The sequence below is a fragment of the Chroicocephalus ridibundus genome, chromosome 1 (assembly GCF_963924245.1).
Source record: "Chroicocephalus ridibundus chromosome 1, bChrRid1.1, whole genome shotgun sequence".
In the NCBI taxonomy this organism is placed as follows: Eukaryota; Metazoa; Chordata; class Aves; order Charadriiformes; family Laridae; genus Chroicocephalus; species Chroicocephalus ridibundus.
In genome coordinates, this window is record NC_086284.1 from 197,855,608 (window position 1) to 198,432,323 (window position 576,716).

At 42.5% G+C, this 576,716-nt stretch overlaps 8 protein-coding genes and 1 long non-coding RNA gene across 21 annotated transcripts; 6 read left to right on the plus strand and 3 right to left on the minus strand.

The window, feature by feature from the left end:
• Window positions 1–27,413: 27,413 nt before the first annotated feature.
• On the minus strand, window positions 27,414–30,010 carry LOC134510255 (uncharacterized). Its single transcript, XR_010069544.1, has 3 exons — window positions 29,884–30,010; window positions 28,879–29,080; window positions 27,414–27,615 (listed from the first exon to the last, which is right to left on the minus strand). It is a non-coding gene; the product is annotated as an uncharacterized LOC134510255 (long non-coding RNA).
• Window positions 29,793–289,980, plus strand: PLXNB2 (plexin B2). 5 transcript variants are annotated; one of them, XM_063323328.1, is made up of 40 exons: window positions 29,855–29,907; window positions 38,358–38,460; window positions 112,668–112,852; window positions 140,582–140,902; window positions 172,521–172,589; window positions 208,856–209,966; window positions 211,707–211,889; window positions 214,663–214,785; window positions 218,604–218,704; window positions 220,745–220,871; window positions 222,608–222,758; window positions 225,085–225,199; window positions 225,916–226,018; window positions 226,492–226,593; window positions 232,120–232,212; window positions 233,389–233,476; window positions 237,784–237,956; window positions 240,239–240,387; window positions 243,225–243,333; window positions 256,092–256,228; window positions 256,875–257,042; window positions 258,687–258,795; window positions 260,540–260,767; window positions 261,242–261,418; window positions 261,881–262,020; window positions 263,070–263,170; window positions 265,415–265,644; window positions 266,642–266,823; window positions 267,599–267,665; window positions 267,778–267,924; window positions 271,220–271,376; window positions 272,373–272,473; window positions 273,379–273,463; window positions 279,113–279,267; window positions 280,751–280,911; window positions 281,516–281,663; window positions 282,183–282,247; window positions 283,002–283,077; window positions 285,066–285,140; window positions 288,073–289,980. In XM_063323328.1, coding segments are annotated over exons 5-40 (5,544 nt in total). In that variant the 5' UTR covers window positions 29,855–29,907; window positions 38,358–38,460; window positions 112,668–112,852; window positions 140,582–140,902; window positions 172,521–172,587; the 3' UTR covers window positions 288,178–289,980. The 5 variants fall into 5 exon arrangements, with proteins under 5 accessions (XP_063179394.1, XP_063179396.1, XP_063179398.1 ...); XM_063323324.1 differs by lacking the exon at window positions 140,582–140,902 and having other exon boundaries at window positions 29,793–29,907; XM_063323326.1 differs by lacking the exon at window positions 140,582–140,902 and having other exon boundaries at window positions 29,824–29,907; window positions 38,361–38,460.
• A 57,529-nt stretch (window positions 289,981–347,509) lies between these two features.
• On the plus strand, window positions 347,510–381,308 carry MAPK11 (mitogen-activated protein kinase 11). Of its 2 annotated transcripts, none has more exons than XM_063323334.1 (12): window positions 347,510–347,711; window positions 361,750–361,879; window positions 362,840–362,898; window positions 363,539–363,650; window positions 366,127–366,156; window positions 366,293–366,340; window positions 368,749–368,863; window positions 368,987–369,058; window positions 370,679–370,758; window positions 374,381–374,459; window positions 375,844–376,017; window positions 379,826–381,308. In XM_063323334.1, the coding sequence occupies exons 1-12, from the start codon at window positions 347,599–347,601 to the stop codon at window positions 379,897–379,899; spliced, it is 1,086 nt and encodes a 361-aa protein (XP_063179404.1). In that variant the 5' UTR covers window positions 347,510–347,598; the 3' UTR covers window positions 379,900–381,308. The 2 variants fall into 2 exon arrangements, with proteins under 2 accessions (XP_063179404.1, XP_063179405.1); XM_063323335.1 differs by having other exon boundaries at window positions 347,575–347,711; window positions 361,755–361,879.
• A 7,617-nt stretch (window positions 381,309–388,925) lies between these two features.
• Window positions 388,926–429,210, plus strand: MAPK12 (mitogen-activated protein kinase 12). Of its 4 annotated transcripts, none has more exons than XM_063323332.1 (12): window positions 388,926–389,250; window positions 389,890–390,014; window positions 399,472–399,530; window positions 403,353–403,464; window positions 413,788–413,817; window positions 415,569–415,616; window positions 421,047–421,161; window positions 421,810–421,881; window positions 423,983–424,062; window positions 424,858–424,936; window positions 426,534–426,707; window positions 427,521–429,210. In XM_063323332.1, the coding sequence occupies exons 2-12, from the start codon at window positions 390,000–390,002 to the stop codon at window positions 427,589–427,591; spliced, it is 855 nt and encodes a 284-aa protein (XP_063179402.1). In that variant the 5' UTR covers window positions 388,926–389,250; window positions 389,890–389,999; the 3' UTR covers window positions 427,592–429,210. The 4 variants fall into 4 exon arrangements, with proteins under 4 accessions (XP_063179402.1, XP_063179400.1, XP_063179403.1 ...); XM_063323330.1 differs by having other exon boundaries at window positions 389,002–389,250; window positions 389,885–390,014; XM_063323333.1 differs by lacking the exon at window positions 388,926–389,250 and adding an exon at window positions 389,362–389,606 and having other exon boundaries at window positions 389,885–390,014.
• Window positions 429,211–436,788: 7,578 nt separating this feature from the next.
• On the plus strand, window positions 436,789–448,808 carry LOC134510260 (secreted frizzled-related protein 2-like). Its single transcript, XM_063323339.1, has 5 exons — window positions 436,789–436,924; window positions 441,523–445,783; window positions 446,286–446,455; window positions 447,201–447,293; window positions 448,354–448,808. Exons 2-5 carry the CDS (start codon window positions 445,497–445,499, stop codon window positions 448,662–448,664), a joined length of 861 nt encoding a protein of 286 aa, XP_063179409.1. The 5' UTR covers window positions 436,789–436,924; window positions 441,523–445,496; the 3' UTR covers window positions 448,665–448,808.
• A 2,112-nt stretch (window positions 448,809–450,920) lies between these two features.
• HDAC10 (histone deacetylase 10) lies at window positions 450,921–470,237 on the plus strand. 3 transcript variants are annotated; one of them, XM_063323337.1, is made up of 21 exons: window positions 450,921–451,365; window positions 451,800–451,866; window positions 452,663–452,797; window positions 454,963–455,059; window positions 455,725–455,822; window positions 455,895–455,999; window positions 456,145–456,213; window positions 456,881–457,007; window positions 457,457–457,522; window positions 457,901–457,960; window positions 458,351–458,440; window positions 459,587–459,693; window positions 461,091–461,158; window positions 461,561–461,831; window positions 462,458–462,548; window positions 464,110–464,189; window positions 464,681–464,734; window positions 465,347–465,431; window positions 465,870–466,055; window positions 467,904–468,063; window positions 468,766–470,237. In XM_063323337.1, exons 2-21 carry the CDS (start codon window positions 451,802–451,804, stop codon window positions 468,789–468,791), a joined length of 2,040 nt encoding a protein of 679 aa, XP_063179407.1. In that variant the 5' UTR covers window positions 450,921–451,365; window positions 451,800–451,801; the 3' UTR covers window positions 468,792–470,237. The 3 variants fall into 3 exon arrangements, with proteins under 3 accessions (XP_063179407.1, XP_063179406.1, XP_063179408.1); XM_063323336.1 differs by having other exon boundaries at window positions 467,904–470,237; XM_063323338.1 differs by lacking the exons at window positions 450,921–451,365; window positions 451,800–451,866 and having other exon boundaries at window positions 454,963–455,063.
• Window positions 470,238–470,479: 242 nt separating this feature from the next.
• On the plus strand, window positions 470,480–496,669 carry TUBGCP6 (tubulin gamma complex component 6). Its single transcript, XM_063323340.1, has 26 exons — window positions 470,480–470,775; window positions 471,468–472,275; window positions 473,773–473,936; window positions 475,254–475,464; window positions 475,962–476,135; window positions 477,170–477,291; window positions 477,623–477,698; window positions 478,596–478,705; window positions 480,567–480,658; window positions 480,759–480,898; window positions 482,609–482,758; window positions 483,446–483,527; window positions 483,605–483,693; window positions 483,874–483,989; window positions 484,632–484,770; window positions 484,860–484,976; window positions 485,227–486,538; window positions 486,951–487,006; window positions 487,232–487,424; window positions 487,698–487,866; window positions 489,218–489,359; window positions 490,496–490,690; window positions 490,956–491,088; window positions 491,322–491,535; window positions 492,659–492,858; window positions 494,698–496,669. The coding sequence occupies exons 2-26, from the start codon at window positions 471,529–471,531 to the stop codon at window positions 494,787–494,789; spliced, it is 5,235 nt and encodes a 1,744-aa protein (XP_063179410.1). The 5' UTR covers window positions 470,480–470,775; window positions 471,468–471,528; the 3' UTR covers window positions 494,790–496,669.
• Window positions 496,670–503,177: 6,508 nt separating this feature from the next.
• SELENOO (selenoprotein O) lies at window positions 503,178–517,092 on the minus strand. The gene is made up of 9 exons (XM_063323341.1): window positions 516,511–517,092; window positions 514,908–515,111; window positions 513,797–513,977; window positions 510,437–510,567; window positions 509,764–510,044; window positions 509,254–509,404; window positions 506,891–507,076; window positions 505,641–505,797; window positions 503,178–504,928 (listed from the first exon to the last, which is right to left on the minus strand). Exons 1-9 carry the CDS (start codon window positions 517,074–517,076, stop codon window positions 504,734–504,736), a joined length of 2,052 nt encoding a protein of 683 aa, XP_063179411.1. The 5' UTR covers window positions 517,077–517,092; the 3' UTR covers window positions 503,178–504,733.
• Window positions 517,093–524,294: 7,202 nt separating this feature from the next.
• TRABD (TraB domain containing) lies at window positions 524,295–563,987 on the minus strand. 3 transcript variants are annotated; one of them, XM_063323343.1, is made up of 10 exons: window positions 563,849–563,987; window positions 551,317–551,379; window positions 548,992–549,070; window positions 546,244–546,410; window positions 545,114–545,254; window positions 539,947–540,057; window positions 537,672–537,811; window positions 535,270–535,442; window positions 531,608–531,719; window positions 524,295–528,709 (listed from the first exon to the last, which is right to left on the minus strand). In XM_063323343.1, exons 2-10 carry the CDS (start codon window positions 551,338–551,340, stop codon window positions 528,532–528,534), a joined length of 1,125 nt encoding a protein of 374 aa, XP_063179413.1. In that variant the 5' UTR covers window positions 551,341–551,379; window positions 563,849–563,987; the 3' UTR covers window positions 524,295–528,531. The 3 variants fall into 3 exon arrangements, with proteins under 3 accessions (XP_063179413.1, XP_063179414.1, XP_063179415.1); XM_063323344.1 differs by having other exon boundaries at window positions 563,845–563,976; XM_063323345.1 differs by lacking the exons at window positions 548,992–549,070; window positions 551,317–551,379; window positions 563,849–563,987 and adding an exon at window positions 546,548–546,698.
• Window positions 563,988–576,716: the final 12,729 nt, after the last annotated feature.

A 576,716-nucleotide genomic window follows, 5' to 3' on the forward strand; every position in this document is an offset into this window, starting at 1 on the left:
TGAAGAAAAATTATATAGAGGCAGATGATGCTTCTCGACAAAACAGTAGGCTTGGTTCTTGGTACCCTTAAAAGCACAGGGGGTTTTAGTGATTTTATTTATTTATTTATTTATTTATTTATTTATTTATTTATTTATTTACTGTAGAAATTACCAGCATGTTACAGACTGGAAAAATTTTGCCTTTCTTGGCATCTGTGGAGGTTTTGCTTGGGTGGAAACCAGACTCAAGCTCACAGCTGAGGTACGAAAAGACAGCTATGGAAGTCAGAGGTCTTCGCAGTAAAATTCAAGCCTGGTAAGCAAAGGTTATGCCATATTTTACGTCTTTTTTGCCATTCACCACTTGTAGTTGCATATTCAAATACATTTAGGAACAGGTCAGCTTAAGAGAAGCTCTGGCTCCTGTGAAAAGTTTGCAGTATGAGAGTTTAAGTTGAGCATTTCATAAGCTGAATATTTGTAGGAAATAATCTTCCTCTTTAGTTCAACCTGTTAATTCTCCCTGGGATGAATAAAATTCTTCAATTTTTTCTTTTCCTGTAACAGACTTCACCAGAATACCAAAATATAATGTATAATTCACTGGAAAATTCCCTGAAATAGTTTTTTCTTCTTTTTTTAGCCTTTCTGGGAAAGTAACATTTCTAAAAAACAACATTTTGGGGTGTTTTTGGCCAGAACCAAGGAAAAATCTTACCTCTGGAAACTAATTTTTAAGACTTTTAAAGACTGTTACATTAAGATGTACTTGTTCAAATACAGTATGCAGCTCACCTTGCTTGCACATCTCTGCTTTCTTTTTTGACCTTTCCTTAGTTCCTTGAATTACTACCTCTTCTTACAGTCTCATCCACTGTAATTTTGTACCTTTTTATTTGCCATTTGTTCTTGCGAAAAAGTTATTCACGTAGGACTTTCATCCATTAGAAATACAATTTGTTTGCTTGGGAAATAAACAGATGTAAGATGGAAGGGACCAAGAAGTTTTGTTTAAGGTATTCTGTGAAAGTCAGAAGATTATCTACAGCAACAAATAGCTTTTGTGAGTGATTTAATGCCAAAGCATAATATTTTATGTGTCTTCAATGTAGTTCTTCCTTTATGCTAAAAAATAGAAGAGATAAATAAAGAGTACAGAAACACAAACAGAAATAAATAAGAAGAAGCTGTAAGTGTTAATTTCTTTGCTCCTATATGTGGGGGTTTTTTTTCAGTGTGAGCACAGGAGCAATAAAAATAAGAGTGCATAAACTAGCAAAAGCATGATGGCAGATTGGAGAGCTGCAGGGAGCATCTGTAATGATACGCAGTCCAGGGAAAGGCTGAGCATAGCAGTCAGTAAGAGACAAAAGTGGAAACCAGGGAAGAAATGGGAAATACACTTACCATCCACCAGCTGTAACTGGAAAAGGAAGGCCAGCATAGAATGAATGAGCAGCAAGGAAAGAAGAATGGAGAAGGTGAGAACCGAAGAGCCAGAAGTAGTGAGCATCTAATTATGCTAACCAGAGAAAGGCAGCAAGTTTCCAGCTGGTTCAAGGCATCCCCATGCCTCTCCAGATTCCCAGCCTATGACTGCTGTTGTCTTGGTTCCATAGCCTTTGCTTACAAAGCCTCCTTCCCGCTAATACTGGTGACCAACATGTAGAGTTCTTTGCCAAAGGATGCACCATCTAGGAAAACTCCTCACTCTGGGATTGAAGAGAAGACTGCTCGTGACTTAGGTATGACGATCCACTGTTTGTACTGAGTGCTGCCCAGAATGTCGTGGCTGCAGGTACTCTGCGTGCCGTACAGTCTAGATAACACAAACACTAAGCAACCAGTTAAGTCCATCAAACACTGTATGCTCAACAGAGAGATTCATAGCAGTATAAGCAGTCTATTGTCTTTTTTCTTTCCGTAATAAGCAGCAGCCTTTCTTTGAGGGGCGGATTGGCACTTTAGGATTCATCTGGAAAATAATACCAATGATGACAAATAATTTCCATGACAATTCTCACTGCAGTGTTTTGTTTAAGCATTACTCCAGTTTGAGATTAGTCTTCTCAGGAGTACGTAGGCAGAGTCTTGATAAGGGTCTGGAATTCTTTAAGATCTTGAGTGGAAAGACATTGTTAGACTCTGTAGGTTTTTCAGATCTGATCCATTTCCTTCAACAGAATGTCTAGTAGATTTGCTTTTGATTCCATGGCTCTGCAACCACAAACCCATTTATTGCAAGGAAAGCCAAAGAGCAAGAATGTTATTCTTTTTATTCTGTATTACTCAAAAAGAAGTCACAATATAAAAGGTGATGTGGTTCAGTGTATGATACATTCTCTTTTGCCTTTTGTTGTGTGATTTGTGAGTACCTGCAAGTTGCTTGCTGTTAGTTCCTCGTTTTTTCCTCCAATGGAGTTTTGCAGTACATGCTAGGACATGCTGCTCCCTTCCAGGTTATTTGTGTGTTATTTATTGCACGAATTTGAGGAGGTTCTTAGTAGTTTATGTGAAGTAAAGTAGTCTCAACCCATTTACTCTTGACAGGTGTCCACATTAAGAAAAAACCTCCACATATTTGGCAGCTGGAGGTCAGTCATAAAAGCTTCATGACAGAATGAATTTGAACTTCCTTTTAGGTCAGGGTCTGTGTACTTTGGTACATCAAAATACTGTAGTTTTCTGCTATTCTTGCTCAGATGTAATAAAGGGCTTCATTTTTAGATCAACCAGACCTGTATCTTTCATAAGCACTAACACCTTGAGATCAACATACCCTTACAAAACTTTTATTAACTGGGACATAGAATACATTGAAATGATTAAAATACATTACTGCTGAGGAAAAGGTATCTAATAAGAACAGATTTGTAAAGTGATTTAGAGAAATCAGGTTGCAGAAGTCCGTGCATTCTTGATGCTATCATGTTTTAATATGATTGTGAACAATGTCAGGAACAATAAGGGAGGTTAAATCAGCATCAGCCTGCCTGGTGCTGAGCACAGTTTGCCTTGAACTGCAGTGGTTGTTGGCTTTCTTCTGCACAGTTATACAATGCTTCCATCCCTGACACGTTGCTAACCACTATGCAACAGAGAAGTAAAAATATCAGAAATGGTTCCTGAATTACCCTTAACTTGAACAAATGATGACTTCTGAATTTTTACCAGCCTTTGTTTGTGAGGAAGCTTTGTATGCTAATGCTTTCTTTGACACTGTTTTCAAGACAGCACAAGGAACAGAAAGTCAATGTTCATGCATTCACTATTAGACCCAAATTTTACCTGAAAAGCTGTCAAAACAAACTCTCAGCCTAATCCATTTTCCTTTTGAGTCACTGTCTGCACTCAGTTTTTGCATAGTCCTGACTTTCATTTCCTCCAACTTCAGTTTCAACCCATCACATGAGTAATGAAAAAGAGAGCGAAATCACATGCCCAGAGTTTTAAAGCTCTTTTAGCTGTATTGTAGTTTATTTTGTCTCCAGGACAAATATTATTAATATCTCAAGTACAGTCTATCCTGTATGGGGTGGGGTTTTTCCAAGTTCTGAAAAAAAATGGGAGTGAAAAGATGCAGTTGGGCATTAAAAAGAACAGTTGATCTCCCTCTTCTCTACCCAGATGGAAGCATCCCACAGACCAGACTTGGTCTGTAGACCATCAGCGAGAATGTAGTAAATTAGAAGTATCTTTCCCCTGAGTACTAAAAAAAGAACTAAATAAACATTTGTAAATTATATTATAAATAATCTCCTCATGATTTTTCCCCATTTTAAGTTAAAATGGGCTGTTATTGGAAATTTATCAGTTTTGATCTCACAGAAAACCTATGAGATAATCAAAAGAATAAAATTGCATTTAATGACAGAATGGGATTCAGAGTACATATAAGCTCTGTCTCAGTATCTGCAACCTTCCAAAAGAGAGGTTAGAGTAGGAGAGATACTACGTTGCACAGCTGGTAGATCGAGCTTTTAAGACAGGGGTTAACAAAGAATGGGAATGCTGTACAACACAGGATTTACCTGGGGGAAAAAAAAAAAAAAAACAACAAAAACCCAAAAAAACAATACAGGCAGAATATGGATGATTTGTCCAAAACTATGTGTCGATGGACGGCATAGAACTGTTATAGTCGCATTCAGTACCTCTGCTTAAGGACATAAAGAAATTGCAAAATGATCTAGACATGGTTGGATTTTAAACCTTACAGCACTGAAAGTGCCCTTGCCATCCAACCCCTATAAAGGAGCATTTGATCTACTGGGAATAATACAGTGCTGAGAACCCTATGATTCATAAATGAATGCAGGATGATCAGAAGCACGAAACTTCCTCAAACTTCCTGTCCCGGCGGGCCTCTGAAGTAGTAGAAAATGGTGTTTCCCTGCCTCTCCACACGTCCCTCTGGCAGCACTGGGTTGCAGCGGGAAAGCCAGCCTGAGAAGATGAAACTGAATTGCGCACATGTGGTTTAAGAGTGCCTTTTTCACAAACACTTCTCCAGAATGATATGAAGCTGCTTTTAGCAAAAGCACAGGATTGGGACCAGGTAGTCCAAAGTCCACCACATTTTTCTTTGCTTGAGACAAATACCCTAGAGGTAAAGATAACCTTCAAAACAGTTTCCCTCTTACCGGTTCTGGCCTGGAGAGAACTATTCATGCAACTTCCTTTAGTCATCAGGCTCTGGATAAATAAGTTAGGAGGCTGTTCTTCATATGCAGTCAGCAGACAGAGACAGGCTGCTCTAAGGGGTGATGTAGGTAGTCCCACATGACTTCAGGCACTTAAGTGAATCACCCTGATCAGTGGAGAATTAGGTACCTAAGCTCCAGAAGGCAACTTGGATGGCAGGGCACAAAGCTTTTCCTTGGGAGTGTTTTTCTGTCTTTTTTCCCTCTCCCTCTCTCTCTCTCCCCCCTGTTTTGATTACTGAAAGGAAACAGGACAGCTCTGCTTTCAGATTTACCCAGCTTGGTTAAGTGCCTAAGTCAGATGAGATAAAATCAGGTCTAGGCCTCTAACTTGGAGATCTAAACATACGTGCTGAAACTAAACTGTAAATACCTGCCATACTAGCATGTGATAAACATGAGCTCCTCATGTAGTAAGGAAATATCATTCTGTTATTGTCTTTGGCCATCTGCACAGACAAGTCTTCATAAATATTCTCAATTAATGTATTTATCGCCTAGCTAAATTAGCAGCACTTTTTATGATTGGAATATTTCAACCAGCAGCTGAGCTCTTTGTACTGCGTGTTCTTTTGTAACAGATAGTCAGTCCATCGCTATGTTCCTGTGTTAAGCAAATCGGAGACTCAGTTGTGCTGTAAATATAAACAGAATTAATACCAGCAACACAGATCTTGAAAAGCTTCAAAACCAGACAGGGTGGTTAGCCATTGTCACGCAGCCCAAGAAGATGGTGGGATATGAGGCAATGTAAATTAGTGTTCAACTATGTGGAGCTTAGTCTTCCCTTAGCCAATACTTCAGTGAGCTACTTACTGTGGTCACCACTTGGACAGTAAATGTGAACAATATAGTTTCTATAACTAATAGAATGAGGCGTTCGAATATGGGTGTTCAAATTTAAAATTTAGAAGGACAATGCCACCTAACTACCTGTGAAGCCAGGTTGCAGCCAGTGACAAGCCTTCAGAGGTCTACCACAAAAACCAAGACCAGCATCCAACCTTACATAATATCCCATAATAGATAAATAAATAAATAAATAGATGCAGAAGTACTGTGTTGGAAGCAATGCAAGAAAGAGTGACAGTGCGCTGACATGAGTGATAAATTCATAACATATTTTGTCCTTAATGAAAACATAGCTACTTTGTGAAATATTTGGAAAAAACAAAGCAATACAAGGGGAAAAGTTTATATGTCTAGTTTTTTTGTGTGTGAAAGTATGTGTGGTATGTTCTCAGGGTGACTACAAGAATTTAAGTGCATTTTTAGCTGTGTGGCTCCGACATCGCAAACTTGTTCTGCTTCACAAAAGTTATAAATCTGCTCCATCTAGTCAGGAATGCTTTCGACTCATTTACATAGAGCCCATGGCTAGAATTTATGCTTTTCTCTAGGTCATTCAAAAAAATCCTATCGCTGTGGAGGTATCATCAGAAAAAGCTTCTGTGCTGTTCCTGACTGCAGCACAGTGTGTGATAAAGAGCTGCTGCCTTTCTCCTGAGAGATTCCTGGCTGAGAACGGCATCGGTGAAGATTCAATCTTTGAAGAAGAAACAACCTTCTCGCTTGTTAGGGTTTGCAATGAGAACCAATACTTTGGATAAACACTTGATTTTTGTCGCAAAACCTTAATTATGCTGAGTATAGTTTCAAGTGCTTCAGTTTTACTGAGTTCCAGAGCTTTTTTGAAGCATATCCAGAAGCTGAGCCTGAGAGATTACTGGGTTCGCCTCTACACACTCTTCACTCTTTCATATTTTCCCATTAGTTACTCATCTCTGCATATCATGATGGCACTTCATCCATGCAGTATTGCCACTTTCACGTGTCATGACACTTATAGAAAAATTAGCCCTAGCATATCCCTTGCAGCAGACCAGTAACTGAGGTCAACTCTGAGCAAATCAATCTTTTGTCACTTCTGCCCTGCCTCGCTACAAGTATATACACACACATTGATTCATGCTGTGCGTTGCTAAAGCTCTCTCCCTCTCTTCCATGAGCCAAAACTAATGGACAAATTAACAGACAACAAAATTTGGAAGTTTCAAAAATCATGTGAAGCGTACTGGTGTGAAAATTACAGGGGAAACTTCACCATGAAAACAAAACCTCACTTTCACATGGCGATTTCACAACTGAAACATTGCTTCGGATGGCTGTATCACAGTTACCTCCCTCATGGTAGTTTATTCTTCCTCGTGGTTTCCACACAGATCTGATGGGCAATGCAAAAGTTCTAAGCAAGGAGATCGTCTACACAGAGAAGCTCACAGCCACCATAGAATAACCCACCATGGGAAAATACTCTGTTGAAATAAAAAAATAATGGCAATCCTATTTTGCAAATGAAATAATTGCTAAAATTATAAATAATTCCACGGGGTGGAGTAACTCCAGACAAATGCTCACACAATTGTCCTTGCCATGGGAATTAATTTCCCTTGCACAGGCAAGGCCATTCTGGAGTCACAGATGAGAACGCAGAGAGCATGGAACAACTGAAGCTAAAAGAGTCCAAGATACTCACGCCAACTCCATCATCATTCCCAAGGTAATACAGGGTAAAAATGAAGAGAGCAAGTGGTGGTAAGGCTCCACGCTATTGTTCCTTTTTGATGAAAAAAACGGGGAAGGAGAGCTTGAATAATTCACAGTATAGTTACTAAATGTATGCCACAGCAGCACGGATTTTATGACTCCCATCTTGCACTTTCACCATCCAAACAAGCTTCTTTGTTTAAAAACTTCAAAAACATGTTACTTCAAGTATGTTTATTGGTAGGCAAGCTTCTATTTCACTCTGGTCAAATTCCAAACTGGATAATTACAGCCTGTCTGCTGAAAACTCCCACCATAATTTCATTTGGCTCTACTGTTCTAAACTACTGTGCAGAATAGCTGCACGCTAAAGAGCTTCCCCGTAAAAATGGGCAAAGCAATTACACATGCTAGCAAAAAGGCTCCCTGACCTGTTTTAAAGTTTGGAAAGCACTTCTGATTTTACCTGGGTGGAAGAGGGAGTCACCAATAAAGGACGTGATGTATGCTGAAGCATGTGGGTATACACACACAAATGTATATTGAACTTACCAAATACACTTATAATGCATGGTCTACATGAAAGCACAATTTTAGGAAAAAACCACCACAATAAATTATTTGTATTTGAATAGAGGGGAAAAAAATCAGCAAAACACATGTTTTTCATTATTTTCTCATTGTTTTCTCTACAAAGATTCATGGACTATGGTCTCCCTGAAAAGCGACTATTCCACCCATACCCCCGCTGTATACTAGCAGTGAATTTCATACTCGTCACATGCTTTCCCAAGAAATTGTCTGCACTAACCTTTGTTGATAGGTGTCACAATATTTCACAGTAAAAAGCCACAGCCTCTGTTGTAAATAGCAATAAGACTCTGTTTTGCAGATATTTTTCTTTTTATACTAGACTGGGAATTCTATCAAATGAAGCAGCCTGAAGTTCACTGCTTCTGTATGGCTTATCAAGCTGAACAAGTGAACCGGATATAAATATCCCCACTGCATTTATCAAGACATGAAATTGAGCAATAAAGTAAATTTTGGTGATGAGAAGGTACATCGTTGATGGCCTTTCGATATAGCACCAGCTGCAGGAAAAGGGCTTCTCAATTATTCAGCACCATTCATCCTCAGGAACCTAAACGGGAAATCTCACCCTCGGATTTTACTCTTGGTTACCTGCTCCCTTGACAATATCTATGCACTCTGTCCACACAATGCAGTCATTCTCTTCCAGCTGATGAACTCTTGGGTATATCTATGTCAAACAGCAAAGTATTTTGATTGCAACACAGGCCTTTGAACTAAAACTCCAGAGGAATGTTGGCACAGGACTAACAATACCGAGCAATTAGCTTAAGTGCTCTCCCACTGAAATGTAATCACCCTCGGAAATAAACCAGCTCCTACTCAAGACAGCAGAGAGAAGGTGATTTTGGCCAGAAGTCACCAGGCGGGGGGTCTATGAACTCCTTACTGGTGAGGACTAAATAGGTGCCACGTTTGCCCTCTGTCAAATAGGTGTGAAATAGCCCTCCCCACATCAGGGAGTCTCCTGGCTTGTTGGTAGGGATGTGGAATCTCTCACGGTTTCCCTTCTGAGTAAAAAGAAGAGGCCCAGAAATATCATGCAAAACTTGTTCACTCATGCATTCTGCAAGTCTCCTGAGCCTGTAGGTGCATCGGTGTTTGAGGGGGGAGCCGGGACTCCCAGGAGCACTGCAGCTCCCAGAGCGGCTCCTAGGGGAGCCCGAGACTGGAAACCAGATATAGCCCCGCACAGAAAGGAGAGGCTCAAAGCACGTTGGGCATCCGTGTCTAGATAACATGCTAGTGAGCCATCCACCAGGGGATCCTTCGCTGCATTTTGCTACGCAGCTTCCTTTCTCATACACTTGAAACACTCTGCTAACCCGAGGCTACACTAGACACCGTCAAGGACAGAACATTATTACATCCTACTAGATGTTGGAAATGTACTGATACCTTCCTATACAGTCAAACAAAGTCTTTGGTGAGAAAAAGCTGTTGTAAGGGTTTTAGTGACACAAGCTGACAGGTAAAAAGCAGGATTTCATGTTACACTTCTTGGCAGTGGTGCTTATGTCAGAAACTCCCACATACAAGGATCTCTCTCTCTCTATGCTGCCCAAAGAAGAGGGTGGTTGGGCCATGCAAGACAAGTAAATAGCAAAAATTCCCAAATAACACCAGTAATAAAAACCTTCTAGTTTGGACCTGGGGTAGTTTCCCTGGTGATACATCTGAGAGCATGATATTAGATGCAGAGACAAGCAGGGTGAAAGGATGTAAGCTGCCTCGCTTTAGAGAAAATGACAGCCAGTACCATGCCCTAAGCAGATCTGCACAAAGACCAACAGAGCTTCTGCCAACCGGTCCTCACAAATAAGAGATAGGGAATGATAAACTGGACCTAAGAGAGCAATGCACAGATCTTGACGTTAAGCAAGAGCCAAATGCCTAAAAACGTCTTCCGGGTTAAGTCTGGAGAAGCTAAATCGGAGCCTACATCCTGCATGATGCTGCCTCTCTAGTTTCTGTGAAGAGGCACGTCCAGGTGATTCAGATGTTCATCACACCCCAGGCACGCCTGTCTCCAGTCTGTTCCCTTACACTGAAACAGGATTAACACTAATTTGAACATTCATGGCAGATGCTTCTTTAATTCCGTAACAACGGCAGCTCTACAAACCTCCCTGTGACCTGCTCTGGTCTTCACTACCCTAACAACAAATAAGATGGCAAATGGCGAAAGCAGTCCTTGCTGAGTCTTCCTGATGCAAATGAAATGCACTAGTGCTTGCCCTATGCTCAATAAAAATAGAAAAAACATGATTTCTTTTTTTTTGTAGAATGATCTCCTGATATTAATATATCATTAGAGTCTTATCATATCCTCACAATCTGCTTTCTTCAGCACCAGAAACCAGAGTTGCAGCCTAGACCATTTTTTCTGAACCTCTTACCATTCTTGTAGCTCATCTCTGAACTTTCTTCAGTTATCCTCATTTAAAATGTAGGACCCAAACTGCACATGTTCCCTCAGGTGAGGCTTTCTGATGGCCATGGTTAAAACACAACAGTGTTAATATCTGCTTGTAATTACCCCCTTGTCGATTCTGCTGCCTCTTGCTGTCATGTGTTTGTCAACTAACTTTTGCTCCCTACGCATAGTGCTTTGTCACTTTGTCCTTCTTTTCATTGAATTTCCTTTTACTGTTTTGAACCATTTCTCCCGTTTACCAGTCATCTTGAATTTTGATCTTGTCTTCCATAGGGTATGTAATCCTTTCCATCATGTTTGCATCTATACAGATTTATTCTCTACCGCATCATTCACTGCTGATAAAAGTAGTGGAGAACTAGAACCGTTCTTGCCTCCCAGTATAAGAAACCATTGGTAACTTCTCTGAGTGAACCCTTTCCACCTTCTGTGTAAGTCCATCTTAATCCTGTTTCCCTGGATTGTCAGTCACACAATCCTGTATCAAAACTTATTCTAAAACCAAGATATAATATACTGTTTCTGCTGCTTCGTCTTATCCTCTAAGCTGGTTAGCCTGTCAAGAAAGGACGTCTGATTGATTTGACATCATGTGAGTGTCGATAAATGCATGTCAGCTGTTTCTTACAAATCTAGGATCATGAAATGATTAATAATTTGCTAGATATCTTTCTTTTAACTTGATAAATATATAGTTTTTATTCCATTCTTTCCTTCTTCACTGTCTCTAGCTTTCCTTTTTTTAGTAGTCAATAATTTGTGGTCACGGCTAGTTTTTTTTCAGCAGTGCAGACAAAAAAAACACTGAATGTTTCAGTCTTCCTCTTATTTCATGCATTAGTTGCTTACTTCCCCATAAATAATGGAACTGCATCTTCTCTAATCGTTCTTTTACTTCTAACATAGGGCTATTGATTAATAAAGCTGTGTCTGCATAACAACCTTTTCATGACAATAAATGTTCTGTATTTCTCGGCATTCTATAAAACTTTAAATTGCTCTAAGCAGAATTTTTTATCCGTTCTGTATTCACCTTGTAGTTCAGAAGAACTTACCATATTTCTCAAGTTTGCTTATAAGAATGTCATGTGAGGCTGTATGAAAAGCTACCATAAAAACAAGATAGTGTACAGCTCCAACTGCTTCTTCTTTAAAGGAATTTTTCCATCCTTGTCCACAACAAAAAGCTACAATGATCTATTGCAGGTGTACATCTACAATTAAGTGCCCGAAGAGGAGACAGTGCTTTTGAAGTGATCCCAACCAGGACTACAAGGACCCCTGATTGACAGTGCTCCCCCATAGCTTCCACCTCTTCCCCAAAGTGCAGTACAAGTGCTCAGAGCCTTTGCATTCCTCATTGTTTATGCAAATATAATTCTGGGTTTTAAGTTGGGTGTCATTAGTGGTAAGAAACTCCCATCAAATTAAACAGAGACTGTTAAATAGAGATGCAACAAAGCTAGGCTGAGTGTGCTGCAACCCTGGTTCTTGTGACTCTGCCAATAAGCCTGCCCGCCAGCAGCCCTGCTGTGCAGAACCGGGACTGTGGAATATTGGACTCTCTGTCAGAGCTTGTCCCATCTGGTTCTTGTGCAGCGTCCGAACATGTGAGGTCTCAGGCCTGAACACATCTATTCATGTGGGTCTTCGGCCCCCTCCACTGTAGCGTTTTCCACAGTGACACTGGGTTAAGGTGGAAACCGGAGAACTGAGGCACGAGGGAAAAATGCAGCCCGTCTCCAGCCACACTGGCTGAGGCCGAGTGGGAAGGCACTGCTGTCTGCCCTTGTAGCGCAGGCAGCCAGCGCTTTCCCAGCTGGCCCCGGCGATTTCACTACTTGCTTCCTTCCGTTATTCATGTCCAGTGGTTCAGTTTGAAAAGTCACTGACACTGAGACCAGCGCCTTAACTCCGTCGGGTCAGTGTTCGTGTCTTTCCTCCACAGCCTAAATGTCAAGTTCTGTTGTATGAACCTTAAAACCAAACACATTTGAAACTGCCAACATCTGGTTTTGTTTTCCATTCCTCCTGATTCCTCTGCTCCTCTTAATCTTTTTGCTTTATTATTTTGCTTCACTATTTTCCCAGTCTATTTGGGTCCCTGCAAGTGAATAATTATCCTGTCTTCATCCTCCAGGTTGTCTTCAAAATCCCTCTAACTCTTACCTCGCCAAACAGCCAATTCTCTTTTCTCCTCTCTCCTGTGCTGCTGTCCTCTGCTTTACCTTGTGTTTATTTGTTTTGGCTTATTTTCTTTTTACATTTCAAGCTCTTCATGCAAGGACAACGCCTGCATGTGTAAAATGCATCATAATTCTATGATGCCATATAAGAAACAGGAATATAAAGAGAAGGTTGTTTTTACAATCAAAGTAAGCACATGTTTCTTAAATGTGCTGCTATAAAGGAGAAACGGAGACCCCGGGCCAGCCCCTAACTAGTTCACCTTCTCCAGCGAAGCAGGCAGTGAGCAGCCATGGGAACTGCTTTTTAGAGAGGCAGAGTGAAGGCAGTGCCTTTGGGAGGCAGAGATCTGTACTCACTGACACATGACTTGGCTGAAAACCAAGCCGAGAAATGTGCTGGTTTGGATTATGTTATTTTATTTCACTTTATTGTTATCAATGCTAATCTTTGGAGGAGCAAGGGAACAGTTGCTGCCTGCTCGGCTTTGTTTGCCCAGCCATTCCACATAAGCCCCTCATAGCTTGTCTTCCAGGCAGAGACCCCGCAGTACCTCCGCTTCCAACATTTTCCCGAGAAAATTTACTTAATACAAAGAGTGTATTAACCACAGGTACGTGGTTGGGATTGACAGATTGATTTTGAAGCTGGTTATCTTTTGAGAGTGACGTTTATTAAGATTAATCCATGAGACATTTCTCCCAATATGCAGTTTTAAGCATCAAAACCAAACGCAGCTGTCTTCTTACCAATAAATTTATGTCAGTAGAACGAAGAAGACTTGAAATTCTGGTAAGTGAAAACTTTCTGGCTGACTGGCCACCTGCATATTTTCAATGCTAGTGTATTTCAAATTCCTGCATAAACAAATCACGATTATTTTCCCTGTAGATTAATCTATTTAATTTTTTTTTTTATTCGACAGTACATCAACACTTCTTACTTCAGACTAGATGATCCTTAATTTAGTTTCTAGGAGATAGTCCTTGAAGTAGTGGTTGTCTGAAGTGGTAGAATTATTACATACTTTAAATGTCAGCTCTGCTGAAACAGTGCAATTAGATCACAACTGATGTGGCTTTCTAAAAACCAAGCCTAAAATTCAACCCTAAAACAGTCTTTGTCCAAGAAATTCATCTTACCCCTTCCACGCTAATGAAGACTATTGTGGCAGGATAAATCATTTACTGCGTAATGCACAGACCTCTGAACACTACAATACTAACTTTAAAAGAACATACGAAAGACAGTTTGGAGTTGCAGAAAGTTTTGTTCAAAATTTCTCTGTACGGGCTGATCGTCTGTTAAGCAAACAAAAATGTCTCCAGGCAGAGAATTCAAGTTCAAGTCCAAATCCCTGGTATTTCTTAACAACAATCAGATGAAGCAAAACATTAAGGGCAGATCTGCAAATCTTCCTGTGAAATGCACGAGAACTAAAAAGTCTGTTTGCCTGAAGGAACAGTAAGTGAAAAAGCAATTGCAAGTCACACTAGAAAACAACTGGAGCCACAGTCATGTGCTGTTTAACTGCCTGTTTGGGACCCTTGTTCACTCACAAACCCGGTTCCAGGGATCTTGACTGCTAGGTCAAAAACACTGAAGCCACCGAATGCAAATGTCTGGATCAGAGTAAAGTTATTCAGCCTGCTCTAATCAACTTGGAAAAAAAAGTGGCTTCGTAGCAGTAGACATTGTAAGCCAGATATTGTCTGTGCATGCTGCAGCCTTTGGCTTTCCCGCTGCCGCCCATAGGCATTTTCTCCGGTTTTCCTGCCCCTTCCTTCTTGCTTCAGCAAAAGGTCATTTCCCCCATCTGATTATTGTTTCATTTAAATGCAAACTCCGTATCTGTCTCCTGTGTCTCTTTGGATATTTACCAGAACTGGAACATTCATCTTAAATATCACGCACCACATCACACCTCCAGATTTTGATTTTGCTAAAAATTCCGGCAACCTGATGGGACAACCCAGCACCGTTAGGATTTTGTTCTGCTGTCAGCTACGAGCTTGCTATTCACATACTGCTTCTGCGCATCACTGTCCAGTTTGGAGTCAGGTGGAGGTATTGGATCTTCCAGGTTTCTAGGGAAAAAGCCACTATGGCAATGCACAACCGTGGAAGTCCAGCAACCCATGCAGGTGAGCACGTGTGTAGAACAGAGCAAGGCAATGACTGAAGACACGTGAGCCAAGAACGTTTCCACCCTTCCTTGCTGTGACAGCCTTGACTGAATCCTAGCAGGACAAAGGCTCATTATCTTTTCTATAGTTTTCCATAGTACTGAGGGTGTTACTTGCAGAGCATCTTGGCTTCCCCTTCGTGCAAAGGCAGTTTGCCACCACCAGGAAAGAAGGGGGCATCCAGGAGCAATTGCTGTCACACTACGGGAGAGCAGGCGCCCGTGGAGAAGAAGTGGCATTTCAGTTCAACACCTTTACACGTCAGCGGCACATCTAAGATGATTCCACAAGCAAGAGACAAAGCAGTCTGGCAACAATCCTGCTGAGAAGTTCACACTATGTGTCCTTTCTACTTTTTTTTTTTTTTGGATGTGTTGGGTCTTAAGCACTTTGCCTAAAGGGCTGTCTCATACCAACAGCCATTCTCCTCCCGCCCCTCGCCGGGCAGCCTGCACCACCTTCCCTTTCCCACCACGGTGGCTCTGCGCGGGCTGCAGCACATCTCCCACCCTACTGCCATCCGAGCTGCCCCCACCAGCCATATCATACAGTGACAGAGAAGGGGAAAAGTACATACTTCTATTCTGAATTGCCAAGGTCTTTAGTTGTGTCTGAACTACGAAGTAAGGCTGAAATGCTGACAGTTCAAGAGTTTTGCTTGTTTAGGGACAGCAATTGGGCCCTTGATCCCTATATGGGCTGCAGGACAATTTAAGAACAGAAATGTCATGGTCCTGCTGTCGTGCCATTTCATAGAATCATAGAATCATAGGATGGTTTGGGTTAGAAGGGACCTTAAAGATCATCTAGTTCTAAATCTAGTGGTTTAGAATCAATAGCTGCAAATCCAACTACTCAAATTTTTTCTCCTGGCCGGCAAAAGGGCGGTACTCTGGGTACAGGAAATACTGTAGGTTACCATTAATTTTGTGAAATCACAGCCATAAAACAAAAAAAATCCTGAAGAAGCCGAGTGTTTTGGCCCATGTATGTTTTAAATTTCTGAAGTAAAGTGTTGGCATTAGCGACAAAATAAATTTTGTGATAGTTAGCTACAGTTGGAAGGAAATGTGAATTGTTGCAGTTAGCACAATCGTGTTACCTCAGCCACACACAGCTCCCGTCATCATGAAAGTGTGCAACTAAGAGAGACGTCATTTCATTTCCAGCAGGCTGGGGGGCTCTCGGCCCATTGCAGCCGCGCGGCTGAAGCAGCAAGGCCTCTGGAGCAGTCCTGGATGGACGGCTGCTTTCTCAATAGGGCACACAAAACATTGCGCATCAGCAACTGTTTTAAAAATGCAGTTGCTAATGGTGATCTAAGGCAGCACAGGAATCTGTGGCACAGCGTGGACCTGCATTTTAGCTTGTTGAGCTCTCTGTATGGCCAGATTACCGTTCGGTACAAATTGGACTAAAGTGTGCACCATCAAAGGCCTTTTCATATGTTTTTTTTTCATTTCATCAGTTCTTAGCATTTCAATTCACAATATTTATATTGTGATATTGTACAACTTGAAGCTTTGATAGCTTAATAAAAACATAAATTAATCACTGCCTTTTTCTATTTATCAGGTTGTAATCACAAATAAAATCCTAGCTGAACAAATAATCTCTCAGACATTAAACTAAACATAAAAGAAGCAGAAGGAAGTACTTTGGTATTCGTGCGCAAGCTCCATTTTTACTGGAGCTAGTGATGTTTATAATGAGTAGAGTTTCTTTAGAAAGCACTAGAAAACATCCAAAGGATTGCTCAGAGTCATTTCAAATGGTCTAAAATTACAAAGACTCTATAGAAGCAAGCAGCACTAGAAGACCACACTTCAAAAATAAAAAATCTAAAGGTTCACAACAAATCTAATAGAAATGAGACTTTCTTGTTGACCTGGAGTTTCACAGATTTTTTTTCCTCTTGCTGCCATTGTGCAATGCTTTCTTTGGGGAAAAATAGAGTGATGGTGGGAGGGAGAAAAAGAGGGCGGGGGGAAAAGCCTTAATGAAAAGATTGCCAGTATTTCTTGGAACTGGTACTTGTGCATCCACATTGAAGTGACTTTGTCCCACGAATGACAAGATCACTTTGAAATGGTTTGTTATTCACTAAATGACAATACTCAGACAGCTGACAACACCGCTATATTGTTTTATGTTAGAAGAGCTCTCCATGATCTGAATTCTCTTTCTGGGCTTGACTTTGTCTTCTAATCTACGTATCATTGTGTGAGAGCATGTAGGAATGTCTGACTTTCTGTATCATTTCTATAGCTAATCAGATATTAATTGGAATCTGGCTGCCTTGAAGGACTGGCTATAGCTTTCTTTTGCTGCTGCCAGTGGCTTAAATTCAATCCGGGAGTTAGGGACTGATCCAAACACCGTTGAATAGCCGCCCTCTCCGGGACTGATCCAAACACCATTGAATAGCCGCCCTCTCCCAACCTGGAAAACGTGTCATGTCTTATGTTCAAACGAAGCACACCTCCAGTCCAGTTTCCCCTGTATCCAGAGGCCAGGTGCACACTCGGTGAGGATGTTCACATAAAATACTGGTTTCAGACCACTTCTGTTAATGATTGAAAGCCACGACTATCCTCCAAGAGTAATCACGTCTGTCTATGAAGTGAACTGATTTCATTCTAGCTCCTAATGGGCAGATACCAATGTGAGAAAAGAGGACACTGAAATACCCTCTCAGCCCCGCAGGCAATTCTTGTGGTGAAACGGAGACCGAAAGGACAAGGTGGCATGAAGTAGTTCAAAATGTTGTTGCACCAGTTCAAACAGTAGGTTAAAAAACCTCCTTCCCGAGGCTTCAAGTGCATCTTTTCATCCCTTTAAATCTGTTTTGTAAGATAGTGACTGGGTGATAATGAATGCTATCCATTTACTGCTCTTGCTGAATATATTGGTTAATTGTGTGCAACACTTTGAAGATAAAGCGCTGTGTTTTTAATAAACACAGTCTAATGATTCTCTCATGGGTTTTTAGCACTCCTCTTACTTTGTCCAAGGTGTAAATACCTCATTGCAGCTACGGGCGGCCAGGCTGGCCGGCTGCATGGGCCACATGCTGATTTCAGCTGAAGGCTTTCACACCAATTGTTCCATGGCTGTTCCCCTCCATTGCCAACACATCGTGCTGTCTCCTGCTGTTGTTTCCTTGCTTGCTTGTTCAGGGCCAGGATAAGGGAATGTCAATGATTTCTGGTGAAAAGGGCCCTTCCTTTACAGCAGGCTGTCATTTCCCTCTGCCTAATACACAAAGAAGGCAGCCAACAGGAGCACCACTGCTTTCATTGGCGGCTAACAGCCTTTGAGTGGAACAAAATGACGAGAAGAGAAGAAACACTAATTTCCTCTTCACTCTCCTCACCCTGCCTCACAGTAACATTAGGGGGGCAATTTTCTTGGAGGAAAGAAAGAACCTTCCTTTTCCTGGCCACAGAAGTGTGACAGAAGAGGCTGCTGAAATCAGCTGTTAGCATCGATTAATACGTTTTTCACACGTGAAAAGACCTTTCATTTAGTTTTCTCTCTCGGATTTCTGCAGCACACGTTTGGGAAGGACAATGAATGTTGCTTTCACGTGCAATTGCAGGCATGCACCAGTCTAAAGGTATTCATAACCTGGCAAAGCACCGTGTGAAAACAAAGAAACAATGTGAAAACTTAGCTGCTAACCTGAGCTGTCAGGCAGAATTAAACCGTCTGTAAGGCACTCGTGTCAACCTCACCTGAGTTAAGAGAGCTGCTCCATTAGCTGATAGAAACACCGAGCCCATGGGAACTGACCCTGCCAACACTTACACATGTGCTTTGTCTTAAACCTATAAAAATACTCCCATTTGGGCTATCAATATGCACAGAGTTAACAACAGGCTACAAATGTTGGTGAGATCGAGACCTGAGCCCACTCCTCTACCAGCCACCGCCGGGGACCAAGCCTGCATACGTTCTCAGTGGGTCACATACCTCAAACATTCAGAGAGAAACAAGAGTTTGGTTGTAACAGCTGTTGCTGTCGTGAATAACACCCAAAGCGACTAAAAATGCAGCAAAATGTCTCCTGCATTCTGCGTAATGCGCACAACAGCCACTTTTCTGCTTATAGCGATATAACCCACAGAAAGAAGGATAATAAAATGATCAAAATCAGTCAATAATAATGACATACAACAAAGTGATCAAAATAATAAAGATAAATGATCGAGATAATAAAATGATCAAAATCAGCTCTGTAGCTGATCCTATGGCTCTTTTTCAGTGTCTAAAACTGTGACAGCAACCATTTGAACCCTTTCCCACATCTGAAACATACCTAAATCTCTCTCCTGTTTCGATCCCTTGATGCTTAACAACCTCACTGAGATCACATTTTTGCTTTATGAGGGCACCGATTTGGCTTTTTCTACCTCTATACTTATTTTTACAAAATTTCCAGGACTTTAATATGTATGCAACCTGAAATTAGGTCACAGTTCCAAATTCATATGGAGGAACAGATAAAAATCTGAAACATCACTGCATGAGCCTCATTTCCTTAGGACAACTTGGTAAAAATAAGAATGTATGGCAAACCACGAAAACTGCTAAAGATTCAGGAGCAGATGCAGTGCCTAAAGTTATTTTTCTTTCTACCCATCCTTACCAAACTAGATTTAAATGTGCTCTATAGCAATAGTTATCATAAGCCTGTAATACAGCGCTGTGATCCACAGTAGTAACCATTTTGAATATGATGCTATTAACACACAGAAGTCATCTGTCTGCTGAAATTCCATCAAACTATTCCATTCTGAGGTCAAAAATGGTTTTTTTCCCTCTCCATCTGCTACAGTTTTTGAGATTTATTGAATAAAGGAGACAAAAGTTCTAAACACTGAGCAAATCTATTTTAAGTAGTATATTTATCACAAATCTAACGTGTTGGGTGACTAATAACATACATGTGTGTGCTGCGCTTGCCAGAAAATATCAACGTTTCCAAATAGTTACCACATTTACAATTAAAATAATGTATTTGCCAAATGTTTGGGTGTTTTTCTTGATTTTATTCAAATGATGATTTCTCTTCTGGTCGAAGTGCAGCACAAAATTTCCTGAGTATCAGAAGTAAAACATTAGGGAGAGATGCTAATGTCCGATAGAGCCTTGTTCCGCTCTCAGCCATACAATATTGCTGAGATGATATCAGGCTTGTCGTTGTCGCAGGAGGCCTAACAGCATCCCAACGCAGAAAACGAAACAAGGCTTTCAAATTTGCCTCTCACAAGTCCCCTGCTTGTCAGCCGCAATTCTCCAGCCATTTCTCACGCTGGCGTGATTTCTGGCTTCTGCTGACCTGCCTGCTGCCTCCGTCCTTCCGTAAGCGACGGAGGCGGGAGAGGCGGACGGCAGCAGGAGTTCGCACGCACGGCGCTGTTGCGGCCCACGATAGCTGCTACGCACAAAGCTTCAGACGTGAATGTTCCTGCTGCATTATTGACTTCTGCTCTGGGACTGGCCTGGGGGGGGTGGGTTGGGGGTGGAAATCTTACAGAAAAATAGATGATCAAAGAAGGATTAAAACTGCATTGCCTCTTCTGTAATATTGTCATTCTTAAGCCTCCCACCTACCTCAAGCACAGACAGCTGCAACTTCAGAGGGGTGTCGGAGCTGAAGCTCACATACTGTTAAAAACACAGATTTCAGAAGAGAAAACAGAAATCAAGCACCTGGTGATTCCTTCCCGTGACTTCTTTTCCCCTCTAACAGCAAGGAGGGATGCTGAGGCTGACTCGTTTGTCTGCTGCCTCCATGTCCCACTCCCTCACTCCATTCTAATCTGTGTGCTGCTGCTGGCACCACCCTGACCTTCTGGCGAACCAGCTGTGGGACCACTATCATCAGCCATTCTGAAAACAGAAAAAAAAAATATATATATACCACCTCTTGTTGTTTCCTGATGGTTGGCTCCCAGAAGAGGCTCATTATGGGATCAGATATGTACCGGAGCTGGACCAAGAGATGCTGGGGGATTACATGGCCAGAAGCAGGGAAGGGGATGGGGACCATCGATCATGGAAAGAGAACCTTAGACCAGCTTAGCCATAATATGAAACCCCTCCTGAAGAAATTAATTATCAAGGACATGCTGGGAGGGGAAGGACAGTGTAGCGGAGGGACAAGGTGTTCATTAATCATCATTTGCTACTCTTCGTGTTCATTTGCTCAGTTCCATGCAGCACCATGCTGAGAGTACTGCTTGGGAGAGGCCCCAAAGGTAGCAACAGGGTAGTTAGTGAAGATTTTGGAGACGGAAGTTGCCAACTACAGGCTCCGGTTGCTGCTTTAGCAGGTCTCTAAATGAACACGGCTTCAGACTCAACCCCTCTGCCCAGGCTCCAAGCTGCTGGATGTGAGATGGCTGCCCCAGGAGTCACATCACTGACAGGGTATTTTAGTGTGGGCACTGGGCAGATAAGCAGGACTTGGCTTAATTCCATCATGGAAAAGGAGTATAGCATTGTCTAGCTAGACCTCTACCTGTATTTTTGCTTATTTTCTCGAATGGCAGTGAAGCTTATCCTCCCGGACACTTATTTTGCAAGTTAATTTAAGTAACACTTTATTACTTCTATATACTTTTCCTCCTCAGTCAGAAAAAAATAAAAAGGAGGCTAAAAGCAAAACAAAACAATTCCAGCAAGACTAAATAACATCTTCAGGGTACAATAACATGGGCATTGGTCATTTAATCATAGCAGGCTTTACCTTCACTAAAAGCATTGCCATACTTAAAGAAGCAAAACGATCTACTGCAAGGCTTGGCTCTTCCCTTATCAGCACGGCTCAATTCTTCTCCATTTCAGTGCACCATTTCCCCACAGCCCCATTAGCTCAGACTTCCAAGTTTCATAAAACAGCTGTACAGCTTGCAGAGCACCTGAGGTGATCTTTCCACCGTATTCGCTGCTGGTAAGGGCTCAGCTGAAGGATCACGGCCAGTGTTAAAAACTGCATTCCAAGGATGAAGCTGCCCACTTTCACAAGTCCAGAAAATAATCAGAGCCTGAGAAAACTCAGCCTACGTGAGAAGTTTGAATGAATGCGGGAGGAGTGTAAAGAAATGAAGGCTGAGAGAAGGTATAATCACAGGCTTCAAATACATAAAGGGGTTTTGTGAAGAGGCAGGAACAACCTACCTGTTTTCAGCATCCTTGTTAGCATAAGGAGCAAAGTATTTCATCTGCAGCAAGGAAGATTCAGATGGGATATTAGGATTACAATAACAGTTAAGCAGCAGATAGATGGCCTGCAAAATGCTCAGACCTCCGTCACTGGAGGGGGCAAACACATCAAGACGTTCCTATAGGTGTAGGGGATACTGCTCCAAGTCAGGGTTATGTACTAGATACCTCAGAGGCCCTTTGCAGCCCTCTGGGTCTGTCAGCCCCATGCACAAGACTGCACAATAGATGTGGTCCCAGCAGAAAGACCACGGGGTGCAGAGGGACATTGGTGTGGTCCATCTGCACCCAACGGTGCCTCTTTGTGCCATGAGCCTTGGGAGGAGGCACCACCCTGGCTGTGGCTGGGTATTGACGCTTTTTCTCCTTTTTAAGACAAATCTGAACTGAAATGTATTTATTATAGAATCATAGAATGTGTTGGGTTGGAAGGGACCTTTGAAGGTCATCTAGTCCAACCGCCCTGCAGTAAGCAGGGGCATCTTCAACTAGATCAGGTTGCTCAGAGCCTCATCAAGCCTGGCCTTGAATGTCTCCAGGGATGGGGCCTCCACCACCTCTCTGGGCAACCTGTCCCAGTGTTTCACCACCCTCATTGTAAAGAACTTCTTCCTAATGTATTTATGCTGCAAAAGTTTTCTTGATGGGAAGAAACATTCAGAGCTATCTAAAAGATGATCAAATTCCTGATTTGCCTGAGCCACCTTGCAAGACAGTTACATAGTTGATTTGATGTGACTGAATTTTGTTCAGCTCTCACAAATTTTATACCAGACTTTGTGTTCTGCCTTGTCCCAGAGGAGTGCAGTTTCTGCGAGAATTATTAGAGTGAAATGTAGCCACAGCCTCAACTATTAATCGCTTCGGAAGTGAAGACCCAGGCTTTCTTACACTGCATCCAGGGAAGGAGTACTAGCACTGACTTGATGCATATGTATATATATATATACACACACAAACCAGAGCCAGAAAACCAAGCATCTGAGTTTTGCACTTGTGGAAACCTACACAAGCTCTCGCAATTCACTACAGATTGCCTGACTTCCAGTTATCTGACATGCCTGTGATAAACATGGGGGTTATTACATCCTGAGTCATTGTTCAGAAGAAAATAACTTAATCTTCTAATAAACTGAAACATGAAAAAAAAAAAAAATGCATTTTTGAGACTGATGCGAAGACTACATTGAGATTTTGCAATATCCTGACGAACGAGGGCTGTTTACTGCAGACAAAAGACAGCGACGGCATTGTGGCCAGTTCTTTGTAGCATCTCTCTGAGGACAAACACCGCTTTATTCTGGCCTGAGTCCAAGTTGAACCGACTGCCTCCATCGAGAACATTTCTTTAGGTACTCTGACACAGTGGCAAAGGCGCTGAAAATGTGATTAATGGCAACGGGAGATCATAACAAAGGTTAATGCTTTTTCAGCTGTATGCCACCGTTCTTAAACCGGAGATTTGGACGTGTGCTGACCAGCCAGTTCACCTACGCACGCAGGGCACTATTCACACGGCAGATCGAGAATGCGCTGGAGTTTTGGTTGGCAAAAGTAACAGAGACCGGCAGGGTAATCAAAACCCTACTAGTCCATCTTCATGCTGTTACCTAACGAAAATGATTGGAGTTGGATGTCCCAGGCCTCAGTACAAACCTCATGATTTGTGTATGCCGAAAGTTGCTTTCAAAAACATCCTTTTACCATCTCCCGTGAGCACCAAAACGCCCAGCGTGTCTAGCAGGATGCTGTGCATTTATTTTTCATGTTGCTCGTGAGGAAAAGCTGCTTTAGTAAACCCGCATGGAGTGGCAAGCAGTGTTAAATAACTGAAGTTTCCTTTTGATTACCTTATTCCATCTCCTCCCTGTGGCAGAAACAGATAAGACGTGATTTTTTTCTACCAATTTCATTGACAAGAAAAGAACCACTTTTAAAATCAGGGCGAATGAGCTAGAAATGTACAACAAAAAAATTGCTCAAAACCTGTAAATATGGACACTGAAATGCAGCTATTTGACATGCTGAGCCACAACAATGACACATGATTTATTGATTAGTTGCCATCACATGACGGAAGCTCAGCCAGTCATTTAGAATACCCACATTATCTTGGAAATCTTCCTGCGAATGAAAAGGTAAAATACAGCCTCTGTGTTAGTAGTCAATACCTTATTTTTCTATCTTAACTGATGTGTCATCGATGAGTTCTGATTGATTTAAGTCTTTTAAAATGATAAATGCTTCTCTCACTCTGTTGTACCATATTAAACTCCTACTATTTTAGCTGTATGTTTAACTACTATAGTCCAGACACACTTGAATAGTATAAAGACAAAATTTCTGCAATATGTGTTTGGGAAATGTTAATTATACACTATCTGAGGTTACTGATGTAAAAAGATGTATTATATCCAGCATAAAATAGTTAAATCTGATTTTCCACTCCTGAACAGAACACTGTAATCATGCACTCTTACTTGCAATTGTCTTCCCACAGCGTAGCTCTCTGTAATAAAACTATTTCAAATATTAGTAGATAATGAGATTCTATATTTTTTTTCTGCAATATAGATATATTTATCACCGCATGCATGACAGTTAACTAATTCCAATAGCCAGTTCTCCAACTAGTTGCAGCATTAGCAATAACATCAAGCCTAAGTGTATTGGCTGCGGTTAAAATGAATGGTTACTCCATGACAGCAGAGCGGCGGCGTAGGAACTTAGCGAAGCAGCTGCCTTAATTAAAGTTGGAAATGCTGGTTTGTCTGGTTTGTATATATACAGGTGTGCGTGCGTGTTTGTGAAGGGTCTACTTAAACAAAAAAAAAGGAGGAGGAAAAAAAAAGGGCAGGGCCAAATATTAGTTGGCAACATTTTACATTCATCTTCATTTAAAAACAACATTAAACTTTCTGCTGAAATTTCTTATCGTGTTTCGAGGTTTGGTTGTTTGGTTTTTTTTAATTTAAAATTAAATTCCTCAGAAAATTCAAGATAGCATTAAAAAATACAAGCATTGCCCGTATGAACCTCTTCATTACCCAAATATCTCTTAACTGGGCTCACACACAACCGGGTACAACCAAGGCAATGTCAGAACGTCAAGTCTTGAGTGCGAGGGCTGCTCCTTGTAAGAGTTATACAGATGCATATAGACATTGCACGCCTCCATATAAGGTTTTCTGCGGATTCCACATGGAAATTGTATCCAGGGGCTGCTGGTTTTCTATCTCATACCTTTGCGCAGCAATTTGTATCTGTAGCCAAGTATATGCAAAACGTCTGCTAAACTAAACAATAGCAAAATTCTGACTGGGTAACATTTTGCACAGGGGTAAACAAACGTACCCAGTGAGGGTTGGTTAGAAAATACCAAAAAACCACCTGCTATGGGTGGTTCAAATGGTTTTCAGCATCAAAGGGAAAAAAAATGAAGGGAATCGTACAATTAACCTTAGGTTATTTTACCCTTAAACATTTTTTTCCTAGACTGTTGGAAAATGGACACTGAGAAATCCATCAACCACAAAAAAAAAACCCCAATACAGACAAATTGATCTGCCATGGGAGTTTGGTGCAAAGGACATGAAAGTCAGGATGCACGCAGTGACATTTCACAAATCTAATAATAACACCTTAGATTTATCTGGCACTTTTCATCCAGAAAAAGTAGATCCCAGGGTGATTTATGGGATGTGAAAATATAAATATGTATATTTGGGTCATTTCAGTCACTAGTGGAAGAGGATGCGGTGCCCTGATAGGGCACCGAAGACATCACACTGCCCTGCACCCAGATGGAGAATGAAAAAGTCTTGTACAGCTCTTGTCAAGAGATGAAAACCATTCAGGTAGCGCCCTACTTCTTGTGCTCTTTACATTCCCTTTATTGATATAAATTTCTTACAAAGGATGGCGGTAGCAGCGGTGCTGGAGCAGACTGAATCTCAACTACAGCCGCTGCCCGCTACAGCTGATGCATTGCTGCTTGCAGGAGGATGAACCCTTTGCCCTTTCTTCCCCCTCCCCATCCTTCAGAAGAGAGCGGAGATGCGGGAGATCCTCAAGCAGGATGTAATGAGGTTGCTCGGATATGTGGGCACGCAGACAGTCAAAATTTTCTGCACACAGAAAGAGAAATTTTTGAGGTTCCTTTTTAGCTGATTTGGTTGCTCTCAGGTTATCTCCGTGACCACAGGGCAACAACCTTCCTTCGTAAAGGCTGATATCAATCATCGGGCTGTTCATCTGCCCACCATTCCCCCATAAAAATGTCAGAACACATTGGCTAGTTGCAAACAAATGCATAAAAGAGGTAGAAGCCTCAAAGATAATTAAGCTCCCAGGGGTTTGTGAGCATCAGTGACTAGAGACTCAAATTAGTTTTCCAACAGAGAGAGATGCAGGAGGAACTGGGCTGTGAGGGGCTGTGCTTGGCAGCAGCCGGTCGCCCCGGCAGCGCGGGCAGCTCTCGCATCACTCCGGACCGGCAACAGCGGCTGCCACCACTCACCGCCGAGAAGAGATGTGACATCGGACATGAAAGAGAAATGAGAGACGAGGTTAGAGTAAGTCAGAGACAAAGCCACAGGAAACTCGGCTTCATTAGTTCTCTTGCTCGTGGAACAAGGTGTTTTTAATAATGACAGCTGGAAATCCGGCTCTTTTTTTTTTTTTTACAGGTCTCGAAGGTCTCAGCAGTAGGAAGGATACTGTGTATTGCTGCGCCCGAGATAAAATTGAGAATTGGCGGCACTGGGAAGGGAAGCAGGAGAGAGGCACAGACATTGCATCCAGTGTAAAAGATAATAACAGGGAGAGAAAAAAAAAAAAGAGGGATATGTGTAACAACAATCGGGTGATAACAGGGTGAGGAGAGAAAGAGGGAGTGCGGAGGGAGGAAATAATTGGAAATTGAAATCTGGACTAGAGTCCTATTCACATGCAGCCCCATTATCTGTGTCCTTACACTGGAGAGGGAGAGAGCACGGCTCTACCCCCTGAGCCGCGCGCTGTCTGCGCGTCTGTAAGTGCACGCTGGCACTGAAGATCCCCGAGAGCCTGGGAAGCCGTTAATCACTCAATCCTTTACTTGTTGCTCTTTTCTAAGCATTTCGGCGTTTAGGATTTGATTTGACCTCTTTTTTTTTTTTCTTTTTTGGTGGGTGGTGATAAGGGAGGGGAATAATCCTTCAGCTGCAAATAGCAGGTTTTGATGTGCAGCTGTTTATCTAGGTTCAACGGGGAGATATCTCCCTGTATCACATACTTCTCCATGGGGGAGAAGGACGATGTGCTGGCTCCAAGACAAGGAAGGGCTGATGGAAGGCGGAAGACCATCTTGAGAACACTTTGCACCTTTGCAAACAGGCTGAGTGCTGAATTGAGCACTGAATTCGGTAACAAAAGTGCTGCGACACACATTTGTGCCCCAGCTGACAGGAGCAGCGGGCCGAGATGCCACGCTGCTGCTTTAGCACACCCACATGTGCCCGGCAGAGCAGCAACTTGCGGAGGCTTAGCAGAGGAGATGGCTGTCCTGGGACGGGATGCTGCATGGCCACCTCAAGCTCTAGTTCAGCTTCCTAATCCCCGCCACACTCGGCAAGGTCAAATGCACAGCAGGTAATTGTTACGGACTGGACGAGGATTCAGCACGGCTTCACTTCACCAGCTCCTCTTTCAAATTAAATAAACTGTCACCACTGCTCTGGCTCTGTGTGTGTCCACAGGCAGGTTTCTGGAAAAAAAACCAAAAACAAACAACAAAAAGCTGTTATGTGGCCAGAGGAACAGGAGCCGGAGGAAATCATTCCAACCAGAGGGAACCGTGTGGCGTGCTGGGAGGGGTCTAAGGCTTAGACTTAGCCTGGGGACAGCCACCATGAGGCAGCAAGAGTACAAGTACAGCCCTGGCCAGTGGCCATCGGATGGAGCAGGTGTGGGCCCACTACCGAGGCTCGCTCCCCTAGCACGGTGAGCAGAACACTAGGTTTGGAGCACGCAGGGCGGGGGGACAAGCGACAGAGCCCCCAGCAAGAAGTCCCTGGGGCAGAGCACGCCGGGAGGCAGGGATTCACAGGCCAGGGCACAAGGAGAGCCGCCTGGCCAGTAATTCCAGGGCATTCTGCCAAAAGTTTGGGCACAACCTGGCTAGGAGCCCAGATGTTGAAAAAGCAGCCTGAAAAGTGAAGTCTTACTAAGCCCATTAGCAGCCTGCGAGTTTCTCCGCCCTGGATCCCTCCCAGGTCTTGCAGGATGCGACTAACCCAATTTTCCTAGGGAAGTCCCATCTCCCTCCTCTTCAGATTCCCCTTCTCTCTTCCAGCAAGCGAAGAGGCACAGAGAGGGGATCCAGATCTTCCCAAACCCTCCACAATTACACCAGAGCTGTTCTTTCTCATCTTAAGAGTGACTCAGCCCAGTCAGGTGAAGAGCAGGAAAGAGGCAAACAAACAAGGACCGGGGCCTTCTGGTGGAGACAAGCGGAAAAACTGGGCCGGACCGGTGAGACCCAGCCAGCAGAGACTCTACCTCCTGAGCACAACCCCAGAGGGAAAACCCACAAAACACCATGTTACATTTGAATGGTCCCAACCTACCATTAAGACAGAGGTGGTGCCTTGCATGGCCAAGGCCTGAAAGCCACTTTTAACATCTACTCCAACAGTCTCTCGCTTTTTACTCTTTCCCAGATTTTGGAACAGATTTTTATTTAATTGGTATTTCTGAGATACATTTCTGAGATGATACAATTCTGAGATACAATTCTGAGATACAATGACAATTTTTCAGCAACTTCCAGGGTGCAGTTTGAGAAGCGTGCCTTTCTGACCAGCTCTTCCCTGTTGTTTCACTGGGAAGCCCAATGCACACAGCATTTAATGAACCTGCACTCAAAGTGTCAACAGCACCTAATTAATTACTCTTTGCAACATTGCTGGTCCACATTTGACTGATGGAAAGCTACCTACAAAGTCTAAACAACTTGCCCAAAGCTTACCTAAGCCATTCTTCTAAGACATCCCTCTTTTTAATAGATTATCTCGACGTTACATACAGTGGAGACAAATTTGACAACTGAAGGTGGAGAGGAGCATGATGCTAAAGCAAGACAATGCTGTGTGGGAGCGGGGTCTCCATTAACTCCTGTTGGCATGTTTCTGGGGAGGAGGAATTTGCACGCAGACTTTTTAGCGGGGTGCCTGAGAGGGAGAAAAGACCTTCAGAAACTGCGATTACAATGAGTTTACCTGAAAGAGATAAACCCTAGAGTACTTTAAGTTTGCTAAAAATGTTGCCGGTCACCTATTCTGGGCCCCGTGATGACAGGTCAGGGCATGCAGGACAAGATGCGAGCTCTGGGTGACCAGGTGTCTCAGCTCAGGGGGTGAGGGGTGATAATTATGCGGCTCCCTCCACATTCAGGAGCGTCCCCAAAACGCCACGTACCCCGAGGCCTTTCCCTACGGAACAGCGAGGAACCCCTTCCCCGCCGGTGCCCCCTGCCCGCCGGAGAGAACGGCGGGGGCCATCGCCGGCCGCAGCCGCGGGCAGAGGCGGGTCCCGCCGTCGCTCCCCGCTCCCCACCCCGGGGGCCCGCGGGGCTGCGCTCCCCGCCGCGGAGCGCCCGCGGGGCTGGGGGTTCGCCGCCCCCCGACGCCGGAGCAGCCGCCCCCGGCCCGGCCCGGTCCCGGCTCGGGGCTCCCGGGGAGCGCTCGGCCCCGCGGGCGGCCCCGCTCCGGCTCTGCCGGGCCGGCGGGCAAAACAAAGCGGAGACGGGGAAGGAAGGGAAAAGGGAGAGAAAGTGCGGCTCCTTCCTCCTCCCGGCCCTCCGCCTGGATCTCCCTGCGTGAGACAGCGCTGCCAGCGGATCCTGACCGGGGGCAGGGGGTGGAGAGAGGGGGAGGAGGAGGAGGACGGAGGGAGGGAGGGAAGGAGGGACGAACGGGAGCCTCTCTCCTTCCCTGGGCTGTTTTTTCAGTTTCCTGTCTCGCATTGTGCTCACAGCGGATATGTGCTGCGCCTACAGGTGTGTCCCCTCCTCGCAGCTTTTCCCCGGCTCCCCGGCGTTGGCTCCGGCTGTCGGGGGGTGGCGGCCGATCGCGACCGTCATGTGATGATTAATTTCTCTCGGGGCGGTTTCTGTCTCTCCTCTCCTCTCCTCTTTCTCTTTCTGCCTTCCCCTCCCTCGCTCCCCGCCGCTCTCCTCCTTCCTCTCGGAGGTGGCCGCAGCTGCTGCCGCCTTCACCCTGACTCCGGCTGCTGTGGCGGCGGCGGGGCCCGCCGGGAGCATGGGCGGCCGCCGGGGGCTGCCGTAGCGCTTCTGCCCAGCCCGCCGCCGCCCGCCCCCGGCTCCCGGGCACCGCCGCTCCCGCTCGGGCAACTCGGAGGGTCCGCGCCCGCGGGGCCGGTTCTCTCCCGCCGGCGCCTGCACCTGTTGAAGGTAACGCAGCCCCCGACCCTGCCGCTGCGCGCCCCGGGATGGGTCTTGGAGGGGGGCGGGTTTGGCGGCGAGGTCCACCCCCCCCCATTCCCTGTTATCCTTTTCCTGCTGGATCGCAGGAAAAACAACTTCCCTCGTCCTCGGCTGCGGCCCCCGGGGCCGGGGCGGCGGGGGCTTCCGCCGCGCTGCCCGCGCCCCAGATGGTTTTGGTTAAGGGGCTCCCAAGCGGCGGCGGCTCCGGACTTTGAGCTGCTTTTCCAAGCCGCCGCCGCCGCGCAGGGCTGGGGGGAGACGCGGGGCGGCGGCGGTTCCCCGCCCCCGCCCGGCAGCCGGGGAGCGCCGGTGCCCGGCCGGAGCTCCCCGCCGCTCCCCGCCGCCGGAGCGCGGCCCCGCTCCGTGGGGACCGGTTGCTCTTCGCGGGAGTTGGGCAACCTCCGCGGCGCGGCCGGGATGGGCGGCTCCGCCGTGGCGACTCGCCCCGGCCCGGCGCCGGCCCCGCGTTCCGCCGGCTCGGGCGCGCGGTCGCGTTCTCCCGCAAACGCGTTAAAGGCAGCTTTAAACTTTCTTTCCAAACTGTTAATTAGATACACTGTAGCCTGCTCGTGTTTCGTGCAGGCGAATGAAAGTGCGAGGCTGGAGAGGCTTGTGACTCAAGGCGTAGTTATTCGGGAGCTGCAGGACACCTCTCCCTTCCTTGTTTGGCTGGGCTGTACCTGTGACTTGTGACTTTGCCTTCGCCCGGACTGAGTCTGTCTCGGTGACGCCCGGAGACAGAAGGGATCAATAACGGTTTGGGCCCTTTCTGGGTTAATCAGACGCTCGGGTGCATGTACAAAGAAGGAAGCATAAGTTTATGGTGTCTCTGAAATCTCATGGAAAAATAACATTGCCTTTGTCCGTGAATTACAATACTATGGTCCCGTCCCTGTCGCTGAGCTCGTCATCGAATGATAACTTGCCTGTGAGGGAACTTGATGCTTTTGTAACTAACGCTGTTACCTTGAATGTGATGATTAGCTTATTGAACACCAGAGGGAACTCTGAATAGGTAATTCATTCGAGGGAGATACATGCTTATTTTACTGTTTATGTTCTCATTACAATGGAATCTAGAAGGAAGCAAAGGTTGGTAAGTAATAGTCTGCTGGTATGTACCTAGGATTGGCTTCAGCTTGCTTTATGCTTCTTTTCTAAGGGTGTCAGCGCCAAAGCTGGGCTGAAAAATCTCTCTCTTTTTCTTTTTTTTCTTTGCAAAGCTTGAAATATATAACTGGCCTTGTGGGAGTGGGGTTGTGTACCATGCTGTAGGCAAAGCAGCTGGGTGACCCGCTTGCTGCGAGCTGGGGAGTGAGATCGCACATGTACGTTGGGCTGGCGCCTGATGCCCAGCCTGCCTCCTGGGTCGCAGGGCAGATCCGGCACCCTTTGGGGTACAGGGGCTGCTGCCTGAGATGGAAAAGCCAAACACGCTTCCAGCCAAAACAAAAGGGAGGAAGTCTACTCCCGAGCCTGGCGTGGTTTGTCCTCCTTGCCTTGAATTCTTGTGGTTCCGAAGCCCTGGCAGGAACTTAGTCTGATTGCGCATGAAATAGAAAATTATCTTTCTTAGAATGTGTTACTTAAACCAATGCAGAAAGTAAACGATGGCTGTGGTTGGGAAAGGAGTTTGAATGGTTTGAATACCGAAAGCTTTTTAAATGATGTGATGTAACTGTTGAGAGGCTGGTGTCAACCCACCAAAATGCGATGCTGTGTTTTGTAGTAAAATGAACCCCCAAAACATGCACCCGAAGCCTTGGGTGCTCGTGATAGTCTGTACAACAATTTTGATAATCAGACTTCTTTGATAACCCTGGATTGTTAATGACGTGGGAAGGATAGCACAATTAAGTACACTTGTGACTCTGACTTATGCTTCAGGAGCTGAAGCATCCAGCTGTTCATCCTGTCCCGTTGCCAGAGGTTACTCTGCCATTCAGCCTTGTTTCCTATTGGACTTCAAGCGTGCCAGAGGTTACAGCCTGGCATATGAATGTAAACGGCGTTTTATGGCCGTTGGTGTTAGTGTGTAATGTTGTGGAGTCCAGTGGCATGAGCCTCCTGTTTGTCCCTCTGCTCTGGCAGAGGGGCAAGGCAAGCAGCTGGGGTCTGCTACATCGAGCTGCAGTTGGGAACCGGAGCCCGTAAGCACCTACGTTCCTCTGAAATGGCAAACGCGACTCCAACAAAGCGCCTCGTATGGTGTCTGGGTGGGCAGTGGCAGCGGGGAGGCAGCTCTGCACAAGGAGAGGTTGGGTGACCTTCTCGGTAGGTCAGTCACAGCACGTGGGGTTCTGGGCTTCAGAAGGACGCAGCAGACAGCGCGCCCAAACAGCCCTCCTCTTCCTCCCCTCCTCCTTCATCCGTTCTGGGAATTAGCAAGTGAACGAGGGTTTGATTTTGTTTTTTTCTTTTAGCCAAGTCTTGCTTTGTCCCTCTACCTTAAAGACCTATTCTGTAAAATATCCTTACTGATGGCACAGCCCTCTTCTGCCTGAATTTTCCTACAGATGTTATTGGAAGTGGGATAAAGGCTTTAAATAGCTTTACAAAACTGGGAGCTGTTTGCCTTGCATGCAGAAGCTCCCTAAGAACAAATCTACATTTTGAAGGGAGATCTCTTCGTGAATGCTTATTATGAACAAAAAAAAAAAAAAAATCCGGTGACTTGTTGCTAATGGGTTTGGATTCTGGCTTGATTTTGAGAAAATGATTTGCATGTTCATTTATTTTTATGAAGATGTAATACCAAGCATTTGTATTTCTGTAACGGCTATAATTTGGAACTTTTCATACACTTTTAAATTATTTATTGTATGAAGCACTGAAAGAAGATATTTATTACACTAGTGTCACATTCTGAATATTGAATCACAATTGTAAAATTAAGGTAACGAGCTTAAATTGGGGTTTGCAACTTTAAGCTCTTGCCAGCAAGCAGTTAATGGCAATGTTAACTGCTAGTAAAGTAATTGCTACCGTTCTTTTACTGTCATTTTGTTCTCACTTTCCTCCAGTCAGACTGTTTCACAGAGATATAATGAATATTCACCAAAATAGCTTGGCATTGTCACTTATGCAATTCCTCATCAGATCCAATGTGTTGATGAGCTAATGTGCACTTGATTAAACGTACTTGATTTATGCAAACAAAAACTGTAGGTCCTTCTTGAAGTAAAGTTAGCACCTGCACAGCTGTTAGTGAGATGAGAGTCTAAATAATTAAGATGGAATTAAGTAAACAAACAACCTCAATGTGGCGTTCCTCCTACTTCTTTACCTTTATCTTTTAGCTCAGTGCAGTAGTGGATATTTATTTTGGCTTTTCTGGCAGGTTTTCTCATGTACCACGGGAAGTTGTGAAGCTCAGCTTATAGTGTGTGTGGGGGGTCCTCTTCTATTTAAATAGCTACCATTAGAATAAAAAAACTTTTTAAAAAGTCACTATTAGTTATAATAAAGCCAGGGATAACTAGAATTTGAGCAGTATTACTTTTAAGAGTTTTGTTTAAGTGTGAGGCTGGCTTGGACTTGACGTTGGTCTGTTAATCCTTGTTAAAAAAAAATAAAATAGACCAACACAGCCTGAGTAAGTCATTGAGGGGGTGTCAGTTTAAAAAAAAAAACAAACCACCAGTATTTGGATAGTAAATGGTTTAACCTCCTGCTCTTTGCTTGGTCAAAATTCATGTCGGCAAAGTGGAAATAAGAAGTTAAGATAGCCATTTTATCTAACCATCAGTGGCTTAGTGTTAGAAAAAGCTCTCTAACTGTCTACAAAACTGCTCGCATCTGGCTACAAAAAGAGGCCATGGAGTCCTTGCTCCTGGAGGCCCCAGAAGATGGGTGGAGCAGGGGGAGGGCACATGCTTGCCCTGGAGCGGCAGGGCAGACTGGAGAACTGTTCAAGGGACCTTGTGGGCTTAGGACTTATTTTCTCAAGGCAGATAGCAAATTGTTTATCTGTTAAAATTAAGCGTTTCTCATTTCTGTCTCTGCAGTGAAGTCTCTGGTAATATTTAACTTTTAGATCTCGCTAAGTTTCTTTCCTTCTCAGATGGTTGAAGGAAGACTGACTTCTTGACGTAACGTCCAGGAGTGCCTGTGCTTAACAAATGTTAGTAATGATGATTAAAAAAAATTCCTAGAGCAAACTTGATGACCAGCCCCTGCTCAATTGCTCAGTCTGAGGCTGCCATAACACGGGACAGAGTCTGTCCCCAGGAATGTGTCAGCAGAGGCGTGGTCACCAGCCACGTGCTTGTTGGTACGCTTGGTTTCTCTTTGGAATTTGGCTTCTGGGAGCCGGCGCCGGTCTGGATTGATGATTAGCTCCATGAGAAGCTTTCTGGGCTTGGGAGCTTCGGCGCTCAACAGCGGACAGTGCCTTCTAAGGCATTTCCAACCTGGCTCCACCTTTGTGGTTAGCTTCCAAGTTTCTGCCTTTCCGGGGTCATGTTCGACATGCCCTCTTCCACCACCTGCCCTAGGGCAAACAGCTTTGCCGTCCTGGAAACAAGTGAAATTAGGAGTTATGATTTATTTGATGGAAGTGTGTCTTCTCCAAAAAGTTAGTTACCTAATGAAGACCTTATTTCTAGTGTTTCGCTTGCTTTTCTTGTTAACTAGCATCACTAATTTAAGGCCACGGGTAAAAAGTGGGAGCATCTTGCACTGAATGGATTTTGTATTACTTGACAGTCACAGTTTTCTTTGTTGCAGATATGTCATCTTTCTTTCTTTCCGTTAAAGTTGTTTAAAAGCCTTCTCAGACCTGCAATGAAGCAGGAAGCTGTGGAGAAGCTTTCCCCTCAGCTGTCCTTCCCCTGCTGCTGTGCTGGACCTGCACAGGGAGACCTGTTAGGAGCTCTCTGCCAGGTTAAGTACATCGGAACTGCCCGTGATCAATGTGACTTTAAATAAAAATCCATGGTATTTTTAGCACTTCAACTGAATTGTTACGGATTTTGCCTTATTAGAACAAGCTACGTTCATCCTTATTGCTGAATAGACCTGGCTAGCATATTTCTGGTTAAACTGGATTAGATCTTCGTGTCGATTTGGATCGAAGGAAGCTCTCATAAACCTGACATAAATCTTCCTGTGTCTGGAGGGATCGTTTGGGTGGTAGCTGGGTCTCCTGGAGAAGTGATGCAGAAATCAAGATTTCTCACATTTCAAGCTTAACCTTCTGTCTATAGTAATTGACTGTGCTTTAAATATGTAGAAATTTCAGAAGTGAATTCTTCGCATCCTTTTCCCTGGGGCTCTTGTTTATCTTCTAGATAGTTTAAGAAGAGATAGTACCGCTTTCTGACAGGTGTATGTAAGAGCTGTATATAAAGAAGATCTAGCTCTTTACCTTCCTAGGTGCATTACTATTTAGAATTTATGAAGGATGAGTCCTTTAACCAATGTTTGCCCAGTGGGAAAATGGTGATTATTCAGATGTATGCAGCCATAAAAGAAAGTAAAGGGCAGAAAAAGTGAAACACATTGATTTGGCAAAAAGGGTGCAACTGAAATATGAGGTGAGGTCTCCTATCCTGAATCAGAAATACAATTTAATAATCGTTGGCTTGGACTTAGCCTAGGCATACACAGCAAATAAAAGCTTCTTTCCTGAAGACATATAGTGCTTGGAATGGTTAATAGTAGTAGGCTGTGGTTTCCTTCAGCTTGTAATAGTTAGTCGCTTCCCTTTAATGGATCTGGTTATGCTCATTGCAATTGGAGGTCCAAAATATGCAGCTTCTCTCTTAAATACATCAGAAGACCGTTAATTTGTCCTTCCTTAATATGTTGCCACAACATGTGTTGAACTTACGTGCTGTGTTCATTTAATCAGTATGGTTGCAATGAACTTAATGTTGGGCCTGTTGCAATGAAAGCAAGAGTTTAACCTCTTCTATTTCCAGTCTTGTGGGATTAGTAAGTAGTTAAAAAGAAAAAGCTTTAAAAAGTTTTCCTGTGCTATTTTGATTCACATCATCAGCAATTGGACCTTTTTCCGCTCATGAACTGATTAACAGCCTGTGTGAACTGTAGTTGGGATTGAGACGCATGCATATCACTCATACTTGTATAACTTACAAACCTAGAAAAGCAACTGAAATGGGTGGCTTTTGGGATGTTTGTTTTTCCTCCCAAACATGCTAAATGGAGGTGGTTTTGTCTGAAATGCTTTTACTCAGGCAGGAAGTGTCTTTGTGAGTACTCTGAAGAAGTTTTTCAAGAGTCAATAACTCTACAACCACGAAGCTGGCTTCGTGACTGGAAATATATATATCTGCCGTGTGCTCCAGATGTTGTCTCCTTCTGCCCACCCAAGCTGTTGAGATGAAAACCCAAAAGACTTCACTTGCCTTCGCAATCCCGTAGCACTAAATGGTGGTATGGTAGGAGTTTACTTATTATTACATTGTATAAAACTCCAGAGAGATTATGTTTATTAACAGATGACCTCTTCATTTGACATTTAGCTGGGGGAAGATCTGGAAGCATTTCACAGTCCATTGTGCATTTAATTCAGTGTTCAGTAGCATTAGTGAAAATGCAGGGCAATACTCTTTTGGGGTTGTTTTTGTGTTTGGGGTGGCTTGCTTTTTTTTTTGTTTGAGGGTTTTTTGGTTGGGTGTGTGGTTTTGTTTGGGGTTTGGTTATTTTTTTTGGAGACTGTCATTCAGAGGAGCCATCAAGTCTTGCAGTTGTTTGACCATCTCACTCGGCTGTTGCTCATGGGCTGAACAAACCCTTGGGCTAAAGCATATCTTATCCTGAAAATACTGAGAAAATGAGAATCCATCTTTAAGAACGTTGTTCCTGTTTGTTTCTCCCTGTTCAGATTTAGATCTCATTTCTAATAGGAGCCTTCTATACTTTTGACTTGCATCTGTTGGTCCCTTTCAAGTCTTCTTGTGGCTCTATTAAAGCGTTTTTTATTGCTTATTTTTTGCTCAAAGATGATCAAGCAAGCTGTCAGTTGTCTGTGTGGCTTATCAGAAGGACTGAATCTTTAAATCTGATTATACATAATGCTTTTTTCCCCCCTCTGGATGCTAATTGTTTTTGCGCCTCTGCTCTGCATGTTCTCTAATTTTCAACATCTTTTTTTTTTGAGCATCAACCATGGGGCTGCACGCAGTATTTCAGTGTCATTCATTACCACTGCATACCCCGTCTGACCCCATTCAGTATTTCCGTTCGCTGTCATATCTTTGCATCCATGAACAACATTAACCCTTTTAATACCAACAGAAGCTCCGAGCATGATGCTTAGTTGCATGGCTGTGATGATCTCTGTATCCCTTTTGGTCTCCTTGCTTGTTAAGGTCATGGTCCTCTGATTACGCAAACCTTACCTGCGTTCCTTATTACTGGGCACGTAGATCTGCGTTCAGGTATCTTAAGACTATTTGGGCTGGAATGAGCCCAACTTGATGAGTAATTGAGATAACTGTGTATTACTTCCTTTCTATTTTTATTTATCATGCTACTAAACCATATAATCCGTTAATTTTACCACCAAGGACATACTTTTTTCCAGGTAGCTAGTAAAACAGTTAGGTAATACAGACCATAATTCCAGTCACTGTGAACTGCAAAAGGAGCATTGCAGTTGCATGGTGGCGTTACTTAGTGGTGACAACTTTTTTGAGGTCTTTCAGTTAACTAATTTGTCATCTATTTGGCCTATATATTTTGATATCCTGTGGATTTGGTGTTTGGTGGCTGTTATGACCCATCTTTAAATCTTCAATTGCTGTATTCAGTGTGAAATCAATAGATTTCACCTTCTTTACTCCTCCCCCTCTTGCATTTACATAGATGAAAACGAGACATTTTCTACAGTGTCTTGAGATGCCAGCCCCAAAATGAGTCCTTGCTTAGGGGGTACCCATAAACCCGCTGAGCGCGCTATTTCTCTGTGATGGCACGTGTTGCCCAATCCCTTGTCTTATGTCTTCTCTGAAGCATCTTTTCTGTGTCTCTCCCAGCAGGAACAAGTACACGTCAAAAGGCACTTCATCCTGGAAGCTATTTGCACAGAAGCCTGAGCCCCAAGAAGTCCCTTTCACTAGCGGCAGTCGTGCTGCTCAGGTGGGCTAAGAACTTATTTGGACTGAGGTTTTATGGGTTTTGTTTTTGGTTTTTTGTGTTGTGTGGTTTTTTTTGTTTGTTTGTTTTTTTAACCTCCCTTTCTTCTTCCAAAGCAGCATCTTGCTCACTTGAGAAGGAGGGGGTCCTCTTGTAGAGCACTGCGGTGCGGTTGGCTTGGTGCATCAACAAGAGCGGTGGCCGCGTGGGGTTTACATGCTTTGGGCTTCGGTTGAAATATTATGGCCTCGACTTTAGTGCAGTAATCTGGCATGAAAATGTATTTACTTTGTAACTGTCCTGGACATGTCTGATTTAATAGTGATTTTTATGCAAATTTTTGTACCTCCTGGACCTGTAGTGTAAAATGACATTAAGCAACTTGTGCGTGTGAATCATCTCCAAGGTAACTTAGTTATCAAAACATAGTATCTCAATTGCTCAGAGTAACGCTTTCCACTTCTCTAATTGCACTTTTGCAATCTGTGTTGCTTATACCGCCGCTGTTCAAATTATTGTGTACAGGTGTACTCGGTAAGGACTTTCCAATTTACTTTTCCCAGTTGTAGCAATTAGTTATTATCTTTTCGTTTTGATCTCGAGGCCTGTAAAATAAGTGAGTAAATGTAAACAGCATCCTTGAAACTAAACTCTTCACGGTATTTTTGCCTACTGATAATTTGAAGAGGCAGCCTGCGTTTTTTTGTTGTCTGTGGCATAATTAATCTACTTGAATTATACTCGAACGGCAGCTCTGATATCAGAAGAGGGTTTAGCAGCCTTGGAAGTTAGGAGCTCTTGAATGAGGCAGCACTGAAGAGTTCCTGTACGTTATTACTCAGCTTGTTGGGAAAAGAAGAGACTGGTAAATTTGTGGCCAGAAATGGCTATGTACATGCTTCCTTTCCCTCCTTCTCACAGACTTTTCTGTTTTACTCACGCCTCTCGTGTACAGTAACTTGGCAAGGCCGGTTGTTTGCTGCTGTGTCTCTGTCCCAAACTGAGATGCTTCTACACCGTGCTAATAATTCATTGGCATCGGTCAGACAAAACAGGCGTATCTGCTGGAATACCAGAAGTCTGGGCTGCTTTGTGTGTGGGTTTGGTGCCTAAAGTGCCCTCTCTGCTATACACCGTAGGTTTCTTGACTGAGGACTTCATGCGTTCTGGTTTTGTTTCTGCCTTTAGCAAGTAATTTCCTTTCTCTCTGATCTCTCTTTTTATGTTTTTTATTTTGGTATTGCCTCTTTGAGGGGGAATTTTGGGGAATCTGTAGATCAAAAATACAATTTAGTGGTAGTTTTGTCATATATAAGTAGGGCAAGTGGATGCTGCAGCATTCCTACGTCTGCAAGCTGTCCTATGTCCTCTCCCCAAAAGCCCCTATGCAAAAGCAGACCTGCAGCCCCAGATTTCCGGACTTGAGCAAAGCCTTCTACAAAGTACTTTCACATCAGGCTCTCCGTACCCACGAGAGGACTTGGCACAGGGCAGCGTTTCTGTTCCGAGTGGGTTCGGAGCGTGCACAGCCCAGCATTTGGTGATAGGAAGTCTTTGGTGGCAGCTCTGCTGTAAGTAATTCCTGCCATCGTTGGCCGAGAGCTGCTTCGTTGTGCTACCATGAGTGTTTTGTGGAGCTATGAACTGGACAGGAGAGCTCATCTGGCATTATGCTAGATTATATGTAGTTGTTATATGGCTTTGGGGGAAAAAAAGAAAAATATTTAGAGGTTTCACTGCATATCTGATGTGTTTCACAGCAGGGCCCTGCAAGCACGTTATTTTGCAATGTTGGATTGAGAAGCTGGAAGGCCAAAAAAAAAAAAAAATTCAAGACCTACTTAAACTAATTTTGTTGCCAAATTCTTTGTGTTACCAAGCCCCGCCTGTGTCTGTAGCTCTCTTCTTTTCCTGCCCATCCCCTCCTGGGTGGCCTTATTAGTCAGGGAAGAGGAGAATTTTGCAAACAAAGTTCAGGTGTTCATCTTGTGCTTTCAATAGCAGCCATGCCCCCGTGTAGCTTGGCTTCCATTGGGAATAATATGAGGTGGCTTTCAGCTGAATACAGCCGGTTTGCATAGAACTGGCTAGTGCCTTTATTCTCTATGGGTGCCCTAAATATCGTGTCCGTATGTGCTTTGTGGGGGAGCTTTCTCAGTACCTGTTGGTTTTCTTTCCGAGTTAATGACCTCCCGTGCACTGCTGGCGTACTCCGTAGTGTTAACCATGCACATAGTCATTTCCTTTTCCCTCTTACCTCATTTTAGAAGACTTTGCTCTTGAATCTTGTAAATGGGGTGATAATTTCAAAGCAAACAGCTTCCAGTCCTTTCTTGCCAACTTCTGCCCACAAGGTATGCAAAGTAAACAGCAGTTAGGAAATTAGTTATGTACCTTCCCTCCTAGTGCAAGGCATCCCAGGATGGCTCGTAGCTCTTTAAGCAATGAATAAAGGGAGAGAATGAGATTGGTACACCCAAGTTGTGTTTTAATGTATGGAGCTATTGCACAGATCATTCACATTCTTAAGAAGCTTTAGGAAAACCTTGTAAAATGTGAGGCTTTAAAAAAACACTCCACTATTCGTGTATTGAACGTAAAGATGTTTTATTGCTTACGGGAGTGAAAAAAAAAATCAAAATATCAAGGATGGGGTGGAAGAAGTATAGACAAATTTCTTCACATATAAAAAAAGAACTTTGAAGCAGACTTTACCTGAGTATGAGGGTTCTTACCTTTGTTAGGCTCTTGGAGGAATCTTAGAAGGATTTCCAGTTGCTACCGTGATGTTTTTTGGTTTGATTTGGAAACCGTGGGTCTGGAGGCTGGAATGGTGGGTACACAGCAGTCCGCAGGGTACTATGGCTGCAACAGGATACGCAGATTTGTGTATTTGCTCAAGGAGAGACGTGTAGGCAACTATTAAAAAATGTGACTTTAAAAAGTTGATAAAGAAATGGTTAACACTTAATATATTTAGCTCCAGCCCAGTTACTGAACAGCCTTTGCCAATTGAGCAATAGGTAAATTTGTTAAATGTGAAAACTCGACCTGAGGTTATCGACCCGGAGGCTCAGCTACAAGGGGATGGCGCGGCTGTAAAGAGGAATAACCATTATGTGATCTCCTCCAAATGAGAGAGGGCAGGTCCCGAGTGTACGAGGCTTGCAGGAATTCAAATCAACAGTCGAATTATAATCTAATGAGGCCGGGAGCAGAAACACAACTTCCATTTAAAGCTCAGGCGTGTGGCAGCACAAGTAGAAAGCTGGAGCCCACCCGTCCCAGAAGAAGACCCTTCATTAGCAATTTCACTCCCTTGTCATGCTTCGAAAGGCAGTATTATAACCCAGGGCTGTTCTCCTTCACAGATTTCTTAACACTTCATAAAAGTAGCTATATGCGTGGAGTGCTCTCTACTCCTTTTCAGAAACAGGGTCTCGGTTATTTAAAATAAAAAATAAATTGTATGTATTCTATACAACATGTGTAATATATTTTATAGTTACAACTGATGTGTTTTTAAAGGAAAATATGCTCTGTTATGTGAAAACTTTCCCTTCATGTTTCCCAAGTGAAGGTTTTGAAACTCGCTGAAGGTAGGGCTTTTTTAATAGAAATTCCTTGAGTAACATAAATGTTAACTCAAAACACCTGAAAGAATGTAACATTTCTGTCTTCTGGAATATTTCAGTTGTACTTGTGCCAAATTCAGAGCAGTGAACTCAGCTGTAAGGGGCTAGTTTGGCTGTACTTGTAGTCCCTTGACTGCATGAGCTGAGTAATTTATTATTTTTTCTAATACAGATTTAATGTTAAGCTCTTATGTTTACCTGAAAGGACAGAAAATACTACAGTTTGAGTAAATTCTATATATATGTATATATTAGCCACAAGGAAAGGATGATGTATTCTTGGAATAATTTCTTTTTAAATAGTTGTTCTTCAATAAAGCATGAGATCAAACATCCCAAACCACACAGTAACTTTTTTTCCTCTGTAGTTCAAATAAACCTCACCTCAATTGACTTTTTTCTTTTTTTTTTTTTTTTCTGAGTGAAATTATGAATATCTTCTTTGCAAACCTAAGAGAGGCGAGGAGTTGAGGTAGCCTTCTGCTTACCTTAGCCCCCGTGAAGCAGTGACTGCTTTGTGAGATTTGACTCAGCATCTGCTTTTTACCTGTGAATCGTTAATGAGGTTAAAGCTGTCCAGGTAAATGCAATTACACATGCGATGCAGATCGTACCAAAGGCAGGAGATAAGCAGTCTGGAAGCTTTGTGGCTGAACTACAAATCATCAGAGTAACCTTCTTTTTAGTACATACCCGTTCCCATTCTCTCCCCATCTCCTGGGGAAGAAAAGGCAGCCATAGTCAGTGGGACAGACTGTACCTTCGTGGCTTACATTGTGCAAAGATCAGCAAGGCATGTAGGAATGCAGATTTTTATTTATTTTTTGTCCCCTGAGTGGCTGTTTGAATGGCTTTCCTCTTGCTCTGTGGTCAGAGAAGACAATGTCTTACCTACCTCTCTGTCACAGTTACAATAGCTCCTTTTTTTGCAGAGTTTAAAGATGGTTCTTTTTTCCTTCGGATTGTGTATGCTGAGTATAGTGAGGACAATATGTTTCTTTTTCGTCCTTTCTTCTGGAGAAATCTGGCAGCATATTGCTGAGTACTGGGAAGGTTGGCTAATGGGAGCAATCCTTACAGCCGCTTCATATTATTTGGCTGTTTGAAGCAAGGGATAAAAAAACTAGATGGCCTCTGGGTTGGGTTTTATCTCTTTGGTGTGATGAGGCTGCAGATGTGAAAGTTTTGAGAATGCTTTAATATTTTTCCTGTTTCTAATTCTAGTTACTAATATCTGTGTCCTACTTAAATAAGGTGGACCCACGTACCTCAAACTGAATAGCTGATTACAAGAAAATCAGATTGCTTTCCTCAAGTGAGCAGTTGTGCAAACTCAAAACATACAGAAAAGATGAATTAACCGAAGGTGTGGAGATGGAGCACACCAAACCTCAAGCTGCCTGCGGGCAGGGTGTACTTTTGAGAGAGAAATTCACTTTCTCCTTTAGATTAGAAAGAAAGGGGGATTTGATCCCCTGTGAAGGTGGAAAAAGCATGATGCTGCTTCATGCTCCCACTTGGGAGTTCTTCGTCGTTAGATCCTTTTTCAGAAAAGGAGCTGGCTACCATTTTCCAGGAGAGCAAAGTGAAGGACGAGGGTGTACTTATTTGCCCAGGATCAGGACTGGGGGTTTATCCCCCAGGCCTGGCAGATCCAGGAGTAGAAATCGTGTGTGCAAAGGACCCTCTAGGGTCTCCTCCTGGCTGAAGAATGACCCTCAGGTGGTGGTTTGGACTTATATTGTACATAAATTGTATAACTTCAACTAACAAGAACACACTAAGATTACACCGAGTGGATGTTTACACAAGAAAATTAAATTGTGAGTCTGTACAACTGGGTCCGATTAAAATAAAGTGTCACCACATCAATCATGAGCAGAGGCACGTGAAGGAAATCCTCTACCAGCGTTCCTCGGGAGCGCTGCAAATGCCTCGCTGTTCCTGGAGTGCAAAATCATTCCTCTCCCCTAAAGAGCATCCAAATGCTTTTAATATTGACCAGGAGATTAAAAAAGCCCAAACAACTAAGCGTAAAGCTTGGATCCTATTACTGTATTGAATAGCTATTAATATGGCTGCTGTGGGAGAAGTGGCAGGAGAGGAAGCGCAGCTGCCTATAGCTGCAAACTTCAGAGCTTCTAAAGTTTTAAAATGCTCCTGCTGCTTCCTCCCACGTCAATACTACCTGCCACCCTCTATTTGTATTTTGTGCGTTGACTTGGGAAAAGATTTGATTTGACCCTACAGCACAGCTTGAGGAACCGGCTGTGCAGAATATTAATATCTGATCTTGTTTCATTAACATCAATTTCAGGCATGCATTCCAGAGGGGGTTAATATTAAGCTGTTTTTAACCGCGGCAATATTGTACAGATTCCTAGACCGAACGCACCAGCTGGTTTGCGCTAGATTTTACGGTGCAGGAGACAAGAAACAGGCTTCCTCATGGAAAGGGAACGTGGCAGTGGAAGTCCTGGAAGCGCGGGGAGGCTGTGGGCGCTGGGTGGGATGTCTTGCTCTCACAGAGAGGTCTGGCAAAGGCCAGGCAGGAGACCAGAGGGATGGCTGGTCTTGGCTGTGCTCTCTCCTTGGATTCTGACACTGCTGCTCGCCTCAGGTTCTTCATCCAGATCCCACCTCGGCTCGCTTGTGGACTCGTGTTTGCCCGTCTCCCATTGCGAGTCCGCAAGCTTTCAGCAGGGATGTGTGCCTGAGCTGGCTTGTGGCCACCTGCCCCGCTCCCTGCGCCCACCGAAACCAGCGGTGGTTGTGCGGCCACTTGCTGGGCATTGAAGCAGCCATTGCAATGACCTGATCTCTTGTGAGACCGCTAAATGAGGTCCTTAGACATTTTTTATTTTTTTTTTATTTTCTTTTTTTACAATTCAGATAAGCAGCCTTGGAAGAAGTGAATGAACCATATCCTTCTCTCTTTCTCCGCTTTTTCCACCACATAAAGTGGCATAATTAGGTAGCAGCTATATTGTTTTACAAATGCCTCTATGCGTGAAATTAGTGTGCTTCCAAAAAAAGCCCTAAACCAGGAAGGCTCTGCAATGTTTGTTACAGTAAGTTAGGCCTGTGACATTCTATCCTCTGAGAAATATTCCTGCATAGGATCTAGTTATCCAGTTCATCAACATGCATAATTTCTTCCACTACTCCTAGCTTTCAGTCGAGATCGGATTTTGTGAAGATGTCTGCAGAGGAGTTTTATGTATTGAGCCATACGAAAAGGTTAAAAAATTGTTATCGCAGGAGCCGTGGAAAGCTATAACATAAACGCTCGCTGCTTTAAAATATGAAAAAATGGTGCCTTTTAAATATCAAAGGGATTAGTATTAATCCAGCACTTGTGATTTTCTTAAATCATGTTATTTGCATAATAATACTCACCACCTGCTATATCTTCAAAGCGCTTTTCAGGCATTAACTAATTGATCTTTGTAACACCCCTGTGATGTAAAGACCTGTTATTATCCCCACTCTGCAGATGTGGAGACCAAGACCCAGAGTAGCTGAGGGAACTTGTTGGGCGCAGGGCTGAGGCGGTGGCATCGCGGGCGCCGGGTCCCTTTTGTCACGTCCTCCGGCCGTTCCCGCTCACAGCACTTCCAGGGGCAGCCGCACTTTCTTCTTGCCTGCCTTTATTTCAGGACAAAAAAGGCACCGAGTTATTTCTTTGTGTCTTTGGAGGGATATTGTTGGGGGATGTTTGCTTGTTTTGATTTTTGAGGGTTTTTTTGCTAAATGATTTTGCTCTGGTTTTTAGTCACCCTATAGTCAAAGACATGTTAGACGGAAAAGCTTCTTACAGCTCCTTATTGTCTGTGTGCACCACAGCGATATTTGTTGAGAGCTTTTAAGCACATTTTTCTTTGTTCCGGACTCAGTATGGTCTTGCTATTAGGAGCCTTTTTTGGTCAAATTTGCCCCTGCTTGTCAGAATAAGAAATTACAAAAACGAGAAGTGACAGTGTGAGTTGCCCATCGTTATGAGATCTCACTACCTGTTCCCGTCCCGCGGTGGCAGTGAGCGGCAGTGCCCAGGTGCTGCCAGAGGAGCAGCTGGTGTCCGCAGCGAGGGATGCTCGGGCGGTGGGAAGCTGGGGCCGTGCTGCCGCTGGGACGGCAGTGCCTTCCCTCCCTGTGGGACATCTGCCTCCCGGTTTTCCTGTGCCGTGTGTCTCTGGGAGTCACGGGCGCGCATTGTCCCAGCCCTCGGTGGGTGGCCTGTGGGTCCCCCCGACCTCCACTGCCTTCAGACCAGAGCTTAGTAAAACACCGGGTGGGCCTTGATAAGTGTCACCTACGTGGAGCAAAAATAGGGCAAAAAATGGAGGACGGGCAGGTGTCACACACCGAAGTCAAAGAATAGATATTAAAATCTCTTTCACGGGTAATAATCTGAGTGGGAGTTTAAAATGGGGTATTAAAAATACATATTGCGGTCTCTTTCATCTGGCAATGTCACTTTAATACTTAGTGCGAGGGCTTAATATTAAAGTGTATGGATTTGTTTTTACAGATGTTTCAGCAGTGTTATCTCCAAGCAGGAAAATAAATCTTGGTGGTGGAGCACTCGGAGCCCATCAGCTCAGGCTCAGACTAAACCATAGGAAAAGCCCGTGTCACGCCAGATTTCAGGAGAGGATTTTGGATAACGTATGGTTTCCCAAGTGCAGTGCCCGGGCCCCTGCGAAGGCTGCAGCAGCGGCAAAGTGGCAGATTATGTCAACAAGTTAAGGACACGGTTACATAGATTGGCTGTAGTTATTCGGCTAAGCAGGGGGCTGGGGGAGGCGAGGAGGGGGAGCACAAGTCACTCTGAATTCCTTTGTACTCCGGCCGGGACAGATGGGCTGTAATCTCTCTTCACGGCACAAATTACAGGGTTTCCAGACCCTCAGATGCTTGTGGATTGTTGGCTTCTTTTCACTCCCTCGAACGTCATTTCCATACAGCCTGTGTTGGCCCAGGGCACAAACAGATCTGGCTTCAGGTGAGAGTGTCCCTTGTCCCATGAGGTGCGCTCTCCATGTTTTATGGCATCTTCAGGTGAAAAGGATGAAAGCAAAGAGTCCCCATATGAAACACTGCTCAGAGAGAGAAGGGCAGCTGACAAGAGGGAGGAGAGAGGGCAAAGACCTGGTCGTGCTCCGAGTGATGCTTGGCAGTCAGGGAAGCACTCCAGTGCTGATTAACCTCCTAATGATGTGTTTGAAGACGGAGAAGCGGAATAAAGGGTAGATCACTTGGCAAGAGGCAGGGCTGGAAGCACAGGGCAGGGCACGGGGGACAATGTGAGGCAGTCAGGGTCTGAGGAGGCTCGTGGGAGGCATCATTCGAGCTGTGCTCCCCTGGCAGGGATGCGTGCAGCGCCTGGGAGAAGGGTTTGGCCATGGAGGTCCCCAGTGCTTCCAACCAGCCATGGCAGCACATCTCTGCCTCCTTCCCCACCAGAAGACAGGGCTGCCCTCGTGCCGGTGGGAGCCGGCTGCTCCGAGGGCTTCAGGGGGCAGTCGTCATGCTCACAACCACATCAGATTACTATTTTTATTTTGTGGCCGAGGGCACAACGACTTGGTCGCCTTGTTGCACCTCTTATGCCTGGGGAGACCTGAGGGAAGAAACGACGGCAGCTGACTGCGGTGCTGCTGGGGCCGGTGGCGAAGCAGAGGTCGAGCTTCCCTTTATCGTGCTCAGCAAATGCTTTCTGGCCTCTGAAGGGACCAGAGCGAGTGGGAACTTGTAACCCATCTTCCCTTTCCTGCTTTTGCTGCTGAGGGTAAACATGGACCATCAGATCATGTCAGAATTACAATGTGGACAGTGATGGCTTCCAAAACATCAAAAAGGGCTGTGCGCTCTCTCTCCTGAATTTTTTTCTTTTTGATCTGAAACTCCTCAAATGTAGAGTTTCTCTGGACCACAGATGGTAGATGTACCGAAAGGAGTCTGTAGACTTCTTATTTTAACATACTTCTTGTAATCAGGGCAAAAAGCTTTTAAACCCAAATCCATAATGTCTCTGCCCCTCCCCCGCTTAAATTAATCAAAGGAATAAAAATATTTTTGCCACTCAAACTTACGTTTGAGACTTGGGATTAATTTTTTTAAGCTTGGTGTTTATGAAGGGTGCAGGGCTGTCGGCAGCGATGAATGACATCCTGCATATGTCCAGCTGAAGCTTCTCCACAGCATCCCATCAGAGGGCCTCGTGTCTGGACGGCAGACAACATCAGATGCGATTTATTCCTGGCCTTTGGATCAGGCAGCACAAATGTTATTTTATTTTTTTCTTACTGTGGATACATACTCATTTATGGGACTGTGATGATAACTTTCCAGAAAACCTGGGCATGTATCAGATGATGATTACTTTTGATCTCCTTTCTGCTGGGCTGTACTGAACTATCAACCCATGGGAGAGGTCTCAGCAAACTCAGTTTATTTAAAAGAATATTTAAAATAATGGAAAACGGGTTTAGGGAGGGATCTGAAGAGGCCGTATACAGAGTCCATCCTCTGTTGCAAGGCAGAATCAGCTGTAGTTAAGCCATTTGTTATAGGTGCTTGTTGAACCTCTTCTCCAGACCTCTGACAGGGAAGACTTCGTAGCTGTCTATTCTTATGCTCAACTGTAACTACCGTGAAGTTTTTCCTGATGTTTATCCTGCAATTCCTGGATGCCATTTAGGTCTCTTGTCTTTAATAGACATGGTGAATAGTTCATTCCCTTCCTCTGTGAATAATTCCTCTCTATTTGTGTACTCAATAAAAGCTAAATCACTTGCCAATAATTCTTGGGCCCTTGAAACAGCGAGAAAGCAAGCTTTTAAACTGTTTAAAGTTCTCTTCAGAAATAACGCTGCTTTGGCAATTTATACAGCCTTGAACTTGTTTGTGAGCTGACTCTATAGACTCTGTTACTGGCTAGGTTCGTTTAGTAAACTTTTTAAAACCTCTCACCTTCTAAAAACCAATTGTTTCCAGGCTGGGGTTATAAATGGAGTTCTGTGCCTCTCACTTGTTTAATTTTGCTGTGAACAAAAATGCTAGTGTCTTCGTTCAAGGGCCTGCCTTGCTTTGTACCGGCTGATTTACAATACAATGTGTAAATATAGTAGCAGCCTGGAACAAAGGAGAGCCTGTTTATCCAAACAAATTTGAGGGTGAGGGTGAAGAGGTAAATTGCAGCCTGTTCACTGAACTGCAGCTTGAAAGCAGAACGAAACAACTGCGCGGGGAAACGTGATGGGCACAATGATCCTCGGGGGTTTTCGGCCCAGCGTCCCTGTAATTTTAGGGTAGCGCTGGCCCAAAGAGCCAAGGCGAGCTGTCGGGACGCCCGGGTGCTTCCTGGCCCTTTGGAGGAGCTTCGCCGGCGATTAAAGTTGTTCTTTTTCTTTTTTTTTTTATAGCCGGGTTTTGTGTCCTGCTTGGAGCGGTTGTTCTTCTGTAGGCAGTTGTGTGGAGTCCAATGTAACCTCTTGGCAGGTCTCGTCGCCGCAGTTCCCCTGTCTGTGGCGTTTTAGTCAATTGCTTCTACTTGTCCTGAACGAACGCCAGCAAACACATTTCTTGGCTTTAAGTATTCTGGGTATTTTGGCCTTATTGTTAAGCTTGTGTATTTCAGCTATAACAGCTAAGTCTATTAGCAAAGAGATTAAATTGTGTAGAAGTTATATTGCCTTGTCCAGACATGAAAAATAAATTGTTAGAAATGGGCTTCCATCCAAAGTGTGGTCGCTCCTGGAAAATAAATTGGACAAAAGTACTCACTGCGGCGCTTTGCTGAAAGGCCTGTGCCTTGCACACTCCCTTTTTGCGCTTCCTATAGATGAGTTCACTACCTAATTACAAAAAACATTAAGGAGAATCACCTATTCAAGCTGGATCAATTCATATTTATAGCGCTTCCTAACTTTGGCTGCGATAAGGGTCCCGCTTGCTGAAAATCTACTTTTTTTCTTCCCTCCCCCCCCCTCCCCCGCTTCTGCTACTGTGTAACAGCTTGAAACAGTGATTTTCAGAGCAGGGAAGGTGGGTTGTACCTGGGATGTGAATGGGGTGAACCCTCCTTTAATGCAGCTCACCAGCTGCTGGGCTCCGTCGCCTCCTGCGTGCTGTGTAGTATTTACTGTCCTATCGAGCAACGGGAAGTTTCATCTGTCCTTTGTTTTCCTGCCCATTAAGTACAAAATTCATTTCGGTTTTGCAGAGCCTGCTTCTAAACTTTCCCGAGTTATAAATTATGGCTTTTCTGAAATCTTCAGCCTTGCCTGTGGGAAGAACACTTTAATTTGGTTTAACAGTAGATGAGTAATCTAGCTACACATAGTGATTTTTCAGTTCAGCTGCAGTCAGCTTCTTACTCCAACTGTTCCACTAAAATTTCAAAGGCGGCAATCTATTCCCAGCCAGCCTTGTTTATCCTTCTCTTGATTTTTCTTGTTCTCTTCTTGGTCTGTGACACTGAAGAGAGCTCTGTCTTATGAAGCATGTGTGCGGTATTCCTGTTAATGGTTTTCAACACAATTTTGTTAAGTCGGGGTGCTGACCTGGTTCTGCTTCATTCAGCCCTCGCCTAGTATTTTATCGTGGAGACTCAAATATTTCATGCTTGCCATTTCAAAACAGATTAACAGCATCTCTTAAGGAATAGATTTTAACTTCTCATGTCTGTTTTGGCCCTTTCCTGTGCGAAACTGGGTCAGCGTTTGTTAAACTAGTTTGTCTTGTTCTCCGTACACCTAGAGCACGAAGCCAGGCTGAAAGCTCTCGCAGGTTCACTCTGCAGCTCTTTTACATGCGCACAAATTTGAAATGCATCCTTTAAACGTCGGTGAGCTCTGTTCTGCAGGTGGGTGGATGGACGGGACGGAGAGACGTCAGAGCTGACTGATGTCTGGGTGCACAGGGGGCGGCTGCCCCGAGGGCAGCGGGGAAGCTCCCGATGTGGGGCGAGGGAAGCGGGATACCCTGGTGGTGCGGGAGCTGCCGCCCCGCGAGGTACTGGCGGGTCAGCAGATGGGATGCGCTGCTGTTGAGAAGCTTGTTTTTTATTCCTGTAATTAGTAGGTAAGGTTAATTTACTCCCGAGAATGTGTAAGAGGGAGGCTTGGTCTTCAGAGACTGCTGCCTGCTGAAGGCGGGGAGGGGAGCAGTTGTTTTGTTTTAAGCAGCTAAGCGTGATACGGACCGTTTCCTGATGGAGGGACAGAAACATCTTCATAGCTCTTGTTCTAAAAAGCTTTGAGAAGGCTGTGGGCGATGGGTCAGCCCATAAACGTTATTAATTTCATGTGGAGTGGCGAAACTTCCTGCTGACTTAGGTAATGTACCCACTGAGCTTGGATAAAAGGTTAGAGATGGCAATTATGGAAAAATCCTTTTCCGTTAAGCTTTTCTAAGCTTAACCAAGCCACTGTCAATAATTACTCTTTTTTCCTTGCTATTGTGGACTGAGTCTAATCCAGACTTGGCTTATTTAATTTTTTTATTGCTTGAATGTGCACGCTCAAGCTACATGGAGAATATCAAGCTACATTGGGTACACACTGAGCAAATGCATTTGCTGGACGTACCTGGTGTGTTAAGCAGTGAATAGATTTACAGTATGTTTGTAAGTGGTCATAATTGGGCTGTAAAAGTGCGTGGTCTTGCGCTTTTTATTTCTCCCGTTATCTCTGAAGTTGAACAAGGCATCTTGCAGAGTGGCATCGGGGTGGAGGAGGGGTTCAACCAGAAGGGCCAGAAATAGAAGCTGTTTGTTTATGCCAGGATTTTTATTCTCTCTTCTTCCTACTCCCTTTCTTAGGGGTAGTCTTATGTATTCCACCCACTCTCATTCCCTTCTGGTGAATGTGTGTGGATATGCTCCAGGACCATATGTGCTCATAGATACATACTTCAAAGGAAACTCTAGACCGCCTGGAGAAGCTGCTTGAGTTTAGATGAGCCCTGAATTTGCCGGCTGCTACAGCATTTCTTTTGAAGAACCGCATGGCAGTGCTTTTCGGCACCTTTATACACTGATGAACACCCTCACCCTCCAAAACAAGTGAGCTGCTGATACACATACTCTGCATGAACTTAACCAAGCCAAATTTCACCTCAAGGCATCAGCTCAGCTGGGCTTTTTGGTGGCTAGCTGACACGTATGGATCACACGATGTATTTGCCCAAGAGTGAGGATAACGTGAAGTTGTTTCTTGTTTCCCTGCTCCATGCACAGTGATTTCTTTAAAGAGGACTTTCCCAAGCAGCTTTCCTGGAACAGCAGGCACTTGCCCCAGCTGATTCAGGGACACTGCCTTACTAAGTTGTTATTTCTAGGTACTGAGGATTCTGGCCGTGTCTGCTCTGCTGGGGCTATTCTTGGTTAGATGTCTACTTTCTGTTTGACAGACCTCTGCAGGTTCTTGGTGGCTTCCATATCATTTGTGTGCTGTTAAACCGGATATGCTAAATGTGCTCTTGGTTGGGGAATGCAGGGGCATCTGGTGCAGATTTCAGCATCCTTTTTCTTCCAAAAAACAGAATTGCACAATAGCTGCTCCATTCTAGCAGCAGCAGCTGTTGAGCTTCCACCATACTCATGTTAAATGTTTGCCAGGAGTTGTCCATTAAGTTTTCCAATATGAAACATTGATCTTTCATATGAAAGCATTTATTTTAAAAAGTCTTCCTACCTATTTTTATAGATATTTGGTCCACGGCTCCTGAAAAATGAGTGATTGTACCCGACAGATGCTTCAACGGACTTTTATGTATCATCTTTCACTCTCTAGGTGCTCTAATCCATGGTGCTGATCTTCATTAATTTGTTTCTGTAGAAGCAAGTTTTGTATCCCAGACAGGCTGATCTTGTTTGTAGCTAGCTGGAGGTAAGGGAAGGAAAACAGTTTGATTTTTCACAGGTGTTGCCATGCAGTCATGCATTCCCTTCTCCAGCCTTCACACGTTGGTCAGCCATGAAATGCAGCACGCGAGGGCGTGCATGGGAACTGTCAGCTAAAAAAACCCACCCTCTCTGAAGGTAGGGAATTGGTCACATTAGGGATGAGCAGTCTTGCGTGCTCGCCTCTGAAGACAGCGGCATGAAATTGCCTTTAGACACTTGACAACAGCAAAAGAAAATGACTTCTCCCCCTTGCCCTGCCTTTGGAAAAGCATGTTCTTGTTAGCCGGGCTGCTCGTAAAGGTGTGATTCTCTTTGTTATCCCTAAGATGATCTGCCGCTGTGCTGGGGGGGCTTCTCGCCTCCCCAACCACGTACTTGTTTCCCTGTTATCCGCGGCTGGTGGAGTGTTTGTGTTCACAGGATCATTTGTTTACAAATGATATCGTTTCTCCTGAGACTACACCTCCTGATGATGATCAATGGCTCAGTTGCTTTTAATAAAGCTGAGGCAGTCAGAGACAGGAATTCTTTTGAAGCTGTTGAGGCCTCGTCTGAGTCATATAATACCTTAAATGAAAACAGAGCAAATAGGAAATGTAGAAGCGAATGACAGGTGTTGGCAGGAGGGATGTTTAGGAAGTTTATAGCTTTCACGGCTTTCTTTTCTGCTCAGGGCAGATGATTGCTCTGCCTTTAGGCACAGACAAGCTGCAAATGAGAAGATGGTGGAGGAAAATGGCTAGCAGTGGCAGGGATGTGAGTGATGGGTCTGACCCAGTGTATCTTCATTTTGCAGCATGGGCAAAGCTCCTCATTCTGCTGGACCAAGTTCAGCGTTTGATGCTGACACCCTTGGCCCTGGTAGGGGGGACACAGGATGGGGCTGGCTGAAGGCCAGTGCTCAGCAGCTCAGCTTCCCACAAGGAAGGGTCTCCTAGGACCTCCAGTAACGATTAGCTCCAGGATGCTCTGGTAGGTATTGAGTGGTTTGGGGGTGTGTTTGGAAGCCGATTCTGTAGACTGTAATACATATTCCTGTATGTTTCAATCTCCCCCAACCTCCCTACCTGTGTGTCTGTACGACAGTTTAACTCTTTTGCCAGTTCAGGCTGTACACAGGCTTTTGTCAAGCTAGCAAAGCAATGGCGCTTTTCTGCAGAGGCCATAAAAGTGGATCTTTAGATATGACATTTAACTTTTTCTTTAATAGGAATAGATACATAGGGGTGAATGCTGAGTGAGGACATCCCTATTCTTCGCTTTTCCGATAATATGAAATTTAAAGGTGATACGTTTTTGGCCTTTAAAACTCTTCTAGGCAAAAGAGCTCTTCAGATGCTCAAAAGAGATTCAGTTTCAGGAAAAAAAAAAAAGTAGAATGTGTGTTGTGCTGGCTCGTTTATTTTTGTAACCCTGCGCCTATGCTAATGTGCTGTAGAAGATGCGGGCTCTTCTTTCCCTGCTCACCTTCCTATCCCATAAGCCTCCAAGCTTTTTGAACCGGTGCATGTTTTTAGCTCTTAACATCTCTTGCTTCCGTGCCGTGCTGCTGCATGGATAAACAGTTGACTGGCGATACTACCCAGGCACGGCCGTGGCAAACGGCTTATTGTTTTGCTGTCAGCTGGGTGTCACTTTCCATGGCACCTGGTATCTGACCACGGTTTGAGAGCCACTGCCCTGGTCCTGGTGGATTTGCACGCTCTTATACAACTAGTGAAGTGCACTACTGGCTTTCCACCTTCAAGATGAGATCTTACTGTGCGTGGGGAAACTTAGTCTGGGTATTGGCTTATGCTAACCATTGTTGATAATAATGTTAGGGGACAGACTGATGTGGGTTTGATTTCCTGAGATCACAGCATCACACAGAACGGTTGAGGTTTGGAAGGGACCTCTGGAGGTCATCTGGTCCAACCCACCTGCTCAAGTAGGGAACCCTAAAGCCACTTTTCCAGGACCATGTCTAGATAGGTTTTGATTATCTCCAAGTATGGAGACTCTGCAAACTTTCTGGGCAACTTGTGCCAGTGTTCGGTCATCCTCACAGCGGAAAAAGTGTTTCCTGATGTTCAGAAGGAACTTCCTTCAATTTGTGCCCATTGCCTCTGGTCCTGGCACTGGGCACTACTGAAAAGAGCTTGGCTCAGTCCTCTATGCCCTCTCCCTTTGAGTATTTATATACATTGACAAGATTCCCCCCCAAGCCTTTTCTTCTCCAGGTTGAATAGTCCCATCTCTCCCAGCCTTTCCTCATAGTAGAAATACTCCAGTCCCTTAATTATACTTGTGGCCCTTCATTGAACTCTCTCCAGTATGTCCATGTCTCTCTTGTACAGGGGATCCCCGAACTGGACACAGTACTCCGGGTGTGGCCTTACCTCTCTCAACCTACTGGCAACACTTTGCATCCCAGGACACCGTTACCCTTCTTTGCAGCTGGGGCACATTGCTGGCTCATGTTGAAGTTGGTGTCCACTGGGACCCTGAGCTCCTTTTCTGCCAAGCTGCTTCCCAGCTGGGTGGCCCTCAGCATATACTGGTGCATGGGGTTGTTCCTCCCCAGGTGCAGGACTTGGCACTTCACCTTGTTGAACTTCATGAGGTTCCTGTTGGCCCATTTCTCAGGCCAGTCAAAGTCCTTCTGGATGACAGCACAACCATCTGGCGTATCAGCCACTCCTCCCAGTTTTGCTGAGGGTACATTCTGTCCCATCATCTAGATCATTGGTTGATGAAGATGCCGAACAGGACTGGACCCAGTATTGACCCATGGGATACACTGCTAGTCACTGGCCTCCAACTCAACATCATGCTGCTGAAGCATATGAGTTTTCTCGTGGTGGAGTTTGGGTGGCAGAGAGGTGGGATTAAAAAGCACCTTGACTGGCTTCTGCTGGGGGGCTGAGAGAAGCTGGTGTGAGTGAGGAGTGGAGACACGGGGAGATGTGTGGCAGTGTTCACAAGAAGTCTTGCTTGACAGCTAGGGGGGAGGTTTTGGGGGGAGAGATCTGTGTTCGTCTTTTAGGTTATTGCCAATTTGTACATTTTTATCACTAGTCTTGAAAATAGTTTATCCCAAGCTTAAATTCCCAGCTTCTGGAGTCAAATGGCTGAGGGAATGTCAGCATTTTCTTAAAAGAATAATAATTTCCTTATTCCTGGGATTAACTTGAGAAGGTATGTCAAGGTAAATCCAAGTGCTTAAAAATGAAAGGTAAATAAAAACATGAGTTATTTGCCACTTGTGGACCTGGGACTGTCAGTATGGCTGGAGCCTGGACTGCTGTGTAGCCTGCACAGCCCAGTGCCTGGGTGGCTCGGGGGCTGTGAGACCGCAGGCACGCGGTGACGAAGGCTCGCTGCTGGCAGGGCACATGCGTTGTGTTGTAGTGCGCATCGAGCCGGTGGGGTTACCTCCCAGAGACCTTAATACGCTTGCAGTCGTCCTTTGTCTGCGAAAGTAGCTGTCAGGCTGAGTGCTGTTCCCCCTTTTTTGTGGGGCAGGGTGGAGTTCAGTGGTTTCCATCCCGCCCGCAGTTCCTTGTGCCTCTCTTCCCTCCTTCCCTGCAGCTGGCGGGTGCTGCTTCCTCCCCGTGCTGATTCAGCTTCTGGCGTGGCTGCGCTTTGCGCCAGACCTCTGAGGTGTTTTGATTTGGGGGCGATTTGTTTGGGTTTTTTAAAAGAACACGGTGCTCTTTCGGAGGTTTCATTTTTAAACTCCAGGTGTGAAGGCGCACCCGGCTTGCCTGTGGTTAGGCAAGCAGCTGAACTGGCGCAGGGGAAAGGTGTGGGAGCCCTCCTGTGCGGGCAGGGAGGCATGGGGCTGGCGGCTCCCAAACCAGCTTTGCCACTGGAGCAGCAGCATCCTTCCCCAGGTGCTGGCTGCGCTTCCCACCCCTCCCTGAGGTTGCTGCCCGCTTGCTGAAAGCTGGTAAAACAGAGTCCAAGGCACCATGTTGGGAGCTGGGGGGGACTTCTACTCCAACTCCTTGGTGGCAGGGCTGTAGGCACAGCCCCATCTCCCATAGCCACAGGCTGGCGAGGAGCCAGGGACATTTGCCCATGGAGGGAGGCTGCACAGTGACAGCGGTGCTGAGCCGGGTGTCCCTTGTCCGCCTTGTTCACACCGCTGTAGCTAAATCGCTCTCATCTTGTTCCTGGTCCAAAACAAAGTGATCAAGGCTGGGCCATATCGGCAAATATAGCTAGTCTTCTCGCGGGGTGTGAGTGGCAAGGTCAGTGGAAACGGTTGTGCCGTGGTGGAGCTGGAGAGGGGTCAAAGCTAAAGGTGGTTGTACGCCAAGTGAGACCTGAAGTACCCGAGCCCGGGTTCCTCTCCAATAACCTCATTTTTCCCTGCACCAAGCTGAGTTTATCATAGCCCTGGAAAAGACATGGGCATTAGCTGCATGGTTATTGCCTTGCTAAGGAGCTTTTACTTAGGTATTAGTTTTTCCTGGCTCACCTCGGTGAGGAATCCTGTCTAACAGCCAGAGAGAGCCTAGCCCTTATGAAAACCACCCATAACATCCTCTCCGAGCATCTGTTAGCTGTATCCCAGTTGGCTCAAAGGATCTGTGTACTCGGGGCTTGTGAGCAAAAGCGATGTGAACCTGCCAAAATTGTGCCCGTGGCTGCAAGGAGAAGAGGCACATGGAGTCCAATTACTGGCTCTGAGCAGTATAAGATAATGTTAAATAACTCCTGATTTTTTTAGATTTAATTAAAATGAAAGGCTGAATTGGCACAGCCACTTCTGAATTCTCAGTGAGGGGTAGGAGTTTGCAGCAGCAAGCGAGGTCTAGGGGAGAAAGTTTGAAATCATTCTAGTAGTGCTGGAAGATGGAGATCCAAAAATATTTGGCCTTGCTCGCTGTGCTGAACATGCTCCTGTTCGTGCTTTCTGTTGCTTGTTCTCAAGTGACAATGACACATTCACTTAAGTCATGGGGAAAAAAAAATAGATCTCAAAGCAGCTGATTATGAATCATATCAAAAAAACCCCAACCACCCTGTACTGGGGACATAAGAAAAATGTAGTTCAGCATTTACAGTTATGAGGAAAAAAAAAAAAGAAGTTTGGGGAAGTAAAGCACCTAAAGTAGCCCGGAAGTCATTGTGTGTCGATACAACTTGACAAGAGTGATTTCTGTCAGCGTGTCAAACTATGTATTTTGCAGTAATCTTCCTCTATTTGTGCCGAGATTGCCTGGTCTGACTGACAGCTAGTTTGCTTGTTCGTTCATGGGGTAATCTGTTTTGTCTCCTACGTCTGTATGAAGCCGAAGAAGGAAATTGCAGGTAGGCTTTTTGTAGGGAGACAGAGTCTTTCCTGCTCACCTCCATGTGTGGAGAAGTTGCAAGCTGTGTTCAAGGGAGAAAAAAGCCCCTTGGTTCTGCTGCTGTTTCTGGGATATTGTTATAACATCTTCCTAATGAAGCTCTCTTAGCACGGTGGTGGAAGTCAGTCCCAGATGGGTCCTTGGCAAAAGTGAATTTGGAGAATTCCCACAGCTTCTTTAAAAATCTATTTACTTGTGTTATTTATTGTGTTACTGTGTTACCGATTTAACTACTTAAACCTGTGTTTTTGTTTGCCTTCTTTTTTTTTTTTTTGCTTCAAGATGGGAGAATTAACAGTCCTCTGAGTGTAATAACAGTTTTCCTAGCTTTTTGGATGTTATTCTAAATATGGAGTTATAACTGTGGTACTTAAGTTTTATGCTGCTAGTATTTAAATTATTGCAAGGAATTGCAAAGCTATGTTCTGGTTGGACCTTATGGTCAAAAAACAAAACAAAAAAAAAAAACCCCAAAATTCTAAGTACTTAGGCTTTCCTGAATGAGACGTTTTCTGAGAGAAAATGTAAAACCAGTCCAGCCTTGGAAATCCTGGCCTCTTTGCACTGACATGACGTTGAGCAATGCTTGGGCAAGTGCATTTATGAAGTGACGTGGTTGAAAGCTGCAAACCCATGTAATTATCTCCCTCCGGATGTACATGCGAAACTTTCAGTGTTGCCGCACCACTTAAGCAGAGTCTAAAGTCCAACTTCTTCCGTGAATCTTGCAGTATTTCATGGGGTGCTTTTTGTTTAAGCGCAGCTCCTCAGAGTCACGTTAGAAATAATTCCAGCTTTCAATTAAATTCCTACCTTTCAAAAGCTGTAGCGAAAGACAAATAAAACCAATAAAAGTGCATAGCTGCTCAAAAATAATGAGATTATAGTCAAGCTGTATGGAAGGGGAAGGGGATGCTCTGTATATATTGGGCTTTGTGTTTCTTGTTTTATTTTTCATGGGAAGAGAGTCATCTGAATCATTGCTTTGGAAGTATTTGGGGTTGGCACAACTACTGCAAACCACGGTACCATTCACCAAAGAAAACCGTGGTAACGTGCTAAACCCACTCTGATCGCTTCCTTCATCATTTTCCAATGGGCCTAAGCTACAGCTGTCACCACCCTAAATGCAGGACAAGTGCATGTTTACTGGAGTTGATGGGAGTGCTTGTTCACCCCCTCCCCCTCCCCCCCCCCTTGTTAAGTGACGCGGGATCCCCAATACTGTAGGTCCCTGCTGTTACTGGGAAATGATGCATCATCCAGGTTGACAGAGGTGTTACCACACACCAACTTACTGTGCACAAGGGTGTCCCATCCTAGGGGACAAAGGTGGCAACTTTATGCAGTAGGCTCATAACAGAGCTCCTGCCTACACCCGTATCCTCCAATATGAGTGGGCTGAGGACACGCATGTTATTAGGTGCCACAATGAAGAGAAGCTTAGATGTCAGTTATTTTAAATAGGATGACTCATCCCTTATCCCTTTACCTTGTACTCCCTCCTTTCTCATGCCTTTGCTCCTCTTAGGCTACAGATCATTAGCTTTGCTAAAACGCTGTTGGTATCTTCAAGGCAGCTGGATTGCAGGGACTTGCCTTCACCGGACCAGACATGTCTCTTTGATAGTCGCCTGGCTCTGTTTGAAATGTCAGCTCTAAAAGGCTTTTCGCAAAAAAAGGAGGATAAAATATTCTGGTAACAAGGCACTGTAGCTGGATGCTGCTCATGCAAGAGCTCTAAAGGAATGAAAATAAGAAATTGCTCCTGGTTTGCCGTCTGCTTAAATAAACCAATAATATACCAATCTAGCGAGGGCTTCTGGGGTCATGCAGGGAGATTATAAGTAAATCTGGCTGCTGTATTAGGTAGTTTGGTGGAAATCAGAAGAGGAATAGAAGTAGTAGATAACAGAAATAGAATGCACAAGAGAGGAGACGGCATGTCTTGGGTGAAGGGAATTTGTTTGTCATGAATCTGTAGAAGTTTTTTGAAGGAAGCTTCAATATAGATACAGCAGATCTAGCTGATACCTTGTCAAAACCTCTTTGAAAATAAAAGTACAAGCTATATTTCACAGAGATATGTTAGAACCACAGTTATCAGGGAATGAAAGAAAAAGTCTTCTCACAAATTGCGAAGTGGTTAAAATAGGAAACAAAGAACTGGAATAGCTGATTAGCTTCCCTGTTCTATAGCAGCTATTGCTGGGATGAAGTCCTTCAAAGATCTGTGCTGTTGTCGGAGTTGTTTGACATATTCATCAATGATTTCAGTTTAAGTAGATGACAGAACTTGTAAAGGATACCAAAATTATTTATAATAATCTGACCTGAAGCTGCCTGAAACTACTTGCAGAGACTCTTTCGACAGAGAGTTGGAAATATGGGCAAATGAAATGCAGTGCCAACGAATGCAAAATAATGCGTGGAGGGGGAAAGGAAATAATCCTCCTCTTGCTGAGGGGGTGAAAAACCCAACACCCTCTTGGAAGTAGAGGGGATAATTCTTTGTAAATGTCAGTTCAGTGTGCAGCGGTGCTCAGTAAAGTAAATAGAGCAATAAGAATTAGTGAGAGAGGAGTAGAGAACAAAACCAGAATTATCCCTATGATGCTACAGATCGATAAATATTGCAGCTTAGATAGCTTGGAGAATTCTGGTCATCCCACCTCAAAACCAGAAATGGAGCAGTGTAGGAGACTTGCCCCAATTGTTTTCACCCTGAACTTTCCTTTGAAGAAAACCTCTTCAGTTGGGGTGAGGGGAAACAAGAGAGAGAATATGATGTAATTCAAAAGTACAGACTAGGAACAATACAATTATCAGACAGCAGGCATAAATGAAAAGTAAGACCAGTTCCCTCTTCTGCCCCTTCTCCTGTTCAAGGCAAAGCTAAATCATGGAATTACTGCAGGAAGCTTTTGGATGCCAATGGTTACGAAGGCCTTTGGTAACTTTTAAGTCTTGATGCAACTTCCAAATTTGAAAGTCATGAAACCCATTTTCTTTGGAATCTGGGAGGGTGTTTGGGATGCAAAATGAATGATCTTCAGTGGCTGGTGCTGGCCGCCGTTAAAATGTGGTTTATTTCCTTCAACAAGAGCTGACCTTCTAGCTCTATAAGGTTATTTAAGGTAACCTCTATCATCGGGGGAGGCAGGGAAGGAGGGGCTGAGGTGATTCATGCAAGCCTGAGATAAGCACCTAAACTAGGGGAGCTGGGTCACACCCGGGAGGGCTCGGTCTCCTTGAAAACAGAAATAACCTCATGACTAGCTTGGGCTGCTCTGTAAAAAGTGAGATGAAGTCTGTTTGTAGGGAATGGTGTTGTGCTAGAGGATATTTCGCCTGTCTTATTGCGATCGCTCACAGGTTTATAAACAACAAAAAAAGCCGAGCATTGAAGTAGGTGGGTATCGGTATCACGGGCCTTAATTCAGAATGGGTTAGCACAACGACAGTGGGTATGTTGGGCTGGCTTCCAAATGTGTCTTGAGCTCGTTCAGCAATGGCTGGCGAGGGATGACTGCGGGTGATCATGGGTGTGAAAAGGGGCTCTGGGCTACGTGTCACCTTCTTTTGCTTCCAGCCTTCTAACGGAGGTGGCGTTGTCTGGTGAGGGGCTCAAGGGAATGGAAACAAATCTTGCTGAACAAGGGACAAATATTGTTACAGATTAACATTTAAATACCTTTAATTAATGTAATTACACTTCCTGAATTACACCTTACATTGAGTGCACTTCAGTACGTTCTACTGGTGCCCGAGAGAATAAAATGTGATTAATTTCATAAAAAGTTGCTATCTTTAGACTAGATGCAATAATAAATAGCTCCACAGGTCTGTGCTGGGGGTTCTGGAGCTGAGTGCTGTGACATGGGCCAGTTGAGGAGCCCGTCAAGGAGCTCCGAGCCGGTGAGCTCGTGAGGGAGCTGGAGGAGGCCTAAGAGAAGTTTGCCTTGCACTTGGGACAGGCTAGTTGGGTGTATGTCATCCGTGAGGGCAACTCGCCTGACATATGATAACTTAATCACACATCTGATTCTGGAGATTGCTTGCGGTGATAATAAATAAGGTAATCTGCTTTATTAAGGGCCTGAAATTGGTACAGCATCTCGCTACAGGAGACTAGTTCCAAAGTAATGAAGCTCATCTATCTACGGGTGCAAACATCTCTTCTGTGTTGCTCTACTGCCAGATGAAACAGTGGGATAATTCGTCTTTTTTGGTGTTCTAAACAAGGTAGTAAACAGGTAAACTCCCCAGCTCAAATTTAAAAAGGATAAACTTCAATTTCTTTTTTTTTTTTTTTTTTTTACCTTTGACTACATCGCTGCTTTTCTGTAAAGTAGGCCTCTAAAATACACGCCTGTCTGGTTTTTAGGTTTAGATTTCTAAATTACCACCAGATGCTTTAAAAATGACATAACCATGGGGCGAGCATGATCCCAGGCTGCAGCGTGTGAAGGCATTAGTCACCGTGGGCATGCCTGCGGTGCAAGGCAGGATTCCTCTGCCGGCCCACGGCACGACTGGTGGCCCAGCACGCCCAGGGTTTTGTTGTTTCTTGCCTCTATCGCTAACTCCTTGCAACCCCCTTAAAAAAAAAAATAAAATCTCGCCATACTATGGGGGAAGGATTTCCCATTTGGCCTCATTTTTTTACACCAGTTAATGAAGAAAGAAGTTAAGAGCGTGCTATCACTCAAAATTTTAATTGAATTGTTTAAATAGCAGTGATGTGGGGGAGGATTTAAGATACGATATGCAAAAGGAAAAGTTGGTGGTTTGTTTTTTTTTTTTTTTTAAAAAAAACAACAAAACCAACAAACCCATACTTCTCCGCTATCTGTTGTTCCCACAGCAAAGTCCATCGTACAGCTATTTCAAGAGTGATTGGAAAAGAACTACTGAAGCACCCAGGGGAGAAGGGAGTTGGGAGATTCAGTGCTTTTGAATTGCTGTCACAAACAATCTCATGTTGAAACGCTCTGTGGTAAAAATGTGATAGATATATCCCCAGTCAGCTGGCTTTTCACTAGACATAGAAACCTTCTCGTGATTCAATTTGTGATGCAGTGGGGTGACCCAGACAACGATCCATGAGGAAAGAGAAGCCTTTTATGACAGGTATTTTCCAACAAGTTACGAAAACTCAATGCTACAAGAATGTTTTGCACAATTTTGCGGGGTTAGTTACTGTTTTCAAATACATACTCCCCTACTAAAAGAAGAGTGCCTTTTTTAATGTATCTTTATTTTTATGTATCTTTATTTATATTTGTTTTTATTTTGTTTTATTTTGTATTATTTTGTTTATACAGACCCTGTAACATAAAAAAACCTATATGTGTAATTGCAAGTAGGCATTTATTGCTGCTACTGATGCAAAATGACTGACACACTGAAATGGGGACCATGGGAGGTTTAGGTGGAAGCCAGTCTGAAATGTTTCTTTCTCTGAGAAAAGGCAACCTAACCTTTTTAATAGGCAGATGCTTGACACATCATGAAAAATCCAAATCTTGTACTTGAGGAATTATTTCTGAACACTGACAACCAATCAGCTTAGCAGCGTTAAGGCAAAACTTCCTTCCCTACCCTTTTGGACATTTGAAAAAGGCATTTCAGATGCACATAGCTTCCGTGTGCAATTAGCTGAAGGATTGGCTGCTTGTGATTTTTGAATCATTCAGGAAAGTAACACCTGCTTGGCTTCTAAAATTGTACCTTCATGATAGCACCACCTAGTAATTATTATTCTGAGTCATCAGCTAATGCTCATTACCACTTCATAGTAGCAGTATAATTAAAACCTCTGTGCCGTATTCCAGTAACGATCAAGCTTGAGAGCTAAAGGCATGACTTTAGAGAAGTTAGTTGCAGTATATTACTTGGTTTCTACAACGTCTGTTGAATGGTTTCTGAATGCTCCTCAATTATTCCTGAGCTAAAGTCACATTTTCGTTTTTCCTGGTGTGTCTCGAATATGAGTAAACATTGTGAAGGAAGGAAAGTCAGAGCAGCAAAGGCTGTCCATCCAAGGGAGGAGACTCTTGGGTTGGCTCTGGAATTGGTTTAGGGTCAGGTCTCAATGGAAATGAGCTCCTGCACTCATCGCTTTGAAGGTCAGAGGTGACCTACTGAAGCAGTTGATCCCTGACCAAAAGGTGAGAGGCTGACTGGAAAAAAACAGGAAAAATGAAATGGTCTGTAGTGGCTAATTTTGTGTTGAACAAAGCACTTTGGATTCTTTCTTCAGTTCAGATGTAGGTGAGCCCAAGACATTAGTTTGCCTTGGTTTTTTTCTGTGAAGAAAATTAAGTCTGGAGTAGGCAGTGGTCTTTCCTCAAGGCTTTCATCTGCAAGGTGTGGGGATGCCTGGACGTGGGGAGTACCTTCAGCCTGAGCTGGGCAGCTGACTGCACAGGACACTAGTTGAACCCGTCAGCCTGCCATTTCTCTCTCCTTCCTTCCTCTGGCCCAAAAAGCATTTCTGTATGTGAAGAGAAACAGCTCTGGTGAGTAGGAGAGAGCAGGGGAGCTGGTGGGTTAGTGTCTTGTTTGGGAGATGAAAGACTGAGCTTGGAAATTCCGTTCAAATTTAGTCAAAGTAGAGATGATTTACACAGAGATTCCGTGGTCTGATGGCTGACAGAATAGCTCAAAGCATCAGGGACCTGAGAAACTTCTTATCAATCTTATCAAATCTGCCAAGCTCCTAAGAACAGCTTCAATCCGGTGGATGGGTGTTCTGTGATCAAATCACCTCTAGAAAAAAGACTTATCACCTATAAGCTGGCACTTAACAGACAATGATCATCACCTCTTTATCATCCTCTCTTTACCTTCTCCTGGATAAATGAAACAGATTGGCTATAGTATCTGTCTTCAAGTCTGGTTCTTAAATAGAGCCTATTGCTTTCATCTGAACTCTTAGCAATTTAATGACGTTAGATGGAAGCAGTCGATGTCAGGAGAAGATACGTTTTAGGGAGACCAATGCTAAATGACATGATTATGTCTCACAATTTAAACATGGCACTTTGATGCTATGTGTGTTGGAGTATCACATTTGCTTTCTCTCCACTTCCCCAGAGCGATTGTGCTAGCGGGCAAACCACCGTGACCCTAATGTTCTTTTACATTACTGTCTTCCAAATTACATTCTAACACGGTGACCTACATTTTGGGTCTGCTTTTTGTGTGATCTTGTTTGGTTACAGTAATAATGCTGCTGTTCAATTGAGTCTATTGTACTGTGTGATCTCCACATCATCACACCTTTGAACTTGACTTGTCCTTTTGTGCAGGTCACATGAAAATTGGTGGAACGGTAGATTTATACCAGCACTGACTTTCTTAAATAGGACTTCCACATTCCTGGAAGACTTTTGCTTCAGGTCTTGATTTCCATAAAGTCCAGGGGAGCTGATATACCCAGGATTGAATGCCAGCAGTTGAGAATGATGAATTATTTAATCTGCTTTGTTGATTTCTGTGGCATGTTTTTCAATAGAACTGTTTTGTTACAAGAGGCTAATACCTGCTTAGTTTGCTGAAAGACACCATGTGCCTTTATTAACTAAAGTTATCAGGCTGGGGACATTTTCTGGGTAGGATTATAAGGTCTGATTTTTATAAAGCTATATTGACTGTTTTATTGGGGATGCTGTACCTTAATTCTGTACAGTCTTCATCTATGAACGTTTAGGTTCTGTTGCTCAAGACCAATGTTGACTTAAATGGCCTGCAGTTGCCACAGTGACCTCATTCACAGTTCCTAAATATTACTAAAATAATTCATTCTTTTTCCTCTAAAATGTTCTTAAAATGTGATATTTAACCCGTCTTCAACCCCAGTGGCTCCTTGGCCTACACTTCTAAAACCTGTGGGAGCAAATTATTCAGTCTGACGGATCTTCAACATTTTAACTATAACAAATGCTGTATAATGTCTTCTGTAACTTGCTCAGAAAATAGTACCTGCTGACTTTCAATGCTCAGGCAAAGTACTGCTGTGGTAGGGTGAGGGGGTGAGGGAGTCTGTCTCAATGTACTCGAAAGCCTCAGGTTTTCCAGCAGAAGGCTGGTGAGTGGGAAGCCACCTCTGAAGTCGGGGCACCTGAGCCAGGTGTGCCCAGCACCCCGTGCTGTGCTAATGGCAGCTTTTGGGAACATTTGGCTTCTCCATTTTCCTGAAAGGTGACTGATGAGCATATAACAGTGACCCAGTCGCAGTCAGGGTGGCACATTTTGCTGCTATTGCTATTGGTACCTGCAATTCAACCATAGTCTAATCTCACAGATGTGGTTTGATTTAACTTAATTTGAGGGTAATATCCTACAATATTGAGGGGTATTTATGAAGCAAGTTCTTTGAAGCTCTTTCCTCCTGCTCTTAGCATCACTTAGTCCTGGTGGATGCCTTTTATCTTGAAATAGATTTCAGCTACCCATTAAGAAAGCTGAGTAGTGGTGCTATTTCTGCTGGCTCTGTCATATTTTGCTCTTGCATATTTACTTTGCTGTTCTGCTTCCTATTCTAGTTGAGACTTAATGTTATTGCACTGCTAGTGGCTGTTTATTTCATTTAAGGATGGGTGTGCTGGAGAGGAGAGAGAAACAGAGTAGAAAGTTAGCCGAGGAAACAAGGTATCCATATATATATGTTAATGATTTTTCCAACAGTATCAGAAAGGTGATTCTTGCTCAAAACACTTACGGTCTGTTAACACAGCACAGGATGTCCCCTGTTCCCTGTGCAGGCGTGTTCAGCTCTTTTCTGGTTTGTTTACCTGCTTGACAACTTGGAGCAGGGGCAAAGGAATGGAAGAGGAAGAGGAGCCCTCCCCACAGCAGCGGGAAGGGAGTTTGTGGTTTGGGGAGGGAGGGAGGGAGCTGGGGGTTGCCATGCTCTGCCAGGCATGGAGGAGATGAGGGAGCTGCCGTGTTGTGCTGTCTCTGCTCATTTCTCTTCTCAGGCAGCAAAACTGCCCGGCTTTCCTGGTATGCACCATCGAGGTTTTGCTGCAGCACTTTATTTCACTCCCTTGTTCAGTCTCTCCAGTTTCTTAACGGAGCTATAGCTGGGCCCTTCCCTAAAACAGTCAGAGGACTGGAATGCGTCCCCTTCTCTCCCAATTTGACACCCAAATCTTCCCACATTTCAAATAGCAACATGCATATTTTTAAGAAATCCATGATGGACATCCTGTAAACAAGAGCACTCTAGATTTGCAGTGTACTTCTTTAGTGAGAGAGCTGGGACAGAGTAGTTAGTTCTCTACTTTGCATGCAGAGCAGTTGTGTTATCTTACACCTTCCTGCATGACCAAGGAGCTTCTCCACTGCTGAGGGTGCTCCTTTGAAGTATACAGTAGTTTGCAAGGAAAAATCCTTATCAATATTGAGAGACTGAGTTATACATATATATATATATACACACACCATATCCTATTATAGGAGAGAAAGTTATGTAAGAAAGAAATACCATCTCAGCAGTCATAGCTTCAGGAGGTGTTGGATATTATTACTGTTCTCCTTGCTTCTCAGAGAAACTTCCTGCAATGAGTTGTCCAGGCTTTTGGACAGTGCTCGTGTGACTAATGGTTATATTTTATTTTTAGCTGTGGCTGACATAGTTACCAGGAATACTTTCGTATTGAACCACTGCAAGATGTTGGGTTTGGTTTTTTTTTTTTTTTTTTTTTAAATGACTGTTCTGCCATGTACATAGCAGTGCTATAGGAAGACAGGTAGAACTGGGACACAGGGGTACCAGGTTCCAGTTGTGTTCCAAACTTCACATCATTTTGTGGTCTTGAGATAGAATTATAAGCTTTCCACTAAGTGTCTTTCTCCTGCCTTTCTCTAAGGAGGATGCCTCCTGCTTTTGTTGCTCTGAATGCTTGCATGGCCACAGACAACTGAAATAAGTGGATTTATTATTTTACATTAAAATATAAAAAGCTTTTGAGTTTGGTTTTTTTTTTTTTGATAAAACCATGTTGTCTCAGGTGCCAGTCAACAACGTGGGGTACAAGTATTGGCACGGCTGAGGTGGAATTGTACAGTAGCACAGGTGAGCAGAGGTGGCAATTTCTTAGGCCATGTTTGCTGCCTAAAAAGACTTAATATATAACTAGTCCTTCAGTCACAGTATTTGATACCTGCTAGAGCCTTTAGAAGGACTGCAGTTTTTTGCTGTCCTGCCTCATAAGGCTATTTTTCTAAGATTGTTTTCTGAAGGGTAGAGGTGAGAATTGCAGAAGGAATAAATGGTAACCATCAGCCACTGTAAGGGGAAGAGCTTTACCTGGAATCTAAAAGAGAAATCCAGCCTGCTGCATCTCTGTCCCTGAGATCAAGTAGTCCAGCAAGTCTCGGTCCTATTATCATAGAGGTACAACTTGTAAAAAATCAAGTTATTTTCTACCAATTCCTTCTTGCAGGAAATAAAGACGTGGTTTAGCCCAAGTTGTATCTATTTCTTTGTCCCCGTTACCTCCTATGAGAAACCAATTTGCTTCTCCCTTTCTTCTCACTCTTCCGTATTGGATTATTTGAGAGTTCAGAAGTTTCTCAGCTTGGCTCTGGCAGGCTCGGAATTAAAATCTCACCTGTTCTGGATGGCCTGATGCTTTTCAGAGTACACTTTGTTCACGAGCAACAGGGGCCCGGCAAAAAGTGTCTTTGAAGGAGGGAGACATTCAGCCAGTCCTTTGGCACAGGTGTGCATGAATTGGTTAGTGGAGGATCCTGCTTTTTGGAAGATGTACAGAAAGGAAGAGAGAAGTGGAGTTCTGCTCCTGGGGTGGGGGAAATGTTGATCAAAGCTGAGAGGTTGTAAGAGATGATGAAGAAAAAAAAAAATATTCTCCCTGCATATAGGCAAGACTTCAGGAGTCTGGATTAGACAAACAGCCTGAGACTTGAGGTGTTTTGAGCATGTCCTCTCTAAGATACCTCAAAGGGACTTGATCATCAGAAAAGGATGAGCATGCAGCCTCTGAAGCTGCTGCCCTCTGTTCTCTAGATCAAAAGATTATTTAATCTCTCTGAAAAAAGTCCAGTGCCCGCTTTGCATTTCAGCTGGTGCATGTACCAGGCAAAAAAGGAGCCGGCATTACCAGTAGTTAAAAACTGGCCCCCGGCTCTGTGTGCCAGCACGCCGAAACACACGCTGGCTGCCTTTGGGGCAGCACCCGCCTGTGTTTGTAGTGATTTCTGCCCCTCTACCCTGATGCTTCATGATGCACCTCCCAAGATCTACAGAGTGAAAGGCTGAGCAGCCCTGTTGACTTGAATGCCATCTTCTTGCTTTTATATATTGCTTAGAGAATCTTTCCCTGGATCCTTTACCGTTGTATATGGATGCTTTGAGCATTCAAAAATGTATCCTTGTAACTCTGCCAGAGAGAATCATAGAATTGAAGAGAATCAGAGAATAGTTTGGGTTGGAAGGGACCTTTTAAGGTCATCTAGTCCAACCCCCACCACTGCAATGCGCAGGGACATCTTCAACTAGCTCAGGCTGCTCAGAGTCCCATCCGACCTGACCTTAAATGTTTCCAGGGATGGGGTATCTACCACCTCTCTGGGCAACCTATCCCAGTGTTTCACCACCTTCATTGCAAAAAATTTCTGCCTTGTATCTAGTTTAAATCTACCCTCTTTTAGTTTAAAGCCATTACACCTTGTCCTATTGCAGCAGGTCCTGCTAAAGAGTTTGTCCACATCTTTCCTGTAGGCCCCCTTCAGGTATTGGAAGGCTCCTGTAAGGTCTCCCTGGAGCCTTCTCTTCTCCAGGCTGAACAACCCCAACTCTCTCAGGCTGTCTTCATAGGAGAGGTGGTCCAGCCCTCTGGTCATTTTTGTGGCCCTCCTCTGGACCTGCTCCAACAGGTCCATGTCCTTCTTATGTTGGGGAGTCTGGGATGCATCATGTAAGGTCCCATAGACTTCTGTATGTTCATGTTCCTCAGGTGGTCACAAACCTGATCTTCTGTTATAGTGGGAGGAACTTTGCTCCCCCGGTCTCTGCCTTGTGGTCCATCACTCAAGAGGGCTGGGAAGAGAGGCTGCCAGTAAAGACTGAGGCAAAAAAGCTGGCTCCTCCAGGAGCTTGTGTGTCACGTCCCCAAACCATCACCGTGCCTTGCCCTTGGTCCCCCAGGGGCTGGTTTGTGGAGGGGAGAATAAAATATGGAGGTGACTGAGAAGGTAACTGGGGAATAAGAAGGAGAAGGAGATACAGCCCTGTTTGTGTCACTATGATTCTGTGCCAGCAGCTGCCTCAGCTCCCTGCTGTGACTCGGCCAGGAGAGACAGCAGTGGGTGCCCAGTCCGGCGCTGACAGGCAGCTACTTATCTTTCATGCTTTCCTGATCTGTTCTCATGTGAAGCTTTATCCTCTGTACTGCTGGCACTGGGCAGCTGCTCTCTGGCACACCCAAGGTGATGGTTTGCTTCCAGAGTTGTGGTGGTGGCCAAAATCTGGCTTCCCCAGGGTGTGCAACCTGGGCAGGGTGTCACGTCCATCCCCCACCTTTTTTATTTCATAGGAACAATGTGAGCTGTAGTTTTAATAAAGTATTTTGGACTATCCTAGAACTGGCAGCCTTTCTTACAGACTAACTGGTGCTGGGTGGTGAAAGGTTGTTTGATGCCATGCAAGTCTGGCACCCTAGAAGAGTGCCTGTTTGCATGATTTGTCTGAGGAGCTTTTTGGAGACTGGCTGAAACTCCTCAATTCTCACAAAGTGCCAGTCTTTTAGGCTGGGAAATCATATGGCTCGTCTTTCCCAGGAAAAAGATGATGATCTTCAAGGTTTGGCTCCCTAATGGGTATTGGTTCTCCTGAAAGAAAAGCACAGGTGGACCACTTTTTACCCTGTAGCAGAAGAAAGGTCCCTGGACTCCCTTCTGGACGTGCCCTTATAAACATTACCCGGTGATACAGTAAAGGCCCTGGGCCTCCTGAGTGCCAGCTTGTGCTTTAATTTATTTTCCAAAATAGCAAAACTTCTGGAATGTGGGTATTTTCTGGTACTTTCTTCACGATCACCTGCTGACTGCATCTACACCGGCTTCTGGAAAAATCTAACTTGAGCCTACTTCTCCTATGTTCAAGCCACCTCATTACTGCAGGGAGCCACCTGAGAAATGTGTTAATGGCCATATGCCAACGCACTCAGCTCTATAAAAACCGCTGAGATGAACCTGCTCCGGCTGCTGAAAGCCAGAAACAACCACCCTCTTGTCTACACCAGGAAAACTACAACTTGTTAATTTGCCATCGGCCAGCAGCTGCTCTCGGCCTGGCAATGGTGGAACTGGTAAACGGAGCTCAGGCATATTTAACACTGTAATAAAACATAATTTAGAATTGCAGAGCAGACTGGTAATGCTGCCTATTATCAAGGTTGTTTGACACTTCCCATTATAAGACTCTATTTTCAGCCGTTTACAAGTTTGCCAAATTTTAACAGCTTGCACTGAGATTTCTTTAACTCGATGTCTGCCTCTTGCTGAATATTCTGTTATTGTTGTTTGAAAAGAAAAACCAGCACTTAGCCAGAGCAGCTCAGCTGTTTCTGAGAAAGAGGACTGAGAAAATATCTTGTTAGTCCTGTTAAATTTAGGTGACCTTTTCTTTTAATGGCTCAGAGGCAGGATTTTGGCAAGAGGGGGGGAGCTGCTGTCAGAGATGCTTGTGCTCTTTCCTTTCTATGAATATTGACCAAAATAGGCTGAAGTACAAGTCCACAAAACATTTCAGTTAACACCAGCTAGCAGGTCTTTAACTCGTAGCAGTAAATTTCCCTGAAGAGGTGATGCCTGTGGGCTGTGCGGGTCTGGTCCTTGCGGCAGGGAAGCCGGTTCCTACCCAGCCCCGGGAACCTGGGTCTGCGTGCGGGCGCTTGGGGACATAGCGTGCCTGGCTTCCCCGTGGCTCCCGACTGAGCCTAGGCCGTACAGAGGAGGGGGTTGAAAGATTTAAATGGAGCAGAATGTGATAGTGACCACAAGGATAATTTTTGAGAGCTTTTAAGTTGTGTGTAATCAGCACGTGTAATACGGGTAGAGGTCTCTATGGATAATAGATGTGCATACACCTATACATTGTTCATGCTGTCTGTTAGCTTAATACATTCCTTGTAACTGTAATGTGTTGAGCTACAAAATGCAAGCCAAAAATCAAATTTGTTAATAGTTCTTGTCAATGGCGTCTCTTTTTTTCCCACATGTAATGGTAGAAATCAGATTATTATCGTAAAACACTACAAGCAATCAAAATTGAGTTACTTTTGCTCTTGTTCACTGTAGGTTTTTCCCTGGTATCATGTGGCTCTTTAGTTATTCTTCGCTTTTCCGTAAAGACACTGTTGAAGTTGGGTGCTGTGTTGCCTGCGTGTTACTGGAGGTTCTGGTGAGATTTGGATCCACCCCTACAGAGACCTGGGTCCTGGCTTCCCCGGGCCACTGCCAGTGGCTGGAGGGGGAAAAGGAGGAAAAACACCTAAGTCCCTTTAGCTAAGCAAGGAAATCTGTCTCTGCTTTTAGCTATGCTGCCACTCTACCGGTTACAGTAGCTACGGTCTAGCTACCAAAATTGCCTTACCCTTTCAGTTTTCTATTAGGCTACTTAGAGGGAAATTGCAGGAGCATCTCATGGCATGTCTTGCAGAGCTCCTAAAATCTGCAGACTCAGCATCTCAGCAGCATTAGTCTTTATCTACTACATATCTACAGCTGCAAATAGTAGGGCAGCTGAAAGCCTACACCTAAGGGCTCAGAGAGTCATGAAATCAATTATATTACTTATTTCCAGGCAGACTGGGTTACGGTGGAGTTCAGCCATCCAAACACATGAGCTTACAGTTGGAGGTGAGGCATGGCTGCAGGAAGACCGCACTTAAATTTAAAAATAACATTTGAAAATTTAATTAAAACTCATACCTTCATTATGCACCTTCTCAGTGCATAATGATATCGGTTTAAAACACTTTAAACCTAAGGCAGTTTTGTATTTTCATAGTCACAATTTTTTAACAGGCAGTGTTTCTCCTGCTTCCCTGGTTGGCATGAGAAGCCCACACAGATAGAGGAAATTATGGAAAAAAAGTAAACCAGAATATAACTCAAAAGGCTGTCAAACACATAAAAGAAACACTGCAAGATGTATTCTCCATTTTTTTTCCTTATTGTCTGCTTTGTAAAACCATTCTCAGGCTGAAGGTGGATGGGAATCCTTTAATGACCCATCAATAAAACCACTTAGCAGAGCTGAATAGCAGCTGTGGCAGGTGACCTTCCTTTTTTCAGAAGTGCTTTATTAGTTCTCATTATCTTGCCTCTAGGTCACTTTTGGGGGCCTTTCAAGGCCCCTTCTTTTTCTCCTCTGAAATAAACTGTATTTCTTTCCATCTGGAGATGAATCCGTGTCATTTGTTGGGAGAGTACGTCATTCACAGGAGATGCCTGTGGAAGAATGCCTTTCTTGCCATGGCAGAAGTGCTCTCATTGAAGAAGAAGAAGCTGAGGCAGGGAAGGAAGGGCAGTGGGAAGAGAAGGCCTGAGCGTAGCTGATTCAAATTGCACAGGACAGCAAAATGCTCATTCCTTGCCTAATTCTGTTCCATAATTGAGATTGGTGGTGCCACCTCCCCTCTCTCTCCCAGGCACGTTTTGTGGAGAAGCTGAAATATCAGCCTCTCCTATGGCTACCTCTGCAAAGCTCTTCCATCGCTTCCGTTGTTCCTATGAAGCCAAGAAATAACTGTTTGGGGCTCTCTCTTCTGTCTCGCAAAGGTGCTGCTAATGGGCCTCCAGGTTTATCTCCATACAGGTGCTGCTTAGTTCTTCCCAGATCTCTGACTTCTGGGATTGGAAGAAGCAATTAAATCCTTTCTGCTATGGTGCATTAGCTAAGCTTATGAAATTCAGTGGTTTTATAGATGCCAAACAAGAGGCTTTTTACAAAGCCCTTGCATCAATATTATTTTTATCCTGTGCAACTTGGGTCTTTGCAACAATGCTAGTAGATGATAGTGATGAATAAATAATCGAGTTGTTAGTAAAATACTACATTTTACTCTGATTTACTTACAGATATTTGAAGTGAATTTGAAATCAGGCAGAATTGATGTGGAAGGGGAGGGAGAGAGGCAGCTTTTTACTGAGGTATCTGTTTCTTTGAAGTAAACAGAAATGTTATGCTGCAGTATTGTGCTCAGGACAGTGTAAGAGCATCCATATTTCACGTTTTAATAGCAGCCCTTTCTTATCCATTTTTGCTTTAGACATGAAAATGCAATATCTGAGGCTTTATCAGGTAAAACAAGAAACTTTGCATGGAAAGAACTGGAAATGAAGTTTCTGCAGACATGTTTTCTTTTTCTAAATGCTGACAAATAACTCCTGCCAAATGCTACATAAAGGAGAAAAAGAAACATATGGCAGTTCAACAGGAGTGAAAAGATGAGCTAATCCAGCATCCAACAAGTCTTTGGATGAGACTAAAATAAAACCAACCAGCCTTTATCATGCTTGATAGCACCACTATAATTAGGAGTCTGTCACCAGGTTCATAATGAACCCTTAGTCCTGTTTGCTGGGGTTTATAGTCTGGTAGTAAGAGTCATTTTGGGTTGCAACTTGGCATGCTGGAGCTCGCTGTGCAGAAGGCTCAAATCTAGCATGCACATTTTAAATAAACTGACTGTTAAAAGTTGGAGGGGTTGTGCAAGCGATGAGCTAGTTGTGCTTATAATCTGTCCTAAGTGTTTAAGAAGTCAGTGTCTAATGTGATTTATTTGCCTTTAGCATGAAAAATATAACTGTGTGGTTCGGTATCCTGATGTGCTCTCTTGAGCTGCCATGTAAGGAATGAAGAATGTAAGGAATCATGATTTTTATTTATTTTTTTTACCCTCCCTTGGTTTTATGATCCCTACATCTGCCCTAGCAGAAGCTGCTGCTGCAGAGCTAGAGGCTAGCATTTGCCGTACTCTGCCTTAAAAATGCACTTGTAGGAAAACTCATTCCTTACAAGTCAAGTTTTCAATTTTAGGGAGAAGTCTGGCAGATGAGACAAAAATCCAGCCTGCTTCTTTCTCCCATCTTTCCCTCCATCCTTGAGGCTTAGTCAGCTGCTGGCAGAGGGACTGGCTGTGCAGAAGGTGCCTCAGTTGTGTACGCAGGCATGCAGTTAATTCTGAATAAAGGGGTTTAAGCTTCGGGAAGTGTCCAGTTTTTTCCGAACCTGGAATTATTGCATGTCTAATGCAAGGTGCCAGAAGCTGTAAGAAGTCCTCTTTAACATACCTTTATTGTATGTTGTCCTCTTCTATCCCTTGCAGTGCTGGAGTTTCTCAGCACCTCAGGATGTCTAATGTATCTGTTTGAGATTGTCCACAGGAGACAGGGCAGAGCCCTCACAACAGCCTCTCTTCTGCAGAACGTGCATCTAGTAATGAAAGGTCAAATATTTGTATGTTAAGGCTGTGGGTTTGGATTACAGCTAGATGCCTAATGAGATTTTCAGAAACATTGAGGCTCCCCTGCAGCCTTGTGTGCCAGACTCTTAAGAGTCTGGCTTAAAAGGAGTAACTAAGAACCTCAATAACTTGAGCAAAACCTGAGTAGGTCAGTCCTGTCTCAGTATGATTCAATCTTCTGGCTTGTACGTGAAAGCAAAGGTGAACTGAGGTGTATCCAGTTCACATTTAATATACAGTAAATGTTAACTTTCCCTCCCAAACACTTCAGGGAAGGCTTTGATGTTCATTTGATGAAGGTGAATAGGTTGGGGGAGGATTAAAGTTCATGAAGCGCTGCAGTAGTCCTAAGGCTAGCAGGGCCGGCAGCCGAGTGATGCCTCTGAACCGTTGCTGTAGAGAAGAGATGTGAAAACCACGCACACGAGGGCTAGAGGCCAGGGAGGGGGCGTATCTCATAACCCCGCCACCCCCTGCCGTACTGCTGCTGCTTGTCAGAAAGGGAAAATCCACGCTGCTTTTCTGACAAAGAGACCTCCCCAAAGCTCTGCATTTATGAATTAGTAATTCATAAATTAGCAGCTGTAGGTTGGCAGTCTCTTCCGAGGGCTATGCCAGGTTTTGCTTTCTCAAATGAGAGGCTAACCCATAAGGGCTGCACCCGTAAACCCAAGAGTTGAGAAATCCTGTCCCTTGAAGAGACAACATGCTGTTGGAGGCCATCGTGCCTTGTCTCTTGGCGAGATAGTTCGAAACCCCATGGGAGCCAGGAACTGCTGCCTCTTGCAGATCCCTTGGCCCCGAGCCCCCGATCCCGCTGTACGCCATTCAAACCCTGCTGGCACCCCTGCTGCTAACTTCTGACCTAGCTGGCCTGGGAGGACAATAGAAAGGAGAAGAGTGGTAACATATGTGCCTCTATACACATACATTCTTGGCTTCCTCACCTATATCTGCTGGCAAGCACGTGGTAGGAAGCAGCTGCTGACGCTACTAGTTGCATTACACTCTTCATTTGGGCCCTCTGCTTTCCAGCAGGAGTCACGAAACATGGATTTGAACCAAACCGTGACAGCCTTTTGCAGAAAGAAGGCGAGACCATGTAAAGAACAAGGGACACAAGGCAGGCAGGGGCCTCTGCCCGGCTCTCGGTGCACAGAGGTGCAAGACCAGGGCTTCTTGCATGAGTGAAAGGGTGAGGCAGGGCCTGGGCAGACACTGCATCTCAAGGTGGTCTCTCTGGATGAACAGCTACTTGGAGTGGACATTACAAGGACGTAGCGTGTTCTAGCATACCTGTAAAGAGAGGCATGTATAACCTCCAAGGGGAGCGTGGTGAATGCCAAAGGTTCATTCAGCCATCTTCAAAAAGCCACCAGTCATGTGGTGTGTAGAAACCATTCATGCCAACGACTTTGATATTGGCACTAAGGACTGGCGGCTTGAAGATGAGTGTGTGAACATGGGGGACCTTTGTGAGTACGGTTTTGATCATTAGAAAAAAAACAAGCTGAGATACTCAATCAAGAATATAAATCTGATCACAGAAGGAAGCCGCCGTACAACAAACTCATTGAAAAGAAGGCTTTTTAAAATTTCCATTAATTAGAATGTATTTGATCTCTTGGCTTCATTTTAATTTAGAGAGAAACGTGGAAGCACCTTCCACCAGCAGAAGCTTGTGTAACCCTTCAACTCCTGGCATTTTCAAACTACAGTATAAATTAAATTTAAATATAAATTTCAAACTACAGTATAAATTACAAAAGGAAAAGTTGCAGCTGATGTGGAAAACACAATCTGTGTCTACAAAGTCTTCTGTTTCAAAATGCCCATTTTATACTCTCCTCCAGAAGGTGTGACACAACACCTTATTAGCAGGGTTTTTTTTTTAATTGAATTGTTAAACATTTTTCTGAAAAAAAAAAAGCCCTAAAATGAAGAGGAAGTCTTGCAGTGTTATTCTTTTTTCTTTCTTGCTTGCTTTTTTTTTTCAACAGCTGTATTACAGTTCCTATTCTTTCTGTGTGTATATAATTCACCAAAGTATACAGATAGGCATATTTGCTATTACCACTTCTTGGAACTTCAAAATTCATTAGTCGATACTTAGCAGCAGCTTCCTCTTCTGTTGCAAACTGCTGCCGAGTAAGGCATCAGCCAATCTCGGAAAAGCTTATTAAAAAAAGATCAACTCTCAAACAGCAAGGACAGAATCTGGATGTTTATCTTCAGGAAAACATACCAGCTGTTCCTCTCTTCAAATAAGAAAATTAGGTATTGGTCTTTTTTTAAATATTTTGCTACCAAATATTTCTTATAAAAACTGCCCTTGCACTTTCTCTTCGTGTGACCTACAGAAAACTTTCAGAAAACTCTGTTTTTTCTGTTGCATTAATAGGCAAACTGTCATGGTTCAACTACCAAGCTATGAGGTTTCATTTTTTCCTCATCTTTCTGGAGTTAATAATTTTTTTTAAATTTCCCCAAATACAATTCTGTGCAACAGTTGTGCTGCAGAGACCAACCGTTTTGTTCTCAAGCTTCTGAGTTCCATTTTGAACGTTCCCAGGTTTTGGCAACTTCTGAGTTTGACAAAACTGTATGGTGAAGAAAAGAAACACAACCAAACAGACAACAAGTAGTAAAGGGAGTGATTTTCACCTGGATGGGGAACCTGGGCCGCACACCATCGGCTCTTCCAGGAGGCAGGCGTTCAGGGGGAGCACTGCTGTCCTATCATTCCTGGCCTGTATTTTGAGAACTAAACGCTGTCTGTTCCCTGTGGATTTTGTCTTGCTAGTAGATGCCTAAAAGTTGTATTATTCACTCTTCAAATGCTCGGAGGGAAAAGCTATTATTTATTCTGTTGCTATACACTCCTAACGGTTTAAGAACTTTAAGTTCCCCATCCCTCTAGCACTTCCCCTGAGGCTTCAGAAGGGGAAGTCTCTGCTACTCTGATCCCCTCCTCGGCCTCTTCCAGTCCTCCTGCCTCGCCAGCCGCCTCTTCTTCCATTTCTCAGCAGTTCCTTATGGCTCTTCCAAAGAGCAGCAGTCTACACTTGGCATGATTCTTACCTTTTTCATTAGTGCCATTGGTAAACTCATCATGGAGCAGTTAAATTGCCTGCACTTATTAATTTCATTCTGCTGTTCTTGATTGTAAGGAGCAAGAGATTATTACTGACTGTCTTCAAGCTCAGGAAGAGGCCACTGAGATACATTAGTCTCCAACTTATTTGAAAATACTGTTTTTTGCAAAACCAGAAATACCACAATTATTTTTAGCAGAACCCCTCATTTGCCAAAGTTGATGATTTAGGTTTTCCATTTGCCCAGAATAAGATTATTTTTCAAACCCATTATACATTTATAATTATAGACATCCATTTAAAAAATGAAATCACAGAGGAGGGAAGCGGAGGAGCCCTGCACTTACTCAGCATGCTGTGCAGACCCACTGTCGTAACGTGATGTGAGAAGCCAGCCTTAGCGTTTGCAGTGCTCTGTCCCCAAAATTTTTTCACAGTTTGGCTCCTTCACAGCTTTCTGCTACTACTTTCTGCTCGCCAAGAGGAAGGGTTGGGAAGCATTTCGGTGTAAACAGAATTATTTTTCAGGAAGAGTTCTGCTTGTGAAAAAGAGAGAAGGTTTTTGCCTTTGCAGGCAAAAAAAAAAAAAAAAAAAAAAAAAGGAAGAAATGAGGCCTCAGACCTGAGTGACAGCAGACACTTAAAAGTGCTGTGGTGCATTGAATCAATGCAGCATGTGTGTTTTGGATTTGTGCACACATGGTAAGAAAAGCCAGCAAAAGTCTTCATGGGATTTTATGGAGAAGAAGTTAGCGCAGATGCCAAATCCATTTATCATTTCTTTGGTTACGTGCCACTGTCCCTTACGACCTTCTGCAGCCTCAGCGCAGTGAACACTTTCTCTCCCATTACATATGCTTGTTTTGTTTTTAACCACTTCCTCACCACTTCACTACACATATGTTTTGTGGCACCAGCAGTTTCTCCCTTTATAGGGGGAGAAACTAGGTGCATTGCTTTAAGAAATACAAGTATTTGGAGAGAGAACAGAATTGACTCGGAAGCAGCTTTGGTGGATTTGTGGGATGTTTTGGGGGGTTGTTTGTGGCAGAACTACTAATATACAAGACTACTCAGGATCTACTCCTTTTTCCAGCTACTAACTCCTATTTTTTCTCCACCCTGTACTTTCCCGACCCTGTTTTTTCCCCGCCAACCCTTCCATTAGAAAGGGCAGGTTCCACAACCACTCATCTGTTTGTAGTTTACCTGAGGAAGCTGGTATGAGGTTAAGTTCTTCCACAGTCCCCTCATGCCACTCTAGGGGAGGTGGTGTGCCTCAGTTGCTCTGTCTGAAAGCACAGGCAGTTCAGAGCTTTCCTGCACTTCAGTTCATTGCTTTTGCAGTTATTCCCTTCCATTACTGCTTGAAGACATAACACAACATGTGCTACCAACACTCCCTGGCTGATGGTCAGAGAGGCTCCCCTTTGGTCATGCAGGAGGGCATCTACTTTCTTCTCTTATCCTCCAAGCCACAGGTGTTGATATCAAGAGCTGTTGGGATGATCACAGCTCCTCCTCTAACCACAACTCTGTCTGCTGTTCCCATGGTCAGAATTAGCAGGGGTAGCTTAAACAGTTTAAATAGTAGGTCTTCACACACCTGGCGGTTTTTGACAGAAATGGGCAAAGGAGCATCATCCTAATGGCTCTTCTGGCAGCTTTGAAGGCTGGTAACCTCCACAGGGGTCCAGACAAGCACTGGGCTTAGGACAGTCACTTCTTCAATGGGTGTAGCTGGAGCTGGGAGATGGTGTGCGGCCACAAGTTGTGACTAGTGCCTTTGATTTGCCTTACGGCAAATCATTTCTCTTAGGCTGTGCTTGAAGAAATTGGATAAGGACATAGTCAAGGAAGTGTGTGCTTCAAACCTAGAGCTGTGTTGTCGTGTGCATGCTTAGCTCTGATACGTGGTCATGGGATCCAAGAGAATTTGTCATGGCTGGTGGGCACAACTTGCTCTCTGAGTGTTAAGAGAAGAGGTTATTTTAGAGATGATTGCTGAGGGTCACCCCAGTTTAGACCTTGGTGGGTGGAGCACAGCAAGCATGTGGTTGGACCTGACAACAAAACTCGGTGCTAGGAGAAGTTAGTCCACACAACATCCAATTCATGGTTCTTGGAGAACCTCAAGATACAACAAATGCAGTTATCAACAGAGAATTAAGTTAGGTTAGTGGCAGGAAAAGGATCTGTTGGTCTTCTCATAGTCTAGTTAAACTACAGTGCTCTTCCACCATCATACAGCCATGTATGAATAGGGACTTTGAGGAGGAGATGCTTCATGAAGCACTGTGAGCTGGAAGGCCGCTTATGTGGTGATACTGCAGAAGGAGGAATTGGACCTTCTTCTGTATCCTTCATCAGCAAAACCAAAGGGAGAATTTCCAGCTTCTGTGGTTTCTCCTCTGTCCCCACCGAAATTCACCACTACCTTAAATTGTGGTTTTGTGGGACAGATTTTTTGGCATATGTGTGTATGTATTTGTGTGAAACAAAGCCCACAGATACACACCCATCCTTTGTACTTGTGAAAAACTTTCAATAGTTTTTCACAGAATTGATCCTGCCTATTTTTTTCCCCATTTTTTTGGCAGCCTTTTCCTGAGCTGGGTTGCTCCCATGCGGCACAGTGTGGCAGCACAGCCGATGGTGGGCAATGGAGGGAGGACACATCAGCAGTGGTGTAAGCAGAGAGTGCTGCCAGGACTTTGTTGTGAATCTTCAGCCTCATCTGTTGTCTGTCGAGCTGTCTGTGTGCCCGTGCTCGAAACCGTGTCTGTGAAAAGCTGCAAAAAGCACTTCTGTGGAAGGAGTGGTCACCTCTAGCAGAGGGTGTGGAGGGGTAGGAACTAATCGCTGTAGAAGAAGGGGAAGGACTGGAAACGCCTCCAGTCAGTGCTGTCTTCAGAGGATCCCTTCTACCGAGTAATGCCCTAAAGCTCTGCCGCTGTTCCTCTCAATGGTGTAAGAGGCAACCGTGCTCTCCTCCAAAGCCGACTGATAAAATCTGCTTCCGTTGCATAAAGCTGCATTGCTCCCTTTGTGGGGAAGGAGCTGAGGTTCCCTGTGGGCCCTAGCTGTAATTTGCCTCTCTTGCTTTCAAAGGTGTCTGTCTATTTTGGATAAAACTTCATTTAAGTCTTCATTTTCCTTGGAGCCTGCCTTCAGACTCAACAACAGCGGCAACAAAAAACCTATTGAGCAAGTGAAACTACAGAACTACAGGCTTTTTCTTTCCGTGATTTGTGGTGGTGTTTACCAAGAAAGACTGATTTTGACTGACAGTCTCTCAACAGGAGAAAAACGGATCCACATTGAAATATGCTCTTCTCTCAATTAGTTTAATGGGAAAATGAGCTCCTGACGTCTTTTCTTTCTCTCCCAGGTAAATCCATAATTAATTCAGTTTGGGTACATTCTTCTGACCAAATGCTTGCATTCTCAAATCTGCTTCATCTCCTTCATTATGGTCATGCTAATAGATCCCTTAATTTTGGAGAAGTAATTCAGAAGGCTGAATTTTGGTATTTTCTCTGGATTTTCATTTTCTGCCAAAGTAATGTAGCCTTTGAAGTTGCAATCAGCATAGGTTTGGCCTCTACAAAAACCTATTTGAAATGAGAACTACTGACATCCCATGGCTTGCTTTTGGATGGAGTTTTAGGTAATGGTGCTAATGTAGTTCCATCTGATGTATGTTTAATAATTTCCATGGAATTCCAGTATTTGAAATTTGGATTGAGAAAACAGAGTGGGAATTGGCTTTGTCTGTCCCAGTCTTGTCTGTCTGATTGTGCAATCTCCTGTTGCCTTGTGACACTGTCAAAGTTTCTAATGTAAACTTGGACATCGCTACACTGAAATTAAATCTCCCAACAACATGTTTGCTTTTCTTAGGAACTGCTTAAAAGCAGGAGGTAACGGGGCCTGCAGATAGTGTAGTGGATGGTTTCTGGCGGTGGGGCACAACTGCTGTGGGTGCGTTGCCTCAACAGCTGTTCTACAAGGTTTCCCTTGCAGGGTCTGCGTTCGTTACCACCAGGTAACTGCTGAGGCAGCACGTGGTTGTGTGTTTTGGATGCATTTCACGCCTTGTTCTCCAGAGGCAAGTCACTCTAGTTTGTGAAGATACCTCAAAATAGAGGCAGTTGCTGTCCAATGAACATGAGTTATTTGGCTTAACATATGAAAACATTAGCTAGGGTTTTCTTATGCCTGTTGGCAAAAAGGTGTTCTTTTAAAGAAATGCCAATAATAATAAGAGCTACTTCAAATAAGGCCTGAGTTTCTTGACTACGAGTGGGAAATTATGTAGATTACCAACCCTGAGAACCCTCTGATACTCAGTGTCATGATTAGAGGGTATGAAAGTCTATTTGAGGACTTGGCTAATTTAAACTACTTGAGCTCCACAGCAAAATTACTTCAGGTAATGCTTGACAGCTGTGTTTTCTAGCAATAAGGGCTCAATGTGTTACAGAAGATGTAGTTTGTTTGCTGTTTGTGACCCTCTCTCATTTTGAAGCAATACTTGCACTAATGACTGTTTTTGAGGGCTTTAGGAGGGGATAGTTTTGCTAATTGTATTCCAAGCTAAAGTTAAGTGCCTAAAGATTGAATAGATATCTTCTTTTTGCTATGTGACGTGGTCTGATTTGTTGGCCTTGGAAGATATAATTGAAAGATAAGATGGCAGCTATAAAAAAAAAAGGAAAGGAAAGTGCTTGGTATTTTACACTTAGTTTAAAAATCTTTTGCTCTCTGTGTATGTGTTCGTGCATGTGATTTAAACCACATTTTTAGAACACACATGGAACATATTTGAAGTCAAGAAGCATGTAATGGGTATGTGGACTGTAGTGTTACGGTTTTAACTGTGTGTATGTGTGTATATGTATTTTATGTATATATTACTGGATACTAATTCATCTCACTAAGACTAACCACAACATCCTTAAGAACCACTGCTACTAGGAGAGTGTCATCCCTTGTGGCCCATCTAGCATTTATGTTAAGAAGTTGTCCATGCCACCCTCCAGAAATCTGGTTTCTGGTGCCTTTCCCTCCTCAAGCTTCAGAGAGGTTCAAGTCTCCCATGAGAACTAGGGTCTGTGGTCTGGAGACTTCCTTGAGTTGCTTACAGAAGATCTCATCTACTTCTTCACTGTGTGGTCTGCAATAACTTCCCATAATAATGCCACCCTTATTGGTCTGTCTTCTAATGCCAGCCCACAAGCATTCACCCAGCCTATCATCCATCCCATAGATGAGCTCCATGCATTTGAGCTGCCCCTTCATGTAAAGGGCAACAATTCTTCATTGCTCCCTTTTCTTAGGTGGATCTCTCTAGTAGCTTTTGTTGCTCAAGAGAGTCCCATGGTCATAAAAGGCAAGGTGCTGCCTGGGATAGCAGTCATGCAGCTAGACATTTATTTGCAGGAATTGTCCACTCCTACCTGGGCTTTTGCCTTTAGGATCAAGGAGAGCATCATCTGGACTCCCATCTTTGCCCATAGAACTCTGTAGCAATAGTTAATGTATTCCAGGTCTCCCATGACAATGTCATCAGTGCCTACAGGGATGAGCAACAAGGGGTGATAGTTGGAGGGACAGATGAGCTTCAGTTGCCTTTCTGCATCATCCCAAATCTGGCACCCCACAAGTAAAACATGTCCCACGACAGCATCTTTGGTCAGTAATGGGTTCCTTTGACCACTGCAGAAGAGCATCACCCAGCCCCTCCTCATGGTGCTCATGCTCAGTTCAGGCCTTGTGGGCCTTGAAGCCCCACTTTATGGGGTTTGTTTCCCATCCTGGGCACAGTACCAATCCTGCCCATTCAGACCTGAGGGCAGAAAAGGGATCTCTGTTCTGGCCCAGAAGTCCCAAGCTGCCAGCTGCTCAGGAGTATACATCCACTATGTGCTCACAGAAGTCTTTCAATGTCCCTCCTTCCTCTCATTGTGGGGCTTGGGCTTTTTCTTTGGCAAGACCGTGAAGACCCTGTTTATCTCCTGTTGACCCTCTACTTTCCTCTTCTCACAGCTCTCCTACATGGCTGCCCAGTGCTCCACAGCACTGCACTTTCTTAGTGGAGGCCATGGAGGAGGCTGGGGTCACCTCCTCCCTCTGGGCTGTGGCTGCTGGTTTGCTAGGGTGCTACCTCCAGCCACTGCTTCTGATCCAGAACCTGCTAATTGAGGTGGGAAGGGTGAAGTGCGTAATGGCCCTGGGCTTCTTGTAGAGGAAGGAAAGGAAACACATTGCTGCAGATTCCCTGTGGCACAACATTTTACCAGAGTCTCACCAGGACAAGAAGACGCAGTGTGGCTCTGCAGCAAAGGGGGCTGTGCTGGGCCAGAGGGATCCTGAGAGGAGAAACCCCACTGGGTAACCAAGCTTGACTTCTCATAATTAAAGTTTAAAAAGGCTAGTCCTGACAATGTTGAGTAAAATGTTTTTTGCTTTCTTGTCTCCAGGCATCCTATTAACGAGTTTGCTGCAGTCAAGCTCTCAATTCCAAGCGTATAAGAAAATGTTGGGTTGGTTTTTTTGTTTTGTGTGTTTTTTCCCTATGGGATGCGGTGATACCTTTTCTGAACTTTTTTCTTTTCTTTTTTTTTTTTTTCCTCAGTGCCAAAAAGAAACAGGTTCTCTAATTTTGATAAGTCACCTTTGCCATTAATAACTACCTTTGAGATAACTTTCTAAGCCACTTGAGAGTTCTCCCATGAAAGTCAGTAGTTCTTTTTGTTGTGTTGTTGGTTTTTTTTAAAATTGTGGAGTGCCTTTTCTTCATTCAAATACATACCTCAGCCTCATCAAAATATTAATAAGTAGGTTTTAATGCATAAGTATTTATTTCCAGACCCAATTTGCGGCTGTTATGGTTTGCTGGATCAGCGATTTCATTTTCTAATGAAAATGCTAAGGAGGTTTTGATTATGAAATGCAATGTCTCGCAAAGAGCTATTAAGTTTTAATGTGTCAATATCTGTTTTTCTTTTAAATTACTTTTAAAGCTTCATACCTGTTTAAAATTAGAGGAACTGTGGATAAATTAAAAATCTGGGTGACAGGAGGCTTCTATCCCTGTAACAATTTGAAAAAAATAATTAAAGAAATTACTTTTGAGTAATTCAGATTCGCAAAAGGAAGTGATGCTCTAGAGTGACGTGCAGGATGATTCCTTAGGCCTTTTTTGTGTCTATAAAAAGCCCTTTGAGGAGGCTTTGGTTCATTTTAAAAGCCATTGACTAAGTTTAGTCTTATGGTCCCTCAGCGGGGCGGGTTGATGTGATTCTTCTAGCGCGGGAGAGGAATTTCGGCAGAAGGACAACATTACCCAAAATCACACGGTGTGACTGCCAACTGGAAGTGAAGCTTACAGCCCTTGCCCCGTGGTTTCACGTCTAAGACAGTGCTCCCACATTAGCTCCCCTGAAGCCTGGGGGAGAGGAGGGAAGAAGGGGGAAATCTGTTGCTTATTTGGCCCTGCATAAGTTAACGTGCAACCTCATGGAGGAAGGCACAGGAACTGCATGGCTGTTGGTGAAAACGCATGCCCGCAAAGGTGGCGAGACAGTGGTTTACAGTTTGCTGACAAATGACTTGGTTTTGATCCAGCTTAAGCTGGAAACAAAACTGTAAGCTGTGAGAGAACTGGATCCTACAGCTGTTCACCAGATCTGGGCATTCGTAGGGCCGCCCCCCCGCCACTCACTCCCTGCATGTTGTCCCCAGACAGTTTACTCAGCAGAATCCATTAGAAACCTGGCTTCGCGTTTGCCAGGGGTTTGTTGGCCCTAAGACTGGCCTGTCTGAAAGGAAAATGTTGCTGGAAGATGCCTGGAGAGCCCCTGTCCCTGGGGTTGCCTGCTGGAGAGGCCGTTTTGTGTTGCACGGAGCAGTCTGTCCATGAAGATGAAGATGGGAGAGAAACAAAAGGAGAATGATCAACCTCAGCTGAACCACTGAGGTTTTCCTGATTCAGGTGTTAGGATTAAAAACGGCATTATAGGTTTGCCTCAGGTACTCCCGTACGTGTTTTGTTAGACACATTTTTTTCTCGGTCAGGAAAGCTGGGTGATCTCCATGTTAGTTCTGGCATCCTCTCAGCCACCTTCTACTGACTCCTACTGCCCAAAGAGGTGGTCCTGCCCCGTTCTCCCCTGTATCGCCTCTGGAGTTATCCCGTCTGCAGAGTGAGCCAACTCAACTCTCCCACGTGGACACAAAGTCGCCAAACCAAAGAAAATGAGGTTTTTTTTCTAGATTAGCGAGTCGAATCAGTTTATTCCTGAGGGCCAGCTGCAGCGAGGAGCTGTGACTGCTCAGTGCAGGTTAAGGAAGGGAGAAGGCTATGTGCAGGCAGAAGGTCACTCTGCCTGGTGGCATGGATCAGCTGGCTTGGCTGTCTCATAGCCATACCCGAAGCGTTCCTTCTTGGGTATCCACCAAGATGAAAACTCAGTGAAGCTTACCCTGTAGAAAGACCCTCGTAATCTCTTTCTGCCTCTCTCATCTGTTTTTCAGTGTGGGTTCTCTGATATTTCTTTGGGGGATATTCTTTGCTTTCATACAATTCTGTTAAAAGAGCCAGTCAAGCACAAGAGGACAAATCGGTTTAGAAAACAAATTTCATTCATCCCAGTGCTCATAAAACCATTTGTGTTATAACCTGTAAAAATGAATGGATGTCAGAGAAGCTATTCCTATTTCCTAGTCATGCGAAGTGTAGCCGCTGTCAGCACAGGTGATCCCTCACCCTAAAATATTAAAGCCAAGGCTACGGAAAGTATTATTCTTCAGTTCAGTAATTCTGTATCTCACAGCAGCAGCTTCCACAAGTCGCTGACTATTGTAAATGCCCATGTCTTAAAGTAAAATGGATTTTTTAAAAAAAGTATTTTACCTCATTTGGTATGTTAATTAAAGTCAACAAAACTTGGAAAAAATATTTCAGGGAAAATACAAGCCTGCTGTATCTCTGTGGGAACAGAAGAAATGGAAGTGTATCGCTTTGGGGATGTGATAGTTTGTTTCTTGGGCAGAACCTCTTGTGCTGGAAAGTATTTCAAGGAGAGGGTGCTGCAGCCTCCAGCAGGGTTACACGTTATTCGAACATTGTACAGCAGCTCAGTCTGAACGCCTGAAAACCTTTTTCAGCTACTTCAGGGGAAAGATGCAAAATTCTGTGGCAGTGTTGGTCTTGTGGTGGGTGCTTAACAGCTGGACTGGACTCCTAGTCTTCACCTTGGCAATGACAAGCAGGCTTGAACTGTGCATATTTACAGGGTGTTTTGCTAATCATCCCTTTTTTCTAGCAAAGATTAAAGAGCTAGCCAGACCCTTGCAAGCTGCAGGGTGCATTTGTTGACTAACCATGGCAGGAGCTAATGAGTACATTGTCTCCTGCGGACGCTGCTGTATAAAGAGATAACAAGAGGGAACACCAAGCATGCCACCTTGCCCACCTACTTACAGTTACTCAGCCAGCTGCTGATTAAAGCCATCTAGTTTTGGAGGGCACCAACAGAAATGCCCTGGAATTTCGCACTGAATTGATTTAAGAAGTTACTGCTCCAGCTGTCAGCTATGTTTCTTTAGCAGGGATGGTTGAAGGAAATGAAAGTCGACTTCCCCCTCATCGCTGTTCACAGCCTGGTACGCTAACTTGTGCTGAAATACGCTGGCCATCCTTTTCCAGAGATGGCAACCTCCAGCAGAAGGGCAGGATTGACAGTTTGGGATGACATCTGCCACCAGACATGAACCACTTGGGCTCCTATGCCCACGCCGCATTACGTTAGGGTTAGGAGATTGGTCTTTGTGGTCGCTTGCCAAGAGCTTCACTAAAATGATATAGATTATGTGCTCATATCAACAAAGAACAAGTTGCTTACTGGGAATTACATCCTATGCAAGACGCCTCTTGCCTGGGGAAGCAAACTCACAGGGTTTCATGAGGGCACGTGTCTGGTCACACCGGTATGGGCTTCCCTCATAATTTTAGGAAGGGTAAGGGTATGTTTTATCTCACCTCTCCAAAGAGCCCTTCCAGTACCTTCTTTTATTGTGAAAAAAACCCATCTGAGGTTTTGTTTTTCTTTCCTTTTATTATAGTATGCTGTATTCCCTGTTTCAAGGCATTCGAAATCGGGCTTTCTGGTGATGTTAACCTTTCTTCACGTGTAAGGCAGGGTTTAAAATAATTCTAGTATTGAAGGTATTTTTCTGCTTATTCATGGAAGTGGAGGGAGGGGAAGGCTTTTCTGTCAGGTCCATAAAATAAATTCAAGTCAGACAAGTTTTGAAGCTTCTAGAAAACTAGAGGAATGTGTTGCTGTTAAAGGACTACTTTCACTGGAGCTCTGCATGCCCTGCTGTCAGGCGTTAGGGTTTTCACCTTCCTCCGGATCTGGTCCCTGGGAATAAATCACAATCCTTTTGCAGGCTAGATACCATTTGGCATTTTGAAGAGGTGTAAGCATATAGGTTTCATGAAACATAAAGTATTGTTTAATCTTAACAGAAACCCTGCAACAGGTAAGAGAATAATTTACAAACAAAAATCAAATGCATACCTGTCTTTCAAGATTTGCCGTTTCCTGTAAAGCGTGATTGATTCAGGTCACTCCTATACGGCCTGTTCTGTAGTGACTTGCCCATTGTAAAGAGCTCTGTCAGGGGCATACCCTCAGCTCCTGCAGATTACTCTAGCCCATTTCAGGTGTCTTCGGTTTGTGTCTTGGTGGCTGGCAATGCAGGCAAAGTTATGGGGATAACAGTTGCCTACCAAAACCCCTTTATAGCTACATGGTTTCTCAGTTTACTGTGGGGTTACTTACCGTTGTATGGCTTTGATTTTCTGGTAGATTCTTAGTGTTTCCTACTAGCGTGGAAAACTGAGGTTATTCATTCATTGAAAATGTCAACACAGCTACTGTAACATTATCGTAATAACCTGGGTGAAATGCAGCACTCGCGGGCTGCTACAGATCAGTCCCACCTTCCTCATAGCTCTGTCAGAGTGGGTGGCCTTCAGCCTCAGAAAATGCTGGGCAATTGAAAATGACTTTATTTCCATGCAATTTCCCTCTCTGAAATGGCTCTTGCCTTCTGTACTGCCGCCCGTCGCACACAGCTAAATGGACAAACACGAAACTGTGGCGCGTATCAGTATGATGCACATGCCAGAATGTGTCATGTATAATCTGGAATTACCAGCAGACATTTATCTGCCCTTTTTTCTGTTTGTTTGTTGATGGGTTTTCTGTGTGCGTGTTTATTTGAGCTACAGGTATTGTGTATGTTAAATTCTTTCTAAACAAATTTAATGCAATAGATTAATTCTGTTTTGAGTGGCTTCTCCTCCCTCCGTTATATAAGCATGTAATAATAACTAAGTAACAAATTTTATAACAAGTCAAATAAGTGTTGTTTAAAATTCTCATTTGAGAAAGTGGTCTCTGCAGGTGCTATATTTTTCTTTAAAACTGTCGGTTGGCAGCATGAAGTAAAAATAAAAAAAAGCAACAGTATGCATTTTTGAAAGAGACTGAGGTACAGAAAATAATACTTCAGGAATAATTTGCTTTTAATAACCTTCATTCTTAGGAGAATTGCATCCTGTGGTTCTTTGCCATTGCTCTGTGATTGTGGGTTTTTTTCCTAGGAGGTAAGCAAGGACACCTTACCAGACTTTGCCTCACATTCACCAGTTAAAAATAATAGCAGGTGCTCTTAACTTATAATAGGGTAAGGAAGAAAAGACTTGGTCCACAGACTAGTAAACAGTGAAAGATACTCTGGAGGGGATGAATGTTTCTGCTTTATTTTTCTTCAACTCTTTGCAGAAAGCGTAACAGTGGCTTATATGGATTTTTTTTCCTCCCATTTCTCTTGCTGATGGTTGTTAATGCTGTTACTTCCATTATCATGTTTGAATTAGTGTGCCTTCCTGAAAGAAGTTTCTTCTTCACATAGCAGTATGTTTTAATATGCTTCTGGTTAAGGTAGGACTGTTATTTCTGTTGAGTTTTCAGCTCAGCAGTTGGGTTGTGCTAAATACTGTGTTTGTTGGAGGCCTTCTGAATTAGAAAATAGTCTGGTTATCTGAGCTGCAGCCTAAAAGCAAACTCCTACAAGAAGAGCTTTTATGAACATATTGCTCTCAAATAGCAGAAGTGACTTTGACATTTCTTCTTCTGAGGTGCTTTTAAGAAACGGCTTACCATGTGTTATGGTTTAAACCCCGCCAGCAACTAAGACCACACAGCTGCTCGTTCACTCCCCCCAGTTGGGATGGGGGAGAGAATTGGAAGAGTAAAAGTGAGAAAAAACTCAGGAGTTGAGATACAGACAGTTTAATAGTAGAGCAAAAGCCATGCAAGCAAAGCAAAACAAGGAATTAATTCACTACTTCCCATCGGCACGCCGGTGTTCAACCATCTCCAGGAAAGCAGGGCTCCATCACACGTAATGGTTACTTGGGAAGACAAACGCCATCATTCCAAACATCCCTTCCCTCCTCCTTCCCCCAGCTCTATACACTGAGTACGACATCATATGGCATGGAACATCCCTTTGGTCAGTTGGGGTCAGCTCTCCTGCCTGTGTCCCCTCCCAACTTTTTGTGCTCTCGCAGCCCTCGCTGGCGGGGCGCTGTGAGGAGCAGAAAGGGCCCTGACTGCCCAGCAACAACCAAAATGCCAGTGTGCTACCAACACCATCCTTATCCCAAATCCAAAACACAGCACTACACCAGCTGCAAGGAAAAAAGTCACCTCTACCCCAGCTGAAACCGTGACAGGACAAATGTATGGCTTCCCTGACATCCCTTTTCACTAAAGTTAACTATGCAAGTCTGACCACTGCTTTCAAGAGGAACACTTCAGTCCTTGAACACTGGACTTCAAAATCCTATAAACGTATGATTTGGGCATGTGACATGGTAACACGTGTCATGATTTCCTGACCACCTTTGTATTTTGTATACAGTCCCTCTGCATTATTAACCATGAACACATAAGGTCAGAAAGTTAATCTGTGCTCTTATTGGGGCTGATTTTTGTGTTTGCTTTCCGAGGAAACTACCTAGATGTATTTGGTGTTTAAAAACTGCTTGCAAACATGTAAAAAGTTATTACTATGCAGATTTGGTATCTGTGGTCTTACATTTTGCTTGATTTCTGGGGCTCTCTGAGGACTCTAGCTATAGTTCAAATGCTGGAAACCCAGGACTCAGCTGAGTTCTTCACAGCTGTGTGAAGGCAGCCGCATCGTGTAATACTGTCGTCTCGTTAGAGAATCAGTTGACCAGATACATCATTACTTACAAATTCATTGTAGAGAAAAATCTCTCCTGATTCTGCTCTGCGGTTCAGCTGTGATACCAAACTTAAAATCAAGCGAGTGTGTATGTATATTTAGCTGACTGACTTCTGAACACAGGCCAGACAGAAGCAATTTGCACATTGAAATGTGACAAGCTCACAGTGTAGAATTTTAATCGATGAGACGTTTTAGCTCATCTCCATATATTATTTATGCTTGAAGACTAATATCAGCTTGAAATACGGCAAACTTGCTCTTCCCAGAGGAGAATTTGGAGAGAGTATATAAAGACTCAGAGTGACGAGGTTAGACACAGTGAGGAGCACTCTGCCCCATTACACTGTTAATCAAACTGGTCGTTTATGGCAAAAGGTATCTCTGTTACTACATTTGGTGCAGTATAAACCTTCCAAAGTACTTGCACTCTTCTAGTTTCTCATGTTAGAATTGAATTCCAGAGACAAGCCTACTGCTGGGCCTGCAGCGCTTTGCTTTATGGAAATTAATTACCTTGCTGCTCTAATTTGTGAGGTTAACAGACTGTTGTGTGGAACAGTTGCACTGTTCTTCACTGTGTTACTGGTGTCAGAGAACTTTCCTTGCAGCCATCACCTTTCACAGGACTCCGATGAAAATATCACAGGTCACCCCACAGCACACTGTATGTTACCCACACGTCCAGAGGGATGTGTGTTTTGCAACTGCAGAACATGTTTATCTCCCTGAAAGTACCAGGGCAACATCCTTTGACCATCATACTGTGTATAGGTATCATCAATCATTGCCAGTACTTCTAGTACATGTCATATGAAATTTACAGTTCAAGTTTTCTAAACTTAATCAACAAATGTGACTTAAAATATCTTATAATAAAAAGGAATTCTTATATACTAAAAAGAAATCTGTGTTCATAAAAGGAACATTGAGATCACTGGAAGCTTCAAACATGAATTTGAGGGAGAGAATGATTGACTTGTATTAATAGGGGGAAAAACTTTATTCCCAGCTGGAGAGGAAACAGCACTGGCAGAAAATCTTTGAAGCATTTGTTCATAACAGAACAATCTAGTCTTTGGGGTTCTGTTAAATGAATTAAAATCAGCTTCCTTTCTCTTAACACGCTGAATTAACAATAAGAGATTAACAGTATTGAGACAGAATTCTAAGAGTTCTGACTCGGTTAGCTCTTTGTAAGTGGATAAACTTTATTTTGGCCAGTGTTGAACAAGTAACTGATTACAAGTAAGTAATTCAAGATGAAGAAGGGGGTTTTGCTCATAAAAAGTTCAACTGCATTATTTAAATACATTCCATACATTTTTCTCTCCAGCAAGCGGGGAAAGAGGAGGTGCCATGGCTGTTCTCTCTTTGAATGTGGTTAAAAATCTCTTAACTATAATTATAAATCCAGGAAAAGGGGTAGAAGGATGAGGTTCTTCTCAAATTTCCAAATGTTTTATCTGAGAACTCAGGCTATTCCAGACAGTCTTCAAAGAATAGTAGGTTATTAATACAGAAACTGCAGAAACCATGCCTGTGGTTTGGCATTAGCAAGTAGAAAAAATTGGTGCTGGTGGTTGTATTTATCGCAGTGAATAATTGATAATCATCAATGAATCACTTAGGCTGATGCTGAGCTTGGACCATCTTCAGGCTGCAGCTTCAAAGGCACCTTACACATACCTGAAGCCCAGAGTGCGTGTGTGAACGTGGAATTGCAGATGTATGTTGCTGCATCAGTGCATCGGCTGACACTGTTTCTTATTCAGACCTTAGCCTGCACAACTGGTAGCATACCCCGTGAAAGAGATTATTATAATTGTCATAATAAAAATAATTTCACAAATCACTTTTTTTATAGTCAGCAGTCCATAATGATTGGGAGTATTGCGCTATAAGCCGGTTAGCTCAAATACACTCATTTGAAATATAAGTAGGATTTTTTTAGGGGCTCATAACTCGATATGCATTCAGATCGTTTTTTAAACTGCATTAATACTTTACGTAAGTCATCACATACTGCTCCTTTGGGATTTAGAAAGACAGTAATTACATTGTAAACATACACTCATTATTGGAATCACTTGTTGCAGCTTAGCAGTGTCCATGCAGATTTGTCACTTCTTTCTAAGGGATTATGTGAACTTAATTTTCGGGTTCTCAGTCTGCCACCCATTACAATTGCTAAGCTCCACTGTAGAAACACAAGGTAGTTTGAGTAATCTGTATCGGGTGAACTGTCTCTGTCAAATAGAGGACAGGTGCTAGGGAGATACTGCCCTAGGAGTTTGTGATGGATTATTCATAGATTATTTAAGACTTTTTTTTCCCCCTACTGTATAGTCTTAAAGCAATTGCAGCTTAGCAGTTCCCTTTGATGACTATTATCCTCAGGTCAGGAGAGTGCTTTTGGGAAAATGATGAGACTATGAGCAAGGCAGGAATGCAAGTGGTCAAACATCCAAAAACAGGTGAAAAAGAATAAGGATGGAGAGAAACACAAAGCACCTCTCTCCGTCATCACATCACACATAAGTTAAGCTATATATCATCCTCTTATGTCATGTGGGAAATACGAAATATTTAAGAGACAATGTGAGAATACTGTAGTTGTGAAGGATACACTCAGTGATTTTTTTTAAATTTTTTAAATTGAAATAAATCAATGAATAAAATTCCCCCCAGACTGAACATCTAAACCGGACACACCATATGCCTGTTCTGTATTTGAGTACCCATTTTCCTTTCAAAATCCCAATTTGTGACTTGAACACAAATCAGAACAAATAATGAAACCATTTTTGGATGATGTTGGAATTTTGGAGCAAATCATCTTGAGTGCCATTACAAGTCATATAATGGACAACCAGGGGATCAGGCCTAGTCAGCATGGGTTTATGAAAGGCAGGTCCTGCCTGATGAACCTGGTTTCCTTCTATGACAAGATGACCCGATTATTGGACAAGGGAAAGGCTGTGGATATTACCTACCTAGACTTTCGAAAAGCATTTGACACTGTTCCCCATAGATTTCTCATGGAAAAACTGGCTGCTTATGGCCTGGATGAGCATACGATCTGCTGGATCAAGCACTGGCTGGATGGACGGTTCCAAAGAGTGGTGGTCAATGGAGTTAAATCCAGCTGGTGGCCAGTCACAAGTGGTGTCCCTCAGGGCTCAGTGTTGGGACCATTTCTGTTTAATGTCTTTATTGATGATCTTGACAAGGACATAGAGTGTATCATCAGTAAGTTTGCAGATGACACCAAGTTAAGTGGGAGTGTCGATCTGCATGAGGATAGGGAGGCTCTACAGAGATACTTGGATAGATTGGATCGATAGAACAAGGCCAAGTGCCGGGTCCTGCACTTGGGCCACAACAACCCCATGCATCGCTACAGGCTTGGGGAAGTGTGGCTGGAGAGCTGCCCGGCAGAAAAGGACCTGGGGGTTCTAATTGACAAGCAGCTGAACATGAGCCAGCAGTGTGCCCAGGTGGCCAAGAGGGCCAGTGTCATCCTGGCTTGTATTAGAAATAGTGTGACCAGCAGAAGGAGGGAGGTGATTGTCCCCCTGTACTCAGCACTGGTGAGGCCACACCTTGAGTATTGTGTCCAGTTCTGGGCACCTCAATATGAGAGAGATATCGAGGTGCTGGAGCGAGTGCAGGGGAGGGCAACGAAGCTGGTGAAGGGCCTGGAGAATAAATCTTATGAGGAGCGATTGAAGGAGCTGGGACTGTTTAGTTTGAGGAAGAGGAGGCTGAGGGGGAGACCTCATCACTCTACAACTACTTGAAAGGCCATCGTAGAGAGGTTGATGCTGGACTCTTCTCACAGGTAATTAGCGACAGAACAAGAGGGAATGGCTTCAAGCTGCAACAGGGTAAGTTTACACTGGACATTAGGAAAAAATTCTTCACAGAAGGAGTGGTCAGACACTGGAATAGGCTGCCCAGGGAGGTGGTGGAGTCACCATCCCTGAATGTGTTTAAGAGTCGTTTAGATGTGGTGTTAAGGGATATGGTGTAAGGGAGAACTTTGTAGAGTGGGGCTGATGGTTGGACTCAATGATCCCAAGGGTCTTTTCCAACCTAAATGATTCTATGATTGTCATGCAAGAGTATCTGGTGCTCTAAGTAAATTATGTTGGAAATTATAAGAGAGTTCAATTAAAAGCAAACAAATGTGAGACAAAGATGAGAATAATTGTATCGAAGTTCTACATAGTAAAGTGTCTACATAGGTCCGCTAACTATGAGGACAAGGACAGGAACCGGGAATTGTATGAATGATCCCTCTATACACCAAGCCCTTGCCATATGCCCCCCAGCTTCTGGCAATTAAAGATTTAGGGATTTAGTGGATCAGAGCTTGCATTGGGACTGTTTTGTTTGTTAGCTCTTGATGGACCTAGTTGTATGTTCTCCTTGCAAGACCCTTTCTGCTATAAACCAGTGACACGGAATGTAGCTGTGTAGAGAGCCACCTTCTGCACATCTGACTTCCGATGAGCAGTTGGGTAGCTTGTCATTTTTAATGTTGTGAGATATGGTTTCACTTTCTCTAATGAACAGCCACAACCCCGCCCATCAGTGGGAAGCCGTACCCGTACCTCTGCCCTGTATCTGACTGCACCAGAGCCAGCTCTTGGAGTATCTGTACTCTTTCCTCCAAAACCTAGTGTAGGGTGTCTGCTATTTATGGCAAAATACAGTGTAAAATAGACTGCATTTTAGAGTTTTGAAAACACGGATATGTCCTGTAACTGGACCTTGCAGGGGGACTGCTGTTGAAGTGCTGTTACAGCAGAGGCAGGCACATAGTTTGCTAGTTTGTATGCGGCACTTCAGACCCTGGAAATAGGTTTGTCCCACATCTGAAAAGTTTCTGTGGTACTGGCTCATTCAGGGAGTTTGTAAGTTTTTGTGAATTCAAGATGTTTCTTAGTGTATTGTGAAACAGTGGGAATAATTTAAAATAATACTTGGAATTAGGGCTGCATAATCCTTTTATTTGGTTAATGAGTTTTCAAATTAGGGAAGTATCTACAAATATTCTTACGGTAATTTTGATGTTTTTCTGACTTGAAAAAAACCGACTTGAATTCAAAACTGTGATTCAGATCTGCCTCCGGATTTATCTTGGCTATCATAAAAACAAAGGCAGAATGTTCTGTGTGTTTTAACATTGCCATTGTCAATAAGATGATGAAAATCTGGATACGCTTTTGGAACTTGTGTTAGGAATACTTAAGTTGTTTGTTATTGTCGTTAAATCTATCAGGAGTTGAACCTTTCTTGTTGCTTTGTAGTTCTTGTAGAATTATCAGTGGTAGCTCTTTTGAAATTTCACATTTGCTTGGGAACAAAGCAGACTGAGAAAAATGCTATTGTCAGGCAACTCAGGACAACGAAAATCTCAGTCTGAGAAGTGATATTTAATCACTTACTGCCTAGACAAGCTTGTAAAACAAATTTAATTACGGGCAACAGACAAGCTGCTGACCTCCACTTAAAATCCTGTGTACCCAGGGTGACCTGTGGGTCTGACCTAAGATTGAAAGGGAAGAAAAAAAAAGAAAAAAAGAAAAAAAAAAGGCCCAAGTTTCCTCTTGCATGCCACCAAAGAGCAGCTGCGCTCTCTACCCTCCCTGGGGAAGCAAATGCATTTGCTGCCTGCCCCACAGTCATGACAGAGAACCCAAAAGAGAAATTTACCCAAGGTAGGGGTTGAGATGAGTCAAAGTGGCTTTGACGGCTCTGACCACAGGAAAACTGAGTTCAGTAGGTGGTTGAAGAGATACGCTATGTTCCATCTGCCAGTTCCTATGTTCAGATACACCCCAAAATATTAGTTACTAGTGGCTTTATTTTCATCCTGTTGTATAAAGAGAAGCCTGCTGTTGAATTATGGTGATGAAGGTGGGTAGTTTAACTGCTGACGGGCTCTCATGACATGGAACTACATTTAGGTCTGCAGGTCCCTTTGCACGAGGGAGTGGGTTGTTCATTTGTTTACCCCCTTGCTACAGGATTGCATTGCAATCCATAGATAAACATGCTTGCCCAGGCCGAGCATCTCTAAGCCATAAGCACAGTGCATCCACCCAGAGCTTGCTGTGGAATTGGGCTGTAAATGCGGGGAAGGTGGTTTGAAAAGTGCAAAGTAGACATGCGATATCTTTTTAGGGCGTTAAGAAAGCAAATACATCCTGGGAAGGTCTTTGTGTACAGAAGTGGAATCAAAACCTTGCAGTGAATGCCAAGGAATAGGCAAGTCCCCTGGAAAGCGGCCTGGGAATGGGGGGAACGGATTATGTTGCTGCAGATGCAGGGTGAGCAGTCGAGATTGCAAACATGCTTCAGTGCTTTTTGCCTTTGCTTTTCGCTGAAGTTCTGATTCTAGTCTCCTACGTAAGGCTCCGACTCCCAGACTCGAGCAGATGCAGCTGGGCAAGCCGCAGCGTTTCCCCCCAGCCCGGCAGCAGCTTTGCCCCTGTGTTGGAAACGGCAGCCACCAGCCAGGGCTGCTGGGGGGACATCTCCGCTCCTCAGCTCCTCCGCTCTACAGCCCACTGTGGGAATGTAAACGGCCACCTATTGTGTTTTATATTACAGCGTGGCACTTCATCATCAGTGCTTGCCAGCCTCAGTTTATGTTGAATTAATATATAGACCTTATGATTATATTTTGGCATGAAATTAGCCAGCAATATATGCCTTGCCTGAAAGATGAGCAGCTGCCTGGCGGTGTCTTAGATGTTTGCCTGTCCTTGTAACTGATGGAATTCCAGGAATACGTATACAGTGAGGAAGAGATACAGAAAGAGATAGAGTCACTGTTGCTACTCCTAGCGTATCTATAACGCAGAAGTACACACACAGGAAAAATACATATAAAGAGATACATCTAAATAGAGGAAACTGCAGCTTTTTTTGTAATCCTCTATTGTATGTTTGTGTCCTTGTATGTATATTTTTCTTATAAAATACAAGTTTGTTTTCCCCAATATTAAACTGCTTGATCAAAGCTCCTTATACATCGCTACTGAAGATTGAGATACGTGTTATGGAGAAACCAAATTGAACAATAAAATACTATTCCTCCCAGGAAAGTTGGGAAACTTTATAGATCATCTGCTGCAGATATTTCTCATTTTTACAAGGAGGCAAGAATAACTGTGGTGTTACTTACTGAGGGAAAATAACAAATCTTTTTTTCACTGAAAAGAGCTTAGATGAATTTCCAGGGGGAAATAGTGCAGCAGGAATATAGTTGCTACCATTTTTGAAAGCCATATATGAGAGTCCAGTGTTATATCTGAAAGTTGTTCTCCTTATGTCCTGTCCTCTGTATAATTTTGGCATGCCTTTTGTTCCTCTCTCTTTATAGTGGTTCTACTTTAAATGAGCTCCGCAGAAAAAATTGCTGTCGAGTCTGGGAAAGATAATGCAACACCTTAATTTTCCACATTACAAAACGTTCTGAAATGCTTGCAGAGGGATCCCAGTTCGTGCATCAAGTCAGCTGGAGTAATTAGGGCATGAGGCAATTGTTTCTTTACGGGCCTGAAGCCATCCCAAGAACCATGGAGACTCATTCCTTGTTAAAGGTTGCTTTAACCCTTGGCCAGGTGGGTGTCATGGGTTTTGTTCAAAAGCTTTGAGCTCCGTGACAACTGGAGTCACAAGACCCCAAGTCACTCTGATCACAGGACTGGAGCTCAACATGTCCCTCTCTGAACCTTTAGCAAGACCAAACACAGTTCAAGGAATGTGATTTTTTGGGGTTTTTTTTTGGTTGGTTGGTTTTTTTGGTTTTTTTTTCTTGCTACAAAAAGATATAAATACGATTCACAGTATTCTACTTGATGAATCAGAATCTGAAACTATTTATTTTGGCCAGCCTAATATGTTGTCATCCTCCCTCTTCCTTGTGGAAAATTTTGTCCTTTCCACGAGTTCAATCCCACGAGGACCATTATTTCTGACTGCTGAGAAGAGCAGTAAAAATCTGCAAAGCTATCTTCACTCAGATTTTAGAAAGAAGTCAGTTATAAAGTTGGTGATTTGTGCTACGTGCTTCTTGTCACTAGGATTACAATATTTTTGCACTTTTAAAGAATCCAATAAACTCTGTGTTCACAGACACACTTTGAATTTGGATGTTACGCTTCTAAACATTTGCCTGCCCTCACTAAGGTAGCATGGACTTTGCTCATCTTTCTCTGACTGTTAGGGAAAAACATTTCTGGAAATTGAAAGGTGCTTTGGGTTTTTTGGTTTGTTTTTACTTCAGAAGAGCTCAGACAGGTTAATGGGGAGGTCTTTGCAAGTTGTCGATGTAGAAAACGCCCATGCACGTTTAATATCTTTTCTCAGAAGCCTGCAATAATTACTTTAGGCTTTGCTTTCTTTCCTGAATATATTTATCAGTTAAAGACCACGTGTTTACTCTCTCAGCAGCTCTTTTCACGCTTTTGACTACTGAGGCATGTTACAGTGATCCAAATCCAGATTCAGTATTAACCTATTTTGTCAACATTCCTGTTATCTTCTGTATAGGTATTAATGCTGAATGTTCTGTGTATTGAGTGGGAAGGTGCTATCTCTCCTACCTTGCAAACATAAGTTGCATATTTTTGATTTTTCCTTAAAAAGGCAGAGAGGACTTGTTGAACATGTGAATGGCCAGGTCTTTAAAAATAATTTTGTGACCGCTTTTTTATGCTCCCTCTGCACACATCACTAGTTCAGATAAAAACCTGACCTGAATAGGTATGTGCCAGAACTGTGTTGACAGAGATTGGAGCCTGGGAACAGATTGAAGGCTTTCACTATCTGTTTTCTTTCTTTGTTCTTCTAATAAATACCAATTTACTCTGATGTTCTTCATTACCTCTCAATTAGCCAAAAGCTTCTTTAACTACATCATTACTAGCAAACAATGGGCATCGTATAGATTTATAAATTAATAAATACATGTAAATTAAAATAGCTGAAGGTCTACATGATGTTCACGTATAGGATATTCTGGCATGAAATATCTTTGTATAGCATTTCATCCTTTTTTACGTCACACTCAAGGCACATTCTCCAGCAGCAAGCCTGTAGTTGTTACTGATTTTGTTTAATTTTCAACTTTGGTCCCAAGCTGTTTAAACAGATTACTCCCTGCTTTTCTCTGAGTCAACTTCCTCATGCTTTCATCAAAGCAAAAGAGATTATTTGACTTTGTCTCCTAACACAGCATTACAAGAGAGTCATATGTTAAGTGACAGTGATGGATTCTGTATCAGGGAATAGCCACTCTGTCTGCACGTAAGTCCCCTGTAATAGTTCCCTGGCAAAGGCAAAACCATCTTGTTCTTATTTATTTGGAGGCTATTTATTAGTATTCATTACAATAGTATTTACTCTCTAACTGAAGCTAATACATTTCAGAACTAGATTAGGCGAAGGTATGTTTGAATTGCAGTAATAATGTGCAGGCATAATACATCTGCATTCTGGCACTAATCTTGTACCTTAAGCAACAGTTTCTGTCTCTTTCCCGGGCGCGCAATATTTGTGAACTGATTAATACCTGGCAATAGGAGGACACCTTCTCTTCAGGCTGACGTGCAGTGGAGTTGTGAGAATGGAATAGTAACTAGCACCGACACAAACTCTCGGCACACACAAGGATTTCTGGTGGGAGCGAAATCTCCTTTTAACCTCGGTGTCTTATTTATAAGAAAGTTAAAATGGAGGTAGTGAGTTAACTAATTTCTCAATCAGCTAAATCTATGGAAAATGCTCGGAAGACTCTGCTGGGTACATACAGAAGTCCATCTACATTTACGTTTCAGTTCTCTCTGCAGGAATGATGGGGTTATAGGTGTAGAATATGGGTTCCCCCAATCCAGGCAGCAGGTAAAAATCAATAGGGACAACATCAGATGCTTTTGAGATATACAGCATCGTCAGTGACTGTAGCGTTGGCAGATTGCGTGTGCGTCTCCTTCTCTGAGCTCTCTTGGGCTTTATGCTCCAGGCTGAGTAGGTGAAGTGATAAAATACCTTCTGTATGTTCTCCAGACACTTCTTCCTAGAGAGAAACCACAGATATTTTCTACCCTCATTTAACTTGTTGAAAGAGGACTTCAAACTGTAGCAAATGAGAGCTCCCAGACAGAATCTCAATTCACAGCTGAGCGGCCAGGGAAGCCCTTCCAGGGTTTTCATGCAGGAGGCACATGACTCCCTCTGAGCAATGCAGATGGATTCACTCCTTGTTTCGGCCAGGCTTTTCTTCGCATTGTTGTCCCTCTGAACAAAGGTACTTTATCCAGAGAGCTCGGTGTCGTTAGCCTGGAGAGAGCGGCTGTGCAGGTGATGTCGGGCTGGCTGAGCTAAACCCCAGAAGCCCACCATAAAGTCGTCCTCTCAGTGTGGGTCAGGGATTCCTCCCAGAGGGGGTGGCCTGGACGGGGCCCAAGTGAAGGAGGGAAGTGCACAGGAACAGGAGCTGCAATAAACTTAGGAACGGCGCAGGAATAAAGCATTCTCGTCTGTTTAAATTTTTCACGTTAGCTGCTTAAAAAGAGCTGCTGGGAACGATCACAGTACTTGCAACGATTGGAGGAGTGTTTCTGGTACGGCTCAAAATTGAATACTAATTGGTTGTATTGGTTGTAATTTTCTGTACAAAAATCAGCACGAGGCTGAAATTGCTGTACTACGAAAAGATGACGTGCCTCAGCATTTGCTTAGCTGTGTGTAGTCTAACATCTGGACGCATTGCAGTCTTATTTGCAGCCTGCAGTATCTCTATATATACTACTTTACTATAAAAATTCTACTGCTTCGTTTGTGTAGTTATTGGCGCCTATACGTATGCCATCAGAACTTATTTTTATCATGATATATTTCACAGGCAAGATACGTATTAAAAAAAGTGTTAATCCTAAAATTAGAACACCAGTCCTGATGCTCAATTGTTGTTTCTCTGTTAGTGGCAAATAGACAAGTTAGGAAGTAGCTAAGCTTTTTGCTGGCCAAATTAGATCTGGTTAAGTTAATCACAAGGTACTTGTGTTTATCCTCCTTAGCACATCTGTTTACTGTGAGGTTTGTGTATATGCTGAGAATGGGGGGAAAAAAATGGACATGAAGACTTTGTGTTAGCATTGAGGACTGATATGTTTTTGAGGTTTTTGCTTATACCATGTAATGGTATATAAAATAGGATCACAAATGGTGATTATAATGAACTGCACAAGCTCATTTTATGATATACAGCAACATACCTACTTTCCTTTTTTGGTAAAAATATACCCCCAAGTCAAAGCCTTTCTCCAGCATAAATACCTAGAATCTTATTAAAATCTGATCTCATTACGTACGCCATCAGTATTAAAATAGTGTATCCTAAATCTCAGTCATTTAGAAATGATCTGTGCCTTAAAAGATGAAATGAGAAACTCGCCAATTAGTATAAATGTCTTAGTGGAGCAGAAAGTGACTTCAAAGAACTTGATTATATATTTGGGGGTTTTGATATGTATCTTTCCTTTTTTTTTTCTGAAGTACTTCCAATTTGGAGACAACTTTTAAAACTTTTTTAGCATAATATTGGAACATTTGAAGCTCCTTTATCACTTCTGTGCTAACCAAATGTAAGGGGAACATCTGAAATATTTGAAAATATTTTAAAACAGTCTGTTTAGTTTTTAAAGATGAAAGGATTGAAAATGAAATGCAAAGTCTTAGTCTCCTTGTGCTCATCCTCTGCACCACTCTTTTCTTTCATGTGCGCTGCGGGCCAGTGTTTGATGCAGCAATTCCTGATGTTACCCAATCCTTTTGGTATGGCAAGCCTTACTGCGAAAACATCCCGTTTTGTGTCTGCGTCTGATATCTCTGCTCACCTTTGCAAGATGTTTTGGCTCGTCTCGCGATCAGATAGTATCAAGCAATGCTACAGAGTCCAGTAAACCTTGAATTCCCAATCTCCATCAAAGTAGCAAGAAATTGAAGCCTGAAATCCTGCCCAGAAGGCTCCCTCCATCGTGCCAGGAGCATCCCACTCTCAGGCTGCTTTAGTCCCATGGCAGCTTATACCTAGGAGCAGCTGGCATTTCCAGCTTCCAGTCCTCCTTATCTGTGTTGCGCAACATCTGGCAACCACAAAAGTTTTAATAGAAAGTAGCATTAGAATAGAGAGTCACATGCTGCAGGAGGGATAGCTTGGAAAGAAAGCAAGTATTGTGTCCTCTTTGTGTGCAACATCCCCATGCTGCGCCCTGGTTCTCCTAGTAACAGATGCAGCCTGTTTGTAAATTTGGGTGATTTTGGTGATTTCTTTTTATTTATTTATTTTTAACCAATGTTTCCTAGTTGCCACCGAAATTTAAGCAACACTGAAGCTTGTTTTGGCCATTCTGCAAGGGCCACTGAATGAGTAATTCAGACTTAAAACCTTTTGAATATGCCACTGGATACTGATAACGTCAGTAGGATCCCTTATCACTGCTAAATGTCCTTTGTGTTTTCTGCTGGAGTGGGAAGTGAGGAAAGAGCAGTACATCAAAGCAAGTGATATATTTTTGTAACACCACATGTATAAATATTGGTGCAGCGGTGGTAGTTTCCATATTGAGTGCCAGCAAAAGTTTTCTAAAAACCACCGCAGAGCGGTAGGTCCAAAAATGCATGGTAAGGCAAAAAGGTGAATAAGCCATTTAAATGGTGAGGGGTGAAGCGGGAACCGTGAGGGGGACGTAACTACAATCTCACGCTTTGCTGTGGGATCAGGAGGAAGCCCAGATGTATTTAAAAAAAAAAAAAAACATAAGCGAGGGGAAGAGAGGAAAAAGTGTCTTTTCCATCTCATGCTGTATCAAATTCCTCCCTCCTTAGCATTTTTTAATCCCCCAGCATTTTTAGAAATTATTGTTTTATGAAAAATGTAAAGGTAATTATATATAATGGGTAATTATTAGAAACTTACACATAATTATGTAGTTTTCAAAGATAGGATAAAAGCCATTACTGAAATAAGAAAACATTTTTCTATCACCTCTAATAATCTTTTCCACATCCCTCCATTTCCAAATAGAAGTGAATTAGATCAGCACGAGGAAGCTGTTCATACTGGTTTCCAGCTGTGGATGTGTCAGTGGAGATAAATTTCACATCCTCAAATATTACCCTTTCCTGAGTGCCAGTTTGCACGCACCTTAAATTCCATTTTGCCAAAAACAAAGTTTTCAGAAGTGGTCGTTTGCTCCCTCAGCGAGGTTTTGAGGTTTTGCAAAATGTTTGTACAAGGAGGTTCAAGGCCCACATAACTAAATAAAAATAGCCCCAGCTGTTGTCAGTGGCAGCTTTTCCTTGCCTTCTTTTTGGAGGAGCAAAGGTCATGGATATACATTTATTTTCATTGTCAGTGAAGGTTTTTGGTGCCCTTCCAGTCCTGTTTCTGTCCGCTGGCCAGCTGGGTCGTTAGTGGCTGATGGCCGAGGAGCAGAATTTGCCCTTCTGATCAGACCAGCCGGTGCACCTTGCGTGACGTGAGCCTCCTGGAGCTGGAAAGGGGCAGCTGGAAGCCCAGCGTTTGTCCTTGGGTCAGTCGATTTCATAATATGTACCAAATCGGAGTAGGCTTTCATTTGATTTTGTAGTTTTGGGGTGTATTAAATGTTGCTTCTATCAGATTTATTTATCCCTCGGCCCAGAAAATTTGGAAAAGTATCCTGCCTCATCCCTCAAACCATCATTGGTCAAGGCTTTATGTGGAGTTTTGATGAAGTGTTTTTGTGTAGGTGTGCTTTCTAGAAAAGGGAGTAAAACGGTTTCCTTTTTTAGTTCATGTCAGCCTAAAAGCTGTTTTTGCAGACAAACTGCTTTTGCTTATTTGCCTTTGCAAAAGATGCGTTTGTGTGAGGGCTGCAAGGGCCTTCTTCGTGACCTCCACAGGGTAGGACCCTCCATGCCTTTGCGTCACATACTGTTCCTTGCAGAAGGTACCTCTGGGTTATTGTAGCACCGGCTTTCCGTTAAATATCTGACTATGAAAAAAGTTTAAATAAAATGTCTTTGGGAATAGTAAATGACAAACTTCTCCAAACATGGTTTATGAGAGCCTTGCAGCCAATCTCCTAAAAGAAGCACCTGCAATCGGGCTTTATAGCTGATACACAAATAGTTGGCAGACAAAAACCTTGCTAGGATTTCAATTTACAACCTGTGATACATAGGGTTCTTTCTTCCTTGTAATGCTTTAAACTGAAATTGAATTTTAAATTAACTTGACACTGCGCTGTTTTCAAGTCAGATAAATAACCATGTTTCTTTTCCGTCCTTTCAAAATATATTTGATATCTTACTATGAAAGTATTTCCTGAATTGATATTAATATTATACATTTGCCTGTCCTTACTTTCCTTAGGAAAAAAAAAAACCCGAAACATAACTGTGTTGCTGTAGAAGTATTGTTTGCACTTTGACAATGATATGGTTTTGTAGTTTAAGAATTTTCCAGTTTTATTTCTGTTGCTCACTATAAAAACTTATGGTTTATTTCTGTGTTTTTTCACACAACTTTGATCAAACACTGGCCTTCAGAGTTATGTTTTCTGAGCTCCTGTGTGTATAGGTAAATTCCATTTGCTTTAATTCATCAGAGGGCCACATTCTTCACTTCAGTACCCCTAATGAATCCATGTTAGAAGTCGCCAAACTATCATAGTTTGGCTTGCCTTTTTTTTGTATTTTTGAGTGTTTGCAGTTTTTTTGAGCAGTTAGACCCACAGTGTGCAGGTGTAAGTGCTTGTATAACACACCAGGTAGTCACGAATGTGGTCAGTGGTGTCTTAATCTGAAACCTGATAGCATCAATCCTTTTTACACTTGGTAGATGATACCACTGGGAAGACTATTATAAAAGAGCTGCCTTAAAAAAAAATGTTTTTTTCTAAGTATTTTTTTAAAAAAGTGAATACATACATTTCTGAATGTGCACGTATAGTAGAAAGGAAAACTGGTACAGTAGAATTGTTTTGTTTTGTTTTCCTAATTGTCACACTCATAAGTGAAGAAAACTTTCTCATAAAACAGTATCTGGAAGAGCTTATACTGAAGGACAGACAATAGCGTAGTTCACAATGTCGGCATGCTGGGCAAAATGTATTTCTTCTGTTCCCGGTAAAAACTGTGGCTAACACCATGGGTCGGTATGTCACTTGAAATAAGGTATTGGAGTACATCCCTCCCTCCCTTCTCCCAACAGCTCCCATTTTGTACCTCCCCGTTTCCTGCAGGGCATTAGTGCTCCAGAAAGAGTTTCACCAGCCCCAAGGCCTTAATAGCGGTCAGGAGAGGCAGAAGGAAAAATTTCCAAATACTTCCCCTCATAGGCTTAGGGCTGGAATTGTAACCAGCAGCTTTCGGGGGGGTACTGAAGATCACTGTTTTTCTTGCCCTATTCCCTTGCTAGCCAACAGCAATATGACCCGAGAGCCTGACCCTGTTTTTATTACCAAGCACAGTGAAGAAATATTTGGAATATTTCATTTCCATGAGTGTATTAATGAAGGAGACAAAAAAAACAAACCTCTACCTTTAAATGGGACGAGAAGTTATGCAGACCTGCCCGACTCAGCCAGAAATTCTCTTAGGCAAAGGAATGCCACATGAAATTGGAAAGTTCTCCTTCACTCAAATAAGAGTGAAATACCAGAGCCTTAGTTCAGTTACTTTTCACTGTCCTACACTCCCATCATCTCTCCTCTCCCTTTCCCCCCCACCCCCGTTACTCCCCCGAGGTATTCAAATGGAAAGGCTTTTTTTCAAAGGTATTTGCACAAAGAAGGCATTCGGCAGCAGATGAGATTTCTTGTGATCAAAAGCATCTCAGTCTGCTCTGATCTTTCCCCAGAACTTAGCTTAACGTGCAGAAAAAGGACCCTTGCTCAGTACCCTTTGCGGTTGTGGTGGACATCGTCATTGCATATTCCAGGGGCGTGCATGTGTGCGTATGTAGGCATATTTGTTTGAGTCTCGGCCAGGATATATGCCAAAGAGATTAGACTTCATCTTTCATCCCGGGGAGAAGAGAGCCTAAATGGGTTTATCATGGGGTTTTCATTCACTCTGTCATTTCTCCCTTCTTTATAGTTCATTGCTAGGCTTCTAATTTTTCCCGACAGCAGCACACACCCCTGCAGCTGGCCCTGCATAATGATTCCCTCCTCCTAGACCGACACAAGAGGGGATGCATAAATCTCCTGCCATCAGGGTGCCCCCTTTAGCAGGCACTGCCCCCTCTCCCCCCTGGAAAAAGATCTGTCCCCTCCGCAGCACTCTCATTTACCACCTACTAGCTTTGCCCGCTGAGCCAAGATGCTGCTCGTGACCATTATCCTGCCTATGTTAAACATCGGGAATGGTTCTTTTCTGACAAAAATACAACCTTTTTTTTTCTTTTCTTCTCCTAATGACAATTATTAGTGGAAATTGGAGCGCCTTTGGCAATTGTGTTTGATGCAAGCATTATACCATACAGCAACCAGCTCCTGTGAAAAGCAAGACCTGCCTGATGGCTTGAATTAGGAGCTGAAGGATGAGGAGGACTGTCAGGAGCAAGAATTTTGACCGAAATACAGGCAGGTCTTCAGGAGGTCTTAAGTTAGAGATCCCCATGGTCTCCAAGGCCCTGTATTAATTCAAAATGATTGCTTCGAACCATTGGGTAAGGGCAGCGCTGTCAAATCCAGGGCTGAACTTACCCAGCACATTGGCAGTTTATAAATCAGATGGGACTTGTGGACTGTTTATAAACTATTGTTTGAAAATCTCTCTTCCTTAGCCCTCCATCCTCACTTGTAGCAGTGGAATATAACAGCTGGCTAAAAATCAACGCAGGAATAGTGTAAAAGGCAGCAGTTTCTGTTCCTGTCCCGAAGATGAAAGCGGGCGCAGGATGAATGTGCAGCGCACAGGAAGAGCTTCGTCATCCTTTACCAGCAGCAAAGGGATAGGTAAAGGTCAGCCTCTCTTCCAAGAGACTTTCCACAAAATACTAGATTTCTCAAATAGGTATTTGGTGTTAGCAATGCGCTGATAGTCTGATATTCATAGTTTCTTTGAGAATTAAGTGATGTTTTTCTTCAGCTACAAGTATTTGGCTGTTTTCTCTGCTGCTGTCCTTAAGATGATTCATATTGCAGTTATTTTAAAGAGGCGGATAAACTACAATTGTTTATATACAAACAGAATATGGCATTGGCTGCCAGAAACCAATCTCACTAATATTTGGCTTGCTAGGTTGCCTCGTCTTTTCATGGTTTGGCTATCAGAGAGAGCAAGCTGAAAATTAATTGAAAAGAGTTTCTTTCTTTCCGAGTGCGCTCAGAGCTAGTGGTGTTTTCTCCTCTGTAAATGCTGGCAATTGATTATAAAATGTCAGAGGTGTTAGCAGTGTCAGCGACCTTCATCCAGCCAGCTGGAATAATAGGCCAGACTTGCTTTAGGACACGCTGCGGTCACTGACAGGTTTTGTTGCATCTGCAGCCAACTCTGTATCATTAACAAGGAAAAAAGGGTGGATGGAGGAGAGCGGATTGTAAATGTAACAGTGCTCATTCCGCTAAATTTACTTGAAAAATGATCATTTTTTGTGTCCAATGCCATTTTGTACTCTTCGTGGTCTTCTAATTAAGCCTGGAGGATTGTGGATCCAGGCGTTGATTTGAGCAGTATCAGCTGTCCTCCTTCCAGAGAAACAAACAAAACTTCATCTCTCTGCTGCTGGGGACTAACTTGTGAACTGATTTCTCTTCCATGCCTTGGTAACTACACATTATTAGGAATCCCACTCTCTGACTTCATGTACAGAACCGCATCCCTGCAGCAGACCTGCCTGCCAGCTGCGCGTCACGTACAGCTGTTCCAAGGATGCTTAAATTTGACTTTGCATCTCAACTACTCCCACTTAATATAATGAGCTTTGCAGTAAATTTATGGGGTTGTTGAAGAAAAAGCCCTCCACGTCTCACAGCAGTCTCTTAGACTCTGTTTGAGGCTAAGGCCCAGCTTTAAAACTGATGATGGTGGTTTATTTCTTTGAGATCATTTTGTTAGAACAAAGCTGTAAATGCGTTGTATTGTACCAGCGATGCTTGAAAAATGAAGGAAGAATGTGTATCCCCTTGCTTGGTAGACCCATGTGAGTGGTTTTCTGAAGGGATTAGGCTTTTCTTGCCTCAGCGTGCCCTTGCAGCAGTAGCAGTGACAAAGCTTGGTGGCCAACGTGCCTGTTGCTAGTGGCAGAAGTTACCTGAAGTCCTTGGAAGGGAAGGGGAAGGGAGAGGAGGGCAGAGATGGCAAAAGCGTTAAACTTTGAAGAGCAACAGAAGTAAGGCTCTGTTGAACTTGAGGAGAACTTCACAATCCCATATGGCATTCCTTCACCTTAATAATGGAAAAAGTCTGTTTATTTTTTGTTTTAATATCTTGTCTTTGTGAAGTTTTAGGACTGGATTTCTTGTACTTTATTTCCTGGATATCTCGTCTATTAAATAAAGTCTCTATTGCTCTCCAATGAGAGCAGGTACACAGTGAAACAAAAAAAAGACCTTTCTGCATTACACAAGTTTTTCTTGGGTTTAGTATTAATCAAGATTCACTGATATGCTTAAAGATTTGGGGCCAAAGAAAAATATGAGAAAGTTTGTCTTCTGAGAGTCTCTTTGAAAAGTCAGCTTTTTGCCGCTCAGTAAACCTGCCAGCCAGCTAAAAGTTTCGGCTCATGGACATGATGGAGCTCGGGGCTGGGAGCCGGCTGTGTGATGGTCTGCGAGGGATGTGGGCTTGTGGGTGACCTTGTGCCTTGGCAGAGGGAGGAGGCACTACCGGGAGGACGGTGCTGGCAGGGAGAGGTGTGGAGTGTGCGAGGGGTCCCGCTGCTTTCACTACAAATGGCTCTGACAGCTCTATGTGCCACCCGAGCTCAGGCTGGTTTTAGAAACAGCGTTCTGGCTTCAGAAATGCAGAGAGAAAATATAGTAGTGTAAAGCTGGCAGTTCTTCCACAGTAAATACCAAGGCCGCCCTTAGCATTACCTAATGGAGGACTTAGGATACATTCTCTTAGTTCTCTTACCAGGCTAGTTTTACCTAAATGTTTTAAATACTTTCAGTTTGTGACCTGTGAAAAGATACTTCTGCTAATTTAAGATTAAAAATACGTTTTAAAGAGTTTTCATGTGTAAAATGCTTATAGAGTTGAAATATTGAAAGACTCCGTGTTGGAGAAGATGCATACGGTAAAAATGGTGGTAAACATGAAAAAAGGTTGGCTTGCATTTCTGAGAGGTACAAACCAGTCTTTGTCCCCTTTGGAAAAAATCATAGGATAACTTGGGTTGAAAGGAACCACCGGAGGTGATGTAGTCCAACACCCTGCTCAGATCAGGGACGGTGAGATCAGGTTGCTCAGAAGTATTTAGTGGTCTGCTCTAAAAACTGCTCTAAAAAATATGGTGGTGAGTTTCTTGGGATTTCTGAAAGGGAAAAAAATGAATTGTAATGTGTCTCCTTTGTCTTCACCTTTCAGAAGGGAAAAAAAAAAAAAGGAGGCTGAGAAAAGAAGTTCTTCACTATGCATTTCCTTTTATTTTTAGATGGAAATAAAAATTTCATCAGGCTAAACCTTACTTTCCATATTCAATTATTCCCCAGAAAGCTGAAATAAGTATAGATGTAGGCTTTTCGAGAATATGCCCCTAGAAGCTAATTTCTGAAGCAAAAGGAAACTGCAAGGTGACATTGCTTTTGAAAATTGAGCCTTAATAAAGGGCTTCATTTAGGCATCCATCCTTGAAAATGGATGGTGAACTGTGTGAGGGCTGGGAGGGAAAGGGGAAAAAAGGAGATGCAAGAGAATGATAGTAGATGAAAGTACAAGGTAATTTAAGCCCTTGGTTAATGCCCCTATTTGAAATTAGCACTGGTTGATTTGGTCGCCCAACCATTGGCAGCTCAAAGTCAAATTCTTACCATGCAGTGTTCTTGCCACAGACTGGGCTTGAGTAAATTTGTTATGGGTCTACCATTACCTTCTAGAAAAGTGGCCCCTCCAAGGCAGAGCTAGGATGTTCTGTAAATAGCTTTCTAGTGCTTTGCTTGTCCCCAAGACATTGTAAGTTGTAGAGAAAAGCAGAGAACAATGCTTCCTGATAATGGCGGCTATAATGAGTTTCCCCTTTTATAAGGCTGTGTTGAATCTCCAGCAGTCAGACAGTGTAAACATCCCTCACTGGGTCTGGAATGGGGAATGTTGCATCACTCCTGTGCTGAGGGAGCTGAGAGCCTCTTCTGTTGTTCCAGGTGAGAAGAGCGAGGGGGACAGCCCAGGGCTCAGTTCTGGGGCTCGCCTGGTACCCGCTGGAGCACAGCTGAACAAGACTAAACACTGACGCCGCCCCACCTCCTCCTGAAGTCCCACCAGAAGTGGGTTCCTCTCTCCCAAGCTGTGGTGTGCACACAGACTTCTCATGTGAATTTTTTGTAAGGTAAGCTCACTTTTCCCTTTTTTTAAAAAATTAGAGTTTTCTAAATGGGAAATTATATTTTATTTTTCTAGACAAATTTGTTGCTATTCATCAAGACTTTCAGACGTTGATGGAGCATATAATAAATGTTTATTGCTACTAATGGAGATAAAACTTCTATGAGCCGATCTTGCAAGAGGCATTAAAAATTAGCAAAAGAAAAAAAAAATAAAGAAAGAACAGCTTGGCAGAGGTTCTGTATTCATAATCCTATTTATAGATGATGTACTGGGTAGAAGAGCAGGTTTGTGCCTCTGCCAGCAAGATGCTCCAGCCTACTGCTGTGCTAGTGCTTGCCCTAATTTTGCACTTACATTCTGAGTCTCCCAGGGGGATGCTGAGCAGATGTGTGATTGACCTGAATCTCGAAGGTGCGCAGGTTTGACTGCGCCTCTGAGGATGATCGGAGAGATTCGATCAACTTCTTTTCCAGGACCTGTTCGTGTTGATTAGCATGTGTTGGCCTGACAGGTTTCTCAGAAACCAGCTTGTAAAGCCTTCTTCCAACTGAGAATTTTCTTTATCCTCAAGTGGACAAAGAGACCTGAAGCAAAGATTGACAGAAGGGTTGCACAAACATGGCTCTCGGTCTGTTCTTTAGCTGCAAAGTGGTTTAAAACCGTTTTGGCAGCTTGCTTGGTGCTGGCGACGCTCCTGGAAGCGCTGCTGTCGGGAGCACTGGTTCCAGCCTGGCGTGAGCCTGGAGGGGAAGGCGAGGGATTTTGCTGGGATTGCCTGTGCCACCTTCATCTCGGCTACCGGTAATAATTGGCTGTAGACCGTACTTTTTGGAAGATAGCACTTAGCTATTCCAGCAGGAGAAACATGTGTCCTCTGTCTGACACCAAAGAGAAACGAAACAATGGGAGAGGAAAATAAAAGAGCCAAGTTAAGAAAACAAGTGTATTCTGGTGTTTAGCTAGTAGCTGGCTGCATGCCAGTTTGGGAGGGGCTTTGTTTAGGTTGGGTGGTTTTCTTTTTGGATGCTTCTGTTCACAAAGTTTTACTTCCCCTTAAAAACTAAGGGGAGAAGGAGGGATCAAAATACAGTTTTACATGCATGTGAGCTGCGGAATGAATAAAAGTGAAGACAGCTGTTCTGAAACAAAAACATACATTCTGCCTTCACCCGTTCATTTATGTACCTAAAATCATGATTTTTCAAAATGTAGGGTAAAGCATGAAAATAGCCACTGTTTAAGCTTACTTAGAAATACACATCAGGGAAGATGAGTATCACGAAGGAACAAAGGTGGATCCTGTGGGGGATGCAAACATGAGGGTGGACTTACTGAAAGCAAGTAATAGCAGAGTAATTTAGCTGTGGAATTTTAAACCAATTATGTGAATAACAGAGGATATGTTCTGAAAGTAGCCAGAAGTGCTTTCTTGTGGGTATAGCTAACGTGGTTTCAGAAAGCCTCTGCCTGGCCAGGGTTAGGGCTCCCACAGCTGGGACGGCGCGAGTGCTCCCATGTTTGGCTGTACGTTGCTGCCTCGCTGCACGTCGGCCTTTCTCGGTCTGCCTCTCCCATGGTAAATCTTCCCAAAAAAATGCACAAAGGTGTGTCTGATAATACCCAGTGCCTCAGCTTGTTTCTATGTCTGACTGGAAAGTCTGATGTTCAAAAGGTGCTTGATTTTGCAATGATTAAACATTTTGATAAGTCGCAGTAAACTACATCAAACTTTTATTGAAATTACTGCAGGTTTCACACAGCTGGACTGATTAAGGGTAGTATTTCAAGAAGCCTTCACTGATCTAGTTGTTTCTTGAGCTCTGTTCCTTTGAAAGGAAGATTAGCATCCTTGTGCTTTTTAATAAAATGAGCCACGTACTAAAAACCCACTGTCAGCAGTTTGGCTTGAACACCAGAGTCTGTGGCTCATTGCTCTACAGAACATGGAGGATATTAAATGTGGATATTAATTTTGTTTGTTCCTTCTTCACAAAGAAAATAGAAAATGCTCATACAAGAGGGGGAAATAGTTTACGAGATTCTTCAGCGTTGCCTTTCATAGCATGCAATTACGAACTTTGAGGCATAGTGGATATGAAGTGTTTTCCTGGTGTTAGCTGTGTGTAAATAAGTATGAGTCAGGTTGGTTGGGGGTTTTTTTACAACTATTGAAGTACCTACATGGTAGTGCTTAAAAAGAGAAACAAAAACTTGAGATCTCTACTAAACTTTCTTTTCTTTCTAGAAGCTTTCCTCAAACTTCATTAATCTTCAAAGTTTTCCCTTTAAATGGGTGGCCAGCGTAAGCATTTCTGCAAATTCATTTCACGTGAAGATTTTGTCTCTAAAGTTGCTCAAGTAAGCGTAGCTGCAAATCTGATTCACTTGTGTGGCAATGAACTTCACATGTAAATCGAGCTTCTAATAAGTCTGCATTGTGGTAGAAGGTGCTAATGGCTGCCATCAATCAGAGGGCTGGTAGAAGTTGTTCTCCCCCTCTCCCCCAGACTAAATGAGACAGCAATTAAATGCCCTTTTGTTGAGTGATAGCTGAGACAATGGAAATCAATGTCCAAAGCACAAACCAGAATGGCAATTCTTAAGTATAAGCTAAGCCATGTGTCCCCAGGGATTGGCATGTTGATTTGCTTACAGCTGAGAGGGTATATGAAAGGAATAACTGGGAGTGTAGACAGCAGGAGAGGCAGTAATGCTCCTTGGAGCAAAGCCAGAAGGGAATATTTGCTGGGAAGACTCCTCGATGGGGCCGTGCTGCCATGATCTTGCCTCCGTGCAACCCAGGCTCAGCCGGCAAATTTGATCCGCAACAGGCCCTAGCATAAGGGCCTGTTGATCAAAAAATATGATACCAAGTTTGTTTGTGGTATGTTTTTACGTTGTCTGCTCGAGAATGGGCAATATCTGATCTGGTGTGACGCCTACTGATACAAACTTAACCTTTCAGCTTTTCTGAAAGTGCTTCAGCTGGCAGGGTGAGTTTATACTTCGCCGGTGCTCTTACTACAGTGGTTTAGATCCCTGGAACAGGATTTGCTGGGTTGTCAAGCCGCATCCTGAGAACAACATCCCTCCCACCCCGCAAATGCCATCACTTTGTTCCTGAGTGCTTACAGTTGCAAGAGTTACTCTTGTGTCCCTCCTAAATAAAACTGCACTGTAAAAAAGCCCGGTTTGCTCATCCGTTTCTTGTAGGTGAAAGCAATCCCTTGAGACCCTTGGTATTAGTTAACGATTTTGTCCAGAGGACATGCAGTTACTTAGGTGGTTGAACGTGTTTTGCCTGTCTTCTTCACTCCAGATCTTCTCCAAAGCTCATTATGTCAATGGGACACTTCCTTTTGACTCCAGCTCACAGTTCTGCCTTAGCTTTATTGCCTTGCTGAAAGAACCTCAAGTTAATCGGGTGCACAGGGCTGCATTGTGTCTAATTTGTGTGGGGTTTTTGTTTTTGTTGGGGGTGGTTTTTTCTGCTTTTGTGCAAAACTGTAAATGCATTGAGCACAACAAGCTATTGCATTTACTAATGACAAGGCGCACTGCTGTCAGGCAGCTCATACGCTGTTGGCAGAGACTGTGGCTATATGATGCTTTGCAGCAGCTCAGCTAACCTGAGAGAATGTCTTCTGCAAGTTTCAGGCTCCAAAGAAATGTTACAGTAAGAAATTATTTTATTTTTGTGCCTGAAAAGTATTGCACACAGATGACCAGAGTCATCTGAGGTAATACTAGGATTTGACTAAAAGAAAATGTATCTCTTTAGAGAGTTCTGTATTCAGTTTGTTCTGTGGAGTTCCGTATCTGTCACAGCTCTTCTGAGGGCTTGAACAAAGACAAACAAAACTACCTGTATTAAGAGGTCCACAGGAATCCCTACTAGTTGGTGTTCCTTGTCCTTATCACTCAGCGATAAGACACCCTGCCTTCTCCTTGTGTCCCCATCAAGGAGAAGCTCTTTTCAAACTCACGTTCTACTGCACTCACGGTTTCGTCTTCGGCTTTACAGTATTGACAATTACTGTGAATGACACACTTCACAGTCCCATTGTCTTCATATCAATTCAGGTGTTCACCCGTTAATGGGAATTAACATGTGAATTAATGTTAACGTTCACATTAACTCTGGTTATAGCCTTGACTTGCACCTGGCTTCTGCATCAGATTCACTGTTAAAGCAGAGACCCAAGGAACCAGGAGAGACTCTACAGGGGCACAGCAATACACTGCCACGTTGCCAGCATGAGTATGATACTTTGAACCTTTCAATGAAGACCTTGGATTATTAATGTGATCTTCACTATTACCAATACTGGTACCTTTTCTTAAATATTAAAGCATTCTTATCAATAAATATATAATGATAAATTCTACAGTGTGGCCAAGATGATCATAGGCATAGAAAGTACAAAAGCTATTTGTGCTGGTTTATATTTAATTATTCTCTGCGTAATTTTGAATAATCATGGATTAGCTTTTTTTAAGCATCTACTTCTATATTGCAAGCCTTCAGCAGTCCCATAAAGCAGAGCCACTGACTGCTATTTGATGTGTCCATTACCTCCCGCAAATGCCTTGGAATACAATGGGGTAGCACGCAGACTTCAGAGCTGTCATGACAGGTATTAAGAACGTGTCAAATCCCAGTGATGGCTGATAACATATCTGTCATTTGTGATGGGATTATTAGGAAGAGGAAAGCCACTAGGAGAAAGATACTGTAGGAAAAAAAAAGGGGGGGAGGGGAAGACAGGAGAAGAGAGGATTTACTGTTCTTTGGAGCTGCCTGGTTTAATTAAGCCTTGTCTAGTCCATAAACAAATCTATTAACTTCCTGAATGCTTTGGCAGCTTACGCACTTCAACGCTGCAGCAGTAATTCCATGGAATTTAGGTTTCTCTTAGGTGGATAGTTGCACTACAGGTACTGTGGCTACGATGAAGGTTCTTGACCAGTGCATGGAAACAGCCAGTGCAATAGTACTTTTTTTTTTTTTAATTATTATTTTGTTTTCTAATTGAGAGTTTAACAGCATATTGTGGAAGAAAAAATTCAATGGGCACATAAGACCTTTCCTGCATGGAAACTCTTTATTGAGCTGAGGAAGGAGAACAGTCTGCCAGTGCCATTTGATTTGCACCTTTGGTTAGCAAAAGGACATGAAGGATTGCCTTTTTTACTTCTGGATGTGTGTCTTGTGTGAGTGTGGAAAGAAGGCTGAGCTTCATCTCACCTGTAAAATTAGGTTCTGCTGAATGGTTCCAGTGTGCCTAGTACACAAACTGATGCCTTTCAGGTGTTTTAGGCTGAGCTGTAAACACATCGAAGGTCTAAAAGCAGTTAAATATTGAGACAAAAGATGCATCTTATTCTGTTGCCTGCTGGTACTCAGGCAGTGCCAGGACAGAGGAGGTGACCTGCGTTGCTTCTTGCTGTCAGCATCTTTTTGGTGCAGGAGTGTCCCCAGGAGCGGTAGAACCAGTGTAGCTATCTCATATGGCCCCTACACACAGCTTGATTCGGGGCAGGGGGGCATATTAGATGTCAGGAGAGGGGAAGACTTGAACTTCATTGGGCTGAGACAGTTATTCCTAGCTGTCATATGCTCCCTTAAATCCCCTTTCAGCAGGATTCAGCAGGATAGCCTTTGAACAGAGACTCATAACACTGTCCAAATTGTTTTTCTGTCTTTTTCTGCCAATTTATCTGTTGGCTTTGTGTGAAAAAAGACCTGGTCTTTATCTCTACATGTCCACAGGCCCCGCCAAGGTGCTTATCAGCTCTCTCTGGGCCCTCAGTCCACCAGGGAAGCAAGGGTAGTTGAGGTCAGCCAGTGCCCTGGTGGGCACTTGGGTACCACGGGACTGTCGCTGGAGGACAGCTGCCATGTTGGATATGTTCAACCAGGGTGGCTGCCAGCTTGGATGATGCAGCTGGTGGCCATCCATGCTGGTTGATGGCTCAGAGAGGAGCAGCTGCAGGTAAGCCAGAGGCCAAAAGATGGTCTTGGGTTTGGGGACCACAGATGGAGAGAAGAGGGACAGAGAAGGCCTACGTGAAGACCAAGCTGTAGCTGTTGTGGCCTGGGGTGCGAACAGTGTTTGACCGATGTTTGAACAATCGGTGGTATGTGAGAAGCACGTCGTGGCCTAGCCAAGAGGCTAGGAGCAGGGAGCAGTGGTGGGGCAGCTGGCTGGCCTCTCGCCCCTGCAGAAGGATGTGCTGGAGCACGTGGCAATGGCTGCAGGATGAGCTACAACAGGGATGGTGATGGTACCCACCGCGGGCGTGCTCACAACAGGATACCTGGTGTGTACCGTAGGGGAAGAGCATGCACCGGGGCCGTCGCAGCACGCCCGTGGGCTCACGCCCTTGCTTAACTCATGGAAACTTGCTCGCCTGCCCAGGCCCTCAGGAAAGACCTTTTTTTTTTTTTTTCCCCCATCTCTAAATGCACGTTTACCCCACCCACAGAGGCTGGCTGAGCAAAGATCGAAGAGCGACCTGAAGCAAGGACGCCAAGTTTTAAATCTGATGTATTGTGGCTTAATTCATTTCCCAAGGTAGCTCTCTCGAGGGCCTCGTGGCAACTGTCCCAAAGCAACCAGTGATTTGGGTACCTCAACCCAAAGCTGGTTTAGCTTAAGAGTTGTTAAAGGAGCCTGATTTTTTTTTTTTTTTTCTCTCCAGAAGCTGAACTCAGCATTTCTTCGGAGTAACTTGAACAGTGCACCCAGAAATCATTAATCATACTGTAAAATCTTGGCTTCAGCTTCCCCCTTTATACGTAGGAGATTACCATATGGGTTGTTAACGTTGTGTCTTGCTGGCTGGCAGTACCTGGGTTGATACCAATTAAATATGGTTTTGTGAAGAGGAACGGCTGTGGAGGAGAATGGCACTGTAGCAAAGAACCTTCCTCCACCAGTCACAGGTTTGCTTTTGGCCCCGGGTAGGTGCAACACAGATGTTCACGTATATCGAGGACGGGCAGCCCATGGTGTGGGACTTAGCTCCCTTCAGGAGGAGACATCAGTGCAAACAGGGACTGCTGGCAGCATTCACAGCCTACTTTTTTTTTTTTTTTTTTCCAGCGCTCTCATTGTCTTTCATCAACTCCCATATTTAATAGATTTACATGGTGAATGGGTTTTCTGTCCTGACAAAAGACTACTGTAAAGTGCACATGAGCTTGGAGTACTCCTCTGAGGGAAGCTATTCCTTCCCTGTACTCTCTCCCCCTTCCCTAATTCACTAGATTTTCAGTTAAAAAGAAGAAATAGGAACACTTATCTTGGAGATATTGCAGAAGTTGACTTGAGACACAGCTATTTCTTTTTTTCATGTTGTTGTACATGAGGTGTCCTGAGATAACACAGAAAATCATGAGGTTGGGGGAGTCACCTCTGAAGATCATTGAACTTTTAATAGAATTCCTTTTGGTTTCCAAGATCAACACTGCCCTGCGTGGTCTCAGTTCTGTTTTACATGTCCTTGCACTTAGCTGCAGTCCAGTTTTTGATTTATTTTTTTTATTTAGTGGTAGGATTAGAAGGATCCTTTGAAAACCAAACCACCACTACCATCCAATTTAATTACACAAGGATATCTTTCACCTGGGCAAAAGTCTTAACTCTTGAGTTCATCGCATATTTGTACGAAAACTGATTTCTATGCTTGTTTGGACAAAGTAAAACATTTCTAGCAATGAAAGAAATCAGCAATGGTCATGGTTGTTGTTTGGGGGAGGGGAGCTGGAAGGCAAAATATTGCAAAACAACTTTTTGCTGATTACAAACAAAGCCCAGTGGGAGATTTCTGTTTTGAAAATATTTAACTGTTGACATGAGGATGTTTGTTAGAATGTTTTTAGTGCTGATAAAGGAAAGGAACATTCATTGGAGTTTTGGTAATCTTGAACAAAAACACATGTTAAGCTCTGGTTGCTCAGCTCTGATGGTCACGTTACATTATGTGTAGGCAGGGTTTTTCTCAGCTAACACTTTCCTCTATTGTTTCCACCTCTAAGCCTTTTATTTAGAGGAGAGGGAATGAGAGAAAGAGGGGTTTGGTCATAAGGAGAACAGTGTACTACACGAGTGTCTCTGATAACACTTTCAAGGTGGTGGTTGCAAGTTGAAAGGTTGCAGCTAAGCCTAGGCAAAGCTAAAAAATTTGTACTCGTTTTAATTGTGGTGTAAAGCATCAGTATTATCATATGAAAAGCACCAGTGATGCCTTGACTTGCTTGATAAAATAAGAATCTGCTCATGGTAATGACCATTAACTCACTGACAGGATGATAAAGAGATTACAGGGTTCAGCTTCCCACTTATAAAGAATTGGTTAGTGCACGTGGTATTCTGCTAGTCCCATCTCAGTGTATGTTGTGGAACAGTCATGGAAAACATTTTTAATATTTTTAATGTGCTACCTGACAGCGTGATCTCTACAGTATACAATTTTCTGTTCCTCTGACCTCTTACACACCGATTGTATTGGGAAAACATTAATTAAATGGGAACAATGTATTTATTGTGACTTGAAGTTGCTTTTATCGCAGTTCCTATTGTTCAGGTTCCCGAACAGGAATGAAAGAGCCTGCTTAAAGATGCTCTCCAAGCGCTCTGTTTAAGGATGGCTCTTTGTTCGTAACTGCCAAAAAGTAGCAGCAAAACTATAAAAGGAAAAAATCCCTTCTGTGTGATTCCAGTCCCTTGAGTCTTGATGCAAAATGGTTTATATTAATTCACTTCCAGATTTAGATTTGTTCAATTTTAGTCTAGGTCATGGATCACCAATGTGTTTTGTTCTTTAAACGGACTATGCATCCCTTGGTAACAGCTTGAAGATATAGTAATTTTTGGAGAGATGGAGAGAAAAGTAAGACCTTATGGAAATTCAGTGGGAGTCTTGTTTATACACCAACCTGTAACTATTATTTATTCATTTATTCAATATATGTTATATTGACAAAGAACACCTCAGTGCCCTGAACAGACACCAGTGTCTGTAGTGTTACAGTGCTGGTAGTGGCCTTCATCTAAAGCTCATGAGGCAGATGAACAGTTGGGGGATCAAGGATAAGATTTTGAGTTCAGAGTCCAGCAAAGTCCCATCCCTCTGAAAAGGCTCCGAGCCCCGCTGCTTCTCAGTTCCTAATGAGGTAGTTTTGGCTTGACAAAACCGTTCCGGTCTCTTCCTGTGCCTTGCCTCTTTTATGGCATGTTACACGGTATGACATACAGCATCTTTAAATGAGAGACAAATCAACTCTCTCTTCTGTCCCAAGTACGAAAAATAGTTTTCTTTCATGGCTAAGTGTCAGCTAGCATAGTTTCCACAAAGTTGCACTCACTCAAGCCCTACCCAGCAGAAATGTCGCTGCTTTGAAGTGCCCTGTAACATTCTTGTCCATCCTGTTCCTACCTCCTTCTGTTCCTGCCTTTCTGTTACAAAGTTTTGTTCTTCAATGTGTCAGACTGATCAATTATATACCATACAGAAAGGCAGTTTGCTTTCCTTAACTCTTCTGTCTAGCTGTAACCATTTCCTCTGTCAACTTTCTAAATAGTCTCCTGCTGGTTTTGAGCATTTCCACAGCATTCGTGTTACTCTTAGCGATGTGTGAAATTCCCTCATTCCCTTGTCCTTGCCAGCCTTCATATGCGTTCATGTGAAATAGAAACGTTGCCATAAGGTAGTGGATGGAGGGGGTTGCAATGAGAGGAAGTCTGAGAACGTCACCTCAAGCCTGTTAGTTCATACAGAACTTAAATCACAGGATTTAGAAGGGCTGCAGAAGCCAACCTGAGGAGCTGGATGCTGCCTGCTACTTTGAAAAGTTGGGGGACCTGTTCAAATCCTACTGGTGCCAGAGAAGAACGTGTTTGTACCCTGAAACACAAGGAGGGGAGTAACTAAGCTCTTAGGTTAAGCATAAATGTCGGGGAAGCGGGAAGCTTTGCAGCTGCGCTGCTCTGGCTCCCCGCTGCCAGTCCTCAGCTCAGCTTTAACCAAGTCGGGTTAAAGTTGGAGCTTGGAGCATCAGGTTGTTGCAACCTGTGTTGCAGTTGTGTATCCCGATGGCAGCTCAGGCATGGTCTCAGTATTCAGTCTGTTACTCCAGACCTACAGGCTTTTAAGAACATAAACCCCGTTGACTCTTTGAATGTGCCAGGGATCTTTATCCCCATCCTTTTCTGCCAGAATATCTATGAAAAAAAAAGATATTTTTTTTTTTATTATTTTTCATTTAAAGAACTTATCCTGTCGGATTCTTTTGTTGATGTTCCTGCTTATTGTTTGCAATCTTACTTCTTTTTGGTGACAGGCATGCTGAAATTTGACTTTAGACTTTGCAATATTCACAAGTTTGGGATAAAACCAAATTAATTTGTTCTATGTATGGAATACAGAATGCAGAAACAGAAGCCTGTAAATTGCTTAAAAAGCATTGTATGGTTTAAAATTTATTTGTTACCCTGCAGTTATCCATAAGGACTGCTCTAGAGTCAGCCATCTGTATAGTTACTTATAGTACTGCATGTTTCATATCTGCCACACAAAAAATGATGTTTATTCTTTTCCTCCTGATGTGAAAGCCATTCTCAGTCAATAAGCTGTCAAGCTACCCTTTTGTCATTATTGCTGCCTACTTGCGTTCTTTCACATCAAGTCTCCTAAATCTTGCTGGTGTAATGTGTTAAATTCTTTGACAAGAACGTTCCAGTTTGGGAGTGATGAGAGTTTTGCTTATTTTTCTTCATGAATGGAATGAAACACTTCTTGGTGAAAATACAAATGAAGCAGAAACTGAAAAATTTGGACTTACTTCCTAATCAGTAGAGGAAAAATGGACATTTCTGGAACGTTATCCACTGCAGCCCTTGAGCTCTCCACCTTGGAGAAGATTAATTGCATTCTCCAAGTGCCGGGTTTTCTCGGCTGATAAAGAGAAGTTAGTTGGCTCACTGCGAGAGCTATTTCCACACTGTTGCTACAGCATTTTAGGAAAGATGGGCTCCAGCATTTCGGTTTCAGCAATGAATAGCACAGCTAAGGAAGGACCTGTATGTCTTCTACTGTGTTTCTATTTAAAAATAAACAAAAAGGGTCCCAAAACTGTTTTACTTGTGCATCCAGATCACATGGCAAAGTAGATCTGTGAGGTCCTCTCTCCTCTCTGCACCCCCTACTCTGGATTTGGGGTTTTTACTTGCTTGGATGCAAGAAGACTGCTTTAAAGTTCGAATATTCAGACTAAAACTGAATCTGGTGAAGTGGTTCAAAAATAGGCTGTTCGCATCCCCTTCCTTAAAAGTATTGCACACCAGTGCTGGGAAAGCTTTACCAAATACATGTAATAAACAGATTATTCTTCTCTAACATTAGCCTTTTCGCTGCTATGCTTGGGGAACTCGGTGCAAATTGACTTTTTGAGACTACGTTATATTTCGCACTGTTATGATAAAGCAGAAAATGGGATGCACTATTTAAGATCAAAGTAGTTTTGACTCCTGCCTTCCATGAATTTGTATTTAGGGCTGTGGGTGGCCTTCTGAAAAGTTGTTTGTGCTAGAGATGGTTTGTACAGAAGGCAAGGATGGAAAATGTAGGGGACGGTAACAATTTGTATATCTGTAATATATTACAAAGGATTTTTCCCTCCATATCAGTGCAGTTGTCCACCTCTGTTTAGTCTCACACAGCGCTGCATATTGTTTTTCTGTGAAAGTACATGATATTCTGGAGCATGCATGAGGTAACGGGGTGGTTATCAGGCTAAAGCAGCTGGGCTGCTGGGGGACATCGGTGTGGGCAGGCAGAGCCGGATGGGCAGAACGGCTGAGCCATCCTCGTCCCTTCGGTGCCAGGTCTGCAGCCACCCAGAGTGCCGTGAGCTGACTTGGGTAGAACTCTTACCAACCGCAGCGCTCAAGGAGAATTACAGTAAAAAGAGATACTTTCTTTGATAGAGCAAAGAAATGACCTTGTGGAAAAATGACATGGGGGGCTTTTGTGTGCTTCCCACCCTGTCTGTGCTGGGTCAGGGTGTGGTGAGTGTTGGGGGGCAGTGATAATATGGTACTATTCCAACTACCCCTTCAAGAAAGAGCTTGTCCGAAGCCCCAGTGATGTCTAAGTTTCAGTCCTCTAACCAGCTTTGTGCTTTTGGTTAAATTCCTGCTATCTTTGTGTGGGATTTTCTGCCAGCCACTAAATGCCCCATCTTTGTCTCCGTCGTGTTGTATTTACTGGCCTTGATGACAGTGTCAGTCACTTGTGCAGTGTATTTTCTTTTCAAAATGTATTTTCTTTTTATTAGTTTGAGGATTTTTACAAGGTGAATTGATGTGCTTGGGTCTATATTGTTTATCATTTAATTTTATTCATTTTCTTTCTTAACTAAATATTCTCAGCCTTTTCAATTTTGTTTCATATGGAAGCTTTCCAGAGCTGCATTGCATGTGTTTGATATTAATTAATTATGCATCACCTAGTGAGAGATATATATATAAAAATGAATAAAGCTAATACCTTTATTCATTTAGCACTGAAATGCACTTTTCCAAAGTGATAGGCACGTTATTTAAAAGGGCTCTGACTCATGACTGCAGGCGGGTTTTTTTTTTATACAGGGGACAGAGCAGCAGCAGGAGTAAGCTTTGATCTGTTGCTTTTCACTTCTGAAGGAAGACTGTTTCCTGAACCGTCTGCATCCCTTCCTTCTCTCAGGCTCTTGCTGGGTGCTGGATAAGGTGGGAAGTTTTGGCACCTCTGCTCAAATGCATCCTCCAATGCAGCATCCCTGAAGGCAGGACTCTGTGGGGTGACAACCCCCTGGGCTCTGCCCGGGGGGGGTCCCAGCAGGTCTGAGGGGGTGGGCACCTGTCGAGTTTTCCCCTCCAGAGTCTCATTTAACAGCTGGCTGGAGTGAGTGGAAAAGTCCTTCCCAAGACTATCGCTAATTCAGTTGCCTAAATGTGCAAAATTGTATTTTGCACTTAAACAGAGAAAAAAGGGAGCTGTGTGCGCGTTTCCCTTAGCTGGGATCCTCACCCCATGTTTCAGGCCGAGCTGGCTTGCTTGTGGCCTTTTTTTATCAGATGGTGCAGCTTTTCCTATAGTGGTGCTCCCAGCCAGCCAGCTTGTTTCTCTGGAGGCGCAGGGCAGCATTTCTGAACTCGCTCAACGCTGCCCTTCTCTCCAAGTGCCTGTGTCCTTTGATCTTCCTTCCCCAGGCCTGGCAAACAGCCCTGCCATCAGGATCCCTGTGAGGAGTCCTACAAAGCTATAAACCTGGCTAATTTGTTGGAGGGGTGGCTTCTGAGTGCCCGCTGTTGTTTGACCTTTCCTGCCTTGTTACCCAACGAGCCTTGTATGGCTTCCCTGTGTTTTTTAACTGTGTGTTTGGGTGGGCAAGGAAACAAAACAGAACAAGAAGATGCAATGGTTGAAGGTTTTTTGCTTAAAAAAAAAAAAAAAAGAAACATGCAAATCCTTCCTTAGTTCAGCCTACACCAGTGTAGTTGTTTTCTTCCCTCTCCAAACCTATCTACATTTATATGGTAGGAAGGTACCACTCGGCTTTATTTTAATGCCCTGCCCTGCCCTACCTCAAAGTCCAAATCTATTTGTCACTCTACCAAGTTACCTTTCGCCCAGAGTTTCCAAACACCGCCCAGGCATTTAAAAACAGAAATGATCACAGTATAGAAACAACAAAGGCCCTTGCTTAATTCATTTGCGTGTGCATTATCCGTGAGAAGGTATCTCCAAATGCAACACGTTGTAGTTACTTGTCTAGGTGGTTCTATTTTTAATCTCCTCCTGCACGAGGGAAGTCCCATGATGATGGCCAACCAAAGAAGTTCTCCCTTCTTTATGCATGGACTTCTTCCAGTTTAAACCACCCATACGTGATGTCTAACTCCCTTTGAAGTTGGTGAAAAAAGATTTTTGTTCTGTAAATACTCAGTATATGGCCTAAACACGCACTGCTCTGGCTCCCAGAATAGTTTGCAATGGTGAGGATTCCTGCAGCTTTTGGGAACTTGGCTACGTTTTTGTTGTAAAGAAGTGGCTAGGCCCAGTATTTCAAATATGTCTTCACTGGACCCTGACACCACATGAGATTAGTTTCTTCTGATGTTAACGTCTGGATTGCAACTGGACTAGTGCTTCCAGAATTTTTGTTTCCCTTGCATTCCTCAGCTTGAAGTTTACCCCAATGGAGAGAAGCTATGCTTCGGTGAAACCTGTAATGGGTGCTAAGAAAAGCATATAAACAGTGTATCACTTCCAAGCTGTCAGCTGTAATGCTTCCCCCCCCACCTCTTCCCCTGTCGCTTCTGCTATTAATAAGAAATTTTCTTTGCTGTCTCCTCTGCCACTAATCCAATGGAAAAATTTCAACTCGGTCTTGGAAGGTAAAAATATCTTGCAGGTGACTCCAGACAGGCAAACTCCAGACAAAACAAAAAAAAAAAAATCCAGGCTAAGTGCTGAGATTTTACTCAGGCAAAATCCTGTTGACTTTACAGGCCATTGGTTTGAATAAAAATTAGTAAAAGCACGACATGGAACAGAGTAGAGATGGCTAGAGACTGATTCCTGTGTTACTCGTTCTATACACGGCTGTATTTCCACATATTCTTTGTTTTATCTGCCTAAGACAGTAGTTTGTAATTCAGACAGCCAAGAGGCAGCTTCTCTGAGGGCAGCAGTATTAAAAATACTGCTTCTCTTTTGGCAAACTAGAAACATTCTTGTGTGTGTTTAAGAAAGATGGGCTGGATATTTTTGGACGCTCACTAATTCAGTTCAGCTGTCCTTGTTGTTTTGTTTGCTTCGGTTTGGAAAATGAGAGCAAGGGAGAATATATGGAATGACAAGAGAAGTAATTCTTTCTGGAGCTGCAGACCACCTTGTTCGTATCTTCTCTGTATATCAAGAAATCGATCATTTACTGTGTCTTTTAATTTGTAATTCAAAACATGTATCCTTGTAATGGGCGGACCAATTTGGTTTTATCAAAGTAATCATCTGAGGGTAATATTCTCCTGCATAGCTACCGGTATACCAACTGTTGTATCTGCAATGTCTGTTTAACTTTGATGTGTTTATGAATTTACTTAACACAGCAAAAGGTAAGAAAGCTTATGGAGGGAAAAAATAATAATAAAAAAAGAATGGTAACAAGGCTTGGAAAAACATTGCTGCAGAAACTCCCTTGAGGGACAGTACCCCAAACCCTTGAAGCAACTACACAGTACAGAAGTAAAACCACATTATCATGAGCTGATGGATGGGTTTCCATGCAGAGGAAAAGAAAATGGGGGTGGCTGTGGGACAAGCTAGGGGTACTTTTCATCTTTACCCAGCTGCTCGGTTTGCTTCACGCGCCGCAGAGCGGAGGCAGGAGCAGAGAGGATGCCAACCTTGCGCACGGTTATAAAAGGGTGAAATATGGTGCGGGAGGAGAAAAGGGAAAATGAAAGTCAGGGAGGCAAACAAAGGGAAGAAGGATAAAAATCTACTTGAGTTAGTGTGAAGCCCCAGAAAATCTTTAGGCGTCTGAAGATAAGCAGATGCTATTCTTCTTGGGCTTGTTTTTCTTTCTGGTGGTGTTCAGTGTTTGACATGGTATGTCCTTCTTTGTTACAAGTGAGTGAGAGAGGTTATCTCCGTTTTGAGAGGGCTCTTTCTTTTCCAGCCTGAGAAGGTGATTACTCAGGAGAAGGTTCTTAAAACCCCAATAAATCTTGGGATCTCAACAGGTAGTCCCAATATATATTTAACGTTTTAAGCTTTACTTTTAGATGGTGTGTTTCTACTGCTCCTTTACTGCTACCAAGGGATATCATTTTCTTTATGTTGCATCTGTTAGCAGTCAATAGCTTAACCAGTGGCATTCCCAAAATTGTACCAAAACCATGGGTTTAGCGTGCTTACGGTCACCTTGAGGTTCTTGACAGAACTGGATTATTTTAATTGACATAATGAAGTAAATGTACTGTACAAACAAGAGAGAGGCTGTTTTCAGGTTGAGGCGCATTAGTTTGCCAGTTGTAAAACCTAAATTGCAATATATTATGCAGCCATCCCTAGAAGATGCAAGTTGATAAGGCTGTGCAATACGTCCCTGCGCAGAATGGCGTGCTCCAGTTTACTGCCTTCTTAAGCCTGCTGCTTCCCTCTGAGCAGCCGGAAAAGTTAGGGCACAGACCAGGGACTTTTCTGTATGTGGTTTACATTTATTAAAAAATAAGTACAAAGGGATCTGGGATAAATGTGATGATGGTTTTACAGCGTGTTCAGGATGCCTTGGGTGGAGAGGGAAGTTATGAAGATCAAAACGCTTTCTTTAAAAATTGGAGCCTGTGTTGACTTTGGAAGATACAGAGTAAGTGCCTGTCTGTGTGATTAGTTTAGGCTGTGGCGTCACAGTTGTGGATGATAAATGCAACTGGCATAACCTGCTGGTTCTGCTTCTGGGGTGTTGATTTTGAATACAGTCTTGTCTGTTGGGGGGAGCATGTGGGTGAAGCTTCCTGGGGGTGACTGCGATGCTGAACTCATGCTCCATAGCTCCAAAGTTGGAGCACAGCTGAGAGGCAGAAGGACTTTTAGGCATCTGTGGGATCCTGCCGGCTCTTAAAATGTATTTCCAAGGTTGTTAATGCACATAAATCACCTGGCCCTTCAGGGACAGCTGGGTTTGTTTTAAACTTGATAGGTATGATGTAGCATTGGTGTAGAGTCAACAGTCTGTCTGCAGCAAGGCAGCTGAGAAGACTCTCAGGCCTGCAGTGGGACAGCCCTTGTGGGAGAGTTGAAACCTACTTCAACACCGAATTCATACACTTTGGGTCAACTGCATAGGTGTAAAGAAAATAATATATGCAGAGAGGAGGCAGCTGGCTGGTCAGAAAAGGGCACTGTAGGGAGCACTGCACAGGCAGGGAGCAAGCAGGTCTGGCGGGGTCTCCGTGCCAGCCATGCCCCAGACGAAGAGCTGGACCAGGGACAATTCTGACTGCCCATGGCTTCTCTCCAGTGTTGGGGGACATGGAGGGAAAGATGGTGAGAGGAGGAGCGGCCTGCATGGGCACTGTCAGGTGCCAGGGACCTCCTGCAGCTGGGATGGGGCTTTTCTCTTCCCTGGGCTGCTCAGCTCTTCCTCACAACCTCCTGCAGGATCTCATTAACCCCGGCTCCTTACTGCATCCTGGCCCTGTTCTGTCCACGCTCTTCTCTCTGTTTGTATTTTCATAGAATCATAGAATGGTTTAGGTTGGAAGGGACCTTAAAGATCATGTAGTTCCCACCCCCCCACCATGGGCAGGGACACCTCCCACTAGACCAGGTTGCTCAAAGCCCCATCCAGCCTGGCCTTGAACACCTCCAGGGATGGAGCATCTATAACTTCTCTGGGCAACCTGTTCCAGTGCCTCACCACCCTCATAGTGAAAAATTTCTTCCTGATACCTAATCTAAATCTCCCCTCTTCAGGTTTGAAGCCATTACCCCTCATCCTATCACTACATGCCCTGCTAAAAAGTCGTTTCCAGCTTTCTTGTCGGCCCCCTTCAGATACTGGAAGACAGCTGTAAGGTCTTCCTGGAGTCTTCTCTTCTCCAAGCTGAACAACCCCAAGTCTCTCAGCCTGCCTGCACAGAAGTGTTCCATCCTTCTTGTAATCTTCATGGGCCTCCTCTGGACCCACTCCACCAGCTCCATGTCCTTCTTGTGGTGAGGACTCCAGAGTTGGAGGCAGTACTCCAGGTGGAGTCTCACCAGAGCGGAGCAGAGGGACAGAATCACCTCCCTCGACCTGCTGGCCATGCTTCTTTTCCTCTGTATCTGATCCTGGCACAACTATCCCCCACCAATATGGGTTAAGGGGTTTGCTGCCCTCATACCGTGTTTGCTCTCCTTGTGCCTCAGTCCTTTTCTCTTTGCAGTTCAGTAGCCACATCTGTAATGGATGTAAATGCAACCTCACCTTGGCTTTTATATGAAAAGATCAACCTAGTGTTGATAATAATTCCTCATGGCCTTTGCTAGCTTCAGAACTGCATCTATTAAAGTGGCAGGTTGGGTGTGTTGTGTGTGGGTTTTGTTTTTAAAGCTTGTTATATTTAAACTAGATGAAAGGGCAACAAGTGGTTAAAAACAACGTCAGGTCAGTGGCTTGCAGGGGCTTAAATAGTATAAATACAGAGGAATAATTTGAAAGGCGTCTCAGGTAATATGAAGATGTATATATCTACTAACTGCCTGGCCAAATTAGAGAATTAATTGAAAGGGAATGTTAGCTCGTTAGCTGAGCAAGCTAATGTCAAAAAAACCTTCAGCTTTCTTTTAAGACTTACAATGATTTTTTTCAAGAATAACCTATTAATGAAATGATGCTTTGGAAGGCAGCCTGGAACAGAGGGAAGTGCTCTGATAAATTATCAGCTTCCATATATTTTTAACTGCATGCTGGGGTTAAATCTTAGGCCATGAAGTGAGGTTCCTTCTTCCTCCCTGCCCCTCCACGTTAGAGATTAAACACATTAATTTAGTGGCCATCCCAGCCTAACCCTTGACACCATGCTTAAAACACGTTTTTGGATGTGAAAAAATCTCATATGTAAAAAAATTATGAGCAGTCCTTAAATATGTGCAAGTATATATTCTTATATCTTCTATGAAATTATTAAAATTTATTCAGTAAAGTCCAGATGCTCATGGCCAAAAGGGAGTACTCAGAAATGCTCCAAACAGAAAGAGCACCTTTGAACATGTACTCTTATACAGGAAAGGTGGGCATCTTTTGGCATTTTGGTAATGAAGCTATCACACCATGTGAAAAGGAGGAGAGCTGGGACTTAAGTAAACCTTTTATAAGACTGAGCAATAATACAGAGCCACCCTCCTGGAAAGAAACTACCCTGAATTAGTGTTACTTTTATTTGTTTCTCTTTTGGGGACCTTGGGGATCATTTACCACCTCTTCTGAAAATGACAAAGTTCCTTCAGCAGGGAGGGAGGAGAGTTTCAGAAGGAGGGAGAAATGCTTGACGTTCCCATGATCTTATTACTCCTGGAGCTGGGAATTTGCAAGACGATGTTGGAAACCAGGAAAGCAGAATGGTTGTTCCAAGTGGATTTGGATTTAGAACGGCAATCTGAATTCATGTCCAACTGAAATTGAATGCATAGAGTGCAAGTTCGCACTTTTTAATGCTTATTTTTGCTTTGCTGAGAAAACAGAATACTCTAAAAAAGCGTGCTGCCATTCAGTGGCCTAAACCTGCTTTCAGGTTGTAGTTTCTCTTCCAAGGACTGGTAGAAACCTACTGCAGTTGCTGATGTGAAAATTAAGAACAGATTATCTCTAACGGTACTTGAAAGAGAAATGCGTAACGGCAGACTACAAAGCCAGCCTCATGATCATAGGCCTATGATTAAGTTGGAACATTTTTTGGGTTTTTTTTTTGTTTTGTAACGAAATGTTATGATGAGTATTTCCGCAAGTAGAAATAGTATTAAATATATATCAAAATTAACATACCGTGATTTGATTATCAAAGGTCAACCAAAAATGTGCAGCTTTCTTGTGCTGTAAACCACAGGCTGTATAAGCATTTTGGAATAAAATATTTATGTTCAGCACTGTTGCTAATTCAGAGTAGTCATCAGAAAGCGATGTTCTCTTTATTGCTTATTGTTAAAACGTAAGTGCTGCCATTTGACTTTATAAACACTAATAAAAAAAATAGTAGTTTTAATTCTTATTATTTTTAAAGAAATACACCAAAATAACTGTCAGTCTCTTCTAGTATGTGCAGCCCTGTGTGCAGGTGCATTTTGATTTAAATGAAGATTACTCTGAAATTAAACTTCTGACTCTTAAGTGGGTAATTGGGAAAGAAAGGCATAAATTGCTTCTTCATTAGACAGCTTTCGAGACTGAGAAATCAAATGGGGGGTGGGATATTTGTTTGTTGTTTGTTTGGGTTTTTTTTTTTCCCTTAATTGGGCATTTTGGAAAGTAAAAATTTGGGAAAGTGAAGGTTAAAAAAAAAAATAATAATGTTTTGTCCAAGCTTAGTAAATTATTTTATGATAGTAAACTCTGTATATTCATATTTACTAAATGAAAATTACAATATCTTTATTAGAGTATCTCTTGAGGGAGGACACCTTTTGCTTTTCAAAAATATTATGATTTTATGCAGCATCTCAATGCATTACTTATTGCACTTTAGTCTCTTATTAGTGCCTTTGGGGAACAAGGGCCTTTTTCCCTAAAACTCACTAACTGTAAGCTCTCAGTATCAATCTCTATTTTTCACAGCTGCCTCGCATCTCGGTGCTACCAGGGGATTTCTGTCTAGTTTTTGCCTATGCAAAACCATAATTCTCGTCTCTGCTGGTCTACTAACAAGAATACTGAACGGTTGGGAGAATATTTTCCTGTCAACTCCTTTGCTGATCAGCGGGGGAGATGCCATGTTTCTTACAGGAGAGGAGATACAAAAGCTGATGAATCTTCTCTAAAGAGAATCTAATTTAACGTCTGAAAGTTGCTTGACCAGATATTATTGGCTTGATGGATGACAGTCCCTCTGGAGCATATACAGATAAGCCGCCTTCATTATTTATGGGCATTCATTAAAGTAGGCAGCAAAAACCTTATTGATCTTCCAGATTCACCTCTGTGGGATTAGAGAGTCTATTGTACTAGGTGAAAGTCCAGAAATACTTAGATGTTTTTTATGAGCATATACTATCAAAATATGGTAACGTTATATGTTATAATATACTCGCCTAGATTAACAGCCTTTTTCAAAGTATACTTTTTCCATCAAAGTATAAATTTTAAATTTTATGGATGATCAGGAAAAAAATTAGGTATCCGGGGATATAAGTTAGTCAAGAGTAAACATTTCACTTAAATAATTTTATGCCTACAGTCCTCACTATATCACGTTGGGACATTAAACTAGATTAAACGATGCTGAAGAGTTGTGAATTGCTTTACCCAGGTTAGAGCTACCCTTGCCAATTTATGCTGCGACCAAAAGCTTACGTTTGCTAACTCCAGGCACATAATTTGTGGAGGACTGCATCCGGGAGAGTTTAGGGGTGGAAAACAAGCAAAAGCATTTTGTCTGCCGCCTTTCTGTCGTCGTACAGTATGCCAGGGAAAAATGGGAAATCTTTTGCCGGCAAGAGAAATGAGGCTCACTTACTTGGAGTAGTGTCTAATAGCTAGATTTGTAGACGCCAACTAGCCTCTGGAAGGATCATTTCCAGTAAAATATAAGAGGAAGAGGGGGAGGCTGCCAGAAGGCTGGAGCAAATTTTAGAGAATGCCAAGCCACGTGTCCCCCATCCTGTTCCCTTCCTGCAAATTTCTTAGCTAGATCCCTCATATTTCATGGAAGTTGGAAATAAACTAGTAAGTAAGCAATACTTTTGTTCCATTTGCATCTAAACTAGATACAGCGTAGCAGGCCTGACTAGCCAGGAAAGAGGGTGTGAAGTGTAGGCATTAATTTAATTAAGCAAGTTAAGTTTGCCTTTCTGACTTAATTTTTCCATACATTTGTTCATTCCCATATGTACAGATTTTATTTTTTTTAATTGATACTCATATGCTCCTCATCATTATACTACTCAAGTACGTCTTGTTCTAGATCTTCTGTCTTTATGCTCTTTTCTTTCAAACCATGTTTCCTGCTGGATACCACGGTGTTATAAACCAGCCACACAGTCCTCATTCTTTTCAGAGGGGCGATGTCGCAATACTCCAGACAGGGACGGTCTCTTTTATTTTCCTGTAGCAGGAAAAATACAGATGCAGGTTGATTCAAGAGCAAGAACGTGGAGGTACCAGATCAAAGCGGCAGTTCCAGCCCTGCTTGTTGGTGCTCCTTCAAATGCGGGGTGAAGCAGGCAGCCGCTCGGTGCCCTCGAGTCACCCAAGAGGAGCCTTGCATCATGTTAATCAATCCCCTGTTTCATTTGGCAGATGCTTTTTGTTGGAGTGGGACCATACTTTCTCAGTCCACGTAGCATTATTAATCACTAATGGTGAAATGGGTATACTCCAAGTCAAGTTAAGTACCTTTAACGCTTAATACTGACAATTGTAAAATGCCTTACCAGGAAAAACATGCTGATCTCTTTCTTTCATATAAGGCAACGCTGCTCTCCTGAATTGTGCTGAACGTGCTACTGCTTAAATGATGCTATAGATCATTAAATGATCAGACGCAGAAGGGTGTCCGGGACCCTGGCCAGCCTTGGGTAGGGCTGAGGTCAATACTCCCTGCTATCTGGGATGAAGGACCTCCTGGGGCAGGAAAGAAAGGAGGGCCTTTCACGCACGCATAAAACACACACTACCCAAATTTTTAACTCTACTCTAATAGTAGGCATCTCCACAGTAGACATGGTACATGGGTATGTCATAACTTTATGCCGTACCATATGTCATGTTTGTTTGCAGTTTTAGATTCTGCTTTCACTTGTCAGATGGCTTGGAAACCATTGGAGCACCCTGTGTGAGTGTGGCCTTCACACTCCTGTGTCTGTTCATCTCCTAATTTTGTAGTTAACAGGAATTCTTTCCCGTTTCTACATCTGCCATGGGAAAAGTGCACAACGAGCTGCATTTTCCTCGTCCTGCTTGGTGTGCTCATGCCATGCTGCTGTGGCTTTCACCCCTCTGCCAGGTGACCACACAAGAACTGCAGCTCGAGGAGCAATTTTGACATCTCTCAGGCCTACAGATAGTAAGCAAACACCTTATCAGTATTTTCCCTGTCCGTTAGCAACAGGATCCCTGCTCCCTTACCCTCCCATAACCAGTTCTGGCACCAGTTTCTCCAAGGGTGTGGTGGATGGGAACCTTTGGTAGAAAAAAAAACACACTGACCATCTAATCATAATTACACAGCAGCAGAGAACGTAGGATATGTTTCACCTATAGACTGTGAAGCAAAATATACCATGATGTTTAAAATAAACTATGTCTCATTTCGGTCAATTGAACGATCTCTTTTTAAATAAGCGTTACATTTTCATGACTTTAAGATGCATGAAACATTGCAGTCATTCATCTTAAATGGTTTTGCCTTCTTCCCGGTCTTCTCTTCTTTGTAGGTATTAGCTTTTCTGTGTGAAAACTAAGACTTTCTCAGCAGAAAGGCGATGCATTGAAGTCCTTTAGCTGGAAGTGTATGTTCTACTTGTCAGCTCCATTATAATGTTTAAATGGTCAATGGGTTTTTGATTAGATTTCAAATGACATTAATCATTCACTGACTGCAGAATGCAAACTGATCTGTATTTTTGTTGGGAGCTTGTGGAGCTACTGAAAACTTGTTTCCCAGGCATTTTTTAAGAGGAAAAGGCAGCATAGCTCAGTGTCTGCATCTCACAGGGGGCTAGTTTTGCTTGAGGACAAAAAAGTTGTTTTTGGTTTTTTTAAAAGGGTAGAGTGAATCAAATATGTCTCCTGATAAATGCTTCTCTTACATGTGTTAGATCTTATATGTCTTGTATCTTAAAATGACATTGGGTATATTCTTGCTTTGTGCTTTTTTAAGGTTTGTTGTGGGCTTTTTTTCTTCTCTCTAATGGGAGCCGTATATTCTGTTTCTACAAATCCACAGTTAAACAGATTTCGTGCCAGAGCACCAGGGAGAGTAAAGATCAGGGAGTAAAGAGCAACCCTCTAATCAGAGCAGCTATGCAATAGGTGGGTGGGGGATCCATGTCTCCTCTTCAACGCAAGGAGAGGCTGCAATCCGGTGGGAAATCTCAGCCACCCATGAAATTGCAAAACCTCTGGCTTCACCCTGCATTTCCGTGTTCCACCTCTTGAATCAACTTGTGACCTTGCCTCTGTAGAGCTGCTACTTGTCACCGTGCCCGGCTGTGCCTACAGCCTGCAAAGTCCCTCTGAGGTGGAGTGGTTAGTCTTGTCCTCCTCACTGGTGGACACCAAATTGTTGAGGGAAGTCACTGTTGGTCATGTTCTTGGTAACACACTATCTTCTCATTCAGCTGTCTGGTTGCATCTGATTTAGCACTGCATTTTTATTTGAAAAAGGAAAGTGCTGATGTATATCACACTTTTCAGGTTCCTAGGTCTCTCTTTCACCCTGGCAAGTTTTTTTTTTTTTGGTTTTTTTTTTTTTGTTGTTGTTGATGTTTTTCTTAATTTGTAAATTGTATTTGCTAATGGTCTAATGTAATCTGCAAGTGTTTTGTTTATATTATGCACGATAGGTAGAAAAGGAGCCTTATTTTAGGATAAGTAGATCCTCACTGTTGTATATCTAATTAAGGTTAAAACACTTCTGATCACAGAGTAACTTTGTGGATTTGATTTTTAGTCCCTTTCAACCATACTGAGAGACTTCGGTCAGTGATGGGGTCTCTGTACATTTGGACAATGCTGTTTTGTCTCAGTCTGTAAAATTGGCTTTTGGTAAGTATCACACTTTCTAAGTAAAGCTTTTAATTTCTTTCTCCTGTTAGGCAATAAAACTTTGCAGAGGAATGTGAGGTAATTGCATGGATGGGTTGATTTGGAGCTAGATAATTTCATGGTTTGTTCACTTGGTTAGAGAGTAGGAGAGACGAGGATGAGAAAAACAGAGAGAAGGTGCTTTAAAAGGTGCTTTTCAAATTTCTTGCCTAATAGTGGCTGGCACTGGTGTTTGAGTAGAGATGCATAATTTGGACTTGCATAACGGGACTGTAGTGGTTTTGTAGACACTTTTATTTTGGATGATATTTGTGTTTGATAGGTATTTTCTGACAGTTTTTCTGACTTCCTGCTGATGCAGCTTCACTTGGAAGTTCCTTGTCTTCATTTTGGGCTTTTTCCCACTAAAAATACTGTGGCAAGTAGTAACGACAAAAAAGCATCTTTTGAAAACCCTCCCACTTGAACTGTTAAGAGCCTGAGTGATATTGTTTATCACTTACGTGAAATGCAAAATGGAAATGACTTTTTTTATTCAAGGATTCTTGCAGAGGGTTGTTTTTGAAACGGTTTGCTGCGGTCACTGCAGATGTTAAAAAATAAATCTGCCACCCTTTTCAACTCGGGCGATAAAGGTTCAAATTTTACTTGGTCAGAAACTCCATTGTTTTGATTCATTCCAGGGATGAAAACTTGCGCTGGGAAAGCTCATCATTTCCTGTTTAAAAAAGGCTTGGGTTAGCAAAAGGTCTTCCAGGCGAAGCTTGGAATTGTGGTGGTGTAGTTGTTGGTCAGGACGGAGGGGGATAATCGTGACTCCGACCAGCTACACAGTATTGCTCTGATGTAGTTTTGGAGATCTTTAAGGACAAAGCTGACTTGAAGAGAGCATCTGGGCTTGTCAGGGCTGAGGTCTCGGTGAGTTTGTGCAGGGATGATTCACGCCGCTGAGCGCTTACGCTCGCGTGAGCAGGCTCAGCCCGAGGAACGAGAGCGACAGATGCCGGAGCCGAGCGAAGGGCAGCGGCAGCAATGCTGGAAGCCTGAAGCTGCAGGAACCGAGCACATGCGATAATTTTTCTGTGGCTGATGCTTTAGAGCTCCGAAATAGCCACCAAGAGATGTGTTTAGGTAGGCTGGATTTGCTCATGTGTGATGCGCGTGGGATGTCTGAATGGCAGACCAGTGCCAGCGCTGTGTTTCACTTATTTTAGGATTCAGTACAGAATTTTGGAGCTCTTTGATCCATGGCGATAGTGGGAAGGAATTAGTCCTTCTGTCATGACAGTTTGTGTTTTTTTTGATAGTTCTCTGTAGCCTTATGTAGTATTACAGAGAAAACCCTCCCCCTAGTCTCCTTCCTTCTGCTCCTCTGCCACCCAAAGTATATTAGAAAAATTTTAAAAGAATACAGGGACTTTAGAGTTTGTCTGAACGTCTGCGATAATAATAATCTCATCTGACCAGAGGGGAAAAGATGTGAATCTGCCAGTTTTCCAAACACCCTGAACAAACTCATTTGTCAGACTGAGAAAATGTTGAGTACCCCTACGGCCAAGGGAAAAGTCAACAAGTTAATTCCTTAAGTAAGACAGGTTTGGGTATTTATTTTTTTTCTTTGTAAAAGAGCTATCCTGCCCACATTTATCCTCAAGCCATGGGCTGAATTCCTTTGTAATGAAGTGAAACTGTTCAGATCCGGTTTTACCTGTTCTTCAACTTCCTATTTCACTTTTCTTTTGCTCGTAATCTATTTTTCATGCATGTTTTAATCTTGTTCAGAACATCATACTCACATAAGCAAATAAGGCTCCTTAGCAAAAAAAAAAATAATGCATATGGTTTGTAGCTGTTGCTTTCAGCACAAATTTACTGCCCTGAACTTCTCCTGGTGGCTACTCCTGCCCTAGTAGTCCACCCAGTTCAAGCTGTGGTTAGACTTAACATACAAAGTGTTGCCATCAAACATTGTATTACTAAAATAGTTGAAATCAGCTGGAAAACTACGTGACTGTCCAGGATATTCAGATCAGCATTCTTAACTTAGCTGTATAGGCTCCAGAGGGACTGTCATCCATCGAGCCAATAATATCTGGTCAAGCAACTTTCAGACGTTGTTTATGTTTCTTTTTGTGGATCTTTCAGACTCCCTGGCTACAGGGGTTCAAGTCACAAAGTAGCAGGCCTTGGAATGGGCTTTTTGGAAGTGTGTCCATGCGTCTGTCCATCCATGTGTGCTTGCGTTTCAGGTTTCTAGCACCAAGATGCCATAATTGCTGTAGTATTAATTGCTATATAATTGCTAGTATTTCTTTGGGCTTGCTGCAGTATTGCTTTAATGCAGTTCTTTGACACTCATCTTTACAAACTGTATAAAATGGTCCCACCTCCTCCCCTGCACGGCAACACAAGCTGTCAGGACAGGTTTTCTACTCTGGAATAGCAAAACCACGTAGCCCATACTGGGATACACAGCAGGAGGAAAAGAAATGCATTATTGGGAAGAAAGGGAGTTTAAAATCCCTGGGCCCTGCTGAGTGTAGGAGTACAAGTCATTTTCATTTATTATCCATGTTGTTTGAGCTTTAGTTTTACTTCAAACCTTGTTGATAAGAAATCTTGAAGATGTGTGCTTCTAAGTGAGTTAGGAAGTTTCTTATCCTCCCAAACTGCCAACAGCTAAGAGCGTCTCTTGCCTGGCTGAACTGATCCTTTAGGAATACATTTCCCAGAGCTGACCTCAAAAGTGGGTCTCCCTCACGATATCATTGTCATCTGCCCGGGGACAGGAAAAACAGCAGGCAATCTTCTTGGGCTGCCTACGGGGTACCTACGATATATCTGTCTGAACAGCCAAGTCACCCATAAATGACTTCCGAGCGTGGAGATCCCAGCTGCAGTGCCTGACCTGCTCGGGAGGGACTTTTTGCAGCTCGTAGCGCTGGGACCTCTTCAAAAGTGCCTTGTGTGCTTCCCCAGCTCGCTTGGCCCACGTGCTCCGAGACTGCTTTTGTTCACTCATCTTTCAGGGTGCATCAGGATCAGCTTTTTCAAGTAAACTGAAGCCATAAGGACTAAAAAATCGATCTTTACTGAGTGAGTGCCCGGTGTGTGTGCCAAGGAGTGAGCACGCCCTTTAAGAAATGCGTGAAATATCCCCGTGCAACTTGACAGCGCCAAATACTTCAGTGTCTGTCTCTGTTTTCCCTCCAGATCATCCTTCCAACTAAAGAGCTTGCTTGACACAAAAAAGGGTGAAGTTAGCTTGAAGCCTGACTTGGAGTCAAAGTGTATGTACCCTTCGCCTCTGGTAGTCGTGGGGCATGTCAGTTGCTGCTTGAGGGATTCCCAAAACCTACAGCCTGGAGAGGGGCGACACTGCCGTGAGTGCCCCGACGTTGGCTCCTGGCTGCCGTTCCCAGACCCGTCATTTATGATTTCTCCTCTGTTCACCGTATCCGCATAGCTGCTCCCCTGGCCCATTTCCAGCCTGGATCACGCCGGGCTGGTCTCGGCTCCTCGCTGAAGTAATAGGTAAGGAATGTTACACGCACTTGAGTTTCTCCTCCTGGCATGCAGGCCCTCCTCGCCGTTTGCTGCTTGCCGACCAATTACCCAGCACAGCCATACCTGCTTTTTTTTAGCTCCAACTGTCACCACATGGAGTCTCCTGCATTTTATGACCTGCTGCAGACTGAGTCAGCTGGGGGATCCCGGCCAGCAGCAGAGCGTGGCTCAAGCTTGTGCTACAGCTTCCATTACCGCAGCACATAGGAACCCCATAGTCAGGCTCAGGACCTCATGGGAAACCACAGGTCTCTCCTAGAAACGTCCAGCATCTTCTGGCATTTTTACAAGCTTCTCCCTTATGCAAAAAAGAAGTAGGATGATGCGGTTATGCTGGGCCGATAAACACATCCGAGACAAGAAAGTCGAGTTCAGCCCGCTACTCGGCAGGGCAGTGGTTTTCACTTAACATCTTTATTGGCATTACTGTACTTGTGTATTTACATCATATGGCAGCGGGATTTTGAGTATGCTTGCCTTCAGACAGAGGTTCTCATTTGCTAATTGCCTATTCCTTGTGTTTTGGGCCTGAAATGAATGCAGAGAGGTTTTGGGAGGAGAGATTGGCTGCCTGCTACAGGTGGGTCCTTGTGCTTATTACACTGTCTGGAAGGGAGCTCATTTGGATATTATTTTGAAATTCAAAACTGGTGGGTGGGGGGAGGAGAAAAATTTGTTGCTTTCTCCCTGCTGCCTTCCTCCCTCTTTCCTAACATCTATCTGCACCCTGGATTTCCAGCTTTTTTGGTTTTGAGTGTTCCTGCTATTCTGCCTTTCTTTTAGTTTGCTTCTGTTTAATTTTAGAAATAGTTTTTTCCCAAACATTTTCTTCCAGAATTCTACATCATCTAACAAAACTAATTGTTGTGGGATGATCTGTGCAGGGACTCCCAAATTTCTGCTGCTGTACAGCATCGTCCCTTTGCTCTTTCACCACAAAAGGCAGGGAAAAAAAAAAGTGAACTAAACCAAAGGGAGGCTTGTAGCTGAGAGACCGGTGTCTGAATTTGCAAACTAATGACTAATTTCCCTAAGTACTTGCCTACTCCTAATTACGTCTAGATGAGATTCTTGGATCGCTTGGGGCAGGCATATATTCTTTAAGTGCCTTGCATGTCTACGTCGTAAGAGAATAATTCTGAATTGTGTGTAGCTAGTGAGAGGTATCTACCCAGGATTAAATTCGGCTTCTGCCTTCTGGATTTTGGGAGGCCACAACAGCTTGAAGATCATAGTCAACCTGAGGATAGTCCAGATTTTCCTCGCAAAATCATCACATGCGTTATCCTGCTTGCCCTCGTGGAAAAGCTTCAAGGTCTCTGGGGCTCTTGGCTCTGCACTGTTCTGAGAGAGTATGTATTTAATGCAAACTAAATGCTGTGCATATCTCATTGGGGCCCTGTTAAAGTGCTGAAGAATGAATGATGGTGGTGCTTTAAAGAAAGTCGGCATCAGTCCTTCTGTTGGCAAGTTTTTGCTGAGCCTACTCCCGCCTTTCTTAATTGTTACTGTGTCTGTATTGTAAAAGGCAGTCCCTCCTGGGCGCTCTCATACCCTGAGCTAACACTTTTCTCCACCCAAAACTTGTTGTGACACATCTGGTTTATATTGAGACTGCTGGGTTTCTGCTAAGCCCTCCAGCACAGAGGAGTCTTTAAGACATTTATTCTGCATTCCAGCTCAGAGCTATTTGCTAGGGGAAGAGAAAGCAGTGCTGTCTTTCATTTAAAAAAAAGAAAAAGGACAGAAAAAAAAGACTACCTTTTGGAATGCAACTTGCCTTTTGTAATAACCCATATGGAGGTGAAGGCTGTAAAGACGACAGAGCCAGGGCTCAGCCTCCAGGAGGGAATAACTGTGTTGCTGTGGTCAGCATGGTATCTTAGTATTTCTCCTACATCTTCCAAGGTAGTTTGTTTGCTAGTTAACGCTTGCTGCTCTGTTTTCTGGGTTTGGTTTTGGTTTGTTGTTTTATTCTGCTGTAGGGCATGCCGCTGGCTGTGGTGGACTGTTTCTTATAGATTTCCTATAGTATCACTGGAGTATACAGTTCATATGTAACTCCTGAGCAGAGACCTTATGCATCTTTGTCACTTGCAAGGGCATTCTTACTTTGCAAAATAATTTTCTGGAGTTAATGAAAGGCTATGTGCCCACTGGCACCACTGTTGGCTCTCCTAATAAAACACGGATGTTTTAAGTGGCGAGACAAATTCTAGCTAGGCATTTCCTTTCACTTTCATTTACTTTTTCTTTTTTTCTTCAGAGTCTTATAAATCACCTAAGCATGACTGAAGTGTTAAGATAGTTATCCTGCCATTAGAGAAACAAACAAAAAGTACCCATTAAAGCAGTTTGGGTAAGAACTGATATTATTATAGCATGTTTTGTTCTTAAATATTTTGTTGCAGGCTGCAAACACTAAAATACTTCCTGTTGAAATTTGTTACTAAGTTAATGTTCTCTTTAATATTTAGGAGTGCAATTCTTGGTAGCTTCTGACTTAACTAGGGCTAATTATCGTTCTTGCCAAACACTTTTTTTCAGTCCTTTCTGACCTGCCATTAGATGATATGTCAGCAAAAACCTACTAATAGCATTTGAATTAAGCTTGCTGGAGGGGAGCAGAATGAGAAAGCAAAATTTTCATTTAATTTCATAGGGTTTTTTTCGAGATTCATATTACATGCAAAGTAATAAAATGACTAGCTTTTAATTAAATTAAACCAGTAGTTTGCCTAAATTGTAACTACATAATTTTAAAGTAGCTATATGCATTAAGCTTCCCTTTTAATCACGAATCAATCCAGAACGCTTCCTGTAACATGACGAACACTGCCATAATTTTCTTCCATAAACACCTACAGCTGATGCAAATGGACTGTTTCTTGATTTCTGTTGTGTGCAGTTTAGTTATGTTTAATTCATTGTATTCGTAGATTCCTGCTGTCTCTCAACCCCTTCTGACTCACTTGCACAGTATTTCCAACTGTATTTGATAGTCTCTCTCAAAGGCAAGCAGCAGCCTCTGCGAGGCATGGTGATGTTCCAGCTAGGAAAACCTTTCATAGGTAGGGGTCTAAGCACCAGAATAAGGTGGTCACATTAGACCTTCTTAATTGTAGCCCTCTTCTAATTCCTCAGTGTCTTTTCTTGATCAATGTTAAATAGATACCTCCTAGATACCTATTTATATTGATATTTATATAGATAGGAGGCTAAATAGATACCTCCTAGATATCCTACATATCTAACCTCCTGTTAAATAGGTATTCTCCTCACTTGCCCTTCGAGCTCTTTGTTCTTCAGTGTTTGCCTGAACTGGTCCTACATAAGGTCCAGATGAAACATCTCACGCCGCATTTGCCTCGCGTGTACTTATACTGCAATCACTTTTTCACACAAATATACATAAAAGCAAGCTTGTGAATGCAGGAGAAGGTAATCCTGCAAATTCTTTTTGTCGGACATTCTGTTCTTTCTGTCTTATAGTGCATAATTGTCCTTTCAGCTCGGTCTGGTGGAGGAGCCCAGCTCGCTGGCTGGCCTGGCACGCCAGGCAAAGGTGCCAGACACTATGTAAAACACAGGGAGAAAAGCTGTGGCAGAAACACCTGCTCCTTGAAGGCCCACCAAAAGAGCACCCCAAAGACACCGGTCATTAATGAATGAGCTTGTTAAACCTCTTCCACCACTAAAGCTACCCTTCATGAAAGGTTTATAGCTCCTTTTTGAGAACATTGTTAAGCTAATCCAAGTAAACTCTGCGGAGTTGCATCTGAATGTCCTTGCTGAAAGTGGTGTGTATCTGCAGTGCTCTTTCTTTCAGAGAGAATGCTTTGTTGCTCTTTGTCAAAGAAATTTCCATTAAAAAAAAAAAAAAAGTGGAAGGAATACGGGAAGATCTTTAATCCACTGGTGGTTGTTTATAGATATGAAAATAGTATAGGTGACTTAAATCCTAGATCCAGGAGGAAGCACAAAAAACAGGAGGGTAAGTTATTTCTTCTGTATGACAGTAAGAACCTAAATCACTCTGTGCTCTTTTAGAAGTCTGGAGATATCTTTTATTTTAATGAGAACCATATAGGCTTTTGTGTGTGCTTAAATGCGCAGAATAAATTGAAACTCGCTTTCTGTGTGCTGTCACACATCGCGCCTGGAATGTGGTTTTGCTTCTGGCCTGGTGAGATCAGGTTGGGGTTTTTTTTTTGTTCAAACATAAGGGTAATTCATTCTTCATCGTCAATTGAACTTGAGCATTTTCAAGCCAGCTGCCAATTGTGATACGTGCGCTACTGGCTTTGTGGTGTATTCTATTGTCCCTGTGGTAAGAAATTGTGAGCACTAGTCTGGTGACCTTAACCTTTTTGGAGGTAAAAATGAGTCCCTTGTTTATCCAGACCAAAGTCTTCACTGAAGTCTTCGATTTTTTTTCTTGCTTTACTTCTTTTTTTTTCTGTTATCTGAAAGTAATGTCCTTGCTCTATGCGTATGAACTTTGTATAGCCTAGCAAAAGCAAGGAAATGCATTTATAGGTCTCGGTACCAGAGACCAAAATTTTCTTGTTTCCTTTCACCAAGGAAAGGTCACCTTGTCATCCAGTACGGTGGTGTGCTTATAGCAGCTTTCAGAGGGCAATGTGAAAGGGAATTCATCTGTACCCAAGCCAAAAAAAGTCACTATTAAAAGAAAAGGTACTTGTGGGTTTCAGTTTTGCTCAGTGCTGTCCTTTGTGATTTTTTTCCTCCGTTATGAATTATGACAGTGAGGAGGAGACTGTGCAATAACATCATTATCCTAAACTGGTAAGAGTGGGGGATCTCCTCTTTTTAAGAACTTTAAAATATCAAAAATTGGTATTTCGATATAGGGCCTAAATTTGTTGAGGGTTGGCACTTCAAATGATTACTAAGAGTGATAACCAGTGTTGCATACTTTGAGGATAACAAAATGACTCATAGTACTGTGAAATGTTTAGGGGTCTCGTTGTCTTCTGTCTTACTTTTATTTTGCATGTTTGCCTATGTTCCTTGTGTTCAGAAACGCTTCTTTTTTCAACATCAGGTTGTGTTAGAGAAAATGGCTTGTGTCTGTTGTACCGGAATGAAATATCTGGAAACGACAAGGTTCCTTTCATTGACAAAAGATGTTAAGAGAGATTTGCAGAGAAGGAGCTGGTGTACCCACTGTTACGTGGTTAGCTTTTCTGTCTTACAAAGTGGGCCAAAGCGCTTATTTTCAATTTGGATAAATTTTGGATCCTTTGGTATGAGGCGTGTTCGTGAAATCTTAAAAAGAGAAGGGGGGGTGGCAGAATGGAGGGTTTTGGCAGCTTCCCTCCATCCCTCTGTGGAACACTGAAGTGATCCACTTCTGCCTGATACGCTTAGTTGCAAACCCCAGTAATTCACGTTTATGCTTGAGCAATGTGAAACAAATGAGTATTGGCCTGCAGCTGAGTCTCCGAGGAGGGGCCTGCAGTACCAGCCAGGATTGCTGGTATTTGTGGAGTTGGAGGTGTTGGTGAAGGCTTCATTTGGAATGTGTTTTTTCTCACTGCCCTATATCTTTAAAAAATGGCGGCGGGGGTTGGTCAGATTTTTTTTTTTCTTGTAGTTAAAGGATGGGGATAGTGTAATATTCTGGCATTGTGGCTTGACATACCCCAAGAAAGACAGTGCAAAGCATAGGAAAAGTATTTATAGAGCAGTTTGTCAACTTACCTACCAAAATATTTTTGAAATACATGTCTGAAGTTTAGGATTTATTTTATTATGATCTGTCTGTAGCTACCAAGTCTATCAAGTTACCTATCTTTCAAATGTTAAGTGAGGAAAATTGGTATGTCCCAGGAATCTGAAGTAGGTCTTGCAGCAACTGTCTAGCGATAACTGTCTAGCCAAAATATTGAGCTTTTTATATGACTATCAAAGATGTTTGTTGGTTTGGGATTTTATAACTCTTTGTTACTTCTTCCAGGGTATTCCATTATAGACTTTGGGGTGGGGTTTTTTTTTCTGGAAATTGGACCCCCTTGTAATTTTCAAGTATTTTTCTTTTTTTTCCTCCAATATATTGCCTTGGTCATGAGATGAGAATGGAATAGATGCTCTTGTTAGTCTAGCATGGAAAGTTGACATCTGTTATGTCTTAAAGCAGGTTTACAAGTAAACTGTAGAAAATCTGTAATCCTAGTAAGAGGATGAACTTGACATAATCACTGTTTTTAAGAAAATAATGTTTCTAATTTATTGGGTGATAATTTAGTGAAACATGACCAAAAAAAAAATAGGAGGGGCTAAGGAAAATATAATGGCTACATTAACAAAACAGGTAAGCATAGCATATCGGTATTCTGATATGAACAGGTCTTGTGAATTCATAGTGTAAAATCCTGATCTATGAGTGATACTGAAGGCTGGAGTCAAATGTGGAGAGCGTTTTCTTTCTTCCACATCTCCAGCATTTACAGGAATAGTAGCCTAAATACCTTCCGGAATCTAGCGGCTGAGAGAAAAGTGCAGAGAATGTGGACAATATGTGATCACCCTGAGCGAAAGAACATCCTTGGCTGGTCTGTAGGCAGTGCCATGCTGGTGCACGCCGTGCAAGTGAGAGAGGAGAGAGGTGAGCGTATAGGCTTCTCTGGGATCTACTAATAAAGGGAGAGGTTGTGAACTTCCTTTCCTCCCTATCCTCCTAAACTTGTGGACTCTTTACTCAGTTTGGGCGATGGTAGAAGGGTATGTTTTTCCAACAGAGTGGCAATAATTGGGTAAGAAGGGAAGGAGAGGTATTCCTGAGGGTTTTCGTGCAAGGATGCTGCTAGCTCTTGACGTTTGCCCAAGTCAATTATATGTATTTCTACCAGCTGGAAAACCTGCTTTAAAGGGAGAGGTTGGGATTTCCAAATCCTAGGTGTACTTTGAGATCTGCTACAGCAAAGTACTGAAAACTACAGATAGGCCTGCAAATCTGGTTTTTCACCTTCTTTCACCTTACCTAGAAGCAAGGAGCAGCTCCTTTTGACTACCCAGCACCCTTTGAAGAAGACTGATTTCACTCTAGTGTTTACGTAGCATTTCCCATGCAGAAATGTGGACCACTCCCTGTGAAATGACACAGAGCCACAAGACGCTCATATGAAGACTGTCAGTGGGACTGTAAACCTTCCCACCTCTGATTTCTCCTTTTTCACAGTTTCCTTTTAAAATGTTTACTTCTTGGGAACTTTATGGTAAGTGTCTGAATGCATCAGGAGTGACTTTCATTTCACCTCCTTGAGTCTCTTCTTATAGCAACATCTGGGAAATTCGTTTAATTTACTTCAACATGAAATTACTTTCAATTTGTCAGACATCAGCTTTTTACTTTACGTGTTTAACTCCCAAGTGAAGCACGTATCGTTAGCTGATATTATTTCAAGAGTTAAAGTTTGTGTAACTAATATTTTAAAACTCAGCCAAATCCAAATATTTTGGTGACCATGTTTTAGTAGCCCCTCTGATTACTTTATGCTAGAGATAATTAGATAGTATATAACAGTGTTGATTTTTATAGCAACATTTCTTTCTCAGTCAAAAAAAAAAGCACTGTTGTAATAAAACTTGAGAAAAAGAAACTAGGCAGGTCTGTTTAGTTTGCTTTGCATTTTCTACTGACAGGTTCTTAGTGCTTTGGAATGGGTTATAGGAGAGGCAACACCAGGATGTGACCTGTAATTCCTGAACGTTTTGGGTGTAGGCAACGCAAACGCCCATATACAGTCCTCCCAGGAAACTATCTGTCTTAATGTTATAGTATGCAATTTACTCCTCTGCTTCCTCTATTATTCCACCATTTTTTTCCTTATTATGCACATCACCATGGTACATGAGTATCTACTGCATAATCTTTTCTCCACCTGTCCTGAAAGTATGCATGCATAGAGTGGAAATTAATTTGGCGTGAAATGCAAGCAGTAAATAAGAATTAATGTTTGAGCTTACCTAAGCAGTGGAAGATATACACAATATGAAGCAGTATTGTCAACCTAAATGTACACAGCAACGAGTAGTGCCCTAACAGCCAGAGAGCCAGTCTGGTGCATTACCAGCTGCAGCCTCTGCTTACACCCTGTAATACTGTGATTCTTTCCATAGGGCTTGGCCATTGCCAATTAGCAGCTGAGAGAGTGAGGGATTGACAGATGATGAGACATCGCTTTCCCCTCCCTGTTTTTCTTCCCATGCCCATCTCCCCCACCCATAGGAAGGGATGCAGAACAAGGTGCTGGAGTGAAGCAGCCACATCTAGAAGGGTCTGTGAGTCCCAGAAAGGCGGGAGGCAGACGGGGTTATACTTGATAAAGTGGTCACCCATTCATCACACGTCCGAGGACGTCAGTGAAAAAGTAGAGGATTCAAATGCCCCAATTTTCACCGTATTGCTGTATTTCTATTATGTGTGTGACAGGCTGAAATCCCTCACGAACAGCTCTAAGCCTCATTCACAGGCCCCTGAAATAGCACTGACTTCTGTCCAAGAGGTTTAATACTACATGGTGTTATGATACTTGTTTTCTTGATAATGATAATGGCAACAGGATATTAGTAGCCTTCATCCTTTCAAGGGGTGCTGTTCCCAGGTTTTGACCTTCTCTAACAGCTCAGCCAATATATTGGGTTTCCCCTCTGAAGAACCTCTCCTCTCTCCCTTCCAAACCAGAGTAGTAATAAGCCTCTTTGCCCAGACAGTGGATTAAAGGCACTTAAAACCTTTACCGGCCCATCAAAGCAGTAAGGAATTTAGATGAAGATTATCAATTTACATAAAACAGCACTGTATTTATTACTATGTACAGTTATACGTGTATGTATAATTAAGTGAACCAACGCAGCAAGTGAGAAGTGAATGGGAAGGTGCCCCATAACAAGGGTGTCGGTGATTGCTGAATCTGTGCAGTGAAACAAGAGCACTTTGAACACTGCCTGGAATTTGGAAAGTACGTATCCACTCAGAAGCATTAGTTGCATCATTGTGTTTAGACGACTTGTTTAATTCAGAGTTAATTATTGAATTCATGTTGAAAAACAGTCTGCTTATCTGCTGCTATTCAAAGTCTCCGGGAGGCTAAGTACAAACCAGAGGAGTGATACTGAAGTGAAGGTAATTTTCTTACCTTGTAGCTCCTTTGTGGAAAGTAGTGCTTATCCTTCAACCAGGTGCACTGGAAGGTACTGCCAGTAAACGCAGATGAGTTTTTCAAGGAGGGAAGTGATGAATGGAAGATATGGTTACATAACCTTTTAAAAATCTCTTTCTTCCAATTATGCTATGTGCAACAAGGATTGTAAGCATCCACTGAAGATACAATTTTCTGAGCTGTAGGGATTTATCAATTTATTATATTTTTCTCCCCTCCATGGAATTGATGGGAAGGATTAACTCTCACTTAGAGTCAAACGTCATTTTTCACCAGTACTATCAGCCTCGTCCTCCATCCAAATGTGTTGCTGAAATGTGGCAGGTGGTTTTGCCAGTAATTGCCTGCTACTTCATTCCATTTTAAATGAAAGTATAGAGTACAGTGACCTTCCTCTCCAGTCACTGGCATACTTCACAGCCATGGGGTATTGACTGAGAAAAGGCAGAAGAGTGGGCTCCCCTTTCAATTGCAAAGATGTGTTATCTTGCTGTATGTTCCCGTAGGAGCCAATAACTTAATTTCTGGGCAATAAACTTCTGAATCCAGCATTCTTTTTCATGACAAAAAAAAAAAACCAAACCAAAAACAGAGCAAACAAACAAAAAAAAACCCCAAAAAACCAAAAAAACCCCAACAATTTTTTTTATATGTCCACAAATTTTTTGTGAGTGGTAAAAGCGACTGAACATGGTTTTGAGTATTTAAAACGAGCAGTGGCTGTTCTGCGGCTCATAGGCAAGTTTCTATTACGGTACAAATGTGCTTGATCTCGTTCTGAGGCTGGTAACCATGCTCTGGTAGAAGGTGGCTTTTCTTTGGCCCCAGCTGTGCTAAACGCTATTACAATTAGCATGATGGTTAACTTAATCAGAACACTTGGCTCAGGAGAGAGGTGTTACAGAGTGCACCATAATTAGCATTTTTATTCCTTTGATCCTGAGTGTGCTCTTTATTGACAGAAGTATCAAGAGCTGGTTTGTTTTTTGTTTTAACACTTCAGGAGGCGGAAATATATGTGGCTGGTGAGATTATGAATTTATTAATGAGTGTTTTTTCAAAAAAAATACCACCCTCTCAAAGGAAGTAGAAGGGAAAATGATCTGCATGTGTGGAAAAAATGGCATCAGGCCTCGGCTTTTGGTCCTGCAGAGTTTGGGCAGGTATACGGCTAGGAAACCCCTCCTGGGGTGGCTGCAGCCCTTTGGAGTTGCATGGACAATGTTAACAGCATCCTAAGCATTTCCAGCACACCGCTGTGGGCTGTGTGGCTGTTGTTGGGTCTGTAGAAAAGGCGCCTTTTCCTTAAAGTGAGGAAGGGGAATGCTGAAAGTGTGGTCTGTTTGGCAAAAAAAAAAAACAAACCAAAGGTTTGGATAATGCTATAGCAGCCAGAGTTTTACATACATGCCAGCTCCAGCCAGTGAAACGCAAACGTCCCATCCTATGTGCCCAATATAAGCAGGTGGCAGAAGCGTGCAGCGAAGCAGATGACTGGTTGGGTTCATGAAAAAACATAACATTTATGCTGTCAGATGAAATGCTGAAGACTTCCAAACTTGCATCTGGCATTACCGCCCTGATTGCAGGGGAGGAGAGGCGAGACACCCGGGAGGTTCTTCTCATTACACACCAGCGAGCAGAGCGGTCGCTCTCGCTGCCAACGAACCCACGATGTTAAAGATCTGGGACTTTTTGGTAAATGAAGCCGCTGTCTGCCTTCCTGGGGTAGCCTTCGTTAGGCTTGGTAAACACGCTGTCCTCTTTGCCCACATTGCAGTGGGATGCCTGTAACGCTTTGTATCTCTAGCGTATCCGTGCTGAATTTGGTATAATTTGCCTTAGTTGGTTTTTGAGCATTTGTTCAGCAATATGGAGCAAGTGTTTTATGCACTTCTTTTTATTGACTTTGGAATGACGTTAGCTCAGGTATTGGTAGACGCGTCCTCCATATTCAACTTCCATATGGCCTCTGTAATTTTTACTGTTGGTTTTAAAAAGAAAGCGTAGCAATGTTTATAATGGAAAAACTGAGGAAAAAATAGTTGAGGTTCCCCTTGTAAGAGCTCTTTGCAGGTTTTTACTCTTCCTTTATGTGTATCTGTCTCTTTCCAGTCCTTTACAAAGAGGAAGAGCTATCCTACGACTGTGTTCTTGCAGTTTGTTCGTATCTGCTTTGCCAGCAGAAAAACCATATGCAAATAGAGACTGTGGAGAATGGAGGCATCATTAAGGGACTTCCTATGTTATCCTTGACTTCACTAGATTACTTTTATCTACTCAAGATGGATAAGTAATTTTAAAAACATTTATGTAACTAGGTTTTAGGTCAATAGCAGGTTAAACGGTTTATTTAAGTAATCTTTCTTGGCGCAAAGTATGTGGAAAGACCCTCTCTCAGTATTTTTACAAGATTATTTTCATATCAGCATTAAAGCAGCAAGCAGTCTCCTTGACAGTAGACTTGGAAGATACCCATTATTTGAGAGACATGATAAAAACAGTATAATCTTTTCCAATACCCATACAAAGCCAGCAATTGTCTGTTTCTGCCATTCCAGTTATTTATGTAATTATACTTAATGCCACACAGATTTGAGAAGAAAAAGAAATTGTTGCTGCTGTTTCTGATTAATATTTTTCCATCCTGAGATCATAAAAACAGTAAATGCCTCTTACGGTGGTAGAGAGAAGAAAAGACTATGGATTTGCAAACAATTCACAGAGGAGCTGAACCGGGGGGAGAACGTGCCTTTTTTGAGTCTGTCTCCTGTCCCCATAAAGGCATCATTCCTAAAGCTCACGGACTGCTACAAAATGCTGCCATCGCATAGTATCACTCCTGAGATGTTAATACCTTTATTAAACTGAAGCATGAGGTAATTTTGCAGTGGATTTCAAAGGTATAGGATTTAACTAGCTTAAACCTGGATATACCCAGGCTATCCTGCTTTGCCCAGTTCTTCTGTGTTGCACTCTTGGTTAAACTATTTACCTTTTTGGTGGCCAAATACCAAGATACCTGTTTGGTGTTTAAATACCAAGATACCTCCCATACTGTTATGCTTAGCATAATTAGGTCGGCCAGGGTGAAGGAGCTCTAGCTGATAAGTCCCTGCCTTCCATCTAATCCCACATGCTGGAATGATCCGAGGTTGCTTGGAAATGCCCCTGGAAAGCACACCAGTGCTTTCAGGCTTCTGGATTAGGAGAGCTGCTTGAAAGCTTACAGATGTTGTCTTGTCTTCAAATTCACTGTATTAACCTGTGCTCAACCTCAGGTATTTGTGTTGCTTCTTCACAGTGTCTGAAGAGAAGGAAGCTGGACACGTATCACTTCTACAGCAGAAGACTCAAGTTAGAAGTTCAGATGAGTTCAGCAGAGCTGGTGTATTCATTTAAAGCAGATACAGGAAAAATTGGATTTCGTAGGCCCACTCAAGAAATAAATATATGCTCATCGGTTTTATAATATTATGATCATCTAGGTTGCTCAGCTATAGTATTATACACTTGTACAAATTCACTGCTTCACTCAGCCTGCAAGTTCTGCTTGAGCTAGATAATATCATTTTAAAAAGACATCCAATCTCAATTTTTTTAAAAGACTTTAGGTGATGGCAAATTTACTGCGTGAAAATGTAAAAGGTTCCACTGACTTAATTGCATTCATTTCTAACACTTCCCCCCCATTTTTAGCCTGAATTTTGCCTCAAAGTTCCATTTTTCAACTCTGTATCTTGTTATGCCCTTTATTAAATGTCTCTCACTAATGTAAGTATTTATGGACTGTGATCAAGCCATTCTGAACTTTCTCTTTGTGAAACTAAATAGACTGAATTACTTCTGGCTCTTGCTTTAGGGCATATTTTCCTGACTTTGAATCCTTCTTGCAGCTCCATGCTGAATCTTTTCCAATTTGTCAACATCTTTTGTGCAGTGTGGATGCCAGGCGTGGCCATGTACGCTTGGAATAATTTCAGTAATGCTGTATGAAGTGACAGAACCAGTCCCAGGCATCTAAGCAATGTAAAAGAAACTGAATTTTTGCTGATTTGGGACTGAGGGTAAAATGAGTTCACCCTGGAGATCAGGGCTTGCTACCCCAACTGTGGAAGAGGGAAGGAAGAGAGAGAATGTGGCCAGGGCTGGGAGGAGCTGGTTCCCGCATCTCCTCCCATCGCCACTTCTGCCAGCAGTAACAGGAGGAAGCTCGGCTCTGGTGTAGGCAAAGCAGGCAGCAGGTCCGTCGCTACCACTTAGCATTGTTTTGCTTACTGCCCCATTGCCCTGGATAACCTCAACTTCATCTGTTCCTGATAATGCTCCTCTGAAGTGCTACAATGGTGTTTTGTGCTTTGTGTCTTCCCCTAGCTCATGTATTGAAAGATCTCATTAATCGCCTTAGCCACTGCATCCCTGTCAGAGTTTTAGTTGTGGCTCACCGTGGCCCTGAAGTCATTCTTCAAGTCTCTGCTTTCCGGATTAGTTCACCACCTTACAAGTTTAACCCGTATTTGAAGAACCATGACCTTGCATTCTGTAACTGCTATAAGTAATGTCATTCAAGTTGCCCCATGGAGCGTATTTTTCAGCTCAGTCTGAACTGACTTGCCCTTAGTCTGGGTGCTGTACCATTAGTCACATCACCTTCACCTTGACTGCCACAACGCTGTTTTCTTCCACCTCACTTAAGACGATAGATTAGAGAAGGACCAACATCTCTCAATACACAAATCAACCAGAGGCTTCATTTTGTTCCGGGAGTCCTGTCTTTCTGAAGTCTTTCCTATTTAATTGCAACAATTCTGTTCTGTGGGATGCATGCTTCCGCTTTACATTCCTTTAAGTGGAAGAATTAAAAAGGCAAGTCATCTTTCCTCTTACGGTTCTTGTGTTGTACGTGGGGTTCCTACTACTGCAATGCAGCTGAAGATACTGCAGAGGGATATTTAAATTCGAGCCAAAAAAAAAAAAAAAGCCTAATTAAAGTGAGGAAAAAATTATGAATGCATTTCTATTTTTAGGATTCGTGAAACTTGCCTTAACAGAACCTTTGGGCTTAAATTAGTAGACATTCCGTTTTTAATTGGAGTATTTTGCCGCATACGATGGTTTAAAATTAAGGGTGAGTTAATTAGGCATTTATTTGAAAAGTAAAACATTCAGGGAAGCCAGTGTGTGGTTTTGGATATGATATTGGCTGCGTAGATAAAGGGGACAGGGACAGGAGGCAGATGAGCAACAGAAAAATGACACTCTTGGGCATCTTAGTTAGCAACGCTTGCTGGGTGCTATCCTTAAGCAACCAGGGCAAGGCAAAGATATTGCAAAACATACCAAAAATGAATTCAAAATCATAATTTTTCACCCTGGAAACTGTCTGTTCGCCTGTGTGTCAGGAGTTGCAGAATCTCTCAAGAGTTGTGTTTTGCTTTACACCCCCTCCCATAGATGAGCTTCAAGGTTGTTGTATTTGTGCTTTTTGCTGCTTTACCCGCATTATGCATGCACTAAAATACAGAGGGATTTGCTGCCCAGGGAGTAACGTCAGCTAGCCGAGGGGCTTTTGTGGCAGCCAGCAAAAATAACGAGGGAAAAGGGGAAGTGGTGGAAGACTCTGTGGTAGGCGGTGCGCGATGGGCAGCGTCCTGCTGACCGGCAGGAACACAGCTCCCGGGGGCAGCCCTGGCAGATCGGGTCTGCTGCTGAGTCCAGGTGATTTGGATTCCAGAGAGCCGGTCCTTTTCCCAGTCTGCTGGATCTCAAAGGAGTTACACCTGCACGCTGCTGGTGGTTACCATGCTAGAGGCTGTTTAAGGGAGGAGGAAAGGAGCATTCACGTTTGCAAGACTCGTCGTGCGTTTTCAAGTCACTGAATGCACAGCAACCACCGCTCTTACTGCTGCTTAGTCATACCACCCTAAAAACTGCTAAAGCAGTTAAAAAATTTGCAAATATCAGCAGATTGGGCTTTTGTTTTCTGTGTGAGAGTATCTGCTTAGAAAAATTGGATTGCACTTTTTTTAGAAATCGAGTGACTGGTCACAATGCAGCGCTTCATTCCTGTCTCGGATGTTGTCCTTAGCCATGAGAGCAGGGCTGTTGGCTTCCTGTTTCATGTGACCTCCCTCCCGAATGCTGGAGCCATCAGAGAAGCATTATTGCCTCCCGTACATGCTGGCAATCTTAATTACCGCATTAGCCCCAGAATAAATATACAGCTAATCAAATATGATGATGAGAAGCAGAGCGATAGGCAGACTAGCAGGGCTATGATAAAAATGTCTGCTGGGTAAAGCTTTCCTGGTGCGTTGCTTGGAACCAAGCAAAGTCCATCTCTTCCAAACTTTGTATAGCTGTTTAGGTCACGTTCACCCCTGTTGTGCTTAAGAACCACCGTCATTGATCTAAACGACTTTTTCCCCCAAGTGATTTGCTGGAGACAGAATTAGTCTTTCATTTGAAGAGGGGGGGTGAATTCTTCCTTCCATTTTTTTCCCCCATAGCGAGAGTTTAAAGCGTGCTTCTGATCATCACAGCAATGCAAAGTGATGTTGCCTTACTTTGCCAAGCACAAGCTTACGTTTGAGTTTGGTAGCTGCAAAAATTGCTTATCAGGGTTGGTGATTACACTTACCTCAGAAAGGATACAATATTTCACTGATGGTAAACATCGAACATTAGCATTAAAGTAGTGAATACCGGGATCGTGGCATTGTAGAGTTTGGAGAATAATGCTTTTTTTGATCTAGTCTAAAACATCCAACTTCCAAATTTTACTAACTTCCACATTTTCTTAAAAACAGGCAGGTTCTACTTTTGATAAGATGCCAGTGTTGCTACAGTAGCTTACGTCTCCCTCCTCACAGAATGCTCTGCTTCTGCTACGTTTCCGGTCTTTCTAAAACTCAATTAAAACGTGTTGATGTTATCCTTGAAGCATCAACATAGAAACAGTGATATCGCATCAAGAGCCACTTTGTTCTATTGTTCTTAATGGCAGCATTGGAAATCCGAGCAGGGGTGATCCGAATCGTCCAATGCAGAGAGCGAAGAGGAGTGGATGTTTAAGCCTAATGCTCTAATCTTTTAAATAAAAATGTGGAGGTGTTAGTTTTCATAGAGACCTAGTACAGTACAACAGCACAAGCTTCCCTGGTTTGAGGGAGGCTCCTTGTTACGGTAGAAGACTAGTTCATTTGCCTTTTTCAGTTATTTTTTTTTTCCTTTTTCATAGCTGTTCTTGTTAGTGCTATATTGTAAGCATTTTTTGAAAATAATAATCTCCTCCTCCCCTTTTTCCTTTTTTTTTTTTTTAATTATTTTTATTTTGAACTAAATCATTTTAGAGATACCATCACAATGACCTTTTCTTTCTTAACAGCTCTGCCAGGAGGAAATCAAATTGAATGTTTCATTATTAGCCCCATACCATTCAGACAATCAAGGAGTGATTTTTAAATTTTTTTTTTAATCATTCCAAGTTCAAGAGTGAAATCTTGGAAAATTATTAAAATTACTCATGTTTAAAAAATTAGATAACTTTTAAATGCAAATTGATATGATAATGCTGAAACTTAGAGGTATAATTCATTCTACAAATATGCAAAAAATGAATTTTAAGTACATATTTTGAAAAGTTCAAACTTATGTTGCAGCTCTCGCAAACTTGAACTACATTGTCTTTGTGACATACTCTTATAAAAAATTAAATATTCTGCTGGATAAACGGTAACAAATGAGCCAGTGTTTACCATGGTAAGGAGTACGTTGGGGACATAACCATTAGCCAAGGGTAATTTAGTTTTAGCATTATCAGTTAGAAATACTGCAGTTGAGTGGAATATTTTATTACATGAAAACATCTGTAACCAATATATCCCTTGGGAAGCTTACGTGACCTGTGATCTGTTTGGAAAAAAATGTTTCAGTTTTACGAGAGTGTTCAAAAGCAAGTATGCGCAGCAGGCCGTGTCCTAGCGAATCTGGAAAGGGCTTCCTCCTCTTTGTGTACCTCCTGGAAATTTCTGGGAGACGTAGCAATATTCCTGCCTTCCAGGCTGGAGTTTTCAAACTCACTCTGTAGCCTGTGGCACTGAAAAAGATCTGGGAAATGTGTAGTTATGCACGCTACCTTTACTGGTGCCACGTGGCGTTTACACACAATTATCCTTGTTATGAGGTATCTACTACTGCAGTCATACTAAGGTTCGGATCAAAAAGCACAACGCAGATATCTGAAAGTACATTTATATTCTGTTAAAGTGTGCCAGCGATACAGGAACAAATAGCATCCTTAATATATTTCGCAGGCCTTGCTGTGTACCTTTTCACGGCTGCTTTTATTTTTCCTTGTCTCCTTCAATGAAGGCAGACTATGTCATCCCAACTTAAATTTGCAAAGCGGTCGCCTGTGCTCAGGCCTTCATCGTGCAGGAAAACAAAGTCCCCAGCTGCCGAGGACCGTCAGTCAAGGCCTGGGAACTTGGGGAGCCGGGAAGATAGGCGGATAGACAGCCTGAACTTGACAGACCATTAGGTACTCGACCTTCTGCTTAAACGACTATTGAATTCTCCGAGATGCGGATTAATGCTTTCTTTTGTTCCAGGAGTTCGGAGGTGAGATGGGCAGATAGGCGTGCCAATTAGAGAGGGCTTTGCCATGGGCTGCTGTGTGTCTGTCGTAGCCCGCTAGTTCTGCAGAGGGGAACTACTGAGAAAAACTGTGACTTCTTTACAGAGCGGGAAAAACCATCACATTCACCGAGGATCTCTTTGCACTATAACACTCCCAAATTAGAGGCAAAACTACTTGTTTCTTTGTTACTTGGTTATCGCCTACACCCAGCAATCAAAATTGGCCACTTTATGATCATAGGCTATACAGGCATGTTCCAGACCATAGTATGTCAAGCGCTTTTTCGGCACAGGCTACAAAACTAATAGGTTTCATGCCAGTAAGACCATGGCATCGCCTTTCTGGCATCGCTTCCAGTTCATGCTTCCTACATGCGTCTCTGCAGCCACTGAGGCCCAAACACAGCAGAGGTAAAGGGCATTTCTCAGTCAAAAGATCATTTTTCCCTTAAAGCAGGGCGAGCTACTGCTGCCTTGTAAAAAGTCTGCCTTGTTTGGGGAATATTTAAGCCATAGTGTTTCCCATTAAGTACTTTATCAGTGCAAAGGCAGAACAAACCTTTGCGGGCACATGAAGCAGATCTGTGGGCTCTTTTGTCTGTGGTGGTAACACTGTGCCTGGGATTGGGCTGACTGTGAAACCAAGTGCAATTCATCCCAAAAATTCCATCTGTTCGAAAGATATTAAAAGTATGTGCTAACGGGTCGGTGGCAGTGCGTGTTGGTAGAAGGCATAGAATTGGGAAGAGCGCAAAAGTCTGGTTTTACTCAGCGAGCAGAGGTGCTGTAAGGAAGGCAGGTCATTCCCAGGATGGAAAATCCTTCATTTCCAGTACCCTAAGAGGTACTTCCCGCCCTGCAAAGTGAATTCCTGTGAGACAGCAATGCTCCCTTTATGTGAGGAGAGAAATGAGTGTGAAGATCCAGGGAGTGAAACCATCTGCACCTGAGGATTTCACCTCTTATTTGCAAAGAGATCAAGTTTTTATCCCAGCCCTGCAAATGGCATGTCTGGCGAGACTGTGTGTATTTCACATTCTCAGCAAAACCAACGAAGCTAACCTGGGAGGCTGGACCCGTCAAAATGTGATTTCCCGTTTTTAAATGGTGTGAAAGATAAGCCTGTTCTCAGCCGCTGGTGAGTGAATGCTCTCGGGAACTGGGCGCCCTGCCTTGGTGTCATGCTCGGAAGGATGGGTGCATCAGGATGGGTCTGGCTGCTCTCGCTGGCTGTGAACTGGAGCCCTGTTTCTCCAAGGCTGTCCACACTGTGACCTGAAACATGGGGCAGATAGTCCCAGATTAGCAGCGACAAAACACTTCTGTAAGCCATGTAGCTGCTTTAGTATTAGCCGAGAGGCAGGGGCAATTAGCCTTAAAACAATACTAGGAAAACGGTACTCTTCTGCTGGGACTCTCTGTGCAGAACCACAGTTGCCCTCAGAAGTGAAGATGAGTTTCATGGCTGTTCTTTATCCATGTTAGAGACAGTTCCAGGCAAGTCAAGGCAGGCTTTGCACGACACAGTTGGCTAAGCTTTGTTTGGAGAAAGTTGCATCGTTTATCATGGAGGAAGTCGCATCATTTATCATTCCTGACCAGAAAGGGGTTTGATTCTGAGATCAGTGCAGAGACAATGTCTAGAAATGGGACAGCTTGTTTTGTCTAGTTTTTTGAGTCCGCTAATGTCAGGAGGTAGAAAGTTCAAGTCTAATGTTACTGGCTGCACTCTCTGTTTTCTGCTAACGGGACACAGAGAAGGCTATGGGGAAAAGCACTGAAAAAAAAGCGCAGCGAGAGTAACGTAATGAGGGACGGAGAAGGAAGGCATGTTGTGTATTGAGGGAGGCAGGTGAGCCTGCCATTTGGAGCAGAAATGTGTTGCAAAGTCAAGGTTTTCATAGTGTGAAAATATCCCCGTTGTCGCCTCAAGCAGAGGAGCTGGTAACAGAGCGTGCAGGAAGCTCTTTGATAACCTCATTTCTTAACTTCTCTGCTGTAATTCAGCGTTAAAAAGGCAATGAATGTTCTCCCACCATGGGTGCTTTTTTAATCTCTGACATTCTTTGGAGAGATACTCTGAGTCCTTTTGAAAATAAAACCAAACATGTACAAATCCAACTTTTTCTTTGAAATGGTGTAAAGGTTTAGCAGGAGAGAAATGGTTAAGTAGGATGAAAGTGGAGTAGCATCAGACAAGCGACTGTTTGCTTGTGTTTTACCCCACCGATTCCCACCCACTCCAACCCAAATAACTGAGTTAAGGAATGTTATAAATTAACACACGCTAAGTTTTCAGTTGTGCAGCAACGAGTGATTTACGCTGATCTTCCATTGACATCATCTTATGTCACTGAAGCACTGTTTAACAAGAGGTATGTAGTTCTGGTAATCCCCAGGAAATCTGCACATTGTTTACTAAAACCCACTGTTTTTAAAAGAAGAAATGTACTTTGCCAAGGGACCTGTAGCCTGTCAGAGTAGAAAAATGCTTCTTTCGGTGGCTGAGAGGAAAAAGCGCGTGAGTGTGTGGATATAAAAGCATATGCCTTTGTGGTAAGCACGTGGAGGTAATTGTCCAAGCCGTGGGGTTTTGCTCCCAGAAACGGGGAGGCCAGGCAGGCCAGATGCCTTCATGGATCGTACTCGCAGGTCTGAAGACAGAGGTTTCAGAGAAGCACCTCGCTTCCTTACAGCTGTCGACAGATCTTGCCGCTTACCTACAGCAAACCAACCTCAGAGGCAGCTCTGCGTTTCTTTTCTTTCCTCTTTGTTTCATCCAGATGGACAAAATTGGGGTTCTTTGTTCTGAACCCGATATTGCAGGGGGATTTTTTTTTACCCTGCGAACTTTCCACTTAAACAGTTTAGTGGTTATAAATGTGTAATGATCTCTGTTAGCTCTGCGATCTGCTCGTATTAATGACTTTTCTTTTGTGCTACTTGGCACGCGAGGTGAAACAAATGAAGAGCTGTATTAATTATTCATCAGCCGACGAATTTCTTTCACTGTAACTCTGTTTCGGGTTTGTAGATCTCTTTGCATAAACTAATTGATTTTAATCATAATATTCCAAGTGGTTTTAATTAATAATTTAAACATAATTGTTTTGGGAAGTTCTTTAGTCTTATTCTGGGCAGCTGGTGCTTGAAAACAGAATTTGGCAATGATTTAACTTCAAAAATATGGAGCTAGTTTTCTGCAGCTGTTATCAAATGGAATTAGTAACTAAAAGGTGTGGGATTTTCTTTGGATGAAAGGTTAATCAAGTCCAAATCCAATTGTGTTCTAATCTAAAATTAAACATGAAAAAAAAATGCGGAGTAGGGACAGGGAGTTTCCTAAGCCTTTCACACCTCGGCGTGGCTAAGGAGGGGAGGGAAGGAGGAGGGAGAAGTTAGTGCCAAAGCAATCACATCTTTTATCTCAAGAACTATTTTCAGCAAGGTATGCTGATCTTATTTTCCATCCTCCCACGCTTTGCACAGGAGTTTCGGGAAAACTTTGTTCTTCCTTTGCTGGGTATGGATCTAATAGGGGTGTTTCAATACCAGGGGATTACCGACCTTTCAGGCAGACTAGCCATTTGACTCACCACAGAAGAAATTAAGGTATGTCGGTTCAAATAGGAAGCTGATTTACCGTGAATTGTCAGGAAAATCTCTGTCCTTCCTATGCTATTGTTGCAGACATGAATTGCTGCGTGCGGAGGGAAATCTAGCTTGTCAAATACAGTTTTCCCATGGATGAGAGAGGTTTTTAACACTGCAGCATTACAACCCAGTGGGCTTGCGGTGGCAGAGGTTTATAACCTAGGGAGCAGGGCATTGGAAGTAAACAGGGCGAGAGCAGATGCTCCTCGGGACCGGAGCAGCATCCCCTCCACAGAGGTCCCGCACGGGCTTGCCCGGGTCGCTGGCAGCGCGGGGAGCTGCTGCAGGGAGCTGCTGGCTCTCTCTCCATCTTCTGCCGCGCATCTCCGTCCTGTAACACCCCTGCCGCCCTCCCAGCGAGCCCGGGGTCTGTCCCATCAGCAGCGACATGGCACGTTGCGATAAGGATGAAGCCAAGGCCTCCCGGTGTCACCGCCAGCCTGCACCACGGCGGCCACCCCCAGACGGGGCACGGGGCGCTTCCCAGCCTTTCCCGGAGCCGGTTTCAGCGGCTTTAATTACATCTGCGGTTTGGATCACTTTGCTTGGCCATTAAAATCCATTTCACAAAGAGTAGTATTGAAGCGAGCAAGGAATATTTGTGGCGGCTGTGGATTTCCTCCAGGCCTACAGGAAGAGTAAATTAGTTACTGAAAACTTGACAGTTTGTCCCAAGTGCTTAACTCTTTCCTCTCTGGAAGGTGCCTTTTCAGAGACAAGTGACTTTAGAAGGAAATAATACGCTCGATGTGTGTTTACCCCTCCCTCCCCCCGCCTTTTTACGGTGGGGTTGTAATTGCAAACCCAGCCAGGAGCGATTTGTTTGAAGAGGAAGTGTGGGAACTTCCTTTATAAATATTGCGTTTCCTTTCGTGTGGATCCAAACACGGTTTCCTCCGCTGGCGGGAAAAAAAAGTGCTTGAACTGAAAAACAAGCACTTTTTCCCGTAGCTCGTGCCCCAGGTAAATATGAAAGAAAGAGATTTAATGGGAAGAAAAAAAAAAAAAAAGGCAAGCAGGTTTTTAGCCAGGGAAGAGCTGAAGTTAGTTGGACCATTGCATCAGCAGGGTTTTTGCCAGGCCATTCCCTGTTGATGCCAGTGGCTGCGAACACAGGCGTCCTCTGCTCAGGAGCCCCGGGCGAGTTAAGGTCCTGTGCAGGGGGGTAAAATCAGTGTTTGCAGAGCCTGCGATTACAGAACCTGCCGTGACTTGCTCTGCAAGATAGGGCAGTATCAGCCCGAGCCTAGCTCCTATCGCTGTTTGGAGTGGTTTCTTTTTTTTAAAAAAAAACCACCAACATATGTATCTTTCCTAGTGAAACAAAAACAAAAAGTCTGCACCCTTCCCCCAGCCTAGAAATACCTTTGAATTATTTGCAGAGGAGGGGCTCACCCACTAGAGGAGCAGCTACACCAAGGATTAATGGCTTTAAACTAAAAGAGGGGAGATTTAGACTAGATAGAAAGAAGAAATTTTTTACAATGAGGGTGGTAAAACACTGTCACAGGTTTCCCAGAGAGATGGTAGATGCCCCATCCCTGGAAACGTTCAAGGTCAGGTTGGACGGGGCTCTGAGCAACCTGATCTAGTTGAAGATGTCCCTGCTCATGGCAGGGGGGTTGGACTAGATGACCTTTAAAGGTCCCTTCCAACCCAAACTATTCTATGATCCCATGATTCTGTAAGTATCTGTGCTCAGCAGCAGCAGGTAGGTTAATTTTACAGGGCAGGGAGCAAGTTTTAACCTGGCAGGCAAAGCTCTGCTGGCCTGTTGTGCTTTTTTGGGGTTGGTTTTGTGATTATTTTTTTTAAGAAGGGCACAGTATCAGAGCATGTGGGCTCCTTGGGTGTGCAGGCGGCCAGCTGGCCTGGCTTGCTAACATAAATCGGTGCAGATGATGGGAATCAAGGCAGGGGGTCCAGTTCCCAGCTCTGAAGGATTCCAGATTAGGAAGACAGCTCACAGAGGAAGCAAGGAGGGGTGAGGGGGATCAGGCTGATTCCCTGAGAGGCACTGAAGATGAGAAGAGCCCTTCTGCTTGATTTGAAGGAGGGAAGTGTTCTTATATTCCTGATAATTAGGCAGAGTTGCCTTGTTCCTTGGTTTTGATGGACAAATGAGACATCCCTGGTATTTAAACTTGGATTGCTGTGATGGTCTCTGATCTGGCCAGCAAGAGGCACAGCCAGGCCACTGTTGTATTAATGAGAAGGTTCTGATTTTTACACATTTCTCAGTGGGGAAGATAAAATTTCCCTCAAGCTTCTAACGGGGCTTTGCAGTGATTCCTTTTTGCACTTTTAGATACAAACAAAAGAAACAAAATTTGCAGTGCAATGGGCTATCCTGGGAAAAATCAGTCGCAATCAAAGGAGACACCAGAAACTTCACCAGTCCTTCCACCTGGGCTCTGGCAAGGCTTGCCTGGCTCGCTGTGCCAGGAGTCCTCACAGCATCTCATACTCTGCTCCACAGACAATAATGTCCCATTGGGGGACGAAAAAGGAGTGGAAAGTGAACCTTGGGTAATTTTTACTTTTCAAATAAAAATTTAAAATACAGCTAATAGTCTGTAAATGTTCCTCCTGCACTGTCTTCTCTTTTCAACGTCTTGCAAATGCATTTAAAGCCCTACAGTGTTCAGGGGAAGCTCTCCATCCTTTTATGCTTTTCCTCTTGTTTTCCACACCATCCTTTGCTCCTGTCTCCTTATGTCACCCAGTCCTCTCATCCATGCTGCATTCCCCATTTAACGATCTTTTCTCCTTTTTACCTTTCCACACTTAGCATTTTTCCCTCTCCTTTTTCACACTCCCACAGTCATGCCTGCTCCTTTTTTCCAATAAGGCAGGCTGCATTTGGTAATTTAGGGAGTAAACCTTCAAATTCTTGTGCGAGTGCTCCCACTGACTACGTGATGAAGAGACTGCAGGACCGGGCCGTAGCTTGGCAGATGTATGGGGAAAGGTAGCGAAGCCAACTTTAAAGCAGTCTTAATTACCTTGGTGGTTTGGATCACTTCAGTTGACTATTAAAATGCATATTTCTAAGGCGAGGTGTGCACCAATGGCGTTGTATAAATAATAAAGAATTTCAGGAGCTTGATATAAAAGACTTTATAGAGGTAATATATTACTTACAGTCGAGAGAAATGGAGGGCATTTTAAAAACAGTTTTACTAGCACCCTGCATTTAAAAAAAACCCTTCTTTTTCTTTTTGTTTAACCTCCTGTGCAAGCCTGGGCATGTTTGAGGCTCCCAGGATCCAATTTCATGTAGTATCCTATTTCAAATCCAGGCCAGAGCAGATCGATCGAAAATCAGTGCTCTCAGAAATAAAACTGCCTGTGGAATGCCTTCAACGACATGAAGATGAAAGAGGGAATGTGACAGAGCAGATACCGATTTTCTTTTTTGAGGTGGGAGGCTCTGAAGCAGTGTCCTTGGATGTTGCACGATTTACGTTGATTGAACAGTAATGGTCGTAGGACAATTTTGGTGAATTTTTGTGTTCTTCAGTGAGTAGTTAACAGCTGTGTTTCGTGAAGGGGAGTGGCTGGTGTTGCTGGGGTTGTTTTAAGCCAAAGCAGCAGCTGTAGAACATTTTACGGCGAGTGCAGAGCTACCTGTAAGTCTGCACATCGCCAGAATAATACAAGCTTCCTAATAATTCTTGTCAGTGGAATACTTAATGGTATTTTGAAATGACTGAGCTACTTCAGTACTTTGAAAACTGCTGGTGAATGCAGACTAGTCTGACTCATCTGTGTTTATACTGGTTTTTGTCGTCAGCACAAACATAGATGGCAGTCTGCTTCATTTTCCAGTGTACCTCTCTCTATGTCTCTTCTTTTCCCTGGCCCTCAACAGCCAAAGGAGAGAGAGAAGAAAAAAAAAAGGCAAAAAAAAAAAAAGAGGATTATCTGAGAATTACGAACAGAGGGAAACGGCAATATCATTTTAGGACTTTGAAGGAATAGGAAAGTGAAAGGAAAACTGAACTTGTGAGCTTTGGGTAATTTTGAATTAGGGGTAATTTAAAAACTTGGCTGTGCCAGTATTATGTTGAATTCCTGGAAAACTAAGAGTGAACTTTGTTCTGCTGTGTAGCAGTGGTCTCTCTCCTGTCACCTGCACTAGGTGATGCCCCTGATGTGGGGAGCATCTTGCATTGCCGGGGGACCACTGGGTTGCACACATCGGCCCCTTGCATGGAGGCAGTGTGTCACGGCGGCTGGCCTTGGCCCGTTTGCTGTCAGAGCAAGGGGGGAGGCTTCGGAGAAAAATTCGGCGTCCTCACATGCTGAAAAAGTGCTGTCTAAAGTCAGCCAAGAGAGTAACAGTAATCACAAAGAGCGTTTGAATTTATTTTACACTCTGCCCCTTGGACAATAAAGGCTTGGCTGTTTGGGACCTCACGCATGGTGTGCTCTTCACAGGTAGAGACATATGAATGAATTTTAACTAAGCGAGGCTAGCTAAATACACAGGCTCATCAAAGTGGAAGTGTGAGTGCTTTCTGGCTTTACATAAGAGCGTGTTGGTTGCTCCTGTAGCCTTTTCCAGTGTGAATGCCTTAACACACGCATGTGTGTTCAGGACAGCAATTCTGGCCGTGTGGAAACTCGTGCTTCAGTGACCGTAGGAATTCACCTTTGGCCTCCAAAGTAGCAGTTGTTTTGTAAACTACTTGATGATTAACCTTCAGCTAGAATATAAGTGGCAAGTGTTTACTTAATGGTCAGAGATTGGGTTCCCGCTTGCAGGCAGCCTTTATTACTCAGGAAGCTGGGTGAGTTAGAAATGAAAAATCTGCCTCGGCAACTGTCTGAGAAGTCCACTCTGGTCTCCTGACAGATGTGGAGAAAGCAAAGTGCTTGGTGAAAAGGCTAATAAGACGGCTGTTGAAAGTCTGCGTGTGGTCATCTTAAAAACTGAAAAGACCCTGCTAAGCTACTGAGGAGAGGTCCTTTACTGTCTGTGTTTATGCAGAGTATATCGGAGTAAAGACATTGATGAGTTTTTCAGTAACTTCTGAATCTTTTTTAGCCAGAGGGCACAAAAGTAAGATGTTATTCCATTGCATAATGAAGATATTCACTTTAACAAATCAGACTTCTAACATGAGCAACTGGGATGCCTCTCTAGCCAACAGTAAGAGAAAGAAACCCAGTTTCAATTGCCTTCTGGAAAAGCCTACCTTATTCCTTTGGCTGTACTGCATACAGAGAAACTACCAGGTTTGATGAGACACTTACATCGGCATGTGTAAGCCTCCTGTACCGTGATATAAGTTACTTCTCACAAGATTCATTTTGAAACAATTTGCCAAATGGCATTTGAAAAGTCATGGGCATAGACTTGTACCATTTATGATTTTGAATTTATCACCTTAACTCCTCCTTCTCAAATAGCTTTTGAGAAATTGGGGTTGCTTCTCTGTTCTTATGCCGAGTGGCCAGGCAGCTTGACATGAATGGATCAACACTCGGTGCTGGCACAGCACCCTGCCTGTCAGAGAGGAGCCCTGTCGCCTTATGTGAGTGACCAGGCAGGGAACACTGTTGTCCAATATCAATTGTAAGGTTGGATAAATGATGATCTGAAGAGGCTGGAAAAAGTGCTACTCTCTGCTCCTCCACTGATGCTCACTTCGATTCTTGCCCTTATATGCGAGATGCTGGATCTGAACCTGTTGGCAGTTCACAGGGTAGCGTTCTTGCTGTTTAATCTTTGCGGTGAAATGCTGTTGAAAGAGCAGGCACGATTTTTAGACTGGTCAGAAGGGAGAGCAGAGAAAGAAGTACTTTGTGGTTAGTGTGTTTAATTCTGTAGTTAAGAAACCTCTCTGCAAGGGTCTATAAAGAGATAAGATATTTAGTCTCCTTAGACTTAAATGAAGGATATTCAGAAAGGGTAATGGAGCTTAAATTACTGGGTTTCAGTTTTGGGTTATGCTGGTCTTTGTTCTTATAGTGTATCTGTAGAACTCAGATTTTGGTATGAGACACTTAAATTTTAAGAACAAAAAACTCCAGCATATGTGGGTTTTTTTCCTTTTTCTTTTCTTTCTTTTTTTTTTTTTTTAATTTTTTGTTCTTTTTGCCCCACAAACTACAGGAAGAGCAAAATGAAAGGGCCGAGTGAAAGCGGTTGTTCCTTTGAGGTATATCCAGCAATATTAAACACTTCTGTTATTATTTCAGTATTCTGTTAATTTTTGGCCAGAGTTGGTCAAGGTCTTTTCATAGTGCATCGATTTGAGGTCAAAAGTATGTGGGATTGACTGGAAACCAAAGCAAAAGAAAAGAGTTTAAGCAGTCTCAGGTTTCAGTGTGTTGAAGGTAGAGCTGAGTTGAGCAGCTTCAAGACAAGGAGGATACTAAGCCCAAGATAGCCAAGCGGAGGAGACAGAAAGGAAGTCAGTAATAAAACTCTGGAGTTCATGTGCTAAAAGTGGAGCGGGTGTCTCTGAGGTCAAGGAGGTGGAGAGGGCAGAGTGGAGATGACCAAGAGCGACGTAAGCTGGAGAGCTGAAGTTGAGGGAAGATACAGCATTGGCCAGATATTGGAGTGTAGAATTGTGATACAGAGTTAATTAGAGATGTAAATACACTGCGATGTTTAGAGTCTTAAGCTGACATTTGATATCACCCTGAAGTTTTTAATAGTAAATTCTATATCCTGTCTCCATATGGACATGATCTCAGTGTTGTAACGTAGCCTTCCCAGCACTGAAATGTGAGGATCCGTTTTCAAAATTAAGCTCAAGAGAGCAGTGTGCAGTGTTACCCTATGCGCTCCCTCCTATCAAGTGCACCATGCTTGTTAGCTCAACAGCCAAATAAAATTTCCATGGGCGTATACAAGCCTATATGAAAAGTATCTGCTCCATGTGTTACATATAGCTGAAGGCTCGAGGGAATAAGGTCTGTGTCTGGGAACCGGATAGTACAACTTTCTATCCCTGACCCAGTGCCTGCCCTTTCTAACAAACAAACAAAAAGCCTCCCTCAAAGAAATGTGGTTTATGATCTGTTTTTAGCTCTAGAAGCAAACAAATAAAAAAAAAAACCTCAATATGTTCTTACTCCTACTTATAGCAGCGTGGGCTTTAGGCACCGCAGGACGGGTGCAGTGCTTTGTTCCTTGCAGCTTTTGGAAGCCACGATTTCCCCGACAGCCACAGCACTGGGGCAGCACATTATCCGCTTGCAAAATTTTGCACTTGGACACAACGGATCAGCTTGAGTTTATCATCTTTTTGAGATTATGATATCTGAGACATTCACCCTAAATACAGAGGCGCAGCTGCCTGATGAGGGAGAGGGTACTCGCAGGATGGGGAGGTTATTTGCAGTTGTCCTGTCTCTGCTGGGTTATTGACCTGTCCTGATGGTCTAAACTGCATGACACGTCCATGGTTGTCTTTGTCCTTTTGTCCTAAAGGGGTACTTCAGTTTGAACGGTGGAAATTGTTTTATATGAAAAGCAGGAGCAGTTACGTGTGTTCAGATTGGGGTGGGAAGGGCAAGAGCTAAATGTAGTCTAATGGCAGTAATCTCCCTGCTGTCCTCTACGGGTTATGGAGGGGAGACGAGGTCTCCTCTGAAAAGCAGCTCAGGGAAGAGTGATTCCTCCTTCAGAAGGTGATCTGTGGCAGGACCCTCTCTGTCAAGCCAGCGGAGGGAGAAGAAACAGGAAGATAACCTTGTTAGACTGAAGTTTAGCTTGAATGAGCATCCCCCTACACACTTGCTCCGTTTGTGCTTATGGTTTCTGTCAGCTTTGAAGAGCAAATTCCCTATTGTCACCTAAATACTTATAACTTCAGGTCAGTCTGCATGAGCCTCCAGCTGTCAGAGGACCCATGACGGCAATGTGTATTTTAGTTCCTCTAGTTGAAGCAGTCCATTTTGACTGGCCAGCTGGTCAAGCCCATACCATGAAAGACCAATTCCTCATGGTGTTCCAGTATAAGATACTGAAAAAGAGCTGTTGTGTTATGAGCCAGGAGGTAAAAGGAAAAAACAAAAGCAAACAAAACCAGGAAGCCTTGCAGCAGATGGTACCACCTGTGTCCATCTAAATCTAGCCAAAGCAGCATGCCATTTGAGTGGAGAAACCTGGAAAATCTGATGACTCAGTCTGAATAAATAGGAAGACAGTGAGTGAGATTTCTGGCTCATGTCCCAAGCCTCTTATGAAAAAGGCTTCCTATTTTCTAACACAGAAAATTGAGTACAGTTTGGTGGCATCATTCTCTGGCACAGCTGATACCAACTACAGACTAAAATGCCTGGTGTACCCATGTGAGAACTGACACATAAGTAGTCTGATGACTCTCTGCCAGTTCCTGGGTTATGGTTGAACCTGTTTTCCCAATTTCTGATGTTATTAGGAGGGTTGTACCTTTATTACTGGGGATACAACTGGCTGGACACAACAGTCAGGGCTGACAGCATTCAATTCCTTTTCCAGGCTCAGCCAAATACTAATTCCCATGCACTTCAGTTGTTGCATCTGCAAAACTGAGATGTGAAACAACTATGCAAGACGTGCCTAAATCACTGTTCAGCAATGCTTGCAAAAATGCTCTAAAGGAGAGAGGCAGCATGGATGTATAAAGGGAACTCCCCAGCAGGATGAAGCCTTGTTTCCTTGCTGACTACCTCCACCTCCTTCCTTCTTGGCTGTTGTTGACAGTATCATGATCTTTCACATCCCTTTGCTCTTCCCTTTGCTTCTGTATTTCCTTTTCCTTTATATGCTTAAGTTGCACCAGATCTGTTTTTTCCTGTTGTCAGTAAGACATGGAAAGAAATCTGCCCTTTCCCTTGGTCATAAAGTTTAAAATTTTTGTCTGTCTGTTTCTTGGGTTGGCTGCTCTGCTTATACTCCCCTCCTATGACTTCACTCAGTCCCAGTCCAAGCCTACACTCTCCAGTTAGGCCGTATCATGCAGCTGTGGTCTAAATATCTCACCCAGCTCTTCTCCCCTGTCCCTCATCTCACGATTTTGCTGAGTTTCATCCTCCAGCTAGTGTTCAGGTTCCCTCAAACAGCTTTTCCCTGGGAAGAGATGAATATATGGAGTCTTGAGGAACATGTTACCACAGCAACTAGATATGAGGAATGCAAACAAGAAATTAAATCCCATCGAACATTAACAAAATAAACTTGTTTTAGTACTGGGCAGCCTCAAGGAACACAAAGGGAAAATAAAAGCCCTGCTGATGTTTGTGTCTTACCTCCCTGGGGAGCCAGCGTTATGCAAGCCTCAAAGCCAGGTTCAGCTGAGCTGAGCTGGCTTTGCAGAAAAGGTGGTGGATTTTGATGGGTTTTGGGGTCTCTCTTCCCTGGGGACTGCCATGCGGTGATATTTCAGTGCATGCATCGGCATTTGCTGCAAACTGTTTGAGTGGGCATTGCATGCGCTGCTAAAAAGTAACTGAGAAATAACGTGTGCGTAAGAGGTAGGTTGGGGCATTCAGCACTCGCTATGTCTATTGATGGGGATATTTTTTCGAGGACAGTTGTCATTTGCACGGTCGTGTTGAAGAATTTATATGAGCCCTTTTTTATCACTTTTTGGCATGTACAGTGATGTTAAACAATATCAGATGGTATTTTATCCTTCCCTAGGGGGACAGGCGCTGTATCTCTTCCATTCTTAAATGTTTGGTCGTGGGAGGTGCTGAGTACTGCCATTGATAAGAGCGTGTTCAAGCTCTAGCTAGAGGAGTGCCAAATCATACAATACCCCATCTGTAATGCCAGGCATTCTTTCTGGTAATACTTCAGTTGAGCTCTCAGTTCTTCAGTAATTAGTTGTACATCTGTGAGCAACTGTCCATCTGATTTATTATCCGAGCAGCTATTGCAATACAGAACATTGCCCCATTTAGCCTCAGGATTGAAAGTTATGGTGTGCTAAAGTTGTGTTTAAAATGTAATAAAATTGCCTATATATAAACAAATTACAAGTTTATGGGACACTATACATGATCTTAATATTTTAAAGTGCATAAATTTAAGGTGATTAAGCACAGCTTAACACATATGAACATATTTTTAATTGCTGCCTTCTTTTATTTAGTAAGAAGATTAAACACTGTCCTGGAAAATAACTTGATTGTAGTGAAGAAGACTTAGCGGAAAAGTGAATGTAAGTATTTCATAGCATGTGCCAATTATTTATGTTTGCAAACCATCAGCATTGGTGATAGTATAAAACATGCTAAATTAGCAGCCTAATTTACCAAAAGGACCACTTTTAGTATGGGGAGAATGCTGGATCTGATCATTGTGCATATGTGTGTGAGGTGTAAAATGTCTATTATGTGGTTTTCCGTATGGGTCTGTCGGTTATACGTACCTAAATGCTTTTAGTGGGGCCACGTGCTTTTAGTTATTTGCACGCTTATGAACGGTTCGCAGGAAAAATGTCAGCATGAAGTTGTCACTAAGTGCCCTTTAAAGGGAAAAAAAACCAGCACTGCCGCTCTCTAAATACCCATGGGGATCCTTAAATTCTGTAATGCGGACTTATTTTCCGTTTCCTGAGGAATTTAGCCTCACTTGGAATAATGCAGCCAGTATATAGTATTTTTTGGTATACTTGCCCCAAAGATGTGAGTTTATAGTAGAAGAAGATTGCACTGTGGATTGGCAATTCAATTTAGAGTGAAATACAGTGGCTGCAAGTTCCAGGCTAAGTGCATCATTGCTCACTTGAGGTCACTTTTTCAAACCTGGAGTCAATAGTTCTCTAACAATAAGAGCTTTGGTTCATTTTCTAGACACTTTTGAAACTGTTACTTTGCTGGTGAATACCCCATTATTTTTCTTAAAGTAATTGCTTTTCCTAGCTGTATTTCATAATAACGTGAACTCCCTAACTGTGTGCATGCACATATGTATACGTACGTACATATTTGTGTGTGAAGCAAAGCTGTATCTCTGCAAGTCGTACCCCAGGAGGCTTTGAGTGGCTCTGGTGTGCGGGGTAGCGATAGTCATGAACTTGTAGCTGCCACGGATTCATTCCAGTATTTTTTCATATCACATTTTTCCCACGATCTCACCTTCCATTTCCCAGGGCCTGCCTGATGAGTTTGGAAGCAGTCAGCTAAGCCTTTCCAAATGCTGGATAAAGCACAGAATTCATGACTTAAAGTCAAATAGGACAGTGATCCTGTCTTAAGTGTCTAACAAGCTGGGACAGTCTTAATTTTAGCCTTTGGGCTTTTATAAACTTGTCTTCTATAATTGCTAACTGACCAATAGTACTGAAACGGTGAATTACTGCAGAAACATTTGGAAATGCTGTCTGGTTTATATAGAGCTGTCTACTGATATGGGGTTGCTTGAAATGAAGATCCTCAGATTTGACAACATTGTACCTAAGCTAAAGATTTATAGACTAGGCTGCGCATTGACTCTCTACGTTACTGATATCTGACCCAATCTGAAAGCTATATAGGCTTATAAGATACAAAAGCAAATCCTTAAAACCTTCTGGTATGTATTGAATAAAACAAAACAAAGTTTGAAGTAATTTACTGGGACCAGTTGCTTTAATTTCTTCTAAAACTACTTAAAAGTACCTCTCGAGTCACCTTGTTCATGCCAGTGGCACTTCTGGAACAGTTCCACCTGTGTGTGACGAGTTTCTACGTGCATAAGTTTTTCTTGAGTTACTTTCACATTATTCTTGTCAACTTGATCTTCAACTGTTTTTCTGGGAAACTTGGGAAGAGGTACTGTTATCCACAGTTCCCATTTTTTGTGAAATAAGCAGAATATTGGGGGGGGGGTTTTGTCTGTATTTTTTCAAGTGCCTGTTTAGCAGGAGAGCGCCATTTGAGTGAGGGATGAATTGTAAAAAGATACCTGCCCAGTTAAAATGTCATTTTATGTATGTAGTATCTATGCGAAAGCAAATAAAAGACACGAAGTAGAGCCGTATTTCAGGAAACAGTAGTAGTGGCACTGGCAGTCACACTGGCAATGTGATTATTAGCTCGTCATGAAACTGGCAGAGGAATAAACACATCCTTGCGGAGAGATGCATACTAGTACTTTATCCTTTACGTAAAAATAAATGTGATCTGCAATAGATGTTATTTTTCTGATATTTTACTTTTGTGCATGTGTAGACTGAGCTCCTAAATGGAAACCACCTTCTTGATCTGGCTCTTGCACCTATCTGACATGAAAATTATAGATCTATGCTTCTAAACTTGAATAATTTTCAAGATTAATTGGCCTCACGTTGGCTGGGATTTTTGCAGTAACACCAAATTAACAAGTTAATGTGGAGAGGAGAAAATACCTTTTCATAAATACTTTTGGTTTTGTATCACAGAAGTGGCTACGGAGGCATTCTTACGTAAAAAGTCAGCAGAGCCCAAGAGAAGGAATAAAGCGCTTAAGAGGAACCAAGAGGGTGAGTGGCTTTACCTGCAGCCACTCACAAACTGCAGGTAGAGCCCTGAAACTGTGAAATCCAGCACCTCCTCTTACAATCATCCATTTCGATGTCTAGCGCATCCAGAGATATTTATTAATAATTTTTGTTTTGTGAAAATTGAAAATTAAATCTGAAACTTGGGTTGGAGTACATGAATGGCTTGGTAGGATAACTGGTAGGATTTTGGCTTTGGTTACCCGTAAAGCTAGAAAGTGGAATAAACTTGCAGAAACATCTTCTTCTTTATTCTCTTCCAACAAACTTCTGGACTGACCTTTCATAGAGCTGAATGCCAAAGTTGGGATGCTGGAGGAATACAGCAAAACGGTGGTTTGCCGTGTTTCTTCACCTGGTGAAGAGGAGAGAGGAGGTGGGGAGAGCAAGGGTTTTTTTTTTTTCCTCTTAAAAGAATAGGGAAAGGCTAGGAAAAAAGTGAAATGGACCAGAGGGGATGATAAGCTGGTAATTGTATTGCATTATACTGATGATACATCAGAAAAATCTTGAGGCAATGACTGCAAGGAGAAGGAAAGGGAGCGTGTACTTTAGGGAATCAGGAGCAGGCACCGTCAAGTAGAGCACAGGCAGGAAAGTGCACAGGGCTGGAGGAAAGAACACCCAGCCCTAATTAAATACCAAAATTAGGTTCTCACTGCACATCTTGTAATCTGAGATCCCCGGAACAAGTTGTTAATGTAGCACGGAGAGTTTTGTTCACTGTTTTCAACAGTATTTCTTATGTTAAATGTGTGCTCTGGCACTGTAAATAGCCTGGTTCAAACACCCTTGTGAAGGGCGAGGACCACGTCATGTCATGTGCTGTCACTAAGCTTTGCTTGCTGGTAGGCAGGTTTTTTCTGGAAAGTCTGCAGAGATGCTCTGTAGACTTCTAGGATTATAAAGCAGTTGCTCAAAAACAGTGCCCATCCCCAAAACGTCCACCTTAGTTTCAGGATCCAGCTGGGTATTGTAAATCAATTGGTAATTGTAGTTTATAAGAACTTGGCGCCTATATCATGAATGCTATAAATAATTCTCAGCAGCATTTGGATAGCATGGTAAATAAGGCAGAGAGCTACACTGGATAATGAGGAGAAAAATAAATATTGAAGAGTTGCGAGTTCATTAAGTAATGTCTATGCTGTGCATGAAATGAGGCAGGGGAGCAGGGGAAAAAGTTTCCCATCATAGAGACTATCGTGAAGGATTTGCATAAGAAACTTTTCTTGTAGTATTTTCTAGATATGACAATCAGACTTGGGTCCCCAGAATCACCTCTAAGACCCATCTTTAGATCCATAGGACTTAAGTCACCGAAACATCAGGTAACATTTGTTGAGTATCTTCTATGTGTCTTGGGTAGCAGGGGAGAGCAAGATGTGGGCTTTGCAAAATGTTCTCACAGAAATTCTGCTGTCGTCACCCTGAGACCCTAAAGGGCCTTCGGGAGGCGGGACGGACACTACACAGGTGTTGCTTCTATCTTCATGCCTGTGCTTTCTGGCATCTGTTCCACTACCTGTGTCCTGTCTTTTTTTCTTTCCCTTTGGCTCTGTCTTCCCTGTGCTGCCTGGCTGACAGTAAGGAAAATACCGTGGCTCCAGGAGAGACAACATCTCTGCGCTACCAGCATGAGTAGCCTGTGACACCAGGTCGGGCTGTACCTACCAGCAGTAGCAACCACCGGAAAGCCCTGCATAATGATCTCTCTGGGGTGTGCAGAGCAGCTTATTTGGAGACTTACGCTGCTGTTTTCCCATATGCTATCAAATATAGTCTTCTATTTCCCTCTAATCTGGGTTTATAGTCACTGGGCCGTGTAAAGGCCAAATGTCATGCCTTTGCTGCTAGATCTTTGTGACAAGAGTGGCCGTGGTGGAAGTCCTGCCCTTATTATTGAGCGCAGAGTGGCTGGGAGAGAGCTGGCTCCGCAGGCAAGCCGTGGCTCTCCATCTTTCTCTGGCAGCAGCCTGCATGGGTGACCCATCTAACAAAAGCATCGCGCAGCTTTGGACTTACTTCATATCACTGGCTACAGATGAAACTGTAATAGTTTTGCCCATATGTTGGCACTTTTCCCTCTACGGAGAAATGAGGCCACGCTTTACCAGTAGATGCAGTACTTGAATATCTGCAACATGTTAGGAACTTCTCATACCTCACCTGCCTTGTAAAAAATCCTAGTAGGTTAGTTATAAAAAGGTGGTTTATGGGCAGGTAAGGGTGTCCTTTCTCCCCACATTTTGGTAACATATGACCTAAGTCTGCAGGTCTGCCGACAAGACCCACAGGAGAGAAGAATCTTGCAACACAACGTAGCTATTTAGAGGTACCCCTTTAGAGGTGTTACTTAGAGCTATCCATTTATCTTCCTTGAGGCATAGATCCGCATGTCAGTCTTTCTTTCTCGTATTTCTCTGAAATAATCTCTTGGGGAATACGTAGAAAAACAAACAGAAGATTCTTTACCTTCTTAGGAGGGATGGAGACAAATTCAACTTCAAAATACTAGCTATTTTAAATGCAAAATGATCCTTCCTTAATTAATACTTGGCAAAGCATTTTAAAGATCAAAGTGTCAATATTAGCTAATTCTCATGACACACCTGTCAGGTAAGTAAAAATTATATCCATTTATAGCCCAGGAAGCTAAAATACTGTCTAACATCAGCATTTTCACAGTTGCTACCTAGTTAATTTACTGAAATAACTAGCCTAATTCTCAGAGGTTCTGCATATTCTTAGTTGTCCTAAATTATACTTGGAGCTCGAGACTATTCGCACTTTTGAAACCGAGTGCAAGTATTTTGGTACAGAAACGTGGGTACAGCAGCTGAACCTGAGGCATCCGCACTTAAGGCTTTTTCCAAACTTAAGCATCCCTAAAAAGTCTAGGGCTGGGATTCACATGCTGTTGATTCCTAGGCTGGGCTGAGAGTTTGTTTTTTTTTTTTCCAGGAAGGTGTGTATAGAAGGAGTGTTTAGAGTGGGAGAGGGTGCTTGAAGTGGGAAGAAAAACGGTGTGTGATGGCAGTTAATTTTTCTACCCCCTGCTGTTGCTTCCATTAGAGGTGCGGGTTACCTTGTTATTTCTGTCATGGCTCTTTCTCCTCTTGTTACAGCATCAGCAGAGTGGTATAATTGGGCTGGAGGACAAATTTTTTTGCTGCCCCATTGAGCAGCGACTGAAAAGGAGAGGGGATTTGGAACAAGTGCTGTCCCCCCTTCAGTCTGCAGTGCAACTTGTTTCCAAGTGGTGTTTTTAATCGGAGCGGCGGTGGTGTTCGAGTGCCTTGCTTTGTCCCTGCAAACAGTTTTTGTAACCCGTTTGCTCCCTTCGGGGTGGCAATGCCCAGCCCTGAATACGGCACGAAACTTGAGGATGGCGTCACTCCGTCCCGCTCTGTTCTCCCTCTCGCAGGAGCAGGTGGGAACAGACAAAACCCCAGCCAAAGGCCACCGATGGCTTGGCACTCAAAGGAGGGAAAAGCCTAGGCTACAAAAAGGGGTCTCGGGGGATTGAACAGCCTGGAGCAGGCGTGCACGGCTGAATTAGGCGTTGGAATTGTTTGGCTTTCAAATTCAGGGGACTTGTTTGCTGTCTTGGCCCTGCTCAAAGTGAATAAATGCTACTGCTAATAACAAAGCCCAAACCAGAGGAGGAGTGAAGGATTAAAACCAGAAAATGATGACTCACCCTCCCTTCTCCCCCCTCCCCAGTTTCAGTCCCCACTAAACTACTTTACCTCACCAAAGCCCCGGTGGCTTTTCGTTTATAAATAATCATGTGTTTGAAATGTTAAAATGTGTAGGCAGGGATTAAAGGATATGTGATGCTACAGCATTAAAACAGTGCAGACCTCTGCAAGGGAATTGTGAAGGAAAATTAAAACATAGTTATTTTTGGCAAGGGCTCCTGCATCCTGGGGAGATCAAGAGAAAGCAAAAAGCAGTTTACCCAAGCCTAGCGAAACTGAGCAGAAAAGCTGGGTGCAGCTGGGTGCAGTAAAATAGGGCTTTGTCCTACTAAAGCCAAATTTGAAGTTTTGGGGTTATCTCAGTTTTGGGAGGATGCAGGGAGGAGATTCCCTGAGAAATTTCTGTCGAAGGTACCAGCCTAAACTTTTCCACCTTTTCCTCCTGCAAAGGTTGGTGAATACAGCTGCTTGGTTATCACCCATGATGTAACAGGTTTCTTCCTTCTCCTAATCCACGGTGGGACTGAGGCGGATGGATGCCTGCAACGCTCTCAACTCACTGTGCCAGCCCACAGGATTTTACAGAATAAGCAGGTTGCCATGCCTGTTTGCAGTATTAGTCTGTATTCTCACACAAGTGAGAGTATTGGCATCGATTTTCTTGTCGTGTCTGACAACGAAAATTGAGAATTGTCCCTGCTTAGAAAAAGAAATGCATTACGGACTTAGAGGGAACTGTTGCAAATCAGTTGTCAGCATTGACTCTAGCATTGATTCTGGAGTCTGAATATAATTTTTAGTGTCATTCATCGGATGCTACATTAGCTTTGTCTCCATAAACCTTTGACTCCTGGCCAAAGTGAGCCCTTTCATGGGACTGCTGATGTTGGAGTCAGTGAAGTCTGCCTCCTCACCCCCCTTCTTTTTAATTTAAGGCGAGTGAATGATACCAGTGTGAACAGGCACAGATTAGGGCACTGTTCTGCTGCTTTTCTTGCTCATGATCTTGCTGCTGTCTGCTTGTTGGTACAGGGGAAGCCTCTGAATGGCTGTGTCTGTAGCAACTGTGCAATTACTAATAAACGAGCAATTTTAAGAGGCCCCATTCATTTCAGGTCTAATTAATTTTTGACGCACACTCCGAGCCTACACAACCAGGGGAGCAGGGCTCTGGGAGGATCTCCCTGGGGAAGGCAGGGCAGTGCTACTCCCCCTCGCCTCAGCTCCCCACAGCTCCCTTCTGCCCCACGGCCGCCTCCCGGCACGGGGCTTTCACTCCATGGCTTTGAGACCAGGGCTTCTCCAAAAGCCCGTTTGAAGCCTTCAAGCTGCTGATGCCCCCGGGTTTGGTGCTGGAACAGCCTGGCTGCAGGGGCATCACAGCTCTCTCCATAGCTAAGTTTGAGGACTTCTGCTCCGTTCCTGCCCTGCACCCTCTTGCTTTCTGATGGAGATGATGTTTAAGCAGTTGGCTTAGGTGAACTGGTATGTCACTTTGCTAAATGGAAAACGGTTTGTAATAATGCGTTGATTTCTATGGAATATGCCACCTCCACTGCTCTTAACCTTTGCTGTTACTTTTGTGCTAGTAAACATGAAAACATGAAACATGTGCTCTCAGGGTGTTGCTTTTTTCATGCCGTTTATATGAATCTGTTTATTACCTCGGCTTGTGTTCTTGTTTTTCTCCCTGCATTAAAGCATTTAAATGTATTAGTTGAGAAAAATCTCTATAATAATCTTCAGTTCAATTAACGTTATATTTAATTAAAGGATTTAACAAGGATAAAAGTAAGAATTAAATACTTGTCTGCTTAATAATTTTTTAGGGCTAAATTCAAGGCAAGCCTCAACCTTATTTGATTCAGTTAATGCAGTACCTGCAAAAGGCATTATATTTAAAAATAGATGTTCCTTTGGACAGCTAGACAATATTCTAGTGTCCTGTTACTGCAGCACTCAATTTGATCAAGCACAATGTCATGAAGTAATGTCAAGACGTAAAAATATCTAGTTTTAGGTGGGAAATTTCTCATTGTCAGTCAGTAAGCCAATGACTTTGTAAACAGAAGTCTTCCAGGGATACACAAAATACAGTCTTGTTTATCCTTGCTGGTTTTCCTTAAAATTGCATCAGTTTAATTTGTGACTAGTTAAATGAATCTTATTAAATTACAGTTCCTGGGAACTTCTGAGTTTGCGAAACATTGCAACTCTTGTGTTTATACACAGCTAGTATTTTCTTTAAAATGTGTCTGGAAAATTCCAGACAACTGAAGGGACTTGCCACGCTTTTCTTCAAAGCTAGACCTATGGTTTCAGAAAGCATGTTTTTTAGAGCTTGTTGTTTTTTGTTGTTTTGGGGTTTTTTTGAACCTGGAGGGAGAACAATGGTGCTGGTTGCACTGAGGAGGCAGAAGGTGTGTGTTGCTTTGTGAGTTATGACTGGTTATTTTTCGTATATGAACACAGAGCTGTGTTTAATGTTATTTCTAAAAAAATATATATTTTTCCCCTCGTGTAGAAATGATGACTTCACAAATCATGGTACCTGTTATAGGCAATGTTATGGGGATTTATACTCTGTGACACCTTCTTACTTTCCCTTCTTGAGGTGTTTTCTGCTGAGATCCTCCAACTGCATGTCAGAGAGGTCCTGAGGACACCACAGGGGGTGCCGGGGGACCCTCACTAAGAACAGAAAGCTGGGCCACAGTTTTGACTTTGGCATCCCCTGCATCAGTTCCACATCCAAAAGTCTCCACCCTAACGTACTGGCCATTTGGCTCTTCAGGGTACTTACAGAGGGAAAAAGCGGTCACAATACCATTTCCATTGTAATGAGCAGAAACATGCAGTAGAGCTGATGTCAGGGAAGGTAGACCAGATTCCTGAAGTCCTTCAGCACTTCTTACAGCCAGCATCTTCAGAAAACATGAGCTATATCATTCTGTGCAGGAGAAACCGGACTAGTTTAGTCTCTGCTCTGCAGTGGCATTGATTGCCAGTGCTTCATCAGAAGTATCCAGAAATAGAATGACTGTAGAGAGGTCTGCTTGGTTGCAAAGCCAAGGAGATCCTGTTCAAAGGCCAGGGTGGTGCTAGGAAGGGAAGGTGTGTGTGGTCAGGAACCCAGGGATGAGCTGATTCGTTGCATTCCCAGGTGTTTCATACCCTTGGGTGAACTCAAATCAGGCCATCCATCTGTATGTGAATTCTTCAGTTGATTGACTTGAAAGATATATTGGATAGCATTTGTTTATAGTGGTCCAAGCTGCAGGATATGGATTTTGTCTGGCGTATAAATATTTTGGTGCTACCCTGGGTTTGCTTTGCAGGATGTGTATGCTGCCTTCTTGAGCTGCGCCACATGGGACCGTTCTACCTGTTTGCATGATCACAGATGTTGCCTAAAGGAGCTCTATGCAAAGAAATTATCTCCTAAGGGAGGTATATGTGAGCAAAGCTTTTACAGCTGGGGGGCAAGCTATGCTGAAAGAAATTGTTCTTTGAAAATATGTCTTTGAAGTACATATAGGACCAGGAGGAAAAGAACAAATAAATTATATAGATGGGGAATGGAAACAAAAAACTAAAGAAAGGAAAATGTTCCCAATATATCTATTTTGCATGACTTGAGCAAAATTGAATATGCTAACATTATTGCAAGCAAATGTGATACCCTGAAAATAGTCATCTTATACAAAAGCAGGCGTTTATTCTCATGAAAGAAGAATGAGCGGAGATAACATTCTCTCCTAGCAAGCCTGTCTGTCTGTTGTCTTTGACAAGGGGAGAGGCAGCATTTCTTTCTCCAGTTGTAGGAAACCTACTGACAGTGTTTTATTTAAATTGTGTCAGGACATGTTTATACAGTTACTTTATTGGGTACCGTCCATGCTGTTCCTGAACAAGGTAGGTTGGGTCTTCCATCTCTCCTAGCTGCTTGTTTCTGCCACTTCCATGGGTGGCATTGGTATGGGTGCAACCAAACCTCAAGCCTAAGGAAGAGCTGAAAACTAACCTGGCCAGGAGCCGAAAAATAGGTAGTTTCTGCTGGAGCAGCTCCACGAGTGTCCTCTTCCCACCTCTTGCATGCCAGTATCAGCCCAAAGCAAAGACTTCCCTTTCAGAGCAAGGGACCACTGCACAAGGGACCCAGGCAACATAGATTCTCTGTAGTGATGAACTAGGTATCAACTGTTCTTCCTAGATATTAGTCAAAGTATAACATTTACCCAAGATCTTTCTTTGAAAAGAATGGCAGGACAACCTGTGGAGAGAGGGGCAAGCTGCTTGCTGTCAGATTTGCTAGATAAAACTGAAACGCTGATCTTGTGGGACAGTACAGGAGAAAGAAGGTGTCCCAAGTGGCATATTAGGCATGCTGTGATCTTTCTCATGCATCTGTTAAGCAGCTGACAAGAGCCTTGCCTGTGACTCCAATTGCTGAATAACTGGGGAGAGGAAAGGGAAGGGGGGAGGGCACATTTGATGTTTTGCGACACATGATTTTGAGGCGAGCATCTCTGCAGTGATGCTTCTTGTCTTGTTCTGCCAACTCCTTTACTGAAGTTGAACTACATTTATTGTTTTTGGCATTAATCTGATACATCTAACGTTCTTGGGCAAGGTAAATATCTGACAGCCCCTGTGTAGTTAATTCGTCCCCGTGCTTTAAAGATTTGCGGTATCCTTGTAAAATATTGTCATACAAGTAGTGGGTGGTAGAGTGCATGCTGTTACAGTAAGGAAGGTAGAGCCTTTTAAATAAATTCCCTAAGCAGATGCACATTACAGCGTACACCTATGGAAGTGGTTGGAATTGCGCTAGGGTCTCAATTTTCCATTCACCGGCCCTGGAAAAGGCATAAGCATCTAAGAGACGGAAATTAGTACAAATTGATCTCATAAGTGCAAGTTTTATTAAAATTCTTGTCTGTCAGTGTATGAGTGATCTTGATAAATTAGATTACCAAATGATTTTGTTCACGACAAGTTTGCTTTCGTTATGGGTGAAATATGCAAAATAATATCTAAATAAAGACTAAGTTAAGCTGTTAAATGCTGCTTCCAGGAGTAATCAGACATTTTCTGGCTTGTGCTTTGATTTGAAGGCTGTCTGTCAGCCTTCATCTTTATTCGTGGTAAATAAAACCTCTTCCCTGAAGGGATCAAGGTATGAGCGCATAAGAACCATAATATTATGCCTACCGCAATTGGTGATTTTGTAGGGATCTCGTTAAAGTTCAAGTTCTTTCCTGCAATTGAGCAGAAGTACCAGTATACGCTGGAAATAAATCAGTCACTGTTAAAGGGGATCAAGAAAGCTTAAAATACAGGGAGGCTGCTCAAGGTGGGTGTCAGCACCCTTTAGGAGAGAAGGAGCTAAAGGTAAAATAATAAATACCAAAAACTGTAGTTGGGTCTCTCCCTCATCCCTTCCTCCAGCCAGCAGTTGTTGGTCTTGTACTAGTTTGAAAACCAGGGAGGTGACAGCCTGGGGAAGCACAGAGAATTCACTCGATGTGTAGATAGCAAAGACTAACTGAGGGACCTGAGTGAGCAGAGGCACGTGCATTGAGTAAATTCTTGTGCATCATACAGATGGATGCTCAGGCAATTTACTCCGCACTGTATCCGCTGTCAACGGGACTGTGAGAACGTGACTGTGCTGAAGAAACCACCATGAGCATCCTCTCGGCAGGTGACCTTCTGCGGTGAAGAGCGTCAGGCACTAGTCCAAAGGCGGCAGGTAAAGTGCTGCCCGCAGTCATAAGCGACAGACTGCACACCAAATTTTGAGAGCAAGGCTCTGAAGTGGTTAGTGGTGCACCAACCCAGAAAGGTCTGATGGAAGTTAAAGCAGATCTAACTGAAAAGCTCCATGCTCGTTCGGGAGGAGGCAGCTTTTCATAACGTGATTAAGTATTTACGTGAAGATCTAACAGATGATGACATGGAGAGGACTAAAAAAGTCCATTGTAACAGTAATAAGAAGCCCAGGTAGGAACAACAAGAGTATCATGTATTTTGGGAAAAGAAACTACCGTGTGCAAGTGGCTGAGCATCAACCTATGTGAGATTAGCTGATCTCAGAGCTCTTCTAGGCACAAAAGGGCCTGGTGGTGTCTGATAATAAGCTCTGACTGAAAGATGTTGCCTAATGGCAAAACATTGATTGACTCTCATTTAGTATTATTTCTGGACTATGGCATATCTGACATGGCCTAGATTTTGAATTTTGGTGTCTCTTCTTGCTGGTTTATTTCTGTGTGCATGGCCACTCTAACACAGCGCTTTTGTAGAGGAGGAGTGAAAGCACCATACCACAGGTTTCTCGACTGTATATCGAGATCGTACATCACTTGACAGAGTGTTGCTTTCACATTCACACAAATGTAATTCCCTTTTATTGAGAGTACAGTAAGAGAGTATTATTGCCATAAGGACCAACAGATGATGTAAAGTATTTGGTGAAAGTGTAAATTGCTCAAATACTTAAGAATTGTTGTATTAACCTTTTTCATGGAATAACGAAATATGATGTTCTAAAAAGTAGATGTCAGATTTTGGTTATCTGGTGATCTGTTGCTGCTCTACAATGTTACATTATTAAAGGCTTCTCTATCTTTTTGTCTGCTTAGTTATCCTTGGTCCTCTGTCCTTGCTGCCCAAATCAGGATTTTTGCAGTACGGAGGCTGAGGATTTACCCTGTGCCAAATAGTGAAGCTGAAACAGGGTTAGAAATTCTAGGTTTTATTCCATAGACCATCCTGGTTTAGAGTTGGGACTATGAAGACTGCGCTTCTTTCCTGCAGACCACTCAGTTCTAAAAATAACTGTTTTCTGAAAGCTTCTGTCTGAAAGTGTGTATGTATGCTTATTACATGTAATTTCCCTGTTGCTTTTGCTTGGGTGTCATTTCTTTGTCCTGCTTTGGTTCCCTCTGAATTTTGAGCAGAGCTCTCAGGGGATGAGCGTGCTGGAGATCACCATGGCAACACTCCGAAAAATGCATACAGCAGGCGCCAGGCTTCACCGCCGTTATCCCTGCGAGAGCTCTGATGATCTGTGGACTTGCGGACTTAACTCGGGAGCTGTGAGAGGGATGGAGTCGGTGGCTGAGAGCTGGGGGTACTGTGCCTATTAAAAACATTTCTTATGTAAATTGAGGAACTCTGGATATTGTTTGCTGATGTAGAGCGCTAGCATCCAGCATTTTCATAGCTCCTGAGATTTCCCTGAGCAGACTGTAAACCTGCTTCTTTTATTCCGCATAATTCTAATATTAGTCTCTTACGTCTTAGCTCTCCCCATTTTCACTCAAGACTGCTGTGGGAGCCATTGCAAAGGCAAAGTTGTTATCCTGGTAAAAGCTTAAAGGTGGTTGATGATAAAACATGTCATAAAGATTATGATGCAGAGTTTAAAAGAGGTGAGTGCTCGTATCCCTGCTGTTCCCAAATCCTTTTTCAGGAGAAAAAGAAAACATTCAAGGAAGAGTTATTTTATAGATAAGTATTTCACGGCAGTGGTTGTGAGAGAATGTGTTCTTTCCAGCAGCAGGAAGTAACGCAAACTGGATAAAAGTGTGTTGCCTTCTGGGACAAGAATTAGGGGCTGTAGGTTGTGTTCTGACAGGGGAAGTGTGACATTGGAGTTTTGTTTTATATTACTGAAATAAGAAGTACAGCATATCCCAGTACATGGAGGGGTTTATTGTGGGTTTTCTTGCTTTTTTCCTTTTTTTTTTTTTTTTTTTTTAAGCTACTATCTCAGCCCACCAACTGTAAGGCTAGACCACCAGAAGGACGTGGGCTTGCAATGCTCAGAGCAGTGACTAATTCAAGTGTGATCAGCAGCCTTGATTAAGGTGCCTCTGCTTCCAGTTATTGCATGGGGAGCGCTAAGCCCATAGGAGCAAAATTTGTGAACAAGCAGGATGCAGTGCAGGAATGCCCAAAATAGTTGGCAAGGAATGCTTAGGAGAAAAATGTATTTGAAACCTTCCTTTTAGAGCGGTTTTCCCAGGCCTGTTTGTGGATGCATAGAGGTCGATAACCATGTCAAACCGAGGGGAGTTCAGATTCCCACTCTGAAAACAGGTTGCGCATTTTGCATTCATCAGTGGGCATTCATGCACGAGCTGGTCCCGCGCCAGGAGCCCAGATCACCCACGCACTGCAAAGGCATCTGGTAGCAAAGCATCAGAGAGATGGGTGCGGATGCAGTCAACAGCCTGAATCGAGGTTTCCTGATTCCTAAAAAAAGCCTTCTCACTACAGACCTAGTGTACAAACACCGCAGCGTTGTCCACACGCTCCCATCCCCCACTCCCTCCAGCCAAGGCCGTGCATTTCTTCTTGAATGTAGGTGACTCTGGCATCTAAGTGCAGAGATTCCCCACTTCTCTGTTTAAGCGCTCGAAATCCTGGGTTGAGCTTCTACTGGAGATAAGTATAATAATATTTAGTCTGAGGTTCCCAGACAGACTTGAGCATGAGAAAAAGAGCAGAGCTGCTGAGTGCTGACAAGGTGAAGGTAGTTCAACTTCTGTAGAATACAGAATTTTGGGGAATTTGGGGGAAAAAAAATAGAAAATTAATGGTATACATGGGCAGAAGTTACAAGAATAGCACTCTGGTATGACAAATAAACCTTAGGAATGCTACTTTTGTTTTTTGTTGTTATAGGGCTAAGAATGGTTTATTTCAACATGTAGCCATTAACATGGAATAAACTGGCCAATTTCCTCCTAAGGCCAATTAATTAAATAAACTCACACATGCCTCTTTGAAAGAAGCAGTAAAATTAAAAGTGGTGCCACATATTTTAACCTATTTACAGAGAGTAGAACTTCAGCAGATCAGGAGGTGTCGAAACATTCCTGTAAATGCTGGCCAGAGAGTCCTGCACTCTTTAAGAGACTCACCGAAGAGAAACAAAGTTCATGGGTTATTTTAGTTTCCTGTTTTTCTATTTAAAGTTCATCTTTTTAAAACAGGACTGAAAAAGCATATTCCTGCATTTTGGAAGAATCTCATTCCCAAGATTTCATCAAGATAAAACTTTTTAAAACTTAATGTCAAAAAAAGTACTTATTGATGGTGACATGGTTCTAGGCAACCCCTGAACTCCAAATGCAGTTGACAGGGACGCCACAAGTCAAAAAATGTTGTACCTGAGCCCTATTTTTGAACTGTAAATCTAAGATAAAAATGTGGAGGTTATGTGGGTCACCATTCTGCCAGAATGCATAATGTAAACAGGATAAAACGACTGGGAGGTTGTGGAATCTCAGCATGAACAAAGTTTTAAGAAGTGCTGACTTCCTACTGCAACTTCTAGCATCAGCATTAATCGAATTGAGTGTATTTATCTTCCTCTGCCATTCTCACTAAAATTAGATTGTTTACATTTTTGAGCAAGCTAATGGCACGGTTATTTACTGCTTACCTCTGTTAGGCAGAAACAACCTAGTAGAGAACAAACCTGCTCCTTTCACCTCTAAAAACACAATTATTAGAATAATGGTGAGACTGTTGGTGCTTTATAGAAAAGTTTCTCCTAGATGAGAAAGTGAGAGGTTTAGCTCAAAGAGGTTTCTGATTCCTTTCCTGTGCTGAGATGTGTAGCTCTCTTGAGGGATGCAATACTTGATTCTGCCAGTTCCTGAGGGCTCTGCAGAGAAAGGAGGGCAAAAAGATCTTCAGAAGCTTTCCCAGGAAACCAGGTTTTAGTGCTGATCAGGATCAATACCCAGTATTGTTTTGCTGCGAGTCCATTTGTTACTAAAAATGTAAATGTCTTATCCTTGAGATTCTTGCACTAACTCATTTGAATGTGTCTTGACTTTGATGTGGAAAAGCAATTTCTGCCATGTATAAAACGTTATTGGGAAAAATACATTTTTCTGCTCATACAGTGAAAGAATTCTTCGATTCAGCCCCGTTTCAGACCTGTTATTTCTAATGATGCTTTCACCTAGCAAATCCAGGCCTTGAAGAGAATAATGCAGTAGGTAACACTTTTAATCAGTATAGGAAATATGAAACAGCAGGGAATGAATTTCCAACTGTGCAAACAAGAAAAAAAAAAAAAAGGAAAAATGTGAAAGCTGATTTTTTCATTTCTTTCTCCTTAGATTGGTCCTACCCATGGAGCTTTTATGGTTCCACAGTTGCATACTTATCAATAATTGTTTCCTAATTCTGCTCCGTTTCTGCACTGAAATAGTATAAAGTGTTGAGCTCCACGCAGCCAGTCAATTTTCAAGATCCCATGTGGACAACAGAAACCAGTGTGCTGTTAGTAATCTGTTAAAAGGATAATTTTCCTCTTGTATTGGTGTTTAATTAGATGGAATCTCAAATCTTAATAGTACCTACATTGCTTAAATACAGTTCTTGTCGAGATGAGACAACGGACAGGGAAAGGCTGCTCGTTTGAAGAGGAAACTTCTCTCTAATTAGTCTAAACATACCTGAGTGAGGAAGGAAAGAAGTTTACTGAAATAATTTTAAGAGTCAGAATTGGATACTTGCTTGTGGCAGCTGTTCGTTTATACTGGGGTGTTATTAAATAACGTGTAAACCAAAGATGTGTTGGAGAAGGCTGACGCCGAGGGGCGTTTCGGCAGGGACAAGGGACGCGGCAGTTGCTTGTCAGTCACGAGCAAGCTGGTGTAGACTGCACTGGGGCCCCTGGGTCTTATCGCGATATAAAAATAGTGGTTTTCTGAAGCTGCGTAGCCCGGGGCCGGAGCAAAGGCCAGCACCCGCCTGAAGCCAGGGCTGCAGAAGAGGCATGGTGGGCTTGCAGCAGTTGGCATCTTTTCTTTGACATTTACTTATTTGTTTAATTAATTATTTTTTCCTCAAACATGAGGTACAAAAATTGTAAATCTTACACATGTGTACGGGGAGGAAGGTTGTTCAGAGGGGGCAGGGGGTGTTAAACCCTTGGAGGCAACGGGGAGACTGTAAGCACAGGGTCAGTGAGCGGTTTTTTGAACGGATGGGGGTGCGAAAGGCAGGTGGAGCATCTGTGCTGTGGGTTGGGGATGCTATTGGAAACCAGGACGCCTCATTCAAAATGCCCCCCACCTGGAGCCCTGCATCCAGCTTGGGGGTCCCCAGTACAGAAAGATATGGACCTGTTGGAGCAGGTCCAGAGGAGGGACTCAAAAACAGTCAGAGAGCTGGAGCACCTCTCCTGTGGAGGGAGGCTGAGAGAGTTGGTGTTGCTCAGCCTGGAGAGATGGAGAGCTGTTATTGCAACCTTTCAGTATAAAGGGGGCTCAGAAAAAAGATGCAGAGATGCTTTCTACCAAGGCCTGTAGTGACAGGACAAGGTACAACCCTTTTAAAGTGAAAGAGGTAGCTTTAGATTGGACATAGGAAGAAATTCTTTTTCTACAAGAGTAGTGAAACACTGGAACAGGTTGTCCAGAGCAGTTGTGGATGCTCCATCCCTGGAAACGTCCTAGGTCAGGTTGGATGGGGCTTTGAGCAACATGATCTGGGGAAAAATGTCCCTGCCCGTGGCAGGGGGGTTGGACTAGATGATCTTTGAAGGTCCCTTCCAACCCAGACCATTCTATGAGTCTGTAAACCTGATCCTATAGTGATTCTAAAGCCCTGTCCAAATAAAGAAAATTAGAAGGTTTTTTAACTCCAGCAGGTTGAATATTAAAGTTTCAGTGCAATTAGGCAAGCTAAAAAAGGTTTTTGAAGAGTAACTTGCCAGAGTAGGCTAAACTAATACTCAGACCTCCTTCAGACATGCCAGAAACAAAAAGTTCAGTGTAGGGCCAACTGATGGCTGGGATTTGAAAGGATGCTCAGAGAGGATGTGGCCTTTACAAATATTTCATTCATTCATTCTTGCTGCATCCTGTTCCCTCTGGAAGAGGTCAGGGATATTTTGTGGTGAAGTCCTTTGGGTGGGTGGGATGGGGGAGCGCTTGCACAGGCTCGCTTGAGAACCTGTCTCAGTGGGAAATGACCATCTGATAGATCTCATATTTATACAGAAAAAAGATGAGTTTAAATACACAAAAAGGAAACGTCTTTTGAGTATCCAGCTCCATATAGAAAAGCTAAGACCTTTTTCTTCCCTCTGGTGTCACTGGGCTCTGGCATCAAGGCTTTACCATGCAGAAATGTAGTTTTTCTAGTAATTGTTATGGGCCATTAGGAAGTGACTTATTTCTAAGTTATCTCTCACTATTATTCACTGTCCTCTTTCTTTCTATTCTCTCTTCCATTAGGAAAAAAAAAAAAAAGAAAAGCCCCTGGCAAAGAAGTCGGGGATAGTGAAAAACAATTGAAATCCTTCCATAAGAAATGGGATTTGTCAATTCCCCAGGAGGAAAGGAAAAAAGATGATGTGAAAGTAGCAGCACAGTCCTGATTCCTTATTTACCTATTCTTGGTTCAAATAAATGGGGTCCAATTAAGATATAGGCGATTAGGGCTAAAAAGGAGCGGGTGAGAAAGCCATTTATTTCCAAACATCTTTTTGCAAGAAGCAGTCTTGCCTAAGACCTCACCACTGTCGCCCGCTGTGGTATGGAGGGAGCGCCGTACGCTTGGATGTTTCAGCGCTGGATGCAGTACAGTGCAAAGCTCTTGAAAGCTTCCAGTCATTAAACTTCGCCAAACAACATAAAGCTTTTTTCAAAGAACGGTACTCCTGCTTCAGTGAACTGGCCACCATCCAGCCCTAATAATTGCCTTCTGCCTATCTAAACTGCTCTGTTTATTTAATTGGACAGGGTCATATGTCAAAAGATGTTGTTGGGTAGGGTTGGTGACGCTAGGACAATAGGTACTGTGTCACCCGACTCATTCAGGGCTGGGTGAAGCAATTCCTAAGTGCAGATCATAGTGATTTTGTGCAAATCACTCTGAAGCTTGCGAAGGACTTCATAAATCAAATAGCAGTTCCAGTAAGTTTAAACAAAGCATTATTAATAAAAGTGTTGATCCCTGTCAGGCTACCTAGACTGCTGTGGGAGTTGCATAAGAATATTGTTACAGTACCTTAGAATGTATAAAAGAGAGAGGCCTGGCTTGTACTAGAAATGAAGTTTCTCTATATGCATCTACCACATGTTTATGGCCATCCCATACTGATACCTCGAAGCAGCGCTGGAGGGAATAAGGACCATTGATTCTTCTAGGCAAAGGTGGTTGTCTCTTCCAAGTAGATTTTTTTTTTTTTTCCCTGTCACACTGCTGCCTAAAGGCTAACACAAACCTTAATAAAACGTTACGTTTGTGTCATCGGTACAATACCCAGTGCACTTTGAGCTGTGTTAACCACGCTTGCTGTGCAGGCGGGACCGGGGGTGCGGCTGTCAGATTGAGAGCGTGGTGTTTCAGGTGGCTGGTACAGTGAAATCAGCCGTCTATCACAAAGTATGGCAGTCTGCTTTGTCAGCGGTTCTTAAACTTATTCTCAGGATTTGACCTAGACTGGAAGGATATGAGAAAGACATTACAAGTTGAGGAACTTTTTCAAATAAGCAAACAATGGTCCTGCTGAGCAGAGCTATTTTTGAGGGGGGAGATGTTTGTTTAATTACCTTGGTAGAGCTGGTGTGTTTTTTTCCAGATGTACTCAGATCGAGCAATGGCCTCTGAAGTCAGGGGTGTAGTTGTCTTGTTGATTTTCTTTATTTTTTTTTCTTTTGTGTGTGGAGGTGGAGGTCTGTCCCCCTCCCCTGGCTCCTCCTGCGGCAGTGAGCGTGTTTTACATACTGGTGAGGCTGAGCAAGGTGACCTTGCTTTGCTCTTGGAATTCTAACCTCCTCAGTTTGAACGCTTGCAGTGCTTTAATATTAAACCACTGCTTCTCTTGTTGAAGGCACCGTGCAGTGGGAGTAGAGACAGTTTAAATCCATTCCGGAGAGCGAGAGAGACTTCATTAATGTCTGGAGTATTTGAATCCCAGCAGTGTTACTATCTTTAGCATCAGGGATCGATTATTTCAATGAAATAACAAATGCACCCAACACAGGCAATTCTTATCCCCATTGCACTTCACCGTTTCCCTGTTGCAGCGTCATCTGGGTGATTGCGTTGGGGGATGATGTCCCAGAGGTTGGCCAGTTTCTCAAGAGAGTTAAAAGTAAATGACTTCTCACCATGTTCTCGTTTCATTCTTTTCTGCAAATCTTTGTGCGCTATTAATGCTTTTACTTTTCAAAGGCCTGTTTGAATTCCCAAGTTGGTTTAATGTTACTGAATGATTACATCAATTTAGCTGAATACTCTTATTTGACATAAGCCTAACTATGTCTAAATAAATACTTACACTCAGTCTAAACAAATCTAAATGGTAAGTATTGAATTAAAAGTATTTAAGTGCCTTATTTCAAAAATCTTATTTAAAAACCAAATGAAACAAGTAAGTATAGGTAAAGTTGAAACCTAAACAAACGTGCTCATCTAACTGTGTACTTTTACAGCCTGCTGGATATCACACCATAGGAAAAGCAGTGCAAATATAGGAATGCTGGGGCTAAAAATGTGTTGTCTTTTTCTCTAAAGGCAATTTAGTGCTTTCACTAAAATCAGTGGGTGAGACTGTATGAGAATTTCTTGGCATTTTGACGACAGGGATGCTTTCAAACAGGGAGAGGAGGGTGGCTGGGCATATACTGGGCAACGTGGACTAACCTGTGCAACAGTTTCCCTGCTGCACAGCCATAGTTCTTCCTAAATGCATGGAAGTAGTTCTCTTGCTTAATAGTTTTTAATGACCCTATGGGATTAGACCTGTGGTTAGATGGCCAAGAGGCCATTGTTAAAAACCCTTTTTTTGCCTGCATGAGAATCCTGCCCGCCACGTTACTGTGAAGCAAATGTGGTGGCGATAGAGACCAGAGCAGAGTCCTGGCTCTGTCCTCCTCCGTATGAGGTAGCAGAGCTGGAGACACGGTGGTGGACTTCAGGCCTTCACTTAGTTGCTGTGAGCAGGGACCGGCCAAAGGGCCGTGGCTGTCCTTTATAGACACTACAGTTTGAAAACTAAGTGGAGAGACACATTTCTGTCTGAAATGCGTATGAATTTTCTGCCTGAAAATGTTTGCCCAAAACTTTAAGGAAAGTTTAATACAGTGGCTAATTTTAGCAATGTACTGGAGCTCTCTGGGTGCTGGGTTTGGTTTTTTGGATCTCGCCATGAGATAAATTCTCATTTTACGTAATGTTTTTCACCCAAGCGCCACGTATTCTTTGCAAAGGAATAAAAACACTGTTGTACACCAGTCTCACAGCCTGGAGACCGAAGCATTGAGGCTTCAGCTTCATGGTGGAGTAGCCTTCAGCTTCATGGTGGAGTAGCCTTCTTGCTTGGGCCCCTTGTCCAGTGTGGTTCCATCTTTTGGCACCAACCCTTTTCTGTGCCATCTTTCCTTGAATGGATATTAGGAGTTCATTTGCCAGTCACGTTAACTATATCAAATGGCAGTGTACTCAGCCGGAATGAGCTCCAGCTTTTTACGGATTATTGTGATACAACCCAGCAGGCAGCTAAACATCACACAGCCGTTTGCTTGCTCTCCTTCAGTGGGATGGGGAAGAGAACCGGAAAAAAGGTAAAACTCATGGGTTGAGATAAAGACAGTTTAATAGGATAGAAAAGGAAGGGAAAATAACGATGATAAAAGAATACACAAAACAAGTGATGCACAACGTGATTGCTCAGCACCTGCTGACCGATGCTCAACCAGTCCCCGAGCAGCGTCTTTGACCCCCCTGGCCAGCTCCCCCCAGTTTTATTTTTCAGCATGGCATCATATGGTATGGAATACCCCTTTGGCCAGTTTGGGTCAGCTGTCCTGGCTGTTTCCCCTCCCAGCTTCTTGTGGACCCCCAGCCTCCTTGCTGGCAGGGCAGTATGAGAAGCTGAAAAGTCCTTGACTTAGTGTAAGCACTGCTCAGCAATAACTAAAGCATCAGTGTGTTATCAACATTATTCTCGTCTTAAATCTGAAGCACAGCACTATTCCAGCTACTAGGGAGAAAATTAACTCTATCCCAGTCGAAACCAGGACACAGATGCTGATATGGAGACAATGCCTTGGTGAGTTGCCGTTACTTGAATTCTGAGAACAAGCAAACACAGATTTTAGAGATGCTCAAAGAACGATCGTCATAATCTCAGACATCCTCACATTTCATTACTTTCGTGACTAATTTCTGAATATCTCTGTCAGTTACAACTCATGCCTGCTCTTCTCCCATCAAACAAATGCAGAATAGTAAGTTTGAGTTTCCTACTGGCTTTTCTTTATATCATCGCCTAAATCCTATAGAAAGCTAGTGAGAAAAATCTGCTCAGATACACATGTGCAACTCCTGCTGTTTTCTGTGGGAGATGGCGCACAGTTATTTGATGGTAGGTTGTATTAACAAAAGCATTTGCAAAGCATCGTAGGATATACAAGTTATTTATGTCTCAGAGTGAAGCTTCCTCTGATGTGACTCCACAGGCTCTGTACACGTGCAGCAAAAACGTGTTGGAAATTTGTCTGTTGTTGAGAGCTCAGTCATACTGTAATTTCCAGGTGCTGAAATGGGATTTCTGGCCTCTGGGATTTGTTTCCATCTTTGTTTTGGAAGGGCAAACACTTCCACGGGGGAGTTTGCAATGCTTCAAAGCTTTCCCGTGCCCAGCAGGTTCTAGCCTTGCATGTTTAACAAACCTCCATGGTTATCCTACTGTCATGAGCTCAATGGTAGGCGTATTTAAAGCTTGGAGATACGATGTTTCTGATGGCAGTCATAAAGGCATGAAATATTAGCATCTGAATGTCTTTAGAAATGCACACTGAAAAGACCAGACCGAGGGTTAGGAATTTTTAGTCTTACGCTAGCGCTCTGTCATGGCTACAGATTGCTGGTACGTCACATCCAGGGCATGCAGCCTGAATGGGCAAATATCTCTCTACTATGATGCGACGGATAATACTTTGCAAGCATCATACATTTCCACTAATTGGATGCTATTACTACCTGATGCGTAGGTCATTGCTTCTAATTAATTAAGGGCCAGGAAGGTACTTAGTACTTTACAAGACGCAGATGAAGACAGATGTCTGCTTGGGAAATTAAAATGTAGCAGTTTGAAGGTTTTGTATAAAACCAGATCAAGTATACAAATCTGATATCTAGACAGATCCTAATAAACCCGATGAAAATTAGAGAAATTAGATCCGCTTAAAGCTAATAAAACGTGATAGAAATGTTCAAAGTTGTCTGCAAAAATGCTTTCAGGCAGAAGGATTAGCATGAAGCATATTTTTACAGGGATTAGGAAGAATATTTTACAGGGTAAACTAGCCCATAAAATTGTTCCTTTTTACTTGAGTCTACAGAAGAACTTCTCTCATGAAAGACGCAGCCTGAACAAAAACTCAGTCTTCAGCTATTGCAATAATAGTTTGTTTTTTCCTTATGCACCGTATGTAAAATTAGAAGTGCTCCTGAAACAACTGAGCTATGTATTCTGGTTACTTGGAAATAAGGCTATCCAAATAAATGCTTCAGTGTATATATATTAAACACTATCGTTCTGACTGTCCTTCAGTGTTTGCAGGGCAGTGCAAGTTCTGTTTTCAATGATGTCGTGCTTCGAGGCATATTTCCTATTATCCTTATACATCAGTGCTGGAAGCCTTATGTCTTAATGTACCCCTATAAATTTTTAGCTTATTTGCTTTCAGTTAAAGAAAAGTGTTTATGCATGGTGATCATGTTTGAAGACTTCCCTAGATATATATTCTCTATTAGAAAGTGTGCAGGCTGTGTTTGAACTTAGAGTTTATCTACTGTACCAAGTTTCTAAATATGTTGACCAGCCACTGTAAATTCAAATTTGAAATATATATATATACCGAAGTACCCCATGCACAAAGCAAACATTATAAAATATACTTGGATTAGACCTTTTAACCACATCAGTGGGTGCCATAAAAGAAACATTTAGCCTAAGAACTCAGAAGATGCATGACGAAAGCTGCCCAGCAGAAGTCTTTGGAGGCTGCCTGAATAATTAGGCTTGTGGGATGAAACTGGCCATGCACGGAGGAGGATTTACATTGCTCTCTATTTGCCTAGTAATATGGAGCCAGCCCTTAGAGGCTCTACTAACTCATGTGTCCAAATGTGCTTACCAGTGAGAAGAAAAATGTTCCCACCAGCTGCCGAGCAGCCTTGCAGTGGCCTCTCTGTCCTGCTACAAACACATTGGAGAAACTTATCTTGTTGCAACTAGGATTCAACCACGCTCTGCAGCAGCAGAGGCTACAGCAGTGGGGAGCGGGTGGTCTCGGTCTCGTCACCAGGATCCTACCTGGCATTTTATGTCAGGTCTGTGGGGAGACAGTAGTTTCGGTCAAGACGTCTTTTCCATTTGTTATCACTAGCTGAGTCACAGGGCATACCTTTGTGTTTACTCAAACATCAAAATGAAATGGGGTCAGTAAATGGGGTCTCCGTAGGCAGGACTCTCTGCAAGGCGAATGCTGTGCCCAGCTTGTCCTGCGGCTCCTCCTGCTTAAGGAAGCAGTAAGAGTTTGCATGGCTTCACCCGTGGGTTTGCATTTCTTGTCATGTGTTTTTTCATAGGGATGCCTTGGCAGCACTTCTTTAAGCAATAAGTTAACTGTGCTGCCAGAAGCGTGAAAAATGCCGCTCCTTTATTTGAGCGTAGTTGGCCTTGCTCATCAATCAAGGATAGGGAGGGTTTAGAGTTACCAGCTCTTAGGAAGAGTCAACTTTGAGTGTTAGGAAACCAGAACCAGATGCTTTATTTACAGCTCAAACAGCCCTTTTTCCCCCACCCACCCCCCACCTTTTTTTTTTTTTTTCTTCAAAGATACATTTCTGAGTCTTGCAGTTGTTTTAGGTTAAAATACTATTTGAGAACGGCTTGATTGCAAAATCAGCAAGCAGATAAGTAAGTCCCCCAAACCGTGGGTTGTTATCGGTAGGAGTGGAAGGACCGATCTGCTTGTCTGTTGCTATTTACTTCCTTGCATCTCAAATTGTATCCTCTGATCTTTAGGAGCACGACTTGTGGTTCTTGAAAGCCTTTGAGGATACAGGAGAAAATTGCAAATCTGGGACCAGTAATTACAGGGACAAATTCTGGGACTTAGGCCTATGTTTTTTTTCAGGGCAGAGAGGAAAAGACCTGGGCACTTATTGGACAGCCACATTTCCAAGTGAAAATTGCACCCTGCGTAGGGGAGCTCTGTTCAGTATTTAAAGGGGGCTTATAAGAAAGATGGAGAGAGGCTTTTTACCAGGGCCTGTAGTGACAGGACAAGTGGCAATGGTTTGAAACTAAAAGATGGTAGGTTTAGATTGGACATAAGGAAGAAATTCTTTATGATGAGGGTGGGGAGACACTGGAACAGGTTGCTTGGAGCAGCTGTGGCTGCCCCGCCTATGGAAGTGGTCAAGGTCAGGTTGGATGAGGGGCTTTGAGCAGCCTGGTCTAGGGAAAGATGTCCGTGCCCATGGCAGGGGGGTTGGACTTGGTGATCTTCAAAGGTCCTTTCCAACCCAGACCATTCTGTGGTTGTCTACAAGTTTGTGCATCACCTAAATCCTGTCAGAGCCCTCAACGCAGGCCATAAAACAGTTCCTGGCCTGGTTGGTGGGTTCAGCTGGAGTGGGTCCTCAGCCCACCTATGCAAATTGGCTGGTTTTATTCCTACCTGTCCCACGTGTGTTAGAACCCCTCTGCAGAGACTGTAGCTTTGTGTTCAGCATGGCTGAGGACTTGCAATTTTAAAGGAAGGACCTCCGTTTTGGAGGGCTTAGGCAGGGGCCAGTGTGAAATGGCTGGTAATATATTTTCATCCCACATTGTGTCGTGCTCCTTTTTTGAAATAAAGTGCTCCTGGGGATGAAATCGTGTTGGACAGTTCTGAAGCTAGGAAAACACATTTTATGACTGTGTTATGCATCCATAAAAAGGGGTTTTTATAATGCTTTTGCCAACAGGCCCTTAAATAGACAGGCGCAGGTAGATACTGCTGTCAGGTCTGTGCAAATTACTGGTTAACTGGCTATATCAATTTGGAGTGAAATATAATGAATACAAACATAGAAGAGCACGCACGCAGTGTCTGTCCAGGCAGATTGGATCGGTGCAAGCCAGCGCTGCTCTGTTAGAGCCAGGGACACTCCAGTCATTTAGATGAGCCTTACGTGTTTATTTGAAAAGAAAAGGTAAACACAAGTCAAAATGCTGCAATTCTGTTTTGTCTTTTCTTGCCTGTGGCAGCCAAAAACCACAAGTAATGGATGTGTGCAATCGAATGCGACTTGGTAACACACAGCCTGTTCTATATCTGTTTCCATCTCCAGTGCTTAACCCTTTATACTGTGTATGGTATTTATTTCAGCACGTTCAATTTTCTGCAAGCCCTCTTTCTTGTGGAGTCTCTTCCACTCATCTCCCCACTACCTTAAAAGCCTCTCCAAATATTTTACCACATGCACCTTTCTTGCTACGCTTCTCTTCTGCTTCTCCGAGTTGTTTCTGCTCTGTTGTCACCTGTCTCCCCATGTTCTCCCAGCTCACCTCCCTGCTGCAGGAGTTATCCATCTGTGAGCAGAAGTCTCCCCCCAGTTTGTTTTTTCTGCTTCACCTGCCCCATGTACCACTACCTCTTCTTGGCTCCCTGTGGCAGGACGCTGGTTCACCCAGCACCGTCTCTTCAGTGCCTGCCTTCTGCAAGCTCGAGTGAATATTGAGTATGTAAAACCAGCAGGTGCCATGAAGTATTGTCTCGCTGTATTTTTCTTTTCTCTGAAAAAGGCAGGAGGAAACAAAAGAGGCGTTTCCAGATCTAAGGTTTGAAAAGAGATAGGAAGTCAATGAGGCAGTCAGTATGCCTGAGCTCCCCATCGAGGTCTGAAAATCACCTGAGGTTCTTGTTCATTTTTTTCCTCCCTTTTTTTTCCTTCTGTCTCCTGCTTTGTCATCAGAGACTTTCCACAAGAGTATTCAAGCTGTAGTAGCAGCAGCCATAGGAGAGGAAAACTTGGAGGCTGTGCCTAAGAAGAAAAGAAAAGAAGAAGGTGGAGGGAGGAGGAGTTGTAAGGAGATGTGAAAAGATGTGTAAGGGAGGAAAAATAAAAGGGCTTTTTAAAAACTGTCATGAACATTAATTTGAAGGGCAGAGAGAAAAAAAACACCCCACTTTAATCTCAGAGCAATCAAAAAGAGCAACACTACCACGGACATGCAAATGGTCCAAATGAAAGTTTAAAGAATTTCAAGAAAGACAAACCCCTGCGATTTATCTCCAGCAGCAGAAGCCAGGAAAATTCTCCATTCCTCAGCTATGTGTTTCTTGGCTCCCAACATTCAATAAACTTTCCGTTTCAAGAATTTTCCCCATCCTCCTCTGCCTCTCTCTCTTTGTGGCTTGCATTATCAGCTGCTGAAGTACAATATATATTGTAGTACTCCATTAAGTGCGGTTGACAGCTTCCCATTTTCATAGAGCTTCTGTCCCACCTCTCAGAAGTTCTGGATAAATCACTGGCACAGCCAGATAACTACATTAAAATGAAGAATGCGGGAATCTGTTAAACCTAAATGGGAAAACAAAATCAGGAGAAATGGAAGAATAAGTAGGATGATGAGACAGGGAATCACGCAGCAAACATCGTCAAGCCCAGGGTAGAATTAGGGGGAACAGATTTTTTTGCATAGGGCTTTTTGAATCACTTGCTATATTTGTGTTTCATTCATTTATGGGTTAAAATTGATTTATCCCATTGATTTATGGCATAAATTTCATACAGCCTTATTATTGTTGCTCATACATGATTCTTCTATTAAGTCCCATAACATTGTAATATAACAGGAAGAAAAAAAACTATGGCTCTGCCTCGTGCCAAAATGCTGCTTGGCTTCAAAAGTCTCTTTGCCGTTCTGTGTAGCCATATCACAGTGAGGAAATTCCTGGCTGTTTCCAGCTCTCCTCTCGCCGCCCTCAAGTCAGGAAAGGGGTTCATGCGGGTTCGAGCTGGTGGCGCTCTAAAAGGCTGCGGCTGCGTTGGACACCCCCAGCGTGGTTTGGTGCTTCTGTTTGGAGGAGGAGAGGAGGGCAAGATGGATCGCCTGGCTGCGACCTCTCCAGTCTCGTTTGTGCAATATGTAGGGAAAGTAAAGCTTCACACACGCTGGAAACGTCATCCTTTTGATTTGGTTATTTTTTTGTGCATGTGATTAATGGTTAATTACAAGGGAGAACTGGTTCTGGCAAGGAAGGAGCCAGAATAGTTTGTGTTTGTTTCCACGTGGTCATGCTCAGACTCCCCCACACTGGAAAAAAATCCGCCTCCTTTTTTGTTTCTTCCAGGGGAAGTCCAAAACCAGTCCTTGAAGATGACCTTAGCACTGAAAACAAGCAATGCGTTGTTGTAGCGTGGAGCTGGTGACACAGAGTCCTTTTACTATCAGTATAAATGCATTTTTTTCCTTGAGCCGTAATACCCTTATTATTGCAGGGAAAGCCAGCAAATTAAAGCCATCCCAACTCCCTGGGTTTTCCTTCCCATGCTCCAGGCTTTCACTCTCTCTCATTTTCTGCTGGTCCCTCAGATAAAAGAAAGCAAAAAAGTTTTCCCAAGTTGCAGAAAGGGTAAAATAACCCAGGGCTTGCGTGGAGCTGGTGGGCATCCATGGGGCGGTCCCTTCTTTCCGCCAGGCTTCTCTGGCCGCCTTGCACAGCGGTTGCTGCAGGGAGCCATCCCCCCTCGAAACTCGGGCGGCTCAGACACTGCAGCGGGTATTTGCACTTGGGACCAAATTAGATTTAGCCATTTGCAGGATCAGTGAGCGTAAAAGTGTCTGTAAGCAACTTTGGGAGAGTCTGGAGGGGCCTGTGGCCCTGTGCCGACTGCAGACTGATGGGAGCTGGATGTTGGTCCATAGGGCATCACTGGGCTTAGTGCTCTATGAGGCTGGGAGAAAAAAAAAATAAAAATTTTTGTTAGTTAGGAGACCTCATGGTTTTAACAAAACTGTGAAGCGGGTCAGAGAGAGGATTCTGTGGGTTCAGATTCCTGCCGAGTCAGCTGCTTGCTATTAAAGACGTCACTCGTCTGCTTTTCTCGCAGATCAACTACATCTTTGTAACACTGAGAAAGCGAGGCCTCATTAAAATGAGCGCTTCATTTCTACTGAGAGAACGCAAAAAAGATGGAGGCCTGAATGTAGAAGCCCAAATTGAAAGGGAGGTGTGGTCCAGGAGGGCAGGAACGCAGGTCTGTTTCGGCAGCGTTTCTCATCCCTGCGTGTGCTCCTGCCTGCATCAGCGGGGCTGTATTGTGTATATGCAGCCCTGTTATTTGAGGTGATAATACAAACACTTGTCTTTATAATAAAAATTGCAATAATAAAAATCAGGATTTGAAGAGACCTTTCAGGCACAAGCTACCTGGGTCTGAGAGTGGTTTATACTCCGTAATTGCTGGTAGCTAATGCTGTAGAATGAGGTCTTTCCACAGCAGCTCTTTTTATTGACTTTTTTTTTAAGCTACTTGGCACTGTGAACGTTTGAAGATACTTTCACTTAGAAGAATTGTTTTGATTCCTAAGAGCAGCAAAAAACCCACCCTTGAACTATGGCAGAATCCATGGTATATCAGATTTTCAAAATCAAAACGCTGCCAGTCTGGCTGTAGTAAACCAGGGAATTCATTAGAGTTCATTTGTGGTGCACGGCTCTGCGTCTAAGAGCACATATAAATCTGCAAAGCACTATTCTCCTTTTTCGTTTACCTGCTGATGTTGCAGAGACAGCACATTATTGGAAGTTCTTGAATGCGATCACAAAATAAGTGCATTTGTGAGTCTCGTTACCTGTTGTTAATGCTCTTTTCAGTGACTCCTAGTTGAAAAATTAAGACTCACATTGCTCCCACTTGCTCTGAATTTGGATCTGGATCAGAATATTAAATACTTTGGAGTTCAGGTGTGCGCGGATGAAAGGTTTTGCTTCAGACTGCTAATAGTGTTATTAATTTAGCTTGAAGCTAATGACATAATTATTAATGTGAACTCTGAATTTGCTAGCTGTTTGCCTCGCTTAAATTTCTGACTTAACCCTGCCGATTTTGCACCAAGTTCATGAGTGTCCATGGCAGGGAGATGCTGGGATCCTGGTGGATATAGGACCTACTGTGAAAAGCAGTTGTGCTCCTCAGCTGTTAATGCAATTGCAGTGCCTGGAGAGACCTTGTCCATGTTGGAAAGGCCTGGAAACAGGAAGACATTTCTGTTTGGGTTGCTGGTCCATTTGTATGTGGCGATACCGTTTTACTGTAGTCGCGTGAGATACTGGAGCTGGATGAGATCCCCTGTTTCATCCCCACCCTCCCCACTTGGCAGCTGGGAGACACAAGGAAGGCAACAGGTTGGATGATCTCTGGTAACGTGACTGGTGGTTCAGATTCTCAAAACCCATTTTCTGCCTTTGTGGGAAGCTTGATAGGGATGACCTTGTAGGTAAAGCTCAAGAAAAGTCCTTAAATACTATTTGGGTGGCCTTGCGCGTGCCACATTGGTTAATCCTTTCAAACTTCTCCCTTTGTCCTTGAGCTCCCAACTAGCCAGGCTGTGGGATGCCTCAGTATCTGCTCGAGTTAATGGGCTCTCTCTGGGAGTGAGTTATCTGAGCTCTTTTTGCAAGAGCCACCGCTGATACCTCAGATCTTCTGAAAGATGAGAGTCTCTGGAGTGATCTAAGGATCTTCTTCCCTGTGCCCCTTTCCCAGGATAATCATCCTGTGCACGCTCTCCTCTTCTGGCCACCGCTGGCCTCTGCTGATGCTGCAGGTACGAGCGATAGGTTTACTCCAGAGTACAGCTCATTCTTGCCAGATGAAATCATGGTATAGGAAACCTTTGGTTTTGGTAACCTGAGTTTGTGATTCCATGTCCCATATGAGGACACCCTATATCTTAGCAAATTGTGTTTCTAAGAGCAGTGAAAGAGAAGGAAAATGACTCCTTTTATGTTTGAGCAGTACAGGCTATCACAACTTCTATTGAAATGGATATCGGTTTTTCATTCCCTGCAAAGTGACCTCCCACAGCTCACTGGCCCACAGGTCCCATCTGCTACCAGCAAACCGTCACAACGAAAGGGATGGACACCCAGCACAGTGGTCCCTGTTCTCGGTGGTTCTACAAAACCAATTTTGGACCTATGCCATAATCTACAAAAGAAGTTCTTCTCTCTCCAAAGCTTTTCCAGCATATTGTCTTGCTCTTAGGAAATGGGTTTGAATCCCATGGAGTGTTTTTCCAGGTGATTTCTTCTCTGAATCAGCGAACCCCATCGTTGATTGGTTTTAGGAAATAATAATAAAAGTTTTAGCTGGGGAGGAGAGTGCTCACATTTATCTACAGTTCTCACAGAATTAGAAGCTTTGAAATCCAAACTGAAAATCTGTTCATCCCCTGCCTCACGTGCATGCTCCAATTCCTGTTTTGAATTCCTTTTAGCTTGAAAATGAAAGCTGAATTCTTTTTGACTTACGTCAAACCTATCAGAAGCTAACAACAAAGTTATCTAAATGAGGTAGAAGAGAAATTTCTTTTAATTCCTATTTCCCAAAATCTCTAAGCAATTTTGATTTTTACCTATTTATGTTGCAAATTTTGGATCTTTTCACCAAAATTTTTGGTCTTTTTATGAATTTTTTTACCTCTTTTGGATCTCCATTATTAGGGGAAATTTTGCAGTGAGAACCACAGTTCTCTGCATCACTTACTGTTAAAAGCACATCAGTATCTTCCTCTCTTGGCAGAAGTGTTTGTCTCTAGACCCATAATTTCAAGTAACACAACTTTTATCTGGATGAGGTAACAGAGTTTAATTCAGTGTATATATATGGTTAGTGAGGAACAGCTCTGCAAAAACACCGCAGAAGCTAAACTGGTGAGATTATTCCTTCGCTGAAGACTTTCTTGCCCATCGTTTATGGGAATATCACTTGTTTTAGTTCTCAGTTATTCCGATTTCAGGCAGAACTTGGCATTCTTTCATGTCAGCTGAAATGAATGTAAGAAATTAAGTAACATAAAGCTAAAATTATATTGAAGGCCAAAAACAGGTGACTGGGGATGGCTGGAAAGTTGAAGGTTCTGTACAGCAGAGGATTGTGCAGTGAAGGAGGAAAACACCTGCCACATCCATGTCAGCATGTTGCTAGTGCTAATTCTTAAGGGTATTTATAACACTCAGTAGTCAATTTGTAACTCGCTTTGTACCCGTAGATTATAGATGCTCCTTTTTTTCCTGCATGCCTTTTGAAGAATTGACTTACTTAAGGTTATTGGTCTTGCTTGAGTAGAAAGACATAAAGTTATGGGTACTTAAATTAAAATTGATCTAGCAGTGGGGCAGAGCACTGGTAGATCTGTCATTCCAACACGGTGCCACTTTATGGCAGTTCCCCTGTATGAAGTGTTCTCCTGGGTGCTCTGCGTTTCCTGCACTAGAGTTTCATATTTCTTGTAGCAGCAAGACACTGTTTTTCAGTGGGTTTCTTGTAAAGTGCTTGATTGCTGCCATCCCACTTTCCTTGTCACCTGTCAAGTCTCTGAGAGACTGGGGAGGGTCTGTATGTTATTTGTACTTTCTTTTTAATTAACACCCACCTTTTTATAATAATTTTTTTCTCTTTGGGAGTGTGTTTATTATTACTGCCATCCTTCTGGGATACTCATCGAAATCCCGTTCAGTTGTCTGTAAGGTATATGAATCAGAATAGGAGTATGTTTTGAGATGGGGGAAGGGGTAGGCAAGGCAATGATGAAAAAGGGAGGAATCCAAAAAGGAAATGACTTTGCAATTTTGATAATCTTGATGGGAGAGTGATAAAGATGACTCTTAAGATATCGCAGGGGGCAGGCAGCAAGAGGCAGGATGGAGACAAGACTTTGAAAGAGAGAAAAAAGTGATGTGGTCAACTGCTCTGTTGGGTTTCTTTTATCCTGAGTCTGCCAAGGGCTTAAAACTAAGTGCAAACTGAGGTCAGAGGGTGTACGTCAGTTCTCAGGACCAGGGCATGACTTTGAGTAAGCCACACAGGCCCACGTGTAATTAAACTATGTGATTAAGCCATTGGAAATACATTTGCCATGCTGAACATCTCAGATTCCGTGCTCCAGCCTGGGCTTCTTACTCATTTTCTCTTGTGTTTCCATGATTTTTTCATCTAAAGCAGAAGTTTTTCACAACAGGAAACTGTTACTTGGTACATTTCCATAGCACCTAACTCAATAGGGCATCTGCCCTGCAGGTCCTACCACATCAGCTTGCCATAGCAGGATTCCTCCAGCTGCTACTTCCCAATTAAGTTAAGATCAGGTGAGAATGAGCTGTGGTTGTAGTGCATCTCATTTCATTTTGTTTGCTTTTTTCTTTCCTTAAGCCTGGTATTTGAGAAGTGCATGGGAATTTACTTCTGGATCTTTTCCATAGCATATTTAGTTGTTCTTTACTGTTTGCTTTGAAGCGGGGGAGGGAAGGGGAAATGAAACCAGTAGGTACAGGGAATGAAGAACTCGTGCCTTGCATGGAGGTCTGAGATAACCTGACAGTGTTTGGCATGAGATTGGAGTGGCAGGGAGTAAATGCCAAAAAAAAAAAAAAAAAAAAAAAAAAAGGAACCAAAACAAAACCCAACAACCCAGAATTAATGGAGAATTCATGTAGGTCTGAATAATTTAAGTCAAAAATTTGATAAGTAAACAAGGCAGCAAATAGCAGGGAGGAAGCAGTACCCATTTTTGTACGGAGAGGTGAATTACTTCTGTAGGAGTGTGGTTAAGAGGTGCAACGTGTACTTTTCCTTGAATTCTGGCTCTGGCATGAACTAGCAAGGCTCTTCGTTCTGTCCGTGGGACAAAGGCAGGTGTACTGCAAGTGCAGGCTCTGTGTCATTAAGCTGGGTGCCACAAATGGACAAAATGGTTCTTTAATGCACTGAAATAAATGGACATGGAGGTGAACCGAGTACAGAAATTAAGGTACAATAAATTACTTTCCATTCATTTGAAGCATATTTTATAAGTAGAGCTATTTATGGCTTTTTTTGACTGAGAGCAGAGATGATAATAATCTGACAATAATTACCTTGTGGGAAAAACAGGAACAAATGAATCTGAATTCTTCGGCGTTTGATCCTTGTGCAATAGATAGTAGAATGATAAAACTTTTTATGGAATAACATTGCAGTAGTATGTCAAGCTGTTTTTTTATTTCATTGCAGATAACTGTAAGGGAAAATATTTGAAACTAGATGACATGCATTATGACATACCGTTTAGCCACGGAGATGTAAGCTGGGATCAAAGCTCGTTTGGAAAATTGAGGTCCTTAGGAGCAGGAAGAAAAGAGGAGTTTCTGACAAACAATATCAGAATTCTTCTGGGTTCCTTAGAGCGGGTCTAAGGCTGTTGCAGAGAGGTCCAGCACTTCATTACATTGCAAGGCATGTGCTGAAGTCCGTGTGTCTGAAGAATGGGTTATAACTCTTAGCCTTTTCTTGGTCACTGTCATATGAGGTCAGCCTATCATTAGAAGTCAGGCTTCTGCTGTCAGTAATGTACTGTCTCTTCTTTGACCTCATTTTACAGTTAGCTACTCAGTTTGGTACATGATAAAAACTTCAGCAAAACAAGATTGAAGTTAGTTTTTTATTTTGTCTTCATTATTATCCTGTTAGGAGTTAGAATCACTCTGCTTTTAGAAAAGCAGTTCTCACAGTTACCCGCAGGTTTTCTGCGTAGAGGAGCAAACTGCAGTCAATGCTGGAGGGCAGGAGTTGTCTTTCTGCATTGCTGGCGATGCCGGGGTGGTTTGGGGAGCTGGCAGATGGCTTGTGCTCACCAGAGTCCTCCCCTCCCTGCTCGAACTTCTGCAGCATGGTTGTTGACGTTTAACCTCAGTTACCCAGTATAAATGATGATTCAGGCAATTCACATCCCACCAGAATCTATTGCTGCTGCCAAAACAGAAGTTATAGCTGACACAGGAGCATGGTTTCTTTATTATTATTTTTATTATTTTTCTTTTCTTATTTCGGTTCCTTGTTTTGGCATTCTATGCTATTTTCCTCCTCCTACAAGGCTTTTGCCCATTAGATTACTTTGTTAAATGTTTCTCTTTTCTGGGTTTTATTTTTTCCCTTTTTCTTCACAGTTCCAGATGTTTTCAGATTTAACTTGAGTTTCCCTGTAAGTTTACAGGTTCTTTCCTCATCAGGCTATGGAGGCACATGGCTAACTTTGAAAATGAAAACACTGTAGCTCGTATTTGTTTTTCAGTACTTCCTCCAAGCAGTATTTACCTTTTCCCCCTAACGTCGGGGTGTCCAAGCATGCCACCTTCAGTTTTCTGCTCTCAGAACTAAACACTTGCAGAAAACATTGACAAAATGTTTTGTGCTTAGGACGCCAGTTGGGACTTGCCTCCTCATTTAACTCTTCAGGTTAAAATGGTAGGTCTTGTTACAAGTTTCATAAGGTCTTTGGTTAATTCCAAACAGCCAGGTGATCTGCTTGAGAAGGAAAATTCTGAAGAAAACCCAAACCAGTAACAGAATCTTGATCCCATAAAACTCTAAGGGGTGTTCTTAAGGCAGATTTTAAACTATTAAATTGCAGTGCGGAAGTGAATTGAAATGTTGGACTGTAATGCATACCAGCAGTCAAAGGCAGTGTTGCGTATTAAGGGCTCTACCATCAATGTCTCGAACACTTTTATGTAAATTCTCCCCCTCTATTAAGGAGGAGCCACTTGAAACATGGATCCTGCAGCTTATTTTTAAAATCTCTACAATAAATAACCCACACTGTATGAAGCCGTCTGGAGAAGCAGTACCACTTCTTGGCACTCTATGTTGTTTCAAATTGTCTGTTGTTCTCATTGTGCTCTAGCAGAGAGATTGATTATCTAATTGTTTATATGATAATCATTTAGACATATGACCTTGTTTAATCCTTCCCCAACATATTAAATTGCTAGGCAATTAACAGGGTTTGAGGCTTTCCATAATCTTCATGATGTCTACACATGCATAAGGATAAGTGTAGTTGTGTCTGATATCATGAAAGAAAAAAACATTCATGTTGCTGAATTTTTGTGTAAATTTTATTTTTCAATATGTTTCATGTTCTTCTTTTCTTTCCCTTTTTAGGTATTACATAGAAATGGCTTTATGGATCTGGAAACTGAGCATTTTGAGCTGTTTTTGCATCACCTTATCCAGAAATGAGGAACTGAAATTTTTCCAGAGCACTTCAGAGCTAAATCATCTAACAGTGGATAATGACACTGGGATAATCTATTTGGGAGTGGTAAATGCTCTGCATCAGCTTACAGAAAACCTGGAAGTAATAAGGTCTGTAGAAACAGGTCCAAGAAAGGACAACAAAAAATGCACACCTCCCATTGACGAGAATCAATGTAAAGAGGCAGTACTGACTGACAATTATAACAAACTCTTGTTGCTGAACAAGGCAGATAAAACAATTGTGGTGTGTGGAAGCCTTTTTAAGGGAATCTGTGCCATCAGAGATCTAGAAGACATCAGCAATGAGAAGTATTATGTAGACAGTAGCGGAGAAAAGTCTTTTGTAGCAAGCAACGATGAGAATGTATCAACTGTGGGACTGATCACTTCCTTGAATAATGACCGAGTGCTGTTTGTTGGGAAAGGGAATGGACCAAATGATAATGGAATAATAATCAGCACTCGGCAGCTCTATGAAAGGGATGGAAAAGACATTTTTGAAATGTATACGGACTCGGCAGCTGTTAAGTCAGCTTATCACTCGTCAAGCACACAACAATTTGTGTCAGTCTTTGAGGATAAAAATTATGTTTATTTTATTTTTAATCAGCAAGAGAAACAGCCCGTCAATAACCGCACACTGATTGCGCGTCTGTGCAAAGATGACGCCCATTATTATTCCTACTTTGAAATGGACTTGGGTTGCAAAGATGATGATGGTGCCTACGACCACTGTCATTCTGCTTACGTCACTACCCCAGGAGAAGAGCTGGCTGAGAGCATGGCTCAGCAGAGACAAACCACGGATGCTTTCTCAGATGACAAAGTTCTTATTGCACTCTTCAGCAAAGTAAACAAAGATAACGGCTCTCTAAAATCTGCCATGTGTGTGTTTTCCTTGCGGCACATCAATGAAAAGATGGAAAAAAACCGGAACGATTGCTACACTAAAAAGAACACCAGCTCATTTTACAAACTTTTTTCAACAGAAAACCCGTGTGCATCACATGGACTGGTAATATCACTATCAGTTTTACAATCTGTGTTAGAATCAGTGGAAAATATAAAACTGCATGTTTTGGGCAGCTTTGAGCTAAGCCTATAGTGAGATCAGATGACTGAAAACTCAATAGCTGGATTCACTATAGAAATGCAATGTGGATGGGAGGGTTGCAGAACAGGTCAAGCAAGAAGTGGCAAGATAGTAATAATTTTGAGTTTTTAAAAAAAGATTTGATGTCTCCTGAAAGGTTAATATTGGTTTCATAAATGCATTTCTTTTGAAGGTTTTCTTCTGGTATGGAAATTACTGAGTCAAATGCAGTGATTTGTTGCACCCATAATCAGCTTCTGGACAATCACTGTAGACAATTCTGGTTTCAGCCAACGTATCTATAATGTTTTTAAATGGTATTAAGAATCTTGTAGGTGATATCTTGAGTTCAGTGTTGTTTCTCCCTTGGATTTGAATTTTCAGATAACTGGAAATGCGTGTGTTTCTTACATTCAGGCGGTGTTCATATTTTGCTCTGGCTCAAAATACTTCCATAGCATGATGGCCATCTTCGTTTTCTTCTTATGGTTTGTCATTACCTTGGCTGTAAGGTTTTTGGAGGTCATTGTTACACCCCTCCAGATACTGTTCTTTAGTTTATGACTGCGTCTCTGAGAGGCAGTTTTCAGTGTCTCTGTTGACTTTATGATGTTTTCGCTCATACCACAACCTATTCCCAAGCCCTGCTTGTTCATGCCATTCATTACTGCAGCCAACACTAAACTGTGTCTTCAAAATCTTAAAAATAACTCAGCCAGCTTTTAGGAGAATGTCTTAATTCCCCAACCTGAGCAGGTTACACACTTGCATAAGCAGCTCTTTGAGCACAGCTTGGGAAGTGGTGTGCTACAGTCCAGGAGTGAACAGCTGAAGAGGTGGGGCATGGGAATACCTTATGGTGGTATTGACCCAGAATCCTTCATCTCATGAAACCACAGCCCTCTCCCACACAGTAGATCGCCAGCACTGATAAGAAGCCAAAAGATCACTTTTTGCTTCTGAATACCAGTGTATTCAGTGTATTCACCAGTGTACCAGTGTATTCACTGAATACCAGTGCAGTACCCTGCATCTGAGGTGAGCATCAAACATAGAAATCCTGAATGTGACAAGTAGAGCAGCCCTCATTTCCGGCAAAAAGGAGGTGTGGATTTCAGATCAAAAAGACAGTCTTGTTACCAAATATAGCAGAAAAGGCAAGGTGTGAATGAACTTCCTTCTGGTGGCACTCCCTGCAGCTCAGGATTAAAGCATAGCGAAGAGGGAATGTGTTGAAGTTCACGAGACGCTTGCCAGTGGGTTGCTTTTGTATGGATAGCAGCAAATTAAGAAACAAAATGGCATTAAAAAAACAGTCTTCCAACACAAAATTGGTCAACCCAATCTATATGACATGTTCATTTTAATTAAACAAGCTGGTTACTTTTTCAACTGTGCTGCTATGCTGAAACAGAAACAAAAAAATTCTCTCCCCATGTCTCCTGGAACGTGAAAGCATTGAAGCAGTTTGCAATTAGCAGGCTGCTTTCTGATTGCTGCCTGTTGGCTGGGGGAAAACGGGCAGACAATCCATTTCTCTCTTTCTACTCTTCTATGTCTGAGGGGTATTATACTGCCTGGTAATAGGGTTGCACTTCATTCTTAGTGCTGTATTAGTGATCTGAATGTTTAACATTGCTCTGTATTGCTATTCCTTATTAGAATGCAAGCAAAAATTTCCCCTGTGGCTCCGAACACTTGCCGTACCTTTTGGGAAGTAAGAATGGTGTTATAGAGAAGCCGGTACTGCAAAAAGAAGGGATGAATCTCACGGCCGTCACTGTGGCTGTGGAGAACGGGCATACCGTGGCCTTTCTGGGAACGTCAGATGGCAAAATTCTTAAGGTAATGAACTGGACTTAAAAGACTGGAAGATATTTAACAGGTCGCGAACTGTAGTGGTAGCATACTTCTACTCTGAAAGTAAGTGGGATTTCTAAGATTACATACCAGGAGCAAATTCTCTTGGAGCTTGGTATTTTTAATTTCAAAGAAAAAACACATTATTTCTGATGTACCTCAGCTATCCGATACACAGATTGAATTAGCATCGCCTGAATGACACTTTTCCCAAAGGATTAGATACCTACTGAGAGCCCTATATAAACAGCCTTAGGTAATCTAGCAGCTGCTCTAGCCTTATCTCTATTCAAGCCCATACTAGTTTAAGAGCAACTTTTCATTTTTTAATCATTTTGGCCATTCAGTGAATAGAGATGGCAATACAAAGGCCAAGCTGGAGCTCTGCTAAATTCTGACTGTGTGGTGGGGGGCTCCAGGGTTCACGTGTTTGTGGAGTTAAAATGTCAAGACTGCAATGCCAGATACCTTCTTTTGCTTGAAGGAGGATGATGGCCATGTGCCACTACATGGTTTGAAATTTTAAGCTGAAACTGTTGGTTACCATAAGGGAAGATGACAGATTTGAACACGTTCAGGTGCAAAGGCTCTGAATTGAGAATTTTAATTTTACAGCACTAAAATAAATCAGTATTTACAAAAAAACTCTGATACAAATACTATCTATTGTGAGCAGTGAGCAATTTCTTTTCATGACTTTTATGCTTTGCTTGCTGCTTTTGATGACATATACTTCAAGTTGAAATGTTTTCCCTAATGTGAATTTGTGAACTTGAGTAAAAACAGGATTTTCATTAATCATAGAATCGTAGAGTCTTCAAGGTCTTAAATCGACCTTTAAGATCATTGAGTCCAACTATAAACCTAACACTGCTGAGTCCACCACTAAACCATGTCCCTAAGTGCCACCTCTACACATCTTTTAAATATCCCCAGGGATGGTGACTCCACCACTTCCCTGGGCAGCCTCTTCCAATGCTTGATAACCCTTTCAGTGGAGAAATTTTTCCTAATATCCAATCTAAACCTCCCCTGGTGCAACTTGAGGCCATTTCCTCTCGTCTTATCGCTTGTTACTTGGGAGAAGAGACCAATCCCCACCTCACTACAACCTCCTTTCAGGTAGTTGTAGAGAGTGATAAGGTCTTGCCTCAGGCTCCTTTTCTCCAGACTAAACAACCCCAATTCCCTCAGTCACTTCTCATACGACTTGTGCTCTAGACCCTTCACCAGCTTTGTTGCTCGTCTTTGGACACACTCCAGCACCTCAGTGTCTGTCTTGTAGTGAGGGGCCCAAAACTGAACACAGTACTCGAGGTGATGCCTCACCAGTACTGAGTACAGGGGAACAATCACTTCCCTAGTCCTGCTGGCCACACTATTCCTGATACAATCCAAGATGCTGTTGGCCGCCTTGCCCACCTGGGCACACTACCGGCTTATATTTAGCCAGCTGTGAGCCATCACCTACAGGTCCTTTTCTGCCAGGCAGCTTTTCCAGCCACTCTTACCCAAGCCTGTAATGCTGCATGGGATCGTTGTGACCCAAGTGCAGGACCCGGCACTTGGCCTTGTTGAACCTCATACCATTGGCCTCAGCCCATTGACCCAGCCTGTCTAGGTCCCTCTGAGGAGCCTTACTTACCCTCAAGCAGATTAACACTCCCACCCAACTTGGTGTCATCTGCAAAGATACTGAAGGTGCACTCAATCCCCTCATCCAGGTCATTGATAAAGATATGAAACAGAACTGGCCCCAGTACTGAGTCCTGGGGAACACCACTCATGACCGGCCGCCAACTGGATTTAACTCCATTCACCACCACTCTCTGGGCCTGGCCCTCCAGTCAGTTTTTTACCGAGGGAAGCGTATGCCCATCCAAGCCATGAGCCATGAGTTTCTCCAGGAGAATGCCGTGGGAAACGGTGTCAAAGGCTTTGCTAAAATCAAGGAAGACAACATCTGCAGCCTTTCCCTCATCCACTAAGTGTGTCACCTTGTCATAGAAAGAGATCAGGTTAGTCAAGCAGGATGTGCCTTTCATAAACCCATGCTGACTGGGCCTGATCGCCTGGTTGTCCTGTACATGCCGCATGCTGGCAATCAAGACAATTTGTTCTATAACCTTCCCCGGCACTGAGGTCAGACTGACAGGCCTGTAATTCCCCAGATCTTCCTTCTGACCCTTTTTAGAATCACAGAATACCAGGTTGGAAGGGACCACAAGGATCATGTGGTCCAGCCTTTCTTGTAGATGGGTGTCACATTTGCTAACTTCTGGTCAACCGGGACTTCCCAAGTTAGCCAGGAATGCTGATAAATGATGGAAAGTGGCTTGGTGAGCTCTTCCATCACCTTCCTTAGTACCCTTCGCTGGATCCCATCCGGCCCCATGGACTTGTGTGTGTCAAAGTGGTGTGTCATGTAATTAACCGTTTCCCCTTGGATTATGGGGGCTTCATTCTGCTCCCCATCCCTGTCTTCCAGCTCAGGGGGCTGGGTACCTGGGGAACAACCATTCTTACTGTTAAAGACTGAGGCAAAGAAGGCATTAAGTACCTCAGCCTTTTCCTCATCCTTTGTCTCTGTGTTTCCCCTCACATCCAATAAAAGATGGAGATTCTCCTTAGCCTTCCTTTTGTTGTTAATGTATTTATAGAAACACTTTTTTATTGTCTTTTACAGCAGTAGCCAGATATAATTATATATGGGGGGAAAAAAGCAACATTAACCACCTCTCTTTCTTCCATGAAATAGGTTTTCCTGTCATCTGCTGCAACTGAGTACAGCTCTCTTACAATTGAAAGAAACAAACCCATAAAGAACGACCTAGTTCTTGACCAAACCCAAGAAAATCTGTATGTGATGACCACAGACAAGGTAATGTGTCCTGCTTGCATTAAGGACCAGGCCCGCTTTCACTTTCTCTGCAACTTTACCTGACATATGTACATTTCTCGGTTGTTCCTGGAAGTCACACCATTTGGTGGGGCTTCTTCCACTCTGTGTATGAAGACCTTTCTCAAGTCCAAGCTGATGGACTTGATTGTTGTCACTTGGAGAACTGTTATATCCTTGGTACTTAGGGATTGGGAATGGCAAGTGGGTTCACCTCTAAAGCTCTCTTGTGGGGTCTGGGAGAAGGACGAAGTTGAGATGTTTGGCACCGGCACCAGCACTCCATGGGGTCAGGCAGCCCTAGCACTCAGTGTGGTGTCCATGGGGTACCAGTGGATGCTCTAGCTACCATCAGTCCTTTTCAAGAATACTCAGGATTTAGGATGCTGGCAGCTGACATAATAGCATTTACACATCTCTACTGCTGCCAGGAGTTTTCGTGGGTCTTACCGTCAAAATCTAAGAAGCAAAGGAGAGAATTATACTTTGGGAAACACTTTTGTTTGAGCCTCTACTAGAACCAAGCGAGAAAGGTCGGACTTGGCTGTGAAAGGCACAGGCAGCCTCTTCTAGGTTCCCCTCCTCTGTGCTGCCAGGTGAGACACAATGGAGGTTTGTAAAGAAAGGAAGGAAAAAAAGCAAGTAGGAGATGACAGGGGATGCCAGATTTCTCCTTCACTTCCAGCTGCAACCCTCTTCTGACACTTCTCTTTCTGGTGGCTGGAGCTGCCAGCCTCAAACATGTGGTTCAGCAGCTCTCCAGGACGGGATGGGTGACAGGCTGCGACCATTTGCAGCACTGACAGGGACACAGAATGGGACATGAGAAACGCTCCGGCAGCAGCAATACAGGGAAAATGAGGGGAAAGGAGACTATTTGGGGAAAACAGTGCAAGAAGAATGTTCTTTGTTTTATAAAAGGATTAATATAAATTCCTGCTGCGGGAACGTTATATTCTAGCTGAAGTTTTTCAGGCTAGAAGCCACATTGGAAAAAGTGCCAGATAAGCGACTTATAAAGCATTTAATAATATGACAGCGTGTGCAAGAGGTTACTTAATATATTTTTTTTTTTGAGTAGTTGATACTTCTCATTTGGCTTCTGTTCAGATATGGAACAAAACTCCAAACTTCAATGTTGTCCGCAAAAGCCTGGGCGGCCTGGCACCCCATTTGACAAGCTGGCACGTTGCTTAGGAGCCCTGATGTCCCCACCAGGCTATGGCGTGAGCTGCTGAGCAGCATAAGGGGTGGCAGCAACCTTGGAGGAAGACGACTTTTCTGGTGACAGTCTGCTTGAATTGGTAGAATTTAGGAAGGCCACAGAGCAATTTTTCCAAGAAAATTTGCAAAAAAAATAATTCCATCTCTACAAAATGTTTAAATTTAGAAAGCAGCAAATTTCTACCAGAGAAAGGATTTCAGTTTAATCCTTTCCAAGTAGCGCTCTCAGACACCGCCGTTTCTGAATAATGCAAATAATAGTTTTCTTTTACAAAACCTGTTCAGCTTAAATATGAATAACTAAAGTTGGGAGCTCTGTAATGGCATTACATTACTGTCATCTCCAGGAGTTAATTACAATGAGCAGTCCCACCCACTTTTAGTAGCAGATAGACAGGAGGAGAATGGAGGCCTTCGGAGCTGGGAGAAACGAAGCAACGTAAGCGAGGGGAGAAGAATAAATGCTGAAACGTGCACTTCTGGGTTAAGCATTGCTGGGATTTGTGAGAATAGAGATACCAGAACCCTGCCCTGGGAGTTAGAATGGTTTAGAGTTATTTAAAATAAGGTAAACAATAAAGAGCAGGCTAGCCGCACTGATGGGTGTGCTGAATGCTAAGCTGCCTGACGGATGCAGCATTCGGAAAGGAATTGCTTGGGCTCTGTAAGCACTTGAGCAAAGTGAAAGGGATGATGTGGTAGGTGATAACTTGAAGCAGCCTTTGAAAAGAAATCAGATCGAGAGAAATACAGGGAAGAATGCTACAGAGGTTAAGAGCCACAGTGAAAAATAAGCTCTTGCTTTCCTGGTTCCCTTCTCCCTCCCCCTTCTCCTCCCAGCTTCTCCTGCTGTGTCAATAGCAGTGGGTGGCTTGGAGCAAATGCTTTCAAAAGTCAGCCCCCTCCTCCCCGCTCTGCTCCCAGAGCTTGGGCAGAGAGCAGGAGAAACCCCTTGCAGCTCCTTGGGGGCCCTGGCAAGGAGCGTACCACCCCTGCCACGCTCACGCTGGGTGGTTATAAGTGAGCATCACTGCAAGGATCCCAGATTCCTCATGGTACCTACCGTAGTGGGAGGAAAGCAGAAGCCTGTGGCAGTCACTTACCACAATCACTAGCTTATTTGCTTGTTTTAGTTTTTACCACGCTCTTTGATTAAGAATGACAATTAGAAAAAATCTCTAAAATTAGTTTCTCTGCGTTTTGAAGCCGACTGTAAACAGAGCTGCTATTTTTATTTTTTTTTTTTAAATCCATTAAGTTTACATAAAAATTGCACAGACAGCAATCTCTAGGGCTTGTTTCTGCCTGCCAGAATTATGAAATAAATACTTTGTCATAAAAAAGCCATTCACTGGATATTAAATTACTCATGGGTACCAGTTAGTGAAACAGAGTGCCAGTAACTCAGCTCCAGTTAGGTAAGAATATGTGGAAGAAGAGGGAGTGGAAAAGAGTGCTGAAAAGGTAAACCTCTGTATTGATATATGCAAGAAAACTACCCAATATGGATATTTTCCTTAACTGAGTCAGACTGAACTCTCGGAAAGTGAAAGAAAAGGCCAAACTCAGACTTTCAAAGTAGCTTTGTAATTGTCAGTTGTTTTAAATGAGAGGTTAAGGTAGAAAGATGAAAGTTTACATCTCAGAGTTACTGTTGCTAGACTTTTTGCGCTCTTTAAAAGTAAAACACAGTCATCAACAGGAAGACATGTGTCCTGTTCTCCTCTTGCATCATTTCAGCAGCAAAACTAAAAGGGATGGTTGTGTGCTGGCTCCTTTTTCTGTGCATCAAAGAAAGGCAAAATTGTTTATTCTCTGCACCAAAGGAAATCAAAACCAGAAGCCGTATATTTACTGGGGGACTGAGACATGAGAACTGATGATGCTCTTTTCCCTGCTGCTTCCTGTCATAATTATTTCTGTTTTCTTTCGTGAATGTATTGCGTGGTGGAGGGTTATGCGTGGAGAAGCGCCGTAACCCAAAGCGCCCTGGCGCTCTCACGCTTGCAGACTTTCTGAAATGCCTTCTGGCTAAAAGTGCCACCGACGGTCGCGTTTCTAAACGTTTTCATCTCTGTGCTAGTGATATGGAGGGAAGGATATTTTGTTTAAAAAATTATCTAGCCGGTACCAAGTTAGCCTTTTGAAAGGATCTGTTCTGCAGTAGCTGTTTCTTGAATTCAGAGCGTTGTTGACGCAATTTCTGTCCTGCGGTGGCTGCTGTAATATGGGTTTCTAGAAGTAACATAACTGGAGGAAATTAAAAGCTCGATTTTTGTAAGACTTGCTCATGATTCTGGATTATAACAATGTCCTACATTACTTTGGAGAGAGATTAGGGAATATTGTAGTGAAAAATAAAAGCAGAAGAAGTGTGTGAATTTGGACTTGGTTAATGGGGACGTAGCCAGACTCTGGTTTTGTATGGATTTTCTTAAAATCAAGCTGAGCTCTGATCATAATAACACAGGGTCAAGTATTCTGCTGCCACAGGCAACAGCGCTGCACAACAACGTTTCCGTCTCCTTGCGCGTTCTTCAGATCCCTTACGGTTTGCTTTACTTTTGGTTCTGCAGGTGTATCGGCTACCTGTGCAGGACTGCCACAAATATTCAGACTGTGAGAAGTGTACTCAAGCGAGGGATCCGTACTGTGGCTGGTGTGTGAGAGAGGGCAGGTGAGTGCTGCTGCTGCTTTTTTGGGTGCAAGCAGTGGAATAGCTCAAATTTTGACACTTGCCTTGGGTTACTGCTCGGTGTAATGACCCCAACTTTTTATACTCAGCCTTACACTCCTGATTGATAGTGATGGAATTTATCACATAGACATTGATATCAATCTTCTGTGCACACATATAAGTCCCCATTGACTTCTGCAGATTCAATTAGTCTGGGAAAGTATATGCTTTTGTGCCGGTACTGAAAATCAGTAATACATCTGACTGCATGTTCTATCATCCTCTGATCTGTGCAGTCAAATGTTCTCCCCAGAAATTAAAAGAGTGCTCCCTATTTAATATTCAGAAAATATAGCATAAATTTTAAGTAGAGCAGGAAAGTGTAAAACTGCAAAAAGGAAAAAAAACTGTTCATGTCTGAAATAAAGTATATAGCTCAAACACCGTTTTTATGTAAACGTCATCTATCAAGACATGTAGCTACACTGAACCCTCACCTAACTGCTAGGAGAGCAGAAAGCGGCATTTGGCTGACGAGCTGCAGAGGTTAACTGAATTAATATTCAAACACATGTAAACCGGGACAGCACTGAACAGCTCTGGAATGTCTCTTCTTTGCAGTCTTCGTTGATTGGAGTGGCAATAGGGAAGAGCGGTTCTGCAGCTCTCTTTTTGACTACGAAGTTAATTAACCCCGTGGCATGAGCGGCTGGGAATCCGTGATTCTAAGTACTTGCTGTTGGAACAAAGGGGCTATTTAATTATAGTATGCAGATGAATTTCAGGTTTCCAGCTTCCTGTCTGAAAATGTGAACTATCACATTAAGTTACCTATCAGCCTGATGTGTAGCAGAATATGGAGCACTGCAGAGAAACTTATGCGGTGCGTGCAGCTTTATGTAATATACTGTAACTCTTCCAGCCTGGGTTTCAGTTGCTGTGGATGAAACCTGAGATTTGGAATATACACCTCAGACTCCTCGTGGGCTTCTGGGAGTTGAAGGCCATGTCATATATCATACAAAAGGCAATTTTCCTTAGATTTCCCTTCAGGTTTCTGATATGACCACTGACCTCAATATCTCAAAGTATTAATGGTCTCTGAGAACAGGAAAACATGAATTTTTGCATTTGCTAGTATTTATTTCCAATGAGGAAAAAAAAGTTTTTAATTTCTAATGTTTTTCCCATCTGCAGCAAGTTCTGTCTCATGATCACACACAGCAATTAATAGTGTATTTAGGGATATGTTATATGAATGTAGACTCTGTGTGTAAATTATATCTTTAAGGGTAGGGCTGACAGAACTGTGCAGTTCTTCTGCACTGCAGCATCTCTTCTTTCTGTGCTTCTTGTCCACGAGCTGGGAAAATCTCCCAGTATTTTTGGTGAGACTGCACAACTGCTGCTGTCTTCCCATAGTGGTAACGGAGCTCTGTCAGAGAGAGATCTTAAATAACGGCTGGAATTTATGAAAACATTCACTGCAAAAGTGACATTTCTCGTGCTGTGGTTTCACAGGAGCTCTCCACAAGCCTGTGTAGCCCCAGCAATACTCTGCTGCGTTTGTACTCTCATGCATCAGGTGTCTTTTTACTGGCAACACGTAGCTGTCTGCCACTTGACCTGCAGAAAAACTAGAGTGTGCCCACTCATTCAGGAGTTTGTTATATTTTACAATTAAGATTAATCAGCCTGGTTTCAGATGATCAGCAGTGGCTCCGTTGCCTGATGGCTCCTGTGCTAAATATTACTGCCTCTCTGTGAGTTTGGGTCGTCTAGTCCGAAATGGGGTCCAAAATATTATATGTATATGTTTCCCCACTTGCTTTTGACATGTCAAACCGTCAATACTTATTCATCCACTTATTGTCTTAAAAATTCTCTATTAACAACCTGAATAGTCAATATTAAAGCAAATTCCTAGTCAGCTTGTGTTGTAATTTCAGTCTCTAAGCCTGAAATTGTTCAGTTGTTCAGAGAAAGCAGAGTCCAGCTATAATATTGCCATGCTCTGACTTTTTGTTCCTGTTTTGTCAGGTGCACAAAGAAGGCAGACTGTGGAACAGCTGATAAGGAGAACCACTGGCTGTGGAGTCCAAGTGGCACGTGCATGACCATCGTTAGCGCAGACCCTCTAAACATGAGTCGCAGAGCCCCCACAAAGGTATGACAAGAAAGCGCTTTCCCTTCATGTTCTTAAAGCACATTGGTGTGACCACCAGGAAGATGAATATCTGCATTTCTTTATGCGCAGTGGTGACGAGGAATAGGATAATGTTTTGGGTATCTCTTTCTCTGGTGTTTGTCACAGTGCTCTTTCTTGCCTACTGTTTTCAGAGGTTGCAGTTTATATTTTCTTCTAAGAAATGCTCTTTTTGACCTTCTCCGTAAACCAAAGATGATGCACTGGTATGGATGATATAGCACGTACACTTATCTGAATATTATGAAAGTGTTGCACAATGTTGTATAACCCATAAAAAGTAACTGATAGGGGAGATTTCATGTTGCCCTTTCAGCTTACTTGAGCATAAACTTAAATAAGCAGTGAAGCCATAAGCTGTTGCTTTAAAATCAGCGGTGGATTTGCCTACACAGCGAAGTCTGGGTACATGCAGAAGGTAAATTCAGCGTGCAAAATGTCTCTGTGGCAACAAAACTGAGTATTCAGACTGTGACCAGGGTGTCGTAGCTTGCTCTTATTCCAAATGGAACGTGCCAGTGCAGACTGAGGGCTTCCTGGGGGTGCTCAGCAAGTAAAATCAGTAAAGTGGCTTTTAAAGTCCCTTAATCAGAAAAAAAGAGACTTTAATTTGAGTCAGTTTAATTCCAATCCTAAATGATGTAAACAGCATTGTGTTAAGGCCATTTCTATGTTGAATAAAAATGTTAGTAGAGTGTAACTAGTCCACTTAAAATCCACACCTTCTCTTAGTTCAGATCTTGTTAACTTGTGTTGACAAGTATCTGATATCTCACATCAGCATCTGAGGCCAAAATACCTAAAAACCAAACCCAAACCCAACTTCAAATGAACATTTACGTGCTGCCTGTACCATCGCTAATGCCACTGTCTCCTCATGATTCCTTTACTCCCCAAAAAACATTGCAGCTCATAACATAATGACCAGTTTCAGTGTAAAAGGGATGATTGTTATTTCTACTGGCAATACAAAATGGAAAAAGTTAAACTGTATAATTAACACACCTGAAGATTAAATCAAGGACAGCATCCAAAATTTCATTTCAATTTTTCCCTTTTTCCTTGCTAAGTTTTCCCATTTTATTTTGCTTTTAGTTTCTCACATGCACTCTATATTGATAATTTCCTCAAGGAGGTTAAGATCTCACCATCGCTCTTTCAGAAATCCTTTTTCATCAGTAATGATAGATCTCAGTGGGTTTCTTGCATGTACATTGAGTCTTGAGGAAGCCGCTTTTCTGTTCAGCCCTTTCAAACTCCAGCTTTTCCAGCCCATCCAGCCTTGGTTTCATTATTCACTAGTAACACCTATGGTTAGTGTAAATTTAATTAAGTTTTCGGGATTTAAGTGTTAACCACTCTGTTTATTGTTGCTAAACTGGATGCTGAGAACAAGAATAAAAGGCTTTGGGTGTGCCTGTACAGACATTGTCGTTCTGATCTAATGCATTGACAGGACAAGAGGTTTTTGTACCAGTCTAATTCAATATATACCCAGCCTGGAAAAATTGGTAGAGGTATAAGAAGAAAAGATTAGGAGACGGGATGAAATAAAAATGGAGAACCATCTTCTGTGATACTATATCATAGTTTGCCAAAAAAAAAGAGCAGTTGAAATTCTCTGGCCATAAATAAATCTTACTGGGTCTTGTTTTGCTTCTTTCAAATATTTTACCCTTTTTAAATTTTGTTTCCAGGTGGAACTGACTGTAAGTCCGTTGCCAACTCTGACTGACAGTGACAAGGTTTTGTGTACGTTTGGTGAAACAATCCATGACGCTCAATTAAGAGAAGGGGTTATTATCTGTGATCCGCCCGATATAATACCTCCAACACCAAAAGGTCAAGGTAAAGAAATATTGCTGCCCTCCACATATAATAAGAGGAAAGAACATAGCCTGCTGCTTCTAATGTGATGCCCTTATATGAGCTCCATACAAGGTTATTTTCCTCTTCCAGTCCCTTTCCCCAAATAGTCTATTGCTGAACTTTGTCCATTCAAACATTTGGGGGGAAAAAAAAAAAAAAGGTTTGCTCAAACTTTTTCCATTGCTGTATTTACAAGCATTCCAAGTGTTTCTACCAGGAACCTGAAACAGGAGCTTGGCAGAGCCATAGGCACAGAGCCAGAGCGGTGTTACTCTGTGTCCCAGACAAACAAAGCCCAGCTTCTCTAATCTTACCCTAATCATTCCGAGTTGTGGGACCAGAAGAGCCACACATGAGCTTCAGATGTGAAGTTCTTCATCTCTGATGTCTTAGCTTTCCTCTAGTCAGCTGTAGTTCAGTGGCTTGTTTTCTGGTCCATGTCACAAGGCTGTTCTTTCTCTCATAAAGCCTTCTGCCTCTTCTGCAATGTGCCCTCCAGCTTCTGCAGCAGTAAGTCCAGTGGAAAAATATGTGATCGTATAATTAAAGGCTGTATCATTGTTCTGAACCACTGATTATATGCTTAAGGTTTGTTGCCAGCCATAATTCTTGTCCTGTTTCCTAGATAGTGTTTTGTTCATGCTTTAAGTTCATACATCTTGATGCATAAACACATGGAATAAAACTGATTACACAGCACTGATTATTATGTATCAAGTTTAAAAAAACAAATAGAAAAAAACACAAAACGGAACACAAAAAAGGGCGTTCTTGCAGCTTGCAGAGGTACCCTTGAGGATATCCCCTTTGTATGTATCACAGCAGTCATGAACTGTCAGAGCAGTACTTGGAAGCACTTTTTAAGATACATTTCAATTCTCTTAAGACTGAAACAGATCAAAATCCAGTTTCAGTTGCAGGAAGAGTAATGATATTAAAATCTCACTCAAGTTTTAAACTAGCTGGGGTGTGTCACAGTATCAGATTATGCTGTGTTAAAGCGGCAGTTCCTTATTTAGGGCCAATTCATATTCCCTAAATATTTTGTAAAGCAGGACATAAAGCGGCTGGGTTGATAAATATGACAGCTTGATGTCTTTCAGCATAAAACGTGAGACTAGAAGCCTCTCAGAGATGGCATTCGAGTAACCAAGTCACCTGGAAATAATACAGCCCTCTGAGTTTGTCACACAGGGATCCATCTGAAAGGATGTTCAGAAGTAATATAAAGGTGCTCAGAAGCCTGGCAGACACTTCAGCAGGAGGCAGACGGTTGTTACCACGGCCAGTGGTTACTGGCAGCATGTGACAAAAGGTCCTGAGCCATCCACTTACTGTTAAGAAACCCTATTGAGTTTGGAAAAGTCTGGGTTACTTTAGTTGTGTTTGGTTCCAAAGGGAATAAGACATTTCTAGAGAGGAAGGATGCTTTTTCGCAGTCCCGTTGTTAGGAAATCCCTTGGCATTCTTACCGGTCTGAAATATTCAAGGGGACCCAGTGCAGGCAGAGGTGACTTCCAGCCAAGCAGCTTCTTCAGAGAACCTGTTCAAGGAAAGCAGAGTTTGAAATTGCCCAATAGCTTGTGAAATAGCTTGCGACAAGGGCTTAATGATTTCTGCAAAAGGTATTTCAAACAGCTTCGCTGAGGAAAGCAACAGTTTCTGAAGACAGATTTTCCACTCTTAGTTCAATAATGATCCAGACAAGAAGTACATTTGTGGAGAAATCATGTACAGCAAACTGAAGATCAGAAGTGCCTGTGGTAACTGAGCGTTGCAGGCACTGTTGGGCATTAACCACAAAGATCACTTGCTTTAATTCACATGACGATGACAGTTTTAATCCACAAATGAAACAAGTAATTTTACATGCAGACATATCCATATTTAAGAAAATGTTTTATTTAAAACGACTGTTCTCATGCCAGTTTTCGTCTGTGTTCAATTATGTCCTTATTCAGTTTTTCTTGTTCTTCTAGACTCTTTAAAATTCTAGCATGATGATAGCACTGCTGAGAAACACTTCTGTAAAACAAAGCTATTCTATAATTTTCCTTCTTCCCTTTATCCCATGTCCGCTTTTCTTCTGACAACCATGTGTGGAAAAATTTGCAAAGCTTAAAAAGACAAAGCAGAGCTTATAGATCTGAAGTATAACAGGTCATGAGATCCAGAGTGTCAACAGTATAGTTAAATATTTGCTTGTGTCCTGTAAAATAATAAAAGCATTATCGTTGTATCATTCAGCTCAAGAGCTAAAGAATTCAACAACCACTTAGATAATATTTTTTTTCTTTTGTGATAGATCATGTTTCAGTTCCACTTCAGTTAACCTTTGGAAATAACAAGATATTTTTTGCGTCTCATACTTACCCTTTTTACGACTGTGAAGAAGCAATGAATCTTTTTGAAAATCAGCCGTAAGTATTTCAGCTTCTTAACTTAGGTGTTTAGATCCTGTAGCGTGGTGTTTCAGGTAACTGGCAGCTGAGTTACTCAATCATTTCATAATTAAGCCTTTGGCACTCAATTTGCCAGTGTCCAAATTCTTTTTCTTACATTTTAATGAAGTTGAAAAATGGTTGAAGGGCAGAAGGTAACATAAACCACGTGGAATGGGAATATTCATGGCACGTATAATTAAAGGCCAGTTCATGGGATTGCCATTGCAGGTGAGCTCTGTCGGCATCTGCTTACCTACTTGTTCCCTCAAACATTAGATTTGTGCTTTGGGTTGCAGTGCGTTCAACTAGGATGATCAGAGCTGACTCTGGTCCCATCACCTGCTCTGCTCAAGACGTTGCTGCCCCAAGGCAGGCACAGCCAACGCAAACCCCACTTTGTTCCATCTTATGTAGGAAGGTTGATCGAGATCATTTCCAGTCCTCTCAGACTTGATCTCAAAGTTTGCACAAGGTGCTGTGGATTTCCAATCCTTGTTCGGATATTTAAGCGAGAAAATAGCTTGGGGGGGTTCTTGAACTGTTCTTGCTATGAACTTTTCAGCTTAATGTAGTAAGGACGCTGTAACAGATTGATCTACCCTCAATGAATAAAGATGGAATTTCATTTTCTTTTTTGGTCAATGGTGGAAAAAGCCTGACAGTTTGTCATGACTATCATGTTATATTTGTAGGTGCTATTCTTGTGCAAGCAATAGATGGAATTGCCAGTGGGACTGGAAGAGACATATCTGTGAAGAGTCCTCTTCAGTACAGGATGTGATTAAACAAAATATGGTAATGTTTAAAAATAAGATTATTAGTTTTTTATTAGAACACTTCAATATTTTATTTGCTTTTGCTCTCATATCAGTTGGTTGAATGAGGGATTTAAAAATGATGCTAAAGTTAACTCCAGAAGTGTAAGAATTTTTTTTTTTAGTGACAGTGCGGGGGTGGGAATTTAAGGGTGTGATTGAGGAGGGGCAGTGAGACTGAATAACTCCTGAAAGGATATTTTTGTTCCTTTTACTATTTTGCTTCAATGGGAGGAACGAGATTTCAAGGCTGGGAAAGATAATCACCCACAGCTTTGACATATGCTGCAGTCATTTTTAGCATGTCTAATTTGAAAGGGTGTAATCAAATCTGTCACTGTATTTTAAGCATGAAGTTCTTCAGAACAATCATTCCATTGTCCGAAGGACATCGGAGCTTGTTGTGATAAGACTTTTTACTTGGAATAACGTATAAAATGTTTCTCTCCCTAGGAAGAAGAATGCCCGCAGTTTCTAAACCCTAACCCTCCAATAATACCTATGGAGTACCGAACAATGGTGTATTTTGAGGGAAGACATCTAGCTTATTATCGGGTAAGAATATTAATTCAAAGCTAGCTGTCATTTGAATTCCACTTAAACTGCGGCCATATCCCTAAACTGAAGCATTAGTTTGTGTTCCTTGGAGAACCTGCTCGTAACTGTATTTAAAGAAGGCAGAAAGCTACACATTCAAGTTTGATATAGTATTGGTTGCTGTGGTAGAGTCATCACCAAGACGGAATCAGAGCTGGACAGGATATCTTAGCTACTAGATATGGATCTTTTTTCAAGAATGTAAGTTGGACCTACTGAAACACTTGACAATTATTTTTCATCTAATGAAATGAGAGGAGAATTGTGAATGTTTCATATCTTTTTTCTAATGAAATGAGAGGAATTGTGAATGTTTCATATCTTTTTTCTAATTAAATACTCTTTTTTGGTTTAGAATGACATCACTTGTGTGCTTACTTCAGTTTTCACTTTTCAAACAAAAAAATGCACTCAGAAATTAAATGTTTCTTATTTTGGATGAAACAATCTTTTGGGGGGGGCTTTGTGTGTGTGTGTGACCATCAAACCAGAAGATCAGGTATGTTCTCAGCTCTAGCAAAGGCTTCTCTTTCTCAGTACTTGCTTCCAGAAAGTAAATTACAAAGCTTCTAAGAAGCCAGAGTTTGACTCCAAGCTTTTAATTGCTTTATAACCTAGATAATGCATAAAATGTTGTTGTTAGTTTGATAAAAACGAAGCTTAAAAACCACTTCTTAGTTCTTAGTCTTGTTCTTAGTTTCTATTGTTTGATTCTGTGCTGTTTTGTGTAAATGCAAATTAATGATAGATACGCTGGAGATTGCATTGATTGCTTTGTCTACCAGCCACCTATCAAGGGAAAGAAGGGTCTTGGGTTTTGAGTTGTTTTTTTTCCCCTTTGCCAAATTGAAGTACTGTGTAGCTTACAAAAGTCCTTCTATCAGCTCTGCTGTGCCTGCCAAGGGATGGGAAAGGGTAAGCAGGTCTGGAGAGCAGCAGTGTAAGAAGGGTATTCAGAGAAGGTAAAAAGCAACCCACAAGCACTACAATCATACGAAGACCCTGCGGTGTATCACTACAATGCACATATATCAAGACAGCGCTATACAAACAGAAGTTCAAAAATTAACATTTTCACTTGAGGGCTTTAAAATATATGTAAATAAAAAAAAAGCAATTTGGTGAATTTGATCTGTTCTCTGAGATGCCAGGACAGGTCCCTGGTAGGATGGCTGGCTGTGTGCAAGATGTGGGACACAACACTAGACCTAAAGGCCACAGCTCCCTTTGCTAAAAAAGGAAAAGTGTTCCAGAGAATTTACTCACATTTGTTTGTTTAGCATTGTGAAGAGCTGTTTTTCTGCACAAGAGGAAAATCTTTCCCTGCTTCTTTGATATAAGTGAAAGAGCCTATTCTCTCTTGAGAACAAGTTCAGGGCAGATGCATAATGTAGATGTGCTGAATTTGACTTCTAGAGGACCCTTTTCCTCCAAGGAGGAGAAATAGCAGCAGGAACCGAAAAACTCCTTCATCTAGTTTAGCATTCTGTGAATGAGAACTTTAATCTTTATGAACTACTAGTAGACAAAAGGGAACAAAAATGCTCCTGCACTTTTTTTTTTTTTTCTGTGAGGTATCAATTCTATTTTACGAAGGCAGACACATCCTGTGGGTTGGATGCTTTGTCATGGGTAGCAGTGTTTAACAGCTTGCCTTCAGACCAGACCTAGTATGCATTTATTTAACTTGGAACTGGGAAGGCTTACGTGGAATTCAAGTCTCTGTAAGAAGCGAGATGAATGCATAGGCCCTAGGCTAGAAAGATGCTGGAGAGCAATGAGTGTGAAATGATGTCAGAATAATTTTTCTTAGGTGAGAGCCATGTGGGAACGTCATCTCTGTCATGGGAGCAGCCCCATATATCCTGGTACAGAGGTGCATTTTTAAGCCAGAATAATAATGCCTTCAGTGCCAGAACTTAAATAGGCACACGGGGTGACTGCAGCTGTATACACAGACCTCTGAGAACATGTGAAAACAGACAAATAAGGCATGAAATAGTTGTAATTGCACAGGCACCTGTGCCTGTGGGGTCATGCTATCTGAAGCAATAACTTTGGTTACTGAAAGTTCATTTGAGCAAGGGCATAACTTACCCTCAGCCTTTGGTAAACATCTCATGGAGGGGAGGGTAGCTCAGGAGAAGCCATGGATGGATATTTTGTAGGGGTTGGCCCACAGCCCAAGGGCAAAATAGCATGTGGCTTCTCATGTGGGACCGCTTTGCCACAAGATATGCTGGGCATTACAGAGTGTTTGGAGGTAGCAGTCACGCAGATGTAAGCGCATTTAAGGTCTTTATTGATTAGAACATTGGTATATATCCATTTTCCTCCTATTTTCGTTGCCTAAATTCTTGCTTAGAAAAAGTTGATAAGCAAGAATGTTCTGTTGTTCACTTTGAACTACTAGCTCTATTATCTTGGATTAATCAGTGCTTTGCTTTAAGGGGTGATGCACAATCATGGGTGATTAAGTGCACTAGCCAATATTATGCATATAAGCATCTCTGTTTCCAGGTGGAGATTAGCAGTGAAGATTTGGGCTTACCCAGTGAGTAAGAGATGTGTACGGCTTCCAAAACTGCTATTGCAGAACTGAGGGTGGAAGAATAAGCTCACACTTTTTGTATGCACCTCTTAACTTGTGAACACTTACAGCACAATGAATAAATCTCCTCATGAAGGCTTCTGCTGGAGGGAAATAGACTAAAAGAGGAGAAACTGTTGGCTGTTTTTCTTTCCCTCCTTCCTCTGAAAGAATTTCAGTAGGAAGGTTAAGTAAATCCAAGCTGTCATCGTTCTCTTGGGAATAGCCTCATCCAGGACAAGCGGGTGAGAGGGGAGTTTAGTACTGATCAGTCATATTGCATGCGACTTCTGAGAGGCATTCTCCAGCTGAGTCCTTGAGAGATCGGCACAGTAGAAGAGACAGATGTACCAGCATCAAGATAAGCCCATTAGCCCTCCAAAGATTTTCGTTAAAAGTAATTTCCCATTTGAATTTGTCTTTGTCCTGTGTGTCCGATGTGTAACCCACTTCTCAGTGTTTGCTACGTGTCTCCTCTTGCACCCAGACTGTTGAATGTGAGCTCTGTAGCCTTCTGCTCGAGAGCCTGGTATAGCAGCTCCTGACTTCAGGTGGCAGCTGTCATGCACACCGAAAATCCCCTCCTCTCCCAGTGCCTTCTGTTAAGCGTGTGGGAAAGCCTCACGCAGCAGCAGCAGAATTTGAATGCTTTTGAAAAATACATGATATATTGAAATGTAGGGTAGGCAAAGCAAGGCAGCGTTCCTCAAAAAAGAGATTTGTAAGGTGCTTTAAAACTTGGAGTATGTAGATGTTTTCTGTAAAGCACAATGGGCTATTAACCTTTCAGAAAAGGCTTTCCAGAGCTCAGTCGGTAACGAAGAAGTAAAAGGTCTGTTCCCCTAGACCTCCCAGAGACTGGAGTCAGGCCTTTTACCTGGTTAAAGTGTGTGCTCCTCTTCAGCCCCAAGCCTTGGTGGGCTCTTGTGTCTGCTACCCAACCTGTCACAGTGAAGGTGCAATAGGAAAGGTTTCCACTGCACTAATTAAATAAAACCTAGTGGCCCATGAGTTACCAGTGATTCCAGCATTGAAGAAGTAGCTACAAATAAATAGGAAAAGATCCTCATACACGAGGCTTAGATGACAGCAGGAGACAACTTACTAACCCTTGGAGCAGGAAAGTGGAATCAAGTAACCATTATTTTTTTGCCATGTACTCCAAGATCCAAGCCGTTCTGGACAAAAGCAGGGACTAGTTCCTTACATCCACAGAAGGCATCAAAGTGAAGTTCTCAAGAAGTTGAACAAGGCCAAGTTCAAGGTCCTGTACCTGGGTCGGGGCAATCCCCAATATCAAGACAGGTTGGGGGGTGAATGGATTGAGAGTAGCCCTGCCGAGCAGGACTTGGGGATACTGGTGGATGAAAAATTAGATATGAGCCAGCAATGTGTGCTTGCAGCCCAGAAGGCCACTCGTATCTGGGGCTGCATCAAAAGAAGCATGGCCAGCAGGTTGAGGGAGGTGTTTCTGCCCCTCTACTCTGCTCTGGTGAGACCCCACCTGGAATATTGCATCCAGCTCTGGAGCTGACAGCACAGGAAAGATATGGACTTGTTGGAGTGGGTCCAGAGGGCCACAAAAATGATCAGAGGGCTGGAGCACTCTCCTATAAGGACAGGCTGAGAGAGCCAGGGTTATTCTGCCTGGAGAAGAGAAGGCTCCGGGAACACCTCTTTGAGGTCTTTCAATATATAAAGGGGGCTTATCAGAAAGACAGAGAGAGACTTTTTATCAGGGCCTGTAATGACAGGCCAAGAGACAGTGGTTTTAAACTGAAAGAGGGGGGATTTAGATTGGGTATAAGAAAGAAATTCTTTACTGTGAGGATGGCGAGACACTGGAATAGGTTACCCAGAGAAGTTGTGGATGCCCCATCCCTGGAAGTGTTCAAGGCCAGGCTGGATGGGGCTTTGAGCAACCTGGTCTAGTGGGAGGTGTCCCTGCCCATGGCAGCGGAGTTGGACTAGGTGATCTGTGAAGGTTCCTTCCAACCCAGGGTGTTCTGTGATTCTAAAAAGGTAAAAGTGGTCTTGTCCCCCAATGGGCTCTGATTTCATAAGTATTTACCAACAATACTGCCTGAAAATATCCTTGGTACTTATTTCTTTCTCTGGTTCTTCTGGCAAAGCTGTTTGCACAGCTGTGCTGTGGGGCAGAGCAGAAGAATGACCCAGCACAGAAACAGTGTCATGGGGTGATGTGTTTGGTTTTTAGCCAGCTCAGTTCCTCAACTGAGTCACAGAACAACCAAGCTGAGAGTTTTGCCAGTGCAGCGCAGGTCAGTACGTGCTGCAGCCTAAAGGCAGGAATGAGTGGATTTAGGGCCTCGAGAGATGAGAGGGGGAAGAAGGTATCTAGGAGGCAGGAATACCCTTAAGCTAGTGCTGCCATCAAAGATTATCCTGTGCAAACACAGCTGGAGTCATGGTGAGGCAGGAGAAACAAAGCCAGCAAGGTCTGAGAGATGTTCATTCCAGTTTCTCACATAATTCTTGAATTCCTGCTCTGCCCGGGATCCCTACAGAGAAAACCTTAAAGGGCAGAACTCACACAGCTCTGCTAATAACACATCTGATGTGTGAAGTCATCCAGGATTCACATCTCTTGGCTTTTTTTTATTGTTCCCTGAAACGGAGTGCTAGATATGTTCTTGCTTTATTTGTACTGCTCTAGTGCTTCCACCTTTAACCAATGTTGGAAGGGTGCAGCAAAGCAGCAGATTGTGCTGGCTCGATGTCTCACTGCTTTGTTTTCAGGAGATGACTTTAACTGGTTAGCCTTCTCCATTCGGTCATATTGCTTCCAGTGCTGACCAGGATATTGCCTGGCAATATTTTATTACGCCTGATGATGCTGTACAAATTTTAAGCTGAACTTTTCTCTTCCACAGGATAAAAAATTTGTGGTTGGAAACAGACAATTTGAATTCGAAGCTCTTGTTGATGAATCAGATGAAGGAAAATTTTCATTCATGAGTAAAGAGGTAAATGCAAAAATATGATTCACCTACCAAATATAGTTCTTATAGTTCCAGTGTCCACATGTGTCCAGAAATATAGGGGTAATATTGGTTTCCTCAGAGAAGAAAGTCACCTCTTGTGGAGATTCTCCTTTGGCAGTAGCAGTCAAAGGCAGCAGCTTTGATTCAGAGCTCCTGGGGTCTCCCCTCAGCCCTCAATCCTTCTCCTTGATATCTTTATCTGTGCAATCCATGGATTCAGTAAACTGTCCCTGGAGGAATTCGGGACTGTTCCTTGTTTATTCTTCACTTTTTATGCAATCTGGTGAAATCAGTGAGGATAAAACATGAGAGTTTCAGAGCTTTCCCTCTCTGATTCATTATCTTTCCCATTTTACATCTGTAAAAATGGGAATGGCAACAGTATGTTGTTGTTTAACTACTGACTAGCTATGCTTCTTTCACTCTGGTTTATTTTACAGAGAAAGGAAATGGTATTCAAAAAAATAGTCTATTTACCAAGCCTAAAGTTGGAATCACAAATTTTATGCTGACTTTAACCTTTATGTCTTATAAGCTTACTAACAGAGCAGTTTTGAGAACTGATTAGCATTTATGCAGCATTTAAGCCTAGCACAAAGCATTTGCTTTATAAAGCCATTGTATTTTTCTTTGCTCTTTTTCTTTCCCTCCGGTTGTTATTGCTGCTGTCTTTCAACCTGAGCAGAAGCTCATGTCTTGGAGCATGTGAACCTTGTGCTTTGGCTATAACGAGGGGGTTGCGCTGCAAAAGATGCAAGAGATTTCCCCTCCGTGTGGTGCGAGTCTGCCGTGCCCACAGAAGTAATGGGGCCAGATGGTGTGGGAAGGGAGAACTCAGCAGGGTCAGCAGCTATACTTACTGAATCTGAACAGTACCTTTGCTACTTGGATACTTATAATCAAATGTAAATTAAATTAATGTAAAGCGGGTATTCAGATATTGCTGTCCCTTGATACTTGAAAATTCCGATTGTGAAGAATTAGGTTCATTAAAACATTTTTCTGTAAGTGTATTTGGCCAAGATGAAAAAAAGACCATAAGGTTTGGGACAGTTTCTAAAACCTTCACAGCTCCAATAATTGAGTACCATAGAAAACACGTGAAATTAACCTTGCCAGATGAAGGTATAAATCTCTCTATTGCGTCATCTTTTCCAGTTCTCCTATAGTGCAAATGAAACCATACAACTTAACTTATCCATAAGAACAAGAACAGATAAGGTCAAGATTGACAGCAAACTGATGGGTAAGTAAGAAATACAGGATTAAAGGGAGGTTAATTACAGTAAACAGAAATCTGTTCCTTCATAATTTGGAGTCATGTGAATTAGAATGTTACCTTTGTAGGTTTTACTGGTTTAGGTGAAACAATTAAATCTGACAGATCAAAAGTTATTAATACTAAACTCATGAATTAAACATCAGTGTTGTATGTTTTAAAGGCTGTTTTAAATATGCTACCATTATTTTCAAGTTTGCTTTTGCTCTGAAGGGCGATCTTAATAGCGAAGCTTCAGAGTTCAGATGTACTTAAGTAGTTTGATTTATGTTTTTTCAGTGACCATTTCCCTTCCCAAATTAACTTCCCCCCTCCAATAGCAGAAAGGGGATCCTTCTCACTGCCACACGTATGGACTTCACCTGAGATCTCAACTTTCAGCTGGGTCTCAGCTCAGACAGGTTCTGCAGTCTTTACATCTGCTGGCAATCAGCAACACACAGTGTGCTTTCAGCTGATTACTTTGTTCATTTATTTCTATGGCAACAAAAAGTATATTAAGTTTTATAGCACAAAGACTTGGTCTTCAATATGAATTGCTTATTTCTTTATTTTTATTTCTTTCAATGTACAACAATGAAGCAATTATGTCTGTGAGCCTGGTCCTGAGCTGTGGTGAGGAAGCTCCATCAAAATCGGTGGTGCAGGTGGTGGAGCTGGGACATACCTTACGCTTCTTTGGACTGAACTTTAAGGAATAAACTTGCAAAAGCTGCGAGGCAACACACTTGTGATGAGTCAGTGTCAGGAAAACTAATACTGCCCCTGAGTAACGTCCCTTGCAGATTAAATCTTCAGACCATATTTTTCCATCCGTACAATATTTAAATTTCTTCCCTTTCTTGTTGGCAGCATAGAAGTACGTTTTTAGAAGATTTTCCCTATGTCTCTGTGTGCAGTGTTGAAAGCACTTAAAAGAGGACCTGGCATGAATGATACAGGGAGGTTATATTACAGTCTCACACCGTCCTAATTTCCATTCCAAAGGAATGTGGTGTTTAAAACTGCAGAATTTTGACCAAATATTCCCAACATCTTTCTTCCCAGTCTTGGAAAAACATAGAAAAAAAGAAGTAGCTAAATTATTAAAGAAATGTTATAATTCAAATTGAAATATAGAACCCTTGCCAGAGGGGAACTGAAAAATTATCAACAAATGTCTCTTTTTATTATAAAAAGGATTTTTTAAATCCAAATTCTCTCCTACGTTTAAATTTCCTTGCCATATGAAATCTGGAGCGTAATGTTTTTCATGCATCTTGAAAAGAATTGGCTTTGGGTATACGGTTGCTGCTGAGAAGCACCTTTGAACCTGCCACTGAAAGAACCCTTTCTTTGTATAACACTTAGTGAATACTAAGTTACGATAGCGTTTTTACATCTCTAGCCATCAGGGGTTCTGAACAGTATGAAATCCCATATATCCCTTTTATCCTTTGTCCTTTTTATCAATGATTTCACAGCTGGTATCTCAAGGTGATGGATAAGAGTCTGAATCTAATGAGTGGCTTGCTGCTGGTACATTTAATGAGCTGATCAGTGAACAGGGGGAGTGTTTAATGCTTTAAGGCCGTAGCTTTCTCCGTTGCATTTATGCAATTGGATGTGAGGGACGTCAAGGCGTTGCAGCGCTGACATTGTTTACTGAAGGATGGGATGAAAATCCCTGACCAGCCGAGGCAGGGTAACAAAGTAATCCAGGAAACATGTTCCCATGCTGTATCAGGTAGCCATGGGGCGGCGTGGGTGGGAAATGCAGGGTTTAGGAAGGCAAGGGGAAGATTTGTTTAACAATATTGCCCACTCAAGTCCCTCTGCAGTAGCAGCCTTTCAGAGTGCTGGATTAAGAAAGCAATCTGGTTCCTGCGAAAGCAGTTTTCAGCGTAGACATGAGGAAACTTTTCCTTGCCGCTGTCTGCACCGTCTCTTCTGCTTATAAAAGCAAACAGCAGCATAGCGCGGCTGTCAGTCTGGTGCTTTTCCCCAGCATTATGTTCACATCCAACATACGGAGCGAGTAGTTAACACGCAGATTGTTTAAAATATTGCTTGGGTTATATTTGTTGCTCAGTGACTTCTGCATTGATGTGCTCGGTATATGATGCTACTTCTGCTTTGTGCTCATCGATTCCTTGACAATTCAAGATAGGGGTTGAATCAAATGGATGCTCTTTCTCATCGATTCACTCTTACAAATGCCAGAGTCCCTGGGCTTTGCATACACCTCCAATGATGTCTCGACTGAGTTTGGGCTGGTAAAGCTACTTGAAATCAAGTGGATATTCTGATTAGATTTAAGAAGGGTCAAAACCAGCCTTCATCATTGCATTAACTCCTCAGTGTAAGGGAAAGAATAAAAATGTGTTATTCTACTAAAGACGAGCTGTGAAACTGAACGCCCAGGTTTTTCAATATGCATCGTTTAGAGAAAAACTGCCCTTATGTGGTTGTATGCTCTCATGCAAGTGGCAGAGAGACTGTAGTCAAGTTTTGGGCATCTGTAATATCGTTCATGCCTGGTAGGGGAATAATGGCACTGCTGAAAAATAATGGAAAACCAGCATTCTCATTTTACTTTTTCATTTCGGTAGGAATCTGACATGGTAGCCTCTTGGAATTGGATTTAAAAACTAGTGCTGCTGCTGTTATCTAGGAAGATATCAAGTGCATTGAAATGTTAGTCACTGGATGGTGCTTTTGCTGGTGTGCTTCCTAGAGTCCTGCTTCTCTGAGAATAAAAGCTTTCTTTAAATAGACATTTTTGATGGCCTTTACCATATGCAGTCTCAAAGGATTTATCATAGTCTCTCTTGCCCACATCTGGTCGCCTCTGTTTACTTCGCTTTGCTTCCTGCATCTTTAAGGATGAAACTCCTTTGAAAAAAACCCAGTGTCACAAAGGGTACCATTTCTTGAGACTTAATGAGCACATAAAACAGCTACTGGAAAGGGGAGATGTTGAGTCTCTGTCTTGTACCCCCCACTCCCATCTGTGAGCATGTTTAACTCTTGAAAGAGCACAGGAGGAAACCTCGATAGTTTTCTGCTGTTCTGGTAAATTAAGTTGATTTACAAGAAGACTCAACAAGTGCCAGAGCCTCGATGGCAGAGGGTAAGGCTATGTGGCCAGAAAAAAAGAGCAGGCAAAAATAGAGAGAAGCAGGGATGAAAGGAAGGAGCAGAAAAGGAGGGAGTAAGAAGTTCCCCTCTATGATAATTGGCTCACCTTCCCAGGGAAGCACAGCACCCACACGCCACGTAATCTGTGCAACTTGCATGCTTTCCCTAGAGAAACACGTGGCATCTTTTCAGTCTGTTTTCTTCTGGGCTAGCTCTCCAGTGCATCTCCAAATGTTTTCTTCCAAGCCCAGGCTTTCCTTCTGGTGCTGAACCACCCAGCTATGTCTCCAGGCTTTGCATCTATTTGGGAAAATTAATTTTGTTCAGTGACTGTGCATCATGCTAGAGATTGATGGGGGCCAAAACATGGTTAGTGTCTGGGCCAGTTCGTGCATGGTTCATCAGTAAGAGGGGCATGACTGTCAGACCTGATTTCTTGGCTCAGAAAAACTAGAATTAAACTCCACTACAGAAGGAATAAGGCGTACATCAGGACGGCAATTCAAGACAAAAGTGAAAACAAAGGCAAGAAAACAGAGAAGAGTGGAGAAACGAAGAGGTATTAACTTGAACAAAGGATAGCACTTCATTAAATGTTAACTTTCTTTTCGGTTCAGGCTTTAGCGATGATTGTGCAAAGGTCCAAATGCCCTGGAAACGGCCAACAAAGGCAGCTCTCTTCCTCTAAATACGCAGCTGGCAGCGGTCCCATGCCAGCTGATATCTGTCCCTACCAACAGCCATGCAGAGTTTATACCCTTCCACGTCTTTACTCCTGGTACACCAGGAGGACCTGTTTCTTTGGGCTACTCTTTGAGCACTTGTATAGGCAGGTTCATTGAGGACAGGCAAAGAAAGAACTTTGTACTTAAACATTTTCACAATGCCGGCATGACAAAAATGCGTTTGGGTTCTATTTGATAGTTTATTCATACTGCGCACATGGACAGATTTCGCGTTTTCCCATACAGGGAAAAATACGGTTTTCTCTCAGCATCATTCAGGGGTTTAGTGCAGAGCGTGTGTATTCTTCACACGACTCAACTGAGCAACGGGTAGGCTTTGTACATAGGGTTAGTTTTCCTTCCTTTAGTATACTGAATATCCTTAAAACAGAGGAAAATGTCTAAGTGCATTTACCGTTCATATTTCAGTGACTCTGTACAACTGCTCTTATGGACGAAGTGACTGCAGCTTATGCCTCGCGGCCCATCACGACTATAAGTGCGTCTGGTGTGAAGAAGATGGCAAACCCAGCAAGTGCGTTTATGAAAAACTCTGTCACGCTCCTCCCACCGACACGTGTCCTCATCCAGAAATCACTCGCGTAAGATTGCTTTTTTCTCACCCCACCAGTGTATTATTTTTCAGGAGAAAGCATCCAAGCAAGCTCATACTGAAAGGCAGTTTCTTTCCAAGGGTGTTAAGTAAGCCTCTGAAATAGCTGCAAGGAAATAATGCCAGTAGCGATGTGTGTGAGAGATTTGTAAAGACTCAAAATAAGAGACTGAATGGAGTCTTTGAGAGTCCTTGTTTTTCAAGCCCTGTCCTCTCTGTGCTAGAAGCCAGCCTAGCAGTGTAAGCTTAAATGTGGCACTTGGTTCTTGGGAATTAACATGAATTTTTCTTCTCTCTGAAGTCCTTTCTACCTGAAATAAGTCTGTTAGAGAGGTTCACTGCTCCTGGAACTACAAGCAGTTAGCAGGCTCATTAACAGGCTTCAAACTAGACTTTTAAATAGTATTTAATAAGGGAGCAGGTTGTTTCTGCACTACCATGTGTTTTGCAGGTGTCAGTGATATTTTCCAGTCCACACCGGAATCAAACCCGAGGCAGTAGAAGTTGAATGTAAGAAGTCAGAGAGGCCAGATGTGCACCCCTGACTTACTCTGCGGTTGGAGTATTCACCCAGGGTGAGGGAAGAGTGTTGTCCACCTTGGTGGACCAGTAGCCAAAGCAAGAAGTGGTAAATCCTTGTCCTTTTCAGCTACAAGCCAAATGCTGTTTTTCTGGGCATAATTGCCAAGAAAAGAGTGATATGTACTTCCACTGGGCATATCCAAATTGCTGCAACAGTGATATCAGTACTTTGAAACTCAGACACGGCGTTTGATGAGAACATATCCCAAGCTGTCACAAAATGTGGTAACTGTGTGACAGAGACCGAGAGCTGTAACAGGGATGTTTCACTCAAATAAGACAGAACTCTATAATTCCAAATCCTATGGCTCAAACTGGTAGAGATGCTGAATATCGTGAGGCTACGCAGTTCGAGGTGCAGTGTGGGTACAGGCAGACCAGCAGATGCTGGACGAGGTTGGCCATGATGGTGTGTCTAAGAAGAAATGGCAGGTAAACAGTTGAAGTCTGCCAAGGAAAGCAAATACCCTGAAATCTCAACAGAAAGTGTGGCGAAGAATACTTGTGTGATAGCTGTTCCCAGATAATGATGATTTAAGTAGGAAGGAAAAGGAAAATTAAGAAAAATAAAAGTGTTTTCACCTGGGATACTGTTTGTACGTGATTGTGGATTAAATACTGGATACAGAAATGTTTGGTTTTTTCAAAGCCTTTGTTAGCTTCAGATTTGGGCAAAATATTTGGAAACATTTCCACAAACCGTTGAGTCATTTTTCAGCTAGTTGATTTGTGGGTTGAGCGCAAAGGGATGGTCAGTGGGCAGAAGTTTTAGGAAGCTGAACCAGTGGAAGAGCAGAGCGAGTGATTCTGCTGGGCAGCAGGCAGCACCAGCCATGTCTCTGTGCTCAGACTTGCTTAGATCTAAGAAACTGTGATTTTGATGGAGCAGACATTAAAGTCCGGACTTTCAGAAACTGTGTATGTTTGGCTTCCAGTTACTGCATTTGGGACTGTGCAACCTCCCTCTTCTTGATGGTAAACTTGCAGCCCTCCAAAGCTGAAGACCTGGAAAGGTCTTGCTGGAGGTGCTCCAAATAGGAAAGCAGGTTAGTCTCCAAACAAATATTCAGAATTCAAGTGCCTGCTCAGGCCATATTTCAACCTGAGAAGTCCACTGCAACAGCAGGATTTTCTCAGTCCTGATTTTAATTGCAAATTATTTAATTAGCATCAGCCCATGTACTGCAGCATCCTACCATTTGATGCAGTGTGGAAGATCAGGGGACTAGGGGAGCTTTTGAAGACACTATGTGGGGCAGCACCGTGTGTTAGGAAGGTGCTCTGTTCTGATGTGAACCTAAAGGGAGAAAATCATGGCAAAAAAATGCTGGAAAAGCTCTGTGGAATGATTGCGAGAGGAGCCCCATCCATTGGCTTTTCAAAGTCACGGTGCTTTAGTGGAGGGAGCAAACTTAAAACAGAGTAAAGACGAGGCAAGAGTTTTGTACGTAACAGTCTGCCACAGGAGACACAAAATCCGCAGCTGATGAATACTGGTTCTGAGCTAGCAAATGATTAATTAACATTAAAAAGTTTCATAGCCTGTTTTTGTGGGGGTCCGACAAGAAACATCTTCTGCATTTCAAGTGCAGGTAAGTCAAAGTAGCTTTAAGTAATATGGAAGAGCAACATGGTCACTGCAGTATTTAATTTTGCTTTTTTTTTTTCCTTTCCCTCCTGCAAACACAGATTGAGCCAAAAACTGGACCACTAAGTGGTGGAATTCTTTTGACCATAATGGGATCTAATTTGGGAATAAAAGCAGCAGATGTAAAAAATATAACAGTGGCAGATGAGGAATGTCTTTTCAAAGAGGAATTCTACTCTGTTTCCACAAGGTAATTGTTGGATATTTTTCACAAGATTTTAGAAGAAAAAAGGAACTTCTGTGCATTTTCAGGAGAAGATCTTCCTGTGGTTATACAAGATTATCAATAGAAGAAAGAACTGGTGCTATATACCTGCAATATTTCTGAGTCTACTTAAAATTGTTATAGATTCTAATACAGCAACAAATTGACAATAGCGTAGTACCATCCTGCTTCTGATTTTTTCCTTATTTTTTTGAAAAGCTTTCATAAACTATTACTGCAGATATCTCAAGGCTATTTATTTGTTTTGAAATTAAAGGCATCATAGGTGTGCATCTAGTCATTAAAATCTTTGCTAAATCTGAAGCACAGTGCAGCCAAGCACACAAGATTTACGGGAAAGTAGGCAAAGCAAGAGGAAGCTTACATCTTTTTGGTTTAGTCCAGCCACAAAATTTCCTGGGGGCAGGGAGGGAGCCCGGAGCTTGGGTTCGGCTTTAGATGACTAAGTTTCATTGCAGAGCCAACAAGTCCATGGATGTTGAATTGCCTAAGCAGGTTGGTAGATGTTTTGTGGATTACTTGTCACACTCTTAAGCAGTGTCAAAAATTAAAACAAAGTGCCTAAATTCTTCTAGGTGGTGAGGTGTTTACTACAGATGATGTAGTAATCGAGCATCAACCTTGGCTTTCTTTCCCTTCAGATAAAGTGTAATACAGTGACATCTTGCTGTTTCTGTGGTGTGTTTTGAAAGGGATTTTGAAGATACCTAAGTGAGTTTTTAGCTTTTGAAAAATGTTTAGCTTTAGTCAGTTTGTGGATCAGGCATTTAGAAGCTTCCCAAGTCCCTAGGATTTAAGAATGTGTGTATAGCTGTATACCTCTTACTGCTTCCCAAATCCATTGCTGTCACTCGTGCGTTTACATGTGCATCACCGTCCACAAAATTCCCAACTCTTTTACGGTCATCTTTTCCCATTCCCTATTTTCAGTGTTTGCAAAAGCTGCACTGAATTGCAGCATAGCCTTACAAGAATTTCCCCAGCCTCCTGGCTTTTTCTAAAGCTTTTTGATATTTTTAAATACGTGGAAAGGAGCCAGAACTGAGATGACTGGTTCCTTGTATCATAGCAACATTACTGGTTTCCTGAGCTCTGCTAGTGTGGTAATGGGTGAGAACAAATGCAACTTGCATAATGTAATTTATCAACAAATTAAGGAGTTTTGAAGGATGTTCTCCATTAGGGAAGCCTTGAAAAAGAAGTTATTCGGAATCTCCAAATAGGTATCTATAATTTTCTGTCTTTTTCTTCCTCCATTCTTTTGTTTTATTATTACCTTCTTTTATTTAATTTAATAATAATAAAAAAAATAGTAAGTACCTGGTCTTGTTCCCCTGTCCTTCTGCAGTGAGAAGCTAGTCATTTTTAGGAGACAGTTGCTCCCATGGGCAGGAGAGCAGCGAGATTTAAGGCACTTAAGGCTGCTTTCTGCCTCTGCGGTGATTTAATTGTTGGCCTTTGAGAAGTGGTGTTCTCATTCTTTGTAGTTTTCCATTTGTAACGTGGGGGAAGGGAGGCAATGCCAACACTGGGGAGGGGAGGGAACTTTTCTCAATTAAAATCCCTGCTAACCACGTTACAGCATTCCCCCCACACACACACACCCCTGGCCCCGGCCCCCGACTGCTTTCCCTTGACATATGGTAGAAATTCCTCCAAAGGCACCGTTTCCTGTTTCTGCCTGACAAGAAGATACAACTTCCAAGAATACAGTAGAGAGATGATGAGGAACAGACTCAGGCAGCCGTACACATGCCAGGACATGCAAGAATTTAGAGAATTTTGTCCATTTGCCAGTACCCAGGCAGAAAAGTCTGGAGTGATCCGCAGAGGGACTTGACAATCCTTTTATTATAAGTCCCGATTTAAGTACATTATACCCAGTAATTTGGGGTGGTTGGTTTGTTGGTTTTTTTTCTATTTGAGTGGGCTTTTTTTAAGCAGTCGTGCATTGCTTAAGGAAGAATAGCAATAATCCTGGAGGTGAAGAGCAAAGGAAATGAGCAGTGATCCTCGGGGTGTGTCCTGTGTGAAAGCCCGCGCAGGCTGCAAACATTATATACGTCCTTATCTCACTGTATTATCAGCTCTCCATTAAGCATTTGTCCCAGTTTTCAAGCGTGTCGAATCCTTATGGCATTTTCATGCTTGTGTTCTGTGGATCACCTGTTTGAAATAAAAAATTTAAACATCCAAGCTATCACTCAGCAGCAGCGTTAGTTAAGGCAGTGTTTTCTTGGCCAGTATTCCTTGACCTCTGATTTTGCGTGGGCTACCTGAGGATTTATTTTCAGAGAACAGTAATTCCAAAGGTATTTTGATCGTCGGTGTGAAAATACAGCAGTTAAAAGCTGAAAGGTAGCAGGATGCACAACAAAAGTATTAGCGCTAAAATGCTCAAAGTTATAAGAAAGCTGATAGCCTGATTCTTACATCAAGGGCAGAGCGTGTGGATCCTTTGGTTTTTTAACATCACCAGGTCCGTTGAAAACCTTGTGTAGGGTTGGAGAGGTTCGTCTCTGACTTCTGGGCTGAATTTGAGTCTTCTGTAGAAGGCACCTCTACTAACAGGCTGCTAAAGTAGCTGCTACGTACAGTGCTCATGTTTCAGTTTTACCTTCCTTTAGATATAAAATATTCTCGGGTGATTTGCTGGGAATCTGATGCAGAGCTCAAGTACCTTGTGCAGGATAAAGCAAAGTTAGTGCTTTTGCTGGCAGTGTGTGTGGTAGCTCATATACATTGCATTGGTATTGCAGCTGTTACTTCTAATAGATTAAACTTACATTCTTTCTTGCTAGGATTGTATGTCAAGTTGGACCAATGAATGAACCAAAACAAGGTCAGATCGAAGTTAACATCAATGGAAAATTAGGTAGATCACCAAGTGAAGTGCAGTTTACATACCAGGTAAGTGCATTTTTTTCAGTGACCTGTTTTATACCTTGTGCATGACTTAAGTTAGAAGTTTACCTGTTAAGCACAGTCTCGCTTGTCTTTTGTCTTGCAAACTTTGTTTCATCAATAGCACTATCATTCAAGTACGTTAGAAAACATTTAACTTGAGCATTTCTTTATACAAAAGGTGGACCGAAAAATCTATTCTGACCAATAGATCCAGAGCCTCAAAATAGGATGATGTTGTTTGCAACTCAAGTTAAAAAGATATAGAAGAAAATAAACTAATTGTCTTATTCAGTAGCGACACCATATCTCTTTAAGTGTCGCTATTGCATTAAAAAAAATCAGCACTGCAAAAAATTAGGTATTCTTTAGGCACAGTTAGTGCACTATTTTAATCACTGTGTTTAGTCTAGCCAGCGTTCTTAATTACAAGAATGGATGCAGAGCAGCTGAAGAATAAGTAATGAAGGTACATTAATTTTTAATAATTTATTTCATTCAAAAATATGGCATGCAGAGCCACAGACAGCATGATGTGTGTTCATGTTACACATGTGCTTTGTTTTCAGTGTCACTATGAAGGATAATTTCATTTGTTTCTTACTTGCTTTACCCCAAATGTGGCCTCAGATTATAGCTGGTTTAGCCTGTGGTTTTAGCAGGAAGTAGCTTTGTCTCTATCTATGAGGTCTTCAAAATTTATAAGAGCCTGTGATAGTTGAGAAGTTTAAATAATCTCTGTCTTCATATTGATACTTAAAATTAGGTCTATAAATTGTAAATTTGTAAAACATAAAGAGTGGGCTAGGCTTTTATCTTCTCCCTTATTTAAACTTTTGTCTCATTAATTCTTGATATCTTCTAAGAAGGAAAGAAGTCAGCAGTAAGAGGTAGAATAAATCAAGAATGACATTCAACTGAGAAGAAGATAGTCTTGTTTTCACAAAACAGGGTAGAAGTGAGCTTTCCATGATTTCCAAGAAAATACCTCCTCTCCCTGGTGGTATCTCTGCAAAACACACTTTTTGCTTGAAAATACCCTATGTTCTTTTGTGGAAATGTAAGTTGCAATTAAGTCTTTCTTCATAAATCTCATTCATTCTAACCAGAGAAGAAGAACGTAATCTCCCGTGTTTATGTGTTTGTAGTCTCTAGGACAGAGGCTATGACAGTAAACCCTACATGAGGTGAGATTTTGACATGAACCCATTTTGTTGGGTATGTTCTACACCGGTTCTCCTAGGCTTCTCCTGTGCATAAGGGTTCCCCCATGGTTTCCGTGAAAACCACATGAAGAAGTTGAGTGTGTTGAAATGTAATCTGGAGCCCCCGTGCAGGATTCAAAGCCTGTCTGTGAACTTGTGCTGGTGCGGTTCCCTGCTCAGCACAGCTGGGAGGCGAGATAAGCAGCCGCTGCTTTTGGCTCCTTGATTGCCCATCGGTGAGGCACTAGGAGAAGCCACTGCACAGGTGTCATCCAGGTGGATGCCCAAACCACAACAATGGTTTCCTGCAAGTCCAGGACTTCCTCTGTGCCAGTATCTGCCTGCACTCAGGTTACTGAGCTATCAGATACCTAAGCTGACTGCCAATAAAGAGCATTTTTATTTACTGCAAAAATCTTGTCATGGGGACTCTGTATACAAAATACAAAGCAATGACAAGTAATACAGTTCATGCCTTAAAACTGGTGACATTGGTTTCTAGTTTCATTTTTCTCTATTCCATGAGAAAATTAAGCCAACTGTGGACTGCAGTAGGATTGAAGTCAGTACAGGGGCGTTGCACTCATGTGCACCTCTACAAGTGTGACACAAGCGCTTTTGGTGTGAGAACAGACAACCAGAGCAGACAGTCTCATCAGTTCAGTTGTCTTAAAAGCTACAATCTTGTTTTGCCGCTGTTTTCAGGCAGTTCTTTGGTGACTTCTTTCAGCAGACGTGTGAAATCTGTGCTTTGTTTAAAACCTCTTCTATTCAGTTTATACAAAGGAAAGAAAATATTCTTCTTTACAAGAACCTCCCTAAAATAAATTTTCTGTTATATAGTTTTCCCTTTCTTTGGCACATTGGCTGCCCTCCTGCTGGTAATTATCACTGTTTTTACTGTGTGCTGTGATAACCCAAAGCACAACAGCTTTAGCACAAAAGCAGTGACCACTCTCAGTGTGCTGCGTGGCGGTGCAGGGCAGAAGCGCACAAGCCGTGCCCAAGGAGACAGTGCAGCTGCTCAGCCTGATGTGTCTGTGTACACTAGAGTTGCATCCATGCTCCCCACGGTCTCAGCCTCATACGTGTGACTAGTGTCTACCACCAAAACCACAGTCAGTTTTCAAGGAGAATGGGTAGGAAAAGACATTTTTTATGATGGGTGTGGTGAGACACTGGAACGGGTTGCTCAGAGACACTGTTGATGCCCCATCATTGGAAGTGTTCAAGGTCAGGTTGGACGTGGTTTTGAGCAACCTGATCTAGTGAAAGATGTCCCTGCCCATGGCAGGGGAGGTGGACTACATGATCTTTGAAGGTGCCTTCTAACCCAAACCATTCTCTCTGATAAGTACTATTACATTTGTCTGTTGTTGCTACCCAGCCTGAATGATGAGATGTATTTTTAAAGCTGGATCAATGAGGATCAATAGTCAGAACAACTTGGGGCTTAGACTTGTGCTTCTGCCCCAGCACGGCGCATTTCTGAGCCAAGGAATGCATGAGACCTCCGTTAAACGGGTCAAAAATCCAGTTAAAAGGGAAGCCACGGTTTCAGTTTAAAAATATTTCTGAACTCAAATGCCCTGGTCCACAAGAGTCTGTGCTGTGCAGTAAATACCTCGTCAAAACTTGCCACATAACAGGGGAAGAAAGCTCCCTTTCTCCCTACCTATCACAGTTTCTCTACCCAACGTGAGTTCTCGTCAAGTCCAGCCATTCCAGCAAAATTAAATTCTGGTAACCCAGTCCTCCTCCGCTGACATTTCTCTTGTTTCATTATAAGCAGGATCACGCAATAACCAGTCTCCTGCTTAGTGAAACAGAAATGAAGTTATGCTAAATTTTAATATCCAGCTATGCGGTACATCTGGAGCACTGACAGCTTGGCTGGTCTCTAAGCAGGTGGAGCAGTGGCATGGCTAAAGGCCAGTCCTGCTTTTTCGCTTGTTTTTAACTTTATCTGATTTGCTTGTTCCTATGGCAGTGAGAAGCACTGTCAAAGGAAGGGGTGAAGCTTTTCCTAGGTATATGGCCCAGATTTGCTGATCCCATTGAAGCGTGATTCCTTTCTCAGAATACCTCGTCTGCAGACTCGAGCCACCAGAACGAGAGCTTGCAGCCAGTTCTGGCATCTCCAGCATCTGTTTGCAAGAGTAATTCTGGGACTTTTAGGCTGTGCAGATTAAAAAAACTACATGGTTTCAGAAAACTCCATTAACTGTAAGATGATGAAATTAGCGGTAGGACCTTTCAAAATTGTAATGCATTTCTGAGGCGCTGGAGGTAGTTTCGGGACTTGCTTGGAAAAAATTACTTCGGTAAATTGGGAAGTTTCTTTATCTAAACAAGATGAGATGGATAACCGAAAAGAGGAAGAAAGGGGGATAAATTAGGGTCTGATCTGAAAACAAACATGAAGATGACTATTCACCATACTGGAAGTCTGAATGTGAACCTGAACAGCACAGTTACATATAACAGGGTGCACTCTTCCACCTTAATCTGCTCCCAACCTGACAGTTTCCTCTTACCTTCATCCATCCTCTGCTTTCCTGCTTGATGTTTGAAGCAATTGCTCTGGGAGCCCTCACCACTGCAGCGCCATTAGTGCCACGAGGCTTTTGTGAAGGGTTTTAGCTCACATCATAATTTTTCTCCATGACTCTTTACCTCAACATGTGCATTTTACGCTGTAGTTGGGGGTTTTGGGTGGGGTTTTTTGGGGGGTTGTTACATGCTAGTTGCCATTATGATTGATGCTGATGAACCGCATATCCGCCGCAGCCTGGAATTGCTTCCAGAGAGGGGATCGTGGCTATTTTATTCTTGAGTCCTGGAGCACATCTTGTTTGTGTATCAGCCTGCGTGGGGGCCAGGAGAACTCCTGGGTAGTTGAGAGTTTTAGGGAAGTGGCCCTTCTTCATATGGGTATTATTAGACTTAATTCTCTACCATCTGAGCTATGCACTTAAATATGAGTCCCACCATCCAGTGCTCGTGGTTCTGCTTGAAAGCTGCCAGTGAACACTGGCTGTATCATAGTGCAGACTTTCCGGTCATGCTTGCTTCCATTTCTCCATCAAACCTGTCAGCAAAGCTCTGTGGTCTTTTCAGAAAATCATGTGGTGTCTGCCTCACGATAAAAAGATGCTGCCTGCAGTCCAAAAAATTAGTTGTGTAAAATATCAACCCTTCGCATAAGCACCTCATCCACAGCAGACAGCACACAACATGCATCGCCAGGCAAATGCTCTTTCCCGGGCACCTGGAGTGGCTGGAAGCGTTTGATCGGCTCACATGGTGTGAGGTTTGGACGAAGCAGCCCCAGGAAGGCAGGGCTGGGCTCGCTTCTCTGCTGTTGCAGAAATAACCCAGGAACCGAAGCCTGGCTTGTGCTGTGGATGCTGTGACGAGGCGAGCTGGTGGGTCAGGTCAGCCACTGTGGCGAACACCAGGCTGCCAAGAGCGCGCAATGGAAATTCTCTGGTTGAATATCCTGTGAGTGGGTGGCTTGTCTGAAGAAACAAGAAGCAGGCTCCCTTGAGTCTGAGAAAGGAGGGAAGTGGAGGGGGAAAGAGCAGTTCCTAATCACTTGCATACCCTATTCAGAAGCTTAATTTAGCTCCTGCGGTTACCTTTATAGTCCATGAAATGACATTTTGACCTCCAAGAAGGTGGCCGGTGTCTACAGCACTTTGTGGGCTATGCCTTCAGTGCCTTTAATTTTTGTGTGTGTTATATGCAAGTGTTGGCAGAATAATTTGGCTTTCAATGTGGTGCAGATAATTTTGGTAACAAATTAGTTGTTTCACAGACCGGCTTCGTGAGCCAGAACTTACTGCAGCTGGGACCAGGATGAGGAAAGGGAAAGGTTACTTGTGGAGGAAAGGATGGGTGAGATAAACGCAGGCCAATAGTGTGCTCTGCACATTTGTGAAAATCTTATTCACGTGTGGGTGCAGTGTCATCGGGTCCTTGACACAGCATCCCTGTGCTCTGCTTGTGTGGAAGCACAAGAGTCCATTCCTACTTGTGAAGGTGTGCACTTGCATCAAAGGCAAACCCCCAGCCGGAGGTCACTGCCTACAGGAGCTGGCAGAAAGGAGCTTAGGTGGCTTTGCCATTTGCTGCCCATCATGTCCATTTGAACATATCCATCTGTTGCTGGCTTCCCCTTGTGCTGCAGCTGGCATCTCTCATGGCATCACGGGGATATACTCTGCCACCGTCCTCTTTTCCCTCCCCAGTTGTCTCTCTGCTTGTGGCCTGGCACATAGACTTCATGCCAAGGTTTCTTTGCATCTCCGTTAGGCTCCCATCCTCTGTTGCCTTCCAACTGTTCCTGAATTTCTGGCCCCTCTTGTGATCCACCAGTAGCGTCCTTGGTGGCTGGTTGTTTTTCTCTTTGATTTTCTGCATTAGTGAAGGATAAAGGGTAACCACTTTCATCTCGGTGGTGTAGTTCTTGGGCTAGAAACTGCCTACCACAGATGAATATTATAGTAGATAATACCCCTATTTATGGAGTCATGCCCAGGAATATAAAAAGTTGAGGGTGTACTTAGTGGGAGACGAGTGGAAAAGTAGAGAAATGTAAAAAGAAGACATGCAGAACCTAGGTGATGCTCCACAGGAGTGCACTCCTCTTGTTCTTGAATACTGTGCAAGGGACCAGAATTGAGTTGGCTGGACATGACAGTGTAAACCAGGAAAGCTGCAAAGCAAACAAACCCGGTGAAAAAGAACACAAATCAGCTCGCCAGATCCGATCCCAAATACAAGTTGGGTGAGTGAAAAAGAGACTGGAGGAATGGTTCTCTTTTGCACCTGCATATCTTTAATTGGAAAATTGCAAAAATTGGGAAAAAAAAAAAGAGAATAGCAGTAACCCCACTGATAGCCAGGTAAAAGCTGTGCTTTGCTTTGACACCAGCAGATCCCAGAGATCTAAAATGCTGTGAGCTCTCTGAAGCATTTTCAGCCTGTAAAAGCTATCTTTTACTAAAATTGTAATCAGAAACCTGAAGAAATAAGAGATCACCTTCCTAACTGTGCACAAAGACTAACTGCAAGTCATAAAATATTAAAGATGAAAAAGTTCATTCTAGATTAATAAACAGGATGAAAAATGGAAGAGCTGAAATGCAAATGCTCAGAGGGTCTGCAGTAGCTGTGTAAGAGCAGCAGTCATGTACACTGCTAATAAGTAGGTTCGCATCTAAATGTGATGATAAGTGGAACAGACATGGAGGTAATTTACCCTCTAGCACGCAGAAAGCATGAAACTACAATGAAAAATAAATCAGCATTTCTGTGGACAGATTTGTAAGTAGGAGGCAAAAGATACAAACAGAGCAAGCAAAGGGAAGACTTCTGGCTGCGATTAAGAAAACAGGACACTGGAAAATGGCCTGAGTGTGAAGTCATATACATACTTAGGCCAGTGCAAGCTCTTTTGCCAGTATTTTTCTTTTTTTCTAACCCATACCTCTGTGCTACTGAAGCACAGAGGTATGTGTGGTACCGAAGCACCCTCAGAGAACATACTGTTGCAAGACTATGACATTACTGTGAGGCAAAACCAAAAAATACCGTTTGTGAAGCTCAGGTCAGTCCCTGATGCAAAGATAAGGCAGTGGCACACAGGAACGCGAGTGGCACATAATGGAATTCATTGGTATTACAAAGAGAATAAATGAATTTGCTAACAAACAAACAGCGCTATTTGAATGTTACATACCTCAAACAATGTACAAGGACTGAGAAATTGCCATTGTCTTACTGTTTCGAATTGGAGCAGATAACCACTGCTTTCAGGGAAACCATATCAATGGGATGGGCACCAACCACAGTCATAAAACAGAAGAGGTAACCTATTCGTAGTATCATTATCCATCCAGCAAAGCTGCCTAATGGTTATCAAAGCACTGGGAAAACTGCTTATCAGTTCAGGAGTGCTAACTCAGCAGTCAGTACAACGTGGGAAGGTTGGGTTGCTGGTGGACTTTGAGACCTCTAGCTCAACATGGTTACACCTAAGTAGGATTTAAAGAAGATTTGTATGTAAGACACATAAAATGCTCATAATTCTCATGACTCGCAAGCTACAATCTGCTCGAACCTACAAGCAAGAAATCCTGTCAAGATCCAGTTATTTTTTTCAGGATAAACCATGCAGTAGGGAGAAAGTTACACAGTTGACAAGTTGGGACTAGATGATCGTTGTAGGTCCCTTCCAACTGAACTGTTCTGTTGGGTTCCAAACAGCACGGCTGTGGATGTGCATGTGTTTAACCAAACTGCAAATCCACTTCCTACATGACATGAGCATGAAAGCGTAAGGTGGTGGGGAGTCCCGGCGGTGGGAAGTCCCTCCGCTGAGAGGTGGCTTACCAGACGCAGCAGGAAACAGGCCACTGAACAACTGACAGACGTTGGAACAGGCACTTTTTTAAACTAGACTATCAAGAAACCCACATAACAATGTAAGCTGTTACTGCTGAAAAGATTTATGCTTAAACATCGAACTACCTGGAAGACACGAACAATATTTGCCTGGTGACAAAAGGAGAACTATAGATCACTGAACCCTGAAAGAACATTCCTCTATTTCGAGCAAAATAAGAAAAAGACTGAAATATATGTGAATTATGGTTTCCTACACTTTAAGGATTTATAAAACAAGGGTTAAATTAGTGTTTGCAGAGTTGTTTAAATTTTACTGTGTCCATGAGAAATGAAGTATTGCCAAGTCCTCACAAGGGCTGACGTTTTCCAGAAGAATTATTACAAGGCTGCTACAAATTCCATATAGGACACATAATCAAATGTTCTGCTTAACCTCATAATTGCACCGAGCGCTGCGGTGTGATGTTATAGTGGTGCGCTGCGCTGCAGTGTTATAGAAAGTGCGACTTCCCCCGGGCACCTTCTAACTGAGCGAACAAAGATCCCGAGGTGCAGAGGGCTGATAACGGAAGCAGGGTATTTATTATGACGGCAGGCGTACTTCTGGTTCAGAGACTGAAATGAGAAAAGGGCAGACACAAGGAGAGAAGAAATCCATGTGGGGATTTTGAAAAGGTGGCATCACTGATCTCGCGGCACTTGAGGTCCGGGGTTTATCGGTGCTGTTTGTAAGGGCTGATCATTCAGTATGGCTCAGGGTTGAGTCCAAATTAAAGGGAGTTGCCTCTTGGTAAAAGCAGCATTTTTATTATCCCTCAAACAAAGTTTGCAGTGAAGGATTTACCCTTTGCCCCTCGTTTTCCTCTGCGAGGAGAAGGAATCTCATGCAGGGCTGCGGTAAGCGACGTAGAGCTGTGGGTTAGGTGCAGCTTTGATAGACCACATAAGATAAGACTGTGTAAGATAAGACCTGGCAGTTTCCAAAGGTCTGAACCTCTGTGTCCCACTGGGCAGTGCCATGTCAGTTGTGGGACTTCTCCTTAGGTAACACGATTCTTGTTGAAGGCCTGTGCCACCACTGACAGTATTTTTTCAGATTATCTCGGCATTCAGCAAAATATCCTTCTCCTGCTGATCCTAGCTGCCTAATTGCAGTTTTGAAAAATGCTTTCCGGTTGAGCATTTGGATGAACCAATTTTTTTTTTTCTGTATTGGAACTCTTAAGAAGACCGCTAGGTGGGCCCGATGCAGCTTTGCTCTTTGAGCCATCCATGAATATTTTAGAAGAGCACTAAAACTTGCTCGTAGCACATTGGTTTTGCAATAAAATTGTGATTTAAAATTGTTACAATTCTTGATGATTTATTTTAACTACTTATTTTTTCTGGCTGGTCCTTAAAAGGCAGGGAAAGGGGGAAAATGCGAAACAGAAAATAGCAAGTAAAAATTAATTGAATCATCTTCCTGACAAGTTTACAGTAACAAACAGTTACTATACGATGCTTTTCTTAGCAGTCATGCTGAAGAATTCCTCTGCACACAGAGCACAGTTCAGCTTCTCCTTATTAGATCATCTTTATGAGACGTCCACGTTATTTGGTCTCTGGAGAGCTCTTGGTATTTGCAAAATCACTTTAAATACGTTAAATACGAATACTTTGAATTAAGCTGTTTTAAAAGAGTCCTTTGAGGAGCTGCTGGAAGCCCAGCAATTAAAGAGAAAATAAGGGTTAAAACAAAACTATCCCACCTCCTCCTTAGCTGCTACCTGCCTGCGCTCCCAGGGTGGTTCTTGGCCTCGGTTTTCCATTCAGCCTGAAGTGAAGCTGAGATGTGCTGAGCCTGTGGTGGGGCTGTGAGTTGTGGGTGGCGTGTTCTCCCGTCCGGCGTAGCTGGGCTTTCACCTCCAGCATAGTCAGATTCTTGCTAAGAAAAATCAGTTTCTGGGGAAAATGGAACAGATATTTGTTTCACTTCCCCCTTGCTGCTGCGTTACTCGGAGATAACTTTGCTATTTGGTTACCTATCTATTCCTACGCCTGGGCAGGCAAACGTGGGCCACCACTAAAAGGTCCCCCACAGAAAATGGTGCTGGATGGTTCTGCTTCAAGTTCACGGCTCGCTCGGTATTGACTGGTTGGTAGCAACAGAGCCAGCTGACGCCCTGCCAAAGTTACCCATCAGATAGCCCAGCAGAGCTTTAACAGGGCAATTATTTCACATCTTTGCAGGAAGAAAGGAATATGACTGTCTAGCAGAAGTTCTTAGCAAGCTTCCTTTCATTTTTTATGCGGAGGTTACAGAGAACAGTGGTGTGTGATGCTTCAGAAACCTTCTCTGCTTCCTTTCCTTCCTAAGTCTCTGCTTGAAGGCTTGGCTTTAAGTGGTTTCTTGTTCCTTTCCTTCCTAAGTCTGTCCTTAGAGGCGAGGCTTTCAGTGGAGATAGTATTTAGGGAAAAGGCTACAAGTTTTAAATGGTTTTTCTGAGGTTTAGGGATAACAAATTTGTCCATACTGATTCTTTAGTGGTTCTTGGGGGATACTTTCTTCTGAAAGCTTATCCCAGGCATGTTATGCAGCTAATCATTGCTGTGGATTTTTACTGCGGATAATGCAGTGGTCCAACATGCTTATTTTATTTTTTATATATATATATTTATAGCAATTAAGCAAAATATATATATATATTTATAGCAATTAAGATTTAATTTTAAGTCAATAAAAGGGGTGGTTTTCTGTCTGTGTGGTAAGGTTACACTTAAAGTATTTGATACGGTTTTATAAGCAATTTATATGTAACATAATTATATAATAATATATATAAGCAAGATATATTTTATATGCAATTTTGATTGTCATTATTAGCAACAAAGTTGTGTTACAAAAAAACACAAATGAGCCTTTCTGTGAAGCACATGTCCAGACTTGTGTTAATTTAAATTTCAAGTGTGATTTTTTTAAAACTGACCTGCTCCAACTTTTTACTTACACTGGTGTGACTTATTTCAATTTAGCTTAAATCAGCAAGCAATTAAATCCAAAGAAGAGGGTTGTATAGACCTAAGCAAGCAAGTTTTAGTCAACTCTGTTATATTGAACCAAGGCTCCTTTTTGCTTACAAAATGCTTTAATATGACTTTGAGTCACTTCCCTACATAAAATCTTGTAACCCGAGCGATGTATTAAATTAAAATGAAATCAAAGGTTAGTGCGGCATATGCTGCAGCGATGTACATCTTGAGGAGTGAAGGGTTTACAAACAGATTTCTCTCCGGGAAGAAAAGCAATTGACACCCAATTAGCGTTAAAGCATATTCCTAAAGCTCAATGACTTGAGAGCAAATTACAGTTGTCATTGTGGATTTGTGAAGTGTGCTGAACCATGATGCATTCCTTCAGAGGGAAGTTGCTCAGACATGAAAATATAAAACAAGCACAGCAAGTATGAGTTCCCCGTCTTTCTATAATATCTGTCCTTCAATAAAACAAATTTGTAAAGTAACCAGGAGGTCAATTGGATGCATTTTTACAGATTCCTGCTGCTCGTTAAAAACCTGTCGATGGCTCACCGAGCTTTGAACTGAACTGTACAACGGTCCCCCTCCTCCCTGCCACTCGCGGGCCCTCAGTGTTGTAGCTGTGAGCTGACACAGAGATGGCATCTGTGCCTGAGCGAAACAACACGAGGGAAAGGGTTTTGCTGCATGGCTAGTGAGCTGTGGGCCTCTTGCTCTCTGTTTTTTGAGCGGGGCTTTTCCACCTTAGACTGGGAGATCAGTGCAGTGTGATGGTGACCAGGGAAACCTTCACCAGCAAGGGAAGTTTTCAAACTTCTTTGCTCTTGCCTTATTTACGTATGCTTCAAGCCTGGACTTTATTATCAGCAGCAGATGTCATTTTACACATATACATGAGATTGGCAAATAAGCTTATTGCTTATTTGGCTCATTTAAGGAAAGCTTGCGTTTGAATATGGATGAAGAAGCAGTTGTACATCAGAAAAAGCATGACCTGCTCCCAGCCCCCTTAAGCTGTTGATCTGGTGTGCCTTGGTAAATGCAGTGTCCCTCGTAGCAATGTCCCTGCCGCCCGCTCAGACCTGGCATCCCGTCTGTGTGCGTGGTGCGGGTGGCAGCTGGCCATGTGGGACCACCTTGTGCCTGCAGCCACCGCCCCAGCACGAGGGCTGCGGCACGTCCACGGCCACCACCGGGCCACGGAGTCGGTGATCAGCACTCCCCTGGAGCATCTCCTGCAGCTTGCATGGCTTCGGTCATCCTCGTGATTCAGCAGCTTCAGTGTTGTCCTGAATAAGGGATGCTTTTCTCAATGGGAAGCTGGGACTACTTAGCCATGAAGTAATTAAATCACACTGTTCGTGAAAAGCCCTCACTGTTAATTTACAGTATTTGTCATAGCTCCCGGAATACAATCACAGAAACAAAGACTGAATTGAGAACAGAAGGAGGGAACTTATTTGAGAAATTTAAATATCCAACAAATTTCGTAACAATTTGAAGTGTGACTGCTTGTTTCAATTGGTTTTAAGAAATCCGCTCCAAGGCTCTAGGTGCATAAAGAAAAGTGTAGTATTTTCTGATTTTCTTTCTTTGCAAGCTTAGTGCTCAAGAATAGGATAACAATTTTACCACAATTAAGAGCCTTACAAGATAAAGGGAATCTTAATATTCTTTCTGTTTGGTACCAGTTTTGAAACCTTGCTTTGTCTCTCCTGTAGCTGACGTGGAATGTAGGAAAGGGTAAGGAAATGTGAAGATAGACTCAGCCATAAGGAAGAAATAAATCGTAAAATGAGTGTGAAAACAGGGAATCCAACAGGAAACTCTCACAAACTTAATGGCAGCTAACTATATTTTGTAAATAAGGAATTGAAATTCATATAAAGCCTTGTAAAACACAGCATGGAAAAGATATAAGTATATTCACATCATCTGTCACTTCTTCCTTCAGCATGAATAATGAAAGATTTTGGTTTATTTTGTTTATTTGTCTGGTTTTTATTATTTTTTTTTTATTATTTTTCAGGTAGTAATATTAAACTTCTATTAACCGTTATACCGATTAATACTGGTGTAAATTTTATTTTAATTTTCTTCATTAGTTTGACCATCTCCTCTTTGCAGGAACCTCATCCTTCTCAAATAAGACCTGAAAGTGGCCCACAAGCAGGTGGAACAAACCTTACCATCACTGGCACAAACCTGGCCACCGGTTCCAAGAAGGATGTTCACGTTTCAGTCGGTAGCCAGCCTTGCAATGTGTACGTACCCTGAGTAACTAACAATACCGAGCTGTATCCTAACGAAGCATCGACCTTTTCTGGCCTTTAGAAATTTAACAAATCCATTGTCTATCTCTTCATGAATCATCCCATGCAATGGAGCTCTGCACGTAACATTCAGACAGAAACTCACTCAGAGGCTCCAGCTGGAAGAAGCAGCTGTAAAAACAACCGAAATGGGAGAACTGAGATATCCAAAGATTATTTCCAGTTTCGGCTTTCTCCGCTTGACTGGTGGCTCCAAACCCACCCATGGTTTCACTCGGCATCTCCTCAGTGGTTCCATATAAAATCTTAATCTTTTGGTGCCACTTGGCTTGTTCCTCTCCCTTCTTTTTCCTTTTATTAATTGCTGCCCTTCTCTTCCCCCCAAAAAAGGAACTACACAAAGTGTGCTAACGTTGCACTGTTCTTGTCTTTCTACACTATTCCTTTTCATATCCTACATCTTTTTTAAAGACCCTAAGTGATCTGAAGAAAGTGTTGTCTCCTCTTGTAACTACTCCGTGCCTGGCAAAAATACAGCTCTTTTTTTGTTGCTTCTGGGGTTCTACTGCAAAGAATACAAATCACCGCAACGTTAATAACTGAAGCTGTTTCCTCTTCTTTTTCTTCTCCAACCTAGCACTGAATTTGGAGAGAAGATTGTTTGCATTACAGGACCTAATAGCAAGGTTGAAGATGTTAAAGTCACAATGGACTATGGGGGCACGGAAATTATTGTACCAGGGCAATTTTCATACCGTGAGAATCCAACTGTCACCAAGTTCCTGCCTGTAAATAGCTTCAGCAGGTAACGAAACGTTTGTCATAACTTCATTTATAATTGGGTTAAAATATGCATAATAGGTAGTAAATCTGTTACATACAGAACTGTTTGAAATAAAAACTCCTGTACTCTAACCATGCACACATTTAGATACATAGAGTTTGTGATCTTTCTTAACCGCAGCTGGGGATTGAAAGTATTCTGTTTACCTCCAAACTTTAATCCCCACTTCAAAGAGAAATCCGGAAACCAGAACAGGTAATGAGTTTCTTTTAAATGAAGATGTCTCAAAGAAGGAGATTTGAAGTATTTCAGCATGATGCCAGACAACGTGATCCTTGTGTTACTTACAAATTCTTATCCTGTAAGGATAACCTGTATAAAAGGTGTGTAATGGAAAGGTTTCTAACAGTTCTTCTGTGCAGCTTTTAATAAGTATGCTGGAAACAGAAAAGTTATGGCTTGACATCTGTTTGTCCCATGAGGAAAAAAAGTATTTTCTTAGGAAATCTAGATCAGGGTTCAGTAGTGCTTTTAAAAGGTATGCTGTCTTCTGTGGTGGTTCTCACTAACACCCCATCTGCTAGCTGTTCCTTCTGGAAAAAAGCTCACCTACCAGTAACTGTGAAACCAAAGAAATGTATGCCACTCGTACATCTGTATCAATATGGCAAATCCTCTATATCCTTCTATAAAATCCTTCTATAAAAGTCCTTGTAGCATACCTCTGGTTTTGAAAGTCATTCTGTGACCGATCCAGGGACAAACTTGTGACCTTGATTCTACGTTGGTCTGTGCTGTTCCCTAATATTCTGGTCTTTCTGCTTAGTGGGGTACGGTTGGCAGAGGGACATCCTGATGTTTCCACTTTCTTTCAGTAAAAAGAAGTGTAACGTCCTGACCTTACAAATAGGATATTAAAATAAAATTGGACGTGACTTCTCTTGGAGAAATTTGTACCTGCTTCCTTGAATACTGAGTTGTCACTTATGTAAAATAGGATTTGCTTTTAATATTTGATTTTGATTTTTGGTTTGGGTGTTTTTGGGGCCTGGAGGGCTTTTTTTGGTAGATCAGCAGTGATTTACCACAGGGGATTTAAAGGACTTCTTTTTTCCCTCTGTATAAACTGAAGCATACTTTAATGGATTGCTTTGAGGATTGCTATCCCTCTAAATCCATGTTACTTCAGTGACTTTAATTCCCACTGGCAACTTGCATGCATTCTTCTTCTTATGCAAATGCATTATTTTTTAAACAATGTGTTGCGAGTGAAAGGGAATAGAGAAGCCAGGTCCCTACAGACCGGTGGAAAATACACTCTCACCTTTGTCTCTGTGTGTGTGGTAGGTGGAGTGATTTTAACAAAAACACGGGAGAATTAAAGCACACAAAGATAGGCATCAATGAAAAGCCACAAATAACAAACAAAGCAATTTGTTCTTTCTTTATTCTGCTGTTTTAAAATGAGTTCGAAGTTGGCATTGCTGCTTTTAAATCCTGTGGTCATCAATAGCTTTAACAGAAGTCCCTTGAGTAGGATATCTAATTGTCATATAGGGATTGCATGGCTCTTTTCAGTGGAAGTAGTACTAGTGCAGGATAAAGCAGTCCATAGCTGTGGTTGTTTGCCAATGACTTGACTTCTTTTTTAATTCTGCCTTTCAGTGGAGGGAGAAATATTACAGTGACCGGAACCGGTTTTGAGCTCATCCAGAGTTTCTCGTTGGTGGTGTATGCAGAGCGTCCAGAAGCAGCCAAAACGAATCTCAAAAGGGTAATTTTCTTTCTTTCCCCTGAAAGGCATCACACTGGATGTATAACATATAATCTGTTCAAAAAATGCATTTAAGTTTGCCCACTGGACTTCACTGGGCTTGGAGTGGAATAAAGTTTGAACAGGTTTCTGAGTCTGTTCAGGGTTTCTGTGGAACAAGAGCCTACTCCTACCATCTCGGCTTGCGTTCACTTGTACCTTGCAAACTTCTGCTTTTAAATTATTTACATTCAATGTGATTAAGGATAGAAGAATTCAGCTTCAAGTGGTAAAGTGGATATATTTCAGAATTTGAAAGTGTTTATTTTTTCTTTATCTTTCTCCTTCTTCTCCCCCTGCAGGCTTTAGAGATTTGCCTGAAACAGACAAATCCAGACAATGCTGAGTACTCAGCTTTGCACAGTCAGTGCCTTTTATTTTCTCACACCTCAGTGAACCAAGTCTTCTTTTCTTTCTTGCTTCATGCATCTTCCACCTATAGCATGTTCACATAAAGTTATAAAAAATAATGTTTGAAAAAAACCCACGAACCCACCCTGCCTCTCACGTTAAAAAGAACTGACATTACCAATAGTCTCAATTTCCCATTCTGCTAATGAAGATCACAATTTAATGCAGTGATTGAGGACTTAAAAATGTTCTTCCAGTAATAACGTTACAAGACTTTTTCTAAGGCTGCCTGTTAAATTTAAGACTGTCTTGTGGTCCATATAGAGTTGGTAATTTGTATGTTTTGTATTATATGCATGATTCAAATGAGTATGAGTATGCCAAAGGCAGCTGGATTTGGGTCCATCAAAATCCTGTCCTTTAAGAACTTTAAGAGGAAAACCACCTATGTTTCTGAGGCCATAAACTGAAAAATGTGATTATCTTGATAACCTTAACTCCCAGGACAATCTTAAAGTCTATTTAGCATTCTTGGCAGTGTTTATCAACATTTCTTACCCCTCGCCTTTTTGTGTGCTCAGCATCTTCTCAGCACGTTAGCTTCAGTCAGCGTTACGTACAGCACACATTCTTGGTTAAGACTAGAAATTTTTCTAATATTTGTTTTGCTTCCACTTACGTGGCAATATCAGAAATGTGGGGGAGAAGCTGTCAAATTGCATTTCTCAAAGTGAAAAACTGAGGTGGTGAGAGAAGAAATGTTGAGGGTTCCTGTTAGTGTTGTTGGCTGTGGCTGATATTACTGAATCACTGAAGGAGTTTCTAGGAAAAAACATTTGTGTAATTGGGGGTGGAGGACAGGTTAACTGAGTTGTTACTTTGAGTACTTGATTGAAAATTGGTCAATTTTATTCCAAAATTTTACTTAGTAATTGTATTGAATTTCAGTGAAGTATTTTGCAGAGCCAGTAGAAGAGAATCTACCTGAGATACTGAATGATACAGAAAATGATATGGGTTAAAGCTGCCATGTTAATCTCTTAATCTTAGAGCAGTTTAATGATATCAGCCCAGTGTGGTCCAGAGCCACAGAATTTGGAGGCAATGGAAACTGATCTGTAGCCTAAGTTTTTTCTGCAGGCAGCTGCTACAACATAATGAATCAACAATTGATTCATCAACAAATTTGTTTCATTTTCTTTTCAGAAAATACCTCATACTATGTTATTTCTGCTGTATGGAGAGGATATAAATCCAGTGGTTTTCTTTCTACAGTCTGAAGTTATCAGCAGTTACGTACAGGAATGAGTCAAACTCTAAAATGTGCATGTTCTTCTTGTCTTGTTTCTTACAGTTTGATGGAAAGCTTGTTACAAGACTCAATGAAACCACAGTGGTTTTTTCTTCCCCACCAATACTGGAAGACCCAGAAAACTATAACATTACCACTATTATTCTAATGGATCATTATCATTTGGTTGTAAAAAATGAAAGCCACTCCTTTGCCTATGTTGCAGACCCAACCTTTGAAAACTTCACAGATGGCATCAAAAAACAAGTCAACAAACTTATTAATGCAAAGGTAAACTTGTCAAGAGATGGTGGTTGCTCATTTTGTCCTTGAAGCATGTATGGAATTTTTCCTTCCTTTCTCAAACCCTTAACAGCTGTTTGATACCATACCCAAAATGCTTGGTAGAGTGCCTTACCTCTGGCTAGATGATGAATATTGTCAGCCCATCCTTTCCTCCCCCCTCCCTCTCTCAGAGATTGTAGCTCTCTTTTTAGCCATACTTTGGGTTTCCTGATGGTGACCCCTTCTGCTGAGCCTGACACTTGGAAATGTCCTCTGCCACAGAGCTCCCAAGGAGTGGAGGGGACATCTCTTCTCACACCAGGAAGGAAAGGAGAGGAATTGCATAATTCCCAGCGGCTCTGCTCTTCTCTACACCACAGTGTGAATCACATCTACTGCTCAAAATGATCCAAATGGAAATTTGACTTCTTGTCTCCTGAGACTTTGTGATGGTGACTTAGCCTTGTATTTCCTGTCTAGGGCAGTAACCTGAACAAAGCCATGACGATAGACGAGGCCCAGGCTTTTGTGGGTGATGAGCCTTGCAACATAAAAACACTAACTGAAACGGACTTATATTGTGAGCCACCAGAAGTACAGCCTCAACCAAAGAAACGGCAGAAGAGAGATACCATCAATAACCTTCCTGAATTCATTGTAGGTTACCTTTTCAATAGTATTTGATATCATGTGTAAGTGACATGGATGCCGTGCTCCTTAATTGAAGTAATTTGTTCTCCAAAGTTGTTGTAGTACCATGAAGAAACTCCTTGCAGTTCTGTCTTCCTGCAGCTTCTGCCTGCTGTCTAGAAGATGTCACACGTAAACAGCAGTCCCAAGCTGCCAAATGCCTTCTACCTTCGTTACACAGGAATTTAAAGTTGTAGCTAGACAGGCTGGGGATTTTTATTCCTCTGCTAAGCAAAGTAAAATTACTTCATGGAATAAAGTGCTAGTGACCTAAATTCAGTATAAAATATTCAGAAATGTTTCCTTTGTTTGGCGCTTCGAGCCAGAAATTCACTTAGTGAGAATTACTAAGAATTTAGAGCACAACTGAGAAGCGAACCACTGTCCATTTGCACTTTTTGAGACAAATGTCTGTGCTTATCTAATTAGGTGAAATTTGGACTCCGAGAATGGATCCTCGGAAGGGTGGAATATGATACACGTGTGAGTGACATCCCACTGAGTCTTATTTTGCCACTGGTACTTATCCCTATGATAGCAATCATCATCATTTCTGTCATCTGTTACAGGTAAGTTTCTTTAATTAGGTGGTTTTGCTGTCCTAAAGCTTTCAAAGTACTACCTGGTTGTTTTCAGCGCAGTCTACAGAAATGATCTTCATGCTTCTTATGAGCTGCAGAGTTAAGAAAGGCAGTTACAGCTGGAAATATGCATGAGCACCAATTTATTCTTCTCACGCACACTGAATTCCTTGGTGTCAGTCAACCCAGTCCGTCTTTTATACATAAGCACAACAATTGGTCCCAGGCTTGCCAAGTGCACAATTGCAGACTGAGTTGCACACATACATTCTTGAAATGGCAGCTAAAGTGCCTCCTGTGAAGGAGATAACTTATTCTGCACACATATACATCAGCATTTATGCTGCCTCAGTCAGCACTGTAGGTCTCAACTGGATGGATTTGGCTAAGGGGGCATTTTGGCCTTTCCAGCTGAGATAAGTGTTAGCCCACACACAAATTTCATGATTAAGGCTGAAACTCATGCTTCACAAAAGGCCAGAACAGTGTCTGTATTTCACTTAAGACCTACTTAGCCCAATTGTAAGGTTAGTAATGAGGGCCTCATACTGTCCTTCAGGAGGTGGCAGGTTTCACTCTTATGGTGCATATCGATATAGCCGAAGCAATGCTGAAGTATGTGCTGTACAGCACTGATGTTCTCATGGGCCTCCTGCAACCTTCCCTGAACATCCCAGACACACTCCTGCGTGGCTCAGAGCCAGGGCAGGACATGTTGCAAGCAATCTTTGTTCAGTGCATACAAATTGAAGTTTCTGCACTTGATACGTGATTGCAAGCATTTGTAGCTACTCCTTACTGGATTTACAATCGCTGGCCCAAGTGTGCTTTGAAGCAGCAGGCCCATGGTGGTGCCAGGTTGATTTACACCTAATGAAGGTTTGGTCCACCGTTGCTGTTTTCCTCCTGCATGTAAAAAGAAATCAAACCCAGGAAAATGTCCTCCAGTCCTTTGGCTTCCCACTCAGAGCTGTTGCAAATGATACGCTTTTGCAGTTTGTAACCTTTTTTTTAACTCTTACCTCTATTCCATAAAGACGCAAGAGCCAACAAGCAGAACGAGAGTATGAAAAAATTAAATCTCAACTTGAAGGCCTGGAGGAGAGTGTCAGAGACCGGTGCAAGAAGGAATTCACAGGTATGACAGATATTTGCACCCCTGTGGGTCCTCTGGAGCAATCGGAAGATGGGCTAGAGCAATGGTGCTATCCTGCTAAAACTGTCTTCCGGGAACAAATAATTAGTAGATCTTAGTAGTCTTGATTACTGACGTTGACATACAGCACATATTTTGCTGTTATATATGAAAGCCGTAAATAAAATAGGGAGCAGAGGCTGTTAAATAAAATGGACAGTTTTAGTCTAAAGGAAGCACAGAGTTAGCAATTGGGAAATAGAAACTAGTTGAGATTGGGGCTACTTACCACCATTAATGTGAGTGGCCATTGATAAGGAGGAAAGGACGTTTTATAGTGAGTACCCGTGGACTTAATATTCAGTTCAGTGGCTGTACGTGCCAAGGATGCACATTAAAAACTGTTTTTAGAGCTGCTAAATTTATTTGCAGCAATCAGCATACAAAGGGATAATTTGGCAAGCTCGCAGGAAAGAAATAGCATTTTGCCCTGTTTATCGTGGGAAAACCTTAAGCTTGATTTGAGGAGCTAGCTAATTGTTCTGTGTAAATACAGAGGCATCATCCCAGGGAAGGCAGCGGGAGGTGTGAAGGCTCAGCATTTCTACATGTCGAACCACTCATTGCAACGCTTAAATTAGGCATCCGAGTGCAAACATTGCAAATATTGGCCTAAATGATTACCATGAAATGTCACCTCATTATCTGAGTTATACTTGCTGTTGGGTCATGTTGAAATAATGCCTACTAAAAAAAAAAACCCACGTGTTTTATTTCTAAAGAGAAATAGATTCTTTCATGTTGACAGTGGCTAAAAAGCAGGATTGAATTAAACAGCAATTTGAGGTTAGAGTTTGAAATTAATTTTAGAATCTCAGGGTACCTCAAAGATTTTGGCCATGCTGGAAGCCTCTCCCAGTCTTGTTTTCCTGGCATTTCTGGGACAGGATGTCCTTTTCTTTGTATCAGCTTGCTTTCTCTGGAAAACCGACTCCTTCCAGGTTCTGGACACAACCCAGAAGCAAATCTTTGAATTCAGAACTATTCCCAGATGGGCTTTATTTCAAACTGCATTTTGAACTGAGAGGATCAATCAAGGTCATCAGCCCTCCCTCTCACCACCTCTCCCATGCAACTTCATATCCATTTCTGAAAGGAGAAGATGCCTTTCTTTTGCTGACACTCCTAGTAGGGGGCTACAGGCTGCTGCTGCTTGTTGGGTTGAAGGTTTCCTCTCTGCTCCACCAAGCACAAACACTGGGGAAGCAGAATGCACATCCAAGGAGTAACCCAGCTCCTAAACTGCATCCACCTTGGCTGACAGTGAAATGAAACACCGAATCCAAAACACATTCTGGATCCATACTGTGAAACTGTAATGTCAACAGCACAAAGTGCAGACAGTCTAAAATACATGGGACCAAAGATAGCCACAGAAAGGGGCATGAGGGAGGAAGTACAAATACCGCAAAGCCGGAAACCGCAAGATGCTTTCTGCCTCAGCTTTGCCGAATGCCATAAAACAAAGGGGGAAATGAACGAAGAAGAGCAATAAAATTGCTGAGACAATAGGTCACTAGATTAATTAACATGGTATTCTAGTCAATCAGCAATATTGGGTAATTGGAAAGCCTTCAGCTAGAATAGCTGCTCCAAAGGATGATTCCCTAATTGTTGTCCCTTTTAAGAACTTCAGAGCTTTTGAGTCCCACAGAAATGTTTCCATCAATTTCAATGAACCATTTAACCTTCTTCCTTCCTGCCATCCCCTTCCTTCCAATTAAATTAGTGTGCTTAACACTTTAAACCTTTCTTTCCTTGATTGCTATGTGTTTTTAAAAAGAACTTCTATTATTACATGGACTCAGAGGGAATAGAGTGTGCACTGAAAAAAAAAAAAGAAAAAGAGAAACTAATATTGTGGTGTCTTCTTTTTGGCTCTGTGTTATAATCCTACATTCGTATGTATGAACTTACACAGATGTCTGCTAAGACCCTCTTTCAGAGAGGGAGTGACAAGGAAACCATCTGTGCTAAAGGCAGTTATTCTCATGTCACCATAGGATTAGCTGTGGTCGAAGTTAACAGGATAATTGGTAAAAATAGCAAAAGAAAACGTGAGATGAAATAGTTTTCAGTGCTATGTTACTTTTTCTCCATTACAAGGTACCCAAAGAGATTGTGTTGCTTAAAAAAGCTGCAGGGGTTTTTTTTAAATCAACCGTTAAACTGTATTGCGTATTCCAGATCTAATGATAGAGATGGAGGATCAGACAAATGATATCAATGAAGCTGGAATTCCGGTACTGGACTACAAAACCTACACGGACAGAGTCTTCTTCTTGCCCTCCAAAGATGGAGAGAAAGACGTGATGATTACAGGGAAGCTGGATATTCCAGAGGCCAGGCGTCAGACCGTGGAGCAGGCTTTGAACCAGTTCTCCAACCTCCTTAATAGCAAATCATTTCTCATTAACGTGAGTATTGAAGTAGATTGGCCTCGGCCCTTATCTAGGCATACCTGTGTGTGCAAGACAGTAGATTTGCAAGCACAACGGAAGCAAAATTATTAAGAATAAGTGATTTTCATACAGTTCTGGTTCCACAGTAGCCAATGCAGATCTGTGGCATCGCAGCCAGAGATTCCTGGTGGGGCAGGGAGGCATGATCATGTTTCTGTGCCAGGTCACGTAGTACAGAGTTAGTCAACACTGCAGTGGCTGTAGGAAAACAAATATTACCTAATCTGGCATAAAAACTGCTGCTACAAGTTTGGTTTAGCCTATTAAGAAACACGATCAGGGAATGCCGATTCCATCCTGGTTTATCACAGGAGTCACCTGCGGACAGCCATCTGCTGGGTCTCTGTCCCAGAGAGGCAGAGGCTCCTCAAGTGGCCTATTCATCAAGCCTGATGAGTGCTCAGAGCAGCTCGGAAGAGACTTCTAATTGCTCACTCTCAAAAACTGAGCTGATTGTCAGGCACCTAAATATAGATTTAGGCTTCTAACTTTCTCCTTTTTTAAATGAGGCTCCAGTGCTGAGCTAGTTAATGGTAGCGTTACAGTTTATGGCAGATGAGAGCACGTTCCCAGGTGTACTTAGATTACTGTCTTTGTAATTTGATGTGAAAGGACTGGGAATTTGAGGGAGAGGGGAGTTGATTTTCTGTTTCAAAAAATTGTCACAGAACACCTTTTTTCATTTAATTAAAGCATCCTTTTTAGATAACTCTTCTGTTAAAATATCTAAGCATTCCTTGGGTTAGTCTAATACACTCTTTGTGTATCCAAAAACAAATTATAGATAACGTTTTCTTATAAGGAGTTTTTTCAAACTTCCGAAAACTTTTCCATTCTGTGCTTAGGAGATTAATGTTAAAATAATATTGCTTGTCTTCTTAGTGCAGACAAGTGTTGAGGTTCTTCAGAATTCTGTCATCTGACTTGATTTTACATTTGTTTTTTGTTTCAGTTTATTCACACGCTGGAAAACCAAAGGGAGTTCTCTGCTCGAGCTAAAGTGTATTTTGCATCCTTACTGACAGTTGCTTTACATGGAAAACTAGAATACTATACTGACATCATGAGGACGCTGTTCTTAGAACTGATGGAGCAGTATGTTGTGGCCAAAAACCCAAAGCTGATGCTAAGAAGGTTTGAATGATTGTCATATTTTCTGTAGTTCTCTGCTTTCCTGCAAATGTATTTCTTTTGCGATGTGACTGTATTAAAATGCCAACTATTCGTGAAAGTCAGAAATAGCCTGGCCCAAGCGTATGAGGAAGACAAGCTCACCAGGAATAGCCGTGGAAGGCCCAGGCAGGGCTGTTGGCAACAGAATTCCTTATTCAAATACTGTAGTTTAGAATCTGCATCAAGATTACTGGAACATCAACCTCACTTCAAAACACAATACCAAACATTTCATTTACTTTTTAATCTAATTTTATTCCAAATGATCTAGCATTTATACCACACATCATCTCCGTAACGCGCACACATAATCAGCTTGCAGCGTGCATTCAGTGAGGGCTTGCTCTAGTGTTTTTAACCCTGTTGTTATCCCAAATAAATTACAAAAGACCTTGCTCTGTGTATGTTGTAGCTTTGTAATCTGTAGGTTATTTCCCAGTAACTGCACAACTGGGTTAATTTTTTAGCTCTTACAGCGTAGACCCCATTTAAGATTCTGCATAAAGGATGTGTGCTTTTCAGTAATGAGCTGAAGGTACCCGGGAATGATGAGCAATACAAAGCACTTATCCTACAGCAAGTACATGCTCTCAAAACTCTATAGGGAAATCATTGCATTAGGAGAGTGCATGCAGTTAAGCATGTAAAAATATTATATTTCAAGCAAGCGATGTTTTTCTCTAAAACTTTGTCACTAAGTACCCTTACCATACTCGGGGTTGGTTTTTTTTTTCAGATCTGAAACGGTTGTTGAGAGAATGTTGTCTAACTGGATGTCTATTTGTTTATACCAGTACCTCAAGGTAAGAGTTGAAGTCTGTTGCCTGTGGGGTTTTTTTATCAACAATACTTAAACGTGCTACACCGAGTATATCTTTTGGGTTTGCTTTGTCTAATTTCCTTTCCTTTAAACAGGACAATGCCGGGGAGCCTCTTTATAAATTGTTCAAGGCTATCAAACACCAGGTAGAAAAAGGCCCAGTGGATGCTGTACTGAAGAAAGCCAAGTATACGTTGAATGACACAGGCTTACTGGGAGATGATGTAGAGTATACGCAGTTGGTAAGTGGAGCATGATTAATATATTCTAAAATATTTTTTTCTTTTAAAATTAAGTCCTGTAGTGTTAAGTCTGTACACCCTTTTCTGGACTACTGTGATCTGCATAGAAATTCTGGTCATGGCTAGGCCTGTCGATAGTTTGACCAAAGCGAGTCTCCAAGCAGGAAAACAGAATTATAAAGTATCTTCTAAGTGTTAGATCCAAGTCCTGCCACGGTGGAATCCATTTCAATAAATCCCTGTCATAATTTTCAAAGTCTGCCTGAACAGTGGTGGGGGTGTTTGGCTCCTTCCCTTTTCCCATCTAAATTAACTGGCAATTGATTTTTGCAGAATTCTTGCACTAACATTATGCTTGAACTTTGGGTTGTCTTTCTCCCCTGTGATTGCTGCTCGTCAGCATATCAAACGTCAGTTCAGAGATCATTTTATTAGTATACCAGGAGGAGCTCCTCTACAGTCCGGCGAGATGGCTCTGCCATCTCCAAAACACTTTATGAACCAATTTCTGCACTTGCTCCTGTGTGAGTCAAACTCTCCTGAATGTGGGCAGCCCAACTGGTGTTGAAAGGGGTCTATTTCCCTGCAGTGATGAGGGGAAGCTGCCTCTACAGGCAGTTCTGGAGACCCATGTTAGATGCTGTGAGTGGGATGGAGTGGACATCCCTGCCTCAGGAATTCCCCACCACCCCCTGAATCTGATCACCAGTGCCACGGTCCAGTTCTCTTCTGTTAGGAATTCTTCTTTGACTTAATTCTGTTCACTGCAACAAATTTCCATCACTTTCCCAACTAGAGTCCAGCACACAGATTCACTGTCTTTTTAAGAAACTGAAGCAGCCCACTCTTTAGCTGTTTAGGAGCATAAATTCTAGTTTTACTCTTTCTGACAGTCTTGCTGGTTTTCTTGAGGATACAGTGTAATGAATATCAAAGACGCACAGACTGTCCTTCAAAGACCAACACAGGATTTTTTTTCCCCTCTCTGATTTCTCTTTTATTGACATGTTAGGAGCCATTTGTGGTTGTCTCCAACTGAGAAAGACACAGTGACATATCTGCAGTGTGGAAAGAGAAACTTAATAAAAAGCTTTATTAAGTCCTGGTTAAAAAAAAATTCACCGTTTTGTGTATTCTGAAGGGATGCTGATGGGAGGGCTGATGTGAGGAGGTTGCTGTAGGACTTTCACTCACAGAATCACTAGACTGTGACCTAGACTGCCTAGAGGAGAAGGGGGTGCTGGGCCAGAAGAAATGTTTTAAGTTCAATTAATATTTTGGGGATTAGTTGAGTTGTCATCTTCATATCTGAGCTGAACGTGTCACCCATAGAAACCACGCTGACTGGCAGTGCTGGTTATATTTTCTCTTGTGTATGGAGAACAAAATTTACTTGCACTGTACGTTGTGTAAGACATAATGGCAATAATTCTTTATTCATTCTGTCTCTTTTCACAAAAAAAGCCAATGCCTGCAATTAAGCTAAATGAATGCAGTGGGAAAGCAGAAAATTTGTGTATGCAATCAGATGTGGGCACAACAAGCATATGAGCTAGATATTAAACATTGTACACTAGCAGTATGTGGTCCAGATTTACAGATTTCCCATCAAACAAAGATTTTACGTGTGTGCATGAATTGAAGATGATGATATATATATGTGTATATATATTTGTGGTGAAAGATTATGAAGGGGGTTACTGTTGCTATAAATTATTGGGATCTTTGGCATGATGATGACATTGTTGTGGTAACTGGGAACAGTTAGGGAGCATTTGTGCACCAAGGTAGGTTAAAGCATAAGTTAATTAGTTCACTTCTGCCCGAAAGTGAGTCACGGTGGGAAAGTACAGTATAGAGCAGTTGTCTGCTCTCTAATTGTTCTTATTTAAAAGATGAATCTGTTTTGCATCACTGGTTCCACTGACATGCTGCATACTGAACCAGCAGCAAAATCATGTCTAATTACCATAAAGCTAATAGGAAAAGGAAGGTGAAATCTCATGATTAGTTTGAGAGTTCTGTCAAGGGACAGTGCAATCATGTTTAATTTGACTGCCGTATGGTGTAGCTTTTCTTCACTGTTTAAAAATACCAGCCATGCAAGTTTATTCTGAGGTTTGAGATGATAAATTCAGGCATTATGGTTGGCGGGACCGTATGTATCTGAGAGCTGCGATGCTTCAGATGTGCCTGGCCTCCAAAGCTACCTGACTGGCAAAACATCCACGAGGGCTCTGAGCTGTGGTACTGATTCGGCTAGTGAAAGAAAGAGGCTTTTCATAACATCTATTTGGTTTTGGTGTTTGGTTTTTTTTTTCCTTCTGGGGAGGTTTCCTGGACATCATTTTCTCATTTGCTTTTGTCTGTATTAAAACTGACATTTATATAGCAAAGCTACTTTTAAAAAATCACTGTGTATTTAGCAAATTACAGGCTTTCAAGAAATTCTCTTTAACATTAAAAAAAACCCATGTCAATACTATCAGAAAACAGTAATATTTTAAAACTAGCATAAACTACTAAGATATGTTTCTTGGGGCTATTAGAGTTATTGTGACAACAGTAAGCAGTAAATGAAAGCTTCAAACACCAAAGATGTTGATATAAATGGCTTTTATGTATACGTATATATGTGTGTGTGTGCACATATGTGTGTATTTATATATCTAATGAACAGCTGGTCACAGGAGGTAAAGTTACGGGAGCTGAACAAGCCGCTGCTCATCAGTTGAGCCATGTTAAATCACCATATGTACAGACTGAGTCCGCTCAACTTGAGAAGTAAAACCACAACCGTGAAGACAGCGTAAAGGAAGGCAAAAGCACACAGTATTCTAGGAGTTCAGCAAAGTGCAGCTCAAACGATCATTGGGAACTTGTTAAGTTTGGACACTTCATTACTTGTGCTTTCCTGTGTCCCAGGTTAGCAGGCTCTATGAAAAGTATGTCACTAGTCAGTGGTCCAGCTGCTTGGTGCTTCTGTGTCCCTCTTTACTAAATTCCCAAGACTCAATAATAGTAGCATCTTAGACACGAGTAAATCTGTTCTGCATCTTTTCTCTTTTGTCATAGCGGGAGGAATTAGCTGGAATTTAGGATAGCTGGTTGGCTGCATAACAGCAAAGGATGGCTCAAATAAGCCATACTCCCATTGCAAATACGTGCTGCTGTGCCATAATCATTGCACAGTGAATTTTACACATTGTTTGCATATAAATTGCCCAGAAAAACAGATTCAGGGGTAATTCAGCACTGATTTTCTTAATAACCATGTACATTTGTTTTTTTACAGACAGTAAATGTGTATGTACAAGATGGAGGAACTGACTCCATACCTGTGAAGGTGCTGAACTGTGACACTATATCACAAGTAAAGGAAAAGATAATAGACCAAGTCTATCGAAATCTGCCGTGTTCTCAGTGGCCAAAAGCTGAGAGCGTAGTTCTTGGTAAGTAGCTACTCGTGATACTATATTGAGCGGGTGGAATGTGTTCTGTGATTTTGTATTTTCCTCAAAAATGTCTATAAAAGCGATTGATTGTTATTTAAAAAAAAAAAAAGTTTAATTCATATTCAGCTGGATGCAAAAATACAGCATTTTGCAGCAATTTTAATATGCATTAAAAATTAATGCTTTCTTACAGAGTTCTTTTTCCTGACTCTTAAAAGTTTTGTTGTACTGTCATTAGTGTGCAAAGAGCCTGTTAATGACTGTTAGCACAAATGTATTCATGTCTGACAGAGTCAGTATCTCAGGTACTAATTAATGTGATAATGACAGCATGGACAATTAACTGATGGAGAAGTAATGATACAATTTCAGAAACTGATTCTGATTTTGACTTCCCTTTATGATGGTTATTCAAAAGAATTATGAGTTATAGAAGCTGCACTTTTTGGAGATGATGAGCCACACAGCCTCTGGAAATCATCCTCCTTGAAGGCTTTCAAAATTGCTGTTCTCTTCTTGAGAAAAAAAAACAAAAACAAACGTCACTTAAAAGGCCTAACAATCTTATAATAAAAGCTCCAATTAATAATTTTGCAACATCTTCATTACTGCCTTAATCTGACAGTAGAGGATGCAATTCTTGCTCTTCAGAAAATCCTAGTAAATTACATAAAATTGCCTTTCCTATTCCATACAGAAGTCCTCTATTTTGGACTTATAGCAGATCTTATTATATGTATTTGTAGTATTGTATGCAAAGGAATTTAACTTTCTGTGGAAAATAATCAGAAGTCATGTGCATGGTTGGGAATAGTTCGTGCAAACTTCTCTAATAAAGGCCAAACTATTAAGCAATAAAAACCACGCGTGTGCCAAATTACTTCTTTTAATGTTCCACAATGCGTCAGTGGGTCTCTGAAATGAAACATTCTCGGAGTAGTTATTTTTGCACATGGTTAAAAACTGTTTTTTCTTATTTTAATTACCCCTTAGAGTGGCGTCCAGGTTCTACCGCACAGATCCTCTCAGACTTGGATTTAACATCCCAAAGAGATGGCAGATGGAAACGTATCAACACGCTAATGCATTATAATGTAAGGAGGTGTTTCAGAGCAGTTGTTCGCATCTGTTAACTGTTCTCTCGTAATAAATAAAATCTCTATTTGTTTTTAGAGAAACTTCTGTGCTACATAAAGAATAAAAAAAAAAACCAAACCTCTAGCTCTAGGTTTAGGCAGTAAAAGCTCGGGAGCGTGAAAGGCTAGGTCTGGACATATTGCCTAAACATCTTACCAAAAACACGTCACCTAAATGTCAGCACTTTGGTTTCCTCATCATTGCAGTGTCCAAATCCAAATTCCCCTTTGAACATTCAAAAGCTCCTTTTGCTAGGTCTCGTATTCGTCTCTCCTTTTCTCTACCACTTCCTTCCCCTGAGAATTATCTGTGTCCTTGCTCTGCTGCTAAATAGATTTTGGGTTGGTCTGGTTTCTCCAACAGCCCAGTCAGGAGAGCAGATGTTGACATTTTTGTACTGTCTGGTTTAGGTTTTGTACTGTGTGCTCTACCAAGCACTTGCAATCCACTTATCTTCCCTTTGTATGCTATTTATTGCTTTCTGACAACAGATATCCTGATTAGGAAAGACAGAAGTTAGTTTTCCCTCAGAAAACAGACAGGTCTGATTCTTCATGATAAACCCCATTTTTTTACAAAGGTCACCCACACTGCATTGAGGAATCGCTGAAGTCTAGGAGTTGCTTCTAGCATTTTTCAGTAATCTTGGAGGAGGTGTTGATGTGATCTCTTATTAAAGGAGGGGGAGGGACCCTGGTCTGAACTGCAGAGCCAGTTGCCCAAGAAGCCTTTGAAGGGCAGCATTAATCATAGGTCCAGATTTCCCGCAAAAGATTACAGAAACCACAGTTTAGATGTTATGAAAGAGGTTCAGCAGTGCATACTTCTTTTCAATAACATCCCCGTGTTTGTATTTTTAAAGGTCCGAGATGGTGCCACGCTCATCTTGTCGAAAATGGGAATTTCCCAGCAGCCAGAGGATAATCAGCAAGATGTCCCAGGGGAAAGTAAGTATCTTGGGGCTTCACTACCTCCCAAAATGACTACAAGTCAAAACCCACGCAGAGAAAGTGTCACTGTTGTCTTGATCTTGTTTATCGAGCGTGTCTGTGGAGATAGATATTCCCCACCAGACCCTCTAGAGCTTATTTGTTGTGTGTTACCTGCTGCACACTTGCAGTGGTTTTCTTTGTCCTCGTTATAAAAGCCTTAAATAATGGGGCTTTAACCATAGTTGCTGTGAGTCCATACGCTGGCTTAATAGAAAGCACTCTTGGCAAACATTTCCTTGCATATTTTGTTTCTTAATCCCACTACATCTATAGTCAAACCATATGTTTCATCTTTTCAAAGATTTGTCTCCTTTTCTCCTTCCTTCTTCATTTTCTTACTTTCCTCTCCAAATTTCTTCCACTTTTTATTAGACTGACAATTGAATGCATTGTTCTAGATGAACCCCAGTAGAGACCAGCTCCCGTCTCTGTGACATAATGGATCTGATGTAAATTTTTCTATTGCACTTCTTACAACTACGTTGCCTTGCAAACTCATCTCTCTACGTTCATATTTTGTGTCTCCCTCCCATATTGAGTGTCTCCCTCACTCAAAAAACCACCAGCTATGCTAGTTTGGTTTTTCCAGGGTTTGTTGGTTGGTTTCGTTCAGTCCATCCATGTTATCTCGCAGTGTTTTCCACAATTCCTTTTTTCTTTTTGAGGTTTGCAACCCACTGTAAATTAGTGTCAGCAATGTCTTTATAATGTTTCCTCTCTTTCACATCGCTACAGCAGCAGTTGCATGGTAGTTACACTGCTGTCTGCTGCAGGGTGCTGGACTCCTCAACTCAAAAGGCAACCTGTTAGATTGCAAATGGTCTTATAAAGCTTTTACTTCTACATTTTAGTATTCTCTCTAGAACAATTTCCTTTATCTGAAAACCACTTGAGACACAATATCCATTACAGCCTAAAATGCACTCAGATTTTTATGGAAATATTTACTTGTAAATTTATGTTCTTTGTCACATGTGTTTCCTTTACATTTCAGATGTTCACTTTCTCTTTTTTTTTATCCTTATATTCAGTTATTTTACATGAAGTAGAAGGTAGATTTATGGACCAATAATTGTTGAGATCATTCTTCCTTCTATGAACTCATTTGATACGCTTTTCTGTCTAGCACTGATTGCAAAAGCCATTGCTTCACCTAATAGTTTCATTCCTTTAAACAGATTTACTAATCTTAGATTTAATAGGTTTTAAGGGCTGGGCAGCCAAACAGATTGGAAATAATATGTCAGAACTGTTCATTTTTCAAGAAGATGGGTCCCAGCCGATAGGTCTGACATAGATCACTATTTAACAAAAATGTGCAGACTTCCATTTCATTTGTGTTGAGTGTTGGCCAGGAAATTAGGACAGGCAGAATTACTTGCCGTTGACTTTTTACTCTCCGCTCCTGGATGCTTTCTGTTGAGACCTTTCCCAGCATCCTTGAAGGGTCTTCTAGTGGTCATGGCTCCTCCTCCTCCCCTATCCTCTCACCCTTTTGCTGCAAGTGCCTGCCATAGTTGGCCAAGTGGCGACTACTGTATCACAGCAGGTGACAACCCGGCATGTTAACTTAAAAAGCCATCCAGTTTAATATAGAGGGCAGCGAAGTGCAGCCAGGCAAGGAGCTGATTCCCAGTCCCTGTTCAGTTTGGTTGCACCAATTGCTGAGATAGATAACTGCGGAGGTGGTAGTTGCCTACACTATAAAGAAGTGGAGTGGACCATGAATGGAGGTGGTGTCCTTAGCTTGCTTTGCGTTCTTAACAGCGGTGTTCAGTCTCCTGTTCTGCGCTCCCAGTCTTCTTCCTCCCCACCTCGCTACCCCTGTGGCAGGCAGTAGAGGACCAGAACATGCAGTTTTCTTTTTTTTGTTGTTTTTTTTTTTACTCTCTGATTTTATCTTTAGCTATGATTCAGTATGACGAAGCTTTTTGAAAGTACATGATCTGTACTCCAAGATGAGTTCCTTAGTTATACATGTGGCATTCTAAATTGTAAAGGAAAAGCAGACTTCTGGGGACAGTGCTGTCACATGAGGGCTCTTGTACACAGGGGGAAAAAAAACCGCAGAGAATTCAGATCCCAAAGTATGGAGTGAAGACAACTTCCACCATGTTTCTTCTCCACACCCTGTCTTGCACCATGATAGCATACAAGACGGGAAGACGGTGTTTCACACCAGACTGGGCCATTTTCATTAGCATCAAAGGATCCTCAGAGCTATCTGGTGCCAACTTGTTCTTTTGGAAAGCTATAAAATGGTACAAAGCTAGTGCAAAGCAAGATCCCGCAGTGACAGTGATTTGTGAGACACTATGTGCACGAAAGGGAGAGGACAGGATCAGAGGCTTCCCCTCCCACACATACACATTGATATGACACAGGGATTTACAGGGTTGGAATAAATAGAAATCCTATCCCAGCTCTATGAATGAGGCTTGTGATGAAGTGGTTTTCCTTTTATCCAGAGCCTCTCATTAACTTGCACCTTTTGCATTGAGAAGTGTCAGCTGAAGCCATTGACTGTCTGCCAAAGTACTAGGCTTTGCACGGAACGAAAATGTAAAACCATGTTCAGAGATGTTCCTCTAAAACCTGGCATTGCTTCCATGCTGCTTTTGATTCACAGCTTCTAACAGGAAGACACTAGAAGCTGGAGGTTGTGACAAATTAAATGCAGCATCTTTTGCTTCTGCAGATAATAAATGCAATTACGAATTTGTATCAAGATGGAGAATGGTTTCAGTGATTTCATGCTATTATTTCTGTACTGGACTATAAGCCAAAACAACATGGTCTGTTATTCTGGGCTTTTTTTCTGGGTTTTTGTTGTTTGTTTTTTTTCTTTTTTAATTCTGAATAAAAATAGCCAGAGGGTTGCAGATCAGAAATACTGATTAGCAGATCCGTGTAGGGCAGCCCTTCCTTCACCTCCACGGAGCAGCATATGCACAGCGGGGAGGAGACTGGAGGGAAGCTCATTTGCTGAAGGCCACGCAAGGGGAAAGGGGCTGCGTTGCCTGTCACCATCCAACTTGCCTCCATCGTGTTTATATCATGGTTCATACCACTATCACTAGTCAGTGCAGTCAATATTTGGCATTAACCCCCATCCCAGTGTTATCTTATATTGGCCAAAGAATGCCCCAGGGCCAAGACAAAGAGTTTGGGGGAAGGATTTGACCCAGCGGGTGCAGTCTTCTGCCCGCTTACGGCTTGACACAGAATGCGGCTACTGCAAGAAAACAGGAGGTGCTTTCCCCTATCCTTGTTTTCTTCTCCTCCTACTTTTCCATTGGGGAAAATATTATCTCACAGAAATGTTATTTTCTCTTAGCAACTGTACTGCTAACATATTTTGTTGCCCCATGTTCTGAATTGCTCTTCCTCTTTCTTCCTGCTATTTTTAGCAATGAAGTGGGATTTTTGTATTGCAAGAGTTCGTCTGGTTGAGCTGCAGTCTCTTAATCCCTACTTTCCTGTGAAATAACTACTACTTCACTAGTAGCCAATTCTGTTGTTGCTAAACAAACATGGGCCAAATTAAGCTGCACACAAGGGCCAGTAATCTCAGTGGAAACGCCTTTGGTTGTTTCTCTTCTCTCCAAAGCTAAACTGGGCCATATACCATCAGGAGGGCAAAGAGAGGGTAAATTCCTTTGAATCAAAGGAGGAAGCAGAAACGTGCCAAGCAACTGACATAAGGCTGCAAAATAGTTTCTGCTCTAACTGTGTGATTTGATCTATTAATTTACAAAAGTAAATAACAGGCATTGCAAAAGAAATTCCAGACTTTGGGCCCACCGCCGGTTCTTACTGTACTGGCGGATGATTGCTATGAATGCTATCGATTGCGAAATCGCAGCTGTTTCAAAATGAAGTGATAGCTTTTCTTTCTTGCTTGCTCCGTTCACATGAACTTCCAAGTCAAATTAAGGACTCTCAAAGGACGGCGTGATTTAATGTGGCATTTATTTTTTTCCCCTACCTTGTTAAGAAGAAGTGAAGGCCCCAGAAGACTGCATAGCTAATGATTTTCATGAGGATATATGGAGTAGATTCAAGCAGAAGTGTTGGTTTGGCCAGATTACATACAAATGTTATTTTCTCCTGTTATGTAAAATATTGATTTTTTTCACCAGCATGCAAGGTGGTAAATTTAATGTAGCTGTTAAGGAACTTAGTTAATAAACTACTATGGCCAAAAATTTGAAAGGACAAAACTCATGCAATTAGGAACTGGTGTTTTCTGCTGTAACTGGGATTCAGTTACATTAGATACATATATTAAGGCATAAAACTTAGCAGTAATGCAAAATAATTTGTGCAACCGGGCTGAATCACAGTTGTTATGGGAAAAATAACTTTCACATTTTAAAGACGCCAATGATTTTAAATGCACTGATTCAGTAACTTCCGCTGGAAAAGCGCCATTGATTTTTAAGGACTATGCCAAGTAGGTATCAAAATGCAGAAATTAAAGGAAGAACAAGCAAAACCAGGAGGTCTGAAACTAAGTTTGTGACACAGAATCTTTTTTCGAGGGACATTACTTGCTAGTTAAAACAATTGCATCGTCTCTTTTAGAACTGTTCATAACAAAAGACTCTCCAGCAGAGGGTTGGTCTGGCCGTTCATGTTGACGCTGAAATGCAAGACTCCCTTTATTCCACCGCGTGGTCACTGAAGTTAGCTCAGGGACCGGGTGCATGACCAAGCCGTGGATTTGGCATCGCAAGGCACTGTAATCAGATGAGTTGTCACAAGTATCCAGGAGCTTACTCCTCTTTCTGCTATACGCTAACAGACTTGGTGTCAGACTCTTTCTCTGGTTTAAGCTATGAATACTGATAAACAAATTTTAAAAAATCTTATTAGAATGGATTATGAGTTAGCTGTAATCATTACCTCTGTCGGCTGGAGTTCACACCCTCTCAGCAAAAGGATGCATTTTTCCTCCTTTCAGCTGCAAAGTCAAGTGGTGCTGGTCAAATGCTGATAAAGGCAGATCTGAACTGAGGTACCATACTTTGAATCCAGCAGGTAGGGTAAAAATGTAAATTGTAATGGTGATGCCTCGAAAAAAGGTTGATATCATAAATTCTTAAATTGCCACTGCCAAATTTACCAGAGCTGCTACAACAATATCTTGCCTTGTACCTGGAGCAGGCTACAATTGCCCTTTATGTGGTGGCTGTTGGGTCAGACCTAGCTGAATTCCTGTAGTTTGATCATGTCTCCAAGAATTCACAACGGGGTAGAGTACTTCACTGTGTGGACTTCCAAAAAATATACGTACTGTGCTTAGGTGACCAAACAGGAGTTTCCTTATTGTGTGATTCCTTCCCCTCCCTTGGCTCTTGACAAAAGCAAGCCACGATCCTACTTCAGTGCTGCTTTTTCAGCTTATGTATTATTGAACATTTAGTACTTGAGCTGTATTTGTTGGACAGGAACAGAGTAATCTAGAACCTCTTGGCAAGAGAGAAGGTAAGTTAAGGATAGAGAATCAGGATCTTACCTGTACTTAGGTATATGGTTATTTTTGTGTTGCTGAATTGGGTGTGAGGCATTTTTTGTAATTATTGCAATTACTGTTTCTAGGGCATGCACTCCTAGAAGATGAAAATAAGGTCTGGCATCTAGTCCGGCCAGTAGATGAAATAGATGAAGGCAAATCAAAGCGGGGCAGCGTGAAGGAAAAAGAGAGGACCAAAGCTATTACAGAAATCTACCTGACCAGACTTCTCTCTGTGAAGGTAAGGCTCGGCTGTGCCACGGTTACACCTTACATCTGTAGATTTTGAGGTAGAGCTGAAGAAAATGATGCAACTATATAATCATGCGTTTGGCTGCAATTTTGAATATGTCTCATGCGCACACAAGCTGGTGTTCAGGGCTTCATGTTATTAATGTGCCCTGAGGAACATTACTGGGAAAGAGATAAAGTATAATTACCGATCAAAGCTGAGAACCATCGTTATGTGTTTGTTAAATAAGGGTTTTTCGTGCAAGCCAGAGATGGGTATTCTCCCCTGAGACACCTGTTTAGATAATATTCTGTTGGGTTTTGTTTTGAACCAAATGCTTTATGAACTGCGACAGAGCCTTATATTTCTCTGGTTTTGGTTGTGGCCAATGCTGCCATATAATGTAAGAAAAAAGAAAAATGTTTTCAAATAATAATAGTCCTTTTAGTGTATTTTTAGTGCTTATACTGCAGAATGGATCACAATCGAAATGATTTTGTGAAGCATTCCTCCTTGCAGAAAGAATTTAGAATAATGTGTTTAATGATCCTGAAGCCAGGTTCCTGATGAAAATGTGGGTGATCTGGCTCCACCTAAGGCCATTTGTCCGAGCGTGAAAGTGGGTGTGAAGGAAAGTCTGTGTATAGCTGACATAGACTCGGGACAAAGAGCCAGCAAGATGCAGTCACCCCTTTTCTATTCCAAACAGCCACTTTATAGATTATTACCAATCCGGAGCTTTACTAACTGGTACGGAGGTGTAGTGGCTGGGACCACAGCTACCCGGACAGCCCAAGGACTGTCGACGGGGACGGACTGCATGTGGCCTCAACAGAGTCATCTCTACAACAAGGGGACACTCTGTGAGGTCGCAGTCTCTAAGGTGCAGGCAGGTGCAGGAATCCAGCCAAGCACACAGTCCTCCTGGGGACACTGCACTCCTCGGCCTCGGTGGAGCTCATGGAGCTGGACCAGGCTGGGTCCCTGATGAGACCCAAGTGCTTTTCCTAAAACAGAAAGTCAAATGGTCACTGGTACTTGTCCTCTCATTCTCTTCCTAAAAATTGCATGGTCAGAGAAACTGCAGGAGGGAAGCTGCAAAACCATTAAAAAATGGCTAACAATTATTTTATGTGCACAATGACCCTGAAGTGTAAATGTGTTGTATACTTAGCAACCAGATTCTGCTTCTTCTGTCGAGCAGAAAGCACACCTTTCTGTGCAAACTGCAGAACAGTTGGTGCAGTCGCAACCTTTCAGGCTAGAACATAAAATTGTTCTCTAGAAGGTCTTTATTGTGTTGGCAGTTTGCAAGGTCACTGCACTAAGAAGTTGTTTGTTTTTTGTCACCTGGTATCCTTAGCACTCAGGATGAAGGCCATCAGTGGCTACAACTAGCTGTTAGTGTCAGTAGGAATAAAAGACTCTAGGATGGCACCGAGCTCAGCCTGTAACACAAATGTAATAGATTTTTGTTCAAATTTGCTTTTAGGGGACACTTCAGCAGTTTGTAGATAACTTCTTTCACAGCGTGCTCAACTCAAACCATGTGGTGCCCCCAGCTGTGAAATACTTCTTTGACTTCCTTGATGAGCAAGCAGAAAAACACGACATCAAGGATGAAGACACCATTCACATCTGGAAAACAAACAGGTACGGTATGAACAGAATAATACTTGTATTGCAGAGAAATGAGAGTGTAATGCCCAGGTGTGGACTGGCACTCTTACCACAAATCAAAGTAAATTTTGTTTATAATTGTCAGAATCATTTTCATTGAGATAATGTGTTTATATGATCAAAAGGATTCCCCATAAGCCTAGAAGCGGCAAAAATGAAACCAGCCTACCTATGGGGTTCTCATTGGCAGATTTACCACTTTACTTTTTGTCTTTCCTCAGAGAAGAGGAAAGCAAGAGACAAATGGGACCAGATTTACCTGTCAAAGCACAAAATCTAATAAAATACTACTCGGGTACTTTCTCTAACCACGCAGGCATCTTCTGTTGCTATTTTGGGGCACTTGAGATTCTTCTCGTATGAGGTTTTCTCTTTTTTTGAGAGAGATGTAAAGGCTTTGTTTTCAGACATGGAAACCAGGCAACAGATAGCTTGTATAAATGTTGAAATAGAGAATTAAGCTTCATTGTTGTGAGGAGATCAAAATGCAAAACCTGTACTTAATTTCATGCGATTTGCTTGGTGTAGAACATTTGTTGTGTAAAAAGGATGATTTATCTTTTTCCTTGCTTTGCAGCCTGCCTCTTAGATTCTGGGTAAACATACTGAAAAATCCCCATTTCATCTTCGATGTTCACGTTCACGAAGTAGTGGATGCTTCCTTGTCAGTCATTGCACAGACTTTCATGGATGCTTGCACAAGAACAGAGCACAAATTAAGCAGAGTAAGTGATTTGCATTCTACATCCTGACTACGCTCATGCCTGACAAGACAAAGGGCATCCTCGCAGACAATACCCATCCTCTGAGGAGATGCAGCCTTGATAGTTTCTTTTTAGTTTTATAATGAAGTTAGCACTTCAGCACTTAACAGGTTGGTGAACATGTCAGTGTTACTGTGTAGTCTGCCGATTGGTTTTCATAAAAAGGAGAAAATATCAACTGCTTTTATAAGGAGCAAGCTTAAGAACTGATTATTTCATGTCCACCAATAATCTAGTATTATCTTGCATTGATGTATTTGTAAAACTCAGCAGTAAAGCTGTGCGTAAACGTCATCCTTTTAAGGCAAATAATCCCACCCATGTACCAAGGTAAACGTTAATAATAAGCATCCGAATGTTAATATCAGTAAAGCTCAAGTGCCTGTGAAAATAAAGTTTGATCTGAGGTTCTTGACTTTCTGTTGCTTCCTAGAGATGTTCATAAATCAATCAAGTTTCTCTCTCTCATAAATTTTTCAGGATTCTCCAAGTAATAAATTACTTTACGCGAAAGAAATCTCTAACTATAAGAAAATGGTGGAAGAGTAAGTATGGACTCTTTTCATATTTATTCAGAGTTGTTAGGACCTTAAGCCTGTGTGAATGTACTTAGAAGAAAAGCGAATGCTGAGATCGTCATAGTCAACTGTCAAATGTTAAAAATTTTACACCTGAATGTTAAAATATTCCCTTGGCAGTGGCATTGGCGGGGCTGAAACGGAGCACCGTTATGACCCAGTGCGTGCTCATGCCTGTGCAGGCAGAGAGAGAGATTTAGGGATGCATTTATTCAGGAGAAAAGACGATGCTGTTTTCCGCGGCTGTTGCTGTCACCCGTATGATCTGTCTAACCAACGCTGCACTTCCATAACTCAGTAGAAATCAAATCCTGAAAACATTTTCACAAACACCTTTTTTTTTTCTATTCTGTCTCTGACTTCATTCATTTACTAATCGGCAATCCTGTGAATACCGCAGAAGGTCTGCCGCAGGACAAACCCCTTGCTAGCTGATGACTTCAAAAGTTTGAAGACCTAAAATAAACATTGGCCGCAATTACAAATAGATTTCTTTCCTGTGGTTTGGCCCTGTACAATCAGGTGTGATTTGCCTCTGTTGCGAAGGTATTAATGACTGTTGCGAGAAAGGATTACCAAAGGAATCATTGGTCTTTTGTGGCAGAACATCTCTTGCATTATTAGGATGCTTGTTTAAAATAATTGCAAAATTGGAATACAGAATTACCAGAAAGCCAGAGTGTATTTCACCTAGCTGAAAGTTTGTTTTCCTTTGTTGCAGTTACTATAAAGGTATTCGTCAGATGGTGCCAGTTAGCGACCAAGACATGAATACCCATCTAGCAGAGATTTCTAGGGTAAGAATAAATTCCATTTTCTTGTCCTGAAATTGGAGCCAAGTATAGTACTGTTTTTCTTTGTCTTCTCTTTCTAACTCAACAAGTGGGTTTATCGTATGTGCGAACATCGAATGAGTTATTTCAAATATCTCTGAAATACTCCTCCGTGCTGCAGTCATGCCTTTTTAGCCCTTTGAAATGTTGGTTATTGAATGGAACTAGGGATGTTTATCATCACTAATCTATCTGAGTGAGGCAGGTGCCCGAGCAGTGTTCCGATTTTTTCACATCCATTGTGGAAAACTGATAGCGCTCTTGAGTGGTGTTTTCTCTCCGCAGCCTGTAGAGGATTTTTAGCATTGATCATACTGATACAAGTAATGATGGAACTCAGAGTGCTACCACAGCAAAAATTAGATTTCAGAAATGGAAGGGGAGGCACATATATTTAGTATAGGCTATTTTGGAGCTGTCTGTACGAGGGCAGTACTTTTGCTTTACTCTGTATGTGAGGACCTCGCCGTCTGTCACCCCGCGCCCTCCTCTCAGTGGCACTTTTTGCGTGAAAGGTTGTTGGGGTTTATCTCTCATGGAGAAGAGCAGAGGGGGTTGGTCGCAAGCTGGGGACTCTGCTTGGAGACTGGTGGAGCAAAGACACTACAAAACCTGCTTCGGTCTTCAAAGAGCCTGTCCGCGCTGCGGCTCAGCTTCGCTAGAGCAGGCCCGTGCCTTCCAAGCACTCAGTTTAACTGGGAGAACCAGGAGAGGCCCTCACCAGTCTTAAAAGTTGTTGTTTAGCTTGAGCAAAGAGACAGTGAACTTACTGGCTGGTTTACTCATTTGTTTAATTTAGTTGAAGAGTTCTAGCGTAAGGAGGATGTTTGGGGAATTTTTGTGGTCTGTTTTCAGTGCCCTTAGGAGCTAACATTTTGCAGACCAACATCATCAGGAGAGCATTTCTATTTTCAGTCATTCACCACAAAACTCATCTGCAGTGACATTTCATTTTCCAGTTCACTTTATTTATTACACAAATTGAGATGAATATAAAATTAAAGCTTTTGGTGATTAAAAGTAAATTCGATAGAATGTTTTAACATCCTCAGAATATGTTGATCCTTTCTATTTACATTATAAATTATGATAAAAATGAATATGGAAGGAGTAATCGAACATTGCAAATTTTGACCAGCACTAGAAGTGACTTTTATGGAGCGAGGAAAGATGGATGTTTCCCTGCTGCTTTATGCCTTGGGTAATCATTTATGCCAGTAGCAACGTTTTGCAATTCTTCATTTTCTTAACTAACTTAAAAGACCAAAGGCCTAGCTAGAGACTTGAATCCTCTACATTTGAATGAAAAACATGTGTTTAGACAGGTAAAGCACATTCACTAAATAAGTTAAATGTCTGGGAGGGAGGGAGGAAGAGGTAATGGAGGGATTATTTCCTGCTTCATTTAAAGTCCTTTCTCTCTCTGTCTCTCTCTCTCCCCTTTCCATCTGCATGATTCAGATGGCTTTTTCCAAACGTACGTGTGCTCGTGATCTTGATGAGTTACACCTTCGCTGTAGCGAGGTGTGAATAATTTCAAAGAGTTAAAAGGAGCTGGAGAAAGGATTTCAAACAGCCGTGACAGCGATAGAACCGATGTTTAATATCTCAACAATACGTAGATTGTACTGACTAGAGGTTTTAGTTATACATACCCATGCTGTTAACAGATGTTTGGGCTGTAGTCTGTGGTTTGACGTTCAGAGTTCAAAATATTTTCCACCTCCAGTGTTAGAGTTGTGGACAGGCTGGAAAAACACCAGCGGGAAAGTCTTGATCTAAAAATTACCAAACTCGCCCTTTTTTCTGTCCCAACTGTCATTTAACAAAAGTTACAGGATGCAGAGTTTGCATTTGGAAATACTGTATCTGCCAGTCATGCACGGGGATAACTTTCAGCTGTCTGTGATCGTATTTTGACGTGTTTGCTGCTCGCTTGTGTTGTTTACCAGGCACATACCGACTCCTTAAATACGCTCGTGGCTCTACACCAACTCTACCAGTATACTAACAAATACTACGATGAGGTAAGTTGTGGCTTTTGTTTTCATTTTTTAATAATATCAATGGTAAAAAGTTATAAAGGCTAACAGCAGTCTAGAGGAACAACTTCTGGAATTCCCTGGGTAATCAGGTAAAAACAATGCGGGGCAGAAAGCTCTGACTTTGCAATTCTACACCCCGCTTGGCAATTACACTGGTCAAGGGTGTGTTCTTGTAAATGAACAATTTTGTTATGGGCTATCTGTTTCCGGTAGCGATAGTTTAATGAGATCTGTAAGAAAAATAGATTTAAAAATCATTTCAGTTCTACCATCCTAAGAATGGTAATTCTTAAGAATTAGGACATAAGAATGTCACCGAGCAAAGAGCACTCGTCAGAGCTGTATCAGGTTTCAATCCACTGGTTTTTTTATTAGGAACAACACATTAGACTTCTTTTGCTTGTAGGAATGGGGCTGTGCCTTTTTTATTAGTTAAGATGCACTTATAACTTCCGTGCATGTTACCGTCCCCGTTTTGCTATGCCAAATGAAGTGCCTGTCCAAGGTAAACCAAATTGGAGTAACTGTTGAATATCGTCTGATTCAAAAGGAGACTCACAGATTCAGTCCAAAATATTTCTTAGGTTCTTCAGGCCCTGTGGAAAGGGGGACAAAGAACATCCCAGAGTAGCTGGGCTGTGGCTATGGCTCTCCCAACTTAATCTCAAAACAAAAAGAGAGAAGGAAACTTTTATTCAAAGGTTTCCATGGAAATGAATGCCTCCAGAAAACTCTCAGAATTAAATCAAAGCAAATAGGAACAGATGCTGAATCGAAAAGGAGTACAGCACATGTGAGCTCTCTTCGGTTAGTCTTGCACCTCAGCACAGTTCGTGTTTTCACTTATATTTAGCATTAACGGCAGTGAGTCTCATCCTCAGCTTCCCAGCAGCTTTATACAGGAGCAGCCAGCCTGTTGCAGCTTTAAAACAGATGTAAGCAGGGAAAATCAAATCACCCGGGGAGTTCTTGCAATGGGGGTCGGCCGGGGAAGCGCCCAGAGGAGTGCAGGCCAACCTGATGGCACCGGTTTCCTCGCCCCTTGTCCCCTCGTCCCCAGCACTAGCCAAGCTGACCTGTGACACGTTCCCATGGCCTGACCTCCTACAGAAACACGCAGGGACCCTGGGTGGCAGATGAACCGTAAAACCTCGATTCTTGCACACCCCCATGTCCCTGCATCCACTCGTGGTTTCAGGTTTGGTGGCAGGCGCAGGTGGCGTCACCAGTCTGTGGGATTTGTCAGTGTCGGCCCAGCAAACCCCAACGTGTCGCCGCAGCTCTTCCTCTCGCATACGTCAGCGTGTAACAACAAGGTGCAGCGGATGAAAAGGCTGCTAATTCGGAGTTATGGAGATAATCTGTCAAGAACCATTCAGTAAAATTAATCGAGCTTATTTATTTTCCATGAAAATGTTTTAATTTGCATAAATTGGAACATTTTGCAGCTGCCCTTGTCTTTATTACTGACGCAGTGGTTCCCAGCATGCGCTGTACCTTCTGCATCTCTGCAGGGCTTGACAATGACTAAGTGGGTACATTCTAATTGTCCATATTTATATGAAGGATATATTCACCAGCAGAGATAATCATGAATTATTTAGTCTAGATTTGAGGAGTTACAGCTCGATGTAATTGTTTAAATTAAGGGAACAATATCAAATTCAATTAGGCCCAATTTAAATACTGTAATAAGTGTTTATTAACTGTCTTGTAAAAATGTTTTCACGCTTTAAAAACAAATCCATTATAATAATTATTTCTAAACAAATTTGCTTCAGTGTTTGAAACTCAAATGCTATACCAGCCCCTTCAAAGTGAAATTGTTGGCTAGATTGATACTGACTGCATTAATCTCCGTTGTCAACGATGTGCGAGGAGTAGTAAGAACCACAGGCAGTGACAGGCAAACTCTATTTCTCCAGTTCTTGTACTTGCAAGTTTACATAGTGTTTAAACAGAGCTAAAGGTTTCTGCTTGATTACAGTGTTTGACTGTTATTAATAAAGCCAGTTCTAGAAAAGGAAGGGTTTTGCCGTGTAACACATTCTTCTAATGGAGAAATCTAATAGTCGGTGGAAAAGTTTCCCTAAAGGATGCTGGAAATGAAAACCTTTTGAAACCTTTGAAATTTGATCTTGAGAAGCCCTAAAAAACTCTATTTGAAGAAAAGCCTTCTCATAACAGTTGACCTTTTCTAGCTCTTGTTTTCAAATCCCTTGTGTCTTAGAGTCATACCTTCCTATATATATATATTCCACATAGCAGAGGCTGCACGCGGGGTGCTGGGGGGCTCCTCTGATGAGCTCTTTGCTTCCTGAGCTACACGGTGCTGGGCCAGAGTCTCGGCATTTCTTGGCGGGAGCCAAAGGGAGCTGCCGGCAGCTCTCTGACACTGGCCAGACCGTTTTCTTCATCCTATTACCTATAGACACAAGAGACCTTGCGCTGCCCAACCTTATGCCTGTGCGTGGACCACCCCGGAGCTTCTCATAACCAAAGCTCCCGGGCACGGGCATAGTAATTACTGCTGGCAAATGACACTTAAGCCTTGTCGGGTGCACTGTAAGTAAAAGCACTGTTTCTTAAATAGCTCTAAAGACGGTTTTCCCCCTGCCTGCTCCATCTCGGAATGTAGTATTTCACAAGATAAAGTGCCACCTATTAATTTGCTTGGATCCCAGCATAATGGGAAACATTACAGCAACTTAGATAAAGTAACGGAGACGATCATTTTTATTGCCTTTGTGTAAAAATAGAACATGGGACCTACTAGATGGACTTTATCTTTGGTACAACGTGAATGCAAAAGACTCTTTACAACCAAAGTAGTATCAAACACTTGGTCCGGGTGTACGGTTGTCAGATATTTTAAGTTAAATGATTCTAAACATTCTGTGTTTATTTCTTCCAGATTATAAATGCACTTGAAGAGGATCCAGCTGCACAAAAAATGCAGCTTGCCTTCCGTTTACAGCAAATAGCAGCTGCGTTAGAGAATAAAGTGACTGACCTTTGACTCAAAAGCCGCAATAAAGAAATCTGATCTGAAGATGTTCAAATTCATTCTTCCTGTTAAGGAAATAGTGTTCTATTTTTTAATGTATAATTACAACTTTAAATGAAAGATTTCATGTTTTTTTGATAGCAGAGGTGTAATGTAAAGAATTTTTACTGTAAATTATGCTTCTAATTAAAAGCTGTGTTGTGTGTAAATGAATCTTCTGTGGGAAAGAGAGTCCTTTGGTTGGGGGCAGGGTGGGGGGTGGAAGAAGGAAAACCGATAGTTCGTTTAATTTAGTAGAATCTGAGACATCAGCATTTAGGATTCATTATGCAAGTAAATTCAATACTGTAGCATCCTTTCTACGTTAAGCAATATTTGTACTAGGAAAACAATAGCAGACTCAGAGACACATGCAATATCCCCTTTTATTTTGATAACTGGAAATTGACTTCCATGGAGCTCTAAAAGTTACTCTCTGCTCATAACGGACACCGTGAACAATGCGTCTGATTTCTCTGCAGAATCTGAAAACGGGATTTGCTACCACACACGCTTCTTAATTTAATTATTTATGTCCATGGTGATGCACAGTATTGCACCCACCACAGTCAGCTGTGACAGAAGTAAGAGGAATGTCAGTGTAGGAGGGTTCTACTGATAAAAGTCTCATTCGGTTCAGAAATCACTGCAAAGAAGGAATTAGTCCTTAAAACTTTACCACTCTTTGTTATTATTGTGAGTTTTATGATATATGCTAATGTGCCTTACTTGTACTAATTCTGTGAATCTGATGAATGGTTTTGTAAAAAGAAGCAGATCAGAAAAAGAAATATTTATGTGCTATTGAATGACTTTTGTGTGAAAAACATGACCAGCAGAATGCTTGTAATTAGCTGCTTGCCGAGAGTGTGCTGTTTAACATGATTTGATTATGTATAATATCTTATTTTAGAATGGTTCTGATGATTTTTTATTTGAATCTTGGAACTGTCCTAGAAGTACCATCACTTGATTTTATTGTATTTGTGATGTAAAATACTAGTATGATATTGGAAAAATCATATACCCGTCTATTGAAAACCACTCAGTCAGTTTTGAGCCTTGGAATGCTGCATTTGATTGAATACACACCATAACCCATAGCAAAGACAATTGAAATAACTTGTCAGAAAAGTGTGTGTTTACAACATAGGTAAGCTCCGTACAAATCAAAAAGTTAGGTACGTCTTCTTAAAATTGCTGTATTGCACATCAGAGAACTTTATTCCTCTTCGTCTTGCAAGTTTTTGGCAGTAAAGTAGCATTTTAATGAAGCGCTGCCATCTGTACTCCTTCGTTCATTGTCCTGCCAAGCGCCCGGACTCTGCTGAGTCTCAGCGAGCTATCGCAGTGGCTGCTGCCCGCCCTCCCTGCCCGGTAGGTTGTCACACAGTGACTTTTACTGTTTGTTGATATTTTTTCTTTCCCCGTTTTTGACAATTTCCTAGTATTTGTCAGTGGGCCTTTCCTTCAGTTTCCGAAAATCAGAAGCCTCGCCAGAACTGGTTTCCCGCCCAGTAGGCTGTGGGAGGGGTTGGTTTTTTTCAGTTTGTTTTGTACTCGACTTCTTGCATTTGTGTATAATCATTCCTGAACCTGCCTGGGCTGTAAGTTATTTTACACTGTTTAGGACTGAGGTACATGACTTCTACATAAAGGTGCTTTGCCAGCTACTCCTTCATCAACAAAAGCATCCTAATTTCATGGCTAATCTGTTTGTCATTATTTGTAAATCCTGTTAATTGTAAATCAAATACAATGTTGGTTTTTTTTCCACCAAGTGTCACGGGATCTTTACTGAAATCGGAGGGTGGGTGTTGAAAGGGGTTGGTAATGCTTCCTCCAGGGGTGGCAGAGCAGCAGCGTCCCCCGCTCTGCGGTTGGTAATGGAGGAGCGCGGCACATCCTGCAGATGGTGTGCCTGACATCATGCCCCTTTTGTGGGCACTTGCTCTGAAAAACGAGAGTTCTCTTGAGAGGATGTAGCGCAACATCCCGTAGCGAGGTCTTCTTGCCTGATGGAAATCCGTCTTGGGACCGGAAAGCCAATTCAAATGCAGGCTCCGCAGCATCTCTCCAGGGAGATCAGAAAGCCCTGCTTGAGCAAGTAGGCTTCCGGGGGGAACGTTACGTGGCCCCCACCATCAGTGACTTGATGCAGAGCAGCTGCAGGTGTTCGTAAGCTGCCGTGGGCTCTGGCAATGCTGGATCTCTCCTACCTGTTAGACATGCGTGTGTGTGTGTGTGTCTGTGCGAGTTTGTGATGGATCCGTTGGTCACTCTGATGCCCTTTTTTTACATCCTGGGAAATTTGCAGGCTCTCGGCGCTGCAGTGCCGTCTGCCAGGGAACACGGAGGCAGATAACGGTGAGCAGCTGCAGCTACAAAGGAGACTTAATGCCAGTTCTTCAGTTTCTGTAAGTCTCCTCTCCTGAAAGCACAGAGTTGGAATTTGAATTGAAGAACTGAGCTGGTTTATTTTAATCTTTCCCCATTTGGCTGAGCTCCTCCAGTGCTTGTTTTTCCACTCTGGTGCTCTGTTTTGTCCAGGCCTGGATTTTTGGCTTCAGTTTTCCCGACGTTTTAGCAATCCGACCTTAAAGGCTTCATGCTCCTCCTTTGGTTTCTGCTGCTCCTGCCATCTGGTTCATCTGCAAGATAAAAGAAAAAAGCCCACCGGGGGTCTCCCTCCTTTTCATCCCCTCTGCAGCCCCTCTAAGGGGCACTTTTTTGAGCACAAGAACCTTCTCTGTGCATAATAGGAACCACTCTACTCCATAGCGGCAGCTGGGAACAAAACTCCCTTGCTTGGACGTCTCCCAGCCGTAGTTCAGAGGTGGGTGCAGGCCGTCCACCACCACCAGCACATCTGAATCCCATTGCTGATCTCAGCCTCTCCAGAGGGTTTGCTTGTCTGCCCACCAGCAAACAACTAAGTAGAGATCTCAGATGATGGGACAAGGCCCCTGCCCCTGCTTGCCTAATACAGAGTAACTTGCCCAACTGAACAGGAATTTAGGTTTTTGTCTCTGGCCAGGAATTTACTCTCTATTCCTTAGTGCCAGGTTTCCCCTCTGACACTTTACTAGATCTTTTTGCTGGTCTCTATCTGCTATAGATTGATAAGCAATTGGTTATGGGTGGAGGGGACTCGGTTATCTTGCGTCTGTGAGGCACAGTGCTTCCTCAAGATGGTTTCTCTGATCAGCTCGTAACAGCCAGACTTGAGCTGTTGTGTTGGACACAGCCAGGCTGCTGTGTTGGCCACGTGTTTCTCTGCCCACTCAGCCTGAGCTGTGTTTACACGCACTCTCTGAAGCTGGCCCTTCTGGCAACCTTTTGAAGACCAGCAGAGCCATCACTATAAACAAAAACATTCAGGGAACTCAGAAACTCAAACTGGAATTCATAAATTCACAGATTCCCAAACTGTCGTAACATGGGAGGAATTTTAGCCAGCTGCATAAAGACTTGAAATGGCTCAGAGCTTGAATTTCAGCTCTCCTGAACTTACCAGCACTGATGAGATTTTTGTGGCCAGTCCTGTACTGTTCCAGCTTCTCAGGCCTTGTTAGTAACACAACCATTTTCAACCATAGTATGCCCTAGTAATATGTACCTGCACGGCCTAAAGCAATAATCTGTGACCATGCCCCAGAAAAACCTCTTTTACATGCTTCCTATGGCTGCAACACCTTGATTTACCCTGATAAATTAAGGTTATAGTCAGGTTTTCCATTTGCACCTATGCATGTGGTGTAACAGTTCTCTGAGGACTTCGTCACTAAAGAATTTGATCTTGGGCAAAGATTGTCTTCTCTCAAGACTTTTTACAAGCCTGTTGACTTATGGAGAAAGTTGTTTGGGGTTTCTTTTCCTTCCTCTGTCTAGAGATAATCTGTCAGAGCAATGAGACAGTCAACTTCAGGAGTCTAAAGGAGGACATCTGGCCGCCAATTTTCTACCAACTGCTGGCTCGACTCCTGTGCTGTTCTGCTTTACTCTCAGAGGGGTTGAAGTTTGGCACTTTGAGTCACTAGAGGTGTTGCGCTGGAAATCTCAGCACCGCGGTCCTTGTGCCTTGCTTTCATCCCTCATTCCCAGCTCAACGCAGCCAAGCTCAGCGCCTGAAGCTTTCCAGGTTCCCCATCAGACAAGCTCCTCTCTTCCTAGAGGTCTGCTTTGCCAGATCTGCCTGGAGCATGGGATTCCCTGAAGAATGAATGACAGTGGCACACAAGCTAAAATGATTGGTAATTCAGTTTTCTCAGGCTCTGTGCTTACCTAGTCCATGTTTCTGTCTTTTTTATTTTGAGAAACCCTCCTTCAGTTGACGAATGATGAATTTGAAAGGTAGAACTGTAAACCACAGTTGGTCTTTCAGCCTTCCCTTTTTGTCAGCCTTTGTCTTGATGGGGCCTAAAACTGATGGTGGAAGTCTTGGTGTTTGACAATCCCTGCAGCAGAGAAGGAAAAGAGACTTTCCAGACCCACAGCTGTCAGGAAGTTTTTAAGGGTTTTGTTTTCTTCAAACCGCGTCCCCTTACGGCTCAGTGGCAGGGACCATTTCTCCATCCATTAGAGAAGAAAGTGGCTTCTCCTGTGCAGGTTTGTAATAACCACCCGTGCTGTGTAAGATCACTGCCGTGGCCCCCATCCTTCAGGGCTGACTTCTGTCTTGCGGGCACACACTGCATGCTGCTGCGTGTCATGCCCAAAGAGGACAAATCCTACTATCATTCATAGCCAGGCAATCAAAAGCTACTTCATTTACCCATGTATTCCTGTTTCTTTGCTGCTTTTTCAGGCAATTGCCATTTGAACCAGAAGAGAGTTGGAGTGCTTTCCTTCTTTTTTTAAACTTTTAAAGCACCTATGTGTCTTAACAGATTGAACACTTCAGAAAGAAACTATTTCTTCAGTGGGACAGAGGACAATAGCTCTTGTACAGCTGTATATGGCTCGTCTTAAAAGGAAATAAAAATCCCACCATGAACCACACACTGTGGTTTTGAAATCCTTTATTCAGTGCTCTAATTCTGAACAATGTTTTTGGTTTATTTAATTCTCCTCAAAATTGAATGTTGAACAAAACAGGTTTTTTTCTTTTAATCTACTGTAATAAGAAAGGAGTGAAATGAAAAATGTATTCCTTTGATACCCTTAATCTTTCCTCTCCTGTGGCTATGCTCCTATTCAGTAAGAGATCATACTTGCTAGTTGCAGCGCCTGGACGCCAATCCATGGGATGTAAACCAAACCAAATCCGTGTTTCCTGCAGCTGCATCTGGGTCCATGGCAATGCTCACAATTGTACAACTGCCTCCAGGATGTTATTTGGAATTTTATTATTGTGGGTCTGGCTGGTTTCCTCGTCCTCCTTCACGCAATCCTTCTTTGTGTGGGTTTTCACCTTGTGTTTCGGTGGCACTTGCTGGACCACAACACTACGTTCCTCTGAAAGCCCGCAGAAGGAACCAATCGCTGTCTGGATTAGCCATGCCCTTTTCATCCCCAAAGCGCCCCACGGGCACTCAGGCCCTCCCAGGCTCAGCTCACCAGAAAATGATCGAAGTGGGTTTTTTATGCTAGAGCAGACAAGCCTTACTGAAATATAAAACATGTCCATCTGTCTAAACTAATTCGTGTTTGTTTTGTTAATAAAAACCCACTGGTTACATACAATACTACTCCTGCCTGATGTACGAACAGCCCTTCTGAGTTCACCTAAGCTCCACCTAAAGTCCATAGCACTCTCTGCCCTGGGCTGGTGGCTGCACTACACTACCCCCAAACTACCCCCAAACTAGAAAGTAACACAGACCTTGTTATCATCATGTAGCCTTTAGATGAGGCTAAACACACACGTATCTCATTTGCTTGATGTGGGATTTAGCCTTATTGCTGGTTTTAGTGGACTACAGTTTGTCTTGTGAAGCTGCTGGACGGTTATGATACCCAAAAGTCCTGTAATGAGGCGCTGAAGTCCAGCTAAGGGAACAGAAGGACCACCATCAGGCTCAGCAGCAGCGGATCCAGCAGCCTTCATTCTGCTCAGCTGTCAATATATATTCTACCCTTTATTTTAATGTGGTCTTATTTTGCTTTTCTGGCGCACTTGAAGCACTTGCAATCCTCTATTTGTATTCTGGCACATTACCGCTCGAGATGAGATCATCCATCTGGGTTTTGTGCTATTTTGGAGCTACAGGTTTGGTATTTAATAGGGTCGTGCCCTGGTGCACTTACTCCTCTAACAATAATATGTGATAGAGAGCTGTGTCGAGTTCTGTTTTTGCTCTCTATGTCTGAGGACTCATATGTTGATTGCTTTGACCTGCCTATCTATAGTAAGGGCCTGTAGCCGCCCAAACGCTATTATAGCTTTTGATTTAGGTTATGGTTGTGATTTTATCTTTCTTCCCAGTGAAAGGAAGATTAGAAACGTTTTGTTTGCCATTTAACTGGAAAATGTTAATAGTTTAGCTGCATCTCTGAGAGAAGAGAGGGGAAAGGGGAGGTGACGTCCTTTCCCTGTGAGGTGGTTTTGGACTATTCTTTTCTGAAGTTAACTAAGACAGTGATGACAAAGACCACTTCGGCACTGCTGTAACTCACAGACCTAAGTTTCTTTGTGGTTAATCATTCATGTGAATTAGCAGGGCAAGTTTTTTAATACAGAGCTTGAATGTAATTTCAATCTATCTGTGCTGTCCATCATTGTCTCTTTGTCGGGTTTTTGAGATGACAGCATACACAATGTATCTAAGATTAGATTCTGGCTTTAAATATTTAGTGTCTGAATCACATCCATTTGTACTTCGTTTCAAGGTTGAAGTAATGTGGCAGGACACACATTCTGCAGTAGTTAAAACTCACAAATAAAAGGAGTGCTGAATTATTCATTTTAAACTTTTAAGCAATTTCTCTTTGTGAGCCTGCACCCATGTGCTGCCCGGGGTAAGCGGTGGGACTGCCAGCGGGGCTGCGAGGCCCTGCCCACCACACGGTCCCCTTCTGCTGGTCTGCCGCCCGTGGCCATCGTCCTGCTTACTGGGCCAGCTCAGCTTTGCGAGTCGCTTGTGCTAATGGCGGATACGGTTACCTGGGGAATTGATTGAGCCTACCGAATTCCAGGCTGGGTTTTGGTTAGCTCCTCTTTAACGCAAAGTGCTCTCTGACAGGTGATTTCACAGTCTCATCAGAAGACCTGCTCCACTACTGAGGACCAACTGGCATGTCCGCAGCCAAAAACCTTCTGTTAACTGTCTGCTGGGAAAGGATGCTAGTTTTAGGCTCCCTCCAGCAAGTGACAAACCCAAGGACAGATGAGTTCACTGCAAGGCCTGAGCCACTGGGACAGGGAGAGGGTCAGGTTGCTGAGCTTTGCCAAGCTTGGAGGGAGGAGATGGCTGCCTCCATAGGCATGTAGCCCTCAGCCCTGCTCTGAGCGATGGCTGCTGCAAGAGTAACCCCCCCAGGACTGCTCTCCCCAGTTGGGAGCACTGTGAATGCACTGTTTTCTGCCTTGCTGACATGCAGGAAGCCAAAAGGCAGGCTAACTCTCAGGTGGAACATTAGATAGCATTAGTCATTAGATAGCAAACTGGCAATGTGCCTCCTCTTTCCATTGCCAAGGATCTGAGCCTGACATGAACTGCACCAGGGCACAGTGCGGGCAGCATTGCTCAACCGAGTCTGCTCCAGCCCTGAGAACAGTAAAACTGCATCTGCATGGCTGGCCATGCACGTGCCACAATAAGCAGACCTTGGTCAAGCACGGTCCAGCTGCCTGTGTGCTGTGCTGCGGCAGCAGAGCTGGCACCAAGAGTCACTGCCATGTCCAGGCACCCCTCATGGTGCTCTCAGCTCCTGGGAAAGGGTCTAGAGACAGGAGTGGTGGAAAAGGCTAATTGTCAGGAGCACCTAAATCCTAGCTTGGATTATAGAAAGTCAGAGCAATGCTAAGAGGAATAAATAAAACTCAAAGGTCAAAATTAACTCTGAACGCTAGAGGTATAAAGAGAACCTAATCTAAAAAGCATGGTAGAAACATAAGTTCACACACGCTCTTTGCAGTTACCAGCAGCCCTGAGAAACACTGCTCTGTATGTTGAGAGACATATTAAAATGCCTGTGGTGCACAAATGAATCATCTGTGAAGTATCTGCACCTTTATAGCTCTGACCATCATGGTGCTCCTCTACAAATGTTGAACAGGCACATGTTAAAATTTTAAGGACATATAAGTGTCCTGCCCCTATTTTCTTTTTCCTTAGAGCTATGAGATCTTTTTAGCTTCCTTGATGAATGGCTGCACCACAGAGGTACGTCACGTTCACAGCCATATTATGCTCCACAAGAGCTGAATTTCATAGTTATTTTTTCCCAAACTTCACAGTGACTCTCCTCCTCTGTGTGCAAGTTTCTCCGCAGAGGCTGATGTAGATAGATCTGTTAGTCTAGCAGTGTATAATTGTGCTCTGTTATGGACTATCTACATGCACACAAAAAATTACACATGCAGTTCTCGATAACAAACCCAGACACTTTAAATTCTCAGTGGCACTTCTCCCTGATTCTTTTTGTTTGTTTTTTGTTTGTTTTAATGAGGATTTTTTTTTTTACTAAAGGAAATTCCTTCACTAAGGAAAGGTTAGCCTTACAAGCCTGCATATTTTATTTTTGCAAATGGGGTTGAATTCTGTTCTCATTAGAACTAGTGGGTGTTTTGCTTGGCTCTAAGATCCAAGAATGTGACACAATGCAGTTTTAGACACTAGTCATTAGGCAAAAAACCTATTTGATTTGGTGGTAAAAAGTAGGCTATTTTTTTTTTTAAAGTTCACTTAAAACATTTCATATAACTAGCAACACAACACAATCTTTTTCACCTCTGTTTATTGTTCAAATCAGGGGAGAGGCCAAATTCTGTTGTGTGAATGTGGACATCATGATATTCAAGAATGACCTGCCTGGTGTCTACCTGTCAGCCATATCACCCGTGCCTGGAATGAGAAAATAAACAGGCCTGACTTACTTGCTAAGCAATAAAGAAGCTGATGAATGGATCGGATCAGGTCCACCTGTGGCCCCTTATCTTTTCAGCATGGCCTTATGCGTTAGCATAGCTGGAGCATTGATCTGGCTATTACTACGCTGCAAACATTGTCCCTGCTCACCCTGGATCCACCGAAGCATATGGGAGGTCCCTAGTGATTTAAATGGACTCCGGATCTCTCCTGCAATCTCCGGGCGATTTACTCTAAAAATCAATTATATTTGCTCTAAAATCAATACAAGTATTGCTTTAACATGATCAGCACGAGAGAGGAAACCGGAGGTTGATGCCGGTGGCTAAGGCAGGGAGAGAAGGGAGCCAAGCGCATCCTACATCAGGTTGATACCATTTTCCTAGTGCCTGCTCTGCAAATGGAGGGCTGGGGTGCCCTGGGCCTGCCCATTAGACATTCTGATTACCGTATGGAATCACTCCTGCCTTCATCCAAAACTCTTGAAATGTTTCACAAACATTAATTAAGCCCTGTGAGGCGGCATCCTGTTTCTGTTGATGCAATAAAAAAAAAAGAAATAAAATAAAATAAAAAAAACACAACAAAGAAACCCAAAATCCACTCGCCTAAGGTTAGAGAATAAGTTAATGGCACAGCTGGGAATAAAACTTAAGATTCCAGATCCTTGGCCCCCAGCTCTAACCTGCTGGCAGCATGTCACGTACAGAAAAATGAAAATTGATCCAGCTAAAGCGCTATCTCCAAGCTGACAATTTTCCATGGCTTTTGTAAAAAATTCAGACGGAAGACTGGGACAACAAAAACCCACCTGGCAAGGGCGATTGCTGTTCAGAAGCTGTCGGTCAAAGAAAAACTCCTGCCTGCGCTTAAATATATACAAGTATTCATTGAAAAAAATTTGCCGAAGTTGCAGTCTGCAGACTATGGACGTTCAGCATCTGCGAAGGGGATACACGAGGCCAGGTTTTCAGCGTTTCTCAGCATGTAGTCTGACCCGTCCTATAAACGTGGGCAGAATATAACTCTACCAGCCCTGTAACGAGTTTGAGAGTGTAACTTTGGCATCATCTACTATTGCCTAAAATGCCCTCATAGACATGAACGTACAGGTATAGGTGGTGCGTGTACCCCCAGGGGACAGCCAGCTGGGCATGGTCACCTGTGGCACAGAGCTCGGTGCCACCTGAGGACAAGGGCAGCTCGTCTCTGGCCTCATCCGCAGCCAGGGCCATGGCTACCCTGTTCTCCTCACTAAGATGATGTTTAACCAGGCTGTGTGTCCCTGCCTGAACCATGGGATTCACACCTCTAATTCCCGCTCTATGGCTCATTCTACCCACCTCACTAAAGGGCACAGTGGTGTGAAAACAGATCCTTACAAGCATGGGTCCCGTCCATGTCCCAGCCACGAGCAAAGCCCTGCAGGGGACACGGTACCACCTCAGAAGGACAGCAAGGAGCTGCACTGTCCCCCTCTCCCAGTCCCACTTACAGGGTTCAAGGTGTACAAGGCTGGTGTCGGAGGGAGGCTGCCAGCGCCTGCCTGCACTGCCCCGACAAAACTCATCCCCGCACACCACAGTCAGGTCTGAGCATTGTCACGCTCCAGGACGCGGTGGCAGGGGAACCTGTGGTCCCTCTCCCACGCGGTCCCTGTCCCACAAGCCACCCGAGTGCACGAGGGTGGAGATGGCCCGGCAGCAAGGACACCCTTACCCCACTCACAGCACCACCCAACTGACCTTTCTCAAGCTGGGCTAAATATTTCCATCGTGCAAAACTGGTTATGATCAGATAAAATGTTTCCACGCAGACATGATAACAGAAATGAGCTGTCCCGGTGAAGCTGACTGGTCCTTCTGGTTTTGACTTTGAGGATTTTTTTGGGGACAAGAAAGCATTTGGTTGAGCTGAATGAAATATAAGATGTTAGAAAAAGGCAATACAACTGATACAAAAAACTATATGATATTTTAAAGATTTTCCTTCTTTAAATAACGTAAAATGTCATCCAACATGGGCAAGGAAATTTGATTTTACAGATGCATAAATGTATATGTAACTATATATGTGAGCAGGGAGTGTTGTATAACTATATTTAACCTGGCATGCCTTTAATAAAACTTTCCTGTGGAAAACACTCAGGGATTTTTAATCTAAGCAGCTAACCATAAAGTTTTCCCCATAACAGTAAATTACAGCAATTTTGCCCAAGGCTTTAACATCCCTGAGTTTTGCTCTCTGCTTTGAATTAGATTGTGATGATCAATATTAATAGTCCCTGATCAGATATGGTCACTGCAAAACCAAGATGAAACCCCCTTTGCCTCTGAATTTTACTGCAAATGTGAACATTTATCAACACTTATTCAAGACATAAATGAGAAATAGAACAGCTATATCATGAAAGAGCCTAGCTAAAATTTAACCTCCATGCCACACATCTAGAATATTTTCCAGAAGCAAATACAGACTTAGTGTTATTGCAGGAGAGATGGTAAAATCTGTGAATATTTGTGGTCAAAATAAATCCTGTCCACTCCTAGCTGTTCTGGAGAGTGTTAAGTATAATTTTTTTCTTTGTGTGACCATAGTTTTTTTTAACACTAGCTCTCAGATGTATTCGCATGACAGTCTTTCCATCTCCATAGAATATAAAAATTTCCTAAATGTCTATTTACCAGTAACAATATATCCCAAAACAGCCAGAATCCCCAGCCCCTCCGGTGCCATCAGCTGCACTGTATCAGCACAGTTTCATTCGGGCTGGTCGATTTTGCTGCCCACCCGCCACGAAGAGGCAGCTGCGCCATGTTCAGGCTCGCCCAGGACGGGTCACTCTCTGCACACCCAGGCTTTCGCTCCCCGAGCTGACTTTCATGTTGAACTGAAGTTGGCCTTCACCATTTTGACAAGAATTATCTCAAAAACCTTTTGCTTGTCCTCTTTGATGGGACACATAAGTGTATCTGCAAGGCAAGGCAGAAAGGGCGTTTGCCCAAAAGAGCCGGCGAGGCCAGGGGGAATCTTTCAACAAAACAGTGGTTAAAAGCAGTCGTTTAGCTGTTTGAATATAAAGCGGTCTCGGAGAGAGGTGAGCCATTTTTCAAACAGCACACAGAGCTACCAAGGGCAGGAGGAAAAAGGAAACAGGAATTTTTAAAGCAGATTTTGTACTACTCAAGTCAATGACGTTCATCATTGGAATCAGTACGAGGAGCTCGCTGCGCTAACCACTCCTCAGAGCTGGGGCACATCGCGTTTCTCACCTTCTTCCCTCACGGTTGATTTACTACAAGACGATAATTTTTTGTCCAGTCACATACCCGCTAAGCCAGCGGCTCTGTGGGGCATCTCGTGTGCCCTATCCCTGTTTCTCAGTGCACCTCGCGCTCACTCCGTTGTACCAACTTTATAGGCCATCACATTGATGCATGTAGCCAGTAACCTGAGAGAAGAAAGACCTCCTGTGGTAGGAAACAGCTCCAAATCCAGCAGGTATTTCCTCCAGTCCTATGCCACAGCTGTGATGAAAGCAAAAATCTCCTCCTCCTCCTGTTTCTCCAGCATACAGCCCCTGAAGACCAGACAGGAGATGGGCACCTGGGTCTGGACTGCTGCTGCTCCCCAACAGCCCAGCACCTGCTTCCTCCACCAGCTGCCCTAGTGCAAATGTGCGCCCACAGGTCCTCACTGTCAGCAGGTAAAAAGAGAGTTTATAACTCAGAGAAAACATCTCCTGTGTTCACCACAGGTTTGCTTGAACGGTGTATTCAATCTAATGGTATATTCAATCATCAGTGTCCCAGGAGTTACAGATGCCGTTATGATGGCCAGTTTGACCAACTACTCCTGGGACTAGGGGAAAAAAAAGGGAAAGAGAAAAGTGTGAAACAGAGAGTTAGCAGTGTTTTCTCTCTAGGCCTTAAACCTTGCAATGTCCTCAATTTTTTCAGGTGTTCTCTAAAAATGTAAGGGCTCACTTCTCATTTCTAGCAACTGGAGCTTTAAGAAAACACAAAATATCCTGTGGTTTAGGATGCAGTCCTACAAAGTGGTGACAAGCCTGGTCTCCAGCTCAGAGGAGCAGAATGGTTTCACTTGTTGCCTTCCCCTTTGCTTTCTCATATTCCCTTCTCAGCCAGGAGAAGAGGGAGGGTTTTTGCCATGGACTGCCACGCTAAAGCATGCCTAGAAACCAAGAAGCCTGCAGGCCCTCTCGTATCCATTTCTTCCTCTCAGTGTTTGCATTTGAAAGCAATAATAATAGAAAAGAGACCTCAAGTGAGCACAACTGCCTGCACTATCTTACACCCTAAAATCACCAGGTTCTGTTTCAGGGATTTCTCTTCTGAGGTTAATCACTTCATCAGCTCCATTTCCAGAAGATTACCGTGATTTCTAGCAAGACCTTGGACCCTTTCACTGAACTTTTGGCGGTGATTTTTTCTAGCGTTATTTATTGTGACTTCTCCCTTGTTGCCTCAACAACTTCTCTCCTGTAATACCTCTCATGTTTTTGTCCCCCCCATCCAATCACCCTACACAGCCCACCTACTCTCACACAAAGTCTGTTTACCTCCTGCACCCTCATTACTTTATGCCTCTTGGACCTACTAGCCACCACCTATTTCATAGGATCACGGGATAATTCAGGTTGGAAAGGACTTCAGGAAGGGATTATCCCTCTCTACTTGGAAGCTGTTGGACCTCATCTAGAGTACTGTGCCTCGTCTGTCTGTCACAATCAGTGCAAGAAAGACATCTATCAACTGGAACATGTTCAGTTGTAGGGCCATGGCAATGGTTGGGTGCTGGAGCACTTGCCCTGGGAGGGGAGGCTGAGGGAGATGGGCTTGTCCAGCCTGGCTTCAGGTAGACTCAGCAGCAGCCCCCCCACCGCCCACTACATAACGGGAGGTCATCAAGAACACAGAGCCGGGCTCTTCACAGTGGGACATGGCAGGAGGACAGCAGGCAACAGGCACGGGCCAACACCAATTTCGTGAACTCCCAGGATGAGCCTGTGGGCAGAAAAACACACGTCATTTTGTCTGGGTGGCACTCCCTGGCCTGCCCTGTTTAGAAAATCAAAAGATTTCTTTTTAAGTCTACAAATCTATACATATTAATGTAAAAATATCTGTTACTAACATGTTACATCAGTCATCCGACATCGCCCCCCAGCCAGTAACAGCATCAAAGGCTTTATTTCCACTATTATTAGGTATATTGTTTACAATAACACAGAAGACCACAGAGAGAGTTACAAAGATATTTGCCATCTCTCATTAGCAATGTCAACACTGTCTCTTGGGTAAAAGGATCTTTGGGTAAAATGGTAAAATCTTCCATCTGGAAGGTTTGAAAGTCTCTCAGAGTTTTTGTTTCTAAATGTTTTTGGTGTCTGATTCCTATGTTGGGGGTGGGGGTTTGTCTGTACATCAGTTTCTCTTACTGGAGGCAGGATCTGTTTGGTGAGTTCTCTATTTTCTTCTCTTCTGCAAAGGGGCAGTTACAAGTCATTCACTCTGTGTTGTTTATAATTTTCTGTTCTGTCAGAATAATTTTCAAAACACTTCGATTTTCTTTTCAGCTGTGAAAGAATAATCCAAGACCAAACATGTTATTCTTTGAAATTAACTCACTCACTAAAGCTGGTTTCCCTATAAATTTTACTGAAGTGGATGATTAAGAACTCTTCTCTACAAATAATGTTTCATGCAATACAGCTGTAATGAGACTACAGTCTGATTATTTAAATAGATGAACATTTTTATTAACTGCAAAATCACTGCTGGCATGCTCTATATTTATACTTAATGAGACTTTGAAATCACAATAGTGGTTTCACACATGGTTAGGGAGGTTAACTCCAAAGGCTGGTTACTTCAGTCCTCAGAGTTGACTCTGGCTTTCATGTTCCTCTAGGGCACCAATTAAATCTAAAGGACAAGCTTTACCAAGAACCTGAACTTGGATTTACATTCCATATCCTCCCTATCTTCATGTCCTGCACAGAGCAGATGCAGGGTTATCCGGCCCTACTGGATTTCCGATGTCCTTTGAAGAGCAAAAATCCCACCTTGAATGGCAGTCATCCACACACAGCTGCAAGTGGATGAAAGAAAAAAAGGGAATATAACATACAATGAAATAATAAAGAATACATAAAGTGAAATGCTTCACTTTTGTTATATGTTCTGTATACCAAAGTCAATGAAAATGATGTTCAAAAAGCCTTCTTCCCTAGCCAGCACGAGGCAAGAGTAGAGCATTCATGAGAGCTTTCTAACCCACAGTTACTCTCCAGCACTGGGCAAGCTTCAGCCTCATGGCAAGCCAGGAGAAACAGGTTAGAGGGATCCAGAATGACACCCCCAGGGAACCCGATAAACAGCCTGCTTGGGAGATGTACAGTGCAGCTGTGGGATTCAAGTTCCTTCTGGGCTTTTGAAGCTCAGGAGGTCTTAGACATAGCCAGTGAGAAGTTCCACTAAGACACACTTTGCTTCTATATTTCTCTAGCAGAAATCTGAATTGAAGACATGTGGTAGGTGCTGGGTTTTCTCCAACAAACTGGTTTAAGTTATGCTGCAACTATTTGTGACATCTTCTTTCTCTGAGGCCTGGTAAAACAGTTCTTTGATTATCTACTACTCTGAATTGTTACAAAGGACCCCTAGGATGAGCACCCGTGTGGTCTAGAATGTGAAGACAGGTCAATCATTTGAGTACAGCCAAATGTCCCTAGAGAAGTGGATCATTAGGGGCACTGGTTTGAACCTGCATAGAGCACGGCACCATGCCCAACCCGCCTTGTCCTACTTCTCAGCACTACTTACTCTCTCTCTCATTACTCTGAGCTAGTTATGCTGCTTTCAGTGCTGGGCTTGCTATGGCAATAGACTGTGAAATACAGTCTAGCCAAAGCCATGTCTGCTATTGTACAAAGTGGATACGCCCAGAAGCACTTTCATTGTTTGTCTCCAGACTGTGGTACCTTAGAGGTTGGCAGGCAATTGTAGTTTGAATGTTTTACATTAGAGAATAGTCAAAGAGAAATAAAATTGCCTGACAGTACAAGAGGGGTGGATTGAGAATCAGATTTTTGCTGTGTGTTCATGTAATGATACCACTGAACCACAATGATCCCCATGAAGGAGCCGTGTGATGATCCCTATTGATCCCAGAAGATGGTTCTTAGAGTGGTGGTGTCTGCTGGCCTCCTTTAGAGAGGGATGCGACCAGACTGGAGTGGAAAAAGAGATGCCTTCCTAGTAGATCATTTTAAGTCTTGCTGATTGATTGGAGAAGGAGTGTGAAGTCTTTACACTGGCACTTTTTCCATGACTTTGACCTTACATAGAACCAGGGGCCCATCAGAAATATCCCATTCAGAAAGGAACTTTCTCACATTTCCATGCTTTTATACTTTGTTTTGTACAGATGTCTTTTTCTCATCCCAAATTCTCCAGCTTAGTACATGTGTGAAGGAAAAGATGGTCTGGCCCTGAGAGATCTGCACTCTACAATAGTTAGCTGAAGGGCTAACTGTGGTATTTTGAAGGCCAAAAAGTCCTGCATGACACAGGTCTGTTGTGAAGGAGAAGAGAACTTACTAAATTTCTGAACAAAACTAATTTTTTACAATAAGTGTGGTGAGACACTGGAACAGGTTGCCCAAAAGGTTGTGGATGCCCCATCACTGGAAGTGTTCAGAGTCAGGTTGGATGCAGCCTTGAGCAACCTGGACTAGAGAAAGATGTCCCTGCCCATGGCAGGGGTGTTGGGCTAGGTGATCCTTGAAAGTTCCTTCCAACCCAAACCATTCTGTGATTTTGTGATTGATGAAAAAGTATCTCAGCCTCCCAGGCAACAAGCCAGAGGGCTCTCAATAAAAATAAGCCATGTTCATTTCCTGAGTATTAATTGGTCCAGAGTACAAATGTGCTGTATAGAGATAAACAAATAGATGATGCTTGAAGTTTGAAGTGCAAAGATTTCGTGAGGACTTTTTCCTATGGCAGAACAGCACCATTAAAACTTTTAAACTAAGGATTAAAAAAAAAAAAAAAAAAAAAAAAAAAAAAAACCACCCAGTTGAGCACTTAAAAGCATACATAGGGGCTTTCATGTGAGAATTACCCCTTTTATCCTTTCTTTTAACTTTAGAAAAATTATATAAAGGACAAACTCTTTCTCCATTTGGCAACACTTGAGATGGTGCTAAAGAGCCACTGTCAGGAGATGGGGGAGAGAGCACAGAAGGGGAAAGGGAAGGGGAAAGAGAAAGGGGAGAAAAACTTAGAGATGAGCTGGGAGGCATTTCATTGTTTTTTTTGTGCTGGAGTCTGATCTGGCTTTCCTGAACACAAATTAGAGAAAGTCACATAAAAGCAAGAGATAACGAATGCAGCCTCTGTTTCTGGTGTGACTCTGCTGAAGAATGACAGACGCGTGCATAGCCCTATCAGTCACAGATGTATACACGCATCAGGTTGTTCAAAGTTTTTCTTTTAGTTGCCTTTTTGGCCATAGAGGATTCAAGCTCAGTCAGCTGAACCAGACTTCCATTAGAGAGAAGGCATAAACAACCAGATAAGAAAAAAGAAGAAGGAAGACATGAAAGTTGAAAAAAGGTGGTATTCAGGAAAGCTGTAGCGGACGTGACCTAGCCAGGTTCTGGCTGGCTGAGTGGGTGACACCTCTGGGCTTCTGAAAGCACAGGGTTGTCAACGTGGGTTCCACAAGCCTAAAGGTGGGAACATGGCCGTCACCACAGCAAAGCTTGCTCCTTTTAGTCCATCTGCTCTTCTGTCATTGATATTTACAGCCCCACAAATGTGGATAGGCCCAGCCGCCCATGCTTTCATTATTAGACCCAGCATGCAGCACATAAAATTTTGTTCATTATTTCCCAATTTGACATTTGCCTTATTTATCAAACACAGCCTTTGGGGGATAGCAATGAGAATCTTGGGTTTTGCTAATCTCATCTTTTTCTCTTTAAACCTTTCTTTACTCATATGAACAATTTTAGATAATGGCTTGACTGCATTTTTTTTGTTATTTTGGAGACTTGAAACAGAAACTTCTCATCACTACGCTCTCACCTTCTTTAAGTGATCTGAAGACTTAAGTCCTTCTTGCAGGTAGCAAAAAGAACCATAATTGGGGTTGCTAACGAAGTATTGCTATGTTTCCCTATGCTAAATCACCAGTGCCATCTTGCCCTCGTTCCTGTACCGTGAGCATCCACTTACCATCTTCTTTGAACTTCTTTCTTGTACCTTCCTTCTGGAATCAGTAAATACCATTTTCAGCTTTAAAAAGATTTAGAGGACAGGAATGTAATAAACCCTCGTCAACATGGTTTTAGGGAAATAGCTCTTGTCAAATAAACCCGAATTACTTCTAAAATCATATTACAACTTTGATTAAGTGTGTCATAGCTCCACAGTTACCTTTGACTTTTATAAATATGTTGAATTAATACAACATTTCACTGATCTAAAAATTGGTGCCATATTACATAAACGCAATAAGGTAGAAAGTTAAGTCTACTTGTAGAAAACACCATTGCAAATATAGTATCAACAGTGACTGTGGGAAAATTTCACTAATCAGGACTTTGACTGTTCTCACAAGTGATCAAGGTGTAAATCACAATTCTAGGGACAAAGACTGAAACAGTGGTAAATAGTAATGGAGAACAGAGCAGACAAAATGCTCTAAGTGCATAGTAATATGAGCCCCTTCAAAGAAACTGGGATAGCCAAAGGATATTCTTCCTTTTTAGAAAGATGAAGAGAAGGCTAGACTTACCGAAAAGGAAAGGGAAAAGGATGCAAGAAAAGACTGAGGGTACAGTAGACCAAAACTGTAGCAACAAAAAACAGGTTCCATTAGCTAGAGGAATATTGGTGGCCGAGGTGGCCAAGAAGGCCAACAGCATTCTGGCTTGTATCGGGAATAACATGGCCAGCAGGAGTAGGGAAGTGATCGTGCCTCTGTACTCGGCACTGGTGAGGCCTCACCTCGAGTGCTGTGTTCAGTTCTGGGCCCCTCTGTACAAGAGGGACATGGAAGTGCTGGAGCATGTCCAGAGGAGAGCTACCAGGCTGGGGAGGGGTCTGGAGACCAGGTCATATGAGGAGAGGCTGAGGGAGCTGGGCATGTTTAGCTTGAAGAGGAGGCTGAGGGGAGACCTCATTGCCCTCTACAACTACCTGAAAGGAGGTTGGAGAGAGGTGGGTGTTGGCCTCTTCTCCCAGGTGAATAATGACAGGACCAGAGGAAATGGTCTGAAGTTGCAGCAGGGGAGATTTAGATTAGATATTAGGAAGAATTACTTTACTGAAAGAGTGGTCAGGCACTGGAACAGCCTGCCCAGGGAGGTGGTTGAGTCACCATCCCTAGAGGTGTTTAAGAAACATCTAGATGTGGCACTTCAGGGCATGCTCTAGTGGCAGAGACTGTAGGTTGTTTGGTTGGACTCGATGATCTCAAAGGTCCTTTCCAACCATGAAGATTCTATGATTCTATGATTGAAGAGCATTAGTAAACTGATTAAGCGCTATAGATATTGGTGAGTGAAGACTGAAATACCGTGTGTGCTTTGGGGCCTATTTTTAAAAAGAATGTTGACAGACCGGAGAAGATAAAGCAACTAAATTTTTGGAGAGCTGGAATGACAAAGATAACAAGCCCGGTCTCTTTCAGCTTACCAAAATGAAGACCAAAGAGTGGTTAGGTAAGGACTTTCAAAGGAAGAAGCTACTGAGTAGTAACACAGTTTGTAATTCCAGCGGTGAAAAACCTATCAAGAACCAGTGGTGAAAAAAAGAAAAGAAAGGAAGGGAAAGAGGGAGGCAGAGGGGAGGGAGAAAAGGAGGGATGAAGGGAGGGAGGGAGGGAGGCAGGCAGGGAGATAGATCAACTGCAACATGAAGGTTTACTCTTCATCATTTGGGGTTTCCAAATTAAGTCTATATGCTTTCTCAAACATGGCTTTTACTGGAAAACAAAATATATGTTCATAAAGAAACTATTATCACTTCAATATAGGGTGTCCTTAATTGTCTGTGACACATGGGAGACCACAACAAATGATCTAAGGACCTCTCTTGTTCTGTAAGTGTTGGTAGTTTTGAGATCAATGGTTTAGTTGAATTTGCTCAAAACATTGTATTAGGCACTATTTCCTCCTACGTAAAATTTTGCCAGACAGAAGTTGAAAAAAAAATATGAACTGAGTATGTGTTTCATGGTTCCTTTCTTTACAGTCACTTCATGCTTGGCAAAAATGGTACATTCTGAGGAAGCCTCTTGCCTTTATGGTCTAGAGCAGGAGTCTGAAATATGGCACAGGAAAGCTGCCTTCTGCCGGACACAAAACATCTATGTTTGAGCAAACTGTATACTTTTGAGAACCACCATTTGCATACTGTTAACATGGCAGACAAGAAAAGTAATTTCCAATAGAAAAGGCAAATTTAATCCTGCTAATGATCCCTTTGTTTTCTTAGTTTCATCTCATGGACTGTTAAGCACAACCTTACCAGGCATATTCAGAGCTTGGACAATATGCTCCAGACTAGGCCTTTCTGCCCTTGCCCTTCCAGGACACTGTGTTGGGTGTTCATGGCAACTTTTTGGCAGAGGGGGATGCTGCAGGGGCAGCCTCTGTGAGGAGAGGCCAGGGACTTCCCAGTTCCAGTCAGTTCAAACAGACACAGCGCAGCTGAGCCCCTCGGCCAAAACTGCTGGCCCCGCTGTGATAATGTATTTAAGAAAGGGGAGGAAATCCCAGACAGGCAGAGGAGGAGGAGGGAACAAAAAGCATGAGAAATAGCTGAGGGGACACCAAGTCTCTTTATCTTGACTCATGAGCTTACTCATTCCTGTTACTCCTATGTTTCCCGTGGCCTGTCCTGCTGAGGGTGGGAGCCGAGCAGCTGGGTGGGAGTTTGGCTGCTAGACAGGGCCAACCCACCACACACACTCTGACCTTTATGGTATCAAGGGTCAGAAGGGAGCCTGAGGAGCAACTCTGCATGTTTAGAGGGAACCAGGGCAAGGTCAAGTCACATCCTCTTCCTCCTTGTTCTCTCCTGAGAGGTGCAGCAGAATGCGCAGTGTACAGTCTCTTTCTCAGCATGCAGCTGAGGGGACATGGACTAGGTCAACACTCACTCACTAAATTCTCAGACCAGCACTGCCACACTGCTGGCCAGGGCAAATAAATATTCCTCCGCATAATTTTTGGACATAATTCAGGCATTAGAATACCACTCCCAGGAGGCAAACTGTGTGAGTTGACCCAGTTTTGGCAGATAAGAGAGTTTAATTTTATGGTAATAGTTTAAATAGCCTGTTTCATACCCTTTGATCTGTGTCAGAGACCAACCCTGGGTGCACTGAGTTTGCTGTCAATGACACACCCATGTTGTCCAGCTGAACAAACATGTATTTGCATTTATAGGGTTAATAAAGTGAGCTACACCCTCACCTGGCATTAACCAATATATTCAGCTGAAAGCAATGGAGCAAAATTGATTACTACCAGTTTATTTTGGGCTCTTGTGGAAATACTGTACCCCTTTTGAAGTGCCAGCCCCACAAATCAGTGCCAATGGTGAAGCACTAATTGTTAGGTTTAAAATTCAGAAATTTAATAAAAGGAAAATCCTCATATTTTATTTTTGGATACGTATCATAACTTCAGCCTGTTTCCTAGTATTTTTTTGTCTTGACCATATTATTGGAGTGCCCACCTGGAAGGCCCTGGGAATCTGGCTTTCAGTGCTGTGCTTCAGAAGTTTTCATCGCTCTCTAAAAGCTTTCAGAAGGTTTTCTTCCTGACGTAAGGTAGCATTGAAAGGACAGTCATTAAAACCCAGTCAGATAAGACGCAGCTATTGCTTGAAACTAACCCTGTCTCTTTAATTTTAATATTCTTGGGAAAAAATATTTTTCTAAGCACTGCATACTGTTCTTGTTGATCTCAGAGTCATTTAATTATCAATTTAAAATCTTCTTTATTTTCAGTGTAAAAATTTGTTTTATTATAATTACGTTAAGTGAGAATCAATGCATGTGTTTGTGGTATATAATCTGAAATGTTGCAATGCCTTGAGACCTTGAGAAAGACCACGTGTGCTTGCTTAAAAAGGCACTTCTGGTGTGGATACAATTTAAACAAGCAGTGTATGCAAATAAGCAGTTGTAAGTAATCAAAAGAGAGTTCTACACTAATAAGAGCTAATATTTATTATTGTCCCTATCACCATTCCTGGAGCCAGAAGTTACAAAACTAGACTTCCCAATTTGACTTATTTGTGAATAAATAAAAAGAACCCAAGTCTCTTTTTTATTTCTTTTCCATTTTTTTTTCAAAATTAATAAAGTCAAGTTTGTTCCTATCTTCCATATTTCTTCTCCCAACTGAGCAGCTTATTGTACTATCAATGGAATGCAACAGATTGTGAAGGAGTCAAGGAGACGTTTGAAAATAGATTTGTTCAGCCATACCCTGCAACCAGCACATCTGTTATTGACAGAGTGAAAATAGAGCCTGCAAGGAGTTAGCACTAAATATAATTCAGACTCGGGAACAGCATTCTTGCCTAGATTTTACTTTCTTATTTTGCTTAGGTAAAATTGTCTCCACTTCAATACAACTGCCATAAGTGGACACAGAGGGCCTGTTTCAAAGGTCCCTAGGCAATGAAAGACACCGTTCAAAGTCATATATTACAAGCTCATTCCACATCATGCTTGTGACACCTTCACAAATGTGAAAAATCTTTGTTAAAAGAACAGAGAGACTGCAGTGAGAACAGCTCAAACTGTTGGGTCATTGAGGTTATCAGGTCTCGGTGGACATGCCTTATTTTTTCACCTGGAAATGTTACATTAGAAGAAATTGAGCATTTTAGCACTTCTCTGATCTCTGGAGAGTTCAGCTTTCTGTGCAGCCTGTGTGTAAATTATTTTGATGCAATCTGGGAATTGATAGACCCCTTCCATACGCATTCAAGAAATCTCTTGAAAGAGCTACAGTGATCTTGGGAAATACTAGAATTCAAGCTATCCATAACAGCATTAATTTGACTCCTGGGATGTAGTTCTAATTCATATCACCTAACTTGAGCTATCTAAGTTTCTCTCCAGCCTTACCTACTCTTCTATGGTCCCTCTACAATTAGGGAAGAGGATGGGCACGTCCAGATGAGGTGACAGAGATGCACAGCGGGACGATAAGGAATTAGGTTAGGCTAGACGCCAGTTTCTGTATGTCTCAAGTTAGGTAAAAAGATTTGCAGCTTTTGTATACAGCCATTTTACACTCTTGACATTCACATTCCACATATTTTATATTTGCATTTTTTCCACAGACACTCCCGCTTCCAGAATGCACAGCCCCTGCTGAACAGGCACCTGCCCAACATATTTCCCTAATCTGCTCAGAAAACACATTTCTTGCCCAGGCCTTCTTGGCTGCACACCATCCAAACCCACACTGAGTTGGGTTGTTCACATCCTCGTTACTGGGACTGTTGGCACTTCTGAGGGGAGAAGCCAATTACTTGCGTGTCAGGTGTTCAGCAACCTGCTGATGGAAGGCAGAGCTCTTGTCTCCAACCCACAGCAGCCGTCACAGTTTATTACCAGCTGATGGCAGGACGCTGTTCCCCACCACCAATGTCCAAGTGTCCAGTCAAAACCAGCACTACAACAAACACCCCCGAGAGAAGGCTGAATACAGGCTAGCAGCTGGGAATGTTTTGTCCTCCCACAAAACCATGTCTGACTGGGTGGGTGTCTGCAGAGCCACCTCTAGCAGGTTGCTCTGATTCTGCGGATCAGACACAGGACTTAAATTGCCTGTTTGGCTCTTTTTAGGAGCATCACAGTTGTCCACAATTCTCAGGCCAGCACTGGCCTAGCAGAGATCTCCAGACCTGCTAAGACCTGGAGAAGGCTTTTATTATTACTAAAAAATTAGATTTCTTTAGAATGTAAATTAATTGAAACCACAGCCAGCCTTCAAAGGGAAAGCAGGGTAATTACATTGCTACAAGGCAGTAGTTGAATTACTGGTGTAAAGGAGTACTCATACATGTAACTATCCCAAAGGTAATGTTATTATCCAGCTATATGTGATACAGATGCTATTGCTTCCCAGGCTTACTGCATTCTCCTTTAATATAAATAGTCTTCTTGTGTTCCTGTTTTCACTGACTTATTTACATCAGGATTTTTAGTCACTTCAGAAACGAATCGCCTGCAAGGCTAAATACAAGTCCCAGGGTGAAGGGATGAAGAAAGAGGCTTTCCGGACCACAGCTGCCTCTGATCTTGTGATCCAAAACACTTCTCCCCAAAGCTAAATTTTATTTTAAACTGGCAGTTAAACTGATATTGTGAGGTCTTTCCCAACCTTAAGCATCATTTGCTTTAGTGCACAAACTGAAAGTTTCACAGTAACAACGTTCCTGACATCTCTCTGGTGTAGCATTTGCAGTCTTGGATGCACTACTGTCAAGTAAACAAATATCACCTATTTTGTTCTGTATGTGTTCACAGTAGCTGATAATTCTTTCTTCTACTACTTAGCATTTGTATATTTTTGTAGGATTATGGCTATGGGAATATATTCTTGGTAAAAGCAGAATAACATAGACCAGGAAATATTAGGGAAAAAAGGGATAGGATATCAATCTTTCTCTATCTGATAAGCTGCATCCATGCATTGCAGCCTCCTGAGTTTCTCCAAACGTATGTATTTTATTTTCTGAATGGCAAAAATTCACAAAAAAATATCAGAAAAGAGCTATCCTATCTGCCCAGATAAAACAAAATGCAGAGTAAGATACTCTCAGTGGAGATATAAAACTTTTTCTACTGTGGTTTTTAATGTTCTCTGTAGTTTGACTTTCTGGATCAATAAAAATCATTCTGCCCTCTATTCTGTTTCTCTGGGGGAGAAAAAAATCTCATGTAAGTGTTTATCATGAGCTCAAACAGACAAAAAGTAAAGACATCTCAGGTAGAGTCCTTGTGGGGATGGTTTCATCATATGAACAACCTGAATCAAAGGCTCATCGCTGTTGAAAGGTGAGAAGCGCCTCTTTTTGCCCTGCACTTGCCATGTTCCTTCCCTTCTGCTTTGTTCCTTCCCCCTCTTCTCTCCCTCCCTCCGTTGTTCCAGGTCTGGGGTTCATCTGAGTGCCAGGTTTTCATGGCTTGTTTCCATGTCACTGTATCAACTGGGAGATAAGCTTATATCACAAGAATAATTTTCTTCCACATTGGGCAATACTGTATCGCTTACTTTATCTGTTACACAGCGTTTAATGCTGGCATGTTAGGTAGGCAAATCAATCTATCAATCTGTCATCTTAAAATGGTTACTGCTTTATTTCCTTTTCTTTCTGTTTAAAGGTCATGTTGCTCTGGGTGCTTTCAGTGCATACCTCAGTGCTTGCTTCAGCGCAGGGCTCGCTGCAACAGCAGGACCATCACCACGACCACTTCACCAGGGCAACTAAATCAGGAACGTGGCTTCCTTTGCGAAAAATATGATCAACAGTGGGAAAACCAGGCATATTGAAAGAGTGATTCAAGCCATGCACTATCTGACTTGTCCTGCAAATATGGCTCTTCCCCTTTTGTCACAGCAAGAACCCACACCAGCTGTACTCCTACGAGACATCTACATCTACATCAAGCTCCAAAGTTCACCGAGGTGAATCTAAGCATGTACCTGCCGTGAGAAGAAACACTTTTTGGAGGCTGAAACAACAGCACACAGTAGCTGGCAACCTGATTTTGCCTGGGCTATCAATCTTATCCCTGAAGTGCTCTTGTTTCAGTTTCTCAACAACTTTTTGAAACAGATTAAGTTGGAAGGAATTTTTAAATGTCTGGATCAGCAGAGCCTGGGTTTTTATTAGGAATGGAAGAGGATATAGGAAGCAATTGCCATAAGCTCAGCATTCTGCCTTGCAGGTGATTCTATAGAGCACTGATTTCAGACCAGCTCAGACTGCTCACCTACACACCATCTAGCTCCTTCTACTTTGCCAAGGATTTTCTTAGGAGAGGGAAAGAGTAACATGCACCTTGCAACGCTGTTCAGACTCACCTGCCAAGTATGGGATGATAGAGCAGATGCAGAGAGATGAATCACTATGTCCAGAGGGTATGTGTGGAGGTGGCGCGCAAACCTCAGCTAGCTCCTCTCGCACTGCAGATGAACCCTGAGTCACGCACGGGTCAAATGCTGTGTCCCCAAACAACCTGTGACAATGTGTTGGTGGCTGGGCTTGCAGATGAGGTTGTGCTTTTAAATGCAAATGCAAACCTTTTCCTGAAGCAGAAAGGCAACTGCTGACAAGTTACTTTTTCTCCCATTTTTCATGCTGCAAACACTGATTTGTGTGTGTCTGTTTTTAAAGACCATTGTGAGGACAAGTAGAACTGGAACTAGAAGATGTAACATCTCCTGTGCTGGCTAGCGTGACCAGAGGTTATCCAGGCATGTTAGGACAGAAATAGCTCTTTGTTAGTGAGGTGAACTGCGATCAAGCACGTACATTTTTGAAAACTCCAGGCCTAAAAGAGGCCAGAAAGCAGCACTGGGTGTTGCTCCTGAATACTTCCAGGGCAGGAGGAGCCACGTGGAAGAGCTACTGGCCAGAGTGAGAGCTGCCTACCAATCCACATCTAATTAAGCCTAATGGAAGCCAACAATGCCGTCTCTAATTCCTCCTACCTAAAAGGCTCGTACAATCAAAACAGGCCACATGCCCTTTTTTTGTCTTGGCAATAGATTAAAAGGTGTTTTTTCTTCTTTGTTGTAAGGGACCTCTGTGTCTGTATTTCCAAAAGCCCAGAGAGAGAGGGCCCAAGGCAGGGAGAAGGATGGGGAGGGCTCGGCACTGAGGCCAGATTTAACACAGAAGCCGTGTGTCGCTTGGATCAGAAGCTGCTGTATTCCACATGAAGCAGAAATTATATCTTTATTTTTTGGGGTGAAGAGAAATTTCCAAGCTGACAGGCTCTCTCCTGCCTAAGTGCTGTCTAAGAAACATTTGTCCTTTCTTTGATCAATGAAAGCACCTTTGCTGGTAGGAGTGTGTGGGCAGCTGGGCTGAGCTTCGCAGCGCCTTCTTCCCAATTTCCAAAGAACAACTTCTGAGTAGTCAAAGCAAGGCCAGTGTCACAACTGCTTAAACACAAAGATATGCTTTCCTGAATAGCCACTTCTAGCACTGCTCAGGAGGATGCAATACCAGCTCAGTCATTAGCAACTACACCCTCAGCCACTGCAGTTGTTTGATAAAACAGCCCTGAGCCATTAGGATTCTGAACTTTTGTGTCCTGGAGGACATCAGCCCAAACTTATTCAAGGAAAACAAACTGATAGCAATTAAGGGTGTTTGATAGTTTGCTGTTCATAGCAAAGGTGTGCAGAGAAGAGCATGAGGAAGGAACTATTTCCCTAACGAAGCGCTAAAGGCACACACCTGGAGAGTGAAATGGTTGGGGTTCAGTCCCTACTCCAGCAGCTTTCAAAGAGCTCTGCGCAAAACCAGAGCAGCTAAAACAAGAGAGATTTTGTCCAGAACAGCCTGTAGCTCAGTCACAAGTTCCATTCCCTTCTCAAAGGTAAGCAGAAAGGATCTGAACTCAGATGTCATACCTTCCACGGCTTATGCCATCATGCTACACCATCATGACAACTGAGATGTATCTATAAAGAGCATCACTACCAGTTCTCCCACTTTGTGACTCAGACCCTTTTATTCTATCAATCAGACCTGTTCAGGAACAAATCAAAGGTTATAATCTATTCTCATGTTTTATTTTGACCAAAACCTCTCTACGCTGGATAAGTCTTTGCATGCAGTCTGGTCCTTTCACCTCAGGGGCTGCAGCAGTTGAAAAGCAGAGATGAAGGTAGTGAGGATGGTCCGAGGCAGTGAACAGTTTCTGTATAAGGGAATGCCAAGCAGATGAGGAGTATTCAGGTTGGAAAAAGACAAATGAGGAAGCCTACAAACAATGAATGGTGCCGAAGCGGTGACGAGGTAATGAATATTCACTGTATCGCACCACACAAAAACTACAGGGCACCCTCTGAAATTATCAGGTGTCAAGTTAGGAGAAGAGAGCAGGTATTTCTTTGCATAGTGCATAATTATATTGTCACAGACTGCCATGCAGGCCAAAAGTGTAGATAAAGTCAAAAAGTAATTAGAGAAATTCAGGGAGGGTTGGTCCACTGGTAAACAATTTAAAAAAAAAAAAAAAAGTAGTCTTAATTCGACCTCTGACTCAGGAAAGCATAGGGAAAGGGTAGATCACTGTTCACATATTCTGTCTTGTGCTTTCTCTAAGCATTACTGCTGAAGTGCCATGGTCACTGTGGCAGGCTACTGGGCTAACTTCTCTGCACAGTGATGTAAAGGTTCCAATTCTCATGTTAATTTTGTTTTATATTTTGGCTGAGAAAATCAGGTATTCACACAACTCACAGCACACAAATAGGATAGACAGACACACACAGGAACCATCCCAGCTCTCCGATGTCATGGCTGGGTAAACTCTAATTCCAATGATTTGAATACACATGCCCTAAACCTATACCTATACATGCAAAAGCATTACATGAGGAGCATTAATTAAATTCTATCTCTAAAGTTACAATGCTATGGTATTTACAGATGAAAAATGAACACACCAAGACAATTACCATATCTCAAACAGAACAAGAATCCTCTGTGCTTTCTTCCACCGGGCTATATTTAATTTTCTACCATTGCACTACTTTTCTATGCCATTTTCTATGTTGTCCATGATATGTCCTTGTTTGAGGGTTCAGACTCACAGAAAGGTAAACCAGCTGTTTCCGACACATTAAGGAGCAAATTAAAAAGCTTGTTTATTCAAGGATAAACACTTCCATTCCTTTCCATAACATCCTTGTCTATCTTGGGATGAAATTTGGTCCATCGCCTAGCACTCTACAATACCTTACAACGCAGCCTGGGCTTCCGCCAGGAAGCTAATGTTTAAAACCACCCTAAGGGAACATCTCAAACTTGTTTGACATTTCTGCTAATGGAGAAATCATAAACTGGAGTAGGTAAGGTGGGGACCTGGACTACTTCTTGTAGGAATTCTTTTTCCTATTCATGAAGGACCATTCACTAATTAGTGCTCAAAATGGCTTGTTTTACCCTCCCGGACGTTCTACCCTCTCAGGTTATCTGCTGTGGAACTAGTTGCTGAATGTCCATGCTCTAATGTAGCAACCCCTGCTACACCGAGCCCTCAGTGATGCTGAGGCAGCATTGAAATTTTTACAGAAGGGAGACCAGTACAGTGACCTATGCCAAAAAAAATGCTTTCCTGTTATAAGAAAGTTTGGCATCTGATAGCACAAGTTAGGAGGAAATAAAGTACATTTCAGTTAACTTTGGAGTTTCTTGTACAGTTCTCCCTAACCTAATGACCTGTGGGACGTTTTGTGCTCTGCCTACACCAAGCCCAGGCTGCCTCCTATGGCAAACACACTGAATTTTCTTCCAAAACAAAGGCTTCTCAAAAGGGCCTGCCTTTATTTCCCTGAGGAATCAGACTCTTGGGCCTCTAAAAATCCAGCCCATTCAGCATATCTCAATCAGATACCTCAAACGGAGGTAAAAAGACACTTTGGGAGAATTAAGCCACCTGGAGTTTTAAAGAAAACCATTTCTAAGAGGTAAAAAAATCAAAGTAGACTGGGGATGTACATCACATGCTTGAGATATTTCTGTCCAGCTATGCTGGGGAAAGAGTAACAAAGGAATGAAAAAAATTACACATATCAGTTTAATTAGATTGACTAATTGTCTCAGTTTGAAATAGCCACTGAGTATGGGACGGCATATCCAATTTCCTTCAAAAATTACTGAGAAAACAGATACTAACTTGTCATCACCGTCTGCTGGAAAAGAAGCTGGAGAGTCATGGGAAAGCTTGTTTGATGCTTTTGCGAACATTAGGTCTCATTAGGTGCAGGAAGGAAGTGGCAAAGCTCAGCTTTTCTACAGGTTTTCATTTTATCATTTTTTTTGTTTTCACTAAGCTGTTCACACGATGTCTCTCAGTGGCCTAATACAAAAATGGTCTGAACTACGGGAGAATAAATAAAAGGGCAAGCGGGAAGCGCACGCTCTCTGCAGGGAAACTGCGGCAGGAGGCAGCGCGCACCTGGCTGCTTTCCCCAGGAGCTAGAGGATTCCTGGAGGACTCCCTAGTCTGACGATCTCAGTGTGACCCACATGAGGAGTGAGGTGGTAACTTGTTGCTGAGTCGAGCTTCAAACCACAACGCAAATTAAGATCTTGCCCCAGGGGGTAGCAGTTTCCTACCTCCCAGATCCAAGTGGATGACCTTTCTCTGGGTGACCTTTCATCTGGCAGGAAGCTATTTCCCCACCTGCCCCCAAAACACATCTGATTATGTGGGGAATGTGACAGCACCTCTGCATTGGATTAATTCAGAGGACAGCATGAATTTATTCACTTACCAGTCCTGACCAATTCTGGGTTTAAAATCAGAAAATAAGGCCGGCCGCAACGCAGTGTTACATTTCACATCTGGAATGTGTGTTGCAGCTGCACTTCAGTCTCAAGGCAATTATTTTGATCCCAAACCCAGTTGCTGTAAATAAATCTAATTAATTAGAATGTTTTTCCTTTGCCTTTACAGAAAAAACTCAGTATTTCAGCAGAACTGTAACCACCAGAAGTAGGTCCTTGCTGCCGTTCTCCTCAGTTGTCCTAATTTATAAGAAATGTTCTTCAGTTAAACCTCCATCTATTTCCCTCCCACACAAACTCAGTTTTATCTCAGACTTCTGACACTAAATCACTTCTATCAGAAAGGCTGCATCAGTACCCTGAAGCCTTAGCTTAATGCTAAGAAAATTAAAACTACTACATTCTGGAACATTTCTACACTGTTATTTTCCTTCAGTTTCTCCTTTTTGACCTTGGTCACAAAAGCAAGCTGGTGCTGTGCTCTCTCCTATTGCATTCATTCCAGCTGCTTTAGGGTTCATTTTCATTTTGCCATTTTCTCTAACAAGTAGCACACAGCTTGCAAAAATATTGCAAACACGAAAATAAACTGAGCACACTTCCCAAACTCCCTGGCTAGAATTCCCCTCCGGACAAGACAGCAAAAATGCTGCAAGTTGATAAATATTACCAGTGGACATCATCATAAACCTGTAGCCTGAATAGCTTCTTGCACTCCTAGGAAATTTTTCTCTCTCTCCTGGTAAACTGAAAACTAGACACTAGTAAGACTGTATTGCTTGAGTGAAGAAAAAATCCCAAATTATTTAAACATTTCTGTAGTGTGAAATGTTATGGAATCATAGAATCGTCTAGGTTGGAAGGGACCTTTCAGATCATTGAGTCCAACCATCAACCTAACACTGCCAAAAACATCACTAAACCACGTCGCTAGACACTATGTCTACCTATCTTTTAAATACCTCCAGGGATGGTGACTCCACCACTTCCCTGAGCAGCCTCTTCCAATGTTCTATAACCCTTTTGGTGAAAATTTTTTCCTAATATACATCCTAAACCTCCCCTGACGCAACTTGAGGCCATTTCCTCTTGTCTTACTGTTTGTTGCTTGGGAGAAGAGGCCGATCCCCCACCTCGCTACAACCTCCTTTCAGGTAGAAAGCGATAAGGTCTCCCCTCAGCCTCCTTTTCTTCAGGCTAAACAACCCCAGTTCCCTCAGCTGCTCCTCATATGACTTGCGCTCTAGACCCTTCACCAGCTTCGTTGCTCTTCTTTGGACGCGCTCCAGCACCTCAATGCCTGTCTTGTAGTGAGGGACCCAAAAACAGACACAATATTTGAGGTGGGGCCTCACCAGTGCTGAGTACAGGGGGATGATCATTTCCCTAGTCCTGCTGGCCACACTATTCCTGATACAAGCCAGGATGCTGTTGGCCCTTTTGGCCACCTGGGCACACTGCTGGCTCATATTCAGATGGCTGTTGATCAACACCTCCAGGTCCTTTTCTGCCAGGCAACTTTACAGCCGCTCTTCCCCAAGCCTGTAGTGCTGCATGGGGTTGTTGTGACCCAATGTGATGTCACACTTATGCAACTAAATTTGTTTAAAGTAGGTTAAAAACTGCTTTTATATTACTGTGATTTGCCACCTTTTGTATTGTAATCACATTGAAAAATGTAATTTGGTGGCCAGGAATGATTTCCAGTAAATCGTATGGTGTGTTTTCCTTTAATTGCGTAATTACTTAAACACATCTTGTGAGGAAATGTTTGTGCCGGTAATTCCCTCAGTGCAAAAGGCCAGACAGGCAAAGAGGGCACAAGATCAGATCCAAGTGAGTTTGTTCAAAACAGGGCTCGGGGCAGCAAAAAGCCCTTCCTGCCTCTCGCCCGCTGGTACCGGCAGCAGGGCCTTTGCCAAGGGGCTGAGGGAGGCACTGAGAACATCCCCAACGGGCACCAACGCCTTGCAACTCTCCCTGCCCACAAATCTCTGGGCATTCACCTGCATTTGCCAAAATGGATGGTCACACTCAAAGAGTTACGGTCAACAGCTCAATGGCAAGCAGTGGCCAGCGGTGCTCCTCAGGGGTCAGTACTGGGACCGGTACTGTTTAACATCCTCGTTGGTGATATGGATGTTGGGATTGAGTGCACCCTCAGCAAGTTTGCCGATCACACCAAGCTGTGTGGAGTGGTCAACACACTGGAGGGAAGGGATGCCATCCAGAGGAACCCTGCCAGGCTTGAGAAGCGGGCCGTGCAAACCTCAAGAAGTTCAACAAGGCCAAGTACAAGGTCCTGCACATGGGTCGGGGCAATCCCAAGCACAAATACAGGCTGGGCAGAGAATGGCTTCAGAGCAGCCCTGAGAAGGACTTGGAGGTGTTGATGGATAAGAAACTCAACATGAGCCAGCTCACAGCCCAAAATCCAACTGCATCCTGGGCTGCATCAGAAGCGTGGCTAGCAGGTCGAGGAAGGTGATTCTCTGCCTCTGCTCTGCTCTCATGAGACCTCACCTGGAGTGTGTCCAGCTCTGGGGCCCCCAACATAAGAAGGACATGGACCTGGTAGAGCAAGTCCAGAGGAGGCCACGAAGATATCAGAGGGCTGGAGCACCTCTCCTATAAGGAAAGAGTGAGACAGTTGGGGTTGTTCAGCCTGGAGAAGGCTCCGGGGAGACCTTAGAGCAGCCTTAAAGTATCTGAAGGGGGCCTACAGGGAAGTTGGAGAGGGACTTTTTGCAAGGGCATGTAGTGACAGGATGAGGGGTAATGGCTTCGAACTGGAAGAGGGGAGATTAAGATTAAGTATCAGGAAGACATTTTTCACTATGAGGGTGGTGAGACCCTGGAACAGGTTGCCCAGAGAAGCTTTGGATGCCCCATCCCTGGAAGTGTTCAAGGCCAGGCTGGATGGGGCTTTGAGCAGTGGGAGGTGTCCCTGCCCATGGCAGGGGCTTTGGAATTAGATGATCTCTTCCGAGGTCTCTTCCAACCCACACTTCCTTTAAAAATAAATAAACAGAGGCCCCCTGGGTAAGTTTAAAGCGGCGGCAAAGAGGCGCCCGGGCCCCGCTCCCCCGCCCGGCGGCCGCGTTCACTCATGGCGGCGGCGGCGACTCCGGTTGGCGGCGGGCTCCATCTAGCGGCGGGCGGGTGCCGCCGGCAGCCGTCGAGACAGCGATGAGGGGACGGCGCCCCGTCCGCGGGAGAGCCCTGGCCGGGGCCCTTCTGCGGACAGGGCGACGGCGGCGGCGGGTGAGGAAGAGAAGGGAAACCGAGGTGTCCCGGTGCTCGCCCTCGGGCCGAGCAGCCTGAGTGGCACGATCCGACCCCAAAACCAGGCGATTGGGTAGCGACGCTAAAACGTGTATTTTTTAACGCACTTTGAAAGGACAGGGTTTCCCGCTCCCACAACGCCTCTAAATGAGACGGAGCCTCTCGGAGAAGGCCGCTTTGGCCTTTCACTTTCCCTGTTTCTCCTAAAATACATCTGCGCGCCCATCAGTGTGCCAGGGGAAGGGGAGCCCTCATGGAGAGGCTGTTAGGAAGCACCCAGGCGCCATTTTAGGAGGCCCCAGTGTTAAAGTCACGTTTCTCTGGTGACCCTTTGCCCAGGCCCTTCTCTTCAGAAATGGTGGGCCAGCCTCCCTGCACGCCTCTGCCAGCCTTCAGGGCCCGAACACCGCTCAGGGGGTAGTGCCAGCCCTGGGTTTATAAAAAAAAAAAAAAAAGATCTTGAAGACATTAATTCATGTGGTTTGGGGGTCGGGGGGGGGGGGGAATAAACTAGGAGATTTCTGCTGCAATTATTTCATGTAACCGTGTATATACCCCAGCATCATCCATACTGTCAGTAACCTCCAGCCTGACGACGGCCATTGAGCTGAGACCGCGAGGCCACGTTATCTGTTTCTCCGTGTGACAGGTTAATTCTACAATCCATTATTTTCATGGGCAATAAATTTCACAAGGAAGCTCGTTTCTTGGTAACACGCTGAAATATTTCTGCTCGCTTTTGCCTTCACCTAAATGATATGGCTGTTGTGCGTCAAGTGCTGATAAACCCCCTCGTCCTCATCCAGGGCTGTACCAGGTCTTATAAACATTTCTGACAAAATTTTTCAAACACAATTGCAACCTCGTTGTCGTGGCCTATTTTTAGAAGGTAAGGCTTCCCTAGAAGCGATTTTACAACTCTATTAAGAGCTGTACTCTGAATAACAGACCTGAGTAGCTGTGAACATTTTCCTGAAATGGCATATATAGCACTGTAGGGCTGAGGAGCAATTAGGATGTATAAAACCTGCAAGGCAAAGGAGTGAAAAAATGAAGATGATGTTAATGTCTTGGCAATCCCACCTCATACAGCGACCCATGTGTTAAGAGCATTTTGCTCAAGAGATTTTTAAGGCAAGAACATGCGTTTGGCAAAACCATTTTTTCTTCAACTTATTCAGGTAGAACATGCATCATCTAGAGGTTGATTATGATCTTAAAATTACTCTGTGTGGAGGCATTTAATTCACAGTTTAAATTTCAATTGACTTGCAAGACAGTTATTTAAATATTACAAGAGAAAGATTTTTCCTAGGTTAAAATGCAGCTTGATGTGCTGAAGACGTGAGCTGTCAAGACCTTACTTTTAAATCCAATATCTTTGCATTATTTGTTAACCAATTTTTTCCCAAGTCATTAATTAAAACAAACTGGCTTGGGTGCTTTCTTGCTGTGCAGCTTTGAGAAAGATCAGCAGACTTTGTAAACTAAAGATTTCCAGCCAGGTCTCCTTCATGTTCTTGAATGCGATCTAATGTAGCCAAGTACAACCTGATGTCCTTTCTTGGGCATTTTTCAAGTTAAACAAATGCCTATGGTAATCAGCTAAACCATTTGCCCAAACTTAAAAAAAAAAAAAGACAAGGTTCACATAGGGTGATTCAAACTAATAATGAGGTTACAGAAATACTACTGTTGACATAATAACAGTATTTCTAAAACAAATGTAATTACTCTGTCTCTTGCAGTATTAACTGAAAATCACAAGGAGCTGTGCAAACAGCAATCCAGCATGTGAACAACAGAAGGAAAGAGCATTTCTTACAGAAACAGGCAAACTGGAGAATGAAGTGATTTGTCTAATTACTTTGTCCACCTCTCTAGTAGTACAGACTGATCCTTTTGTATTCGGTGTATTTGATTTCTAATTCTATACCATGCACAGTGCTATTCCACTTCAAAACTGAGCACTTAAAGGGATTAGTGTTTGTTGATTGCTTTCATGAGATAATATAGCCTTGTTCTCCTCTATGCTGTTTACCCATAATCTTTTATTTCCAAGGAGAAAATTCTGATTAGCCTTATGCTTTGAATAGCAGAATTATTTCCTAGAGTGTGACAATTGTGTAATCATTCAAATAAGCCAGTAAACAAGCCAGGACAAATTTATCCCCAGCATAACAATTCTGATTCAATTGAAATAAAAACAGTCATAAATTCAATCCACAATAACAGAGTAAAATGCCCTTGGGGGTTCAACGAGTGAAACCTCTCGGGCCGGAAATACCTGTTCTGGTTTCTTAACCAGATTAATGCATTAGCCTTGCAGAATATGCTGTGTGTTAAAATACAGCGACATGGACAGAGACCAATGAAACCAGTTCCCAAACAAGCTGAAATTGCTTTAGTGAATACAAAGCAGAATTAACATTGTAGCTAATACAGGCATCTGGGCTTGGAAGTAAATTATGAAAGGTAGATATCTAATAACTCTTTTTTTCGGAGACAAACTGAACCTTTAAGGCTTTTTAATTAAAATGAAAAAGATGCATGTGGCCTTTCAGAGAGACATGGGGAGGCTTGTAGAGCACTGAAGTCTGGAGAAGCAGTGATGATACAATTTCTGTTACTCAGTGGTTTATGCAACCAAACTCATGGCCAGCATGGCTTTAATTTATTGCATGGTTAGAAGACCAAGAATGCACAACATGCCCCAGAGCACTCCTGCACCACCATTCAGGTGAAGACTCTGTGGCCATACCTGGAATACTGCCTGGCATTAACTGCTACTTTCTTTGAAGAACTCTGAAAAATGTGAAAGAACATCCAAAAGGACTTAGAAGATTTACTTGAAGCCCAGGGACCCTAATAACAGAAGAACCTCAAACTATTGATTTGATCAAAGTATCTGTTTAGGAGAAGATTTCTAATAGTCAAATCTGAAGGAAAATGAAGATTCTTTAGCTGGAAGCTAAGCCAAATAAAACCAGAACAGAAATACAGACCACATTTTTCACAGTGAGCATAATTAACTCCTGGAATGATCTACTCAGAGAGCAGGTGTTTTCTCCATCATTCTAAGTCTATCTGGGGCAGGTATGAGCTTTGCACATTAATGTTTGGAAAGAGACATACTGAGAACTGACGAAAAACATTACTGCAGCTTGCCCAAATACTGAAACTGCCAGCTTGCCCAGACGCAGTGAGAAAAGCTTGTGATTCAGTGGTAACTGCCTGCTGCTGTCTACCAACGCTCACACCAGTAGGCCGTGTAGAAGCTATTACAATTCTTCCCATGGTTGACACACCATCAGGGAGCTGAGAGGAGGAAGAAGACACGAAGTCTTTTAGATCTAATGGTCCCAGTGCTCTGCCACAGGACCAAGCAGGGTCCTGGGTGGTCTATCAGCCAGCCTCAGCAGCCCCTTTTGACTCCCTTCCTCCCATTGCAGGGGTTCACCCTCCCGGCCAGCACATGACATGACCCTTCTTCAGGAACTTGCCCTACAGCTGCCCGCATACCTTACCTGGCCCGGGAGTCACTCTCTAACCAGCCCTCTCAGTGGGAGCCTGAAGTGAAAGGAACTCCCTCCATGTTCCTCAGACAAGGAGTGAACATCTGGTGGGACAATGTGTGGAAAGGGTGCATGTGAAAGAGGGGTACTTTGAGTATGTGGTGGTCTGCTTGAGGGGTATTGCTGTCGGGAGTTCTGTAATGAGCTGGAGAAATCTGTAACTGCAGTAGAGGTCAGACATGTTAACACTGCCTACCCACACCTGAGTGACCGTCACACGAAGCATTGCCACTCTGGTGCAAAGGCGAGAACCTGGAAAGAAAAGACCAGGAGGGCAGAAGACCTTCTGAAGGAATTTCCTGCCAGGTATGAGACATGAAAGGCTGCTTAAGTATCTTTCCTGAGCTCAGAAAGTATAGAGGGTGCTTAAAACACTACGGTGAGGCTGTGAGTAGTTCCTGGTGTTACACAGGTTCACCCAGAGTTGAACAGTGTCAGCAGAGCTGTGGGACTCGGCTGGACCGGCTCACAGCCCCAGGACAGTGCCAGGGAAACTGTCACAGTTCCATGGCAGACCAAGGTGTAGCTGTAAGAAAAAAGTCAGTTGTGTTGTATAAAATTTTCTAATTAAAATTTCAGTGCAAAGCAGATATTCAACAGGGAAACTTCAACAAAACCATTAACATTTGGTGGGACTATAAATATGATTAAGTGTATGACACCATATTAATAATAGGCTGTACTGCCTGTATACTCTACATAAAAAAATGTCATTCGTGCGGGGAGACAACAACACTTAAATTCATGTTAAAAGAAGGCTACAGTGGAACCAAGTATTAGTCAGAAGCTTCCAAAAAAGAGCACTGTATTTACAATCTTCCTGTGTAAACTCAATGACTGTTCAGCTCTCCTGCCCTGTACTTTTGATCTGTGATAGATGTAGTCTTTTACATCGCTTGTTTTTGAAACTTCAACTTTTAAGATCTTCTCGTCTTTTAGATATTCATAATAATTCACTGTAGCTAAAATCCCGGTGCCTGTGATAAAAAATGTTCTTCCATATTTTATACTGCCAAAAGTATCCATTAGTAAGAGACTTGAATCATATTCCCCATTTCATTTTTCTGAGGAAAAAAAAAATGTTCTGAGCTCCTTTCTCATTATAATATTATGTTAATTGTTTTCTTAGGAAACTCTTCTTCCTCAGAAAACAGACTGGATTGATTCCCCTTTCAGCATTCACAGGATGCACATACCAATGTCCCAAAATGGTAAAATAATTAGTCAGGAAGCGGTGGACTTTTGTAAAATCAATCAATCTATTTATCTGTTTATCTATTTATCCAACTTCAGCAAAGACTTTCATATATTATATTCTGTGCTCTGACTCAAGCTTGCTCAGCGCTATCAAATCATTAGGAAGGAGGCTCTCACCACTCAGAATGCCTGGCATGGATGCATGGGAGATAGTTGAGAACAGACTGGGTGATCTTCGGGTGGGTCCAGTCTCAAAAAGAAAATATCTTAGCACAGAGACTGCCAGCCTGGAGGAGATGCCATGGACTGGTTTGACCAGAAGTCAGCCCCCAGCCACTGTGTGAATTCTACATCCACCTACAAGGTAATGCAGCTTAAATACTTGGAAGTGCTCAAGGTCAGGTTGGATGGGGCTTTAAGAAAGCTTATCTAATGAAAGGTGTCCCTTCCCTTTGCAGGGCAGAGTTGAACCAGATGATCTTCAAAGGTCCCTTACAACCCAAACCATTCTATGATACCATGGCTTATTATGGGAAAGGTCAGTTTTACTCTGCCTGTTTTCTGTACGTGCTCTTCTTTCATAATTCTTTGCATATGTGTGTTTACATACAATATGACTTTACCTCTTCATGAAGATTCACCACTGTGATTTCAGTTTTCCCTTGGCATATGCCTCCAAACTGGACTCAGCAAGATAAGTTAAAATGTATATTTATTTTATATTGTATTTAATATCTTCAACTTAAAACCAAAGGCCTAAATATTGCTGACAGAAGCAGCTAAAGACTCTCAAAAGGGCTCTGCAAATTCCAGTCTGAGTAAGGTCAGTGGCAGTGGCCTTGATCTGCGCCTGAGTTAGTCCAGCTGCTGACTGTGTGCTTTGAGTTCTGCCTTGGGCACGCTGTGCTCTGGACAAGCTGCCTGTGCCCCCACATCCTCCCCACCCCATGGGACCCTCTGCAGTTAGAGCAGCCAGACATCTGTGGGTGGTTACCTGGAGTCACCGACCAGGATGGATATCAGGAGAGAAGGTCCCAGCGGATCTCTGGAGGTGCGCTTGGGAGGCAGGCTGGAGGCTCACTGCCATCCTGTAACCCAGATGTGTCTTTCCTTATCCCAGCTGCACCAGATGTGTGCCCTCCAACGTGAACAAGTAGGGTTTCACACCTCAGTACAAAGGGAAGGTCTATTAAACACCTGTTTTCAAGTCTTACAAGATGTCTAATAAGCTTACTTAGGCAATTTAAAGAAATGTGTTTCCAAATGCCCAGCTAATCTGTCTGAGACAAGGACCGACAGCTAACATGTTGAGGCCTGCATAAATCACTTCTGTTTAACACAAACATTTGATATATTGTCAATTCAAGCTTTAAAACCTGCAAGTTATTTCAGCCAGGTCATTGTGGAAATAATTACAAGGAAATTTCTTTGGAGGGCAGCTACTTTTTCTAATAAGGGAACATTTGCCTGGGTTTTATTTTTCTGAATGTACAAAATTTCCCGGGCTGGGCAAATTGGGCCAAGAAGAGACAATCCAAGGACAGGCTGAGTCCATTAGGAACACCAGCACAAAAACATGGTATGGAAATGAACTCAGAGAAATCTCTTCTTACTGGAGAATATCAGTATTTCATGAAGTGCTCTTAAATCCAGTGTGGTTTTAGGACAACTTTTTAGTTTCTTGGAAACAAAACCCATTTCATTCTGCTGATGAGCACATAAATAAGTAAGTAAATAAATAAAAATTATTCAATAATTAAATCATCCTATCTTTGCAGTGTCCATTATCCTGCTGTTATCAGATTAAGACTGTTTTTTCTCCTAACTAATCAGATGGAGGGATTAAAACCTGCATACGCCAGTGAAACACAAAACAGCCAGAGGGAGAAAAGCCAATTTGGTAGGACAGATGGGCTGGGAGACGGTGACATGCAGTGCCTTGCTGTGGCTGGGCACAAGAGTGGCAACTTTGTCATGAAAATGGATTGGCAGAAATACATCAGCAACCGCACTTTGACAGCCCGCAAGATCTGCTTTTCTTGCCTCCAGCTTTCCAGAACACAGGTATTCCAAGAGGTTTTGTTTGAGGGCGCACGCAGGTGACACAGATGATGAACTTCATGATGAACTGTCACAATTTGGAGTAGTTATGATATATTCTGTCTACGAGAGTGCTCCCAAACATGGCCATATGTGTTAATGACTGCTGCACCAACTTAATGAATGCCTTCCCCAATTCTTAGCAATTTAAAGCATTGCTGTGATAGGCATCTATTTAAATGCACCTGCTAAAACCACCGCCTCTATTCAGTTCCCAACAGAGTAATGTCCAGTGGTACCTTTTCTCTTCTGCATGGTTTGTGGTGCTTGGTGCAGTTCTGTGCCCCTGGAAAACCAACAGCAGCTGTGCAAGTGGCATATGTATTCAAGGAGCTGCTACAGGCAGTTTCTGAATCACAGAGGATCAATATTAATTACATTTCATCACTTTGACACTGTACCATGGGGAAAAAAAGCTAAAAATAGCCCTATTTCCTCAGTTTATGTTCTTCTTGCTTCTCAGTCTTTTAATTCCATTTCTGTTCTTTAAACTCCAGTTGTATACATGGGACTTGCTGAGAGGTGTCCCAAACCACATTAAAAAGAAAAATTGGCTTTATGTGGCTTTCAGAAGTCTTTGATCCTCAACTAATCTGAGCGGGGTTCTGACCTCCCTGAATCCCTAGAGCAGGGCAAAGACACCCAGGAGCCGCCTCATTACCAGTTGTATATCTGAACTGCCGTTTTTTTCCATTGTGCTCTTCAGTTCCTTTCCCCTCTGACCAGCTTCTTTTTTAAGCATCCTCTTTCTTACATTAATTTGCACCTCCCTTGGCCTGCTGGCCACGCTTCTTTTAATGCAGCCTAGGATACAATTGGTTTTCTGGGCTGCGAGCACACATTGCTGGCTCATATCTAATTTTTCATCCACCAGACCTTCAATATTATCAAAGGTAAGTGAATTGGCACTGCTTAAGTAAGAGGAATTTTTGGGTCCATAATCAGTAAGACAGAATTTAACAGTAATTCTTGATTTCAAATGCCCATCCCTGTGAAAGTCAAGAAGAACTTATGAAGCTGAAAGCATATGTCTTTTTTTCAATTATATCAACAGACCTAATATAGGCTAATTCTTCTCCTCAACAAATCTAATATAGGCTAATTCCTCTCCCCGCAAACCTCAACCCTTACAACCTTAAAGTGTCACAGCTGCTGCAGTACTATTGCTTCAGCCCCATGGAGAACAGAGAACATGGACAGAAGAAGCAATGGTGTAGAGAAGAGTTACACAGGTATATGTAATATCCAAATGCAGCCTAATATTAATGGTGAATTGTCTTTGCCTGGGGCTGTGGTGATATCTAGGTATGACTGTAAACTTATTTCTCCTACTCTTCAAATTCATGTGGTTTCTGAAGAAACATTGCTTTTGTTTCATTGATCTAAACTAGCTTGACTTTTAGGGAGGGAAAGAAGCACAGTAATGGAGACTTTATCCTTTTTTTGATTCTGTTGGATGTGCTACATGTTCCTCTCACGCCTAGCAGCAGTGAAAACAAGGCAAACTTGTGCAGATACCAGTTCAGCGCTGGGCAACAGGCTGAGTCCTAGGTCCAGCCTCTCTCGGACCTCCAGCCACAGGGACTTGTGACAACTGCTGATGAATCTTTACTGGGAAGTGGCGGGAGAAAGGGAAAACAAGACAAGCTGCTGGAAGGATGCTCATCGTCTCTCCTCCAGAGTTTGTTCTTGGGCATGGATTACCCTTTTCACAATGCGTGCACCATGCACTCTTCTAAGAAAGCTGTGGCCAAGGTGCAGCATAGTTGTGATGACGTTTGGTAATGACACAGTGGAGCTGAGAAGGTGTGAGGCCTCAGCATGGATTTTGGCTACATGAGAACCTGCCAGGTTGAAGTAGAAAATGCCACAAGGTAAGTGCTGCAAGAGAATTCTCTCTCTTCTGAGATCTTTTACTGTATGTCTGAATAGCTGCTCATATTGCCTATGAAAACTTCATAGGTTGCTCATGCTGAGTAAATGTCTGTTTCAAAAAAGCAAGATTGCTCTTAAATACTTATTTTTTGTGCACTGCTTGAAGTCCCAAATTGTTATTCAAGGACGGCAAGTGTATTTCCAACACTTAAAACAACTCAGTGGGAAGTTTAACTAACTACTTTATCCTTGCCTTCACTGTCTCACAAATGAGACAGGGTTTCTTCTTTTCAAGACACTGCTCCTATTCAACATGGCTGCAAACATTTTGATAAAGTGCCTGTCTTTTAAATGCTACACAGATCTCAATGCATCAGGAGTTTACATTGACAGAAGCATTAAAACAAAAATCATAATGCGGCACTTTTTAAAGATGCAAGGGAAAGGTAGTTTTGAACACCTTCTTGGTAATAAATGCCCAAAGTAATAAATTAGGGCTACAGAAGATGGTTAAAAAGAAGGTTAAAATAAACCTTATCTTGGCTAAGGTATGGTAGGAATCACGTCAAAAAATACATATGAAGAGCAGTACAAACAGCAGAGGCTGGCTCTCACTTGCAGTTACCTGCCATGTAGTCCTGGTGTGTGTTCCTTCTTGAAACTACAGCACCCTAGCTACTGCGGCTGAACTGCAGTGTGCGGAATGACCCAAGTATCAGTTGTCTGACAGCCACGACATGAATGATTATACAGACACGGCGACAGGCAGATGTTTTTACCAGTCCAGCCACACTAGAAGTTTCCTGCTTGCTTTGATCTTGCACTCTCTGCCTTTCTCACAGTTTGATCAAGATGTACAAGCAATAGCATGTGACATAGTTTAAAGATGATTTATAAGCAGGTTGAACTCCTACAATATTTTATCAATGATTTATGTACTTCAGGATGCAGATCTTAAAAAATTAAGAAAATTTAAAGCATATGAAAACATTGGTGACACAAGCCAATGAAAGTCTTGATCCTTACATATGCTGATCAGGCTTCAAACCCGTCCTGGCAAGCTAGACTCATCAGCAGTTATTTCATGGTAGAATTCCTGTGACAGTTGGTTTCTTAGCTCATGATCGTATCCATAGGATCATGCTCACTTCAGCCAGTCATACACGGGACGTCCTATCAAGACACACTGACTGACTTGCTACGAACAAAATCCATCTCTTCGGGCAGTTCTGCATCTAAGAGTTGCAGCATCTAGTTGGAGCATCCCTCCAAATGGCCACTGCCTACTATATTTTGTCTGCTAGATAATTGTGTTGGGTGAGTGGGAGGAGTTGATCATCCGGTCTGCTTCAGTGGTTATCAGCTTTCCTCTAGATGAGGCTTGTGTGAAAAAGACCGGTGGTGTTCTGCCCCTGTCAGAGCCAGATCTTTGTTACTGCCTCCCTATCTATGCTCAGCCATCTCCTCCAGCAGTACCAGGACTGTCACTCCTGGCTCAGGGCTCACTTCTTACCTATGCTTATTCTGCTTCCTCCTGCTCACTCTGAACCTGCTTCCCACAAAACAGGCGCTGAAGCCAGGCTACTGAGGTTGCCTGAACCTGGCTAAGCCAGTTCTGAGTCTTTCAGTAATTTCAGTGCTCTCTCCCCATGCTCCAAGCACCTGAGACACACGGCAAAAACAGTCCAGTCACCCTCAAGCTCTCCATTGAGCCACAGCACTGTCCTTGCACCTCTCCAGTGAGGTCTTGCATCACCTTGCATGTTCAACAAGACGGTGTGGACATGTAATGTACATTCAGGTGTTACAATGATGGTGTGAGCTGTATCTTGCCAGAGAAACAAGGACGTGAAAGGGGGAAAAAACGTGAACACTCAGCCTTGGAACAAAGTAAAGTTTCCTGACTCAGATGCATAGTTTGACACAATTGCTTTATGCAAAAGCTCATCAAATGTGAGTAGCAAAACATTTTGTTTAATCAAGCGTAACATACTGTACCATAATATTAGTCTTGGCTGTGCATGTGTCAGGGGAGTTCATATCACCATGAATCACTTGTTATGTTTTGTTTAAAGACTTTGGTGGGTGGCTCAGAGTGAGAGACGTGTTCTTGTTAACTCAGGAATGTTCTCATTTAGATGATTTAGAAGGGAAAGTTCCTGAAACTGATATGGAAGTTGTATTCCATGCCTTGATGCACCCCCACCTCCCACAAGATCTTTGCTTGCTTGAAAATTTCCTGTATATCAAAAGTCAGTGTAAGGCTAAATGGATTATTGCAATAACAGTGACCTATGCCTGGATTGGGGTTTATCTCTTAGTCTGTTCATATGACGTATGCCAAGGTTACTGAAAATCAAACGTTGCCAATGGAGGCATTTCTGTCCACAGATTCTTGTGGCTTCTCCTGCTATACATCTTTCTTTTCTTACCAAAGAAAAAAAAAGTAAACAAAACCTAGGGACCAAAAGCAGCAAGTCAAAGCAGCCAATTAATAAAGGAAAGAAGTACTCTAGGTCAAGGCAGATGAACTGGTCTGCCTCCCCCAACAGACTGTTCAGCTGCCAGAATAACTGCTATCGCAAAGCTTATGGATGACCCAGTCACTTTTTGTTCTGAAAACATTTCCTGCTGGAATAGACTGTTTGGCCCTGGAGCCTCTGTTTTCCTGTGTTTTTCACTGTCAGAAAGTGCGTGGATTTGCATTACTTGTATCAACACAGCAGCAGTCAGCAATATTTTAAACATCATCACGGCGCAGGGAGTCAATGGCATCAGTTCTGACTGACTAGAAAATTTATTACTTTGCTAGCAGTTTTTGCCAAGTATATTCACTTGAAAATATTACTGATTCCTGTATGTTGCTCAGCACAACTCGCTGTTACCTGTGAATACCTGGGCTGCTTCTAAACAAGCCACAGTAGCGTGGGGTTCCACATCTGATAACTAGCCCCACCTTTTCTGCAATGTTGGCTCATCCGCCTTTACTCCATACGGTGTGCAGCACAGATACGCCCCTCAGGATAAGTTCACACGGCAAACCAAAGCTATGATTGTATCATGGGTTGGTAACAACAGCTGCGATGCTTTAAGATCACAGTCCTCAGCACATGCTAGCAACCAAAGCAGGCACAACCAGATATACCAAGGCAATAAAAACTTGCTTAGTTTTACACTCTTCATTGTTTGGTCCCTCCCTTACAAGCCTATCTTATTCTTCCCTTCCATGACAGCAAGAGCTTGCACCTCTCCAGGCTGCGAGGAACTGAAACCAGGCTGCATCATTGTCCAGGAGCCAGGGAGTGACTCAACATCAGGAGGACATACGTGGCACAGGGTGAAGGTTGTACCCCTTTACATAGCAAAAGGTGGGGGAGAATGCCCCTAGGCATGGGCTGAGGCAGGAGTGGGGTTCATTTCTCATAGTTACCTGCTCACATTAGTGGGGTGCATATCCTCCACTCGCATGTTCCCTCCACTGGATATGCAACCTTTTAGATATTCATATAGAACCTCATTACCATGCAAGCTGATCACTTAGCATTTTTTAGGGCTTATAACCACATAAAAAGTCTTGCGGAAATGTAAAAACAATTATTGGTGTATGAGAAGAGAAGGAAATCCAGAAGGTCAGCTTTTGTGTCCACCTCAGTTTGTAGACAGCAATTAGATGCAGAAGTCTAATACCATGAACTTCAAAACTCTGGCTTGTACTCCTAGTGCCTAAGTCTGTAGTTATCAGGGTTTTAATAGTGAAGGTCCCTTGCCTACAGTTCTACTTTTGTGAATAAATGGAACTGTCTTGATCTCTTCAGGCCTAGTAACTCATACCTCTCATACTTGAGCTGACTAGCATCGAAAAAATTTCCTGAAGTGCATCCATTTGGCTCCTTCTCTGGAAGACATGCTCCAGGTTGTTATGGTTTTAGGAAATGAGTGGCTGGATTCTGTGCTTCCCTTTGCTTATGCAGAATCAAAGTTCTCTTTTCCTCTCTTTGCCCTGTCCTTCCCTCACCCACTAGGACCTTAATGACTTGGGTTATGTGGGCGTAGCAATGCTTTTACTTACTTTGTTTGAAGCAGCTCCATTTAGCAAACAAGAATTGAATATTCACTAAGAAAAAGAGATACAATAATTTTAAATTAAAAAAAAATAATAATTGTCCTTGATGACTCAAGCAACGGCTGGAATCCAGGTATGCTACACAATCGAGGAACAGCTTACTTGCCCTCCAGTTTGCTTGGTCTTTAAATTCTGTCTGTACAAATCACTACACATTCTGTAGGAGGAATAGTTTCTCCTTCCCACCCCATATTGATCCATTTGTATTTCCCATCTTCCTCCTCCATAACTTGGAACTTGGGAACTGGGACAGCCTTAGGCAGTGGGCAGAAATCTAGGGTTCAAGACAGTAAGTTTGAAGGAAGAATTGCAATCATACTTGTCACTCCTAGATGTGTTCTCCAAACACTGAAGTCTTGTACAGAAAAGTGTCTGATTCTCCTAGTGTTAGAAGAAAGGAGTGACTCTGTTTCTAACACTTGCCAGATGTTTAATCCCTGTGCAACTTTGCTACCTAGCTCTTCACAGTGTATTCTTCAGAGTATGAGCATGCAAAGGTTTTAGGCATTAGAAAAAAAGCAAGTCTTTTTAAGTGTCTGGACCAGGCAAACTAAAGGATTTGTGTAAAATCCCATAAAATGTCTGTGAGAGCACAAGAACTGAACCCACATTTCTTAAGGTCTGAGCAGCTGCCCATATTAGTGAACACCCTTCCTCTTGCTGGCTCATAATGGATGTGTCCACTTGCTGTGTGAAACGCCTGGGGCAGTGTGTGGCTTCTGGCAAACAAGAGCAAAAGAGCCGGGATTCAAGATGTGCTGAAGCCTGTCTGCTTACCTATAGTCATAGCTGAGGCTATAATAATTGCCTTCTCCTTATGGTTGAGAGTGGGACAGCTGCTGTTTTAACAGATCACCAAGCACTTGCAGCGGCATGGAGTATTTTACTTCCTGAAGCCACCTGCCCCATGCCTTACCAAGTTACCTGCCAAAAGAGAAACAGCAGTGCTCTTGCTTGCTGTGGTTTTGTCCAAGATTTATTTATAATAAAAATCTATTTCTAGTTCATAAAAACAGATTTATTTTTAATTTCCTTTCCTGGTTTGATGGAAAAAAAGGGGGGAGGGAGGAAGCAATAAGCTATCATTTGGCTTCAGTGACTAGTTACTGTTTCTGAGAATCTAGCAGCCTCTGTGTAAAGGCTTTGAAATCGTGGAAAGCTATTCCCTGTGTGCCTTTACATTACTTCTGATCGTGGCATTTCCTAATTGCAGGATTTCTGCTTACTCCTCCTGTAAAAGGCAGTGCAAAAATACAGTATTTATGCTTGGATTGACCAGGAAAACTGCACCTGCAGGGAGAGGCATGGGGCATGTGATTGCTTTCCGGAACAGTAGAGCTATTAGCTTTGTGGCAAAGGCCTAGAGCTGGAAAGATTGTGTTCATTGTGTTGGGGGAATTATTTGATTGACTGCTGAAGCTTGCCATATGTGTGGAACATTTGTCTGCTTTCCTCCCTATGATTACAGTTATTTCATTAAATAAAGAGGGAAAGCTACAGCATTTACAGTCTAAGCATCCTCATCTGTTGCCGTTTCCTCTCAAAGCATCACCTGTCATATTTCTTACGCTGAGGGTCATCACCTTAACCAAAAGATCTAATGAAACTGATATTTATATCTAAGCTGGACTTTTATCAATTCGTACCTCAAAAAGCAAGCATGAACCTTGGTTAAGCTCTGGTTATTGCTGTTCTTTTGTTTGCTCGTTGAACAAGCATTTCATGGCTATTATTAGTTCAGGTTGAATTATGCTTACTGCAGAACTCATGAATGGAAAGCAGGTCACTGAGCCCAAGCTCAGTAGTTTTGTTCCTCGTGCCCTCTTAACAATGATCCTTCCAGACTATTCACATATTCATATTATCCTCAGCTTGCACTACAGCAGGGAAATCCCCAGCTAGGCAGATCCCTCCAGCCATATAGCCTGGACCTATCAGCAGAATGACAAAAAGTAGACATAAGGGAAGAAAAAGAGCATACAGAATCCAGAATCCAGTAGCGCAAACCTCCTAATTTTAGGTAAGCTAATGAGAGAGAATGCATGATCAACACAGCAGTGGGGGCTACTGCTAGCCAGCCCAGCTGCCCTCGGTTTCTTTTTGTCTTTTTCTCTGCCATGCGCAACTGTGGGAAACATCTTCAGGGCTTGTTTCGGACTAAGACACATAGGAAAGAAAGAAAGGAAACAATGAAAGAAAATGTTCACACTACTGGGGTGAATGTCAAGGAAAGTCTAAGAATACTTAGGGAAAGTTCTTCTCCTTATTAAAGCAGAACTGCTGATAACTATATATGCATGACTACAGAAAGAAATAACTGAAAATAGGGTACTATTGAAAGGGAATCCAGCCTTCTCATCTTACTTTAAACAAAAAAGATGTTTTCTTGTCTACACAGCTTTTTATGAAGTTGCGAAGATTGTGAAGCTCTTGTTGTAACTACGTTTTGTAGTGCAGTGTGGGTTTGAGGTACAATGAGCCACTAGACAGTGGGGTTGAGGTGGGGGACTGTGCCTTCCCAGAGCACTCCTTCTTATGCTGTTTCCTATCTATATGTTGTGGGTTAGCTTTTCCTTTTCTTTGCCATTTGGTCTTTTGCCCGTGTGATTTGTAATAGGAACATCACAGTACTGGGAAGGAATCCCACAGGTCAAGTAGAGGCTCCTGTTGTCATCAAATATTATCACAACGACCACAATTGATGTTAACTGTGCAATATGAATGCCTTGATGGTGTCCAATCTTAACAAATTATTGTTATTTGCAGAGTGAGAGTCCTGCCAATTTGTAATGAGACTGGAATCCTAAACTGGAAATGAGGAAAATGGAGAAGCCAGCTGAATAAACTAAAAAGACCTCCTCACCTTGCAGCTGTTGCGATGTGAGAAAACCACTTATCTAGGAGATAAAAAAGTTTCAAAAGGCTGGATGCTTGCAAAAAAGAAAAAAAAAGTCTACTGCTCCACCTGCATGGGGAGTGTGAGGGTTTCTAATAGTTAATGACATAATTTATTGATTTTCTGAGAATAAAAGAGCTACTCTACAGCTAGCAATTTCTGTAAGTCAGCACACAAAATAGTGCTGAGATTGAATGACTTTGCAGCATCACCTGTCCACAAAGCCACCGGTGATTGCAAAGCTCATCTGCTGACATAGCAGAGTCAAATAGAATGTACCATATTTTCCCAGTACATGGCTGGACTAAGAGTTTGGTAGAACATTATGATTTTAGCAATTCATCACACCAAAGCAAGGGGCAGGAAACTGCAGGAGGAGTAACGTGTCCTCTTTTGAGTGGCACACAGCAAAACTGGTACAGAACCAGGTCCTTATCTCAGGAGAGATATCAACAGTGTTCACAGGTGCTTGGATCTCATGGGGTCCAAAACCCAGCAGCCTCTACTTGTATAAAGGCAAAACATCACCACTCCACTGAGCCCCTGGTAGCATGCTTGTTGTCTACATTGGAGGAAAAAACAGTTTAGCACAGAGCCCTTGAAATGTTGCTAACCCTTCTTTCAAAATATGCGTTAGTGTAGGATACACAAACTGAGGCAACTCCAGACATTGAGGTAGATGCAACAGCATCACACAGAAAAACAAGATACAGATCAGGCAGAAGGAGCAAATGGACACTCTGCAAGGGCATCCGTTAAGTTCGGGAGACAGTAAAGAACTTGACAGTTACAATACATAACAAAAAGCACTTTCAAATGAAGTTTGATTCAAGGTTTGCTGCTTCTATATTTCAAAACGGGAAAAGTTGTGAAAACCAGTAAAAGAAGAAAAGTTATAAAAATCCTGGTGCCTCTAAAACCCCTACTGGGAAAAGCTTTCTACGGAGCTTTCTAGAAGAAGAGTTAGCTAAACCTGATGCAATATTTGCTAAACCTCTATGTTATGAAATGGATGGATAAAGACTGGCAGAGAGAATTTGTTTCGATGGCCATGCTTACAATCAATCCAAGGTTTTAAAGAAAATAGTGGGCTCTATTTCAAAATGAAAATTGTTGAAACTGCTGGACAAGGCAGTTGGCTGATGTCTCTCAGGAAGAAACTGGAACAGATTGGAACAGATAAAACCGAAAATTATGTTTGAATAAGAGGCTGCTTAAAAGCTTATCCGCTGTTTCACACTACTGCAAAAGAGGCAAACCATTAGATGTATAAAGACAGCTAACTGGAGTAAGATGGAGTGTAATAAAAGATGGGCTCACACCCATCTCTGTGATGATTTCGAGAACACCAGTGGCATGGCATAGAAATTGCTATCTGTTTTCTGCAATTTGCCTTATTAGCTGGTGATAAGAATTTCCTTAAGGTATAATCAGGCTAATCCTACATAAAACTGAGATTGAAGATGATAAGAGGCGGTGTTAAAAAACATTCGCTTACAAGGTAATTGCTGTAAAACAGGCTGGTGTTTAGAACAAATGTGCTGCCTTTGCCATAAAGACATCTTGCATTGGTCCCCCTTTGCGGGACAGAAACAGTAACTTTGCATGCATTGAAAAAATGTATTGAAATGCCTCTTGCCTCTGCCTGTAGGTCTCTTAACTCTGCCAAGCTTAATTATGCTCACATTGAGAGAGAAGCCGCCAAATGCACTCTGGGGATGTAAAAGGTTTTGCCACAGGTCACTGTCCTGTCATTTAAATGTTTACACAAAGAAGGCAATGGGCATGACCATTACTTTTGAAAGCCCAGTGCTGTGCCATTCACGTCTGAGAGTCTCCGACAATAAGAAAATGCAGCCCATTTGTTATTTTATCTTTAGAAGCAGATAACAATAAGCAAGCAGCAAAAGAGGATAGTCTGTGCGTTTCACTACAGGCTGAGTAAAACCTCAAGGAAATTGGGAATAATTAACTCTGGTTTAAACAATAGACTATAGGACAAAAAAGGACTACTTCATAACTCCCCGGTGGCCACAGAGAACCGTCGCACAGTATTTTTCATAAAATAATCAACTCCACAGGAAGAGCTGTTACAGTTGATGTTCGTCCTTCTCCTCAGAATTGTGCAGGGAAGGGTGAGCCTGTCTTCACACAGGAGATACAAAGAGCTCAGCGTGTTTAATCTGAATGCTGCCACAGACAGGGTTGATGTCTAGAAATACACTGGGGAAAACGGAAACACCAAGGAGAGGTGACAGAGCAGCATTGGCACAAGCACAAATATATATTGGTGGTTTATGAACTAGTATAAATTTTCTGGTAAGGCCAGCAAAAATGATTTACTTTTAAATTGGCACACAGTAAGTTTGTGATGGTGAATGTAGCACCTGTATCTCAGTGACCTATCTGGGAAGTTGCCTCCAGTCTTATATTCCTTATCGACGCAGCAGCCTTCCCTTGAAAGCTCTTTCCAACACAGTTCCCTTCACCTCTCTGTGTGGCTGTATACTAGCTGCAGTCAGGATCTGTCTCACTTGCTTCTTGCAACTGCTGATAACCCTTTCAGGGCCCCTGACCTTACAGTGATTTAGTATTCCCTTTGTTAAGTTCCAGTTTACAAAAGAGATATTAAAGGGCTTTAATCCTCAGGTTCGGGGCCCTCAATTAATTGTTTCTCAAAAAAGCCTTATCTCTGACATTGCGTTTATTCATTAATTAAACTGTCTATAGTCAAGTACGATAATATAAAACAGATAAACCGAGGTGCCACCTGGTATTTATTTCTGAAAAACTAGTAGACATGTATCATATGTCTACACAACTCTATATACAAAGGTTTATAGCTTTATTTGTTTTAAGAGGGCAACACATATATAGGAAGATTGCTTAATCTTTGGTACAGCTTATGCAGCTCAGTTCATAAGAACCCCCATAAGTACAAAAAAACCTGATCAGTAATAAACTACTCTTTCACAGAAGTTTCATACAGACTATGTAGGTTCATTAATAGAAATTTGAGTAGATTTCAGTAGATGCATGGTCTAAATAGCCTGAAACATCCAATGTGTATCAAACACATCCTGAATTATGATGAAACTGTGAAAAATTGTCCCCCTTTATGGATGGCAGCTCTTGAACAGAATGTAGATCATGTGGACCAGTTTTTTATCCAAATGGCTGTTTGGAATGATTTGAAACACATCACATTATTGTCTTACCATCCTGCCATAATAATAATAGCAGAAAATTTGATACAGATATTTAACAAGCAAAGTATGTTGTAGGTCCAAATGTGCCCAATAAATGAATAGTGTGCCAAGCCACACAACTACCATTTCACTGGGTTTATCAAGACCCTGTGAAGCCTCCGTCAGGCCCATTACTGTCCACACTGCTCAACATCTGCAATATAATTTGTCACGTTACAGTCACATTACAACTGTTATTTGGAGTCTTGCTGACACACTTACTTTAAGGAACCAAAAGTCTGTTCAGCAGAGTCCAAAGACAGGTTATTAAGTCAAAATCAAGAAGGTGGCATTATAACATTAGTGAGGAGGAAATTGTTATTCAAGTAGAAATTCCACTTTTCACTTTTGTGGAATAGCCCACTGTGCATTGGAGTCATGCTGGGGGAAAAATCCTGCAGATAGGTTGCAGAGGTTCATATACAATAGAACAACCGAATTTGTACCATTTTTCTCAAATAGCCTGACTTGCATTCTCACAATATATCAAATAACGACTGAAAAACACAGTGATGGAGAAGGATGCAGTATTTTCAGTATGATAAGGTTGAGTGTAACTGCTTTTTGGGAAATGAACAGCACCAGATTGAAGTACAAAATTCTGTAGATAAGTAGCAGATGGCAAATGAAGGCATGTGAATACATGCATCCCATACTAAACCAGGCTGATAATTTACTAGAGATTTGTGTTCTGCTTTTACAAGTGTTAGCATTGGTAACTGTTTCCTCTAGGTATGTTTATAAGGAGTTAAAGCTGAATCAGAACTCACATGTTGCTCTCCCTTAACTGCAAATATTTGCATATCTTTAAAGCACTCTATTAGTGCTTACCAGGTTTTGAAACTCATAGGAATCAGGCAGAGCAGCCCTACAGGTGTAGGTGCAAGTTCCTACACATCTACGACCAAGGCTATTTAGAAGCCCTGTAGGTAACACGTTCTCTTCATATTGACTCAGTAGAATAAGCACAGTTTTAGCCAGATTGACAACTCGTTAATATAATTGCCCAAACACATAAATATTTTTGGATTGTGATTAGAGGAATTCATGATTAGGAATGCACAGTCATTTTAAAGATCCCACAGTGTTTTCTTTGGAGCCAAAAGAGACAACACAATAGTCAATTAAACAGCCTTCCTTGAGTGTGATTTCTTATACGCATCAGAAAAGCACCGAGCTTGGTGTACGTCAGCTCTTACATTCACATCTGCTTTTATCTTTGGAGTGTCTTCAGAGTCAACCAGGAGAAATTTACAACTAATGTTTATTCAGGACGTAAACCCAAATTAATGCCTTTGGAACAATGCGTTCTTGCTCCCATTCACATAATGAAATTTGCCTTTGATTTGAATGGGAGCAGTGCTGGGCTCTCCGCAGCTACTGATTATACATGTCAATATTAGGCTGTGTTTGAATGATGCTGTATTATGCATAAGAATAAAGTATCACGGAGATGTTGTGAGACACCAGGCAACATAATTACATGGATTGCAAGAGAAATACAAAGCAAAATATAGCACTATATATTAATAGCCCATCTCAGCCTTCCCTCATTATATCTGGACCTTTGTTTACTTAATTAGGAATGATTTTAAAGTTAAATCTGTATTTATTTTTCTGATGATGGCCTTGTTCTGAATGTACATACACCGAGAAGCTGCTGTTGACATGACTGAGCAGGATATTGTATTTTGTTAAATTTACTTTGGGGAGTTCTGATGCCAATTGCTAGCACGTTTGCAGTCCCAGTCACATTGAAAATCTAATAGCAACATGAGCTTAGAATGGTACCCATGCAGCGTTCCTGGATGAAGAAAACGCTCCCACCCTGTACTGGTAGACTACAGGAGACCAAGATACACTTCATTATAACTTCAGGTAAAGGAGACTGATTTTTTTTTCAGAATTACATTCATTTAACAGGATACTAGAAAATATTTCCCACCCTGCATCCACAGCAATATGAAAGGAATATTTGAAAAATGTTGTTATCAGTGTCTGCAAACAATAATCATAGCTAATACAAATGCCATCTGAGGTAATATCAACCTTATGTATTTATCCTGAAAATGGGGAAACAATCCTACTCTCAGTTTATAAATGTGGAAAGGTGGCACAGAGGTCTCTAGTGACCATCCACATATAAAGAATGGGAGAGAGAAGGAAACAAAGCCCCAGCTCTGAACTCAAACCATATTAGAATCTGTCTTTTCTGAAAGAATAAAAACCCTATTCTTTCCATGTAATTATTATGTTATAAGCCAGATTTTAAAAGTCCTCAGTCAATAGCAGGATTCCTCAGTAGCTTTCATACATAATCATAGGTATGAAATACCTTGGATTTTTCACGATCAAGCTAGAGGTTCAAAATGAGTAGCTAAATTTTAACAGTTTTCTCCAAAGCAAGACCCTTCATGTTCTCACAACATCAAAAAAGTTTCTCCAGTTTAAATATCTAAGATGAAACAGGACATAATAGGCTCAGGCTGGAGCAGGTCACCTGAATCAACTAAGGCTTCCAAATAGGTGTTCAGCAGCAAAGAGTGTTAGCAGCAGAAGTAAGGGTGATACTACCTTGCAGGCATAGGCAACAAGTGTCTTGTAATTCAGTAACAAAGAAATACAATCTCTCACAAAGCAATCTCATGGAAACTGATGTATTAACACTAGCTAATGATTGACTCGCTATTTACAGAAGGCTTCATTAAGCCTTTCCCACTGCCCGTACTTCGTCTTTTCTGTCATTACAGTGACAGTTTTCCTGTGTTGTAATTACATATTCATAGATGTGGTTTCAGAAATTTGCAAGAACCTGCAAATAAAACCAGCACTATAGCTAATTACCCTAATGCTTTATTATTAATAGTAATGTATATAACATTCCAATATAATTTTTTTCTTTTATAAAGATGTTAATTATTCCTTACAACATTTTCAAAAGAAGGCAGCACAGGAAGCATCTTCGTGGCATTCTCGGGTTTATTGTACTCTTGTTCGTTTCAGGGGGACATGGTGAAACTTATTAATGGGCATCTCCAAGCTCAAAATTAAGTCTGTAACAGATCAAGTGTTAGAATCAAGGCGGTTCATCCTAAAACCTCACCGAGACTTACCAAGTCTTTAGTTACAGCTACCCTACGTTTACAGCAATTATACTGAGAACAGTCTGATCTCTGATCTGCTGACAGTCTGTCCTGTGTTTTCCAAAGCTTGTTTTAAATCAGTGCTGGGTTTACGATAGCATGATTATGTTTCCAACCAGGAAATGATACGTTTGCAGTACTAAGGTGGCATTTTCTTTCCATGTTTATTATTAGTGTGAAAGTTGCAATCTTTAAACTGTGTTACGTATTAAATTTGTGATTCCTAAACTGAAAATCGAAACAGAGCTAGAGTGAGAGAATAAATGAGAATCGAAAGGAGACAGAAGGAGGTTAGCAAAGACATGCAAGCTTTCCGCAATGTATTAAACCAAAAAAAAAGGAAGTAAAAGAAGAATGAGGAATAACTGAAAATTAGTAACTCAGAACTGGCTAAAATAATAAATTCCTTTGTTTTCATTGGGGTTTGTTCTAGTGAGAATAACATAGGATTTGACTGTGCAGTGCAAGAACAGACGCAATAGAAAAGTTGTGCTCTGTTACACCGGCAAGTGTTCTTCCTTTGGTACCTGCTGGAACTGCTGAGCATCAGAGGGACCCCACATCTCCCCTCCCTCCCAGGGACATGGCAGGGCTGATGTCCACCTCCCCCATGGGGACATGGCCTCCTCACGCCTGCAGCCAGGGCTGATGTCCACCTCCCCCATGGGGACATGGCCTCCTCACGCCTGCAGCCAGGGCTGGTGTCCACCTCCCCCATGGGGACATGGCCTCATCATGCCTGCAGCTGGGGCTGGGGTCCACCTCCCTCATGGGGACATGGCCTCCTCATGCCTGCAGCAAAGGCTCAGTCCCACGCCTGACACCCTGCTGACCAAGCATGAAGCTCACACGGCTGGGATGCCATGTGTGAAAGGCAGTGAGTCCTCCTGACCTGTCACCTTCTGGTCACCAGCACTTGACGTGGCGAGGAAGTGTCACAGAGAGTTACGCAGCCATCAGGGCAGGAAGGGAGGGGGTGTGTGGTGCCCACATCAGTTCTATGGCCTCCAGCTGTCCATGGGCAGCCCCAAGACAGCTTCAGGCACAGTTTAATGTGGCAGTCTTTCATGTATAAGAAATGAAAGTTCCTAAGAAGGCAACATATGTAAAGAGGAAGCCATGACCTTATCTCGTCCTTATGCCCTCACACCTCTTCAGAGTGCACCCACTTTCCTCACCCCTTGTACACGCACAGACCTGGCTGGCCTGTAAAACAGGAAGAAAAAGACAAGAGTGCTTCTGAGGAGGGAGCTGCCTCTTCCTCTTCCTCATCCGCCTCCACAGTGCTGGCAAAGATGGATGAGCAGCTTCTGCCACGGAAGGAGCAGCTGTCAGGACTTGCTCTATGGGAGGCTTCTGGAGACCTGTAACCTACCCAGCTCTGAGACAACTCAAATGCACTGTCCTCCAACCTCTCTGTTTTTTAATATCTCCCTCATTACATAGAGCAGAACATCATATATGTAATATTCAATAAAACAAGGTAATCAAGCACAATCTCATGGTCATGATTGCAATACAAATAACTGACAGAAGCGCATAGAAGACAGGAAATTGATAGTGACTGTAAATGTCAACAAGAGAGAAAATTAACTCCTGGGGAAACTGCACAGTTAGGAGCTTGGGCGGATATGGATAGACACAACTTGAAAAAATCGTGGCTGCAGTTAGCGAGAAATATCCAATACTTGGTGAGTGGGTGAGGGCCAGAGGCCAAAACACCTCCAGAGACCAAGTAGGGTAAAAGTCAGCAAGTAGGATTATTTGCTTCGTTTTGTCACTGTAAAACATTTGGGGCTGCTTACTTTAGGGTAGGGGTGGAAATATTTCTTCTTGGCTTGGTGTAGAGTGACTGCACTGTTACTCTGATTTTAAAACTCAAAATGGTGGCACTGAGGAAAATAAGATATATGAATGTATTGTTGGATTTTTCACACCTACCACTTCCTTCAAGTACTGTGCCCTCTGCACAGAAATTCAAGTGGGACCAAGGGGCAGTGTGAAGAGGACTGGAGATGCCTGTTGCACTAGAGCAGTGTAGAAGTGAGAACTAGGCTACAGCGTTAGGCATGTACCCCTTGAGTGGATGGCTGCAGATAAATGGCTGTAATAGCATCATTCATATATTTTTTAATTTGAAATGCACTGAGCAAATGCCAAAGTTGCTAGCACTGTTCACTCTGGTAGTCCTGGTATGGAAATCCTGTTACACAACGTGGGCTGGGCTTTCGGAGCTGGAACTTGAACCATCCAGTGTTCAGAGCATCCATAAATCTTGCCTTCTGGCTCATCACGCTCGCAACTATTCAAGCATACGTGTTCTGCACACTCACAGTGACATCCTGTCATGAGCTGAGCATCCGTTTGTCAAAGCGAACTGCAATTCATGGGGTAGGAACACAGTGAACTTACATGAGGGTTCTGAAAAGAGGGGATTTACATTCCACGCTGATTCAAAGGCAGGTGCAGAACAACCTCCATAGACCAAATCTACACAAGCAGACTGCGTACAGGTTATTGAGAGGTGCTCAAGGAAGTATAAGAAGTTATGGAAGGAAACAATACCTAGCAATATATACGGGTAACATTGTGGTAGTGCTGCGATGATTCCACAAGTCATTGAGGTATTGAATAAAGCACAGTTTGGAGAACAGAAAAAAGTCAGTAAACAAATCAGAGAATCTTTTACTTTAATTGGTGCGTGAGTTTTGGAGCTTTAAAGTTTTCACGATTTTTTTCCTCTGTTATCTTGAGGGTTTGAGTCTTCCTTGATGAAAAGCAGAAGTGTTGAGGTGATGGCATGTGGGAGCCAACGCTTTAAGGGGAAATTCTGGGGGACCCCCGGCACATCTGAGAGACCTGGCCAAAGCTCCATCAGCGGCGGGGCCATGCCCCGACCCAGCCCCCGGCCACAACCCGGGCGAGGGGGTCCTGGGGGGCCACAGGGGAGCTCCGGGTGCCCGTGGCAAAAGACGAAAGTTGTCGGGAAGGCTTTAAAACGCCCGAAGGATGCCAAGTGGAGGGCTGGGTGACCGGGCCCCCTCCCGCACTTTCGTCCCGGCAGGGGCGGCCGATGCGGGAGGACACCAGGGCCCGCCCCGGCGCTCCCGGGCCTGTTGGCCGGGCGCCCCTCGCCCCCGCCCGGGCTCCCCCCGGCCCCGGACGCTGCCCCCACCCCCTCGGCCTTCCCCTCCCCTTCCCCTGCCGGTCCCTCCTCCCCGCCGGCGCTGGCCGTGCCCGCCTCGCTCCCCGCCCCGGCTGAGGGGCGGCTGCCGCTGCTGCTGCCGCTGCCGGCGGCGGCTCCGGGGAAAAAAAATGTCCGAGCGCGGCGGCTTCTACCGGCAGGAGCTGAACAAGACGGTGTGGGAGGTGCCCCAGCGCTACCAGAATCTCACCCCCGTCGGCTCCGGCGCTTACGGCTCCGTCTGGTAGGTGCGGGGCGGCGGGAGAGGGGCCGGGAGCCGGCAGGTGCCGGCAGCCGCGTTGCGGGGGAGGCAGCGGGGACACACAATGCCGGGGCGGCGGGAGGCCGGCCGCCGGGGGTCGTGAACGCCCAGCGGGGTGGTCGGAGGGTGCCCGCACGGCGGCGGCGGGGCCGGCTCCGGTGGTGCCAGGGCGGGGGCGTGTCCGCCGGGCAGCCGGGGTGTGGGGGAGCTCTCGGCCCCGCGGGGCCGGGCCATGCCTCGCCGTAACCCGGGCAACCGGGCCCGCCGCCGCCGGGGGGCGGCCCCTCACGGTCTTCCCGCCGCTGCCCCTTCAGGCCGCCGCGCCGGCCGCCCACCGCCTCACCGCGGGGGTTGCGAGGCTGCCGCCGGCTCCTCAGCGCCGGTGACACCGGCCGGGAGCCGTTCGTCGGCCGGGGCCGGCGCGAACATCGCCCCGAAGCCGAGAATCTTGCACAGTCATGGCGGGGAGGTAGCGGCGGGGTGCAGGGCTGCGGGAAGCCCTCCCTGCCGCCGGCCCCGGTCTGTGATGGGGGTACGGTGCACCCCCCGGGCGGAGAAGGTGGGGAGCCGCCCCCGCGGGGCCGTGACACCCAGCGTGGGGCGAATCCTGCCCGCGGGGATGGTGGGAGAAGCCCCTGGGCCGCGGGGGTCCGGCGGGGCCGGCTGAGGGAGGAGGGACTGGGGTTCGCCCGGCCATTGCGGGGGGAATCCCGAATTAGGGGGGGTCAGCCCCAGGCCTTAGTGTCGCGTAAAGGCTTATCACATCTTTGCATAAACTGTTTCCCGGCTTTTTGGTAATTATTCTATCAGGTTTGCACTTTCGGGAACTCCCAGTGCAGGTTGGGCTATTGTTTTCGTATTTGATGCACGCTTTGCTGTGCTTATAAAAGCTTTGAATCAATTTTTGGAAATAATAGTGATGTTTAAGGGGTTTCCGATAAAGAATCGTGTTTCTTTTGTAGGTTGGGTTATGTGGAATTATGTAAAAACAATCCATAATGGGCCTTTAAATAAACGTACTGTACAAAAAAGATGTCTTTAGAACTTAACTTTTGCCATGGACTAAACTCATGCAATAGTTACTTGCTTTTTTCTCTTCGCAGTCAGATACCAGAGAACATTTATGGAGTTTCTCATTTGTTGCTCCCTTCTCTAACTCTGAGGAATGCCCCAATTATACGTAAACTCAGAATATGCATTTAAAAAACCTCCAACGATCAGCAGAAACACTTGGGACTCTTGTGAAGGATCTCTGAATTCTTTTCTTTTTTGTTGTTTCGGGCTTATGCTTGCACCAGGAAAATCTAGGCAAATACTGTGTGGCTGTTGGTACCTGCCGTTGTAGTTAAGGGTATAGTCCCGTGACTGTCTGATGTGAATAGTTTCATAAGGACCTAGCTTATTTAGACTATGAAATCTTAATTTATTTTCTCCTCTTTTATTTTACAAACCAGTAGCTGGATATACAGTAGGAGAGTAACTATTGTTGTGCTCCTAATTGAACCTGCATTTCTGGTTATTTCCCCTATTGTGCTGACATAGTTTTAAGGGGAAGACCTACTCTGCTGAATTTTGTAATGAGATGTCAAGACTTTTGAGAAATTGCGAAGGAAATGAAAACATGTGGTGGTTCACTTGCCGCGCAGCTGGTGCTTTGTTTTTTCAAAACTGTTAGTGTCGTTAATTCATTGTGTGTACTACTTTTCTGCCTGCAAAGCCAAGGAAATCCTAGTATTTTAACAATGAAGAAGCCTAGGAACTGGGATATAAAATGGAGACTGGAAGATGCTATGGGAAAGGTTTACTCTGAAGTATACATTTAGGAACGGAATACAGCAATAAAATATTACTCTATATTAATAGCCTTGTTAACATCAATGAACTATAAACCCAAACAGAAGCTTGATTGTGAGGAAAAGGTTCACATCTCTCTCAGAAGAGCCATCTATTTTTAGTGTCTATTGAAATTGATTAGTTTTTTTCCCTCTATGTGCATGTGCTTTACCCAGGAGACCCACGAGACACAATCATTCCCTTGAGTAATATGCTATATTGCTTTGTGAATAATTGTACTCCTATTCAGTAAAATATCTAAAAACATATTTAAGTCTTACAGAAACCGCTGGAATTAAACAAATTCTTAAGTGCTTTACTGAACAGAAGCCAAGGTCCTGAACTCCAAACGCTGACTTTAATGCAGGAACAAAGATGTTGTAACAAATCTTTTTCTACAACAGTGAAACTCTTTGCTAGTCCTACTCTTTCCTTTTTACACATCCGATAGACTTGTGCAACTGGTAATAAGAAACACATTGTAAATATTTGCATTTAAGCTAACTTCTGCTTGCCCTTTTTTTTTTTTTTTTTTTTCTTTTGCTTGCAGCTTGAAATCAACAGAAGAGTTTGTGTCAGGAGGCTGTGTTTTGGCCCAGTTTATTGATGTTTCATAAGTCTAATAGAATTTGTGTTTGGGTTAGTTGTTACATACAGATGCATCAAATGTGCTATGGAGACAGATATTATTGTTTTAAAACAGATTCACTTTTAGAGAGGTATCTACATCAAGCACAGTGCTTTCTAGTATGTTTTTCTTGGTTTTTATTTAGATGTGGACTATGTATCAAAAGCAAACCTTCCCTAGCATAAAGAGCTCTACTGCTCTTCTCACTTTTTTTTAATGACACATCATAAAGAACAGTCCCTCTTGGAAATCTTCAGGAGAACTGGGCCATACTGCCAAGCGGAGTTGTACTTCAGCATCGATGTGAACCACAGTGAGATCTGTGAGGTCTTTCCCTCAAGTACCTCACCCTTGCAGTACGTTTTGCGTTACTTCTGTATTTAAACTCTGCAAAGGGCTTCCTTTTACCTGGGCTCTTTCCTACAGCCATTCAAGCTGGTGGATCTTCTGTCATTTGCTGCTGTCAATCTGATTATATTTTTTAAATTTTGGGGGGGGGTGGGATTAAAGCCCTGTGGAAGTGTGGGGTGTGTGTGTATGGTAGTTTAATTGCATTTGAAATGATCAATGGAGTCTTCAACAGTACGTTTTGGTTAATTTTTCTTTTTTCGGGGGTTGTTTGCATATTAGCAAATATCAAATTTACATGTACAGCTGTTTCTTTTAGATTTGTTTTCTTTGCTTATCAAGTTGAGGTTTTTTTATATTAGACAATTATTTTAACTCTTCCTCAAGTGAAAATTCAGTTAAATTTAGTTTACTTGAACAATGCATTTTCACAGTGTCCAACCTTCCAAGTTGGATTTATCTTTCACGGAAGTCAAAGAGCTGGTTGACTCTTACAGACCAGGCACAATCCCTGATAATTGTGAGTTTTAAAAACATTTCTGATTTTAAGTGCAGCCTTTAGGCTAACAGCCATTTAGATGGGAAGCCATCAAGCTTACTTTCACCTTCATCTACAACCATTTCATTTCAGTTCTAGAGAAAAGAAGCAACTCACGTCTGGGGTCAAACTGCACTTTTAAACTCTTGTCCCTTGTGACTCTGCCTTTTAAATACTAATTCTGGCTGGATTTGAGTCTTTCGACTCTCATGGTGATATTGCTTATAAACTGGACCTCTGGCCTGCAGCATCTCTACTTCCCTGATGTATTACTCTGGTAGGTCCATTATGGTTTGGTACCTGTCTGCCTTTTCCTCTGGGAACTGGTGTTACCACCTGCTTGAGAAAGAGCTTCTTCATCTCTTCTTTTTTTTTTTTTTTTTTTAAAGATGTCTTATTATACCACAAATTACGTAATGAGGATACATTTCTGGTTTACTGGTTGGGGTTTTCTTTTAAAAGCCTGTATGCCTCTTTTCATCCCAGCTTTTGTAAACTGTCTTCCAACCTACTTAGTCCTATTTTTGCCTGGGAGGTATAGGCGGCCTTCTGCAGCGTGCTGTCTCTGATCTCTCCAACAGGTTGTTTCCCATTAGCATATTGCAAGCTCCGTGTTCTGCCTTCTTTGGAAAGAACAGACCTTGCATGATGAACCAAAGTGAGTCCAGAGCTTCTTCCCAACCAGAAACTCCTGCGCTGTTTCCTCAGAGGCCGTTGGCATCACTAGTACTTACATCATGCAGTCAGTCTTGCTTAAATTTAAGAGCATGCAATGCCTAACACCAGCTCGGGTGACATAACTCATTTTAAAAAGAGGCCTGCTCAGTCAGACTGTAATAGCACAGGCCGCAGTTCAAGAGAAGCGGGAAAGCAAAGCTTGCCTCAGGTCATTTACACGGTGCAGCCCTTCAGCAGGTCCCTCTGTCCTGCGAACTTTAAGTGCGTGCTTAAGATCCATTCAGTTTTCGTCCTGGCAATTTTGAGTAAAAATAGGGGAAGGTGGGGTGGTGCTTAGTCTTCTGTTTTGCTTTGAGGAAGTACAAGTGGAAAAATAGAAGCAGAAGGCTTTAATCCTGAAGTTTAACCCCTTCTTTCCCCCTGCCCACCCTGCCCTGTGCTTCTGGTTAGCTTCTCGCTCACAAGTGTTTTGAGGGCAGTAGCTTGCAAGACTGGAGCATAACATTGCTGATACTGCCCTTTTCACATTAAGGACCTCTAAGGAGATGCTTAGACAACTCAGTAGCGTGTGAGGGTTTTTTTAAAAGCTGATAAATATTGTCTTTAACTGACAAAGAGAAAATTTCCTTCATCCAAGATTGTACTTGTTGACTTTTGGATGGTTTTTTAAAGAGGTCTTTTACTTAGCTGTAGTGATACTAAGTATATGTTTTCAACCATGAGATCAGGTTACTGGAGTTATGATATGTGTTACTGTAGCATTACATGCTAGTTTAAATAGCAAATGCTGAGATAAACTTTTAGAGTAGTAGTAATGCAAACCTGCTGTATGTAAATACAGCTGGGAGCTGGAGGCCGTATAGATCTCTACAGGCTGAAGGCAGAACCCCAAGCACGCGTAGAGCCAGTTGATTTCAGTGGACTCCCTTTGGGCGGTTCCTCTTCTGGGTTAAGTCTTTTGTTTCCAATGCAAATGCAGGGGCTGAATTTCATCCTACATATGCTTATGGTTATATTTTATTGAAAACATTTCAAACAATATTGTTAAAATACTGCTGTCCAAGATCCCTTAGCAGTTGTCTATTTTTGGTATGCATCATTCAGAAGGGAAGTTTTGAAGCCTTTCATTAGTTTTGCAGATATTTACCATAAGCCCTTCTAAGCTTATTCAAGCACTTGCTTGAAAACTGAGTAAGAGATGAAGGCTGATATGAGAGTCCAGTCAGCAGCAGGACACCTCTTAAGAGTATACGTAATAATGATACTTAGAAACAAGGCCTTGAAAGTGAGGTTGCAACAGGGAGAACTAAATAAAAGGAGTTGCACGATTAACGTTACAGGTTAGGAGAAGGATCTTTGCAGCAGCATTGCTAGAATGAATGGATGAAAACAAGTGAAGCAACAAAAATTGTCGCACAGTGAGTAAGATCCTCAGGGAACCATGATGAAATTGCTCTTAGAAAGGAAGACACAAAGGGGTTTGCAGCTAGAAAACCAAAGGAGGTCAGGAATTCAAGAAATTTTGTGAAAGATACGTGAAGGAAGATGGAAGAGTGTTTCTGAGCACTGGCCAGGGAGACATCACTAGGGAGTTTGTGGAAAGTGGTTTTGTTGGAGCACTAGGATGGAATGCATGTTGCTTGTCATTCCTTTGTTTCATCCTGTATCTTCCAGTTGTTGGAATAGTGTAGTTACAGACTTCGGAAAGGAAAGGGAAGTGGGATGGTAATTAGTGGAGTCAAGGTTCCTATTTCAAATGAGAATGTCTAAGAATGCTTTTAATGAAGGAGACTGAATCAGGAAGGAGGTGTTTGTGGAGAAGGATGAGAAGGGCTGAGAAGGGCTGTGGTGGAGATGGCTATGTAGGATGCTGTTACTAAGCCTGTGAAGTAGTTCGAGAGCAGATGAGAAACATCTGTATGTGTGTGAGGAGGGTGGTAGAGGGAGTTGTAGGAAGGGTGAAGAAAAGGCACGCTCAAGAAGTGCGGAAGGCCGCTTTGTATTTTGCAGGTTTTCATTCAGGAGGAATTCATGAGATCTTTTCTCAGAGCTGGGGGGGGCACAGGATAGAAGAGAGATAAGAGGCATGAGATGAGCCAGTTGTGGCCAGAAGGGCAGCGAGGATCATGGAATTACAGCCTTCTGTGCTGTGTGGGTGTAGGAATACATTAGCAGAATAAAAATTCTCTGCAAAGGGTCTCCTCCATCCCTACTTCACTATAATTTGTTATAATGCGCTCCTTCCTGACCGCATGATGCAGCAGTGGCATAGCTAACTGTTTTTCTCTCCTGCTGTCGCTTGTGATTGCAGTTGGCCAGGGGACACAGTCCCTGTCCCAGAGCCCTTAAAGTCTTAAGGTCTGGTTGCTTCAACACAGCTTCCCAAGGAGCTGTTTCCAATTTCAGAACCTGTCAGCTAGTTGGTACAAAAAATCCAGTATCTCAGTTCTGTGTAAACAGTCAGGAAAGGAGAGGGCGTTTCAAACCCCCTACGTGACCTGGAGATGAATGGGTATTATTTAGCATTTTGGCCAACGTAGAGAGAGAAAACAGGAAATGTGAAGGAGAAGTGGGGGAGGAATAGGAAAAAGTGACAAGAATGTAAGTGAGATTTTTGGCTGTTTAGGTTTATGTAATGTATTTGAAAGCACCAGTATTTTTCATGTTAAACTTTATATCCAGATTAACACTAGCCTTTCTAGCTGTAGCTTCTAAGCCCACAATTTATAACTCCTTGGCAGTCTTTTTTTAATGAAATGCTGAATAGAATAGGTTTGTCATTAGCAGTGTACTGGCTTAATGGCAGCTGACAGATTTTCCTGTTTAAATACTGACGTTGGGCTTATAGGGTTATCTAAAATGCATGATTATTTTAGTATCCATGAGCTGGTTACGCATACCGAGGAAGCTAACAGTTTATGGCCCCAGCCTTCTGTATGTTTTTCTCACAAGCACAATTTTAAATGTATCACTCCCACCGATGTAAGCTGTACTGTCTATAACTTCACCTAGAAAAGTGTGATTGCTCCTTCATAAAGTCATTTGAATATTTAAGTCACTGTGGAGACATAACAGACAGATCAGACAACGAAAAAATAGCTCGTGGATTCAGAGGCTGATACGGTGTTATTATGATCATGTTGTTACATTGAAAGAAGATTGGTGTTGTATTCATGTAAATGTATGGATAGCAATTATTCTTTAGTATTTTTCAGTGTCCGCTTAAAAGTATGTACATATTTTTATGTTGGTTATGGAACAACTATGTTACATATGTAAGAGATATTTTGTACTTTCATATTTAGATCTAGTGGTAAGTTAATCTGCAATAATTGGCAGTGATTGTGCTAAAGACAAAACAATTGATGCCAGTGCTCAGCATGGTGTGTTGGAATAATATCCAAGTGATGGGATGTAATTTTACAATGCAGTAACCTGTCATCATCAAACAAGGGGTTTTTTTCCTCTAATGAGGAGATTACCATGTCTTTTCAGAGCTGTCCATTACTCATCCTCCCACCTTTTGTCTTGCTAGCATCTCATTTTTCATTATGGTTTCCTTCTGATGCATATACATGTCATGATTTGTGTGGTTTAGTAAACAAATATACACTCTGTACCTTAAATCTAGCTCTTAGAGGGTGGAAATCACCACTTGAACATGCATGCAGTAACAAAATATTTATAAAGAAGAAAAAAATGAACCATTTCCTGGGTGTACTTTGCTGGTTAACTTAAGCTTACCGTGAGTGGCCTTTTTCTATTGCTCTCTTGCTCCATTGCCAATACATGTTATGGTCCATTTTATGGTATTGGATAGATGCTACGTGTGCTCTTTTCAAGACTATTCTATATCTCAGTAAGAAGTAGCTCTATTTATTTAAAAACACAACAACAACAAAAAGTTGTATTTTAACAAAGAGTAAGATCACGGAGAAGACCCAGGAGACAAAGCTCACAAACTAAACCTTGCAAACAAAAACCAAAATCCATATTATTGATGTGATGCCTTTCATTTGCTTACATGACATTTATGAGAAATGTAAAAAGGCTTGTCATTCACTGCAATTGTGAAGAACCCAGATTATATGAATGGGCACTAGAAAATGTCCCAGAAACAGGGTTCCTGTGTGTCCCCCTTTTTCTGTCTTCCTTGTCTATGCCCGGTGCAAGGGCTGCCTACCTCAATGATTAGGTTCTTTGTGTGTTGACTCCTCTTCTGTTCTTTCCCCTCAATGCTTGCTCACATGCACTCTTCTGCTGCTGTTACTTGTTTTTCTCAGGAATTCAGGATCTTACAAATTAAGGGACGTTTATCCACAAGGAGGTTTGTGTCTCCTGTAACGGAAGGAGTCAGTGGGTACATCAAAGGATGCTGAGGTCTGTGGATAAGAGCTTAAAGTTATGGCTGTACTAAATATGTGGCAGAAATTCTGTGTACTTTCCATTTTGTTTTCTGGATGTTACCTTCTTTCTTACCAAAATCAGTAATGTTCTACCAATGTGAATCGGTGTTTTCAGCATGAACTGTATTTTTTCTTTGTTTTTTCTCTTAACACTTGCATGTAATGGGGAGTCTTCACAAGTTCTGGGGGAACGTGACCCAGTAAAGGAAAGAAACTTTCCTTGTGCTGCAGTGAAAGAAATAAAAATAGAAGCCTAGAACAATATGGGGAAAAGCCAGACCCAGTATCGTTGTCACATGGAGCAAATTTAAGGATCTGCTTGTGTACAGCATTCTCTCCAAGTTTGGTATAGTGTGTCCAGCCAGTTGTCAAACTTGTGATGATGTAGGGGTAACAGCCTCGCAAGCTGGGACACTGAATTATATAAAATAAATTGGAAAAATTAGTCTCTATTTTTTTACACTTAAACCCAAGTGAATCACTTAGAAAAAGTACACCTAATTATTTGTACAGATATAATGCTTCCACAAGCATAAAATCACTTTGTAGACAACCAGGATCTCGTGGTCAGCTGGGGTTATGGGGATGGAATATCAACTCACACAGCGTAACCTACAGAAAATGAAGAGTTCGCTGTGGACACGAGACTGGCACCATATACAACCAGCTTCGGTTGTGCCTTCGTTTTGCATCAGCTAGACCTGAGCTGGCTCCAGGAACGAAGAGAACTCGCTAGACCAAACGCTGTACTCAAGCTGAACTTTTCCCAGGCGTTTTGGCTAGTACTGTGCCCGGCTAATAAGCCGTCCCCGAGCCCAAAGCATTGGGAAGTTCAGGGACTGTCTGTCATCCAAGGGGACCGGTTGATCCCAGGAAGAGCTCTTCCTGCATTGGATACTGGAGTTCACTAAACAGGGTAGGAGTTGGCTCCATGCGTGGTTTGTTGGTTCAGGCTCCTGCAAGCAGCCCTCCAGCTGCTGGAGCAAATTTGATGCTGAAGGCTAAGTAGCCGTAGCTGAATGGTGTGCTCCTAATCCCAAAAGCCCTGAAGGGTCTGAGCGGGCTGCGCACATGAATGGCTTGTCTGTCCAGTAGTACTGCTCTGCAACCACAGAGGATAAACCATCCATGGATGCTAGGGAAATGACTGTGTGTACGGTCATGCTTATAAACATCAGCTGCTAAAAATCCATGCCCCATCAAAGTCATGAAGTTAGCATGAAGCTGTTAAAATCCTGTGCTTTTTGCCTCCTGAAGTTTTTGGACTGCTTCCTATGTTCAAACTTTTCTCTGAAACCTTAAGAACTGGGAAAATGTGTATATAAATAGAGACTCATATTGCATCTACAGGAACTTCAATAGAATTATTAAATATGGAAGTTGACAACACTGAAAAGGTATATCTAATTTAAGCAATGATTGAAAATCACGCTAAGAAAAAGTCTCTAATCTGTGTGAAAATGATGCCATCCCTGTAAGCAGAATAATGGCTTTTTTATCCTTGATCTTGGAAAGACAGACAGCAAAAAATGTGTCATAACTGCAAAGGGTTCTGGGTCAAGGACGATCATATCTGAAAAAGCTATTGCTAAGGTAGTTACAAAGTTGTTTCTTGTAAATTAAAAAAAAATATTAATAATTGTGTTTCTTTTTAAATTCTGATAGAAAGTGTCTCTAAAGTGGTGTTCCTATATTGTAATGAGGCATGTGAGCATCCTGCTTAATGATAATGTCAGAAATATTCACTGATGATATGCAATTAAAGAGTCACTTATTTTCACTGGTTAGAACAAATGAAATGCAACAGTAGAGAATAGATTAGAGATGGGGGATGATATCCCTTTGCAAGTATCAAAGTTTATCTCTGTCGTACTGTTCTGTCCAGCTATGAGGTAACATCATAGTCAGAGGTAAGACTTCAGAATAAGTAGTTTCCAAGAAACTCAGGAAACAATAGCTGAACCATTGGAAGGATGATTTTTTTCCAGGAGTAAGTCAGTATAAACCAGATACAAACACAAGTGGTTGGCCAAAGCTGAAGCCTGTAGAAAATAACCTTGAAAAAGAAAAAGGCGCTGTAAGTGGCCGGCGGTTGTTTGTGAGGTGATACAAACACCAAGAGACTGGCAGAGAAGCCCTCTCCAGTCGATGCGGAGGTGGGGAGGGTGTGAGATGGGTGTCATGCAGGGTAAGGGAAGGTGAGGGCCTCTAACTCTTTTCATAGTATCATAGAATGGTTTGGGTTGGAAGGGACCTTAAAGATCACCTAGTCCAACCCCCCTGCCATGGGCAGGGACACCTCCCACTAGACCAAGTTGCTCAAAGCCCCATCCAGCCTGGCCTTAAACACTTCCAGGGATGGGGCATCCTAGTCCAGTGTCTCACCACCCTCACAGTAAAGAATTTCTTCCTATTTTCTTCCCCATAAAATCAAACTAGTTAACAGCATGGGTTGTTGTTGTTTTTTTAAGAAGCTGTTTTGAATCATTTTAATTGGGCCCCAAGGAAGGGTTTGCAGGTGCCAAGCACAGGTGGGCCCATGTTTTCACTGTGACCAGGAACAGAGATGTCCTATCCAGGGGCTAGTCTGAAGGCTGAACACTCTTGAGGAAATCATGCAGAAAGGGAAGCCGCTCATCCTGCCACCTAACAGTTCACTCAGGGTTGATGAAGGATTCAGGGGACAACCCAGATTGCAGCTATGATGATACAATAGCAAGAGGGGGAGACCGAGTCTAAAATAAAAGGCGTAAGTGTACACGGGGAGGAATGCAGGCAGTGGCCAACCACTTGTGAAATGTGATCACAGAGGCAGTAGCAGAGATCACAGATGCAAGCCATCCTTGAATCTGGAAAACAAGAGAGTTCAACAGTGCAAAATCTGTATTTTTTGAATGCTTCACTGTTAATAACGAGTTACGATGACGGTAAACCAGGCAAGGGAAAAGCCTGAAGGCATTAGCTCTGATTATCATTTGGTACAGTGTCTTGACTGTGGAAGAACTCATTTAAACCAGCTCAGTTCCTGGCTTGTGCAGCTTCAATTCATGATTTCCCATTGGAAGTCCTAGGACTCAGGTTGCCGTTTGTTTTCTCTTTCCTTTTTACCCACCCAACCCACCCACCCCCTCCCCCGCCTTCTTTCTCTTTATGTGATTCCACCCTGGGTCTAAAAAGCTGCTGTCATAAGAATTACTGAAGCTAAAAAAATAGTGCTTTGTACCATCTGAAAGCTTTGCAGCCTTGAGTCATATGGAGGGTAAAAAGCAATCCATCTTAAAGATCAGCGGTTTTCAAACCACCGAAAACCACATTTGACCTTAGAATTGCGAGGAGAGGGATGTTTATCATGATAACAGGATTTAAAACCTAATTCCTCCTAGCCTTGTGTAATGTACACAGTATTTCACAAACCAGTACAAGCATGAGTGGGAAGGCTTGTGAATTACCAGAAGAGCTGAGATGTTACGCACAGGCTGCTGGTTTGGGCAATGTTATTTATTTATCTGGATAAATATTTCCTTTTCCACTGGAAAAAAGTTGGAAAGGATATAGAGAGTATGTATTTCTGAGACTTGGAGGTACTCTCCAGTGGCTTCGTTGGCCAGGATTACACACAGGGCAATTATATCTAATCTTTGTAACATTAACAGCTAAGCATTGGCTTCCTCTTTATTTCTTCAGATTTTCTTGTGCAACGTCCATGTTGTCCCTGTGGCCAGTCATGTGGAATTTAAGATATCTCTGTTGTCAGTTCTTCTCACACTGTTCATTCCTTGAGCGGCTGCACGTATTTGAGCAACGCAGCGACTTCATGTCCTGAATAACCGTGTCCCTACCCTACTGTCGGAACAAATATCTCTGTCGTATCCCTTGCACCCACTGCTCAGAGTGATACCAGTCTTCTCCTTCTTCCTATGCTCGCTTTCTCCTGCTCAGGGAATGCCCTTCCTGAGGTGCTCAGCAGAGCCACAACCCTGTACACCTTTAAAATTTTCCTGAAGACCCACTTCTATGGAAACTAGCTAAGTAATCTGCTTATCTATTTCATTTATCTCACAAGTGACTCACTTCTTCCATGGTGCCTGCAAGAAACTTGTTGATTAAACCTATTTCCTCTTATTCTGTTTGTAACAAACAAAAACATTGCTGGATTGTGTCCTGCATTGACCTGTGGGTGAATTCTAGGGTAACTGGATCACAATCACCTTTCGGATGCCACTCCATTCTTCCTGCCCACTTGTTGCTTGTATCCTTTGTTGCGTCGCATTAGAAACACCACCTTGTCCTCCAGCTGCCGCAAATAAAGAGGCTTTGCTCTTCACTTGGCTCTTCATGACTTTAGCACAGCACCAAATACATGTAGTAGTCCACTTACTTGGAGCTGATTATAGGCTCGGTGCATTAGTTTGGGAGCTACTCCAGGCATGATCAAAGTTTTTTTGTCTGTAGCAGGTGTCTCCTATCACAACTTGGAGGAGTGTCTAAATCAGTGTTTATAAGGATCTAATAGCATTTGGTGTGGCTGTTGTTGTCCTACTCCATGCATTTTTCATGTTATCTAATTTTTGTGTTTGTAGCTCCAAAAAAGTTCTGTAAGATAAATGTGTGTGAAGGTTCTTGGTTTGCTAATGCTCTCCAGCAAGCGCAGGTAGTGTTATCCACACTTTACACAGAGAATGTGAAGGTATTTTAATTGAACACAATTTTAACTTAATAGATAAGAGCAACAACTTAAGACTTTTTTTTTTCTTCACAGGAGAAGGTAGCAAACTGAATCTTTTAATAATTGTACTATGTAGTGTCATGGAGTAATACAAACGGATCATTTTTATTCCTGTGCTACGTAACAGGCACCATTTATTTGTGGCTTGTTGTGCCTGTCGTGTCATTCTAATACACAAAAACCAATGGGTCCCCCTCTTGTGCAAATGGTGACGTATGTATTTAGTGCCCTCTTCAGCGGGGCATCTCCAGCTGTATGAAGTTAAGCGCATGCTGTGTTGTCAGCAGGATCTGTGGGCTGAAGTGTAAGATACAAACCTGTTGTTCACTTGTTACTGGCATCTCCAAAGGAAATGGTATAGCCTTGGCTATGGCAACATTCTAATTTGATACCAGTTTTGTGGTATTATCATCTAGCAAGCTAATGGTCAAATAAGTAATTAATATTGCTAGATACAATGGCAGAGGTCCTCTAATTAGTAAAGACTCCAGTTTGTTCAGTAAGACCCAGAGTTTGAATCCCCATACTCCCTACGAGCCTTGCCTCGGAACTGGAGACTGGAGCTGCACTAATGGGGCTAATCCTCTGGTTCCTTTCCCTGCCATGTGGGGAAGGGTTACCTGGGGATGAGTCCTGAACATTATCATAAGTGTTAGTAATTTACTAGATGGAAAACAAGGGAACTGTCTCAGAATACTCAAGAGTTACTGCTGCCTAGCTCCTCTGGCTGCAGTCCCTGAGTAGAAGCTAAAAGAGGGCAAGGGAAGGAGTAAGAGCCCCCAGGAGAGTACAGGTTTCTGCAGTGAACTAATTAAGAGCTTTGAAGTAGAACATGCCTTCAACGTGGACTTTTTCTTTTCTAGTTCAGCTTATGATACCAAAACAAGACAGAAGGTGGCAGTAAAAAAGCTTTCAAGACCTTTTCAATCACTTATTCATGCGAGGAGGACCTACCGAGAGCTTAGGTTGCTTAAGCACATGAAGCATGAGAACGTAAGTGGAGAGTGAGTTCTTTCTCTTTGGATTTTTATGACAGAGGTTTGCAATATAGGCTTAATTTCAGTTAGGTACAATCGTTTTCGAAAAGTATATGCAACTCTCCGGCTACCCAAGATACCCGAATTAAGTCATCTTATGTGTAATAAAGTCATCGGACTTTAAAGTAGAGACTTTCAGTAACAGGCTGCCTTTTTATTGAAAAATAATCTAATTTTGTCTTGAAGATGCATCTACTGAAATCCAAAACAAGTGGTCCTGTTCTTCTTGAACTAAAGGAATAAGAGTAATCTCTTCATTACCATTGGATGCTCTTGAAACACCAGTCTAGGAAAAAAATACCTCAAACCTGTTTTGCTGAATTTGGATTCTGTTGAGAAATTAAGGGCAGATACTGTCATTGAAATTAATGACAGTGTAATATCTAGATGAAAGACAGTAGAACTTCAGGCCCCAAATAATTCAGTACTTGCCTAAATTTATGTGACAAACAGTTGATTTCAGTGGGAGCATCCATCTGCTTAAAAGTACCTTGTTGAATTGAAGCATGAGTAAAATATAGTGGGTTGAAAGCTATCCTGGAGAAAGGATGCTAAAAAAGTTAATCAACAGCAGAACAAGATAACCCATGAAATTGTGCATAATCTTAAGTATAACAAGAGCGTAAGTCATGTGTCAGCTTTTGTGTAGTGAGACGTTATATTTCCTGCCTTTATTTCTGATTGTCTAAAGTCTTGTTGTAATTCCTTTTTGTAATAGTATTTTCTATTGGTCGTGGAGATAGCTGAGGCTATACCTGTACAGACCACCTATTGTGCCAGTTGTACTAAGTTTTCAGGAGGACGATATGTCATGTATTTGTAAGTGTAATGCCAGAAGTGCTAAGCACTGTCAATACTAATTACATGTTGCTTTACAGATTTCTCAAAATATAATGTCAATTCCCTCATCTTTCAGGTTATAGGATTGCTAGACGTTTTTACACCTGCAACGTCAATAGAAAATTTTAATGAAGTGTAAGTAAAATTTTTAAATCATTCTGACTAGTTATTAGGTAAGTACCACTTTGACAACTGGGGCACAATTACTCAAACGAGAACTGGGAATGACAGACGTATACTTTTGTCCTGACACTTTTTTTGGAAAAGAATCAATGTTTCATCAAAATTTGTCAAAAAATAAAGCTTCCAGTGGGAGCAGGGAGGGAAGTTACACAAAACACTCTTATTTCAACCTATCCAATGTTAATCTCCATCACCAGATATTCTGGGGCCTTGCAAGTACTGCAGCTTTGGTGCCTCAGGCTCCCACTTTGATGTTGGGTGCGACTTCCTATTCCACTCAAAATACGGTGGGTGTGTTCTCCTCTCACTGAACTGCTGTAGTGTGTCAGGGAGAAAACAGAGATAAAAGCTTTTAACGTACCATAAGGATTTTTCTTTTTTGTGATATTAAATCTCATAACTGTGATTCCGTTATTAGAGCTCATAACAAGCTGATTGGAAAGGAATAAACTGAGTGTTAGTAGAAAATGGAAAAGGAACTGACACGGGATTGTGCAGTTAGTCTTTAGATGTCTTGCTTTTAGAAGGATTTACATCCCGCCATTCTTAAATGAGATGTGTTTCTTTGTTTTCTTCTGTTTTATTTTCACAGGTATCTTGTGACAAATCTAATGGGTGCTGACCTGAATAACATTGTGAAGTGCCAGAAGTTAACGGATGACCATATACAGTTTCTCATCTATCAGTTACTTCGAGGTCTTAAGGTACTGGCCGAATCCAAGGGTTTTAGAGTCAGCAACCAAAATGTTGGAGTAACAACTGGTTCATTGCAGTGACAGTACTTAAAGGCTTTTGTTTTTGTCTTAAGGAGTGCAGAGATAGCAGAAATCATTTCAGAAATTATCTGATCACTTTTCCAACCAAAAATAAAACCCCAGACCTCCAAATGTTTACATGCGCAATACATGTGAATACTCGGCTTGAACATTAACTTTAGTTCAGTGTCTGTTTAAGTTCTTATTGATGGAGAATGACTTGCTATACGGTCTCTCAAGTGAATGTGTTCTGTAGTGCACAGTGTGTGTTCTAGACACTTCCCCTCTCATGAGAAAGTAGTGAAAAAACTTCTGAAGTATGTGAAACGGATAAAGAATGATATGACAAGAAAATCACGTTTGTGCTTTGAAAGACATGAGCCAGTTTGAAAAACTACAGCCCTGATTTTTGTAGAGCGCATCACGTGGGTGAAGAGATAACAGTTAGTTGGGTTCTTTGGGAAACATCTGGAAGTAAAAGTTTATCCTAGCAATGTACGGTGTTGCACACAATCATCTGGGATTTACTCTGCCTGTAAAGTCATTGTTTCCTTTAATCGAATCAGTTAAAATTCATACAATTAGATAACAAAGGCTATTGGCAATGAAACTGTAGCGAAATTTTCTTCCAAAAGAACTAAAATATGTATTGCTTTGCTGACATTAAACATAGAAGTGTCTATAAACAGGATAAGAAGTTGAAAAACGGGAAGCCCGTTACAAGGTGATACGCATTTTCTCAGACCAGTGTTGATTTTCCCAGGTATAAGCAAAAAGAGAAGAGAGGGGTCAGCTGCTTTAGTAGATAACAGTAATTGCTATGTTAGACATGGAAAATAACTGTATGTTTGAAAGCAAGCCATGGTAAATACTGGCTCTGAAATATACTTATTACATGGTTTTCAGCAAGTCACCTGGTGCCTGAGACAGTAATTCTTATTCATACACGCACGTTCTGTCAATTTAAGTGCAGATTTTAGTGAATAAAAGTTGCAGAACTGAGCCGTTATTTGCTTTGTCTCATTTACTTAAGCTAATAGCTTAATTACGAAGATGGTTTCTGGAGTTAATTATCCTTCTTGTGGTTTTGAATATAAGGCTATGTTGTGTCAGAGCTAAATAACAGTAAGAGCTGTGCTCTAAAGTGAATATTAATTTCAGAAATGCACTCAGGTGCATTTCTGGCTCTGCTTCGAAGGGGAGGGGGTTGATGGTGGCTCGTCTCTTCTGGAATTGAAATCCTCGTGTCTCATTAGTGGAAGAACATTTGGTCCTAGATAACTCCTCCCTTACATCTGTGCTGGAGTCATTACAATGTGTATGCTCGTACCTGGGTAAGCTTTGGGCTCACCGATGGGTGTGTTGAGCAGTACAGAGCACAGGCTTCGCGCCCTGCAGACGGAGCGTTAGCCTGGAGCTGCGTAGTTTGGCAGGTTCTTGAGCTGGCTGATAGAGGGCTTCTTTGTGGCACCAAGAGGAGCCCTTGTCTCACCAGAGCAGGGACACAGCTCCTTCTGTCGCCAGCGGTGGTTTGGTTTCCTCTTCGCTCAGCTGCTCGCAGCTGTTGTGAGGAGCACTTGGGGATGGCCCTGCCCTTCTGACAAACAGTGCGTAGGTCTGGAACAAGAAGAATGCTCTGGTGTTTTCTTTGGGTTTTCCCAGTTGATATACAGGTTTTGCCTGTAATCTCTGCTCCTAAAAAAAGGAGGTGAATTTGCCTCTAGAGGATAGAAGAGGTTTTCAAGGTCTTGCTGATCCTGGTCAGTAAGATCATAGATAAGTTGGCTGTTAGTTCTAACAAGTGAGCGATAGGCAATTAGGGAGTAAGCTTTTCTCAGTCTTTGAGTTTTAATGTTTTATGTTAAAAAGCAGAGACACTAAATAGCCACTGAAGTTCTGCTGTGGGTCCCTGCTTTGGAAGTGGACCTGAAGCGATGTTGTGGTTTAGGTAATGTCTTGGTCACTAACCTGTCCTGGGGTGCAAGTGTCTCTCACATTCAGTGTCCACAGTATGGGAAGGTGACTCACGTCACCTAGGAGTCAACCATACTGCTTCCTAGGCCGCTGACTTCACTGAGCCGCTAACTGGTCAACATGGGCATCCAGATAAGACTGGAACAAATTCCAAATTGGTAAGAAACTTTCAACAGAAGAATCACTGCTAGTGCTGTCTTTTATGGTAGAGTCTGGTCTTCATGGTTAACCTTTCTTGAAATATCCAGCTCTGGATAAGACAAAACAAGGTTTTGAAGTTCGTCATACCTCTGTTTGATCTGAAAATGTAGTGTGATGTAAGTCTTTTAAGTATATAAAACAATCCGTCTCAGAAGGAAAAAGACAAGACAAGTGACTTATATATTCCTTCACCTCTAACTTCAAAGCTTACCCTGTTTTTGTTTTTTTTTTTTTTCTTTTTGTTTCACAGTATATTCACTCAGCTGGAATCATCCACCGGGTGAGTTCACTCATTGCGATAATAAAAATGAATGGAGTGTGTCCCTCTGTGCATCAAACGTCTTTCTAAGACACAGTTATAATATATTTGAAAAGGCTAAAATCATACTTGACTAACTCTCTCCGTTCTGCTACAGGACCTGAAGCCCAGTAACCTAGCTGTAAATGAAGACTGTGAATTGAGGGTAGGTATCATGCTGTTGTCATGAAGAATGTTGTAAAAGCTCTCAAGATGACAGTTTTCCAAGAAAACATTAGCTACCATTTTTATTTCCGATTCCCTTAATTTCAGTTATTTGTTACTGTTGCTCCCCTGACATAGAAAACCCATTTCCATGAACTTGTGTTTTCTCCCAAATGTTAATTTTGTATAAACACAAGTATCCTTGCAAAATATTCATCCCTGGTTCCTCGCAGATGGTACGTAGGCTATTGATTTGGCCCATGAGTGAGTACTTAACTGAGTATATCTTGAAAGCTTGACCTGTAATATGTAGCCTTGTCATAACTTTAATTTTTGTATCTATAGAATATACAAGCTAGATGGAGTAAATTGGAAAAAGGTACCAGTATTACCAGTTACGTTAACAGTTACAAGAAGTAAAAAAAAAAAAAACAAAAAAAAACCCAAACAAACACAAAGAACCCTGTAATCCACACTTCTCAAATGTTATTTTAATGCACGCATCTATATAAATACATATCTTTGTGATACAATATTACATAATAAGCACAAGACTCTGGAGAAGGAGATGTCTTCCAGCTTTCTGAGCCTTTAAGCCTAAGGATGAGAAGTTTAGCATTTCTCCATGACAGCCAGAAACATCTTTCTCCCTGTGACTGGGACTCCGATGTAATCACTTTATTCCAGCTGCGAGGGATTTAAGAAAAAGAGTCCAAATACTACAAGATCAGCAAAAAAATCACAATAGCAAATAAGAGCAGCGCAGCTGCGTTCTCCCACTAATCCGGATCTGTGGTGAGAAACCGTAGTTCCCATTTGGTTTAGTGACACTTGCAGATGCTCAGCAAGTTTCATGATTATCCCTTTAATGTCTTCATGCATGTATGTTCAGCATCTGTGGAATGTTATGGGTCATCTGGGTCTGAGCATGCACTCTAAAATGCGTGCTGTGTTTTTGTACTGTAAGTAAAGGAGACTTTTAATATTTTTTTTTCCAATTATTGTGGTATCTGTGCACCTCCCTGCCTAGCGTTTGTTACGCTGCTCTTTGCTTTGTTTTTATTTATAGCTTTACTTCCTCTGATACCAAATTATTTTCTAATAGAACTAACTAGTGGATATTTCCAGGTACAAACAAAAAGAAAATAGAAACAAAAAGAAGGAAAACATGTGTGTACACATTTGATAAAAGGGATCAGCTATTAAAAAAAATATTGCCAAAACCCTTATGAAAATAAGGGCATTAGTGTTTGAGTTTCATGCCATTTCTCATGCCTTGTTTGCCTCGTGCTTTTAGTTTTGCCTTTTTAAGAAATAAATAATGCTGTTAAAGTATAATAGAAGTAAAGATGTTGATGTGTTATTTACATTTTAATATTTTTCTTTAGGCTTTTTATGTCTTTAAATTGGATTATTGAATAATTTTGAGGAATTTTGAATGATACTCTTAAAATTTTCGTTACTCCCAATCAAAAGGATTAGCATCAGCTTAATAAATAATCCTGGATTTCATCATGGGAGGTTGCCACTGATCTTCATTCACATTTGTATTTGAAGAGATGCTAATTAGCTAACACTCTTCGTTAACTGACTTAACGAACAACGCTGAGGCTCAGACGGTACACTTTCACACCAGTCTCTCTTAAGAGTTTGGGATACCTTTTAGCTCTGCAATTAGTGAGACACAGACTAATCAAAAAATAGTAAGCAAAGAAATGAGCAGGAAAAATGTAATTGAAATAACTTCCTGGCAATGTAAACCTAGGAAGGGAGAGCATATGGAGGGGAACATTTTGCCATCAAGCCTCTGAGTAATACGTGTACCTAAAGAGAGCTCCTTTGTTGTTTCAGTGGGGGAGTTCTACCAGGAACAGATGGTATGTGATTTAAATCTACCTTGTTACGCAGGATATATGTTTTTCTCCTAGTGGCACCGGAATGATGCATGATTTGGGTAAATGCTTAGATAGAAATGAAAGGGAAACATCAGAAACTCTTCAGAGTTGTGTGTTCTTTAAATGTTTAAATGGCCAGTGGCACTTACCGTTGGCATTTTACGCAAACATTCCCATTTGTTAGCGTTTCATTTTTTTTATAGCAACAGTGCTTATTTTTAGCAAAATGAACGTCAGGGGAAAATTGAACTTGAGGCAGAAAGTGAAGTTTGCCTTGGAGGAGAGCGGGCCAGGCGCCGCGCCGTGGAAGCATCTTTATGTAGACCCGCAGGCTGCAGGAGTGCCGAGGGAGAGCCCATCCGCCCCTCCGCGGGGTCTTGCTCGTTCACTTCACCGATAGCGAGGGACTATAGATAAACTCAGAAATGGGTAATGGGGAAAATCAGTACCTGTAACAAAGTGAAATGGCTTTTTTTTTTATTTAATTATTATTTATTTTATTTTTATTCTGTAGATTTTAGACTTCGGTTTAGCTCGCCAAACTGATGATGAAATGACCGGGTATGTTGCGACAAGGTGGTACAGAGCTCCAGAAATTATGTTAAACTGGATGCACTACAATCAAACAGGTAAACTGTAAAGACGTGCATTTTGCTACAGCTGGATATAGCGATGGTTTTAAGCCGAGAGGCAACTCTGTTTAAGGATCTCTTCAATTCATCATACGCATTTCTCTCTCTGTTTTTCGGCAGTTGACATCTGGTCGGTTGGATGCATCATGGCAGAGCTATTGAAAGGGAAGGCCTTATTTCCAGGAAATGATTGTATCCTTAACATAAAACATAAAATGCAGATATAAAAATACTCTCTAATTCTTCCTTTTTTTTCTAGTGACTTGAGTGTTTCTATGGAAATGTTTTTGCAGTAACAAACTTCTAAAACAGTAAAGAATTTTTGCTAATCTTTCAATTTAGTGTATATGACGGCTGAATATGACAGCCACTGGGAGGAAAAAAAAACAGTAACAGATGTTCATAAACAACAATAAGTTACATTTATTCTTTGTTGTGTGTCTGTATTTAAATAATAACCTAGTTACAACAGAGCAGATTTCTTCCATGTGTGTGTCACTGAAGTAACATACGTGAAAACTGAAGCTGAGTAAAGGCAGTAATTTTTGATCAGCTAGTATAATTTTTAAAAATAGAACTGCTTTTAGGCTGGAAGTTTCTAAAATGCAAAGAAATTAACTTTTAAATAGTAAGTGAATTAATAGGCATATTGTGTCCTGTTATATATATTTAAAAAAAAAAAAAAAAAAAGCCAGCAGTTCCAGAAATGCCACAGGAGCAGCAAACAAAACCCTCTTTTTCTTCAGCACTGTGTTGTGGTCTCTGCTGGAGCATTAGGGATTTCCATTGGCATGTCCTGCACTGACAAGAGGAAAAAAAGAGTAAAATAATAAAAGAAAACTGAAGAAAAACAGATAATGAGGAATGGGGAAACAACACATCAGAGGAGGAAAGCTTTTAATGTGAGAAACAAAGGCACATTCTTCTGTACTGAATATTGACCTTTCTCACTACTCTGAAAGCCCTCAAAAAGCGAACGCTTCTGCTAAAACCAAGCCATTGCCAGGTGCAAAGCAACATGAGGTTAGAATTGCCTGCACAAGTGTGAAAAGAGCTGAGGGACCAAGTCTCCCCACTGACTTTTCTGTTGTGCTCAGCATCATTAGGCTCTATTGTAACCACAGGCATCGTCCAGATGTTCATCAGCTGGATGACGACTGTGCTTCTGACTGTTTGATTACATGATATGTGGTATTTGGAAAAATCAATACATCCAGCTTTCAAGAAATAAGGTCTCTTTTGCTATTATAAATTATTGTCTACAATTATATGATTACATCAATTTAAATAAAGCTGTAAAATAACCTTGGTTCTCTAGGGAAAACGTAATATACTTTACAGGTCATATATGGCAATGAAAAATTAACATTTTTAGTCTTGAGACTGATATAAAACAGATTTTTAAAGCTACCAAATGAGAATTTTCCAGTTACCAGCCCTCAGATGAGTAATCTAGCCCTGTGTGCTATATGATATTAGACTTTTCTTCAGAAATCCCTCAGATCACTGAAACATAAATGTGCTATTAAAATTAAGGCTACCAATATGTTAAATTGGGAACTAGGACAGGAAAGCAATATTTTTCGTGCATCTTTTTCATGTACAAGCACACCTGACAAATTCATATAGTACAATAGAGAATTTGATACTCCAGGACTAGGTTTAAGAAGGTATGAATTGGTGTCCTTCCACGGACTACGATGGAATTGTCTTGCTGAAAAGTTTTAAACATCTTAATTACCTGCGTGAAAGTTCATTAATTGTTTAAACCCAGAAGGACCCTGTGCTGTTTATTTCCCTGAAATAATGCAGATATTGATCAACTAAAGAGAATAATGGAAGTTGTGGGCACACCCAGTTCTGAACTTCTGAAGAAGATATCGTCAGAACATGTGAGTTCTCAGCTTCATTCAGTTAAATGGATTTCTGTCGTTCTAATTGGCGTTGTGTGTCACTGGTTGTGTTACACAGATACTCTGCTTTGGAAATGGGCAGGCACTTCAAAGTGATCTGTACTTTTTTTGCTGCTAGAATGCCACCGTTCAGAAAACATTCTTTTTAGAGGTATCCAAATGACTTGACTGTCAGCTGGATTCATTTTGACACTTGTTCTCTTGTACTCGGTTTTTGAAAGGAGTTTTGCAATTGGTCCTGATGATCTTTTATTTTGCTCCTAGACTTATAATAAAAAATCCAAGCTGATGCTCAGCTCAGAGCATTGTAGTGGTGTTATTAAATCTGATGCCTCTGTAATTTTTATGCTTTCTGTTTTGTAGGGGATCTAAACAGAGACAGCAGAATCAAATAATGTGGGTTCTGCGTGGGTGTTCTTATTTGGATCCCTAATTTGAAATTTGTATTTATTGATCTCTCTGAATGCTTGTGTGAGGTCCACTTTCATGATAATATCTGTAGTTCACAGCGTGATTTTTAACTCTCCATATGACTTCTTTAAAGTAGTAATCCAGTAAATGAACTTTGCTACACTTTAGCAGAGAACTTAAAGGATTCACTTTAAGCAATAACCGTGGATATCCAGCTGAGGGGTGAGACGTGGTATTGATTGATAAAGGCAGGTGATGAGCACAGTGTAAAAATTCAGATAAACAACAGCACACAGATACCTCCTGAGCTGAAGCTGTTTTCTTACACCTTTTCTGTATACGCCTCAGACTAATACTAATGACTACTTTTTAGCTTGTGTGTATATTGATGGGTTTTCTTTGAACTTACTAATGAATAGCCTGGTGGGTTAAGTAAGCAGGAGCAGCAGGAGAGCCAGAGCAATGCCGTATTTCTGGAAGGTCCAAGTGTTACCAAAGACAGGCCTCTTACTTATTTCAGGTAACACAAGCATAACGAAACCTCATCAGCGCAGGCCAATGCACAGCCCCAGAGTTTGTGGGTACCCAGCACCTGGGAATGGCCAGGGCAGGAGGAGGATCCATTCCTGTGCCAGGGACTGGATCCACAAGCAGATCTCAGACCGTGCTGTCCGAAGCGTAGGTCCCTGTATAGCCTCGTAGGTCCTTGTGTAACCTTTATGTGTTATTAAGATCCTACAGTTTTTGCAGTACGACATTCAGAGTGGTGTATACAAGTGTGGGATTTACCCACAGCTAGTCCGTTTGTGAGCTTTTTGATTATGAGATTAAGCACCTTAAATATTTACTGGAGATAGTATCTGCTTTTGTCTTTAATTTCTTGTTTCAGAGCATACCTCAGTAAACTACAGGAATCCTGAAACTCTCTTACTGCAGCTAATTATACCTTTAGAGCATAGGGAGAATACAAAACCCAAGTTAATGACTGTGAGTGCTGCTAGGTCACCTCTGGGCTGCTGCTGCCTGCTTAGAGGAGCAATGTCAAAGGAGATACGTTCCTTGCTTGGAGGTACTTGCCTCTTGTAAAGGAGTGTCTATTCTATTCCTTTGTTCTAGTTCTTCTTTACCTTGTAGTTTCACCATATTGCTTAGATGTTTCTTAATGCAGCTTGCAGTCCAGGACAATTTTTTTCCATTCCTCTAACAGCAAGGTCAGGTTTTCTGAAATGCCAAGCCTATTTTCAGTTATAAGTAGAGGATTAAAGAATGGGAAACGAAAAGATCAATCTCATGAGATGTTTCAGCGCAAATTACTGTGCTGTTTTGTCAGTATTTCATGTTAATATGGTTTTAAATGGTGATTGCATTTCATAATTTTCAGAATAATTTAAATGTCTGGATTCTATTGGTTGGGTTTCTGTGGTGAATATATAAGCGGAGGGGAGAGGTTGTATGCTTTGATAGGTCTGTGTTGTTTTCAAAGGACTTCTGGACAAGGTTGGAGATAATTTTTACCATATCTTGTTCAGTCACGTGTGGATTAGTGATGTCTCTACAGAAACAAATAATCCACAAATCCACAGATGTTTGTCATAAGATAAGAAACCTCTTGTTTCTACCCCAGTTTGTAGCTTCCATGCAGGAATGTGTGGCAGGTCTCTTTTGCTCTGCTGTTCATATATATGTATAAATTAATGCCCTGGAAGACTGAACTCTGATAGGAGCTGCACACCCTGACCGCCTGGCAGGTGTTTGCTGCCTTTATGAACTTTAGGAGCATTAAATAGGCGAAGTGAAGCCTGTGTTTGACTGGTCCTTAGCCATTGTTCTCTGCATGACTGGCTACAGCTGCTAAGAAGAAATCATCCTTATAGAAAGTCTTGCCATCAGCCCCCATAACAAAAAGGGAAAATGCTGATATAGTTTTAACAGGTTGGAGATATAACACATGAAGGCTTGCTTCTCTTAGTAAGACTCTGAAATGCGTCACTAATGGTAGTCTAGAGTTTTGATAGAATATGCTTACATCTTACAAGAAGCAGAAAAAATAAATAGATCTGCCTCATTAAATTAGAATACAGTTTGAAAAGCCACTGTGCCATCTAATGATTTAAAATATCTTTATACCAGTTCATCATAGCTGCAGAAATTAAGATGATGGCAAGAAAGAACAGTGTATGGAACAGGATCAAGTGTGGTTGTAGGATTGCACAGATGATATGTCAGAGTATTTTATAGTCACTTCATGATAGTTCCACAATTCTCAATCTGGTATCTCACTTGAAGCCATGGAGCTGCTTGGTATGAACAACCTTATTTCCTTTGCTGTCTTCAGCAGGCCAAGGATGCGTAGTTAGCCTAGTGCAGATAGGCTCCTCCTGACAGGATCGCTACGTGTGCAGGGAGACCTCCCTGTAACACAAACATGTTTCAAAAGGATTAAGGTTTATTCAGAGACCAGCTGGGATTTTTACAGATTTGAGCCATTTGCCTCTTCTTTAGCTGTTCCATTCCAGAATTCCCTGTTCTGTCTGATCCCAGCCCTTAGGACCAGCATTCAACCTCTTCTCTTCTCAACCTATCTACCTCAGGCCAGAAATTTGTAGCCCGTGTAATGTCAGGCTCCACGCTGACATTTGTGGGTCTGATATGCGGGTGGGCTTTTCCTAGCTGAGTTTGGATGAGCCTTTCACAGCCACGGTGACAAGTCAAGCTGTAAGTTCTGTTAAACATCTGAAGATCTGTGCCCTGGGAGTATCAGGATTTTTTCTTTGGTTAGTGAAGCTACTGTTCAACGGAGGACGGAGAGGAAGGAAGGATGCAGGCTGGATTATACCACTTTGCTGAGGGTAACGGAAAGATGATTTAGGTTGCAATTTCTGGTTGAACATTACATGCTTGTGTTCCCTGGGGATATGCTGCAATGAACCACTAAGTGTAGGTGAAAACAGAAGTGCTAACACGTAATCCTTAGAGGAAAATATACCTGTTTAAAACTTTCTTGCTTATTGTGCAATATACAGGAGTGACTGTTTAAAACAAAGTCATACATTATGGTTTTATGTGAAGAAGGTTGCCCATGTGTAAGAAACATAAAAACCACTACATCTGTTTTTTTAGAGTTTATATGGTTGCTGTTGGGCAAAATTTAACCTCTGTGCATCTGGTATGTATATTGATTTATTCCTAGGCAAGAAAATACATTGAATCTCTTCCACATATGCCTCAACAGGATTTGAAAGCAGTATTTCGTGGTGCCAATCCATTAGGTAAGAAAGTCAGATTGATATAGATTAAATCTTTCACTAACACAGGAACTCAAGCCTTCCTTTGCTATATGATCCCATATAATAATGATCAGACCAGTGAGAAGAGCATTGCTTAACCTTTCAGCCTGAGACTTTTCCCTTCATGAAGCCTGTGTCTTTTGTTTCTGGTGGAGATTACGGGAACCTCCTAAAGGAAAACAGTCTGTGGATGAAAAGCAAAAGCCATCTATATATAGCAGGAATAAATAAAAATGTCACGGGGTCTAGACGAGAGACATCACTTCTGGCTCAGGAAGGCCATAAGCTGTAAATTGCTGGCGAGCAGAACATACCAGGAAGTACAGCTGTTTGAATGACCCTTTTGAGTATTATTTCCTAGGAATGTATTAGCCATTGTTGGACACAGGATACCAGGCTAGACCTTTAGTCTGATCCTGCACAATTGGTTTTATGTCTAACCAATTGCTTTTGCCTGTGCAAAAGAGATGTTTCTGTGAACCATTTCTTGTGACATGGCAAAGGAGACGTTTGAGTCACTGGAGTCATCTTACTACAGTGCCTGGTCAGTTCCGTCAAGTGCACATTAAAACATTACATATGGGGAACTGTAATGAGTTAAAATGTTTTGAATTTGCTCTGTCTATTAGAAGACAACTTTCTTTTTACAAATACAAGTAGCTGTGAACACTTTCTTATAAAAAATGGGATTTATTTGCAGGAGGTACATGAAAGCATGCTACATATTAATAACATAAAGGCAAATTAATAACAGTTCTTAATGAAAGCACTAAAATCATTTTTATATAATATTTTAAATAGTTATGATAAACTTTCCATATAAAACCAATTTCAGCCTTACAGATCTCTCTCGTTTCTAATGTTCTGCAACTGTTGACTTCAAATGTATTTTTTTTATGCTGGGTCCTGTAAAGTTGCTTTGGGGTTTTCATCTGATGATTTTGTTGATGCAGCTAATTAGAAGTGTAATCTCACAGTCACAATTTTAAGTTCCTCATGTTTGCACTGATCAGGACCAAATTAAGCACATGGTGCGCAACACAGGATCTTTAACTTCTAAGCACACAGATCTTTTCAGAATGAAGGTCTTGGGTGTCTGAAGAGGTCAATCAGATATCAAATAGAATATAATGAACCTTTGTGCGCACCACAAGCAAACGAGAAGCTTCTTTCAGCTCTGAAAATAGTACTCACAGTACAAAATCTTCAAAACTTATTTGTTATATTGCCGAAATCTTGTGGGTTTGCCAATAATGTTAACTAAGTTTGAGGTGAGTGAGAATAGATTGTGTGTAAAAAGTTGCCTTCTCTTTTATTTCTAGATGGTCTCTTCTGGCTTTGAACCCCGTTTCTCTTTTTCCCTTAGCTGTAGATCTTCTTGAGAAGATGCTTATATTAGATAGCGATAAAAGAATTACTGCCTCGGAAGCACTTGCACATCCCTACTTTGTACAGTATCACGATCCGGACGATGAGCCTGAGGCCGAGCTGTACGATGAGTCAATAGAGAATAAGGAGCGAACCATAGATGAATGGAAAGGTAACAGAATTGCACACGGTAGTTAATACGTGCAGCAGAACAAAACCTTACTTAAATAGCAGTTTTCCTCTGTCTCTAACCAGAGCAATTTGAACTCTTAAGCCTCAGCGAAACAAGATAAGTCCATGTATGTGCTTGTGGGAGTGGAGATGTGGAAAGGGTTGTTCTTCCTCTCGGGATTTCACTCCCTTCCCCCATTCTATCATCTTCTCGCTAGATTCCCTGTAGCAGGTAACCACACGTTCTGTCTTGCTTTTAGTTTTCTAGGTCAGATCCTCAGCTGAAGTAACTGTCCTAGGGCAAGTGGCATTACTTGGGATTCTGATCTACCTTTCTTCAGAACCAGAAATTAGTATTTTCCACATAGATGTGTGTTTTGTTAATCATTCTTTAGTTAGCCAAGTAATTGGAATTAATAGGTAAACCATGCTGTTGATGCTATTTGAGATGAGAGTTGATGATTTTACTTTGGATTGACACCCCAAAACCCATTCTTGAGAAATACCGCAACAACCTTTTCCTATTAGTTAATTCCGTGCTTGCATCATGATCATATTGCACTACAGTCACGGAAGTAACGTGGCCAAACATTTAGGTTGTAAGTATACTGAAAAGTACAGTCCAATTTCATCATTGTCTAATAAGGATATATTATGCTAAAAATTCCTTACTAGACATTTTTAAATTTAGACTAATATTCTAGAAAAGTACTTGTTCCTCTTTATCAATAAAGTCCTTTCTTTGACTTAAGATGAAATATCTATTCTATAAAATAAATGTTCTTCTGTTTCTAGTTGTATATTCCATAACTTTTACTCCAGAAAGGCTTGATAAAAATACATTAGCATAGTGGGTAGCTTTATGATGAGAAATAGTGACCTCCCCGGTCTTACTCATGCCCGTGCACTTGTTCCATGTTTTATCCTGGGTGTTGCAGGGGAGACAAGCAGACTGACTACAGCAAATACTTCTTAAAGAAAGATAGGAGTGGGGTCATGGGTCTTTCTACAGTAAAGCAACCTCCTAGAGCCCTGAAAAGGGTTTTCTAGAAGCCTATTGTTTCTGTACAAACAAGGAGGATTGATTGGTATCACTTATTCCTTACACACGCTCTCCTCTGCAAAACCTGGCAGCATACAGCAGCACCCATACATCATCTTTATTGGGAAGCATCTTCAATTTGCTGCTGTACTTGCCAGTGGATGATTTGTTTTCTGCTACTTCTTCAGTTGGCTGAGTCTTTAACAGGGAAGTTTAACAATTTCCAAGCCATGAAGCTGATTTCTGTTTGTGATGAAACTCCGTCGAAACGATTTCAGGAACAATCTTAGCTTAACACTTTCCGAACTGAAATGAGGACGTGGAGGTGAATGCTCTAGGAAGGACAGTATCATGTTTTTATACACCATTGTACTTGCTGGAACTACAGGTCAAATTCCTTCTTTATACAGAGGGAAAAAAAAAATGCCTGAGACAAAACCCTCCAAACTGGTGCAGGACATGCAGCTCTTCCTCCTGGCCATATTTTTATCTTGGGGAATAAACTTTTTTCTTTTCAAGTACGGTATGTGCCACATTTAAGTAAGATGACATGAAAGGTGACCGTTTGCATAAAATGTTCGTATTGTTGATGAAATGTTGACCCAGTTTCTCAAGACATTAATGGTGTATTTCCCCTTTTGTCCCGCTAAGTTAAAAATCAGCAGCGCTTGATCCCAAGAGGGACCGAGCACCAAAGTAAAATGAGATTTCAGACACTTTGTCTTACACATTATGCATGTCAGAGTTTCCTTGACCTCCATCGCACACTGCTGAGGCTTGCAGCCCAAGGTCATAGATTTTTCTTCTGACGTGTTTAATCAGTTAGAAAATATTTAAAATTTTAGAGGCCAAGAGTATGCTATTCAGAGTTGGATGCCGTGCGCTGTCTCTCATGTCCAGTTGCACATGTCTCGGCTTAACATCTGTACTCTCAGCTGAGCAGGTGGCACGAAAACTGGGCAAAGAGCTTCGTAAACACGTAATGCACAGCCAGCAGGAATGATTTCTAATACAGTCCCAGGCATGCGATTTGTGGGGACGCTGGCTTCCTCCGAGTTCAATCAGAACCGCTATAGCTCCCACCTGGCTGCCTCTGGCCAGATGCTACTTAATAGCCTCAGATCAATCACTGAAAGAGTCACCTAATGAATTCTTCCACCTCGGGGACACACTTGGTGTCTTTCAGAGAAAATCCTTCACGGAAGCTGGCACGGTGGTCACCATACACCATAGAATCTTCATGGTTGGAAAGGACCTTTGAGATCATTGAGTCCAACCACGCACACCCACACCCCCCAACAACCTACAGTCTCTGCCACTAGAGCACGCCCTGAAGTGCCACATCTAGATGTTTCTTAAACACCTCTAGGGATGGTGACTCAACCACCTCCCTGAGCAGGCTGTTCCAGTGCCTGACCACTCTTTCAGTAAAGTAATTCTTCCTAATATCTAATCTAAACCTCCCCTGCCGCAACTTCAGACCATTTCCTCTGGTCCTGTCATTATTCACCTGGGAGAAGAGGCCAACACCCACCTCTCTCCAGCCTCCTTTCAGGTAGTTGTAGAGGGCAATGAGGTCTCCCCTCAGCCTCCTCTTCTCCAAGCTAAACATGCCCAGCTCCCTCAGCCTCTCCTCATAGGACCTGGTCTCCAGACCCCTCACCAGCCTGGTAGCTCTCCTCTGGACATGCTCCAGCACTTCCATGTCCCTCTTGTACAGCGGGGCCCAGAACTGAACACAGCACTCGAGGTGAGGCCTCACCAGTGCCGAGTACAGAGGCACCATCACTTCCCATGCTACAGCATAACACAAACAGCATAAGCAAGATTTTTACATGCTTTTTAGAGGAGTGCTGGGTCCACTTGCAGGTGTGGCAGCTGTCTCAGGCAGAGCTGTTTAATAAGCCAGCTAATAGGCACAAGAGTGATATGACTCAAACAGCACTGTTTGGGAAACAGATCCTGAAGTAATGCACTGTTAGCCATATATTTATGTGTGAACAGGATTTGGTCCTTAAAATACAATATCTAACTTGAGCAAATATATAGGAGGTTGCCGATGACGACATACTCCATTGCTGTGGAAGGCACAAAACAGGACATGACTGTCAGCATGAAAAGATAAAAGGCTATTCCTAAAGCAGGGTAAAATAGCAAGGAGTCCGTGTTTCTAGGTGAGCCTTTCTTGATGAAAATAGAACTGTTAGGTGCTTCTAAGACAAAAGAACATTTTTTTCAGAGGACCTTAAAATTATTTACAATAAAGTATATATATTAAAAAAAAACAACAAACCCAAAACCTAGATCGCAAGGCATTAGCACATAAATCACAAGTGATTTATGGTGAAGGAAATGGACTGGGAGATGATAAAGAACATTCGCAGCTGTTAAAAGTGTACAATTTAAAACCTGTTTGGGTGCTTTTAAAGATTCCATTTTCCATTACATTTTGTCTTTTATTACGTCATTTTGGCAGGTCATCTGACAGCATAATTGATGTTTCCATTTCAGGGCCTGTGTGTTTTAGTAATTAGCTGAAGGGGACAGACATGTTGTACAATAACAGTATTTGTGAGTCTTAACTCGTAATCTGAGGTTCACAGAAGGATTCCTGGTGAGTTCAGCCTATTTTTGGATCTGGACTCTAAAAAGGCTGGAAATACAAACTACAAGTCACGTGCATCCGTAGAACTGTTTGGTCTGGAATATTTTTCTTTTGAAGAGAACATCACCTAATTCTTCTCTCTCCCTTGTACCCTCTCTACAGAGCTTACGTATGGAGAAGTGATTAGTTTTAAACCCCCTGACTTAAAAATGGATAGCCTGGAGATAGAACAGTGAATACAGGCAGCTCTGTCTTGCCTTGCTGCACTATGAAGACTGTTAAAATAAAACCATACAATTTAACCTGTGGTCAGACGTAGATTTTACTATCCAAAGATGTTGGAGAAGATGTGGAAAAGCAGACGCGTTACACAGAAGCCAGATGTTGTCTGTTTGGGGTGGGTTGGGTTTTTTTGCCTTGTAATATGAATGTATTCCCGACTCACAAAGGGTGATAAAGAACTGCTTCATTCTGACAAAATTATGCACTGAGTTCTGTCGAGCTGTGTGTTCTGCATGTTTCATTTTATCAGTTGTATTGCCAAAATAAAGGTGACTTTTAAAATTAATTTCAAAATTGTACATTTAAAGCATGAATGTATCCAAACATAAACATAGAAATCCATACAAGCAATCCTTTTTTTTTTTTTTTCTGGTGTTTTATCTGTCCGTTTTCACATTATTTATAGTTAGTGCCTTTATGAAGAGAGGGCGTGGTAGTGAGATAGACAGAATATGCATATGTAGTCATTTCTGTGGTGGTCTTACAGATTACTGGATGTCTCTCAAGCGATCTTAACACCAGTTGAGTCAGTAAAAATAAACCTTTTGTCTTCTGTTGCCATTCAAGTGTCCGTTCTCATTTTTTTTTCACCCATGTATATTTTTCTAATCTGCACGATACCCGTTTGTGAGACCATTTTACTCGCTGATGGCACTCCTAACCACGCCGTCGGCGGAGCGCTGGTGAATTTGCCCGAGTTGACAGGACGGTGCCCCGAAGGCTCTGCGGCAGATCTCTGCAGTCTTCTGCAAGCCTCAGCAAAGGCTGTCACAGACGGCAGTGCAAGAGTACTCAGTTCAGTTCCCCGCTTTGGATTCGCTGTTCCTCATCGTCGTATTTTTCCTTCACATAATTCTTGGGAAAATAATCTAATAATTGCCATTGGAAGACAAGACAAAACAAGATGATTTAAGAATTTGTTTGTGAAAAACAAAATATCCATCTCGTCACAGTTTCTTTTTAAGCAAAATGTTAAACGCTTTCCAGCTCTGAAAAGCTGGGAAAATAAATAATAAAAACACTGGGTACCAAAATGTCTCACAGAATTAAGTTTATCTGATTTCCTCATTGAAGGCATAGTACTGAAACAGGAATACCCTTTGGCATGAGGCCTCTTGTGGTGTACTGGCTGTGTCTTTCTACGTACTTGTGATTCACGATTGTTCAATGTTGCTCATTTTTGTGTCTCGTTCTCGCTCTGTCAGAGTCTTATTTTGGAGGTGGCTTTTTATATTATTTAGGTTTTCTGCAACTTTTGTCATTAAGATTCAGTTGTACAGCTATTACATGAGGTAATGAACTCTACTGCATTTATTTACCTTCCTCTGTATCTTTTCTATGTAAAAAGAAAAGCTTTTTCTTAATAAACAGATGTAAAAAAAAAAAGGCAAGTCCAAGAACTTTGATTTTTCAGAGATACTTGATACAGTATCATTTGTCATCTTTGAGAAATAGAAATAAGCATTCCACGGAGAAAATGTGGGCTAAGTGGTGGACTGTTGTTGATAATGCCGGCCAGTTATCCGATACTTGCTTTCAGTGGAATACAGCCACTTGTATTCAATTTTCTGCAAGGGATGTTAATCTGAAAGTAAATGGTTGCGTGGATTTCTCGTGAGTCCTCACGAGAGTGGGTGTCATTACTTTGGCTTCCTACGAAGCTGGATGAGGCCTGTAATGGTCACGCAAGCACTGAACATCATGCTGACTGAAATAAGGGAAAAGGTTGTAAATCCTTGAATTATTTGTCTGACTATATAATGAAAATAATCACTTAGTCATGTCTTAAATATATTTTTTTTCTTTTTTTTTTTTTTTGGTTTTCCAGTTAACAGAAAAGTAGCTCAGTGCTTTATTTTCTCTGAAATCTGATCATGAGCTTGCTAGCCTGTTCTGCAGCTCTATTCCAGCTGGAAGGGCAAGGATGAAGTAAAGAGATTTCACAAGAACCTCCTGCATCCAACAATAATTCATTTAGTGTGGGATTTGTCCCATCATTTGTTTAATCTGGTTTCCGGGCTATGAGGGTGGCCGTCACCAAATGTTTCAAAGGATGCGTAAAACTCTGGGGTAGGCAAAGACCAGACGGTCTGCGCTTGCCATAGCCCTGCTACGGGGGGTAGAAACAAAGTTTTATCACTTGCCAAATTTGTTCTTCAAGCAACTCTGAATCTTCCTCTGAATATTTCCCTCTACAATCAAAGATGTAATTTTTTCTAGGAGATAAATTATTTAGGAAGCATACGGTCATAGCCACATTTAAACTAATCAAAGGTGACAGTAATGGGTAACAAGAGCTCAGCTATTTTTAATGACATACCATCAAAACCCATAAATCATCTCATTTTAATGTCAAGAAAAACAGTAGGAAGAGAGATGGTTTTTTCTAAATTTGCAAAATGCAGGCGATTTCTTAGACCTCGAAAGCCACTAATTGAAGTATTTTTCTAGAGCAGGTAACCGACTCCCTTGCGGTAATGCAATGTGGTAAGTTTATCAGTTTACAACAGCAGGACAGGGTAATTGGAAAGCCGGTACCCCGCCGGGACAGCAAGGTGGAGGGCTGAGCGCCAGCAACGCTTATCGTTTGAGCACAGATGGGGAAAAAAAAGTTTGTCAACCAACACAAACACAGGAATGGAGGTGAACATCCAGGAGCGAGGGCTTTGTCAGACTTGGTGAACCTGTAAGGCACATCACTTAAAAGCAAATTTTAAAGAGTAAACGAATATAAAAGGAAGGATTTTATTTTCTAAAAATTTTATTTCCTAAAAATGTCTTTAATTAGGGCCTTGGTTACATGGCCCAAATTTTACTTGCAAAACTTGTAGTGGAGCCAGCTTAAACTGTGGGGGTTTGATCTCCTGACACCACTCTTAACTCTCATGATTATAATCATGCTTTTGTAGGTCCTGTACACATCCCATGTTTGAGGAGAGCGTCACAGGTTTTAGCCCACACTAAATTTGGGTGCTCACCATCCCCGAGCACCTGCGGAGCGCAGAAGGGACGCCGGGAGGAGCAGGCCTGGGCGACACTGGCGGAGGAGGCGGATCAGGCTTCCACCTGGGGGAGAACGCAACTCTCCAAGGGCTTTCTCTGGTTAATTACTGTCATTGTTAACAATCTACTTCTAATCTGAATTTACCTAATTTCAGCTTTCAGTCACAAGAGCTCGTTATCCCTCCGCCTACTGAATTGAAATCACTCCTCGTATTTATTATCTCACTCTAATCAGTGTTAAGTGCAATCCCAAGTCTAGTAATTTTATCATCACTGGAACCGAAAGGTCTTGCAAAAGGAAAAAAAAGTCTTTTGCATACATCTCAATCTTCTGACGTGCGTAAGTATACGCCACATTTCTTTTAATATCTGTATCTTTATTTTTTAACCTCTCTGCCTCATCAGCACCGAAGACCAGCAGCGAGAAATTGATATATCACAGCCAAAGCAGAAATAAAGACAAGACTAAAAAAATCTCCAGTTTACAATGTGCTATGGAAAGAATAAGTGAGGATGGTTTAGAGGAAAAGCGCAGCATTAGAGGTATCACTTGCCATAATACACAGAGAACACACAAAGTGGCTAGGCCAGCATGAAACAGCAGGGTTACTAACAACTTTGGGAATTTATAGGGGAAAAACAATAAGAAATCAGGTAATTGGCATTGGTCTATGAAAAGCTACATCATGCACCGCACCAGTAGGTCGAGAGCCATTAATTAGGCAGCATTGTTGCAGAAGTCCCATTAGTGATCTTGGCGTGTTTTTGACGTGGTGCAAAAGATGAAAGCAAGAGGGAAGGCGGTCAGTACGCTGCAGGACCCGACAGGGCGGCTCACCCTAGGGACAGGAGGGGGACAGGAGGGGGACAGCCCTTTCAAGGACAGAGGTGGGGAGCTGCCAATACAAAAGCCACTTCCTTCCTTTCTTCCCGTCACGTGTGCTCCTGGGTCATAACAAGCAAACAGACCGCCACCTTCCCCACTCTCAGGACCTGGTCAACGGTGAATCTGTTAAAAAAGTACCGTATTTAGCTGCAGGCACAAATTACTCAAGTATCCTTTGCTACATCTGCAAATTGCTGACTTGGCCCAAGAATCCCTGACAGATGAGCAGTGGTAAAGATTTAGCTCTCGCTAAAAGAGAATTGCACTGCAGGTTGGGTAAATTACGTCCTTTGGTAGCAGCAGAAAGGAGTTCAGCCGCGGCGAGCTCAGCCTCCGTAGGAAGGACCTAATAGCAACACCTCTGTTTGCTTGTTTCTTTTACACATGAAATGTGCTGCTGCTGTTTGCGGATGCAACGCAACCCTCTAAAACTGCTCCTTAGGAAACCAGCACGCTCGCACGCGTGAGAGTACCGAGTGTCATTAATTTATGAGCCCGGGCAAAAAGCGTAAGGGTTTTTATGGGACTAGTGTCAAGAGACTCAGAAAGCTGCATCAGTGCAGCTGCCACTGACCTTCTTTCTGCTGTAAGATAAAATATTGAGCTGATTTGCCTAAAGGGGTCCAAGTTTTCACTACGAGGAGGGAATACATTGTGAGCTTCCGATGCGAACGCTGATCTTCCAACCAACCAACTTAATCCATTAGATGGGAAATTTCTACATAATGAATGAAACTGTTCAATTAGGCTTCAGTCCGGCGTGCATGCAAACGCCTCATTTTGCACTCGCATAGTCCCCCAGCTTCAATTATTGTCACCAATGAAGATGTGTACCGTAGTGCAGAGGTTTTAGCTGGTCCTTTTAGGTTCCAATTTGATCAGAAGTAATACTGAACGCAGTGGAAATACTGAATCACAGTGGCAGCCCTGAGACAAATATACATTAAATCTGCCGTAACTGGCAGCCTCCACTGAGCCACACTTTGCTCTTTATAGAAAAATATGCTGTAGATTAGCACTAAGATAACATACTCCTATTTCATACTTATTTTATAATAAAGCCTGAAGGCTCAAATCGGGAATAAACCCTAGTTACGTTATATTCTGTGCAAAAATAACACAGTGTACTCTTGTCCTGTCCGTCTGTCTCATTGGGGTGAGATGGAAAGGCAACTAATGAATGTGATATTAAGGAGAATGGGAAGGACGGGGTAAGAGTAACACTAAATTTTTGGTGATTTAAACAGGTGATATGCACAACTATGTAATGACAAATACATAAAGCTATCAACTATACATTTTCATGTTCTTTTTGTATGATTTTTGCATTGAAGTGAGGAAACTTTTCAACACGAGGGTATTTTTCTCCTCTGTGCGCAACAGCGTCTCAGATTGAGGTAATCTGGGATAGTTTAAAAACTAAACTCCTACAGTTTGCTGTAGGAATGAGTATGAAGAGGACCTTTAGGCAGGCTCTGAGGAGAAAGAGTTAGTGGAGTGTTAAAAGCAGTTGGTTTACACCCAGCTGTCTGCTACCCTCTACACCCGGCCTCGCTTCCTCCACCCCGCTCCAGCAAGGAGGGATAACGGAGTAGCAAACAGTTACTTAGGAATACCTCTTGAAGAAACGAAACGGCCAGTTTAAAAAATAAAAACAATTCTTTCTTTGGAAAAAAAAAAACAAAAGCATTTAGGTATTGCTTATTTATTCTTTTCTGCTGCTGGCGTAGTGCTGTGGCCCCGTGGGGAGGCCCCCAGGCGTGTCACAGAAACTGGAACTGAAGGACCCTGCTCAGGGCTCAGGGAGACAAAACCGGAGAAGCTGCAAAATAGTTGGCAGCAGTTCCGCTGGGGAAGGGTGGGGACACAACAGCGTGGCAGTATCTTCAGATGAAAACTGAGATTATTTTTTTTAATTTGAGTTTTACTCCTTGTTGTAATAAATCAAATGGACTTACTTCCTCCATGGCAATATATTTAAGTAGACAAGAACAGAGTACTATTTGAAGGTGGGGAGATAGAAAGCTGGTTAAAAAATAATATTCAGGGAACCGGCTTTTGACAATTCAGCAAGATTTTATGTTTATTGACATTTAAGGTATGATTTACAGAACTAAATTATTCATACGTCAATTAGTGTATCAAGAATAAAATGACCAAGTGAAAGACATCTTATAAACAGAAAGGTGGGAAGATGCTTGATTTTTCCAAGGACTTTGTATGATCTCCTGCTTTTCCCCGGTTGAATCCACCTTACCGGCGCCTGGTCTGGGGATGAAGGTCCCAGTCCCTCTGAGGCCCTGCTCACACAGATGCACCTCCTTCGCCCAGGGGCCCGGCTGCCCGCAGTTCAGCTCCTGGCAAAATAAGCTGTGCCCGTTCAGCACTGCTAATTAACAGTTTGTTGGGAGCAGCCTTGCCATCAGACTCTCTCACCAGACTCCACACGTGCAGGATTGCTCAGGAAAACGCGGTTAGCTTTCTCACTGCTTTTTTGCAGAGCTCCAGCACCGAAGCCTCACGTCCAGGCTGGAGTGTAAATGGAGTTCTCAGTCTTCCCGGAGGGATTAGAGACTACTGTGCGCATCCCGGCTACCTCATATGCTTTGCAGCTGATGGCAGCCTTCCAACATGTGGAAAGTTGTCTCTCGAAAAAAAACCCAAAGGCATCAAAATGAATGTTTCTTCCTGGTAAAACCTTTCCAAGCTTCCCTTCATGGGATGGGCATTAGAAAAGTGGGATTTTTGCATCATCAATGGATTTATTATCTTTTATTCATGATGCCTGAAGAAGGTCCCTTTTTGTTCTATAAACTTTACAATAAACATCTGCCAAAAGCAGAAACGTCTGATAGCATTCCTTTGTTAATTTACCCTGTCAAGCACACATTGCCTGGGATAATACATGCCCGTAGTATCCTATTAGTCTCATTGCAACAGGCTGTCTTTGGGAAAACACATCACCATGTCTCCAGCCGAGTCTAGCAGGATGCTGAGGCTCATGCTTTTTGCGATGCTGCTGTAAGATAGATCAGTTGTGGATGGATCCAAGTTTCTCATCTCACTCCCTTCGTGGACACTTTTAATGGTTTTATTAGACATAGCTTCCCGTGATACAACTGTGCTGATTTCCTCATCTTTTCAGTAAGTTTATCAATTCATCTGCTATGTGTGTGACCTGGTGGGGAAAGGTGGTCTTGCGTCTGACCTTGCGTTTACCTCATCCATCTATAGCAAAGTATACCTAGGTACTTATATGAAGGAAAAGCATGGGAAAATCAACACTGGCCAACTTTTTGCCAACGAATTTAAAATGTCTTGCAAAAGTTGCTCTGTAATATTCTCAGCTTCTGCACAAGACTGACATTGTCTTGGTGCTGGGTTAGTATTTTCAGCTACTGTATCAAAATCCTTTACTTTCTGCCTTGATAAAAAGCAAGCAGTAAGAAAGCATCATTTTGCCACAACTGGATGAAGGAAAAGCAGGTGAGGAATCAAAAGCAGAACTAACCTTGATTGTATAGGAAACATATGTATTTGCCATTAAAAGTAATTTAACTAATGGACTGGCTCAAAACTTAGTGGAAGCTGCTCTATCCTTCACCTTGCCCTTACCACATCTCACTCCAGCCATTATCTATGTGGCAAACACAGCGTAAAAGGGATGTCAGAAATTAATTAAAAAAAAAAATATCTGCTGGGACAGTGGATTTTAAAAGCAAATGTCTATCATTAATCTAACACTTGACACGAGCCTCACATTACTTGCTAAGTGTCAGAAGGCTGGTTTCCATTCTCACTAAACCAGGGAGTGGGACAGGTCACCCTCAGCAGAGAGCAGCGCTGGAGCTCACAGCTGTTGGGTGGAAGGACATTTTCCCCCTCTACCCGACACATAAACACCGGGAGGAGGGAGGGCAGGGCTGCTCCAGGTTCATAGTCAGGCAGGAAAAGGTCCGGGCCCATGGCAGCTACCAAAAAGGCATCAGGAACAACGAAACTTGGCCAGATCGCCCCTTTCGAGTTAAGCCACAAATTGAACTCTAGTGGCAGCAAGTCTGAATTATCTAACCTCAGCAACATTGCTCAGGGGTGAAGTCAGACAAAACAAAGGCTTTAACAGACCCTGAAGGACAAGAATTTTAATTATATTCACACAGAGAACACGTAACATGTTTTTTAAAGCAGGTTGTTGCCTTACACGTGCTGGTCCAGGCCTATTTACTATAGAGATAAGAGAAACAGCTGTTCTCCCTGCTCCAGGACTGCAACTGTTTGAAGCTGCTGCTTGAGCTGCTTCACATTGCACCAGCCACGCAGGGGACCGCTTGCTCTGGGCAACTGCATCAAGCGTGGGCTTGTTTCTATGTAACTGTACGAAATATTGCTGAAACTTGGAGTCTGGCCCTGAGAGGAACTGGGAAGCCCTCAGCTGCGCACCTTTGTGCAAAGGTCATCTGAGACCTCGCTTTTTTACCCCCAGCTCTTGTCAGTTTACAGCCCCTCATGTTCCTTAGGACTTTCATGGAAAAGCCGGTTGCACCTCAGCAGACCCAAACCAGGACAGCACAACCGGCCCCGAGTGTGGCGCTGCACCCCGGGGACATGGGGACAACCTGAGCTCCGGCATGGGTTTGATTTCAGCTCCACGGCCAGGACTCGACAGCTGGAGACAGACTTTATACAAGGGCGTGTAGCAATAGGACAAGGGGCAGTGGCTTCAAACTGGAAGAGGGGAGATTTAGATGAGGTATCAGGAAGAAATTCTCTACTGTTGAGGGTGGTGAGGCACTGTGACAGGTTGCCTGGGGAAGCTGCTCCATCCCTGGAGGTGTTCAAGGCCAGGCTGGATGGGGCTTTGAGCAGCCTGGTCTAGTGGGAGGTGTCCCTGCCCACGGCAGGGGGGTGGGAACTGGATGATCTTTGAGGTCCCTTCCGACGCAAACCATTCCACGACTCCATGACTTGTGCGGGCAGCGACAGCCCGGGCACCTGCTCCCCTGCCGCCAGGCCCGGGCGGGCGGGACGGCTGGGGACAGCCCCGAGCACCGCCGGGACACCCTGCGGTTCCACACGCCCCGCCTCGGCGGAGTCCCAGGTGCCCGGGGCCCGGTGTCGGTGCGCGGTGGCCGGGCCGGCGGGGCGGGGGCGGGGTGGGGGCGGGCGGTGCCGCTCGCCCAAGCCCAGCCCCTCGCCGGGGCCCGCCTCGGCTCGGCGGCGCCGGCCGCTCCCGCTCCCCCCCCGGCCCCGGCCCGGCCCGGGCTCTTTGTCGGCGGGTGGCGGCGGGGGGCCGCAGCGCCATGTCCTCCCCCAAGAACGGCTTCTACCGGCAGGAGATCACCAAGACCCTCTGGGAAGTGCGGGACCGCTACCGGGACCTGCAGCCCGTGGGGTCCGGCGCTTACGGAGCCGTCTGGTGAGCGGGGCGAGGCGGGGCGGCCGCGGGAGGGGGCGGCCGGGGCTGGGGGGACGCTGCCCGCCCCGTCCCGGCCCCCTCTCCCCGTCTTCCCTGCCAACTTTTCCCGGTTGTTGCGCCCGGCCCGGCCCGGGGGCGGAGGGGGGCGGCCCCGCTGCCCACCTGGCCGCCCCCGCGGAGCCGGGCTGTGCCGCCGGGGGGGGGCCGGCCCGCCGCCACACGCGTAGCTTCGTCCCCGCAGCGAGCGGAGCCCGGGGGGAGCCCGGTCCCTCCCAGCCCTGCCCTACCCGGCCCCCGGAGCGGCAGCGTCCCCGGAACGCGGGGTGTTGGCCCTCGGGATGGGACGCCAAGTGTTGGTGCTGGTTTGGGGATTATTTTTTTTGGTTTTTCCTTTTTTTTTTTTTTTTTTTCCCTTTCCCTTTCCTTCCTCCCCAGATGTTCCTCTTTAAAGCTTTTGAAAATTGGCTGCTTTTCATCACGAGGCCTTTTAAACGACTGGAACTGCCGGCGAGGTGTTTTGGGGAGGTGGTCTCCTGCCCTGTCCCAGGGTGGCCACGCTGGCACCCGGCAGGTCTCAGGATGCTGCGGTCCGGCTTCGGTCCTCACTCACCAAACTCTTCTTTTTCCCTTAAAGCTCAGCCGTTGATGGAAGAAGTGGCACCAAGGTGGCCATTAAGAAATTGTACCGCCCATTCCAGTCCGAACTGTTTGCCAAACGAGCCTACCGAGAGCTGCGCCTCCTGAAACACATGAAGCACGAAAACGTGAGTTGGGTCGCTAGCAGATTTCCCCCCGAGGCCCCAGTTTACACACCTTAAAAACTGGAAGAAAATTTTGCAGGGTTGGACGAGGCAGATGTGTGGCTGCGTGGAATTTGGGAGGCTTTGGGCAAGACCTGCATGTCTGTCTTTTGTCTGTCAGTCCTTTATCCACAAACATCAGTTCGCACAAGCTAGAATATCCTATGGGAAACACCACTTCATTTCCATGTAGGAAAGGTTGGGTGGGGAAGGTTAGGACTGTGGTGGAATTAGTGCTCAGAGCTAATGAGAGAGATTGAGGACCAGAAATTATGAACTCCATCACTGCATTCCTGTGAGACGCAGGAGAGCGCAGAGCGTGGGTCTGTCCCTGCGTGTCTTGGGTGCCAGCATCTTTCTTCTCAACTTCCATGAAGATGGCTATGGTACGCATGCGTATCTTTGGGGAGAAGGTAGGGTTTTTCGTTTTTTTTTTTCATTCATGAAGCATTTGAAAGTTTTACGTTGGTACTAATGTGAAACGGGAAAAGTTCGTGAATGACTAAATAAATTGCTTTGTTGGGAAGCAGAGAATAGATACAGGCTCTGCACAGATTCCCACGTAACGTGGATGGACAGCCATAGAACAAAGTGTTGAAAGTGTCATTGAGGTAAAGATGCTTAGTCCCAATAGTGCTTAGTGGTTTAAGAAAAAAAATAAAGGAGGAGAGATTTGTGTGGAAGCAGTTATTGTGGAATCAAAGCACGGCCTCCAGGTGAGAAGGGTCCCAGGGTGGGCTTGGAGGATCACAGTAGTGGCTTTAAATGCGGTTCGTTGTGAATGTATGGGGGGAAAAAAGAAGAGTTCGGAGGGAGTTGTTAAAATGATGCATAAGGGTCTGGTTTAAAATGTTAACAACGTGGGAGATTAGAGCATAGCTCCATTCAGATGGCCTTCAAGGAAAGCTGAGAGATCAAAAGTGAGGATAAGAGAAACTGGTAATAACAATATCCAGTTATTGCCATTTAACGTTATGGTATTAACATTGTGAGTACCAACAGTATCCAGGTTCATTTTGAAGAATGATCTGTGGGATGTCCTGACTGTCCAGGAAAAAACGGACCTTTTCGTAGGCTTAAGAACCCGTGTACCTGCTAACATTTCAGTCTGAATCTTTTAACACATTTGATCACTTTACTTGATTCCTTTGGAGTAACTGCTTCATAACCACTGCTGTATATGTTAAAGAGTTAACGTTTGCAGGGAACTTGTGTGTCATGCATGGGTTTTCATACTCGCAGCATTTTCTTTACTGAACATTTGGGAGCAGAGCAGCTCGTGCAGTTGCCAAGCTCTTAACTGTGTCCAGAATTTTGAGATTATTTTTCTTCCATTTCCCAGAATAATCTGTTGGGTAGCGTTTTCCACTCCTGGTGTATGCTCTTCAGGATAATGCTCTGGAACCCCTCCACGGCCTTATTTGATAATTAAAGAGTCTAGAAGATAATGCTCACTGGAGAACGTGAGCACAATCTGTAAAAGTTAAAAATCAATATATATGAAGGAAGAGAATAATTTACAGTCTTAGGAAACAGTTTGGGCCACAGAAAGAAGAATCTGGTCTATGTACTAATGAGAAGTTTTGCCATGAATTATGGCATCTACTCATTAGAGAACAAAGACTGAATAAATGGTCCTGCAGGGATTTGAGGGCACTGCGGAGGCAGAAGGTGACTACTCCACCCGTCCGTGATGAGGCTGAGGTGGCAGTACAGCCCATCGAGAGAATTTCCATCCACCTTCCCAGCCTCACACCCTCCTGTCGGTCGTTTTGCCCGCAGTGAATTAGGAATAGCAACAATGCCTTTTAGGATTTCTAGTCCCTGTGCTGATCTCAGGATACTCATTTAGCCACTCCACCCATCCAAAATTAAACCAGCATCACTACTCGTCAGGATTTTCAGACCCCTCTTTGATCCACCACCATTCTGTCAAAGAGCCTCTTTTTTTGCATGTTTCTACCAAGGGATGGATTTACAGGCAGACAGGTCCCTTCCCATTCACATCAGCAGTCCCCGGTGTGCTGTGCACACCTTTACTGGTACGTACAGCAGTGGCAGGACACCTGCCCGTTCTCTGTCCTTACCATCGTGGCTTCCATGAGTCTGGCTATGGAGTTTTGAACGGGCCCCACTCACGTGGGTGCGTATTTCCCTATAACAGGAATTAGTAGAATAGAACAGTGATTGAAGTATCTTTCCTGATTATTCTGTTAACTAATACGTTATAGTATACTTCTACAAAATAGCAGTTATCTTTCTGGCTGTACTATAAATACAACTACTATTAAAAAAATCAATAAAACTTAAGTAATTGTTTCAAAGACCGCAATAAAATACTGATGCCAGCGTGCTCTCTGTCTTGGGTGTTGGTAATCTAAGTATGTAGAGGAGTTGGTGTGTGATAGCTGGTCTAACATACTGCCACTATGGATTAGGTTTGGGATATTGTTGACACGTTGCGCTAATCTGCCAGAACTAATCTTCATCTTACTTTTTTCCTACTTCAGGATATAAACCATTTTAAGGTTTTGTTTATTTAATGGTTAAAATTGCATCCAGTTTGCTCTTCTGATCTGTTTTTCTTTTAAAATGACTTCTGTAATCATGATGCATTTGATGTTGGATTACATGCCGAGTGTGATGTTTTGTTTGTTTTACTGTGATTACCTCTCGATGGACCATCTCTGCTGTTCATAGCTTTCGGGGAAGTGTTAAGCATGTAGCAATACATTATCATAGTTTATTTAGCCTTATGCTATGTTCAGAATGATGGAAGAAATTGTAATGGTCTGACACATCGTGTTAAAAATAGCATCTCTGATGCTCCATTAAGGTAGCAGAAGATACCATTAAACCCGTGCCACAGTGATATAATTCATCAGCACGTCACGCTTCAGTGAAGAAAACGTAGGAAAACTGCTTAATACCCTGGATGACCTCTATTATAGACCCTTTGAGGAATATGCTAATCTTCTTAATGTGGAAGGGTTGAAGGATGACCGGCAGTCCTGTAAAAACAAATGTAGGAGTCATCCTACTGAATTTTACTGGAATTGTATTTTACCTTGTAAGGAAGCTAACTCATGGGTCAATTTGCTTATCTATTTAGATGTTTTCAGGAGGAGGCAACTCTGGTTGCTGGCATGACCATCTTCCATTATATCTGCTAGACCTTTGTTCTCTCTAATGGCTCTCAAACGGGACATTACTTAAGTGGAGTGAGGAATATTCCGATATAAACCACGCAAACTTGGTAGCATGGGACTTCTCATCAACCCTTTGCAAACAAAACCAGAGGACAAATGGTGCTGAGCACCACAGGGCAGAGGCTGTGTGTGAAGACAAGAGCAGGCTGTTAGGAGATAAATCACAAATCACCGTCTTTAATGGCATTCTTATCCTTTTCCTTTTTTTTTTTTTTTTTTTGGTAGCCCTTTTAATTTGAGAGGATCTGGGGTGTTGTACAAACTATCATAAGCTACTTCTACTGCCTAAGCAGCAGTCTAACCCAGATCAATTCCTCAGACATTGCCAAAAAGAAAAGTTAGTTTCCAGTGCGATAAGCTGCCGGATTGCTCTGTAGCTGCATAAACAGCTATTCTGGCACTAGAGGGGGAATGGTGTGAAAATGAGGAATAAAAACAGCTAAGGCAGAATGAAGAAAGCACTTGTTTTGGTAGTTGGGGTTTTTTTCTTCATTTATTCATGCTAGCTTGAAGTATTCATCCCACCACAGCCTTAGCAGCTCTTGATTATTTCTTTGGCATCTGCTGCATCTTGTATAGAAGAGGAGTGTTTACCTACTGTTTTTTTCAGTAGTGCTGCTTTTGTTCCCTGTTTTTTTCCATTTTGAGCTCAGTTAAAATGAAGACCCTTAGAGCTATCTATTATGTCTCTGACTTAAAACCTAAAGCAGTGAAAATATGGTCAGCGTGGTGCGTGTGTGTGTGTACATACGTGTATACCTATTTATACATACAAGCACACAAGAGAATTCTGATGCAGTTGTACCAGCTTAAATTCTGGATGTGTTTCTGGCATAAAATTTTTGGCAAATGCCCGTTAAACGTTTCTTGGGTCACTTAATATTCTACAGATGTTTTTTCTTCCTGGAAACCCTTGTATGTAAGAGGCAACTGCAGTATTTGTTTAAAGGTACTCTGTATCATGAGTGGAAATTATTCTCTCGTGTATTCCCACATCTGAAGACCAGTGTGTTCTGTGTTATGAGAACCATGTAGCTTTTTTCCCCCTTTGGAAAGAACGCCGGTTTCAACAAACACCAAATTGTCTGTCTGTCTACAGTTACATTTCTCAGGATGATGCAGGCCTTCTCTTCTAGGTTGGCTAATATTTAATTCTGTCGACTTCTTTATTTTGAAAAGATGTTGGGCTTTTTATTTATACCTACACAGTGTCAACCAAGGGAGGAGTTTGTTCCAGAGAAAATAATGGGGCACTCTGTGTTCCTGACTGAGACAATCTTAAAACCATCATCTTTTGCAGTTTTGACGTGAGCATTGGAAGAGCAGCAGCCTCTGCAGTGTACAAAATCCGTCCCAGAAGGGAGCTGTAGATGAGCGATGCCTTTACAAATGAAAGCATGCTCACTGTTTTAGAAGAGGTTTCCCACAGTGAGTCCTGCAGGAATGCACCAGCTGAAAATTCACATCCTTTGGGTACACAAGTGCCAGTAAATTCCAATTCAGGAATTCTGGTTGGTGATGGCAAATCTCCTTATGAAGGCAAAAATACAGTTGTAACTGGATAGTTTATTGCTGTTAAAAGATTGTAGTGGAGAAACACTTCTGGCTGCTTTTCCGCGGTCTGAAAGCTTAGCGCAGCTAGGGAGCTAACAGGACACCACAGTCACTTATTTTGGTACTCAAAAGCCAATAAGTCAACATAGTGGTGTCGTTTGTCACTTCTGCTTATTTTCACAAACCTGTGTAATAGGTATGTGTTTTACCTAGGCTAGGCTTCAGCCACTTTATTGAGCCATTTATTCACACCCCGACCTTGGGTACTAATAAAGCAGACTGGTTAGCCTCGTCCAGTAAAGGAAAATAAGGAAGACAGCACTGTAAGCCAAACTTTCTCTTTGGATTGCCATCCAATCCAGAGATGAAGGTGTTTCGGTCCACAGGATTTGGATCTGTCTGGAGTTACCTGTGGGTCCTTTGAATGAAGAGTGTGGTGATGCTCGTGGGTACAGTTTGGGCCTGCCGGTGTGCTGAGTGGCAGGAGAAAAGGAAAGGGGCTCCCTGTCCGTCAGCAGGCATCCCTCCTGTCACGTAGTGGTCATCGGTGAGGAAGAAAGGTGACTGTGGTGCAAGTCTTGTGTGTGGATAGTTACAATTTTAAAAATACTGAGACTTCCTAGTGTGGTGAAAGGATGCAGGTGCCCTGTGATGTGGAACAGCGCAGGAACGTGACGTTGAAGCTAACCCTGCAGAAAATCTAATGCAGCGTAATATGTAGTTCAGTGCACCCCAGCAGGGATATCCCTTAAAAAAATGTACTTTCGTTTGTAGCCTGAGTGCCAAAGCCGCTCAACTTCACTGTGTTTTCATGCGTAACATCCGCAAGAGAAAGCAGCACTTACTGTATAAGAGACATAACCTACCTTACTTATTAATTTATACAAGATCCGAGTCTTCTGTTGGTGTGCTGCTGCTTACATCAGAAACTTTCCTTTACAGAAATGCAGTGGAACAGCCCTTGAATAAAAGTAACCCAGTACGTGAAAGTGCGGGGGAGGATGGAGATGAGGAGCTCCACTGCTGGAATAAAGTTTGGAAAAGGAGGCAGCTGAGAAGGGAAGGGCAGAAACCACGTCACCAATGAAAAGCTGTTAGTTATTTGTTCACAGTAGTTAAAGTTAGTCAGGGTGCTCAGTATCAATGTCTTCTGGGGAGGGATAACAGGGAAAAGAAGGGCTGGAGATGCTGTCACCCACCCCCCAGTGGCTTCGTAGGGAAGAGGCACAATCAACAAATTAAATACGTTGAGGAAAAGCATAACCATGGAAAACAAGTTAGACCAGCAGACGGATAGTTTTGCTGTTACTGTGGTTTTGCTTTGGAGGAAGATGGGAGAGAGACACAGTATCACACTCACTCCTCGAGCCCTGAGCAAGGAAGGTACCGCAGTGGAGGCTGCAGAAATCCATGTTGCTTTTCAGTCAGGTGGATGGTAGGAAAAAGAGGTGCATTCTTTGGGGGCTAATTGCCTTTTGGCAGAGTTAATGGGGGGAAAAAAAATGAGACCCTGAAAGGCCAGTGCTGCTGCTGGTTTTCGTAGATGCTTTTCGTTGCCATTGCAGAGTGTACTGGGTTCATTCCTCAGCTGTGCTTCCATCTCTGGTAGCATCAGTCAGTGTGTCGAATTAACACCAAAAACAGAGCTACGGAAGGTTTCACAGATACCCCCGTTACATTTTGTGGAGGCCACACTGTGAAAAATAAATGATTCTTGTAACTCTTTTACGGTGGCTTACTTTTGTGCTGGGACATTATCTTTAAGTATCATAAAGTATTTTTTACAAATACTGTATTTAATTGAGAGCATTTTAGACAGACACAGGATTTTCCATGATATTACGGAGAAGGGAGTTTCCTATACTTTGCCTAGTTCTTTTCCTGAAGAAATAGCAGGAGTTGTGTCTTCCTCAGAGGATTTATTTTATTCTGTACCTCCTCGTGCTTAACATATCTGCAGAAACATGTGACCTAAATGGAAATTCTAGTGACTCTGTTCCAGGCCAGGAAAATCATCCCAAAGCACAGCTATTAAATAAAGATCACTGAGGAGAAGGTGATCTTTATCTTTGATCTTTATGAAGGCTTTTATTTTTGTATTGATTAACTATTAGTGTGCCTTACCACTTTGGACCCTAAAATGTATTTCAGGATTTTTGGAAAGCTAAAGGAAGAAGAAAAAGAAGTGTTGTGAAATCCTTGGTATGTTAAAAAGAGTTTTCTGGTTTATTATTTACGGTTCCCGTCAATGGGAGCTGTGGGTTGGTCTCAGTGGTATTCCTCACCCCAGAGGATTTGCAGCAATGGTAAGTTTGTCTCCATCAGTTCACAGCCTCACCTCAGGAGTCACAGATATTGTATATCAGGCAGCATTAAGTAACGACTGGGAACCCTGGTTACTTGAATGGAGAAGCAATAAAATGTTAGTGGACTCCATTAAGTGTGTTTTTGGGCTGGTGTGCTCTTTATGGAAACGTGTTCTTCACGCTCCTGCATTTCACAGCGGGTGCCTGGTAACGCCTCGGCTCATGGAGGGATGCAGTACAGCCGCCACACTGTTTCATCCTTCTTTTCGTGGTAGTGCCCCTGTGTCTTCACTGCTATATTCAGATGTGATGGGGTTTATTTTCTTACATGTCTTGCTTAGGTAAATGAAGGCATGGAAATAGCTCCCTGAGAAGAACAAGCAGGACTTCTGAAAAAGTGGGGCTTAATAGGGAAAGAAGTGCATATTGGATAAAGCTTACTGTTAAAATGTTAACGTCCTTTCTTTTAATACTGAAATCTTTGGAGAGCACACAACTTTTCTGGCTGTGTATGCTCTGTGTGTGTACACACGCTGCCTTAGGAAATGCCCGTAGAGCTGCATTATGCTCCATTGTTGTCACGGACATCTTCCTAATTCCTTTCTCCTCCCTTTCTCTGCCTGCCTCCACAGAGAAATGGAAAACCTTATGTAAAACTGTAATGCAAAAAAAATAATAAAAAAAAAATCTTGCTATAAAGTTAGCACTGAAGGTATTACTTCAAATAATAACCATATCCTCTGTGGGTTTAATTACTGTTTTATGGTAGTTATATTATTGTTATTTAATTAGTTTCATATAACAGTCTTCAGCAAAATATTATTAGTGATTTTTTTCAAAGATACATGTGGCTACAAAGAAAGAGAGTTGTAATTTTCTGTCTTCGTCTTTATTAGTTTTCCTGTCTTGTTCATCTTTGTGACATTTTGATAATATCCAGGCTGACTGTAGTAGTTCCCCTGAATGTGGAAAAGATAAAAATAAGTGCAGTAAGGATTTCATCACAGTTGGAGATTTTTATTTAAAGCTTTAAATTACGGAAGTTGTCTTTTTTTTTGCTTGCATTTGTTTTCCTGCATTTCTGCTCTTGCGTCTCTTTCAAGCATTTTTTTAAAAGACCTCTGTTTTGTGGAGCAATTTAGACATAGCAGTAATGTCCAAAATCCATCTTGATTGTTGTCAAAGTGTATTTTCCAGTCCTCCTTTTAGTACTTTGCAATGTAATATGCCGTTACCCCTGGTGTCTTTCTTGGCAGTTTCTAATTTTATACGGTTTTAGTTTGATATATAATCTTATGTCCTTAAACTGCACGGCCGGAGAGATAGGTCTGAACAAGGTTCTAAAGGCTATTAGTCTTCTAACTTGCTTTCCAGTGAACCCCCGCACACCCCTATCGATGAGGCAGCCTGCACCTGGGAGACACCACGAGCAGTCCAGGGCTTCGGAGGCTTCCTCTGGGCAGGCAGAAATTGTTGTGAATTAGTAGTAGAAGAGAAGCAACTCCAAAAGCCTCTGCTATTTAGGCACTACATGGGTTAAGCAGCATCCAAGCTGAGATCTGGCTTTAGGCAATTCCAGCTACATCTTTTGGAGTACCGAGTTCTGTATATTTAATTTTCTGGTGAGACAAGCACTGGCAGTGACCATAATGCACCTCCTCTGTTGGTATGATTCTGCTAGAAACCATACCAGTAGGAAAAAACTGTGGTGGGAAGTCTGTTTTATTAGATTGTTATTCCTCTGTTGAGTGATTGCTTTTGTTTGACAAAACGTACTCTTAAGGAGAACCTAAGGTATAAGCCATAGCAAAACATATTAAGGTCTTGATAATTTACTCTCTATAAAAACAGTTTAGTCCTAGTTTCTTCTTCGTACTCCCGATTGGATATTGTAGTTTATGTACCTAAATTACCCTGTTACTGAAATTAGAAGATGTTTAAAGTGTTCTTCATTGTCAGGCAGCAGGCCCAGCTAGGAGAATAGCACTTAAGACTGCTTCAGGTTATAAACCGATTTGTCTGGTTTATTTTTTGACACTTCAGTGGTTCGAGTTAATAGATACTCTTTCCTCTTACGTAAAACTGTTAGCCTCTGAACTTTTTGTTCAAGTAAATACATTTTTTTACTTTTTATCACAGGGTCAAACAGCCCTCAGAGTTATAAAATTTTACACGTAACAAATCCTGGTGTTGCTAGGCACTACTTTAGGTATTCTTTCTGCTGTCTTTATGCCTGTCTCACTGTGGAAATATTTTTGATTATATTTTTTCACTTATTATGCAGTTCAGAATTTTTTGTGTTAAATCAGTATTAATCCATGTTTGCTTTTTTTTTCTCTCCCTTATTTTTAGGTCATTGGAATATTGGATGTGTTCACACCAGATGTAACACTGGAGAAGTTTAATGACTTGTAAGTTCCGAGTTGCTTGTGTTTGGGAGCAGGGTGTCGTTGTGTGTGCAGGAGGAAGGGCTGTTGTTTTTTTAAATGGAGAATTCCAAAATTGTTGCTTCATGGATTTTTTCTGAGTTTCATCTTAATATAACTCTTAATGCGCAACTTCAGAATTGGTAGGCTGAGGTTTTCAGATCATCATTAGAACCAGTTACCTATCTTATAAGGTGTGTACTTCTTTCAGCCCTTAGTAAAAGGCAATTTGGTGGATTCCCTAATCCACCTTTCAAGTACTGATTCCGTTCCCTAAGGCCAAGGTTGTCCAAATGATAGGACAATTCTTAACCTAAATAGGCTGAAATTCATGCCTGCTACATGAAACATCTCCAGTGCGATCCATCCTAATTCGAGGATTAATTCAAAACTGCTGATGCTGCTGAATTTTAGTTGGTTATCTGCGCTGTGGTTTGTTGTACTCCCTGATTGGTTTCTGAGTCCAGTGGTCTAAACAGCACAGATACAGATCGTTCCTAGCACCAGGCACGTACATCTCCCTCACCTTTCGGCAGCATCTCAGACACAAGATATTTAGCAAGTCTGTTGTTTTGCTTGTTGACCTTTGCTTGTTGCAACTGACCCTGCTGCAATTCTTGTGAATTAGAGTCACTAGAGAAACAGTGGTCAGAAGTCCTGGTGGGCTTAGTGTAGATTTCATGTTGCAGTCATAGACCTGTTCTTGATTTCATCTAATGTAGCTATGTTTCAAAAACAAACTTGCATATTTATGTGTTAACAAAGAAAGCTATCTGATAGGAAAATGTAGAAAACAAAGTACAGAAAACATGGACTGTGTGTTCATGTTGATCGTGTGGGCCAAAAAGGATGTTGTCCATCTTGCCTATTGTGCTAGCATTTTATATCGCATATATAACAAACTACACATGTAGATGATTAGCATTCAAGCACTGTGTTTTAAATGGGACCCTAAAATCATCCTTCAAGTTTTGGAGGTGCAAGTCAAGTAGGGGGGATATTTTTATAAGTGAAACTGCATCGCATGGACCTATGGCAAAATTTACTTTCAAGACTTTGGGAAAGCTGTTAGAGATGAGCAGAGGTAGATGTGTGTACATTTAAAACAAAAGTGGAGAAACTGGTTTTGTGAACTAAAGGTCAAACGGGTCATTTGAGGGAGACTTTGTTTTTGCTGACTAGTCATGAGATGTTATCTGTGGCTTATTGTATAAAGATCAAATTCAAGCGGGTTTGCAGCTAGAAGCAGCAGAAGCAAGGTGGGTGGTTTCACCAGAGCCAGCCCCTAAAGGACCCGAGGTCTCGGCCAACATCTAGCTCTAGCACGCTCCTGCTCTACTTGCCACTCTGCTCTCCTGCTCCTCTATTCTACCAGTCAGTGTAACAGAGATTGAAGACAACGTCCCATTTCCTTTATGAAGGAATATTCAGCGTCCTTTCCCTGCTCATGCTTGTGTTGAACTTCCTTCAGTTTTAGAAGTTCAGCTGATTGAAATGGTGTACAAAATCAGAAATGCATAAATATTTACCAATTTAAGTCCTGCTCTATGAGCTGCTTTTCACTCCCTTCATCTGTATTCCTTGCATTGTCCATGCTTGTATCATACGCAATGTGCCAGAACAGGTTGCTGCTCCTCATTTTGTAAGAATTTTGGGGTTTAACTGTAACTTGCAAAGAACTTAAATGCTTTAGGCATCAAGTTTCCATTGAAGTGACTTATTAATCAGGTTCCCAACCTCCTCAGCTTGTTTTAGGACTCCAGTTGTCAATTGTAAATACATTTTTAATAATAAAAATAAGTTTGTGAAGTTTTAAGTAGTAGATGAAGTGTTAAAAGTGAGCCCATAGTGTTTGATCCCGTTGTTGGCTGTTCCAATGCTTATAAATGATTACTAAAGTTTGGATTTTCATACTCTAGATAGGAGTGGGTTTTCACTCTCTTGTATTTTGCTTGTTTCTCCACCCACCTAGACCTTTCTCTGACTCTAAAAGATTTGAATCACAGAATTGTAGGGTTGGAAGGGACCTCTGGAGATCATCTAGTCCAACCCCCCTGCCAGAGCAGGGTCACCTACAGCAGGTTGCACAGGAAGGCGTCCGGGCGGGTTTTGAATGTCACCAGAGAGGGAGACTCCACCACCTCTCTGTCTGTCAAATTGAAGTAATCAATTTGTAAACTTAGCAGATTGTACATATGTAAAAATACGCTTTTATTTGTCCTTTTCATCCTGTTCTTTACAGTGCTTAATGGTTATATATTGTTTTGAGCTTTGTCTATCCACATAAATCACAATCTGTGCAGAGCCTTGCGATTTCTACAGATGATGCCAGGTGAGGAAAATCCTAATGAATGCTTGAGGATCGCTACCAGTAGTAAAAGAAGTTCACAAGTAAAAGAATCAGATTTCTCTGATTCTCTTGCCCGACTTTTTCCTACCTCTGTTTTTTCTAGAACAGTCACTAAAACTTTTTGGTTTTTTCTTTTTTATGAGTCATTACATATATTAATGACCTCTGGGAAAATATAGTTAATAAGTCTGAGTGGGAGAACTTAATATGCTGTCAACAGTCAGGAACATCAACAAAGAAGTTAAACTCCATTTTTTAAGTCACTTGGTCTGTTGATGGGAAACACTTTGTATGTTATACTGGGGCAGAGATAAGCAGTGTCATTCTCTTCTCCATATTTGCTCTGTCCTCACATAGTTACAGAATTAAATGGTCATCTTTTCTATCCGAAGGATAGCAAATTTGTCTGTGAATGCTGGGACTGGGAGCCTGAGTCCTGATCCCTAAAGTCCTGGGAAAAAAAAATATTTGATATCTAGGAAATGTTAAAAATACTACCTATAACTCCTAGTGACTAAATCAGTGCCCTGTCACCCTCGTGACTTTATATTCAATTTCTATTTTGTTGATAGTTACAATTCTAATAGAATAAATGAAGTTTTCATACAGGTTTAGTAGTAGAAATCAGGAGAATTATAATTTGCATGTTTTAACCAGAGGAAACCCATTTAAGTCTAAATAATAAAATTTGTAGCTATGCAACAATGATCAAATTTAATTCTTCTCTTCGTGAAAATGCATCTGCTCCTCTTCATACGAAGAGGAAAACTGGTGACTTTATCCTCGGGAATAAAGTGGATGCCAGACATGACAGGCTCTGTCTTGTGTTCAGACCTGACTTTAAGGATAGACTCTGAAGGATGAGTTTACTACAAGCAACATGAAGAGCAGTTTTGGATCTTAAGTGAAGATTAGCCTTGAAATGCCAGCTTGGCATTCGCAAGCTTTCTGTTGCTGGTGTTCCTTGCCAGTTCTAAGTACTGAATATCCCAGTTTATGATGCCAGATGAAAATTAATGGAAGTTATTGTTGCCTCCTAATTTGATTGACTCTATTTCTGTTATGTCTGACCTGGGCTATTTGAATGAACCATCTAGGTGGTTTGGTTGCTGCAAGTTCAACGCTATGATCATGATTGTGAGATACATAGCATTGCGTGAATGTCCTCATTTTCTGTGTAGGTGTCTTTGAAATACCACGTGGCTCTTGGTTAGGTTCTTTCTAACTAGTTCAGAATCTGCACTCTTTTGATAACTAGCAACTTGCCCAACCCTGTATTGATTATGGAAATACCTCTTTATGACAAACAAAATAGATAAAACCAGAGAAACTTGGAAGGCAGCGGGATGATTATGGAATTGTTTGGTAAATTGAATGATCTGTAATTTAATATTGTCACTGAACTATAACATACAATTGTGTTTTAATTTATTTTTTCCTTTTTTTTTTTTTTTAAGCTACCTTGTCATGCCATTTATGGGAACAGACTTGAGTAAGATAATGAAGCATGAGAAACTAACTGAAGACCGAATCCAGTTCCTGGTATATCAGATGTTGAAAGGATTAAAGGTTTGCCACTTTTACTATTATTTTGATTTCACAATCTTTTTTTCCTAGTAAGTCATTATGGAGAGCTATAAAGACTTACCTTTTGATAGCAGGATAAAATTTATCTCGCCTTGTATAGTAAAAGTAATGACATTCTGCATAGGAGTTGTTTTGTGATGATAAATGTTATCTGGGTTTTTTTTTTGTGTGATGATTTTGTCCATGGCTTTTTTCAAGCAAAAAGAAGAGGTAGTCATTCAAGATGTATATAGTACATTGATCCAGGATGACCTTGGTTTCCTTATTTGCGTACACCAGAACGTCCCTGCTGTGATTTTTAGTTGCCTTGTCCAGTAGTTGATTGTGGTGCTGCTTTGCCACATCTCTTACTGTGGCTAGCTGGAGAGGCAGAGACCGAGAATGAAACCACTGTCGTGTTCTGAGGCAGGACTCCCATTGACTTGAGCCCTCAGCTATGTCACCAGCTTCAGATTTGCCTGACTTGAAAATTTTTCCATGTCTCACCAATACTGGTCTATACACTGTTGCTAAGGCACTCTGCACCCAACCTGCTCTAAGTGTATCTTTCTGTGCTCTTATGAAGACTTTTATATATGTGTGTGTGTTTGTGTGTGTTATGTGCATATATACATGATAGGAGGGGTGTGTGTGGATGTGTGTCTATATTTATACCATACCTATATGTATGGTACATATATAGGTATGGTGTATACATACTATACGTATAGGTATGGTATATATGTACCATGCTGATGTTAAACAGGACTGGCCTCAGTACTGACCCTAGGGGAGCACTGGTAGTGATGGGCCTCTACCTGGGCTTCCTGCCACTGATCACAACCTTTGATCCAGGCAGTTCAGCTAACGGACTCACTTAACTTTTACCTCACTGTCCATTAATGTAACTCATACTTCCTCTGTCTATGAGGGTGTTACGGGAGAGAGTTTCAAAAGCCTTACTAGAATCAAGCTAAGCAACACCGACAGTCCTCCCATCATTCACCAAGCCAGTCATCTTATCGTAGAAGGCTAACAGGTTAATCAGGCATGATTTTCTGCTTTGTAAATCCATGTTGACTGCTGTCAGGCTGCTCCTTGTCCTTGTTATGTTTGGAAATGGTTTCTAGAATTACTTGCTCATTACCTTCACAGGGAGTGAGGTGTAGCTGGCCGGCTTTTAGTTCCTTGATCCTCTTCCTCCTTGGCCTTTTTTGACACAAATGATATTTGCTTTCTTCCTATCATAAGGAACATCTCCTGATCACCATGACCTTTCACATGTTATTGACTGGCCTCACAATGACATTGAGTAACTTTCCTTAGCATTCATGAATGCATCCCCTCAGAGTCCAAGGACTTCTGTTTATCTAGTTTGTTTAAATGTTCCATAATCTGATCCTGCTCTGCCAAGGGTAAGTCTTCCTTGCTCCAGACTTTCCCAGTGGTCTCAGGGACCTAGGATTTGGCAAATATTACTGGTAAAGATGGGTACCTTGGCCTGATGCTCTGCCCCAGTCAGCAGTGGGCCTGCATTTTCAGAAAGAGTGTGGCCAGCAGGACTAGGGAAGTGATCGTCCCCCTGTACTCGGCACTGGTGAGGCCGCACCTCGAGTGCTGTGTTTGGTTTTGGGCCCCTCAATACAAGAAAGACACTGAGGTGCTGGAGTGTGTCCAAAGAAGGGCAACAAAGCTGGTGAAGGGTCTAGAGAACAAGTCTTATGAGAAACGGCTGAGGGAACTGGGGTTGTTTAGTTTGGAGAAAGAGAGGCTGAAGGGAGACTTTATCGCTCTCTACAACTACGTGAAAGGAGGTTGTAGAGACGTGGGGGTCGGTCTCTTCTCCCAAGGAACAGGCGACAGGACAAGAGGAAATGGTCTCAAGTTGTGCCAGGGGAGGTTTAGATTGGATATTAGGAGAAATTTCTTCACAGAAAGGGCTGTCCAACATTGGAACAGGCTGCCCAGGGAAGTGGTGGAGTCACCATCCCTGGAAGTATTTAAAAGGGGTGTAGATGCGGCACTTAAGGACATGGTTTGGTGGGACTTGGTGGTGTTAGGTTTACTGTTGGACTTGGTGATCTTAAAGGTCTTTTACAACCTAAATCACTTTATGATTCTATTCATCTCTCTTTTATCTCTTGGATTTATACTTCTGTGGACTGCAGAGCCAACAACTACAGCAAAACAACATAGGTTTGAATTTTACTGACTCTCACAAAGATGATTCTAAATGTATTAGCTGTCATATTCTTTATATGTTTTTCTTCCTCATCTTTCTGCTAAGTACTGCTTATTATTGCTACTGATTTTTTCTTCTATTTAGCTTTTAAAAAATGGACTGTGATTATTAAAGTTCTTATCTTACAACACAAAAAGAAGATACTCTTTAAGCTCCCTGTCCATCTATAACCTACCTTAATGTGGTGTGAAAATGCTTCTCAGTCTAGATTGGTACTGCAGTTCTTAAATTACAGTATCTGCTTTTTGGACATACACTACTGTTGATCATAAAAAGGCTATTACTTCTTTATTATTTTTTTCCTTTGGTGACACAATTCCAAGAGAACAAAAACCTTGACCAAGCTCTGCAGCTTTCAGCCAGGCTTTGCTGCATTGATGGCTGTTTAATTCCCTTTGCTGCTGTGGAGATGCACGTTGTAACAAGGCCGTGGAACTGCACTGTCCGAAATTGAATTTCATTCCTTGGCTGCTGCCTCCACTGTGCAATTTTGGTTTTACGGTCCTGTGCCTGCAACATACAACGTACGAGCAGACTTTGCTCTGCACTCATACGGCAATAAGCGCAGCTGGTGTGTTGGAAGGTGTGTTGCACAGGGCTGTGCTGGTGCAGTGGAAATCCAGAACTGGTTTTGATACAGGAAGGTCTGGCACGTCCATCAGGGTGCTGATTCTTCCAGAGCTATATTTGCATTGCCAAACACTATTAAAAATAAATAATATCCCAGGACAGCATGCTGTTCCTGGACAAGAACATCGGGAACAGCGTACCCAAGATTCTTCTGTCTCTCAGTACTTAACAGATACAGAAGGGCAAGTAAATTGTTTTACTCTCATCACAAAATTTAGTAAATATACTTTGTTGTTGAGTTCTGCATTATTAATTTCTCTTTGACCCTACCTCAGATTTTGTGGTGTTCATTTAGTAGATTTTCACTCACACAGCCTTTTACGTATGCAAAGTAATTATACTTTTTATTCTACAGTTGTGCATTTAAATCCTGTAAGTCCCATTTTACAAACACAGAAACTAAAGCCAGGTTTGGGGAAATTGGCTTTATTTAAACTAGAGGGAATTCACCTCCGATCTGGGCTTTGACTGACGTGCAGTTATCATTTCAGTTTTGTAGTTAGTTCCCTAATTACAAAGCCATGTACTAATAAGTGTTTTCTCAAGGACTGTATAAGCGTAGTGGTCTCTTTAGTTGCAGGTAACTGCCGGGGAAACAGGTTCCCAGCAGAGGTGTGCTATTCACCAGAGATGAAAAGCATCATTTGGGCTAATTTTACAGGCAAGCAATATACGAACTGTAAAAAAATTAGCTTGAGTGTAGTAGAAAGGATGAATAATGAATTTAATTCCAGTGAAATGGCTTAGAAACATATTTTGGTCCTAGTGGCCTAGATTGTCTCACAGAGGCCAACAGAGTGGAGTTTGTGGGCACCGAAGGTTGACACTGAAGTCTGTTGGATCAGTAAATGTGGAAGGCAAGCGGAGCAACTGTGCACGGTTGACACACATCTGAAGAAAACGGAGCTGGAATTAAAGAGGAGATATTGCGTTTGTGTGGCAAGGTCTGGTAGTGAGGGGCTACAGGGGTGGCTTCTGTGAGAAGGCACCAGGAGCTGCCCCAGGTCAGACACAGACAGTTCCAGCTGGCTCCCAAACGGGCCCACCGCTGGCTAAACTTCTGTGCCGCATTTAAGGAGGGGTAAAAAATGCTGCATAGCAACTGTGAGAGAGGAGTGAGACAATGTGAGAGAAACAACCCTGCAGACACCCAGGTCAGTAAGGAAGGAGGGGGAGGAGGTGCTCCAGGTGCCAGAGCAGAGATTCTCCTGCAACCCATGGAGAAGACCGTGGTGGTGCAGGTTGCCCCCCTGCAACCCATGGAGGACCACGTCAGAGCAGACATCCACACTGCAGCCCAGGGAGGACCCTGCGCCAGAGCATGTGGATGTGCCCTGAAGGAAGCTGCAGCCCATGGAGAGCCTGCACCGGAGCAGGTTCCTGGCAGGTTTTGTGGCAAGACCTGTGGCCCACGGGTGACCCACACTGGAGCAGGCTGCTCCTGAAGGACTGCATCCTGTGGAAAGGAGCCATCCTGGAGCAGTTCCTGAAGGACTGTAGCCCATGGGAAGGACCCCATGCCGGCGCAGGAGAAGAACGTGAGGAGGAAGAACAGCAGAGACGAGACAACACGTAATGAACCGACCACCAGTTCCCACTCCCTGTCCCTCTGTGCTGCTGTGGGTAGAAGAGTCAGGAGTGAAGTTGAGCCTGGGAGAAAGGGATGGGTGGGGAGAAGGTAATTTTAGTTTTGGTTTTTGTTTCTAACTATACTATTATGATATTAATTGGCAATAAATTAAATTGATCTTTTCCCAGTCAAGTCTGCTTTGCCCATGATGGTAATTGGTAAGTGATTTCCCTGTCCTTGTGTTGACCCATGAGCTTTACCATTGTATTTTCTCTCCCTGTGTCCTGCTGAGGAGAGGGAAGGAGAGAGCAGCTCGGTGGGCACCCAGTGGCCAGCCAAGGTCAACCCACCACAGGGGAAAAGCGCAGGAAGTTCTTGATGTAAGCTGCTATTCCCAGAATTTTATAAAAACGAGGGCAGTTCTCATTCCAGTTACAAGGCAACCAGCAGGGATGCTGAGATAGCCTTAGTTAATTGGCATTTCTGGTCTCTGTAGCTGTGTTAGATCTTCGATAAGAAGTAGTTCGCCTGAATATTTTGTCTCTTCCCCCACATTCTTGAAGAGCACATCTGTACTTGCTTTAAAATTAACATCAGGAAATAAGATGTTATTCAGCTACTAGACTCTGATGTTTTGTCATTTCCTATTGCACAGGAAATATTTGGGAACAGTCTTTACTGTATCTGTTCCATTAAATTTTGGATTTTTCTTGAACCAATTCATCCAGCTGCAATACTACGCCTAGTTGGAAATATCTTTAAGACATTCTTGCAGCACTGTCTGTGCTAGGAAGTGGGTTAAGCTGAAAGCAGTGTTGCTTGCCACAGAGAAAAAAGAAAATGGGTCAGCAATTTGTTCCTCCTTTTACAGATATCAGTAATTTAGCTGTTTAAGAAAGGGTGTGCCAAGTTTTGCATGAAAATCTTGTACTTTTTAAGGTCTACTGTATCTGGATTAAACACAGCCCACCTGTGTTTACTTAGATTGCTTTTTGGTGGGGCAGGGGGAGCAAAGCATACACTTAGCTAGTGCTCAGTTGAAGCATTATAAGGGAAAATAATTGCAACACCTGGGAAGGAGGAATATGCTGCTCTGTAGGTCTTTGTTGTAAAACTCTTTCAGCTTCCCAAGCTAACCTCTCATTTTTGTAATGCATGTCATTTTTTTGCATCTTTTATCTTCGATGGACTCCACTTTGGTGTGTTTTTTGGTGTTAAAGATGTTGCCTGCAATATGCATTTTTCCTTTGTGTAAAGTACATAAGCACATTATGGCATCTATATTTATGGCTGGTCCAAGGGAAGAAGGCTGTTCATCATTTTTGTCACATTACGTACTTCTATTGTAACAACCTGTTCACATGTGACCGTTAAATGCATGTATAAAAAACTCTGCACGAGTGACGTATTGTGAAGGAATAAGAGAGATTTTTGCTAAGACCCCAAGTCAGTTCCTTTCAGGCTTTCTTTCTACGTTCTACCCATAGAATGGTTCTGGACTGGTTTTATACCAAAATGCTCAACATCACAGAATCACGGAATGGTAGGGGTTGGAAGAGACTTTCAGAGATCATCTAGTCCACCCCCCCTGCAGAGCAGGGTCACCTACAGCAGGTTGCACAGGAACGCGTCCAGGCGGGTTTTGAATGTCTCCAGAGACGGAGACTCCACCACCTCTCTGGGCAGCCTGTTCCAGTGCTCTGCCACCCTCAAAGTAAAGAAGTTCCTCCTCGTGTTTAGGTGGAACTTCCTATGTTCAAGTTTGTGCCCATTACCTCTTGTCCTGTTGCTGGGCACCACTGAAGAGAGTCTGGCCCCATCCTCCTGACACCCACCCTTTAAGTATTTATTGCATTGATGAGGTTCTCCAGGCTGAACAGACACAGGTCTCTCCACCTTTCCTCATAAGAGAAGTGCGCCAGTCCCTTAACCATCTTTGTAGCCCTCCACTGGACTCTTTCCAGTAGGTCCCTGACATCCTTGAACTGGGGAGCCCAGAACTGGACACAGTGCTCCAGATGTGGCCTCACCAGGGCAGAGTAGAGGGTGGGAGGATGACCTCCCTCGACCTGCTGGTCAAACATGTTTGATTTAAAAGATATATTTAAATTGAGGTCAGTGGAAAGTTCATACTGAGTTCAGGAAGATGCATTATCAAGCCCTCAGATCTTTGCTTTGTCAGTTGGTTTATGTTCTTGCCATTTTACTGTCGTCTTTCTATAGAGAATGAAATATTCATTTCTCATGTCACAAGGTGAGCTTTGTAATTTATAAGAATTTAACTTCATCTGTGGTAGGAAAAAACCAACGTGATTTGACACAGCTTAAAAACAATGACATGCGTCTCTTTTGTCTATTTCCTAGTCAGGCCTTAGTCTGGCATTAAATTTTATTTAAGTATGAGCTTGCAACTTGGAAGGGCTTTCATCAATTTTTTTTGTTTGACAGGAAAGCTGTGTATTGTCAAAGAGTACAGAAGGCAAGCTGAACGTAAATGTTTTTGTGTAGGTGGGAAGGGGCTGGAGCTTCCAGCGCTTTCAGTTTTGGGTCCTTCTTCTGCAGGAGTGCCAGCTGGGTTTGCGTTCCCGGGGGCCTGGGGAGGTGGGTGGCAGCCCTGTTTCTTTATTCCTTCAGTATTTGAGAAAGGGCAGATAGCTCTCATGCCGTACAAACACCTGTTCAAGCTTCTTTTGCCATACTCATGGTAATATTTACCTGCTCCAGTTCTCTCCTTTTGTTATCTCTACTTACTGACTTTTGTTCGTATCTATGTTGTTCTTTCTGCATCTCTGCTTTCCCTTCCCCCTCTCACCCTTTTCCTCTTAAGTTTTTCCTTCCCCGCCAAGTCACTCCTCATTTTCATTTTGCGTGCTGCCTAGAATACTTTCTCCTGAGTCTTTTCTTATTCCCTTTTGATTAGCTTTTTATTTTGTGTAGAGATTGCATATACAGTCAAGAATGCTTAGAATTTAGACAACTGTTGGATAGCTTCCTAGCGCAATCCGAAGCTTGCATTCAAGGATTTATGCGTGCTACCAAAAATTGTCTGTAGGATAATGCACAGAGCTCCTGTGCTCCAAGGCACTTTGCTCACTTTAACAGGGTTCTTGAATCAAATATTGTTCAGGTGAAGTGGTAATAACATTGTGAAGGATATGCCTGCTCTGGTCTGGATGGTTTTGCCATGTTAAGGGTGAAAAATCTGTCAATAAATGGACAATTTAGTGAGGAGAGTCAGTAAGAATAAGATCCCGTTTCAGAAGGTTATTGAACTGAAATGGAAAATTTTCTGAACAAAGACTGGTGTAATTCCAGTGCTGCTACCTGCCAGGAGATAATAAAATGCAGTTAAAAAAATACTGCTATTGTTAAAGAAATACAGCAGCACAGCGCCAGTATTTCATCTTACAGAGAGGCTGTTGTGTACATTAGCACCAGGAATAAGTGCTATTTCGTGTAATCTCAGTAGTGTTGTATTAAGAGGAGTGTTTAGAAAATATGGGAGTTCTCCCCAAAGTGTTAACATGATTTTGGTGCGGTGAACACTCATAAAACCTTCAGTGGGGTGAGAACACCAGCAAAACCATGCTCTTCCCCCCACATAGATGAGATTTACTTTAACTAAAGCTCCCAAAGGTGCAGTCCTTTTAATTCACATTTCTACATGCCACATTCTGAGGTGCAGAAATTCCTGGGTCTGCCGGTTATTTCCTTACTATCTACAGTCATACCAGCAAAAATAGCCTATAGAATATTTTGAGCATCTGCCCTGGAAAATTAGGAGGCTTCAGTGAGAAGACATTGCAATGATTTAGAATGGAAGTAGTCATTGTGATTCCCTTGATCAAGATGGCTATTGGCAGAAGTCGTCAGCTTTTTCCTCTTTTGTTGGGGGCCTAACATTTATTTCTCCACATACGAATGACAAAATTCCTCTTTTTTTCATCTGGTTCCTCCCATCCCAATCCACTTCATGCCCATCCGTGACAGAAACAACGTTTAGTAGTTTGCTTGCTGTGGCGGTTTTACAGCCCACATTCTGGGGAGGAGCCCTGCGCCCTCAGCCCCTTGTGTCTGCCCCAGGAAATCCTGTGAAGCACTTCGGCGTTTCCTAGGGCTGATGTTAAACCTTGCCTAATCTGCAAGTAACGTGCAGCAGGAACCGGTCTACCACAGCTTCCAGGTCCTGCATGAGCTGGGGCATGGCAATCAGCAGTGCGCCTGTGCCGCAGCAAAGCCCTACCACGATCTAGGCTGGATTGGGGAATTGGCGAAGTTGTAGCCATGGGGTTAAAAGAACTGATTCTTTACTTTTTTTTTTTTCCCCTCCCCTTGTCTGTTCAGAACCTACGTGACCACATCTGGAGCGCTGTGTTAGGTGTACGAGAGGAAAAAGTAAACGTCAGAGATTTTGGGTTTTGTTCAGTCGCTGCTTTAAAAACTCGGTGCCTTAAATCCAGATCTCGTGCTGCTTATGATGTATGGGTTTTGTTTAAGTTCAGAAAGCTAAGTCTGAAATGTGCATTGGACCTGTCTGAAGAAGTTGGCTTTGATCTGTAGCTTGGTTTTCTTTTCCCCGGTCCCCTCATCAGGTGGACCGTGAGGATTCCTCTGCAGAGGGGCTGTTGCATTTACAAGGTTAATTGCTCATCTTCATGGCTGCTGGGGAAGAGGACAATGGTTACTGGGGCTATGGCTGGTTGGCAGTCATCCTGCAAAGTTCAGTGCTTCTGTGCATCTCCGTGACACCACCCTGACTGTCCCTGGTTGGTCTTTCCTGGCTCTGACAGCTGGTTCCTAGTAACTCTTTTCCCAGTTATTGTCCCATTCTTCAGGGTGGAATAAAATGAAGATCCTCCATGTGAAGCTGGTGGGATTCACATCTCCTCCATCTTTTCTGGGGACTTTTTAAAAAGCCTGGGGTTGCTTAGTGTCAGTAGCATGAGCCGCAGTCAGTAGCATGGTCTGTGCGGTTTTCAGACCAGGTCCCCACACCTGAAGTGAACAGTACTCGCACATCCCAGGCCGCTCTTGGAAAGCATGTCCTCAATTGAGGACAACTTCCTGCGTTTCGATCCTTGCAAAAGGGGTGCCTATGTCTGAACTAGTTACTAGAGGCTCCCTTTATTTTCCGTGATGAAAATGGTCTCTTCCTAGGGCATCATTCTGCTGGTGAGAGGAACTGTGTACCTCAGCGGGGAGCATTTGGTGACAGTCACGGGTGCAGACATCTGTATTTGGTCAGGTGTCTTCCCAAAAGAACTAGTCCTAGGTGTCCTGTTTGTTGGTTTGACTTATATGAGCCCTTAAATAGGTCACTGGAAGGTTGATAAAAAGGTTCCGGTAAAGGAGAATGTCTTGTAACGTGACCTCTCCGTGTTTCACTGAGAAAGTATTGAAGCATGTAGTGAGACTTCTCAACTAAGACCTTGACTGGCCTTCATGCTGGTCTTAAATGATATCTTAAAATTCAGTGCTGCTGGAACATATGAATCTAAACTATGATGGCACACGCAGAGGCGTCTATTGCAAGAGAGCATTTCTGATATATAAAATAGCAGGATTTATTTATTTATATATATATATATATGTGCGTATATATGTATATAGAAATGTAAAAAATTAACTGGAAATGGGATTTTATATATGGGAAGAATTAGAAAAAACTATATGACCTGTTGCAGTACTCAAACTGATTTACTGGTTTCTCATTGTGGGAGGGGAAGGGCAAAATGCTAGTTTAATTATCTGAATGTTAAAAACATAGCTAAAAAGATCTTCTGTGCAATAAATAAACATTTTCTAATTTCAGATTACTTTAGCACCATGAAAAAGTACTTTCTCCCCTGCCTCATTAATTAAAAAATATTTTCTCTTTTTGCAGTATATTCACTCATCGGGCATAATTCACAGGGTAAGTGGAAACAATATAAAAGATGTTTATATTCTGGTAATGTGAGCGGTGTTTGTGTATAAGCATGCTCAAAAATATGCCTGAACTTCTGTTTATAGTGTCTCAATTTACAGTGTTTGATGATGCCTTGGTTTCTTGTTCAGTAGGAACAAAAGATGGCATGGCTACATCAGTGTAATTTAGGCACTCAAGTTGCGCTGAATACAGCTTAGATTTGGATTTCTTAAATTACTTTGTGAAGTTAAGTTGTAAGCCCCCACAAGAGCAAATAGTGTCTAAACTGAGATGGATAAGAGCTTTTTCTGGCTTTTTTTTTTTTTAAATTAAGATTAAACTTTTAAAAGCAATGTTTAAATGTTGTTAAAACATCATGTGAATGTTCAAAGTTGGGGCAGGGGCCAGGGACGAAAACATAGAAACTTAAAAAAATAGTTCAAAATTTTAGAGCCTTCAAAACTTCAATTTTTTTTCTGAGAGAAATTAAGCATCTGATTATTTTTTAATACCTGCTGTGTCTGAAGTCCGCCTAAAATCACTTCTGCACTGTGAAGAAGGAGTTCTGAATAATGCCCCCATGGAACCAAGGAGCAAAAACTGCATTAGAACAGTAGAAACAGGCCATTTGTAATAAAATATCAGGAGTACCACAGAAAGTGCACATTGTATAGTAGCTTTAAGCTGGATGTGGAAACCGCAAACTGCCGAAATAATGTAATACATTGATATTTTTATTTCTACAACTACTGTGATTATGGTCTCAGTGTACAGTTGCTTAGACTTTTTCTAAGCTCCATCTTGATGGCTCTTCAGCATCTTGGTTTCATTACGGTTCTTTGCACCAATTTGTTTCTCTCCAAGGCCCTTCTGATCTTAAAAAATATTCATCTAAAACAGCTGGATGCTTGTTAAAAAGTTCAGAGAGAAGATTCTTCCTCTTGTGCTAAAAGGACAAAGGTTTGCAAAGGCTGAAGAGAAACTTATTTCCGATTTTTTTATTTTTTTTTTTCTTTCTTTCTTTTTATAACTGTGAATGTCTAAGAGTCACTGACTTTGCAAAATCTTACTAGTCTGCCGGTACTCTTCCCTTTGCTGCTAAATCTGGAAGTACAACTTTTAAAGATCATTAGAAGTCTGTACAAGAGCTGAAGAGGCTTAAGGGATTTTTTTTTTTTTTTGGATGTTGCAGTCTTCATTCAATTGACTTCATTAGGAAATTGATTTTCCCACAGAAGAGAGCATAGGCTTTTATGTAAAATCTTATTTGATTCCTTCAGTACTCTTTCTAGGTCTATCAGGGTATGGAACCTTTTTAAAGTATATTTAGATATGCAATGTGTACAGTCCAGAAATAATGAAGGAAATTTACTTTACTCCATCTCAGTATATGTAAATCCTTAACTTTGTGGTGTTAGTATTAAAAACAACAAATTTATGTCCAAACCCCAGTCACAGTAAGGTGAGTGAGTTCCTTCACTGGCAAGTATTTTCCTGACTTCTAGCAGAAAAAAAGTTGATTTGTCTGGGGGGAAAACATACTGGAAAAAAGCCAAGCATACGCAAGTTTGTGGTTTTGTTTCTGTTATTTTTTATATTTAATTTTCTAATTTAGATTTATGACATCGTTTTACCTGTTGCAGTTCTAAGTAGTTGTATCAAAAACATTAAACCTAAATGAAAGAAAGAAACAAAGTGTGCTTTATTGTGCTTGCTGTAAAATAAATAAATAACATCCATTTCAAATCTGATTACAGGATCTAAAGCCTGGAAACTTGGCAGTAAACGAAGACTGTGAATTGAAGGTAGGATATGTTTATTTGAAAAGACAGTCAGATGTATTATAAAAACACCACAGAAGACAACAGGTGAAACAGCTGTAGACATGCTGGCTGGTTTCGGTGATGGGCCAGGCTTTCAGCGCAGGGGCTTTGAGGAGCCATGGAGAAATAGAGGAATGCTGGAAAATGAAAGGGAAGAGCATCAGATGGGTAGTGGTAACAATCTTGGGGAAAAAAAAAAAAATTACGAGAGGCTGCTCCTTATAAGTATTTTCCCATTTGTCTGACTTCAGTTGCCCCAAGAATAATTAAGTATTTATTTAAGAAATAAAGTCCTGAGTAGTGAGAATCTGTTCACCTCCTGTTTGTATGTCCTTGACTGACATAAAAACTGAGAGTGGATCTCATCAGTGCTTACAAATATCTAAAGGGTGGGTGTCAAGAGGATGGGGCCAGACTCTTCAGTGGTGCCTGGCAACAGGACAAGGGGCAATGGGCACAAGCTGGAACACAGGAAATTCCATCTCAACATGAGGAAAAACTTCTTTACTTTGAGGGTGGCGGAACACTGGAACAGGCTGCCCAGAGAGGCAGTGGAGTCTCCTTCTCTGGAGGTATTTGAAACTTGCTGGGATGCGTTCCTGTCCAGCCTGCTCTAGGTGACCCTGCTCTGGCAGAGGGGGTTGGACTAGATGATCTCTGAAGGTCCCTTCCAACCCCTACCGTTCTGTGATTCTGTGTGTTTCATATGAATGGCAGAGGTGATGATCAATTTCTGAGATCATTCTGGAGCCAAGCACAAGAAATGGCTGTGCCTCAAGCTAGAAATGTTGCCCAGGATGTCCCAGATGAAAACATCCAGTCCCGACAGGACGCTCCAGGAAACCGGTACCCAGCACGAACTGGGGAGAGATGGGGGTTGACCCCAAGATGTAGAGAAGGATTTCTGGTGAGGAAGTCATTGCATTCATGGCTTTGTGGGAGCAGTTGCTGAATTGGGTCCCTCCCGCTGGGCGAAGGACAGTGTAAGAACTGAAACTGCTTCTGTGTGTTTGGCATTGGTGGAGCGGTCCACACCACAGCTGTGTGCCCACAGCAAGGGCGTCTGCGTGACAGTAACAGCCTCTTCCCGTGTGATGGGTGTGTTGCAATGAATATCGGTATATTTTTATGCAGTCACTCAACTAAAAATACTTTTCAAGAAAAATTCATGGCGTGGTTACAGTTGGAGAAGAGCAGTAATGGAGAACTGTTTTTATAATACGTTGCAGCTAATCACTTCAGAGAAGCGTGAGAGGAATCACATACTGCTCGCCATGAACGAGAACATCTTATTTCTTTGAAAGTGATTCCTTCTGCACTGTTACAGCTAACAGTAGTATCAATTGCATGTAGACTACAGTGTATTTCATAGCAGGAATAAATCAGTTCTGCTTCATTTTTCCTCTTAATTGAAGTAGTGAGGGGAAAAAAAAATATTAAAGAGGGACAATTCCTAATTCAGACTCCTGTAGTTCAGCTATTGGCTGTTTCTGCCGCTATGCTGCACGAGAGGTGCCTTTGATGACATTTGTTGTATTACCTGGTTGCTGCTTTTCTGGAGTGGGGCAGGTATTGGCGTGTGCCGTGAGTCCCTTCATCGTCCCCATCGGGGCTTCCCTCCAGAGATGGGTGGGAGGATGGTGCACACCCACACCCCTTCCCAGTGTGGAACGTGGCCTTCGCTGGCATGCCCTCTTGGAGACCTGGTCTGTGGCACCCACTGCGGAAAGTTATCTGTCCTGAAGCACAGCTGTTGCCGCTTCCTTGGAAGTGTTCTCAGTAGAGTCCATCTGAGTAGTAATTCTTCTCCTGCACAACGTTTGTCATCTCAGGCCTCCTTCTAAATCATTGACCTGAAATACTGAATCTGAGCAGTTCTGGTTGCAGCTTTTTAGATACACTGGAAATTTTCCAAAGCCTGTTAGACTGGGTATATTTGTACTTCAGAAATAATTATGCAATGTACCCTGACCAAGCAAAAATGCATCTATGTGTCTGCGTAGAATTAACTTTGTTATAAAAAAGCCAATTATTTATTAGGAAATAGAATTATGTAGTACTCAACACTGCTTGTTTTATGAATCTAGTTTATTCTCTTGAGTGTAGAGATAGTAGCCTCAGACTGCTTCCAGTCCCCAGTCAATTCTATTCTTTTATTTTAATAGATAGTTATTGATTTTTAGAATTGTTTTTGTCACCTATCTTCTCTTAGCTCTAGCAATCTGAAAGGCTAGTCAGGGTTTTTCAGTTAATTACAAAATCAAGCTACATCTTCTGTCCTGTGCTTGAATCATGACTGGCCTATACATCCTCACCAAACAACAGTAAATTTGAATGAGGGCATTTCTGTCCTGATATCAAAGGACATTTATGTCTTATCGCCAAGGTTTCCTCCCTAAAAGAGACATAAGACTTTATGGGAGTAGTTAGTTATGTGGGAATTCCAGCTTTGAATAAATATAAAAAGTCTTAACTGTACAAGCTTGGAGATACAGAAGAAGATCAAAGGTTGTGAAGCACTCTCTTAATTAAAAGTTGATGTAACACTGCAAAAATGTTTTTCAGCATATAACATACACATTATATACTTGCATGTAGCTGTTGTAGTACATTTTTTTTCTCTTTGGAGACTGACCTGAATGTTTTGCATCCTGTCATTTCAGAATTTCCCTATCTAACACAAAAAGCTGTTGTCTCCTCCTGGTTTGTAGGTGGCCAAATGCTGAGCGGGTCTCAGAGTGATGGGGGGTGGGTGGGGAAGAGGATCTCGAAAAAACAGTTTACGTGTTTCTCTTCCCTCCCCCCCAGCAGTGCAATTGCATTTTGAGATGCAGCCCAGGTCTAACATATTCTTCCAAGAATCTTCACTGTATCTCCGTATTTAACACGATTTATTTTTCTGTTACCTTGGACATTCTTTAGCTTTTAGATAAACCGAGGCAAATAATTCTGTATCGGAGCACAATTTTGTGAAACGACAGGGAGAATATGTAGCGTTAAGCTTTAGGTTTTGTTTCTTGACTCTGAGTGCAATGATGCTGTCCTTGGTTGTACGATGAGCTCTGATACCACATGCAGAAGAAAAGTGCACATTTGCAATTAGGAAATATTGGTTGTCAAAAGGCAACTCTGGTCTATAAAAAGAAAGCACAGGACCACGCTGCCAGGGATAGTCCAAGCCTTTTCTCTCATGTCTATGCACTCAGCAGCTTCCCTTGCATCAGCTCCGGCGGCGGGGAGGCTGTAAGCAAGTTGGAACAGTTCCTTGAATTGGTAATAATTAATAGGTGATCAGTTTTATTTTCCACAATGAGCTTTCTGGCTCCCTTGTCTGATGCTCTCAACTGCTACATAGGAATCAGAAACGTGATAGTGAAGGGTGCCTTAGGGGAAATCACTGCCCTTTCTGCAGTCTTGAAGTTACAAGTTATTTTTGTTACCGTTACTGAAGCAAGTTAGGAAAATTAAGTTTGCTGAGTAGAAGGGGAGTTTATCCTTGAGGGAAATTTGCTCTCTCTTTCATAATTCCTGCATTATAAAAAGGAAACTTTGCAGACTTCCTCTGAAAATTGCTTTGGAAGTTCCAGCTGAAAAGTTGAAGATTGGAATATGAAAATAATAGTTTCATGTGAAGATTGTTGTTGAAGTTGTACCATGTTAATATTAAGTACTAACTATTAAGTTAATATGAAGATACACTTGGTCCTGAGCCTAATGAATATGTAAATGAAAAGAAATCCCAAAGTTAATACATATTGCACAAAAATTCTCACTGTCATTTTCTGCTTTTACAAAAATACAAACCCAGACTATATTTTAGCTGTCTCCAAGTGTCACAAGCCTTGGTATGTAAAAGGCATAAAAAACTGTGACAGAATAGAAGGTACCACACGTGGCTTTTTAACTATTACGTAAAGCTTCCTTTTTTTTTCCATCCCTTCCATCTCTCCTCCCATGTTACTGGGAAGACATAATGTGTGTTGTATGTGTAGAATAAATTTGAAAGCTGTATATAAAAGTGTATTTTGTTACTGCAAATATTTTGATTCCAGTAAATCTTCAGTACCCAAAGTTCTGAAGGGTAACTTTGGCTGTAATCAATTGTATTTTATCGGTAAGAATAAAAATCCCTCCCTTGGCATCCTATTCCTGTTCTTAAATAGGTAGGTAATCAGCAGTTACGGGGAAGATACGGAAATGATGTTTCAAGTATGGCAATAAAGATAAGCCATAACATTTTATACTCTTGATCTATGAATGAAAACATAATTTTTCTTTCTGGTAGTTCTAGAGAATGATGAAACTATCCTGAAATATTTCAAAATGTTTAATTACAGAGAGCGTTACAAGCACATCACTCTTGGTATGTTAATGCACAGGTGCTCCTAGTAAAAATGCCTGCCCTGTCAATATATATGAGGCCTGATACACGTGGAAACTAGTGGCTGTTCATGCAAAGCTGCATATTCAAGTATCTGTGGACAATGATGATTTATCCTGAATAGGCTTTACTTCCCCAAGACCCCTGCTTCTTGTAAGAAGCATGAACTTCCTCATAAACTATGAAGTGACTGTCATTCCAGGAGTGTCCCTCGCTGTTGGCCGCATCTTTTGGCACCATCTTTTGAAGGTCCGTAGAGATGGGCCTTTACGTTAGCCAATTTTGTAGAAATTGATGAAAGGCCATAACATTCATTTTTAATCTTGCTGCTGTACACATTGCTATATCTAGAGATAAATATCTGAGAGTCTTAGAAATAAGATGAGTTGCGCATAATCCCTTAAAAGAATTGCACGGACCTTGCATTTGTTAGAGGGTTGTTCTGTAGTTGACACGGTAGGTTGGGGAAAACTCAGTAGGACTAAATACTGGTAATTCCTTACTCTTGTTGTATGTTTTCAGTGTGAGCTAGAGGAAGCTTTTCCTTGTATGAAAATGCATAAAAAAAGAGAATTATTCCTGCTTACTTCAGAATATTATTCGAACACACTCTTGAATAATTATGCCACCTGGGATATGAGAGCAATGGATACCACCTAAGGTGGATGCTGTTAGTTTAGCCCTAACAAGCTACAATAGTCATTCCATGGCCAGGGAATTTTTTGCATTGAATGGGACCCATATCCTTTTAATTAATAATTGAAGAATTTATTCTTTCCTTTACTGGTTTTACAGCCTTTAGTGTTGCTATAGGATTATCTAACATGGGGAAAAATATTGTAAAGCTCCTTGCTGCTTCTATCTTCATTTTTTCAAATGAGAACAAGATGCTTCAATGAGGAAAAAGATGCAAAAATAAGCCAATCTCTGCAGAATGCTCCAATTCTTTTATTTTCTGCATTTGTATGTATAAATGTATAAAACAGGTAACTGTCTGTCTGATCGGGATGTTCTTTGTGCTTCCCCTACAGATTCTGGATTTTGGATTGGCGAGACATACAGACAGCGAGATGACGGGTTACGTGGTTACAAGGTGGTACAGAGCCCCAGAGGTCATCCTGAACTGGATGCATTATACACAAACAGGTCAGTGTCTCTTCAGAAAAGCCTTGACAGAGCTGAAGCCTTTACTGAATCAGACGACGCATAAGGAAATCTTTGTTTCTGAAATGAATGGTAAATTGGAGGTGGAAATGACAAAATAATGATGCAAAACTTCCTTGCAGATGAATTGCAGGTAATGGGTTGGTGGTTGTGAGTTTGGGGGCTTTTTTGTATATTTTCTGAGTAACAGAAAGTGCAATACAACAGAAAAGCAATACAGATGTATACAGATGTGACAGTCTGGTCTACCTTCTTGTGTTCTGCACTGACTGTCATCTTCCTGCAAAGATTGTGCTGGTTGTAACTCAAACAGACAAGGTAAAATGGGAGAAGGAGGGAATTGGAGTAACTCTAGGATAGCTATGGAAGTTTCTGAAAGCATTGAAAATTTACTTCCCACGTGCATCTGCCTGTTACTGGCAGTATTTCTGTTATCTCCCGTTTGCTAATTAGGAAGGCTGGTAGTTTTGCCTATACTGTTCATCATGTTTGGCAAGGCACACATCATTTTGTAACAGCCTATAAAGGTAAATTTTACACTTCTTTAAAATATGTCTTAAATTAAACTTTATGTACATTTAAATGGCCACGTATTCAGCAATTTAATGTGACTGTTGGTCTTTTTTTCAGTTGACATCTGGTCTGTGGGCTGTATAATGGCTGAGATGATAACGGGGAGGCCTCTGTTCAAAGGAAATGATCGTATCCTTCAGTGAATTTATGACACTAATGTAAGAAAATGATGAGAGGTTTTTATGTGACACAGTAGGTCTGTTCAAAAACTGATGAGCATAAATTGAAATGAATAGTAAAATGGCTTGCACCTTTCTCATTAATTGGTTATTTAATATCTGTACCACTTTTGCACATCTGCAAATTAAAACTTGTGTTATTGAACTTTTTGAATAGAGAAAGAGAGGTGGTCTTTGAATCACATCTCAAATCATCAGGTAAAAGGTTCTGTGATGATAGAAAAGGCATATTTTGACTTTTTTAGTAATTGATTCCACAACTCTGGAACACGCACAAAAGATTCAGCTGTAGTATACAGAGTTACGTGCGCGTGCTAGTCCATTTCATGCATTTTGAGACTTTTGCCAAAAAAGGTTATGTAAGTAATACCTAGTAAAATGTTTTAGATTTACAAAAAGAATCTAGTCCTATCATTTAATTGCTGTGGAATTAAGAAAATAGTTAAGATTAAACCATAATTCAACCTCAACTTCATAGACAGTAATAGCTGTGATAGTTAATAGAAGACGGTGTTAATAGAAGACAGCAAGAATTTTTTACTTTTATTTTTGTTTTCCAGCTGTGTATGTTTGACACCTCAGCCTAATAATTTGCACTGCTTTTCTCCTTGTGGAGGGGAGGCTTTGCTTATCTGCAAATACTTGTTTACAGAATCACAATTGCTTCATTTTAGTCATATTTGTATCTAAGTACTTACGTGTAAGATTAGGACTTCATTGCATGGATCATATTATTCTGATTTAGTGAGGAAAACCATAAAAAAGGAAGATTGCATTCACACAAAAAAATGACGGGGACTATGGAAAAGTAGAATACATCAGATTATTTCAGCTGTACAGATTTTAAGGATGTGTTAGCTCTTAACAAGGAAATACAAGAATGCCTGCCAAAGAACCTTGAGCATTCTGGTACATAAATAAGGAAATGAATGAGTCATAATTTTCAAGTTGCACTGTAAATGTAAGAGTGGAAAAGCTAGCATTTTAGTCACACTGGGTTCTGCAGATTTCAGAACTATTGGCTGAAGTTCTACGTCCTGGGTTACAAAGCAAATTACCGCAGCATCATAGTCCTTGCTGGCCTTTGAGTATATGAATGGGGATTACCGGTTGCCAGGGAAATGCAGCCACGGGTTCAGCTGTGGGCAGGTGAATAAGAAAACACCTAACTTAAGGGATTTTTGTTTTAGTAATAGGAATAGGTTATCCTGCAAACTTGGTTTGGGATTTTATTATTTATTTATTTATTTCATCAGCATTACCCACCATCTCCGCCTTCTGCAGAGGTTGGTAGAATCCTCATGTGCCGATCGCTTGTCTGGCTTCTGCCTTCTCATCCGCTGCTCTTACCAGCGTAGCAAATGAGTCATAAAGCTGTTCTCTGCAGCATTAGCCTCCTGTGATTATGGTGTTTCTTCTTTGAAACAGCTAATGGTGTTGCTAATTAATCTGTGCTGGTTTAGGACACAGAAGACTAGGGAGCGTTTTGTTGCCTTACCTCAGTGTCTCCAACATCTCAGCCTCTGGAATTGAGCTAAGCATGTGGGAAATGAGGGGGGGAGGGATTAATTTTTTTTTCCTTCCTTTCTCCAAGTTTCTCAACATGGAGAGCTAACACAGACTGGTTTCCTCTGATTTTTGTTCTGTTTATCACACCATCTGATGTTCTCTGTGACTTTTCCTGCCTCTATGTCACCTAAGTAACGGATAGACCAGGGCGATGCATGCGATACATGTGTTGATTGTTCAGATACTCCAATAATTTTGGACTGATTTTGACGAAAAATATAGAGGAGACCTGATGATATTAGAGGAGTTTGCAAATGATTCCATTATGTGTTCCTAAGTTACATGATATTTTATTTCAAATGCTTTCAGTGTCTGCCTTTTGCAAGAAAAACTGAGAACTTTCGTCTCATCTTTTATAAATCTTCTGTTCAGTCCTTGCATTATGACTTTTGCTTTATTCTCCAATAGCGAAGAAACTCAAAATTTTTGCAAGGTGTTTAGTTTTATGGAGAAAGACTTTTTTCCTTATTTCTGGTACTCAGATCTGGACCAACTCACAGAAATAATGAAAATAACAGGTACGCCAACTCAAGATTTTGTTCAAAAACTGCAGAGTCAAGATGTGAGTATTCTTCTTTGTCAGTTGATTTTACATGTCTTAATTTGGCTTAAGCCACGCTTAGTTCTTAGACTGGCTGAGATAATATGTATTGACTACTGAAATGACCCCTGATGGTACATCTCTGTCTTGAAATGCTTTGCACGCCCAGAATAGCTACTGGAGATTAAGGGGGCAATGAAAATTATCAGGACACTTGAAAAATCCAGATATTAAAATACATCAAAGTTTCCAGTGTGTACCATGTAAACAGTTGAGCTGATGCATTACTACCTTTATCGGAAACATACTGAAAACATGAACCTATTTAGAAAAAGCAGTTGTTCTGTAGGTGTCTCTGACTTGGTCTTTCCTATTCTTGTGTGGAAGTCCTTCTAGAATCCTGAAGCCCCTACTATAAAAAAACTAAAATTAATCATTAGACTAACTATACAGTTTAAATACTAATGAATATAAGTGTAAGGTTCACTTCTAGAGATTCCTGTAAACTCACTATGACATTCTTTCAAATTATGCGTACATTTTTATTCTAATTAATACATTAAATATTTGGCATTAATAATTAAAGCTTTACATTATCATTTCTTGAACTGTTTTAAGGCTTGATTTTTTTAAAAAAAGTTCAACAAGAAGGTGAAATGTAACCAAGGTTTTATAATCAGGGTTTATGACCCCAAAAAAATCCATTTGTACAATGTGCTATTGAAGCATTGTTGAGTTACCCATTAAGCATACAGTTGATGTTGTCACATTACAAAGGCAGCAAAGGTCTAATTTAATATTTGTGTTTCTTTTAAGGCAAAAAACTATATCAAAAGCCTCCCAAAAGTCCAGAAAAAAGATTTTGCATCCATCTTGAAGTACGCAAATCCTTTGGGTAAGACAGTTTGTGTGGATGTTGTACCATTTGTCTTGTTCTTGTGTTTGCATTGGAGGCAGCAGCAGTATCAGTCATGTGATAGGTTATGTGATGGTTCTCGGGCTTTTCTCTCCTGCTTTCCATAACTCATAACTTTGATTTTAGTGTCTGAACTTTGCCAAGTTTAGACTCTGCCAAGAATCAGATGTTTCTCAGAAGAGTCAAAAAAGAAGTAGTTTGTGTTTTAGGCTTCAATCCAGCATCTGCTTAATGGTTTTACTGGAGCAGCTTTCTCAAAAGCCCTGAGAAGTTAAATACGTGTAATAAATTTTTGTGTATTGTATTTGAAATATAATTCTGAAAGCTCAATCTGGTCTACAGTAGAAATGCAAGCAACTAAAAAGCTGACATTTTAGTCATGGAATGAATGCATCCTGAGAAACATCTGTGCGTTCCTGAGAAGCACTGGCTTGGATCTGATAGATATAAGCAGCCAGAAGAGTGTACATGTGTGCATAACAGTAACATGACTCGAGGCAGCCAGAGCTCTGAGATGGCTCTGCCAAAACCTCATCCATTCCCCAATGACCTGAATGCCCACAAAGCCATCTTTATTAGAATATCAGTTGGGATGATTGAATCTTCTCCATTTAAGATGTTAACATTGCATGTTCAGATGCAATAGAAATAAACATGATAAGCAGCTCTTAACCCTGCCTGCATGGTTAGCTCACTGACCTTCTCAGCTACAGCAAACTCTACACATTTCCATTTAGTTTTTAGGATGTTTCTTCCTATCAATTCTGTGCCCATCTGGCTGCTCCTTACACAGAGAACGAGCAACTGCTCATGGTCTGAGCAAGGAGGCTGGAGAGAATCCACAGTGTGGCAAGCAGGAGTTGCAGCATCCTGTCCTGCGCTGCTGCCTCTTCTGCCTTTCAGCTGCTCCACCCAACCCAGGAACGTTCTTTCAGGATAGAAAAACAGAGAATAAACAAATCATTCATTATATCTGTTTACGCTAGCCCGTTTTAACAGTCTAACAGTGAACCTGATCCAGAATCTACCGGATAGGAACACAGAAGATTTTCATTAATTGTTTTGGCTGAGGTCAAAAACACATAAAGTCAGCACTGAGATTCTGAGCGTGGACAACTGTCTTGTCTTAGTGAACTTCAGAGCGTACTTGGCCTCGGATTTGGTCACACACGGAGCAGTTCTCATTAGCTCTACACCCACCTGTTCATTCTGCTGCTGTCAGGTCGTGATGTACCTGAGAACCACAACACCGTGGCAGCAGTGATGAACAACACCTGGGAAAGCCCCGAGCCCAGCGGTGCTGGAGCAGAGAAGTCATTAGCTGAGGTGATGTGGCTGTACTGCACACAGAAGCAAGGGAGCATCTCTGCGTTGCATCAGGCTTTGTACACGTCCCGCCTTACTCACAACACTATTTTGTCACACAGATGGGCTCCAGTGGCTATAGGATCAGCACCCAATTTATTCTGCTTTATAACTCTGTGTATTTATTTGAAATATCTCCAGGACAACGTTACTGTGTACTAGCTGGAATGAGTGGCGTGATTTGAATGCAGTGTTTGTATTCTCTCAATAGCTGTAAACCTTTTGGAGAAGATGCTGGTGCTGGATGCAGAGAAGCGAGTCACAGCAGCTGAGGCTTTGACACATCCTTACTTTGAGCCAATTCACGATCCTGAGGAAGAAATTGAAGCTGAGAAATATGATGACACATTTGATAACATGGATCTTCCGCTAGATGAGTGGAAGCGTGAGTTTGGTTTTGTGATGTTTTCAAAAATGACCAGATAGAAAAGCCATCCAGAAATAGGAATATTCCCCTTTACAAATTACTTTCTCTGCTTTTGATGGAACAGAGTAATTAGACAGCATTAAGATAGAGAAACGCTATTGATAAGCCAGTGTTCCTCTTGTCAAGTCCTCCTGGAACAATCCCCAAAGGTTTCTTCTCTGCCTCATAACAGAGGCTCCCCTTCTCCCTCTTCCCCCCCGCTTCTCCCCCGTGTCTATCCTCCCATCTTCTGCAACATAGGAAAGGAACCATTTCTGTAACATGGTCTTTCCAGTGGATAGGACAGGTGAACAGATTCCTCAACTGTTGCTCTATAGGACTGCAACGGTTGCTGTCTTAATTTTAAGTGAGGTTCTCTGAGAGGGAGACAACATACCTGTCTCAGCAGGGATGTAAGTCTGAATCTAGTTTTCATCTAGCATCAGAGGTTTTTATTTTGGCTTTTAAGTGAGGACTTGACTTTTAAAGCTGATGTGCTGTGTAGTTCTTTCTGAGGGTATTGCCCCCTATACTGTAAAGTCAATGCTCACATCTCTTTGAAAGCACCTATGACATTTCAGTATTGGGCGACTTCTTCAAATCTGAAGTAGTGAAAAAACGATCCTTGTTTCCCGTACTTTTTGTACTCTTTCTCTCTTTTTTGCCTGAAGAGGTCTCTCTCTTCCTGACCTACATCAGAGCCTAACCGTGCTGGGGGTTGCACCTTGCTCGTATCTGTGCAGGTTCTTTTCTGGTTAGACCAGCAAGACTGTTTATTCTGTTGTTTTCCAGGCATTACATATAAAGAAATACTGAACTTCAAGGCGCCACAGACATCGGAGTCAAAGGAGACAGCGGTGTAATTGTACAACTCGGTCTTTTCAGAACTCAGAAGAAAGCAGGAAAGTTGTAAATGTTTGTGATACTTCAGGTGTATAAAACTTTTATAAATAAACTGGATGTAATCTGTTTCATCTTCACTGTCAGAAAGAGCAATGTCTTTTACTCGCATGTGAAAGTTGGTGCCTTTGGAAGTAGCGTTTTGAAACCGTCCAGAAACTTATTCTTGCCTACAGCTTCCTTCTTCTGCATGAAGGGATTCCGACTGTGATAACCTGGTGCCATCCTCAAAAAAGCAGGTAGGACTAATTCTTCAAACCAGAGATCAGAAGTTACCACCCCGGGCAAGCTGAGACACCAAACTCTCCAAGGCCATTGAACTGTTTTGAATACAGGAAGCATTTGTGTGACTTCCTCTGGAATATTTCATCTTGGTAAGATGCCTGGGAGGCTAATCAGGCTTCTGCTACCTCAGCTAGTGCAGCAGGTAGCAGAGAGAGAGCCTGAATGAATGCCTGTGTGACCCCTGTCCTATATGAGTGGAGGACAACTTGAGCTCGGACGGTTCTCACAGATCTGGGCAAGAGGCAAGAAGCGGAGAAGTGTCACTGTCCTAGATTTTTTTCAAAGTAAACCAGTGTAGCAGGACAAGCTTTGACAAATGCACTAGATGAACAGTTGCTAGACAAGCAATCACGGTCAAGGGGTACAACATTTTCCTCTGGATACAGTGCAGTCTCTGTGTAGACTAGGGATCAAGGATTTCCAGGGAGAAATTATGACTTTCTGAAATTTTGTAACCTCTTTAGCATCTTAGTATTGAAATGATCACTGAAAAAGTACATCTTGGAGGACGTCCTGGTTATAGAATTAGCGGTGCTGATTTTAGAAATAAAGGTGCATGTGGGTCGCATTATAGAGAATAAAATGAGGGTAAAAATGCTACGCTCGGCTGTTTGTTGGGAATACCTGCAGCAAACTGCTGTTTTTTTCACAGCGTATAGAGGTGTTGCCAGGTGCAGAATAACAACCGTTCCTTTTTTTAGCCTTTTTGAACTCATCTTACCTGGGGGGGAACCCTCAGACCTTCTGTTGGGAGGTGCCTTACCAGAGAGAGTCAGCTTCCGGATGGGATATTCATTAGACACTTTGTGAGTTCCTCTTACTGTCTGGGTTCGTTTATTATATTTTCCTAGGTGCTTAGTTTGTAATAATCTCGCAGAGGTAGGAAAAAAAATTGGCAAACCTTTGGTGAAGAATTGCTTTCTGAGATTGCTTGCCCTTGTTAAAGATAATCTCTTTACAGTTGACTATTTGAACGTGGATTATTCCCAACGCAATATGCTGTTGCTACTGAGTGAAACAGTTGTGAAAAAAGACACTTGATCTTAGCAGGTAATAACTGAAAAAGAAGTAAGAAATTACTGGGTTTTTTTTGCTTTAAATAACCAATTTAAACCAGAAGTTTAATCAAGGCACAGTTGTTCTGTTTCTTTCAATGAACGTTTAAGTTAAACACCTGTAAATATTAGTATTTCTTTAAAAATTGTGATAAGCATTGATTAGCTGAGATGGGCATGTAGAGAGACTAAATGGTAAAAGAAGCCTTGGATTATTGATGTATTTGACAAGTCATTAAAAACTATAGTTTCAGGAATGCATGCAAAAAAAAGCAGAGAATGTAATTTGAAACAAAACATTTTTCCACACTACAGGTCACTGAGGAAGGCACACTTAAGAGTCATACCCCTTTTTGCACTATTGACTTTCTGCTTGGACTTACAACTTTTATGTTAAATAGGAACTGGAACTTTATTTTTTACTGAATAGGTGTTTTCTCTTTTAGGATCGTGCCCTGTTGTCCTCTTAAAAGTCACGGGAGAAAAGGGCCTATTGGAATTGTTTGGTTTTGATAGAGCCAGTCGAGGGGGATGGAAGAATGTCACAAACTTCTTTGAAAATGTTCCCTCTGTATTTTAAATAGAAATTCAACACCCTAAATTCTAGCAAATGTCTGAAGTCTCAACATAATCCAAATGGCTCAAATGTTAGACTTCAAGGGAGCATGATTTTTCTTTGAAAAAGTGGTTTGCATTTTCTTTGTGAATGCCAACACTTCAAATAGGCATTTTCACTCCCCTCCTCTTAGCTTTCGTGAAGTCAAGCCCTAAAACCTCTCTTAATCTTGACATAGTACTGGAGAAGCAGCTAGCCTGCGTGAGAAAGACATAAGGAGATAATAGTTTTTTCTAGATATTGGGCGAACACGGAACTCTGGAAATAACCGAAGAGAAGACCTTGATGCACGTACCAGCAAAGACAGAAGTACTGCTGTGCTGTCTAGTCAGCAAACAGTCTGCAAGGTAAAATAACAAACGGAAAGTTTGTCACCTCTTGGCGTGATGTTTCTGCGAAGAGATTGAAATCTGTAGAAATGGCTCCAAACAGCATTAGAGGTTAGTAGTATAAATAGTTCATTAAAAGAAATGTAAGGTGAAAGCAGAAATATTTTGCATAGGAGGCAGCTGCTGCTTCAAAGGGAGAGACAACATTTCCAAAGTTTTTATTTGCTATTTCTGCTGGTGCTAAGCAACTCAGGAATAAGAACCCAGTTTCTGTTTGCCTTAAAGAGAAATGTAAACACATTCTGCATGTACTTGAAATGAGTGTATTGTGAAAAATAAAGGTTGAGGGTTTGTTTTTTACACAATAATGGTCTTATTTTCCCCATATCTATTCCCAAATGTATAATCACTCCTGAAAATAGTGTTTTTGGTATAAGGGAACTGTATGAAACCTAATATTGTAGGTACATTTCATGTAATATGAGCTGCTGATGTAGTTTATTTTGGAAGTCAGTCAGACGACAGATCCTAACCTTTCTCCCATTTTCCAATCTGTAAGTCAGCCACGGAGATGATCTGATTGTTCTGCTGCCACCTAATTATTTCTTACAGCAGCTTGGATTTTACCAGATATCTCTGCTTTGTTCTGAAGGACAGGATTTCAGTCCTTTAAACCCAGTTGTATTCCTCAGCCTGATTTTAGCTTCAAGTCAGACAGGGAAATTTGAGTTAACAGAGTTCTAGTAGGATGTATGGAACCTTTGCCCTGAAAACCCATGTGCCCCCCGACTCTTTTAGAGCGAGATTGTCCCCTTATGTATAAGTCTTCATTGCATTGAAGACTCATCTTTCATGTTGAATTTTGATAATGTGGTGGTGCGGGCCAAATGTGGCTCACAATTTCACTTATTTTCTGGGGTTTTTTACAGAATAACACTGAGGTGAGTGCTAATACGCGGCCTGCAAAATGTGTTCGGAAGATCCACTTTGTTCTTGATTCAGAACTACCAGGCGTATGAGCTGGGTGGGATTCTTTGAGCTTCCTACTTTCTGATCTGCTGTTCAAATACAAGTATCACCTGCTTCTGGTCTGCTTCAGCTAAGGTTGTCAGAGAATGGAGCATCTGTTAGATGCTGTCATTCACTGGATCTTGGTATGAAATACTCCTGTAGGACTTTAGATGGTCCCTGCAGGTACCAGGGAGAGAATCGGGGCTCATAACACCTACTGTCTCCGCTGATTAATTCTCCAGCTCCTGAACACTGTAGGGCAACTGGTTGTGCAAGTCAAATAATACGAGAAGCAGTTTCATGGACTACAGCACTTAAAATCTCCTCCCAAGTATTTTTAAGAATTCAGAAGCATGAGTTGGAGAAAGATCAAGGGAGGCGGGCTTCCATCGTGCAGACACCCTTTGAAACTTCATGGACTAGCAGTTAATGAGCAGCTCTTGCACACAGATTATTTGCGGCTCTCTGGGGTGGTAACATAATGATCTAAAAACTGGATTGCCACCTAGCAACCACATGCAGCTCTCGGGCATGGGAATGATGCGTGCTTTTTAGCTACCAGGAACAGCATCCCTCTGCAAGGAGGCAAGCGGGGGCAAGGAAAATAATTTAAGGATTCATTATTTTTGTCTGCTGCTATCCTGCTCTGCAAACAGAGCTCCTTTACGCTTAACCTCGTTACATTTCCATGCTGGAATTTTCTAGTTCACTCCAAGGTCTCCCAGCTGAGTTGCATCCAGGCATGCAACTCTTACAAGCCTTTCACTGAAGTATGTTGAATGTGCTGTTATCTTTGAGAAGCGAAAGAGGCAAAATGAGGCAACCAGTGAAGCAACCAAATGAAATGTAATGAAAGAAATTGCTCAGGTCCCGCTTGAGAATGCTCTCAGTTCTGCTGTCCGGGGGCCACGTGCTCGTAAGGAGCAGAAGTCTCCTGCTGCGTTTGCACGATGCCTGCAGCAACAAGGCTCTCATCCGAGTGACACTCGTGATGCCAACACAACCAAAGACTGCCACCTGATCCTATTCAGTCTGATATCAATGGGAAATTCATTATTATTATTATAGCAGTAACATTATCACAGGTTATAACTGTAAAATTAGACTGCTTGGGAAACCACGGGCATTTAGTCCGCTGGGGCCTGGGCCAAGGCAGCTTTTTTTTCAGGCATTTTAAAAGCCCTGTTTGTCCATACCCTGTTCCTGCCACCAGGTAGTACCACTTTGGCATGTGTCCAACCATGTTGATGTTCCTAGAAACCCCGTGCATTTTGGGCTTGAGTCAACTTTGAATTTCCTTTTTCATAAAAATGGTAGTGTGCTACTGTAAGGAGAGAAAATATGGCTGAGAAGTGTAATCATAAAAAAAGATTAACTAAAGCTTTCTTTAAAGCAAACCCCTCTCAAGATCTAGGATACGTTATAAAATAAAGGTCAGCTATAGCTATAAGGAATTAAAATTGCTACTCGGGAAGAATCTTGAACCATGGCTGGAGTAACCAAGTCATTTTGGTTAGAATTTGAACTCTTAAAAGGATCTCAAGGTGGCTTTTTATTTAACGCAGAAAATATACATAGTATAAACTTTGAATAAAGAGGAAGCATGACAGGTGCACACAAAATGTCTCCTAGTCCTGAAGCAGGGCACCTTTTTTTTAAGAACAGGTTTGCATATTGATGAGGGAAGCACAACACTGCGGGGAACTCCCGGAAAGCGTCCTTCAGAAATGTAGGTTCATCTAGAAACATGTATGTTGTTCCGTCTTGCTGGAACAAGATGATCAAATCAGGCAAATGTTTGATTCCATTTAAATGATTACATTAAATGTAAGGCGTCTGCAGGGAGTGTGTTAGCTAGGGTTCTTAATTCTGGATTCCCAGGCGAAAACGGACCTACAGGGAAATTAATCTCAGGGGTTCATTGTGGTCCCAACAGTCTCAATCTGTCCGTATCATTGCTACTGTCAACACAGGTTACCTAGGGGATCGTGAGTTCCTTGGCTATGTGTTTTATCACACAGGTTTATCTTATTTTTCTTCATGTGGTATCACCTTCATTGAGGGCAATGACTAAGTCTGCTCTAAGACTGTGTTAGGATGTTTTTACATCCTGCACCCCAGCTCTTGCAGAAGGCAGCAACTATGTGATCACTAAGACAAGGTGGAGCGCAGGACATGAAAGCACGGTCTGATGGTTGTGGTATCCCAAATGATCACCTGTAGAAGCTATAGATCCCTCTCCCCCCATCCGCCAAAGCTGCCTTTGGCTGTCCCTCCTGTTTTAGCTGCTTGGCTGGAGACCTCGGTGCCTACTGCAGCAGGGAAAGCTCTGTGCTTGCACGTGGAAGCTGGCGGGAGCTGTGTCATGGACACGTAGTTGCTGCATTAACAAACTCACAAACTTAACAAACTTTGGCCTGGGGCAGCTGTGATCTTCCTGGACTCCCCCGGTGCAGCTGAGGAGCTGGCGGTGGCCTGGTTGTGCTCCTAACAGGCAATGGGATGCCATTGGCCAGCTTTGGAGGGTTAGAGGCTTTCATAGTGCGGAGTTGGGCAGTTTCTTGCCAGCTGGACTTAGATCCAGCAAACTGCTCCAGGCAGGGTTAATTTACTAGCACAGGCATGGCCACAGAGCCAACAGTGCCTGGAAAATTGTGCTCACCCCAAAGGGGTGGGTGGATGGATATGACTCCAATCTCTTTGTGCCGTTGTCCTCTAGCCATAACATAATAAAAATGCAGCCTTTGTGAAGTAGTTGTTTAGGAGCGAGTGATGGTGAGCCCTGCTGTAAGGGTTGTGAGAGCATCCCCGGGGGCTCACGGAGGTTTGGCTGCCGGGGCTGGGGGCCAGCTCAGAGCCGGTGCGGCCGTGGGTGGCCCCTTCCCCGCGGTGACCCTGGGCAGAGGCTCCCAGACACCGTGGGGCCGAACTCTGGCTGGGGGAGCTGCTTCCAGCTGAGGATCTCGCCTTGGCCCGTCCTGAGATGCAGCTCCTGCTGCCCCCCGGCCATGGGCCCCACCCACGGGCTGATGTCCCAGCCTGGCCTGTCCCCATTCCGAGGAAGGTGCCCCACACCTCGGGCTGGGGCTGTCCCCGGCTGCCCCCTGCCTTCTGCCCTGACCTAGATACTAAACTAGGGTCAAGTTGAAAAGATTTATTGGCAGTGTTCCAGAATAAAATGGAAATAATATGCATTTCCCCTGCCATTTGGCAAATCTACTGTAAGTCCCTGTGAGTCTCTCATTTGTTGTTAACAAGATTTTGAACGAGTAAATACCACGACAAGGTCATTTGCCCTAATTAAGTTTTTCATACATGATGCATTTGTGCAAAAGGTAATGATGCGACAGGAAGGAAAATAACTGCAAGAGAGCACAGATTTCCTTTCAACAAAGAAAAGACAATACAGGAGGATTTTTCGAAGGCATTACTAATATCTTAAATAAACAATCGGACCGGTCAGAGAGGTAAAACCAGAGAAGTGAGAATATTGTGAATGCTGAGATCATGTCCCACCTGCTGGCAGAGTGGGAAGGCTAAGTCACCAGGGACACAAATAAACTCTCAGTCCCATGTCACTTTACTGGCTTTAAACACGACTCCCCTTACGGCTTCTACACACTCTGTTAATGCTTTACATTAAGGTTGCTGAATTATCAGAACAGGTGTGAAACTATGACCATATGTAAACAAGCGACTATCTGGAGACTCTAAAATGAGCAGGGTTCTCTTCACAAACAGCTCACTATAACTGTAATTACTATAGCTACTCAGTATTGCCATTTTACATCCCTAAACCAGAACATTAACTACTTTTCCTTGGGTTTCTCAATGGATTTTATAGCCGTTCATGCTTTATAGCTGAATTAGTGGTTTTGACCACCTGGATTTGATACGATTATAAATGTTATGAACTTGCTGCATGTCTTCCAGCTTTTGAATTGCCTTCCATAACTACTGTTTGGCACTGTTAATGTACTCTGAGATATAAATTATTTGTGTAAGGGGAAGATTCTCTTTGCGCTGTAACCTCAAACCTTAGCAGTGGGGTAAGCATGACCACCCATGAGAAAATGCTCAGGAAAGGCTGAAGAGCTGAGTTGAACAAGCTGAGAGCATCGCTGTGCCCCAAAGACTGACTTGCCTTAATGTGCCAAATTCGTACCAGAGGTTGCCTGAGGGCTCCTTAGGGTTGAAAAATTCTTCTCTAATATAGTGATGTGACATCATCAGCTGCTCTGTCCATCCTTTGTGATCAATTATTAGGTTTAAAGAAGACAAAATCTCTTTCTTCTTGTCCAGGAGTACTAGGCCTTAAAAAAACCATGGGCACGTCAGTAAGGCTGGTTATGAAGAGCCTGAACCAGAAATGGTCCATTGCTCTTGGAAAGGAGAAAAATGAAAACTTGGAAGTAGGCAGAGTTTGAAGCAGCAGTTCCCCTCATTTTTCTGTGTTAGCTTTATCTACCCAAGGAGTGTTCTTACCAGGTAAATCAAATGCCACTAATCCTCCAAAAGAGAAATGGCCAAGGGAATGTTCTCACGTGTGTGGGCACAGGCCCAAGCTGGCTTCTCCCAGGGGCGTGCATGGAGGGAATGGCTGTGTAAGGACCCCAGCAAGCCCAGGGAGATAGGTTGTTTTTTCCCTTTAAAGCTTGGCATATGCGCCTGCAGCATCCTTTGCCGGAGCCAAGATATTAGGGGGAGGAAGTTTTACTCAGTCAACCAAATGGCAGGGCAAAGTACCTTCCATACTGAATCCTTTTTTAATATCCTGTTCCCAAACCAAGCATTTTTATATAACCTCCTGAAAGGTAATTCACCCAAAAGAGTGGAATGGGTGGCCTGTTTGTGTTGAACGCCTTCGTCGGTTCTTGCTCACACCAAGGTATGCCATGAGAACGGCACTGACATCACTAGTGTGTATTGTAACTCTCAGCATAAGAAAAATTGGCAGAATCTCGGTGTTCAGGATATAATCATGGGTTATGGAAGCTGTCAGTGGCTTCCTTGGGTACAGAATCAACCTGTTAATAACTTCAGTACTTCTGTTCCATTTTCATAGCATATCAAGAAGAAAAATACTACTCAGCATAAGTAAGGACTGCAAAATCTCACTCAATTGTTAAAAAAGAAAAAAGAAAGGAAAGGAAAGGAAAGAAATACAGAGCATTTACCCACACAACCGAGTGCTCAGGTTACAATCTCTGGATGTATTTTCTAAAAATACTTTTCTCCCTCACCAAACAAAAAAAGCCCTCCTGGCCTAGTACATTTAACAGCAGTAATGCTGTAGTAGAGATGTAGGTATAAAAAGGCAAGGCTTATGGGGAGTGGTGATAGCTTTTATCAGACAGGCATAATCAGGGGAAAAAAGCTGAAGAAGCTGTCAGGCAAACACGCTCCTTTTAAGGTCTGAAACTAGAGCTGCAATCACAAACCTTTTGTCTCTGGATGTTCCTGAGTCTAATTTCAAAATACCTTCCCCTCTAAACTATTCGCTCCTCTGTGGTTTCCATAATGAAAGGAGCCTCCTGTGGATACAGTTATTAATCTTTGGTCACTGCAACCAGCATGAAACCCTTAATGCTATTTAGAGAATGAAAATGGTTCCTAAGATGAAAAAAAAAAAAATAATCAGCCTCTCCTAATTAACCTTAATTTTAATTATTTTTCTGTTTCTCCCTCCCTTAGCTTCATAAACTAATTAGATGTAAGCCACAGTTTTAAAGATCGTTTATATACTGTTTGATTTTGAGCCATTTCTAAGCGCTTGGTCTATAATTTTTCCTTACTTATTTGCTCAGCTTTTGCTGTTGTGTAGCTATTTAGGACAGATTCATCTCCATTGCATTTCCCGGTAGCGCCACTGGAAGAAAAAGATTGTCCTGGGATGAGGGTAAAGGGCTGTGAAAGCCAAACACGGTCTGCATCCAGATTAGCAAATGGGCGCTGGAGTCACGGACCCTCGAATCCTGCCGGCTGAAGGGCTCTGCCCAGGTATTTAAATCCAAAGAGGGTTTAATCATCAGGGTGGAGACTTCTTTATCAGTGAACTTCTGTTCCAGATAGGGTAATAGAAACCAAATGTCTTTGATCTCAATAGAGACACGGTTCTGGTGCGACATAAGCCAGGGTGAAAGGGAAGTAACCTGCTATCTGCCCTCTGAAGGGCCAAAGAAAGGGAAAACTTATTTTCTTCCCCATCTTTTTTAAAGCATATTCCATCTATGCTTTCTGTTTGGAGACTGATTTGTTTGGTTGGGTTTTTTAACTGAATTCTCCCACTTTGCAGAGGATTTAAAGTCTGTCATGAATACCAATGGGGCTGTCCCGCAAAATGGAGCAGGGATGGAGCGGTTGACCTGACTCTTAGGCCCGCTGTAGGAATTGCTGCGGCAATATGAATGCTCTCTATAGGGGCAATTGCTGAGGTTTTGCATATTTTTAGGGCCTGGTATCAGGGTGTTATGAGAAAGCCCTATGTAACCCCATTAGGGTGTATGTAAAAAGATTTAGCAAGTGTACAAGATGCAAAATCTATTTACTTTTACGTAACTGTTGTACTAGATGTCTTCTCAGATGGACAAGAAGACTTACAAGCTATTTACAGGGATACCATCCCTGCATGAAAACATAGAGAAAATCATAGAGGTTTGTCTCAGAAGAAGTAGTGTCTGTTAAGCCATTATGACATGTGATGTCCGGAGCTGCCCGTGATCATCCCGTTAACGCCTGGCGTGGTCCTGCCACTCGCCTGCCACAGAGCCGTGCTCCGGCTCCCTCTCGCCGCCTTCACTCCTCACGAGGAGGTGTGATTTGGCTACGCATTTGTAATCAAAATGGGCTACACAAAAGGCTGGTGGCTTCGTTCACTGAAACCTGAAAAACGTTTTGAGTTCCTTGAGAATTACATGAGAAATACTGAAGAAAAGTAGATAAGTGACAGCGGTAATAGCAAATGTGCCTTTTGGTGGAGTAAGAAGGTGCATTAAGGGCTCCAAAAGACTGTCTTTTGTGGTCATCCTTTGCCAGAAGGTGCGGGTAAGGGAATATCCAAAATGGGGAGAGTGAAAATAAGTAAGTAGAGAATATTCAGACCTTCAGCAAGTATCTCTTCTTCAGCCACACAGCTGAAGTAACAGAAGAGACAAGAACTATTTGCATAGCAGTCAGGTAGCAATTATATATCATGCACACTCATCTGTGAAGCACTTACTCTTTTAAGTAATTTGTAATTGCCACAATTAAAAATACTTGTCCTTTCTGTGAGTCACAAAACAGTTTTTGAATATTGACTCTATCTACACACACACTTGAGTTCAGGACACAGCTACTTGTTTTAATTAAGCCACCCAAAGCTTAGTATGCACATGTGTACTTGAATGAAAAAGTTTGCAAATGCTTTTAGGAAAAAAATCTCTTTCAAAAAATACTCTGACATGGAAACTTAAAAATAAAGGCTAGGATTTACCCAGAAAATATGGGGGTTTTTAAATTTTAAAATGTATATCTACACCCTTAAAACACTATGAGTCATGGCTTGAAGAGAAATTTATAACCAAAAAAACCTGCCAGGATTCCAACAACCAGAATCTGAAATTCATGTCCAGGGTGTAACTGACTATTTCTCAACAAATCTTTGTTTCAATCTCAGTTCACCAAAACCATTTGCAACAGGAACACTTGTTTTGATTATTAAATATATTTTGAATGTCTAGAAAGAGATTACATTTTACTATCATTCTTCAAGAAAAAAAATCATGCTAATGCCAGAGGGAATTTTGCTTAGAGAAGATTTGGCCATAATGTCTAATTCAGATACTTGAAGCACATTTATTTATTTGTGAAGCCTTACAGACGTTATTTAATTTTGCTTATTCAGCAAAGCATTTAGGCTGAAGTTTGACTTTTAAAGAGATGCCTCAGGTCTGCTGATTCCTTCGGCGTTGACGCGGAGGGAGCTTGGCCTGCCATGTACTGCTGCAATGTCAGATGCCGAGAGCTTTTCCTCCGGGCGGCTGGGATACAGAGAAGTTAGATGCAAAATGCCATCAAGCGACTTAAAAGGGACGGGCTCCAGGTGTGCTGGAGTCAGCGGAGCACTCACCCACGGTTTTACTTGCTTAACTGATAGAGCTATCTCCAGTGACAGCCAGAAGCCAGACATAATTTTCAAGACTTAATGTGTTTCCGTCTTATCTTGGTGATCAGTAGCTGGCTACAGGCCACAGACAAAGAAAGAACTGGGGCGGGGGGCAGGGAATAGACAAGATGACCCTGTTTACTTTCTCAATGGAGTACAAATAGTTGGTATGTACTTGCTGTTTACTTGGAGCCCAAACAGCCGCTCCTCTGCCTCCTTATGAAACAGTCTTGAGTCTTCTTGTGCTCCCTTTTGTTCACAGAGGTTGGGAAACGATTCGCTGCGCTCTCCATTTAACCTCCCATTTTCTTGCATTTGGAGCTGGTTGTGACATACAATGCATGAGAGGGGACTCGGCTATGACAGAAATTTGATAGAGAGAAAAACGGCATCAGCCCAGTGGCCAAAAGACTGCAAAAACTGCTTAAATCTAAAAGAAACAGGAGCTTTTCTGCAGACCCAGGGTTGTGCCCGAAATACACGAAACTCTATTTGTCAAATGGTCCTTCTTCCACAAAATTAAATCAGAGCAAAACTAAATTGAAACCCAGTAAAACTGACTGAAAACTGAAAAGAAAAATAGGCAGTATTAGCCAAACCAGCAAACCAATACCAACCAAAGAAAAAAAAAAAACCCTAAGAATTTTAATTTTTTACCTGGGGGGAACCAGAGAAGAGTGGCTATTACTCCTGGCTCTCTGTGGAAGGTGCTCCTCTGGTACATGATCAATAGTGTAAGCCCCTAAATTCAGACAGACTGTATTCTTCTCCCACCTGAAAGCCATTATTTGGAATTTGCTTACCCCTGGAGCAAAACACCGCTGTTGAGTCTGCCGCACTGCTTATGATTGAAGAGCAAAATCCCACTTTCTTAATGATAATCGTGCGGGAGCTCGGCCCCTCCTTTCAGCCACCTTGAGAGCAAGCCGCTTCACACAGGATTTAAGCAATAGGGTGTTCACCGTAAGGTCTTGCCATGCGCATGGGATGGGGCCTGGGTGCAGTTCCGTGAGCACACCGCTCGTGAGCCAGCACAGGAATTCAGTTCTTCCCCTGAAATCACTTTACGCGACTTGTCCTGCTCTGCAGTGACCAAAATATTGCTGGGCAGGAGACCCAAAAGCTGAGTGTGTCAATGCATATTGCGATGGCAAAGCTCAGGGTTGTACGCCTGCATTAGCTGCTAGCTAATTAGCAACTCGTCTAATCTTCCTGTGCCCTTTTTCCATCCCTGACTTACTTGGCCTAGTTAGGAAACGCCACTTACCCCGGTTTTGTATAGTATTCAGCACCCTTTGTGCCTGTAGGTGATACTGTTGGAATCCGCGGGGGCATTTACGTGCCTCTTGTAGCATCTGAATGCTGCATATTGGAATGCGTTTAACTCCCAGCATCCTCCCCCCGCCCCCGCCGTGGTAAGCAGGACAGTCCGTGTGTGGAGCAGTACAGTGCGGTGGGGTTAAAGCTTCAGCAGGAAGCTTGCGGCAGAGTCAGAAACTAAGTGTGGGTCACCCAAATCATCAACTTTCTCTTTCACTATTAAAGCAAAATTTCCTCTCAGCTAATCAATTAAGAGTAATAAGGACAGAGCTCAGCATGCCAGGGCAGTAAGCCTTTAACTATTTGCATTATAGAATTATAAGGAAATGCAGGATTTCTGTTCTATAAAATTAAAGCAATGCTAAAGCCATTGCGATGAGTAAATTAACAAGGCTTTTCAAAAACCATCTATGACTCTTCTTCCACTGTTTTACAGATGCCATTCGTGCCTAATTGGTTTTTTAATAAAGCAAAGGAAATGTTATGAAATAAATCCTGCCCCACAGAGCAAGGACGTTGGTCCAGCAAAGCTGCCACCAGAGCGACGGCCACCCCTCCCCAGCCGGCTTTTGCGAGTCGGGGTGCACAGTCACGGCTTTGATCCTTGTCTGAGAGCCTCACATCTCCGCAATTAGGTGTCAGATAAAGATGACTCCAGCCGAATATTGCAACAAATGTTTAGATGAAAACCCAAAATCCCTACATCTGCTAGTTTGCTCTCAAACCCCTACTTGTCTTTGAAGAAAAAAATTCAGTCCCATTTCTTCCTGGGGTCTGATGGGTGGCTCCTGGTTAATCTCTGTCTGTCTCCCTGGTAACAGTCAAAGGAGACGACCCAGAGGTGGGCAGGGACCCAGCCTCCTGCCGCTGGTCCTGTTATCAGGGTCCATCAGCAGGTGACCGTTTCTCATATCCAGGAACAATAAATGCAGCCCGTGGTGAAGGGAACAACCACACAGCTTTCTTCAGAAGTCTCAAAGAGCATTAGCTGCGCTCCAGACTCTGAGGCAGAAGTTTCTCTAAACCCTCAGGTCTTGCGTTTTACGCTGCCTGTTTGAAATGTACGCAGACACTTGCAATTCTCGTGACAGTTTGCTAAACAAATAATTTTATTTTTTTTTATTTTATACAGTCTTTATTCAAGCAACCTCTACACACTATTAGAAATACTGCGCCCCTGTCAGCTTTTGTGTAATTTGAACGTTTAGCTGGTGTGGCAACAGTGAATCACAGTTGACTGTGTTCCCACAAGCAAGCTGTGCGTATATTTGCCTGGCGGTTTTTTCCACGCCGTGTCAACGAGCAGCTGAGCATCTGCGAAGAAAGGAGAATCTATGGCACAGCAACGCAGGTGCTGCAGCTCAGGCTTCTGCCGAGGAGCCAACCTCCGATTGACCCGAAGCACTCTCCAAGCAATGGCAATCTACCTCACGTGTTCATTTTTAATAACTGTTCTGCAAGACTCCTGCTAAAAATGATAAATGATAATGACTTGCTGTCAAACCATGTTTCAGGGTAGCATCTGCTCACAAAGAACATCAAAATAATTAGGCTAAACAGAAGCACAGCCAAAGTCATTCCCTTGCTTAAAAGCATCTTGTGAGCGTAGCGAAAAGAAGTGTCAAACTGGCAAATTCCTTAGTAAATGGTGACAGGGTAAGGAATGGCACAGGGTAAGGAATGGCACAGGGTAAGGAATTTGACCCAGCTAACGTCTGTAACCCAGTGACTGTCAGAAAGGAGAGGAATCAGAAGCTCCCCTAAATGAAGCTCTTTCTTGACAGAAGGCGGCTAGCAGAAATGACCGAATTACAGATAACGCTCTGGCTTCAGATCCAGCCTTAAACCCAACGCAGTCACAGGTGACAAGCAAAGCCATTTGGGCACATTTTGTTCTTGGAACTGGTGATGGTCCTGATTCCTCATTCCTGATGGTCCTGGTTCCTCATTCCTGACAAACCGGTAAAGCCTTGCTAATCCCAGGGTGAATGGCTACTTCACTCAAACAAGAAAACAAGAACAGAAGCAAAGCGGATGACTTCCCATTCTTCTGATGGCAAAGCCATGGCATGTCCCCCATGCCCTTGAATACCCCCGGCTCCCCCCTGAAGGGTCGTACCAGGCGTGGCCGAGCAGTGGAGTGCTGCTCCTTCCCAACCAACCTTCCGGCATGGTTGGGCCCTCAGCCTCCAAAGATGCCACCATCCTCATACAGAGAAAATTTTCTTCAGCATTACAGAATGATGACCCACTGAAAGTCAGCTCGCCAAAAGCAAAGCATCCAAAGATAGCTGGCCTCCTTTGGGACATATCTGAGGCTAAAAGAAACCTTAAGGCACAGCCCTGCGGTGGCTCATAAGTCACTTACCCCCTGCGAAGCCCCAGTAGGAAACAGTGACTTGGAGATACACAATTATTTATTTCAAGGTAGTTCCTATGGAGACTAAGTTTGTCAGGAGCGGTATTAGCTCTCATTAGAGCACCCTCATCTCACACGCTCTCCTTATTCCTGTTCTGTTCATTATGTCTGTTCTGTCCATTGGTGGTGGCCCAGAGGGAGCTCCCAAAACCAGACCTGCTGTACCCCTGCGCAGCATGCCCGGTCTCGGGCACAGCCAGAGCTTGGCCCAGCACGGGGGTTGCTTTGCCAGGACTTGGTGGAGGGAAGGGGCAGAGCAAGCCCCTTTGGCAGCACCACCAGGACATTGTTCCTGCAGAACAGCACTGGCACAGCAAGTGACTTGGTGACCCCTCATTATCTGGAGTAACAGAGTTGACTCAGGAGTTAGGATCAATCCAGTTTTCTTGTGGGTTGCAAGAGAGTCACAGAGAAAAACATCTAAATAATTCAGAGACCAAATACTCTTTCTTAATATATATTTTATATCACTCAGAAATGTGTGTGTAATACCATGCCCCACATGAAATGGAAGGGCTTTCTTCACCAAAGATCTTGGCACCTACTTTCAGATAACAACCAGACGAGAAAAGTGCTATGGAAGAATACTACTGGGGCCAGAGAGGAATTTGATTAATTCCATGAAATTATAGGGTGACTTGGTAAAGACATCAGCATCATGGATGGATGCAGTTACCTGCTGGGTCAGGGGGACACTCATATAATGGAGCCCAGTTTCACCCCGGTTGCTGAGCGCAACCTGAATTGTAAACATGGCTTCGTGTGCGGGTCTGCCCTCTCCCTTTCCAGCCATGGGGAAGTGCAGCCCCCAGGGATATCTCCAGAGATTTAGCAAGAACAGGACTTTTACCGAGTTTTAGTAAGGCTCTTCACCTTCTTACGGAATACATGGGGCACCTGGCAAAGGGATGCTACCATCAGGCCTAAATCAGGGTAGGAATTCAGTTCCTCCGCTTTGAAGTGTGATACCAGATACAGAGAAAACAAATTTATTTGAAAAAAAACCCCACAGAGCTGGCAACAAAACATGAAAAGAAAAACTGACAATTCTTTTAAATATGTCTTTGGTACCTGGAACCTCGCATTCTGTCATTTTTTTCTGACTTATTTAAACATACTGTAATTTTCCCAGTAGCTTAGAGTAAAGAAGACAGCTAAGGAGTAATCAGTGGTGGTTTGTCATTGATTTCAAAGATGCTAGGATTAATAATCTAACATTTAGGTATAAACATGTAAATGATACATAGCACATTGTCTGATTGTGCTACGTCTAGGTATAAGCACAAAAAGCTGCTGTTTCTGAAAAACGTATTTCAATCTTCAGTAATACTAGCTGATACACTATTAAGAACATATTCATTTTAACCTAATAATCAAGCCAGATATTTTACAGTAGATTCACCTATGAATTATTAGCATCTAAACATTTCTGCTAATAAATCATGTAATAAGAAATGGAAATAAAAATTAACGCCCATAACTAATTGCAAAAATGGTTTAATGGAATTAAAAATTTCTACAAAATGTTTTCTTTCAATTTTCAGCTCCTGTAATTAATAATCCGACTTTTCTATTCATAACAGGTAAGCTACACATTACTCAGACCCTCTGTCACCTTAACTGATTCCCCAACTTCGCTATAGCGAAGAGGTGTTTATCAGTACTATGCTGAGAACAGTAATGAAGTACTCAGTCAGTAACTCTGTTAACTTTTAGCTTAAGAAATTTAATACTATTTTTTGTGCTGCGAACAGAAGTAGTACACATCTGGTTATCATTTGCTGTCATACGGCTTCATGTAATTATCATTTATTGATAAAGAGGTGAAATGTTGCATTATTGGAGTAATTTTAAGTGTTCATTTGAAGTAATACAAATTTTCTCTATATGTATAACTGCCTTCTCAGTCTGAATAAATACCGATAGCCACAATAGTCCTACAATATTAAATCCACCACTGAACTTGAATAAATGAAAGATGCGAATTCTGTAACCATCTGATAGGCACATAATCCAATCAGTAAAACAATTCTGTATTTTCGGGTGTCTATTAAAATTAATACCTTTAGCACGTCACAGGACAGGGATCCAAATTTCCAGACAAAATACTTGGTTAATAGCGGGAGGCTGTCTCTTTTATAGCGCTTGACCAAATAAAGAAAGTAGCTCTTCTGCATTGTAAAACAGTGGAAGAGACACGAGCAATTAGCACAAGCAAAACATTTTCAGTTGATAAGTCAATCTGGGCTGTTTTTTCTGCCCTGTCAGCAGTGTCTGAAAACAAAGGAGACACAGCAGCCCCAGGAGACAGCTTGTCTGCCCAACCGTTTTTCTGAGGGATCTCTTAATTTGTTTTAGAAAGCACATAGCAAACCGTCTTAGGTGTCAAAATTTAATATGCCACATAGCACGCTGCAGCAACTGACACCGTGGGACGCGTGAAAGGCTATACCAAATCGGTGTCTTTTGGGAACATACTTCTATACTTTGCCTCCACCTCCCTGGTTATCACAACAATCCCTTAAATAGGCAATAAGGCCTGGTCTTGTCTCGAGTGATTTGATAAGCAGTTGATAACCAATGGTTTATTAAGCTCTTGGGGTATATAAGCCACAAGGTTTTCAGCGTGCCCCTGCGCCTGGGGGGTTTGACAGCTCCCTGCTCAGCAGCCCAGGAGTCACTGGAAGATGTTCTTGACTGCAAAAATACTTGGTTTTGCTCTGAGTGGTTTCCTAAGTGTGGCAGCAGGCTTTGACATTGGATTATCCACGAAATGTGTGGTGATACCCAAGGAGCTGGACATGTGCCACAAGATTGGGTACTCCGAAATGAGGCTTCCCAACCTGATGGGACACACAAGCATGGGAGAAGTTATCCTGAAATCCACCACCTGGCAGCACCTTGCGCACACGGACTGTCACCCTCACCTGAGGACATTCCTGTGCTCCCTGTTTGCGCCCGTCTGTTTAGATACGTAAGTACCACAGCACGGTACAAAACTCCAGCCTTTATTTGCCAGAACAGGGATCAAATGAAATGCATGTTTACCGTAATCTAAAGGCCATCTCCACTTTTTCTGAAACAATTCTGTTAACTTTTTAGTTAAAAAGGAAAGTACTGAAAACATGTTCAACTTTTGTTTGCCTTGGGAAAATGAATGCTGTTGTCAAAGGATATCACGTTGAAATTTCATTCTCGTTAATTTAGAGTCGAAGCACTTATTGCGAATAGAATCAGTCTGATGCTGAAGCTCTTCTCGGGTTGTAATAAAAGCATTTTAAAAACTGTGACTTAATCCTGTAAGCACAGTCCAGTCCGTATACAGATCACCTGCACAGTTTGCACAGCTGCTGCTTCTGGAATTATAATATTATTGAAGGATGTTAAATACTTTGCACAGAAATCACTGTTCCAATAGTTTCTGTTATCGCTGAGTGAGTTTAACTGATTCAGGCTGGTATTTCCTGCGGCGGCAGGTTTATCCATCCTTGTAGAAGCATGTGTGTTGCCGTGCGTGACAGCTGTGCCCCCGTGCTCGCCTGCCACGGACACCCCTGGCCGCACAGTCTGGACTGTGATCGATTCCCGGCGGACGAGGACATGTGCCTGGCATCTCTTACCAAGGAGTATAAACACTTGCACAAAGGTAGCTGGAAGATGGCAGAGGGGAGGGTGGCCGCGGTCTGTGTTGCTGGGAATCAAGGAGACAGGAGGGACACCATTCCCAGGCAGTTTGTGATTTTTTAAATGGAGTTTTGTCTATCCATACTGCTTCTCCCTGTCTGTCCAGATGGCAGGGAAAGTGCTGGTACGTGCAGTGTAAGCTGCAGCAGACCTCAGATGATGTAAATCAGCATCGCTTCAATAACATAAAGTGTAGATAGTCTATGCTTAGATAGAAGAGGAAGGCCATTATCACCCTGCACACAGCTATGGGCAGTATCATACCCATGACAGCACAGTGTATTTGATTTATTTGGAGGTCTTCTTATAGACTTAATAAGGGACCTTACCACGGATAAATGGCACACCTGAATTCATATATTCACAATCCTAGCGCAGCTGAACGCAGGGTCACTGACAGAACCATCCACCTAACACCTTCCCCACCCAACCTTAGCCACAGCAAAAACCATACAAAGGTATTTGATGCCGTATTTGATGCTGATAATTGAGTTTGTCAGGCTGAACAAGGACTGAATGGGCACAGAAAATGAAACTCCTTTTCATCCACGTTTTCAGAGAAGTGTGTACTTTTACATTATCCCTGACAAATTGTGTCTTTTCTCTGTCATCCCTGTGGTTAAACAGTGGGCTCTCCGTTTTGAGAGCAGAAAATTGATACAGAAGATTCTAAAAGATAACGATGAAACTTTGTCATTTCTTACCAGTCCTACCAAAGCCTGCCTGCCAGGCCTGCCCAGCAGTGGAGGAATTCTTTACACACAAAAGAGTTCTTGAAGTTTTCTGTGCCAATAACTTTGGTAAGTCCTTGCTAATGTGGCCGCTATTAGAGAGACTAACCGCTCTCCTTCTAAAATGCTTTAAAATTGGGATTAAATAATTGACAGTTTCTGCTGGGATTTCAAAGTCTTAATCCTAAGAGTCTGGCTGTTGACAACTTTAGGTTGTTTATCAGAATATGTTTTTTCTAATCAAAATATAAGGAGGATTTATTTTGCACAAAAGATTTATTAATGATATATTTTACAACCAAACAGCTCTTCTGTTCTTGTCTAGTTGGATACATTGTAGTACAACATGCTTTATGGAAAATATTTCTGGCAAAAGCCAAAAATAAAGGGTTTGCCTTTCATTCACGGCTAAACCCAAAGTAAAGCTTTGGTTGTTCCACCAGTGAGTGGTGTGTTCTTGTTACTTGTGGGCATGAGTTATTCATGATACATAGCTTACTAAAAAGGAGACTCAGAAAATCCTATCAGTAAAAGAAGTTCTTACCTCACGTTGTCTTACTGGAGGGATAGGCGATACTTTTGAGTTTGCCCTAGAAGCCTCCTGCAAAGCCCTTTGAAGTCAGTGTAAAGACTCTCAGCGGCTTTGGCTGGCTTTAGCTCAGGCAGTATAGAGAAATTTCATGCCAAAAAGTGTTGGTGGAGTCAAGGGGGGCAGGTAGATGCCTATAATGAAAAGGGAGTATCTAAGAGGGTGGTATCAGCAAGCATTACTAGCTATTTTTGCTGAGGGGTTCATAACATGGACAACGTGAGTTCCAGGAGAATTGCTCGGGCAAGCTGGGCAGCCCAATTATCCACAATGTCTAACATACAATGTGATGGTAAAAAATACATTATTCACCTTTGTGAAAAAAATCTCTACTACTCCATTAAAAAATTCTCTACTACATAGCTTTTATTAAAAAAAAATATTTTAGAGTGTATACTGCTGCTGGAGAAAGCCTTGCCATACTCTATCAGCATAAATTATGACAGTATTTTTAAGGACTCATCCTGCTTTCATTGTTAGTGTTTGTTTCCGCATTTGAGTAAACAGAGTGACTTACGTGTTTCCTTTTTTTTTCCTTAGCAGTGAAAGTAAAGCTGTCCAAAAAGAGAGCAGTATTTGGTGACCAAGAATATAACATTGAATGCCAAGTGGAATTCATTACCCAGGGCTCACTCCTGCCTTACGAAACTCAGAGTATGATACAACAGTGGTTGCTTATCAATGAAAACTGTACGCAGAGGATGACGCTGACCCATCGCCCCATGGTGTATCTCCTTGTGGGGAATATTGAAGAGGGTGTCATTTTAGTAAACCAGGTTTATCGTTGGCAGAGGAGGGACTCCCAGCTGGCTTTGGCCACTCAGAAGTGGAGATACCATAAATGCTTGTAAATAGCTATCGTATTATTTGTAAAAAAGATTATTAGACTTCTCATGCCAAACCTATCTTGTAAATAGGAATGTACTATAAGCGGAATGTAAAGTCTTAATTTCCTTTTAAATTGTATTATAGGTTGAACTTAAACCCCAGTGTTATCAGGCCTCCTTTCTGTAGTGTTCTAGCTATCCGCATCAAGTCTGAACTTGGCCGAGGATGTATAAATGTTTCTTTGAGTTTTTGCAAAAATATTTTGTAATATGTGCAAAAACTGGCATAAAACAGTTTTAATCCAGCTGACTACCTTTAATGTATTTTGCTATACTGCTGACTCTGCCATTTTCTCCAGTTACCTAAACTTTCCCTTACTTAATGTTTCATTAATCCACCTCGTTTTCTCCCATTAGAGTATTTTAAAAGAAGGCAGCCCTCTGCTGGTCACTTTTGCTGGAATGAAAGTGGAATAAATGGGAATGCATTAACTGTAAGCACAATATGGTTGGCCCCAGCTACAAGATTTGGTTACTGGGGCATCAATGACAGAGCTGACAGCGTCTCAGTGGTAGCCCCTGAGAGCACAGGCTAAATGCAGTTTTTTGAAACCTTTTACTCTTGCGTGGCCATCTTGAAGGGAACATGGTTCAACTGGAATCTAAGTTGCGCCCCCCCCTACTGAAAGGTCCCTTCTCATTTCCAGACACATTAAAACAGCCAATGCAGAATCTTCACCAATTGTCTAAGGGGACTGCAGGGAACTAATGGAGCAATAATATTAAAGAAATGCAAAATATTACAGTGGACACATGATTAACATCCTCATTGTCAGTGCAATACACTGACATTAAAGATCACATGAAGACGGACAGAACTTGACTTAATTTTAGTTTTATACATATGTATAATAGACCCAAGAACAGGTAATTGATAATACATAAATTAGAAGCTATTTCAGTAATACAATTTCTATTATGGTCATATTTTCTTGAAACAAGTACGGGGAAAATTTATGGTCGGTAGCTTTCTAAAAGTCCCATCTGTAATGATCTGTACTCCTGACAGTCCCCCCTAAGTGCAGGTTTGCATGCATGCTCCTGATGATACCTGCTCCACCACTTTCTACCATGAACTGGAAAACTAGTAGAAACTGAGGGGAAAAAAAAGCTGAAACAACCTATATTCGGTTTATGTTGTATAATGAAGTCACTGCTTAGAAAAAAGTAGGTTGTTCAAAAGCTCAGTTCATTTGATCCTGACAAGTCTGTGCTAGTCCCTGCAGGAAAAACTGGTAAATATTTAAAGAAGCCTGTTATGGCTCTACACACACCCACGGCTCCAGGAGGGGTCTGTCAGAGGCTGCCCAAGACAATGGGCAGCCTGGCAGCCACTGACCCGCTCAGGACCCCCAGGAGAAGCACTGGGGGCTTGACATGACAGGACGGGCTGGCTGCTGGTTCCTGCATTACTCTGCAAAAATGAAGGAGTAATCACTTTAGATCAAGTTTTTATGTCATTTCTCTTTATGTTAAAGGATACAGCCTGGAGAGGAGAAGGCTCCAGGGAGACCTTATAGCCACTTGCAGTACCCAAAGGGGGCCTACAGGAAAGATGGGGAGGGACTCTTTATCAGGGAGTGGAGTGATAGGATGAGAGGTAACGGATTTTAACTGAAAGAAGGGAGATTTAGATCAAGTATCAGGAAGAAATTTTTCACTCTGAGGGTGGTGAGACACTGGAACAGGTTGCCCAGGGAAGCTGTGGATGCCCCATCCCTGGAGGTGTTCAAGGGCAGGCTGGATGGGGCTTTGAGCAGCCTGGTCTAGTGGGAGGTGTCCCTGCCCATGGCAGGGGGGTGGGAACTAGATGATCTCGAAGGTCTCTTCCAACCCAAACCATTCTGTGCCCCTATTATACCATACAGTCCAGGGCTGTGGAGTTTTTTTGGCTCTTGGATTTTTTACATGCTAAAAACTTCACAATACCTGTGGCTGAACTACCGTCGGCATGAAAACAGAATTCAAACTGCCAGGCCTACTTCAGAGCGCTCTGGCAAAGTCCAAGTTTTCCTTTGTACGTTCTTGAAGGCCCCCGTTACCCGCCGGTGACACGCACAGCGGCACGGCTGCCGGCGACAATTACATTTCGGAATTTAAGCCCCGCTCCCCAGCTGGCCGCCCGCCGCGCTCAGGGCCGCTCGCCGGGCGGGGACTCCGCTCGGCCCTCCCAGGGCCGCTGCCGCGGCGGCAGGAGGAGCGGCGGGGCCGAAGGCGGGGAGGTGCTGCTGAGGCACGCCGGCTTCCCGCCCTCCCGCCCTCGCCGCCTCCGAAGGCCGGGGCCTGCCCGCGGCCCGCTGCGGGGTCCTGGGCGCTGCCGGCCGCCCCGTGTGAGGGGGCGTGGGGCTGCCGGGCTCCCCCGGCGGGCGGGAGGCGAGGAACGGCGCAGAGCGGGCCCTCGGCCCAGCCTAACGCGCCCTCCCGCGGCTCCGGTGAGGCGGCCCGGCGGCCGGCCGCGCGGTTCAGCCTTCGCTTGCTCCTCATCGGTTTCTTTGTTTCTCTTACCCGTCTCTTTTGGGTTTTTGAAAGAGCGATGGAGTTTTAAGCACAACAGATCCCTGTCACTGTGCTGCCCGTGGGGTAGATAACCCTGTTTTTCATACTTCGTGGCGGTTTTATAACTGAAGCTTTCAGAAGTAGCCATCTCCTTTCACGTCAGAGACAGGTAGGTACTGTGGGAGGAGAGGCCTGCGCAGGCCTGCGCTCGGTCCTCCACTGCCCATGCCAGGCCCTCAGCGTGGCTGGAGGAGCCTGGAGAGGTGGTAGAGGGGAGATACCCCTTGGCCTGCACCAGAAATACCCACGCTGAGGTTTTGAATATTCAGATAGTCGTGAATCCTGCCTGCCAGCACCCACTTTCGGGGTCTGTGCCATTGGCTTTACCCTGCTGCCTCGCTCCTGGGTCTTGTCAGGGCTCCTCCTAAATGATTTTCTTTGATTTTGTTCCGTAAGTACAAAGTCTGAAGTGCAAAAGTGTCATGCAAAAAGATAAGCTGTGTACGTATAGTCATTAGCTAATCCAATATTGTTTGTTTTAATATATATTTACTTCTTGCCTGAAATACGTGTCTTGGGATTTTTATTTTGTTCTGTCTGTAGCAATGGCTTCAGGAACAGCACTGATTTACGATGAGGAGATGACCACTCATAAACTACTTTGGAGTGAGTAAGTCACTGCCGTCCTTTTTATGAATAGTTTCTTACTAGGACTTCTGAGAGAAGGACCAAGTAGATGCGGTTTTTGTAAATGTAATAGGAAATACCTAGTTATAGATACCCTGTCATTTTCCTAGTAAATAGAAAGTCTCCTTTTGGAAAAAAAATGTTCATTTTATTCCCAATTTGTAATGATAATCTGAAGCTGCATTTGAGAAGCAGTAGGCCTCCAGTCTTGTAGGCCTTGATAAGTGTTAGCTTAAAGCATCTGAATAGCCCCTTAAATAAAGTATTGATCTTCTAAAAAATACTTAGATATACTCACTCCACTGAAACCCGTCAATTAAATTCAATTAGAAATTGGTATATGTGACTTGCTTAGATTTATATAAACTAGACCAATACTTTTGCAGTGCTCAGAGTTTTCTCTCCCACTGCCCGTGTTTTCTCTCCCAAACCCACTTCTCCTCTGTTCACCTTTATTGTAGTCTACAGCTTTTCATGTCAGCATTACCGTGTCTGTAGTTAAGCATTGTTACTTTCGGTGGAGAGAGGAAACAGAAAATTATGCTATCGTTTTTTATTTAAGAACCATATATAATTTTCTGCTTACATATTTTAGAACCAGTTTTTGTCTCAATTCCAAAACAAAAAGTGTTTAAAGATTTTATTTTTCTTCTACTCTCACACATCCATCTATGAGGGTAATGAATCTTCTGACAATGCAAAGGTAAAAGCTAGGCATTATGAATGTGTTAGCTCTGCTGGTATGTTATCGTACTAATATGATTACTGCTTATTTTTAGTCCTGTTTGTGATATCGAAGTGCCAGAAAGACTGTCATCCTCCTATGAGCAGCTTAAATGTTACCATCTTGTGGAAAGGTGTGTCCATGTGCCTGCCAGAGAAGGCAGCGAGGAGGAGATCCTGTTGGTTCACAGGTCTGAAATTTACTTTCATCACCATTCAGATTAATTCAATGAAATAACAGATCTCATACCTCCAGGTCATGTTTTGCTCCATTTGAAAAGGTCTGCTCCAAAATTCAGTGGCTTTCAGGAATTTCAATGGAAAATGTGTCACACTTAGTTAAGCAAATAATGCTGAGTATGGTGTAGGTGCTGAAGTATGAATCTGCTATTCCACTAAAGCCCCGTTCTCACTCTTTGGGTTTTTAAGCAATGAATGCTGATTTATACATAGGATTACAATTAAACTGCTAATAAAAATTTGGACAAGACTCTAAAGAGTGTAGGAAAAGGGGTATTTCCTTAGAAATATAATAATCTCCTCCTTCTCCCAAGCATCTTTGAGACAGTGAACCAAACTGAAAAACTTTGCAGCTAATTCTGGGGGGCGGAAGTTAAGAGGAACAGCAGCATGCCCGTTCTGAAGTCACGGCAATGAAATCTGCTCTGGCATTTGTCACCTCAGTGTGATGATTCTGCATCCAACTGCAGATGATTCTGCATGTTGCTTGTGCGCTCATTTGCCCTTATCAGGGAGCGACAAGGGCAGCCTTCTCTGAAAGCAGAGCGTGATGACAAAGCAAACAGAGGCAGTGGCTTCCGGGACAAGGGCTCAATCCCACAGTACCCAAATGAGACCAGCAGCACCGGTCCAGTGGTGGTAACCAGATTCAGCCATGAGTTTAGATTGCCTGACAAGGCCATAGTGACATGGCAGGTCTGAGGTCAAGCTAGAGAGTCGCTCCGCAGGTCCAGATTAGTGGGGTTCATGGCCAGATGCAGACATGGCTACACAGCACAGCTGCATTGTAGCCAAGGGTGAGAGCCTTATCTTAAAAGCAAGTGCCAAGGGAAGGAGGGGGAGCCTCTGCTGAGACTTCTTAGCAGAGCTGAGGTTTCTTCTATCACTTTCTTTCAAGGTGACCAGCTGTCCTATCTCTCCTGGTTCTGTACCCAGCAGCCAAACCTCAGGAGGGAAGGGATGCGCTCGAGACCCTGACACCTGTGACAAGATAAATCACGCTTAAATTTTCAGATTGCAAAAGAGTATTTTTCCTAAGAACATGCTTGTTGGTTAGAATGCAATTAGTGCTGTGTACAAATATAATTAATTTGCATAGTAAATACATTGCGGATTGGCTGTGGAGAGGCTTGGTCACTCTTTCCAGTTGAATTGTTCCTGATAGATGACTGGGGACAAATGACTTCAATAAGTCTTGTCTTGGTTTCCATAGGTAAGCTAGAGATAATAGAGCTCTTTCCTTTCTAAGACACTTGTAGATTGAAACAAATTTAAAATTCCTATAAAAATGTTTTGTTTGTGTTCACAGTTAGTTATGAGGCTGGTGGTGAAGTTTAAACTACTAATTATATAGTCATTCCGGTTCATGTGGTTTTATTCCTATTAGTGCCTTCATTTTGAAGACACTGTTTAGCTTTATTTCCATTAGGCAGCATTAGTGTGTCTCATTTTGTTGTGAAATTCTGGTTGCTTTGGCATTGTCCACCTAGAGGAACGCATGTGGTTGTTGTGTCCTGGATTAGGACACAGATGGGAGAGTAGATACCATCAACTTCCATTTCCAGCTCACTACACAAGGGCAGGAGAGCACTGTCAGAGAATTGGGGGAACATTGATTCTTGTGCCTTGGTACTTATTGCACTCTTGAACCAGTGAAAAGTGGGAGTTAGTACACACCTGATAAGGGATTAATTGAAATACTTGTTTTCCATAGAATAAGGAAGCACTAGACACACATTCTCAGAGTTATAATTCGTATTCCGATGACTTTCAGAATCCTAATTTAGTTCTTGTTGAGATGGTATCTATATGTCGCGTGGATTGCAGAATAAATTGTGTACGATGAGCAAAGAGCTTTTTTTTGAAAGCAATTGCTCTTGCCACTGAAAAAGGGAGAAGAATTCTTAAGATATCCAAGAACCCTTTCACAGTGCTCCTTATTTTTTTCACAATATCCTGCAACTAGTGTTCCAGAGCACCTACCGGACTTGTGAAGTCTCACAGAAGCCCCTTTTAACATATATTCTTTTACTTGTAATTATATGTTGCATTAAAAAAAACTTTATAGGTTTATTTGTTTAGTTACGTGTTGTGTTAATCTCTCTCTCCTCTGCAGTTTGGAACACTTGGAAGTGGCGAAAAGCACGCAGACAATGAATGATGAGGAACTGAAAAGAGTCTCTGGAAATTATGATGCTTTTTTCTTTCATCCGGTGTGTAAGTTAAACTGCTTGCTCTATTGGGTGTTACGAGTATTTGTGGGTTTGCATCTTAGTGGCACTTTTCTAAGTAGGGAAAAAGAGCAATACATTTTTTGCTATTTAAATAGATTTACATATATTTATGACATTATTTGTTTCAAGTTTAGTGTAATACTTTAATTTAAATTGGTTAAGCGTCCTGTGATCTTTTTTTTAATTGCATCATGCCAGTATAGAGCACTACTCAAATTTTAGCTCTATTTTTGTCACTTAATGTCACTGTAGACCGTTAGTGACCTGTAAATCACATTTTGGTAACAGTCTTTCTTAAATGTTGTGCCAGGTAATGGAGGTGAAGTCTTTTGTGTTTTCTTTCTGTAAGGTTTCATTCCTTTTTTTCAAAGATGCCATGTTATTCCACTGGCCAGTTCAGTTTGTCCGTCTTAACTGCTCCAGAGAGAACATCCTTATGAAGGATATAACAAACAGATAAACCTAGTAGAAAGAACATTGGAATTGGTATGGTAAAATTCTGCTTTCAACTATCTGCATGCACCTCAGTAGGGTAGACTTATGTCAAGACAATTTGCCGTTGGGGTGCAAAAGCATGTCATGTGTGATTAGTTTAAAACAAGATGAGAAGTGATTGATGACAACTAAGAGATTCTCTTTTTCAGAACACTTACCGCTGTGCCAGACTTGCAGTAGGAGCAACTCTGCAGCTGGTGGACGCTGTGATGTCAGGAAAAGTGTGCAATGGAATGGCATTAGTAAGGTAAGAAAATATGTGAGAAAGTCTTCACTTCTCCCCAAAATTTCCTTTGTTGTGACTAACCATTTGTTTTAGACCTCCAGGTCACCACAGCCAGAGAAATGCAGCTAATGGGTTCTGTTTGTTCAACAATGTTGCTATTGCAGCAGAATATGCAAAACTGAAATATGGTCTACAGAGGTAAGACATTGTACTCTTTTAGATGAATGAGCTTTCTGGGTGTCATGTAAGTTTTGGGACAGAAAAATATTATTCATCTGTATGTCCTCTAGATCAAGATGCTGTGGTTCTTCCACTGAATATTTTCTTTTGTTGATCTATGCAGAATCCTAATTGTTGACTGGGATGTGCATCATGGGCAAGGAATTCAATATATATTTGAGGAGGATCCAAGGTTTGAAGGATTTTGTTGTTTGTTTTTTTTTTTTAATGTTAGCTAGTCAAATATTGCTTTCCTCTGTAATGAACAAGATTTCTTAACTTTCTAAAACTAGAATCTTATAAAACATTCTCCTTGGTATTTTAGTCACGCTGTTGTTTTCACTTGGTATCAAATAGAGGGAAAATTGTAACAAAAAGAAATACATAAATTTATTCTACTGTAAAGAATAACAATCAAGATAAGCAATATGACTGCCTTGGTGTGCCAGTAGTAAGATCCCTCCATGACAGTATTCAGGTAATATCTCTATTCTCTCTGTTCTTTCAGGAGTCTCTCAGTTCGAGTATTCAAGTTGTAGTTGGATAAAACACATGAGCTTTGTATTGTTTTCTGAAAAGCCACAGAATTAGATTCTAGAAACAAGTCTGCTTTTCTGAAAATGCCCTGTCTTTGACGTGAAGGGATTGCATGCATACAATACATTTTTAGCAGTTGTCCTAGGTTAATTTTGGCATAGAACTTACTGTACCAGGTTCTGCAGTCCAAGTCCGTTAAGAGAATTAAGGGGAAAGGATGATTCTATTTTCATGCTTTCAGTCAATGCAGCCACCGGGTTCAGGATATAAAGTCAGTTTCAGAACCTTTTGCTCAAGTTGGATTTGTTTCTTGTGTCTTTCAGTGTTTTGTATTTTTCCTGGCATCGCTATGAACATCAGGAATTCTGGCCATCACTCAAAGAATCCAATTATGATGCTGTGGGTCTGGGAAAGGGAGAAGGTTTTAACATAAATTTGCCTTGGAATAAGGTAAATATTGTTTACAGCACAAGAAAGCAAATACAATACCCTTCTATCTGATGCTTTACATAACACTGTCTGAGAAGTGCACTGCTTCACTTGTTTGGCAGGTGTCTTAACACAGTGTACCTTCTTCCTGTCAGTGGAATGTCTGCTGAGAAATATCGCTGAGAATATTATAATGTTAAAAAAAAAAAAGAGGGGGAGAGAGAAACATGCATATATTCTTATTTTTTTCTTTAATATCTTGCCTAGGCATCAAAACAGAGTGTGTTTCAGGAGATGAGAAAAACGGTGGATATTTATGCACTTTACTTAAATTGAGTTTGTTCTACTTTACTTCATAAAGTTTCCTTATCTTTAACTTTTGATACTTTTGTTCCCTAAAGTCTTGAAGAACCTTAGAAAATTTATTATTCCGACATCAAAATGTGACATATATTTCTCACATTTTGCAGGTTGGGATGGGAAATTCAGATTATCTTGCTGCATTTTTCCATGTGTTGCTTCCAATGGCTTTTGAGGTAATTTTTTACTGCTCTGCTATTAGAATAGCAAAACCGAAGACTGCTTCCTAAGTACTTCTTAAGCAGGTATCATTGAGTATTTTGTAGAAATGCAGTAATTGCCAGTAGCATAGTTAACACATTATTTCTGCTGGTATGAAGAATGTCCTGATCATTATTTATGGAATGTTAGCTTTTAAATAATATCAATCTGCAACTTCTCTAGCAGGAATGAAAATAGTGTAAAAGGGTATTCTTAGTTTTTATTCAAGGAGAGTCTTTATTTTTTTTCATATTCTAGCTGAAAAAACAGCTGAACATGATACAGTTGAAATCCAGTACAAAATTGAAAATAGGACATAAGAATGTGCTACAACTCTCTCTGTTTTATAACAGTTTGATCCTGAACTGATTCTTGTCTCCTCTGGATATGATTCTGGAATTGGAGACCCTGAAGTAAGTAAATTGTTGTCGCCTTTCTGCTGTCAGTCATGAATCTGTTCACAAAATATTCCTACCTCTTAAATGTCCTGTGATGGCTAGGCGAAATTCACTTTGACCAAGCTAAAAATACATGTTTGAGTCCTTAAACTGACCCCAGCTCATTAAATACCACAAGAAGACATGTAAAGGCAAATTATCCATAGGTGTAATTACTGCGTTGTTTTTTGCACCTTCCTTTAAAGCAGTTGGTTCAGCATTTTGTTAGCTACAATGAGAGGCAAACGTTCCAGTATTCCAAGTCATGTATTTCAGATTGTAAAGGTGGTGGGAGGGGAGTGTTACAGTGTTACCAATGTTTTTTTATTCAGCGTTTTAGCTCTTAACATTTTTTCTTTCCTTTAGGGTCAGATGAATGCCACTCCTGAGGTTTTTGCCCACCTTACCCATTTCCTGATGCAGTTAGCTAATGGAAAGCTGTGTGTCATCCTAGAGGTAAAGACTATGGAAACATACTCCCAAGGGAAGGGTCATTGTATTAGAGCCATATAGGGGAAGCTAGAAGCTAGGAAGCAAAACTTCTTAACAAAATCATTTATTCTTCTTATTTATTTTTTTTTTTTAGAATCAGGACTGCAAAAATGGCTAAGATTTGATAATGCTCCTATCCTTTAAAAGAAATGTATGTCTTAAAACCTGATTTTTTTAACTTACATTTTTGAAGCAGAGAAGCGTATGCTCATTGTTCAAAAAACCATATCCTTCACAGATATGTTCAGTTTTTGTGAACAGTGACTAGTCTGCTGCTCTGGACAGTCACAAACTCATTAAAATGCATTTAGTGAATAAGCTGCATTACCAATGTTTTTACCAGTATGTCTTACTTCAGGAGAGTTTAAAAAACCTTACTTAGTAATGGAGCCCTTACTGGATTCCCTCTTTGTTTTTTATTTTTATTAAAAGCTTCTATGCAAGCTCTTTTTTTAAGAGTGTGTTTTTTTCAACAATTGAAAATGTTTCCTCCTTTTGAAATCTAGATTTCAACTCCCTATTTCTGCTGCATGTTAGAAAAATGGTGGCTTTCCAGGTAAATAAATGTGTAGAAATACTACTGCCAACAAGGTCTCGGAGAGTGAACTGTTTATGAATTGATTTGCTTGCCATCTGTTTTGCATGACCTTTCTTCTGTCATCCTTCTCTCCTGCAGGTTGTTATAGACAACCATATCTTAAAAATGTCAGGCTGCAGGAGATTTCCCTTGTACAGACGTTTTAGAGGACAGTGATAGTATTTGCCTTCTGTGGAATCTTCCACAAGAATTGTTGAAGATGGCATATCAGGGATAGGAATGGAGAAGGCGTGTGTTTCCAGGGTTTTCAAGGCAAAGTCATGACTTGATTTCTGAAATGAATCGAACCATGATAAAGTGAGTTGAATCATGGGATGCCAGTGAAGTTCAGCAAGTAGCCTCTAACTTACAATTTTCATATTGAAAATCATTGACTTAGATGCACTTGTGTATCATCTTCCATTTCTGTAAATTCAGATATATTTTAAAAGTTTAATCTGTTTTCCATGATGCTGTTCAGATAGATGTTACAAGTACTTGTTCCTTAGGCGACACAAAGTATTTTTTTCTAGGGTGGATACCACTTAAAGTCATTGTCTGAATCAGTCTGCATGACTGTAAAAACTTTGCTTGGAGATCCTGTACCTCAAATAACTGGAGAAATGGCACCTTGCCTAAGGTAAGCATATGAAGAATTTTAGAATAACCCATGTATTTATCAAAGAGACTGAAGACGTGTGCTTTGAACATTTTGCTGAAGCAAGGTTTTAATATGGTGCTTTATAATATATTATTTTCTGCTTTGGATAGCTTGCTTTCCAAAATAGTCATCCAAGGTACGGTTTTGTATACTATTGTTTCCGAAATGATTTCAAGTTGTGAAAACTTCTTAATGGCTTATAATTTTATGCTATTTATCTTTGGGCCTTGTTATCCTGTGGAGATCCATCTCACTCAAGGCTGAGATAGTCTTGCTGTGATCAAGGCAATGCTAGTTAATAACAGCCAGTATTTGGGAAAGTATGTAGTTGCAAGTATTAGTTCGTCAAACTCCAGAGCCGCTGCAGTTGCTGTAGTACAGCAATGGCTGGAGCTAACCTCTCTCACCAGTGAGAGCTGACGCTGTGCAGAGCCAGTCTTGATGACTCCTTCTGTTTCTGGAATTTGGAGTATCAAGGCTTGGGGTGTGAAAGCATTCAACTGTGTAGGGCTGTACCGAGATAATTAAACTTAGGGTCTAACTTATTTTGGAGACAGTAAGTTTGCACAGTGGTGAATCTGACCCAGTAGAGCACTCTGAATCTCTCTGTCACATGTGTAAACAGTGTCTTTCTCTCTGCCTGTTTGTACCATATCCACCTCTCTGTGTTCCATCTTCAGTCTCTCTCCCACCTAAACAGTTGTTCCATGCCTTTTTTCAGCAGTAATGCTCCTCGTGTTTTGGTGGCAGGACCTACTGGCTGGCTGTGTTAGTTAAAACTTGGAGCACATATCAGTCAAGGAAGCAGTGTAGATATACACAGGCTGTGCGCAGTTTGGTTTGGTAAACTGATGAAGCAAAGCTGGTTATTTTGCTTCTAGCACATCCCATAGTACCTGTATCACCTCTTTTTCTTCTCTACAGACTGCAGTATCTCGGGTTGCTATCATCTGAGGTAACAGAGAGTTGATTATGTATTCATCTATTGTATCAGTCCAGCTCCTGAACACCTTGCAAATAATCTCCACATACACAAAATGTGTTCTGGATTTAACGTGACCTGACTTATGTTTGAATGATAGCTAGCGTAACAGGACCATTTGCCTATAGTGCTGAAAATAGCAGTGATAATAAAAAAGAGATTTCAACACAAAGAATGGTAAGGAATGTGATTTACTTGGTTTCTGCCCCACTCTGAACCTTCCTGAACAGATAGTCTTGCTTTTGAGTGAATCTAATTACATCTTTACATTCTGTAGATAAAATCTCTGACAGAGCAAAGACAGAAGGTGTTCATATTCAGTTGGGTTTTTTTGGTTTTGTTTTTCCATATATTTTCATTAGTGCTGATACTGTTAATCCTGTTTCTTTTGTAGTGCAATTGAATCTATTCAGAATGTGAGAGCGGCACATAAACCCTACTGGAAATGGTTGATGTATGAAGGTAATTATTCATCTCTTTCTTCAAGCGAATGTGATTGGTAAATGGATTTATACAGCGATTCAAAATGATTAAGATTAATACTAGTGGGTTAAAATAATTGAACTACCAGTTATTCATCAAGTGACTGGTGAAGCAGTGATCACACCAAAAAGTGCTTTGATACCTTTGTTTGAGGATGCTGTTTTCTGTGTCAAAAATATGAACCTAATTGCTAGATTGGAGCAAACATAGCAGTACTAAAAAATAACATCTGTGGCAGGAAACATTTTAGCTAGTGCATGGGAATAAATATACATGCTATGACTACAGATGTACTCTGTTTTGTAAATAAATTTAACCAAATATTAACACAGTGCTCAGGAATTAATACATGTGAAACCCCTCTTTTTTTTTTTCCTCTAGACACATCATTTTTACAAAATCTGAGCACCAGTTCGCACCTACTAAAGAAGACTAATACAAATCCCTCCACAGAACATGAATCTAAGATGCCTAGCAATGATGAAACTGTCAAAGTAGAAAGGTTTTTGGAACTGCATATGAAAAATATTCTATTTCCTGTGCCTCCCATCAAAACAGCAACAACTGATGCTAAAGTTTCAGCACATTTACTCCCTGTACCCGTTCATTTGGTGAAGGAAATGGACAAAACTGAAATAAAAGCTCTTGTTAGGTTGGTCCTATCTGTTGAATTTTCAATGTAATTATGAGGATGAGAGGCCTCTGCACAGACTGTCTCTGCCACTGTCATCTATTTGGCCTTAGTCTACTCAGTTATAGACAGAATTTCTCCCTTTGAAAAATGAAGTAATTGGTGTTGGTTATCACTCGTAGCCTTGAAGTCCTTTAAAGAACTAATCAGAATACTTTTTGAGAAAACTATTTCAGTGGGGATAGAACAGTTAGTGCAAATGTATTTATATAGAAAGAGATTTTGCTAGGAAGGTGCCTTAAAGCTCTCTGTTCATTTTTAGCTGAAAAAAATACCAAACTGGTCTGATTTGGGAGGCTCAACTTTTTGTCTTAGAAAGTCTAATTTTGACAGGACACTATTTCCTGAATATCGTCAGACATTTCTATTTTCTTTCCAGTGCAGAATGGAGATAGGTTTAGAGAGCTCCAGACTGTCAGGCAACAGTGTTGTCATCTTCCTGCTAAAGCTGGGGTTTTGAGAATGAATGTGTAGCTCCTGCACAAAATGTACCCTGTCAGTACTAACTGCAAAGTGTGGTATCGTTGTCCTCTTTGAATGCATTATTGCCTCTAACCTAGTTTTTCTTCATATAATTTATTTTACAGTGGCAGTTATGCAGACCTTGTGAAAGAGGACAAAACTTTGCACTCTCTTGGCAGTATATTGGCCATCCTAGATAAAATAATGAAAAAGGAGGTAATAATAAAGTGCTTTGATCTTGGGTGTGGGTGGAGAGTTGGATTCCTCTGATTTCTGCTTTTACTATATTGTCCAGATACTAGTTACTGTGTAGTTGCCAACCCCACTAACCTCAGCTAGAATGTGCTTTGCTACAAGTCTGAGTATGCAAGATGAGAAAAAACTATTTAGGGACAGTCGTTAAACCCAAGACATCTTTCTAATGATCTTTGGGCAAGACGTTGTCCTGCTTTTCTGCAGTCATAGCATATGAGTCAGTAATAACCTTCTCATCACTATCAGACATACAGGTAAGCCAGGCATTCAGTCTTCCCATTGAGGGGAGCAGAAGTTGGTGTATCGAGCAGTAGCAAGAAATCTGAGCAAGAAATGTCAAAAATTTTTCTGTCTCAGTGCACGGAGTTTTGCCTTCTGTCTTTAGGAGAGAGTTTACTTCTGCATTACCCTTCCTTACAAGCTGCACCCACTTACCATTATTTGTACAACAATTTACTCGAGTGAATTTTGATTTACACACACACGTTGCTTTAGTGGAGCTGTTTAAAACACCCCTGTGTGCCGTGATTCTGAACAGAGTAATTCCAAACCAGCATTTTGATTCTTGTAGGGTCAGGAATGAAGAGAAGGCAGGCTTAGAGGATGCATGTTTCTATTTTTGCTTTTACAAGTTTTTATACATAGAGAAAAACTGCAAACAAGTTAAGAAAACAAAAGATTGTTACATCATAATAAATCAGTCTCTCCCTTGGAAGGAAAAGCTCTGGTTAAAGTACCAGGCTTGCAAGGAAGAGTAACTGCCACAATGGCCTTTTTCCTGTAAGCTGCCATCTTACTGTTGGAAGGCACATATGTAGATCTCGGGGACAAATTTCTAACATTAGATACTGCACATACCTCTAGGAGAGCCTATAAAAAAATGAAAAAGAAAGGTAACTGGCAACAAGAACTAGAACTTTTCATAAGTTGCAGATGCTAAGCTGAGCTTTTTGTGTTGACAAATGCGAAGAGGAGTGAGGAGGGGGAGCATGCATTATCTTTTTGCTTAGCTTTCACGTAGAGTTCAAAGCACTACACAACACAAATGAACACTGAAAGCTTGACTGAGTAATACTGTCATTGTATTTTCCAGAAAGGAATAGCTGGCCTGGGTTAAAGAAGAGTCAGAATTAGAATTCAGGGACAACCTCCTTTTCATAGGGTGTATTTTTCTGGCGCAGAACCTACTGGCACACTGAGTGTATCCGATCTGCAGACTATTGAGAGAACCAGTAAAGATGACCTTCCCCTGCAAAAGCTATTTTTACAGTTGCCTTTCAGCATTGCACTATCCTTTTGAAGTAATAGAACAGCTCTTGGCATAATAATCAAATACAGCCTTTCTGTAGAAACTGAATTAATAACATTTTCTTAACCCTATTACGATAGATCATTAAGATCCCTTTCATACAGCTGTAGCTTTGTTTGATACATATAAACAAGTAAAAATACAGTTGCTACAAATAAGAAATGATACAATTTTGTGCAGCATTATTTCTGAATGAAAAAATATATTTTGTAGGTATGCAATGGAATTGTAGAATCACCCGCATCTTCTGTTGCTGTTGCACTAAGACATTCTGTTCGTTTGGGATTCCAAAGGTGAATTTGTATCTTTTGCATTTGGGGCCCTTTGACAAAATGTAGAAATAAGATAAAAGTGTGTGAAATACGGCAAATTGCCTTTGAAACCTTAATTTTAAAACAAATAGCATCTCCACATGCGTACCATTTTCAATATGTAGTACAGACAATATTGTATACGCCAGCAAAAACCTTTTGCCTTACCAAAGGCAAAACATTTTTAAGGATGACTGCTGTGCTAGCCTACATTTTCTTTGTCAGAGTTCAATTGTTTTTGGCCTGAGGACATTTTCTTGGTGGTGTTTTTTTCTCCCCAGTATTTGGTGGGAGAAAAGGAATTCCCTTGAGCTGTTATAAATGTGTTTTCTTTATACTTCTAATGGACCAGATTCAGAAACTATATTCTTATGCATCTAATCTACATGCAAACTCTTTAAACAAATTGTACTAATTGAAAAAAAAATAATTCTAGATGTAAGTGTATGTATATTTTTCTTTGTTTTCTGCAGAGTGCTTTGTATATTTGTTGGAGACATGCAAATCATACCAAACACAGAAGATGGGTGAGGTTTCACTTCAGGGAGTCAAATCCCAAAGGCTTTATAAACGTTCCTAAGTGTCCATACGTATGATGAAATCTGCACTAAGGAGTCAGTCAAGAGCTGATGTTCATTATGTTTAGCTTGAAACAAAATACAAAACATCCCCAAATATATCTCTAAAGACAAACTGTTAATCTCTAAGTGCCACTCTGTGAGTTTAGTTGTAGGCTTAAAGTATAATCCTTGTATATTAATTGAAATTTAGATTGCTATTGCAAATAGAAAGTAATAAAAAGACAACTATTAATTATGTAGGGTGTACCCCCCTGTAACTGCAGGGGACACATACTGCTCATGCCGAGTTCCTTATTGAAAGTCATCTTTACTTATTTGTAACTTTTTGTGCTACTTCCCTTTTTTCTTAAAAGTAATTTGCCCATTTGCCTACTCTTTTTAAAAATACCTTAAAAAGGATTTCATTTTTAATTGGTGTTTACATTCTGGCATGTAGTAATGCAAATATTTATTTGCTGCTGTATTATGAATTAGTATTTAAAGAATGATGAAAGAAAATATCTTTTTATCTCATTGGAAGTTGTTTGTTAAATACTCAGATGCATTTTTTATTTACAGAAAAATACTCATGATACATATTTGTGAGAAAGAACAGTCTGGAAAGAGCAGCTCCAAACACTATATTTCTCTAAACTGGAAAGAGGTAAGATTCATTTTCTGGAAACAACATAAGAGAAAAGGTTTTTAACAGAAATAGTAGAATATATTTACAAATTCATAAAATGACACCGAGAATTGCACCCCTCACTGCAATTGGAACCTTTGAGAATATTTCCTTTACTTACCCTTGCAGAGTAGTACTCCTTCACAGTTCTTTAGAGCGTATTAGAATGCGTAGGGTTGAGGAAACCTTCAGTAGCTACTGTAGTTCATCTTCAAGAAGACAGAGTTACAGTGCGAAGACATTAAGGAAAAGATGAATATTCTGCCTGTTTAATATAAAAACTGCTGTGAAAACAGATCAGTATCCTGTTTCCTAGGTCAATCAAAAGCTTTTTGAGATTCACCTTGCTGTTTTATTTTGTATCTGGGAATTTGGGGCTTTACATTTGTGCTAAATAGTTTCTTGCTGTTGTTAAAGGATGCTGAAGGAAACGACTTCTTTTCTGCTGTACTTGGATTCATCCTTCCTGTAGCATATAGTTATCAACCTAACTTGACAGTAATAGCTGTTGGACCAAACAGGAGCCTTGGAATAAGTGAGATTTCTCTGCTTTTTGCTTTACTACAAGGATTAGCCGAGTCTCGAATTTTGGCAATGATCGAGGTAAGTGGTGCTAAGCTGTGGTACTTCAAAGTGCCTAAGACAGGACTCAAATCAAGCAGCAGTGTGCTTGGTATGAACTGGTTCAAGCTGCCCAGTAGAAAATACTGTCTGTATCTGTACTGTCTTTGGTACCTCTGAGTTCGCGATGCAAATAGCCCAAGTGGCCTGAGAAGAAGGGCAGACGCAGATGCACACCAAGCTGTAGGCAGCCTGCATGACTGAGAAGCTGAGGCGTGAATGCAAGCCTGTCTGTATACTGTCTATAGACAGTAGATGTTCTGACAGTTTGCCATAGTTTGGGGATTAACTTCCCTTTCTGCTTGGGATTCACAGCTCAGAGTTGTCTCCTGAAAAGAAACACTCGTTGTCTGTTAATTATATGGCCTCTTTCCATCAAATGTGATCGAAAGCAGCCCATTGTCCTGTTTATCATAAAACACTAAATTTCCTCTCCTTTTCTCCCCCTCTTTATCACACATGACTTCCATAACGCAGAAAAGAAATTAAAATGGCACTTATCGCTTAATTGAACATAATTGCCATAATACATAACTGAGGATCAATCTACCCGAGCTTTGTGTTTCTAATAGAGAGCCTGGGCAAGGAAATAAAGAATATATGGATCTTTCCCTACTCCGGTGTTTCCATACACTACCACATTAAGGATTTCTAAATTTAGGAAGTCGGAGGCTGTATCCAGACCAGTGTGTGATAAGTGCCAGTGAGTGTATCTTCCATGAATTTGTCTAATCTCTTAAAGAACTCAACTTATACTCTTGGCCTCTGCAGCATCTTGTGGCTGGGAGTAACACAATTTCTCTGTGTGTTCTGTGAAACAGTAACTTTTGATTGCTTTTGTGCCTTCTAGTTCTTCTTTAATGAGAAACAATGAATAATTGCCCACGTATGCAATTTTATTCTAATCCATTTCCCAGCAAGTATCCAATTAAAGACATACTATTCATTAAGCTGCCAATTAAGTGGATTTTGACATGCTTTATTCTGTAGTCTTCTCAATTGCTATTTGTTTTAATTTACAGCGCTGATATGTATATTGTCTAAGCTAATATAATTTGTACATTGATATACAGTCTACAGAAATAGTGTATTTGCACATTACTAATTAGGAGTATGAAATGGAAAGAATTACTGATATTGTGAAGGGTAAACTCGGAGATAAAAAGGAAGTTAGACATACATCTTTAAGAAATGACTGAGACTTTTATATTGGTACTCCACAGGTAGCTCCATCACAGGATTATCTAATGTGTGGGGATCTTCCAATACATGGGCTTGGCTTTTTACAATAATTGAAAAAAAAGGACTTCTATCTTTTAAAAATAAAATAGAGTTACAGTCTTCAAAATAAATGTAAATAATCCTCATATACTATGGACACCTCATAATATAATTTCTGTGGGTAAATGACATTGATTTAGACTGTCAGGAGTCCAAAAAATATCACCTTTTGATGAAGCAAAATATATTGCTATTTTGTACAAATATAGAAAAAATTATGTGTGCAGTAAAAAAGCTCCATGCTCCCCTTCCCTCTTGACATTTTTTACCTTTAACCCAGCACTGTTTCTTTTCAATCACAAAAGAAAAACTAATACTCTTTCCCTATTTGAAAAAAAGCCCAAGTTCTACAGGAGGTAAAAATTAATTTACCTTTTTCAGAAAAAAATTCTCCATTTTGACACATTTTTATTTGCAAATTGAAAGTTGGTCATTCTTGCTACTAATATTAGCAACAAATATTACAAAAGCCTGTTTTAAAATATTTCATGTATTACTGAAATGAAGAAAGTTTGCTTCCCAGGAGTACTTTTTTTTCTTCTTAAATAGGACACAGAGAGAAATTTAATGCAAAGTCTAGCCAAAGCATTAGTGGGTGCATCTGCACCTCACTTTGGAGTTTATGTACCTCCTACCCAAGAAAAAGTGAATAAAATAAAAATATTAAGAGACCAATTTCAGCAGGAATGGAAAATGCTTCAGTGTTCAGGTAAGTTGTCTGTTTTTATCTTTAGTTCTTAGGAATACATGCAAGTTTCTGAAAATATTATAAAATACAGCTGGATCTTGTAAGTCAATGGGATATTAAAGTCAGTGGGAGCTCATTGATCTAATGTGAAAAGGATGAAACTCCAAATGCTTTTAATTTTGCTACTTGAGCCAGAAAGCACTGAATTTCGTAGCGTAGTAACTGTACCCTCGGGAACTTTGAATACTGTTATTCCAAAATTTTGAAATGAAACTACTAAAGTACTATGTGCTTAAAGAATGGTTAATAAGATGTGCACTGGCTCTGATTGCTAATGTATTTTCTGAATATAGTGCAGAATCAGGTTACATTTTTATTTAATTTAACTTGTCCACAAATCATTCAATAGTGATGAGTCATGCTTGAAGTACATTCACAAATAGCTGCATTTGTATAGGAATCAGATTGGGCAGGTATGTATGTTTTCAAGCATACTTGTCCAGAAACCGTTCTCTACTCAATAACTTTTGGTTTTCAACAGGAAAAAAAAAAACAAAACACTGGTAAAGGTGGGCATCTGTGTCTGAAAGAAAATGCCCTGCTTTCTTTCAGAAGAAATGGCCAACAGCAGTGGTCTGGTTCCACTAAAAATGTTCTTGTGGGGTTGGGAATTGTGGTATGAGCTTGATTAATAACTCTTTTTCTTATTGCTGTTCTTTTCAGTGAAGGATGGGATTTCGAGAAATTGACTTCACTTCAGAATCATTCTATACAGCAGAAGAAAATGTGTTGCTGTTCATGTTGCCTTTTAAATCATCAGGAAAAGAGGTGGTCAATCTCTAAACAGAAAAAAAGCCAGTTGCAATTGTCTCCTGTTTTTAAAATACATAAAATCCATATTCTTAGCTAGAGAATTGTGCTTGCAAATTCTATATTGGCACTAATTATTCAAGACTGACATTTTTGAAGACAACTCCTGTACTTCATTACTGCAAATTGGGGCCCATGTCACTTGTGATATTCTAAAGTCAGGTTTGCATATGCAGTAGCTCGAGTGCATGAATGTTAAAGAATTCCAGAAGACAGGAATCTGAAATGAGCAATCGTAATAGCCAAAACATTTTAATATTATTCAATACAATACCAAAGTGCTTGCAGTGCTGCGATTGCCACCATTTCATTGGGAGTTTAAACTTAACAACAGGTCCTTCTGATTAATGAAATTTCATTTCATAATCTGATTTAAAGGATTCACCTAACACAGTCTATTCTTTTAATTTTTCTAATGAGTAATTGCCAATTGCAAAGAGTTAAGAAAGAAAAGCAGCTGAGCAGCTATAGTGTATGCATTTGCTATATCACACCTGCATGGTTGAGATTAATTTCCTGAACTGCACCAGCCATAAGAGAAAAAAGGAAAATATTTTGCATATATAAAATTACAAATACATAATTGAATAAAGCAGCGTAAAGAGGACTTCACTCTGCCCTCTTTTCAAATGTAAATTGTCTATATAACAAATAAAACCCTAAACCTCCCAGAGATTTGGTTGCGGCCTAAGGCTGGCATCATGTGAATTCTCAAAATTAAATAACCATCCCGAGGCAATAGCCATAGTGTGCCTTGTTTTGCAGCATTCCAGATATGATTTAGGGCTCCTTTTCAAGAGGACTTTTCTGTGACTGTGATTTCAATAACATGACCTTCTGATTTCAAACACTTCAAATTATGTTTATACAGGTGTTGCTACTGAGATCAACTTTACGTAATTTGAATAACTAAATCTGCATTCACAGTTGTCTTTTTTTAAACTGTTTGCAGTGATTCCCTCGTTCATACTGGTTTTCAGTTATTGCTGGATGGGAAATGATACCCAATCTTTGAACATTTTGAAACGAAAGTCTGTTTCAAACGAAACTAAAAGCCGTGTCAAACATGTCACAAACAAAAGTTCGTAACAGATTTGTTGGTTTGTTCTTCTCACTCCCTGAAAAAAAAATACATTTTTTTGACAATAAATCACTTTGAAGGAAAAAGCATTTTCTCAGAAATCTCTCATTCCCTTTTACCTGCCTTTGTTCAACTGGATTTCTACAGCCAGTGTTTGAATTTTATCAGTGTTGTATTCTGATGTGTATTTTTCTAAGTTTTTGATCAAATTTATTAAAACGTGAATTAAGATTTTAAAAAAGTACTTTTGGTGTGGTGAGTTTGGGAACGCCGTCAGCAGCCTGCAGCCTTACATTCCAGGGATGGGGACGCGATACCAGCGTGGTTCATCGAGTTACCCTTGTAAACCGAGTGACAGCGCTACACGTATGACAGGAATGGTTTAAAAATCCTCAGCTGTCTTAATCCGGCGCTTTATGGACCGGCCTTTAGGCCGCGCTGCGCTGCTGGTGGGCCCGGAGACGCGCCGTTACCGCATCGCGGGGTGGCCGGGAGGGCCCGCGGCCCCGGGGACCTCCTGCCCCTGCCGACGGGCGGGCCCGGACCGTGGCACCCGGCCGCTCTGCCCGGGGCTGCGTTCCGGCGAGGGCAGGCCCCGACAGCGGGGCCAGGGGGACGCGACGCCCCGGGCCGCCCCAGCGCCGCCGCCGCCGCCGGCCTCTCCCCACACCGAGGCCCGTCGCGCTGGGGTGACGTCGGCGGCGCCGCGCGCGGCGCTGAGGGAAGGAGGAGGCGGCGGCGGCGGCGTCCCGCTCCCGCCGGTCCCCGGGGAGTCGCCTCAGGTACGGCCGGAGGAGGATGGAAGGGGCCGGGTACGGCCGGAGGAGGGTGGAAGGGGCCGGGGGCGGCGGGACGGTGCAGGGGATGGTGTCGGGGTGCCCTGGCGGGGGGCGAGGGGTGAGGCTGGTAGGCGTTTCGGGGGGTGGAAGAGCTGGGCCCAGCTTGATCCGTGGGCATCCCCCGCCGCCGGGGTGTTGCCGGCACCCCCCCACCTTTTCGGTGGGTGCTTCAGAGCCGCCCCCGGGGACGGCCGGTGTCGCGCAGGCCAGCCCGGCGCTGCCTGTCACCATCAGCACCCGCCTTTCCTTGCCCACATCTCATCGACCGCTCTCTGCGGTGGCCCCGTGGCTTCTGAGGGCGCTGGACAGGTGGGAGGGAGATGGCAGGGGTCTTCTAAGAAGAGCTGGAGTGGTGAAGCTTTTGCGGGTGTTCCACATGCGTCCTGTGTTAGATCAGGACAACCATCTCTGTTCTATTTGCATCTACCAAGCAAAATTGGGTGTCTGGAATTAAGCTTGCACCACCATCACTTTGCTTGTGATCAAAGTCATAGTGTTATTTTTATAGCTCATGTCCTAAATATGTGCTAGGTCAGTTCTCTCTCATTTTGGGCTGTCTTCCCTTAAGTTAAAGCATACTCATCAATTTTTCATACACGTTACGAGTGTTTCTTCCTTTTCCTGCTGTTTTTCAGGTCTTTGCATGAAACCAGAGACCCAGACTGTAGCTGCTGTAACCTGACAAGTTGATTTGAAATGGAGAGCATTACGCAGTTGTTCAATGATCTGTGTGAAGCGCACTTGACAGGTTTGCCATGGAAGGTCCACCTGGGCAGGCGGAAGATCAGCAAGAAAAGGGCTAAGCAAAATCTGAAAAGGGTTGCTTATAATGCTCTGTTCATAAACCTTTTCCAAGATGAGGCTCGTAAGCTGCAATCAAACGTTTCCAGGCTTCCGGTGAAAAACAAAATTTTGATGCTGTCTTTCAACTTGAGGGTTGGTGGCCTAGGTGCTCAAGCGGATAGACTGGAGAATCTCGTGGAGGAACTGGAAACAATGGAATGCTTACCGTTTACTGAAGTTAATTCTGTCTTGGATCTCTTAGTACAGCTCGCTGGAACAGGTCCTCCTCAGCTTGTACCACAAAAAAGGGACTATTTTCTGAACAACAAATATGTTGGGAGAAATGTCAAGTATCAGGGTTATGATTATTATGATGTAAGTGTATTTGAAGCTGATATACAATCTCTAATAACCAATGAAGAATGTCAGTTCAATGACACAATTCAAAAGACGCTTCAGATAATGGAGGCTGCACCTGGCACTGGACTCCCTGCCATAGGGATGTTCTCCCAGAACTATCCTGCTGGTGACAAGTTTGAGAAAGAAACACGGGTTTCCCTCTTTGGTGCTCTTGTCCATAGCCGTACGTATGATATGGACATCAAGTTGGATTTACCACCAGTGCCTGACAATGCAGATTTGTCTGGACTTGCAATTAAAGTATGGTATCATTTGTTTTGGACTTAAGAGTATATGCATGCTTTCAATATGCCACTTTGAAACTATAGTTTAAAACATACGTAGTAGTTTAATTTGTAATAGAAGCATACAGTGTTGGAATTTAAGATGGAGCAGGGATCCTTTTCTTTGCTGAGAACCAGCTAAGCTTTTTGGATACAGAGATGTATGATAACACAAACCTTGGTCTTGTCCTATAACAGTGTACAAAACCATCATGTGACCATAGGCTTTATGAAGTTAAGCCCTTACCAGCTATATCTATGCCTTCCCCACCTTGTAATCTTTAGCTTGCAGTTTTGCCTGCTTTGTATATTGAAGTCCGTTGTGTTGTTGCTTACTTGTTACCGTTCTGCCTGACTGCATAAGCGTTCCTGTCTGAATGTATGTGTTTTGCTGTTCAGATTACATTACCTAACTTCTTGTGTTTTCTTCTTGGCTTGTTGTATCTTAAAACGTTTTTTTCAGTTATTGTATGTCACTGAGCCTCCTAGTTCCCACTGTCTTTTTACCTTTTCAGTGTATATACTGTGTCTTTTTTTCCCCCTTTTGCTGTCCATTCTGTTTATTTGTGCTGTGCTTTACTCTCAAAGAGGTACTAGATAAATTTGTTGGATTTTTTTTCTTTCTTTCCATTTTTATTGTGTCTAGGTAGATTTTTTATACTTCAGTACTTTTAATCCTCATTTTGTTCCCTCTACTTAACATATGAATAGTTCCTGCATTTCCTTTAACTCGGGGGTTTAATTGAAACTTGAAGGCAGACACATTAAAAATGAAAACCCCTGTGCCATTCATATGTGCACATATGGATGTAAGTTGCAACTTAGGGGAAGCAGAACCTTTCAGAGTAAGTCCTGTATTCTTTCCATCAGACTGGAAAATTTGCAATTTCTTGAAGAACATGCTGCTTCATATGTGGGTGTGATTGTTGTTTGCTAAAATTGGGTACTGTTCTGCATATACAACTCCTGTTGAGTGGGAGTTGAGGATGTGGCATATGCGCTCTTTGGACACCTGCAGATTTTCTGTATGTTAATAAGCATAAGGGAACAAATTATGTTAGTCATAGTTAACAAAATTATTTGAAATCTGAAGAATTAGGGCCTGGATCATTTGCCCAAACGAAATACTGAGCAGTATGATTTTATTAGTGTTACATATTGTTGAATATCCAGACCTCAGATTGTCAATTTGTGGAACTATATGCTTACCAAAGGAGTAAGTTTCAAGTTTAACACTGACAAACTCAGTATGTTATTTTGATGGTGATTGTTGTTTTACGTATAGGCATTAATACTGTAGAGACTTAGCAAATGAAAAGAGTGCTTACAGGAAGAACTTAAAATAGATATAAGAGGAGGGTGGATGATGCGTATTGAATATGTAGAGTCACTGGATAGCAGAACATCTTCTTTATTAGCATGTGTTTCTTCAGTAAAATGTTTTCATATATAACATTTGAACTCTCTCTGACAGGTTCCCCAAAGTATAGACCAGTCAGAAGATGAGGGATTCCAGTCAGCATCCAATCTGACTCCTGATTCTCAGTCAGAGCCAAGCATGACTCCAGACATAGACTTGTGGGATGCAGTGCTTACATATGGACCCAGCAAACGACGATGTTGGGAAAGAATTGGATAGTATGTGTCTGATGTTACTGGCAAACTTACTATGCATCATATGCAAATGTATGAAGGTGCATGTCATCTTAGATCCGAGTGGCCTTAGTATAAATAGTGAAATGTTCATATTTAATTCACAGAATTCAATATAATGCATTAATGATTGAGAACGGAATAAAGGTCTAGTTCTCAGATTGCATCTTTGTCAAAAATACTGAAGGGATTATGGGAACACTTGCTGTTTGTGTGAAATGCAGCATTTTTATAACTAATTTGACTTCTTATGCACTATGCAATTTATTTCAATCTAAAATGATTCCATATTTTCAGTTTCGAAAGAGAAAGTGGTACTTGTAGAGCACTAGAATAATTAAACCCTATCTCCCAGAATTGTAGTGTTGTATTCCTTTTCCCTCTCTGTAACCAAATCAGAAATTGTTATAACAGACTTCTTGATGGTGTAGTTAGACTTTTGACTGTTGAGTAGAAGATGCGTCTCCTGAGAGAATGCTCTGTATAGCCCTGTTAAAGCTTCCTTGCTTCCCTAAAATGGAAGGAAAAAAAAAAAGGCAGGTGTGGCAGGTATCTTCCTTACATTCCTGATGGATGGTGGTGAGCCTGATTCTTGGCGAAACTGCTCTGTATGTTTTCTGTAATTCTAAGTAATAATCTAGTGATGTGTCAGTTGCAGTGTTATACAGTCTTTTTTCAGCTGTGAGCCTGAGAAGCTCAGAAAGTCAGCAACTCCCTGATCTGATTTTTCAAAGCCACTGTAGCACACTCTGGCTTTGTTCCTAGTACAAGACAGTTTTTCTTGCTGCAATTTAGACTGTAAGGATCTTTAGAGTCAAATATAGACCGCATGCCTGACAGTTTTCATGTGATACGTGCTAGTGGAATTCAGAATTTTTGAAAGAATTAGAAAGAGAAGTTTTTTTGGAGGGGATAGTGATCCTCATTGGGAAGAGCTAAAATGTGTTAATACAAGTCATTATACAAGTTGTGGACCCTGAAACCCTGGTATATGTTGACCTCATTTTCCTAATGAGAAAACTGCATCAGGGAAGGCCACAGAAGCAGCTGGTAATTGTCTGTCAAGGTTTCTGTCTCTGAACTGATGTTCAAATTATCTACCTATTTCTTCACTGTGCTGAGTTTGGGCTACAGTTTCATTGACAGAATGCTCATTCCCTTGAAAATGTACTATATTACTAGTAGCTTTTTCTGTGGTCAACACTGGCTGTGTAAAATTCTGAAATGCCTTTTTTTCTTTAGGAGATACATTTCCTTCTTTGCATATAATCACTTTGTAATGTTGTGTTTACTCTGACACAGCCCACCTGGTAAAAAAGAGGAACCCTATCTTACTGAAGCTGGGAGAGAAGCTTTTGACAAATTTTACAGACTTCGAGAAGGGGAATTGCAACTGTTTAGTAATACTGTACTTCAGCTTCCACAGCTTGTGCTGATGAAAGAACCTGAGCTCGTTAAGGATGTCTTGAATGTCCTCATTGGTGTGGTATCCACTACATTTTCACTCAATCAGGTATGGAAGATTTTTAACTGTGCTTAGTTGCGTCTTTTTCCTTTTTTCTTTGTAGAGGTTTCCTCTTCAATACATATATTTCTCTTGAGATCTTGCAGTTGCAGATACTGTTAAAAAGTTGAATGTGACCTAATAGCAATATATTGCAATAATGATGTTATTGCAATAGGCTAAGAGTATTTGTAGTCCTCTAAGTGAAAATAGGTTTATGAATACTCGAAAATAGGTGTGCAAATAGTTTTGTAGATTGGATTTTCTTTAAGGAATTAGATAATGAGTCTTATTCTGTATATTTGGAAGTACTATTCATACTCCTGAAATTTTGCTACAGTTTAATAAGTTTATCACACTGTCCTAGCTATATAGCCTCAGTCATCAGAGTATCTAAAGTGAAAAATTTTGTCTGCTTTTTGTGTATAAATGTTTGCTATTTTAAATCAGAATACAGCTATGAAATATTTGAATCTGCCTTTTTTTTGCTTCCTATGTCCCTTTAGGCTGCTCAGACATTTGTGATAAAGGAGGGGGTATATGTGTCTGGAACTTCACCGGAGACAATGCACAACCTGCTGTCAGAAGTTGCAGAGTATGGAACCTATTACACACGCCTGAGTCGTTTTTCTCTTCAGCCGGTTTTAGATTCTTCATACAGCAAAGGCCTTGTGTTTCAGGTAAAACAATCGTATTAAATCATCTAGATTTAATGTCCAGGTAGAGAAGGTAACTGATTTTGTGTAAAGACGGAGTTTCTTTGTTCTGCAAAACTGCAAAGCATTTTAAGTGTAATGCTCATTCCAGGTCAGCAATGAACAGTGCCACTGTGTTTAAATCACAGCTCTGGGTGCTTAGGGGAGTTGCTTGCACTGAAACATGTAGTAAAAGGTCTTCGTTACCTGAAGTGTGATTTGTTTGTTCTGTTGAAGACTAAAGTAACCTCATTTTTAGATGTTTTAGAAACATTACATGTTTATGCCTTAAGATGTATAAAGTTAAAATACAAGAACTTTCTTAATACAGTATGTGTGTGTATATATATATTTTTTTTAAAAAAAATAAAAACTGAAGTAGGGAAATATATTTAATAGCTTTAATAATTTTTTCTCAGTTCAGAATTAAGTGCAAATTTTCCCTGTCAGTCCTCTGTGTATTATGCTGAACTGCATGTACACTGTGTAATATCAAGTTATTTCATCTCTTTCTAATCCATGGAACTAAGTTAGGATTGGTTATGAAAATGTATTCTTTCTGAAGATTTGATTTACAGCAATGTTAACAGAAATTGAATAAGAAGATCTCTCTCTTTGTCTTGTTAAAAAAAGTTCTAGCCGAGTTTTTTCCAGTATCCAGTTTAGGCATGAGAATGATGAAACAGTTTTCCCTAGGTTCCTATTATAGCTGTTAGACAATGAATAGCTCCTCAAAGGGCAATTCAAAGAAGCTGAACCAAGATATTTTATTATACTGTGTGTGGGTGCAGGCTCCATGCATTGGATGTATAGAGTATAGAGGAGCCATCTGGCCAATTTGAATGTCTGAAGTTGCATGAACTCGTGCTTTCCCCTTGCTTTGGTATACAAGTCCCTCTTACCTGCATATGCAAATTATTTTAGTAAAAGGTTTGTTTTCACACTGATGCAATTGATTTGAGACATAGATTATTAACAGCTTTAACGGTAAGACTCTATATATTTTCTGTTGATACTAGGCGTTCACAAGTGGGCTGAGGAAGTATCTTCAGTATTACCGAGCCTGTGTTTTGTCAACACCTCCTACTTTAAGTCTTCTGACGATCAGCTTTCTCTTCAGAAAATTAGGTCGTCAGTTGCGGTAAGAGAATGATATTAAATATTTAAGCTTTTCACATCAGAAAAATTGCAATCTGTTTCTCCATATACACTAAAAGAGACAGTGTTACACAGGCATTCTTACATGGTCTGTCAGTATTTTTCCTCTGTTTTTACAGAAAGATTTCTTTATATCCAGAAGATTCTAGGGAAAACATGTAAGGTCTTTATATTAATTTTCTGTGTTATCCCTGTTATCATTCAGCTGATACAGTAGGGTTGTTGTGTGATATTCAAATTTAGCAAAGTTTATCACTATGATCTCAGAGACTTCTGGTTGGAATTGTTACATATGATTTAATATTGTTTTCTAGGTATTTAGCTGAACTTTGTGGCATAGGAACAACAGCGCTGGGGATCAGTGGTGGAGCTGGTGCTTCATTTCCCACGGTGATAATTAATTTGCTGTTTTTGTTTGGTTTGGGTTACAACATTAATATTGTTCAAAATTAGGTAGGATTTTACATAAAATATTTAGTGTTGGTCTCTCTGTTACCAAAGATATGACCTTGGACCTCCAGTTAGAATACCATGATCCTTTCTCCAGATATTTTAAAATTTGGAATTTTTTCCTGTGTTTTCAATTCCTAAAATAAACAAAGGATCCAAAATAAGCCTTACAGTGCTTTTCACTGCATTCTAAAGGCAGTGTTTGTTGCAAGTCAAATTAATCCAACTCTAAACATACCTCTAAACACACCTGTTTCCCTTCAGTGACTATAAAGTGAGCTTGAGGTAGCTAGCTCTGATAAAGGGATCTTAACTGCAGGTAGCTAGAGGAAGTGAGATGAATCATAGAATCATAGAATAGTTTGGGGATTGGAAGGGACCTTAGAGACCATCTAATTCCCACCACCCTGCCATGGGCCGGGACACCTCCCACTAGACCAGGTTGCTCAAAGCCCCATCCAGCCTGGGCTTGAACGCTTCTGGGGATGGGGCATCCAAAGCTTCTCTGGGCAACCTGTGCCAGTGTCTCATCACCCTCAGAGAAAATAATTTCTTCCTAATATCTAATCTAAATCTCCCCTCTTTCAGTTTAAAACCGTTACCCCTCATCCTATCACTCCACACCCTGATAAAGAGTCCCTCCCCATCTTTCCTGTAGGCCCCCTTTAGGTACTGGAAGGCTGGTGTAAGGTCTCCCTGGAGCCTTCTCTTCAGGCTGGACAATCCTGCCTTCTGTGTCTAGTAAAACACGTAAAGCAGTGTACTTATGAGTCTTTTGTTATTAAAGTTGTAGTGAAGTTTGTTGCCTAATATTAGAATATTTTCCAATTTTTTTAGGGTGTTAAATTGCTTTCGTATCTGTACAAAGAGGCTCTCAACAACTGTAGCAATGAGCATTATCCAGTTCTTCTGTCTTTGTTGAAGACAAGCTGTGAACCATACACAAGGTGCGTGCATACTGTTCTCTGCATAATTGTGTTTAAGAGCAGTTCTGAATTAGTAATCTGGTGAGTAACTCTACTAGTTTAACAATGGCTTTTAACATTTTCAGAAAAAATATCAAATATGGCTGTATCTGCAAAATACATATAAAAATTAATTCATGTTGCTGAATCCTCTTTCCCTCTCTTTTCCAGCTTAGTAGCAACACAAGGGTTTTATATGTGACTAGATTAGTAAATAAATACATGTAAGTAAGACTTCCTTCTTGCTGCTGGTACTGGAAATTGATGCTGGAGTATGACTCAATAAACAACTTCTATTTTTTTTCTCATACCTGTAGTAAAGTCCTGAAACTGGCAGCTAACAGGTTTCTCTTGGTGTTGCACAAACTGGGAAAGTTCGTGCTTATTTCCACTCTCTTTTTCTTGTGAGCAAAAATTAAAAAAAAAATATCTGTTATTCATTAAGTAGATGTGGCTAACAGTAGGAAGTAGAGTTCCTTGGATTGAAACAGTTTTGTTAAGTAGTGGACATCAATTTGGAAATCGTTAGTTTATAGACTTCTGAAGAGATGCTAAATTTTTTTTAATAGTTATTTATAGGGATTTTAGCTGTAGTCCGCCATCAGTTTACAATGATACTTAATAGATGGAGTGATACTAGAGAGAGAAAACACAAATCTGTCAAAATGGTGTAAATTTAAGATTCCTCCCATGGCCACCCTTCTTGTTTTTAATTCCTTCCAAATAAAATGTTCTTCAGAGAAATTTAATTTCAGATTTACCAGAAGACTCATTGAAATATCTTCACAGCTCCTGCCCTGCAATTTATAGAAGGTAGTCAGTTTTCTGAAATGGCAAGGGCAGGATGTCATGGCATCACAAGGAACCTAAAAAATATAAAAGTATGCTTACTAGTATGTGATACTTAGAGCATTGACTCCTAAATTTGTTGCAGATCTCTTTTGAAACATCAATCATACATCAGGGCTGTCATGGAAGTGGGCTTCCATTATGTGCAGAAAGTGTTACCCCACTCATTTATTAACCTGAAAGAAATTAAATAATACAAGTTATTGCTCACATAAATCATTGAAAGATCAGATTTAACACTTTAAAAGTTCTTAACTTTTTACTTACAACCTTAAAATTGAATGGTGGTTCCTGTGCTAAATGCTTCCTGTTTGTTACACTGACACAACATCTAGAAACATTGATAGTATTGCAACTAGTAAGAAAAGAAAAGATTAGCTTCAAGGTGCTCCAAGCCTTTTTATCTATAGCTTCAGATAATTTTATTTTTTTCTTTTTCTTCAAAAGTTTGGTTTCACCCAGAGGAATTGTGAAAAAACATGAAAAAATATTCCAAAATAGTAGTTCTCATTATTGCAAGTATATTAAAAATGTCTCTAGGTCTGGGGAAAAGATGCTTGATATTGCATCTTTGGTTTATACCCTTTCAGTTTCTCCCTGATAAAGTTACTTCTCTTTAAAATAAATCCTTCCTGCTTATTTCTCCCTATGCTTTGCATCTGCCGCAAAGATTTCTAGAAATTTTTAATATATGCTTAGTAAATTAATATACAGAAATAAAACCTTTGTTTTAATTAGGCAATGTTCTTTCATCTTAAGTAATTATCACTGAAATGTTCTATATAAAGGTGGTTTATTCTAAGAAAACTGTAGAGACACAACCTGTGTGTATCTTTAAATATCAATGTGACAGCACTTAATTGCTGGTTTTTATCCTGCGTATAGCTTGCATGTTTTGATGTTTTAAAGAATATACTTATTGTTTGATTATAATAAAGTTGAGAAGGCGAGCGGATTGATTTTCAATATTGTCCAATTATATATTTTTTTTTAGATTTATCTACGACTGGGTATACAGTGGTGTATTCAGAGATGTTTATGGAGAATTTATGATCCAGGTGAATGAGGATTATCTTTGTTTCAGAGGTACGGTATGTATATGGAGCATTTGTAATTCATATAATTTGTGCTGTTAATTACATAATTAAAAAGATATACTTTCATCTTTTTTTTTTTGTATGTGTAGATAAACATTACTGGACTCATGGTTATGTTTTGATTTCAAAAGAAGTAGAAGATTGTGTCCCTGTATTTCTTAAACATATTGCTAATGATGTGTACATATGCGGGAAAACCATAAACTTGCTGAAATTGTGCTGTCCTAGGGTAAGTTTTGGGTTGGTTCCTTCCTGTTACATTGACAAAATCGTGTCTCTCTAGAGCAAGTTTCTAGGTTTTTAGCAAGTTCGCTCGTTTATTGAAAACTGGTATAGCATAAGTAGGATGTTGATTCATGAAAGGCAATTACTTGCTCTCAGATACTTGTGAGCCGATTATCCACTCTAATTGCTAAAACCTCACTGCAGAAGTAGAAATTTTTAACAGCATCAAATTTATCATATCCAGCGCACGTACTATATTTCTTCTTTTTTTTTTTGTATTGAAAGCAGAAACATTTTAGGCTTCCAAGCAAGTGCCTTCCATTTTTCGCACAACTCATACTGCTATTTTTTGGTTTAAAGATGCCTCACTTACCAGGTCTTGACTCAGTTCTGCATAGCTCTTGTATTTTGGCTCTATCCCTACATTTCCAAGAAGTGCTTAAATAGTTCTATTTATTCATATTTTGCAGAACAAGTCTTGTCCTTGATAAGAAAAATATGTTAGACTACTTTGTCGTCCCTTTTCTCTATATATGTCTTAACAGTGAAGCACTCACAGAGGTGCCTAAAGTCTATAGACACTCTTTCCAGTAACTAGTATTCTCTTTCTTTTTAAGATCAGAGCTGCCCAGTCTTGACACAGCTGAGCAGCTCAGTATCAGATACCTGATATCAGATATAGGGCATAAACATAATGTCTCAAATGACATGACCCTCTGCTAGTTCTCCTGAGTCTGCTATGATAAGCATTCTCAAATCATGACTCAGGTGCGCCAGTAGTACTGGGCTTTTTATAAAACAGTGTCAGCTATTATTTCCATTATAAATTATAGCTTTATCAGTTACTAACCCAGTATCTTAATAGATAGAACATTCCCCCAGGATGCGGGGCACCCGGGTTCAATCCTCTTCCATCTGTCTGAGAGTGCCAGTCACATTTCATCCCTTTCCATGATAATGCCCTAAACAGCTGGCTCTTCCCTTTTGCTAAGGCTAACACAGTCCCAGGAACGCAGCTCTGGGCATCCCGTCTTTTGGCTTTTACCAGTAGGCTGAGGAATCCAGTGTGACCATGCTTGTGGGCTCTTTTCTTTTTATATAGCTCACTTATCTTTCTGTACTGCATAGAACAGCTTCAGAGATTTAGGGATGCTGGTGTGGAGCAGAAAGACCTAAGATACTTAGAGAACAAGTACTCTGTGATGTGAACTGGCCATATTTTTGAGAGAGATGTCTGGCACAGAGCGCTCTCCTGTAGGTGTGTGTTAGATATGCTCCAGACAGTTCCTATTAAGTGGGGATCCGTGGGGAACATAAATGAACAAAATCGAACTTTTGATAGGAGAGAGGCATTCAGCGCTGAGTTACTCAGACTCAGTTAATTTGGATATTCAGAAAAGCAAACTTTCAGTCATTTAGAACATGACTACTATAAATGTTATGTATCAGATTTTAGATTCCTGTCCAATTCAGTGGGAAAGTGGGAACCCTGAGAATTTGACCTGTGATCCAGGTTCTGGAACGTTATATCTCTGTCTCCTACTTCGAATGATATAAATGCTAAAATTGATAATAAAAATTATAGATCCTGTTTCAGTGTCTTGAAGCATTGCTAAGTTAAGAAAAAGTATATAACATGAGTTTATAATCTTAACATTTTACAATTTTAAAAAAAGTATTTAAAAGGAAATTTCTCATTTTTCTCATTTTTCAGCATTATATATGTTGGTCAGATATACCTGTTCCCCGGATTTCAGTTATTTTTTCGCTTGAGGAACTGAAAGAAATAGAGAGAGATTGTGCAGTGTACGTAGGTCGAATGGAAAGAATTGCCCGATACAGTTCCATAAGCAAGGAGGAAAAGGTAAATGAATAAAAGAATAAAGACCTTGTTGTTGGGATTTTTTTTAATACTAATTTTTCATTTTTGTTATAACTTTGAAAGAATTTGTAATTTTCGTTAGAACTTTTTCGTTGGTCAATTGCTGTTTGAATTGTTATCGCAGCAAATAAACTTATTTAATATAGCTTTTAAAAGGATAGGTGGTGTGTTGTCATCTGTTTGCATGTATTAAATGAGTTTTGGACTTCCATCTTAGTTCTTTGCAGCAGCAGATTTGTCCTCCTACTGGAAAAGTACTGAAAAGATTGTTAGATTCTAATTTAACAAATGTGACAACCAGATCAGAATCTTTTTATAATTTGCATAGCTAATTGTTTTTTTCAGAACTCTTTTCGTTATAAGGAGACTTCTCTCTTTCAGATACCATCAATATAGTGTATATATCAGATGGATCTGGTTTGTTGTAAGGTCTGGAATATTAACTTTCAGTATTTGTTTATAGACGTTCCATTTAATTAATTGGTTTATTCATATTTCTGTATGGTAATCATAGATTAATAACCATTATCAAGTGTGCACCTCTATTTGCAACAGTGTATTTGCAAGTCTAAAATAATAGAAAAAAATCCCACCTGTATTTGAAAGGTCCCTTCCAACCTGGACAATTCTATGATTCTATTTTTGTTTGGTTGGGTTTTTTTTTTTTAGGATTTGCGCATGGAAATAGCCAAACAAGAATTAATTGTTCATGCACGAGAAACTGTTAGCAAAGTACTAAAAGCCATTAATGGTAAGTCGCAGTGCTGTCTCCTGTGTTTTCTAGTGGGTTTGTTAATGTAAACTAACGATATCTATATTGTAATACAGATCGACAAATATCAGAACGAATGGCTTTGGATGCAAAGAAACGGGAACAGTTTCAGAAATTGAAAGAGCAGTTTGCAAAAGACCAAGAGGTATTTCTGTGTGTGTAAAGGCCAGCTGTATTTCTTGGGCAAATAATTGAAAGGATATCTTGATTTATTGTACTGCAGTTGAATGAATAGCTCATGGGGTACAAACAAGAACTTCTTGCAGATGTGTGTGTTACAGCTGGTATTGAGAGTGGCTTTTAAAAGTGTTAAATATTTATGCAGCGTCGCCTTGCAATAAAGCAAGAGGAGATTGATGATGATTTCAGCTATGCCCGAGAGCTCAGAGAGAGAGAAAAAAGACTGAAAGCTTTAGAAGAAGAACTGGAAAAGAAGGCAAGGTAACTGTATCTGAGTAGTCTCCCAAAACTTGGATACTCCAAAACCATCAGAAAGACCTCAGAAAAAGTTATCGTATATTAAAATTTATGGTACTAGCAGTTCCCAGACATTGCTCTACAAAGGTAATGTTTCCAGTTAAAAGATGGATGTAAGGATTTTTGGTAATCCATGAGCTAATCAAAATTTTGTGATGTAGGAATGGTCAGCGGCCCAAAAATCCGGGACCCACTGATTTGTGCCAGTATGGTTTTTATTATGATCAGAATTTCAGGAAAAAAATTAACTGTGCTAAAAGCTGATCCCACAGCAAAAATGGTCATGTGTATGTCAAAGCAGAAGTAAAAAGCAGACAGAGGAGTCAGATTGATAATTATTTGAATTGCTGTTATTGTGCATCTAGTTGTATTCCACTTTCTTCCACTATATCTAAAAATACTTAAGATAAATGAGTGAACTAGTAAGAATAGTTACAGAAATACACATTGACTAAGAATACAGTCCTGTTTTCTCCACCTCTGGCTTCTACTTTTAAAAAATTGCTTCTCAGTTCTGAAGTGCTAAAAGGTCTTATTCTTTAGAAGAGAAGATGAAAACCAGTATGCGAAAATCTCTAACTTAGCTTTATTTTTACCTTCATTTAGGCAGGAATTAATTGACCATTATAGCAAACTTTCTGATGATGCAGCCCGTAGGGAACAAAGAGCGTTATGGAAAATCCAGCGACACAAGTTGGAAACAGCCCGTCTTAAGTTTCTATTAGAAGATCAAAAACGCATCGAGGTATCTTCTGAAAAGATTTAAGAAATGTAATTTAGAAACTTTGGTACTGGGTACTTAAAGACTTTTGCTTTTGTCATTTTTACTTACAGGAAATGCTTGAAAAACTTCCAGATGGAAACTACAGGAGAAAATTAGATATTCTTCCTTATAAACAGTGCCAGTTGGCTTTAGACAAAAACCCTGTTGGGAAAGGTCCACAGTCAGAGGTGTGTTTATTTTCTTACATAAACTGCAGGTTGCTGTTCCAAGTCTCCCTCGAGGGAGTTCATTTCATGGTTCATTTCAGTTCAGTAAACACAAGGTTCACTGTAACAGCAGGGTAAGCAGTTATCACATTATTTGTAGTACATCTGAAAAATTGGAAAACTTTAAATCTTACTTGTAATAAAGTGGCGCCCTAATAAGTAGCTTGATTATGTGACTAGCCATGCAGTGTAGTAAGTATTTCTTTTTTAGGTGTCTTCTGTGAAACCTCTGCATTCTGATGAGACAGTTGGCAGAAAAGAATCTGAACCTGGACTGGAATATGCTACTTCTGCCGACAATGCACTGCCCATGCCAGAGCCCACAAATAATAATGCTGATCAGCATTTTCAACCTAAAGCAGCAGGATCTGAAAGCAGTCTCCAAAGTCCAGAGAAAGCATGCAGTCCTCTGTACAGTGCTGATTCCTTGCCTGAATCCAATGTGAATATAGAAGATTTCTTATCAAAGCCACAAGATGAACAACCTGTTGCCATTAGCGTACAAGGATCTTTGCTAGATGAGGCATTCCGAAATATTAACTCAGATCTTTCTGAGACGTCTCAGGTAAGTGAAAATCAGCCTGTCTTGAGAGGAGCGCTGGAAGAAGACAGTGCACCATTGCATCAGCAAAATGAGTATGATTTTAATACAGTTCTCAGACCATCTGCAGCTTGGCAGGGACATGTTAGAGTTGGAGAAAATGTATGTGATGTGGAGTACAGAAGGCCTCGATGGAATATTCATGGACATGCATCTGATGCCAGCATTAGAGTGGGAGAATATGTACCTCATGTGGACACTAATCAGCCACGTTCAAGTCCTTATGGGCATTCTTCAGATTCCCATATAAAAATCAGCAGCTATACTTCTGAAGTTGAATCTAGCCGACCGCGGTGGAATATTCATGGGCATGTTTCTGAAGCTCATATTAAAATTGGGGAATATGCTTCAGAAGTAGAGCCCTCAAGGCCTAGGTGGAACATTCATGGACATGCTTCAGAAGCCAATATTAAGGTTGGAGAGTATGTGTCAAATGTAGCTTCTACAAGGCCTCGATGGAACGTCCATGGTCATGCATCTGATGCCAATATCAAAATTGGTGAAAATGTGTCAGAGGTGGTCTCAGCTAGACCTCGTTGGAACATCCATGGGCATGCTTCACAGTCGCACATCAAAATTGGAGAACTGGTTTCAGACACAGAGCCTTTGAAATCTCGTTGGAGCCCGTTTGGTCACGCATCTCAGTCAAGCATCCAAATAGGGAAGTGGGCCCCATCTACAGAAAATGATCCAATACCTCATCGTAAAACTATTTTGGGTCCTTCATCTGACTCCACAGTTCAGACACTTCTGTACAGTGAAGAATTACCTCCTGATGAAGGGAGCAGAAAGGAAGCAAAAACGTCACAAGTTAAGGAGAAGACTTTGCCGCAGTTGCAGTCATCTGACAGTGTTCCAGTATTTACTGATGCTAATGTTAAAGATGACAAAAAGGAAAATATAATGGAAGAGAAACAAGAAGGTAAAATAAAATTTTTATTCAGTCAGCATTTGTTTAAGGGCTCATGAAAGTAACTGTAGATGTTTATGTTCAAAATGGGCACTTATTAGTTAATTCCTTGCATAACTTGTCGGATGCTGTTAGAATTCAGAGGAAAGAATTTGAGCTTAGTCTTGTCTCCTATATACAAGAAACAGAGCATTAAAAATCCTAGTCTGAAACTTCACAAAACAGGACCTCGTGTGATGTCAAGTAGAGAACATGCGTGAAACTGCCTGGGTGGGACTGTGGGGAGGGGCAGTTATTGGGATGATTGTTTCTTTGGTAGTCTATAGAGAAATTTTGAAGAACTTTGGGAGCAGATCTGAAGTATGAACTAAGTATTATTAGCGGGTCTAAGTACATGCTTTCTTTAATTTACTTGTAATTACAGTAATTGCAAATGTGGTCAACAAGGACCCTTCTCCAGATTCCTCACAGAGTTTACAGGTAAGAAACAAAGTATTTGTTGAGAAGACTTCCTTTTCCTTTGAAGGAGTAAACACACTGGTAGTTTCTGTCCTAATCTAGTAAACACTGTAATACCGTATAGTTTTTACATGTCAGCTCTTTTATTTTCAGTTGGAACAACTAGTCAGTTACCTGTAAGAACACACTAAGTGTGAGCAGACAAAGCCAGCATCTCTATAAAATTTGATCATTTTTTTGTTTTAGGCAGAAGAACCTGAAAAAGCAATTCCAAAAGAGACCGTGACTGAGGAAACTTCATTTTCTGAAGCTAATGCTCCCAAGGCGAAGGAGGAGGAAGAGGGAGAGGAAGATACATGGAAGAAAGAACAAGCTTATTTGAAAGCCTTATCGGATCAGTATTGTATTGAAAAATATCAAGATAGTTACGATTTGATGTGTGAGTAGAACTGTTGGAACAGTAGATTAATAGAAGATGTGGTAAACTTGAGCAAGAAAGCTGAGTGCCGGAAAAAATACCTGAATTTCCAGTAAATTACCAGTACCATGAACTGGAGCAGCCAAACAGTTTGCTTCTAGGCACAAAAATGAGAAATACATTTTGACACATTATGATTTTCTATCCTAGAGGGGTTTGTAGAGTTTTATAGAAACAGATTATCAAGTTGCTTAAATATAATAACATACAATGTTTATATATTTTTAAATTTAGCAGAACTGCCAGTTTCCCATCTCTTGCATCATGTGATACCGAGATCGTACACTTTTCCTGTGGATCCTATGGTACAGTCAGCAACAGATGAAACAGCTGTACAGCTGAGTGAGCTCTTGTCTCTGCCAGTGCTGATGAAGCGTTCTATTACTGCTCCACTTGTATCTCAGTGAGTATTCATTAGAGATAGTGAATCCATAATTTAGCAATTAACATCATGTTCTTTATTAGTTCTTTCTTGAGACAAGAGTTGTGCATAGAGCTGTTCGCTTAAATTTTCTCTTTGCTCCCAGAACTGGTTCAGTGGATGGACCATTACTAACTAAAAAGTTCAGATTTGCATTATAAATAGTAACATAAACTTACATTTTCATTTGTAAATTAAAAATTTGACCGTCTATTTAAAATACAGGGGCTCGGAGGGAAGTGTTTGCTCTCAGACTCCTGGATTATGCAGCAGTAGTTTTGACACCATTGGTTTCCTTGTTCTTTTAAAAAGAAAGTGTATTATTTATAATGTTTGTGCTCATTTTTATTTGGCAGATCAAAGATAAGGGGAGAAAAAGAATAATCTTTCGATTATGTGAAAGCTCATGCATATTGATAAGGATGTATTTTGTGTTTCTATGGGAACTCCAGCGTCGAGGCTGTTTTGAAGTTAAATAGAAGCTGTTCTTGTTACTATTTGGTTTATATAGGGAAATCATATATGCGTTGGACCATTTTGTTAGTATATCTAATGGTATTTTAAAGAAAAGTTTTTGTTATTATGTACAAAATTAGCTTCTGTCATGAAAACAGTTACTCACAGATGTGTTGAAATGCTTCCTGTTTTGGAATCTACTATCTCGTAAGTTTGGATTCCATTTACTAACTGTGAGTATGCTAAACGCAAAGTTTGGTGCACTGTAGAAAGATGTAATTATCTAACTTAGTTTTAAACATCCAGATTGGCTACCAGCATGATCTGTATACAGATTCATGTACTCAGCAAAGCAAAGTAAGCGAGCCTGAGTTGTGTGCTGGCAGGATTAGCCTGTCCCTGATATGCAAGTTAAATTATTTAAAGCTAGCTTGAATGCCTACACTGTACTGCAAACTGGAGTATAGACCTGCCCTCAATATTTAGTGTCAGAGCTTTACCAATTAGGATATTCTTCTCAGGGATTTAATAATTCCTAGTCTGTTTGTGTAGGTGACAGAGATAAGACAGAAGGCTATTGGTAAAATGTTGCTCCAGGCCCAGCAGCGTGTTCTAAAGATCATTATATATAGCCAGTCTTAAAATACTTCCACAGTACTGCTCAAAACCCAGTTATATGAAGTGGTAGCTTTTAATTCTGAGGTATGTTCTGAATGAAGATTTTTTTGTCTCATCTTTTTTTGCTTATGTGAATATCATCCTGTCTTGGATATCAGAGTTAGATACTGGAGCATTAATCTGATGTTAAAGCTGAATGTTAACAGTAAAGAAGGAGTTGCTTGTAAGAATAATACCTTTTATTTGTTTTTATTTTTAGTGTTTCTCTTGTGAACAAAGCAATAGTTGATTACTACTTTGTGGAACTGAATGTAGAGAAGCATTTTGAAGCACTGAGACACTTTTTGTTAATGGAAGACGGGGAGTTTGCTCAGTCACTCAGTGACCTGTTGTTTGAGAAGGTATTTGTTTTGTTGTCTTAACCCTTGGTTTTGGGTTGTCTGCTTTAGCTTGACACCTCTGGATTAATTTGGATAAGAATGAGGGAACGGTGTGAATTAGAATCCTGGCTTGCTCTGTTTTCCTCCTTTGTGCCATGCCAAGAAGTCTTACAGCAAGGAACTATGTTAATGTTGTAAGGGCTGAGGCAAAAAAGGTGTTTGCTTGGAAGGGATGGCAATGCCCAAGGAGGTCCCAAGGAGGAGAGTAGTATTTTCTACTGCTAATTCCAGCAGTAGAGAGAGTACAAGGATTTGGCACATCAAAGATAATAATTTCAAACTTTGACAGATAAGCAGTCATGGAAGGGTATTTCACTCTCTCTGGGAAAACTGCTGCACTATTGCTCTGTCCCCTCCCATCTGCTGGCAGCAGGGCTAGAAGAGCCTGTTGCCATTTGCTAAAATCCAATGGAAAAGCCTGTGTCGCAGAATACCTATTCTTACCTCAGATGTCCTATAGAGCAGAGGGGAGGGCATCTGAAGAGAGTGCTGGGCCCTCTGATGCGACAGTGTTGTCATGACTTACCCCTGTGTTCATGGGGAAGACAGTGAGGTGGGAGGAATAGCCTGGGTTAATACAGCTGGTTGCCAGTGGAGGTAGTGGCTGTATAGCTATGTATAGTTAATGCATTTCTCTGAATCCTAAGAATGGCTTGGACCCAACTAGGGAAAGCAGTTGGGGATTTAGACTCGATGAATAGCTTTATTTGTAATCTTCTGAGGGTGCTGAGTTGATGAGATAGGCAGATTGCAGTCAGGTGGATAACACCAGTCCTGTCGCTGGCTTTCGGCCCCACTAAAGCCCAAAGGCTGTATCCCTACAGTAGGGATGCAGGCTGTATTCCTGCAGTCCAACATATCAAAATAAATCAGTACAGGTATGAGATTACCTGCATGCTGTGAGCAGCGGATAGTTCAGAAGTTGCTTCTTATGCTGTTTATGCATCCCTGTGGCAGAAGTAGAAACTGCAAGTCAGAACAGTGGAGCAAGGCAGGATAGTCACCACTTTACCATTCTGCTTTAATTCACCTGTGGTCAGGAGCCAAGACTGTTTATTAATACTGTGTAATTAGGATTTTTGGTTTTTTACCCCTAGCTTGGATCAGGACAAACACCTGGTGAATTGCTGAATCCACTGGTTCTTAATTCTATCCTAAATAAAGCATTACAGTACAGTCTTCATGGTGACACCCAGCTTGCTTCCAATCTTTCTTTCGCCCTCAAGTACCTTCCAGAAGTGTTCAAGCCCAATGCGCCTGATGCTCTGAGTTGCTTAGAGCTAAGGTACAAGGTAAGAAAGCATGGAGAAAGGTCGTAGTACTGCAATTATACCATGGTTCTTATGTACCACAGTAGAGTGAATATGTTCTTAATAATGGAATACTTTTAAGAATAGAGTAAAAAAAAAAAAGTGTAATGGAAATTACAGGATTTACTTGACCTGGCCATTGCGTTACATTATTAAAATACTTACTTCAGGGACATTCAAATTACTGTATCTGAAATGTTCTTCTAACACAAAAATGTGGTATGATCAGCACTGTTATTGCTTTTAGGTTGACTGGCCTCTGAACATTGTCATTACTGAGAGCTGCATGAACAAATACAACAAGATCTTCTCCTTTTTGCTTCAGCTGAAGCACATGGTGTGGACTCTCAAGGATGTTTGGTTTCACTTAAAACGCACTGGTAAGTATAACGAGTGAACTAGCGAGCATCCTATTTAAAACGCTTTTAGCACCCTGTGCTAGACAATCACTTATAAACAGTCATGCCAAGCTTCAAAAGCCACAATTTTTAAAAGAAACTTCCTTGGCATTTTAAACAGACTCTACTGACAGAAACCTTCATTCCTTTAAAAATCTGATTTTAGGCAGTCTCCCTGGGTGCTGATGATAATATATTTCTGTTTTTATTTTCAGCTTTAGTGAGTAGTGCATCAAATTCTGTTCAGTTTCGACAGCTCCAGCTGTATAAACATGAAATGCAGCATTTTGTGAAAGTTATTCAAGGTTACATTGCCAATCAGATTCTTCATGTTACATGGTGTGAATTCGGAAACAAACTGTCTTCTGTAGGCAACCTGGAAGAAATTCACAGAACACACGCTGAATACCTCAACAAAGCAATCTTCAGGCAAGCTACCATACTTATTTTTGCTTCATATATTTAAGTTAGTGGAGCTGCCAGTCTAGCCTAACGTATTTGTGCAGAAGTGAATTCTACCTGACATACTCAGTAGTCTGTACATATGAAAGTTTAAGTAAGGGAAACAAACTTCACGGCACGGTATGACGTCCATGCTTTGGTGCTTTTCCTCAGCTACCTGTCCTCTTCATTTCCCCAGACTCCTTGGAGTTGCTTCCAGCTCCAGTTCACCCTGCCTCTGGAATCTTCAAGTCCACTCAGGACGGCTCTAACCTGAAAACTAAGGGCACGCTTGCCACAGTTCTGTTTTTCTTTCACCCCATCCTTGTCATAGCCTTTGTAAATGAATGCTGTTTCATTCAGCATGAGTAACGTGCACGAGTAAGCCTTGCTCAAGGATTGTAATGCTTCTTCTATACATTATATATGCTTTTAATAAATGTGCAGTGACCAGGACTGGACTTTGAAGGAATAAATGTGACCTGATGCCTCTGTCCAGATTTATGAGCAGCGCAAGAGACATCTGTCTTTTAGGAATCACAAGCTCTTAGCCCTTTGGTTACCATGTATGAGGCAGAAGGGTGCTGTGAATAAGAGGACAGGAGGTCTGTTTTTTTTGTTTTCTTAAAGAGTATACACTGGAATGATAAAGTGGAGACATGGAGGAAGAAGAGATGATAAAGAACAGAAATTATAAACAAGAAAATTATAAACAAGAAAAGAAATCTGTCCTTTCATGACTCAGTTTTAATAAGAAAAAATTTGGCTAAAGTTACTGTTTGGATACCAGCTGATGGGATGAGAGGGGATTAAAGTTTAAGGAAACTCAGAGCATGATAATGTTTTTAAATGTCATCTCTTTTGCAAATGCAGATATCATCCTAGAAATCAAACAAACCAATACAAATATCAGTTCTTTAGAAGTGCAAGCGAATGATGTTAGGTTTAGGCACCTTTTTTAAAATCAATTACAGTTGGCTGCAGTCCCGTGAATTTTTTTTTTTAAGCAAGTGAAGAGGAAACCTAAAGGATTGTCACCGCTTTGTATTTTTCTCCCTACAACCAATAAATCGTGTCAACTGCATTTCTAAAGTTGTTTTTGTTCCGTTAGGGGTCTGTTGACAGAGAAGGCAGCCCCTGTGATGAACATTATCCATAGCATCTTCAGCCTCATTTTGAAGTTCCGCAGCCAGCTGATCTCCCAGTCGTGGAGCTTCGACACAGGGAAGCAAATGGCTGTTCATCCCAACTTTGGTCTGATGCAGCAGTCGTACAATACCTTCAAGTATTACTCCCACTTCTTATTCAAAGGTAAGAAATTGCATAAATTCTAGATAGAAGAAAAAGTCAATTGACAACTGAAAAAATTACAAGGAGGTTTTGGAAGTATAAGATAAAAGTAGGAAAATGTCTGTACTTAGTGTGTGTTAGAAGATGTAGTTCCCAAATGAAAACTGCTTTATCATGGTTTGCAAACATCTGCACATCCATCAGTTAAAATGTCCACACAAGAAATCTAACAGATATCCCAAAACTGACGATAAGTTTTTGCTAATTTGCAAAATAAGTATTTGGTATTTAGCTCTATCTATGTGCTCACATTTTTCTTTTCTCTGAAATTGAGTTCTGGAACTTTTTATTGGCCACAATGAGAGGTAGTTAGATACCATTTAGAAGTAATTTTAGACATGTCTGCGTTAGCTGAGTATTACTGTTGTTACGAGATTTGAAAATTCTGATTCCCATGTTGGACTAAAGCTCAGAGAGTCTCCTCCTAGCACTAGTTAGAGCTTATATCCAGTGCTCCAGGGAAGTGTTTTTCAACTGCACAGGTGTTGTGCAGTTTTCATCTGCACATCATTCCAAATGTTTTTTCCTTTAACGTGATAAAATTTCTTCTCACTGTCAGCTTAGCCTATAATGTGAAGAAATGGTTGATCTGTCTTTTCTTTCCATTTCTCTTTCAGATCTTGCTTGTGATTTTAGTAGAAGTTACTTACCCTTCCCCTGAGTACAAAGATGGTTCATGGGGTTTGGGGTTTTTTTAGGAATTCCTTAACTCCTGAAGGAAGTGCAACTGTTTTTCTTAGATCTATTTTTCTAGAATATTTTTTAGTCAGACTCTATTCTTCAGGAAATGAGCTGCCCTTTTTATTCTTTAAGGGTGTCCAAAAATGGTGTCAAAGGACCAAAAACAGATATTTCAGGATGAGTTAGAATGGCTGCTTCCAAATTCTACAGGAAGTCAGAACACCTCTGGGAGCCACCTAAGCCCATACTACGAGATCTATGGTTGCTTCATGGACAGAGATTAATAGACCATTCCGTAAGGAAATTTGCTGAGTGACCTAGTTCTTTACACTCTCTTCATTAAGCACTACAAAACAAATGTGTGCTTGTTCCTCTACACTCGTTCCTTCAGTCACCACGTACTGTAAAATGCTCTCTGTCACAATGGGTTGATCCAGAATCCATTGAAAGCCGATACAAAGTAGTCTGGGCTTCAATGGCTTTGGCTCGGGCCCTAACTTCTAATTATACACTTTCCCGTCTTCCTTGCATGCTACTGCTGCTTGCTGATTCCCTTTATACTAGTGCATGGGATGTTTACGAGCGTAGGGAGCTTCTATTGCCTTTTTTCCTCTGTTTCTAAGGTTGTGTAGAGCAGTTGGTTTGTTCATTCATCGAGCTTGAGGGGTTTGTTCCAGGACTGTCTCTTTGTTTTTTCTTTCTCACAATGGACTTTCGTCAAGAAAACTTCAGCAGAGCTTCTTCTTTCACAGAGGTCACCAGAGGACCTAAACAGGCTTCCTGGTCAGTTGACATTATGATAAGAATATACCATCTTATTGTGAAAGCAGCTTGAGAAAGCATTTCTTTGTTAGAATAATACAGCTTCACTTAGAACTGACACAGAATCCTTCTCTTCAATCTTATTTGAAATACTTTGTAATTCCAGAAAGAGATCCTGAACCTTTCTTATGCAAAAATAAGACATTTGTTTCCATTTTTCCATTGTTTTCAGATTTCTGCATTAGGCTGCTTTTTTTTTTTTTTTAAGTTAAAATGCACAAATACTATCAACACTGACTTTAGAATACTAATCTTAGTTGAAGCTTATTTTATTTTTTGGGTTTGTTTTTCTTCCAGTGGTAACAAAGCTTGTAAATAGAGGATACCAACCGCATTTGGAGGACTTTCTACTGCGAATCAACTTTAATAACTACTACAAGGATAACTGAACTCTATAGAGTAAGGATCACAAATAGCATGGTAAACCAGAAACAAACCTATGTGCTTATCATTTATAGAATCTTATGCAAATGCCATGCAAGAGGCATTTATCTTCAGTGAAATAACCTTGAAGTATATAACCACCACATACAGAGAATGATGCTTCTTAAAATCCACCACACCTACCAGTGTTTTGATCTACTGAGAATTGATGTTGTCATTATTGCAAAGATAGAGAAGCTGAGTGCCTGGTCCTGACAGGGGAGAGTGCAAAACTGTATATTTGTGAATGTGTAAATGTTGTATTTTCAGTGTTGTGAATTTCCTCCAATGTAAATACATGTATGTGAAATAAATTAACAGATACTTTCTAAAATTGTTGAGAGATGAGTATGAGGTGCAAATATTCAGACACACATAAATGTGTGTTTAAGACACATATGATGTGTTTTATTTTCAAATTGCTGTTAATTCTCAATCTCAACGTAACTGATTTCTTCAAGGCCATTGGTCACAGGGGAAGGCGGCATGATAAAAACACCTTGCAGTGAGGCTGTGTCCTGGGAGATACAGTATTTGACTATTCAAGCACTTGGTAATTATTGCATCACTTGTGCCAAACTTTCTTTATCCCTCACTTAACCTTACACCTTATTTTGTGGTGATTATGTAAAACAGATAAAATGGAAATTCAGCATCACTAAAGTGAAACAAATCTGATTCCAAATAGATTCTGACTACTGCTTTCAACTGCAGGATCACATTTGCAATTTGCTAATGCTTTTCCTTCTCCTTGATGTTTTCTTTTTTTCCTTTCTATATTGTGAAAAGACACAATTGAACTATTTACTTCATGGGATGAAAATGTTCTAGAGAGACAGTATGCTTTGAAATTTTCAGCTTTGCAATACGTTGATTTTGAGATTCTGCAGTCCCTTAAAATGTGGATCTAGTCCTCAGGAGCTCATTGTCTGATTAACGGCCACTTATTTAAAAGTATAGGCACCACTAGCATATTAGCAGTACTGAATATGATTATTTTCTGATGATGTGTAGGTAGCTTTATGTATTATTTTTTTTCTGAAATAGAAATTAGGCATTAGAGTCAGAATATAGCAACTGTAAAGTTGACCTGAGTGTTTCTGCTCCTGCTCTGCCACCAAAGTCAGTGTAAGAATGTGGTAACGCACAGTTGTAATGCACGCCTTCGTTATCTGTGCTGTATGTAATTAACTAGCTTCCTTCTGTTCTACAGAGTAGGAGATTGAAAGAGCAGGTGGCTTGCAGATTGAACTGTTCTGTTGCCTGGGCAGGTGGAGAGCTGGTTGTTTACCTTCAGGAACTTCCCAGGCCAGGTGTGTAAGTGCCAGCTTGCCTTCTGATGCAGACTGATGCCTTGTCCTGGGGCACGACTCCCCACTAGAGAGCAGCCGTGCAGCTGCTGCAGGGAGCGAGTGGCTGCCCCCGGCGCTTGGCATGACAGTTGGAAGCTTAAAAAGACAAAGTTTTAGCTTTCCCGTGAACCCAGTGTGACTCCTGAGGAGGTCCACACCGCCTGCCTGCAGTCAGCACTCCGAAATGCCTCAGGTGCCTTAGCTGGCCCTTGATGTAGGCAGCGAAGAGAGAGTAGAAAGAGGGAAGAGAGAAAATGTGATTCAGAGCACCTGAATTAAATTCCTGGCACTGTTACACAAGAGGAGCAGCCCTCTGCCTGTTGACTTCTAAAGGAGTCCTATCTGATGAAGGAAAAGGCTAGCAAGATTAGCAACAGCTACAAATCAGAGACTTCTCAGTGCAGGCTGTGAGTAGTGCTCTGCATCGTCCCACTGCATATAACACAAGATTCCCTGGTACGGCGTGATAAAACTAGCCTGCATTGCTACAGTTGGTTGGCGTGTACTTCATCCCTCGTGGTGGTGAAAGATACACTAAACTGCTGTTAAACAAGTAGTTTCTCTTAAAATTAATTGGAAGTGCTTTATTTTTTCTTAATCCCCCTGTATTTTTGCCACATTCATACATCTATGTTTCAAACATTTATAAAGATAGTAATTTGGGGGGTGGTGGTTTAAAATATCTCCAGAGATCCGTTCCAGCCTCAGTTGTTCTGTGATCCTTTTGATTCAGCTCAAACGCTGCTGTTTGGATTTGTTTGTCTCACACTCCCTGTCCTCACACCCAGCTCTGTAACACTGATCATTTTACCAAATTGATCCTTTTTGATGCAACTTGTGAAAAATGTAACAGCAGAGGTCAGAGTTTAGGTGCAGGCTTGCAGTGATGAACTGCTTCCTTACAGACAAAAGCCTTTAGAAAAAAATGAGAGCAAAGTATGGAAATGAAGAAAACTTCTTCCCCCCCCCTCCCATTTTTATTGCTGAGCATGACGTTACAGGGCACAGAATAGCCCTTCGGCCAGTTCGGGTTAGCTGTGCCCCCTCCCAGCTTCTCACCTACCCCTGGGCAGGGGCAGAGGGAGAGGCAGAGACGGCCTTGATGCTGTTCAGCAGTAGCCAACACACTGCTGTCTTATCAGCCCTGGATTAGCTGCACATCCAAAACACAGCCCCGTACAGGCTGCTATGAAGAAAGTTAACTCCATCCTGTCCAGCCAGACACTGCACAAAGTTAAATTAATTTTGCTTTGGAAAATACTGCTTGTTTAGAAAGGCCAGTTAGGAAATACCAAGAATGACCTCAAGCTAGAAAAAACTAACTTCCAACTTTGTGGTGTTACATGAGCACTTCAGTATAGAAATGGTTGCAGTAGCTCCCTGCTTTTATGCACAATAAAACTTTTGAGTGCAGTGGACTAAAAGTCATCCAGAAATGTCTACAAATCAGTATTTTGATCCACACTCTGGCACTGGGAACTCCTAATTAAAGGCTGAAGGGTGGAGGCCCCTCAGCCAGCTCAGCTCCCAGTGTCAGAGGCAGCTGAAGGGCATTCCCTCCTTGACGTCCTTTTGCCCTGGCTCCGTAGTTATTAATGAGGGGATCTGCTATCTCTGCTTCTGGGAAAGAGTTAAAGGGTGGATGGAGCGCCTTTTTTGGGGGGTTGTAGCAAGAGAGAACAGAGGGGAGAAGCCAGTTAACTGGAGTGTTACAATGCCAGTCCTGGTGCTGAATTGATTAATGGACAAAAAAAGCATTTTAGATACAAGGTTTCCTGGCCGACAGCCACCAGGGAAAGGCAGAGGGCCAGATGGAAGCCCCCACGCAGCCAGCCTCCCTCCCTGCGCAGCTGCTTGGCCCACCGCGGCCGAGGAGGTAAAAGCTGCCTACGACTGAGCCTACGACTGAGCTCCACCGCTGCCCACCACATCAGCCCAGGGTCCTTTCCATTCCTGCGCCCAGCTCACACCACCACAGGGGGCTGCTCGGGGATGGAAAACCTGCTCAGACACCATCCGGGCCTGGGAGCCAGCACAGCTTCGCCATCATCAGCAACATCACTTAATCTACCAGTGCTTCAGGTTCTCCACCTGAAAAATAGTAACATAATTTATCTTTCTTCGTAAAACTTTTTTAAAAAAAGGAAAACGGAAGCATATGCTATTTCAGGATCAATTTAAACTGTTGCTCTACTGTATTATTAAATGCCCATTTCTCCTGTCTTAAATCAAGTCCAGAATAGAAAGCACATGAAATAACCTTCGTAGGGCAGCTTAGCCTACTAAAACTGTTTCTGCTTATACTTGCACAAAGTATCATTCAGTCCCACCTCTGGGTTTACCTGCTGAACGCGCAGGCTTAGCAGGAGCTCTGCAGTGCTGCGGCTCTGTCCTTGCCCAGCCAAAGCAGCAGCAGGGAAGAGAAGGAACAGTACAGACCTTCAGATTTTTGGCATGCCTTGGCTATGGAGACAAATAAGCGTGATTTTTTTTTTTCCCCTTGGGTTTCTGCTCCACTGTTAATTAGGCAGTTACTGTCAAAACGGAATGATTGGTTATTTATTATGGATGGGGGAAAAAAACGCAGTCTATATTCATAGCAGTTTGGAAGTTTATCACTATCCCTCGTGTCCTTTGATTTCTATGCCACGTCCCACATGCCAGGGCAGCTGCATCCATCAGCTGTGGGGCTGCTCCAGGGCTGGGGGAGAAGAGAGGTGCTAAAAGAGAGGGGAGCACAAATGCAACATATTTACGCAGTTGAGAGCAACTGAGAACTGCCACTGCACAAACAGCCAATCTCCCACTGTAAATGCATGAAGCGTAAAGCCAACAAAAAGATGGAGCATAAGTATGGGCTGTATTATTTAGAATAGAGCCTCAACTGTGGGATCTTACAGCAGATCCGACTGCGTTGTGAACCCCCCTGTCGGGTTTACAGCCATTAGCCTCACGCAGCGCCTGGCTCTGGGGGGGCGAGTGCAGGTTACTGCCTCTGCCCGGCTCACACGCACTCCGGTCAGAGGGAAAGCTGCCCCGCTCCCACCCGCCTGCGTGACGGAGCTCAAGGGGCTGTTAAAAAAGGCCTTGTGGCTGCTTGAACATGAGCTGGCGTAACTGAGCAGACTGAGCACGCGGTGGTGTGTCATCTAGTGAAGGGTGCTGTGTGGAGCCACACACTCAAACATGTGAAGCATGGATCTGACAACGTGAATTCAGGGTAACTGCAGCTTGAGTTAGGTCTTTCAGTGGACCCAGGGGGTTGCCTCAGCCCTTTGCTACTTTTACCAGTTTAAAGGTAAAGCAAGAGCTTTGCACACAAGCAAAGCAAAACAAGGAATTCATTCGCTGTTCCCATGAGCAGGCCGGTGTTCAGCCATCCCCAGGACAGCGGGGCTCCATCACATGTAACAGTTACTTGGGAAGACAAACACCATCACTCGGAATGTCCACCTTTTCTTCTTCTTCCCCCAGCTTTATACACTGGGCATGACATCACGTGGCACGGAATATCCCTTTGGTCACTTGGGCTCAGCTGTCCCGGCTGTGTCTCCTCCCAGCTTTTTGTGCCCTCCCAGCCCTCGCTGGCGGGGCGCTGTGAGGAGCAGAAAATGCCCTGACTGCCCAGCAACAACCAAAACCACCGGTGTGCTACCAACACCGTTCTCATCCCAAATCCAAGGAAAAGTCATAAACCTTGCTCAAGGAAGCCATAAACAACCCAAGTAATCTGTTAAAATAACTGATGAAATGTTAATGAAGAAATGGCTTTCGTTTAAAGCCAAGTGTGGGACTACATAAACGCCTCGGCCCTGCCTGTAACGAGCTGTGGAGGAGGTGGAGAGTGATCCTCACCAAAGAAATGCTTCCCGAGCCTCTGGACCCTACATCACTGGAATTAAAGAAGTGTCAGCATACAGGTCAAGCATATAAGTAATTACGAGAGAGGTTTCCCTCTGAAAAAGGTGAGGGTCCTTACCTTGCTCCAAGAATACGACTGAAATCCCTGGCGAGGCAGGAGACTGCACCCGGGATAATTCACTCCTCAGGAAACACCGCCAAAGTACTTAGTAAGGCTTCTGTAATACAACCTGGGCATCTGACCGTAGTACAGAGTAAATATGTCGAAAGAAATAAAGTGTGCTGAGCAGTACGGTTAACAGCAAAACTCTTTCAGGAAATAGGCATGACCAAAAATATTAAAATTGCATTTTTATTTTTTTTAATAAAAGAATCAAAGAAAGCCGTAGCACTTGTTTGGAAAACAACCAAACAACCCAACACAAAACATTCCAAAGCGAGAGGTGACGATAAAACATTCGCCAATTGTTGATTTGCAAGCTGATGAAGCAGAGTTACGGTGAGATCTTACGAAGTTGTGACAGCAGTCCCACAACCACCTGAGACCACCCAGAGACACGTCTCCAAGAGCTTCTCATTTCAGTTTTGTAATCCTTTGCAATACCCTTGCTTTTATGCAAGGGCAGCTCAGGCTGTATAGCCACAGACTACGCCTAATCAAGTATTTCCACAGAAAGCTGTTGATGTGAAGAGTCACCAATTCATTTTCAGCACAAGTCTGTGGCTTTTATACAAGCAGAATATTTGACCAATATTATTTTCGGGTTTACGTATTGCAAATACAAGCTTTAAAAATCAAGCAGAAATTTATGGTTCAAGTATTGAGACTCCCAAATGTTGTAAGCTGTATTCCCTTCCCTCTGAAGAGCTGAGCTAATAGATAAAGTTCTTACCTGGACAAAATGTGGTTGAATTGTCCTGAACAACCTCCTGCTTCCAGACTGCTCCAGAAAGAAGAAACTCACTATCATCAGAGCTGAAACTGCTATCTGCCTTTGAAAGAGGGTGCTAGAAGAGCACCAGTATTCCACTTGGCTTCTGATCATCACACTTTTTCAAATACAAAGCATCGATGTCACCGCATGCACTGAGAAACCGGGCAGTTGAATGTCAGCGCAGTTAGACCATGCGAATACCCTCTTAGTATTTCTACCAGCTGGTGCACATACTGCATCTATTACAAATACAACTTCACTGAGCGGCACACCAAGGGTCTGCATTCATCATTTCAAGCGTTCTAGACCTCTTGCACTTGATTTAGATGTAAGCAAAGAACATATTTAGCAGGAAATGACATCACATTTTCATTCCTCACTGTTACATTCAATTTCCCTTTCAAAGGATAAAACTACTACCAAATTACTTCAAAGCATCTCTCTCTCTCCATGATTCTGGCATTACAGAATCATAGAATCATCTAGGTTGGAAGGGACTTTAAGATCATTGAGTTCAACCATCAACCTAACACGCCAAAACCATCACTAAACCATGTCGCTAAGCACTACGCCTACTTGTTTTTTACATACCTCCGGGCATGACGATTCCACCACTTCCCTGGGCAGCCTGTTCCAATGTTTGACAACCCTTTCAATGTAGAAATTTTTCCTAATATCCAGTCTGAACCTCCCCTGGTGCAAGCTGAGGCTGTTTCCTCTTGTCCTGTCGCCTGTTACATGGGAGAAGAGACTGACCCCCACCTCGCTACAACCTCATTTCAGGTGGTTGTAGAGAGCAATAAGGTCTCCCCTCAGCCTCCTTTCCTCCAGGCTAAACAACCCCAGTTCCCTCAGCTGCTCCTCATAACACTTGTTCTCCAGACCCTTCACCAGCTTTGTTACCCTTCTCTGGATGCGCTCCAGCACCTCAGAGTCTTTCTTGTGGCAAGGGGCCCAAAACCGAACACAGTACTTGAGGTGGGGTCTCACCAGTGCCAGTACAGGGGGACGATCACTTCCCTAGTCCTGCTACCCACACTATTCCTGATACAAGCCAGGATGCTGTTGGCCTTCTTGGCCACCTGGGCACACTACCGGCTTATATTCAGCCGGCTGTCAACCAGCACCCCCAGGTCCTTTTCTGCCAGGCAGCTCTCCAGCCACTCCTCCCCAAGCTTGCAATGCTGCATGGGGTTGTTGGACCCAAGCGCAAGACCCAGCACTTGGCCTTGTTGAATCTCATACCATTGGCCTCAGCCCATCGATCCAGCCTGTCCAGATCCCTCTGTAGAGCCTTCCTACCCTCAAGCAGGTCGACACTCCCACAGAATTTGGCATTGTCTGCAAACTTACTGAGGGTGCACTCATTCCCCGTGTCTAGATGGTTGATAAAGATGTTAGAACTGGCCCCAATACTGAGCCCTGGGGAACACCACTTGTGACCGGCTGCCAAGTGGATTTAACTCCATTCACTACCACCCTCTGAGCCCGGCCCTCCAGCCAGTTTTTCACCCAGTGAAGCGTATGATCATCCAAGCCATGGGCAGACAATTTCTCCAGGAGCATGCAGTGGGAAATGGTGTCCAAGGCTTCACTAAAGTCCAGATAAACAACATCCCCAGCCTTTCCCTCATCCACCAAGTGGGTCACTTTGTCATCAAAGGGGATCGGGTTTGTCAAGCAGGACCTGCGTTTCATGAGCCCATGCTGACTGGGCCTGATCGCCTGGTTGTGCTTCACGTGCCGCGCAACAGCACTCAGGATGATCTGTTCCATGACCTTCCCAGGCACTGAGCTCAGACTGACAGGCCTGTAGTTCCCTGGATCATCCTTCCGGCCCTTCTTGTGGATGAGCATCATGTTTGCTAGTCTCCAGTCAACTGGGACCTCCCCTGTTTGCCAGGACTGCTGGTAAATGATGGAAAGTGGCTTGGCGTTACAGGTGCAAAATAATTTGTGTCTTTATAAGCAAACTAATTTGGCAGTTAAATCAAGTTCTCCTATGTTCCTTCTCCATACCATTATGAATAGAGATCTACTCAACCCCCCAAAATTAATATCAGAATGCTGTTAAAAAGACTCGATCCCTTAGGTATGGTGTAAAATCCTTACTTTTTAGACCATTCTGCTACGACAAAAGCTTGGGCAGAGCTCCTCCAAAACACTGTTCCCCTCTGCCTCCCAAAATGAAAAAGGTACAAGTTGAGAAACAAAATCAGCACACAGTTCATCTTCTTGTTGAATCAGTTTCTCCAGGTTGAAGGCAAGACAGAATGAATGTTTACATTCAAAGCATCACGTATTCACTGTGGCAGCAAGGAGAACAGATTGATTATCAGTACGGATGGATAAGCAGTAGCCCAACTGTTCTCCCTGTTTTTTGATAGCTCGTATTTTGAGGAAGACTTAAAAGAGCACAATTCAACCTGAGCTAACCAAGCTTGCAGAGGTCTGGAGGAAGAATTTACTAGAGTACACTTAAACTCACAGTGTAAGACAGTGGTCTCTTTGGAAAAAATAAACCTTTGCATTAAACCAAACTTTTCCCAACATTTCAGGTTTCTGAACCAGTAATAGAGTCCTTAAGAAAGGAGTTCAGAAAGCAAAGTAATAGCTAACTACAGAACAACTTTTTTTTTTTTCTGCCGTGACAATAATGGCAAAAAACTTTCCCCTGAAACCTCAACTGAAACACTATCAATAAGTAACTTGCAAGCAAGTCAGCTTCCATCCTCCTCTCGTATCCTCTGTCTTTTACACAAGCTCAAATAGCACGTTCCTGAACAGCAGCTTTCAGCGTAAAGATTTCCAGAGACCACGGAAGCCAACAAAGTGGTACAAGACCAGAGTGGGAATGGCAGACTCCCACCGACCAGTGTGAACAAACAGGTACCCCACGCTTCTCCCACAAGGAGACTCTGTTAAGAGTACACAAACAAACAGCCAGCGAGCCTGGACTGGAGCACTGGGGTAGTTTAAGGTTCACACTAATTTGGCAAACTGACCTTGCCCGAGTCAACTGGCTTGCAAACTGCACCCATGATTTTAGTAAATATTTACATGTGTTGTATGCAAACATACTGAACCTGAAGAAACTTTACCACCATGATTTTCAAGTGCAAATATTATAGTATCCCTTAATTCTGCTCTTATTGTATTTAAAAAAAACACCCAACAAACAAAAACAACACCATATTCAATTGCTCCCCCCAAACCCTGGCCTGCACAAATTCTCTAAAAATAGACAAATATTAATCTGGAGGTTCACAAGAAATGAACGACTTAATTAAATGAAACAGCTTAAAACAAGCAACACTGAATCTATTCCTCCATTAAAGAGGACTAGAAGTCCCTGCATAGAGAAAGCAGTAAATAAATGTCAGAAGTACTATAAGTTAAGACATCAGACAAAAACAGATCAGTTTCCTGACTTGCTATTTTTGTCTTCACGTAACAACAATCCCATTTGGATGTTCGAATTCAGCCTGCCTCAACATAAAATATTGCTCTCTGCTTGCAATGCAATATGAATAAAGACTTTCAGTCTCAAAACATTTAAATTACTGATGTGCTGATTGTCATTGGTTTGTTGCAATGATCCACAATTGCTTCATATTAAGCACAGCTGAAGACTGTTGCAGATGCATCCAAATGTAGGGTTGTTTCAATAACTTAATAGCACTTTGATGTTTGCCTTGCTGAATTCTTCGCTGCTGAAGGAGCAACAGTCTTCAGTTCACAGCAAAAAATAAAACAAGGCAGTTATGAAGATCATGTAACACAGAGCTCCGAAGCCCACAGCGGAGGTTTGCTGCAGTATGGTAGTCTGCTCCGGGTCTCCTGAGCACAAGCAGCTGCTGTAGCAGTTGCTCCCTCCTCTTCTGCATCTTCCTTTACCTCCCTGAAGCCTTCTGCTTCTTGGAATGGATTCTCCAAGAGTTTTAGTACATTTCTTACCTAGAAAGAAAACAGCATGGCTATGAGAATTTAGAAAGTAAAGGTAAAATGATGTAGAGAAGAACCTCACACCAAATAATGATTGAATGTACTGTATTTATAATGACTGAGTATATTGTATTTAATACAGAAACTCCAGACAATCCAAATACGAAATATATGAACAATATGCGTATCAAATAGGCTGAAAACTGTAAAGTCCTAACTGGCTGAGTTTGCATCTGTATGGAAACCAAGCTCAAATAACATAAAAGGCAAGTCTCAAACACAAGTTCTTATGTAATTTCTCAAAAAAACCCCCTAATTTTCCCATGTTCTGCATGTAACAATTCACATGCTGAATGCCACAGGTGAAAACCATAAGTTTTAGAAGAGAACACACAGCACGGCAATGAACAAGTCCAAATTAATCCCCAACTGCCTCCCAAGGTAAACACCTTGGAGAAGACAGTAAAAGCAAGGGTAAGTGTCTTGTCCTGGGACCAGCCTACAAGAGCTGGTGGAGTTCCAATTCAGATTTTTAATTCCATTCTTTGTTCTGCAGTCATTAAAACCTCAGCTCCCTCAAAAATAATGCAGACCTTCAGGACAGTAAATTCCCAATCCCTCAACTGCCTGAGGTGGCAGGATGAATCTCTCCTAGCACAGCGTCAGTCATCAACAGCAGCACATCCACACAAACCCAGAGAGATGGCAAGTAGTAACAGCATACCTCTGAGAAATCCCCATTTTCAGCTGCTTCTATGGCATTCTGGGCAATATAATTCCTCAAGATATATTTTGGATTGTTTGAATTCATGACCTTCACACGATCAGTATTCCAGGCATCAGCATCACTAACATTTTCTGTTTCTTTTTGCAAACGGACTCTGAAATCAAGCAAGTGAAAGCAACTGGTTTGGTTCAAGAATCACATGTAAAAGTTGACTCGTTTCCTTGCCTTGAGATTCTTAGTTTGCAGTTCTTAATAAATACTACATCATCTCCAATCCTCTCAGTTTATAAAATCCAGCACAATAACAGATTACAAAACACCACCCTATTTAAAAGCAGCGTTACAGACCATCAGCAGGTCCTGACAAGGCTTGAGGAAGCGACACACCTTGTATATTGACTGAAAAGTCCGATTAAGATGCTCCCACACACTGGTGCATGGTCTGTTCTACACTGCTCTGCAAAAATCACCACATTCAGAACTTGGCTTAAGTATTTCTACACTTGTTTACTGGTTAAAGCTTTTGACATTCTGATAAAAGCAAAGGGATACAATAGAGCTGAGGCAGTTTGATCCACCCATTAGCAGGAATGCTTGCTAAACCCCTCAATCCCACTGGAGAACAAGACCACAGGCAACCAGGTGAGGAAAGGAGTCCTGATCTAATCCACACAGCAGAAACAACTAACGATCTACTACGGGTTTGTCTTTACTAAAAGAAGTCTGCTGCTAACACTAAGATTTTAGGCTTTTAAATTACATCTATTAAAACAGTCCGGACATTTTTTTTCCCTGGCCATGATTTCTTTTACAGTTACGCTTTGATTAACCTGCTTTCTGTATTAATACAGAGATTTTTCTTTCAGAAAAAAAACCTAAAATGGATGAAACGCTTCAAGGTCAGTCAACTGTAATTACTGAGCACTTAAAAGCTCACAAATTAAATTAGTCTCTGCTAGAATCAAGATTACCATTCTTGAAGTACTTTTAATAACAGATTTGATCCTACGTGGTTTCTATGTCCTCGCCCCTCCCCAAAATCCAGTAAACTAAAATACACAGATGCCCTTGAATTTGCCCAGCAACAGAGATGCTGATCTTGGAGTAGTTAATATCCTGATTTGTGTGCCCCAGACATCCCGGCCAACCTACATCCTTTGAGACAGGGTGTCTTTCGTGAGACAGGCACACCGTTCTCAAATAAAACAGCAGAACAAATATACTGCTCTGAATATGGGGAAGAATACCTGTATTTCTCCAGCCATTCTTTCCAGTGTCTTTTATTTCTGCTGAGTAAGTCAGCTGCTGTTAGCTGCTGCAGTTTAGAGAATTGTTCAATGCGTTCTAATTCTTTATTTATATTAGCTTTTGTTCCAAATAATGCAAACAGCTGAGGATTAGACTGAGCCAACATTAGCATCATTGACAGTTGTCTGGGAACAAGAGAAACAAACACATTAGACATTAAAGTTGAGCTGCCTGTCAAGAACCATCTTTTTGCAACCATAAAGTAAATATGAAAACATTCACAGTAAGCTATGACTTCACTAGAGAGGTTAAATAACAGTACTTTATAATTAATAGAACAAATTTATAATAAAACGTACTACTTTTACTGTTCCTTCCCCCTTCTTCAGTGTGTTCAATTCACATTCTGGTGGTACATGAAGTGCAGACAGTAGATTCTCAGAATTACCAGTGGGTTTAGATCTGCAATTCCCATCAAAACACCTTTGGAACTTTGAAAGGAATTTGAAATCAGTAATTGGATCTTACTTACGTACCAGGATAATATAGAATCCACAGGGTTGATTTTTAAATTTTTTTTTTCCTAACATTAATAGTGTAACACCATGCAGAATAAGGATCTAACACCTACTAATGTTACCACTACTATGAAAAACCCAAATCAAATGGGGCAAGATACCTCATTTAAGTCGTATGAGACAACAGTTGTTTTTTTTTTTTTTTTTTTATTTAGCCAGTCTGAATCACAGAATAAGAACTGCTTTGTAGTAGCAAATTCCTAACAATATCCAGGCTATTTTGCCGCAACTTTGACTAGGATTGTATCTTTTTTACATTTAACAGTGTTAGCGGGTGTTGTACAACAGCTTCACCTCATTTTTGATACCGTGCTAGCCCACTTTTATTTTTCCTGGATTAATAACTGCACTACAGAGAAAGATAAAATGAAAAACCAAAAAGCGTAAGTTGGAGCTTATCAAAACACACTAAATATTTTTATTTCCTTCTATGAATGCGTTTATGAACAAAGAAAAAAAGAAACATTATTGCCTGGCCTCAAAACAGATAACTCATTATATCAGGTTATATTTTCCTACTTTTAATAAGCAGAGATAAGCTAGGTGCTTTGATTTTTGAGTTTATATAAAGTACTATCCAAATCTGATTTACACATCTGACATGCCCAGCTCTGTGACATCCAAGTGCTGCGATAAAAATCAGTTATGTACTCGCTTTAAGAGTACTACGCTGCTCCAAAGCTTTACATCCATATAATGATGATTTATAGCTACTTTTCACATTCCTCTAAGCCTGAACGTAATCTTAAAAAAAATATCGCCTCATCTGTCACATGAGCTGTCTTCATACTGCATTATATCTGTTTACAGTTTCAAAGTAGCTGAAACCTGGAACACAATTAAGTAAGCAGCATCCACCACCTTAATTCAGTTCCCTTTCATTTTAGTGTATCATCACTAAAACTTCAATAATCAGTAGTATCTCCAAAATGATACACGACTACAGCCAGCCATGCTGGCATAACACCAAACTTGTATGGACGAGTTTCACACCAGTTCATCTTCTCAAGTCCCTGCTTTTCACAAATTAACTGCGGTATCACCACATAGAACACGCTGAAAAATTTGTTAGGTTCATTAGCTTCATGGAATACTTACTAAACAGGGGGCAGCCCCACCCAAAACACCCCCAACTTTATTCCCCGCCCCCATCTGGGAAGACGATAGGAAAAAAAAAACCACCAAAACCCCCACAAATCCCACAAATTCATGGGTGACACATTTCCTGTTTTCCACTGCTCCAAAAAGTGAAAAACTGCTGCGATCATTGTTATAAGCAGCAGCTGAACAAAACTTACTCTTTTTCCATGCTCAGAGCAGCTGGGCTGCAGAACATCAGCCATCAAATGGGACGTGGATGGCACCACACAGTTTTCAGAACCTGTAGTGTGTGCTTAGTTTATACTTAGCCCAGAACATGGTGATTATTTGCTGACAGCACACTGGCAGAACATGGTAAATCCATTTCTTCTATAAAATACTTCTATATCACTTTGCTACCTGGCACTCTCATTGCCTTAGTCAGCAAAGACAGTGAAGAAAAAAAAGAAAGGACCGAACAAAAGCTCAGACAACCTCAGCCCAGGAGCCAACTGCTGCAAAGTCACTGCTGAGCATTCACCAGACACAAAACGCACAAGAATTTGCACTGCTGTAGGTCACGATGCACCTTCTTAACAGTGAAATTTCCAGGTTTAGTTAAATACTACACAGCATGCAGAGTTCATTACGGTTATGATGAAATTAAAAGCACAGGTCAAAAGCGTTTAAGTAAAGAATATTACCTTGGATCCATCTGTGGTTTGAAAGCAACTTTCAGTTCCTCCACAGAAGCACACTGACTCGTAAGCTTTTCTAAGAAATCTTCCAACTCTGAAGGATCAGAGTCTACTGAGAACGAACTCAGCAAGTAGAAAATATTTGTGAAGTCTCCACCTGAAAAAGTAAACTCTATGAGTGATGAAACTAATAAATCAGCAGGAAAATAGATCCCATATTTTCTTTCTAACCCCTCCCTGCCCCACAGCAGCACAGGTCTCGCCTCTCTGAACAGGCAAATATACTGCTCGCTCAGGGAGGCTGCAAATGCGAGACAGGGGAGCCCTGGAGAAGGCAACAACTGCCCACAGTTCACAAGAACGTTAATTATTTTTCAGTCTTTTGCTCTTCTCAGATGACCATATACTCGCACAAGGCTGTTTTCTTGTAAGGTCAAGACAAAAACCACATTATAGTTCAACTATAAAATACTGATGGTTATTATTAAGTAATAACCAGCTGTGTTCCTCACCAACCTGTGAGATGCATGGTTTCAAGGAGTTCAGACACCAGCTTACTATCTTCTTCTAATTCCAGTTGGATTAAGCCTAGTTTCTTCCTCATCTTCTGCAAATAATGTTTCTCAAATTCTGCATCGTATTCTTCTTCCAGGATAAGTTCACTTATTTCCAAGGGCAGCTCTGGAACTAGGGCTTCAGCAAGTTTCCCCAGGTTCCACTTGCAGATCTCCGGCTGCTTGTTGTAAGCGTAGCGCCCTGTATTATCAGAACCATTGCAAATGTGCTCAGGGTCATATCTACAAATGAAGAAATAGTTAGCATTCTTCTAGTTATCTGCCCACCAATACCATGAGAAGTATTAGTCTCCTCTAGGAAACTGAAACATTCGAAAGGGAACACTCCTCCTTGATTCTTTTCCCACAGTCACCTTATTAGATATTTTCCTACACTCCCAAACACCGGAAAACTCCACAGGCTACAAGAACAGCCTAACAGTTAGAGATGTTGTGAATCCAGTTAAGAAGTTGTTGAAGAATTACAGGACAACTAGAACTAAGTTAATCTACTTTGCCATAAAGAGGATTCATAAATCTGCTTTAGAGTTAAAATAGTAAAGCAATCGTGAACATCAGGATTGTTCCATTTAGCAAATACACACAAACATTTCAAGTAATTATGCCACACTGACCTGTCCATAAATCCGAAAGGGCCGTAGTCAATGGTTAGTCCAACTATGCTCATGTTATCTGTATTCAGCACGCCATGGCAAAACCCAACACACTGCCATTCAGCAACCAATCTCGCTGTCCGTTTTGTTATCTAAAAGAGATTTTTTTTTTATTATTATTATTATTATTTTTGAATGCAACGTATATCCAGTACATTCATGTATCTTGAAATACATTTCCTAGTCTGAACCCATCTTTCTACAGCTCCGGTGGAAGCGGATTCTGGCAGTATGCCATACACACACATATCTGAAGGACAGCTTGCCTCCCTCCTCCTGTTAGTAACTGCCCTGTTTCCCACTCTCCCATTTCTGTTTCCTTCCTCTTCTTTCCTTCCACGCTTGACTTGCAAGTCAACCGGACAGCTTCAAAACGTACTGGAGACTGATAAGCACTTCCCTCAATTTGCTGAGAGTGGAAAAAAGCTACAAGGTTAAGTAAAAATATTCCAAGAATGACAATTTTATTTAAACGCAATTCTTCACTGAATCCATGCTTCACCAGAGTTTTTCAGTTGCTTAACTGAGAGTTATTGTTGTAGAATCCTTGACTGTAATCACTGCATGTGCCTCATTCCTCAAATAAATAGTGTAATATTTTAAAACAGTTCTAGTTATTTAATTAAATCAGCCCACCTAGCAACTGCAACTAGATATGCCCTATGAAATCTAAAATTCTGGAAGCTAACATGGCTTTTAAATAAGCCTGGGTATTTCTAAATATTCTACTGCATTGCTGTAAATAAAAATTTTATGTTGTCATTAGCTAAAACTTTTAAATCAAACTATTTTCAGAGCTAAAAATCACTCATCTTCCCATCTGTACATACATTTAAAGCAAATATTCTCTCCAGCTGCAATCTAAGTGCACTTTATTAATGTTTAAAAACCGAGCTAGTTAACAGAGGAGAAGGCACTCCAAGTAGCTATGTGTGTCCAAAACCGATTACCGACATGCCATAAACCAGTAAGGGAGACACACCCTGCACGATGGCTCTGTGCCAGCAAGATGGCAAAACTTAAAAATAAGGAAAAAAGTCCAGGCCAGCAGGGTTGGGATGAAAGCACGCCAGAGGTAAGGCAATTCATGACTGCTGGATGTCTTTGTATGAATACACTCCACACTGACAGTGTTCTGGTAAAAAATAAAGCCCACTAATGGGAACACCTGAAAGAAATTAAAGCTTGGGCACCACTCAAAGATGGGTATACTGATTAGAAAGAGACAGCTTTGCACTCACTTTAACCTTTATTCTTTTTGATTGCATTTTCCTACTGCTAGCCATACTAGAAAACAAATATGGTGTATTTATAAATAAGAGCACTATCTCAAGGACACGTTCATTTAAATTTAAACAACATCTACAAATTATTTGAGAAGTCCAGATGATGCTGTTTGCTTTCTAGACAGCGCTGTCAAACGCAATCACTTGTACTTTTTTCCTCCATTTCTTCCACAGTGCAAAAAGAAAGACAAAACACGTTAAAGAGTTGAGCTGACTGCACTTCCCTGCTATTCAAAAAGATGGACATGTTTGGAAAACTAGGTAAGGGAGCGGGGTGCTTTTCAGATGGAGACAGGTATGGAAAACCTCCACTGAGGAGGAGAGAAAATACGAAAAAGCAATGCTAGCACAGGCATGGAGTGGGGACAGGCACAGGCTGGAGAAGCACGGCAAACAAAAGAATGGAGATGGGGGCAATAAGGAAAGGATGCCAGGATGGGGAGGAAACCAGTAGTAACTGGGCCAGGAAAAGCAGCCAATGGCAGAAAGAGGCAGGACTGGGCACACACACACATCTGCAAAGATCCCCAAGTCCCATGACTTTCCTGACATCAGGAAGTAAACATGCCATCAGGTGCAGAGCGGGGCAGGCACAGAGGGGGTGACGAGACATAGTCCTTGTCATGGGCTCCATTCATTCAACGCAAAAGGCCTGTCTAGCAAAGTTAAACTCTCCAGCAGCCAGTGGTGGACCACGCACACCACATCTTGCATCTGAAGAACTCATGCAAGTACGCAAAAGTTGTGTTAAAGCAAAAAAAAAAAAAAATCACAAAAAAACCCACAACAAAAATTCAAACCCCATACAATTTAAAGAATGTCAGATGTTAAGCCTGCCTTTCAACCCCTTATTGGTCTGTTAGGAACGTGCATCATGTCACAGCCATTCCCTCAGTCCCTACCAGATCGTTTCAGATTTCAAAGCACCACAAATACATTTACGTAGACTGTGGTATTTTTTAATTATTCTGTTTACTGGCTAGTTTTAACATTCTCATTTGGGTTGTAACATTGTTTGAATTTCAGGTGACCCAAACTGGAGCCTTTTTGACAGTTCTCTGGGATTTTCCAACTGGATCCCTTCTGCACGGGTGGAATTACTATATACTAATCACTAAAACACAAAGAGAAGCATCTTATTACCTGACCCCAAATTCTTTCTTTGCTCACTGAGACAAAGGAATATAGTAATAGAAATTTGATGTCAAGAATAGCAACACAGTATCAACAGTAAGGCAAAAGGTATAGTCAGGCAATAAAATGTAAATACCAATTTATTCAGCTGTTTTACTTCAAAGAGAAATACAGTAATTCTACATTTACTCATGTTATAGTTCCGATTTTTATTATGGATCTCCATGATTATTAAGGTCTAAATTTATACAGTAGTTGAAAAAGGATTCCAAATGGGTCTCTCAGAAACCACCCAGCCTCTCCTCTGGGCCACTGCAGAATGACCTGATAGCACACCACACCTAAGACATATTTATCTCACCTGATCTTACCATTCCCAGAGCTGGACGTTTTGCAACTTTCTCAGGCCAGCCCTCACAGTGCCTGCCTGCCTTTAAACATTTCAATTCTAAAGCCTGAAGTTAAAGTGATTTGCAGTCAACATTCCTGTTGGTAATTTGGAAAATGAGAGACAGGAAGTGACTCCACATTCTCAGTATTCTACAAGACAATGCCTTGCAAGTCATGTCTCAGTACCGTCAACTCATCATCTGACAGTCGGGGCCAGAATTCCCCCTCGCAGTCTAAGCCACTCTCAGCCAATGGAGACAAGTCTTGGGAAGCTCTCATAGAGCAGAGAAATCATGATTTACTATTAAAAAGGTTAAACCACTTTCACTGGTTTGATCAACACTGCTTTCATTGATAAGCAGTTCTATTAAGAGCGTTTTCTTCAAAGAAAAGAATAGTTCGAGCAATCGCATGATACAAGGTACTAACCAACTCCAGTCACCTGTGCTCGACGGTGAAGTTCCTAAAGATGACTGCTATGGATTTATGAAGAGAACCTGATCTTTCTTACCTCTTTGAAGAAAGCAGCGTTCCTCTGAATACTGTTGTCTGAATAAGCCTCCTGGATTTCTGGATAGAAAGTGCTGATCACATAATCGAGCATCTGTATTCGAATATCATTTCGGTTAACACTGGGACCCTTGCGTCCTGTGTATTCATCAGGAGGTTTAAAAATTTCGAAAGAACCAAATCTGTTTTAAAATAATAAAGAACATGTTTTAGTATTATTTGATACTATTAACTTCATTTGATATTACACATAGTAAAAACATTTACTGTTGTTGCAATAACACCACATCATCTCTTAACACCAGTTCTTCAATTGATGGACAGAAAAGACCCGCGAGATTCCTACACCAAACCTAGCGCGACTCAGTGACTCAAGGCAAGGAAGCCCATACATCCATGTGTAAATAAACTGACACATCAAGACCCCAGCCAGTACAAAGATCAGTTTGTTAAAGTTTCTTACAACCACTTTTACAGAAGAATTCTTAGCCTGAGTAAATATACAGGAGTTGGACTAATTTAAAATACTAGACTGTACAGCAAGTGTGCAAGACAGACTCTTCCACACAGGCACACACACACATATACATACATGTCACACACATATGCCTTATGCCTAACATTCCTCTAATGTTCTGTTACCTTACAAGAAGCAACACAACTTCCTGAAACTCATAATATTTTGTGTAAGAGCAGGAATCTCGTACACTTCTCAGACAGGGAAAGTACACCCAAACGTTGACAGTACTATATTAGAATAGCTTTGGACTTAAGGGTAGAGCTACAATCCACCACTACTACCAACATCAAAAAAAGCATGTTTTCTGCGCAGGCATAAACATGAAAAATCTCTTCTGAGATCTGCAGAACTTAGCTGTTCTTTCTACCAGGCTAGCATCCTTAGCGTTATCTGTCTGTGTGCAAAGACACCAGCTCATCCCATCCGCTGGGCAAGAAGACCAGCTTCCTGCAGCCTGGCAGAAGAGTTCCAAGCCTCCAGAACAAGAAACATCCACATGGTGCTGTTATGGAAATATGCTTAAAATGGTATTTTAGAAGACTGCTGTGCTTTTTTTAAAAAGAAAAAAAAAGCCAACAAAATAGGTTTCTACCTTATAAATGTAGAAGCTATTCTCAGAACAACTGTACACCTTTCACTTTTTGGATTCCCATCATAAAATATGTCACGGACGACTTTTGAATCAGATGTCACACACGTTCCAGCCCTCGTTGTTGGAATTCCAAGGTGAAACATAGCCTCGCTGCACAGGAACTCCCGTATGCTTGACCGCAGGACTTTCCGACCATCAGCTTGTCTGCAACGAGAAGACAGAGACCATTTACAGAGACCATTTACAGAGACCTATAAAGGCAGGAACTCCTGTCTCCCCCTTAGCAGTGGGGAAACAAAAGCCTAGAAGTGACGTGCTCTGTCCACAGTCACACAACAGAGTAGAGGCAGAACCAAGAACAAGAGCCGGACCTTCAAACTTCTGTTACAGCTCAATTAGATGGACACAACACACCTGCAATGACGACCACACATAACAAATCAAAATAAACCTTCCAGTTACACATATCCCTTCTAATCATTAACTCTGTTGGTTTTATTGATGCAATAGTCTTTAAAAAAAAAAGTTTTGGACAAGTATAGCTATTTTATTATAAGTCACTGTTCTCCTCTTACTAAAACAGCTACTGTTATGCCTCTCGAAAAATAATATTATTTTGGATCTTTCTGGGTAAGTAATCTAGAAATGGGGTGTTAAATAACAGCATGCATGGGAGTTGCATTAAAAACCCCAAACTGAAGAGACAGCAAATAGCAAACTAGCTTATTTAATAGATATCAAGTAAACAGAGCAGGCATGGGTTGTTCTCAGCCTACAGCCCCAGCACTTCAGAAGCCATGGGCAAGCAGAAGAGCTGCCCAGGGCAGACCCACAATGTGACCACTGCATCTGTGACTGCCGCTGGGATTTCTTTAACCTTCACAGACCTGAAGGCGGCCTTCAGAGCATCGCATGTATGAAACTACTGTGTTACTGAGCCTGTGCACTGCTGGAACAGAAAACATAGGAAATGCAAGCGGGAAAAAAATCACCTGAGAGATTTAAAGCAGTAGAGGCTAAACTGACTAACGAAGATATCCATCCCTCACAGGGGTTGGTCAGCACGCCATTCTGGGGGCCTTTTCCGCCATTCCCTCCCACAGCCAGGAAGGATGGAGGACAGGCACCGCCAGCAGCAGGACCAGCGGCACAAACCAACCAAACACCAGCATTTTAGATCCCATTTGTGTGGGCCATAGGGACAACATGGCAGCGAGCAGCCAGGCGGCTACTGAACGCCTCTGTCCCCACTTCCATCGCGGTCTGCATCCTCCTAAGGGGAGGAAAACCTCAGAGGAGAATAACCAGGGACTGAAGTAACGTACCACCTGAAGCAGATGCAATTAGCGTCTTATTTTTCCAAAGAAAAAAATGCCACCTTCTTGTTTGGCATTTAAGCATCGCACTTGGTGCGGCGAGGAGCTTTAGGAGACGACCTCTGCCATGGGGAAGGACCCTCAGCACAAAACCGGCTGGAAAAGCACCTCGCTAATGCAATTAGCGGCCAGGGAACCCCCTCCCCAGACCCCCCCGCAGGGCGCAGCCCCACCGGGCGGGTGTCTCCACGCTCCCCCCCGGGCCGGGCCGCCCCGCGGGGCCTTACCGGGAGAAGGGGGTGAGGCCGGCGCCCTTCAGCTGGATCTCCCAGCGCTCGCCCCGCGGGCCCAGCACCTCGCCCAGGTACATGGCGGCGCCGTCGCCCAGCTGCCCGGCGAAGCTGCCGAACTGGTGGCCGCAGTAGCAATGCGCCGCCGGCTCCGAGCCCGCCAGCAGCCGGTTGCCGCTGAAGTACAACGCCGCCTCGGCCTCCGCCGCCTCCCGCTCGGCCGCCGGCGCCTCCAGCCCCAGCAGGGCCAGCGCCGGCAGCGACATGGCCACGAGCCGCGGGTTCTGCAGCGGGCTGGGCCGCACCCGGGAGAAGCAGGCGCCGGGCACGGCCCGCGGCCCGCCGTCCTCCGAGGCGTCCACCGGCAGCGAGCGCAGCGCCAGGTTGTCGAAGCGCAGCGCGCTCAGCCACCCCCCGCCGCCGCCCTCGGGGCCGCCGGGCCGCGCCGGCACAGCGGCGGGCTGCTGCATGGCAGCGCACAGCGAGCCGCGGCGGACCGGGACCACCGCCGCCGGTAGCAGCAGTAGGGGGAAGCGGCTGCCGCTGCGCAGCGTCGCGGCCATCCGCCTGCCTGCGGGGCGGGGCGAGAGCGCCGGAGAGCACCGCCCGCCGCGGGGCGGGGACGCGGCCGGGCCGGCGGGAGGGTGGCGAACAGCGGGGCTCGGCACCGGGAGCCAGGGGGAGGGTGGGGGTTATAAAAGCGGTCCCTGGGGCGTGGTGGCCCAACGTGCCCGGAGGCATCGCTAGGGGCAGCCGGCCGGAGCCGCCAGCAGGTCGCGGGGGCGCCCGGGAGGGGCCGCTTTGCCGGTGTCCCGTTCGTTACCGGACTGGCCTGTCCGTTAGCGGGCTAACGCGTCCGTTGGGCTCAGGTGCCCCGTGGCTCTGAGGAGGAAGACCCCCGGGGAGCGGCAGGTGTGGGCTGGCCCCAGGCGCGCAGCGGTCGCCCAGGCTGGCTGGCGTTAAGATGTCCTGGCTAACGAGGGCAGGGAAGTCGAAGGAGAAGGAGGAGGCAGGAAGCTCGCCGAGCCAGGAGGAGAGGGGCGTGCTGGTGCAGGCCATGCTGGAGCACGGCGGGGACCCCTGGGACTGTAAGGTGGTGGGGCAGGAGCCCTCCCTGAAGGCGGCGGAGAGGCACTGGCTGAACTACGTGTCGGTGTACCATCCCAAGGGGGAGAAGAAGTGCTCGGCCCTGCAGTGGCTGTTGTTCGACCTGGCGCGGGCGTTGCAGGCGGCGGTGGAGGAGAAGGAGCAGTGTATCCAGAACCTGCAGAACAGTCTGCAGGTGGCCCGCAACGAGATCCTGGCCCTGCGGTGCGACAGCTCGCAGCTGAGCCAGCAGGCCGAGCAGCTGCCCAAGCTGAGGGAAGAGCTGAGGGCTGAGGCGGCCGAGAACGCCCGGCTGAGGAGGAAGGTGCAGTGCTTGGGCACCCTGCTCTCGCTGGGGAAGGGCTTGGACCAGAGGAAGGTGGCGGCTCTCAGTAAGGCGGACTGGGACCCGGAGGCGTGGGATGGGGAGGGATGGAGTTTGGAGGAGTTGCCGGTGGCAGGGGTGGGCGCCGCGGGTGCTCGGAAAGCAAAGCTGACGGAGGGGGAGAGAGGCCAGGGAGCAGGGGATGCGTCCGGGAAAGAGAAGGTTTGGAGGAAACAGAAGGAGGGATGGCCTGTGTGGGTAAACCGAATTTGGACCTTGGAGCAGTGCACTCCCTTCACGCAGGAGGTGGCGAAGCGGGTGGTGACGGCCATTGGGCTGCCGTGGCCCAAGGTAGGGGCGATTATCAGAGCCCTGCCCGCCGATGAGACCTTGGGGGGGGAGATCTTGAGGCTGGTGATCAGAAATTTGGGAGAGTACGAGCCTCTCAAAGACAACATGGAGGGGGCACCCTGGAGAGATGTCCAGGAGGCGTCAGCCTATGTGTGTGGGAATGTCTTACTCCGGGTGTTAAAGCAAAGGGAGAAACCGGTGACCCCCGACTTTGACATCTTTGGGGTGAACGTGGAGCAGGGGGACGTGGGGGTGCTGGCCTGTCGTGCTCCTGAGCTGCACAAGGGCTTTTTCATCAGCCTGGGGTCTACCTTAATCGGCCGCCCCCTCAGTGAATGCATGGCTACCCTGGAGAACATGGGGACCCTGATGGGAATTGAGGGGAAAGGGATGGCCAAGAAGCTCGGGATGGGGCCAAAAGGGAGGAAATACATTCCTAGAGGGACAATTTGGAGATATTTAATAAACCAGGGGGTGAATGAGGGAGAGCTAGATAGTCAGCCCACAGGAGTTTTAATTGCCAAAATGAAGAAAATCCTTCAGGAAAAGGGGATGAAGCAAGAGGAGATCTGGGAAAAACTGAAGCAGATGAATCAATCGGCTCCTCCCCCTATTGCAAAGAGAAAGCTCTACCCACCCTTAGGGGACCTTAAAGATTAGGAGTCCCAACCCCCGGTGGGGGTTTACCTCCACCAAACTGACCTGGTGTGCAGGGAGAAGGGGCTGCATGGAAGTGCAATGTCTGTTGAAGCTGGGGGTGGGAAGTAACTTTCTTAATTGCTACAGGATCAGAGACAACATTATTAGATTATCAGGGTCCTTCACTCCCAGCTAAATCCGTCTGGATATTGGGAGTGGGAAGGGGGAAAATGAGGAGAAAAGAGGTAGAAGGCCAGTTGTGGGTAGGGGAAGATAAACTGGATGGGTGGATAATTCTGGTAAAGGTCGGGGGGGGCGGGGGGGCAAACTTTTTAGTAATGAAGTTCCTGTCTTAGTTCAAGGTAGATCTGTCCAAGGGAAAACTGTATTGTGAAGTGATCACCGGAGTCCCCAAGTCAGTGAAGTGCCAGCCTACAAGTGAAACAGAAACAGGGCGGTAAATGAAGAGTGTGAGGTGGTTCCAGCTGGAGACCCCCTCTTCCTGTCCTAGTACCCATACAGGAGCGCGATGAAGGCTGAATAGATTATGATTTTAAATCCCTATTTTTTACAATTTCTGTTGAAGTCCAGGGGTGTGGAGTATGTGGATGGTGGAGACCACTTGCAACCTTGGGGGTTGGACCAGATGATCTTTAAAGGTACCTTCTTACCCAAACCGTTCTGTGAACTGTAAATCCATGCTTTGTAATGCCTTTGACCCCTGGGAGTGGGCACCACTTGAGCAAGCAGTGGTAAATTGATTATGTGGGCCCCTTCAAGAGGTTGAAGGAGGGTTTGTATTAACTGATTTCACCCATAAGAGAGCATGGACAGGGCAAAAAGGTGGAACTAATAAATTATATATTCAGCTTGGATCCCAATATGGGTCAGCCACAGAAGTTGCATGGGATGCAAATGGTACCTTTGCAATAAGTGTAGTAACGGGGAGATGCAGCTGTATTGCCTGATGTGCTCTTAGTGGTTCAGATGGTGCGGATTTAGTTTTGGCCATTTAGCATGTCCAAAACTAAAATCACACCATCCACAACTGTCCAAAACCACTGTAGGACAGTATCCATATTAATGCTGTAAGATGGAGGAAAGAGGTGGGGAATTGATATGTGAGGTGTGAACTGTTCTAGAATACATCCGGAGCGTGACCCGTATGTACACGGGTTGCGCCTCTCTTAGGATTGCAAAGTTTCCATCCTTGGAGACACTCAAGAGCTGTCTGGAGCTAGTCCTGGGCAACCAGCTCTAGGTGACCCTGCTTGAGCAGGGGGTTGGACCAGATGATCTCAAGAGGTCCCTTCCAACCTCAACCATTCTGTGATTCATTCTATGAAAATGGCCACAGTTTTGAATCTCACATAAGGTAAATGGGTAACAAGCTCTTCAGACTGTTGTTTGGTGCAACAGCAATGGTAACTGCCTGGGATAACCAAACATGGCACCTGGTAAAAGCAACTGCTGAGTTAAGAAAACAAAAAACTACAAGGGATTAAATTCAGTAATATTTTTCTATTGTACTCAAGCTCAATTGTTAGCTCTTAAACCAGCTTCTTCAGTTGGGTTAGCTCTGTTCTCATGGGTAGTACAACAAAGAGATCCCGATTACAAGCTAAGTTTCACCAGCTGCTGTTGCAAATGGACAACTAAATGAAACGTATGTACTAGTTCTGTACAATTGGTTGTGGACCGTAGGAGGATATTGTCACATGTCAGCGGAGCAAGTCAGCATGGGAATGCTGGTGGTGTTTTGTAACAGTGTGGGCTGTGTTTGTGTTGCCTCACCTGTAATGGGAGAGTGGGAGGATAATGTGGCCTCTGTGGCTCCAGGAGAAGACCAAAGATTTGGCATTACATCCGATGGCGGTATACATTCATTTGCCTGTTCTCAAAAGTAGGGTTTCGTTCCAGACTGAGGGACTAATGACGTCTGCCTGGGAGCTGAGAGGCCTCACTGGGATGAGGTGACAGCACACAGAAGGGAGCGGAGAAACCGGAGAGCAGACAAGTTGCAAGCCTGAGGACCACCTTGGCGAGTAAGGAACTGTCAGAACCAGAGACTGAAATTGAACTGTACATCGTTAGTATGACATATCCATGGGCTGGTTTCCAAAAGCCACCGCTATGCAGCACTTATGCACTTAATCCTGTACTTGTCATTAGTTATGATAGAAGTCATGTTGTTCCTTATTCTTCTACATATGATTTGATCGCTTCAGAAGGGAAGAGTGTGCTCACATGCCCAGTTCAATGTCTTGCGTGCATTGATAGCCTAACAGTTGTGGTGGCTTCCAGCCGGAAGGGATTGAGTTCACGAGCACCCAGAGTGGTCTGAATGTCCTCGGAGGAGGTCAGGCAGACCAGGGGTGACTTGTGAGCAAGAGGTCCTGCTGGAACACGCAGCCCCACAGAGCCGAGGCCCCAGCAGCGCTGGCAGAAGGGTGACAAGTGCCTCTGCTGCTGCCCTCTGGTATGTAAACTGCCAGATAAGGTCCTGCTAGTGCTTGGTCAGCTTGCACGGGGATCAAGGCTAATGTGGAATAGCTGTGTCTAGTAATCGCAGGAGGTAAACTAAACCCAAGGGGACAACCATGAGGGAGTTGTGGGAGCCAGGCTGCCCTGCCAGTAACACCATGTAAGGCTCTGACTGCCGGGGTAACGGCATCAGAAGTACTGCAGCTAGGTATGGCTGTAGCAAAACCAGGACCAACGGGGAGGAAGTAATCGGGGGCAGGTTGTTTATTTGTGAGGGATTTGGGTGGAGGAGAGGAGGTGGCAAAAAGGTGGGCCCTGATGCCAAAGAATGAAGGATGAGGTATGAAGTCCATCGAAGAAGACCAGAGGGCTGCTGCTGCCGGTGGGAGTGTGGACGCTTACAGCAGGTAGCAACACTGACCTGCAGACTCAAGTCCTGGGATGCTGGAGGGCATTGCCTGGGATAACCCGCTGGACTCGCTCCATCAGCTCTCTGGCCATACGTGGTGGTGTGGGGGGACGAACCTGCACCTTGGGACTTACAGAACTGTCACTGAGGGCTGGCCGTGTGTGGGACTCATTAGATCTGCGATGGAGAGCTCGTAACTTCATAGCTGTGCCTTACGGTTTGCATCAATATGTAACTTGATCAGTGGGATGGTACTTAGGTCATTGGTGATTTTTCTGGTTTGCTGAGTTTCCTCAGTGTGTTCACCAGTCAATAAACAGTGTGCCTCGGTTATGTCTCGGGTAACTGGTCTGAAGAGGGGAGCTGCACCTCGGCACAGTCGCAGAGCTGTGGTCTGTGCCATGGGAGTGCTGCCTGTCACCAGCCTTCCTCTGACAGGCCCGGGCTTCCCAGAGAGCATGTGTAGGAGGGGGTCTGACCGCCACATGCCAGGAACACCATTATGGGCCTGTCTGTGCACAGTCAGAGAGGTAGAAATCCATGTCTGTAGTGGCCAGGCAGGAATTGCTGATAGCTGTGATGAACCATCGAGGCTACTGTGGGTTCCCCAAGTCCTCCCACTCTGCCCCATGTTAAAGAGCGGCACCAAGAGCCTGCCAGGGCGGTCATGGTAGATGTGGTTTTGGGTAAAAAGCCCACATTCTCTCCAGCTGCCCTAGAAGAGCAGCAGTCCCTCAAGGCAACAAACAAAAATATATTAAACTTTTAGAAGAAAGAGAGTACGGGTCTGCTGAGGTTGGGTCTTGCATGATGGGCAAAATAAGGCTATCCTTGAAACAAATGAAGCAATCCACGCTACTTGCAATTGTTTTAAAATCATGATTCTTACAAAAAGTAAAATTAAGGTGGAATAAGGACATTCTTCTCTAGAAATGTAATTCTGTATTTTCCATAAAGTACCCTAGAAGCAACATAATAATGATAATAATGCTTTTTTGGTAGCCATTTAATTTTTTTAAGTGAAGATTAATATGTTATTGCTGATTCGGGAATCTGCCTCTCAAGCATCAATACAATCACGAGAAAGGGGCAGATACTACAAGTCTGTAATTATTCAGGATGCTCCTGTTGTGTTCAGTTGATAGCAGGTACCACAGCGGTGAGTCAAAACCAAACCCTCCAAGGTACACACACTTACCCTGTGTGTGGGGTACCGTACCTGTACCCTTACAGCCTCAGGGTCTGGGAGACACCTCCGCTTAAAACCAGACATCCCAGGTAAACCATCTGCAGTCGGTAGATGGCACTAAATTATTACTATTACTTGTGTTTTCCAGCTATGTAAGAATGCAAAATAAAGGCTGTGTCTGGGCTCCAAAGAACCCGGGGAGGGGAGGGGGGGCTGTGATCATGAGGTGAGAGATGGCAGGGGCATGGCAGCAGGGGGGGAGAGGGGGGGAGAGGCAGGGAGGCTGCACAAATATTCCCCCTGGCCCCGAGGATGGCAGGTGTGCGGCTCAGTCCCTGCAGAGACACGGCACGTTAATAACCACCAAGATCTAATCAAGACATTACTCTTAATTACTTTGCCCAGTTTGTGAATCATCTCTGTAGCCAAAAGTAGGGTCGTTTTACCAGTGAATGTCACTTAGCTGGGAGGGGACGCAACTGACTGAAACTGGAAGCCTATAACAGAGCTTTTTGGGTTTATGTGAGTTTTTTTGTTTTTTTTTAAGTTTAAGTCTGATTCTTTCCACTTTCCCTCATGTGTCAGTCTTGATGCACCACCACCAAGTAGCTTGGGTAAGGCAAGTGGGAAAGTGGTAGCATACATCTCACACCGCCCCCCCCCCCCCCCGCCAAAACTAACATCACTAGAGCTTCCCTGCACAGTACTAAATGAACCAACAGACAAAATATTAAACAACCAAAAGCAGCAAGTGTTCCCTCACCTTGCACCACAGCCACCCCCAGCACCGAGCTACCTGAGCAGGGGCCGGACAAGACCCAAGGGCAAGGTCCTGCGGTGGAGAAGAGCACTCGCACCCCCAGTTGCCACCCTTTTCCCTACTGGGAGCAAGGACAAGGCTAGCCCCATCTTCCCTGCTGTCGCCTTCCCAGAGGTAAGATTGCAGCAGGCAAGCAACAAGGGAGGGGATAATTAGACAAAACCCCCCCAGCCTCTCCCAGTAGGGGCTGCTGACCAGGACAGCTGCTTCTGATGTTCCTCAACCCCCCCACATGCAATCAGACACAGACGACCTGCTGCTGTGGGGGTAGGTGCAGCACTTGTATTTTTTCACCTGATGAGGCAGTAAACCAATTTCACCTTTGCATCTTTGATGTCTTCCAGGCACATTTCCACAGCCACCTGAAAGGGCTCAGCACCGCACTGAGGTCTCTCCATCAGTCAGAGCCAGAAAAGTGGCCCTTCTGCAACTACTTAAAAAAACCCCAAATCTTGCAATAAAATCAGTCTCAAAACACTCGTGTCTAAAATTAAAAGTTTATTTCAGTTTTTGAAAGGAACAGGAAAGTAGGTACATGAGCATCTTAGAGTTACACAAGTGACAGTGTGTTGTTTCTTTTCCATGTGTAGTTCCCACTACTGCCTGGCACTTTGAGATAACGCGATATATTTCTCACTGCCTTTTAGACGTTTTACAGTACACACACAGAGAAACAGCTTCCAGTGGAAATCCAGGAAATATGAACCCACCTCAAAAAAAAATAATCAAGTTTTTTAATTTGGTTCAGTATTGGGTATAGAAAAGACACATGATAAACATGACCTGGGCCAGCAGTATGCACCCAACGCTGCTGCACACCACGCTGGCACACGCTGAGGCTGCCTGGGCCCTGCTTGAGCTGACAAGCTGCGCAGCGTGTCACCTGCCAGTCCCACAGACAGCATTTCACTACAGCGTTTAAAATTTTTTTTCTTCCACCTAAACAGCTTACCCAGCACTTCTTTGCAGATGCAGCTCCCAGCGCAACTGAAGGGAACTGCGCCTGACCCAGGGAAACAGGACTTCACACACGTACTATCAAAAAGTATGGACTTACTGATGACAAAGTGTACAGGCAGCAGGCCATTCAGCTGGTACATATTGATTTACCTGGCTCAATTTGAAAGATTAAACTCTTTTTGCCACTAATTCAGCACCTTTTCCACGTAAAGGCTCTCTGACTCCCATGCAGAGGGCAGCACTGTAAGCACGAGTGACTGCGCCTGATGTCAGGCCAGTGTTTGAGCGCTTTGCTGGACTGGGACTAAGGCCATCGGCTCCTTGCACGACTGAGCACTGGAGAGACGTTAAAAGAAAAGCAACAACAACAACAAAGTCCACCCACCATGGCTAACTCTGGACTCTGAATTTGGGTACTCGCGCTGAGATGTCAGTCAGTCTCCCCACATGTGGAGCAGGGCAGGGAAACTCATCCTTTCCTCTCTTAACCCATTACATCTGGTAGGTAGAGAAATGAATTCCCCTACTTCAGCGTTACACACAGCTGCCCCTCAGTGGGAGGTATTTACTCCAACTGACTTTGTTCAGAAAAACGCGTTAGATGACAAAATTATCATGTACTACATCTAGCTAACCAGGGTTTGTTCTCAATACAAATAAGGAAAATAAATGCCTTCAACAGAAATGGTGGTTAAAATATTTTATTTTTTATATCATAGAACATACTGCTGTTTACTTTAAATCACTTTCGAGTAAAGGCACACATTGTTAAAAATACTTCAAATTTACATCACATGTACAAATGCATAAAACAGATGTACATGTCACCAAAAAATACAATATGGCTTCATAAGGTTGAGGCGGGGCTGGGACAATTCCACGTATATTTAAATTTTACAGGATGCTGTTAACACTGAGAGGACTGACTAGAACAGAAAAGAACGGACCTAAAACACTGATTATGTTACATAAATAGTACAACACATTGAATACACAACATTGAGCATTCCTGTATGGATTCGTAGGATTGTGAGTTCTGCAAATTCATCAGGCTTTTCGGGGCCACCGAGTGAGCAGCGCGTGGGTACGATCTGCCAGGTTGCAATAGTGGGAAGATAAATTGCAAATTCTCCATCCACAAACAGGCTCCTTGAAACCTGCTGATATGCTTTGTAAACACAGTGAAACAATAGACTTAAGGTGTTAACTGGAGAAAGTGAGTGAATAATAAACGGACAACTTACACGGTAATCACTTCTGGCTAAAAAGCATAAAACATTAAGTCTGCAAGAATGCTCCATGACAATCATTTAGCATTAGTCCCACCCAAGTTTAAGGCTCATATCTAAAAATTTACCTTAGATTTATTTTCTTTTGTGTAAAATTACCTGAGCACAGATATCAAAGATCTACAGAACTTTTAAAATATCTGCAGATACCTTAAAACTCCGTAGATAACTTAAAGCAAAACATCAATATATCGAATTCTACCAGCTAAAAATTCTCAAAAAGACAACTAACAAAACAATATTTTGGTATGTCAGTAAAGCCAGGAGAAGAATGAGCTTAAGCTTCTGCTTTCATCTTTTAAAAACGTACATAACATGTAATAGAATTATTCAAATAGGACTGCTTAAATGTAAACAATACATAAAACCTTTTTAAAAAAAAAGTCAGGAATCAAAATTCACGCAGTCACTCTAGTCTTCTATAAATTGTTTACAAATGCTGCTTTTCCTCTTGCTAGAGATGGCTGGTGGTTTCTTAAGCACTGATAGATGGAAAATAAAAGGACCCGCCTTCACTGAATTCTCTATTATCATTTGCACTTTGTGTCCAAGAAGCGTGAATTGCTGCCATTCTCATTTGCTAAGGTTGATTCCCTGCACAACTCTAAGGCCCGGATCCAGAAAAGCACCTACCATTGTCTAAAGAGCTCTGCAGGATCGGGTTAGATTTAATAGGTTTAAAGATAAACATGCACTTAAATGATTTGCTGCACTGGGACTCGTAAAATTTCAAAGTGCAAGGCAGAAAAAGCATCAGGTTGCACGGACAGACCAGCTCCCAGCAAAGTCAGTGCCGTCACAGCGAGGAGCATTAGACCCTTAATTTCATTTAAAAAGCTTGAAGACGACAACACTGCACGCAAGATCCATGTACATGCTTTCAGCAAACAATAGACTGGGACAATTTCCAACACAAGGCCTTGGAAATATCCCCTACTAAAAGCGCTTCCTTGATTTTGTTGAACCAACTGAAAACGACAAAGAAACATAAAACACCATCACCACCTTTTCCTCCTCCTCCTGCCTCACACACTGGTTCCTGTATCTTTCATTCCCAAAAGAAATCAATACAGATAAAAACTTAACTTTAAGCGATGAGCAACTTTAGATGAGCCTGAGGAGCAAACGGGACCTCTTCCATTCAAATACATCAGGTTAAAATTTTGATACGACAATTACAGTTATTTGTACTGTTGAACTGGGACTAGCTGATTGCAGAGGGCACTTTACAATCACTGACAATCCTGTATAAAGGGTACAAAAGAGATTCCTATGAAATACAAACCTAGGATTAAAAAAATAATAAATAAGTAGATTGATGATGGATGGCTGTCCTGCATATTAAGAAAGAAAATCACAGCAGTCTGAAGTACCCATAATTCTGTGTATAAATACGAGGTAATCCAAACAAAATGCTACAGCTAGTTTGAAAAACTAAATTGAACACTGTTTTTCTATTAAATAGATTAAAGACATTAATTCACTGAGAAGCTACATTGATAAATAAATATTTTCATGTATCAAAAATGATGGGGCGGGTACTATCAACTCCAGACTTCTTGTCCCAATAATGAAAGGTCCGAGAAACAAAAGTAAGTTGTACAGTAGTTCTAGTCTCGTAAATTTACAATACTGAATCCAGCAGGATTTGTCTAAATAATACAGTTTAAATAAGCTAATCTAAAGGAACACAGTGTCCTGTAAACATCTGACACAACCACATTGCATTCTGGTGGCGTGGCTATACCTTCTCTATGCAGGAGAAAGACAATTCAACTGGCGGTGGTAACAAGGGACGCAATCTAAAGGCAACGTTCCTGTTCTTCAGTAAGGCTTGTAAAAAATTTGAGCGGTGTACGTATGACAGCCTGTACAATTCTGAAATTTTTGGGAAAGCTCTTAAGTTTAAAAAAAGCCTAAATGTTTTAAGTATAAAAACACACATTGAGAAGATGTCCTTCTAAATGATATGTAAAAGTGTCTGGCACCAGAAACGACCACTAGGTATTATCATACCTAAGAAAAAAAGCAAAGAACCACTCAAGACAAGTGTCCCTGAACTTCGGAACAGATGCAGCCAATTAGGTTACTTCGTGTTGTTCTGTTCTCTGGAAGAGAAGTCACGAACATACACTCTTTAAAGCTGTCTGTACTACATCATCAGTATATATATTATATATACAGATGCATATATATAATATATATATTTGTGTACATATTTCTTTTACCTCAATCTGGAATCATGTGGTTTCATGCAACACACTTACCAGGAATCAAACCTATTCATTAGATCATAGCTGGTGTAACTTTAGTATCAAATCTTTTATTATACAGCGATTCAGCGTTGTTCAGCATCAATCACCTCTGCCTAGAATCCTTATCTCCCTCTTCTTTCAGTCCAGTTCACAGTTGTTGCCTCTGTCACCCTTTTTCCCACCTTCTTCACACAGGGCCTCCACTCGACGTTCAATGCTGAGACTTGATTTCTGTCAGCTTCTGAAGATAGCTCTGTGCTGCCGGCATCGAGAGGATAAACTGAACTGTCCTTTGACCTATTCGGTAGCAGCCGTATCCCATCAGTCCAAATACTGTTGCTTTTATGACAAATTTGAAAATCTTACTTGAAGCTGATGGAGGAGGCACACTGAAGCAGAGACAGAAAACAATGTTAACACCTGCACAGGTGGAAAGAACAGGCATTTTCCAATCAAAAACAAGGATCTTCGCCCCTGCCCCCCTAGAGTGCAGGAGACTTTCAGGTAACAGGGTTTGTCATGAATGAATAACGTATTCTTTGATGTTCAAGACGCCACATCAAAATTAAATAGTAACAGCAACAACAATAATAAATAATAATAAAGCTTTTTCTGCTTATGTATGATGCCACTCTTAACGGCTATGGAGCTTGACTTGGCCATCACCCTATTTAAATAACTAAGACAACATCAACACTTCTTGAAGAATACTAGAAGTTAATATAGTTTGTTGAACTGTTTATAAAATTACTATGCATACCTCTGCACAGAGACAGAAGCCAGAAGAAACAGAGCTTAAATCCAACACCTGCACAGTCAATTAACTGTCATTCAGGGTAATGGAGGAAAACAGAGCTTGGATATTCTGGATAATGTGTGTCGGGACCTGGTCAGGTTTGTGCAGCCAGGAGAGGTAGGTCTGGAGCCAGGCTGGCCCCTGCACAGATTCAGGGGGGTGTTTCAGCAAGGTGTACCCCTGGAAGCCAGGCAGGCTCACCAGCCTAGCTGCAGCTCCCAGCACGAGCACGTGGAGACCAGGCCCCTGCAGTACTCCTGGCCTCCAGAGCTCCACAGAGGACAGTGCAGACAAATCAGAGAGGCTTCGCATGAAGCTGTCCCTGATCTGGCAGATACTGCTGGCTTTGAGATCTTCCCAGAGTTACTTGGAAGTCTCTGCATCGGCCGCCTGGAACCAGGAGGGCAGAGGCCAACAGGCACACCAGGCCTACCCTTGCCCTCAAGCTGTCTTATTAACTTTGTGTACGAAGCAAACGGTTACTATTACCTTCAAAACAAAACTGGCTTTGAAAGCACAGCCACATGCACGCATGGCCTTGGACCTTCACTACCAGGCTGTGCAGTAGCTCAGCTGGCCCTGCGCCCACAGCGTGCCTACACTGCAACTCAGATAAGCCTCTCACAGGTGACAGAGTGGTCTCTGCATGTTGTTTCAAAGAAGCCACAAGTTCTCATTTATTTATTTCTAGAAAATGTTTCTAATGTATTCAGCAGCAACCAATTACAGTAGAGCAAAAACGTTATGGGCCCACTCAAACCAGGTTAGATGTGCTGAGGTTAGGATACAACTAGACTGAGTTTAGATCCGTGTGCTCAAATTAGGGCAGAGGTATTACTGGTAAGATTTTTGCATATTACAAGAATATACAGTAAGAGTTTTTAAAAAAAATAAATTCATAACAATCTGAAGAAATAGTAAGGTCTGCTCAGAGTCAGGTTCAATGCATGAACTTAAAAAATTGGAAGTCTGAGAAATGTCTGTTTCTATCCAGATGATCTTCCAAGATTGCATTCCTTTGCAACTTGTAAAACCTTACTAAATACCTGTAAAAGCCTAAAGAACTTTTCACTTTAGAGAGGTGACAACCACTAACACATAAAACCCCCTCGTAACTCCCCTCTGCAACTGCAGTGCAACCGCATGCGGGGTAAAAACATTTAACGAGAAATGGGTCTCAAATATAGTAGTCTTATGAATGTCGTTTGCTTCATATTATTTTAGAAAGTCACGTGAATTGAATATTAATGTCTTATGAAAGATACTGGTAGCCCTTCCACTTAGTTATGGCACTGTCATGGTAAAGATGATCAAGTCAAAGAGCCTGAACTTTGATGAAAAAGACCCCGTACATGAACTTGAAGATGCATAGTCAGGCTTTGGGCTATTCAGTTCTGTAATGTCAATGATGCAACCAACATTAACTATACAATTACATGGATTTGGGCAACCTCATTTTACAGGTTATGCGTGAGGGTGCAGAGGAATACGGACGCCTAGTTTGTGACTCCAGTCTTGAGTCACTCCAGGCTTAGTCTTGATACAGACTTAGGAATGGCTAGGCAGGGCTTCTGTCCATTGCATTCTTGGATCCAGATACCAAAAGTCTCTCTAAATCATATTTTAGATACCTAAATACACCATTTAGGTAGGGCACAGTCTTTTCAGTTTTTCAAAGCTTCTGATGAGATAGAAACAGTCAGTGAGGTGCTTATATAAACACAGTGAACAGATGGGATAAGATAACGTACCAATACTCGAAAGGCTCTATTATCCTAAACCACCACAGACCTGTATTACCAGGTCGTATTATAATCCCTCCCACATTTCTGAAGTCCTGACCTTTGTAGCTTTACAGAATACACACAGTACGAACATTTTGGTTCTTCAATTCCTTCTTTTACAAAGCACATACGCCTATTTTAATAGGTACTTTGAAGCAAGAGTTCTCCAGGTACACAGCTTAAATCAGCCCATATTTAGTTATATACATTAAAACATATTATTACTTTTATATACAGTTAAAAACAGGTTATGAGCAACTGTGATAGTAAGCTTGCCAGAGCCAGCAGTGCCCTGACACAACAAAAGGTTTGAATCCAAAAGTCTGCATTTACCTAAGCTAGACTGGAAGCCATCTGGAAGCTAGACTTTTCACCATCTTCTACAAACCTCACTTGAATTCTCATTTGAAAAGCCTGAAACATGGATCAATAAATTTATTTCTAGACAAAGGCATCTTCTCATCTCTATTTCCCTCGATATCCAACTATTTACTTTTTCCTTTGGTATTTCCTTTTCCTTTGCTGTAAGCACAATCTCCAAGCACTGCATGGCAAGTCAGTAAACTGACAGGCCAGAGGTGACAGTAGGGATGTTTCTTCAAACTGTGACAACCAAGAAAAAAAAAAAACCAAAAACACAACCACCCCCGAACGAGCCAATTACTGCTGACTTTTAGCAAGAGAAACTTGGAAAGGATGACTGTTACCTCATTATTTCCTGGATGTTTAAGTCCGAGTTCCAGTTCTTTTCAATTCCAGGTACGTGACCCATCCCAACAACACCAACTACAACAGCTGGGATATATTTTCGAGGTTCAGCTGAGAAAGAAAGATGGAAAAAGAGGAACACATCAGTAAAACAACTAATTTCAAGCTATAAACATATGTAATGTGTGAGGTTACAAAAAAGAATTTTCCGAGAGGTAAAGACCCTTATTACTAGATACTAAAACTCTGTTACATATGAAAAGTTAATACTCGTCTCACCTACTGCTTCTTATGTTGAAAGTCTGTAAAAAATAAAACCAGCATGGTTTCTGGATTTTCAGGAAGTGTTTGTTTCAGTAAACAGACCTGGCCAGGGCTCATACTCCAGCCTTGGGGTGAGGGGCTCAGCAGATGCAAGCTACATTAATTCCTTCCCTTCCCTGTGTGGGTCATGTTTCTGTACTGCTTATCAGGAACAGCCCTGGTCCTTGCTGCCTCCTGAACAGAGAGCTTTCTCTACCGCTTTGGACAGTGGCAGCTGGCACACATCCAAACTGTGACGAGCCCTGGGCTAACAAGCAGAATGAACAATCGGAGAACAGCATTCGAGACCACACCTGCCCCTGTTAACTTTCCTGTTACAGACTTGGCCTCGGCAAGTAACAGCAAAACACGTACCATTTGCATGCAGCGGCTGGCCAGACAGCCACCACTAGACCACTTCAACACATGCCAGCTCTCACCCTCACCTCCCGTCTACCATCCATATTACACAACACCCAGTGGAAGTTAAAGTGTTGTTCCTCAAAGTTGTGGGATTGCCTCTTCCCCAGTGAAAAAAAACTGACACTGCACCACAATAAAAGTAATTCACAGAAAACTTTCTAAGTAATAGTAATCAGGCTGCTTTCCTATGGGGAAAGTTATATGTAAATATAAGACTGTAAGGGACGGACTGTAAATTCCCTGACAAGGGGCAGAAGGCCCTCCAAGCCTTCTATGGAATGCCTCAAACACTCCCAAGGAAATCAATAATGCAGGCCCGGCCTTCGAAAGAACTGATAAGGCTAACACTTCTGGCTCGTGGAAGCGTGGGAGAACTGTCTTGTGAAGACAGGACAGTTCTGCCACTCGTGTGGTGAGCTTGCTGGTTCTCAGTTCTCAAGGCCATTGTGTCCAATGAGTGACCTCTGCTTCATTATGTGCAAAATGCATATGAAAGCGCACAGCCCTGCATATGCTAATGAAGATTGTAGAGATCATGCTAAACATCTATGACTATGGCACTCGTCTCTCCACCCAAATCATGCTATGGGTCACCTGGGAGAAGGGAGAAACCTGAGACAAGGCTGTCCTCAGCAAGGGGGGTGGACCATGCTGATTCAGCAAACATAAAAGGGGAAAATAAGTGCCCCTAGGGGATACAAAGAAGAAACAATAGAAGACGACCGTGCCTGGGAAGATTCTTCCCAAGAAAGAAGACGACTATGCCTGGGAAGATTCCCTGAAAAAGACGCTGGAACCAGGATGGGTGATCTCTTTATCTCTTCTTCTCTGTCTTTTCCTTTCTCTATCCCTCAGTTTCTCTTTTCTCTTAGAGTTGTTAGGTAACAGTTAGAGTTGTTAAGTAATGACCTTAAGTACGACCATAAGTACCGCTCGACATAAGTTGTCCTACACCTGTTGCTAAATAACACAATGCATACCTCACCACTTGCCATAGTTTGTTATATACCTAACCAGTTATCGTGGACTTGTTAAGAGCTATACTAATCATTTTGGTAAGCTAACAAGTGTTTCTATATGGACCTTGAGATTTATCTCACCTTAGTCTGCACTGTTGAGAATTTACGAATCTGAAGTCACTTACCCTCCCTCTTCACTGAGAGTGGGACATGACAAAGACATAAATAAAAAATGTGAGCAAGTCTTAGTGCCTTGCTTTAGATATCCACCTCTGATTTTTCTCCAGGAATGAATAAAAAAAAAAAAATTCAAAAGCAGCCTCTCCCCACCCTCCCCAATGAAACATAGCTGTATTAAAAAACATTAGACCTATTACACACGTTTTCAAAATTGTTTCTTTGGACTTGCCTTTTCCCAGCCTGTTCTAGGGTTGCTCTAAATCAGAGCTGCAACAAGAGAGGCAGAGCACAGCACATCACAGCTGCTCCAGCCTCCACCCGTGTTCCTGTCTGCTGCGGGGCATGATTCAAAGGTGATACCAGTAATGGTTAAAGCCCTGCCTGAAACTTAGTCCGGAAAGAAACTTTTCTCCTCAGAAGGTTCTGTGTGGAGTAAAGACAGACTGAAAAAACTAAACATGAAAGTTTCATTTGCAAGCTCTTTGGAAGAGTTCACCCAGGCAAACAGATAAAGGTTAGGAACAAATCAGACCTAGTTTAGGAATATACCAGACCAAAAGTATATTTGAGTCCTGCAAATAGTGTCCAGGAATTTCCCCTTACTTTGGCCCTACAATAGCAAATGATTTGGACTACGGTGATGATGTCCTATATTTCTGCTCATTTGAATTGTGGGGTTTTGTATTTTACTATGAATCTTAAGTATATGACTTACCTGTTTTTCTTCCCCTCTTTGCCTCTCGTGAGCATCTCATCTTCTATTTTAAGCCCTTCATAATGCATATAAACCCCTTCCAGTTTCCCAGACATTCACTGATCAATGATCCAGAGACTGAGCTTTTAAAATGGTAGATTTAAAGGGGGAAAAAAGAAGAGCAGGGCAATTGCTAAGCAATTCCTCTTGTGGCTCACGACCCAGTCAAGGACCAACAATAAAACTACATTTTCAGCCTGCGCTTTGCACCAAGTAACTGAATGCATTTGTGCCTCTTTCAGCCAGAGCAGCTGGGCCAACAGGAAATACTGTGTGTTTGGACAAACTTTATGAAGGCAGCATTGAGGTAATATTAGGCAAAGGAGATGCAAGAACACAAGTGCAATCACTTTGCTATTTTTTCAGTCACATGACAGTGCCAGAGGTCTGCACTGAAGTGATTAACAACCAGTATCTTCTTAAGATAGCAAATCAGAGGTAACCCATATCTCAGTATGCTTATATAGAGGAAGGGCACGCAGATTACTTAAGGCAGCAAAATACTTCCAAAGGCTAGAGAAATGCAATTATTCTTATGCCTATACCTTGCTGAAACATGTGGAGTCACATGTTTCACCATCATTGCCACATCATCAGGATTCTTAGCAGCCCAATTTAAGCAAAGCATGAAGAGCACTGAAATTAGAGGCAATTAATTTAGCAAGAAATGTGTTCCTGAGCAGCTAGTGGTGACAATGAATTTGGTGAGGTAACAGGGTGGATGTGAGACGGATGACATAAGCCTAGACTGTCCCATGCTGTGCTGTAATACCAGATGCCTGCCTTTTGAAAAAGATGTCAGGCTAACTGGTATTTTCCAGTTTAAAATAGCACAATGAGAAAGAAATCAATTTGGAGTCTACTGCCCTAGGTGGTTGCAACAGAAAAGTAACATCCCTTTTTAATTTTTTAAGCACTGTAATCGTATGAGACACGTGGCACACATGAGCAGAACATCCCAGATTTCCTGACAAGAACTGAACTTTGGACTAGGACACAAAGAACACTTTGTTTTAAAGCATATGTCATAACCAGCAATTACTTTCTGAGGCTCGAGGTAGTTCTATCTGCTTTGCTGCTTGCTTCAGCATGTAGGTCAAGTAAATATCTCGTTCTGAGACAATCGTTCGATGAAGATCGGGGAATTCGCCAATCATTTCTGCCATCATCTGCTCCAGTAAATCTTTCTGTTTGCATTTCTCCACATCATCTTTACTGAAAGAAAGGTAAAGTTTTCTCAGTATCTGTTATGCTTTTAAAGCCCAATACAGACAAACCAATGAATAAAAACAATTGGGTATTGTACACATTATTTGCCTAAACCCATGCTCTACACTTCTCCCCCAGTTCTCTTCCTGCAAAACAATCTCCCTAAACCTGTAAAACTGGATACCTAACAATGCCTCTGCAGTGAGGGAAAGGGAGAGAGGTCACTTGCCTGTAGGCGGTGCAACTGGATTTTCACCCTTCCCAGTCTGAAAGCTGACAACCCAACTGAGCAAAAGCACCAGGGCTTCAAAGGAAATAGTTGTCATGGTGCCCCACTTCCAGTGTATATTAATAAACTTAGAAGGTGCAACACAGAGCACACCTCAGGAAGCAGATCTGATCACTGAACACACAGAGGCTCTATTTAAGGAACAAAAAAAGCGCACCGTAACGCACAGTCTGAGGGGATGGAAAGAGTTCTGCAGGTTCCTAGGGTCAATCACAGGTCTTCAGCAGGGAAGTCAAAGTTATAAATCAATTCCCTGAACAGAAGAATAGGAAATGGGCAGAAAATAAATAAATAGAAACTGTAGGAGTAAACGTAATGCGTTTTTATCCTTTTATTGGTGCTGTTAAACCTTCTGTTTGCACCCACAGCTGTGGTACAGTCATAGTTTGTGTCAACAGAATAATCTGATTTTGCATCGCTGTCTACTGAAGAATGATGCCAAACACACTTATCGTTAAGTTTCCAAGATCTAAAGGACACTACAAATGTCAACAGGCACAGCCAAAATGACAAATGCATTGCTAGCTTTCAACAGATCACAGAGGCACCAGACTGACAAATTTGATGTTTAATTATTACTTCATTTTCTGTAGAATCTTGTCTTGATGGCTGAGTGCAAAATACCCCCTCAACAGCTTCCTTTCCTTTTCAACCCCTACCCATGTGTTATTTTTAAAAATCAATCAATTTACAACAACAACTGAGATGTTATGTCCAAAATTCAGGGGGAAGCTAGTGTGCGTATACTGTAATTGTTTTAATAATGCAGTTGAAAACCAAAACATTCTTAGGAGGAATAGAAGAATGGGAGAAGTTGCAGAGAAATACATCCCCCAATGCCCCCCAAAGGCCTGCAAATAGTTTCATGCTGGTATGAGACCCGTAAGAAAATTTATTTTGTGCACGAACTGGAGTTAATGGATTGAAAAAGGGTCAAACTCATTTTACAGATGAATGTAACAGCAAGTATTTACAGGAAACTACAATTAACTAAGTGCTAAAACTTGATAACAGAAGGTTTAATTGACCTGACTAGGCCCAACTTTAAAAGCCTGAAAAAAACCGCCATAGATCACTCCATGAGCTGTGCAGAGCTCTGGTCACGGGGTATCAGAAAGGCACTGAGATTCAGGGACCATGTGCACGGGGAACCCATTTCTGGCAAGCCTCCCACCACTGCGAGTCTGGGAGGAGCAGACTGAATTTAGGAGGACAGCTGTGCATGCGTTCTCACCCAGTTCAAGGAAGTTACCACACACCTACTTGTGGACAGAAGGAAAGAGGAAGCAAACTTGGCACTGGGATGTCTCTGAAGGGCAGGGGCAATCAAATTGGGCAAGAGAATAGCTGTCTGAGAAGCATTACCGAAAGGCAAAAGAGTTCCTAACAATGTCCCTTTAAAGAGGCAGTAATCATTAAGAGTCCACATGTTGTTCACAGACTTTAAATGTTTTCTCTTGTTCCAAAAATCCGCTCAGACAGCAAAATCAGTTCTCAAGCTGCCCTGATTTAGATGGAACTTAGCGCAGCAGGCCTACATCCTCTGGAAAACTTAAGGAAGTATAAATTAGCGTACCGAGGCCCTACTCTCTTCCATTTACAATATCAACACACAGTAGTGGGAAAGATTTTACTTTCAGCATAAAAATAAAAGAAAAAAAAATTTTTTTAAGTACACTAGGAATTCTCCAGCACCAAATCTTTCACTTGACCTGGAAGTAATTTATCAACAGACAATCAAAGACAGTGCTGGAAAAAGATCAGAAAGCAGCTTTCTTTTCAAAAAATATGGATTATTACAGGGCAGTTTGTATATTTATCCTCCTCACTAACTCGAAGAAGTGTCACTACATCAGGTTAGGTACTGAGGACTTCCAGCTCATACTGAAGTCAAACTGAAGAATTGAACAATTCACCTCGATAACATATGGGATGCTTATTCATACCTGATTGGGTCAGATAAGAAGCAAAGGCCCCAGGCAAGCTTGACTTTTTGCCAGAAAGACAGTGCAGCAATCGCTCTCTTAAACGTAACAGGGATGGGTCGGTCTCCAAGATGGAATTTACAGAAAGGTACTTTACTGGCCTGAAAGAGAAGGCAGTCAACATTTCATACTGCAGCACAGTACATCCTTATTAAAAGAATGTTTGTTTCATTGTGTTATACAAAGTTTCTTAAAAAAGAGAAAGTAGTGTCATACTTCAACATCAAAAAATATTTTGGCTTTGCAGTAAATAAAATTTCAGAAGTACTACTTTATAAAAGAATACCTCAGCTACAAGATAGAGTAGGTATTATGTTATGTTATTACTCTTAAGTAAAAACATTAAGTTGTAATGCCTCCCTCTTTAGGTTACTTTTACCTAAACAGAAAGCTGCTGCGTTTGACTACTTAATGTGAACAGATGGGGCTCAATATCTATCTGGGTCTGAATGAAGTCTAAGGTAAAATGACTGTGCTCATTTTGCTTTTACCTAGGATTTGTCAGGATCACAAACCTACTAGCTTACCATGGTAAAACATATTCAAGAAGGAGCTTACAAAACAAGAACTGATGCCAGACGCTACACAATGCAAGGCGAGACTTTGCCATAGCTTAGACTGACAAATTTTAGCACAGTGTGGAATTCCTAGAAAATTCTTTCCTATGCATACCTGTGTGAAAATTTCAAATAACCCTTCTAGAACAGGACAGAGCTAATATATATGTATTTTTTCTTTCCCACTGTTGTAGGAAAGACTTAAAATGGAAAACACTTAAAATGTTTCACTTTTGCCTGGAATTCTCAGGAAAGTAAGCCTTGAAACAGTTTTCTTAACGATAAATACATCAAATTATTCCAGATTCTTTAGCACCTATGTTATCTCAGATTTCCTTACTAGTACCTAGTTTACATAAAAATAGCAAGAAACATTCTGCAAGGTGGATACATACAGTTAAAACAATGTCTCAGTATTCCCAGACAAAGAGAGTGGCTGTGATATACAGTAGAACTGCAGATACTTCCCAGTATCACAGCTGGCAGCAGTACAAAAGGGAATGCTAAAACACCAGATAGGACTAACAGACCAGGCAGATGTTTTACTTCCCCAAACATTCTTTCTAGATGAATGCGTTAGCTATCACTAATGCTTTAGAGCTTGTTTTCACAGCCTGAAACCTTGACACCACCAATGGTGAGACGAAGATCCATATCCAGAAATCAAAACCAATTATTTTACAGGAACAAAAAATTATTAATGAAAACAAATGCCATCAGAAATAGCATCAGGAAAAACCCTTATGTGAAGCCTTTTTGGAGTTGCTTTCATGCCATTTACGGCTACAAACCTCTGTACTTTTGAGTACACTTCAAAGGCAAAAATGATTCTTATTACTTCATAGGCTTCAGTCAGCACAAGTATGGCCAGAGTGCTCTTTTGTAGTTTCCTGGTTTGAGGTAAAGCAGAACCAACTTTCTGTTTTAGTAATTTTACTTCTTAGCTAGGCCTCTTCTAACTCTCCAAAATTAACAGCATGTTGTGTCTGAAACCATTTGTTCAGAGTGGTAAGACAGTTTGTGCCAAGGAATGGTATGCAGAGAGGCTCTTGATTACGCTTATTGCTATAACAACCAAGCTCAGCTAATTTCGTTATTTGCCCCCTTGGATGGTTGGAGGCGGAGGGGAACAGAGGGGTCCCACCTGCAGGGAGGAGTGGACAGGACAGGTGACCAAAAATTGACCAACAGGGGTATTCCGTCCCATCTGCCCCATGCTCAGTATAAAAGCCGAGGGACTCTTCCTTCAATGGCTGACATCCGAGGAGGACACTGTCTATTCAACTGCCTTTGGTCCCGATCGGTGTGTTCCTGACTCCATCTCTGGAACCAGGTTCCCACTCATCGCTGAGTCCAGCCTGGGACTTCCCCAGTGCCTGATGGTGACATCATCCTGGGAGCTTAATACAGTTTTGTATATACTGTATCTATTTCATTATTTTCCTTTTTATTTTCTTCTTAATATTTTAAAGTAGTTTAGTTTCTTCTAAACTCATAAATCTCTCTCTCTCCTCCTCCTCTCTGTGCACAAGAGGCTGGGAGGAGGGATCTGTCACCGGCCATTGGCCAATTTGGCCAAAATCACCACATCTAGTCACTAACAAATGGTATTATTTAGTTTGACTCTGGGAGCAAAAGGCTAGTAATTTGACTTCAGAAAAAACATTTCAAGTTCTCACCTCTTTGAAAGCCTCCCTGAATTCTCCTCCTGGGGCCATTCCCAGTTGTTCTGTGATGTGAGCAGAAACCTTCAGAAGCAGCATTTGCATCAATCCAGACATGACTCCATTCTGGCAGAAAAGGAAGAAAAATGTTAAAAAAAACAAACAGAAAAATCAATAACCTGTGTGGATTTCTCTGAAGAACAATGCACTGTTCAGTCATGAAAACAACATTAATTATCTTAGTGAAGAAGCAGCACTGAAGCTACCTTTTGGAGCCAATTCACTGATCAATACAGCTCTTTTAATTCAGTTTCTATCTGCTGTGAAGCAGCTTTTCACTTCAGTGTGCAGCTAAAGTATGCTCCCTTTCAACAAAAACGTATTGCAGAGTTAAGAAAAGGAGGGCAGCCAGATGTACAGTCTATATTGATTACACCTGCTTGAAGCAAGCATTCAAATAACCGAATGGTAAAACAGCTCATACTGTGCATTTAATTTTTCTTGATCTGGTGAAAAAAACAAAAGGGACTACAAGAGTACATTCCATTGAATGTACAGTGAATGCCATGCTAGAGATACTGAAAGGGAAATAGCTAGTCATTTAATCATAAACACTTCCACAATCCTGGGAAACACTAGGCTGAGCACCGGTTAGGTTAACAGCCACAGAAACACAGAGAATCCAGCGTTGTGCAAGAAATTGCTGTGCATGACTTCAGCACATAAGACCTTAGAAAAGACCTGACGGTCCTGAGCATGACTCACTCCCATAAGCCGACTAAAGGCTCCTCCCCACACAAAGTCTATTATTTTTTATCAGTGTCTGACTGCTACCCATCCCCAAGCATAACCTGTACCTTGGTTATGCATCTCCTCCAGTCTGGCATCAGTCCATACCACTAGCAAAAGGAGCATTCCACCTTCCCTTGCCAAAGGTTAATTTCCTGCTATATCACCAGCTTCACACAACTGAAGATGATGTTACGTGGGATAGCCTGAGTTAATATAACTTGTTGAAGTTACCAGAGGAAGGTCCTGGTCTCTGTTCCTCTGAGGGACAAGCTTAAATGACCCACCCTGTGCTAGATCTGATACTCGTATGACCTCTCCAAAGGCTGCAGGCAGTTTCTGCACATTGAATGGACTCAGGAGTCATGGAGGACCAGAACTGGCAAAAAAAAGAGGGGCTATTTTCAAAGCTAATTAATTATGTGCTTTATCATGCTACAAACTAGTGAGCATGGCAGAAAGACAGGGCAATGGCCTCCTGGGGAGAGATGAGGAAGAAAGAGGGCAGTGAGAAAAAGGGTTTTCAGCATCCTTGACATCCAGTTCAAAAGTCTGGGGGACAAAGGTTTCCAGAAGTTCGGGAAAAATGCCTATGAAGAAAAGAAAACAGGATAATGCAGCTTGAGGTCATTTTCTGGCTGATCTCCCCTTCAGGATTGATGTATTTGAAGTTGTATTTTTACACAGTGACAGAAAGATTCATCCTGCTGGCTAGCAGAGGGACGCACCTTTGAAGTGCATCTGAGTCATTTGTGCTCTTCACCTGCAGGAAACTCAGTGCCTGCTGTATTTGCTCAGCAACAAAGAGATAAAAGGTGACAGGCAGCCATATGTAGCAGCAACCAGCAACAACTGGCCAGCCACAAAGTATTGGGGATAAAGTGCAAAGTGTACGAAAAACGATGGCAGCCAAACAGTAAAAGAGATTCTCATCAATAATAGATCATTCAATGTCAGATAAAGGAAAGCTGACCACAAAAAACCCCCACTAAATCCTGAGTGGCTGGCAATAATTTCACAGGTTACATACAACAGCTATAAACACAATGCAATGCACATGTAGAAAGAAACTTAACTGCACAGGCAGAAGGGTGCAGAGCTATTAGCAGGCAGGAGTGAGAAAGCAAAACACCAATTTTATCACCCCAATGCTCAACAGCAGTCAGAAAGCAAGAAGAGTGAGAGGGATTACTAGGAAAGGAACAAAACGCAAACATCTATGTGCTGCTGTACAATCTTTAGTGGACTCCTGCCTTGAAAACAAGACACTTGAACTAGAAAGTGTGCAAGGAACTACCAAACATATGAGAAAAGATTAAACATATCAAATGCTCACGAGGCTTGGGAAAGGATGACTGAGGAAGATACACTTTAATCAGACACTGTGACTAGCATGGAGACAATGAAAAGGATAGGAGAAGAGAGGAACAAATACTCAGGTAAAGTACGACTGCAGGTTCTAATGCCTTTCCCCAGGCATCTGTTATTGCTAGCTGTCAAGACGGCTTCTGGAGCAGATAAACTTTCCATCGGCCTCAGCACAGCCATGCTTATACTATGTATGGAAACACGACATAAGGAGGGGGCCCTGCAGCTACTCTCGGACTGTATAACAAGCCACAGATCCAGCACTACCTGCAGAACTGTGAGCAGAAACAAACTGTTTTTATTTTAATCCTGTGTATTTCTTCTTTTAAAAACCCTAATTCCCATGGACACATCCTTATGCAAACACAGCCTTGCCACCTGGAGCCTGGAACTGGTTTTCCTACTGCTGCAAGCACACCAGAGGTTAGACTTTAAAGCACAAGTGAAGGTAGCAAGTGACAGCAGCCTGCTCCTGTCCCTGTGGATGTACCTGTCATCTACCAATTCACATGATATCCATTTTATTTAACAGGACAATCCTGTAGGTTACCTAAACATGGAGGGCTGTATTACACAGTGCAAAATGAGAGCTTTTTCACTGGCCAGAAGCATTAAAAAAATCCAACTTTACAATATATTCCTGCACAGGTAACTTCAGCCTGAAGGAGTACGTTAAAAGAGTGAGGTTGAGCTAAGATTTTGCTGCAACCAGCCCACTTTCTCTTCTGCCCCAGAACAGGGTTTCTCAACTCCTCCTCTGTGCCAGGACCAGCAAACCTTACAGCCACACAGGGACATAATTCCAGTTACAAAGCCCTGTTCAGACTGCCACACGGCCGTGGCGTGGACACAGAAGGGAGAGTGGAAACAGGAAGCCAGGGAGAAGATAAGACAAAACCTGTCTTCCCAGTTTGGTTCCAGCCAACTGTTACTGTGCATCTTCAGGTAACCCGCATGCGAGCCAGATACCAGTCTGCACTGTGTTGCTTTGCTTAATGGAAAGCAAACAGTCAGTTCTCTGCAAACAACTGTAAGGGTTTTGAAATTCAAGGAGGGGCTGGAGAAAGGCTGTTTTTAACCTGCAACAGTTGCTCAATAAGCTGTGAATACCAGTGACCCACACCAAGTGTGTAATAGTTTCACATTAACACTCTGCTCAGCCTCCAACCCCAATTGACAGTAATGGAATGCAAATTTACTCATCAAAATTTATACAAGTGATTATAAAGACACACACTTGTTTTCTTTTCCTAAGCTGATACTCAAGGATGAAAGTTACAAGCAGTTTTGACTTTTGGTGTAACTTTTGGGCCCGAATGCGCATTTCAATGAGAGAGGACAACTGAAGCATGACTGAGCAACTTCGCAGATGGTTTGATTTTTACTAGAGAAAAACAAAGACACTATAATTTAGCAGGAGACAGTTGGACTGTTTTTTCTGGTTTTCCCTATAAACCCCATGCTGCTACTGAATCAAAGGGGGAAGGTTGGGTTTCCTTTTTTTTTGGTTGAGACTATAGATGGAGAAATATATTATTTAAAAGACACAATGTCCAAATTTTATTATTTGCATTATCCCTGGTGACAACAGAGACTAAGATTGAGTTGTAATAATAGGAAGGATCTTTTTATTATTCTCTGGCTGTGTAGCCAACACAGTCTGCGTTTCCTACTGTCTGCACGCAAGATCACTTCAAGCACTAGTAGGAAGTGCTAATTACGAAGCTGCCAACAAAAATTTTCATCACAGAGGAAAAAAAGTCTGGTCTTATTTTCATTGTCCTTTTCCTCTTAAGAGGGAAGCATAGCAAGAACTGGTGCATTTAGCTTTGATATAAAAAAAAAAAAAAAAGAAAGGCTTCTGTACCTGTTTACTAGGTCAGAAGACCCACAGCTATACTGCTCTGGTTGTTGTGAACATGCAGTCTTTTGCCTACATGCATCAGAACAATCCGCCTTACCTAAAATAAATGGATGGATGCAGTAATTCATGCAATATGCAAGTGTTTTGCAATGTTCTTTCCTTTGACAGGACATAAATAAAGAAAACAGGAAAGACGCATTATTGCCTAACTCTCTGAGTCAGAAAGCCTGCACTAAGACACTATGTGCATGCACACACCCAGGTAAACGAGCCCCTAGCCACTGCAAGTGCTTCTGCGTGGATGCAGATTATATTCTTACAAGGGGTACAATCCTGGAAATTCCCCAGTAACATCAATAAAACAATTCCAATATATAATTACCACACAATCAAAATAACAATCTATGAATTTGTTCATTCAACTGGACACTGGAAACTCTTCTTATTGTTGACCACATACTGCCATTCTTATCAAATATCCTGTCATTTTTAAGTCAACGTTGTGCTGTTTCACTGTGCCTAGCTTAAAATTACTTAAATACAAGCTAACTGTGTGAAACTGAAAAAATACAGGACAACACTTATTTTGCACACACATCCCAGACAGCATCAAACTGCCAGAGTAGTTATGATTTGAATGGAATCCCACATTTTTCAGCCCAAATTTTTCAAAAACTTCCCTTGTGGCCAACTGTCAATTAGAAACTACTCAAAAGCCAAGTGATGAAAATTTAAAAGAAAGAGCAACACACTAGGATGAAGAAGAGATCCAACTAAACAGATCATGACGGACAATACCAAAATTAAGTGCTCCCTAAATAGCTGTGACACAGATGCAGATTGCAGGAATAATAATCATATTTAAATACATTAGCAGAGCATTACAGTTACAAAGTTAGACTTGTGTCCTGCAAATGGAGCAACTGTTAAACCCAGGAAGATTCCTGATGAGATCAACTGCCCACACAATCTCGCTGTGGACCAGAAGCCCTCAATAGTGCAGCTGAAAAAAACCCCACCAAACCCAACTTTGCCACTGTAATGGTACTCTCACCTCGGTGAACAGCACTAGGTTCCTAGCTGGTGGGAACACTGGGTTTGCTTGTAACTTGACAAATTGCTCTTAGCACAAACCTTAAATTCTTACTGTGGCAATCATACCTGCTTTATAGCTTGTTGAAGTTTTTCCAGATTTATTTCTTTGGCTTCTTTTAGTAACGTCTTTTCATCCATCTTTAGCATAGAAACTCTGTACTGGCATAGTTCCACCACCACTACATCAGGCTGCACTTCTTGTATTGTCTGAAAAAGATTAATTTATTTACACCAGTTTAGGAAGGATTAAACAGAAATGCAGCCAATATCAATACCTTCATGAGAAAAGGGACCTAATAAAAGCACATTCCAGCAATTTTCAATTAAAAGAACAGTGAAACAGTAAATAAGACCTCCAACTAGCTATGTATTGAGAAAAACATTAAGGAAGATGACAGTGAAATGCTTTAGTTACTGGATGCTTTGGGACTGGGAGATGGAGAACACATTGGGTAGGGGTGGGGGTGGAGAAAAACTTGATGTTAAACTTTTCACATTCACAAAGTTCCTTTGACCATACTCTGTGATCATTTGTGATCTGAATTAGAATAAGCTTTGTAAGAACCAGGGTTGATGATTCTGGCACAAGATTCCTCCTCCTCTTGCTCCTGAAGAATAAAGCCACCCTAAACTGCAGGCTTTGCATGAGGTACAGTATGAAATAGGTCCTACTTTCACCACAGCTTCAGACCTATTTGCATCTTGAGAATGGAATCCAAGTTTGGGGCAACATGGTTTTACAGCTCAGTATTATACACCCCCAGCACACAGAAGTTGTAAACTGCAGTTTCTATTCTAGGCTTTGCATCTTCTCAGCACATCCCCATCACAGCGAGTATGCAACAACCACAGTACGCACTGTAGGTGTGATGTGATGCTGTATCGTGACAGGCAACGTAAGCTTCGCTAGTGAGACTTCTACTTTTAGCACTATATCTGCATTTGCTGTTTAAGGGCAAGTAAAAATATTTGAGATGGTGGAGCAACATACTGCATCAAAAAATTAAGGTAATATGTCTGCCTTTTAGTTCATGCCACAGCACTGTTAGCCCTCCAAGAGCTAACGAGAAAAAAAAGAAAGAGAGTCCGGAGGTTACACCACAGAACCAAGTCAGAGAGATGGACTTCATTCTGCTTAATGCTGAGTTGACAACATTATAAACATGCTGCTGAGTGGGCTCCCACTTAGTATTTACCTTCACTACATCCTTTTTGCTGCTGTCACTGAAATGGGCTGTTCCAACCACATACACTTTAGAACCATCCTCGGTGTCAAGCTCAGTCACAGTGCTTGGTAAAGTAGGCTTTTTCTGCCTCTTTTTCATCTTCATCTCCAGGAGAATTTTAAATGCATCTGCATCAGCTATAAGTGTAAAGAAAAACAGAAACGAAAAGCACACATGACTATAAAGTGCAGGCAAGTAAAGCAGAAAATAAAAATGTCACCACTAAACAGCAGAGCAGAGCTAAAAGGCCATTAGTTTACCACTGTAATCTTACATTCAATTCTGAGGCTACATCATTGAGAGTGCCACCACTGGAGAGGCTGCCTCCAAGCATGGGTCTCAGTCCAGGTTTCCTACCCTGTGGACACTGGGACAGGTTGTCCACGCAGTTCAGTAAGGGAAAGAGAGAAGCTGTGTGGCAGGTGAGGTGGATAGAGAAGCAAAGAATACTTAGAAAAGGTATCCACTAAATTGGGAAAAAAAAAAAAAGAGCATTTTTTTAAATTCTAGAACAAAAGCGTTCCCTTTTGGAATTTTATCTGCATAAATGATAGCAACCCATGTACACTGGTGTGAGCATCCGGTAAAGTCACCTGCACATATTGGCATGTACAGGATACCTAGAGTACCAATCTTAGCCTTTTCTATGATTAACACACCAGGGATCAGCATACAATTGAAAATAAAACCTTAAGAGGTATTCAGGTCAGGAAACCAATCATTCTTCCCTAGTTTCAACAACAAACTAAGACCAAAATGGTACAATGTGAGTTCAGCCCATCTGTGTCAAGCTTGCCATGGAAAATAGGAAGATCTATCAGTTCCATCACAGTCGCTTGTTAAATGCCAGAAAGCTTCAGCAACTGAGATAGAGAAGCTTCAGTTTTACATCAATGGGAAATACAGTAACTTTGAATGAGTCATCTTTAAGCTGTAATGCATCTTAGAAAAAAAAAAAAAGCATCAAGTAGGAAAGTAGAGTTTTGTTTCCAACCAACTCTCTTTCTCTGGCAAGCTGCTGCACAAGTTAGCAGAAGTCTCAAGTGGTCCAGAAGCCTGGAATAGGATCATAATCCCAGGAAAAAACAAAGGTTAGTGAACAGTTTGCAGGCAGGACGTCAAAGTTACAGATAAATTACAGCCTCCTACCATACATTCATTAATTTCATTAATCTGGTTTAACTATGTGGCTCTGGCCCCAGACCTGTCCCACAAATATTTATCTCACAAGATTTTATGTCAAAAAACACAAAACAAAAGCCACCCTCCAACATCCTCCTTAGTTAGCATTTTAGCAGCCTACTACTTCATGGTCAATACCCAAGAACACGGTGTGTTGCAATCAGTACGGACTGATCTAAGACCATTTTGCTGCCAAAACAGATGGTGGATGCTAAGGAGGGGGTGAGGAAAACATGACTGTAAAAGGAAGGAGAAGAGGCAGGGCTGTTGCATTTGTAGCACTCTCAGTCACACAATCATAAAAGCAGCCATAGTAGATCAAGCAAAATCTACAAATATCTTGCCTCCCGCAATGCTCAAAAGTGGATATCTGAGGAAGAATATAAGAAATAGGGAAGTGTGGACAATACCTTTCCCAAATATTCTCCTAGCCTAAAGCTATTTATGGCTCAGATTCTCACAGTTGAAAATGGTTTCTACATATTCAGTAGCCCTTAGAGGATTTAATTTCTATTAATTTTTCAAGCCTTCACCTCATACATATATTCAGAATAACATGTCGTGTGAAGAAAAAGTGCTATCACAGTGCAATACCAGATGTTATCATTTAAAGACATAATCAAGGAAAACATTCTTAGAAGCAGCTATGATTTTTATTAAACCAACTTCTATATATGGAGAAAAAGGCAACATAAAAAATTAATCTGCTTCTTTAGGTCTGAATGCTTCTCCCATAGCACTAGTCAAGGCTCTTCTCGCTCCCATGATTGTTATTTCTGAAAGCTGTGATCCCTAGGGATTATTCAGCAACATCAGCATTATAGTAATGTTGCTATGACCAGCTAATTTGCCCTAAAGTGGTTCAGATTATTTGCCAAAAAGCATAACCTGAATGTTCCTATTGTTCAAAATGAGCATCGTATGCATTAACAGCGTAAGGGTGTATCAATAAACACAAGGCAAATCCTAAGAAGCTTTTGTTTTCTCCTCCTGAGAAAAATGTCTGTCATCATCTGATCCTTACCATTAAAAGGTAAGGACTGATACTCTTCCTGGGCTTCACAAGACAGTTTTGGCTGGAATACTATTTGCATATCCTGCAGGCTTGGCCTTCATATCAAAACATTATCATGCTGGCACAGGCAAAGTGTTCCATGTGGGACAACTGATTCAACTTCATAACACTAGATGCCAGAACGCCGAAGCAAACATGTACTTATCCATCTCTGGCTTAGACAGCAATGACCAATCTTAAAACAAGAGCTGAGTATACCTATTAAATCAAAATGCATTTACTTTCTTTTGAAAGCACGGGAGCAGCAAACTGATAATCGATATACCATTGCCCTTTCCAAATTTGGTTTATGCAACTGGGCCTTTCTATAAATCATGAACAGATTAAGTCAGATATGACCTCATTCGCATCTCCCTTTTGTGCTAACAGCCACATCCTTATTAGGTAAGGAAAAAGCATGGACATTTAGTTTAATATACTTCCAACGTGATACACCCTCCCCAGTCAAACCAGGAACATACAGATATTCTGCGATACACTTGATGTTTCCTTTGGGCCATCTTCTGGTGCATCAGAGGAGGACATTGGATCTGCAGCAGCCTGTATGAAACAAATTCAAAAAGAGGCTGGGAATTATAATGAAATGTTTTAATACATCTTTCCCCTTGTGAGTTTGCTCGATTTGAACCTACATATAATATTCAAGCAAGTAAATAATTTAAGCAGTGTCAACAGTTCAAGATGTCTGTGGTTTTACAACTGTTTTTCTCCTAGCTGGATAAATATGAGGAAGAACGTACTAAAAACTAACCACTTCATGCCTATTTTAAAAGATAGTATTCGTACCTGACATGGAGGGTGTTGCTTTTTTAAAAAATCTGATTCTAGAATAAAAAGAATAAAATTATCTCTACCACTACTGTAGTGTTTTCTGTGCTGGAAATTAAGATGTGCACTATTATTATAATACCATTCCCATTTATAAGGTGGTGTATTTGACTCAACTACCAGTCAGCATTAGTTTGTTGGGAGTCTGACAAAGTTAATCAGCACTCACAAGAATATACACAGCCATTCAAGAAGGGTCTGCTTAAGTATTTTACTGTGTTGAAATAAGTGTAAGGTAATTACACAATATGCACATCCAGTCTTAGGAAATTTACGTGTATGTTGACTTTATATAGATCAGAAATCAAAGCCAAAAGGATGCAAAGCATCTGCATAGTTTTGTTCTCTAAAGGATCAGAAGGTAATTGAATAGATTCCCAGAGACTGACTTTTAAATATTATCACTAGAAGTATATAAGGCGGTCTTTGGCTAACAAAACTTTTCTTATTTTTAACTAACAGGCAAGTTTTGAAACCTGTGCATAGAATTCAAGCAATCCCAGTCATTCAGCCTATGTCATCCAAGCCAGAGAAGCAGAGTTAGTGCAGAAAAGAGACTAAGAATCAGGGAAAGCTCAGCTATAAACTATCTTTAGGCAACTATACTAATTCAAAGTCGAATCAGGGTGATTATTGGAAGAATTTGGAATCCTTAAACAAGATTAAGTCAAAAAGTTAGAGACAGGATGTGAATCCATCATCGTTCAAGTACCCTCCCAATGAAAGACAGTATTAATGAGTCCGCAAGCAGGGAGCCAAGCTCTCATGAAGGAAGTCAGCTTTTTAGCTAGAATGACTGGTTTATTCACTTTGTACTTAACCTGGTAAGATTTAAAACAGGATTGTACAAAGCACATACAGTTGTTAAGACTTTTCAACATGCGTAATTAATTCCCTCTCGCATTCCATTATGCCAAACAATAATTTTCAGATAATAAATCCTGGGTGTCTTACAAATCCTGGGTGTCTTACCTTGGCCCCACTGAAGGTAAGGCAAAATTTATTGCACATTTCATGGAGTAAGACCAAAAAGTACAACAGCTTTACAGGGCAAAGTTTAAAACATTCACAACAACATATCATCCTTTCACTAAAAAGCAAGAGTCTGTTCATTGACAACTGCAAACTGCAATTACACTGCAAATTGCAATTACATTCACAAATCTAATTTAACACCAGCTCAGCTTTTGATCACAACATATGGCTTGACTCTACTGCTTGCATATGTAACTCTAGTCACAAAAATATTTTGTAAAAATGTATCCATCTGTAACATATGGAATTAATCCTGTCACTTATGCTGGCTTTGTCATCATAACAACATTACAACATTGCAGTGGGGAAAAAAAAAAATAATCACTATGCGCCACATTAAGAGTCTGCCATTCTTTTTTTTTTTTTAAATTAACTAACAGGACACAGGAACTGACATTCTTGTATCTCATAAGAAAAACATTTCCTGAGCTTCACCTATTACACCAGAAAAAGGTTTTGAGACACATGGATATGGAAGGAGAAGAAAAACAACAGAAAGGGTAGAGAAAAAAGCATCTCTGTTTAATTTGGCAAGGTACTTAACCTATGTGCAGTGAGATCATTTGTATACAACCAATTTGTGTAACTTACTCACAAAACATTTTTTCCTCCTAAAGGGTTAAGCTCATAGGTTAGGCCATTTTCTACAACTCCTCACTTGCAAGGAAATTAATACAAAAGCCCCTTTTTAGCTCTTGCAATTGGAGGGAAAAGGACCCTGAAAAGATGAACCTAAATGTGGCAAAAAAATAGCACTCAGCCCCCTATCACCCTGTTTTAAAAAGGGTCTCACACTGGTAGTCTTGACCCTCTGACTTTGCAGACCTTCCCTGAGGACGAGTGGAAGAACCTGGCTGATTCAGAGTCTTGACCTTCCCCGCAACTCTACTGAGAAAAAAAAAGTCTTCAACTCCAAGCCCTACCTCAGGCTGTTGCTCCTCTTGCATCCCTGCAGCGTTGACTTATTTTCACCAACCACAAAAGAACTGCAAGAAGTAAAAGGAACGGAACAGAATTAAACATTAATGGCATAACCCATAATATTTAAGAACTGCAAGGAGGGGTGAAAAAAAAAAAAGCAGAGATGTCTCTACAATCTCTAATAAGAGTTGAAGTAATAAAAGCAGCAAACTGAAGATGCACAAACGTCACCTTTTCAACCGTGCTGCTGTTAAAAAAAACATTGCCAAACACACACACTCCAAAAAACCCCAACACCCCCCACCCCCAGTAGGGTAAAACTAGCCTGTTTCACTCCGGTTCTTGAGTTGGCTCTAAATCCAGTGCACAGTTCTGTTCTCACACACACTGAGAATACCTTGATAAACAAGGGTGGATTACACAGGAACTGAGAATTTGCTTTTTTTTGCTGTCTAAGATTCTGCAAAAATGCCTTCTTCCTCCAGATCACTCCTAAGTAATTGAAGATACAGGACAGCTGCCAAAAAGGTTTAAGCAATAGCAAAACCTTTGCTCAACTGGATCAGTAGTTCTGTCTTGTCCAAACAAACTACACCAAGACAGGTTTTAGGCATATTTTAGGAATCATCTATATGTCTAGGACTTCACCGCTACAAGGAACAGGAGAGCAGTCACAGTCTTAATATTCAACTAGAAAGCCACACACATCGTTATCTGTTCTGCATCAAGTTATCATGTATATATTTACAAATTTGCCAGGGTCAGGCATCAGTAAGATCATGCCTGTGTGAAAAACCCTGGGAACTGGGTTTTCAAACCCTTAGTGAATGGTTTCCATTCCTTACTTTTAAGAGTCCTTCTTCCGTCCACATTGTTCAGGTCCAAAAATTCTCCCTGAAGCTGGGAGAGTGCTATGATTTGACTTCGATGATACTCTAAGGGGATTGCACAGGACACTGGTTCTCATTCTGTTTATCCTCACTGCTATCCCACTAAAATTGAAGTGCTCAATCAAAGTGCTGCTTCTTCACTTCAGCATTTTGGGTTACGTCCCTCTGACCTGTTTCACAGTACCTGCGAACAGTGCCTTATTTTACTAGGCTGGAGAGCAATCCTGACCAGCTTACTCATACAACACGTTTGCAGCCTGGCTCTGAGGGGCGGAGGGACAAGTTTGGCTCCTGCCCTATGCCCTGGTGAGGTTGGAGAAAAGCTGGCTGGCGCCTGGTGACGGCAGATTCCAGTACACGAATGTGGTGGCAAAGCCCCCCCGCCTTCCCAAATGCAATAATCTCCTTGAGTCTGATAAGCGCTCTGCATCCTGCTTTCTAGCCTTTGTTTTCAAGTGTTTTGCTTTCTAGCTTTGCTTAAAATACGTTTCTATAAAAAGAGCGTTCTCCCAGGAAGCGTGAAGCCTGCAAGAGTAATTCAGACAGCTGGCACATCTCCCTCCATGCGGGTACAGAGGGACTTTGGCAATTCACACCTTCACGTTGTCCACGGCTAGTGGTCAGCCAGCAAACAGGAATCACAGCTGCAGGCTGGGCAAGAAAAATGCAGTGACCAAAAACCTGGCTTCTGCATGCTCCCTAGAGCAAATATCCCCACAAAACCCAACAGAGCCCCGTGCCCCTGGCAGGTAACAGCTACAGACACAGCTCCCAAGCTGCAAGGCAAATACCTTGTTAAAACAAGAACTACACACTGCCAGTGGTCCAAGAGGCTCAGTAACAACTATTTATTCAAAAACATGCGAGAAGGTGGCACAGGTAAGTACTCCATTGTTTTTGCTACAACGCGTAACTTTTAAATTTAAAACAAGGACCATGCCTTCCCCTTTCCAAGGAGTCAAGTCAAGGAAACTTGGATGTCAGAGTAAGCTGAAAAGGCAGGTGAAGCCGAACTGCTCTTTTCTGCTCCAGCGTTTCTGTGAGTTAGATGTGGTGTGGATGGCTCTAAATAAGCACAGCAGAAGGAAACCCCTGCCCTGAGACCTGCAACCTGAACGGGGACACTCCATCCCACTCACACCCCACACGAGACAGCCTGCCCAGAGTTGTCTGCTGGCACTGTGGTCTTAAGTGAACCCTGCACCTGTCTTCATCCTGTCCTGTCTCCAATAGGCTGGTTTAACTATTTTTTTTTTTTTTATTTTTTTTTTTTTTTTGACTTGTGCAGTAAACCAGACCAGAGAGCAGATTCAGGTTAAAAAACAACCTTTCCCGCCGCCCCCACCCTACCAAAGCATTTTAAGCTCAGATGACCAAACAGCTGCAGGAACAACTGCGACAGCAAAACTGAAGAGACAGTATGAAGTGGAGATGCTGAAACCAACACTGGCCTCTGAGAAAAATATTTATTCAACTACAACATCAGTCAGGGGTGTACCAACACTCTGATGCTCTGCTATGGGCTTGGTTCTCAATTGGTTTATGTGCAAAATACCACAGTGTTTTTCTGCCAGTGAATCAGCCAGCCCTGAATATAAACTAAAGTTCTAAGCTTGGTTAAGGCCTGTCGGGGTTTGAAAACATGTCTCTTATCTATGAGAATGCTCTTAAAAATAGTAAGCTGTAAGTTTCAGTTGAAGAATAGACTTCTATACAGAAACACCAAGTGAATTTTTTCCACCAAGTGACATTTTAGAAAACCTCATCCCGTTCTCACCAGTGGGTAAACGATGTGTCTGATATGAGAGAGAGAGAGATATATCTCTGAAGTGTACTCATGCTAACTAGCACTGCTTTTTATCTGACCTGTACAACCTTTGGAGAAAGGAAAGCTGTTTCTTCAGTGTGGTTCCCAGCTCCGCCATAGCTGGGTTCCAGCATCTGCAGGGAACCCACGGCACAACAGTCACAATGAGAGATCGGGCAGCCACATCAACAGGCAAGTCTGCCATCGCTTTCTTCTAGGAGATCTTGTTCTCAGGTGCTTAGACCTACTCAAGATCCACTGAAGGTGAAATTTTCCACGCAGAAGACCTGTTTCTGGATTATAATTTTTTTCCCCTTAGAACATGCACAGGCATTCAGGTTATTCAGTCAATGTTAAGAAAATTCTTACAACTGTTTGTCAACAGTAAACTAAAACTCAACTGAACAACTGCTGTGAAAATCTGTGTGTGTTCAAGCTCTTCCTTAGTGTGAGGGACAACAGGCACGAAATATGTCAACACCAGAGTACGGACAAGGCTGACTACTCAGCTAGTCAGTGTCCTCATCAACAACATAGGAGAAAGTTATGGGAACTATTCCAATGTCATGGACTCCAGGCTGACTTAGCTCATCCACGTGGAAAAGTTACCATCCCTGTATACCTATGTATTTGCAGAAGATATTCACATCCCACGATACTTGAAATATTAATCCCGAAACCTCCAAGAGAGGACTGAACATACCTTGCTGTTTTACAGATTAGGAACTGAAGGATATGAATCAATCCATGCTTCCTCCCACTGCACCCAACAGCAAGAAAAAGGGTGCTTATTCAGGTCAAATCCTTGCAAGCATCTGGGCAATTTAAATCGAAGCATTTCCAGATTCCTTAGAGCTTGATTTTTCAACTCTGCTAATTTTTTTTTTTTTTTAATACAGTTGAACTTCCTAAAGAAATTAGACTAGGTAACAAGGCAGAGCTTATTTATCTGTGCTTGCTAATGCACAGGTAAATTTTAAACAAATTTGGCAGGGAGGCAAGAGTCTCACAGTCATTCAGAGGTGCTTCTCCTCCAGGAAAAAAAGATTACTGAAGATTACAGGAGGTGGTGCATGTGCGCGTGAAAAAGAAGAGGTCAGCAGAATCTGCCAGGGAACAGAAGGAAATTCAACCCCAAGCTGTAAAGCCACAGGCAAAAGCAGCTGTCAGACAATTATTTATTGTGTCTCATAACGTGTATACCACAACATCTCATAACCTCAAGTTTTTCTAATTACCATGGGATTTGGCATGAACATGTGAAACCAATCAAATCCCTCTCCTCCAGCTACTTCAAAGGCCTGTAAGAGGCCCTCAAGAGATAAATCACATACTGAAAATCTCAGATATGACAGTGCATTTCTTTCAGACAAACTGAGAGATGCAGCTTCTAGGCACTCATAAAGATCAGAGATTAGAAAGTATTTCTGTTCTCTTATCTGCCAGGAGACTGTCTGGATCTGGGATTCATTCCTCCTGCTGAGAGTGCCACCAAGAAAATTCCTGGAGCCAGAAGAAACAAGAAGGAGCCTGACCTGGCTCCTTACGATCCAGTAAGATTGGGCTTTGCCTCTAGTATTTTCTTGAAAGGACTCCTTGATGATTGAATTCACAATTCAGTCTCCAACTCAACCAGCTTTTTGCCCAGCAAGTGGAATTCTTTTGCTTGTTTCACCTTCGCTAGTCCCAGAGTGCTTGCCATTCACTGGGTGAGTAAATATTGTTCTTTATGTATACAGGTATGAACAAATGAAGCCCTTTTCCCAACTCTTCAGATACCTAGGCAACAAACAGGAATTTCTGAGACCACCCAAAGAACCGTAAACCTAAAATTTAGCCATTACTCATCTTACTCATAGGTACCTATTTCCTTTCGAGGTCTTCCTGTCCTGACAGCACACACAGGGCAGCCGTTCACACTGACAACAGCACTGTGGAAAAAGGGCTATATTTTTCCCCTACACTTCGGGGATTACTCTTTTTTCCCCACAACACAAGTTCAGAAAGTAACCCACAGGTAAGTGCAACATCTTCTAGCAATGCTTATCCTGCAGTGTGTGACAAAAGCAAAGTGAGAAAGACTCCCTGCCATGCTATTTCACATCAGTCCTCCAGCTTTCCTTATGTAAAACAGCTTCAGCAGAGCTTCCTCTTCGCCTGAAATCTGCTTGTGAACTAATAGCTCATTTTTCATGCTGGGTAGTCTTAGCTGACAAAAGTGTTTCGGTTCTAGCTGCATATTTAGGCATCTGAAACTTTCTTAGCTCGCAGTCTCGAGGAGACAAGAGGTATACTCACAAGTCAGGGGTTCTAGCAAGGCAAGTTACAGGCACTAAAACATGAGCTACCGTTAAAGAATTAATGCCTTTTCTCCTTTTGTTTCAACTAGGTGGTTCAGTGAGAAAATTCAAGCACAACACAGAGGATGGACAGGCAGTTCATTAAGGTATCCTCCTACAGCAGGGATGAATTTCTTCCTTTGTCTTGTCTAAATTTGCTTCCTTCAGACAGTGATTCAACTGAATCAATAAAAAAGCTTTTTTAAAAACTCTCATGCTCCTTCTACCTATGAAACAATCTAGTCAGCTATTCTTTAAAAAGATTTTTATTGAATGTTGTTTTCCTTCTGAGCAATACAGAAATTCAGAAGCAGCATTTGCTTTCCTCAGCACAGTGATATTGCTAGGGGGAAATAAAGTTCTCTGTAGTCTTATAATTGCTCTGTGTTCTCTATGTGCTGCATACGCATCAGAAGAACTAGTAAGAAGCTAGGAGCTACAATACTGCCACAACTTGTTTCACCTTTTATTGAAAGGGAAAGTCAACAATTCTTATGTTTGATTTCCTCCTCCCTCCAATCTAAATGCATGTATTACTGCTTTTGATACTTGCAATATTCCCTAGCATTGCAGAAGGCATCCACACCTCTCTGTACTCAGAGTATTAGTCCTGCAGCCTCTGAGATGGGATTATATGTACTTCCTTGTTTTACAAATAAGAAACTGAAGCACATGAATACTTAAATTCATCTACAAACCTGACCTCTGGTATCTAAGGAAGTAATTAGGAGGCTGCTGGAGCTTTCAAAGCGTCGCGATTTTGCAATGCGAATTTTCCTTTGTTTTTAATCATTGACCCTTCAGAAGATGATCATCATCACCACCCCCCTGAGACAGCACTTCCTCACAGTAACATGCCAACATCACTCATCCTTGTTCCTCTAGCGTCACTGTGGGGAAGATGAGAGGTAGGCTAAGGACTGAACTTGATTCAAGAGCAAGCTGCTGAACAATAAAGCAGGTGTTCTCCAGGAGCACACCTCACACAGGGCACACTGTAACCAAGCCAGAACTGACCTGTGCTGGAATTAAGCCACAGGCACATGCAAACAACTATTTCATAGAATCATAGAAACGCTTAGGTCAGAAAAGACTTTTAAGATCATCAAGTCCAACCATAAACCTAACACCACCAAGTCCACCTCTAAACCATGTCCCTGAGTGCCACATCTACACATCTTTTAATTACCTCCAGGGATGGTGACTCAACCACTTCTCTGGGCAGCCTGTTCCAATGTTTGATTACCCTTTTGGTGTAGAAATTTTTCCTAATATCCAATCTAAACCTCCCCTAGCACAACTTGAGGCTGTTTCCCTCTTGCCCTATCACTTCTTATTTGGGAGAAGAGATTGATCCCCACCTCGATACAACCTCCTTTCAGGTGGTTGTAGAGAACAATAAGGCCTCCCCTCAGCCTCCTTTCCTCCAGGCTAAACAACCCCAGTTCCCTCAGCCGCTCCTTGACTTGTGCTCTAGACCCTTCACCAGCTTTGTCGCTCTACTCTGGACATACCCCAGCACCTCAATATCCTTCTTGCAGTGAGGGGCCCAAAAGCGAACACAATACTCAAGGTGGGGCCTCACCAGTGCCAAGTATAGGTGGACGATCACTTCCCTAGTCCTGCTGGCCACACTCTTTCTGATACAAGCCAGGATGCTGTTGGCCGCCTTGGCCGCCCAGGCAGACTACCGGCACATATTCAGCCAGCAGTTGACCACCACTCCCAGGTCCTTTTCGACCAGGCAGCTTTCCAGACACTTTTCCCCAAGCTTGTAATGCTGCACAGGGTTGTTGTAACTCAAGTGCAGGACCCGGCACTTGGCCTTTTTGAATCTCATACCATTGGGCTCGGCCCACCAATCCAAGCCCGTTCAGGTCCCTCTGTAGAGCCTTCCTACCCTCAAGCAGATCAACACTCCCACCCAACTTGGTGTCATCTGCGAAATGACTGAGGGTGCACTCATTCCCCACATCTAGATGGTTGATAAAGATATGAAACAGAACTGGCCCCAGGACTGAGCCCTGGGGAACACCACTTGTAACCGACCACCAAGTGGATTTAACTCCATCCACGACCACTCTTTGGGCCCTGCCATCGAGCCAGTTTTTCACCCAGTGAAGCGTATGATCATCCAAGCTATGGGCAGACAATCTCTCCAGGAGAATGCTGTGGGAAACAGCAAAGGCTTTACTAAAGTCTAGGCAGACATCATCCCCAGCCTTTCCCCTCATCCACTAAGCAGGTCACTTTGTCATAGAAGGAGACTGGGTTAAATTCATGAACAGCCTCCTGACCCAGCCCTCTAACACCAGTATCCCTGGCCAGAACACAGCTTCGTCCGCTTGGGATAAACTGTGGCAATAAAAATTAACTTACATCTACATGCACCAAGTGTGCCATGTTCCATCCTCTAAACCAGCAGTTTCACTAGCCACCGATACTCAGTTTAGCTGGTACAGCTTGTGCGCTCCAGATTCATAATATGCGCTGCATAAGTACATCTTATTTGAATGCTGCTACCCATTAACAGGGCCACTTATTTGATGTAAACAGAAGAGGCGTATCAATACCTCAGAAGATACAGACATAACTTTTCTCCCACTGACAAACCGTTGCACTCATTACTCGCTGTCTGGAATACCTACCGAAGTACCTTCCATGCCTAACATTTAACCTACTAAGGCGGCAAAGCCAAATCAAGAGATAGCCCCTTATGTCTCTGCACCGTCCTCTGCAACAGAAGCAGAGTATTTAAGATTGATGAGTTTTTTTCCATGCTTATGCACAGAAATCTTACAAATGTTTACAAACAAACTATCATCAGCTCCAAATGTTGTCTCTTCTCTGTTGATAGACTGACTGCTCATACTCAGAAGGATGCATCAGCTGAAACCTGCTTGCCAATTGATGCAACAGCCCCAAATTCAGAAATTGGAACGTATTTCAAAACCATCACCAAGGTGACCTACTCTACATATTGCACGTATCTCTTTGACACAACCCACGCCTTTGAAACTCAACTGAGCAACTGGTTCTGTGATCACAGATGGTGTAGACTGCAGCTCTGGTTTCTCATGACTCAGAAAGTTCATATATTTCAAAACACAGATTTTTACCCTCTAAGCATCAATGAGATGTTCGTGCCACATGAACTGTGCTGATGCATGCAGCCTAAACTCAGGTACCTGCACACTGAAGCCAACATCCATTTGCATACTTTGGAAGCTAAAAGATAAGTCACAGACAACTAAACTCGTTTTGTTTGAAAGAAGGTGCAGGAACATGAAAATACCTGGCCTGGGACACTGATGCACTGAAAACACGTTTATCAGCAAAAGACAAGAAGAGGTTCTCATATACGTTTTGTGTTTTTAGAAATTATTGTTATTACATTAACTACAGCTAGTAGGTAAAATGACAAAGTACAAGGTGAATCAGGATGTTAATGCAGAGCAGAATTGAGAACAAACAATAGGCCAAATCCTTACTGTTTTAAGAGGCTGCTACATTCAGAAACATGGGACAGAAAGACCAAAATGACATGGCCCAAGCCTGGCCAGTCACTCAGAAATTCACACTGTCTTAGAACCTACACACCAACCCAAGTCACTTTCCTGTTTTATTCTAATATGAATAAAAGATATGTGAATTCAGGGAAGATTTGGAACAAAAATAATTTTATTAGACTCTCCTGCGATCAGCAGATTGGGGTAAGATATCCACTCAGCACATCTCCTCCCTCCAGGCCATTCGAAACTATGAGCCAAGTGCAACTTCTGATTCTGGGGAACCTTCTGCAAAACATTCTCAAGCAGAGCAACAGGAAAAGAGCACAGCTGCTGTATGCACAGTTCCTATGGCGTTCTAACAAGAAGAAATTTTCCACTCTCTGTTCATTACCTACAAGCAGCCAGCAAAGGAGATGGATCAAGAAGTTCTGCCCTGGACAACTAACTAGTGGCTTGGAAGATATCTGACTGTGGGCCACAGAAGCGTTGCAGAATTCTTCTTAAAATCCACACACACATTTATTCCACGTATCAATGGCTGTCTGCTGAGATATGCAGAAGCTGGGTTTCAAGACAGTGTCACATTCATTCATTTTGTTCTGAACACTTTTAAATGCAATCCTTATAATGGTAAAATTGGCATTTTGTAGGACGAAATAATTTTGCCCAACTGCCAAACACATTATTTATCAGCGCTCTTCTGCCTGCCCCTTCCATCCTAGTCTCCAAACAGTGGCGGTAACAAGCTGATCTGTTTTTCAAAATCATCAGGTGATCACAAAAGCTAGAAAACATTTGTTACATGACACGGGCCCACGTACTGTCAACAAGCAAAGCCACACAGCTCTACCGTGGCAGGGAACTGAAGAAAGAGGGTCAGGTTTCAAGACAGACTTGAAGAAGACAGGGAAGCAAAATCCCAGGAAAGCAAGCTAATTCCAGCCTGCAAACACAGGAGCCCCACGTGTTAGCATTAACCGTTCAGTATTACAAACACACACTAATCAGGAAAGTCGTTCGGCTTGCAACTCCATCTAGCTGCTGCACCACTCATTTAACGTGTGAAGCACCCTGCACCTGACAAGCTCAGAAGTTAAAAAAAAAGATCTTCCCTCAAAAGATGATCTCTATTTCCATTCCTATCTGCTGCCCTCCAAAGAAATGAGAAAACCCTCAGCAATTCCTGATCCTGGTTGCTTTATTTAGCCTTCTTTATTGGCTACCCTGTAACTAGCTCTCTTACTGTCCTGAAGGATGGCTCCCAGTTGTACAACACGTGAGATATGCGTCCTGCCGAGGTAAGATCAGGATCTCCAGAGGTACTGCATAGGTGACTGGAGACCTGTTTTCAGCTTCTTCAGTGTTCGTGTTGCTGTTGAGCCGTGGTGCAGGCTCCTGCTCCCTCTCGCAAGCCTGCACACCCTTCCTGCAGAGACACAGACCTCTCAACACAGGTGTGCGATGTTGCACTCTCCATACAGATGAGGTTGTTTTGCAGACAGCTTGCAGGGCTTAATCGCTGGAAAATGTGAACTCCCGGAGCTCCAGCGTAGCCTCTCCTGCACTTTGAGATGTGGTGTCATCAGGATGCTTACATGCATCTATGTGGAGATTCTAAGTCCCTGCAACCCTTGGTGATTTCAATCAAACTGCACAGCACACTAACTAAAGGTTGGGGGGCGTAAGGAAGGAGGCAGGAGGAGAAAACAGACTCTCTAACTTTTTTTTTTTTTTAATAAGAAAAAGAAGTGGAAAGGAAGGAAGAGAGCATGTCACTAACTGCACGCATGTTGCACTTAACATTGAAGTTATATGCCCCCAAGTCATTTTGCAGACAGGAAAAAGAATTCACTCCCATTTGTAGAGTTTGTAAATTCAAATGCAGGACCACAGTATTAACTAACACATTCCTAGCATCTCAAATTTGATTAGCCGTTTACAAAAACCTTCAATAATTGAAGGTCTGACCTGAGAAACAATTCATGTAGGTGTCTGCAAATAGGTTTCCAATCTAGTAACAACCATTACCAACAGAATTTACTGGCGAAATCTAGTACTAAATCTTTGACAGACAACTGGTGCTGCTAACGAGCGTGGACCTTCCCTGGCAGGACAAGGAGAGCTGCAGAACTCTTCCTCCCTACTGGCCCTGGCTGGCAGAGCACACGCTGCAATACCACTTCGGGCAGCTCTAGTTACACACCACTCCCACTAAATCTGGAGCATGCTTATCTTTGGCCTGCTCTCATTTTTTCATTTTCTAAGACTGCCCCAAATTTCCACTTTTCCAGAGTAGCACACAAGGAAAAAGAAGATGCTTTCTGAAAAGTACTATTAAAAAAAAAGAAAAAGGCAATTGGATGACTCTCCCACAAATAAGATGCCAATACCACTGTGTTTTATTCACAGCTGTCGTGGCGGCAGCAGCAGTGTTTCATCATATTTACCATATGGAAGAAAGAATGCACTGAAAAATACATATAACTCTGCTAGCACTGAATTAAACAATATCTGAGTCTACAGTTAAGACACAAGAGTGCCAGACACTGCGACGGCTGACAAATTTACAACCAGCAATTCAAGTCACTGAAACTTGAAAGTCTACTGAAAGCCACAAACAGCAGGGCACAAACCAACGCCCCAGCCATAACCCAGCATTTTCAATTAATAAACTCATAATAATTAATAATAATTAAATGTATGCATTTCCCCTACTGCATAAGATCCATTCCCTGCTAAAATACAGCAGGGAAACCCCTGAAATCTGTTTTGTTGTGGTTTGGGTTTTTTTTGTCTTTAAACTTCTGCTTTACTCTGTTAGGTTTCCAAGAAGGAATACGTGCATTAACAGCTGAACAGTAGGTGCACTGGCACATGTCTCTACAAAATGGAGAAGTGAGGACATTCCAGGTACCTTTTATATTTCTTGGGACTACTGCTAACACCACCACCTCGCTTTTAAAAGCCCGTCCTCTCACTTTTCCAACACAGCAGCAGCTGCTCAGCAGTTGCAACTTTCTGCAAAGTTTCACCAAACAAAAACATTCTCTCTCTTCCTGAAGGCTAGCCAAGAATTCCTTGTACGGATACCAGCCTACGGAATCATCGGGACAGGTATTTTTTCCCCCCTCAAGAGAAAAGCACAGGCCATGCCTAGGACACGAGTTATTTTCGAGTCCTGGGTTAATTAGATCTATTTTCAGAGGTGAATTCAAAATCCTGATTTCAAAGATTATCGCATGCGATGCACAATGCGGACGGCCTGAAAGAGTCACAACTGTTTGGCGACCAAAAAAAAAAAAAAAAAAAAAGAGAGATGAAAAACCCTGAGTCTTTGCTTTTTTTTCCCCTCTCCAGCTCACCGTCACAACCAAAACCGCCAGCAAATCCCACGCTTTCATCACGAAACACCCAAGAAAACGTACAACAGCCCGGCGTGCTCTGCCCACACCGCGCCCCCCCCCTCCCCCCCAAGCCAGGAAACGGCCATAACGGCCACACCGCGGGGAGTCCCCGAGCGTCCCCGAGTCCCGCGGCAGGTCGCCGGCCGGCCAGGCCTTCTCGCCGGGCTCCGGCGGGGAAAGGGGCGAGCAGCGGCCACCCCTTTCCCTCCGGAGCGGGGACTTACGGAGAGAGGCCGAGCTCGCCCCCGCACGGAGAGAGGCCCTCAGCCCGTCCGACCGGTCACCGACGGGCCAGCGCCGAGCCGGCCCCGACCGCCCTTCCCGGCGGGCCGGCCACCTGAATGGGCCGGCCCGGGTACGTGAGGGGGCAGGCGGCATAGCCGCCTCCCCTTGCCGCCTGCCCCCCCACGTACCCGGGCCGGCTCCCCACCCGCCGGGCGAAACACGACAACCCCCCCGTTTCCCCTCACACACCCGCCCGCACCGGCGCTCGGCCCCAACATGGCACCGCCGCCGCCGCCCCCCTCAGGAAGCGGAGCACCGCGGCCGCCCTCCCCCGGCCCCTCCGCCTCTCTCACTTGCCGTGCTGGGCGGCGGATCCCGCTGCGGGAAGAAGAAGGAGAAAAAGAAGGAGGAGGAGGCAGCGGCAACTCCGCGGAGCTCCGGCGCCAGGGACACGCTAGCCGGACAACATGCTGCATTAGTCATTCATAAAGGGGAGGGCGGGCCCGGCGCCGCTGGGCAACCTGGGCCTTGTAGTCCCTCGCCGCTTCCGGGCTGGGCGGCGGCAAGGGGCAGCGGGCGGCTGCGGACTACAGCTCCCAGGGCCACCGGGCGGGCCCATGGGCCGCGGGGCCCGGTAGCCGCCGGTCTCCCCCCTCCTCCCGCCTCGCCCGGCTGCGCTCCGCCGGCCACGGCTGGGTTTCTGCGCCGGCTCGTAGAGGCCGCCTCGGGGTTTACCGGGGCAGGGAGAGGCTCGGTGGAGCCGGCAGCGGGAGCGGAGGGTCCTCTTGTCAAGGAATGGAGCCGCATCCTCTTGAAGGCCGCTTCTCCCCGGTGAGCTGGAGCTCGGGCGGGCGCTGTGGCCGCTCTCCCACCTCGGCCAGGCCCGCCGGGCCTGGGGCAAGAGCCCTGGTTTGGAGCTGGCCCTTAGTCCTGGGCTGTGACCCCGCAGCGCTGGGCAGGTGGCCGTGCCCGCGGTGGCCACGAACGAAAAGACAATGGTGGCCAGCACCCGGCCGCTGTGGCAGGCGCCTTCCGTGGGAATGTGTGTTTGGCATAAGGGGTAAGAGAGTGGCACCCTTAGGTGTGGGGCTGCACGGGGTATCCACGGGAAAACATGCCGTGGCCGTGGTCCAGTGGCGATGGAAGACGTAGGGAAGTCAAAGCCCAAACTTCGTCATTGCCGAACCTACCCCACGACTTCCTCTTGGTGCAGCCCTGCTGCGTGCCGCTGCTGCGCCGTCCTCTCCTCCGGCGTACCTTCCCTCGTCTGCTGTGGAATGGTTAGTGCTTCACCCAGGAAACCTCAAAAATCTGTGTTGCACCACCTGTTTAAGCACAAGTGGCATTTGATGATACTTCAAATTACTGGGCTGACACGTACAATTATTCTATTAGTTGAGAAAACTTTTTTTTCAAGAAGATGTGTCAGGAGTTGATTATAGCTACTGATTATTTTCTTTTTCCTGCTCCTCTGTTCTGTTTCTGGTAGGTTATAGTTCAATGACAGTATGGCTAAAACATGCGTTCAGTCAGAGCACGTGTTTTTTATCTAAATACAGTTTCACTAGAACATATTTGAGGGTACCTTTTCTGATCTTTTATTACATATTTTACTTCATGGATATATTCTAGCCAGTGTTAGTTTAGGATTGGGCTGAGCTTTGGAAGTAGGTGGTATGTAGAAATCAAGTACAGACGTGTTGAGACAGTTGGGAATTTCACTTCCCGTTTGGTGTAATAATAGTTTCAACTTGCTATAAAAGCACAGAGCAGGCATCTCATGCATGAACGTTGAAAATACACGTAATCCAGGTATAAGCTATGCAGACCTTCACTTCTGGGAAAAAAAGCCATCCAGTGTCTGACAGATAAGAAAATTTGACCTTGGGCATTTTAATTGATTTCAAATACCTTTTTTTTCACAACTGGTGGGGGAAGGCCACCGGGAAAGATGGGACGCTGTATTGGACGAGCGCAAGGTGGTTGCATCTTGTGGGGACTGAGTTCCTTGTCATCCGAGGGCACCCCCACTCCGAGTACTGCCGTTTCCAAAGGCTCCCCTCTGACCGCAGCTGCCGGCTTCTGAGCCTGTTTCTAATCCCACCTCTTCCAGGCATTGGCCTTGCCCAGCCACAGGCATTCCACATCCTGGATCCACTGTGGAGCTGTAGCGTGGCAGGTAGGAGCGATACTCTGTAGCGTTGGCTAAGCAGCATGTGGCAGAGGTCCTGCTCAGCAACCTGAATCTTAAGTCACACTAGTGTCCCTTGTGCAGCCGATCATACATTTTATCCTCTCTTACGCTGCTTTGTTCAATTATCAGCTCAGGCTGCAGCTATTTGCAGTGTGATGTGTTCGGTTCAAGCTGCACATCAAGAGTGACAATTCAGCATTTTCTGAGTGGCGGCTCCTCCTGCTACACCACCGCTGGGATCCTCTGCCAACTTTGTGAGCCCCTTAGAGGCCACAGACATGTTCCCACGCTTCCCGCTGCTTCAGCTGCAAAGGTTCCATGATTTTTGGTCGGAGCTGGGGAGCACTGCTTTAGCCTGCAGGAAAGGCCTCACCTGATCTGATCAGCAAGTCCTCTGCTTGTGGGAATACTTGTTAGCCCATTTTTCCTTCAGCTCATGATGCTGCACCCCGATTACGTCAACAGTGACGGTACTTTTGTGTATACGGTTACTTCAGGCAGTGTTTCCTTTGCTGGCTCAGCAAGAGCTGTGCTGGTTGAACGTGTCTTCATAAGGTAAGATGCAGGTCTCCGCTGACGCAAGACGGTACGGCTGGAGACTGCCTGGGCTGTTTCAGCCCAGTCTGTGGCTCACACCACTTCTGAAAGCGGAGAGGGAGCGCTGACACGGGAGGAAGTTCATCAAAGCTACCAGCATTGCTGTGGCCAGCGGTCCCAGGGGAGCTGGTGTCCTGTGAGGCGGCCACTTGCCAGGACTGTGCTCGTGATCCCATTGGCAGCTGTGGTGTCACCGCGGGAGTGTGCATGGCTGCAGATAGTGCTCTGATCCCTATTTGCAGAGGGTTGTGCTAATTGAATACCCCACTAATTAGCAATTGCAAGATGGGTTGCTGGTGTCTGCTAAGTGGCCTTGTGAAACATATAAATCCAGTTCTTAACAGTTGTTTTTAATACTTGTATGTCATCTTCTTTAAATGTCACTGTTGACGTGGGATTGTTTTGAGGTCAATGGTAGATGCCAGTAGTGAAGAGAGGGTTTGGCAGCTGATTCATGGATTTCTTCAGCTTTTCAACTCTACTTAAACTGCCTTTTTTTCCCCCCCTCCCAAAACTGAGCCTCACTGAATAGCCACCAGCCACAGCATGGTATATCTGAGGTCATTTTATTGTGTAAAGAGTCTGAAAGGTTTGTTATGCACGTGACGCTACTCTTAGGCAGAGGTGTTTCCAGGATGTGGCAGGAGAAGGGAGAGGAGCTAAGTGTACTTCTGCCCACCCTTCCTCCTTCCCTTTTCCCTTCTTCCCTGCCTCCTGCCCTCACCCTTCCTTCCCTTCCTCTCTCTTCTTCCTCTCTCTTTTTCTTGGCAAGTTATTGTGACGCAAGGTTCCTTAGGAACTGACAGCAGTGATGGTGACACCAGCTCGAGTCGCTCGAGGGTCTTCAGCCATCTCTGGCTCGTAGGAAATAGAAACCCGTTGCTGCATTTGAATCAGCCCAGGGGAGCCACCGGGGCCTGGACCGCTATTTGTCTGTCCCTGTCACAACAGGTTCTGAAGAACTTGCAGTAACAAAGGATTCACCACCACCACCCAGAACAACCCTACCATTAAAAACCTGGTTCAGGCATCCAACCTAAGCCGATGTTTGCTTGCATACAAGCCCAGCAGCTCTTGCTCTGACAAAACCGAGGTTTCTGTGGAGAGCTCTCCTCGGGCGAGCGCCAGGTCCGGCGGGACAGGACGGCCAGCCCTGGCCGCCACCGGGCTGGGGCAACGCGCGCCTCAGGCAGGGAAAGACAGGCGTTGCTGCCCGGCCCTGCAAGCCGGGCGGTGGCCACGCAGGCCAGGAGCCTGCCGCCGCAAGGGGCGACGGAGAACGGAGCCGACGGTGCGTCTGCGAGAGGCCGGCCCCGAACGGTGCGGCGGGGAGGCGCCTCAGGGGCGGGCGGGAGGGAAAGCGGTGCGGGCGGGCGCGGCGGGCAGGGCGTGCGGGCGGGCAAGCGGTGCGGGCGGGCGCGGAGGGCAGGGGCGCTGCCGCGGAGCTATGGCGCACTCTGGCGGCCTCCCGCTGCCAGCGCCCCCCGCGGGTTCGGCGCGCAGCGGCGGGGGACACCCTGCCCCCCCCCGAATCTTTAATTTTTCTTTTCTAACGCGATTTTCGGAGAGACCGCACATTTCAGACTGCGGGTGAGAAGAAGAGAGGCAGGTAGAACGGCTCGTAGCGCCGCGGGATTTATTTGACCGACGTCCCTGGAAGAGAGACAGATTTATGTCTTTTCGATCTCACTCACTGCGTTCTCCTTATCAGAAAAAAAGCATCTGCAGCCAGCTCTGCTAGACTTCATTCCCTAAGGTCGAGAGTATGGAGTGTACTTATGTTGCGCCAAAATAGCACCATCTCAACTGCATGCAATGTGCTGAGAGGAAAATTAACATTCTGGTTCTGCTGTGGCCAGAAGCATCACGGCCTTTCTGTTATTCCTGCAGAGATTGCAGATTGCCGGCTCACGAGATTGCCAGCCAGAACCAATGCCCTTTGCGGTGTCGGTGTGTCTGCTCCGGCAGGCTCCGGCCCCCGGCAGCACCGGGAAGATCTCGGAGTTATTCCCTCAGCACTGCTTCGACGATGCCAGCTGCTGTACGTGGCTAGAACTGGCTCAGGCTGATTTGGTAAATCAGAAGAACCAAACCACACACTGCACTGACTCGGCTGCCTCCAAACTTTACGATTTACCCTTAAAATCTGCGTGGCGCTTGGGGTCAGCCCGTCACGAGTGGCTGCTGCAAAGGGAAGCCGATGGCTGTGAGCAATGCTTTGGTGGTGGAGGCATGTGGGGTGAGCAATGCGGCACTGCTGTGACAGCAAGGTGGATGCGAGAGACACACTCTGGGCTTTCCTCCTCCAGGATCGCCCAGGAGGCAAATCATAGAATCATAGGGTTGGAAGGGACCTCTGGAGATCATCTAGTCCAACACCCTGCCAGAGCAGGGTCACCTACAGCAGGTTGCACAGGAACGCATCCAGGTGGGTTTTGAATGTCTCCAGAGTTGGAGACTCCACCACCTCTCTGAGCAGCCTGTTCCAGTGCTCTGCCACCCTCAAAGTAAAGAAGTTCCTCCTCATGTTTAGGTGGAACTTCCTATGCTCAAGTCTGTGCCCATTACCTCTTGTCCTGTCCCCGGGCACCACTGAAAAGATCCATCCTGGCCCCATCCTCCTGACACCCACCCTTCAAGTATTTATAAGTGTTGATAAGGTCCCCCCTCAGCTGTCTTTTTTCCAGACTGAAGAGACCCAAATCCCTCAGCCTTTCTTCATAAGAGAAGTGTTCCAGTCCCCTAATCATCTTGGTAGTCCTTTGCTGCACCCTCTCCAGCAGTTCCCTGTCCTTCTTGAGCGGGGGAGCCCAGAACTGGACACAGCACTCCAGGTGCAGCCTCACCAGGGCAGAGTAGAGGGGGAGGATGACCTCCCTCCACCTGCTGGCCACACTCTTCTTGATGCTCTCACTCTTCAAATGAGAGCTTGTGCTTCCCTAAAGGAAAGGCTGGAAAAGAAGGCAAACTAGAGACATGCCCCTGTGAGGGAGCCTAGGATTGCACAACTTAATCCTTCTGTTCACTGGAAGAAACCAGAAGTCCTGCCACAGAGCCTAATGCCCAGAGCCTTTGGAAGACAAGGAGAGTCAATGGAGCTATTGTATACATTTGATTGTTCCTACACGGGAACAATCAAATCACACAGTACTGCCTTCAACTAATATCAGGTTGGATTAGAGCTACAGAGCAGAAAAGTCTGGGCTAAAGCCAGTTTGCAATCCTTAATGCACACTAGTCTGCCTCAGATTTGAAAGCTATATGGTGTTATGGGAGACTTTGGGTGTAATCCCTGTAAAAGAATAAACAAACGAGTTGAAGATAAAGGCCGGATTATGAAGCACTGGAAATCACTGCTGATGTCAAGGCGAGATGTGGACACAAGGAATAAAAGGATGTGTCCAAACCCTTGGTTTAAAGTTATATTGAAAACCCTGGTTTAGCAACGGGACTTTTCTGTTAAATTCCTTCCTCCTCACAAGCCTTAGGGCATACATAAAGACTAACAGCTTGTCCTGCAACAAATTGAGCTGGGGACTGAAAGAGCCAGGTCCTGCCTGCTCTCCACTGACTCCCAGGGGATCGTTCAAGGCAGACAATAAATTAATTTGGAGTAGGTGGTGCGGTGGCTTCCCCACACACAATGTCCATTTGGGGAATTAGTCAAAGTGCCGTAATCAACTTGCCTGCTCATCATCTCCCCTGTTTGCGTGAGCTCTAAGACTCCTTACGTGTACATGCGTTCATTTAAGGACAAGGCTAGCACAACTAAAGTCCCTGGCAAAGTTCTGTCACACTTCAGTGGCCGCAGGACCCGGCTCAAGGAGCTTGCTATGAGCGGGCTAAGGCAGGAAAGCATCAGTACTGTTAACATCGTATTTCCTTCAGTTGTGTCATTTGATTAAAAAAAATCGAGCCTCACATATGATTATAATCCCTATATTACTAATATCTAGAAATCCTCTGGTTCAAAAATCCCAGCTGCTTTTGCCTTCATAGATTAGATGTGGAAAATGCTTAACTCCTGAAAGGTCCCTTCATAATGCCCTGCTCCTGAAAAAAATTAAGTTGCTAATAAAATCATTAGGCCACCTTAATGTTACCTTGTATTTGTGTACATGTTTCAGTAGTAGGGAATAGTTTTACAGTGCAGAACCAGAACCTAAAATCCAAAGTTTATCTATTGCATATCAGAATATTCGATTACCTCCCATGGATTTGAATCAAAATGTCAGTTCCTGTGCCTGTGTCTCCTAACAGACCTTGAAACGAGGAGGTGCAAGCTCCAAGAAATAAAGCTTGTTCAAATTTTTTGCAGAAAATCCTGGCGCGTAAACCTAAGGATAAGTAAGAGTGAAGAGAAGGAAGGAGACATCATCAAGAAAGAGAAATGCTCCTTATTTTCTTTGTTAGGCTTAATCTGAAGGTGTGGAACAGGGGGGTCTTGAACATGCTTCTGATCTGTATGCAGCAATTTCACCTTAAGCCAAATGTTTTCTGAGAAGGTGGAGAACTTACTGGGGAAACAAGGGCAACAAGTTTGAAAAGGAGTCTGTCAAGGAGAAAAGGAGTCTGTCAAGGATAAAAGGAGGTGAAAACTACCATATGAGCACAGTGGGCAGCTTCCACCTGCAGTAGGTCCTGGTAGAGTGGTTTGAAGAGCTACCACCCTTCAATCAGAGTTTAGTGCCCCTAATGAACTTGTGAGGGTTTATACAAATCCATCCTACCTGGCATGATAGTGGCCTAAGAAGCACTTTTGTAATCTGTCCCTCCATCTCCTGTGAGAATCTAGGAACTAACAGCAATAACTTCCTAAACCATTTTCTTAAGGGCTACCTGTGCCCTGCAACAAAATTCCTCCACCTGAAAAACAGAATAGCCCCCAGCCAGGTTACTGCCTACATTTGCAGCTCTTATTGTGAAAACAAAACAAAACTACAACAGTATAGAAGTGTATGATACCTATGACTTGGGCATCATGCAAAATAAATTGTTTTAAAGTAATGTTCACAGATGGCACACCAGAGCTAACAACCATGTCTTCTAAGGGTTCTAATAAACATATTAACCTCAAGCTTGTTTTCTTGTGTAGTTAACCTTGTTAGCAGCAGAAGACTGTGAAATAATACTACTTAGCTGTGAAAGAAGTAGACAAGACACCCCCGAGGCAGAGGACTTTGCAAGCCCACAGATGGTAAACATCAGTGCCAAGAGCTTTACTTGGCATGATAAATGTCCTGTTGACATATCTCAGAGCTGCCATTACAAAGCAGAACCATTTGTGATACAAAGTATTTACAAACAATTGGAAATGTGACTTAACCCAATTTAAATGGGGAACTTATTTTCACACACGTGGAGGTGAGGTTCCATATCAAAAGTGAAGTTCTTCACAAACAAACTTATCTTGGGGATGGTAATAATGACCAGAATTCTGTTAGAAACCTGTGATCTGCTAGCTAAATCTGGATTTTTTTCCTAAGTACTTTAGATAACTGAACAAGAAGATGAGAGTGTGGGTTCTCCGGTTGTCTTTTTCTTTTAATACAATAGTTGTCTACAAGCTGTCAGAGAACAGGTGAAGGGGGTAAATTAGAGATGTGGCAGGTGACGATAGCATCCAGATATTTTGAAGGAGGGTGAAAGGTAAGACAAACTCCCCATCAAAGTTTACAGGTCCTGATGCCTGTGTTTACTCTGGCTTTGCATCTGCCCAGTACTGCTGTACTCAAGTTTGGGCTTGCTTTTAATGAGTGACCTTTCCATGCAGTGAAGAATCAAGTGTTATATGCCTAGGGCATGTTCTGCTGTATCTACTTGTTTAGCAAGAATTAAAATACTATTCTGTAGCAGAAATCCTCCTGTAGCTTAAAGATAAAATGATGTTCCTTTGAATCTGTAAAGTTCTGTAAGGATGGATTACTATATTTTTTATTTTAGGGAGGAATTAGTCATCCTTGAGTTGACTGCAACAGTCCTTATTCCTCATCAAGGGTAAAGGAAGAATTGTGTATAGTTAAGATTCACTGCAAATTTTTAATTCATGACTTACGTAAAACAACAGCTCTCTTTTTCTCCAGTGCTGGATGTTGTAATTTTCTTCTTCCTTTTATTAGTTTTGGTTTGTTTTACAAACCTGGATTAATCTATCTGCATTATATCCTGTGGCAGGAGATGATGTGAAATTTTAGAATGAGGAACTGTGCACTGATTTCAGGTAATCCATCTGAGACATTGAAGGTTTAATTTTATTTGTTTTTGTCAGAGCATTTAAAATCAATACTATAAATCAAAAATGAACATGTTCACAACTCAGCTTCTACTCACTGTCTCCTGGAGAAGACAGGCTACTCTGAATGGGAAGACTGTGGCTGTCTCCGCATGACATTCCTCTTCCTCTCCTTATGATTTCCAAATCCCCTCTGATTTCCTGCCCCCACCCAATTTATTTTGATTAATATGTTCAAATGGCCTGTAATTCCATTTTCCAGGTCTTTCTCCCAATTTATGGCCATGTCACCCCTTTTATCAGGCTGAACTTTGTCCTTTGTCCTTTGTTCCAGTAATTGACCACCCTCCCAGTGAAGAGCCTTTTCCTAACGTCCAATCTGAACTTCTCCTGATGCAGCTTCATACCATTTGGTTGTGTCCTGTTGCTGGTCGCCAGACAAGAGATCAGCATCTCCCCCTCCGCTGCCCCCTGTGAGAAAGCTGTAGGCTGCCATGAAGTCACCCCTCAGCTTTCTCTTCTCCAAGCTGAACAAACCAAGTGACCTCCGCCTCTCCTCATAAATTTTGTGCTCAAGGCTTTTCACCATCTTGGCCGCCCTCCTCTGGACACACTCTAATAGTCTGATGTCCTTCTTATACTGAGGTGCCCAAAACTGCACTCAGTACTTGATGTGGGGCCACACCAGTGTGGCGTAGAGTGGGACAATCGCCTCTCTCGACTGGCTAGCTATGCTGGGCTTGATGCACCCCAGGACCTGGTTGTCCCTTTTGGCTGCCAGGGCACACTGTTGACTCGTATTCAACTTACCATCAACCCAAACCCCCAGATTGCTTTCCATGGGGCTGCTCCCCAGCCTCTTGTTTGCCAATTTGTACATATCACCAGGATGACCCCGTCACAGGTGGAGAATCACAGAATCACAGAATGGTTTGGGTTGGAAGGGACCTTCAAGATCATCTAGTTCCCACTCCCCTGCCATGGTCAGGGACACCTCCCATTAGACCAGGTTGCTCAAAGCCTCATCCAGCCTGGCCTTGAACACTTCCAGGGATGGGGCACCCACAGCTTCCCTGGGCAACCTGTTCCACTGCCTCACCACCCTCACAGTGAAGAATTTCTTCCTGATAGCCAATCTAAATCTCCTCTCTTTCAGTTTGAGGCCGTTACCGCATGTCCTATCATTACACTCCATGATAAAGAGTCCCTCTGCATCATTCCTGTAGGCCCCCTTTAGGTACTGGAAGGGGCTATGAGGTCTCCTCGGAGCCTTCTCTTATCCAGGCTGAACAACCCCAACTCTCACAGCCTGTCCTCATAGCATAGGTGCTCCAGCCCTCTGATCATCTTCGTGGCCCTCCACTGAGCAAGTGCAGAATCCTGCACTTGCTCTTGTTAAGTTTCATACCGTTGGTGATTACCCAGCTCTCTAGTCTATCCCAATCTCTCTGTAAGGCCTCTCTACCCTCAAGGGAGTCCACAGCTCCTCCTAGTTTAGTATCATCAGAAAACTGACTTAATGTACATTCGATTCCTGCATCCAGATCATTTACAAAAACATTAAAGCCCTAAAAGGCCCTAAAATTGAGCCCTGGGAAACCCCACTGGTGACTGGTTGCCAGCCTGATGTAACCCCATTTACTATAACTCTTTGAGCCTGGCCCATCAGCCAATTGTTCACCCAATGTATTATGGACTTGTCTAGCTGTGTGCTGGACAGTTTATCCAGAAGGTTACTGTGAGAGACAGTATCAAAAGCTTTGCTAAAATAAAAGAACACCACATCTACTGGCTTCCTTTGGTCAACTAGATGGGTGACCTTGTGATGAAGGAAAATTAAATTAGTTAAGCAGGACTTCCCCCTCATAAACCTGTGAAGACCAGTAGCTTTAAAATTACATGAAAATTTCTCAAAAAAAAAAAAAAAAAAAGAAAGTATTCAGCAGTCCTTACTATAGGAAACCTCAGGAAAACTGCCTGTAATTCTCACGTTCAGTATCATGCTGATTAATGCTTTATTGCATACAGGCAAGGTATATAATTTAATGAATAGCGCAACAGGCATTTTTCAAAGAAAATCACAGTAAGAATGTTTAAGATTTTACCGTCATGGGAGAACTAAGCAAGATTCTTCATATCCGAGAGTATCAGAGAAGACAGGCAGGCTGACAAATTATTGCCCTGATTAAGGGCAATGATGCCAGTGTGGTGTGTTGTTTGAATGCTGGCTGTTTCCTTTAAATAAGTCTTTCCTGACCTTTACAGCAGGTAAGAATGATGCTTGCTTGAGGACAGCACACTCCATGTGAGCAATTCAAGGAAGCTGTAAAAGTCCATGGATCCGGCCCCCAAGGCTTGGAAAATCTTCTAGTGCTCTAATGTTGTTGTATTATAGAAATGCCCTAACCATTCACCTCAGCAAGGACGCAGGTTTCAGTGACCCCAGGATAACACTGTGTGCCCCGTGGCATTCTTTAACCAGTCCACAGAGAGTCCGTGGTCACCTTGTCCTCTACCTGTCATGGCAATATCTGTCAAAACCTGGAGACACGGCAGAGATAAGATAGACGTGCAGGTGTGGATCAGCCGGTGCATGTGGAATACCTACCGTTTTATTGGACCTCAGTTTTTCTGGTAGATGCTTCAGCTGTGGCAATTATCCATGGGATTTCCCAATTCCCGACGCAGGGACCCAGAAAGCATAAAGCTCGCTTGTAACCAAATATTCCTTCTCCCCACTAACCTTGTGCCAAGCACTGGTAGGAAGCAAGGGACTACTGGTAGATATTTGTTGATACATATACGTTACAGGCAACAAATTGATCACCTCTATATATCAGGCTGTGTACATAATAATGTTAATATAAGCAGCAATGACCGGTGTTCGTTCTATAAAGCTACATTTGCAATATTACTAAAAAGTCTACTGTCCTTTGATTTACATGTAAAAATAACATTACATGGTGTATTGTGGTCTATCATATGCATCCATGGGGGAACAGTCTTCTCCCTTACACCACTATCCTGCATCAACATTCATGAACTGGCAGCCTCCAGTGTTGAGATAAAATTAAACAGAGAGGTTGTTGCGCTATGCTAGAGGACTCCCTAATTTACCCTCGATTTATTTGGTTTTGGATTGGCTAATCCACAATTAGTATAATGGCATTTGTTTAAGATAAGATAGGAAAAGAAAAAGTGTTTTAAAGAAGTAAAGGGGATACAAAATTATCCCAACCAAGTGAAAAGCGGAATAGATTGTTGCTACCGTAGATTTTGGAAATCTCCCTCATATATGGAAATCCATATTGATAAGTGCAGGTAAGTATTAGATGAATGATGACTTGCTAAATACACTTAACGGCTGTCAATATGCAGATGACATAGATCCCCATATGTGAAATACTTAACACCCTCAGCTCCTAATGCAACAAGTGGAAATTTAGAATTAGTAGTAACATATTCAAATCTTTTTAAGATCAAGCATAAAACTTGGCAATGTTTACGCTTGTCTTGTCTTCCCATTTCTCCCTGAAATGAAAAGCTCAAACACCTACTTCTTTTTTAATTCCTCTGAGATGGTATTTTGGCAGTCTTTCCCAGCTATCTAGCCTGCATGCTGTTGGATATACTAGTGTTGAAACATATCTGATGTTCAGCGCATAATAATTTTCTGTGGGGTAACTGGAAAGTGCATTGAGTTTTCCTTGAGAGACTTGCTCAAGGCATGGATCATATTATCCTCTGTAGCTACGGGGAAGCTATAGCTAAAATTAAATTTTATGCTTTATTTTAAGGTTAAAAAACACATTAGAAGTTAATCATTAATCCAAAGGAGCTCTGATCGTTCCTATTAATAGTAAAGTAGCTGATCTATAATAGAGATTGTATACCTGAGTTCCTAAAATAACCGAAGTGTGAAAAAAATAGCACTCATGCTACTACTGTCGGCGAAGTACATTCCAAGAAACAGCAGGCTGAGTTCTGCCTTAGGATCACACTTGCTGCAGGCAAAGATGACTCCAGCTCCGCTCGGCAAGCTGGTGCCACTCCCACCCGAATCCCGTTCCGGTCTGCTCAGCCCGCATTCCTCAGTCTCTCCCACAGCGCAGAAGTGGTTTATCCAATATTTCCTCTTGGATCCAGGCTTTGCAAGGGGGCCCAGGCCAGGTGGTATTTCATAATCTGTTAATTTTCCCTGA

Coding starts and splice junctions, on each gene's coding strand:
- PLXNB2 (XM_063323324.1), top strand. Junction 282,248..283,001: donor TATAAGAAAATGGTGGAAGA/GTAAGTATGGAC, acceptor CCTTTGTTGCAG/TTACTATAAAGGTATTCGTC. Junction 285,141..288,072: donor CTAACAAATACTACGATGAG/GTAAGTTGTGGC, acceptor TATTTCTTCCAG/ATTATAAATGCACTTGAAGA.
- MAPK11 (XM_063323334.1), top strand. CDS start 347,599: ATGTCCGAGCGCGGCGGCTTCTACCGGCAGGAGCTGAACAAGACGGTG. Junction 369,059..370,678: donor CTTATTTCCAGGAAATGATT/GTATCCTTAACA, acceptor GAAATAATGCAG/ATATTGATCAACTAAAGAGA. Junction 370,759..374,380: donor AGAAGATATCGTCAGAACAT/GTGAGTTCTCAG, acceptor ATTTATTCCTAG/GCAAGAAAATACATTGAATC.
- MAPK12 (XM_063323330.1), top strand. CDS start 389,135: ATGTCCTCCCCCAAGAACGGCTTCTACCGGCAGGAGATCACCAAGACC. Junction 424,937..426,533: donor GAAGTACGCAAATCCTTTGG/GTAAGACAGTTT, acceptor TTCTCTCAATAG/CTGTAAACCTTTTGGAGAAG. Junction 426,708..427,520: donor TCCGCTAGATGAGTGGAAGC/GTGAGTTTGGTT, acceptor GTTGTTTTCCAG/GCATTACATATAAAGAAATA.
- LOC134510260 (XM_063323339.1), top strand. CDS start 445,497: ATGTTCTTGACTGCAAAAATACTTGGTTTTGCTCTGAGTGGTTTCCTA. Junction 445,784..446,285: donor GCGCCCGTCTGTTTAGATAC/GTAAGTACCACA, acceptor CTGCGGCGGCAG/GTTTATCCATCCTTGTAGAA. Junction 446,456..447,200: donor GTATAAACACTTGCACAAAG/GTAGCTGGAAGA, acceptor ATTTCTTACCAG/TCCTACCAAAGCCTGCCTGC.
- HDAC10 (XM_063323336.1), top strand. CDS start 451,802: ATGGCTTCAGGAACAGCACTGATTTACGATGAGGAGATGACCACTCAT. Junction 461,159..461,560: donor GAAATGGTTGATGTATGAAG/GTAATTATTCAT, acceptor TTTTTCCTCTAG/ACACATCATTTTTACAAAAT. Junction 464,735..465,346: donor ATACCAAACACAGAAGATGG/GTGAGGTTTCAC, acceptor TTTTATTTACAG/AAAAATACTCATGATACATA.
- TUBGCP6 (XM_063323340.1), top strand. CDS start 471,529: ATGGAGAGCATTACGCAGTTGTTCAATGATCTGTGTGAAGCGCACTTG. Junction 476,136..477,169: donor GCAAAGGCCTTGTGTTTCAG/GTAAAACAATCG, acceptor TGTTGATACTAG/GCGTTCACAAGTGGGCTGAG. Junction 477,699..478,595: donor CTGGTGCTTCATTTCCCACG/GTGATAATTAAT, acceptor CAATTTTTTTAG/GGTGTTAAATTGCTTTCGTA.
- TRABD (XM_063323343.1), bottom strand. CDS start 551,340: ATGCAAGAGGAGCAACAGCCTGAG. Junction 540,058..545,113: donor TTCAACAAGCTATAAAGCAG/GTATGATTGCCA, acceptor CTTTTCTGCCAG/AATGGAGTCATGTCTGGATT. Junction 531,720..535,269: donor ACTACCTCGAGCCTCAGAAA/GTAATTGCTGGT, acceptor TTTCTTTCTCAG/CTGAACCTCGAAAATATATC.